Source organism: Neofelis nebulosa, chromosome 7 (genome assembly GCF_028018385.1).
Source record: "Neofelis nebulosa isolate mNeoNeb1 chromosome 7, mNeoNeb1.pri, whole genome shotgun sequence".
Classification (NCBI taxonomy): domain Eukaryota; kingdom Metazoa; phylum Chordata; class Mammalia; order Carnivora; family Felidae; genus Neofelis; species Neofelis nebulosa.
The window spans coordinates 29,268,808-29,756,394 of NC_080788.1; the positions used below are offsets into that span (position 1 = coordinate 29,268,808).

At 40.3% G+C, this 487,587-nt stretch overlaps 4 protein-coding genes, 2 long non-coding RNA genes and 2 pseudogenes across 14 annotated transcripts; 5 read left to right on the plus strand and 3 right to left on the minus strand.

The window, feature by feature from the left end:
* The first annotated feature begins 41,549 nt into the window (after positions 1-41,549).
* Positions 41,550-108,043, plus strand: UBE2Q2 (ubiquitin conjugating enzyme E2 Q2). The gene is made up of 14 exons (XM_058736939.1): positions 41,550-41,955; positions 53,460-53,558; positions 53,964-53,966; positions 58,028-58,132; positions 65,725-65,781; positions 69,311-69,451; positions 72,612-72,696; positions 74,128-74,188; positions 74,949-75,039; positions 82,368-82,426; positions 95,836-95,884; positions 96,333-96,428; positions 104,532-104,598; positions 106,426-108,043. Exons 1-14 carry the CDS (start codon positions 41,767-41,769, stop codon positions 106,455-106,457), a joined length of 1,134 nt encoding a protein of 377 aa, XP_058592922.1. The 5' UTR covers positions 41,550-41,766; the 3' UTR covers positions 106,458-108,043.
* A 2,791-nt stretch (positions 108,044-110,834) lies between these two features.
* FBXO22 (F-box protein 22) lies at positions 110,835-142,336 on the plus strand. 3 transcript variants are annotated; one of them, XM_058736936.1, is made up of 7 exons: positions 110,842-111,079; positions 111,442-111,580; positions 116,179-116,269; positions 117,064-117,159; positions 123,604-123,768; positions 138,429-138,594; positions 141,198-142,336. In XM_058736936.1, exons 1-7 carry the CDS (start codon positions 110,925-110,927, stop codon positions 141,613-141,615), a joined length of 1,230 nt encoding a protein of 409 aa, XP_058592919.1. In that variant the 5' UTR covers positions 110,842-110,924; the 3' UTR covers positions 141,616-142,336. The 3 variants fall into 3 exon arrangements, with proteins under 3 accessions (XP_058592921.1, XP_058592919.1, XP_058592920.1); XM_058736937.1 differs by having other exon boundaries at positions 116,182-116,269; XM_058736938.1 differs by lacking the exon at positions 123,604-123,768 and having other exon boundaries at positions 110,835-111,079.
* Positions 142,337-147,993: 5,657 nt separating this feature from the next.
* Positions 147,994-354,092, minus strand: NRG4 (neuregulin 4). Of its 6 annotated transcripts, none has more exons than XM_058736947.1 (11): positions 353,939-354,092; positions 351,394-351,455; positions 348,144-348,233; positions 260,097-260,225; positions 259,369-259,434; positions 256,778-256,893; positions 182,032-182,181; positions 178,644-178,723; positions 159,568-159,650; positions 149,009-149,463; positions 147,994-148,267 (listed from the first exon to the last, which is right to left on the minus strand). In XM_058736947.1, the coding sequence occupies exons 6-9, from the start codon at positions 256,879-256,881 to the stop codon at positions 159,634-159,636; spliced, it is 351 nt and encodes a 116-aa protein (XP_058592930.1). In that variant the 5' UTR covers positions 256,882-256,893; positions 259,369-259,434; positions 260,097-260,225; positions 348,144-348,233; positions 351,394-351,455; positions 353,939-354,092; the 3' UTR covers positions 147,994-148,267; positions 149,009-149,463; positions 159,568-159,633. The 6 variants fall into 6 exon arrangements, with proteins under 6 accessions (XP_058592930.1, XP_058592929.1, XP_058592928.1 ...); XM_058736946.1 differs by having other exon boundaries at positions 348,144-348,236; XM_058736945.1 differs by having other exon boundaries at positions 353,935-354,092.
* Positions 173,136-173,541, minus strand: LOC131516212 (ATP synthase F(0) complex subunit C2, mitochondrial-like; annotated as a pseudogene).
* On the minus strand, positions 204,753-211,225 carry LOC131516214 (uncharacterized). The gene is made up of 3 exons (XR_009263945.1): positions 209,941-211,225; positions 208,865-209,002; positions 204,753-205,131 (listed from the first exon to the last, which is right to left on the minus strand). It is a non-coding gene; the product is annotated as an uncharacterized LOC131516214 (long non-coding RNA).
* LOC131516213 (centrosomal protein of 83 kDa-like) lies at positions 222,758-225,254 on the plus strand (annotated as a pseudogene).
* On the plus strand, positions 275,291-295,060 carry LOC131516215 (uncharacterized). Its single transcript, XR_009263946.1, has 2 exons — positions 275,291-275,363; positions 294,806-295,060. It is a non-coding gene; the product is annotated as an uncharacterized LOC131516215 (long non-coding RNA).
* Positions 354,093-354,169: 77 nt separating the features above from the next.
* Positions 354,170-479,978, plus strand: TMEM266 (transmembrane protein 266). Of its 2 annotated transcripts, none has more exons than XM_058736941.1 (11): positions 354,170-354,290; positions 405,837-405,967; positions 409,783-409,971; positions 428,212-428,366; positions 431,341-431,414; positions 444,618-444,674; positions 445,790-445,928; positions 449,703-449,818; positions 463,480-463,669; positions 477,277-477,339; positions 478,806-479,978. In XM_058736941.1, exons 2-11 carry the CDS (start codon positions 405,930-405,932, stop codon positions 479,399-479,401), a joined length of 1,617 nt encoding a protein of 538 aa, XP_058592924.1. In that variant the 5' UTR covers positions 354,170-354,290; positions 405,837-405,929; the 3' UTR covers positions 479,402-479,978. The 2 variants fall into 2 exon arrangements, with proteins under 2 accessions (XP_058592924.1, XP_058592923.1); XM_058736940.1 differs by lacking the exon at positions 354,170-354,290 and adding an exon at positions 394,067-394,132.
* The last annotated feature ends 7,609 nt before the right edge of the window (positions 479,979-487,587 follow it).

Consider the following 487,587-nt stretch of genomic DNA (forward strand, 5'->3'; position numbering starts at 1 on the left):
TTCTCCATCTAAGGTTTAAGGTTAGATTCTGTATCTGAGATCTTTCTTCCTTCTTTAGGAAAGCCTAGATTGCTACATACTTCCCTCTTATCACTGTCTTTGTTGCATCCCAGAGGTTTTGGGCTGTGCTGTTATGTGCATTGGCTTCCATGTTCTTTTCAAATTCCTCTTTAACTTCTTGGTTAGCCCATTCATTCTTTAGTAGAATGGTCTTCAGTCTCCGAGTATTTATTACCTTTCCAAGCTTTTTCTTGTGATCAATTTCAAGTTTCATAGTGTTGTGGTCTGAAAATATGCATGGTATGATCTATGTCTTTTTGAACTTGCTTAGGGCTGATTTTTGTCCCAGTTTGTGGTCCATTCTGGAGAACATTCCATGTTCCAGTGTTTTAGAATAAAATGCTCTGAATACACCTGTTAAGTCCATCTGGTACACTGTGTCATTCAAAACCATTGTTTCCTTATTGATTTTTTGATTAGATGATCTGTCTATTGTTGTAAATGGGGTGTTGAAGTCCCCTATAATTATTGTATTATCAATGAGTTCCTCTAGGTTTCTGATTGTTTTATATATTTGGGTGCTCTCGCATTTGGAACATAAATGTTTGCAATGGTTAGGTCTTCTTTGTGGATAGACCCCTTATGATATAATGCCCTTCTTCATCTCTTGTTACAGTCTTTATTTTAAATTCTAGATTGATACAAGTATGGCTTCTATGGCTTTCTTTTGTCAACAATTAGCAGGATAAGTCGTTCTCCATCCCATTCGTTTCAATCTGAAAGTGTCTTTAGGTCTCTTGTAAACAGCATGTAGATGGATCTTTTTTCTTATTCATTCAATTACCCGGTTTTTTGATTGGGACATTGAGACCATTGACGTTTAAAGTAAGTACTGAAAGATAAGAATTTATTGCCATTATGTTGCTTGTAGAGTTGGAGTTTCTGGAGGTATTCTCTGGTCCTTTCTAGTCGTTGTTGCTTTTGTTATTTATTTATTTATTTATTTATTTAAATCTTTTCTCCCGTCAAAGGGTCCCCCTTAAAGTTTCTTGCAGGGCTGGTTTAGTAGTCACACACTCTTAATTTTCGTTGGGGAAACTTTTAATCGCTCCTTTTATTTTGAGTGACAGCCTTTCTGGATAAAGAATTCTTTGCTGAATTTTTTTCCAAAAATTGAATATAACCTTCCAACTCCTTTCTGGTCTGCCAAGTTTCTGTGGATGTCAGCTGCAAAATTGATCTGTCTTCCCTTGTAGGTTAAGGGCTTCTTTCCCCCTTTTTGCTCTCATGATTCTTTCCTTGCCTGAGTATTTTTTGAATTTGACTATGGTCGGTTTTTTTAATCTAATTGGAGTCCTCTGTGCTTCCTGGTTGTTGATGTCTGTGTGTTTCACCAGATTAGGAAAGTTTTCCACTATGGTTTGCTCACATAACCCCTCTACTCCTTTTTCTCTCTCTTCATATTCTCTGATCCTTATGATTCTGATATTGTTCCTTTTTAATGACTCACTGATTTCTCTATTAATCGTGGTCTTTTGTCTTAGTCTCCCTCCTTTTCTTTCTGCTTCATTATTCTCCATAAGTTTGTCCTCTATATCACTAATTCTCTGCTGTGCCTCATCCATTCTTGCCACCCTGGCATCCATTTGACATTGCAGGTCAGATATAGCATTTTTTTATTTCATCTTGACTAGTTTTTACTTCTTTCATCCCCACAGAAAGGGATTTTAATCTATCTGAGACCCCCAGCTAGTATTATTATTGTGATTCTAAATTTTAATTCAAACATCCTGCATGTATCTATGGTGGTTAAGTTTCTGGCTGTCATTTCTGCTTGCTCTTTCTTTTTAGGTGAATTTCTTCATTTTTTCATTTTGAAAAGAGAAAAGGAATTGTAAAAAAATTAAAATTAAAAAATTTAGACTTAAAAAATTAAAAAGAGCACACACACACACAATCAAATAAACAAAGCTAGATCCTAAGTGAGTTTTGGTCTGCATGTTGCAAGGGGCTTGTTGGAATAGAGACAAAAAGGGAAAGAAAGGAAAAACTGAAATCATTTGAAAATTTGAAAAAATGAATACACTGGAATAGAATAAAGTGAAATGATGTAAATAAAATAGAATTTGAAAAAAATTTACCCAAAATTAGAAAATATAGTAAAACATTTTAAAAATATTTTTAGTAAAAATTAAAAATGAAATTAAAAATTTTCTTTCTGAATTCAAGAAAAAGAAACGGAAAAGAGGGAAAATAACAAAATTGATTAGATGGACCAGTGAACAGACTGAAATATAATTGAAATTACTTCGTTTTCCCCTAGAAGTCCAACTATGAAGGATTTTATAGTCTGTAAACTAAGAAAGAGGAGAGATTTGTGTTCCTGAAGAGTGTTGTTGGTCCAGATGTGTGGGGCTTAGTGTAACGACTCCTTTCTCCACTAGATGGTGCTGCTTAGCATACTGGGGTAGGTTATTGTGGTGCTTGTAGGTGTGTATGCACATATGCAGGAGAGGTGAAAAAGGCAGGATCCTGGTAGCCAGTCTCTAGTATAGGAACTCTGTTCTCCCTGATGAGAATTGTACACCCGTCTTTTGTCTTCAGCTTCTTTCCACTCCCTGCTTTTACACGGACAAGCCCCAAGGAGTACTTCCCTCCTGAGTCTTATCTCGGAAGTGGCTGTTTTCCCCAACCCCTTATATCTGAGGGACTCTGGCTTTGACCCTTTCTGCCCCTCTGGGGGAGGGTCTCACTGAGGAATAACCAAGTGCCAGCCCCCCACTGAGTGTTCATGTGACCATGCTGCTGTCAAAGCCCAGAGACTACGACTAGGTGCCAGCACCCTCAGAAAAATTTTATGAGATCATGTAACAGCAGCACTTCAGGGATTATGGAAAACCACAGTAAACATCTGACACCAGGCTTCACCTCCCAATGACCTTGTTCCAGCACCAGCGAAAGTTGTTCTGTGTCCACTGGGGCAATTGCCTGTGGGGTAGCCACACAGACTCTACCAGATGTCCTCCCAACCAGGGAACAGCCTCTCCCCATGTGGTTTGAAGACCCCCAGGCTTCTCTCTGCTCGTGGAGATTCATTCACCCTTGTCACCGGAGTGCACCCAAACATCAAGCAGTGGAGTTTCAGACTCTGCAATCCCACTGTTTATAAAGTCTTAATGGAAGACAAACCCTCTCCTTTCTTCTTTTCCCTTTTTAGTTCAATCTCTGCAGTTTTTTCCACTTTTCCACTTTCTCTCCAGCTGCTTTTTGGGAGGGTGCTTTTCCTGTAATATCTCCCCTTTCCCCCGTTTCTGTCCTCTCTTTGCAAGCAAAGACAGCTCTCTTCCTTCCATGGCTTTTCTCTCCCCCAGTTCACCTCTCCACACACAGTTCACAGGCCACCAAGAAGGGCCTGGCCCTTCAGGAGGTGTTTTTGGGAGAGTGTTACTTGTTCTCCATTTTTGTGACTTTATTTTATTTCCCTACTTGTAGTGATCTTTTGGATCCTCCACCAATTGGGCTTTGATTTGTTCATTGACTTACCCCTGGAAAGGAAAACAGACAAGCCGAAAACAAAAACATGCAAACACACACACACCAAAAATCCAAAACAAAAAATCCAAAATAAAACCAGAAACACCAGCTACAAGTAAAGAACAGGGTGGAGGCAGTGTTGACAGAACACATACAAAGAGAGTAATGACAAGGGTGGGGGTAAAGAAAAAAAACCATTGACCAGGCAGAGAAACTAAATGGCTTAATCCAGAGAGAGAGAGAGGAAAAAAAGGAGGCAGGTAAAAAGAAACGAAGATAAATTTACGCAGAGAACCTATTCAGGTTGAATATTTCAGAGACAGAGAAAAGAAAGCAAACAAGGAAGTGTAGACCAGGTATCAAGAGAATGGTTTAAATATGTCTGCTTAAACAACCAGGGTAACCAGACTAGAAGAAGGAAGAGATGAGAAGGAGGAAAGGAAGAATATATCTAACTAACAAGAATTGCTTGAGATTCCAGTAAATGCAGGAGTGCTGGTCTGGAAGAGGGGCTGTCTGGTTCCTCAGCATCGATCCCACTCCAGTAAATACACCGTTACCCAGCACAGAGGGTAACTGTGGGTCACCAAAACTGTGGTTTGGTGTAGGCAGGCCCTGTGGACCCATCACTGAGTCCCCACTTTGGTGTGCCCTGGTATGGGGGAAGGGCCTTTCGTCACCTGATGTGTTGTCCCAGCTGCTTTTGTCCTGTTCCGCAGCACTTTAGGGAGGGGACCGCTTTCTCTTACTGCAGACAGTGCCCCTGACCTAGCCACAGAGCCTGGGTGTGGCAGACGTGGGCAGGCTTCACCCTGTACCACAGCACTCGAAGGAGGGTGTCACTTTCTCCTACTGTAGCCTGTGTTTCTGACTTAGCGACCGAGTCCAGGGCTGGCTCCCTTCTTCCCCAGGTTGACAAACAAGGCAGTCACCCCAATGTGGAGAAATACCCACAGTTAAAGATGGGATCCCTCTCCATCCCAATCCAGGATAGACTCCTTTTTTCTTGCCCAGATACAGTCTTACGCTTCCCCAACCTCTCTTCTCTTCCCTTTTTCTCTCCATAGAAGAGGATCCTTCCCCTCCATGTCTACAGGGACCGTTTTATCTCTCCCTGTTCACATTCACCCATCTATGGCCTGTCAGGTTGTCTCGGTGTCTTTTTAGTAGAGACTTGAGTTTCTTTTCCTCCCAGATGCTTGGTGTTCAAAGTCCTTTGGCTTCAAACCTTCTTTGAAAGCCTCAGAGTTTGGATCCCCATATTTCTGTCATGTTGACCCCTACCCCTCAAGCTTAATTCCTCCTCTATTTCTTAAGGGAGAATGTGGGCTTTTTGCTCATAGGGCTCCAAAGGGCACAATGTGGAGAATGGTACCCAATCCCCAAAGTTCTTGTGATTCCTGACAAAACATATTATTCATTCACTGTGACTAAAACAGTTTCTTTAGAACATGAAGAACTCTGGCCCCTCATTTCATCCACTTTCATAACATTGCTTTATCATCAATTAATGTTCATCCTCAGGTTCATAAAAACTCAGTCTTTCATCTTACTATATCTGACTGGAGATGTCCAAAAGGGCAAGTTTTGTGACTTTGGGACAGGTGGAGACAGAGTCCCTGGCCTTTTGCTTTCAGAACTACATGGACATCCAGAGCACGAGGGATTTGGAAGGGGTTCAGTCGATTGCTGTTTATGTGAAGGCTGGGCCAGACGTATTAGTGGGAAGTTGGACCCCTTGGAGGGTGTAGGGGAAATGAAGATAAACATCTCCATTCCACATGATTGCATCATTTTGATGGAAATATTGACTGCCGTTGAGTCCTGGCTACAGCCATTCCCTCTCCTTTCCTGTGTTCTGACTGCCTCTTCATTCACTCTTAGGAGACTTGGAACTGGCACTCATGAATCAGGCACCCAAGGATGGGGGTCAGCTTCCCACTAGGTTCCATGCTCAGTACAGTCCATGAGAAATTGGATATCCCAAGGTAGAATAGCCCTCCTATCCCTGAGTTTGGTATTTGGCTGTTTTTAGCCAAGGCCCGTGTAGGGGAGCCAGCTCACTTTCTTGACCTGCCTGATTGAAGTGCCTCCTTTCTGAAGCAGACTGTTCACACAGGAGCAGTACGCTCCCGAAACTTGTCAGCACAGAAGGGCTTTGCACTGGAAGAAAACACAGTGCTCCTCCCCACACTTTGGAGCCACAGTTCTGGGAACTTTCAAGCTACAGCAGTGTCCCTGATCATTCCATTCAGTGATGGGAAAAGCAAAAAAAGCAAACTAAGTCCCAAAACTCTAAAGTCCTTCTGAAGGAAGAAAGCAGTCCTCTTGCAGACAAGACTCCCAGAAAGAGACTCTAGAGGGCACTTTTGCCTAAGCCCTCTGATGTTTCTTTTACTTCCAACAGCCAGCCAAGTTGCCAGGAGTTGATGCTGGGCACTCCTTTCTCCAAGCTCTGAAAAGCTTTAGCCCTTCTTAACTCCTTGACATATCTTGTTCTCTTGTAGAAAAATGGCTCTTTCCACAATCTGTTCAGAATCAATGCCTCAAGGGTCTGTCTTCTGCCTTCCACCTGGGAATCTGATCCAGTCCTTGTGACAGAGAGACATTGCCACAGGGCTATTTCTTCATTAATTCACTAGGTTTCAGAAGTATGCAGGCATTCAGAGGTCAGGGATTGGAAGGGGACCAACAGACGGTTTGGTGTTTAAGCTAGTTCAGAGATTTGGGCAGGGAACAAGCCTTTTTCTGGGCAGAGGCAAATGAGGCAAGCTTTCTTCCCAAGTTTATCCCAATTCCCACTGGAAAGGAGCTTTGGTCCACCTGGTGCCTATTTCCATCCCCTTGCTCTGTTTCTGACAATGCATTTGTTTCTCCCCTAGAAGCTAAAGAGGGCACTCACTCAGCTGGCACCCCTGGCTAGGCCGCAATCTCTCATGCTCATGTTCTCAGGGAGAGCTGCTCTATGAAAAGAAAGAAGACTTTGAGTGCCAGGGTGTTGGTGCTTGGCCTGTTGTGCTGTGGAGGGTGAACGGGAGCCAGCTTGCCTCACTGACCTGGATGACTGAGTTGCATTCATTCTGATAAGCAGTTTCCCCATGGGCAGCATGAACCAGGAGGGGGTCAGCATGAAAAGCTCAGGCAAGGAATTAAGGAAACAAGTCTTTGTTGCCGATTCCTGAGCAAGAGGCCTCAGAACCCAATAGCTACAGCTCAAATCCTGCTGCCTTCCTCATCTGATGGGAAAAATGGCAAGGATAGACCAATCCAAAAATCACTGGCTCCTAAAGAAAGCAGGCTTCCTGCTGACAGGGCTCCCAGGTCTAGTCCTTCAGAGAGCCGTGGCCTAAAACCACAGGCCTTTATTATTGTGGATTAAACCTGCTTGATAGGAGAGTGTGCTAGGTACTTCATTCTCAAATTTCTCCAAATCTCATGTGTAGTGAAGAACTTTGGCAGTGTGTGTCTGCATTGCCACTCCTGAGCTTTTCCGATGAAAGAGGGTTTGCATGGACACTATTCCAAGAAATTGTCTCAGAGTAATATTCTCTTGTTTCAGTTTGGTGGTATGCTTGTGATGGTGATAGAGATATTACATTCGGCTTTTCTCAATTTGGATTCAGAATGATGTGGCCCTCCCCTAACCCAGGGTGTGTGAAGGTGCTCAGTCAGAAGGCTCATGGGTAGGCTAAGCCCAGGTTGGGGGTGGATACCTCCTCCTGTGTGGGTCAAGGGGAAGCGATAGTCGGGGTCTCTTTCCTGGGTTTCCCATATGACCATTTGAATGTACATCTTGGCTCATCCTGGAGTCATTCATCTCCAATTTCTGCTTTCCTAACTTGATCTCAGTTAATACACAGAGACCCTGTGTGTCACGTACACCAACCAAGATCCTCGGTTTAAGGGTGAGTTTCAAAGCCTTTCCTGACTAATGCAGGGCTCTCAGAGTCTGAGGTCCCAGAGAATAGATATCCACCCTGTCTCTGTGATGGACAGGTTATAGTATCATGGGAATGGGTATCCACCTGGACCTTTGCCCCTAATGAATGGAGCTACTCTCTTGAAAGGGTAATCTATGCAATTGCTGCATGCCCCACGACTTGTTTAGTGCACAAAAATTGCTTTGAATAAATAGTACACCAATGCCTCGTTCCCAGTTCTTGATCTTTACATGAAAGCACATTTTTCATACCTCAGAGCTACTGCCGACCTTCACGATGAATATGATGGGCAGAAGTGCACTAAAAGCCAAAGTTCCTCTCTTTTTCTTATGGGAGAATATGAGCCTCTTGCTCACATGGTTCCAACGGGCATCTTTGCAGCCCCCTGGAGCCAAAGCCCACAAAAAGCACTTCGTGATTCCTGAGCTGGCCAGCTTGCAAATACATTGTTCTAGTCAGGTTTCCCTAAACATGAAGAACTCTGAACCTCAGTGTCCAATTTTATGACATTGCTTATAATCCTTCAAGTTTCGTCTTGGGGTCCATGCAAATTCAGTGTTTCAGAGTACTAGCTAAGTTTGCAGATGTCCAACGGGGACGAGCCCTTGTGACTGTGGGATGTGTGCAGCTTTTGCCTTTTTTTTTTTTTTTTTTTAAATCTAGAAGGACATCCAAACACCTAGGGCTTTGGAAAGGGTCCAGACGAGAGCTGTGTGTGGGGAGTTTGGGTCAGATGTATTAATAGGGAGCTGTCCCCCTTGCTGGGCTTAGTGGAAATAAAGATAAACATCTCCATTCCACACTGATCACATTCCTTCTGGATAAAAATATTGAATGCCGTTTGTTCCTGGCTGCAGGCATACCATTTCCTTTTCTCTTTTTCTGCCTGTCTTTTAAATCACCCGTAAGAGCCATGTAGCTGGCACTTACTAAGCAGGCACCCAGGGATGGGCAAGTTCTCACTGTGTCCCTAGCTCATTATAGACATCTTCTTCAGAAACCCCAAAGGAAAATAGTCCTCATACCCCTGTGCTTGGTGCTTGGCTGTTTGTAGCAGGTGATACAGCGAGTGGAGCCAGATTGCTTCTTTGTTCTTTCTGAAGTTAGTTCTTTTTGAAAAGCATCCAGTTCACACTGGAGCAGTAGTCTCCAGAATTGGTCAGCACATAAAGAGCCTCTTATAGGAAGAAGATACAAATGCCTTTTCCACCTTTTGGAGCCACAGCAGGGGGAACCACCCAGCTACAGCCCTGTCACTGTTCACTCCATTCAATGATGAGAAAATCACCAAAGCCACGTCCCAGGGCTCTCTATGTCCTTCTGAAGGAAAAAGGCAGACTTGGTGCTGACAGCGTTTCCAGATGGAGACACTTGAGGGAGCTAAGTCCAGAGGATCTGGGAGGGAGCTGGCTTCTCTTGTGGGGCCAGAACCTTAGCTACTCATTTCTTTCTTTACTTTATGCTGTCCTCATCTGCAGTGAAGAACTTGGGCCAATGAAGTCTCCATTCCCATCACCTTGCCCTTTTTCTACCTAGGTATTCACTATGGGGATTCAGGGACTGAACTTAAGAGCAATTTTCTTTTTATTTCATGTGGGGAGTCGGCCACATTCTCCCAAATTGGAGATAACTTCGGCAACATGGGCCCACCCACAGTGTCTTTCAGCCTTACCATTGGCCACAAAAGACATAGGGCATAAGAAGGAGCCTAACACGGAATGTGTTCATGTAGGCAAGGACAGAGGAGTGGAATGGAGTCAATGTCAGTTCTGCAGAAGGGGGAAATGACCTTAGGCACCGCATAATAGAGATAGAGATATCCTATATCTCTCCTAAAAGAAAGAACTTTAGCCTTCCGTATGTTCCCATCACCTCGCAGATTTTCTAAAGAGGTTTTTTTGTTCACACTGAGAAGTGGGGTTGTCACACATAAAAATCAGTCAGGGATTAATGGAAGCTCCCCCTCACTGCCTGTGCTAGCCAAGAGCATTCAGTTTCCAATATCCCAAAGAGAAAATTGCTCTTCTTTTACTGAAAATATGGTGCTTCACAGGCTGCTGGTGGCATGGTGATGTTTACCCTGATTGTGACCCTCACTTGGTTCATTGAGCTGCCTTCATTCTGAAAAGCAGAAGGCTCTCAGATGGAGACTTTGATCCCTGATATGTGTCAGTGCAGAAAGAGTCCAGTAAGGAATGCTGCACCAGAGCTTGGTTGCTAACACTTGAAGGTCAGCAGGGAGACTGACCTTGAATCACTGAAGGAATGTTGCATCTGTAATTGATGGAAATGGCAGCGAAAAGGCAATGGACAGAATTCCTGACTTACCAAAGTTCTGGATGAACATTTCGTTCAGTAAGGGCATCAAGTGTAGTCAATGGACAATACACCTTCACCCAAACTATTGGTGTGTCATACTCTTGAGATTATGCTAGTGATGTTATTCTTTGCTTTATCCTATTCTCCTAAGAAAGAATTTTGGGCCTCTGTTTATCCATGTCCATTTTTTGGTCTTTTCACACTAGGTTTTCTCTGGCAGGCATGTGGTGCCAGCTTTTGACACCAATTAACTCTGATTTTAACTGAGGACTTGCGTCAAGTTCTCTGGATTCTGGAATACTTTGGGCTATGGACTCTGGAAAACTTTGGGCTAAAATTTGTGTTCTAGGACTAGGCATACATCAGGAAACCTAAGACATTTGAAGGTGCCCAGGGCAGATTGTTTGCATGTAGGCAGACCCAGAGGAGTTGGGAGAAAACCTGTCCTGTTTCTGGAACAAAAACTGAAGTATACAGTACATTTTCAGTTATATCCCTTTCTTATTGAATTTCAGATGCTTTCCTCTGGAGTGGGCCTGCAGGTAAACCAGTGGTGATTTCCCCTGTCCCCAGTGCAGAAGTGCTTATTCTGAATATATCCAGCTTCAAATAGATTATACTATGTACGTCATTCTTAGCTTGTTCCCACTCTCATAGGAAAGGAGGAATTTTGGCCATCCACCTATCCATTCACATTCCCTTACTGATTTCCTTTCCTGTCTTAAACTTTTTGTAAAACATTTCATCTTTTGAGAGAGAGAATAGAGAGAGTAGGGTAGGGGCAGAAAGAGGGAGACAGAGGATCCAAAGGAGGATCCCGGCTGTGAGCACAAAGCCCAATGTGGGGTTAGACATCACAACCGTGAGTTCATGACCTGAACCGAAATCAATAGTCGCTGCTTAACAGACTGAGCTACCCAGGTGCCCTCTCCCTTGCCTTTTGTCTCTTTATACCTTGGTTCCCACTAGGCACCGTGAGCCTGTCAACAACTTAGTGAAAAACTAAGGATTGTTGGAAACTCCCACGCTGCTCCCATGCTAACTGAATGCATTCAGTTTGTGATACACAAAAGGATCTATTGACTCCCTGTCACTGACGTCTTGGAGTGTCATAGTAATATCAGAACTCCAAGAACTGGCTCCTACAGATGTTTTCATTCTGAAGAGCACACCCTTCACCTGTTTGCAGTATTCTTCAGGACCTGCAGAATGTGCAGAAACAGACCATATAAGGAACATTTAACTAGAACCACTTTCCAAATACTTGAGGGCCAGCCACAAGCCAAAACCTGCTGTGTATCATGACTGCCTCAAAAGACAGGGTGAAACAAAAATCCAATGTCAGAAATTTTCCCTCTCTTTCTGAAGGAAAAATCCAGGAGGTTTCCTTTTGTCCTATTCCTGAGAACATTGTCTCACTCTTGAGAAAACCATCTTGCCAAGATATTGTGCTAGTCACTTCTTTTGCTATATCCCATTTTCTTCTGTTAAGAAAGAATTTTGGCCTTCTATTTATTCCCCTCACCCTTGTTGCTGTTTTTCAAGCTAAGTTCTTCTTGTCCGTTCAGGCACAGAGTCTCAGATCCATTTTCTCTACATTTAACTAGGGAGTCAGGCCCAGTTCTTGTCACTCTGGGATATAATAGGTCATAGGGTCCCTCAAAAATTGTCTGCCAGTAATCTGTTGGCAAGGAAAAGCACAGGGTATTTCAAGCTGCCTAGCAGGAATGCTCATAGGCAGGGTCAAAAATGTAAGGAGGGAGCTATCCTCACTTCTGGGACAAGAGGAACGTGGAATTAGACATTTTGTTCTCAGCTTTATCCCATTCTCAGCTGAAATGAAAATATTTGGCCCCTTGTGTAGCCATTCCAATTCTATGGTTGTATTGAGAAATATTTCTTGGGTCTCAGGCAAGACCAGTGAGTCTGTCGCCCACATAGTGAGTGCACAGCCATTAAAGAGTTCTGACTCTGGTCTGGGTTAACCAATAGCAGTTTCTGATATCCCAAAGGAAAGATTGCCTTCCTGTGAGGACGTGGTGTTTGGCTGGCTGATAAATGAAATGATGGTTAGCCAACTGTCTCCCTCCGTGGTTGTTAAAGATGCTTTCACTCTGAAGAGCAGTTGGTTCACCCATGTGCAGTACTCTCAAGGACGGGCTTAGCACATAAAGAGACCATTCAAGAACTACTGCATCACAGCCCAGTTGTAAACTTTTGAGCACACACCCTCTACCCTTGAATCACTGCAGCCTCTATCCACTGATAGGGTAGCAAGGAAAATCAGTGAATTAAGTTTCCCTGTCTTTCTCAAGGAACAATACAAGTGACTTGCCATGAGGGTTCCCACTGTAAACAATGGAGCTTTCCCTTTGCCCTAGGCATATGTATTTCTTGTTCCCAAGACAGTGAGCTCGCCAAGAGATTGTACTAGTCATTTCATCCTCAGATTTATCCCAATCTCATCTCTCTTAGGAACACTGTCCCACTCGGTATCTCTTTCCATCCTTTTAATCATTTTTAATGTTTATTTTTATTTTTGAAAGAGAGCAGGCAGTGTAGGGGAAGAGTGAGAGTGACAGATGATCTAAAGCAGGCTCCATAAGACAGCAGAGGACCTCATGTGGGGCTCAATCTGGCAAACCACAAGATCATGGCCTGAGCCATAATCAGATGCTTAACTGACTGAGCCACCCAGGAGCCCAATCTTGTCTCTCTTTCAGGACTTTTTATTTTTTTGGTTCTTTTTTTTAAATTTTATTTAATTTTGAGAGACAGAGGGAGAACAGAGAGTGAGCAGGGGAAGGGCAAGAAGGAGGGAGACAAAGAATCCAAAGCAGGCTCCAGGCCCTGGGCTCACAGCACAGAGACCTAAATGGGACTCCATCTCAGGGACTGTGAGATCATGACCTGAGCCAAAACCAAGAGTCAGAAGCTTAACCAACTGAGCCACACAGGCGCCCCTTTTTAGTCTTTTCAAAATTAGAATCTGCCATGGGTCAATCAGGGCCCATGTTTCAGAGCAATTCCCTCTGATTTTAATTGGGGATTTTGGATGAGTTCTTGTGAACACAGAATAGGTTGGGCCATAGGAGCCCTGGGCACTTGGCTTCCAGATCCATATTGACATTAGATAAAGGTGAGTGGAAAATACCCAGCACAGACTGTGTAGCTAGGGCCAAAGGTTTTGGGGGAAGATGTCCTTACTTTTAGGCAAGGACAAATGGAGAAAGATATTTCACTCTCAGGTTTCTTCCAATCTCATCTAAAAATGAAACTATGGCTGTCCATAGAGTCTTTCCCATCCTATTGCTATTTGCCATCTCGGACTTGGTATGCAGGACGGAAGGGCAGTGAGGCTGTCAATAGCATGGTGAACTCCCAGGGATGGGTGGTTAGTTCTCACTCTGCTTCTGTGCTCACCAAGACTAATTAGTTTCTGACAACACACAGGAAAGATTACCCTGCTGTCAGAGAGCACTTAGTACTTGGCTTAGGATTCTGAAGGGCATAAACTACGTGCATGCAAGGTATGTCCCAGGACCAGTGCAGAAAGTGGCCATTCAAAACGTAATGCACCACATGAATGGTTCCAAACACTTGAGCTTGGAGCATGGACCCACTAACCCTGAATCCCTGCTGCCTCTATCCCCTCCCTGATGGGAGCAGCAGGAAAAACAGCCAAGAACAGAAGCTTTCCCTATCTTTCTAAAGGAAATAGGCAGACCTCTTGCAGACTGGGATTTCATGTTTCCCTTTGAGGTTTAGTTTGTCTCTGGCCACAGGGGTTTCTTACCCCTTAGACAGGACCTTGCCAGAAAATTTTCATTCTGCACACTTCATTCTAATCTGTGTCCCCTTCTAATCTATAATGAAGCATTTTGACCTTTCACATATCTATTTTATTTTTTACTTTTTTTGCTCAAGTCCAGTTTATTGATACTTTGTTTCCAGTGCTTTTGGAGTTCAAAAGGGCTTTACATGTACCTTAGCCAATTTGACAATAAATTATTTTTAAAAAATGAAATGCAAAAAAAAGGCTTCGCACATCCCAAAGTAATGAAAATTCTCTCTTACCTTTACTTCTAAGTGTTATACAGTTTTAATTCTTATATTTAAGTCTGTAATCTGCTTTGAGTTAATTTTTCTGTACAGTGTGAAGAAAATGTCTAAATTTATTCTTTTGTATGTGAATATCCAAGAGTGAAATTTTAAAGCAATCTCCTCACTGATAGTGAGTGAACATCTTGTTGAAAGCTGTGTGATGATCTTCATGGGGCATGCCACAAGAAGCATCTATACCAAAAACGAATTGCCAGAGAGTTTCAGCTTCTTTCTGCCCTCCCCCAGGGATCCGATACACTGGTTTAAATTCTTTCTTTTATATGAAATTTATCATCAAATTGGTTTCCATACAACACCCAGTACTCATCCCAACAGGTGCCTTCCTCAATACCCACCACCCACCCTCCCACCCCACAGATTTTTTTTGTCATCAACCCTCAGATTGTTTTAAGTCTTTTATGGTTTGGCTCCCTCTCTTTTTTTCTTCCCCTCCCTCATAGTTTTCTGTTAAGTTTCTCAAGATTCACATGAGTGAATAGATATGGTATCTGTCTTTCTCTGTATGACATTTCATTTAAGATAACACTCTACAGTTCCATCCACGTTGCTACAAAAGGCCATATTTCATTCTTTCTCATTGCCACTTAGTATTCCATTTTGTATATAAACCACAAATACTTTACCATTCATCAGTTGATAGATATTTAGGCTCTTTCCATAATTTAGCTATAGTTGAAAGGCCTGCTATAAACATCAGGGTACAAGTGCCCCTATGCAACAGCACTCCTGTATCCCTTGGGTATATTCCTAGAAGTGCTATTGCTGGGTCATAGGGTACATCTATTTTTCATTTTTTGAGGAAGCTCCACAGTTTTCCAGAGTGGCTGCATCAGTTTGCATTCCCACCAACAGTGCAGGAAGGTTCCCGTTTCTCCACATCCTCTCCAGCATGTATAGTCTCCTGATTTGTTCATTTTAGCCACTCTGATGAGGGTGAAGTGGTATTTCAGTGTGGTTTGGATTTGTATTTCCTTGATGAGTGACGTTGAGCATCTTTTCATGTGCCTGTTGGCCATCTGGATGTCTTCTTTAGAGAAGTGTTTATTCATGTCTTCTGCCCATGACTTCACTGGATTATTTGTTTTTGAGGGTGTGGAGTTTGGTGAGCTCTTTATAGATATTGGATACTGGCCCTTTGTCCGATATGTCATTTACAAATATTTTCCCATTCTGTTGGTTGCCTTTTAGTTTTGTTGATTGTTTCCTTTGCAGTGCAGAAGCTTTTTATCTTCATGAGGTCCCAATCATTCAATTTTGCTTTTAATTCCCTTGCCTTTGGGGATATGTCAAGTAAGAAATTGCTGTGGCTGAGGTCAGCTTTCTCTTCTAGGGTTTTGATGGTTTTCTGTCTCACATTCAGGACATTCATCCATTTTGTTTATTTTTGTGAAGTGTGTAAGAAAGTGGTCTAGTTTCATATTTCTGCATGTTGCTGTCCAGTTCTCCCCGCAACATTTGTTAAAGAGACTTTTTTCCATTGGATATTCTTTCCTGCTTCGTCAAAGATTAGTTGACAATACTTCTTTGGGCCCAATTCTGGTGATTACAGCTTTGTAGTAGAGGCCAAAGTCTGGGATTGTGGTGCCTCCCACTTTGGTCTTCTTCAATATTACTTTGGCTATTCGTGGTCATTTGTGGTTCCATACAAATTTAAGATTGCCTTTTCTACCTTGGAGAAGAACGCCTATGGCATTCTCAGAAACATCTTTCATACACGTGCTTTTACAAAGAGTTATTAAATGCACAATTTGATGAACACACTCACTGAAGTAGAAATGAGTCTATGATATTTACAACTTAGAAATGTATTTTATGCATAGGCATTTACAATTGTTTTAAGTGTAATACAGTGTAACGATAAGCATTGTATTTAAATGAAATATGATAGTCTTATTGATATGTACAATTAGTAGTCCTACCAACATCATTTTGTTGATTCCTTCACTGTGCAGAACCTTTTTATTTTGATGTCCCAATAGTTTATTTTTGCCTTTGTTTCCCTTGTCTCATGAGACATATCAAGAAAGAAATTGCTACAGCCAATGTCAAAGAAGTTATTGCCTGTGTTCTCTCATATTTTGATGGTTTCTTGTCTCACATTTAGGTCTTTGACTCATTTTGAATTTATTTTTATGTATGGTATAAGAAAGTGGTACAGCTCATTCTTTTTGCATGCTGCTGCCAGTGTTCTCAACACCATTTGTTGAAGAGTCACTGTTTGATAAAAGTATACTTATATTTGAGCTTTTACTAATATGCCTCATACATTAGAGTGTATATATCACACACTTGCCTTGAAATAATGGTGAAACTATTCAAATATACAATTTGAATTCTTAGAAGAAAATTATGTGTCTCTTTGCAGAATAGATAAATGGCAGAACAGTATTGTGAACATATTCCTTTTGTGAAATAACACTAAAGGTATGCAACAAAATATGATTTTTCTTAGAAAAATTTTATATATGTGATGTTACATAGTATTAACTAGTGTACTAATTGTACCACATTGTCAGGAACATAGACTTTCAATTAAATAACACTGTGCTTACATATATAATTGGTATTCTTTGATATATCTTTCATATATATACATTTGCAGAGTATGTTAAAATAGCACATGTTTGTACACACTTTCTCGCTATGATAAGACAACAGAGATACAATGAATTTCTTTCACTCTTAGTCTTTTTTTTTAGAGAGAGATAGAAAGAACACAAGCAGGGGAGCCCAGCAGCAGAGGGAAAGAGAAAGAGAGAGAGAGAAAGAATCCCAAGTAATCTTCATGTTCAAGACCCACTATGATGCAGGGCACGATCCACGACCCTGGGATATGACCTGTGTTGAAATCAAGAATCAAGACATATCAACTGAAACAGCCAGGTGCCCCATCTTAGAAAATTTTTTATTCATGATTGTATATATTATGATCTATGAACTACAGTGTGGTTGATAAATTGTATAAAATTACACTGAAATTTTTTTTAAAAATGCAGACTGGGGCACCTGGATAGTTTGGTTGGTTAAGACTTCAGCTGAGGTCATGATCTCATGGTTTGTGGGTTCAAGCCTTGCATCGGGCTCTGTACTGACAGCTGAAAACCTGGAACCTGCTTTGAATTCTGTTTCTCTCTCTCTCTCTCTCTCTCTCTCTCTGCCCCTCCCCCTCTCAAAAACAACTAAACATTAAAAAATTAAAAAGGAATGCAATGAGCATTCTTAGAAACATTTTTTTTAAATTTTTTTAATTTTTTTTTGAGACAGAGCATGAACGGGGAGGGTCAAAGAGAGGGAGACACAGAATCTGAAACAGGCTCCAGGCTCTGAGCGGTCAGCACAGAGCCCGACGCGGGGCTCGAACTCACAGACCGCGAGATCATGACCCGAGCCGAAGTCGGACGCTCCACCGACAGAGCCACCCAGGCGCCCGGAAACATTTTTTATACATGTGCCATTACAGAGTATTTTAAATGCAGTACTTTGAGATAAACATATTCATTCACCTAAATAGCACTGACCACATACAATGACCATTGTTAAGAGCATTATATATAGTATACTATATATATTTAAAATGTGCATTAAACGTAGCACAGTGTGGTAAACACACATTCATTGAAAAGACATTACCTGGATACCAAATTCTATAGTTCTTAGAGGTATATTGTACGTGTAACTTTATGTAATACATTACATGCAATAACAGTAGTTATACTCTTTCAATGAAATAACGCAGTACCTTTTCAGACATACAACCAGAAGTCTTATAAAAATCTTTTATACATGTCACATTACAAAAGGTTTTTAATATAGCACAGTGTTTTGAACTAAACAGTGTTAATCACTGAAAAACATATATATCCACATAAACAGCTTTCTTATAACATTGGCTGTACAAGTGTCTTCACAAAGTTAATTAATTGTAGTAGCAAGGACATTCATTCACTGAAATATCATAATTATTTACCTATACACTTACAATACTTAGAAATATCTTTATATATGTACATTTACAAACTGTATTAATTCTAATAAAGTTTAGTGAACTCTTTTGTTAAGAGCTCAATATTTGCATCCCTCTCAAATTCATACATTGATTACGTAACATACAGTATGATTGAATTAGAATTTGGTCCTTTGATAGATAATTAGATCTTGAGAGTGAAGCCCTTGTGAATGGTATTAGTGCTCATATGAAAGGGACCCCAGTTTCCCTTTCTAGATGTGAAGACACATCAAAAAAGTGGCTATGATACAGAATACATAACTCACTAGACACGGAATCTGCCAGCACCTTCATTTAGAATATGTCAGCTTCTAAAACGTTGAGAAATATCTTTATGTTGTTATAAACCACCCTTATGATATTCTGTTACAGCAGCTCAGACTAAAAAGAAAATTGTGTTGAGTAGTTGTTACCATAACAGACCTAAAAATACAGAAATGGCTTTGCAACTCGGTAATATAGGCTGGAAGAGTTTGGAGGCACCTGACAAAAAAAGCCTACATTTCCATGAATGAATTTTTAAAATAGTTGTTTTCAGGGCTCAGAATGAAAAGAAGAGAACTGCAGGGGAAGTCTCAACCATCTTAGAAAACACCTAAATAATTCTGAAATTATAGTGATAATGGAAATTGGGTAATAAAGACCATTCTTATGAGGTCTCAAAGGAAATGAGGAATTTGCTAGTGGACAATGTAGACAAGGTGACCTTTGTTACAAATTGTTAAAGAACTTTGCTGAATTTTATTCATATTTGAGTGTTATATGAAAAGTAGAATTTTACAGAATAAAGTTGGATACATATTTGAGGGTAATGTTGTCTTATATGAGTGGGGAAGGGGCAGATACGGAGACACAGAATCCAAAGCAGGTTCTAGGCTCTCAAGCTGTCAGCACAGACCCTGATGCGGGGCTCGAACCCAAGAACTGAGAGACAATGACCTGGGCCAAAGTCGGATGTTCAACTGACTGAACCGCCCAGGTGTCCCACTCCCTTTTTAAAAAAATTTTTAATGTTAATTGAAGGTATTTTTAAACAAAATGTTGCATGTGAGGCTGGGCTCCTCCTGATTTCTTAAAGTTCAGCAGAGAAAATAATTAAAGATGGAATTGTTTAGGGAGTGTGGGTGGCTCAGTCAGTTGAGTATCTGACTTGGTCTCAGCTTAGGTCTTGATCTCAAAGTTGTGAGTTCAAGTCCGACGTTGGGCTCTGCGCTGAACATGGAGCTTACTTTAAAAAAAAAAAAAGATCGAATTTTTGAGCAAAAATTTGAGCAGAACTTAAAGATTTGTAATATCTCAGCCTATCCATATAGCAAAAACTGAGAATTCTGTCATTGTGGCCAATGACCCTTTGATAAACAGATTAGTTATGAATTAGCCAACAAAATCCAGGAGATATTCTTCAGAACAATGGAAGAATCACCTGAAGATAATTTAGAGATAATCAAAAGTATGACTCTTATTACAGGCACAGAGGTTGAAGGGCATTGCTACCTCCACCCAGATTTGAAAGGAGGTGCCATCAGTGCTGGTAGGACTTTGTGTCACATTGCCATTGTGGCACCTTCCATCATGGACTCTGCTCCCCTCTCTCTGGTGCCATACTTCTAAGCTCCCCTTGCATCATGGGATATGGGATCCCCCCTGTAAGGTGCAGGCAGCCAATTTTCTTGGCATCCAAGGGATGTGAACTCTGCAAACATGCAAACTGCATAGACCCAAGGAACAGAGATGATTCCATGTAAGATTCAATGGACAGGAATGTCTGGCACTGAGTGGAAGACCCCAGCTTGGAAGTATTGTGGTGTGGGTGGGACTCCAGGACAGCCAGCAAGCATTTGGGGGGGGGGGTGGTGCAGTCATGTTGAGCTGTATGATGAATTTGCTACCCTCATGGGCTGCTGAGAGGGTGCAGTATAGAAACAAAGGATTATTCTCCAAGCATTACCTTTAACGTTGTTTGTCTTGTCAGATTTTGGACTTACTTTGTACCCCTTGCCCCTTTCTTTTTTCCTATTTTTCATTTTTGGAATGGGAATGTCTATCTTATGGTTACCACAGTAGGATAACTTTGAAGCACACAAATTTTTTGGCTTCATAGATTCATAGTTGGGGAAAAATTTGTCTCAGGATGAATCTTCCCAAGAGTGTGTTGATCCAACATTTGATTTAGATGATATTTAGATAAGACTTTGGACCAAGACTTTAGAGTTGATACTGGAATTAATTAAGACTTTGGGAGATGTTGGGATGGACAAATGTATATGCATGTGAGAAAGAAATAAATTGGGGGGTTTAAGGGAATAATGTTCTAGAATGAATATTTGTGTTCCCCCCCTCAAATCCATATGTTGAAATCCAAACTCTAAATATAATGGCACCATAAAATCAATCTTTTGTCTTTTGGGAGCTAATTAGATCATGAGAGCAGAGCCCAAAGGAATGGGATTAATACCCATATAAAAAGAACTTCAGATTTTCTCCTTCCACCATGTAAATAGCAGGATGGCAATTTGTGAAACAAAAACAGACCTTCATTACACACCAAAATTTTCAGCATTTTTATCTTGAACTTCCCAAGATCTATGTTCCTTATGTTCTCATAGCTCCCAGAACTATGAGGAAAAATCAGGGTTGTTATAACTATCAATCTGTGGTATTCTGTTATGCATCTCAAATGGACTAATACAAAATACTATCAAAAAATGACTTTTTTTCAGATGCAATGAAATTTTATAATTCTTAGAAACATATTTGACACATGAAACCTTACAAAAGTATTCCGTGAAACACATTGTGGGGATTACATTCTTTGAGTGAAATTACACTGTACTCACATTTTCAAGTAGAATTCCTACAAAAATTGTTGATGATACTTGCACTATTATAAGGTATAGTAAATGTAATAATTGGAGAAAATCTTCATTCATGTAAATACACTGTAAATATTTCAATTGTACAATAATTCCCAAAATTTTTCTTATTTGTTGAGGTAAGCCTGTATCACTATAAACTTCCCTCTTAGAACTGCTTTTGCTGCATCCCAAAAATTTTGGAACATTGTTTTCCTCTTCATCTCTCTCAAAGTATTTTTTGATTTCCTCTTTGATTTCATTGACATATTGGTTGTTTAGTGGCATGTTGAGTAGCCTCCATGAGTTTTTTTTACAAGTTTCTTTCTTTTAATTGATTTTTAGTTTCATACTGTTGAGGTTGGAAGAACTTGGCATGATTTCAGTCTTCTTAAATTGATTGAGGCTTGTTTTATTGCCTAATATGTGATTATCCTGAAGAATGTTCAATGTACTTGAAAAGAATATGTATTGCACTGGCTTGGTTGGAATGTTTTGTATACATCTATTAAGTCCATCTTGTCTAATTTGTCACTAAGACCACTGTTTACTTATTGGTTTTCTGTGTGGATGATCTATCCACTGATATAAATGGGACATTAAAATCCCAACTACTATTATATTACTGTCAAATTTTCCCTTTATATTTTTTAATATTTATTTTTATAATTAGGTGATTCTATGTTGGGTGCATATTTACAATTGTTTCCTGTTAGAATTATCCCTTTATCTTTATGTAATGCCCTTCTTTTTCTCTTGTTACAATTTTCCTTTTAAAGTCGATTTTGTCTGGGGGTGCCTGGGTGGCTCAGTGGCAGAACATCAAACTTCGGCTCAGGTCATGATCTCACGGTTTGTGCTCTGCGTCAGGCTCTGTGTGACAGCTCAGAGCATGGAACCTACTTCAGACTATGCACCTCCCTCTCTCTGCCACCCCCCCCCCACTCATGCTCTGTCTCTGTTTCTCAAATATGAGTAAGTGTTAAAAAATTTTAGAAAAGTCTATTTTGTCTGATGTAAGTACTGCTACCCCAGCTTTCTTTTCATCTCCAATTGCATGGAATATCTTTTTCTATCCCTTCTCTTTCAGTCTGTGTGTGTCTTTGGGACTCAAGTCAGTCTCTTGAGCGCAGCATGATGGGTCTTGTCTTTTTTATCCAATCTGCCACCATATATCTTTTGATTGGAATATTTACTCTGTTTACATTTAAAATAATATTGACAGGTATGTACTTATTTCCATTTTGTTGTTTTCTTATTGTTTCTGTAGTTCTTCTCTTGCTCTCCTTCCTTGCGATTTAAGCTTCTTCTTTGTGTTACATTTGGATTTCTCTTTATTTTTTGTGTATCCATTTTATGTTTTTGTGGTTATCATGAGGTTTATATACAACACTTTCGGTATATAACAGTATACTGTAAGTTTATGGACACTTAAGTCAGAACACATTCTAAAAGCACTGCATTTTTACTCACACCCCTATATTTTATGTACTTTATGTCATAGTTTACATCTTTTAATTTTGTATATCCCTTTAGTTATCAAAGATATAGTTGATTTTACTACTTTTGTTTTTTAACCTTAATACTAGATTTATAAGTGGTTTATCCACTTTTACCAGTGAGATTTTTCTTTAATATATTTTTTTATTTCTACTTGTGGCCTTTTCTTTTATGCTTAATGATGTCCATTTAACCTTTATTATAAAGCTGATTTAGTGGTGAAGAGCTCCTTTAACTTTTGTTTACTTGGGAAAATATTTCTTCTTCAATTCTGAATGATAATCTTGCCATGTAGAGAATTTTTTTCTTTTAGCACTTTGAATATATCATGACACTCTTTTAAGACCTGCAAAGCTTCTATTGAAGGTATCAATTGATAGCCTTAGAGGGTTTTCTCTTGTCTGTGACTGAATACTTTTGTTACTTTTGAGATGTTCTCTATGTTTAATCTTTTTGCCATTTCAGTTATGTCTTTTTGTGGACCTTGTTGGGTTTATCTTTGGTGCTCTCTCTTCCCTGGACTTGGAAGTCTGTTTTCTCCCCAGGCTAAGGAGGTTGTCAGTTATTATATCTGTAAATAAGTTTTCTGCCCCTTTCTCTCTTTTCCTTCTGGGACCTCTAATGTGTATGTTAGTATGCTTCATGTTCTCCCAGAAGTCCCTTAACCTATACTCATTATTGATTGGTTGACTGCTGTTCATCTTGGGTGCTGTCCACTACCCTGTCTTCCAGATTGCTGATCCATTATTCTGCCTCCTCTATTCTATTGTTGATTCCCTGTTGATTCTATAGTATTGTTGAAAAATACGTATTTTTTCACGTAAGTTATTGTGTTCTTCAGCTCGTGTTGGTTCTTTGTTTATATTTTTCATCTTTTTTTTAAGTTCTCACTGAGTTCACCCACTGTTCCTTCAAGTCTGGTAAATATCTTTATAATCATTACTTTGAACTCTTTCAGGTTAATTCTTAATCTCTGTTTTGTTTAGTTCTTTTTTCCTGAGATTTTGTCTTGTTCTTTTCATTTGGAACAATCTAGTTCTAGGAATGAGTCATTGTAGAGAGCTTTCCCCCTAAGGTCAGGAACAAAGACATGGTCAGGGATGTCCACTCTCATCACTATGCAACATAATATTGGAAGTCTTAGCCTCAGCAATCAGACAATACAAAGAAAAGGCATCCAAATCAGCCAGGAGGAGGTCAAAAACTTTCACTCTTTGCAGATGACATAATACTCTATATGGAAAACCCAAAGATTCCACCAAAAAACTGCTAGAACTGATCCATGAATTGGGCAAAGTCACAGGATATAAAATTAGTGCACAAAAATCTGTTGCATTCCTATACACAATAATGAAGCAATGGAAAGATAAATCAAGGAATCGATCCCATTTACAATTGGACCAAAAAACATAAAATACCTAAGAATAAATCTAACCAAAGTGGTGAAAAAATCTATACAATTGAAAACTATAGACAGCTTATGAAAGAAATTGAAGACACACACACACACATACACACACACACACAAATGGAAAAATATTCCATGCTCTTAGATAAGAACAAATATTGTTAAAATGTCAATACTACCAAAACAATCTACATATTCAATGCAATACCTATCAAAATAACACCAGTATTCTTCACAGAGCTAGAACAATCCTAAAATTTTTGTAGAACCAGAAAAGACCCCAAATAGCCAAAGCAATCTTGAAAAAGAAAACCAAAGCTGGAGGCATGACAATCCCAGACTTCAAGCTGTATTACAAAGCTGTAATCAAGACAGTTTGGTACTGGCACGAATACAAGCACTCAGATCAATGGAACAGAATAGAGAACCCGGAAATGGACCCACAAACATATGGTCAACTAATCTTTGAAAAAAGCAGGAAAGAATATCGGGCGGAATAAATACAATCTCTTCAGCAAATGGTATTAGGAAAACTGGGCAGTGATTTGCAGAAAAATGAACATGGACCACCTTCTTACCCCATACACAAAAATAAACTCAAAATGGATGGAAGACCTAAACATAAGAGAGGAAGCCATTAAAACCCTTGAGGAGAAAGCAGGAAAAACCTCTTTGACCTGGGCTACAGCAACTTCTTACTCAACACATCTCTGGAGGCAAGGGAAACAAAAGCAAAAATGCACTACTGGGACCTCATCAAAGTAAAAAGCTTCTGCACAGTGAAGGAAATAACAGAACCAAAAGGCAACCAACGGAATGGGAGAAGATATTTGAAGACGACATATCAGATAAAGGGTTAGTATCCAAAATCTATAAAAGGCTTATCAAACTCAACACCCAAAAAACAAATAATTCAGTGAAGAAATGGGCAAAAGACATCAATAGACAGACACTTCTTGAAAGAAGACATCCAGATGGCCAACTGACACATGAAAAATGCTCATCACTCATCAGGGAAATACAAATCAAAACCACAATGAGATACCACGTTACACATGTCAGAATGGCTAAAACTACAAACTCAGGTAACAACAGATGTTGGCAAGGATGCAGAGAAAGAAGATCTCTTTTGCACTGTTGGTGAGAATGCACACGGGTGCAGCCACTCTGGAAAAGAGTATGGAGGTTCCTCAAAAAAATTAAAAACAGAACTACCCTACGTCCCAGCAATTGCACTAAGGTGTTTATCCAAGGGATATAGGTATGCTTTTCAAAGGGGTACATGCACCCCAATGTTTATAGCAGCACTCTCAATAACCAAAGTATGGAAAGAGCCCAAATATCCATCGATGGATGAATGGGTAAAGAAGATGTGATATACGTATACAGTGGACTATTACTCAGCGATCAAAAAGAATGAAATCTTGCCATTTGCTAATACGTGGATGAAACTAGAGGGTATTATGCTAAGCGAAATTAGAGAAAGACAAATATCATATGACTTCACTCATATGGGGACTTTAAGATACAAAACAGTTGAACATAAAGGAAAGGAAAAAAATAATATAAAAACAGGGAGGGGGACAAAACATACACTCTTAAATGTAGAGAACAGATGGGTGCTGGAGGAGTTGTGAGAGGGGGGATGGGCTAAGTGGGTAAGGGGCATTAAGGAATCTGCTCCTGAAATCATTTTGCACTCTATGCTAACTAACTTGGATATAAATTTAAAAATTAATAAATTATTAAAAAAAAACCACTAATGACCTCTGAAAAACATAGAACATGAGCAACATGACATCACTGCAACAGATATAACAGTAAATTGCTTTCTTGTAAACATATTTTGTTGACAAACCATGAGCTAATAATCAGCCTAAACTCAGCAGTGACCTCTTCTGTTGGGACATTCACACACACACACAAACACAACAACATGTTCTTTATTTGTGCCACCAACAGGAACTTCATAAACAACACAGACCAGTTGGAAAAGCAAATGTCTATAGTCAGAGACCTAGAATAAGAATGTGGTTATCAATCACCAAAATGTCCAAAATGGGAGTAAATGCATCAAAGACAGCAAATTTATACCACATTGTACAGAAAGACAAAAGGGGTGCCACTGGAAAAAGAAAGTTGCTTCGTGGTGAAAATTGCTTCAGACTTGGACTTGAGTCTAAGTCTTTCAGATTTTGCTTTCTTGTCATTTTATCAGAAGCCAAGATACAAAATGACATTGAGAAAACCTTATCCAACACAGGTGATAAGTTCAGGCATGTTAGGGGTGTGAGCAAGAATAAGGTATTGAGGAATAACTGATCTAGAAGAGAGAAGTATCCATGGTTTTCATGTTTTGGGGAGTCTTTACAGAGGAAATAGAGGGAAGACAGATGTTAGCATTAGTTCCCTCTAACCCCCATCCCCAGTTGTCCTACTCTGGCCTGCTCCCCTGCTCCAGAACAGTAGTTAAGAGCATAGATGCTGGAGCCAGACTGCCTGAGTTCAAATGCTAGCCCTTTTTACTTGGAGTGGGAACTCCAGCTATTCTCCAAACTTTCTGTACCTCAGATTCTTCATTTATAAAGTAAGAATAATAGCAGCTTCTCTTTGGTACAGTTCCTGGGGGTATTAAATGAATTAACACATATTAAGAACTTAGAACAATGTGTGGCACCTATTAAGCCTTCTCTGTGACTTAGCTATAGCTATGATTATCTCTACTCTTTTCTTAATCCAGACTTTGCTCCTTCCTGCTTTCCCTGAGCTTTTCTTTTCTCTCTTGTTTCAAGTTTTTATTTAAATTCTAGTTATTTAGCATATAGTGCAATATTGGTTTCAGGAGTAGAATATAATGATTCATCACATACAAAGCCCAGTGCTCATCACAAGTGCCCTCCTTAATACCCATCACTCATTTAGCCCACCCCCCACCCACTTCCCCTTCAGCAACCTTCAGTTTGTTCCCTATGGTTAATACTCTCTCATGTTTGTCCCTCTCTTTGTTTTTATCTTATTTTTTCTTCCCTTCCCCTGTATTGATCTGCTGTATTTCTTAAATTCCACATATGAGTGAAATTATACGGTATTTGTCTTTCTCTGACTGACTTATTTCACTTAGCATAATACACTCTAGTTGCATCCATGTTGTTGCAAATAGCAAGATTTCATTCTTTTTCTTTTTCATTCAATTTATATATATATATAATAAATTCTTTAACAATTCATCAGTTGATGGATATCTGGGCTCTTTCCATACTTTGGCTATTGTTGATAGCACTGCTATAAACATTGGGGTGCATGTGCCTCTTTGAATCAGCATTTTTGTATCTTTGGATAAATACCTAGTAGTGCAACTGATGGATTGTGAGGTAGTTCTGTTTTTAATTTTTTGAGGACCTCCATACTATTTTGCAGAGTAGTTGCACCAGTTTGCATTCCCACCAACAGGGCCAAAGTGTTCCTCTTTGCATCTTTGCCAACATCTGTTGTTTCCTGAGTTGTTAGTTTTAACCATTATGACAGGTGTGAGATGGTATCTTATTGTGGTTTTGATTTGTATTTCCCTGATGATGAGTGATGTTGAGCATATTTTCATGTGTCGTTTGGCCATCTGGATGTCTTCTTTGGAAAAGTGTCTATTCATGTCTTTTGCCCACTTCTTCACTGAATTATTTGTTCTTTCGGTGTTGAGTTTAAGTCCCTTATAGATTTTGGATATTAATTCTATCAGTTGCCTTTTAGTTTTGTTGATTTTTTTCCCTTGCTGTGCAGAAGCTTTTTATCTTGATGAGGTTCCAATGGTTCATTTTTGCTTTTATTTCCCTTACCTCAGGAGACATGTTTACAAAAAAGTCGCTGTGCCCTATGTCAGAGATGTTGCTGCCAGTGTTCTAGGATCAAAACAAAATCTTAATGCAGCTGGCCTACCCTCCACTGAGTAAGCTGGCAGATCACTCCATCTTAGAAATGTGACCAATTAAGCCTGAATGTCTAAGGAAGCTTGTTACAGCTCAGATTTTGTGGAAATGTGATGTTTTTGTTGGCAGAGTGATCCTTTTCACAAATTTCCTCCTTAGATTCCTCAATGTGGGAGGAGAACCCTTGCTGGCATAATTCAAATAGGTAGTATAATCAATGGAACAGTCCTTCATCTTGGTGGTGGCAGTTGGTCCCAGGGGCAGCAAACAATTCCATTTGCAGTGTCTATATACTCTCAGGATCTCTCAGGTCAAATGCTTCTAGATATAACTGTGCTGCCCTGAGAGGCCTTTACATCAAACTGCATGTTTTGTGATTAAGACTAATTCCAGGGATTGGGATGGGGTGGTATTAAGAATGATCTCTTTAGGGGCGCCTGGGTGGCGCAGTCGGTTAAGCGTCCGACTTCAGCCAGGTCACGATCTCGCGGTCCGTGAGTTCGAGCCCCGCGTCAGGCTCTGGGCTGATGGCTCGGAGCCTGGAGCCTGTTTCCGATTCTCTGTCTCCCTCTCTCTGCCCCTCCCCCGTTCATGCTCTGTCTGTCTCTCTCTGTCCCAAAAAAATAAATAAAAAACGTTGAAAAAAAAATTAAAAAAAAAAAAAAGAATGATCTCTTTATGGCTAGAGCTGGGTACCACTCACAGAGAGGGTGCACTGATCTCTGGGGTGGATTGGGAAGCAGGAAGGAATGTCTCAAGGAGCAGGATAGAAAAACTGGACAACTCATCAGTGTCTTGTGATTCAGTCCTTCCTGTTGCAGAGAAGTGATTTTGCTTGATATGAATTCCCAGAATGTCTGACATACCCACATGCAACTGAGCCCAAACCTATCCCAGAGCCCCTTGAAAATGAGTTGAAGGTTTGAACTCACTTCTTCCTTCAGCACCATTTCTTGCTCCCACTTGCACAGACTTTCCCCGATGGACAGGTTGGTGGGAGCCAGGTGTATGGGAAGAGATCAGGATTTGCATCAAACTGACTCCATAATTCTCAAGCGGGAGAAGGAAAGTTATTTCAGGGGAACCAGTATCCTGTCTTGGCTAGGAGCTTGCTTGACATATCTTAACCTCTCCTCTTATTTTTTAAATGTTTATTTTTTTTAATGTTTATTCATTTTTGAGAGACAGAGTGTGAGCAGGGGAGGGGCAGAGGGAGGGAGACAGAATCTGAAACAGGCCCCAGGCTCTGAGCTGTCAACACAGAGCCTGATGCGGGGCTGGAACCCACAAACCGCAAGATCATGGCCTGAGCCAAAGTCGGACGTTTAACCAACTGAGCCACTCAGGTGCCCCACTCCTCTTATTTTTAATCTCGCAAACAGCAGTCTGCTGCTGGTTGGTGGTGATGATAGGGATATTTACCCTGTAATCAAACCAAAAGTGGTGAAATTTGGAGGTCCTGGGAAAAGTGATGGGTAAGACTGGGAAAAAGGTATTTCTCTATCCTTGCAGAGTTGGAGTCAACAAAAAGACATTCTTTTACGTGGCTACCAAAGTCATCACTAGAAAGTAAGACTCACAGTATTTAGAAACTAAAGAAATCTCAGAGAACATTATCTCTTTGTTTTAAAGTTTAAGACTGTGAAGCTCAATGAAATTTATTATTGCTAAAGATTACCCAGGAAATAATGAAACCAGATTCAGAACCCAGGTTTTATGGCTGTTAGTGCAGTGTGATTTCTGTTATGCTATGCAGCTTCTCAAAGTAGGATTCTTATCATTTACTCATCCATTTTATCATCAACCGATACTACTGCACCCAGCAGAGTGATATGTGGCTATATGCAGTGAACAAGACAGATACTGTTTTCGTGGAGCTTAAGTGTGATGAGAAGACATATTAAAAAATCATTTTCATTAATATATTAATCATTATATAATTCTTATAATCATTATATATTATATACTTTATAATATGTATTATATATAAATCATTATTATAAGGTAATGAATGCTAAGAAGAATTAGAGGGTGCCATTGAAGCTTATAAGTGCAGGCCTTAGTGTAGGTGGCAGGGATAGTGGTTAGATCTTGGCTTCTCTTTCTTGAGAAGTGATATTTAAGCTGAGACTTGAAGAATGAGTAGAAGATAGTGAAGTGAAGGGCCCAGGATATGGGAAGAGAAATCTAGGCAGAAAGTACAAAGGTCCTAAGGCAGTACAGAGATGGAGCTTTGAAATAACTGAAAGTGGACCCATGGCCTAATATATAAATAGAGAGAGGGGAGTAAAATGGTTTGGGAAGGTAGGCAGAGTCTGACCCTTCAGGGCCTTGTAAGCCATGGTCAGAATTCTAGACTTTAATCTGAGGATAATGGGAAACCAGCAAAGGGTTTTAAACATAGAAGTGTTTATGATCTTTTGTAAGAGATCACTAAGACTGCACTGGTAGGGGTCAAAAGTAGATCCAGGAAATTACTTAGAAGACTATTGCAACAGCTCAGGGGAGAGAAGATGGTTGCTTGGACCAGGGCAAGCATAGTGGATGTAGAGAAAAGTAAAGAAGACATCAAAATATACTGAGAAGGTAGGGCCAAAGCATTTGGTACTTAATGAATGTGGAAAATAAGGAAAAGGGGAAATATCAAGAATAACTCTCATGTGTCAGCATGAGCTGGGGGGATGATGGTGCATCCATGAAACTAGGGAATACTACAAAAGGAGTGGACTCCAGGGAAGGATCAAGAGTTTGGACATTCTACATTTTAGGAGACTGCGACAAAGGGGAGAAGATACAGAGAAGTCAGTTGGACATACAAAATTACCACACAGAAAAAGACTGCCTTAGAAATAGAAATTTAGGGGTAAGGTAATAGAGATCATAACTGAAGTCATGGAAGAGATCATTGAGGAAGAAAGAATAGGCCAAAAAGAAAAGAGACAAATGAAAGAACGAAAGGGTTTGTTCCTTTGCAAGAAATACCATACACCTAAGAACATATAACTTTATTTTTAAGATCTGTGCTGGTTATCAGTCTGTTGTCTCAGTTTCGAACCTACCCTTCTATACTCTGCTTGGGTTGTGCTACGGACTATATTTCTCTTTGCCTAAGGGCAGTAGGGTTTGCTTGAAGCAGACCAAAAGGCTGAAGAGAGGAAACGAGATTTGTTCTTTTCTTGTTTTTCCTTCCTGTTCCTGTCAGCATCATCCCAGTGGCAGTCCTTCATCCTGGTGGTGGCAGTTGGTCCTAGGGGCAGCAAACAATTCCATTTGCAGTATCTATATACTCTCAGACCCAGTCTTGCCACATACCCTCAGAGATATCAGGCTTGCTGCCCCCAAATATCAATATATTCCTCACTGTTCTTATCTGATATCATTTTCCCTAAGCCTTGCCTCCTCCTCATGTTGCTCATTTATCCATCTAAGAGTGTAGTAGAAATGTGATCAAATGTCTACACCCTTGCTGCAAGAGATATGAGTTCTGACTCTTGTAATGAAGAGGTGGGATTCATAATATGAGAACTGAGAACTACAGAAACAGCACAGACATTCCATTCAAACCCTTGCACTAAGAGACCTGAACAAAATTTCACATGACTTCTAGCAGTCTATGGTTATGCCCCTTTTGAGTTCCTGTCTGGAAAATCTCAGGGCTGTCAAAGAAATTTACTGTCTATACTAGCCAACACTTGAAGGTCTCTGATCTCCTTTCCTACAAAATTTATTTAAAAGACTTTTTCCTCTGTCCCTTCAAAATGCATATGTATCTCCTACAATTCAGGAGTGTCTCTTTCAAGGACCTGAAAGCCATTCCTGTAAAACGTCATCATCAGGAGGGATAGGACTTCTGTCTCCCAGTCTGTGTGAAAGGACAGAATCTTAACTTCCATAATGGCCACCTAACACAGCTGGTCTAATTGCATATATGCTAAACAACCCTTCATAATTTTTCACGAGTCCCTTGCTCTCTTCCTGTCTCTACTCCTTCATTCTCCCTTTAAAATGCCCTGTCACCTCTGCACAAATAGGAAGGGAGCTCAGAATTTCCCCCCTATTGTCAGTTGTTACTGAATAAAATCTGTTTAACTAATATCTAACTATTTACATTTGACATAACCTTCCCAAATACAGAGAGATGATTTAAAGCATGATTGCAGCAATGAATATGGCAAATGTCAAAAACAGGGTTTGGTTGCTTTTTATTTTTTTTTTAATTACTTAACTCTTTCCAGAAAAGACGTGAGGAATCATACTAAATGACATACTCCAACAGAAGTGATAAAATAAGGCTCAAAAGGAAATATAAAATGTCCTAAGAAGGAGGGAGTGTACAGGATAAGCTGATATAACAAAGAGACACCAAAATACAATGTTTAAACTAGAAAATTTATTTCTATCTTTTTAAAAATTATTTTAGAGAGAGAGAGATTGCAAGTAGGGGAGAGGGAGAGAGAGATAAAGAGAATATTTAGCGGGCTCCACTCTCAGTGCAGAGCCAGTCAGGGCTCGACGTGGGTCTTGACGTGCAACTCAACACAGGACACGATCCCACGACCCTGGGATCATGACCTCAGCAGAAATCAAGAGTTTGACGCTTAACTGACTGAGCCACCCAGGCACCCCGTGCTTGCACTGGAATATTTGCCCCAGAATTTACTTCTGGGAGAACCCAAACTAAGACTAGCTCTAGACTTCCTGGAAATCCAGAGGGAAATTATGTAACATAACTGTTACATTTATTTATTTTTTTTAATTAATGTTTATTTATTTATTTTTGAGAGACAGTGAGAGTGCAGGTGGGGGAGGGGCAGAGAGAGAGGGGGAGAGAGAGAATCCTAAGCAGGTTCTGTGCGGTCAGTGTGGAGTCCGACGTGGGACTTGAACCCACAGACTGTGAGATCATGACCTGGGCCGAAATCAAGAATTGGACACTTAACCAGTTGAGTCACCCAAACGTCCCTTTAACTGTTATATTTTAAAAGTAGGAAACAGGGGCACCTGGGTGGAGTGAGCAGCTGACTTCAGTTCAGGTCATGATCTTGTGGTTCATGAGTTCCAGCCCCACATCGGGCTTTGTGCTGACAGCTCAGAGCCTGGAGCCTGCTTCAGACTGTGTGTCTCCTTCTCTCTCTGCCCCTCCCCTGATTGCACTCTCTCTCTTTCAAAAAAAAATAATCGTAATAAAAAATTATAAGTAGGAAACAAGTTCCTCAATCAAGACAAAATATTTCTCCCTGTCTCCCTGCCTTACCCCTCCCTCCCATTCCCTCCTCTTCTCCCACCAAAAAAAGCACTACTTACCATCCTATTCTCACACTATCTGGGCTTTTGCCATGTTCATATTTGCACTACCCTCAGGCCTAAAAGTTCCTTGACACTTTATTCCCTTTAGAGTTAGCAAACTGTCTTGCACATAGCTAAAACTAAGTGTTTGAATAACAAAACTGTGAATCTTGTCAAACACACAGAAACCCAGACTCAGGGGGTGTGACTGGCCACATGTTCCATGTGTGTGAGCAGAGAAGCCAGAACTGGTTCTCAGATCTCCTGACCACTCCTCTCATTTTCTACCACAAACACTGAATTTCCTCCCAAGTTGCCTTTTCATCATCTCTATGTGGAGCCCAAGGTTTTTAGTAGGAGGAACATGTTTGTAAATGTTAAAAATATACCTGACCTGAGTGAGCTGGGGCCTCTTCTCCTTGGCCCATCAGGTCTTGAAAGACTGTGTTTGTTGCTATTTAACTTTTCCTCTTGCAAATGACACCTAATTGTAACCAAGAAGACAACTATCAATTCCAGGCATTTTGGCTAGTTCAAGTCCTAGTGTAACTGATTACGGCAAACCCCAAACACAGAATCATGTCCCTGTTTCCATAAGTTCCTCCTGGAAATAGCACCAGCTTGAAGCACTGGATTGTGGGCAGGGGGAGGTCTCGGTTCTCCCAGCAGTTACTCTGTGGAAAGGATGAAAGGCTTAATAGAAGACCTGACAACAAGCAAGCTGGAGGAGGAAAGGCCTCTTTAAGACCCATCACCTAAACTCAAGGCACAAAAAGCCTTCACTCTTCTTGGCCTAGAGAGGAGGAATTCATCCAAAGAAGGATAAAACTCAAATTGAATTTGTTGTTTGTCCTGGGGCCTCAGGTTTGTGTCAGCTTCTGAGCTGCCTCTATGCCAGGTGTCTTTGTGATTGACAGTGGCAAAAAAAAAAAAAAAAGGAAGGAAGGGAGGAAGGGAGGAAGGGAGGAAGGGAGGAAGGGAGGAATGGAGGAAGGGAGAGAGGGAGGAAGGGAGGAAGGGATGAAGGGAGGGAGGGAGGAAGGGAGAGGAAAAAAACCCAGCAGCCACATATTCACTGGCCCTTTAAAATTTCTTTGCAAAATCCTTCTCTGACCTCTCTCTACCTTAAATGTCTATAAATCAGTTTAAAATTATTTTATTACATAAATAATATGTTCAATAAAAATATTTAAGAAAATATAAATAAGCAAAAAGAAAATTGAAATTGTTTGAAAAGCCACTACCAAGAAATGACCATTGTTAACATTTTGGTGTATTCTTCCAGATCCATATACAACTTCATTTTAATGACTGCATGGCTGCGCGTTATTCAATTGTGTGGATGTACCAAACCTACGGCATATCCAGTTCTAAGACACTTGGTCCTTTCTTGTCTTTTATTATTATAAAAAGAGCTGGAATAAATATTTTATTCAAATCTTTGTTTTTTATTTCACCAATAAATTGTTCTAAAAGATACTCTCATTTTAAAAACAAGACAGTAATAATAATGCTATTGTCACCTAAAAATTAAACAATAATACCATAGTGTCATCAAATATTTAATGTTTAGATTTCCCTAATTGCCTTATCAATGTTTGATGTTTTTAGTGACATTGCTTCACTTTTGGTAACTAAATGATGTCCATGCATAATTAGTTCTTTAGGATAAATGCTTAGATTTGAAATTACTGGGTCAAAAGTATATTATGCCTACATCTAGAAAAGTGTTCTCACCCATTAGCCTTAAATATTCCAAAAGAACATTTTATAAGAGTGTGCCTGTGGAAGGCAAGAGGCAGAAATCTTTCTATTTGAAGCTATCATATGCTAATGACAGAGGGGAGAAAATATTCAAAGTTTCCAAGTATTTACCATGGTAAACCCCAGGTTGATTTCCTTTCTGCCTCCCTTGGTTAGTTTCAGTGGGGTCAGGAGGGCCTCCCACTGTGTTAATCATCCTCTCTGGAGAAACCTCTACCCCTTCTCAATAACCCAGGTGATCTTCCTGGAGAAGCTGGCATCTCTCACTCAGCAGTCAAGAATCTACCTGTAGAACGAAGCATCTTCCTAACAGGAGATCTGTATTTCAATCCAGTGTAGTTTCTGTGCCACCTTGCCCTCTCAATGCTAAGTTATTTGTTATTTTATATTTATCTAAAATATTTACATTCATATTTATAATTTGTAATAGAAGCAAAAGTGTAGTGGAAACAGCTAGACAGAGCTGACTTCAAATTCTGATTTTGTCAGTTAATTGCTGCATGATCTTGGACAAATTACTTTCCTTTTCTGAAATTCAGTTATTTGGGGGTATATTGATAGTGTCCTAGTTACTCGGTGCATGGTAGGTGCTCAATAGATATTTGTTAAATGAGTGGATATTTGCTTACTAGATACTTATTTGTTTTGAGCTAGTATAAATCCAAGTGTACATCATTTTTATTTTAGAAATGTAAAATCTGGGGCACCTGGGTGGCTCAGTTGGTTAAGCACCCGACTTCAGCTCAGGTCATGATCTTGCAGCTCGTGGGTTCAAGCCTCACATCAGGCTCTGTGCTGACAGCTCAGAACCTGGAGCCTGCTTCAGATTCTGTGTCTCCCTCTCTCTCTCTCTCTCTGCCCCTCCCCTACTCACGCTCTGTCTCTTTCTCTCAAGATTAATAAGCATTTTTAAAAATTCTTCAAAAAAAAGAAATGTAAAAACTAAGTTCAGAAAAAATATGAAATTTGGTCTTTCAGTTATTCATTCAACAAACATTAACATTAGGCAGTAAGTCTGTATAGGCACTGATGATATAATACTTAGTAACAAATGGTCACTGTTCTCAAGGAGTAAGGATGACATGTTTTTTCTTTTAATTAATTAATTTTTTTCACATTTCTTATTTACTTTTGAGAGACAGGCAAAGATAGAGCACAAGTAGGGGAGGGGCAGAGAAAGAGGAAGACACAGAATCTGAAGCAGGCTCTAGGCTCTGAGCTGTCAGCACAGAACCCAACATGGAGCTTAAACCCACAAACTGTGAGATTGTGACCTAAGCCGTGATCAGGTGGCTGAGCCACCCAGGTGCCCGAGCCACCCAGGTGCCCCAGAATGACACGCCTTTAAAAGAGCTATACTGAGCTATAGGTATTATTATAGTTATTTTGCACTGTGCTGTCCAATATGGTAGCCATTAACCACATAGGGCTATTTAAATTTAAATTAATTACAATTAATTAAAATCCAGTTCCTCGGTTATTAACCACTTTTCAAGTGCTCAGTGGCCACACATTGCTAGTGGGTACTGTGTTGGATAGCACAAGTATAGAACATTTCCATCATTGAGGAAAGGTCTGTTGGACAGTGCTACTTTAGACCTTCTCCCCAGAATAATATTCATACACATATATATATTTAAAATTCATACAATCTCAACGTTTTTGCACCTTTGTCTGAAAGCCCCTTACAATACAGGCAAGAGGGAAATGATGGGTGTTGGTATTTAAGTTAAAATCAGAGGTAGTTTTAATATAAGCCAGGGTCCAAACCTGTGAAAATTTTAGCTTAGAACAATTTCTAAGTTGGCTGCAGCAGAATGAGTCACTGTTCATTTCAGCAGGGATGGGCCCCATTTCCTGTGCCTCGTGGGGAGCTCCGTGGTTGTCTGGGCATATGTGGCTACATGCTGATGTGTGCGCACTTCAGACAGGAAGAGGTCTTCACAGCTTCTCTGAGATTTCAGTGAAACTAGATCACTTCTCTCACTTACTTGCAGTCTCTAACTGAAGACATTACATGGCTTTCATTTCTAGTAGGTTGTGTCTACTCAGTGATCACTTTTTGGAAATTTTCTATGGATTGTACTGTGTTGCAGATATGAAAAGATGATTAGACAAGTTTATAATCCAGCAGACAAAGATGAAACCAGCTAGTCATACACAAGGTGAAACCCAAATAGTAAGTGCTGGCATAGACCAGGTACGAGGAAATTGGAGAAAAAGTGAGATTAAATTTAATTTAGGGGACTAGAGAAGGCTTGAAACAAAGAAATGTCATTTGAGAGCAGCCCTAGAGGATATGTTGGGACAGAATAGCACGAAATATGCCATTGCTGAGAATTATTCCCCATTCACATCCTTGAAATTCAAAATTCTTTAATACAAGTTGTGATTTTTCCCACTCCTTCTTTTGTACTGAACTTTCTGGGGAGTTCCACTCTGACCCCATCTTATTCTCATGGTCCATCATGCATGTCCAGGTAGAATTCCAGGGTCAGATTTCTCAACCAATTTTTGTCAGTACTCCCTTGTCCTCAGGTTTCTGTCTTTGTCTTGCCCATCTTCCACCTTGCCTTGTTGAAATCAAGGTCATTCAGTTTGAGGTTTCTCAACAACCCTCCATTCCAACTCAACATTTCTTTGTCTTCCTCCCATTCTTTCCCCCACCCTCACCCTCACCCTCCTTGGAGTTGGAAGGGATTCCTTTCCATGAGTAACTCCTTATCCTGTCCTTTTCCTCCTCTTCTAGGACCTAGTTCTGTGCCCTATCTCCCCTCTGGTATCTTCAGTTTTCATTGCCTATAAATGACTCTCTTTTTAGGGGCAGATCCAGGTTTTGTAGGGCCTGAAGCTTATTCAATCTTGGGAGCCCCTTCAAGAAAAAGAACACAAAATTACAGATACCAACTTGGGAACAAAAGTCAATATTTACAACTGACGCTTGAACAATTTAGGAGTTAGAGGTCCTGATCCACTGCACAAAAGTTTGCATGCAGCTTTTGACTTCCCAAAATGTAACTACTAATAGCCTACTATTGACCAAAAGCCTTACCAATAACATAAAGTCAATTAACACATAATTTGTATTTATATGTATTATATATTGTATTCTTACAATAAGGACAGAAAAAAGAAAATGTTGCTAAGAAAATCATAAGGGAGAGAAAATACATTTATAATACTAGACTGTATTTATCAGAAAAAAAATCTGCATGTAAATGGAACTGTGAATTCAAACCTGTGGTGTTCAAGGGGCAGCTGTATTTAGAAGGGACTTGTGCAAGTGTGAGGGGCCCTGAAGGTTAAGATTCACAATAAATCTACCTCTGTCTATATTATAATAAAAACAAAACAAAGTTTCCCTTTGCTTTGCTACTGCAAATGACCGTTCATCTTTCTCATTACTCTGAAACCTTTCAAAGTCATAGTCTACATACAGTGTCTTTGCTTCTATCCCATGTCCATTCTATTGTAATGTTTCTCTAAAACACCATAGACCTCCTAATCCCTAAAGCCCTTGGATTTTTCTTGGTCCTTGTCTTTTTGGTCCTTTCCACAGATAATCTGATACACATTGACTTCTTCAATGACTCAGGGTCCCTTCAATGGCCTAAGTTGTCTTCTCTCCCCTGTGACTCAGTGATCATACCCACTCTCATGGCTTCTACTATCATTTTGTGTGGCTGATCTACAATTATGTGTCTTGAGCTGACTTCCCTTATAAACTCAAGGCCTATAATACAAATTCTCTATCTGAGGTCCCATTATCACCTCAAATTCATCTTTTTTCTGGCTGTATCAATAACATCACTCCCTCCCAACCACCTGCTCTAGAAATGTCAATGTTACTTTAAATAAGACACCTCTCTCTCTCTTTCTCTCTGTATCAACTCTAACATCTAGCAGTTCTATCTCAGAATTATCCCTAGAATCAGTGTAGTCCTTTCTACTCCCACTGTTACATCTCCTACTTCATTGTTTCTCTCTATTGATTTGGACCAATCTGAAAGACTATTATTTGAGCTGAAGAAACTCAGAGCTGAATGTGACTTACCCTACTGAGTTAATGGCAGGTCAGATCTAGAATCTGGGTTTCCTGCTTCTTCTTCATGGCTACTTCACAGTTTTAAACCCACTGAAATCTATTTTGTACACATTAATGTCAGGTTAATCTTAACAGCGATGACTCTCACCAAATGAAAGTGTAGTCCCTAGCATGGTATTTCAGGGATCCTGAAATCAGGTGTCAGATAACATCTCAAATTTATCTTCTTGGATTATACTGTATAATCAGCTGGGCTCTTGGATATTCTCTGAACATGATCATATTTTATCAAGTAATTTCTGGAAATAATTTCCTTGTTGGGTGCTAGTTCAGTAGTTTGAACTTATCAGTTGTGGTCTGATGTTATCTTTATTTGTGAGTCTAGTAAACATTGTGGTTGTCTCAACATCCATTCCATCCCAGATGATTGGAAGTCCACTGATTGATAATGGTCCTATCCATTTACCTGTGATTGGTTTAGGGATGGGCATGTGACACATTTCTTGCCAATTACACAGAAGGGAAGACAGCTGGGCAGAATCTTGCAAAGGTCCCCATGTCTTAGAAGGAGACATGGAAGAAACAGTCTTTTCTGTCTCTGGATATTGTCATGTCTAGGTGCAACCCACAAGAACTGCTCTACAGCCTCCTTTCTCTCATCCTGACAAAGAAGATGGAGAGAATCTGGTCTATTCATATCATTGAAGATCTAATCACAAATCCTGGAGCCTGCCCTGACTCTGAACTTCCCATTATGTGAAGTAATACATTTCCTTATTGTCCAAGCAATTGTAAGTCACAGTTTTCTGTTATCTGTAGCCTAAAGCATCTGGAAACAGTGTTTTGTTTCCAAAGCTAGACTTTAAGCGTCCTGAATTCAGATTCTATTCTGTCTAGCCCTTTATGGCTTGGCACAGAGCAGATGTTCAAAAAATGCTTGTGAAGTTGATATTTATAGGTTTATATCTGAAATATAACTAGTAAAAGCATTTTCATGTATAAAGCTATTTACTCATAACAATTTAGAGATAACAAAATAAAGCTTAGATAGATTAAATAACTTGTTTAGAGCATTTTATTTCTCAGAGTCATTAGGTTCTGAACAGGTTGTTCCCCTTTGTCTGAAATCCTTGTTCATGACTACCATGCCCATTAGGGTCCCAAGAGTACTGGGCACTGAAGGAAAAAGCAAGCAGCAAACCACTCCAGTGTTTAACCCAGCACTAGTGCCAATACAGTATTCTAGTTATTTCTGCCTCACACCTCAGGACTGGAACCCCTTCTCCTCTTGGTCCCAATTCATAATGGTATCTCTAGTGTCAGGACCATGAATCCCCATAGATACAACACTTTATATGCAGAGATCTTTTCCCAGGAAAATGGATAACTTATTAAATTCTCTGGAGGGTCTGTGACTCCCTGAAAATTAAGAAGCACTATAATATGATACAATATTTCAGAAGTAAATGAAAAGAAAAACTTTAAAATATTCCTCATTCAGTGGACCTAATATCTCCCTGTGTTGTTCTGTATTATGTCATCTAAGGGACCAGTAGACCAGGAACCACTTGTAGATCACAAAGCAGGAAACATTCAGACAGCAGAGAAAGTTAGATACCTCCAGTCAAGACAGGTGTAAAAGGAAAATGCAGAACCCCTTGTTGAAAAGTTATTAAGGACTTCAAAAGGGCTACAGCAGAGCATTAAACCAAGCACAAGCTCCTTTTAAGCTAGCAGCCCTGTCCAGCTACATAGGTTGCACACTTATGGGATGGATACTGCTTCTAGTACGTATTACTAAACATACTATTGCCTGCCCAATTATACTGTATTCCTTTGGACTGCCATACAGTCCTTCATCCATCTAGAATGTGCCACCGATTGTATTAAGTGCTGGGCATTCCAGATAGGAGCATTCATTCCGTAACACTGGGTGTCTACGAAAGGTTTTGTTCTAGATCCTGGGGATACCACCCTGAGTAAGACATTCGCCTTGGGCAGAGGCAATGAACAAACAAGAAAAATATCAGATGGTGATAGGTGCTGAGAGGAAAAAAAAAATAACATAGGATGATGTGAAATTGTGACTGGGTGGCTATTTTAGATTGGGCGGTCAGGGAGGCCCTCTCAGAAATGACATTTGAGCTAAGACTTTAGTGAAAATAGGCCAGCCCTGCCTCTACGGGAGGTGGAGGGTTTCCCTAAACTTGGGAAACAGGACAAAAACTCAAGGCAGGAAAGGAAGAGAGAAAAAAGGCCCTGGCAGGAACCCAGGGTAGCGAAGTGGGGCTAGGACTGGGGTTAGAGCAGCGAAGATGAAGGTAAGTGGGCCGATTTGCGTCCAAAGAGCTACCCGCCGCCCGCCGCCTCCCATTAGGGCCCGGCCTGGGTCAGGTGAGTGGGTGGTGTGCTCAGAGCCTAGAGGAGGAGCCGCCCCCAAGGGGCCGGCGCGCGTCCGCAGCAGCGCCAACGTGGCCGGCGCAATAGGCCGCGCACGTGGCCCGCCCCAGGCTTGGGAGCGGGGGCGCGCAGGGGTCTCCTGCTCCTCCAGGTAATCAGGGACCTGGGAGCCAGCTGGCCCCAAGCCTCGCGTCTTAGAGCACGAGGATCGAAGCAGATGGGCTGGGGAGGAAGAGGGTTGGGTCACGGCGAGGAGGGGGCGGCCAGGCGGGCCCGCGCGCAGGCCGCGTGCACGCGCCGGAACAGGGGCGCGCGGGGCGCGCCGGGGCGGGGAGGGGATGGGGGCGGGGTGGGGGCAGCCCTTTCCCAGTCGGTAGCGGGGGCGGTGTCGCTGTTGCCCTTTTAAGCCGCGGGGCCGCGGTCCCCTGCCGGCAGAGTCAGTTACAAAGAGAGCAGCCGCTCCGGCCGCTCGCTACGCAGTTGCTGGCCGAGGCCTCGGTGTCCCTAGCCATTTTCAGCCGCCATCCCACGCGGGCCTCGGCGGCGGGGAGAGGCGGAGCCGCAAGAGCGCGGTCCCGGACCGGCCCTGCGGGGCGGTCGTGGCCGTGACGGCGGCCCCGGGCCCGGCTCCCCTTTCGCACCCCTCCTGCCGGAGATGAGGGGAAGATGTCCGTGTCAGGGCTCAAGGCAGAGCTGAAGTTCCTGGCGTCCATCTTCGATAAGAACCACGAGCGATTCCGCATCGTCAGCTGGAAGCTGGACGAGCTCCATTGCCAGTTCCTGCTGCCGCCTGCGGCACCGCCCGGCAGCCTACACTCGCCGCCGCCGCCGCTCACACTCCATTGCAACATCACGGTGAGGCGCCCGGGCTCAGCCCCTCGGAGCCAGGCGAAGGCGGAAAGGGGTCCCCTGAGTTCCCGGACAAAGGGGAGTCGGTCCTGTAGAGGCCACTTGGTTCCCGGGTCCCCGGGCGGGGCGAATCCGCCCCTATCCCCCGGCAAGGGGCCCAGCCCAGGCCCAGCCTTGCAGGCTCCAGGCTTGGGTGGGAGGAGGCGGGCGGCGCATTTCTTAGCTTTTTCCGCGGGTCTGGGTTTGGGGCTGGTCCCCGTAGGTTCCCGTCTCCGGGCTTCGGGTTGGAAGATTGCGGCGGCCCTTTTCCTCGCCGGGTCGCCATGGCTCCCCACCGCCGGCCTGCTCCCGGGGCCACGCGAGGCCAGTCGGCTATGGCTATTTGAACCCCGGCGGGGAAGGGCCCTCCAGTTTTAACGCCTTACTCTTCAGTCAGGTTTTCCTGGTCCTGCTTATTCACCCAATTATTTTTAAGTTTGTGTTAAGGAAAAATTGCTATTGAAAACTGATGCATTCGAGAGGAAAAAAGTTTAGAATGCAGCCTCTGGTGCTGTTTGAATTATCCCCTTCCTGCTGGCCTGGCTCCGCGCGTACGTGTTTCTGAAAGGTGCTTTGTACCTGGATTCGGCAGGTGGTGGTATCCGTGTTTGCTTACATAGCTCCTCCTGTGTGTAAGTAATGAGTTATTTGCAGCCAAAAGGTTGCCCAAAGCCAAAAAGACGATTTAAAGCTTACTCTTTCAAGTTGCAAGCTTGTTAGAAACCCGGGACTTGGTAAGATAATTGAAATATTGAATGTTTTTCGTGACCGTGTGTGATTAAACTGTGGTGAAATTGATTTAGGGTATTGTTACAAACTGCAGAATATGGATGGTCCTTATAACAGGAGTCAAGGTGGTAGTTTCATGTTCCTTCAAGTCTCGTGTCTTTGATTCCTTTTGGTGAAGTCCTTTTGGTGCTTTTAGGCACCTGGCTACTCAGGTGCCTAAAGTGTGCCCGGTACTCCAGAGTTTGGAAAGGCCTTAAAGTTATGATAATTGACCTTAAAATAATTTTCAGAAAGAATATCTGGGGGAATAGGGTGTATTTTTGAAAGAAAAATACAAGTGCTGTACTGAAGAGAGAAGCCATCTATTGAACATATAGGTGTTCTGTTCTAGGTTTTGACTGGTTTCTGCAAAACTGGACCAAGCATTCCCTGCTTTCAGAACTAAATCTTAGGGGAGGAGTTTCACATAACAAAGTGTTACCAGGTTCTGTGGTGTCATTCTGAAAGCCAAAGAGCAATTAATTTTGAGTTTGGTCGTGGGGTGGTGCTTCAGAGAAGGCTTTGGTGACAGGCTGACAGTGGAGTTGGGCTGCCACAGGTGAGTTGAATCTTGGAGTGAAGTGCATTTTAAGCAGAGGAAATGCAATCCCAAAACATCAAAGCTTGAGAAAATGTGCTTTGCTTAGGAGTTGACAAATTATGGGGATAGAGGCTGGTAAAGGAGAAGATTTTCCAAGGATGGGAAATAGGAAGTAGTAGTGACCATGACGGAGACTGGCCTGCATGGTGATTATTCTGGTTGAAGTTAGGGGTATGACCAGGAAAAGGTAGGGCTGGTTTGCATGATAGAGTACTGAACTTGTAGGCTGTGGGGAGCTACTAAATTACTGAGGTAGTAAGTTGGAAAAATGTGTTTCCCATCTAGCACTAGGGGTAGTTCACTACAGGTTTAATTAGTGTGTGATATTAGGAAATGTGTATGTATGGTTTAGGTTATCTCAATCGCTTGTAGGGTGGTGGTGCTGCTGTGCTGGCATTTAGTGCCAGGGGTCCATGGATGCCAGGTGTCTTGTAATGTTCAGGCAGTCTGCCACAACAAAGAATTATTCCTCTTCAAATGCCAGCAGTGCCCACATTGAGAACCATACAATAGGCTGATAGGAGTAGGCTGCACACAAAGTATTGAGTGAAGACCCGGATTAGGAAGTGGAGCAAGGAGTGAATGAGAGACACCCAGTGAAAGGATTTGGTAGGGACTGGTATAATGGTACCATAGTAGAAACTACTCAAAATTATGACAGATATTATCCAAAGATAATTATGATGGAAGCTCAGTGTGTATGAATGTGTATTAACTTTCTGTGGACAAACATCAAACATACACAGAAGTTGAATAGTGTGGAGAACCTCCATGTACTCAGCCTCAACAGTGATAAATTTTTGGCCAATCTTATTTCATCTGTACCCCACCTCACATTATTCTGAAGCAGGTTCTTGACCTGTCACTTCATCTGTAAATATTTCAGTGAGTATCTCTAAAAGATAAAGACCCTTTAAGCATAGGTAAGTGTTTTTATAAAATCTGAATGGCTTGCTAGTGTCCATGCCATTTTTTAGAGGGAAAGAGCAAAGAAAAATGGAACTGGATTTCAAATGCCACACGTATCTACTGTGTTTGTGAATTGCTATTCTCTACAAGGTTATAGCTCTTAAAAAAAAGTAATGAGTTTGATCTATTCTTTAATTTTTCTTCTTATTTTCTCTTATTCCCAAATATTTATTGAGCTCTGCTGTATACCAGACTGTCTTTTCCATTGCTCACCAAGAAACATACTTATGTAGTTTCTTTAACATTTGAGTGAGTAGTACCTCACCAGTTGTTTCCTTACACTCATGCATGCCAGTTTCTGAATAATCTTCTAAAGATACTGTGCCCCCTTTTTCTTTCAGGTTTCTGCATAAGTTTTTCCCAGATGGAATGTGCCCCTTACCCCACTCCAATCTGTCTTTTCATGTCTGACCATCCATCAAGGCTCTTCTATGAGTTTATATTCAGTTTATGCTAGTGTTTATTTTCCCTTCCTCCCTTCTGTAGACCTTACTATTTACTGTTTGGGTTCTGTTGTTGTTTTTTACATGTTTTTAAAATATTTATTTTTGAGAGAGAGGGAGACACAGAATCTGAAGCAGGTTTCAGGCTCCGAGCTCGTCAGCATAGAGCCTGACGTGGGGCTTGAACCCACGAATTGTGAGATCATGACATGAGCCAAAAATCGGATGCCCAACCGAGCCACCCCGATGCCCCTTGTTTTCTTATGTTTTGTTTATAATAGTTTTAGATGATTGTCTTTTTTTTTTTTTATGATAGCAGGGAAGAATAGTCTATAATTATGCTTTTTATCTTCCACTCAGTAAATGCTCAGTAAATATCTGTCCTATTGGCTATAAGGCCACCATTTTAGCTATATTCTGTTTGAACAAAAATCTTTACTGTGTAAGTTAACTGCAAAGAGTTTGTCAAAAGTGCAGATGTAACATCAAGAAATATTTAAATATTTAGGGGCACCTGAGTGGCTCAGTCAGTTGAGCATCCTGCTGTTGATTTCAGCTCAGCTTGTGGTCCTAGGATCAAGCCCCATGTTGGGCTCTGTGCTTGAGTGTGGAGCCTGCTTGGGATTCTCTTCCCTTCTGCCCTCTTTGTGCGCGCGCGCTCTCTCTCTCTCTCTGTCTCTCTACCCACAATTGTTAAGATTTAAAAGGTCACTAGATACGAAATCTGTAATTTGACTTCATATGAAATACAGGTTTAAGAAGTAAAAAACAAAACAGAATTTTTACATTGAAGTAAATCTTTTCCTGTTATATAAATCTGTCCTAATCTTAAATATGAAGGGAAAGAATGCTATTTTCAATCTCAAGGAGTCTTTCTTACTGTTTTCTGTGAATTCCTGATATGAAGGAGTGTCATGCAAACATCTAATAGCTAGTTAGCACTAACATCCAGTTGTTATGCTCACCCCTAAAAGCAAAGCAGCTTGTCTTAATAACCTGCGTGGCCTTATTGGGAGCTAATACATGGCTTTCTTTTAGTCCTTTTGAGATATCTAACGTGACTTGGCAACTCCACTACTCCTTTTATGGACTTCTTGGCATCTGGTAACTCTTGGTAGGGAATCACTGTTTCAGAGTGAAAAATCCCCCCCAGGATGTAAATTAGCTGGTAAACAAATAAAACTTCATACTTTTATTGTTTGGGTAGCATAAACCATTACTCTTTCTGCATGAGTGACTATTTGCCAGTGGTAAAATGTGTGGTAGCGCATTTTTTTGTTTCGCTAATTACATTTCTGTTCATCATTGTGAAAAATTCCCTTCCCTTCCCTGCCCCCACAGCCAGACACTAAAATAACAAATGTTAGAGCTTGGAGTTTAGGTGAGAGAAAAAGGTTTAGTCTATACTTAATAGCTGGGACCTTAAGCAAATCACTTCCTGTACTGTATTTTTCTATAAAGTAGATAATACTTTTTTGTCCTGCTTGAAAGCTTATATAGGAAAGCTTTTTATCAAGAATAATGTCCTCTACAGTTATGAAATTGATGGCTGAATAACATTTTATTTTGAAAAGTGCTTTCTAACAGATTTACATGGGAAATAAATCAGTGCTGTTAATTTCTTAATTTTTCATGTTTCTAGTCTTTACACTGATTACACCCCACCAAGGCTATACAAAGGAAATCATGAACAACTTGGTTAAAAGTTTTTCTTTGGTCTGCCCTCCTGGGACAGATTACTTTTCCAAATTGAACTCCTGGAGAATCGTTTGGAAATAGCAGAACTATCATGTTGAACACCTTAGTGGTACTTTCGGGTCAGAGGAATCATTGTTTCCATTCATCTGACCAATTTATAGTATAGAGTCAAATTCCTAGTTGTTATCTATCTATCCTCCTTTATCCCCATTTTTATGCCCGCCCTTGAAAGAACAGATGCATGAAGAGGAGACTTAGGTTTCCATTTTATGAATGTTGTATATACCCTTAGTAACTTGATTTTTTGTTAAACTTCCTTAGACCTGGAAAAGGATAGTATTAGATAAATGTCAGCTAGTTGAGGGGTGGGGAATTGAAGTGACAAACAGTCCCTGCCAAAAGTAAAGCTTTCCTGGAGAGCCAGAGTGATGAACCAGAGTTCCCTTTTCCAAGGCTGTTGTAACAGTGTTCTGTGTTCTCTTCTAAAAGATTATTCTGAAAGACAAAGCAGTCTCCGGACCAAGGAAACTGTCTAGTGGTTTCTGCACATTGGGTGGTTTGACTCTTCTTCAGCACCTTTACTTTCTCTGCCTCAGTTTACTTACAGTGATGTTTTGATTAGCTGTAATTTGCTACTCAGAACACTTAAGTATTTTTCAGATTACAGGGTATGTGTGTATTTTTCTTTCACCAGGTATTAGATTTTTCATTCTGCTTTTGTGGGCTCTGATCATGTTACTTAGTTGTGTACTTATAAAATGATTAGCAGGGAATAATTTCTTTTTTTTGGTAGCTTTTTATTTTTTTAATGTCAGAGCAGTTAGACTTTTATTAGGGTCCTATAAGGTAATTCTGTCAGTTTTGTTCTCCACCCCACATTTACTGAACAACAGAATGTGAAAGTAGTGTGTCCCATAACTGGACTCTGGAAGAATTACAACTGTTATACCTCTGAAACTTCAGCAAAAAGTTTTGTGCACCAGTTTTCAAAAAGTTATGAAGTCCTTGGAGATGGCCATGTTCTATGTTCTATTATTTGGAAAGATAGCAGAAACTGAGCAGTCTGGAAGGCAGTTTTGCTGGCGGGTGCTTAATGTTGAGCCACACTTTGATCTCTTAGTGGATTTACGTAGAAAGTAGACACAAGTTATTTCTGAATTAGACATAATTTTCATAAGCAATGATGGGCTAAGAGGTTGGTTTGATTAACCTTGAGTTGTGTTGCCTCAGATTAACATAATGTAACATTTTATGGTGATAATGGTAGTGGTGATGAACTTGTTTGAAAATTTGTTCCCTTATAACCTTTATGGTGGTGGTCACAGACAACTTCATCCTGCAAGCCTGATACAACTAATAGAATAGGAGGAAAAAAGGTCCTGAGTAATTAGATGCCTAGATAATTGTTTATTTAGGTCTAAAATTTTCATAACTGTGGTGAAAAAGAGCTGTGTTATAAGCACTGAAACATACAATGTAAAGAAAACTGTTTAAACTTATATTGAGATTTTTGAGCACCATCCAAGTGCTTAAAATTGGCACATTGTAGGTTATTTTAAAGAGAAATAGTAAAGAAACTATCTTTTCAAGATATACAATGTTTAGTTGTAAAAATTAAAATGCTTCATATATTTGAGAGATTGAGAGTATGCTTAGATTTAAATCTGTTGGTCATAATTTTGGATGCTGTTCGACGTAGATTGTCTTTTTTTTTTTTTTTTTTTAAGTTTATTTTGAGAGAAAGAGAGAGAAACACAAGCAGGAGCAGGGGTGTGGGGTGGAGAGAGAGGGAGAGAATCCCAAGGAGGCTCTGTACTGTCAGCACCGAGCCTGACTTGAGGCTCAAACCCCTGGAACCATGAGATCATGACCTAAGCCCAAACCAGGAGTCAGACACTTAACCAGCTGAGTTACCCAGGCATCCCCGAAGTAGATTGTCTTTTAAATATTACACTGAACAAACCTTGAATGTGATGCAAAGTTTGTGCACACTTAGTTTCCAGAGGTGGTGGTGGTGGATGTTTTATAATGTAGAAAACAAGACATTATTATTGTAAGAAATTGAGAAACCAGATAAGCACAAATGGGGAAAAAAAATCACCTGTAATTTTACCACTCAGAAGACACTACTATCAAATTTTTGATATATATCTTGTCTTCTTTTTTCTCCTATGCTTATATAGACTTCCTCTCCCTTAAATGTCAGATTGTTTTGTAATCTGTTTTTTTACTTGACAGAATTGTAGATCTGTCATAAGTTATTCCTCTATAATGTCCTCCATTATCATGTGGTGTTCTATTGTAGGACTGTAACATGGGGTTTGTCATGTTTCCTGGTATTGGACGTATAGGTGATTTCTGTTGTTTTGTGTTTTTTTTCTATTTTAAGTAATGTTTTGGACATAAATAGCTAGAGCTAAATCTTGTGCATGGAGGACATTATCCTTTGAAACTTTTCTAGAAGTGATGGCTTTCCATTCTTACTGATGAACTGGTTTCTGGAGCTCTAACAAATTATATTGTATAGGAACTTTTTTCCCTTTCCAGGTAGAACCTTTTACTTAACAGATTGGCAAAAATGTTAGCAAGTGTGCAGTCTCAAGTCATGGCAGAAAATACTAGTATCTATGACCTTCTAGAAAAGGGTTTATATAAACCCTTTTTGTTTTGGTAAGATAAATGCTGGCTACCCCAGGCTGGCCAGCATTGTCCTTATGACTCCAGATCTCCCAGAAAGAGAATTTTAGTCCCAGGGAAGACCTAGATTTGCCTGGTTAAGCCCACCTGACCGCTAATCACTGGGAGTGGAATGGGCTCACTAGAGCCCTGTGACCAAGTTTTGAGTCAAGGGAAAGAGGTAGGAGGATGGGAAGGAGTTAGGAAAACTAGCTCCAGTGGAACCACATCAGTTAATATAGAATGGTGAAGGGATGTTTCTTCCAAGGAAGACATTCTGGGCCAAGTGGGAGGAGGTGTGGAGAAGGTAGCTATTCTTTTTGGAGTCCAGATTCCTTTATACTATTTAAAAGTATACTGAGGGCCCAAGGAGCCTTTGTTTTTGTAGGTTATATGTTAACATTTATCATTAGAAATTAAAACAAATATTTAAAATATTCATTGAAATAAACCCATTACATGTTAATAAAAATATTATTATGAAAAATGGCTACATTTTCTACACCAAAACATTTTAGTGAGAATAGTGGCATAATTTTACATTTCTGATAAATGTCTTTGATGTCTGGCCTGTCATTTCTTTCTACATTCACTCTGTGGGGATATGTTGTTTTGAATGAAATATTATGAAGAAAATTCAGCCTCTCACAGACACTTGGTTGGAAAAGTAGAAATATTTTAATAGCCATTTAAACAATTATAGTTATTCTTTTTGAATACTTCACCAAAATTAGGTTTTTCTTGAACTGTGAATGGATGGATCTTCTCTTGCATGTTTTTTTTTTTTCCCAAAAAATTTTTATTTAAATTCTAGTTAGTTAACATATAGTAAAATAGCCTCAGGAGTAGAATTTTCATCACCTACATATAATACCCAGTGCTCATCAAGACAAGTGCCCTCCTTAATGCCCATCACCCATTTAGTCCATCCCCTGCCCCCTTGCATGATTTATAACATCCATTGGTTATTTGGAAAATACGTTCACTGAAATCTTCTAAATGTTGATATGTTTATTATATAACATGAAAGCATTATGTTAAGATAAAGCTCTCCAGCTCATGGTGGTAGATACAGGTTTTCAAAAATTCTAATTTTTGCTTGAAAGCTTGAATTTTATTATTGGCAATAATAAATACTGTCCTTTGTTTTCCTTGAAATAACACTTTTTTTTTTGAGAAAACCTCTGTCAAAAACCCAAGTTGAAATAACCATTGTCTGTCAGTCATCCTTTCAAGTAAAATTGGTGTTCCATTAAAGTGGTTAGTTTACTTCACAGCTCGGTCACGTAAATGCTTTTTCTCAAGTATTCCGTAGGAGTTTTCATGTGTGCATTCCATTTCATCAGTTGCCATATAAAAAAGACCTATGTAAGGATTTGAGGTTTAGTAAAATAATTTCTTCACAGATATTCTTAACTAAAACACCTTTTTCTTTGTGCTTTAAATATCTTGAATGCATAGTGGTGAAGAATACCATGACTATAAGTATAGTTTGGTGTCACTGCCTTTATTTGTGCTAAGGTTCCAGCAGTTTTACACACCATTGTATGCATACCTTTAGTGCAAATGTCAATACATTGAAAAAGGCAGTTTATATTCTTGTAGAAGTAGTTTGGACCTAGGGGTTCAAGGGCCCCACTTTGAAAATTGTTGACATAGTTGCTTAGATCAACTATATATCCTACTTTCTCATGTATAGGAATGGAAGAACATGTCATGGGTGGTAACTGGTCTCAATAATTTTTTGTTGTTTCAGTTCTCATAATATGGTTTTAAGGGGTTTTAGTCCAGAGCAACAGTTCATATATTTTATTTTGCTTATGTAGAAGTAATCTACACAGTGAAATTCTAAATCTAGGTTTTGTTGTTGTTGTTACTGTTGTTTTTAAGGTTGCAAATACAAAACTAAGGTCTAGTGGTATGTTCCTAAACTTGGCTGAAGAATTTGAAGAGGAAAATGCAATACTCGATAAATAGTTTTCTTTGAGAATAGGATTAATTTTGAAGACCAAGTTTCTTTTTGTGTAGAGATTTGGGACACCATGAGAATTAGAGGAGTGGGAAAACAAAATAAACCATTACCAAATAGACACAATGATATCCTCCTCCAGTACAATTTTTTGTTCTTCAAAGAATACTTGGTAAAGTGCTTTAAAAATACTCTGTTCTGTTTGGCTTGAACTGTAATGAAATTGAGATTATAGTTCTTAAAGCAATGCTGCTTTAATCCTGTTCTGCAAAATTGTTTTTCCATGTCTAGAATCTAATTGTTCTGTTGCTAGTATCTAGTATTAATGACTTTTCCCTAATTTGCAATAGAAAACAGTACAAATGAACAAAGTAAATATCTATTGTAGGTAAAAGCATGTGCTTTGTTCATTAACTTTTAAAAATCAACATATGTAATTGTGCTTTTAAAAATACATAACTAGCATTTCTTGATAGTACCCAGTTTGCAATGGAATAAAATGTTGGAATTTTATGGAACTCGAGTTAGTTATATATTGCTCTGTAACAAAATTAGCAGCCTAAAACAGCAAAAATTATCTCAGTTTCTGTGGGTCAGGAATCTGAGCATGGCTTATCAGGTTCCCTGGCTCCGAGTCTCTCACAAGACAGTAAAGGGGTTGACTAGTGCTGCAGTGCTCTCAAAGTGAGACTGGGAGAGAATCTGTCTTCAATCTCATTCATAATGATATCATATCATATCATTCATATCAATCTCATATTCATTTTTGGTAGGATTAATCTTACAGGCCTCAGGTCTGAGGGCTGCAGTTTCTAGCTGGCAGTTGGTCAGAGGCTGCACTGTCTCTTGCCTCTCAATAGGGAGATGGCTTCAGTCAGAAAAAATGAAAAGAGCAGGAGAGGGTGAGCAACACAGAAGTTCTCATCTTTTTGTCAACTAATCCTAGAGATGACATCCCATTATTTGATGTACTGTTTGCTAAAAGTGAGTCATTAGGTCTAGGGGAGGGAATTACCAGGTAGGATTATTGGGACTGTTTTAGAGGTCGCTCACTACAGTGTTAAAGAACATCATTGACCTCTGAGCTGTAGCACACAGACAGTGGCTGTACAAGAAGAATGCGTGTCTCAAAAGCCCATCTTCTAATGGCAAGTGAAAGCTGTATGTAGCATATGGTCGCTATATTGCTGTTTGTTCTGCCTTCTAACACTGGCTATATTTAGGAAATAACCTTAACCTAATTAAAGAGATCTGTTCCTTTGGAAACCACATCCCTCTCTATAGTCTGAGAAGGGATGAAAATTATTAGGAAAAAGGCAAAATTAAATGGGATTTTTTTTAAAATTTTTTTTTAGGGCCAATTTTCTAATGGAGAAAAACTTAAAGTAACTTCTATAATTGCTCAGAGAGTATAGTGAGAAGATTTTTAAAAAGCATTTTAACGTCTATATGGATTTTAAAACATGTGCCTAGTTTGTACTCCTTTGCTTTACCTTTAAAAATGGAGTTAGATCTCATCTAGATAAAGTTTAGAAATGTAGATTTCTGGGTGCCTGGGTGGCTCAGTCGGTTAAGCATTGAACTTCAGCTCAGGTCGTGATTTCCCGGTTTTGGGTTTGGGCCCTGCATTGGGCTCTGTACTGACAGCTCAGAGCCTGGAGCCTGCTTCAGGTTTTGAGTCTCCCGCTCTCTCTGCCCTTCCCTTGCTCTCTGTCTCTCAAAAATAAATAAATGTTAAAAAAAATTTTTTTAATGTAGCTTTCTTATATTAAAAGGCAAAAGTGAGTATGGTTTAAATTTATAGATTATACTTCAAGGTTGTGAGGTTTTTTTGTTTTTAATTTTTTTTTGTCTTTTGTTTTTGCTTTTTGAGGGATTTATTTATGATTCCAGATTTTAAAGCCCTTAAAAAAATGTTAAAGCTGGAGAATCCAGGCCATGATTGACCATTCTTTGTAAGGGAAGGAAGTCCATCTTCCTGGTGCTTGAGTACCGTTTTTTTTTTGGTTTTTTTTTTTTCAGCTTTTGATAAAACACAACTTTTGCAGTGTATTATTTTCTATTTTAAATGCTACTGCTTGCTGGGTAAACTCTTTTTGTTTGATTTTAAATTTATAGGTTATCTGACATGGAGCAGGCAAGATTATACCATAAAACTTTGTTTTAAAAAATATCCATAAAAAGAAACTTTTCTCCAGTCATAGATGTTAATGTGTTGCTTTTCTTCCCCCTGATATATTTTACTTAAATCCATGGTCATTGTGCTATTTGGTGGGTGGTGTAGTGTATTTGCATATCTAGGTTAGTCGGTATGAAAATGTGTTTAACATAGGTGTCTTTGTAACAGGAATCTTACCCGTCTTCTTCACCAATATGGTTTGTGGACTCCGATGACCCAAATCTGACATCAGTTCTGGAACGTCTAGAAGACACTAAGAACAATTCGGTGAGAAAATAAGCCAAGCTACTTTATTTTTTCCTCAAAAACATTATATATAGAACTTAGGTGTTAAGAGATCATATAATAAAAAAAGTCTGATTAATGATTATTTGATAATCTTAAAGGAGCTGAAGACCAGTTTTGTTTGTCTGTTTGTTTTCTGGCCTTCAAATTCTATTTACTACCTGATTTATCTTTTTTATTCCGCATTAGTTAAACTTTAATTTAGGTGAATTAAGTGGTCTCTTTTCAATGAATTGTGATTATTAAACCAACCAAGCATTTTTGGTAGGGATCACTACCCAAAGTAAAAGGTAGAAAAAGAGAAAAAGAACTGAGGTGGATGTGAGGGGAAATAATGCTAGAATGACATCAATGCTAGTGTTAGGGAATTGCTTTCTCTGTCAGGAGTCTGTAACTGCAGTAAAAGCCAGAAAAAGTGTTTTTGGTTTTTTGGGATTTTTTTTAATGTACCAAGAAATGTAACTTTCCATTTTACAAAAAAAAAAATTAACAACTTTTTTATTATAAAACTAAGCAACTATTGTAAGAAAACTTAGTGAATGAAGGGAAATAAAAATCCTTTACAATATTTTTGCCTGATATAACCACTGTTGACAATGATAGCTATTTTCTAGCAGTATTTTTTCTCTTGCTAGTAAAATACATAGACTCTAAGTAGTTGAGGTCATATTCTATACAGTTTTATATCCTTTATTAAAGTTAACATGGAAGACTTGACTACTGTGTTCCTAGATGGGTAGACTCCGTATTGTAAATGTCAGTTATCTCCATAGCTTCATGTTAATTTATAAATTGAATGCAGTTAATTCCCCTAAAAGTCCCAATAGTCTTATTTTTGGAACTTGGCAAAATGACTCTAAAGTTTGTTTTAAAGAGTAAATAATAAAAAAATAATAGTTGAAAAAAGTAATGAGAGTTGTCCAAAAGATATTAAATAAAAATATTGTATACTGGCACTGGACTGGACAAAGACAATAGAAGTTTAGAAACAGAGTAATGAAATTGATAATTCAGAATAAGTTAAAATGAGTTAAAATAAAAGGAAAGGTAGATTATTCCATGAATACTATTGGGAGAACTGACCATTGGGGAAAGTTAGAATCTTACCTCAGATTTTTGTCAAAATGAGTTATAGGTGGTTTAAACACATTTATGCTTAAAATTAACAGAAAAACATCAGTTTGAAGAGTATTTTACAAGTAGGTTGGGGGCACCCTGGGTGGCTCAGAGCCTCAGACTCTTGGTTTTGGCTCAGGTCATGAACTCTTGGTTTGTGGCTTTGAGCCCCACATCGGGCTCTGTGCTGACATTGCAGGGCCTGCTTGGAATTCTCGCTCTCTGCCCTTCCCTCCCTCTCTCTCTCTCTCTCTCTCTCTGTCTCTCAAAATAAACAAACTTAAAAAAAAAAAAGTCGATCTGGAGAGCCATGAAGGTTAGAGGTAAAAGTAAAAAGCTAGACACACATATTCACATCTGTAGCAGGGGAGTGACAGGACAGGGAAAGATAGCCTCCTTACTGCTATCTCCTTTAGGAGGTTACCTCTGAAAAGATCTAAAGGTGTAAGTTTTATAATAGTAGAAATGACTGGGTTATTTTTCAGTATCTAAAATTTTTCGTCCAAAAATACTCAAAATGACAGCATAAAAGTGGGCCTCATTTTATTCTAAAAAATTAATATATTTACATAAAAGACAAAAAACAAATCACCCTCTACTGTTAATAGTCTCTGCCAGTTATTTTATAACCTAGTTTCTTGACAGAATAAGCTGTATTTCCTCACCTTTGCTTTACTTCTTTTATTATAATCTGGATTCTGTCTTCATTGTTGAACCAAGATTTTTTATCTCTAGTTGCCAAATCCAGGGACTCCTTTAACCCTAACATTGATCTCTCTGCACCATTTAGAAACTGTTGATTGTTCCCTTGTTAAAACATTTCTCCATTTAACAAACCTTTATTACTTAAAGTCTGTCAGTAAAAAGCTGATTAAATAAAAATTACTGTTAATGGTTTTATGATATAATATTATATTGTAATTAAAAAGAATGCAGCCAGTCTTTCCATAGAAACACATGCAACTTTCTAGGATCTACCAGTGAAAAAACAAGGCACTGAATATTGTTTATAACCTGGCCCCTTTCGCATACTATGTTGTAAACAAAAAACTGTATCTGTGCTATCTATGTGAGTTTATGCATACTCCCCCCCCCCACCCCCCCACCCCCCCCCGGTGTATACAGGAAACTGTTAATAGAACACATGGAAGCTTTTTTGTTTTTGTTTTTAATTGACTGGCTTCTATGCCAGGCTTTGTGATAAGTGGTGGATACAAAAGTCAAGTCCTATCCCTGTCCTCTGGGAACTGATAATCTTACGAAGAATTGCATCAGATTACTTACTGTCTCCTGTTTCCCCTGGTCTTCCCTGAGCTCTTCTCCCTTGGTCAGCCTCTTCTCATTCTGTGCTTTCTCTGAGAAATCTGTTTGACTACTGTTATTTAAATTATAGTCTATATTCCAGGGATTCCTAAATCTGTATCTTTAGTTAAAATTTATCTCCTAAGTTTCAAACCCATATAACTGTTTATATATCACATAGATCAGGGAATTTCACTTGGATGTGCCATGGCTGTTAAAAATGATTACATTTGAATTTAAACTTACCTGCCTGGAAGTACTCTACCACCCCCATCAAGTTTCCCTTCAGTAACTCTCTTTTGTGATTGTGAGTGGGACAAAATGAAATAATGAAGCTTTACACACCTGTGCCTGAAACTGGGAACTAAAAGTTGTTTTTTTATACCTATATTTCCTGACACCTCCCCTCCCCAAACTACCTAGTAAGTTTCTAAATACCTTCTAAATATTTCTTAAATCTTTTCCAACCATCTTAGTTTCTTCCGTCCTTCAAATGCTTTTGGGAGGATTGGTGGGGGAGGAGGGTGAAACTGAAATTCCTGAAAGATGTACAACCCTGTTTTTCCTGTTGCTTGGTATGACTCTACTACAATGCTGCTCTTCCCACAGCACTGCCACAGCACTCTTCTTTGCCAGGACTTGGATTGGCTGGGTCTGTGTCCAGGTCTCCCTTTCTTATCTTCATTATGTTCTTAAAGCAGAGCTTGTTGGAGGGGTAAATCCACAGGGGCTTTGCTGCCTTTTAAGCTTGAGGATTTTTTTTTTAATCCTAATTTACTGTTCAGCTTTCCTAATTTCTGCTTGTTCCTTTGACTACTTTGGAAAGTCTTATTCTTTGCTTTGTTTAACCCATTTTAATCTTCTGTTTTCTTAGTCCTTCATAAACCTGCTTCTTCATCTCTTTTCTTGATCAGAGACATCCAGGAAACTATTCCTGACCAGGTGAAATAAGTTACCTTACTAGTTCCAGGTAAAGTTTACTAAGTATTGAACATGGTTCTTAGACCACAATTCCTAAACTTATACATTAAAAACTGTTTGTTTCCAACAATGAAAGACATGTTCATAAACATAATTTACTTTGCTTCTTTGCTTAAATATATTTACGAAACAACCTGGGTGTAAAAATGGGAACTTACTGAGTTATTCCATGCAGTTTTCCTAGTGAGTTTTTTCCTTTTTTTTTTTTTATTTTTTATTTTTTTTAGACAAATGCTTAAGAACCTACTAAGTGCCAAATGTTTTCCCAGAAGGTTTTATTTAATCTTTACCATTATAAGAAGTTCTCAATTTCCTTGTTTTATAGATAGGGACCCTCAAAAACTCAGGGAATTAGATGCTGTATCCAAGTTCCTCTAGATTCCAAGGGTCTGTCTGCTAGACAACATTTGTCTCTACTTGTAAATGAATATGACTGGAATGTATAATTTGATAACCCATGTGTAACAACACTGCCTCTATATTTTGTAGCCTCATTAATGTAAATGTATTCTTGTCTGAAGTTGTAAGTTTCTAAGAAAAGAAGTTAGCAACTGAAAATTGGACAATGTCTAGAGCTCTCCTTCAGGCACTTTTGCTGTTGTCATTCTGCTAGGTATTAGTTGTAGGGATTGTACTCAAGCCATAACTTTCTCTTTTTTTCTTTTTTTCAAGTTTATTTTTGAGAGCGAGAGAGACAGAGTGTGAGCGGAGACAGAGAGGGAGACATAGAATCCAAAGCAGGCTCCAGGCTCTTAGCTGTCAACCCAGAGCCTGGCACGGGACTTGAACTCATGAACAGTGGGATCATGACCCGAGCCAAAGTCGGACACTCAGCTGACTGAGTCACCCAGGTGCCCCAGGCCATAGTAACTTTCTTATACAAGCGGCCCCTAAAAATATTTCTTAAAGACTGTTATTTTATCTGTAAGTTGTAACTGAGCAGTAACAAACTTTTTCATTTCCTACTGGATTGGTTACAATAGTCATAGCATTATTCATGTCTTCTAAGGGCTCTTTAACATAATGCTTATTTACTGAAATGTGTTTTGTAGCTTCGTCAGCAATTGAAGTGGTTGATATGTGAACTCTGCAGATTATATAACCTTCCTAAGCTCCTGGATGTTGAGATGCTAGATCAACCAATACCCACGGGTCAGGTAAAGTAAAAATTCTCTAGTGTTCAAGAGCTAAAATAAATTGTCTCAAGCAAAAGTAAAACCAGGATAATTTTTCTTCTTATTATACAAATTATTTAGAAGTTAGTCTTGTTGAATTGTTTGTTTTATTTTAAGTACTAAAAATAACCTTTTTAGTCTTTGGAGCTGCTGGTATTTACTATGACCTGACCAGGGAAACAACTGCCTCCCCCGGACTACCAGCTACCTTTTTGTCTTTATTAACATTCCTGATTTCCATAACTGTTTCTTCTTCAATTTTTTGCCTTTGCCTATTCATTGACCTTCACCTGGAATGCCATCTCCTTAAGCCTATCTGTGCTTCTTAAGGCCTAACCCGAATGTTATTGAAGTGCCTACTAGTTCACCACCACCTCTGATTTTTCTGGATTTCCAGATTTACCTATTTACGGCTTAATTTATTGACTTTGTACTATAAGTAGATAAGGATTTAGCTCTTAGACCACCCACCTTCCGGGCCATCTCCCCTTCCTAAAACACCGTTACATTTAGTCATATGAATTATTATTTATCATTAGGACTTTGTGGTATAGAGTTTTCTATTACGACATTCTTACAAGAGCTTTTTGTTTTTGTAGTGTCCTCCTTATAATAATAATTCTTAGTTTAGAAAGTGGTGTCCTGTCCCTTTTCTGTTCTGTCTCTCTGGAGCCTTTGGTTCTTCTGCACCAGTCTTAGCAGGTTGTTCTCTGGTCTGGCTGTGTAGCTGTCATTTGAAATTTTTGTCTCCTCTGCTAGTGTGGATCCATTGTTACCTGATCTCATGTTACCTTTCTGCTTACCCTTTCTCATTTTGCCTGAGTACATCCTCAAGTAGAATCCTAGCATGAAGGAGTAGTACACTTTCTGAGTTCTAACATCTAAAAATATATGGGCCGACCACTATAGGTTTGAATCTTGGTTCTGCTGCTTATTAGCTGTCTGACCTTGGGATAATTACCCAACCACTGTGTGCATCAATTTGTTTGTGAAATGGGGGAAATAGTAGTAGTACCTATATTTGGGAGAAACTAGGAAGATTAAATGAGTTAGTACATGTAAATCATTTAGAGCAGTGCCTGGCACATAGTAAATGACAAATAAATGTTACATACTATTACATTTTATGGTCACATTTGATCGTTTGGTTGAATATGTGGTTCTAGGTTGAAAATAATTTTCCCTCAGAATATCAAGACTGCACTGTCATCTTTTAGCCAATGGTGCTGTTTAAGCCTGATGCCATTTTGAGTCTTACTCTTCTATGCTTAACTTGGGAAACTTTTAAGAGTTCATCTTTTCCTTGGTGTTCTCAAATATTACAATGGAGTATTTTTAGTTGTGGTCTCTCTCTCCCCCACCCCCACCCCCCACCCCCTGCCCTGTTGCTGGACACTAAGTATGGATGGGTCTTTTTCCTAAGTGGACTCCTTAATCTTTCTCCTTGGTTAAGTGTGCTTGTATTTTTTTCTGTGATAACTTTCTCCTTTCCATTTTCTTTATTCATTTTTGGAATGCCTACTAATGGGATTTTAGACCTCTTTACTTGAGTCCTTGTATCTTTTATATTGTCTCGATATTCTGTCTCTATCTTTTAATTTAAAATTCTGGAAGTTTTTTCTTTTCAAATATGAAAAGTTTATCTTTTCAAATATATTTTTGAATATATTATTTGGACAGCATAACTTTTTGGCTTTGATTTATTGCTGCTTAACCAGTTACCCCGAACTTAGTTTATTCTGTTTCTTACAATTGTGTGGGTTGATTAGGCTTAGCTGGACAGTTTTTGTTTTTTTTTTTTTTTCCTGCTGGCTTCACTTGCACAGTCAGATAGTGGCTGGGACTGGTAGTCATTTGGAAACATGACTGCTCTGGAATGTCCAGAATGGCTTTTTAACTCATATGTGTGGTACCTTGGTATTTCTTCACCCAGACCTTTTCTCATGGCATCTCATCCTCTTCTTGGATGGACCCTTTCTTTTGGCTTCTCTTTATTCATGAAGGTAGTCAGAATTCTTAATTTTTGGCTTCCAAGAGCACAAAAGTAGAAGCTGTCAGGCCTTTTTAAGGCTTAGATATGGAATTGGCCCAGTGTCATTTCTACCACATTTATTGGTTAAAGCAAGTCATGGGACCAGCCCAGATTGGCTTTGGGAGGGGACCAGATAAGGGGATGAATGCTAGGGATGTGGTTCATTGGAGGTCCTCTCCAATGATATATCATAAATTCTAAGAGCTTTTTCTTGTTCTCTGATGATTCTTTATTCATAGCATTTTATTTCTGATTTATAGTTGTATTCATAAGTGTCCTTAAGGAGCCACCCTTAAGGTAAGCTACCCTTAACCTCTCCCTCTCTACCATCTCTATTTTCTCTTTAATAAGTTTTTTTTTTTTCTAGTTCATCTTGGTCTTAATTTTTCTTTTTGAAGACTTTCCTCAAATATCTATTTATTCTATATTGCTCATTCATATTTCTGTTTTTTTCCCCTCCCTTTCTTATTCATATATTCCTTTAGAGAGATACTAAAAAGATGACTGAGAGTTCTTTGTGGCCAAGACTTGTCAACTGATAGCTTTTTAGGAGGAATTTAAAGGGATTTCCAACCCCACTTCCCCAGCCCTGTATTTCCTGGTATAATAATAAATGGCAGCTGGAATTGGTTTATTTGGTTTGTTTGGATATGAAACCTTCTAATCTCCTGCTTAAGGTAGATATGTTTGTCTGGGTTCTGCTTAAGGACATAAGGGGGAGCAGTGTGTTTGGGGATTGGACAATATGTTCTGGGTATAGGCTTTTGGTTAATCTGTTTTCTGGCTTATTCATTACTCCTGCTGTCCAGGTTACTGGGTGTCTTAGAGTCTTGAGTCTCTCCAGCGTGCTCTGGGACAAATTAGCCTCCTATAATCCCCTAACCTATTTTACTTGTTTGCTCCATTAATTACTATTCTTCCATGTATTGTCATATGCTAGTATGAGTGAATTCTTTACTGCTGGTAGCCCCACTTCCTTTTTTGTTATCATTGTGTATTTATATAGGGTTTATTCACTATAATTTTAGTGGAGACTTAGGAAAGAGAGAAAATGGGAGAAATATGTTATGTTCTATGTTCAATTTTCTCTCTGGAATGTCTGCACCTTAGGTTTCTCACTTAACAATACATTATGGACACAGTGTATGTAGATCTACCTTGTTTTTTCATGATTGTGCATATAAGTCTATGAAGAGATATAATTTGTGAATTGTGTGAAGAAATTTACTAGTTGTGAATCATCCTTGTATTCATAATAAATACTCAGCACCTGCATAGGTGGCAGCCAGAGGGACATGATGGATATGATAATACTTTTATTTTTGGCTTTTTCTACTTTAAGTGCAATTGTAATATACTTCTTTTTATTTGTTTCTTTTTAGGCTCTTGTGTTTCATTTCAGTATCAAGGTTATGTAGTCTTGTAAGATGACTTGGTAAGCTTTGTGTGTTTTTTTCTAAGATCGAGGGCAGTTTAAATAAAATTTTCAGCAGGGTCCAATTTTGCCTCTCATGAGGCCTCTGGAAACATCCAGAGTTAATTTTGGTTGTCACAACTGGTTGGGTGGGGGTGCTGTTGGCATTTTGTGGGAAGAAGGATGTTCCTAAATGTGCTACAATGTCAGGTCAGTCGTGCATGACGAAGAATTATCTAGCACCAATTATCAGTACTTCCAAAGTTGAGAAACCCTGGTTTAAATGAAAATCTGAGCCTGATCCATGTTTTTCCGTGTATTAGTTTTCATTTTTTCCATTCCTTTAGTCAGTTTTAGTAATTTTAGATTCTAAAAAAATGATGACTTCATTTATACTTTTGAATCTATGGTTATGAAGCTCTTTTCATTTCTAAAGTTGTTTTCTTTATCGTTGATTACTTTCCAGAAGCTTGTCTGTTTTATTGGTCTTTTGAAAGAATCAGTCCTTTTATTTTTTTAAATCTAATTTTCTTTATTTTTGTGTGAGTCTTAGCTCTCCTTTTGCTTCTCTAGTTTATTGGATCATTGTGATTTAAATTGCTTTTTTAACAAAATATACATTTTCTTAGCGCTATTTGATTTCATTGCATAAGTTTTAAAATGTAGTGTATTTATTTTCTAAATAGTTTGTATTTCCTGAGTGGTTTGATTCCATCTTTTGTCCATAAGTTTAGTGTAATAGTTACAGTGAATACCTGGGAATGACCACCCAGTCCCCACCCATGTGAAGAAACAGACTGTTGCTAGCACTGGAAACCTTTTGGAGGCTCCTTCCAGATAATCATTCCCTTCTATGCTAATCTTTTCCTTTTCTCTAGTTTTATCATCTACATGTACCTTTCTGAACAATGTGGTTTACTGTTGCCTGTTTTTAAGCTTCATGTTAAGAGTCATATGTGTTCTTTCATGTCTGTCTTTTGCTTAACATTGTGTTTTGAATTTATTCATATTATGTGTAGCTGGAGTTCTTTTTCATTTCAGTATTTCATTGTTTGAATACACCATAACATTTTTATCCATTGGAGTTGATTCCAGCTTGCTATTAGGAATAGTGCTACCCCAAGGGATACAGGAGTACTGATGCATAGGGGCACTTGTACCCCAATGTTTATAGCAGCACTCTCAACAATAGCCAAATTATGGAAAGAGCCTGAATGTCCATCAACTGATGAATGGGTAAAGAAGTTGTGGTTTATATACACAATGGAATACTACGTGGCAATGAGAAAGAATGAAATATGGCCCTTTGTAGCAACGTGGATGGAATTGGAGAGTGTGATGCTAAGTGAAATAAGCCATACAGAGAAAGACAGATACCATATGGTTTCACTCTTATGTGGATCCTGAGAAACTTAACAGAAACCCATGGGGGAGGGGAAGGAAAAAAAAAGAGGTTAGAGTGGGAGAGAGCCAAAGCATAAGAGACTCTTAAATACTGAGAACAAACTGAGGGTTGATGGGAGGTGGGGGAAAGGGTAGGTGATGGGCATTGAAGACGGCATCTTTTGGGATGAGCACTGGGTGTTGTATGGAAACCAATTTGACAATAAACTTCATATATTGAAAAAAAATAAAAGCAATAGTGCTACCATGTTCATTCTTCTCTATATTCGTGGGACACCTGTGCAAGCATTTTTTTGGGCACATACTTAGAAGTTGGATTACTGGGACATGAGGGTCAATTTCTTCTTAAGAGTTCTTTAGAAAAAATTTTTTAACATTCTTAGGTGGCTTTTGGACTATTTTTAGTTTTTCTCTGGTCAGAGAATATGGCTTCCCAGCTGAATTATCAACAATTGCCTCAACTTAACCATTGGTGTGATTATGTCTTTGCTTATTGCCGTTTCTTGTATTCCATGGTTGCTTCCCACCTCCAAAAATATATCCCTGAATCATCTCCTCTGTTTTTATTTCTAGAAAGGATTTCTGGGAATGTATATGGAGAGTGTTCCTTGAATACTCAGTATCTGTTTTTATTATTTATTCAACACCTACCTATCTGACTCTGTGTAAAGTACTCTACATAGGTGCTGAGAATACGGAGGTGAAAGAAACACAGGAATCGTGCCTGTCCTGATGGAACTACATACACAATTCTAAGTTCATAATTGAGTGTCTTCTAGGTTCTTTACACTTTTATCTTCCAGGATTTATTGCTGCAGGTGAAAATCCTGATGCCTGATTCTTCTTTTTCTATAATTTTTCTTTTTGGACATTGGTAGGTGTTTTTTGTTTTTTTTTAACTGTGAAGTACAGAATTTTACTTTTCAATATTCCTTTGGGGCATTCACAGCCACTTCATATTTGAGGTGTTTCTTTAGCTTGACAGCCTTTGTCTCTTATTTCTTTCCCTCAGTCTTACAGATGAATATTAATTCTCTGTATTCCTATCTCCCATTTCCCTTAACTCTTCTTTTTCTGTACCCCTTCCTCTCCCATCCCCTGTATCCTTTTTCTCCATTGTTCTAAAGCAATGTCACAACTTGGTCATCTTGTTCATCTTTTTTTTTTTTCTTTTTTTTCTTTTCCTGATAGAATCTTTTTGATTTCCTAGAATTGCCTTTTCCTTTGCACAGAAATTTTTTTATATTTTGTGGATGTAATACCTTCTCAAGTATTGCTAAAGATTCCAATTAGATTTTTTTGTTTTATTTTCTTCATTAATAATGCTTCAGGTCACCTGTTCTGTTTGTTCAACTTGGTGCTTCCCCCCCCCCCCCCCCCCCCCAGATTGCTGGTTTTCTTCAAATATCTGGCAATACTTGGCTGTCTGCATAGATGAGGCATACCATTGATCATTGTCAATGGTTGATGTGACTGTCCTCCGCAATTGTCACTCTTCTCTGCTATGGCCTCCTCCCCCGCTGACTTGTACACCTATGCTCTGCCTATGACATGGGAATGGGGAGGTTCTGGCAGGCAGACTTTTCAATCCTCTGAGTAAAAGGGAAAGGTGATTTTGCTGCTGTGTTGAGTTATATTTTTTAAAATGTGCCTTTCTCTCTGGCTCTGATACCCACACTTAAGAGGCTATCAAGTTAGGCCTCTTAAACAATAAATTTGTTCCAGCTGTAGTTGGAACAAATACAGCAAGTATTTCTGGAAAGAAAGAAAAATCGTCCTAACTTTATCCACTGTATTGTAGACAACTGTGCTCTGGTTTAGAAAAGTTGTCTTTTTGAGCTCTGCCAAAACTAGTTATGAAGGTCCTTCCTTAAACCCCATCAGGTTCCTTGTGAATGAGTGGCAAATTGTGTCTTGTAGAGAAGTATTCTGTGATAAATCACATGTAAAAAAGAAAAGTGGCTCTATAGTAAAATGGTGATCATTTTATAATTTTTAGTTTTGTGAAAGGTCGACTTCTTTATAACTAACACATTTGACCTTTTAAAATATAAGGCAGTGGAATTTATGGAAACATTCAGGCTTTTCAAAGTTAAAAAGGTAGCTGTTTTAAGGAAACCAAAGTTTGGGATATTTATTTTAAGTGGAAGAAGTCAGTAGCTTTAACCTTATGTACATAGCCATATGAGTAAAATGTTTTCTTTAGAATGTTTCAGAATTTTCTGAAGTTTTGCTTTATAATTGACTAATTGCCTTTGTTTATTCCCAAAGCATCTATTAAGTTGAATTGTTCAAAATTTGTTTCTTTTTAAAAAACTGATAAATATTATTTGTCACATCAAACCTGGATTTAAAAGTAAATGTTCGGGGCGCCTGGGTGGCGCAGTCGGTTAAGCGTCCGACTTCAGCCAGGTCACGATCTCGCGGTCCGTGAGTTCGAGCCCCGCGTCGGGCTCTGGGCTGATGGCTCGGAGCCTGGAGCCTGTTTCCGATTCTGTGTCTCCCTCTCTCTCTGCCCCTCCCCCGTTCATGCTCTGTCTCTCTCTGTCCCAAAAATAAATTAAAAACGTTGAAAAAAAAATTTAAAAGTAAATGTTCAACTTTAATGGGTTCTTTTAGTGGAATTCTAGTGACAGATGAATGATAGCTTGTCCCTAAAGTCTTCTAATGTACTCAGTGTGTGCTTATTCTGTGTAGCCCTAGCAAATTCTTTTTCCTTTTCAGAATGGGACAACAGAAGAAGTAACTTCAGAAGAAGAGGAAGAAGAAGAGATGGCTGAAGTAGGTGTTTTATCTAAAAAAATCACATTTTATAAATACTAAATCTTCATTTTTGAACATTTTTAATAATTCTCTAATCTCCTTTATAAGCCTTTGTTAATGTGGAATAATACAAAGCACATGGTATTTGAAATTGAGTGTAATTTCTAAAGTCGGCTTTTAGCTTTAATTAATGATAAAACTTTAATGGTTTTAAGCAAATCACTTATCTGATGTCTTTGGATTTGATTTCCTAACAAATAAAAGCTCTTATTAACATTTAGCATTAAAATAATATTTGTGTTTAATAGTAATCAATACTTAACCTGTACTTGGTTATTTTTAGGAAGAGGAACTATTAAGTTTTAAAAATTCTGAATTTATGGGGGTCTACGTGGCTCAGTCAGTTAAGCATCCGACTTTGGCTCAGGTCATGATCTCCACAGCTTGTGAGTTCGATCCCCATATTGGGCTCGCTGCTTTCAGCCTGTCCACGCAGAGAACCCAATTCAGATCCTCTGCCCCCTCTATCTGCCCCTCTCCCGCTTGCAGTCTCCCCCAAAATAAATATTATAGAAAAAAAAAATTCTGAATTTGAGCGTTTGAGAACATTTCAGGGACTACTCACTAGAAGTAGTAAAGCTACCTCCTGTTGAAAAATCATCTAAGAATTTCGTAGGGCAAATTCTAAGACTTTGACTTTAGACCAGTTTAATTGCCACTCATGGATACAATTTTAGAGGTTTTCCAGCTCTGAGGCTTTGTGTTTAAATGCAGACTTCAGAGTGGAGATCTAGGTTTCTACATTGACCACATAAAAGGTATTTGAGTTCCACAGTCTTGATTTTAAAATATCTTTTCCATTTTGGATCTTAGAGTTAATTCAAGTTACTACCTTCTTTTCTTGATTTGGAAAATCTTAAATGTAAAATACACTTCTTAGAATGCCTTAAAACTAAAGAAGTAGCTGTGGGTTTGTTTTGTCAGTGTGGGAGCAAAATAATCCTTAACGTCTAATTTGTAATTTGTGTGACTTTTTAGGGATAGAGTTAAATGTTAAAAGCATTTCATGTTTTTAAGCCTTTTCCATGGGTTCAGTGTACAATGAAGTAGACATTCAAAAGTTTATGTACTTTTCATTTTTCCCTTCAAAATGATATAAATAAGGGACAGCAGCATTTAGGGAAAGAAATCTAGAAAGACAGGAGCCTGGACTTCAAAGATGTCAGATTAAGATAGGTGAATAGAAGATAATCTAGGTAACTAAAATAATATGGTAAAAAGTCCCAAGGAGCCTTGGGCGTGGTGTGTTTAGGTGCATTGAAGCTGTCTTTTTGGGAGATTAAGATTGATGTGTTGGAGTCATGGAAGGAAAGCAAGGTTGACTAGCAAAGCAGATGGCTTAAAAGTCTTGAATTGGAAACAAATATGTTTATCTTTGGTGTGACTATTGAGAAAAAGGCCTTACACAGAAAAAGGTGTGCTGAGAACATTGTTCTATAAAGATAATCCACACAGAACAGAATTCATCATTAATACTCAAGTGGAGAAGATTTATGGATAGGAATGTGGCTGAGTTTTGAAGTTTTAGGAGGAGATACAGACTAAGGACATTTGTGAGAACTCTGAAGAAAATAAGTGTGGGATGGAACAAAGGTGTAAACCTTTCATGGGGAGGGAGCTCTATGAAACATGGAGTCATGGACAGGGTCTGAGTAAGAAAGGAATATAATAATAGGGGTTGAAGAGATGAGAATCTAAGAAAAAGACCGCCGAGTCTGGATGGAGGTGATCTTTGGTCTACAAAGCACAATGAGTTAGTTTGGTTAAAAAATGGCGATAGTGGGGCACCTGGGTGTCATAGTTGGTTAAGTGTCAGACTCTTAATTTCCACTTAGGTCATGATCTCACGGTTTGTGGGTTTTGAGCCCCAAGCCCCGAGTTGGGCCTCGGGCTGACAATGTGGACAGCACCTGCTTGGGATTCTCTCTCTCTCTGCCTCTCCCCAGCATTTATGCACTCTTTCTTCATCCCCCCCAAAATAAATAAACTTAAAAAAAATGGAGATAGTAAGTATCAACTACTCCTTTAGAGATTTTGATGATCGAAGTAGAGAAGATAATAGAAAAACGTTACGATTTTAAAAGTTCTGCATAGATTTAAGAATAGATGATATGGGAAAGGAGGGAGGAGAGTGATGTAGTGATCAAAGATGTTAACCAAGGGATATAACACAAATTCTTATCTAACTTTTTCCTAATTACAAAAATCAGTAGGTGCTTACTGTAGAAAACTTGGAAAAGAAGGAAAAGCACTAAATATCTCTAGAAATAACTATTGTTATTTCAGTTATGTCCTAATCTCTTTTTTTCTGTGTTTATTTTAGTATAATTGAGATTTATATTCAGTTTTTCATTTTTTTTTAGTTTATTTGAGAGAGAAAGCATGAGCAAGGGAGGGGCAGAGAGAGAATCCCAAGAAGGCTCCGTGCTACAAGCCTGACACAGGGCTTGATCCCACAAACTGTGGGATCGTGACCTGAGCTGAAATCAACAGTTAGGTCGCCTGACTGAGCCAGCCAGGCGCCCCATATATATTCAGTTTTGTGTGCTTTTTGCATTGCGTTATTTTTTCCATTTAGTATGTTTTTTTAACCTAATGTGTTCAAATTATGATTTCAACATAATTGACATAAAATAAAATAATGAACTCTTTGTTTTTCTCACTGAGTCTTCCAAATCTGGTGTGGACTATATACTTAAGGCACATCTCAATTCAGACTGGCCACATTTCAAGTGCTCAGCAGCCACAAGAAACAAGAGACTGCCCTGTTGGACAGCACAGCTCTAACTAGCGTGAGCTGTATGGTCACCCAGGGGTGTCCAGTCCCCCAGCTCACCCCTGGTCTGGAGCAAGGCCAGAGTAGCAGCCAGAAGCAACAGGTGGAGCCTGAGCACAGAACCTGGTACCCACAGTGGCCAGCCTGGCTCATTCACCTTGCCACTGCCCCCACAGAGCCAAGGATTGGTGCACTGCCATCCTCACTGCCCTTTTGTTTCATTATTGATAAAGAAGAAACAATTATGCTATGTTGACATTTTAATGGTCTTATATTTCATGAAATTGAGGTACCTGCTCTGATATTTTTGCACATGCAGTTTTGTGGAGGGGTTTGTAGCTATAAAGTTTAAATAGGCATCTTTATGCCTAAGTCAATGTTCACATTTTAAATTAGTCCCTTATAGTAGATTTCTAGAAGTCAATTACTGGAACAGAGTATAACAATAAGGTTCTTGATACCTAATGCTAAACTGTTGCAAAAGTTTCTTTTAATAGGAGATTTATTTAGTAAGAGTTATGGCTTTATAAAAGTATTAAATATGCTTAGATTCTAGCTCTGAAAATGTAGGATATAAAAAGATGGAAACTTCTGGATTGAATGTGAAGGTTTTTTTCCCTTTTCCATTCATTTTTTTCTGTTCTTTGAGTCAAGAGTAATTTAACTTTTGGCATAAGCTTCAATAAGCTAATATTTTTCTTATCTTTGTAGGATATAGAAGACTTGGATCACTATGAGATGAAGGAAGAAGAGCCTATTAGTGGAAAAAAGTCAGAGGATGAAGGAATTGAAAAAGAAAATTTGGCAATATTAGAGAAAATTAGGAAGACCCAAAGGCAAGACCATCTCAGTGTAAGTGTTTGCAAATATCTAAAATCTATACTTTTGGGATTAAGTAATTATAGGTAATAATATAAAACAGGGCAATTCATTAAGCTACCAGTCTAAGCTACCCTCCTCCACCCTTGCCTGTGTTGTGGATTCAGCCATGTTTTGTTGCCCTAGTGGATTGTTGTTGTTGTTGAAGTTTCTTATCTGTTGATAGCTTTCTACCATGTTCATCTGCTTTTTACATGTTGGAATTAACCTGCTGTTCACTGTATATACCCACTTTCCAGCCTGTTTATACTGCTTCCCCTTCTACCATGAGATCTGTATTTAAATTTAGTGTTTTCTACAAATAGAGTACAATTTAGATTCTTTTCCACAGAGCTTCCATCTGGTCTATCCTGCTCTAACCAAACCAAAAGTTTTTTTTTTTTTTTCTTTCTTTTGACTTAACATCTCTTTTATGTGAAGTGGCATGGGGTATGGAGTGAATGAATGCTGAGTTTGGTAATAAACACAGCTGTGTGGCTTCAGTTTCCTCCACTCTAAAATATAGATAATACATACCTTTTGGATGATTACTGAGTAGAATAAATAAGAATGATACATTAAAATACCCAAAGTAGGAAAACATAGGAGAGTCTAGCCATTTGTCTCAACAGTTACTTCTTACTTCTTTGTATTAGAGCTGTTTATCAAACCCAAGACATCTATCTCAGAAGGACCTTTTTCTTAGGCACAGGTTCTCAAAAACAGGGAATGAGTTATGTGGGGAAATGCCAAGTATTGTAAGCAGATGAATTACTCGCTCTCCTTCAGTCTTACACTATTAAATTTAATTGGCAAATTTTTATTTTTATTTATTTTTATTTATTTTTTAGAGAGCAAAGAAATTTAGCTCAACTCTTCATTATTTTTTTAAACAGTTTGTGCCATTTAAATTAAGATTACTGTACTTTCTGTATCTTGTGATTGCTTTTAGTTTGTATATTATAATCAAAACAACTACAGATTATTTAATGTTTTCACGTGAGAGACACTAAGCTAAGTACTTTAAACTTTATAAACCTTCCCATTCAACCTTTTATAGCCACTTCTAAAATAGTGTTCTTATTCTATGGGTGTGAAACTAGGGTTTAAACCAGTTAAGTAATGTAGGAAATAACTTTGTGAACCTGATTGCTACCCATTCCGCAAGGTGTAGTACAGCCATTAACATTTAAATTTTACATGATCAGTGTATTTTTTTAAACTAAGGTGTTCTAAATGTTTGTCTTATGAGAAGTAGTTGCATTCCTAGTTAGTCTTCGGATAACATATTGGTGCAGTTTCATTTTTAGAGAAATCCCAACATGGAAAAGAACTGAAACTAGTTGCAGGTGAACATGTTATTTCTCAGTTTCTTAATAATGTAAAGTAGACCTTCAGTATAACATTCTTGCTTATAATCAGACTAATGAAACTGTGTTAGTTGATAGTCTAAAATGGTAAGGGCCTTCTAGTATGTTCAAAATTTGCTTCTGACCCAACATTCTTATTAAAATCAAAAAAAGAATGGCCAAAATCAGGAACACTGACAATGCTAAATGCTGAGGAGACTGTGAAGCAACAGGAACTCTCACTCATTGCTGATGGGAATGTAAAATGATACAGCCACTTTTGAAGACAGTCTGGCGGATTCTTATAACACTGAACATAATTTTTACCATACATTCCAGCAGTTTCAGTCTTTGGTATTTACCCAAATGAATTGAAGACTTCTGTCCAGACAAAAACCTCAATACTGGATGTTTATAGCAGCTTTATTCATAATTGCCAAAACTTGGAAGCAACTAGGATATCCTTCAGTAGGTTAATGGATAAACCGTGGTACATCCAGACAATATGAAATATTATTCCCTGCTAAAAAAAAAAAGAAATGAGTTGTCAAACCATGAAAAGACATGGAGAGTTTTTAAATCCATATTACTAAGTGAAAGAAGCCAATCTGATGAAAAGGCTGCATAACTGTATGTTTCCAACTGTGTGATATTTTGGAAAAGGCAACACTGTGGAGACCATAAAAAAGATCAGTGCTTGCCAGAGGTGGGGTGGAGAGATAAATAGGCAAAGCGCAGAGGATTTTTAAGGGCAATGAAAATACTGTGATACTGTAGTGATGGATATGTGGTGTTATACATTTTCCAAACCTATATAGTATACAACACCAGAAGTGAACCTTCAGGTAAATTATGGATTTTGATGATATTGATGTGTCCATGGATTCATCAATTTAAGAAATGTACCTTCTGGGGGTGCCTGGGTGGCTCAGTCAGGTGAGTGTCCGGCTTTTGATTTCGGCTCAGGTCATGATCTCATGGTTGTGAGACTGAGCCCTGTGTCAGCATCTGCACTCGCAGCGCAGAGTTTGCTTGATATTCTCTCTCTCCCTCTTTCTCTCTCTCTCAAAATAAATAAACTTAAAAAAAAATATACCTTCTGGTGAGGGAAATTGATAATAAGGGAGACTATGCATTGTGGGGGCAGTTACATGGGAAATCTCTGGACCTTTCTTTAAAGTTTGCTGTGATCCTAAAAGTGCTCTAAAAAATAAAATCTTAAAAAAAATTAATATTTTAAAAAATCAATAGAATTTGAAATAGGTTTATACTGACTTCTAGGCTACTGCAGGAGCCATGGTGATCTACACAGGTTGGTTAGACTTTTTTTTTTTTTTTTTAAATCATAAATGAGCCAGACTTGTCCCCCAGTTTTATACTCCTGTTGAAACTTTATAATCCTCAATTTATTTATTTATTTATTTATTTATTTTTTTTTTTTTTTTAAATTTATTTATTTATTTTTGGGACAGAGAGAGACAGAGCATGAACGGGGGAGGGGCAGAGAGAGGGAGACACAGAATCGGAAACAGGCTCCAGGCTCCGAGCCATCAGCCCAGAGCCTGACGCGGGGCTCGAACTCACGGACCGCGAGATCGTGACCTGGCTGAAGTCGGACGCTTAACCGACTGCGCCACCCAGGCGCCCCTATAATCCTCAATTTAATTAAGCTTCTTTGAGTTTTTAAAATGTTGAGTTGTGATCTATTTTTATAAATCTCATTGTAAACTTTCAGGCTTATATACCTGAAATCTTCAGTTATTGGACTCTGTAGATCCTGGTAAACAGCAGTTTTTCTGTTTCAGGGTGCAGTATCTGGGTCTGTGCAAGCTTCAGATAGGCTAATGAAAGAGCTCAGGGACATATACAGATCACAGAGTTATAAAGCAGGTAAGGACCCCTGGGTGTCTGCTCCGTTGTCCTTATGCTGTTTTTAAGTTTCAAATAGTAAACTTCAGTTCTCATAATATAACTGGACAGGCACAGAAATGGTTATGAACTTTATTTTAGGGATTTTAAATGCAGGTTTAATCAAGTTATCAAAAGATGTGGAAGGTAGAATAAGAGGAGTTTACTTGTTCAGATTTTTGAAAATTGTTTTTATGGATACCTCAAAAATTTTTTTGTCTTCTTGCTAACAAGGATTAATTCATAGATGATTTTTATCTTCTAGGAATATTACAAGTAATATCTGCTTTGGAAAGTAAACAAGAAAATATTATATGAACAAAGAACTATTGCCAAGTTGATTTTTATGAATTTTTGTTCCTTTTTTTTTTTTTTTTAACCACATAATCAACTTTTATTGTAGAGGTTGTTATGGCATACCTTTAAAAGAATAGGTGATTTTGGTTTGGTTTTGTTTTTGGCCTTTTTTCCCCCTTCATTTCAAAGTTTGAATAAGACTTAAATACTGTGGAACCTCTCCACTTGAAATAAGATTCCCCTGTGTTGTTATTGAGATTCTAACAATATTAAATAAGGGAAAGAGCCAACCTTATAATATGTTTGAAAAAGTAGCTTTGTGATCCATTCAGAAATTCTTAGAGTGATCAAATCTAAATCATTAGAGCTTACATAAAAACAAAAAACAAGCAAAAAAAATTTCTGCTTTAGAATCCAAGGTAAGCAGAACTTGCTTCGGAGTTATTAGAAGTTCTGGCATCCTGTTTTTCTTACGATATGTCTAAAAGTTTATCTGTAGAAACCTGATCAAGTATAGTTAAATATTTGAATATGGGTTTATTTTTAAATGTTAAATAATTACTTGTTTGCTACAGCATTGTTTGTAGTAGCAAATTAAAAATTAATAATCAGATATAGGGTGGAATTGGTTAAATTATGGTATATCCATGAAACAAATTTCTATAGTTATTTAAAGATTGACAGTAGATTTCTTACATACTAAGTTGGAAAGATGCCCCAGAAAGTTGAAGAAAGTTTATAAAACTATATAGAGGGATTTCATTTTTATAGAAATAATTGCATGTGTATAGAAGAAGAATCTTAAAGTACACATGATTTTTGCATAGTTTTCCCCCTCCTATGTTTTTGCATAGTTTTTGCATAGTTTTCCCCCTTACAGTTAATGGTAAACAGTTTCTCAGCTCATTAAAGAATCCTCTTCATTGATGGCTTTAATTATCTGTTGAGAGTATAAGATACTCAGCTCAATGGCAAAATACTTACAATATAGCTTAGTTATGCTATGTTTTAGTAGCAAAATTTCTAGATTTTGATGGTTATTTAGTGTATTCATTTATACCGAAGTCGTATGTATAAGATCAAATAGAGTAATTTACATGGCCTATATCTTTACAGGGATTTATTCAGTGGAACTCATAAATGACAGTTTATATGACTGGCATGTTAAACTGCAGAAGTAAGTGACTCTTATATGCTAACCCAGTCTTCGTAATGATAGACTTTCACAATGGAGACTTTTTCCCCCTTAATTTGATAACCTCTAAAATATGGTTTTTACTTAGAATTTTAGGCTGTGTTTCTGTAGAACTAGTTCTCAGGTTGTTAAAATGAGCTGTTTCTTAGGCTTAAATAAGTAAAGTGAGAAAGAGGAAGGAGAAGAAGGACTAGCTATGGGATAAAGTGTTTCATGGAGTTAGATAATTGGGAACTATAGAAACAAAAGTGAATTTAATAACCTGATTGACTGTGATATCCAATTTGTATTTGAAATGAGGAATTTGAGTAGGCCCTAATGTGTAGAAACAGTTGTAGACAAATTTAGATTTTGTTAGTGATTTCAGTTTTTCTGGTCTTGTCCATGGTAATTTTCTTTCCTTGAATCCCTTGGCTAATAATAATACAATTTTAGAGAAGCAGATTAATTTTTTTTGAGTTCTTAAGGAAATTTATGTACATGTGACTTTCCTTTAGAATGACTGCTAACTTGGAATCCCCTTATGGGAATGGATTTAGAATACTGTGATCTTTTTGGACATTTAATCTCAAGGAGTTGAAAGCTGTTGCAGTTTATTTTTCCAGGGACCATAGAGCAAGTTTATGTTTGAAACTTACCCTAGGGGTTCTGTTTAGCTCTTGAACTGGTTCATTTTTGTGGTTAGTAAGAAAAAATCTTTGGACTTTTTATTTTAATTGGTTTTTTGTTATGTAATTCTTAGGGTCGACCCTGATAGTCCTTTGCACAGTGATCTTCAGATCTTAAAAGAAAAAGAAGGCATAGAATATATTTTGCTTAACTTCTCTTTTAAGGTAAGAAAATTTTAAGGGGACTCGATATACTTCTAATGGAAATGTATATTTTTATAATTGCTTTGGGAAAACACGTAGGGATTATTGGGTAACATAGAAGGTATTCATTCCTTGTGGCTCAGGAATTCTCATGTATATACCCTGCGAGAGATGAGCACTTAGGTACTCAAATTGTTCAGAGCAGTGTTGTTTATAATAGCCCCAAACAGAAAATAACCCAAGTGTCTGTTTCAGTAGAATGGAAAACTGTGGTATTCATATAAAAAGGAATAGAGCTATGTGCAAAACGATGGGTGAACCTTAAACACAATGTTCAGCAAAAGAAGCCAGACCCCAAAACAAGTCTTGTACAATTTCGTTTATATTGGGCTCAAAAATAGGTAAAACTAAATTGCTTAGGGCATGCCTTCTCAGTGGAGACAGTATCCCCACCAATGGGGTGAAAGAAAACTGGTTCCTTGGAGTGAAAAAAATCTTAGATATACACTGGTCTGTGGCCTTTTAAGGGGCCATATTATATAAACTGTTAACACAGTATATCTGTGGTGGGGGATAGATTCAGAAAAAAAAATTCTAAAAAGCCTTTTTGGTGGAGCAGAAATTAAAAGAAGGTTGAATAATGCAGATTTATGGATTCAAACTTAGGTAATTACTATCAAGAAAAGCAAAGATGTGATTACCATACAGTTGAGGATAGGGAGTAAATCTAGGTGAGAGGGATGGAGTTGTAAGCTGAAAGAGACATCTGGGGACTTCCTGGATACTGGCTCTAGTCTGTTTTTTGACCAGGGCTGTGGTTACATGGATGCCTATTTTATAATATATTACAGCATACTTTTATATGTTACATACTTTCTGAATTTATGTGTTATATTTAATACCTTTTCTTTAAATGGTAAGAATAAAGGGTAAAGAATAGCAATAGAATTTAGATAAAATGTAATGATTTAATATGGATAAATAAGTGTAGTAGTTTTAAATCTTTCGTTTCAAAAAAACCCTAGGAAATATATTTCTAAGGAGCTATATTTGAATTATATAGAGCTTCTATTTGCTGTGTTCTTTTAAATTCGGAAGGAAGTTTACAGACATATATTTTTTCCATTTCAGTTAGGTAGACTTCAGTGCATTAGGGCTATAGAGGGGCTATAGAAGGCTTGAGGACATGGAAGCATCTAAAATATAATTCCTGCAAGAGCCTGCAGTCTTCCTAGGGAGAAATCTGTGATGAAGGCTGTACTGCTTTGGAGACCATGATGAAGAGTCTGGGATCTTAACCTTTAGACAGTAAAGAACCAGTCAGTACAGGTTTTTGGGTAGGGGCATGATTGATCTGTTAGGCTTTTTATTATTATTATTTTAAACAGTTATCATGTCTTCAGCATCAGATAGGGTTTGGATTGGAGAGAGTAGATACCTGGGAGACTAGTTGGGACTTTAATTTTAATCTGGGCAAGGGGTAATGAAGGATGATGGTGGCAGGAATAGGTGAGAGTAGAGGGATAATGAGGGGTTTTGAAGGAAGAAGCAAAGACCTGAAAGAATATACTTGCAAAAAGTAATTTTTTTTGAAAACTTTTTACGTAGCTTTTGTGTGTTATATTTTGGGGGATATATCTTCATTTATGATTGAACTTTCTTCAAATAACTCAAATTCTATATTTTCCCTCAATTTTGTTATTATAGAAACTTTTATGATTGTCAATTGGGTTGTCTTCTAGAGAGTGAATCTGGTATATATTTACTGAAGTTGCTAATGACTGTATTTTTACTGATTCATAAGGTGAAAAAATAAACCAGGACAGTAGCATTCTTTTTCTTTCAATTTTTAAAAATGTTTATTTTTGAGAGAGAGAGAGAGAGAGAGAGAGATCATGACCTGAGCCAAAGTCAGATGCTTAACCGACTGAGCTGTGCAGGTACCCCCCTTTTTAAAAAATTCTGTATGCAAAATGTTTTAACCTGAACAATCTATAAACAATCGTATTAAATCATATGCCCAGGTGTCCAACACCAAGCTTAAGAAATAGAATCTTATAGGGGCACTAGGATGGCTCAGTTGGTTAAGTGTTGACTTTGGCTCATGGTTCATGAGTTCGAGCCCGCCCTGCCCTCATCCTGCTCTCTGCTGTCAATGCAGAGCCTACTTCAGATCCTCTGTTTCCCTTTCTCTCTGCCCCTCCCCTGCTGGCTCCTGTGCGCGTGCGCTCTCTCTCCCAAAAATAAAAGCATTTAAAAAAAAAAAAGAAAGAAAACCTTATACCTGAAACTAATGTAAGTTATGTCAATTATGTTAAAAAAAAAATTCAGGTCTATGTCTTTTCTTCTTCTTCTTAAGCAGTATCTTTTGAAAGTCCTCTGTGTGTTCTTTCCTTCTCACTTCCTCCTGGAGAGGTGTTTTTAAGGGAATATGAAATCTTGACCACTAAACTGAAAGATTTGTGGCTGTACTTAATGTTTTCATGGTATTTTCCTGCTCTAGATAGAACTTAAGGGAGGGGACAATCTGGGAGGTAAATGGCTGAAATTTGTTGGATTTGTCTTTCTGGACCATGGCTCTTGATACCAGAAACAAGGGCCTTGTGAGGCCTGAAATATTTTCTTTTCTTTTCTTTTCTTTTCTTTTCTTTTCTTTTCTTTTCTTTTCTTTTCTTTTCTTTTCTTTTCCTTTTTTTTTTTTTTTTTTTTTTTCCCAATGTTTAATTATTTTCAAGAGACAGAGAGACAGAGTGTGAGCAAGGGAGGATCAGAGAGAGAAGGAGACAATCTGAAGCAGTCTCCAGGCTCCAGGCTTCAGCATAGAGCCCGACATGGGGCTCCAACCATGAGATCATGACCTGAGCTGAAGTTGGACGCTTTAACCAACTGAGCCACCCAGGAGCCCCAAGGCCTGAATTATTTCTTAAGAGGCCTAGGAAGAATGTGATTGCTCTGAACTAAGTGACATTGGCAAACTGAATTGCCAAGTTATTAGTATCAGGATTCACAGACTTGGAAGGATAGCAGTTATTATCCAGAAAGAAGGATTTATAAGAAGGAGCATGAACAGTATTTATGTCCATGCCTCAGATGTCCATGGTGACAACTTGAAAGTCATGAGTAATAAGAAAATGGAACTTGAGATATAACAACACAAGGTTGGGGATGGGGCAGGAGAGAAAATGGGGACCAATTAGATTTGTCAGCAATGTGGCAAATCTTTTGTGCTGTGCTTTTAAGGGAGTGGTGGTCTGGTTTTTAAAACCATATCTAAATCACTCAGCTGAATTCTGGGGTACTACTTTAAGAAGGGTTTATTTAGACAAATATGAATTCATTTAGAGAATAGCAGCAAGGATTTGAAAGAGATTTTTATGTCCTAAGATAGCTGGGCAAATTGTGGATTTGGAGAGAAGAACATAGGGGCTCATGAGAGTTTGTCCTCAACTATTTAAAGGGCTATGTATGTGTAGACTTTAGTTTGATTTTGTTTTTGATTGACGGCTTATTAATTTGGTATTTTGGTATTTTGATTTTTGTTTTGATTAACATGACATTAGAACTAGTAAGTCAAACTGTAAACAGGTGATTTTTCAAGTGATAACTATTGTGGAGCCATCTGGTGACGGTCTTTCGAGGAGAGAATGCTCCCTGGAGCACCTGGGTGGCTCTTGGTTGAGTGTCTGACTCTTGGTTTCATCAAAGGTCATGATCTCACAGTTCATGGGATTGAGCCCTGTGTTGGGCCCTGTGCTGGTAGCATGGAGCCTGCTTGGGATTCTCTCTCTCCCTTTCTCTTTGCCTGCCCCGCCCCTCCCCACCCCCCTCCACTTGTATTCTCTCTCAAAATAAATTAAAAAAAAAAAATAGAGTGTTCCTTATCATTAAAAATATGTTGGAGGGGGCGCCTGGGTGGCGCAGTCGGTTAAGCGTCCGACTTCAGCCAGGTCACGATCTCGCGGTCCGTGAGTTCGAGCCCCGCGTCGGGCTCTGGGCTGATGGCTCAGAGCCTGGAGCCTGTTTCCGATTCTGTGTCTCCCTCTCTCTCTGCCCCTCCCCCATTCATGCTGTGTCTCTCTCTGTCCCAAAAATAAATAAAAAACGTTGAAAAAAAAAAAAAATATGTTGGAAAAGGGCACCTGGGTGGCTTAATTGGTTAAGCGTCTGACTTTGGCTAAGGTCATGATCTCACGGGTTGTGGTTTCAGGCACCACATCAGGCTGTGTGCTGACAGCTCAGAGCCTGGAACCCACTTTAGATTCTGTGTCTTCCTCTCTTTCTGCCTCTCCCCCGCTAACGCGCGCGCTCTCTCTCTCTCTCTCTCTCTCTCTCTCTCTCTCTCTCTCAAAAATAAATAAAACTTAAAAAAAAAGAATATGTTGGAAGGCCAAGATACTGAATTGGAAACTTTGTGAGATCCTTGTAAACCTTGAGATTCTCAGTTCGTGAGTTAGTATACCAAGATAACTCAAATTTCTATTTTACGTCATCCTTAACCTCTCTGCTGTAATCCTGCAAGGAACTCTTTTTTCTGTAAAATATTAATTACTGAGTTCCATGGTACAGAGTTCATGGAATAGTCCCTAGGTTTTGATGTGAAGGAGTTACTCTGAATGAAGAATTACTTAAAATGAAAGTAGTTCTCACTGCCACATAATCAATTTAAAAAGCTTTATCATTTGGGAACACATATTTAAAGATCTAAAAAATAGATTAAATGAAATTGTACTTGAACCAAGCTTTGTGTCCGTGCCTTTCATTATGTCTATTAAACTGTAGATAAATGGTGAGCTACTTATTTGGAAGTAGATTATAATAATTATTAGGTTGATATCTTGTGTGGGTAGATTCTCCCTTGAAGTAGAAATCTAAGATTATCTGTTTTAGCCACCAGAAGTGTGCTTTTTGTCTTCCTCTCCTATTAGGATTGAATTTTCATAGTTCGTATGTTCCTTAGAATCTTCTTTGAGGATGGGTGGAAGTAGGGAGTTAAAAGTAAGTTACTGGACTTAATGCTGCTTATTCTTGCAGTTAAAACTGTATTTTTGTGTTCCTTGGAAATAACTGAACAAGACAAATGTTTGTTTAGCCCCTTTACCCTCAAATTGGTTTAAGAGACAATTAGTTCCTTCCTTTTATTAGATCATAAAATTGGAGATAATTTCTCTTAGACATCCTGTCATATCTTTATTAGAGGCAGTATGCTTTTTCCTTACCCCATTGCTGTAGGAAAATGAGGGGCAGCCTTTTTGGCTTTCTGGCTACCCAGAGATTGACCTCTAATGCTCTTGGCCACCTCAGCTACTGTTGTTGTTTAAGTTCATTAAGAGAAAAAGCTCTTGTTCTTCTGGAAAGCTGTTTCCAGGACTGATAATTTGAAAAAAAGAATTGTACTTGGTAGCCTGAAAATTAGCTAAGGTTTCTTTTCTCTCATCTTCTCTTCATACGTTTTTTATCAAGTCTGCTGATCTTTGTCATTTAATTAGAGCAATTAGTCTATTTGCATATAATGTTATTACTGATATTGGGGTTTAAATCTTCTGTCTCATAAGTGCTTTCTATTTGTACTTGTTATTCTGTGTTCCTTTTTCTCATTCTTTTGATTTTTTTTTTTTAAATTACTCCAGTTTCTCTCCTCTTTCAGCTTCATGCATACGTGTTCTCTTACTTTTCTTTACTCCCTTACAATTACAATGTATATCCTTGTCTAATATAAATTTGTTAATTTATATTTTATTTTTCCTTATCAATGCAGAGACTTAGAACATGGATTCCCTGCCAAACATGTGCTGTCATGCATTTTCTGTACTTCCCTAAAAACTGCACATTGTTATATATATATATTCATTTAGATCTATGTGCATATTTGTTCTTTTCATGGTCTTTAGTCTCCACATTTCCATCTAGGATCATGCTTCTCCTGCCTGAAGAATATCCTTTAACATTTCCTTGTGTCTGCTGACAGGAAAATAACTTTAGTGTGAATTAATTTTTGGAAAGTATTTGTATTGGGTATAGATTTTTAGGTTGGAAATTATTTTCAGCAACTCAAAGATATATCATTCCCTCATTGGGGTTTCCATTGTTTTTCTTGAAATAGTCATAGTGCTTCAATCTTGTGAAGTCTTCAGTCAATATTGGAAAATTCTCAGACATTCTCTCCAAATATTGCTTCTGTGCCATTCTTTTGTCTCCTTCTAGGACTCCACATATATGATAAGCCTTTCAATACATTCCCCTGTGTCTTGTTATTTTCTGCATTTTCTACATATTCTCTCTCTTGGCTTCATTCTGGATGTTTTCTGGCCTATTTTCCTGTACACTGAATTTCGGTTTCACCAAGTCTCTACTGTGGTTAAATTCATCTTTTAGGTTATTGATTCCAGTTACTGTATTTCTAAGTTTCACAATTTCTCTATGGCTCGTTTTATAATTTTAGTACTTTGCCAGGGTTTTCAATATTGTGTTTTCTTTCCTTGCATGTATTCAACATGGTTATTTTGAAATCTATGTTTGTTACTCTGTTATCTTGATCTCTTGTGGTTTTTGTGTCATTTGCCTCTCATTTTCTGGACATGTTTGTTTTTAAGTCTTGTGTAACTGGCTATTTTTAGTAACAAACATTATATATGAAAAATTTACTAATTTGAAGCCTTGGATGATATTCTTCTTCAAAGAGGGTTCACATTTACTCCTGTCAGGCTTGGACACTGGCGACCCAGGATCACAGAATCCAGTCAGGGATTGAGATGACACAAAACTGGACTTCATTCCTTGTCAGTTAGGGCAATGTGTCATTTGTTCTTCAGGTCCCAGCCTAAAGTGTGGGAGACTTGTCCAGGCCTCTCCTTGGACCCCAGCTCCCAATTTTTATCTCTCTAGCCCTGCGGGTCTTAAGTTCTGCTGAGCTTTTGATCTCTCATCTTCCTTTTCTGTAATTGAAAGAAAACTCAAGGCAGGGAGAAGGGCCCCACTGTGAGGTTCACTTTTTCTTCTTGATCTTAGCTCTGTAGTGGTTACATTTTGTCTACCTCTTCTAGTTTCAGCCAGAGGATTGATGTAAAGTTACCTAGTCTATCATTATTGGAACATTTCCTTTTATATAATTCTTTTGGAAGTGGAACCCCTTCATAATTTTCATAACTTTACCAAAACACTGTCCTGTTTGGGCCTGATCATTTTTATTTCCTTTGGTTTTTATTTCTTTTTATTTTTGGTACTTTTACTTTTATGACCCTCATCAGATAATAAATATACACATTCTTTATAGACTGTATAAAAATCTTCAAAATAAATAGGGTATTAAGGATATTCTTAAAACTAATTAAACTTGATTGTTTGCTTTTTAGGATAATTTTCCATTTGATCCTCCATTTGTTCGAGTGGTGTTACCTGTTCTCTCAGGAGGGTAAGTTTAAGTAATTATTTTCTTTGACAGTGTGCATTAGAATTATTTGGAGAGATAGTTGAATGGTAGGAGGCCCAGAATGCTAGGGTATATATACCCCAAGGTTTCTGATTCACTAGCTCTGGGGGGTGGGGAAAGGCTGATAATTTGCATTTCTGCACTTCTAAGATGGTCTCAGGTAAAGCGTTGTTGCTAGTCTGGAAACCATCATTTGAGAACCATTGGTTATAAACCATCATGTTGTTTATAAGTAAGAGTTTTTAATGTCCCTATTTGTATACATTTCATGATAAAAAAAAAACAAACAAGGGGCGCCTGGGTGGCGCAGTCGGTTAAGCGTCCGACTTCAGCCAGGTCACGATCTCGCAGTCCGTGAGTTCGAGCCCCGCGTCAGGCTCTGGGCTGATGGCTCGGAGCCTGGAGCCTGTTTCCGATTCTGTGTCTCCCTCTCTCTCTGCCCCTCCCCCGTTCATGCTTTGTCTCTCTCTGTCCCAAAAATAAAAATAAAAAACGTTGAAAAAAAAAAATTAAAAAAAAAAAAAAAAAAAAACAAAAAACAAACAAACAAGTGTTTTTCAAATATAAATTGTGATTGAGGATTTAGAGAAAGTTAAGATTAGAGAATGATTCCCACAAGCCTATATTCCCAGGAATAATCACAGAAAATCTCATGGGCCTATGGAGCTGGCCATCTAATTCCTTCTAAAGGTGGTGGTTTCAGTTTGGTAGAATCTAATTGTCATTCATTTTATTGAAGCTTGTATTACATTTTTTGTGATTAGAAGTCATATAAAGAATGGGAAAAGATGAGAATTGGTACCTAGGCTGGTTATGAAATGTTCTATAGATCGTTAAATTAGAAGCAATTAATACTAATTTGAGGGGAGCCTGGGTGGCTTGGTTGGTTGAGTATCTGACTCTTGACTTTGGCTCAGGTCATGATCTCACAGTTCCTGAGTTTGAGCTCTGCACTGAGCTCCACAGACAGTGTGGGGCCTGCTTGGGATTCTCTCTCTGCCTCTCCCCTGCACACTCTCTCTTTCTCAAAATAAGTAAATAAACTTGAAAATATATATTTTCAAATATATATTTCTAATTTGGGAATTATGAAATGCTCAGTTGACTAATTCAACCTTGTGAGGTAATGCATATTATACTGATTAAGATCTAAAAAGGGGCGCCTGGGTGGCTCAGTCGGTTAAGTGTCTGACTTCGGCTCAGGTCATGATCTCACGGTTCATGGTTCGAGTCCTGCGTCGGGCTCTGTGCTGATAGCTTGGAGCCTGGAGCCTGGTGCCTGTTTCTGATTCTGTGTCTCCCTCTCTCTCTGCCCCTCCCCCGCTCACGCACGTGCACGCGCGCGCTGTCTCTCAAAATTAAATGTAAAAAAAAAAAAAAGTTTTTTTTTAAAAAAGATCTAAAAATATCCAGTCCTTACTTTGATCATTGCTACTGTTGATATAGTAATAGTTTCATTTAGATTAAAAAATATGGAAGGATGGCTACAAATGATTAAGGAAAAGATTTAGAAAAATTTTATAAATTCAAGATAAATGTATAAAAATATTCTTGTCAGATCATTTTGAAATCTGCTATAACCTTGACCAGCAGAGTTTTCACAGTTTGTTGTGGGAAATTCTAAGAGTTTTAAGAACTTATGATTTTAAGTAGTTTACCACCTAGTTGTGGAGACAAACACGTGAAGTTAAATAATACTTTTCAATTTAAAAATCTGTGGTATAGTTTCTCTTCATTGCTTTTTGCTACAATGGTATTATTTACCATTATACAAATGAATAAATTTGAATAATAAGTCAGCTTGTTACTTATCCAAACAAATCTTCTAATAAAATGTTTTTTCATTATACAAAAGCCAACAGTATGGGGTGCCTGGGTGGCTCAGTTGATTAAGTGTCCGACTTTGGCTTAAGTCATGACCTTGCGGTTTGTGAGTTCGAGCCCCATGTCGGGCTATGTGCTGACAGCTCAGAGCCTGGAGCCTGCTTTGATTCTCCCTCTCTCCCTCTCTCCCTCTCTCCCTCTCTCCCTCCCCCTCCCCCCTCCCTCCCTCCCTCTCTGCCTCTCCCTCTCCCCCTCCCTCTCTCCCTCTCTCCCTCTCCCTCTCCCTCTCTCTCTGCCCCTCCCCTGCTCACACTCTCACTCAAAAAAAAAAAAAAAAAAAAAAGCCAGCAGTATAAAAGGAGATTAAAAATATAAGTACTTCATTGATTGGCAAATGTGAAGTGTGGACTTGAGTTCTCTGAGGTTAAAGGAAAAGGGAATTGCTTCCAGTAGTAGTGATCTGGGAAGACTGTCAAGTAGGTGGGTTCTCAGGTGGGCATTGATATATGAGTGAGTTCAGTTTGGTCTACTGGTGGAGGTTGAAGGAAAATTATCTACATAGTTAAAAAGTAAATACAATCACATATCTAAGAAAGGGCATGATATATTTATAGCATACCAGATGAGTTTGAGCTACAAAAACAAGGTAGGTAGAATTCATACAGAAGAGTTGTATGAAATTGTGCTGACAGAATATCTTGTTGTAATTTAGAATTATGGAGTGGTGAGAGGATTTTTTGTTTTGTTTGTTTGTTTTCATCTTTTTTTTTCCTGGTAAGGAAACTGTTACCCATGGATACTGAATTTATCTCTCAGTAGCTGGATCAGGAACAGGAAAATACAGGAAAGAGAATGTTTTAGAGAGAAATATGGTAACAGTGGAAGAAGACAGATTGTGTTCCCAAAGCCTAGAAGAATGCAAGGCTAGTTAAGAGCTGATGGCCCTTAGAGTGAAGTGAGGACAACCTAAAATGGTACAGTGGGAATGGAAAGGTGAATGTAAGGTGAATGCTGATTTGAAAAAAAATCAGTGACTTTGGTCTTCATAGTCAACTGTTAAGTGATGGGGAAGATTTACTGGCTGACTTGGGAAGAACTACAAAATGTGAAGGACTGATAAAATGCAGAATTTTGCAATCTCACAATCAGGCTGAAGCACTGTGTGAGTCTGATCAGATTATTGAGCAGTTCCATATATTTTATATCCTCCGTCATTTTCTAGCTGTTACTCTATTCCTGTTTCTTATGATAGCCATTGTGTTAAGTAACACCTTTATTGTGATACAGTTCACATATGATAAAATTCACCCTTTTAAAATGTACAATTCAGTGGTTTTTAGTAAATTTATAGAAGTTGTATAACTATTACCGTTCTCTAATTTCAGAGCACTTTCATCATTCTCCAAAAGAAACCCTGTGCCTGTTAGCAACCATTCCTCATCCCCCCCCCCCCACCCCCACCAACTCCCCACCCACTGTCAACCACTCATCTCCTTTCTGTCTTGAAAGATTTCCTGTTTTGCACATTTCATGTAAATGGAATCCTACAAAATGCAACCTTCTGTGGCTGGCTTCTTTCAGTTAGCAAAATGTTCTTAAAGTTCATCTATATTGTAACATTTTAATATTTAACTCCATCTTATGGACGAATAATATTATATTATATGGCTATACCACATTTTATTTATCCATGGACATTTGTTTCTTTTTTTTTTTCTCTTTAAAGTTTATTTATTTAAGAGAGCAAGAGTGGGGGAGGGGCAGAGATAGAAATTGGGGGGGGGGGGGCAGTGGCAGGGGAGGGAGAGAGAATTTCAAGCAGGCCCTGCACCACCAGTGCAGAACCTGATGTGGAGCTCAAACCCACCAACTGCTAGACCATGACCAAGCTGAAATCAAGCTGAAATCAAGAGTCAGACACTCAACTGACTGAGCTACCCAGGAGCCCCGTACATTTGTGATACCTTAACTATCATGAGTAATGATACTGTGAACATTCACATAAATGTCTGCATGTATATTCTCATTTCTTTCATACATGTGTGGAATTACTAGGTCCTCTAGTAACTGTTGAACTTCTTAATGAAATGCCAGACTGTTTTCCAAAGTGGCTGTACCACTTACACTCCCACAGCAATGTGTACATAATCACACTTTTCACTTCCTTGTCACTCTTCAGCCCCTGTAATCTGGTATTGGCTCTTAACATTCCTCCCAAACTCTGTTGCCAACAGGGATTTCCATGTTGGTAAATCCAGGGGTCCTTTTTCAGGCTTTATCATATTTGATTATCTGATTTCTCAACAACATTGAAAATCTTTTTCTCTTGGCTTCTGACTGCGCTCCTCTCAGTCTCTAGCTGGCAACTCCTTGTTCACCTGACTTCTGCATGTTGGAGTTCTTCAGAATTTGGTATGGGTCCTTTCTCTTTTCTCGTTTCCTTCTATTCCTGTGGCTTTTTGAAAATTTTGAGATAATTGTATACTCACATGCAGCTATAAGAAATAATAAAGATTCCTGTACACCTTTCCAGGGTAATGTTTCACAAAACTGTAGTGTAATATCACAATAAGACTGTGATACAATCCATAGAACTTACTCAGATTTTCCCAGTTTCTCTTATAACTCATTTGTATGTATGTATGTATGTATTAAGTTCTACACAACTTGATCACCTGTGTATGTTTGTGTCTCCACCACCACAGTGAAGATACTGAAGTTCCAAATACAAAAGAATCCTCCTTGTATTTTTAAACCACACCCATCTCCCTCTTATTACCCACTTTTCCAACTTCTGGCAACCACTAATCCTGCATTTTTCATATTTTGTCATTTCAGAAAAAAAGTTACATAAATGGAATCATACATTTTGGGATTGTAATTTTTAGCAATTAGTTTTTTTTATTTGTCCTGATTTCCCTGGAGGTTCATCTAACGTGTTTGACCAGTTCGTTTTAATTGCTAGGAAGTATTCCATGGTGTACCATGTACCACATTTTGTTTAATCAGCTACTACTTGAAGGACTTCTAGCTTGATTCTAGTGTTGGGCTGATGCAAATAAAGCTTATATGAGTTCTTGTATACATGTTTTTGTATGAATGTGTTTTGCTTTCTCTGGGATACATGTCCAGGAGTAGAATGGCTGGGTCATACAGTTATTGCAGCATATTGAATTTTTAAAGAAATTGACAAACTTTACCATAGTGACTATACCACTTTATATCCTTACCAGGAATGTGTGAGTGATCTAGTCTCTCCACATCCTTGCCAGCATTTGGTGTTCCCACTTGTTTTTATTTTAGCCATTCTGAGAGATGGCGATACCTCAGTGTGGTTTTAATTTGTGTTTCTTTGGGGCACCTGGGTTGCTCAGTCGGTTGAATGTCTGACTTTGGCTCACGTCATGATCTCATGGTTCGTGAGTTCGAGCCCTGCGTCAGGCTCTGTGCTGGCAGCTCAGAGCCTAGAACCTGCTTCAGATTCTGTGTCTCCCTCTCTCTGCCCCCCACTCACCCCTCACACTCTGTCTCTGTCTCTCTCAAAAATAAATAAACATTAAAAAAATTGTTTCCTTAATGTGTATTTTCTAATATCTAATATTTTCTATGTGCTTATTTGGCAATTTCATATTCTCTTCCCTGAAATATCTGTCCATGTTGCTTGCCAGTTCTTTAATTGGATTGTTTTTTATTTTATTGTTGAATTTTGAAAAAATATTTAATATGAACTACATAGTAGTTCTTTGTTGGATATGTGGTTTTTAATTTCTTCCAGTATGTACCTTTATTTTATCCTCTTAATAGAATTACTTGTGGAGCAAAGGTTTTTAGTTTATTTATTTAAATTGAAGTATAGTTGATATATACTATCATTACTTTTGGGTGTACAACTTAGTGATTTGCCAATTTTAAGCATTATAAAATGCATACTGTGATAAGTATAGTTACCATTTGTCACCATACAAAGTTATTACAATGTTATTAACTATATTCCTGTGCTGACCTTTTTATCTCCATAATTTATTTCTTTTATAACTGGAAGTTTGTACCTCTTAATCCTCTTCACCTATTCTCCCCCACTTCCCATGCCACCTTCCTCCTACCCCCTGGCCTGGCAACTACAAGTCTGTTGTATTTTTTTTGCTCTTTGTTCATTTGTTTTATTTTTTAGATTCCACATACAAGTGAAATCGTATGGTATTTGTCTTTCCCTGTCTGACTTCTTTCATTCACTTAGCATTATACCCTAGATCTATCCATGTGTCACACATGGCAAGGTCTCATTCCTTTTTAAGGCTGAGTAATATTCCTCTGTGTGTGTGTGTGCGCGCGCACACCACTTCTTTATCCATTCATCTATCAATAGACACTTGGATTGTGTCCATATTTTGGCTATTGTAAATAATACTGCAGTAAACCTACCTTTTCAAATTAATGTTTTCATTTTCTTTGGGTAAATACCCAGAAGTGGAATTACTAGATTGTATGTACTTTTCTTTTTAGTACATTTCTTTTGAGGACCCTCCATACTGTCTTCCACAGTGGGTACACCAATTTCCATTCCTACCAACAGTGCATGAGGGTTCCCTTTCTCTACATCCTGGACAACACTTATGCTTCTTGTCTTTTTGATACTGGTCATTCTGACTGGTGTGAGTGGATATTATCATGTGGTTTAGATTTGCATTTTCCTGATGATTAGTGAGCCTCTTCATATGTCGGTTAGCCATCTGTAGGTATTCTTTGGAAAAATATCTATTCAGGTTTTCCATTTTTAAACTGGATTATAATTTTTCTGGTGTTGAGTTGTAGGAGTTCTTTACACACTTTGGATATTAACCCCTTATTGGATATATCATTTGTGAATAGCTTTTCCCATCGAGTAGGTTGCCTTGTTTTTTGTTTTGTTTTTTTGATGGTTTCTTTTAATGTGCAAAAACTTTTTAGTTTGATGTAGTCCTAATTGTTTATTTTTGCTTTTGTTTCCTTTGCCTGGAGAGACCTATCCAGAAAAATACTGCTAAGACTGATTTATAAGGGTTTACTCCCTATGTTTTCTTCTAGGAGTTTTATGGTTTCACATCTTAACAATTAGGTCTTTAATCCATTTTGAGTTTATTTTTGTGTGATGTAAGAGAATGGTCCAGTTTCATTCTTTTGCATGTAGCTGTCCAGTTCTCCCAACACTATTGAAGAAATGGTCTTTTTCCCTATTGTCTATTTTTGTCTTTTTTTGTCCTAGATTAATTTACCATGTAAATATGTGTTTACTTCTGGGCTCTATTTTGTTCCATTGATCTATGTGTTTCTTTTTGTGCCAGTACCATACTGTTTTGATTACTATAGCTTTGTAATATAGTTTGAAATAAGAACTTGTGGGGCACCTGGGTGGCTCAGTCGGTTAAGCGTCCGACTTTGGCTCAGGTCACGATCTCACTGTCCGTGAGTTTGAGCCCCGCATCGGGCTCTGTGCTGACTGCTCAGAGCCTGGAGCCTGTTTCAGATTCTGTGTCTCCCTCTCTCTCTGACCCACCCCTGTTCATGCTCTGTCTCTCTGTGTCTCAAAAATAAATAAATGTTAAAAAATTAAAAAAAAAAAAAAGAAATATGAACTTGTGATACCTCCAGGTTTGTTGTTTTTTTCTCAAGATTGCTTTGGCTATTCAGCCTTTTGTGGTTCCATACAAATCTTAAGATTTTTGTTCTAGTTTTCTGAAAAACATTGTTGGTATTTTGGTAGGGATTGCACTGAGTCTTTAGGTTGTTTAAATGCCTCTATTATCCAAAACAGTATTCTTCCAGTCCATGAGCACAGTATATCTTACCATTTATTTGTGTCACCTTCTATTTCTTTCATCAGTGTCTTAGAGGTTTTAGAGTACTGGTCTTTCACCTCCTTCATTAAATTTATTCCTAGGTATTCCTTTTAATATAATTGTAAATAGGATCGTTCTCTTAATTTCTCTTTCTGCTATTTCATTACTAGCATATGGAAATGCAACAGATAAAAAATCTGTTATTGATATATTGATTTTATATCTTGCAAAAAGTTTTTAGTTTTGATGAGTTTCAACTTATAGATGTTTTTCCTTCTAGGGATTATGCTTTTGGCATCAATTTTAAGAACTTTTGCCTTGTCCTGGATCTTGAAGATTTTCTCCTGTTCTGTGTTTTCTCAAAGTTCTATAGTTTTACATTTTACAGATAAGTTTGTGAATCATTTTGAGTTAGTTTTTGTATAAGGTATGAGATTTAGGTCCTAGAGTTTTGCCTAATGGTCCGATTACTCTAGTATTATTTATTGAAAAGGCTCCCATGGCTTTCAAAATACCTCCTGTGTCAGTGACTCCCAGGTTTTGTATCCTGCATTTTTATATATCTTTACTGCTCCCAGTGTCTACCTGTTTTTTGACATCTCTACTGGAATGTCTTTCTCTCTTTTTTAAATTTACTTATTTATTTTGAGAGCGAGAGAGAGCACGAGCAGAGGAGGGGCAGAGAGAGAGAGAGAGAGAGAATATCCCAAGGAGGCTCCATGCAGTCAGATCATCCATGAACCATGAGATCATGACCTGAGCTGAAATCAAGAGTCGGATGCTTAATTGACTGAGCCACCCAGGTGCCCCTGGAATATCTCTTACATAGGCATCTCAAATTTTGTAGCACAAAAACTTGAACTCCTCTCCTTTCCAGTCTCCCTTCCCAGCCTTTCATATCTCAGTTATTGAACTGGGAGTTATTCTTTATAACACCTTTCCTTCATTTCCCATATCCGGTCTTCTAATTCTCCTTCTCAGAGGGTTCCAAGATCCAGTTACTTGTCTCCATTTCTGTTGCTACTACCATCACTTCAGAGGATTTCTGACTGGACTCCTCTGTTCCTTCCCTCATGTAAGCTTTAAAGTGATATTTTATAAATTTGTGTTTGATTATGTTGCTCCCCTGCTTAAACTCTTCCGTATCTTTCCATTTGCTCTTACAGGTTGATGCCCTTGCCATATTCTTTTTTTTTCTTTTTAAATTTTTTTAAGGTTCATTCTTTTTTCAGAGACAAAGTGTGAGTGGGGGAGGGGCAGAGAGAGAGAGGGAGACACAGAATCCAAAGCAGGCTCCAGGCTCCAAGCTGTCAGCACAGAGCCCAATGTGGGACTCAAACTCAAAAACCGCAAGGTAAGATCATGACTTGAGCTGAAGTCGACTCTTAACTTGACTGAGCCACCCAGGCACCCCAACCCTTTCCGTAAGCCACCTGTGATCTTGCCCTTGTCTTTCTCTTTATTTTATTATTATTTTTTAAAGGAGTATGTTTTTATTTATTAAAAAAAATTTTTTTTAACGTTTACTTATTTATTTTTGAGACAGGGAGAGACAGCATGAACGGGGGAGGGTCAGAGAGAGAGGGAGACACAGAATCTGAAACAGGCTCCAGGCTCTGAGCTGTCAGCACAGAGCCTGATGCGGGGCTCGAACTCATGGACCGCGAGATCATGACCTGAGCCGAAGTCGGATGCTTAACCGACTGAGCCACACAGGCGCCCCCCATCTCTTTAATACTCTTGTACCAGACTTCCCCTGTCTAAGCTGGTACCCCACTGGATATCTTTCAGCCCCCAGTACCCAGCAAACTTTTTTTTTTTCTTCATAACCTTTCTTGTTTTTAATATTTCTTTAAATATTTTAGAATCTTAAGCAGGCTCCACACTCATTATGGAGGCAGATGCAGGGCTGGATCCCACGATTCTGGGATCATGACCTGAGCCGAAATTAAGAGGTGGATGCTCAACCAACTGAGCCACCCAGGCACCCCTCCTCATAACCTTTCTTATACATACATTCATCTTCCTGGCGTGTTACTCCCACCCACACTTTTAAGTCCTGCAAATCTCAGCTTGTGCATTTCTCTTAGAAATGCTGCTCCTGACTACCATACTTTTAAAAAGCCCCTTGGTTATTCCTTCTCCTAGAACTCTGGGTCCCCTTTCCCATCATGAAGGACAGGGTCCTGTCAGTTTTCTTCAACGTATACTCTGCCTGGCTCAGTGTGTAGCATGTATGTGTGCAGTAAATATTTGTGACTCAATGAATCAGATAGGGAAATACAGTAGGTTAGCGAGATGTAGACAATTTAGGGTAATACATAATTCTGTCTTGATATTTTTATGAGTTATTTTAATGAGCCACTAGTATCTGACTATCTTTCTTGCTTAATCCAGATCAGAGTGTAGTAACGAGAGAGAATCATAAAGATTGTTTTTCTCTCATTAATACATTGTGAGAGCTATTTGTAGGCAACTGAAAATGCTTTCTTTATTGGTTGATATAATGTGAATTATTACTTGTGCCCCAGTCATCCATGAAGAGAATATCACTACTTCTAGATGACCATGGGTTGTTTCTGTTTGTATTGAGGAAACATGTTAATAATCTGGTTTTAAGTGCCAGCATTTTCTTTCATTCCTATCTAAAGCCTCTGTTCTTACAATCAATAATTAATATTTCCTTGTCTCAAGGAAGGGAAGGGTCATGACTGTTTTATGTGGGCTAATAAGCCTTCCTTTTTTTAAAAAATGTGATTATTGTGAAGAATTTGACTCTAATATAAAAATTTTACATTTCTGGGGCCTAGGTAGCTCAGTCACTTAAGCATCTGACTTCGGCTCAGGTTGTGATCTCAAAGTTCTTGAGTTTAAGCCCTGCATCGGGCTCTCCGCTAAAAGCTCGGAGCCTGGAGCCTACTTCAGATTCTGTGTCTCCCTCTCTCTTTGCCCCTCCCCTGCTTGTGCTCTTTCTCTCTCTCAAAAAATAAATAAATAAACATTTTTTAAAAACTAAAAATTTTACATTTCTCATTTCTTAGGCTCACTTAAGAATCATGTTGTATTAACACTTTAGTACTGATACATGGTTTCTGTTGTCTCCTCATCAGTGCAATTTAAGTGATCATTGTAGCTTGTGGATGGGCAAGTTAGCTAGCAAACATTCTTGCAAGAAGCTCCTAATAAAACAAAAATCACAAATTGCCTGGAGAGGCTAAGCTTTAGGATAGTGTTTATTTTATAACTTAGGCAACTGAAGGGTTTTTGTTTGGTTGGTTGTTCTTGTTTTTTAAATATTTTATTTTTAAGTAATATCTACATCCAGTGCCCAGCTCACACCCTGAGATCAAGAGTCACACACTTCACCAACTGAGCCAGCAAGGCACCCACAACTGAAGTTTTTTAAGCTGAAAATATTACTTTGCCTGTGAATGTGGCATATTATCTTTAAATGACCAGTAGATTATTATTTTTTTCTTTCTTTCCAGTGTTCTTGAATTGTCTCAATATTCAGCAGGAACTATTTGTTTGGAGGCAAAGAACAGTAAGGGTTTGGAACATATATCATAAAATGAATATAACTCAGTAGGGAAGTAGAGTTCTATCAGCCACTCCTTTTAGGTGTAAATGCTGCTGATAGTGTGTATTATGGAAAAATTTACTTATCTCACTTTTTGTATGGGTACTAGACATTTGCGTAGTTACAGCATTGTAGAAAATGTACTTTATTTGACCTGTGAGTACAAAAACTTTCCTTCTTCCCACCTGAAAGACTCTCTATCCTCAGAATAAAGAGTAGAGTGCTAAAAAGAAATGTGGCAGTTGGATAATTGGTAACTCAGGCTGGTCTACATAACTCCTTTTCCTAAGATAAGTCCTGGAGTCCCTGTCTGCATTTTGTATTTCTGAAGTGTAAGGATCAAGAATAGTGTTAACTCATTAACAGATTACTAGAGTCTGAGCAATTTGTGGAGAAAGCAAAATCCAAATGAAAACATGGATCTTCTAATTCTGTTCAATTGGCAAGTGTTTATTTAAAACCACTATAGGGGCACCTGGGTGGCTCAGTCGGTTAAGCGGCCGACTTCAGCTCAGGTCATGATCTCGCGGTCCGTGAGTTCAAGCCCCGCGTCAGGCTCTGTGCTGACAGCTCAGAGTCTGGAGCCTGTTTCAGATTCTGTGTCTCCGTCTCTCTGACCCTCCCCCATTCATGCTCTGTCTCTCTCTGTCTCAAAAGTAAATAAACGTTAAAAAAAAAAAAATTAAAACCACTATACATAAGACACTCTGAGCCCATTGGGAGAGTCAAATGATTGGAGATAGATTTTTGTGTTTTAGGAACATTGGGGAATACACAAAGAAGTTTAAAATCCCATGACTCTCCACCCAAATCTAGTGTTTTGAAGTGCTTTTCTTTTCCTCCTATAAACTTTAACTTTGGAAGTTTCCAAGGTCTGGTGCAGCCAGGTAAGAGACACTTGCTTAAATTCTCCAGGAAGTGGGAATTATTGAATAATTTCCATTATTGAATAATTTCACTATAACAATTATAATGGTCTATAGTAGAAGTTTTTAGATTCCTTACTTTTCTGTGATTTGGTTAGGTCAACCCAAGGATGTGTTTCGTTAGCCAGAATACAAAATCTGTAGGCTAGAATGGTCTTGAGTTTTATTGGGGGGAAATACGGCATTTGGAAGAGTAGGGAGCAAAAGGAATCTCAGGCAAGGGGGGGGAAGTCCCTGGGGACAAAAAAGTTTGTAATGGACTCAGTGTTCACTTATATCTAATCAGACCTGTGGTCTTAGCTTACATGTTTTCAAGATTTATCAGTCCTTCTTCTATAATTATCATGCTCTTGATTTTATTTTTAGATATATTTCATGTATCTTGAAGTTTAAAATAACAAAGTAGAAATGAAATTATTTTGTTTGAGAAGGGGTTAAAAGGTTGAATAATGTTGATCTAAATAATGATTTCCTAAGAGAGATCCAGGAAATTGCCAGAAGTTGTCTGGTTCAGAGAACAGTTCTCAGGATTAGCAAGAGAAATTGAGGAGACCCAGAGAGGGGCTCTGTGGTCAGAACCATTTGATGCTCACAAAAGAATGGATAAAAACAATTTAAACCACAAAATGTGGGTGTTCATTATTATAGATAAGGTAAAGTTGGTGCCATTGGCTAACATGATGGTAGAGAAATATTCAGATGAATATAGCATTTCCATTCTCTGAAATATTTAGGGTAAGTTCCTAGTTTCTGACATACCTTAGCATCTTTAAGCATTCTAAGATTCATTATTTTAAAAAAAATAAGACTATAATAAAGCGATGGCATTAGAATTTTTTAACTATCCTTTGTCCTAGAACCCTAATCACTGTTCTCATTTTTGCATGTTATCTTCTAACCTTTGGTTGTATGCATACTTCCTTAGTGGTAGTACTTTAAGAATTACAAGGGGGGCACCTGGGTGGCTCAGTCGGTTAAGTGTCTGACTCTTGATTATTTTTGGCTCAGATCATGATCTCATGATTCCTGAGTTCAAGCCCCACATTAAGCTCCACACTGACAATGTGTCAGTGTGGGATTCTGTCTTGGGATTCTGTCTCTCCCCTCTTTCTTTGCTCCTCCCCTGCTCATTTGCTCTCATTATCTCTCTCTTTCTCTCTCAATGTAAATAAAAAAAATAAAATATTAAAAATTAAGAAGAAACACTGAGATCTAGCAGATTAAGAATCCATTTCTCTTTTTAAGGTATGTGTTGGGTGGTGGAGCACTATGTATGGAACTTCTCACAAAACAGGTAACTAATTTCTTATGATACTCATATTTTTCAATCTCAGTGGAGTGTTTTGATGATGTAAATTAGATTCTGAGGGGAAAGACTCTGATGTAATACCACCCACTTAAAAAAAAGTTGTTTTCAATAGCACCTACTTTTAATAATGAAAAAGTTATTTAAGGCAAATCAGTAAAATGACATTGTACTTGGTGTTTAAGCTATGCAAGGATAGGCATTCTAAGAGCAATGTGTATATAAGGTTCTAATTTGCTCATATTTGATACTTAGAATATAGGGTTTTTTTGTTTTACAAGATTTTAGAAATGGTCCAACTTTTTTCTCTTGCATGCAGACTTCTTAACATTGTCTTGCTGTTGTAGAGCTATTTATGTGCCATTTTGTTAAGTTTTCCCAAGTGGGAATCAAGAGTACCATTATGTTTTAGAGAAGTGTTTTCTTCTTCCTGTAGGGCTGGAGCAGTGCCTACTCAATAGAATCAGTCATCATGCAAATCAATGCTACCTTAGTGAAAGGCAAAGCCAGAGTACAGTTTGGAGCAAATAAGGTACTTTTATTAAGACGATGACATACTCATTTATAATCTATATTTTCTGTTACCTTAGGAGACGTGTTGTTCTTTTAGTCTTTGTTATTCTTACTATAGAAAGACATGTCTATAATTGTAAATCTATTATTGGTATGTAAGTTAAAAAATACTAGTAAAAAAATTATACGTACTTTGAAGTTTCCCAAAATTGAGATCATGTGAGAATAGTTAATTTCCAGTGAGCATTTATATGCTAGGCTTTGATCTAAACTTTTTATTTGTATGTACTCTTTCAATCCTTTTACTAACCTAAGAGTAAGTATTATTATTCTCATTTTGTAGATGAGGAAACTGAAGCACACAGAGGTTAGATAACTTGTCTAAGATGACAGGTGGCAGAACAAAAATTGGAAGCAGACAGTCTGGTGTTAGTCTCTACTCTTACCCACTGTGTTGTGTTCTTTATTCACTATATCCGAAACATCTTTCCATGTCTAATTGTAGTTTCTCGAAACAGTTAAATGGACCAAGGACAATACTCTGAAGTTAGTATATTTTGCAAAAGTATTTGTGTGATGGAAGTTATCCTAACCTAACATTTTTAAAAATTTGGAGTTCCTAAAGGTCTGTGAATCTTGTGTTAAATGCCTATCCAAATAGTATGAAATCTAAATAATGTATTTATAAATGTATTGCACATCAAAAGCATGAGTCCACTAGAGTCTTAACTCACAGAGGAAGCAAAAAATTGAGAAGGCCATTTGAAAAATCATCTATTTGGGATAGTACTATACAATAACTCATTTTACTTGAGTTCTTTTAACAGCTATTTCTTTGCACTGGAATAAAATACCATTTTGTGTAAAGTCTAGAAGTTAATTATTGAACACTAGTGAATTACTTAACTACATTTAACTAGCATTTCTTAACAGTGTGTATATTTTAGGTGTATTAAATGTGCTGATAGAATGATTATGTAGTAGGCTATTAGAATTTTATTTTTTGTATTGACAAAATTTATGTGCAGTGCATGGTTTTTAATATAGGAGAAAATATAAAAAACTGAAGTCATCTGTAACCTAGAAATACTATTAACATTTGGTTTACTTCTTCTGGTCTTTTAAATTTCTTCCTGGCATTTATTTTTATGTAGAACTTGATGTTAAATTTCATCATGTTTTTATAAAAAATTAGCATATCTTTCATGTTAAAATATAAAAGGCTTAGATCATTTTGAGTAATTGAAAGAACATTTTAGGGGTGCCTGGGTGGCTCAGTTATGTGTCTGACTTCAGCTCAGGTCATGATCTCGTGGTTCATGAGTTCGAGCCCCATGTCAGGCTCTGTACTGACAGCTCAGAGCCTGGAGCCTGCTTCAGATTCTCTGTCTCCCTCTCTCTCTCTGCCCCTCTCCCACTCATACTCTGTCTGTCTCAAAAATAAATAAAACATTTAAAAAACAAAAAAAGAAAGAACATTGTACTAATAACTCACTGTGTAAACTTACCTCTTCTGGGCTTCTGTATCTTGAGCTAAAATATTTTAAGTCTCTTCTAGTTTTAAAATTCTGTAATATCAATACTCTGTTCAGTGCCACAGTTCTCTTGGAATTACTCAGTGTCAATGTTATTACTTTCAACCTTTATATTTCCATTATATATACTTAGCAAGTACATAACATAACCATTTTATATATAATGCTAAGTCAAGCAGCTAAGCACATTTGCCTAGTAAAGTATGTCTTAGAAGGTGAATTTTTTGAATGAATGGTTATAAAACCTCACTCTTCCATTTTTTTCTTATTAATATCTGTTAAGAATTTGGAAACTTTACATGATGTAATAGGAGTTTTACCTTGTACACTTTAAAATTTTTTTTTCAATGTTTTATTTATTTTTAAGACTGACAGAGCAGGAGTGGGGAGGGGCAGAGAGAGAGGGAGACACAGAATCCAAAGCAGGCTTCAGGCTCTGGGCTGTCAGCACAGAGCCCGATGCAGGGCTCAAACTCACGAACTGTGAGATCATGACCTGAGCTAAAGTTGGACGCTTAACCAACTGAGCCACCCAGGCGCCCCTACCTTGTAGGCTTTTAAACTCTACAGGATAATCAAGAAAGTACTAACAACTATTTCTGATATGGGGGTATTGAAGTATTGATGGGGCAGGTTAGAGATGGGAGACTTTAAATCATTTGTGCTCTTTGTTTTGACATATAACTATTCAAAAATATTTTAAATATTAAAAAAAATTGTTTAGTGTTTTGTTTTTGATAGAGATAGAGGAGAGACAGAGTGTGAATCCTGTCCACACAGAACCTGACCCAGAGCTCAAACTCTTGAACCACAAGAATCATGACCTGAGCCAAAGTCAAATGCTTAACCGAGTGAGCCACCCAGGCACCCCTATTTAAAATATTTTTAAATATACTCTCAGCTATTGGTTCAAAATAAATGAATGAGTTTATCTCTTGAAAATATTACTAAAGGGGCGCCTGGGTGGCTCAGTCGGTTAAGCGTCCGACTTCAGCTCAGGTCACGATCTCATGGTCCGTGAGTTCGAGCCCCGCGTCGGGCTCTGGGCTGATGGCTCGGAGCCTGGAGCCTGCTTCCTATTCTGTGTCTCCCTCTCTCTCTGCCCCTCCCCCGTTCATGCTCTGTCTCTCTCTGTCTCAAAAATAAATAAACATTAAAAAAAAAAAAAAAAAAGAAAATATTACTAAAATGATACACCTAAGTACTGGAAAACAAAAAAATTGGCTGTCAGCACACATAAAATTTGGAGATAGGGTAAGATTGATGGAGCTGAGGATCTGCAACTCTATGCAAGCAAGAGTCACTCACTGTACAGTCTTGCCATTAGCTTGCTCCCCTAGGCTCAGCCAGCAGGAGCTGAGAGCAAGCCATAAGGCAGAGGATGTTGGCCTGGGCTGGTTTTCTGGTCAGTTAACAGGGGATACAGGCTATAACATTAACTCTAGGCTGTAGTGGTAAGAAAGCTTTCTAGAGTTCTGCTATTACGACTTAGCAAGAATTTGGGGTTTGGATAAGCAAGGTAGTACCCTAACAAATGTTCATTCACCGCATGGAGGGCATGGTAGTTGAGTTAAATAGTGAAATCCTAGAGCACACAACTCTTGGAGCAGCCCCTAAGCTATTTCTAACAAAGACACCTATCATACCCTGCTCCTAATGGACCTCCAGTCATTTACCTAGAGAATTCTGTGGTGAATGATCACCTTCAGATGAGACATCTGGTTTTTGTTTTTTCCTTTCAAGGAGTGGAGAGGTGCTACCTGTACTAAGTATTCCGGTGTTTTATTTATAAATGAGCAAGGTTGGCAAACCAAATGTGAGAACCTTGCATAATCCTGAGATTCTCCCAAGGAAGCTAAGATGATCTCATGTTAGTTATATCCACAGTTCTCATCAGAAGCAGGCACAGATACTCCTCAGAGGAAAAGCTTTTCTGATTTAAGCCTACAAGATTCTCAAATATTAAGATCAAGCAAATAAGAATTCAGTGTGAAAAATCCCAAGCACACAAGTAAGCAAGCCAGCATAATGAGAATTGGCAGAAACAATACATAAGAGATATATATTCCCAAAGACTTTAGGTTTTGGAATTATCAGACACAGAATAGAGACTTTAGATATTAGAATTATGAGAAAATGAATAGTTCTGTGTAAAACATAATATAAAGAAAAAAGCATCCTAAAATTGAGCAAACAATGAAACCATCAGGTATAATGAGACAAATTTGAAAAAAGAATGAAACAGAATTTATAGAAATGAAAAATATGATTGAAATGAGAAACAATGGGTGGATTAGGTATCAGAAGAGAATTGGTTAGAAGAAATAACTCAATGTTGTACAGATGAGAAGAACATGGGGATAGACATTGTGGTAGAAGTTGAGAGCTAACAATCAGAAGGAGGTCTAAAATGTCTTATTGGAACTCCAGGAGGAGATAATAAAATGTTAAAAAGCAAGAGAAATAGAAACCAGGAAGTAAGGTGGTAAAGTCACAAGAAAAAATGGACTAAAGTTACCAGTTAGAATGAATAAAACAAAATCTGGCAATTTTTAGAAGTATGTTTAAATTATAAGGATGAAAAAACACTGAGAAGTTTTGTTTTTTAAATTTTTTTTGTTTCTGAAAGAGACAGAGAAAGAGAGCATGAGGAGGGGAGGGGCAAAGAGAGAGGGAGACACAGAATCCTAAGCAGGCTCCAGGCTCTGGGCTATCAGCGCAGAGCCTGATGTGGGGCTCAAACTTGATGTGGGGCTGGAACTCGTGAACTGCAAGATCATGACCTGAGCCTAAGTCAGACGCCCAACTGACTGAACCACCCAGGCGCCCTCTTTTCTTTTTTTTTTTTTTTTTTTTTTTTTTTTTTTTTTTTTTTATTGAGAGGGGATAATAAAGATATGCCAGTATACACTAATAACAACAAAATATGTGATATATATATATAGTATCAAAATAGGATTTTGAAACAGAAAGCACTACTTAATAATAAAAGTCTCAGTTAACCAGGAGGTATAATAATATTTTACTTTACCTATTAAAATAGCATCAAAATACAGATTAAAAAACTTGATGAATGAAACTAAGAACATTGTGTGTTGACTATTTTTAAAAAAAGAAAAAAGAAAGACTGGTGAAACCACAGGAGAAATTGACCCAGGTAACCATAATGAGAGATTTTAGTGTACCTTGTTCATAGTAAATTAAATATGTCAAAATGTAGAAAATGTGAGGGGCGCCTGGGTGGCGCAGTCGGTTAGGCGTCCGACTTCAGCCAGGTCACGATCTCGCGGTCTGAGTTCGAGCCCCGCGTCAGGCTCTGGGCTGATGGCTCGGAGCCTGGAGCCTGTTTCCGATTCTGTGTCTCCCTCTCTCTCTGCCCCTCCCCTGTTCATGCTCTGTCTCTCTCTGTCCCAAAAATAAATTTAAAAAAACGTTGAAAAAAAAATTTTTTTTTTAAAAATGTAGAAAATTTGAATAACCAATTAAGTTTGGTCAAATGGACAGATGTAGAACTCTGTACCCAATAATTAGATACTATATAATCTTTCCCAAGCATTTATGGAATATGGGGAAAAATTATAAATTCATAAATTAAGAATATTTAAAAACAAGCCATATAATTTGAATATGATACAGTTAAGGTTAGACGACAGTAATGAAAAGATTAATAAAAATCTGCATGAATTTGGAAATTAAACGCAATTCTAAATCATGGTTAAAAAATCATATGAAAATTTAAAAAGACTTAGAACTGAACCATAATGAAAATACTAAAATTCTCCCTTTGTCCCTCTCTCCTTCTTTCTCCTCTTCTCTCTTCTCTTCTTCTTCCCTTCTTCTCTTCTCTCTCTCTCTGGAACATTCGTGAAACTTATCCTCTTCAATGAAGAAAACTTCAATTTTGGAAGTAGGAAAAGGACAGATCATTTTCTGATCCTAATTAAAAAAAAACTATAATAACCAGCTCAAAACAAATGTCCCTTTTGTGGAATTATGGAACTCAAACAGCCCTTAATGGGGCTTTGGAATGAAGACTGCAGAATAGCTAGAGATTAGCAATGAAATGCCTACACACTAGAAACTGAATGAGAGGGCAGAGGGAATACTCCTTGCTCTAAAATCCTTGTATCATTAAAAAAAAAAAAAAAAAAAGAAAAGAAAAGAACAAGAATGAATCAGACCTCAAAGTCAGTGTTAGAAAGGACAATCAAGGGGCACCTGGGTGGTTCAGTTGGTTAAGCATCTGACTCTTGATTTCAGCTCAGTCATGATCTTCTAGTTCGTGGGTTTGAACCCCACATCAGGATTCTTTCTCTCCCTCTGTCCCCCCTCCATCACACACACTCTCTCTCAAAAATAAATAAACATTTTTTTTAAAAAGTACAAAAAGGGCACCTGAGTGGCTCATTTGGACTTTGGCCCAGGTCATGATCTCCCAGTCCATGGGTTTGAGCCCCTCATCGGGGTCTGGGCTAACAGCTCAGAGCATGGAGCCTACTTCAGATTCTATGTCTGTCTGTCTCTCTCTCTCTCTCTCTCTGTTCCTCCCCCAATTGTGTTCTCTTTCTCTCAAAAATAACAATAATAAAAAAAACTGAAGGAAAGTAGAAGGGAGGGTTTAATAATGATATATGCAGAAATCAGTGAGTTAAAAAATAGGGCTAACTCCCCATTACACTAAAGCCCCTGCAGTAACATTCTCTTTAAACTAGAATTTGAAGGGGCGCCTGGTTGAGCGTACAACTTCAGCTCAGGTCGTGATCTCGCGGTTTGTGAGTTCAAGCCCCGCGTGGGGCTCTGTGCTGACAGCTCGGAGCCTGGAGCCTGCTTCAGATTCTGTCTCCTTCTCTCTCTACCCCTCCCCCACTTGTGCTCTGTCTTTCTCTATCAAAAATGAATAAACGTAATAAAAATAAATTTAAAAAACTAGAATTTGAAGATCATGCTATTGACAACTGAGAAGGCTAATATTCTTATTTTTCTCTTCTTATCTTGTAGATGGGCAGTAGGGTTAGGAAATGACTGCTTTTTGATCATTTGCAAGTTTCTGTGTGTGCATATTTTGCTATATGTAATCTGTTTCTTTTGTATTTTTGTCCTTTGGTGGAAATATAGATTGGAAAAACATTACTTTTTATTAACTTGGAAAGAACATTTTATGTTTGTTTTTCAGATGCATTATGGGAGGGTTTTTACTATTTTTAAAGAGCTCTTAAAAATTCAAAAAGGCTACACTGTAGAAAAAGATATAAAACGTCTATTTGCAGAAATAGAAATAAATGGCTTATAAACATATGGAGACACACTAAGCCTCACTCAGTGATAGAAATGCAAATCTCACTTACACTGAGAGTTCATCGTCCACCTAGGACATTGTCACAAATAAGAGGTTTGTAAACGCTATGTAGAGGCATTCTCATACATGCCAAGCAGCAAGCCCATTTCCACAGTCTTACAGACAAAATTACAAAGGCATATGTCTTTTGACCCAGCAATTCCACTCAGACTATTTACCAGTGCTTTGGAAATATTTGTACAAGGTTGCTTACTGTAACATTGTAACAAAATATTGAAAACAACCTAAATGTCCTCCAATTGGGGAATAAATAAATATTTGACTTTCCATACAATGGAATATTTCACGTTTTAAAAAAACAGAAAGGTTCAGCTTTTTGTGCAGTGATCGGGAACAAGGTGCAGGATACCTTAAGTGAGAAGAGGCAGAACAGGGTCTATAGCATGCTACCTACCATTTGTTGGGGGGTGATAAGCAAGGGATGGTGGCTAGTAACATAAGCTATATGTGACTTTTCTTATTTAATCTTAAGGAGATATAAGAAACAGTTAACTTGGGTAGGGAAAGGAGGATGGATGAGAGGAGGAGCTGGATGGTTGGAGGACAGGTAGGAAGGAGAATTTTCACTTAGAATGTTTTATACATTTTTAATTTTTGTACTGTGAATTTATTCTATAACATAATAGGTATGTACCACTATGAAGAATGCTCATGACATATAAATTGTAGGTTATGATGTCACTCAGTTGCACTACTAGAGAAAAAATTAATCCTAAATTTGGCTCCTTAAAAGAAGACTCCTTTAGTAATGGCTTGGTACCACTTATGGACATCTTTAACTCAAGATGTCATTGATATGTATAGTCCTCAAAGCTTAAAGTTAACCTTATCTGAAGGTAATATTTTGTAATTTAGTTTTTTGTTTTATTAGGAGGAGGAGAGTTTAAGTTTTATTCATGTCTGAGTAGCATTCTTTAACTTCATTCATCAGTGGAGAAGGGCACTAGAACTATAAAGCTTTATACTTGTCCAGTGGTAAGAGTATTTATACAAATGAACTGTGAAGCTTAAATAGATTTTTATTGTAGTACAGCTTTGGTTTTGTTATCCTAAAGTGGTAGAGAATAATGAAATTGAGAAATGAGGGTATTAAGTTAAAATTATTTTTGAAACAGAAATCTAATTTAGTTTCTGGTGTTCTTTTAAGCATAGTGATGATGCATCCATAAATTATTTGTAATGATTTTCATCTACTCAGAGTTTTTATTTAAAATGTATAATTCTCTTTCAGAATCAGTATAATCTAGCAAGAGCCCAACAATCCTATAATTCCATTGTACAGATACATGAGAAAAATGGTACGTTTAATTCAATAAGTATTTATTACCATTTATGAAGTTTTATATAAGGTACTATTGATAACTTACCCTGTTTGTTTTTGCTTTAATCTCTTAAAGTACTGTTACCCCAGTGAAAAAAAATTAACTTGAGGATGCACACACTCTGCTTTATTGAAAAATCTTTGTATCCTAAGTACTTGGCCTAAGTCAGAGTCAAGATTTTTTAATAGATTAATGAATGAATCACTTCTCACTTGAAATGTATGGTATTAGGGTAGGAATTGAGTTAAAGGCAATTGTATAGGTGGAGTTCTTACTGATACTGAGTAAATACAATCAGGATTCTGAACCAGCTGTTTCTGAAACATCTTCAGATTATTTAATGCTTTTTGACAGTCATACACATGTATCTGTTCAAGGAACATTTTCATTTCAGTATACACTTAAGAGTATTTGAGTTGTAAATTTAAAAAAACTCTTAAAATATCTTTCATAAACTTTATTCTACTTTAAATTTTGCTTGTATTCATAATGCACGTTTTGAGTCTTCTTCTCTGTGAGGTAGATTTGATATTAGAAAACCCAATTTTTCAAGTGCCATTTGTGTTACTCGCTAGCCCTGTGTCTCTGAGCAAGTCCTGAAGATAATAGCTTCAGCCTTAGTTTCTTCGTCTCTAAAATGGCATATCTGTCTTGCCAAACTTGTGAGGAAAAAAAGAATAGTGTATGCGCATGGCACTTTGAACTAAGTGCTGATAATAAGATACTCATTATAGCCATGGTAGTGAAACGGCTACTTTTTTGTGCAGAGTAAATAAATTAATAGGAAGTAGTTTTCTTTAAGGAGAGTATTTACAGTAAAGTGTTCTTTACTAGAAATGTGGTAGCTTGTGACTTAACATTGGTACTTTGTGCTCACTTTTTTTTTTTAACCACAAAACCAAACCACTTTTTCAGTGACTACTTATAAAAGACTAATATTTAAAACAGTTCAAGCTTTTGAAGAAGGAAATGATAAAACTTGAAGGCAAGCCTGGGTTTTCATAATGATCACAACACACTAAATTAGTAGATCCACAGGTGCTTGTATACTACTTCATAACCATGTGGATGCTCCACCAATCTTGGTATATTCATACTGTTCCAGTGGCCATTTCATGCCAGTCTTATTTTCATTAGCCTTTCTGTAGAAAACTTAGATTTTTGCTGAGTCTAGGAAAAAAAAATCACATTTTTTCTTTTATTTTTTGTTGATTTTGTTGATTTTGTTGTAATCAGCATTCAAAAATGTTTATTGGAAAGTGCTGTATTTTACAAAGTGTGGGTGTTTATAAGCTTAGCTTTGATGAAAGAGCAGTAGATTCAGAATCAGGAGATGGGTTCTAGGTCGGTTTCTGCTGCTGACTCTGATTTTAGGCATAGTCCCTGCACTTGCTGAAATGACTTCTTCACTGGTGAAATGGTATCCTTGCACTAATGACAATCCAGGTTCCTCTTATTCTAAGATGACAGCATTTTGTTTTGGGTATAGTTATTTTCAGTGAGGTTTACTTCTACAAAGTTGAAATGGAAGACAAAATCTATCTTGTAGTCTAATATTCCATATTATCATCTTTAGCTAGAAATTCCACTAGTATAAAGATCTTATGTTGAAAACTCAAGTACAATTTATTCATAGAAGTAAATATGTGCACGTAACAAAATGCCGTGTTACCAACCCATGTGAGTTTACTTTTTACAGTATATTTAAACAAAAATATGAATAGACAAAGTAGCTAAACTTAAATGCCATTTCTCCTAGTTGATTTAATAAGGTATTTTAACTTTTTTTCCATTGTGTTTCAGGCTGGTACACCCCTCCAAAGGAAGATGGCTAAATATGTTGACTGTCGTATGTTTGGACCAATGTTGCTTTAAAGAAAATCTTTCCAACATGCAGACACAAGCTTTGAGTGCCCCTATAACAGCAGTACTGAAGACGTTAGCTAATAGATATTTTAGTGGATAATCTGTCAACTGACATCCAGTATGAGTTACAGCCTTTTCGTTTTGCTCATTTTAGGTATTGTGGACTGAGCAGTGGAGCCTTTACTGTATTTTTTGTGATAAATACACATACTGGCCACTCATGATCTCTTTTTCTTGAAAAGTGAAATCTGTTAAGCAGAAAGTCAGCATCAGGTTACAGAAGTTGCGACTGTAGGGTAACTTTCCCACATTGAGCTCGTGTGTTATGAGGACTTGCAATATACTGTTCCATTTAGAGCCAATAAAAGTTTAATTGATGTTTAATGTTGGTTTAGAAAATTTAAGGTCTTCTAAATCACAGTAGCTTTTTCAAGTTAAAACCAATTTTTGATATTGCCAAAATAATGATAAGAAGCCTACTCATTAAATTGTTGAACTTTTTTATGGCTAGATGAAGATATGAATTGTTTCCTGAAGATACGCTCTTAACTGAGTTGTGCTTTTTAGGCAAAAGCAAAGCAAGGCTGTGCAAATTAAGGCTTTGTAAGTAATAATTTCCACTGGGGCCTCAGAGTCTTGTTGGGCTGAATCTGCTTCTTGTTGGTTCAGTATTTCTTATGAAGAACTGCAGTATAGAGCTTGAAGTTATTTAAAATACTAAATCATTTTATGTTTCCATTTTATTAACGGGATGTTGCAATCATTTTTAAACTAATAAACTTGTAAAGTGATTGGCACAAAGAATCCTTGAGCAAAAGCTGCACAGTGAAGTACAAAAAGATACCAGATTTGGAAACTCTTAAAATTTTTGGTATACTCATAACGATGGCTTTTACATTGAAAAACTAGTAGGAACTCTATATATGTTCATTGTTTTATAAAACCTGACTCAAATCAGTGTACTCTCCATTTTCTTGCCTTACCTGAATCAGTCCTATTTGGTTGGTGATAGACTTTCTTATCTACCCAAGTTTGATTTAAAAGTAAATTCTAATTATTAAGCACTTTTAAAATGAAATCCAGAAGCACACTTTTCTGCACAAATAAGTTACAAAATTCGAAGGTGTTTCTTATTGCATTTGCTCTAAGTTTCAATTTTTAACTTTGTAAACCACACCAGAGAGACTTGGCACTTCGGCATTATTGCGTGTGTTTAATTTCTTTTTCTATTTTGGTTAAAAGGACAGTAGAAAAAGATTTGCTGGCATTCTTGTTTACTTGGTTACATTTGTATGAAGATCTGATTGCCAGTTGCTGAGATAATAAGTGACCAGGCAGAATTCTTTAAAGCATTAAAGTTCCTTAAACCTAAGGCTAAATCTTGAATACATTATTGAATTCTTTAATATCCTGATGGCTAGCAGATTGACAGCTGCACATTTGGCATGCTTTGTTTTTTTGGGTTTTATCTTTCATTGCAGATTTATTTGGCAATGTACAGTAAATTTTGTAAACTTGCATCAAGTTTATGAATAAAGAACCATTTAAAATATAACTTTGTTACTTTTCCCTCATCAGAGTTACTCTTGGCTTCAGGTGTTTGTAAGCTCTATTGAATTTTTTGAAATAGGATTTACATATGGTGGGATGGGGTAGAGGAGAGGGTTGAGAGGAACAGAGACAGGTTGATTTAACAAGAGAAAGCTAGAGAACCCGCAAATGGTGTGTACAGACTTGGTATACTCAGCTTTCCTCAACCTTTTTCCTCTCCCACTCTCATTCCTTAATATAAAAGTCCGAGTGCTGCTTTCATCATGGCTGTCCCTAGTTCCCCTTTTTTAATATTCCCATGACCTCCTTACACAGCATTATCAAGTTATCTTACATACAAGAAGTCCAGAGATAGAAGTACTCTAGGCCTGGTACGTTTTGGCTCTGCTACACTCCTTTGAGATTTTTCCCTGTTGGTTTCATCTTTGATTTAACGTCATATCTGGATATTGTAGCCATGTTACTCCGTCCAGACGTAGATAATGGTCTTATCTTTTAGAAGCCCCAACCCCCAAACATATTGCCCTTCACTTTTCCTTGGCTAGAACTGGGGCCTGTGTCCACCTCTAAACTAATGGCTGGTGAAAAGAATGAAATCATTATTAGTTTGGTCCAGTGGTTCTCAGTGTATGATTTGGGGAACCCTGGAGATCCCTCCTTTTAGGAGGTTTAAGGTCAAAACTATTTTCCTAACACTCAAACATTATTTGCCATTTTCACCTGTTTTCTCACAAGTGTACAGTGGAGTTTTCCAGAGGCCATGTGATTTGATGCTGCAGTAGATGGAATTCAGAAGCAGATGGCAGCTTAGATGCAGAAATTAGAGGTCTGCAAAATGTGATATGATGCCACAACTATTCACTATTGGGTGAGGGAGCATAGTTATTTTTTTCACAAAAATTCTGTTTTGTTCATCTGTAATGGATTTATTATTTTTAAGTGAATTAATATTAAAATGTTTTAATTTTTAATTGGCAAATATTAATAGTCATAACCCACATAAATAAGCTCTTTGGGGTTGTCATAATGTGAAAGAGTCCTGAGGTGAGAATGTTTGAGATCCACTAGTTTAGTTCAACTAAGTTTACCCTCTAGAGCTGGTAATCGAATCTGGCTTTGTTAGTAAAGAAGCAGCAGGAGTAATGGATGTTAGGTAGGGATACAGCAGTGTCTGCTATGCTTACATTCCTTCTGTGGTTCTCAACCTGAGCTAGCATCAGAATCACAGGAAAACAAATCACAGAAAAGTTAAAACTCAGAATGTTGGGCCCTGCCCCCAGTATCTGATTCAGTAGGCCTGAAGTGAGGACCAAGAATGTGCCAAAACCTAAAGACATATGAAAAGATGCTCAACATTGTTAATCATCAGGAAAATACAAAGTAAAACCACAATGAGACAGAATGACTCAAATTAAAAAACATAAGAAATGACAAAGTGTTGGTGAGAATGTGGAGAAAAAGGAAACCTTGTGCACTGTTGGTGGGAATGGAAAAATAGTATGGAGGAAGCACTGGAAAAATAGTATGGAGGTTCCTGAAAAACAGAATTACCGTATCCAATAATTCCACTACTGGGTTGACACAAAGAAAATGAAAACACTGATTTGAAAAGGTTTGTGGCGGCATTCAAAATAGCCAAGATAGGGAAGCAATCCAAGTGTCCAACAATAGATGAGCAAGTAAAGAAATGGTGTTTATACACAATAGTATAACCAGAAAAAAGGAGATCTTGCCATTTGCAGCAACATGGATGGACATAGAGGGCATAATGCTAAGGGAAATAAGTCAAAGACAAATACCATATGATTTCACTCCTGTAATTTTAAGCCAAAGAAATTTTGAAAAGACTTTTAGGGGCGCCTAGGGTGGCTCAGTTGGTTAAGTTCAAACTTTGGCTCACGTCATGATCTCGTGGTTCTTGGGTTCCACCCTGCCTCTGGCTCTGTGCTGACAGCTCAGAGCCTGGAACCTGCTTTGGGTTCTGTGTCTCCCTCTCTTGCTGCCCTTCCCAGCTCATGCGCTCTCTCTCAAAAATAAACACTTAAGAAAAAGAAATTTTAAATACAGAAAACAAACTGGTGGTTGCCAGAGGAGGTGGGTGGGGGGATGGGTGAAATAGGTGAAGGGGATTCAGCCAGCATGGAGTAATGTATAGAATTGTTGAATCATGTCACAGACCTGCAACTAATATACCACTGTTAATGACACTTAAGGGGAAAACTTGTTAAAGCCAAAACTTCATAATTCCTGGTGAATCTGATGCTACTAGTGAGGAACTCATGCAGTTGGTCAAGATTTTCACAGCAGTGGTAGGTGCTATTTATGCCCTTCCATACAGAAGGTGAGGGCTACAGTGAGTTAACCACATTCCCTAGGCGTTGAATAAAAGATGGTCATCTACACACCTGTCATCTTCACAGTTTTTTGTTTTTTTTTTTAAAGCAGATACTGCCCGTTAAAAAACTGGACTCATGTTAACAGACATTTGTACTATAAAGAGGGACAAATATTACCTACTTTCTTCCTAGAAGATACCATGACTTAAAGTTTTGTACCGACAAAGAATATAGCGCTGCAAGTGCAGCGAGAGGCACAAGAGGAGGACCTATTTTTGCCTGTGAGAGGCCTCCTACAAGGTTTCCGCAAGATCATAGGACGCAAGCCCGTTCACTGCCTCCTGCCGCCAGCGGGCCCTCGGGGATCCAAGCAGGAAGCGGGCTAGCCTGGAGTCACGTGGGTGGGTCTCAGCAGCCTGGCTCCCCTAACCGGCCGGAAGTGGCGCGCGCGCGCCTGCTCAATGCGCGCTAGCTGGGAAGTCCTGTCCCGGCCTAACCAGTGCCTCGCGAGTCGCCGTAGTGCTTGCTTGCTGGGCGGGTTGGTGAGGAATGGAGATGGTGGGTGGCTGTAGTGATCGCGGTGGTGGCGATCGCCAAGGCTCCTCCGCGGACCCACAAAGCACCTTTGTGTTGGGTAACCTAGCGGAGGTGGTGGAGCGTGTCCTCACCTTCCTGCCCGCCAAGGCGTTGCTGCGGGTGGCCGGGTGAGGAGAGAGGAGGCGGGAAGCTTACTTCGGGACTTGCCTCGGGCTTGCCCTGGCTGGCGGGGTGGGCAGACATCTTCGGGACCCACGGCTGCCCCCGGCTCCCTTCTCCTTCTCTGAGGTGATGCCCCCATCTGCGTGGTACCCCCGCCGTACCCCTGTCCCTGTCTTGGGCACTCTTCCCAGGGGGACGAGGTGTGCCTTATGGTTGTCTCTGCCCCCTGTTCTCCCTCTGAATCTGTGCCCTGACACCCCCTTCCCGGACTTTTGATCCCGCAAGAATTTCCTCTGTTCTAATTGGGGTTGTCTGTGAGAGGGAAATGAACGACCCTTCACAACCCTTTGTGCGTTTGCGTCCCCAGCGTGTGCCGCTTATGGAGGGAGTGTGTTCGTCGGGTGTTGCGGACGCATCGGAGTGTGACGTGGATCTCCGCAGGCTCGGCGGATGCTGGCCAGTTGGAGGAGCATTGCTTGGTCCGCGTTGCAGCCGAGGAGCTTGAGGCAAGTAAGACGGGAGCGTCCTGCACAGGCAGTTTCAGGGTTGGTGGGTCAGTCTTCGAGTACGAAATCTTTTTCTTTTTAATCCTTATTTTGTATGTGGCCTTATTCTTGGTAATTTAGGGAACATTTTCTCGTGACATGAAAATACTTATAAACACCCATTTTAATAACTGTATATTGTAAGGATGTGCCATGATTTATTTGACTGCTTTTCAGATGTTGGGCATTTTGTGTATACAGATTTTTACTATTCTAATAACGCTATGCCGAACCTTCCCTTTACCTGCTTCAAAAAAAACAGGTATTTTCATTGTTTGTCAGGGAAGGCAGCAGGATCTCTTTGATTAGTGTCACATTAAAAAGCCAAGAATCAATACTTAAACCCAAATATTTCAACCTCTGGTCCTGACTATTCTTTTGTATTGTATCTCTGGGCCCCTGTTTCTAAAGTTGGGCAATACCTAAGGAGGTAAAGACTTGAACTATGAAATCAGAAGGGCAGACTTCTTGAGGATAGGTGACAGTGAGGCTGTGGTATATTATTTGGGAGTGGGACCGAGCTATTTGAGAGTAAATTGCCAATCTAATATTCTTTCACTTCCTTATACGTTAGCATGCATTACATACAAACAGGAATATTCTACACCACCACGGTACAACCATCAGTCAGGAAATTATTATTGATACATTTCTACCATCCATTCCTAAAATAACTTTCAGCAATGTTCCTCGTGGCAAAATAATGCATTTTAGAATCTTATGCTGTTGTCATTTCTTTAATTTTTGATGTGGAACGGTTTCTCAAGCTTTGTTTGACTTTCACAACTTTGACAGGTATGTAAATTATAGGCCAGTTATCTTGTAGAACATGTTTCTTAGATTCGGATTATGTATCTTTGGCAGGAATATCACAGAAGTGATCCTGTGCTCTTTTAGTTTCATCCTATTAGGTAGCATCTGATTTCCATTTTTGTCTCATTACGGGTGTTATTACCTTTGATAATTTGATTGACATGGTGTGTGCTAGATGTCACTACTGTAAAATTAGTCTTTTCCACTGCAATTAATAAGTATTTTGTGAGGAGATCTTTTGAAACTATGTAAGTATTCCTGTTTCAATTTATTCATTTATTTATATCTGTATGGACTCTTAAGTCTCTTATTCAATGCGATATCATCTCTAAAAGAATTGATTTTAGTGTCCAAATTGTCCCCATTTTGGCTAGCAGGAGGCCCTTCAGCTGGCTTCAGGGTCTTTTAGAGATGAATCTGTCACCTTTGAGCACCTCCTTTCTCTCTGACACAGCATTTTCTAAGCTCATCTTGTGTTTTGTCTGCTTTAGTCCTGGAATCAGCCATTTCTTTAAAGAGTTCTGGTTCCTTTAGTGGAGAATGGTAGTTGAAATGCATTGCTGTCAAAGGTTTTGTTTCTTTAGAGCCTAGTGGACAGAGCCAAGGAATATATGTATGTGTACAATTGTAACTATTATATATATGGAAATTCATGAGTTTGCTTAAGTACATCCAATTCCAGTCCAACACAGAATTCTTTACAGTTTTCTTTTCTCTCAGGTCATGTTTGTACCTCCCTTTTGGACAATGAAAAACCTGGCTTTCATCATTGTTAATGTGTTTGGATATTAGACAAATGCCCCATAAATGACCAATCTTCTGTTTCCCTTTTTCTCATGTGGATTTTCTCCTTACTCTGTTTGGGCTTTGGGACTCAGATCCAAAAGCAGGCTCGTAGGAAACTTTCTTCTTTGCATATTGGTTCAAACCCTGCCTGGTCTGTTTCTAGAAGTTGTCATTTGGAGAAGTTCAAAGTGCTGGCATACTTCCATAAAGATGTTCTTTGCAGCATCATTTATTATAAAGGAAATTGAAAACAACCTAATGTTTACAAATAGTCACTAAATGATGAACTGCAAGATGCATTAATGACAAGGGAAAATGTTCATCTTCTAAGTGAAGAAGGCAGATTATGAATTATGTTTAGTATAATCTGAATTGTTTAAAAACAAAAAAGGAAGAATAGAAAAGAAATAAGTCAAAATGTTAGCAAAAGTTTCCTGTCGGTAGAATTGTGTGATTTTTTTTTTTAATGCTTTAAATTTTTTTCTATTTTTTTTTCCTTCAGATTTTTACCACAGCAGGTATTATTTTCATATAGCTTTAAAAGTTTATACAATATAATGGCTGTTAATAACCAGACATATTTAGGTCTGAACCTAACTTTGGTGCATACCAGCTGTCAGTCTCTGAAAAAGTTACCTAATTTGGAGCACCTGAATGCCTCAGTAGGTTAAGTGTCCAACTTCAGCTCAGGTCATGATCTCACGGTTCGTGGGTTCTAGCCCCACATTGGGCTCTCAGCTCTCTGCTGTCAGTGCAGAGCCTGCTTCAGATCCTCTGTCTCCCTCTCTTTCTGCCCCTCCCCTGCTCTTGTGTATGTTTTATCAAAAATAAATAAACATTAAAAAAAAAAAAAAAAGGAAAAGGAAAAAGTTACCTAATCTCTTTGAGCTCCAGGTTCTATCTCTAAAATGTAAAGACAGTAAGAATTTTCCTCATACCCTTAAAGACTTGTTCTAGGGCTAAGTAATGGAAAGGTAATGCATATAACACATTGTCTTCAGTACCAGGGATAGCAATTTGTCAATGAATGAAATTACTATTCTCTATTATCAATGGCATTTTAAAAATTCATATAGTAATGCCCTTAAAGAAGTTTATTCATTGTAGTAAATGCTACTGTGGTTAAACTAAAATGGAAACCTTGTCCAAATCATGCTGTTTTCTTTGTGTTTGCCTCTAGGTTACCTAGTGGACGTGACACTTTTATAGCCATAAAGAAAATTAGTTTAACTTTTTTATCAGAAATATTTTCAAGTCTACAAAAAAATTTATAACATATCTTGCTATTTGGAACTTCTTTGTATAAGGGAGTGAGGTTGCAGTTGTCTCACATTGTGCTTTGAGACCTTTTCATGTTAAGGACTGTCACTGTCACTGCTTCTAGTGAGAAGTAGAAAGGAAGAGTCAAGCAATTGCTTTTCATTGGGTACCAAGAATGAGAGAATCCTAAAAACTCAGGACTAGACTTCCTATTTCCTAACTTCCTATACCAGGTATCACAAACTCAAATGACTCCAAAGTTAGGCAGGTGACTAAGTTGGTTTGCTGTGACAGCATAGGGAGCAATAAGGCCATGACAAACCAGGGAGTGCTTGCCTTTGTTTAGCCCTAGTCAAGAAGAATACGGTCTAAGTGTTGTTAGCATGTCTAGTTTTTCAAAAGAATCTGGAAATCCATATTTTCTGTAAATATTTTGTGTAATTTTCAATGTTGGTAACCAAATTACATCCTTTGAAAATGCCGTGTGGACCAAGAGAACTATACCCTTAGGTCTTATCAACCCTGGGGCCACCACAGGGCCATCATTCTGTCTCAGTTGCCTTTTTTGAATTTCTCTATATGGAATCTACTCTGAAACATTTTAACATTCCCCAAAATTACAGATTAACACTTTCTCATTTAATCAGTGTTGAAGTTGCTATATGTGAAGTACTTCATTCCATTCTGGTAGTAAAAATCTTTGAAAATAACCAGTTTAGAAAAAAACGTATGTTCATCCTTTTGTTTGATTCAGCCACTTTGCCACTTGGCTGTAATGTGACATTTAGTGGAAACCAGAAATCTGAATAAGCCTAGCTTGTAAGTGGAGATAAGGCACAAGTAAGAATGACTGGGACGTAAGGTATGTCATATATGAAGTCCAGGGTACTGAGGAAGTCTAAGAAAAGGTCTTGTAGGGGAGGTGGCACTTTAAGTGTCTCTTGGGGGACATAGTCCTAAATTAAGTGGGAAACGAAGAGAGCCGCAGGAGAATGTGCACAGCAGTGTGTGTATTTCTGGATTATAGTAAGTAAAAGTTTCCCTGGAGGGAACTAGTTGGTAAGGTAGAAATGAAGGCCTGGGATACTTCCATTTGGTAGGCAGTGAAAAGAGGAGCAATACAGTTTGTATACTTTCCTTTGTTGCTCGCACCTTTCTATTAGTGTGATGCCTATTCAGGAAAACAAGTAGCCCCTTTTGCTGGCATTTAATGTTTTTATTTAAAAGTTTAAATTATGGGGTTGCCTGGGTGACTCAGTCAGTTGGGCATCCAACTCTTGATTTTGGCTCAGGTCATGATGTCAGGGTTGTGGGAGCTAGGCCTATGGCGTGCTCCAGGCTGAGCATTGGGCTCACTTGGGATTCTCTCTCTTTCCCTCTGCCCCTCTCTCCCACTCTGTCTTTTTCTCTCTAAAATAAAAAATCAACAAAAAAGAGTTTAAATTATGAAAATGAACATTTTGAGTTAGGCTGGAATGAGTTTGACTTGAAGAAGAAATGAGAGATGTTCAAATGAATGAGCTGAAAAGGAAGGAGCAGAAGTAAAAAATGAGTGGGAAGTGGTTGGACTCAGGTCAGACACTGACCTGAAGGGAGGGTACATCCATGGCAGTTTGGACCAGAGCAAAACTTTAAGGGACCATGAGAGCACTTCTAGATTCATGTGATCCAGTTCCATTTTTGTTTTTTGTTTTTCTTAGCAGAATGTTCACATCTTACCACAGACAGTTCTTTACATGGCTGATTCAGAAACTTTCATTAGTCTGGAAGAGTGTCGTGGCCACAAGAGAGGTGAATATCAAAAGAAAAGGTTTGAGTTTTTGTTTCCTTATGTACCTCTAGAGCTAAATATTGTCCTAGTCTTGAGAGTTACTGACTTTCTGAGGCTCTAGGACTTCATGAATATATTGTCTTTGAAACTTGAGAGGCCCTTTTTGCTTCAAAGACTGATTTCTAAACCTTGCAGTACAACTAAAACAGATTCTTTAGAAAGTTGTTTTTCTCAAATTGAAATACTTTAGCCATCCAGGCACTTTTTATTATTAAAACAATGTATGTCTTTGGCTATTGAAGCCTTATATTGTGTGATGGGGACCCATTTAGGGAGACCAAAGTTATCTATAGATACCATGCATGCTTCTTGGCTCACTAAGAGCAGAAGTAGACTAGGTTTCCCAGGCTGGGCACACTGAGGTTCAGGGCTAGACCTGTGTTATCACTGTCTAATTTGAATCCAGGTACTGTCTATGCAGTGAAACAGTCATGCTCTAATATCAGCTAAACAGAGAGGTACAATAGCAAGTTAAAATTTAGCTGCTCCTGTTAAACTTAACATCACTGGGGCAAAAGCAGTATATGAACAAAGCAAGAAAGGCAAATTGGTGATGTTAAAGGTCAGATTTAGAATTTTAACTTATAAAATGGGCCCCAAATCGGAAAATGTATTCATCAAAGTTCTTAGACTTCTTTATAAAGCATTCTGGTGTAAATGATTTAAACTTTATTCATTGTTTGCTCCCCCCCGCCCACCACCATCAGATTTGATCTAAAATGAATGTAATAATTTTGCTAATGTATTATTACAGCAAGGAAAAGAACTACTATGGAAGCAGCATTTGCCCTTGAGAAGCTATTCCCAAAACAATGCCAAGTCCTTGGGATTGTGACCCCAGGAATTGTAGGTGAGAGAAAATACCCATTTGATAATTTCTTGCCTTGCGTTAATGTGGGCTCCTATAAACTGTTGAATTCTTTGTAGCTTAAAACCACATTTATGTTTTTGGCCATCCAAAAATGCCAAAAAATTACTCATATTTACCATGGTATATTTGACTTCTATTAGTGTTCTTTAGATTATTGTGGTTAGTATTCCCAGTCTCAGGGCTATCTATAAAAAACAAATGTGATGCATATCTTTCCAAGAGCCTTTCAAAAGAGGAAAGAGCTCACATATTTCCTCTCTCCAAATCAGAAAGCATTAAATGCTTTTGTCAGTACAACCAGGATTATTTCTGGTGGGCACGGGTAAGTTAGGGCTGGGATTTGGAGCTACCAGAAAGCTTCTGTTTCTCTACTTAGATATCACTGTTTGAAGTTTATAGCTATAGCATGAAATTATAACCTTTTCCAAGTTTGCTGCTGGTGAATTTTTGCTGTTTTTTATTATTCTTGATTCTTTTTTTTTTTTAATTTTTACTTATTTTTTTTTTTGTGTGTGAGAGAGAGAGAAGAGCGCATGCAAGAGGAGAGAGGCAGAGGGAGAGAGAGAGAAAATCTTAAGCAGGCTTCACACTTAGTGCAGAGCCTAGTGCAGGGCTCAATCTCCCGAACCGTGAGATCATGACCTAAGCCAAAATCAAGAGTCAGATGCTTAACCAGCTGAGCCACCCAGGTGCCCCTTGATTCCTTTCTATAGTTCATGGGGGAGAGACATTCTGTTGAGGCAGTCATGGTACAGTGGTTCAGGTACCTGGATTGGAATCCTGGGTGTACTACTTAGTCTCTGTATGACCTTGGGCAAGTTACCTAACCTTATAGGGCTTCAGTTTCCCCATATATGAAATGGGTATGATTGATAATAATTTCTTTGGAGGATTGTGGATTAAATGAGTTAACATGAAAAGTAGTCAGAATAGAGATGTGCAAGAATCAATGAGTAAATATCAGCTATTACTATTTTCTTTGTTCCACTCAGTAGTACTCCATAATTGGCATTTTTAATCTTCACTGAGAGCCTTTTGATCTGAATCTGAGATTCTTAACACAGTGAAGTACAAAGGATTTCAAGTGTTTACAAATGAATAAGGATAAATACATGGTTGATAGGGACTATTTCATCTCTACCATTATTGGCTCCTCACCCCTATACATTCTATTATATCTGCCAATCACCACACATTTTGTTCCTCATTGGATTAAAAAAATGATAGCAATAACCATGGTTTTAACTTTTGAATTTTCCTAAAATGAGTGGTCTAGGTTTACCATTACTAGTTATTAACAAATGCTTATACAGAATGGTAGCTTCATCATTTTCTTATGCCCCCCCACCCCCACCTCATCCACCATGGCATTTTCAAAGTACAGTCATATTTCTCCTTTTTAAAACTTTGGCTGGGGGACGGAGGCAGGAGAGGGAGGGTGGACTTGTTGGGGGGACCACATTGTGACAGTGGGAAGTCTAGCCTTCTTTTTGTGCTTGCCCTCTTCTGGAGTTTTAACTTTGCTTGTCTATTCCCCCAAGTTCCCTTATGATCTTGATGTCAGGAGTAGATGCCATTCCAATTCTCGTGTTTTCATGGACACACTTTGTGTTTTTGGTACCCCTGCAGCTAGATGCTTTTTTTGAGCCAGTTCCATGCATGTTCCAACAAAACTACTGCCAAGACAGTGGTTGGATTCCTTTTTCTTAGGCCACAGTTTAGTGATTATTTCTAAAGCAGCCATTGACTCCTAGCCCATCTTCATTCTTTAGGTTAGAAAAATTTCAAGTTTGAGGAAATTTGTTCATTCATATATATGCAAAGGTCATTTTCTTTCTTTTAAGGTAAATTTTACTTACATGACCTGCACAATCGTAAGTGTACTAAATTAATGAGTTTTGACAAATGTATACCCTTGTGTAACCTATACACCAGTCAAGATATAGAATATTTCCGTCACCTGAGGAAGATCTGTCATGCCCTTTTCCTGTCCATCTCTGCCTGCCAAAGAAACCCTGGTTCTGATTTCTGTGACCATGGGTTAGATTGCCTATTGTTGAATGTCATATAAATGGAGCCATATGGTGTATACTCTTTTTATGTCTTGGTTTTTTTCATACAGTATAAATATTTTTTAACACCATAATATTTTTGAGATTTACTTATTTTTTTTAATATGAAATTTATTGTCAAATTGGTTTCCATATAACACCCAGTGCTCATCCCAACAGGTGCCCTCCTCAATGCCCATCACCCACTTTCCCCTCCCTCCCACCCCCCATCAACCCTCAGTTTATTCTTAGTTCTTAAGAGTCTCTTAGGGTATAGCTCCCTCCCTCTCTAACTTTTTTTTTCCCCCTCCCCATGGTCTTCTGTTAAGTTTCTCAGGATCCACATAAGAGTGAAAACATATGGTATCTTTCTCTGTATGACTTATTTCATTTAGCATACCACTCTCCAGTTCCATCCATGTTGCTACAAAAGGCCATATTTCATTCTTTCTCATTGCCACGTAGTATTCCATTGTGTATATAAACCACACTTTCTTTATCCATTCGTCAGTTGATGGACATTTAGCCTCTTTCCATAATTTGGCTATTGTTGAAAGTGCTGCTATAAACATCGGGGTACAAGTGCCCCTATGCATCAGCACTCCTGTATCCCTTGGGTAAATTCCTAGCAGTGCTATTGCTTGGTCATAGCAATTTTTAATTTTTTGAGGAAGCTCCACACTGTTTTCCAGAGTGGCTGCACCAGTTTGCATTCCCACCAACAGTGCAAGAGGGTTCCTGTTTCTCCACATTATGTTACTGTGCATATTAGGAATTCATTTAAAAATTATTATTATTATTATCATTATTATTATTCTGTTATATAAAAAGACTATTTTCCCATTCTCTTTTTGATGGAGATTTGGATTGTTTCACATTCCTGGCTATTGTGAATGAGGCTGTTGTGAACATTTTTGTATAAGTATTCTTCTTCTTCTTGGGCCAAGAGGTAGAATTGCTGGGTCTTGGGCTTTGTTATGTTTAACTCAACAAGAAACTGCCAAACTGTTTTCAAGAGTTGTTCCATTTTATACGCACCAGCAATGAATGAGGGTGTTAGATGCTCATTGCTACATATCCTCACTAACTTAGTGTCTTCAAATGAGTCTTTCATTTTAGCCATCGTAGTGGATCTTAGGCGAGTTTTAATTTGAATTACTCCAATGATTTTAATTATGTTGAGCATCTGTTCATCTGTTTATTGGCTATTTGTATACCTGTTTTTATGAAGTATCCAAGTCTTTTACTGTTTTTTTTTATTGAATTGTTTTTATTTTTGATTTGAAGTTGTTTATATATTCTAATACAAGACCTTTATCAGGTATAGGTGTTGTAAATATTTATGTCCTTTCCAAGAAATCTTTGCCTATCTCAAAGTCACAAAGATATTCTCTATGTCTTTTTCTATAACCTGTTTAGTTTAGCTCTTACATGTATGGTGTGAGGTAGGGGTTCAAGGTTAATATTTTTTTCATATTTATTTCATCACCATTTTTTGAAGATTTTTCTTTCCTCTAATTGCCTTGACACCTTTGTTAAAAACAGTTGACTGTATGTTTGTGGGTCTATTTCAGTATTTAATTCTGCTTCATTGATGTATTTGTCTGTCCTTAAGCCATTGCCATACTACTAGAGGCCTTAATGTTCTTTTTAAAAACTGTTTTGGCTGTCTAGGTTCTTTGCATTTCTACATATTTTTAGAATCAGCCAGTCCATTTCTATAAAAAGTATATTGAGATTTAGTATATATTGTCATGAGATCTGCACTTTTTTTTTTTTTTAACATTTATTTATTTTTGAGACAGAAAGAGACAGAGCATGAATGGGGGAGGGGCAGAGAGAGAGGGAGACACAGAATCCGAAGCAGGCTCCAGGCTCTGAGCCATCAGCCCAGAGCCCGACGCAGGGCTCGAACTCACAGACCGCAAGATCGTGACCTGAGCTGAAGTCGGACGTTTAACCGACTGAGCCACCCAGGCACCCCAGAGATCTGCACTTTTAAAAATTGCTTTTGTTTTGATCTATTTTTGTGGAAGAAGGAGTCCTTATAACCTGAAATTTTTGTTTTTAATTCAGAATATATTGTGTGGGGGTTGATATGATTCTGAAATTTTCTCTTTGGATATTTTTTTTCATTTTGCTGTAGCTTTGGTCTCTAAAAAGCTTAACACTTTTTAAAAAGAGTTTTACTCTAGGGGCACCTGGGTGGCTCAGTCGGCTAAGCGTCTGACTCTTGATTTCAGCTCAGATCATGATCTCATGCTTTCAGGAGTTCAAGCCCCACATCGGGCTCTGCACTGACAGTGTGGAGCCTGCTTGGGATTCTCTCTCTCTCTGCCCCTCTCTGTACCCCTCCCCCACTCACACAGTCTCTCTCTCAAAATAAATAAACTTTAAAAAAAGAGTTTTATTATTTATGTTAGTAATATTTGTTGTTAAAGAAAAATGAGAAGATAAAGATGAGCGAAAAAAAACATCAAGCAACTTTAAGCATCATAGAGTTAACTACTCTATTAATGTTATGATGCATAACCTTCCAAATGTTCAATAAATAGCATCTTATGTAGAAATAAATACATGTATGTGTACATATATCAAGAATATAATATTCTAGGGGCGCCTGGGTGGCTCAGTCGGTTGGGCGGCCGACTTCGGCTCAGGTCACGATCTCGCGGTCCGTGAGTTCGAGCCCCGCGTCGGGCTCTGTGCTGATGGCTCAGAGCCTGGAGCCTGTTTCAGATTCTGTGTCTCCCTCTCTCTGACCCTCCCTCGTTCATGCTCTGTCTCTCTCTGTCTCAAAAATAAATAAAACATTAAAAAAAATTAAAAAAAAAAAAAAAAAAGAATATAATATTCTATAGACTTGTAACCTGCTGTATTTGTTTTAGTCTCCTGTGGCTGCCATAACCAGATAACACACTGGTGGTTTAAACAACAGAAATATATGTTCTCACAGTTCTGGAGGCTGGAAGTCCAAGATTAAAGTGTTGGCAGGTTTGCTTTCTCCTGAGGCATCTCCCTGGCTTTCAGACCACTGCCTTGCCTACTTGCTAAGTCCTTACATGGCCATTTCTCTCTCGCTAAGAATGCGTCTTTTCCTCTTCTTATAAGGATACCAGTCTTACTGAATTAGGGTCCAATCCTTAGGACCTCATTTATTACCCCTTTAAAGGCCTTATCTCCAAATATATTCATAATGGCAGTTAGGGCTTCAACATACAAATCTGGGGGGGGGACACAATTCTGTCCATAACACCTACCTTTAAAATTCACAACATATTACATATTTCCATGTTAGTAAATATGTCTGTCATTCTTAATGGCTGTGGTTGATTGTTTAAATATAACTTTTAATCTAAATACCAGTGTAGGGCATTTAGATTTTTTCCCTTTATTTTCTATTAAAAATTCTGTGATAAAAGTATTTTGTGTGTGTGTATGTGTGTGACTATATATCTGTGTATGTATGTATATATACATATATATTTTATATAATTGTCAAATATTGTTAAGATAATTTTTTAAAAGGGGAATTGCTGCAAAGATGTATTTTCTACCCTCCAACTTCTTATTTAGAAAAATTTCAACTCAAAGTTGCAGAATGATAGAATAGTAAACATTCATATTCCTTTGGTCTAGATTCACTAATTTAAAATTTTTTGCGGGGCATCTGGGTGGATCAGTCAGTTAAGCATGTGACTCTTGATTTCAGCTCAGGTCATGATCTCATGGTTCATTAGTTCGAGCCCCATGTCAAGCTGTACACTAATAGTGCCGGGGCCTGTTTGAGATTCTCTCTCACTCTGCCTCTCCTCCACGCACACACGTGCTCTCTCTCTCTCTCTCTCTCTTTCAAAATAAATAAACTTTAAAAAATTAAGAAGTTTGCATACAGTTCTTTTTTTCTCTTTGTTTATAAACACATTTCTTTCTGAACCATTTGAAAGTAGATTGCAGACATCATGACACCACCCCCAAAAATTTCAAAGCTGAGAATTTTTTTCTCAGATAGTGACCTGTTAACTTGTTGATTATCTTAGTGACCCAAACTATAGTTATCTAGGTGGCACTAGATAACATACCAAGTGAAATTTCAGTTTTTATTAAATCTGTTCATGAGGGGCGCCTGGGTGGCTCAGTGGGTTAGGCATCTGACTTTGGCTCAGGTCATGATCTCAAGGTTTGTGGGTTCAAGCCCCACATCAGACTCTGCTGTCAGCACAGAGTTTGCTTCGGATCCTCTATCCCCCTCTCTCTCTGCACCCCCCCCCTCTCGCCAGCTCATGCTATCTCTCTCTCTGTCTCTGAAAAATAAAAAATAAACATTAAAAAAAAAAAGCTATTCATGAAACTCTTTTAACTTTTTTCCTAGTGACTCCAATGGGATCAGGTAACAACCGACCTCAGGAAATAGAAATTGGAGAGTCTGGTTTTGCTCTGTTATTCCCTCAAATTGAAGGAATAAAAATACAACCTTTTCATTTTATTAAGGACCCAAAGAATTTAACACTAGAAAGACATCAACTCACTGAAGTAGGTAAGTCAATGTTATTTACCATTAATTGCCCAATTTGATTGTGTTTGTTCCTTTGAGAGAGTCTGAATTAAGTATACATGTTACTAATAAATGTATTTGTATTTAATTCTGAATTTTGAAGCACTTCTTTCTCTTTGATACTTTACCATTTTGCTATTTTAGTTTTCTGGAAAGCTTTTTTTAAGCATTGTTTTACACTAATAAATAGCATTTATTGTGAAATTTTTTTTTTATTAAATACAGATTAGTTCTATGTCAACTAATTAGAAAGATGGGAATAAGTATAGTGAACTTGAGAAATTTTAGAAAAGCTATAAGTTAAGGCAGAGTCTGTCAAACAAGGATTTACTAGGACATGTAAGACAGGAAGTTTGGCTAGAGTAGGCAAGGTGATGAGAGGTGATTTTGAAGAGATAAAGCATTGGCTTAATTTCCAGGATCTGATGAGAAAGCCTAATTTAATATATATAATAAGCAGCAGAGTAGGTACTCAAGCAGAACAGTGTTAAGACTTTTTGTTTACATCTACAGATGAACTGATTGGCATTAACTTATTTTAAAAAGTCTCTGTTGGTGTGAAAAATATTCAGTGGTTACCTGGTTATGCATCAATCAGCCACCCTATAGAGATAAGCTTCCATTATTTGAAATGGCACTGACTCCAGCAGGAATAAAAAAACTGTAGCAACAAAGGGAAAATTTGTGATTGGTTTATTAACGAGAAAAAAAAGGAGTCTACGCATTGAGACTGGCTTGTACAACTGTCTTTTACAATGCAAAAAGACTTAAAGTGGCTGGTGGGGATGGGATGAGAAGTACAGAAGAAGGAGGCATTGACTGCAGAGACCAGCAGCTAGCAGCAGCTGGCCTCTTGATAATGTGGAAGAGAGTTGTCAGGTACAGGTAAAACATGGGAAGTTTCAACAGCTAGCCTGTAGGGTAAGGCGGGAAACTATAGCTAGTAAGAATGCAGGCTATAGCTGCCCTAGTTCTGTTACATTCCAGCTTTCCTAATTTAGGACAAATTTCTTAACTTTTCTAAGCCTCTGTTTCCCATCTGTAAAGGGGAAATAACTGACTTACAGAGTTATAAGCACGAGATACAATGACTTCTATAAAACACTTAGCCAAATACCTTGCTCTATAGATGGTAGGCTAATGTTGGCCCCTGTACCTTAGGCAGGCTTTGCAGTGGGTCACAGTGATCCATCTGCACTGTGGCTTGTGTTGTGTGGAGGAATCGACTGGTGGGAGGGACATTCAGGAAAAGGACAGTGAAGGTCTTGGGTATTCTTTTTTTTTTTTCCTATTAATCTGTCCTTTTTCAATTTATTTTTTTTCTTTTTTATTATGAAATTTATTGTCAAGTTGGTTTCCATACAACACCCAGTGCTCATCCCAAAAGGTGCCCTCCTCAATACCCATCACCCACACACCCCTCCCTCCTACCCCCCATAAACCCTCAGTTTGTTCACAGTTTTTAGGAGTCTCTTATGTTTTGGTTCCCTCCCTCTCTAACCATATTTTTTTCTTCCCCTCCCCCATGGTCTTCTGTTAAGTTTCTCAGCATCCACATAAGAGTGAGAACATATGGAATCTGCCCTTCCCTGTATGACTTATTTCATTTAGCATAACACTCTCCAGTTCCATCCATGTTGCTACAAAAGGCCATATTTCATTCTTTCTCATTGCCACGTGGTATTCCATTGTGTATATAAACCACAATTTCTTTATCCATTCGTCAGTTGATGGACATTTAGGCTCTTTCCATAATTTAGCTACTGTTGGGAGTGCTGCTACAAACATTGGGGTACAAGTCCCCCTATGCATCAGTACTCCTGTATCCATTGGGTAAATTACTAGCAGTGCTACTGCTGGGTCATAGGGTAGGTCTATTTTTAATTTTTTCAGGAACCTCCACACTGTTTTCCAGAGCGGCTGCACCAGTTTGTATTCCCACCAACAGTGCAAGAGGGTTCCCATTTCTCCACATCCCCTCCAGCATCTATAGTCTCCTGTTTTGTTCATTTTAGCCACTCTGACTGGCATGAAGTGATAATCTGAGTGTGGTTTTGATTTGTATTTCCCTGATGAGGAGCGTCGTTGAGCATCTTTTCATGTGCCTGTTGGCCATCTGGATGTCTTCTTTAGAGAAGTGTCTATTCGTGTTTTCTGCCCATTTCTTCACTGGGTTATTTGTTTTTCGGGTGTGGAGTTTGGTGAGCTCTTTATAGATTTTGGATACTAGCCCTTTGTCCGATACGTCATTTGCAAATATCTTTTCCCATTCTGTTGTTTGCCTTTTAGTTTTGTTGATTGTTTCCTTTGCTGTGCAGAAGCTCTTTATCTTCATGAGGTCCCAGTAGTTCATTTTTGTTTTTAATTCCCTTGCCTTTGGGGATGTGTCGAGTAAGAAATTGCTGTGGCTGAGGTCAGAGAGGTCTTTTCCTGCTTTCTCCTCTAAGGTTTTGATGGTTTCCTGTCTCACATTCAGGTCCTTTATCCATTTTGAGTTTGTTTTTGTGAATGGTGTAAGAAAGTGGTCTAGTTTCATCCTTCTGCATGTTGCTGTCCAGTTCTCCCAGCACCATTTGTTAAAGAGACTGTCTTTTTTCCATTGGATGTTCTTTCCTGCTTTGTCAAAGATTAGTTCGCCGTACGTTTGTGGGTCTAGTTGTGGGGTTTCTATTCTATTCCATTGGTCTATGTCTGATTTTGTGCCAATACCATGCTGTCTTGATGATTAAGCTTTGTAGTAGAGGCTAAAGTCTGGGATTGTGATGCCTCCTGCTTTGGTCTTCTTCTTCAAATTACTTTGGCTATTCAGGGCGTTTTGTAGTTCTATACGAATTTTAGGATTGCTTGTTCTAGCTTTGAGAAGAATGCTGGTGCAATTTTGGCTGGGATTGCATTGAATGTGTAGATAGCTTTGCATAGTATTGATATTTTAACAATATTTATTCTTCCAACCCGTGAGCACGGAATGTTTTTCCATTTCTTTATATCTTCTTCAATTTCCTTCATAAGCTTTCTATAGTTTTCAGCATACAGATCTTTTACATCTTTGGTCAGGTTTATTCCTAGGTATTTTATGATTCTTGGTGCAATTGTGAATGGGATCAGTTTCTTTGTCTTTCTATTGCTTCATTATTAGTGTATAAGAATGCAACTTATTTCTGTACATTGATTTTGTATCTTGCAACTTTGCTGAATTCATGTATCAGTTCTAGCAGACTTTTGGTGGAGTCTGTCGGGTTTTCCATGTATAATAGCATGTCATCTGCAAAAAGTGAAAGCTTGACTTCATCTTTGCCAATTTGGATGCCTTTGATTTCCTTTTGTTGTCTGATTGCTGATGCTAGCACTTCCAACACTATGTTAAATACCAGCGGTGAGAGTGGACATCCCTGTCGTGTTCCTGATCTCGGGGAAAAAGCTCTCAGTTTTTCCCCATTGAGGATGATATTAGCTGTGGGCTTTTCATAAATGACTTTTATGATGTATAAGTATGTTCCTTCTATCCCGACTTGCTCAAGGGTTTTTATTAAGAAAGGATGCTGAATTTTGTCAAATGCTTTTTCTGCATCTATTGACAGGATCATATGGTTCTTTTCTTTTATTAATGTGATGTATCACATTGATTGATTTGAGAATGTTGAACCAGCCCTGCATCCCAGGAATGAATCCCACTTGATCATGGTGAATAATTCTTTTTATATGCTGTTGAATTCGATTTGCTAGTGTCTTACTGAGAATTTTTGCATCCATATTCATCAGGGATATTGGCCTGTAGTTCTCTTTTTTTACTGGGTCTCTGTCTGGTTTAGGAATCAAAGTAATGCTGGCTTCATAGAATGAGTCTGGAAGTTTTCCTTCCCTTTCTATTTTTTGGAATAGCTTCAGGAGGATAGGTATTATCTCTGCTTTAAATGTCTGGTAGAATTCCCCTGGCAAGCCATCTGGACCTGGACTGTTATTTGTTGGGAGATTTTTGATAACTGATTCAGTTTCTTTGCTGGTTATGGGTCTGTTCAAACTTTCTATTTCTTCCTGTTTGAGTTTCGGAATGTGTGGGTGTTTAGGAATTTGTCCATTTCTTCCAGGTTATCCAGTTTGTTGGCATATAATTTTTCATAGTATTCCCTGATAATTGTTTGTATTTCTGAGGGATTGGTTGTAATAATTCCACTTTCATTCATGATTTTATCTATTTGGGTCCTCTCCCTTTTCTTTTTGAGAAGCCTGGCTAGAGGTTTATCAATTTTGTTTATTTTTTCAAAAAACCAACTCTTGGGGCGCCTGGGTGGCTCGGTCGGGTAAGCGTCCGACTTCGGCTCAGGTCACAATCTCGCGGTCCGCGAGTTTGAGCCCCGCGTCAGGCTCTGGGCTGACGGCTCGGAGCCTGGAGCCTGCTTCCGATTCTGTGTCTCCCTCTCTCTCTGCCCCTCCCCCGTTCATGCTCTGTCTCTCTCTGTCTCAAAAATAAATAAACGTTAAAAAAAAAAAAATTAAAAAAAAAAAAAAAAAAAACCAACTCTTGGTTTCATTGATCTGCTCTACAGTTTTTTTTAGATTCTATATTGTTTATTTCTGCTCTGATCTTTATTATTTCTCTTCTTCTGCTGGGCTTGGGGTGTCTTTGCTGTTCTGCTTCTGTTTCCTTTAGGTGTGCTGTTAGATTTTGTATTTGGGAGTTTTCTTGTTTCTTGAGATAGGCCTGATTGCAATGTATTTTCCTCTTAGGACTGCCTTTGCTGCATCCCAAAGCATTTGGATTGTTGTATTTTCATTTTCATTTGTTTCCATATATTTTTAAATTTCTTCTCTAATTGCCTGGTTGACCCATTCATTCTTTAGTAGGGTGTTCTTTAACCTCCATGCTTTTGGAGGTTTTCCAGACTTTTTCTTGTGATTGATTTCAAGCTTCATTGCATTGTGGTCTGAAAGTATGCATGGTATGATCTCAATTCTTGTATACTTATGAAGGGCTGTTTTGTGACCCAGTATGTGATCTGTCTTGGAGAAGGTTCCATGTGCACTCGAGAAGAAAGTATACTCTGTTGCTTTGGGATGCAGAGTTCTAAATATATCTGTCAAGTCCATCTGATCCAGTGTATCATTCAGGGCCCTTGTTTCTTTATTGATCCTGTGTCTAGATGATCTATCCAGTGTTGTAAGTGGAGTATTAAAGTATTAATTTGCCCCTGCAATTACCACATTCTTATCAATAAGGTTGCTTATGTTTGTGATTAATTGTTTTATATATTTGGGGGCTCCGGTATTCGGCGCATAGACATTTATAATTGTTAGCTCTTCCTGATGGATGGACCCTGTAATTATTATATAATGCCCTTCTTCATCTCTTGTTACAGCCTTTAATTTGAAGTCTAGTTCTCTCTGATGTAAGTATGGCTACTCCAGCTTTCTTTTGACTTTGAGTAGCATGATAGATAGTTCTACATCCCCTCACTTTCAATCTGAAAGTGTCCTCAGGTCTAAAATGAGTCTCTTGTAGACAGAAAATAGATGGGTCTTGTTTTTTTATCCATTCTGATACCGTATGTCTTTTGGTTGGCGCATTTAGTCCATTTACATTCAGTGTTATTATTGAAAGATACGGGTTTAGAGTCATTGTGATGTGTGTAGGTTTCATGCTTGCAGTGATGTCTCTGGTACTTTGTCTTAGGATCTCTTGTAGGGCTGGTTTAGTGGTGATGAATTCCTTTAGTTTTTGTTTGTTTGGGAATACCTTTATCTCTCCTTCTATTCTAAATGACAGACTTTCTGGGTAAAGGATTCTCGGCTGCATTTTTTTTTTTTTTTTCTGTTCATCACATTGAAGATTTCCTGCCATTCCTTTCTGGCCTGCCAAGTTTCAGTAGACAGATGCGTCACGAGTCTTATCGGTCTCCCTTTATATGTTAGAGCATGTTTATCCCTAGCTGTTTTCAGAATTCTCTCTTTATCCTTGTATTTTGCCAGTTTCACTATGACATGTAGTGTAGAAGATTGATTCAAGTTACGTCTGAAGGGAGTTCTTTGTGCCTCTTGGATTTCAATGCCTTTTTCCTTCCCCAGTTCAGGGAAGTTCTCAGCTATGATTTCTTCCAGTACACCTTCAGCACCTTTCCCTCTCTCTTCCTCCTCTGGATACCCAATTATGCATACATTATTTCGTTTAGTTATGTCACTTAGTTCTCTAAGTCTCCCATCATACTCCTGGATTTTTTTTATCTGTCTTTTTCTCAGCTTCTTCTTTTTCCATAATTTTATCTTCTAATTCACCTATTCTCTCCTCTGCCTCTTCAATCTGAGCTGTGGTCACCTCCATTTTATTTTGCAGCTCATTTATAGCATTTTTAAGCTCCTCCTGACTGTTTCTTAGTCCCTTGATCTCTGTAGTAATAGATTCTCTGCTGTCCTCTATACTTTTTCCAAGCCCAGCTATTAATTTTATGACTATTATTTTAAAATCAGTTTCTGCTATATTGCTTATATCATTTTTGATCAGTTCGTTAGCTGTCGCTACTTCCTGGAGTTTCTTTTGAGGAGAATTCCACTGTTTCGTCATTTTGGATAGTCCCTGGAGTGGGAGGGAACTGCAGGGCTCTTCCTCTGTGCTGTCTGGAGTAACTTGAGTTGGTGGGCGGGGCCGCAGTCAGACCTGATGTCTGCCCTCAGCCCACCACTGGGGCCACAGTCAGACTGGTGTGTACCTTATCTTCCCCTCTCCCAAGGGCAGGGCTCAGTGGAGAGTGGTGTGGCCTCTGTCTGGGCTGCTTGCACACTGCCATTCTTGTGGTACTGCTTTGATGGGATCTGGCATATTAGCTGGGGTGGATCCACAAGGTGCACAGGGGCGGGAGGGGCAGGCTCAGCTCGCTTTGCCTTCAGTTGGTCCGCTTCGGGAGGGGCCCTGCGGCACTGGGAGGGAGGCAGACCCCTCGGAGGGATGGATCCGCAGAAGCATAGTGTTGGGTGTTTAAGGGGTGCAAGCAAGTTCCATGAAGGGAACTGGTTCCCTTTGAGATTTTGGCTGGGGGATGGGTGAGGGAGACGGCGCTTCCCAGAGCCTTTGTTCCCCGCCAAGCTGAGCTCTGTCCTTCGGGGCTCAACAACTCTCCCTCCCACTCTCCGAGCAGAGCTGTTGACTTATAACATTCCAGATGTTAAGTCCCACTGGCTGTCAGAACACACTCCATCGGGCCCCTCTGCTTTTCCAAGCCAGACTTGGGGCCTCTGCCTTCTGGGTGGTCTGGCTGCCCCTCCACCACCCCGGCTCCCTCCTGCCAGTCCATGTAGCGCACTGCCTCTCTGCCCTTCCTACCCTTTGTCTATGCTTGGCTCCAGAGAGTCCTTTCTGCTAGTTTTCTGGTGGTTATCGGGGTAAATTAGGCAGATGGGGGTGGAATGTAAGCGATCAGCAGGACACGGTGAGCCCAGCGTCCTCCTACGCCGCCATCTTCTCCCTGTTCTCAGGTCTTGGGTATTCTTATCATCCCATTCAGAAGCATCATGCCAGAGGAAGATACCCATGTTTTGGCTGATGGTGACAATTAATGGTAACTAATACTGAGGCATTATAAACTGGGTACTGTGCTACATACTATTTCTAATCCTCACAGCAGTTTGCCAGATAGAATTTGTTACACAGTATGTTGTTGGTGAGGAGACTAAACTTGTAGTAGTAGAGCAAAGGCTCGTAGACTTCATAGTACATAAAGAGAAGACCAGAGTTATCTGTAATGTTAAAGCTACCCGAAATCAAGGATGCCAAACGTTCTCTAAGGAAAACTTCGGATTGTGCCTTTGTGTGTAGCTAAGCTAGAGAGACTTTCTCATGTTATAATGAGACTTGTTGGAAGGCTGGCAGGAGTTAATGGTGCTCAGCAAACTAGATCTCTCTTACACCAGTGGTTAGAAAATCGTGGGTCTGAAACTCAAGGAGGAGTTGAGGTCAGAGATGTTGGTTTGAGAGCCATTTGCACATAGTGTGGTAGGCTGTCTGCGATAATGTCCAGGACAGCTTAATACAGGTTTAAGAAAAGATTCAGCAACAAAGTTAGTACAAGGAAGGAAGAAGAGATACAGTTTGATGCTGACAAGAGGATGACCTACTGAGTTCAGTAGGTTCATGATGTAGAAATTATATGTTAATGTCATTCAGCTTGAAAGGTCCCATTGGGTTAGAAAAATTAATTGGATGCAGATTCTGTCTCAGTGCTATTCTGGGAAAGTTGTGACAGATACGTATGTAATTATAACCCAAGTGAGAAAGTAAGGTGTGCCTCTCTATTAGAGAGATCTGGATAGATTGCTCTAAGGATTGCCAGTGGGAAGGAGAGTGAGGAGACTTCATGGGGCAAATACCATTTAAGGCTTTGAAGAATGGGAGACATATGAAAGATAAGAATGGTAACAGGATAGGCTAAATGATTAACAGAAACCTAAACACAGAGTCAGGTAATGAGAAATGTAGGGGAAATAGTAAACAGGTCATTTTTGCAAGCAAAGGTTGTGTGAAGGGGATCATAAGAACAAAGGGTGGGCACAGTGAAGCCAGGCTAAAGAATGTAGTCAGTAAATGACAACTGTTAACCAGAAATGTTCTCCTATTAGCAAATGTGATTCTCCATAGTGGGGAAATACTGGAAACAGGGAGACTAGTTAGGATCCCCCTGCAAGAGTCTAAGCAAGAAATAATACCAGAGCATGAAGTTCAGGAAATTGAGTGGAGAAAATTAGCAGATCATTAGATACGAAATGAGAAGGAAGACTTAATGACTCATTGATAACTTTGAGTTTTGTGCTTAACAGAGTGGGGTGCTGGTGCTTCAGAGAACAGAAATAGAGAACACTGGGGCAAGAGGAGCAGGATTAGGAAAAAATCCGACTCCATTAGACAGGCTCGTTTGGCCTTTAATTCAGTGCTTTTGCTGAAGGTCATATTGCCAGACCTTCTGTGTGTTACCTCTTTTTTCCGTAAGTGAGGATGGTGCCTCCTGGGCATACTCTCTCCTCTGTCCCATAGCACCTTGGGAACCATGATTGAGGTCCTGATGATAGCACTACTTAAAGCTAGAAGCCTAGTTTTGTCATATTACAAGAGAGAGCCAAAATCTTGAGCAAAATAAACCTTCCATTTTATGATAAAATAGTTTACTAGATTTGTAAGACCTTGTTTGCATTACAGCACTTGTAAGTATAGGCCTCACAAACCGAAGGGAAAAGCAGGCCCATGTTTAGTCTGCTATGTGAGGCATTCTTTACTGGTGTCCTTTCCAGAGCCATTTGCTGTCGGCAGTTTTGACTAATTCCAAGGCATCATTTTTATCCTGTTAATGGTGTTCAGGAAATTGAAGCTCTGCTTAGATTGAGATGATAATCTGTATTCATTCCATACTATTTTATGGCCACATTTCCTGTATTTTTTAAATTTGGACCATTGTCTTTTATGTGCTCAAGAAGATGGAGGAATCTGAGGCAGTCCTCCTTGAGGTGGGTAGTCTATCAGACACTTGTCTCACACCTGTGATTCTCTTTCTCTTTTACAAACCCATCATTCTGACATTCTCCTGGAGCCAGTGATTTTCTGGGTTACAGTTTTATTTGTAGACACTGATATTAGAAAAGATTTTCCACTAGTTTTTACATTTGAGGTCACAAGAGGAAGTCCTGAAGGGTCCTCCTGCATTTGCTCTTGGAAGGAGAGGAGGGGAAGTGTCAGTTCTGTAACCTACTAACACCAGTTCCTTCTGGGCAGCCACTTTGGAAGTGTGTATTTATTATTACTTATGTCTGGTCTGAGTCAAGTCCTGTAATAGTGGATACAATTTGCATATTTTCTTGTGAATTTTGAAGATGTTGAATTCTCATAGACTTTCTAGGAGCTAAATAGTACATAATGGGTTCTGGTGGGCATTTAAATAAGTGAATTTCTGTGAAAATAAGTGCCTGGCGGAAGTGCTGAGTTTGCTATTAAATTGATGATGTTATGATCTACTTTGTGGGTTGTTCAGGTCCTTTCTGCTTACCACTTTTTGGTCCACTGACTACTCCTCTTGAACTCTGCCAGCAACTGAGAGAGGTGAAAACTAAATTGTTAAGTCGGATTGCAAAAAAAAAAAAAAAAAAAAAAGAGGGACTATATTTTTAAATTATCTAGAGATTTCATAGAGAATCTTGAGGGGGACACCAACAGTGATCAGGTGCAAAGCAGAGAAAGATGTTGCTAAAACCTACGTGATGGAACTTGCTCCGTTTTAGAAGTTTCACAGCCCTTGAGAAAGTTTAAGTGACAGGAAGGTGGTGCCAGTGTTCTGTTAGGCTTTACTGCCCTTGTGGTAGACGTCATTCAGCTATGGGAGCAAGAGGGGCTAGAAAACACAAACTGTTAACAGGCCGGTGGGGGCTGACTCCCAGGTCACAGTGGTGCATAATACAGCCCCAGCCTACCGTGCCTCCCACCCCCAGCCCCTGTGCCACAGGCTCCATGTCTGTGGACAGGGACAGCTTCTTACTGTATACCACCAGAGATATTTGTGGATAAGGTACATCTCAAAAGCATGACTACACAAAAGCCAGAACAACACAGGTGACCCCCCAGTCAGTTTTGAGGATAGGATACAAGGCTTCTTTTCCCCTCCCTCTAAGTTTGATGTTTACTTTAGATGCATTTAATTCAAGGGGAAATGTTGCCTTAGCTTCATCATTTCAGTATTTGGGTAAACAGATCTAACTTATGGTCGGGGCCCTCACTAAATTAGCCAGATTGTGTTTTGTTAGCTATGCTCTATTGAGCCCGTGGTGGGTACGAGGCCCCTGAATAAGTGCTGCTTTATGACATTATCTTACTATGACTGTAACTGCCCTTGAGACTTGCTCCTGTCCCAGTTTTAGAGGAAGGATCTGAACTTGGCGAAGTCTAGCCTTGCTCAGAGTTCTACATTTGTAAGTGGTTGAGCCTGAGTTCTGACCCTGGTCTGACTCCAGAACCCACATCCTTACTGGGCTGACTTCATACTTCCCTCCCCTAGTGTGAAAAAGATAGGTATCCTATCCTGGGGCCGGGGGAAGTGGTGCTAAAAAACTCAGCTCTGGTCCATGAATTGTTCATGATAGTAGCCTCATTTTACATAGACTTGTACTTTGAAGTAGGTTTCCTACATGCATTTAGATCCCATCACTTTCAAACAGATCATAAAATAGTTGTCTTGAGAATGGCTTCTCTAGAAAGAATAGAAATCTGGACATGCAGACCCAGAACATTTCCAAGGAGTCCTGGCCTAACTTTGGAATAGTTCTTCCTATTTTGATTTTCCTGAATCTGACATGGTCTTGGTGTCTAGATTTTATCTTATTTTTTAAATTTCCTTTTAGCCTTCTAGTTTATCTTAGCTATGATAAATTTACATTTGCCTTATTTGAAATTAATTTAAGGCAGCTTACAAAGATACAGTATCAGTGGAGGAGTTCTGAATTGAGGGACATGTAGGAAGAACACAGTGAAACCCAGGCTGAGGGTAATACACAAGATTCATATCATCAGCATTTGCTAGAGGTGGTCCACAGGTTTGGCTAAGCCAGAGCAGAAGCAGCCCACCGCTTCCCAATTTTTTGAGAACAGAGATAAATTCTTCTACTGGATTGAAGCAGTTTCTTATGTCACTCTGTGAACACCAGTGGCATCAATAAAAGCAATGGTAGAGTCCAAAGCAGTGAGGTCTGGTTACTGAGCTTTCTGCTTAATCTAATATTTAGATCTGCTAAAGGAATGAATGGCCCACATGCTCTTTTTAGGCGCTCGTTCTACTGTGACTTAGATCTCACAGCTGAATTTCAGGTAACAATGAACTGGAGATTGCACCTTTTAATAGCTGGACTGGATAATAAGTATAGTCACCTGCCCAATAAGCGGCTCACCTAGGGAAATGGCTGGTGTGCTTTCTTAAAGTTGAAAGACCTAAGATACTTGTCCTGAGTAGAGGGCCGTCCTCTTTCCCCACAGAGGTGAACTGAGACAAGACCGAAGGCAGTGCCAAGATTTACTTCAAAAAGAGCTGGGTGGTCTTGTCAGGCAAGTGTACTGTAGGCATTTCAGTTTTGAGTGGCAAGGAGTTTGAGTTGTACCTTCCCTCTTCTGTTGCATATCTAAAGCTCTGGATGGTCTGTTGGTCAAATACAGACCCATCTGCTCCGTCAGACAGCCAGACTGGGCTAAGCTGGATTTGTTCTCTAAGTTGGGATAGGGGGAAGTGATTGTCGTTTCTAGGTTTGTGTGTGGGGGGGGGGGGGGGGTTCAGCTACAGAGCAGTATCACCAGAGGAAGATGTGGAAAGCACTGGGTATGTGTTTGTTAAGTAAGTGAGGGTGGTGCCTTTAGAATGCTCAGATGAAAATGTTTAGTAGGGAATTGTAAAAGAGGGTCTAGAGCTTAGAAAACAGTAGGGAAGTTAGAGATTTAGAAGACTTCAGGTTTCTGAAACCTAAAACTCTTGAGAGGAGATGTGGGTTTTAATCTATAGCCTGCCATGTTATTCTCCTGGGCTGGTCACTTCTCTGGGATTAGCAGTCCTTACTTGTAAAGTAAAACTAGACAGTTCATCCCACAGCCCTCTTCCAACTCTGGAAATTCATTTTAGAACACAAAAAAACATTCTCTCAAAATGTGCTGCTCTGTGGGAAAAAAAGACCCTTTAGTAATGGCTTAGGGTGTGTAGTATCATGAAAGTACTGGATTTATATACTAATATCCTTTTCACTCTCCAAATCAGTGATTTATTGTGGAGAGAATTAAAAGTGGACCAGAGGAAGGGTGCCTGGGTGACTCAGTTGGCTAAGCATCCGACTTTGGCTCAGGTCATGATCTCGCGGTTCATGGGTTCAAGGCCTGCATTGGGTTCTCTGCTATCAGCACAAAGGCCCCCTTCGGTTCCTGTCTCCCTTTCTCTCTGCCCCTCCCCAGCCAGCTCATGCTTTCTCTCTGTCCCAAAACTAAATAAAAACATTAAAAAAAAGTTGTTTTTTTTTTCTTTTTTTTTTAATTTTTTTTTTTCAACGTTTTTTATTTATTTTTTTTGGGACAGAGAGAGACAGAGCATGAATGGGGGAGGGGCAGAGAGAGAGGGAGACACAGAATCGGAAACAGGCTCCAGGCTCCGAGCCATCAGCCCAGAGCCTGACGCGGGGCTCGAACTCACGGACCGCGAGATCGTGACCTGGCTGAAGTCGGACGCTCAACCGACTGCGCCACCCAGGCGCCCCTAAAAAAAAAAAAGTTTTTTTAAATAGAAGTGGACTGATGGAAATTTCCCTGGATAAGTCAATATTTGGTGTTAGTAAATAATCATTCCCCCCACACCTGTTTCCTTAAGTGAGTCATATTTCTGATAATATCCACCTTAGGTCTGCCAAGATGGAAGTCATGTGGCTGAGTCAGTGGAAACAGGGATGAGAATGTGGGTTAGGTATTTCTTTTTTTTTTTTCCTGTCCTATTACCTGTTTGATAATGCCAGAAAATTTCAAATTGATAGTTTTACAGTGCCCAGAGGCTCAGGTGAAAGCCAGGGAATTTGTGGGGGAGTGCAGGAGTACAGCCTATCTCCTGTTGGGCTATACTGCCCCCTAACAGAAGCTGCTTTTTGTTCTTAGGCTGCAGAATTGAACATTTTCTTGGTTTGGAAAGAGTTTCTTATAGTTATAGCATCTTCTCTCCCACCCTCCTTTCCTGGAAAAGGTGGATAGGGCCCATATGTATTTTCATGGTGTATTGGTTTCCTGAGGCTGCTGTAACAAATTACCACAAACTTGGTGGCTCAAAGCAGCAGAAATTTATTCTGTCAGTCCCAAGAGGCTAAAAGTCTGAAGTCAAGGTGTCGAAAGGGCTCCACTCCCCTCTAAGGCTACAGGGGTGAATCTCTTCATTGTCCCTTCCACCTTCTGGTGGCCACTGCTATACCTCATGGTTGTATCACACCAGTTTCTGCTTCTGTGGTCACAGCGCCTCTTCTTATGTCTGTGTCTCTTATATAGGTCTTTTAAGGACACTTACTATAGTATATAGAGCCTAACTGGATAATAAGAGATGATCTCTTCCCCATATCCTTAATTACATCTGCAAAGACCCTTTTCCTAAATGGGTTTACATTCATCAGTTCCAGAGATTTGATGTGGATACATTTTTGGGGAGACCACCATTAAATACATGACAGGTGTTTGGTGCCTTTTCTCTCCATTTTCTCTGAATCTTTATTATTACTATTGCTAACTCTGTTCTGTGTAAACCAACATTCCCTTTCATTCTAGGTGGTGGCCTGTGTGGAGATGGCTTACACCAAGGTCCACCATGGATGCTGCTCAGTTACATAGCTGCTTCTTTATTTGTGTTGAGTGTTGATTGTATTATTTTCAAGTAGCCATTTAGTTTTTTTTAATGGGGAAAATTACAGCAAAGATTTTAAACAGTGTTAAAGTTTGTAAAAAAAAAAAAAAAAGGCGGGGGGGAACTGGACAGTTTAAACACTAAATTGCACATAACTAGAAGTGCAGGTCAGTAGCGGAAACATTTCATTTTGCAAAAATGTAGAAAATAAGATAGTAATAAAGTTTCAAGTTCGTGTTTGGAGGCTATCTTTCATTGTTGCTCTTCCTTTCTCTGCAGGTCTTTTAGATAACCCTGAGCTTCGTGTGGTCCTGGTGTTTGGTTATAATTGCTGTAAGGTGGGAGCCAGTAATTATCTGCAGCGAGTAGTCAGCACTTTCAGTGATATGAATGTCATCTTGGCTGGAGGCCAGGTAGACAACCTGGCATCACTGACCTCTGACAAGTATGTCTCATGTGCTTCTGATTCCTCCCATGTATGCCCAGAAATGTCCTCAGATTTTTCTTACCCAGGTTTTTAAAACACATGTTTATAGAATTGCTAACAGTTCATTCCGTTATACAATACTCTACATAATTCTTCTTACAACTGAAGAATGAAATTTATATGTTGTCTTTTAATAACTTAAATGGACTCCTACTCTTCTTAAAATTAATTTTCAGAACTGTCTACTGGTATCTCCCACAACATCTCTGTGCTCCATATAATATCAGTAATAACTTCCTCTGTAGTTCTGTTTCCTCCTCTGAAGGAAATGCATGGCGAAACAGTGAAGCTTTGTGATAACACTTCTTAGAGCCTCTGACATACTCAGTGCTATGGAAATCTTCTAGAGAGGAAATATTACTGTGACAGTTCTCAAATCCATTCTGTGGAGCATCTTGGATGCTTATTGGTATGGGCACACATTTTGGGAAATGCTATACTAGATCTTTTTGAAAGCCTTTTTCAAAAGGTGTCAAATTTGTGTTATCTTTGATTTTGTTACCAAGGCTTTTGCTTTTGAGGGTGAAATATTTGCTCAGTTATTTTGGGTGCCATTACTCCCTTTGCATTTTGAATGAGAGTATGTAGTAGTTTCTGAGTTTGAACTAATTAAGTGAACATGAATATCATCAGTTTCCAAAAGCAGGAAAATGAGAATGTGTTATCCCCTGATGCTTCCTGCAAACACTAGTATTCATTTCTCACTATATTTGTGGTATTTGGATACTAGAGTGGCAATGTATCAACAGACCGTTAGAGATCAGTATCTTTAAAAGCAAGCAATGTAAATAATCCCAGTTATAATCTCCTTTCTGAAAGTCTCCTCTAATGAGTCAAGAAGAGCAAATATAGTTGACCTTTAAGCAATGCAGGGGATGGGGGGGCACCAACCCCTGTTGAAAATCCATGTATATAATTTGTGACTTTCCCAAAACTTAGCCTACTGTTGACTGGAAGTCTTAACTGATAACATGAACAGTCAATTAACACATGTATGTATGTATTATAATATGGAAAGCTAGAGAAAAGAAAATGTTAAGAAAGTCATAAGGAAAACAAATTTACAGTCTTGTACTTGTCAAGAAAAATCCACATATAAGATAATGTGTGTTGCTCAGGGGTCAAATGTAGCTAAGTCGAGGCACTGAATTCTAAGCAGGATGTCAAACATTGGATTTCATGCATAAATACACCTAATTCTCAGTAATTATCTGTGATTGTTTCTCTTCTTGCCTGATTTTCTGTGTCTTTGCTTTTACCTTTAAATTGTATACAGTAGGGCAGTGATGATTTAATACCTCATTTGCCTTTGAAATGCCAGTCTCAGTTCAGACATTTAGCATCTGAGACGCAAGTCTATTAACATGGTTCGTTGTCATCTTCTTTTTATACCTGTTGTGGGTAATAGTCCTCGAGAACCATTAACCTTTACATGACACATTAATTGTAATGTGGTCTTCATAATGTGTCTGTGGGTAAGAGAAGCCATTGAATAAATCGAGACTCTGTTTTAATAGTGTCCAGATATACCACCTCACCAAAAAAAAGCTAGGTAAATAATTCTTTGGGGCAAGATATTGACAATACACTTTGCGATTGTATGCCAAAGAGGAAATGAAATAAAGTTAAAGGAGCAGTGGAGGACTTCATAAGGTGGATTCTGCCCCTCAGTAACTGGTTTTGCTACTAAGCTAATCTTATTATCTTAGTCCTCTTAAGCTTTTTCAGTTAAGTTTCTTGTTAACCTAGTGAATCTTGCCCATTTCACCGACTCACATGTTGATAAACGTGATAGAAATATAAGGTATTTGTTTTTTCCCTGTAGGTGTTCACTATATTATGTTTTATAACTTTGACACTTTATATTTGTTTTAGTAAGGATAAAATATTACATAAAAAAGGCAAATATAAACAAAAACATGTTTTTACCTTTAGATTAAGCTGAATTGTAGGCTGAAAGTAATAAATAAGACATAGCAATGTAATTATGTTTCTTTATGGACCAAACAACTTAAAGCTAAAACTTCTGGAGTTACAGGTTCTTAATAAAATTACTGTCCATGATTGAACAACTATCTAATATATCTTTTTTAGAATGGGACACCAAGGTAAGGGGGAAAAATACCAAAAATGTAAATAATACCAGAAAGCTTTATTTAATAGATATCACTGTATATATGAATAATATTTTAAGTTTCCTTTTAAGAAAGTGAGAAAGGTTAAGGATACTTGATAGCCTTCTAAAAACGCAGGATGGGTTTCAGAAATCTTTGTGGAGATGCATTTGCCCCCTTGAACTTGTGACTAAAAAAATAGTTGCATACTTCTTCACAGATCTGCTTCCCTGAATTAGATTCCCTGAATCTGCTTCTTTTAAATGTATTAATAGTTTCATTGTTAACCCCTATTACACTCCTCCTATCTGGGATGGTGAGCCTTAGACTAACCATAGGCTGTTAAAGGCTAGCCAGTGGATCAGGAGTTTTCTTTACACTTTAAAATTTATATTCTCATTATATGTTTCATGATGTATCACCATACTTTTCTAATTGAATTTCCAGAAACCCTCTGGATATTGACGCCACTGGTGTGGTTGGACTGTCATTTAGTGGACACCGAATCCAGAGTGCCACCGTGCTTCTCAATGAGGAGGTCAATGACGAGAAGACTGCTGAGGCTGCAATGCAGCGCCTCAAAGCTGCCAGCATCCCGGAACAGAATACCATTGGCTTCATGTTTGCATGTGTTGGCAGGGGTTTTCAGTATTACAGAGCCAAGGGGAATGTTGAGGCTGATGCGTTCAGAAAGTTTTTTCCTAGTGTTCCTTTATTTGGCTTCTTTGGAAATGGAGAAATTGGATGTGATCGCATAGTCACTGGGAACTTCATATTGAAGAAATGTAATGAGGTGAAGGATGATGATCTGTTTCACAGCTATACAACAATAATGGCACTGATTCATCTTGGGTCATCTAAATAAAGCCATCTGTAAAGTGGCTTTCACAATATAAAACTTTTGGGCTCTGCCTTTCCTAGAAAATGGAAATTGGGATATGTCTATTTCAAAAAAAAAATAGTAACTTTATATGTATCAGTTTTATAGCTTTGACTATATCCGGGGTAGTTTTTAATTAGATGGACAACTTTGTACCTAACATAATGCACACAGAATTGAGAGCTTTTGCACCAAACCGATTACGGCTATACTGTACTGGATTATGTAGCTGCTATGTAATGTGACGTAAATAGTCTTCTGCATAGGAAGATTGAAAGAGGATTCATCAATAGGATGGAGCTTTAAGACATTCCATGACTACCTCTGAACTATTAGATCTTTTAGCAAAATCATGAAGACATTTTTTTCTCCCTTAATGAAGGAGAAACATACATGAATAGCTTGAGAAATCTTTCTCTGCTTTACAGTTTCACCGATTTTTTTAGAAGCTGTAACAAAATTACTTTTTACTTATTTGACAAAAATTAAAGAACTATTTTTGTTCTAGTACCCTGAAGTTGCTTAGTCAAATAAATTGCCAAGACTAATCAGTATTTTATTACTTTATAAGGAAAACATTTTCTTTTCCCTCAATGAAGGAATTGTAAGAGAAGAATCCTTTTCACCTAATTCTATATAGAACTGGCAGACCAATTACATCACCTTATTTTGGTTTTATACCAATAAAATGTACCTTGGAAACTCATTCAGTGTTTTGTACATCACTGCTTTTGGTGAGTGAATGATGGAAGTAAACTAATACTTTAGAAAAGAAAGCCTGGAATGGTAGTCAGCTAGTAAATCCTGCTGTATTCCCAGAATGACTTTTTTAAGTTTATATTTCTAATTATGCTAATGTCTAAATGAGATAGGTTCAGAGAACACCAATTTTCCCCAGTGGCCTTTCTTCATATAGTGATAGAACCTTGATTTCAGCTAGGCACATGCCTGTCATAACAAATACATTTCCCATTCTCTCTTGCCATTGACTGTTGTGGTCACTGAAATGTGAGAAGTGACAGGGGTCATTCATTCAAAATGGTATGACAGTTTTTTGCCCTTTCTCAAGCTTGTTGCTTGGAAGTGGATCTGGTAGCGAGCTATCCTGGACTCTCCAGAAGAGGCAACACTATTGAGGAAGAGAACCACACAGAAGGATCCTGGGAATGCTATACAGTTTTGTTGAAGTGCTACCATAAGTGACCCGGATTGCCCATCTTCAGACTGTTTTACAAGATTGAAATTAACATCAATCCTGCCTCAGCCAGTGTTTTTTTTTCCCAGGGCTTCATTACAACGGATGTTTATATTAACATATTATCCCTAATATGGTATGATGTAACTAATGTAGGGCACTTTGTATTCATTAGTGGTTCTGACAGAACAGTATAAAACTTGCAAGATAAGTGAAATCAAAAATATTAACCTTCCTGCTTTTCTATTTGTAGTCACTTTTCTCACAGTCTTTATGCTAAAAGGTCTTTCTTTTGCTGTTTATATATATGATAAAAATACTTAAATGTTCATTTTATGGTTATCCCATATCTTAGTTCCTGAAGAAAATCCAAAGAAAAGTTTTCAAACTTTTAATCTGTGAATATTAATATTTAGCTTTTGTTTAGTTATTAAACTTTCCTATTATTTGACATTGGTTACCCATTATCAAATAGGCAATATTCAAAATGCACATCTTTGGATGTGCTTACATAGCACATAAGGAAAATACTTTGTAAATTTTCTTTATCCTTGATTTTAACAAGAGTTGGTTGAATAGTAGAGGAAAAAGAATTTGAAAAACTAAAAATATGAACATAATAAGCATGATGATTGAATGGATTATTTTATTTTTTCAAATTAATACTCCTACAGAATGTTTTGTTACTTTCCAAAGGAGAGTCTGCTGCAGGATCATTTCAATACAGTATGTGAGGTTACTAGGATTCCTTTGTATAGCTGAGCTTTTGGGGTTTGTTATGAATGGTAAATTCATTTGACTACAAGGTTGTAATCTTGGTGCAGAACAGAAAGGGGAGAAGTTGACCCAATAGAAATAAAAGTAGTACTGGTGAAAATAGAAGCCATATACGCTGCCTCTAGAGGCCATGATGTTCCATGGAAGGGTACAGGAATTTAAGCAAAGTTAAAATGAATTAATTACAATTTTGAAAGACCAGTGTTAAAAGCAAGCATTAAAGAGTTATTTTTTCAGCTAAAAACATACTAAATTCCTAGAAATGGCATCTTTCATATAGTCATTTCTGAAAGTGGAAAAAAAGATCACACTTGAAAAAACACATGCACACGAGAAACACAGTTACACTCTTAGTGTCTTCATACACAGAACTGCCTCCTCTCAGATGATGAGCAGACTAATAGGATGGTTTAATCAAGACATTTAAAATACTTCTTTTTATGTTTTCAAAGCACAATTTTGCCGTAATTTGCCCTGCAAAATACTGCTTCAAGGAATAGATTTTGATTATTTTTCATCCCAGTAAAACTAAACTCCTTATAAGCCATCTAAGGAAGCATAGTGATCTAAAGAAAAGGAGGAAAGGTATTTCTTGGGATTAAGATCAAGAAACAGACATGCAGCGTAATGACATAATCTACCATGATCTATACCAATGAAGGGCATTCAGTGGGCCACTTCACTGCTTATAGTTCTCTCAACTTGGGTTATCTCTAAAACTGGGTTATTAGCAAACACAGCAATTTCTCAAACTTGTAAAAGAGGCCAGATAGCAAAAGCTTTGCCATTGATTTATACTGCAAATGTAGGTATTCTTGGGAAGGAGTTAAGATGGAGAAGTAGGTGGAAGCTAGGCTTTCTTTTTCCCTCATATATAGCTGTGTTGAGGTCAGATCACTTGGAACACCCAGAAAATTGATCTGAAGGCTGGCAGAAGTATTTTCACAGTTGGACAGAGACTGGCAGGTGCAAGGTGCATGTAAGTGAATTGGGGGAGAGAAAAATGGTGGTGCCACAGAGGGGAGGGAGAGGCAAAAGGGAGAGAAAGGAGATGAGAGAGTGCAGCATCGGATTTGCGTAAGAGAACTCTCCCGACCATGAACGGGTGTGTGAGCTAGAGTTATTGAGTGTCACAGGTTTTTTGCAAACTGTGGAGCTCAAACTGGTTTAGAAAGTATGCAACTTTCTCTGGAGGGGAGCTGTGGTGCATGCTCTCAGGGAGGCAGAAGGAGCTGGTGGATGCGTAGCGGAATGTAAGGATCTCCTTAGTTGCACAAAAGACTGCAGGTGTCAGCAAAACGCCTTTCATAGGGGGCAGAGGTGTGGGCTGAGGGCAGATAACCTGATTGCAGCTTTTTGCGGTGCTACATCATAGATTCCATGCATTGCACAGGTGTGGGAATTTTTCTGGGACAAAGAACAACACTGTGTCTACAGCATAGGGAGTTTCTCCTTGGAAGGAGAGGGGTGAGTCTGCATGGTGCCAGGTCCTTTAAGATTTTGAGTTTGAGTCCCAGGTGCATATCAAAGAACCACAGGAGAGCTGTGGCGCAGGGTGCAACAACTGCCCTCTCTGTTATGTGAGGGTTTCCTAAACAGTGGGGGGGTGTGAGATCCCCTGTCGAAGGACCAGAGAATGTGGTGACATTTTCGTCCTCAACACCAACCAGGTGGGATTCAAAGAGCAACACAGCGGCCCCCAGTGGAGGCAGAACCCACTTTCACCAAACCCCCTTGCCTTGTGCCTGTCAACCGCATACTTTCTAGGCAGAATGGACTCTGAGCACAACAGGCCTCTCTTCCAGAAGACCAGCATAGGCAGTACTCTGCATGTACCAAGTGAATTGAAAATAGAGTGCTTCAAAGCATCACCTGCAGTTCTGGTGGAAATAGGGTCAGGCTTACTGTTTTGTTTCTTCTTTTTTTTTTTCCTTTGGAATCAGACTTACAGATTTTTGTTTTTTCATTTCCTTTTCTCTCTCTCTCTCTCTCTCTTTTTTTTTTTTTGTTTGATTCAGGCTTCTTTTTTTCTTTTTCCTTTTTTTTCCCTTTCTTTGGAATCAGGTTTATAGTTCTTTGGCTTTTTCATTCCTTTACATTGTCTCTTTTTTGGGGATGAAGCTTTTTTTTTTTTTTTTTAACCATGCTTATCTTAAATCAAAGTACACCTAGTTAAAGGTCCATACACTTCCCACTGTAAGCAAGGAGCTCTGCTGAGGACTGACAAGTGGGAAAGAGCAGCCAAAACACAACAGCAAAGTGCACACAACATACACCAGAAACCTTCCTGAAGCACCAGGCCCTGGACTGTGTATGACTCCTTTTTAATATAGCCTTACTCTCAGGTGCAGAAAGCATAACAAGCTTTCAAAACATACAAAATACAGAAACATAGCCAAAATTACAAGATGGAGGAATTATCCCCAAAAGAAAGGTAAAGAAGAAATCAGCCAGGAACTTGCTCAAAAGATTACTAGCTGGGCTTGAAAAAAAGCATAGAAGACACCAGAGAAATCCTTGCTGCAGAGATCAAAGACCTAAAAACTAGGACAAAATTAAAAATGCTATAACTGAGATGCAAAACTGACCGGATACAGTCACAACATGGATTTAAAGCAGATGAGAGAATAGGTGATATAGAAGAAAGACTTAGGGAACTCAAGGATTCCATACAGTGAAATATCGGTATCTAAGGAGTCCCAGAAGAAGAGCAGGAAAAGGGGGCAGAAGGTTTATTCAAACACATTATAGCAGAGAACTTACCTAATCTGGGAAATGAAACGGGCATTTAAGTACAAGAAGCACAGAGAACTCTCCTCAAAATCAACAAAAACAGGTCAGCACCACAACATATCACAGTGAAACTTACCAAAAAAAAAAAAATACAAAGAGTTCTGAAAGCTAGGGAGGTCCTTAACCTACAAGGATAGACATAAAAGGTTAGCAACAGACATGTCCACTGAACATGGCAGTCCAGAAGGGAGTGGCAGGAAATATTCAATGTGCTGAATGGGAAGAAAGTGCAGCCAAGAATTCTTTATCCAGCAAGAATAGAAGGAGAGAGAAAGAGTTTCCCAGACAAAAACTAAAGAGTTCATGACCACTAACCCAGCCCTGCAAGAAATTTTAAGAAGACTTGGGGGGGGAGGGGGGGAGGCCAAAGCAATAAAGACTAGAAAGGACCAGAGCACATCACCAGAAACATCAACTCTACAGGTAACATAATTACACTAAATCCATATCTTTGAATAATCATTCTGAATGTAAATGGAGTAAATGCTCCAATCAAAAGACACAGGGTATCAGAAGGCATTAAAAAAAACCCAAGATCCATCTATATGCTGCCTATAAGAGACTCATTTTAGACCCAAAGTCACCTCCAGATTGAAAGGGGATGGAGAACCATCTATCATGCTAATGGAAGTCAAAAGAAAGCCAGAGGAGCCATACTTACATCAAAGTAGAGTTTAAACCAAAGACCATAACAAGAGATGAAGAAGGGCATTATCTCATAATTAAGGGGTCTATCCATCAAGATCAATTGGGGAATACCCAAATATATAAATTAGTTAATCACAAACATAAAGAAACATTGCTAATGATACAATAATAGTAGAAGACTTTAACACCCCACTTACAACAATGGACAGACCATCTAAGTAGAAAATCAATAAGGAAACAATGGCTTTGAATGACACACTGCATCAGATGGACTTAACAGGTATATTCAGAACATTTCATCCTAAGGCAGCAGAATACACATTCTTCTCAAAGGCACATGGAACATTCTCCAGAATAGATCACATGCTGGTCACTGACAATAGGTACAAAATTATCTACATCATACCATGCATATTTTTGGATCACAATGCAATGAAACTTGAAATCAACCACAAGAAAGAATTTGGAAAGACCACAAATACATGGAGGTTAAAGAACACTCTACTATAGAACGAATGGGTTAATCAGGAAATTAAGAAATAAAATACATGGAAGCAAATGAAAATACAACAGTCCATCTGAACACCGGATGCAGCAAAGGCAGTCCTAAGAGGAAAGTACCTTGCAATTCAGGTCTATCTCAAGAAGCAAGAAAGGTCCCCAGTACACAACCTAACCTTATGCCTAAAGGAGCTAGAAAAGGAGCAGCAAATAAAGCCTAAAGCCAGCAAAAGAAGGAAAATAATAAAGACTAGAGCAGAAAAAAAATGATACAGAAACCAGACCAAACCAAACAAAACCAGTAAAACATGAACAAAACTGAGCTGGTTCTTTGAAAGAATAAACAAAATTGATAGCCCCCTAGCCACTTACCAAAAAGAAAAGGGAAAGGACTCAAATCAATGAAACCACAAATGAAGGAGGAGAGATCACAACCAATGCCACAGAAATATGTTGCTAATTTAACACATTGAACATACAAAGAATGTGAAACCCTTTTACAAATCTGAGAATTTTCCATACGTTCTACAGAAATTTTTGACAAAAAAATAAAACTACTTTCGGCATTTTGTGCCCACACAATCTAACCAGATTAGCACCACCATAAATTCAGATTTATTGGAAACAGAAGACTAAATCCTCTTGATTGGAAATTGAGATGTTTAGATGACTGACTTGACTTTCATTTGTAGAAACTGAGTATGAGTTTGCTTAATGAAAATCCTAAAATAAAACATAGTAAGCATTAGTAATAACGTCCTTGTTAAGTGAAAAAAATTCTACATTATGTAAAGAATGTATTAACAGAAAATTATTGTAATATTGGCCTTATATAAAGAATAGTGAAATACTTGCAAAACAGGTTATTTTTGTTTTATATATTTTACTTCTACCCTACACAGTAAAAGAAGTTACAAGAATATATGCTACTGTAAAGTAGAAAACATTAGCAGAATCCAATAAACTTCATTTAATATTTGGTATTAAGAGGGTATGGAGTATTTTCATCTCATTAAAAGTTTATGTAAACTGTCCTCACAACCAGCAAAAAAGGCAAGATTGATAAATTCCTTAACTTTAATTTTAAACACAATGATCAGAGGTGCCTGGATGGCTCAGTCGCTTAAGCATCAGACTTTGGCTCAGGTCATGATCTCATGGTTCATGGGTTTGAGCCCCATATTGGGTCTATGCTGTCAACTCAGTGCCTGGAGCCTGCCTTGGATTCTTCTTCCCTCTCTCTCTGCCCCTCTCCCACTCACGCTCTATCTCTCAAAAATAAACATTAAAATTTTTTTTAATAATAAAAAATAAGCACAATGATTAGAGTGAGGATAATTTTCTTAACATTTACACAGTACTTACAAGTCTAACCAAAATTCACCATATATGTATCTAAAACATACTCTGTTGAAGGCCTTGTCATGGTACTACAATTACAGACAGGAGTGAAAAATAAGTGACCTGAGTGACACTAGCAAAATGGTGGATTAGGACAATCTAAGCTCTTGTTCCCCAACAAAACCAACAGCAACTATATGAACCAGCACTGTCAGAGCTCTGGAAAACAATAAAAGATTACAGCAAACAAGACCATGTCCAGTGAAGAAAAATCATCTTCAAAATGATAGGAAAATTTTGAGACATTTTACTTGCCTTTGTCCCAGTGCAGTGGCAGTCTTATTTAAAAAGTGGCAGAGGCCTGGTTTCCAGTTCCTACCTTCAAACCAGAAGAGGTAGAGTAGACTTTATTTGAAAATTATTGTGTGTGTCTTAAGTGCTCACCTCTATTTTGCCATTAACTTGGAAATCAGGCAGGAAGAATGGCAGGCATTACTTGTAAAAGCCGCAAGGTGACTACAGACTCAGATACCTGGGGCGATCAATTATTGGTGGAGACAGAATAGGTCATATAAGGCCTAGGGAAGAAGATAGGGTGAGAGTTTTTGAAAACTGGACATTCAGAAATAGCTCTATATGAGGGGAGGATGGGATTTAGAATGCCATATGCACGTCCAGGCAAAACACATGCTCAGAAAAGATCTAAGACCTTAAGTTTTCACCTCAGTCAGATCCCTAGGCTCAGAGCAAGCCTAGCTACATATTGCAGGAATGCTCTAGCACCCATCTAATCTGCAAAGACAGAGAACTGGCATTCAAGGAAAACTGTCAAAACAGCTGAACATGAGGTAAACAGAACAGAGATGATCTCACAAAACAAGGTCTTTGTAAAAACACTTTGGAATAGTCTAAAAATAAATGGAAAACAGCTTGCAGCAAATCAAAAAGAAAAAAGAAAAACCTGGTAAACCCTGGTGACAGGAAAATCCTATATCTAGAATTACCATATTATAATAGTGAAATGCCCAATTTTCAAAAGCAGAAAATAACAAGTCATACAAAGAAAAAGAGAAAACAGGTCTATTTAGAGGAACAGAAACTGACCCTGAGGAAGTGTGTACGTTTTGAACTTACTAGACAGAGACTTAAATATATTCAAAGAAATACAGGAAATCAGGAAAATGAATAAAATGAGAACATGAACAAAGAAATTAAAAGAGGATCAAAGAAATTCTGGAGCAGAAGTTACAATAAAGATTTTCACTAGAGGGTGAATTTCAATAACAGATTTGAACAGTTTGCAAAGCTCATTGCATTCCAAATAGGAGAAAGTCAAAACAGACCCACCAAGACACATTAGAATCAATCTATCCAAAGCAAAAGACAGAATATTGAAAGCAGGAATGAAAAGGGATCCTCAATAAGGTTGTCCAGTTTTCATTAGAAACCTTGGGGACCAAAAGACAGTGGGGTTTGATATATTCAAATTACTAAAAGAAAAAAAAACTGTCTACCAAAACTATCTGACAAGACTCCTTCAAAAATGAGGGAGAAACTAAAACATTACCAGACAAAAACAGAAGGAGACAGATTCCACTACACCTGCCCTGAAATAAGTGCTAACTTCAGGTTGAATGAGAAGGGACAGTAGACAGGAACTCAAGGCCATATGAAGAAATAAGATTTCTAATTAAAGTATACATGGGCAAGTATAAAAGCTAGTATTATAATTTTGATTTGTAGCTCTACTTTTCATTTTGTACATAATTTAAGAGACTTAAAATAGTTACTTGTCTATGTTTTCAGATGCACAATACTTAAAGATGTAATTTTGTGACATTAATAACCAAAAGGGGGTGAAAACAAGGTTATATATAAGAAAAGAGTTTTTGTACACTTAAGCTGCCATAAACTCAAATTAGAGTGTTATTAATTTAGGATGTTAAATGGAATCCTTAAGGTAACCACAAAGAAGTAGCTATATAATAATACAGCTATGAGGAATAATAATATAATACAGGAAATAATAGTAATACAGGAAATGAGAAAATGTTTTATTACAAAAAAAAATTCAACTAAAACACAAAAGTCACATCGAAAATGAACAAAAAGCTAAAAGGCACATAAATAGTATGACATTAGTCCCTCAATAATTACTTTCTGGATGGCTCAGTCAGTTGAGTGTCCGACTTCAGCTCAGGTCACGATCTCATGGTTTGTAAGTTCGAGTCCCACAATGGGTTCTGTGCTGATGGCTTGGAGCCTGGAGCCTGCTTCGGATTCCGTGTCTCCTTCTCTCTCTGCCCCTCTGCCACTAATGCTCTGACTCTCTCTCTCTCAAAAATGGATAAACATTAAAAATAAATGAATAAATAAATAAATAAATATAGATGGATTAAACTCCAATTAAAAAAACAGAGATTAGTGAAATGGATTTAAAAACATGACCTAACTGCAGTCTACAAGAGACTGACTTCAGATCTAAAGTAAAAGGATGGATAAAGATATTCCATGCAAATAGTCCCCAAAGGGAGTAGTGGTGGCCATACTATCATTAGACAAAAAAAGACTTTAAACCCAAAAAGCTTACAAGAAACAATGAAGGACATTATCTACTGATAAAAGGTTTAAAATACATCAAAATTAAACAGTTATAAACATTCATGCATCTAATAACAGAGCCTCAAAATATATTCAGCGAAACACAACATAACAAAATGTATGTGATGCAACAAAGCAATGCTAAGGAAATCCATAGCTGTAAATGCTTACCTTGAATATATAAATATAAATATATGAAATAAACATTCTAAAAAGACTTAGGAAAAAAATAAACCTAAAGCCAGTGGAAGATTAAAACTGAAATAGGCAAGATAGTGTTTCAAAAAGATTTTAAGAGTGGAAAAATCTTAATTAGAACATGAAAAAAAGGTTCCAACTTACTAAAAGCAGATATAAAAGTAGGGGCATTAGTAATTATTCTACAGAAATAGAAGGATTAGAGTACAATTATGAGCAGCTATAAATTGGATAACCCAGATGAAATGAATATATTTCCTAGAAATACAAGGACTGAATCATGAACAAATAAAATCTATATGGACCTATAACTAGGAGACTGAATTAGTAATCAAAACCCTCCCAACAAAGAAATGCTCTGCAACCGAGGCTTCACTGAAGAATTCTACCAACCATTTAAACAAGAAATAACACCAGTCCTCAAACTATTCCAAAAAATTCAAGAGAAACTTTCTAACTCATTCTATAAGGCCGGTATTACCTTGGCACCAAAGCCAGACTACAAAAGAAGGGGGAAGAAAAGCTATAGCTTAATATCCCTGATGAATATTAATGCAAAAATCCTAAACAAAGTATTAGCAACTGAAACATCACATTAAAAGTTCTATATACTTTGAACAAGTGGATTTATTTCTACAATTCAAGAAGAGTTCAACAAGTGAAAATGAATTAATATACTATATTGACAGAATGAAGAGGGAAAAACCCATATGACAACATCAACTGATACAGAAAAAGCATTTGACAAAAATTTGACAGGATTTTTTATTTTTTTAAATATTTTTAAAAAAATATTTTGAGAGAGAGAGAGAGTGGGAGGGACAGCATGAGCAGGGGGAGGGGCAGAGAGAGGGTGAGGGAGAATCCCAAGCAGGTTCTGCAGTACAGAGCACCACCCTATTACAAACCAACAGTGGCCCCAGACTGATCCTTTAACAGCACAAGGACCAAACCCTGACCACAACAGGCAAAGTAGGCCACTGCAGCTGACTGAACTGAATGCAAATTCAGTTCATTAGGATTTACACAACCCACATAGCAGACACCCCTGAAATGCTTGGTTTTGGGGAACAATGAACACTGCACTATAGAGCACCACAGTACCTCTTCTTCATAAGGCCACTGCTTTAAAGATCAGGAGCTTTAGCTGACTTTCCTAACACAGAGAAACACAAAGAGTTACAAAAAATTAGGAGAAAAAGGAATATGTCCCATTGAAAGAACAGGACAAAAATCACAACAAAAGAGAAATAAAACAGAGAAGCAATATACCTGAAAAAGAATTCAAAGTAATCATCATAAAGATACTTATTGGACTTGAGAAAAGAGTGGAGGACATCAGTGAGACCCTTAACAAAGATTTTTTAAAAAGAACTAATCAGCGATGAGAAACACAGTAAATGAAATTAAAAATACACCAGATGGAATAAATAGTAGGCTATGGGAAGCAGAACAACAAATCAGGTACCTGCAGGGGAGAGGAATGGAAAGTAATCAAGCTGTGCATATGAGAGGAAAAAAATTATGCAGAGTGAGAATAGACTTACGGAACTCAACAACACCACCAAACATAATAACATTCGCATTATAGGGATCCCAGGAGGAGAAGAGAGAAGGGGGCAGAAAATTTATTTGAAGAAATAACTGAAAACTTCCCAAATCTAGGGAATGAAGCAGAAATCCAGATCCAAGAGGCCCAGAGATCCCTCAACAACTTCAACCCAAGAAGGTCCACAACAAGACACAAGTAATTAAAATGGCAAAAAGTAATGAAAAAGAGAAAATTTTTAAAGGAACAAAGATAAAAGAAAGCAAATAAATAATGGGAAACCCCATAAGGCTATTAAGCTGATTTTTCAACAGAAACTTTCCAGGCCAGAAGGGAGTAGCATGACATATTCAATGTGCTGAAAGGAAAAAAAATATGCAACCAAGAATACTCTATCCAGCAAGGTTATCATTCAGAATTGAAAGAGAGATAGAGAGTTTCCCAGACAAACAAAAGAGTTTGTGACCACTAAACCAGCCCTACAAGAAATATTAAAGGGGACTACTTGAATGGAAAGAAAAGAGCGTGAGAGTATCAAAAGTAGGAAACACAAAAACAGTAAAAACAAGTAGATCTGTAAAAATCAGTCAAGGAACTCACAAAATAAAAGGATATAAAGTATGATACCATAGACCTAAAACATGGCAGGGCGGCGGGGAGGAGTAAAGATTGGCTTCAAACTTAAACAACCAGAAATTTAATATAGACTAATATATAAAGAAAATGTTATGTACAAACCTAATGGTAACCATGAATCAAAAAACAGTAATAGATATGTGAAAAATAAGGAGAAAGTAATCCAAGTATATCGCTAAATAAAGACAACTAATCATGAAAGAACAGTGTGAGAGAAGAAAGCAACCACAAATCAAGTAACAAAATGGCAAAAATAAATATCTATCTATAATTATTTTGAATGTAAAAAGATTAAATGTTCCAATCAAAAGACATGGGGTGATGGAATGGATTAAAAAAAAAAACAAACAAGACCCAACTATATGCTGCCTACAAAAGACTCATTTCAGACTAAAAGACATCTGCAGGTTTAAAATGAAGGGATAGAGAAGCACTTATCATGCAAATGGATGTGTAAAGAAAGCTGGGGTAGCAATACAACATACAAATAGACTTTAAAACTAAGACTGTAACAGACAAAAAAGGACATTATTTAATCATAAAATGGAAAAATCCAACAAGCAGATCTAAAAATTATAAATATTTATGCACCCAACAGGAAAGCATCTAAATACATAAAGCATCTAGTAACAAACATAGAGGAACTAATCGATAGTAATACAATATTAGTAGGGGACTTTAACATCCCACTTACATTAATGGATCAGCCAAACAGAAAATCAATAAGGAAACAGTGGCTTTGAATGACACACTGGACCAGATGGATTTAACATAAATATTCAGAACATTCCATCCTAAAGCAGCAGAAGGCACATTCCTTTCAAGTGTACATGGAACATTCTCCACATAACGGACCACAAAAGAAGTCTCAAGAAATCAAAAAATATTGAGGTCATACGATGCATCTTTTCTGACCACAACATTGTGAAACTAGAAATCAACCAGAAGAAAAAATCTGGAAAGGCCACAAATACATACAGACTAAATAACATCCTACTGAAAATGATTGCATCAACCAAAAAAATCAAAGAGAAAATTAAAAAATAAATGGAGACAAATAAAATGCAAACACAACAGTCTAAACTCTTTGGGATGCATCAGTCTAAACTAAGAGGGAAGTTTATCAATACAGGCCTACTTTAAGAAGCAAGAACAATCTCAAACAACCTAACCTTACACCTAACGGAGCTAGAAAAAGAACAAACAAAACCCCAAATCAGTAGAAGGAAGAAAATAATGAAGATCAGAGCAGAAATAAACAAAATAGAAACTAAAAAGACAATAGAAGAAATAACACCTGACATCACAGAAATACATACAATTGTAAGAATTTTATGAAAAACTGTTGCTAACAAATTGGACAACCTGGAAGAAATGGATAAATTCCTAGAAACATATAATCTCCCCAAATTGAAGCAGGAATAAATAGAAATTTTGAACAGACCAATTATCGGCAAGGAAATTTAATCAGTAATAAACTCTCAGCAAACAAAAGTTCAGGGCCAAATGGCTTCATAGGTGAATCCTACCAAACATTTAAAGAAGAGTTAGTACCTATTCTCAAACTATTCCAAAAAATAGAAAAGGAAGGAAAACTTCCAAATTCATTCTATGAGGCTATAGTTACCCTAATACCAAAACCAGATAATGATACTACAGAGAAAGAAAACTCCACACCATTATCTCTGACGAATGTAGATGTAAGAATCCTCAAAAAACATTACCAAACACAATCAATAATACATTTTAAATAAATCGGTCACCGCGATCAAATGAAAGTTATTCCTGGGATGCAAGGGTGATTCAATAGTCCCAAATCAACAAGATACAACACATCAATGAGGATAGGAAATATACAATCATCTCAATAGATGCAGAAAAAGCATTTGACACAGTATACCATCTATTCATGATAAAAACCCTCAACAAAGTAGGTTTAGAAGGAACATACCTAACATAATAAAGGACATCTATGGAAAACACACAGAAAGAGAAATTAAGAAAAGAATCCCATTTACAATTGCACCACAAATCATAACAACACGTAGGAATAAACTTCACCAATGTGGTGAAAGACCAGTAATTTGCAAAGTATAAAACACTGATGAAACAAATTGAAAAGGACACAAACAAATGGAAAGATATTCTGTGCTCATGGATTGGAAGAACAAACATTGATAAAATGTCCATACTACCCAGTCTACAGATTTAATGCAACCCCTATCAAAATACCAGTATTTGTGAAAATATTCTAGCTCTAGTAAGAACTAGAAAATTCTTAAATTTACACGTAACCCAAAAGACCTGAATAGCCAAAGCAATCTTCAAAAAGAACAAAAAAGCTGGAGGTATCACAATTCCAGATTTCAAAATATACTACAAAGCTGTAGTAATCAATGAAACAGAGATAAATGGAACAGAATAGTGTAGAAATAAACCCACACTTATATAAAGTCAATTAATCTACAACAAAGGAAGCAAGAAACTAATATGACACAGAGAAGAGACAGTCTCTTCAACATATGGTGCTGGGAAAACTGGACAGCAACATGCAAAAAAAAAAAAAAAAAAAAAAGAAAGAAAGAAAGAAACTGGATCACTTTCTTACACCATACATAAAAATAAACTCAAAGTGAACAGAAGACCTAAATGTAAGACCTGAAGCTGTAAAAATCTTAAAAAGAAATCATAGGCAGTACTGTCTTAGACATCAGGTATAGAAATGTGTGTGTGTGTGTGTGTGTGTGTGTGTGTGTGTGTGTGTTTATCCTTAGGCAAGGGAAACAAAACCAAAAGGAAACTATTGGGACTATTTCAAACTAAAAATCTTTTGCACAGCAAAGGAAACCATCAACAAAATGAAAAGGCAACTTACTGAATGGGAAATGATATTTACAAATGATATACATCACAAGGCATTAATATCCAAAATATAAAAAGAGCTTATACAACTTAACACCAAGAAAATCTGATTTTAAAATGGGGAGAAGAACTGAATAGACATTTTTCTTTTCTTTTTTTTTTAAATTTTTTTTTCAACGTTTTTTATTTATTTTTGGGACAGAAAGAGACAGAGCATGAACGGGGAGGGGCAGAGAGAGAGGGAGACACAGAATCGGAAACAGGCTCCAGGCTCCGAGCCATCAGCCCAGAGCCTGACGTGGGGCTCGAACTCACAGACCGCGAGATGGTGACCTGGCTGAAGTCGGACGCTTAACCGACTGCGCCACCCAGGCGCCCCCTGAATAGACATTTTTCCAAAGAACACATACAGATGGCCAAGAGACAAATGAAAAGATGCTGAATATCACTTATCATCTGGGAAATGCAAACCAACACTACTACTAGCTAAACTACTAATAGCTAAAATCAAAAATACATGAAATAACAAATTTGGCAATTATGTGGAGAAAAAGGGAACCCTCATGCGCTATTGGTGAGAATGCAACTTGGTGCAGCCACTGTGGAAAACAATTGTACAAGTCCCTCAAAAAATTAAAAATAGAACTACCCTACAACCCAATAATTCCACTACTAGGTATTTATGCCAGGAAATAAAAATGTTAATTTGAAAAGATATATGTACCTTATGTTTACTGCAGCATTATTATAATAGCCAAGATAGGGATGCAACCCAAGTGTCCATGGATAGATGAATGAATACAAAGAAGTGGTATATATATATATATATATATATATATATATATATATATATAATGGAATAATACCATTACTTAGCTATAAAAACAAATGAAATCTTACTATCTGCAACAACATGGATGGACCAAGAGGGTATAATGCTAAATGAAATAAATCAGTAAGAGAAAGACAAATACCATATGATTTCGCTCACATGTGTGATTTAAAAAATGAGACAAACATAAGACTCTTAAATACAGAGAACTAACTGATGGTTGCCAGAAGGGTGGAGGGTGAGGAAATGGGTGAAACAGATAAAGGGGATAAAGATACACTTATCTTGATGAGTACTGAAAAATATGTGGAATTTTTGAATTATTATACTATACACCTGAAACTAATATCACACTGTATGTTAATTATACTTTAATTTTAAAAATGGATCAAAGACCTAAATGTGAGACCTGTAACTATAAATCTCTTAGAAGAAAAATGACAAAAAGTAATGGATTTGGCGATGATTCCTTGGATATGATGCCAATGTCACAAGTTATCAACAGGATGCACAAGTTGGATTTCATCAAAATTTAAAACTTTTATGTAAAGAGGACACTATTAACAGAGTGAAAAAGCAATCCATAGGAGAGGATAGCTGCAAATCATTTATCCAACGAGGAATTAATATACAGAATATAATAAAAAACTAAAATGCAACACCAAAAGACAACCCAGTTCAAAGCTATAAAAAAGACTTGAATTAAAAGGTATTCAAAGAAGTTATATAGATAGCCAATAAGCACATGAAAAGATGTTCAACATCACTAATTATAACGGAAATGTAAATTAAAACCATGAGATGGGCATTAAGGAGTACACTTGTTGTGATGAGCACTGTTACATGCAAGTGAGGAATCACTAAATTCTGCACCTGAAACTAATATTATACTGTATGTTAACTAACTGAATTTAAATAACTTTAAAAAATAAAATAGACTTAAACATTAAAAAAACACCATGAGATACCATTTCACACTTATTAGGATAACTATTAACAACAACAACAACAACAAAACTATAATTGGCAAGGATGTGGAGAAACTGGCTTGAGGAAGAAATAGTTCACAGATGGGATGGTACATTGGGCCAGTGTTTTCTCCTTTGCCTCAACTATTTACTAGTTCAAGATTTTTGGTATTCAGAACATCCACAGCTCCAGACTACCCTACAATTCTTTATTTTCATACTACCTGAAAGTCACTATTACTTTGTTTATATTTCAGGATAACTTTACAATTGGAAAAGGCTGTCTGAAGAAATTGTCCTGGCCTAATGAATTCTTTATATTGTCCCTAATAAGATGAAAACCTCACATTCTGTGAAATCATGCCCTAAAAATGAAGCCTTATGAAGAGGTTTGGAACTTTGTAACTTAAGTGGTAACGAAAACAATAATCCTAAGTATCTATGATTATTTACACTGAGAATTAGTTGATCAATCTTTTGCAGGCTTTAAGTTGTGGGCTTGTGTTTCTTCCTTTCAGGTATAGGTTCTAGAAATCATTTCCTTTTAATAGAAAGCATTTCATTAATATTAAAAATATGATCCAGAGGTAACCTTTTTAATAAATGCTCTTTTTGTAATCACCAGGTGAAAAGTCTTCATGGCTTATCTGTACTTGCAGCTCCCCCAGACAGCTTAGCATGGTCATAAATTAGGTGGTTTCTGAAGCCACTAACCTAGCCATTCCTTGCACTTTAAGGACTTTCACCTTTTTTTCTTAGAGTCTTCATATATTGTTAAGAGTTAATTTTTTCAGTCATGAGAAAGTTTGTCTCTCTTTGCTTTAACACATTAGCTTACTATAAAAATGATGTTTGAACCAGTACAACTTCCACACAGGACTTGTATCATTCCCCAACTTACCAGCTGCATATGAACTAATAAAACATGTTATGGAAACACACATATCTTGCAGAAAAGACTGTTTCATGGTATGGCAATTTCAGTCTTTTTTATTTTAAGGAAGAAAGAAGGATTAAATCCTATGATCTCTTTTACCTTATGGAGTTTCATTTTCTGCCTTTGTGACAAACAAGGAATGATTTTGTTCAGTGTGATATTTCTTCAGTGTTCTCCATGACCTATGGAAAATAAGAACTAAGATGTTTTCTCCATCTCAATTTTTCTTTATATGCATACCACCAATACATATAGTTTTATTTACATTTATAAACCCACTGTTTGTGATGTGAAGAGTTGAGGTAAGCTAGCCTAGAACATCTAAACAAGCCAGTTTCCTGCCTACAATGCTCATCAGAACACAGAAGAGTTGCATCAGCACCCCATTCAGGCCTCACAAATAGAAGTGTCCCTATCTTTCCTCACTGCCTATTTTCTTTCATAGAATGAGAATACCACCACCTGCCTCACAACAGGAGGTAAGATTTCTATGAGATAACATGAAATGTCAGCCACAGTGCCTGGCATGTATAGGCATCTGATATTCATGATTATTTCATTACACTGCTTTCTTTGCATTTGAAGAGCTATACTTTCAGAACTAGAGCATTATTCCAATAGAGGGATACACAGTTACAATCTAAATGCACGGTAGGATTTCAGGCTGTGAATTTACTTAACAAACATTCACAGGGTAGTTGATAAACTATTTGAATAAGGTCAAGGGGAGTTTCTTGGTGAAACTTTACAGATGAATGTGGTCCCAGACATTATCATTACAAATATAACAAAGAACAACAATGTGCAAAACCATTAAAACACATTTTACTCAATTATAAAATATAGGAACACATCTCAATCTCTTGATAACTCAAGTGATAATTTTGAACATATCACAATGCAACATCTGATAGCATCACTTAATAGTGGCATTTCTTTTGGTCTGCCTTTTTAATGTGATATATTATGTAACAGTATTTCCCATTTGAATTATTTTTTTTGAGAGAGAGAGAGAGAGAAAGCATGAACAGGGGAGGAGCAGAAGGATAGGGAGAGAGAGAATCTTAAGCAGGCTCCACCCTCAGTGCAGAGCCTGACACAGGGCTCGATCTCACAACTGTGAGATCGTGACCTATGCCAAAAGTCAAGATTCCCATGCTCAAATAACTGAGCCACCCAGGCACCCATAAATTATTTTTAAGTGTGCAGCTCAGTGGCATTTAGTACATCCACACTGTTGTGCAACCATTACCACCATCCATCTCTAGAACATTGTCATCAACCCCTACTGAAACTGTACTCATTAAGTAGTAACTCCCATTCTATTCTCAGCCCTTGGTACTACCATTCTATTTTATGTCTCTATAAATTAGATTATTCTAGATATCTAAATGGAATCATACAGTACTTATCTTTTGTGTCTGCCTTATTTCATTTACCATAATGTCTTTTTCTTTTCAAATTTTTATTTAAATTCTTCATAGTTAACATATAGTGCAATATTGGTTTCAGGAGTAAAATTCAGTGATTCATCACTTACATACAACACCCAGTGCCCATCATAACAAGTGCCCTTCATAATACTCATCACACATCTAGCCCATCTCCCATCCACTTCCCTCCATCAACCCTCAGTTTGTTTTCTATCTTTAAGTCTCTTATGGTTTCCCTCTTTTTTCTCCTATGTTCATCTGTTTTGCTTCTTAAATTCCAAACATGAGTGAAATCATATGGTATGTGCCTTTCTCTGACTTATTTCGCTTAGCATAATACACTCTAATTCTATTCATCTCATTGCAAATGGCAAGATTCCATTTTTTATGGCTGAGTAATATTCCATTGTATATATACCACGTCTTCTTTATCCATGCATCGTTTGGGCTCTCTCCATAGTCTGGCTACTGTTGATAAGGCTGCTATACACATCAGCATGCATATACCTCTTCAAATCTGTATTTTTTATTATTTTAGAGAGAGAGTGCATGAGTGGGGTAGAGGGGCAGAGAAGAAGAGAAAGAATCTTAAGCAAGCTCCATGTTCAGTCTGGAACCCATCATGAGGCTCAATCCTATGACTCTAGAATCCTGACCTGAGCCAAAACCAAGAGTCAGACACTCAACCAACTGAGCCACCCAGGTGCCCTCGAATCGATATATTTATCCTTTGGGTAAATACCTAGTAGTGCGATTGCTGGATCATATGGTAGTTCTATTTTTAACTTTTTGAGGAACCTCCATACTATTCCCCAGAGTAGCTATACCAGTTTGCATTCCTACGAACAGTGCAAGAGGGTTCCCCTTTCTCCACATCCTCACCAACACGTTTTGCTTCTTGTGTTGTTAATTGTAGCCATTCTGACACTGAGGTGGTATCTCATAGTGATTTTGTTTTGTATTTCCCTGATGATGAGTGATGTTGAACATCTTTTCATGTGTCTGTTAGCCATCTGGATGTCTTCTTTGTAAAAGTGTCTATTCGCATCTTCTGCCCATTTCTTAACTGGGTTATATGTTTTTGGGGTGTTGAGATTGATAAGTTCTTTATAAATTTTAGATACTAACCCTTTATCAGATATGTTGCTTAAAAATATTTTCTCCCATTCCATACACTGTCTTTTAGTTTTGTTGATGATTTCCTTTGCTGTGCAGATTTGTTTCTTGATGGAAGTCCCAGTAGGTCAGTTTTGCTTTTGTTTCCTTAGCCTCTGGCAACATGTCTATAAGAAGCTGCTCAGGCCAAGGTCACAGAGGTTGCTGCCTATGTTCTCCTCTAGGATTTTGATGTTTTCCTGTCTCACATTTAGGTCTTTTTCATCCATTTTGAATTTATTTTTGTGTATGGTGTTAAGAAAGTGGTCCAGTTTCATTCTGCATGTCACCAGCCAGTTTTCCCAACACCGTTTATTGGAGAGACTGTCTTTTTTCCATTGGATATTTTTTCCTGCTTTGTCGAAGATGAGTTGACCATATAGTTCTGGGCCCATTTCTGGGTTTTCTATTCTGTTCTATTGATCTTTGTGTCTGTTTTGTGCCAGTGCCATACTGTCTTGATGACTACAGCTTTGTAATATAGCTTGAAGTCTGGAATCATGATGCCTCCAGTTGTGTTTTTCTTTTTCAGGATTGCTTTCGCTATTCAGGGTCTTTGTGGTCTCCTACAAGTTTTAAGATTGTTTGTTCTAGCTCTGTGAAAAATGCTAGTGTTTTTTGATGGGGATTGCATTAAATGTGTAGATTGCTTTGGGTAGTATAGACATTTAAACAATGTTTATTCTTCCAATTCTAGATATCTAGAGCATGGAATGCCTTTCCATTTCTTTGTGTGCTCTTCAATTTCTTTCATAAGTCCTCTATAGTTTTCAGAATACAGAAATTTTAACTCTTTAGTTAGGTTTATTCCTTGGTATCTCATGGTTTTTGGTGCAGCTGCAAATGGGATCAATTCCTTGCTTTCTTTTTCTGTTGCTTCGTTACTTGTATATAGAAATGCCACAGATTTCTGCACATTGACTTCATATCCTGTGACTTTGTTGAATTCATGTATTCTAGAAATTTTTTGGTGGAGCTTTTGGGTTTCCTACCTATATAAAGGATCATGTTGTCTGCAAATAGTGAAAGTTGACTCTTCTTCCTTGCTGATTTGGATGACTTTACTTATTTCTCTTGTCTGATTGCTGAGGCTAAGACTTCCAGTAGTATGGTAAATAATAGTGGTAAGAGTGGACATCCTTGCCTTGTCCTGACCATGGAGGAAAAGCTCTCAGTTTTCCTCACTGAGAATGATGTTAGCTGTGGATCTTTCAATCACTTACCATAAAGCCCTTGCTTTCAATTGTTTAGTGTATATATCCATAAGTGGAATTGGTGGATCACAAGGTAATTCTATGTTCAGGTTTTTGAGGTGCTGAATACTGTTTTCTAGTGTGGCCGCACCATTTTACATTTCAACAACAACCCATCAAAGTTCCAGTTTCTCCACATCCTTGCTAACACTTGTTTTCTGTTTTGTGTGGGGTTTTTGTTGTTGTTGTTTATTTGTTTTTATGTTTGTAATAGCCATCCTAATGGGTGTGGAGTGGTACCCCCTGGTTTTTGATTAGCATTTCCCCAATGATTAGTGATATATTTTTTAAATGTTTGTTTATTTATTTTTGAGAGAGAGAGAGCACAAGCAGAAAGGGGCAGAGAGGGAGGGGGGAAACAGAGAATCCAAAGCAGGCTCCAGACTCTGAGCTGTCAGTGCAGAGTCCGATGCAAGGCTCGAAACTGTGAGATCATGACTTTAGCCTAAGTCAGACACTTAAATGACTGAGCCACCCAGCCACCCCTCCAATGATTAATGATATTGAGAATCTTTTCATGTGCTTTTTGGCCATGTGTATATCTTTGAAGAAATGTCTATTCAAGCCCTTTGCCCATTTTTGAATTATGTTGATATGTTGTTGAGTTTTAGGAGTTCTAGCTTATGTGTTCTGGATACCAATCCCTTATCAGATATATGATTTATAAACATTTTCTCCAATTTCCTGGTTTGCAGTTTTACTTTGTTGATAACATATTTTGATGCATAAAAGTTTGTAATGTTAATAAAGTCCAATTTATCTAATTTTTCTTTTGTTGCCTGTGATTTTTATGTCATATCTAAGAAATCATTGTCAAATCCATTTTCATGAAGCCTTTCCCCTATGATTGCTTCTAAGATTGCTTCTAAGCTTTTTTAGCTCTTATGTTAGATCTTTTCCCAAGTAAGAGTCCAACTTCATTCATCCCTTTGCACATGGACATCCAGGTTTCTCAGCACTGTTTGTTGAAAAGCTGACTGGCTTTCTTTTTTTTCTTTTTTTAATTTTTTTTTTTAATTTTTTTTTCAACGTTTTTTAATTTATTTTGGGACAGAGAGAGACAGAGCATGAACGGGGGAGGGGCAGAGAGAGAGGGAGACACAGAATCGGAAACAGGCTCCAGGCTCCGAGCCATCAGCCCAGAGCCTGATGCGGGGCTCAAACTCACGGACCGCGAGATCGTGACCTGGCTGAAGTCGGACGCTTAACCGACTGCGCCACCCAGGCGCCCCAGACTGGCTTTCTTTAAAACAACTTTACTGAGGTATAATTTACATCTTATAAATTCACCTTTTCAAAGTATACAATTCAACAAAGTTTAGTAATTTAGAGTTGTGCAACCATCACCACAATCCACTTGCAGATAATAATTCCGTCACCCTTAAAAGATCTCATTGCCCGTTTGCAATCACACCCCATTCCAACCTGGAACCCTGGGAAACCACTTGCATAGCAACTTCAAGGTTCATCCATGTTGTAGCATCTATTTTACTATAAATGTAAGCTTACCAATGTGTGGTCTTTTGCATGCGGTATCAGTAAAACGGAGATTTATCCATGTTATACCATGTATCAGTAGTTTGTTCCTTTTAATAGCTGAACAGTATTTCACTTCATAGATACACTATATTTTATTTATCTACAAGTATTTGGATTATTTTCACTTTTTGGTTATTATGAAAAATGCCACTATAAAAATCATATTCAAGTCTTTTCTTTGGATGGATATACGTTTTCATTTATTTTGGGTAGTTATCTAGGGAAGGGATTACTGGGTGATACAATAAATGTATCTATACACACTGCCAAACTGTTTTTCAAAGTGTTTATACCATTTTTAATTCTCATCAGCTATGTGTTCCAGTTTCCCACATCCTTACCACTAGTTGTTAACAATTTGATGATAGCAGTGTTAGTAATAATTTCTATCTCCCAGGGCACCTGGGCAGCTCAGTCAGTTAAGCGTCGGACTTCGGCTCAGGTCACGATCTCCCGTTTTGTGGGTTCAAGCCTTGTGTCTGACTCTGTGCTGACAGCTCAGAGCCTGGAGCCTGCTTCAGATTCTGTGTCTCCCTTTCTCTCTGCCCCTCCCCCACTTGCACTCTGTCTCTGTCTCTCAAAAATATACATAAAAAATTTCTATGTCCCTTATGACTAATGATGTCAAGTATCTTTTTGTGTGATTATTAGCTATTTGTATATTTTATTTGATAAAATGCTTATTCGAATATATTGTCCAAATTTTTTCTTTTTTTGAGGGGGAGAAAGGGAAAGATGAGGAGAGGGAGGGAGAGAGAGAGAGAGAGAGAGAGAGAGAGAGAGAGATTGGGCAAAGAGGGAAGACAGAGAATGTTAAGAAGTCTGCACACTCAGTGCAGAGCCAACACGGGGCTCCATCGCACAACCCTGTGATCATGAACTGAGCCAAAAACAAGAGTCGGGCGTTCAGCCTGAACCACACAGGCGCCCCATATTTTGCCCAAATCTTAATGGGGTTGAAAGAATTCTCATTGAGTTGAAAGAATTCCTTATTCCTCTGACTACAGGTCATTTATATGATTTGCAAATATTTTCTCCAAGATAGGGGCTGGTCTTTTTATATTTATGATGGTATATTTTAAAAATTTTGTTTAATGTTTATTTATTTTTGAGAGAGAATGAGAGCACAAGTGGGGGAGGGCAGAGAGGGAGACACAGAATCCAAAGCAGGCTCTAGGCTCTGAGCTGTCAAGCACAGGGTGGAACGTGGGACCCAAACCCATGAACTGTGAGATCATGACCTGAGCCAAAGTCAGACCCTTAAATGACTGGGCCACTCAGGCACTCCTATAATGGTGTCTTTTTAAGCACTAAATGAAGTCCAGTTTATGGTCCAATCATGAAGTCCAATTTTTTTTGTATCAGTTGTGCTTTTCTCTTTTTTTTCTTTTTTTTTTTTAAGGACAGAGGTGTGCTTTTTTTTTCAATATATGAAATTTATTGTCAAATTGGTTTCCATACAACACCCAGTGCTCATCCCAAAAGATGCCCTCTTCAATACCCATCACCCACCAGCCCCTCCCTCCCACCCCCCATCAACCCTCAGTTTGTTCTCAGTTTTTAAGAGTCTCTTATGATTTGGCTCTCTCTCACTCTAACCTCTTTTTTTTTCCTTCCCCTCCCCCATGGGTTTCTGTTAAGTTTCTCAGGATCCACATATGAGTGAAAACATATGGTATCTTTCTCTGTATGGCTTACTTCACTTAGCATAACACTCTCCAGTTCCATCCACATTGCTACAAAGGGCCATGTTTCATTCTTTCTCATTGCCACCTAGTACTCCACTGTGTATATAAACCACAATTTCTTCATTCATCAGTTGATGGACATTTAGGCTCTTTCCACAATTTGGCTATTGTTGAGAGTGCTGCTATAAACATTGGGGTACAAGTGCCCCTATGCATCAGTACTCCTGTATCCTTTGGGTAAATTCCTAGCAGTGCTACTGGTGGGTCATAGGGTAAGTCTATTTTTAATTTTTTGAGGAAGCTCCACACTGTTTTCCAGATTGGCTGCACCAATTTGCATTCCCACCAACAGTGCAAGAGAGTTCCCGTCTCTCCACATCCTCTCCAGCATCTATAGTCTCATGATTTGTTCATTTTGGCCACTCTGACTGGTGTGAGGTGGTATCTCAGTGTGGTTTTGATTTGTATTTCCCTGATGAGGAGCAATGTTGAGCAACTTTTCATGTGCCTGTTGGCCATCTGGATGTCTTCTTTAGAGAAGTGTCTATTCATGTTTTCTGCCCATTTCTTCACTGGATTATTTGTTTTTCCGGTGTGGAGTTTGGTGAGCTCTTTATAGATTTTGGATACTAGCCCTTTGTCCAATATGTCATTTGCAAATATCTTTTCCCATTCCGTTGGTTGCCTTTTAGTTTTGTTGATTGTTTCCTTTGCTGTGCAGAAGCTCTTTATCTTCATGAGGTCCCAATAGTTCATTTTTGTTTTTAATTCCCTTGCCTTTGAGGATGTGTCAGGTAAGAAATTGCTGTGGCTGAGGTCAGAGAGGTCTTTTCCTGCTTTCTCCTCTAGGGTTTTGATGGTTTCCTGTCTCACATTCAGGTCCTTTATCCATTTTGAGTTTATTTTTGCGAATGGTGTGAGGAAGTGGTGTAGTTTCAACCTTCTGCATGTTGTTGTCCAGTTCTCCCAGCAGCATTTGTTAAAGAGACTGTCTTTTTTCCATAGGATATTCTTTCCTGCTTTGTCAAAGATGAGTTGGCCATACGTTTGTGGGTCTAGTTCTGGGGTTTCTATTCTATTCCATTGGTCTATGTGTCTGTTTTTGTGCCAGTACCATGCTGTCTTTATGATTACAGCTTTGTAGTAGAGTGTAGTTGAATCAGTTATCAAAAATCTCCCAACAAATAACAGTCCAGGACCAGATAGCTTCCCAGGGGAGTTCTACCAGACATTTAAAGCAGAGATAATACCTATCCTCCTCAAGCTATTCCAAAAAATAGAAAGGGAAAGAAAACTTCCAGACTCATTCTATGAAACCAGCATTACTTTGATTCCTAAACCAGACAGAGACCCAGTAGAAAAAGAGAACTACAGGCCAATATCCCTGATGAATATGGATGCAAAAATTCTCAATAAGATATTAGCAAATCGAATTCAACAGCATATAAAAAGAATTATTCACCATGATCAAGTGGGATTCATTCCTGGGATGCAGGGCTGGTTCAACATTTGCAAATCAATCAATGTGATACATCACATTAATAAAAGAAAGAACCATATGATCCTGTCAATCGATGCAGAAAAAGCATTTGACAAAATTCAGCAACTTTCTTAATAAAAACCCTTGAGCAAGTCGGGATAGAAGGAACATACTTAAACATCATAAAAGCCATTTATGAAAAGCCCACAGCTAATATCATCCTCAATGGGGAAAAACTGAGAGCTTTTTCCCTGAGATCAGGAACACAACAGGGATGTCCACTCTCACCGCTGTTGTTTAACATAGGGTTGGAAGTGCTAGCATCAGCAATCAGACAACAAAAGGAAATCAAAGGCATCCAAATTGGCAAAGATGAAGTCAAGCTTTCACTTTTTGCAGATGACATGCTATTAAACATGGAAAACCCGACAGACTCCACCAAAAGTCTGCTAGAACTGACTGATACATGAATTCAGCAAAGTTGCAAGATACAAAATCAATGTACAGAAATCAGTTGCATTCTTATACACTAATAATTAAGCAACAGAAAGACAAAGAAACTGATCCCATTCACAATTGCACCAAGAATCATACAATACCTAGGAATAAACCTGACCAAAGATGTAAAAGATCTGTATGCTGAAAACTATAGAAAGCTTATGAAGGAAATTGAAGAAGATATAAAGAAATGGAAAAACATTCCGTGCTCATGGGTTGGGAGAACAAATATTGTTAAAATATCAATACTATGCAAAGCTATCTACACATTCAATGCAATCCCAATCAAAATTGCAGCAGCATTCTTCTCGAAGCTAGAACAAGCAATCCTAAAATTCATATGGAACCACAAAAGGCCCCGAATAGCCAAAGTAATTTTGAAGAAGAAGACCAAAGCAGGAGGCATCACAATCCTAGACTTTACCCTCTACTCAGTTGTGCTTTTCTTACATACCTAAAAATTTTTGCTTCATCTAACATCACAAATACTTCCTAGGTTTTCTTCTAAGAATTTTCTTCTAAGCTTTTTTTTTTAGAGTTTTATAGTTTTAGCTCTTACATTTACAACCAATTTGAGTTATTTTTTATGTATCATAAAGATCTAAATTCATCTTTTTACATGTGGCTATCCAACTGTCCCAGCATAATTTTTTGAAAAGATTATCCTTTCCATTCTGAATTGCCTTGGCTCCTTTGTTGAAAATCAATTGAGTCTATTTCTAGATCCATTTGTTTATCTTGACGCCAATAGCACTGTGTCTTGATTACTTACTGGAGCTTTGTAGTAAGATGTGAAATCAGACACTATGAAGCATCCTCACTTTTGTTTTTCAAAACTGATTTTGCTCGTCTAGTTCCTTCAAATTTCCATATGAATTTTAGAATTAGCTTGTTAATTCCTACAAACACTCGCTAGGATTTTGATTGGCATAACATTGCATCTTTAGATCGATTTAAGAACTGACATCTTAACTATATTGAGTTTTACAAACCCACGAACATGGTTTTTCACTCCATTTATTTTGCTCTTTGTTTCATTTTTATCAGCAATAGTTTTAGTTTTCAGTATATAGGCCTTTTTCATCTTTTGTCAAACATTTTTTCTGTCCCCTCCTGTCTCGTGTCTGTCTCATTCAGAGACTCCAATTAACCCTATATTATGCCACCTGAAGTTGTTGCACAGCATCACATAATGTTCTTTTCATTAAAAAATGTAATAATTTCTATTACTGTATATTCAAGTTTAGCAATCTTTTCTTATATAGTGTATGATCTGATGTTAATACCATTCACTATTTTTCATCTCATATACTAATTTTCATCTCTGGAAGTTCAACTTGATTTTTTAAAATATATATCTTCCATATTCCTACTTAGCTTTTGAATACATGGGATACGTTTATAATAACTGTTTAATGTGTTTGCCTGCTAACTCTAAGATTTGTAGTAGTTCTGGATCAGTTTCAACTTATTAATTTTTCTTTGAACACATTTCCTGCTTCTTTGCAGTTTGCAAATTTTCTTTTTAACCTATCTTTGACTGTATTAAATTTACTTTTAATAAAAATTTAATATATTTAAAGTATACAGCACATTTTAATATAAATATGTAGGAAAATGATTACTAAAGTCAAGCTAATTAACATATCCATCTCACATAGTTATCATTCTATTTCTTTTTGGTGAGATCACCTGAAATCTATATCTTAGCAAATTTCCAGTATAAAATAGAGTATTATTAACTGCAGTCATCATACTTGTACATTAGGTTTCTCAACTTATTTATCCTACATAACTGCAACTTTTTTTTTTTTTTAATTTTTTTTTTCAACATTTTTTATTTATTTTTGGGACAGAGAGAGACAGAGCATGAACGGGGGAGGGGCAGAGAGAGGGAGACACAGAATCGGAAACAGGCTCCAGGCTCCGAGCCATCGGCCCAGAGCCTGAAGCGGGGCTCGAACTCACGGACCGCGAGATCGTGACCTGGCTGAAGTCGGACGCTTAACCGACTGCGCCACCCAGGCGCCCCCATAACTGCAACTTTTTACTGGTTGACCAGTATCTCCCAACCTCTTCACCCCTGGTAACTACCATTCTTCTACTCTCTTCTCTCTTTTTGTATATTTCACATATACGTGAGATCATGTACTATTTTTCTCTCTGGCTGACTTATTTTACTTAGCACAATGTTCTCTGAAGTCTATCCAAGATATCACAAATCCCAGGAACTTCTTTCTAAAGGCTGAATAGGGGCATCTGGGTGGCTCGGTTAAGCGTCCGACTTCAGCTCAGGTCATGATCTCGCGGTCCGTGGGTTCGAGCCCCACGTCAGGCTCTGGGCTGATGGCTCAGAGCCTGGAGCCTGCTTCCGATTCTGTGTCTCCCCCTCTCTCTGCCCCTCCCCCGTTCATGCTCTGTCTCTCTCTGTCTCAAAAATAAATTTTTAAAAAACGTCAAAAAAAATTAAAGGCTGAATAATGTTCCATTGTATATATATGCTACCATTCTTCTATTCATCTAGTGGGGGAATAGGTGCTACTTACATAAATGGGTTAGAAAAAAGCTTAGGGTGGAAAGCTGCTCCCACAGGGTGAAAACGCCCAAAGTTAGCTAGTGAGATATTGTAATGGGATCACAAGTAATTTGTTATATGACCTGCAGGAAATTACTTTCCATCTGACACCAATATACTATTGTACTCTGATCACAAACTCCACTTGCACCCCAGACCCTTTGCTTCTTACACATACAAGTTAATGATTACTGTCTGATTGTTTTCTTCACGTTCACCATGTTCACACATACGATCGTATTTTCTTCACATTCACCATGTGGGTAAGATCTTGTGAGCTCAATAAATACAGAGACAAACCACCATACCAGGCCCTTGTCTCCTCCCAGACATTAGCCTCTCTTGTATTCAATTCTGCATCTACTCTCCTGCTGGACAAGAGAGAACTCCAGACTCATAGTCTGGGACACATCTGCAAATGGAAACAGGTTTTTTCCATTTCTTAGCTATCGTGAATAATGCTGCAAAAAACATGGGAGCACAACCGTCTCTTTTGAGGTATTGATTTCATTTCCCATATACCCAGAAGAATTGCTGGATTACATTATAGTCCTTTTTTTTTAATGTTACTTATTTTTGAGAAAGAGAGCATTAACAGGGGAGGGGCAGAAAGAGGGGGATAGAGGATCTGAAGCAGGCTCCATGCTGACAGCAGTGAGCCTGATGTGGAGCTCAAACCCATGAACTGCGAGATCATGACCTGAGCTGAAGTCAGATGCTCAACCGACTGAGCCACCCAGCTGCCCCTACAGTCCCATTTTTCATTTTTTGAGGAACCTCCATAATGTTTTCCATAACGGCTGAGTCAATTTACATTCCTACTAACAGTGTACAAGGGTGCCCTTTTCTCCACATCCTCACCAACATTTATCTTTTATCTTTTTATAAAAGCCACCCTAACAGGTATGAGATAATATTTCATTATGGTTTTGATTTGGATTTCCCTGATGATTAGTAATGTTGAGCACTTTTCATATACCTGTCAGCCATTTGTATGTCTTCTTTAAAAAAAAAAGTCTAGGGGCGCCTGGGTGGCGCAGTCGGTTAAGCGTCCGACTTCAGCCAGGTCACGATCTCGCGGTCCGTGAGTTCGAGCCCCGCATCAGGCTCTGGGCTGATGGCTCGGAGCCTGGAGCCTGTTTCCGATTCTGTGTCTCCCTCTCTCTCTGCCCCTCCCCCGTTCATGCTCTGTCTCTCTCTGTCCCAAAAATAAATAAAAAATGTTGAAAAAAAAAAATTAAAAAAAAAAAAGTCTATTCAGGTTCTTTGCACATTTTTGGGATCACATTTACAAAGGAAAAAAAAACTTCTGGATTAAGTCTGTAAAGTTGTGTGTTTTTTTGTCTTCTTTGACTCTATATTAAGATGCAATTAGTTCTATGACACACATTAATGAGAGAGAGGAATCGTACTTAAATTTCTTAAGGTTAAAACAAAACACCTACAATTAATTCATAAGAAATCCTACATTGAGGGGCACTTGGGTGGCTCAGTTGGTTAAGTTGACTCTTGATTTTGACTCAGGTCAGGACCCCACAGTTAGTGAGTTTGAGCCCCACATGGGGCTCTGTGCTGACAGTGCACAGTCTGCTTGGGATTCTCTCTCCCTCTCTTGTGTTCACTCTCTCTCTCTCTCTCTCTCAAAATAAATAAATAGTGCACCTGGGTGGCTAAGTTGGTTGAGCATCCAACTTCAGCTCAGGCCATGATCTTGCAGTTTGTGAGCTTGAGCCCCACATGAGGCTTGCTGCTGTCAGGGCAGAGCCAGCTTCAGTTCCTCTGTCCCCCTCTCTCTCTGTCCCTCCCCTGCTCACTCTCCCTCTCAAAAATAAAAAAAAAAACATTAAAAATAGATAAAAACTTTAAAAAATACATCCTACATTTAAAATCCTATGCATTTATTTTATTATTATTTCTTATTAATACAGTATTTGTTTTCCCTAAGCCAACCACTTTCCCCAGTTGGCCTGGGGAGGTACAGGAAGAAGACTATTCAGGGTAAATGAAACACAGGAAAAAGACCTATCAGAGGCAGAGAAGGCTCCTTCACATGCTAAGGAGGATGAGAAAGGCCACCATCAGGTAAAATAATCCATATCTGAGAGGACAAAGTCCAGAATGGTGTAGGAGAAGAGGTGTTGCTTCAGAGAAGGGTTTCTGGCATAACCAATGATGAAACTCCTAAACACAGTCCCATTTCTAACCCCAGAGCCATCCACCCCCACGGTGGAAGGCTTAGATTCAATGAACTTGGCTGCACTGTATCAATGTCCTGTGAAATGATGCTGGCTTGGAAACTGCACCTAGGTATAAATGAGGTCAGGTGACATGGGGCTGCCAAACTGCTGAAGCTTTCATCTGTCAGTGATCGGCTCAACAGCTGAAAAGTGTTCCTGACCAAGAAGAGAGTTGAGACAAACTTTGTGCAGGCATACATTTTCAGGGGAGGAGGGCTGTAGCAGGAAAGCTGCTCCTAGTGCAGAGAAGACAGATATAGACAGTTATTTTAGTATTTCATCTACCTAAAATAATAGGGATGAAAGGCAAACACATACATTTTCCTCAAAAACAAAGAAGAGCTAAAGATGTTGAAGGGCCACATTTTTAAATTGGATTAGTTGAGGGGCTCCTGGGTGGTTCAGTCAGTTAAGCATCTGGCCCTTGATTTCAGCTCAGGTCATGATCTCACCGTTTGTGAGTTTGAGCCCCACATGGGGCTCTGTACTGACAGTGCAGAACCTGCTTGGGATTCTCTTTCTCCCTCTCTCTCTGCCCCTTCCCAACTTGGGTGCACAAGTGCGTGCTCTCTCTCTCTCTCTCAAAATAAATAAACTTTAAAAAATTGGATTAGTTGATTTTTTGCTATTGAGTTGTACAAGTTTCTTATATATATATATATATATATACACGTTGGTGCTTCACCCCTTATCTCACCCCTTATCTCAAGTATTTTCTCCTACTCCTTAGGCTATATTCTCATTTTATTAATTGTTTCTTTGGTTGTGCAGAAACTTTTATATTTGATGAAGTCCCATGGTACTCTATATAGAAAACCCAAAAGACTCTACAAAAAAATTGTTAGAACTGATACATGAATTCAGTAAAGGTGCAGTATACAAAATTGACATGCAGAAATCTGTTGTATTTCTAAACACCAATAATGAAGCAGCAGAAAGAGAAATTAAGAGGGCACCTGGGTGGCTCAGTTGGTTAAGCATCTGACTTCAGCTCAGGCCATGATCTCACAGTTTGTGAGTTCGAGCCCCATGCCAGGCTCTGTGCTGACAGCTCAGAGCCTGGAGCCTGCTTCAGATTCTGTCTCCCTCTTTCTCTGCCCCTCCCCCACTTGCGTTCTGTTTCTCTCTCTCAAAAATAAACATTAAAAAATGTTTTAATTAAAAAAGAGAAATTAAGGGATTATTTACAATTACACCAAGAACAATAAGATACCTAGGAATAAACCTAACCAAAGATCTGAAAGACCTATACTCTGAAAACCATAAAGCACTGATAAAAGAAAATGAAAAGTACACAAAGAAATGGAAAGATTTTCCATACTCATGGATCAGAAGAACAAATACTGTTAAAATGTCTATACTACCCAAAGCAATCTACACATTTAATGTAATCTTTATCAAATTACCAGCAGCATTTTTCACAGAGGTAGAACAAACAATTCTAAAATTTGTATGGAACCACAAAGACCATGAATAGCCAAAACAATCCTAAAAGAGAGATGCAAAGCTGGTGGCATCACAATTTTGGACTTCAAGTTTACTACAAAGCTGTACCTGTAGTGTATGTAGTAGCACAAAAAGAGACACAAAGATAAATAGAACAGAATAGAAAGCCCAGAAATGGACCCACAACTATATGGTCAATCTTCGACAAAGCAGAAAAGAATATCCAATGGAAAAAAGACAGTCCCTTCAACCAAAGTGTTGGGAAAACTGGACAGCATAATGTAAAAGGATGAAACTGGACCATTTTCTTACACCATACACAAAAATGGATTAAAGACCTAAATGTGAGACAGGAAACCATAAAAATCCTAGTGGAGAAAACAAGCAGTAGTAACCTCTTTGACATTGGCCACAGCAACTTTTTTCCAGATATGTCTCCTGAGGCAAGGGAAACAAAAGCAAAAATAAACTATCGGGACTGTGCATAAAAAACTTATGCACAGTGAAGTAAACAATCACCAACACTATAAGGCAATCTACTGAATGGGAGAAGATATTAGCAAATGACATATCCCATAAATGGTTAGTGTCCAAAATCTATAAGGAATTGATACACGTCAACACCCATAAAACAAATAATCCAACTGGAAAAGGGCAGAAGACATGAATAGACATTTTTCCAAAGAAGACACACAGATGGCCAATGGACACATGAAAAGATGCTCAACTATCACTCACCATCAGGGAAATACAGATCAAAACCACAGTGAGATACCACCTCACACCAGTCAAAATTAACAACACAGAAAAACAGATGTTGGTGAGGATGCAGAGAAAGAGGAACCCTTTTATACTTTGGTGGGAATGCAAACTGGTGCAGCCACTGGAGAACAGTATGGAGGTTCCTCAAAAAGTTAAAAATATAACTACCCTAACATCCAGCAATTGCACTACTAGATATTTACCCAAAGAATACAAAAACCCTAATTCAAAGGGATACATGCACCCCAATGTTTATTGCAATATTATCTACAATAGCCAAATTATGGAAAGAGCCCAAGTGTCCAAGAACTGAGGAATGGATAAAGAAGAAGTGGTTTTTATACAATGGAATGTTAGCCATAAAAAAGAATGAAATCTTGCCATTTGCAATGATGTGGATGGAGCTAGAAAGTATTATGCTAATAAGCAAAATAAATCAGTCAGAGAAGAACAATATCATATGATTTCACCCATATGTGGAATTTAAGAAACAAAACAAATGACCATAAAGAAAAAAAACGGAGAGGCAAACCAAGAAACAGAATCTTAACTATAGAGGAAAAAACTTATGGTTACCAGAGGGGAGTTGGGGGGTGGGGGATGGGTGAAATAGGTGATGGGGATTAGGAGTGTACTTGTGATGAGCACCAGGTGTTGTATGTAAGTGTTGAATCACTATATTGTACACCCGAAGCTAATATTACACTGTGTGTTAACTAACTGGAATATGAATATTATAAAAATTCCTTGACTGTAAATGCTTGATTTAGTTTTGTGCTCTTGATTCTGTTCCATTGGTCTACATATGTGTTTTAATTACAATAACTTTGTAATATAATTTGAAGACATGAAATGTAATGCCTCCAACTTGCTTTTTCTTTCTCAAGATTGCTTTGGCTATTCAGGGTCTTTTGTGGTTCCAAATTTTAGGTTGTTTTTTTTTCTACTTCTGTGAAAAACACTATTGGAATTTTGATAGCAATTTCATTAAATCTGTATATCACCCTGGGTAGTATAGACATTTTAACAATATTAATTCTTCCAATCCGTGAACATGGGATATCTTTGCATTTTTGTGTCTTTGATTTCTCTTATAAATATTTTATAGTTTTCAATGTATAGATCTTTGGCCTCCTTGCTTAAATTTATTTCTAAGTAATGATTTTGGTGGTATCACAAATAGAATTGTTTTGTTGATTTCCTTTTCAAATAGATCATTTTTGGTATAATGAATTATAATTTTTCTTACATGTTTTTTTGTATCCTGCAAATTTACTGAAGCCATTTATTAGTTCTAATAGTTTATTAATGGAGTATGTAGGGTTTTCTACATATAAAATCATATCGCTTGCAAACAGATAATTTATTCCTTTTAGATAGGATGCCATTATTAAAAAAAAAAGTCTGGTTGCTCTGCTAGTACTTCCAGTGTGAAAGTGAACATCCTTGCCTTGTACTGGAAAAGTACAAGAGACAAAATGATCATTTTTTTCCCATTGATAATGATGTTGGTTGTGGAATTTTCATAAATGGTCTTTATCTATGTTGAGGAAATTTCCTCTATACCTATTTTCTTGAGAATTTTTACCATTAATGGATGTTGAACTTTGTCAACTACTTTTTCTGCATCTAATGTGGTTATTGTGTGGTTTTTATCTTTATTCTGTTAATGTAGTCTTTCACATTGATTTCATATGTTAAACCAACAGGTTGGTAAGTTTTGATTGGATGCAAGGCAGTGAATTGTACCTGTTGGGTATTGGGTTTTTTGTTTGTTTGGTGTGTGTGTGTGTGTGTGTGTGTGTGTGTGCGCGTGTGTTTGTTTTTGTTGTTATTGCTGTCTTACTGAGATTTAATCTGGGATGCAGTTATTTGGAAATTTTTAAGGTTTGTCAGGCAGGGCTGGAACAGTGCTTAAATATAGGGCTAATTATTCCCCTCTACTGGGGAAACACTTTTCTCTGTAGTCTCCTTAATGTCCCACGAATAACAATTTTTTGTTTTGTTTTGTTTTGTTTTCTAACTTTTTGGAACAGACATTTTTCTGAGCCCTGTGTGAGTACTGGACATCTCTAATCCTTTCAAGTAATTCTATACCTAACCTCAAGTATTTCCCTACTACATATGTGCTGATTGATATTCAGCTGAATACTTGAACTGGAGATCTCTGGAATGTTCTCTATGCAGCTATCTTTTCCAGTACTCTGTTCACTGAATTATAGCCACCTCAACCTTTCTAGACTCTGAATTTCATCTTCTCAACTCAGGGAGTCTACCAAGCTCAGCCTGGGTTCCCCCTTTCTGTGCCACAGCCTGTAAACTATTTCAACGCAATAATCTGAAGCAATCATTAGCTTACTTCTTCTGTTTCCCATCTCTTAGGGATCATGATCCTTTGTTTCCTGATGTCCAATGTCTTGAAAACCTGTGTTTCATGTATTATATCCATTTTTTTTTTTACAGTTTCAAGTAGAAGGTAAATCCAGTCCTAGTACCTGCTACTCCATCTTAGCCAGAAGTAGAAGTCTCAAGAAACTTTTCAAACGTTAATTGGTCTATAAGTTTCCCAAAGTTTTGCCTATCCTTACACAGGTAAATATCCTTTTCTCTATATACCAGCCCACTTCAAATAACTTCTGCTGTGCCTGGGTGGCTCAGCCTGTTAAGCTTCCAACTTTGGCTCAGGTAATGATATCACAGTTCATAAGTTCAAGCCCCGCCCCTTGGTACTCTTGTCTCTCTACCCTTTCCCTGCATGCTCTCTCTCTCTCTCTCTCTCTCTCTCTCTCTCAAAAATAAACAAATATTTAAAAAATTACTTCTGGAGAAACTAATCCCTTATATATGTGTAACACATTATAACACATTATAGCTAACAACATAATTTCACATACTGAGATAACATGGTTTTCTCTGGGGGAAAAAAAATGACCAGTGTCATGCTAATAAGAAATCCATTTTAATGTGAAAAAGAAATCCATCTTAATGTCAAAACTCATAGAAAAATTTTCTTGAGTCAACCTTTTTGGATAGATCCAAATCTCTACATGTAACAAAAACAATCTCATCCAGGCCTTTAAAATGAGCATTTTATTTTGAATTTACTCACTGTGGTGGGCACTGGTACTGCTTGTCTCTACCAGGTTGATATCATACTGGACTGAACTGGTCCTCTGAAGGTGGCCCTTCCTGACAGTAAAGAAGAAACACACAAATAAAAAGCAGGTAAGTGGAAAAGCAGAGGGAAGTTTAAACTTGAAAATTCGGAGGTCTATTTTCTTCTCCAGAACTACCTGAAACTGACAAGGCTGCCTTAAAACTGTGCCCCATTCATCCACCAAGTCAGGGAGTTCATTATGGGGACTTCAGATGCTGATGATGCACTTAGTTCTTTTCCTTTAAAATTGGAAAGCTATTATTAATGTAATGTTTTTGTAATGTTTTAATGTTTAGTGTAATGTTTTTGCCCTTTTAAAAGAGGTTTTCATTATTAGCTGAGACATTTGTGATATGGGGTGGCTTTATTCACTATTAATGACATTGAAAACCTCATTTTGTGCCTTTTTAAGGTTGTAGTTCATCCATCTTTTAGGTCATCTGGCCAATTAATATGGGTTATAATTGTATTCAGATGATCATGACAGTTTTTTTTAACTACTTTTAATATTAAACAAGATTTTGAAATGTACACTTGCTCTAATTTTTTTCAGTGTCAGTGCTTAGAGTATATATTAGTGAAAATGAATTCAAAACCATTTTACCACAGCAAAATGAAATGTGTCTTCTAAAAAGCCCTGATTCCTCCTCATGAAACATTACTGATTCTAGGCTAGATTTCAGCATTAGTGAGGTATCATTTTGGACCTCATTCAAAGATCACACTAATTAGTTACTAAACTTCAAAAGACCCACATTTAAAGCAATTTCAACCACTAATGGACCCAAAAACTATTTTAGTAAACAGACTTGGTTTCATTCTTGAAAGCACCACTCTGACAAATACACTTCATTTGGTCAATATATATGAGCCCAAATCATAAGTGTAGCTTCTATAAGCAATAGCGACTCATTTTCAAATTAATTCTATTCTTGGCATCGTTAAGGCCATGACTCTGCTTATGTTCTCATTCAAAAATGGGAAATACACAATTTCAAACATATTGCAACCGTATCTGAAAAATTTGCAAGAATGCTCTTTTCTTTAAGAATGGTAAGGATGTGGGGTGCCTGGATGGCTGAGTCGTTAAGCATCCGATTTTGGCTCAGGTCACGATCTCACATTCTATGGGTTCAAGCTCCTCATCAGGATCTGTGCTGACAGCTTGGAGCCTGGGGCCTGCTTCAGATTCTGTGTGTGTGTGTCTCTCTCTGCCCCTCCCCAGCTTGCTCTCTCTCTCTCTGTCTCTCTCTCACAAGTAAATATTTAAAAAAAAGATTTTTCTCTTTTAATATACGAACTAGATAAAATACATTAGTTAATAACTTTATACCAACTTTGTGTTCTTATAATAATGGAATAATTCCAAGATCATAGTTTTTTAATACATTACTGAACTTGGTTTGCTAATTTTTAATCTTTTATATCTAGGTTAAATGAATAAGATTGGCTCATAATTTTCCTTTTTTTTTTTTTTTTAAGTAGGCTTCATGCCCAGTGCAGAGCCCAATGTGGGGCTTAAATTCACTACCTTGAGATCAAGACCTGAGCTAAGATCAAGAGGCAAATGCTTAATCAACTAAGGCACCCAGGCGTCCCTTGGCTCATAATTTTTTTGTTCATACTGTGATGGTTAATTTTAGGTATCAACCTGGCTGGGCCATGGCGCCCAGATATTTGGTCAAACATTATTCTGGATGTTTCTATAAGAGTGTTTTTTTTTTAAATTAATTTTTAAATCTATGTATTTTGAGTAAAGCAGATTGCCTTCCATGATGGGGGTGGGCTTCATCTAATCAGTCTAAGGCCTTAAAAAGAACAAAGACTGACCTCTTTTGAGTAAGAAGAAATTGTGTCAGCAGATAGCCTTCAGAGTTGAACTGCAACACTCACTATTCTCTGAGTCTCCAGTCTGCCAGGCCACTATGAAGACTATGGACATGCCAGCCTCCACAACTTAATGAGCCAATTCCTTAAAATAAATCTGTCTCTCTGCACATTCTATTGGTTATATTTGTATGGAGAATGCTAACACACACACTAGCTATTACAGGTTACACTCTATCTCCCAGAATTCACAAATTGAAGCACTTATTCCCAATGTAACTACGTTTGGAGACAGAGCTTTTAGGGAGGTAATTAAGGTTAAATAGGGTTAGAACAGCATGTGGGAATGAGAGATATTGTAGCTATCTTTGGGAAAATACAATCTGATACAATGGGTTTCTATTGAATTTTTTTTATCTGAAGTAAAACATGAGATTGCTTAAATGATATATTTTAGAATAAAATATGTAATTATATGTTTTAAAAGAGCAGTCTCTCTCCAACTTTTAATTACTCTATGGTATAAAGTAATTCAGAAAGGAGGATTTTATGAAATATAATTTTACATATATATAAAACCTTTCCTAGAATATAAACTTCTTAAGCCCTTTCGTATCTCTTTTATTATTACCCGCAGCTCCATTTTCACAAGTATTACGAGAGCATAGTATTGAAAGTATTTCACAAATATTACAGTGTGCACTTAATAAATAGTAGTAATGAGAGTTATAATACCAGATAACTCCTAAACTTATAAATTCTATATTTATTATTTTCACAAAATTCCAGAAAAAGGTGAAGACCAAAACTAATAAATGAAAGTAATCTCCACCACATTTTATTGCTTCATATGAATAATTTTTCCTTTTGTCTTATGAGTTACAATCTTCCCAAATTAATTGCCTCCTTATTTGTCTCTCTCCAAGCTGATTTAAGTCTCTACAATTAGGGAACATGTCTGTCTTGTTCACTATTGTATTCTTTTTTTTTTTTTTTTAATATAATGTATTGTCAAGTTAGCTAACATACAGTGTATACAGTTTGCTCTTGGCTTTGGAAGTAGATTCCCCACTATTGTATTCTTTATTCTTAGCACAATGCCTAGCACATAGTAGGCACTAAATGAAGAATTAATCCTAGATATTAACCACAGGCCTTAAATTCATATTTACAATGTTGCATAAGTTGTTTCCTTCCTTTCACATTCAAAATGTACTTTAAATAGACCTAGCCCTAATATTTAGGTGCTTTGGCATGATGACTTTAGTGAATGTGGGTCTACCTAATTAGTTTACAGAAATCAACGCTTGATGTCAGTAACAAAGAACAAATAGAGACTATTTAAGATACTTTCAAAATGACTTATTAATTTAATAACAACATTAGAGAACTTTAAATAGAAATCACTATCTGTAAAAATATCTAGATCCAAAGGGCATATTAGTTATTTAGTAGAAAAACTACTTTATGCATTACTTTTTTCTTTTCAAAAGTATGTTTCTATTTTGGTTACCTGAAAAGGAGGTAGAGGGCTCCAATGATAAGAGTTCCTAGAAGAATAGTCAATGACACAAAAGCTGCAAACAGGTCACTTTTAGTTTGGATGCTGGAGCTGGGGAGAAAAACCTCTTCACAACGAGCTCCCGTATAATTTTCAATGCATCTACAGAATAAAATTTTAGGTAAAGAACTGCATTCTCTGTTCCATTAACTAATATAGAAAACAAAAGGTTTCCAGCTGGTATGAAGAGTAAAGAAGACTAATTTTTCAGGTTGTGAATATGAAGTAGGCATGCTTTCTTATAATGTTCACAGAGCTACAGTTATAATAAAACACATTAGCATATGCAATCTAATCTTTCTAATCTTCCTTTTCTCGTTTTCTCAGTGCTTAGAAACTCCAGAGAAATTAAAACATATTAAGTCCTCTTATCTTCTAGATTTTCAATAATGTAATTATCTACACTTAAATTTATCTGAGATTTATTTTGTTACATCCAGTATAGATGTGGGTTTAAATGTACTTTTCCACAATATTGCTAACTGCTTATTCTCACCCTACTTATTAAATAATCATTCCCTTTCCTACTGCTTAATAGGGCCTCTGTTAACATGTCAAATCTATATAAAGAATATTTCTTTCTATTCTTCCATGTTCTACACATCTAATGTTCTACTACACTGCTTCAACATGGTTGCTTTATAATATGTTTTAATATCTGGTAGTTCTATTTCTTATAATTTCCTTTTCTAGAATATTTTTGATATTCTCACTTGCCAATCAAATATTTTATGGCAAATTTTATTTTTTTATGTAGGCTCTATACTGAATGTGGGGCTTAAACTCACAACCCTGAGATCAAGAGTCACATGCTCTACCAACTAAACCAGCCAAGTACTTCTGCCAACCAAATATTTTGAAGGCAATTACTTTCAGCTCCTTAAAACTATACAGCAAAGGACTATAATCTTTGATATTATAAATCAGTTCCTTTTCCCCTATTAATATGTTCAAAGAATTATAAAACACAGAGATTGAGGGGCGCCTGTGTGGCTCAGTCCATTAAGCATCTGACTTCGGCTCAGGTCATGATCTCACTGTTCATGGGTTCAAGCCCCGCATCGGACTCTGTGCTGACAGCTCAGAGCCTGGAGCCTGCTTCAGATTCTGTGTCTCCCTCTCTCTTTGCCCTTTCCCTACTCTCCTCTATCTCTCTTTCAAAAATAAGTAATAAAAACATTTAAAAAATTTTTTTAACTTTAAAAAAAACACAGAGATTGATATGGATTAATAAGAATGACACTGTTTGGCACCAAATCAATTTCATTATTTTGTAGTTGCAGTTAAAATAAATAATGGTATACATTGTTTTATAAACCTAAGAAGTTATGGAGTAAATTTCACTTAGCAATAATTCAGTGTAAAAAAGTATATGTATATGAGTGTATGTATGCATGGGCATGTACGTGTATAAAAAATTGTGTATATGTGTACATTATATATGTGTGTGTGTGTGTATTTTTCTTCTTTAAGCTGATATTACCAAAACTAGAAATGTTGATCTATCTCCTTTCTCCCACCTTAGTGAACTAATTACTAACAAAGTTTTGATAACTAATGTGATACACTAATAATATACATAGATATAAGAAAAGATCAAGATATAGTACAAGATATATGAATCTTACTTAAATGAGATATCTTACTTAAATATGAAAGATGGTTTATTAATCCCAAACCCTACCCACTGTGAGGCGGTAGCATTATTGGTTATAGAGCATCAGTTTGAGCAAAAAAGCAGTCTCAATTCTCTCAAACTACTGTAAAGATGGAGCTGAGACACAGGAAAAAAAGGTAAGGAAATAACATGAGTGGAAAACTGAAGTGGCAATAAAATTATTTGGGGAAAACACAATTATCTAATAAAATAGAAAATATTTCTTTTTCCATAGACTGATAAATAAATGTGAAGAGAAAAAAAATTAATGAAAATAACTTCTTTCTCCTACAACTCCACATCCCACTCCTCAAAGGGGAATAAATAGACACACACACACACACACATACACACAGTATACCTGGAATGTCAACATAGCAACTGTCATAAAAACTGGTACATATATCATCACAAAATAACCAAAGGAAAGGGGCATTCCACACAGTAAAAAAACAAAAACAAAAACTAGGTTCTAAATTCAGTTGGCCAAAGTATCTCTAAAATGACCAAAAAAAAAAAAAAAAAAAAGAGGAAAAACTCCTCTAGCTTCTTTAATTTTTAAAATTAGAATTCTAAATTTAGAATTAGAAGATAAATAATTATTTGTGACTTCTGAAGGTTTTTAAGGAAAAGGCTTAGCTACTGAAAGAAAGTTGGTGTCATTGCTTTATTTATTTATTTATTTTTTAATGAAATTTATTGTCAAATTGGTTTCCATACAACACCCAGTGCTCATCCTAAAAGGTGTCCTCCTCAATACCCATCACCCACCCTCCCCACCCTCCCACCCAGTGTCGTAGCTTTAAAATAAGTTTAGAAATAATGTGCAAATGGGGCTCAGTTTCTACTCTAGAAAAGATAATTAGAACCCTAAAGAAATAAATCCAGAAATGAGACAGCATAATTCTTCTTCATAAGTAGGATTTCTTAAAAGCCTATAAATTCATTACTCAAATTTCTTAATGCTGCTCAAGTTTAGGTAAGATTGAACTTGAAGGAAGATGACAAACTAGGTGATGGAACTAACTAAAAATGTTTTACCTGGACGATAAAAACTTTGAGTTAAAAGGAGTCAGGGGAATGGTATAATAGACATTTAGTGGTCAGATCAGGTGATAAACAAACAAAAAGGAATATAAAGGAAATCAACACTAGAGTGTTGTTCTGTGGTCTTACAGCAGGGCAAAGCAAACACATACACTTGTGGGAAAGTAAAAACATGTTGCTATCTTTAAATAAAGCAAGGTCAAGAAAAAAAATCCTGTTATTTTTTAACTAGTCAAATTAGAATTTAGAGAAAGGCAAAGAGAAATTTAAATATTATGTTGAAGAAGTAGGAATGATTAACCTAAAAATTAATTTTAAATTTTTAGATATTTATCATACAAAAAAGTAAACACAGCTTACCAATGAGTGTGTATATGGATTATGCTTTTCTTCTTAAGATTTTTTTAGTTTTTTAAGTAATCTCTGCACCCAACATAGAGATCAAACTCCTGACCCCAAGATCAAGAGCTGCATGCTCTACCAACTGAGCCAACTGAACCAGCAAGGCACACCTGGATTCCACTTTTAAAGCTCAAGCTCATTTATAAAAATGTTACAACCTCAGTTACAACATAAAAGTGAAATTTCAGGCAGACAGTTAACCAATTATTTTATGGGTAAAGAGGGTGAATTAAGAAGATCTAGCCAGACAACTGGTAGTACTAGTTGAAGCAAGACAGAAAGGTAAGGTATTGCACCAGCATTTTACACAGAACTGAGTACACAGAACTAAGTAGCCTTCAGTCTTTATGCAACTATATTGCTAAATTATTTCTGGACCTCATTTCTGCACAGACCACCAAGTAGCAAACAGTTGTGACATCTAGTGTCTACCTAGTGAGGGAGATCATGTACATTCTCCTGGAACTGAAAGATGAAACCTGGAATAGATACAACTCCCAAGCCCCAAATCCGGTCATGATTTGGTTTTCTGGCTGAATACCACCAATAATCTTTCCCTAAAACCAGAGGCTATGTATGGTACATTGCACATGAAATAAATTCATTACATTATACAGCACTTAAAGTAAGTTGTTACACATTAGAGACCTTTGCCATAATAAAAGAACCAAGTTTTTAATCATGTAAACAAATATAGTGCATTTAGCTTCAAGAAAGAGTATTCAACTATGAGCTAGAAAAAACTAATTTCTTGAACCCACACTTGTGCTTGTTGGCTGTGTGACCTTGTACAAGTCACTTAAACTCTCTTAAGACTCCGTAAAATCAAAATAACAACACCTGCTTTAGCTATTTCATAGGGCTATTGTCAGAATCAAACAATGTCTAAAAGTGCTTTGAGTGTTGAAACACACTATACAAATGGAACTGAAATTAGTGACTTTATAAAGACCATGTTTACATCTCATATTGGACTATAGGGAATATAATGCCTAAGAAAAATTATAGCCAGAAAAGGTTAAAAGCATGACAACCAATAAATGCTACTGTTTACTATTAGTAGTAGTAGTAAATATTTCTCAGAAACAAGTTTGTATTATAGAATAGCTCACTAACCAAGTGGAGACTCAATGTCAATATCACTTTACTTGGAATAATCTATTCTGGAAAGCAAAAGTACAATATTGGCACACGCCAAAATTGAATTACATTGACCAATACGCTGTAGCATAATAAAAGTTCAACTTGAAATCCATGAAAAATAGTTAAAACAAAATAAAACCATTAGAGTGTTCAAGAAATATGAACTGACAACATGAGCTTGAACCCTTTTAGTAGTCCAGGACATAAAACAATACACAAACACTCCAACATCCTATGAAACTCCTACTGGATTTTTGGAAGCAAGAACTCAATTAGGGAAGAGTAATTCATGACCTTTACCTCTTTTATTAACTAGTGCCATAAAGGTAACTTCATTAAGTATTTACTAGATTCTTAACACTACAGATACTTAGCTAATTAATATTCAATCCTGCAAAAATTTTGTTTAATGTTATATTTATATGATTACTAGCACCACAAAAAAACAAATAATTACTACACTGCATATGTGTAAGTGTAATCTAAGCTTAGTTAAAAGCAAAATCTATTAGACTCTTTCAAGATTGACTATTAACCAGATAATTCATATGCTGAAATGGACTACCAATTAAATCTAAATATAAATGGATAAAACATTGCATAACGAAGAATTCACATTTGTCATTTTGTAGGGCATTGTTATAGTTTTATTGTGAAAAGTTCTACTTTTTTAGCTTAAACAAATCACTGAAATATTGAAGTATTTTATTTACTAAAACAAGTTAAGGCACAATGAATGAAGGAAGCATGTGAACAAATGGTGAGCTTATAAACTGGGAACAGCTGGAATGAGTTATGCTCATAAATCACCGGACACTCAATTCAACCACAGTTCTAAGTGGACAATATTCATGCTGACATCTTACCTTCCCAGGCTTCAGGTCTCAACAACCTTCTAATGCAGGGAAAATCTCATGCCCCAACTTGGAATAAGACAAAGAGAAGCCAGCATCAGTTCACTTCCTGACAAAAGAGGTTAAGTATTAGAGCTAGGGAAAAGTCACAATTGTCACTTTGCATGGTATTCCTACACTGAAAATGAAATCTTACTGATGAGAAATGGGAATATTTTTCAGTTGTCTTCTAATGGAAATGGTGGATAATAAAGACACTAAAAGGGTAAGGGAAATTCATAAGCAAATGCATAATCTGATACAACTTCATTATGCAACAAATAAGAAAATGAAGGAGCTTTAAAGATATATATTGTCTTTCATTGGCACTGTGCTTCCTAGAACAGCAATAAGCTAACCCAAGTTAGCTCTGAAGAATCATTTCTACTCTTGGACAAATGACACAAATCACTAAGACAAACTCAGAAGATAAGGAGACCTAAGAGAGAAGGAATGCTTCCAGTGTTTCATAACCATATCCCACCATGTTTGATAAGCATAGTGTCTGATCTGGAAAAATGTGACATTTCAAGATTTATCCTCTTATAAGTTTTGTTCTAAGCATGGTAAAATCAAGGAAGATGTATCAATTGTTTCTGTTGAGTATTCTAATGAACACTATCAGAAATAAGATTATTACTGTGAAAAGTGCTAACTAAATGCAAAACTAAACAGAGCAACTGTTTTATGCATTTGCAAATAAGCTTCAAAGGTGGCTATTTCCCTTTTGTAATGGTGTTTTAAAGATCAGTTTAAATTCTGACGTTTAATAAAGTATATGGTACAGTGCCAAAAGTAAGATTAAAGAGGACTTTGTTGTGATTAATATCACAGTAGCATTTGAACTTTTTTCTTTGTACTATAACCCTCTACTAAATTTAGAGATGAAAAAAACAGAAGTCTTATCTATAAAGAGTGCCAAGACTCAGCCTATTTTAACCAAATGGCCTTCAGAAAACTTTAAAACTTTCTGTGGCTAATAAAACAACTCATAAAATCCAGATTTCTTCTGGTAACTGAGTTTAGTAAAACATATAGTGAGGCCCAGCAAAACTACTGATAGACACAAACAATATACATAATTAAATGAGGCAACATGCCAAATAAAGAAACACAATAAATGTCAGTTTTCTTACATTTTCCAATTCTAAGTGATCCTCAGTCTCAATTATTTTACTTTTGAATAAGTATCCTTTCATACATTACATGTTTGTACTCCTTAAACTGCCTCTCAAATAGAATTCAGCCTTTTATCACCTGACAAATGGTGATTCCACCTAACAGTGGGAATGCTACTGTTGCGGATAGAGGACAGAACTTGGCATCAGCCAAGGCAGCAGAGACCTTCCCTGGTCTGAGCTTGTGACTGTGTAGTCAGATACTTCTTGGAATTCCCCTCTGGGAAAATCCCGGTGATCAGGCTCAGGGAATCAGAGCTTACTTAAGTCACTCTGGGTAATTATTCCAACAGATATCCCTTCGCCAATTTAAACCTTGTGTCTCAGAGCTCCACCTCCACACTGTGCAGTGGTTGGCTCTGAGGTGATTACAAGATGCATGAAGGAAGGTGAGGCAGCAAGGAAAGTCCTCATCCAGCTAGTGAAGAAAGACAGGTGCAGACAAACCCATTTTCCCTAACCTTGCTCCAAGAACCTAGAAAGTTCTAGATGGGTGGTTGAAAGATTAGGGCCTGGCTAACCTTATGGCTAATTGGCCAAGAAAACAAGAGCTGGAAAGGGCTGCTGCCTGAACTGTTCTCTAGTGAAAGATTCTGAAAAAGACAAGAAAAAAAGACTACTAGGTACCCAGTCTTAATGTACCTCCTTGGGTTATCTGACTCTCCGGGGTGGTGCTTTTCACTGTATTTGAGTTACTTTACAACTTTGTAAACTCTTTAAAACTTATACTAATACAAATTAAGTTTGTCCAATATAACAAAATAGATTGTCCTGTGGATATTAATCTGTATCTATTTGTAAATTCACTTCAACACCTAGATGTGTGTGTTGTTTGAATTCTCCCTTCAGTCAGTTGTAACATTTCACTGGTTCCTTCATTGATTAATGAACTAAGTATATCTTTGATACACATTCATTTTATATTTGTATGAAAATCATTTTTCCTTTCATAAAAATTTATTTCAGGGCACCTGCGTGGCTCAGTTGGCTAACCGTCGAACTCTTGATTACAGCTCAAGTCATGATCTCACAGTTGGTGGGGTCTGAGATTGAGCGCCACATCTCCCCCCCCCCCACCCCCCCGCATCTCTGAGCTGACAGCGCAGAGCCTAATCTGGGATTCTCTCTCTCCCCGTCTCTCTGTCCCTTCCCCGTGTGTGCTCTCCCTCTCTCTCAAAATAAACATTTTTTAAAAAAATGTATGTATATTTTTTTAAACCAGTTTTGAAGGTCCTTCACTGAGACAGAGTCATGTGACAGAGCTAGATAAACAAAGTTGCCAGAAAAGTACACCCCCTGGGCACCTAAAGCCCAGACATGTCTTTTCCTGGCTCCCAGACGTGAACTCCAAGCAGGAATAGATCTTAAAATTTGCTGCTTCTGTGTCTTTAGTTTTCCCCCTATTTACTAATTTTATGGTTGTGGTGGTGGTTCACTTACTACTGATAAGTTATTTCCCATTAGTAAGAATACTGATAAGTAATTTGGTTTTGGAGTTTGATAATCTGATGATCTCTGTAAACAGATGACAGACATCTATTCTCTATTAAAGATGACAGAGAATCTGGTTTGTTAGACTTTTATCAAAATTTTATTTTTCCATTTTTAAGTTCAAATCAATTAAAACTTTCATATGCACTGGGAAGGAGAATACTTTTTTGATATTTATGAGTAAAATTTCATGTTTCTGTTTACTCTTGACCTGTGCCAAAGTTCTAGATCTAAAGATCTATAAGTTCTCTCCGTGTCTATGACTTTAAAAAGCCTTTACCAGGCAAGGGAATTAAAAGCAAAAATGAACTACTGGGACCTTATGAAGATAAAAAGCTTCTGTACAGCAAAGGAAACAATCAACAAAACTAAAAGGCAACCAACAGAATGGGAAAAGATATTTGCAAATGACTTATCAGACAAAGGGCTAGTATCCAAAATCTATAAAGAGCTCCCAAACTCCACACCGGAAAAACAAATAATCCAGTGAAGAAATGGGCAGAAAACATGCATAGACACTTCTCTAAAAAAGACATCCGGATGGCCAACAGGCACATGAAAAGATGCTCAACGTCGCTCCTCATCAGGGAAATACAAATCAAAACCACACTCAGATATCACCTCACGCCAGTCAGGGTGGCCAAAATGAACAAATCAGGAGACTATAGATGCTGGAGAGGATGTGGAGAAACGGGAACTCTTTTGCACTGCTGGTGGGAATACAAACTGGTGCAGCCACTCTGGAAAACAGTGTGGAGGTTCCTCAAAAAATTAAAAATAGACCTACCCTATGACCCAGCAATAGCACTGCTAGGAATTTACCCAAGGGATACAGGAGTACTGATGCATAGGGGCACTTGTACCCCAGTGTTTATAGCAGCACTCTCAACAATAGCCAAATTATGGAAAGAGCCTAAATGTCCATCAACTGATGAATGGATAAAGAAATTGTGGTTTATATACACAGTGGAGTACTACGTGGCAATGAGAAAGAATGAAACATGGCCCTTTGTAGCAACATGGATGGAACTGGAGAGTGTGATGCTAAGTGAAATAAGCCATACAGAGAAAGACAGATACCATATGTTTTCACTCTTATGTGGATCCTGAGAAACTTAACAGAAACTCATGGGGGAGGGGAAGGGAAAAAAAATGAGGTTAGAGTGGAAGAGAGCCAAAGCATAAGAGACTCTTAAAAACTGAGAACAGGGGCGCCTGGGTGGCTCGGTTGGTTAAGCGTCCAACTTCAGCTCAGGTCACGATCTCACGGTCCGTGAGTTCAAGCCCCGCGTCGGGCTCTGGGCTGATGGCTCAGAGCCTGGAGCCTGCTTCCTATTCTGTGTCTCCCTCTCTCTCTGCCCCTCCCCCGTTCATGCTCTGTCTCTCTCTGTCTCAAAAATAAATAAACGTTAAAAAAAAAAAACTGAGAACAAACTGAGGGTTGATGGGGGGTGGGAGGGAGGGGAGGGTGGGTGATGGGTATTGAGGAGGGCACCTTTTGGGATGAGCACTGGGTGTTGTATGGAAACCAATATGACAATAAACTTCATATATTGAAAAAATAAATAAATAAATAAATAAATAAATAAATAAAAAGCCTTTACCTCTCATTCTATATGAAATGTCTTCCTATCTCCAGAAGATATTTAAAAAATTATACTACAGAGTCTCTTAAAGTTCTGCTCAGATTGACTTAAAGAGAAAAATAAGCTTTTATATAAAATTCAGTATTCATAAAGTTCCCAGAATAGGAAACTGAACTTCTAATGGTTTTAAAATGCTAAACTTATATAAAATTATTTTCAGTGACCCTAAGAAATATTTGAAGAATCCAAGTTCACATTAGTAGGAGTAGATTTGTAGTAAATAAAGCTAACCTAATAGTTTGGCTTAAAAAAAAACACCTCTTTTTCTTCATCAGTGTTAAGTATAACACAAGCATACATTTAATTCTCCTAGGGTGTGTTTTCCCTAAACTTATATAGGCTTACTGATTAAATAAGCTCATACTATTCCTACATATTATTAAAACCTAGGAAAAATATAAAACTGTATTCAATTTCATTGAATAATTGACCTGACAAATATTTTACTTCAACCATAATTATGTTTTGTAGTATTTATGTTTTATAGTAGGTCATTTCCAAAGTAACTTAAAGTCTTAGACTGATTAATTGAATTAATATCTGTAAGACCCTTAATCTTTAAGTTGCTTTTGCTTAAGGTTATAGCTTTGCGGGGTGCCTGGGTGGCTCAGTCGGTTAAGCATCAAACTCTTGACTTCGGCTTGGGTCATGATCTCTCAGTTCAAGGGTGTGAACCCTGCGTGGGGCTCCACAGTGGCAGTCCTGAGCCTGCTTGGGATTCTTTCTCTACCCCTCTCTCTGACCCTCCCCCATGCGTTCGAGCCCACTCTCTCTCTCTCTCTCTCAAAATAAATAAACTTAAAAAAAAGTTTATAGAGCCACCATGTTAAAAAAATACTGTATGTACCAAAGAAAACATTTTACTTTTAATCCCTTTGATCAATATGGCTTTTTTCCAAATTGGCTAATGGATCAAAATGAAACTTAATGTAAATTCAGTTACTGATCTTACTTGCTTTTTCTAGAAATATTATTAATGTAATAAATATCAATGAGGGAGATTTTAAAAAAGGGATGTGTGTGACAGTAAAAAGTTGTATTATGTGTAGTCATGACATTTGCATATCTACTAAATGGCTTGTATATGCTAGACAGCTCTAAACTACCCATCCCTCAGTTTTGTCTATGAAGTAGAAGTTACTTGGTTGAAACCTATAATTAATATGAGTAATAAGACTGTACTAGGAACAACTGTGACAGAGAAATACAAGTCTGTGTATACTTTTGTTTTTCAAGGAATAAGAGTAGTTTTGTCTGAAAGTAGCAGTTTGCAGTCTTGAGGTTTTTTGGTCTCCAAACCAAAGGACTTTCAGACTTAACTGAGGACTCCAGAATTTCCGTTTACATTGGTTAGGATTATTGGTATTTACTATATTGGAAATTGAAATAAAAATTTTTAAATACTTCCTTATGATTCATTGGAGAAAAGAATAATACAGTGTGCTATACATAACATCTTCATGATATTATAAAAATGGTTTGAACTAGCAAAACCCATGAGAAAGAATCAGGGAGAACTAAAGGGTCAGTTCGTTCTAGAATATAAAAAAGCATAATGAAGGACAAAATTTGCAAAGTAAATTTTATTTTGTCTCTTTCAACTAGAAAGGCAACCAAGTCTGGTTTCTCAGGCACCTTTGAAACTGTATTAATCCACTGCCCAAATGTCCTCAGCCTTCCCAGAACTAGATCCTAAATATAGAAAAAGTAAAACTTTCAGTTTATCTTTGACATCTAAAACTATCCAGAAGACCCTAGAAAATCACACTATTTTTATCTTTTACCACATAAAAATAGAGATGATTGAAATAATTATAATACTAACACACTGAACAAAAATCTCCAGAATTTCCTGGAGATTTGTCAATGCCTTTTCTGCCCATAATATGTTTTTAATCTCAGGGCAAATACAGATCAAAACTCTTAACCAGAATTCTTACAGATTCCAATAGAGAATTTTACCTTTATCCATTCTGATATTATGGGTCACAGAAATAAATTACCCACAATCATCTGTCATCTACATGGTTTATGTTTTGTGATGCAGAGTTTGTGTCCTAAACCAAAAAGGACAGCCCCAGAGCCTCATGGACAAGAAATGTACAAGTTACTGCAAATTTTTGATACTTCAAAAAAAAAAAAAGATTCTTAAGTACAATCTTCTGAGCTGAGAGGATTGAATCAGGATTTCCAAGAGTCTTTATAATTCAGACTCTCACAGCTTTGTGAGAGCAGACTGCTAACTCAACATGCTGAGGAACATAGTGAATAAACTGATGAGGGAAAATTGAGTAGTTATCCGTTTAGAATATTATTAATATTGTAATGATGTACTTTTCTGACCTCTTTCTTAAGCTATGAATATCCCACAACAATTTAGTAAATAGTACTTTTGTTAAATGAAAATATTTTGAAATATCTGATACTCATTGAGCATCCCCTTGACCCACAAATTCAGAAACTGAGTCATCTTACTTCTTTTAATGTTTATTTTTGAGACAGAGAGAGAGAGAGAAAGAGACAGAGGGAGAGAGAGAGAGAGAGAGAGAGAGAGAGAGAGAGAGAGAGAGAGAAAAGGAGAGGGGGAGGGGTAGAGAGAAAGGGGAACAGAGGATCCAAAGCTGGTTCCATGCTGACAGCAGAGAGCTCAATGCAGGGCTCAAACTCATGTACCATGAGGTCATGACCTGAGCAGAAGTCAGATGCTTAACGGACTGAGTGCCCTCATCTTACTCTTAATGGCAGTATTGTTATTATTACTTTCAAATGTCCAATAAGAATCTGTTCTCTTATTATTAGGATAAAACTGGTTAAATCATTTGGGCAACCAAGGCCTTACCTGAACTATCATATTTGAGAATGATTCTCATTGAATTAGGTAAGATAAGTCATTTTTACAGAACTAAGGTTTACTTTACCTATAGATCCAAAATCTACAAAGACCACCTGGGAATACTGGCCTGGTACCTGGTTTACAGGTCAAGCATTACAGGTAGTGAGGAAGTCACTTATCGAAACGCCAAGACCACTGACAAATTTGGAGGACTTTAAGAAAAGAAGAACTCATCCAAATTTATAGATACTACAGGCAAAGTCTGGAAGAGTTAGTTTCTTAGGCTTGGTTTCTTAGCCTCAGGATAGTGAATAATAGAGGCTGATAAAAGTCCATTCCTGGGGTGCCTGGGTGGCTCAGTCTGTTGAGCGTCCGAGTTCGGCTCAGGTCATGATCTCACAGCTCGTGAGTTCAAGCCCTGCATCGGGCTCTGTGCTGACCGCTCAGAGCCTGGAGCCTGCTTCTGCTTCTGTGTCTCCCTCTCTCTCTTCCCCTAACCCACTCACATTTTGTCTCTCTCTCAAAAATAAATAAACATTAAAAAAATTTTTTTAAATAAATTAAAAATAAATAAATAAATAAAAGTCCATTCCAAGATTCTTTATGAAAGTTTTCAGAGAGATTTTTATAACCTTCATGGATGTTCAATACGGAATGGCACAAATGTGCAAAAGCAAATCAAGGTGACCTATATGTTTAACACCCTTGTTGCACTTGTACAAGCTGCACCATCACTTCTTTTTTAAAATTTTTTTTAACATTTATTTTTATTTATCTTTTTTGAGAGAGAGAGAGAGAGTGAGCAGGGGAGGGGCAGCGAGAGGCAGACACAGAATCTGAAGCAGGCTCCAGGCTCTGGCTGTCATGAAAAATTATGAAATACTTTGAAATGGACAAAAAATTATTATTGGGTGTCCTGTCCAATATATCCTTTCAAGTTATCCAATTCTATAAGGGTCTGCAGCTCTCATTCCAGCTATTCTACAACTCTGTAAAATATAGAAAACTTATACTAACACAAATGATTCTTTGCCATAGAAATTCAAATGAGGGGTCCCTGGGTGGCTCAGTCAGTTAAGCGTCCAACTCTTGGTTTCAGCTCAGGTGATGATCTCACAGTTTCATGTGTTTAAGCACCGAATCAGTCTCTGTGCTGACAGCAATGAAACTGCTTGGGATTCTCTTCCTCTTTATCTCTGCCCCTCCCCCGGTCATGTTTTTTCTCTCTCTCTCCCATTTTCTCTCTCTATTTCTCAAAATAAATAAGTCAACTTAAAAAGAAATTCAGGGGCACCAGAGTGGCTTAATCGGTTGATCTTCTGACTCTTGATTTTGGCTCAGGTCATGATCTCACAGTTCGTGGGTTTGAGCCCCTCACTGGACTTTGCACTGACAGCACAGCCTGGCTGGGATTCTCTCTCCCTCTCTCTCTGCCCTTCTCTTGCTCTCTCTCTCAAAATAAATAAATAAACTTGAAAAAAAATTCAAATGAATTTTGCCTGGTGGAATATAATTATTTCCTTTAGACAGTTTTGCATGTATTTGTAAATTCCTTTCAGCAATATAATAATTACCCATTATATATTTATCTGTTGCTTTGAACTGTTTGTAACATCTTACTGGTCTCCTCAATAATTAATGAGTTAAATGATATCTTTGATATGTTAATTTATGTTTATATGAGATCATGCCTTTACCTTTTCTAAAATATATATAATATATATAAAATATTATAGCTATTATCTATTATAGATATATCTATTATATTATATTAATAGATACTAATATATGTATTATATATTACATATATTATCTATACTATTATCTGTTATCTATATTATATATTGTCATCTATTATCTATATATTATCTATTAATTATATATTATATATGTAACATATTGCATATTATATATGTAAAATATACAATATACTACATATAGTATATATTATATATATGTTATACCATCAGGAAGGCTGACCCTAGGCTCCAGAGCCTGGGAAGATTCTAGTCCTTCCATTTGGATTGCCAAGGTAGAAACTACACTATCATATTTGGGAATTTTATAACATATTATAGGCCTCTAGGGTCCCTTATACCATTTTATCTTTAACTTTCAGACAATGACTTTTCAAACATGTTTTCAGGAACACACTAGGAGATGAAAGTCATGATAAAATAAGTGATCCTGGATCAAACTTTTACTGGAAAAGAATCATACTTTTGCATTTTTTTCTAACATCCTATCTTTAACTAAAAATATAAAATTAAATAAAAATGCAATGTCCTTCAGAATCACAATATTCCATTGTGATTCTGCCATTTGTATGCTGCCATTTGTATGCTGCAATAGAATTTTTCAAAAACCAAAAATAATTTAGAAGAGGGGTTCTTGGGTGGCTCAGTTAGTAAAGTGTCTGACTTCTGCTCAGGTCATATCGTGGTTCATGAATTCAAGCCCTTCATGAGTTCAAGCCCTGGAGCCTGATTCACATTCTGTGTCTCCCTCTCTTTCTGTCCCTCCCCTGCTTTCCCTCTGTCTCTCTCAAAAATAAATAATAAACATTAAAAAGAAATTTAGTAATAACTTGAAATAGAATGTTAAGCAACAAGCAGTTGTAATTCATTTTACCTTACAAAGAGCTAAATGATATATTAATGAAATCCATTTGGATTAAGCCTAACAAATTTTGTGGCAGTTTTCATGAGTAAAGGATTCCTAATAGCTAGACAGTTGGAGCCATGAGAGTCAGCCTTAACTTCTAATTCTCTTTCTGCAGAAAAAAATGAAAATGGCAATATCTCTGGGAAAAGTCATAAATTAAGCTACACTGTTATTTAAACCTCCATGTGAATGAAGAGTTTTTGGAAAAAATTTTGAGAACAGAGAACAGTGAATGCATAGTATAAGGAAAAAAGTCATGACAGAATTGGATGCCTGGGTGGCTTAGTTGGTTAAGCAACCAAATGTAGCTCAGGTCATGATCTAACTGTTTGTGAGTTCAAGCCCTGTGTTGGGCTCTGTGCTGACAACTCAGAGCCTGAAGCCTGCTTCAGATTCTGTCTCCTTCTCCCTCTGCTCCTCCCCTGCTCCCTCCCTCTCAAAAATAAACATTAAAAAAAAAAAAAGAGCCATGACAGAAATAGCCAAAAAGATAAAATTCTACTTCACAGTTGGTCCCCTGATAACAACCACTTTTATTCTGAACAGAAATTAGAATTTATGCTTTTGAGAGAAATCTTGGGTACACAAAGGTAAGAAGGCATGTGACAGTAGAAAGGGATAGTGGCCTAAAATAAGTTATTCAAATGTAAAGCTTCACAGCTACCCAAAAGGCATCTTCATCTTGGGGCAATCTAATGTGATAATGTATTTCAAAGCATTTGGCATACAATAAATGCTGGTTGTTTTAATTTTTTGAATGGTGTAATAGAGAAAGTCAGAGAAGGAAAAGAATAAATAAATGGAGAAAGGGATAATGCAAATCAGATCCACCAAACAGAAGTCTGGACTGTGGATTTCTGAAATTTATTTGCAAAACTGGAAAAACATATAGGGAGAGTATTTGATTAAATTTAAAATAATACTAGCTACATACAAATCTTCAAAGATGTAAAATGATTACTCAGTTTTCTGCATTTCTTTAAAAAGTTTTAGATAGTCCCATGTAAATTTCTTAAGTGAAGAAAACCTGAACAATGTTCATGGAAATCTCAAACATGCTATATTTTCTTCCTATTGTGTTAATATTCACAGTTGAAGTTCAAAAACAATAGCATGCTTTTATTCCAGGCTATAAACTACAATAAATTCTTATAACTACAAGGTAAGTCCATTAAAGAAATGTTGACACCTGAATACTAGCAGGACAGCTCAGCATAGCTATATTCAGGCACTAATAGCATTAATCTGTGCTTGTATCAGCAAAACTCTTTATATTATTCTTTTATCTCCAAATTGAATGGATCTGACCCCTATTTTTTTTCTGGAGTTGGGCCAACTCTCTCTATGCCTATAAAATACAAATATACATACCCACAATATAGCTTACTTAAAAAAATTTTTTTTAATGTTTATTTATTTTTAAGAGAGAGAGAGAGAGAGAGAGAGAGAAAGAGAGCACAAGTGGGGGAGGGGCAGAGAGAGAAGGAGACACAGAATCCAAAGTAGGCTCCAGGCTCCGAGTTGTCAGCACAGAGCCTGATGCAGGGCTAGAACTCACGAACCCACTAGATTATGACTATGAGCTGAAGTTGTACACTTAACCGATTGAGCCACCCAGGCACGCCATAGCTTACTTTTATATTTCCAAATAATTTATTATGTGGGAAATATGATTAACTGTTTTAATGAAGTTCCTTTGAATATGAAAGTTTAAAAGGTAAAAATATAAACATAATTTTATTTTTGTGCCATTTTGGAAATACCATTTATCAAGATCCAAATAGCTAAAACATACAGTGGTAAAAAGACAGTCTCTCCAACAAATGGTGCTTGGAAAACTGGACCACTCCATGCAAAGAATTAAACTGAACCATTTTCCTATACCAGACACAAAAATAAACTCAAAATGGATTAAAATTCAAGACCTGAAACCATAAAAATCCTGAAAGAAAACACAGGCAGTAATCTCGTACACATCAGCCTTCGTAACAATGTAGTGCCCCCGATTTCGAATCTGAGAGACCACCAAGGAGCCGATACCGATGCAAACGCAGGAGGGTTTATTTGCAAGCTCAAGCTTGGGCCCAAGTATACCCCACACAGCAGAGCAGGGATTTGAACCCCTAGGTTAAGAGGCGTAGCAGTTTTATAGGGGCCAGTGGCCAATGAGATTGTAACACACACAGAAAGTTGCATAGTCCTGTCAGTCCACACGCAGGTGGCCAATTGAATTACAATTTACCCTATAGTAACTGTTTGAACTAGCCTATCACTCTGGTCAGAATTGGCGCGCAAGTTTGGCGGGCAAAAGGCGGGGTTTACATTCTTTGGCGGTTAGGGGTTCCGCATTCCTAAATGAGCCGGTTTCCAGTAAGGGTGTGCTCAGAGGCTTGACTAGGGTGGGGGAGTGTCTTAAGCAATAAGTAGGTCATGTGGGGGTTATACATGAGATGGTGGGTGTAGCACAAAATGGAGTTAGTCTTGCTCTGCTTGTCCAGGGGTAGGGGATTTTTGTTAAATTCCTTGGGTCCCGCAACAATTTTCTAGATATCACTCCTCAGACAAGGGGAAAAAAAACAAACACAAGCTATTGGAACTACATCAAACTAAAAACTTTTGCACAGAGAATAAAATCAACAAAACAAAAAGGCAACACATTGAATGGGAAGAAGATATGTGCAAATGATATAAATACCTAAAATATAAAAAAAATTCATACAGCTCAACACCAAACAAATAATCTAATTAGAAAATGGGCAGAGAACCTTAATAGACATTTTTTCCAAAGACATACAGGTGGTCAACAGACATGTGAAAAGATTCCCAAAATCACTAATCATCAGGGAATGTAAATCAAAACCACAATGAGATATCATCTCATACCTGTCAAAACAGCTAGTATTAAAAAGAAATTTAAAAAAAAAGATAAGAAATAACAAATATTGGCAAAGATGTGGGGGTCTGTTGGTTGGAATGTAAATTGGTGAAGCCACTGTGAAAAACAGTATGGAGGTTCCTCAAAAAATTAAAAATAGAAATACCATATAATCTAGTAACTCCACTACTGGGTATTTACCCAAAGAAAACAAAAACAATAATTCAAAAAGATATATGCACATCTATGTTTAGTGCAGCATTGTTTACAATAGCCAAGATATGGAAGCAGACCAAGTGTCCAAAGATAGAGGAATGGATAAGTAAGATGTGGTAGATCACTATGTTGTATACCTGAAACTAATACAGCATTATATGGCAATTATATTCAATAAAAATAAATGAACTTCAAAGTAGCTGAAATTCAAATTTGGTTTAAAAGGTTACACTGGGCCAGGAGTCAAGATGGTGAAAGGGCGGGCCTACGCCGGCCGACTCCATCTTGTTCCGTGTCCTTCACCTTGACCATGCCTCCTCCCCTTGAGTAACCTCCCGCTCACCTGCCTAACAGGACTCCGACCCTTCCCCAGCCAATCGGCTGAGGCCACAGCCATTACCTCACCAACTGCCCCTAGGCCCCAGTAAAACATTTGTCCTTTTGAAACTCGCTCTCTCTCCCCGGTATCTCACCGCTGCATTGGTGCAGGTAGGGGATTGAGCTCGAGCTAGCTCGAATAAAGGCTCTTTTGCTTTTACATCGGACTTGGCTCCCTGGTGGTCTTTGGGGATCACGAACTCTGGGCATAACAATGGCAGGGGTAGGGGTGAGATGGGAGCATAAGGCAAGCTGACAGGCTGCCGCAAACACCCCCTACCCACCCCCAGGTGGGATATGTGTGATATTCCTCAGGCACTCCTGGCTGCCCGAGAACAAAGAAAAGGGGAAAAACAAATGGCTAACTGATAGAGATCATAGTTCTGAAAGACTTGAGTCTCCATTTATTTACAAGTATTTTAGTAAACTACAAGAAAAAGGCAATCTTATCAATAGCCTAATCTTCAGAAACTTATAGACTCTGGGTCCTGGAGTCCCAACATCACCCCTCCACAGTGATTGTGGGAAACAAAGGCAGAAGGAAATGGCAGACAGAACTAAATTTCCTTATAACCTGCAGCCCATTGACAAATACTTGAGGCAGACAGAGTAAAAGGTTTCCCCAGGACCTCCCTACAGTCCTAATGCTAATGCTTTGCTAGAGGGAAAACTACCTTAGCTTGACAATAGCTAGGCCTCCAGTATCCTGGGAGTGGGAGTCTTCTTCAGCATATGGAAACCTCACTGAAAACTTCCCCTGGACTTTACTTCCACCAACCCCATAGTATAAAACCAGTCTCTCCTCATGGTCCCAGGGCAGCTCTTTCTGCCCATGGGTCCTGTCCTGGTACTTCAATAAAATCACTTTTTGCACCAAAAATGTCTTAATTATTTCTTGGCTGTCAGCTGCGGATCCCACGAACCCCACTAAAACCTCATCAGGGGGACCCTGGGCTTTTCCAATACAGCTGTATTGAGGTCAGATCACTTGAACACCCAGGAAAGCCATCTACAGCTTGGCATGTAAAAGGTGCATGGAAGTAAATTAGGAGAGAGAAAAACGGAGGTGCTGTGGAGGGGAGGGAACCCTTTCCATGGAGAGACAAAAAGGAAAGAAAGTAAAGGGTTGAGAGAAGGCAGCCTCAGGTTCGCACAAGAGGACAACCTCTCTGGACCATGGACTGAGGAGCAAGAAGTACTTAGGGCCGAGTGTTGCAAGTTTTATTTTATTATTATTATTATTTTTGAAACAGCATTTGGAGCTCAAACTCTGAGGTTTTCAAAGTTCAAGACTTTCCCAAAATGGAGCTGTGGCACATGATCCTGGGGAGGAGGAAAGTTGCCCCAGAGTGCATACTAAGGTGTAGGAGATGATCTCCAGGGTCCACTGTGAGAGAACATTCCCCTTCCTGGAATACTTTTGGAAGAGGGTATATCGTCTCCCCGAGGATTAAAGACCCTGTAGGGGCCAGCCAAAGGCCTTTCATTAGCAGGGGACAGAAGAGCACCCAGAGGGAATATAACCTTTGCTGCTTTTAGCAGTGCTACACCATAGATTCTGCACACCCTGCAGGCACAGGACTGTTTTTCAGGGACAGAGAGCCTCAGACACAGCCTGGAAAGGCTGTACTCCAGAGGAGGGGAGCAGATCTGCATGTTGTGTGGTCCTCTAAGACTTCAGGTTTTGAATCCCAGCCTCAGGCCAAAGAAAAAATGTAGGAGAATTGTGATGCAGGGTAAACTGACTGCCCTTGCTGTTCTGTGAGGGCTGCCAGAACAGCAGGGGTGTGAGATCCCAGTCCAGGGACAAGAGACTGGAGTGGCACCAATTTCACTCCAACACCAACATGGTGGGACATCAGAGAGCAACGCAGAGGCCCCCAGTGGAGGAGGGCACTTATACCAAACTCGTCTCCCACCTACCCCCAACTCCACCACTGCTGGGCAACTGCTTATTTACTGGGGCAAGACTGACTGACTCTGAGCCAATGCAGTGAGCCTCTCCTCCACAATACCAGCACAGAGAGCATCCCCCATGCACCAAATACACTGAAAATAAAGTGCTCCAAAATGACACCTGCAGTTCTTTGTCTTTTATCTTTTGGAATCAGGCTCATACATTCTTGTTTTTTTTGTATTTTTTTTTTTTCATTTCATATTCTCTCTCTCTCTCTCTTTTTGGATCAGGCTTTTTTTATTCTTTTCTGTTTCTTTTTTCTTTTCTTCTTTTTTCTTTCCTTTCTTTTTCTTTGTAATAGACTTACTGTTTTTTGATTCTCTGTTTCATATTATTTGTTCCTTTTCCTTTTCTCTTTGGGACCAGGTTTTCATTTTCCCCCTTTCTCCAGGTTTACTTGAACAAACAAATCAAAGCACACCTAGTTAAAGGTCCCAACACTCCCCCACTACAAGCAGGGAGGAGCTCTGCAGAGGACTGACCATGGGAAAGGGGAGCCAAAATACAATAGCAGAGTGCACACAGCATACACCAGAAACACTTCCTGAAGGGCCAGGCTTTGGATAGTGTATGACCCTTTTTTAATATAGCAGTACTCCCAGGTACAGGAAACATAACGGGCTTTTAAAACACGCAAAAAACAGAAATTTAGCCAAAATGACAAGATGGAGGATTCTCCCCACAAAAAATTCTCCCAAAAAGAAGAAATGACAGCCAGAGACTTGCTCAAAATGGATATTAGCAATATATCTGAACAATAATTTAGAAAAATCCATAAGACTACTATTTAGGCCTGAAAAAAAGCCTAGAAGACACCAGAAAAAACTCTTGCTGCAGAGATCAAAGACCTGAAAACTAGTCAGGACAAAATAAAAATTGCTATAACTGAGATGCAAAACCAATTGGATATAGTCACAACAAGGGTTGAAAAAGCAGAGAGAGAATCAGTGATACAGAAGATAAAATTATGGAAAATACTTAAGCTGAAAAAAAAAAGAGTGAAAGGAAATTATTACATCATAAAGGGAGAATTAGAGAACTTAGTGATTCGATGAAACAAAACAATATCCATATTGTTACAGAACCAGGCTGGATCGCTGGCAGAAAAACCAAGCGGCACTCAGAGATGTTGGTGCATCGGCGTTTTATTTTACACCAGTGGGCTCAGAGAATATCCTTCTCCAGAGATCTGAGCCCCGAACGCAAATGGGAAAGATAATTTATAGCGTTATCTCTTCTGCATTCATGGTGGTTTGTACACGCATGGCAAACAGAGCAGGAAGAACCTGGAAGAGGAGTCTCTAAGCTAAGAACTAGAGCTTATGTTAGTCCCATCGGCCATCTTATGGTGCAGAACTTTACTTATTTTCCCAACATTCCCCCTTTGATGCCTTTTTTTAACAAAAAAAATCTATTTCAGTAGGCATCACCCTTTAGCTCTAGGGGTTGGTACCTTCAGAGGGCTAAGATGAATGTTGCAGTTTCCAGGTAATGTTGAGGGACCTGGTCAGGCTTTGTATAATGTCCGCTACAAATGCAGGTCCATTGTCACTGTGTATGGTTAGGAGCAGACCAAATCAAGGCACGATTTCCTGTAGAAGAGCTTTGGCCACCTCATGACTTCATTCCATCCTTGTTGGGAAGGCTTTGACCCAACCTGAATATGTGCAGATTATTACAAGGAGGTACCTGAATCCTTTGCTTGGTTGTATATCTGTAAAGTCCACCTCCAAGTCTTCAAAAGGGGGGCCCCATTCTTGGAATAAACCAGATCTCCTGGGTTTATATTGGGTGGGTTTCTAGTAATTGTCAGATCTGTTTTAGGGAGGATATGGTTTGAATATTTAGAGATCCATCCCGTCTTCCAATTGTTTAAATAATCTTATGCCCATGGGGTTTTATTATTATCCTCATAGAATAACAAGCACAGAAGATTGTCTATACATGAAATACTGTGGACAATTTTTCTGACGTTTACCTCAAGTTGTCTAGCTTAGGCAAACAACAAACATTTAAAGACAATCGTAACTAGAATTTAACATCCATAACAGTGCATTGTTGAAACATAGTTTTTCTCTCTAAAAACACCCATTTCCAGAGATAGCCAAATTGAGACCAATGCATTTGTAGAACAAACCCAGTCTTAACGAACCTGGCCTAATTATTTACATAAGCTCAGCAAGAATAGCGATTGATCATGAGGATCTTTAAAGTTTGCCTCTGTCCCAAAAATAAATAAATAAAAAAAAAGTTGAAAAAAAAAAAAATTAAAAAAAAAAAAAATAAAGTTTGCTTTGCTGGAAACTTTTATAAGGAATTTCCAGGTTGAACTTTTTAGTAGCTTCTCCAGGCCAGAAGCCATGCCAAATACTTGCCATCGGACAGGCCTGCAATACCTGTAGAATTGGGTGAATTCCTCTTCACCAGGTCCCCAAGGTATCCTTAGGTTCTTGCACCTGCCAGGAAGTGACCTTCTTTATTCACCTGGTGAGGCTGCTGGGAGCTCTGTAAGCAAGGCATCAGGCCAACATTTCCTTTATGGCTCCATGTTTCATAAAGTCACCCCAAGTTCCTTAAAGCTGTCTGGTCATATCTGAATCTATGCATGTCACTCTCAAATATGACATTCCAGTCAAAGCCTTGGTAAAATAACCAGTATTTCCAATGGTGACCTGTTACAAGATGAACAGATTCTTATTGAATTTATGCAAACAATTGTAATTGCTATGAAAGAAAGAATACTCACTGAGAGTTTTTGAATTTCAGAGGGTTTAGGTTGAGAGAAAAGATAAATGCTTCAGTTTACAAATGAATACTTTATGACACTTCTTTATGACATGTTATGACATATCTTAAAGTCTCCTTAATCTGGAAGAGCAAACATTAGAGAGCCAGCAATATTTCCAACAAGAGTCACAAAACTGTAATCTTCCTCAGTTCATTTAGTCCCATGTTCCTAATTCTTGTTCAGTTTGAATGCAGCTTTTTAGCTCTGGAAATTCTTACCCATTTTAGTATTAACCTTAAAGATGTCAAATACCTGTATTTGTCCTAAAAGTCCTTTTTATAAATCTCCTTGAAGAAGAAACATGTTTTGTGAGAGAATAAGAACAATTATAAATGACAAAAGATCAGAAATGGACACTGTTAAAGATCTGATGAGAGTTCGTTATGATGCAATTAACAAAGAAATTCGGTTATTTCTATGACACATAACACTTCAGGTAATCAGAATATTAAGTGATGACCTTATCCAAAACATTAAAAGTTTAGGAATTGCATATCTATTTGGGCAGTTACAGCATTTACCCATGCAATACAACCTAAGGTTTACCATTTTACGACAGTGCTTTTCCAAGTAACTTAGCATCCCAAATAAAAGGGCCTAATTGGTCAAAGACTTCATTTACCATTTAAATCCTGGGAAGTTTGTTAAAACCTTAGGAAGTAATAAAGCACATCCTAAATAGGATTACAGATCATTACAAATCTTAAAACCTTATTTATTCAACCAAGGTGGCAATAAGAGATCTTAAAGGTGAATGTATAGGGGCGCCTGGGTGGCGCAGTTGGTTGAGCGTCCGACTTCAGCCAGGTCACGATCTCGCGGTCTGTGAGTTCGAGCCCCGTGTCGGGCTCTGGGTTGATGGCTCGGAGCCTGGAGCCTGTTTCCGATTCTGTGTCTCCCTCTCTCTCTCTGCCCCTCCCCCGTTCATGCTCTGTCTCCCTCTGCCCCAAAAATAAATAAAAAACGTTGAAAAAAAAAATTAAAGGTGAATGTATAGCATTATATTGTTTTTTTTTTTTTTTAATTTTTTTTTTCAACATTTTTTATTTATTTTTGGGACAGAGAGAGACAGAGCATGAACGGGGGAGGGGCAGAGAGAGAGGGAGACACAGAATCAGAAACAGGCTCCAGGCTCCGAGCCATCAGCCCAGAGCCTGACGCGGGGCTCGAACTCACGGACCGCGAGATCGTGACCTGGCTGAAGTCGGACGCCTAACCGACTGCGCCACCCAGGCGCCCCGCATTATATTGTTGTTAGCAAAACCTAGCTCCTTTAACATTGAGAAGTTTTAACTAGCAATCAAAGACCTGATAAAGATGAAACCTAAAGTTTTGGTTTCCCTGGCAGGCAAAAGAGAAAAATACCTTTGTTTACATCGTCTTATCAAGAGTAGATCAACAGTCCAAGAAAACTGTCTTTTGAATAGAGAGAAAAGCAGAATTTCAACCTTATACCAATGTACTTTTAAAATTCCATTCATCTCAGCCTTAGTCCATCCTGAGCACACATAAAATTCCTTTCCAAAGGCTTCCCTTCATGAACCTTCTACAACTTTCCTTTGCCTTCAAACTTTGTCCCAAAGCCATTTCTCTCCAAACCACCAGTCTCATTTAGGGCAAAATTACTTTCTTTTACCCTCAACAAAAAATGTATTTCCATTCCTCCTTATATCTTTCTTACATATCTCCCACTTTCCTACATACAGGGTTGCTTTCCTTATTTTCTTTTTTTTTTTTTTTTTTTTTTAAATTTTTTTTTCAACGTTTTTTATTTATTTTTGGAACAGAGAGAGACAGAGCATGAACGGGGGAGGGGCAGAGAGAGGGAGACACAGAATCGGAAACAGGCTCCAGAGCATGAACGGGGGAGGGGCAGAGAGAGGGAGACACAGAATCGGAAACAGGCTCCAGGCTCCGAGCCATCAGCCCAGAGCCTGACGCGGGGCTCGAACTCACGGACCGCGAGATCGTGACCTGGCTGAAGTCGGACGCTTAACCAACTGCGCCACCCAGGCGCCCCGCTTTCCTTATTTTCATCAGTCTTAAGTACACTTGGCAGAATTTTAACTCTTAGGAAACCTTAGTCTCCAATTGAGGACTTAGTAACCAACAGAGAGGTGTTTACACCAGATTTTTTAGATGGTAAATTCATGAACCAATTAAGCACAAAGCGTGTCTTCCAATAGGTCCAAATAGCCTTAGTTTCTCTGCAATAAGAAGTTAAAAACAGAAACCTATGTTCAGTAATCAAAGCTTTAGCACTCTATCCTATTTGGAAAAGACCTAGATGTCCAATGAATTGAATCTCATTTTATCATGCAATCAAAACTTTAAAGTTTCAGGTTACCAAAGACCTTGAAAGCTATCTTAACAATTACCCATGAAAACTTTGAGATAGACAAAATTAACTACCATTTTAAGCCATCTTTTTGCTAACAAATTGCAATAGAGATAACATGAGCCTATTTGACCTTTAGTCAACCTTGGTAGAATGAAAGTTTCATATTTAATGCTGATAACTTTATTTTTTTTTTTAATTTTTTTTAATGTTTATTTATTTTTGAGACTGAGAGAGACAGAGCACGAATGGGGGAGGGGCAGAGAGAGAGGGAGACACAGAATCGGAAGCAGGCTCCAGGCTCTGAGCCATCAGCCCAGAGCCCGACATGGGGCTCGAACTCACAGACCGTGAGATCATGACCTGAGCTAACGTCGGACGCTTAACTGACTGAGCCACCCAGGCGCCCCAAATGCTGATAACTTTAAAGACAGATCCAACAAACTTAAATTAGTTTAAACACTGAATATGTTTCACCTGCGTCCACTTGAAACTCAATCAATTGTCCCCCATTGTTAATTTTCACTTGGGACTCCAGTGGAGGTGGTCCAAGGGGGTACACTTTGCTCCTTGACCTCCAGGGTGGGAGGAGGAGCCAATGGTGCCTGAGGCACTAAGAATGGTATAGGAACCAGTTATGTAGGCCTCACCCAAATTGGTGCAGAAACAGGAAGGGGAGAGGAAGGCAGAAGAGGCAAGGTGCCAGCAGAAGGCAGAGAAGGAAAACCCAATGCAAAACCTTAGCTCAGACAGAAGAGCAGATGCCATGTTTTTCTACCAAAGTGGAAATATGGAGTCCACATTAAGCCAGGAAAGACCGGGAATTTCCCCAAAACAAATGGAGTTTCAGCAGCTTCTTGGGAATATTCCTTAAAGTCCCCATCCCAAGGTAGACTAACCATAGTTGGCTCCAATTATAGCTGTTAACCCCAGAAATGAATGAGGGAGAAGCCCTCACATCTATTAGGCAGAAGAGCAGAGAGAGAGAGAGTCAACATCCCCTTCAGTCTGATTCTATCTTGGTCAGACCAGTAAGTTCCCCTTCTCAAGTTTCCTCCCGATATTGGCTGGGTTTTGGGGGTCCCTTCCAATTCAGACACTCATTCTTCCAATGTTCCTTTTCCTTGCAGTAGGCACATTAGTCTTTTGCTAAGGGGGCTCTGGGCTTTCCCCACTTTGGTGGTTGAAGCTTCTCCGTCTTTGCATTGTCCTTTTCTTTCAGCGCTGCTGTGAGAAGGGTGACCCTCTTTTTTCAGCTTCCCTCTCAGCTGTGACCTACCTGTTCATGAAAACTTTATTGGTGACCTCTATCAACTGAGTGATATTCATCCTAGCTAAGCCCTCTAGCTTTTGGAGTTTTCTCCTGATGTCTGAGGCACAGTCTGGCTGCTGGCCCTGGTGAGAGGATTCTCCGGGCCTGGGGGTGGAGAAGAGAAGAGTGGAGGAGTTTCAGGTCCCTGTGTGGGGGGGAAGAGTGGGCTCAATGGGTAAGGTGGAGGAAAGACAGGATCCTCCTCTGGGTCTCCCGCAAATACCGTGGGAACAGTGGGCTGCTTCTTCGGTTCTCTGGGTGAGGCGGCTAAAACCTTTGCCTGACTCTGCTTGTTATGGATGAATCACATACAAGGTGGGAGATTTGGGGCAACTTCAAGCCAGGAATTGATATATGGAAATTGGTCAGGGTGACCTGGGTTTCCAGTGACTACTTGACAAACCTGCGGACCAGTTGGACACCTAATGTTCCTTCTGAGGACTATCCTACATTGAACATGGGCCATTTTAGTTCACAAAAGGTCCTTAACTTCCCAGGTGTCATTTTCATCCCAGAGTCGCCTGAGAATCCCTTTTTGAAGTTCTTAAGCATGATCTTGAGGATCATGGGCTTACTCTGTTTTGACCCCATTACTAATCCTTTTCCTGTGTCTGGTGTCGCAAAGGCAGACAGAGGGGTAGGGGTGCCCCTTCTAATGAGGAGACCAGTCAGATGTCTGTTTGGCCATGTCCCAAAGGCACTTAGGTGACAATTAGCCATAGTGGTCTCAGCTTTGTGACTTATGATCAGAAACTATTCTAATGCCACCATAGACTATATGCCATTCACCACGGAATTGCAGACGGGCCCACTCAGACTCCGTGGGCTTTTGGGAACCTTAAGGGTGCCCACCCGTGGAGCCACAGAATCGAACTTGGCAGGCAAGCTAGACTGAGTCGTACATTCACACTCACGTATACACCAGAGGTTATTACATTCCCTCCCACAGAATTCCTACCTGTGAGACCTCTGAGGTCTCTGGGATCCGGTCCCCCTTCCACCACTATGGCTGGGCCAGACAGAATTGGAGCCACAGGCCTTACCAGTATCTGACATCAGGTCCAGGTCCTCACTTCCAAGTCTCTTTGAATCCAGTGGGAATGGCGGAGCGGGGCTGGTCTGAGGAGACCGAGTGGGAGACTGCCAAAAATCCAGCAGGGCTCACTTTCTCCATTGCAATTCTTTATTCCTTCACCGCCTCGCCATTTTCCCAAACTGGTGGCAAAAATGGGCCAGCACAGTTGGGTTTCCCAATCAGAGAACCAAATATGTTATGGAACCAGGCTGGATCGCTGGCAGAAAAACCACGTGGCACTTGGAGATGTTGGTGGATTGGTGTTTTATTTTACACCAGCAGACTCAGAGGAGATCCTTCTCCAGAGATCTGAGCCCTGAACACAAGTGGGAGGGGTAATTTATAGTGTTATCTCTTCTGCATTCATGGTGGTTTGCGTGGCAAACAGAGCAGGAAGAACCTGGAAGAGGAGTCTCTAAGCTAGAAACTAGAGCTTATGTTAGTCCTGTTGGCCATCTTATGATGCAGAACTTTACTTATTTTCCCAACAATAACATAGGAGTCCCAAAAGAAGAATAGAGGGAAAAAAGGACAAAAGGTTTATTTAACCTTTTGTTATTATAAAAATTATAATTATAGCTGAGAACAAATTATAGCTGAGAACTTCACTAATCTTGGGAAAGAAACAGGCATTCAAGTCTAAGAAGCACAGAGAACTCCCCTCAAAATCAACAAAAATGGGTCAACACCACAAAACATCACAGTGAAACTTGCAAAAAAGATAGAATTCTGAAAGCAGCTAGGGACAAAATGTCCTTAACTGACAAAGATAGACACATAAGGTTAGCAGTAGACCTGTCCACTGAAATTTGGCAGGCCAGAAGGGAGTGGCTGGAAATATTCAATGTACTGAACAGGAAAAATATGCAGCCAAGAATGCTTTATCCAGGAAGGCTGTCATTCAGAACAGAAGAAGAGGTAAAGAGTTTCCCAGACAAACAAAAAGTAAAGGAGTTCTTAACCACTAAACCAACCCTGCAAGAAATTTTAAGGGGGACTCTCTGAGTGGAGAAACAAAGATGAAAGCAACAAAGACTACAAAGGACTGGATAACATCACCCTAAACACCAACTCTATAGACAACACAATGGCACTAAATCTGTATCTTTCAATAATCACTCTGAATGTAAATGGACTAAATGCTCCAATCAAAAGACACAGGGTATCAGAATGGATTAAAAAAAAATCCATCTATATTCTGCCTACAAGAGACATATTTTAGACTGAAAAACACCTCCACATCAAAAGTGAGGGAATTGAGGGGCGCCTGGGTGGCGCAGTCGGTTAAGCGTCCGACTTCAGCCAGGTCACGATCTCGCGGTCCGTGAGTTCGAGCCCCGCGTCAGGCTCTGGGCTGATGGCTCAGAGCCTGGAGCCTGTTTCCGATTCTGTGTCTCCCTCTCTCTCTGCCCCTCCCCCGTTCATGCTCTGTCTCTCTCTGTCCCAAAAATAAATAAAAAACGTTGAAAAAAAAAAAAAGTGAGGGAATTGAAAACCATTTATCATGCTAAGGGAAGTAAAAAGAAAGGCAGAGTAGCCATACTTATATCAGACAAACTAGATTTCAAAGCAAAGACTGTAACAAGAGATGAAAAACAGCATTATATCATAATTAAGGGGTCTATCCACCAAGAAGACCTAACAATTGTAAATATATTTATGCCCCCAACTTGGAAAATCCAAATATATAAATCAACTAATAATAAACATAAACTTGCTGATAATAATACCAAAATAGTAAGGGACTTTAATACCCCATTTACAACAATGGACAGATGATCTAAGCAGAAAATCAACAAGGAAACAATGGCTTTGAATGACACAATGAACCATATGGACTTAACAGATATAGTCAGAACTTTTCATCATAAAGCAGCAGAAAACACATTCTTCTCAAGTGCACATGTAACATTTTCCAGAATGCACATAATGGGTCACAAATCAGCTCTCAACAGGTACAAAAAGACTGAGATGATATCATGCATATTTTTGGATCACAATGCTATGAAACTTGAAATAAATCACATGAAAAAATTTGGAAAAACCACAAATACATGAAAGTTAAAGAACATCCTTACTAAAGAATGAATGGGTTAACCAAGAAATTAATAAAGAAATTTAAAAATACATGGAAGCAAATGAAAATGAAGACACGACAGTCCAAACCCTTTGGGATGCAGCAAAGGCAGTCCTAAGAGGAAAGTACATTGCAATAAAGGCCTATCTCAAGAAGCAAGAAAGGTCCCAAATACACAACCTAACCTTATGCCTATAGGAGCTAAAAAAGAAGCAGCAAATAAAGCCTAAAGCCAACAGAAGAAGGGAAAAAATAAAGATTAGAGAAGAAGTAAATGATATTAAAAAAAAAACCAGAACAGATCAATGAAACAAAAAACCAGTTCTCTGAAATAATAAACAAAATTGATAAACCCTTAGCAAGACCTATCAAAAAGAAGAGAGAGAACACAAATAAATAAAATCACAAATGAAAGAGGAGAGATCACATGATTAGAGATCATGTCTAATACCACAGACATAGAAACAATTATCAGAGAATACTAGAAAAATTATATGCCAAGATAATGGCCAAACTAGAGGAAATGGAAAAATTCCTCACGTACTACCAAAACTGAAACAGGAAGAAATAAAAATTTGAACGGATCCATAACCAGGAAAGAAATTGAATCAGTAATGAAAAATCTCCCAACAAACAAGATTCATGGGCCAGACAGCTTCCCAGGGGAATTCTACCAGACATTTAAAGAGTTAATACCTATTCTTCTCAAACTGTTCCAAAAAATAGAAATGGAAGGAAAGCTTCTAAACTCATTCTCTGAAGCCCACATTACCTTGATTCCAAAAACTTACAAAGACCCCACTAAAAAGGAGAATTATAGACCAATATCCCTGATGAACTTGGATGCAAAAATTCTCAACCAAGATACTAACAAATGCAATTCAACAATACATTAAAAGAATGATTCATCATGATCAAGTGGGATTTATTCCTAGATTGCAGGGCTGGTTCAATATTTGCAAATCAATCAACATGATACACCACATTTATAAAAGAAAGGATGTGAACCATATGATCCTGTCAATAGATGCAGAAAAAGCACTTAACAAAATACAGCATCGCTTCTTCATAAATCCCTTAAGAAAGTAGGGATAGTAGGAACATACCTCAACATGATAAAGGCCATATATGAAAGACCCACAGCTAATATCATCCTCAATGAGGAAAAACTGAGAGACTTCCCCCTAAGATCAAGAACACAACAGGGATGTCCACTCACCACTGTGGTTTGACACAATATTGAAAGTCTTAGCCTAAGCAATCAGACAACAAAAAGAAATAAAAGGCATACAAATTGGCCAGGAAGAAGTAAAATTTCTACTCTTCACAGATTCATTCTTTCAGAAAACTGAAAGACTCCACAAAAAAACTGCTAGAACTGATACATAAATTCAGCAAAGTTGCAGGATAGAAAAACAAAGTACAGAAATTGGTTGTGTTTCTATATACCCATAATGCAGCAGAAGAAAGAGAAATCAAGGAATCAACCCTTTTACAATTACACCACAAGCCATAAGATACCTTGGAATAAACCTAACCAAAGAGGTAAAGGGTCTTTACACTGAAAACTATAGAAAACTGAAGACACAAACAATTGGAAAAACATTCCTTGCTCATGAATTATAAAATGTCAATATCACCCAAAGCAATCTACACATTCAATGCAATCCCTATGAAAGTAACACCAGAAATCTTCACAGAGCTATAACAAACAATTCAAAAATTTGTACGGAACTAAGAAAGACCCCAAATACCCAAGTAATGTTGAAAAAGCACATCAAAGCTGGAGGCATCACAATCCTAGACTTTAGCCTGTACTACAAAGCTGTAATTATCAACACAATATGGACCTGGCACATAGATCAGTGTACAATAACAGAATCCATAAATGGACCCACAAATGTAGGGCCAACCAATCTTCCACAAAGCAAGAAAGAGTATGGACAAAAGACAGTCTCTGCAGCAAATGGTGCTGGGAAAACTGGACATGCAGAGGAATAAAACTGGACCACTTTCTTACACCATACACAAAAATAAATTCAAAATGCATGAAAGACCTAAATGTGATACAGGAAACCATCAAAATCCTACAGGAGAACATAGGCAGCAACCTTTTTGACATTGTTCATAGTAACTTATTACTAGATATGTCTCCTGAGGCAAACCAAAGCAAAACCAAACTATTGGGACATCATCAAAATAAAAAGCTTCTGCAAAGCAAAGGAAATGATCAAAAAAATGAAAAGGCAACCAACAGAATGGGACAAGATATTTGCAAATGACATATCTGATAAAGGGTTAGTATCCAAAATAAATAAAGCATTTATCAAACTCAACACCCACAAAATAAATAATCCAGTGAAGAAATGGGCAGGACATGAATAGACATTTTTTTCAAAGAAGACATCCAGATGGCCAACCAACACATGAAAAAATGTTCAACATCACTCATCATCAGGGAAATACAAATCAAAAAAACCACAGTGAGATACCAATTCACACCTGTCTGAATGGCTAAAATGAACAACTCTGGAAATAACACATGCTGGCAAGGATGCAGAGAAAGGGGAACACTTTTACACTGGTTGGTGGAAATGCAAACTGGTGCAGCCACTCTGAAAAACAGTGTGGAGGCTCCTCAAAAAATTAAAAATAGAACTATCCTACAACCCAGCAATTTCACTACTAGGTATTTATCCAAAGGATACAGGAGTGCTGATTCATAGGGGCATATGTACCCAATGTTTATTTACAGCAGTACTATCAACAAGAGCCAAATTATAGAAAGAGCCCAAAAGACCACTGACTGATGAATGAAGATCTGTGGGTACATATATATAATGGAGTATTACCCAGCCTTAGAAAAGAATGAAATCTTGCCATATGCAATGATGTGGAGCTAGAGAGTGTTATGCTAAGTGAATGAGTCAGTCTCAGACAAAGATAAATACCATATGATTTCACACACATGTAGAATTTAAGAAACAAATTTAAATTCTTTAACAAGAATTTAAGAGCAAAGGGGAAAAAGAGGGAGAGAGAGACAAACCAAGAGACAGACTCTTTACTATAAAGAACAAACTGATGGTTACCAGAGGGGAGGTGGGTAAGGGGGTGGGTTACATAGGTGATGATGGGTATTAAGGAGTGCATTTGTTGTGATGAGCACTGGGTGTTGTAAGTGATGAATCCCCAAATTCTACAACTGAAACCAATATTACATTGTATGTTAACTGGAATTTAAATTAAAAAAAGAAAAGCTGGGATTGAATATAAAGAATAAATAGTTCATAGAAAAGGAAATACAAATGGCTCAACCTCTCCTATCATAAGGTAAATGTGAATTAAGGCAATACTGAGATACCATTTCTCATCTATCAGATTGGTAAATGTCCAAAGTTGGATAATGCAGTCTTCTGGGAAATGAAACACTCTCATACATAGCTGGTAGGAATGTCTATACAAAGCAATTTGGCAATATCTATCAAAATTACAAATGCATATACCCTTGACTAGACAAATTCTTGGAATTTAACTTGTACTCTATAAAATTACATACATATGCAGCATTATTTGCATTAGGAAAAGATGAGAAACAACCCAGATGTCAATCAACAGGGTTAAATAGACCATAGTACTCGTGTAAAATATAATACTAAGCAGTTATAATAAAGTACTCTGTGTACTGCCATGAAAAGATCTCTAAATGTATTATGAAATACAAAAAGCAGGGGTGTCTGAGTGGCTCAGTCGGTTAAGTATCTGATTCTTGACTTCAGCTTGGGTCTCGATCTCATGGTTCATGAGTTTGAGCCCTGCACTGGGCTCTGCGTTGACAGTGCAGAGCCTGCCTGGGATTCTCTTTCTTTCTCTCTCTCTCTCTATAAATACATACATACATACATACATACATACATACATACATACATACAAAAAAAAATAAAAAAGCAAAGTAGAATACAGTGTTAAAACTTTTTGAAAATAAGATTTCAGGCTGGTTTTGGCCTATATATGCATGAATATGTTAGAAGATAAACAACCAACTTTTAAAATTGGTGACTTATGAAGATTGAGTAGAAAACTGACACATCAGGGGAAAGGGTAGAAATAATAATTTGCACAGTATAACTTTTGCTTGATTTTGACCATGTGAATTTGTCACCAAAATTTTAAAATGCCAACAGATTCTGTAACCAAAACTGAAGCAATGATTAGAAATAGTTGCTAAGGAATAATCTTAGCCTGAGGTAAGACTGCACCCCAGACCTTTCATTCATATCTTTGCCAGGCAATGGTAGCCAGCTCAGAGACAAAAATGAGATTGAGCAAGTGGCCTTCCAAAACCAAGCTTCTTGTTTCAGATGACCTCAAGGTAACAACCACCACTAAGTTCGAAGAGAAGGAATGGACTCAGAATAGAAGACATTAAGTGAAAGACATAAACTTTTTACATTTAAAAATTGTTTATTTGAGATCGTTAGTGTGGTTACTTACAGTGAACTGAGTAGACACAGAAATATCTAGAGCCTGGTAAATTTTTTAATGGATTGCATTACCAAAAAAACCTTACCTGCACAAGCCTGTTAAAATCCTCAAGCAATTCCTAGACCTCCAAATCCAAACAGCAGGCAGTATGATGAAAACTTTGCAGTCCCCAAGAATGGTGAAGGGTAGCAGAACAGTCCACCTCAAAATATACCACTTTGACAAAGGATTATTTTGAGCTGAAGGGAACTGATAAGAAACAGATTCTCTGCCTTCTCCTTCTCTACCAGGAAGAGCAGGAGAATTGTTAATCACCAGAGGCAATTCTAGACTCTTATCAACCTGGAGGTGACGCCAGAGAAATCTATAGAACAAAACTTATTAACTAGCCTTTACCTTGCATTAATTTTTGCCATATATTTACCTTCTCATGGAGTGCCACCCTTTAAAGGTTAAAATCCCTTTTCCTTTGTAACTTGCCACTTATCTACAAATTTATTGTTCTTTGTTGAGATGCTATATAAGCCCCCTAGTTCTAACCATACCTTTTAATTATGCATCACTGAGTACTCTCATGTGTACATAAATGTAAGCATTAATAAACTTCTATTTGTTTTTCTCTTGTTAATCTGTCTTTGTCAGTCTAACTTGCAGGGCTCCAAGCAATGAATCTAAGACAGGTAGAGGAAAAAGATGTTTTTTCCTCTCCCCTACAAGGACATACTGTGCAATGACTACCTCAGCAGTGGCCTTGGAAGAAAATTCTTAAGGAAGACAAATCCAACAAGGCAGAGCCAGGGCTACAGAGGTCAAATGACTTGACAGCTCCTCCCAGAGGAGCTTCCAGAATGGCTAACCAAGGGATTTACTTCACTTCAGAGCAGGAGGGGTTTCACAAGTTTTGTTAGGAGAATATGATAACTACTAAGCACCAGAAACTATTACATGTTTCCTATTTTTTCTATTTCCCTATATTTCCTAACTTCATTAGAATTATACTATTCTCAGGCCACTGTTGTATATTTGGGTGGGGGGATAGGGATGGCTAATAACTTTTAGTTTATAGACTGCTGGATAAGGGGCCAAATCTGGATCTTCTGGATAAAACTATAAATTACCCAGAAATATGGGCTTGAAATTGGATGGAAGCTTAGGTGGATGGTTTGTGGGAGAGAATGCAATGGACAGAATCCAATGGAACCCACTGGAAATGGCTGTTCCAGTACATGGATAACCACTGCTGTGTGAATACAACACTTCAGAATATGAAGTGAACACAACACTTCAGAATATGACATACATACCACCTCTTGCCAATTACATGCTATCCAAAGAACACTCTAAAACTTGTTACTAGCAAGGAGTCTTCAGATCACATTATGACATTTGTGACATTCAACACTACTTAGATGCTTCAACAGTCAAAAGGAAAATACACATGAATTTCAGATGCACGTTGTGGATGCCATACAAGAATTACATTTGGTGACAATAACAGACAGATGTTCTAAAGTTCTCAGTGTCTCCATCACCAAGGAGTTTGATAGTGACTTTACCATCACCCTGGATATCATGGCAGTTCAGAATGTAAGCCAAGCTTTGTAACATGTGTGAAGACTGAGCAGCTAGGTAGGAGAAGTTTTACAGTTAAAATATGTGTTGAAGAGGGGGCCAGCCTCAAAGAAGTTGACTCTTATACAATTCCTTCTAATGTTCTCACTTTTATGTTGAAATATTTCACAGATTTCATAGGTGACAAAGCTGTTTAAGCATATGAAATTTCCTGAGTTTCTTGACAAACACAGGTCCCAGATGAATACAGAACTGTTTATGCTCTGTATGGCACACTGGACATTAACTCTGTAAGTGGTATAAAATGGATAATGCCAAGGAACTAACCAATAATAGTAGCTCTGATATGAATCAACAAGTCTATGTCCTTCTTTATATCAGGAGAAGCTAACTGGAAAGAGAGAGTGGGAATCAGTCTATGCAAAGGGACACAAAAACTCTGGGTTAGTGACCAAAGGTGTGAATTTACTCCAGAAGGTGCCAAACATAAAATCCTGCACCAACTTCTTCAGTTAAAAGAGTGCTATTTCTGCTTTAATTCAAAGCAATGTGGATCCTTTGAACTTACAGGAAGAATGCCATATTTCTGCTCTCTTCATTCCTTTGTAGGAATGTAGATCCGAGTTTCCCTCTGGTTTCAGTTTCCTTTTGCTGATGAACTTCCTTTAACATCTTATAATGACACCTAATAATAATGAATGCTCTCAACTTTGCTTATCTGTAAAACTCTTAGAATATGAAATATTCTGAATCTACTGATTTTTTTTTTGGCCATTACTTCTTAAAATATTTTTTCTGCTCCCTTTCCTTTCTGTGATTCCTTATCACATGTATGTTGGACTTCTTGATATTGTCCCACAGGTCACCAAAGCTCTGTTCTTTAGTCTTTTTTCTCTCTGTACTTTACTTTGTAAACTTTCTATCACTGCCTTTAACATACTAATCTTGATTTGGCAGTATTTAATTGTTAAGTCAATCCAGTGGACTTTTAATTTTGATGTTATACTTTTTAACTTCTAGAAATCTATTTTCTTCTTCAGTGCAAGTTTTCCTTTAAGTTTTTAACATATTTATAATAATCGCTTTAAAACTCATGCTTGCTAATTCCATTATCTCTGACATTTCTGGGTCTGTTTCTTTTGACTGATTTTTTAGTCATATTTTCCTGCTTCTTTATATATCCTAGTATATTCTATTACTTTCTGAACATTATAAATATTATGTTGTTGAGTGCTGGATTTTGTTGTCTTCCTTTCAAGAGTGTTGGATTTGCTTGGGATGCAGTTAAGTTACTTGTGAATAAAATTTACCCTTTTAAGTTTTTTTGAAGCTTTTTGGGGGGTAAGCCTAGTCATTAGACCTACTTTAGCCCTACTACTAAAGAGTGGCTCAACTGAATGCCCTGGGTTGGACATTCCACTCTGGCTGGTTGGCACTTAAGCATTCCAAATCCTGCCTTAGCTCTGGGAATTGTTCAGCTTATAGCTCTCAGTAGATCCTTCCCCAGCATTGTAGATTTTCACACTATATTACATATTACACATGTGTAACACAGTATTCAGCAAGATACTCAAAAGGAATCCCTATGCAGATTTCTGGAATGCTTTGTCTACACAGCTTCCTCTTCTCTGGTACTCTAGCCCACAAATTCCAGCCATGTCAGTCTCCCTAACTTTTGAGCTCTTTCTTATAGAGACTCTAGATTCTCGCTACATGTCCCTTGCTACAGCACTAATGTTTGTTGTTGTTGTTGTTGTTGTTTTATCAGTAGAATAACCTGGCTTAACTGAAACTCTAAACTTTGTCTCCCTATTGTGGCAACAGCTGAAATCTCTATTCATTTTTCTTAGCCTTGGCAAGGCTGTCTGGAATTTTCCCTATGCATACAAGTTCAGGACCAACTAAAGATTTGGGCAGTTTACATACAGAAGTTGGGCTCTTGCCCTGTGGATCTCTTCAGGATGTCCCTCATCAATTTCCAGCTGTGGTGATTGCCTGGAGTTTCTATTCAGTTTTATCCACTTTCTGTGGCACTTATTAGGGCCTTATCTTAGGCAGATAGCCAAAAATTGGGAAACTCACCCAATGATATTTCCCTCTTCTAACTGTGAACTCTTTTCTGTTTCTGCTACTTTTTAGTTACTCTCCAGTGCCTCTGTACAGTGTTATTTCTATTGGTGCAGAGTTTATAATTTTTATCTCTAGAGAGGAGTAGGTAAGTCTGGAATATGAGCTATTCCAGTTTTACATAAAGCAAATGGTTTTAATCAGAATCTATACTGATGATAATCAAGCATGAAAGGACCTTAGGGATGTAAAATCAAAATATTTTTTCTAAGACTGAATGGTGTGCTAGACACAAGAATCATATTCTTGAAATTCAGGAACTAGAAGGACACTTAAAGAAAAATAAGCAATTCAAGAATATGTAATACTTGTAATACACTTCAACTGTAGTTAGATTGTTATCAAATACAAGTGGGCAACTGTGAGATGCTCTGTAATACTTAGAAATGAAGGATGCAAGTTGAATTATAAAGTCAATGAATCAGACTTGAATGAAGCAAAGTTCCTTTAAACAACGGAGACTGACTGAATATGTGTTAACATATCTTTTTTTTTTTTTTTTTAAATTTTTTTTTTTTCAACATTTTTAATTTATTTTGGGACAGAGAGAGACAGAGCATGAACGGGGGAGGGGCAGAGAGAGAGGGAGACACAGAATCGGAAACAGGCTCCAGGCTCCGAGCCATCAGCCCAGAGCCTGACGCGGGGCTCGAACTCACGGACCGTGAGATCGTGACCTGGTTGAAGTCGGACGCTTAACCGACTGCGCCACCCAGGCGCCCCTGTGTTAACATATCTAAAGAAAGAGCTTGTCAATCTGAGGAGCTGTTGGTCAAGGAGAGAAAGGAAAGGCACAAAGGGGAACATTAGTAGTACCCACCTAAACACTGTCAAATATAGAGAAAGTTGTGGTCAGAAGACTTTAAGTACTACTATTACAGTCGTAGGCAAGATTGTTACTATTGTGGAGGTGAATGCATCAGACAAGTTGTAAATATAAACTCAAATTATGTAATTTTTTCTATTCTATGCTATTAAATGTTCTAATTATAAACTTGGCCTCCATGTATGTTAGTCTACAGAGAAAAAGAATGCCTGGCCTACTGTAACTCTAGTCTGTGTCACTTATACATATTATAAATTAATACATTGGAATGCTTTAGACGTTAGTCTTTGTAAACCTAGTCAATATGTATCTGCTTATGAGAAACGAGATCCCTTCACAATGTGCTTAATTAGATTAAAGCTGAGGGGAGACTTCCAGATGTGATACAATGATCACACAGTACTCTGGAAGCTATTTACTTCCTAGATATACTAACTTCATTGAGTATTTAAATCTTAATTTTTTGCTACAGGAGTTTGAAATTCAAACCTTAATGGTATTAAAAAACTTAGCTTTGTTTTTTAATAGATCATATGTGCTTAACTACATAAGATACAGTAGAATAAAGAGACACTGCTGGCAAAAGAGGACTTTAGTGAAAGGTCAGGCAATCAGAGAGAGTCCCTGACATAAAATCTCCCTTAGATACAGCAGAGAAGAGATCCATTCACTAAACTAGAAAAAACTGCCAACATTCTATTTATAATCATTTATTCTTACAGTGACTAGTGAATTGCTAAGATCATTCATGTACATAATGACAGTACCAGATCTCGATATTATACTCATTATTATTACTATATCTGCTTGTACTGTCTTGGTAGAAATCAGACAAAATGGTTGTATCAGAATGTGAAAATAAACAGGTCCTAGAGTAAACCTCAAATATTCCCAGTGAAATATGTAATGGGAACCGCATCATAAAGATCTATAAATATCAGTATTACACATATCTTCTTGATGGCCAGGATTAGCTCTATATTTGGAATTTCCATTTAACATATTTTGGTTGAGATACTTTATAAAAAGGATGAGGCAGGCGTAAGACAATTATTTTAAAGGCTTTTTTCATGCCCTCCCCCCATTTGCATCCTTTCCCATCCTAATACTCAATTAGACTAAGAAAACTTAGAGATTTTTGGAAATGCTGATTTGTTACACACTTAGTGAGAGAAGGCAAATATGCAAACTAAAAATGGGCAGATGCTCCACTGGGCTTGAGGGGTATCTGAGCAGGACGTCTCAGCCCCATATCCACAAAAAGGTGGAATGAGGCTTTTCTCAGCTGCTACTGCCCTCGCCTTCCAGAATACCTCACATTTCCCCCCAAGTCAGAAGCCCAAGGATGTGCTCGACCCTCCTTTTCCTACTCCTCTTCTTCAGCCTCTGCCACAGGTGTCTGCCAGGACCTTGACAGGTGTTATGGGCTGGGCTAGCACCTTGCCTGTGGGACCATATCCCTTAGCCCCAGTGTCTCTGGAAGGAGAGTTGAGTGGGTGCCAATGGTTGGAGATGTAGAGGTGTCCCCCAGTGGCAAGTTTGGCCAGAACACCAGTCATTGTTTTATGCATTCACATTGCAAGGACTGTGTATGTGAGTCGGTATAATTTGGCATCCTGAGATTCTTTCTTAGCAAGTAAGTAGAAAAAACTCTTAGAAAAAAAATAAGACAATAAGGAAGCTAGAACTTATTTTTACATGGTGATCAGCTCGCTTACCAATATGGACACTTTTCCCACAGTTTTTTCCTCCTAGCGGAGAAAGTAGGTTGACAAGTTCTCAGTCTGAGTTCCAAAAAATGTTAATTAATGAAAGATTACAATGTAAACATCATAAAACTATCTGACTCTGAAAGTTGAACACACAGGGTTGCAAGATGAATACATAAAGTCACAAAATGAATTCAAGTGCCTGTTAAATGAAAAGCAAACTCACCAAGAAAAATTTCAGCTGCTGCTTAAAGAGCTAAGAGGGAAATTAGTAGAGAAAACTAAAGACTTGGAAGAATGACAATGCAAGTGTTAACTTCACAGAAGTTGGAGTTGTTACAAGCCCAAAAATTAGAATTAGAAACCTCAATGAGAGAGCATTTTAGGAATCTGGGTGAAGAAGTGGAAAGTATAGAAGTGAATACAATAAGCTTTACTATGAGCATACATTTTTCAAATCAGCATTTGAACACCAGAAAGAATTTTCACATATTTTAGAAGAAAAAATAAAATATGGGGGTGCCTGGGTGGCTCAGTCAGTTGAGCATCTGACTCTTGATTTTGGCTCAGGTCATGATCTCACAGTTTGTGGGTTCAAGCCCCTCATTGGGCTCTGTGCTGGCAATGTAGAGCTTGCCTGGGATTCTTTCTCCCTCTCTCACTGCCCCTGCCCCTCTCACATTCTCAATCTCTTCCTCTCAAAATAAATAATTTAAAAAAGAAGAAGAAAAAAATAAAATATAAATCAAAGACTGCAAGGCTGGAGAAAGATAAAGAAGAACTATTATAACCAACTGCTTAGTGTTGATCTCACAAGAGACAGCCAATGAATGGGGAGCAACTTGTTTGAGGAAAGTCTACTTGTGTTAGCAATCATAAGGTGTAGAAGCTGAAGTAGCAGAATTAAGGGGTAAAAAAGAGAATTCTGGTGCTCAGGTAAAAAATGTCCAAAGAATTCAGGTGCGGCAGTTGACTGAGATGCAAGATACAGTCATATCCCCTGAGGCTGAAAAACAGTCAGCTAAACTACAGGCTGAATGCTTGGAGAGAGAGTTACAGTCAAGCAATAAACAAAACACTGTTTTAATCAGTAAAGTGCATAGACTTGAACAGGAAATAAATACAGTGACCAGTAAAGTAAAAGAACTTAAATATTCAAACAAATTTGAAATAAGAGACTTCAAACTGGAGGCATCAAGAGCTAAGAGTGAACTAGAAAGAGAAAGGAATAACATTTAAACTAAACTAAATGGTCAGACAATGAAATTCTCAATTCAGTTGTTGAACACCACAAAGAGCTCCTAATAGAAAAGGATCAAAATGAATACATAAAGCACAAGCTGTGAAGGAAAAAGGTTATCAAAAACTTCCGGTATGACAAGATGAAAAGCAAGAACTAGAGAACAAATTAGTGGATTTAGAGAAAATGAAAGTGGAACATGATGTCTGAAGGCAATCTGAAAAGGATCAGTGTGAAGAGAAATTGCAAGCTTCACAGATAGCAGAAGAGCCAGCTGGAAGGGAACTACAGAGCATCAGGTTAAAACTTCAACAACAAATTGTGAATACTGAAAATGCAGAAGAAGAAAAAAAATGAAAATTCTGACCTGAAACAGTAAATCCAGCAGATCCAGGTGACCTTGCTTGCATACTCAGAGAATAAGTTGCTGAATTCAAACAAATAATGAAGGAAATGGTGGAGAGGTTAAACCAGGAATGCTGAAATTTAAGAAGCCAAGCTGAAAACCACAACTAGAAGTTGAAAATCAGACAGTGGAAGAGAAACAGATATAAGGGTTGGAAGTAAAGCATATGCTTCAGGAATATATCACTGACAGAGAAGAAAAGTATAATCAAGCTAGAGAAAAACTGCAGCAAGCTGCAATTGCCCAGAAAGAGAGAAAATCTCTTCATGGAAACAAAGGAGAACACAGAACTCTTAGAGACAAAGAGAGAAGAACTAGAAACAGAAAATCAAGTGTTAAATAGACAAATGTTCCATCTGAAGAATATGCAAAGCTTCAAAAAAGACTAAAGGATTTACAGAGAAGACGTAATGAAAACTGAAGTTTGATTCTGGTTCCTAACATTATCTCCAACAGGATCCATCAAGCCTGTTAGCTTCCAGTCATCAACCATGGTTCCAGGCATGGACCTATCCTTTCCTCCTCATATGCAGGAGGAAAAGATGAAAGGGAACTCTCTCTACTTCATGAAAGCCTGGAAGAACTAGAAACAACACAAAGAAAACAACTACTGGAATTTGGATCTCCTGAAAATTTTTCTTGGAGAAAAGGCAGATCAAAGGGATGAAATCAGTGTGACTCAGTAAAGCTTGAAGTTTTAATGTATGTGGCATTTAGATCCTTTATTATTGTTTCCCAAAACATGTGAATGTGCCTCAAGAAGAGGTACCAGCTACAGGTTATATTGCATCAATATCAGGTTTTAGGATTATGCTAATGAAAACTGAAGCATTAAAACAGCTCCAGAGATATTCAGAATATTTACTGACAATAGTTTGCGAATACTTTAAGAAAAAAAAAAATGAAAGGAATTAGGGAATTGAGTTTTTAAATTATTTTATTAATTTTACTTTGTTGAGGGACACCTGGGTTGCTCAGTAGGTTAAGCATCTGACTTTTGATCTCGGCTCAGGTCATGATCTCATGGTTCATGGGTTCAAGCCCCACAACAGGCTCTGCACTGACAGCATGGAGTCTGCTTGGGATTTTCCCTCTCCCTCTCCCTCTCCCTCTCCACTCTCCCTCTCTCTGCCCCTCCACTTACTTATTTTCTTTCTCTCTCTCTCTCTCTCTTTCTTTCTTTCATGTTGATTTCCCTCTTCCTCTTTCAGACTCTTGGCATTAACAGGGTCAGTAAATATTTTGTGGTTCAATATATACAAGTTGTAAACCTCTAGTTCTTGAGAAAATGTAACAGTTTAGAAGTCAGCATTAGAAAACAAAACTGAAAGGTACATACTCATTAAAAAATGCTACTGTTCTAAAAGCAGTAAACTAAAATCTCTTCAAATAAAGAGATTAATAAATATTTTTCTATCTTAAAAAGGGCAAAAAATGATTCAATAACATCTCAGTAGAAAATTACAAATAACTTTTTTTTTATGAGAGAGAGAGAGAGTATGTGAGCAGGGGAGAGGAGCAGAGGGAGAGAAAATCAAGCAGGCCTTAGCACAGAGCCTGTCACAGGGCTGGATACCATGACCTTAGCCTAAATCAAGAGTCCAACTCTCAAACGACTGAGCCATGCAAGCGTCCCACAAGTAACTTTTTTATTTATCAGCTCTTAATTTTCCCTAACATGAGAAAATTTTAATTTTTTCTAGTAATTAAACTTAATATTTTCAAATCACTAATATATTGCAAAGATCTTTTCTTCATAGAATATCTTATTATATCTTACCATAGCTTTGTTTGCTTGGTGTTAAATATCCCTATTTTTTAGTGATAAAATTGTACATTCTTTTTTATCCTGGTTTTTCTCCTCAAAAATTTGCTCAACAAATATTTTTATTTCAGTATTTTATTCCAGAACCTATACCGGATGCAGGCAATTCAAAGACATAAGAGGATGGGTCTGTCCCAAGAAGCTTATATTCTGTTAAAGAGTAGCAGATACATAAATCACTAAATGAAATAAAGAGCTATAAGACAGAAATGTGTCTGAGTATAATGTAGACTTATAATAGTCAACCAAATTAATATTAGCTGTCATTTAAGGCAAACCCTCAAATATTGGTGGTTTAATACAACAAAAGTTTATTTCTGGCTTATAGTATAGTCTAATGACCAATAATGGTCAGGCAGCCCTTCTCCATCTCCTGAATCTGCTACCCAGAAAACATGGCCTCCCACATCACTGAGGCAGGAAATAAAACAGGCTAGAGTTTTTCTGGATGGTTTACAACCCTTTTGCTCATAATCACATTGTCCCAGAACCCAATCACAGAGCACAACCTAACTGAAAGTTAGGCTGGGAAAAGTAGAGGATCACACAGATATTTATGGAACACTAACAGCCTCTGACAAAGGGTGTTAAATGGAGAATGGTTAAGTCTACCTAGAAAAGCTTCATGGAAAATATAATGCTCAACCTTAGAGACTCTTAACGATAGAGAACAAACTGAGGGTTGAGATGGAGGGAGGTGGGTGGGGGACAGGCTAAATGGGTGATAAGGAGGGCACTTGTTATGATAAGCACTGGGTGTTATACGTAAGTGATGAATCACTAAATTCTACTCCTGAAATCAAAATTCTACTATATGTTAACTAACTAGAATTTAAATAAAAAATTGAAGAAAAAAAAAGGGTACCTGGGGTGGCTCAATGGGTTGAACATCCAACTCTTGATTGCGGCTCAGGTCATGATCCCAGGGTCATGGGATCAAGCCCTGCAATGGGCTCTGCACTGAGCATGGACCCTGCTTAGGATTCTCTCTCTTTCCCTCTCTCTCTGCCCCTAACCCCACTCATGTGCACTCTCTCTCTCAAAAAAAAATTTTTTTTAAAAGAAAATTCTTTATGTACAAAACTGTTCATTCATTCCACAAATATATGTTGATTGCTCATTATGTGCCAAAAACATCTGTAAGCAACTTAATAAGATATAAATGTAGACATTAAAATAATCACCATGAAGAATATGATATAAACATTTATGAGATAGTGTTAAAGGAAAAAAATTGACTACACTACTGTATTTCTTCTGGTTAAAAACAATTGGTAATGAAGCACAGTGTAAGAAATGAAATGATTTGAAAAGTTATGGTAATTTGGTATGGGGATTAAAGTAAATTTCTAATTAGAAAGTTTTCAATAAAAAAGATTTAATGAAACAGAAAACAGATATGTAATTGAGAAAAATCAACAAGACCTAGTTGAGTTTGAAAAGATTGATCACTTCTAGAGTGATTAATCAAGAAAAAAGAAAGAAAACATAAAGAAGACATAAAGAAAACATAAAAAAGATATAAAGAAAACATAAAAAAGAAAACATAATTAGGAATTAAAAGGTGACCACCACTACAGACTTTTATATAAATTAAAAAGATATTAAAGGAATAATATAAACATTCTGCCAATACATTTTGACATCTTATAAAATTGAAAAATTCCTTAAACACAACTTACCAATACTAGCACTCAAATAAATAAAAAAACTAAATTTTCCTATTTCTGTTAAAGATACTAAATATACCATTTTAAACTGTCTCAGATGGGAGGCAAACCATAAGAGACTATTAAATACAAAGAACAAACTGAAGGCTGCTGGAGCGGTGTTGGGTGGGGGGATGGTCTAAATGAGTGATGGGTACTAGGGAGGGTAATTGTGATGAGCACTGGGTGTTATATGTAAGTGATGAATCACTAAATTCTACTCCTGAAACCATTATTACACTATATGGTAACTAACTTGGATTTAAATTAAAAAAAAATTTTTTTTAAACATATAACTGTCTCACAAAGAAAATACCATTTTCAGATGGTCTCACCATAATTCTTGTAAGCATTTAACAAACAATACCAATTTCACACAAATTCTGTCAAGAGAATAGAGAGAAAAAAGGGTACACTGTCAAATTCATTTTATAAGACTGGCATAATCTTGATACCAAAATCTAGTAAGGGTATTAGAAGAAAAGGAAATTACCAATATACTCTTGAGTGAATGTGTAAAACTCGCAAACAAAATACTTGAAAATCAAGTTCAGCAATACATAAAAAGAATAAATAAATAAGGTTTATCTCAGGAGTACAAGGTTGGTTAAACATTTAAAAAACAATATTTATTTCCAGCCATGATGGAAGAATAGATACTAAATTTACCCTCCTATCTTAACTGAAAAATAAAGACAAAAATATGAAACGATCTTGGACAATAGGTACCAGAGAACCATGATCCTTGAGAGAGAGTAATAAATGAGGTAATAAACTCTATGATCACCATAGTTTACTGGCTAGAGTGTTTCCAGGGCACAGCACAGGGAAGGATATCCAGGTAGAAACAGAGGTTTTCCTGATTTAAGAAGAGAATCTGAAGAGGCCAATGCAGTTAGAATTTACATGGCAGAATACCAGACAGAGTACTGCCCAGAGAGAGAAAAGTCCTTATATCTGCACAGGATTCCACTTAAGCCTTCAACTGAATACAGATAGCACATACATGTTAGGAAATCAATCAATATTGGAGGAGAAAAAACACCGGAAAAAAGCAGGTAAAGAAAAATTCATGATCTTCATACAGGGGTAGAACAGTTCATGCCCCTGATAGCCAGATTAGAAAGCTGGTAAAACATGGATATCGTGTAAAGTATTCAGAATGATACTGGGTACTCAGAATGATACTGGGTATTCAGTAGTGGGTTATTATAAGTTATGTCTAAATTAAATATTTCTCTAGTCTCACCTAACAAAGTTTAAAAGAAAAGCTAAACAATCACAAGATTTTCAAGTAAATCAACAAAGTCCTAGAAAGAAAGCTCAAAATTACTTAAATACAAAACAACTTGGCACCCAACAGTATAAAATTTACAAAGATTGGTAACCAATAAAAAATTACCAGGCCTGCAAAAAAGGCAGGAAAATATGACCCATAATAAGGAGAAAAATTAATCAATAGAAACAGAATAGAATTAGTGAACAAGGATATTAAAACAGCTATTATAAAAATATCACATATGTCCATAAAGGTAGAAAGAAGTATGAGCATGTTAAGGAGATCTATAGAATAAATATTTTTCATGTTATAAATCTCCTTAAGAGCTAATTTCTGTTTATGCAAGATATTATAACAATGTATTGTGTTGGTTTATAACATATGGTGACCTAAAGTACACATCAATGATAGTAGAACGACCAAAAGAGGGGAAATATAGGTATACTTTTGAAAGGTTATTATAGAAGGTGTGGGAGGGGATGCTGAGTAGGGTGGGATGGGAGGGCTCCTGGATTATAACTAAATAAATACATAAATATAAATAAATAAACCAATATTTTAAAAAAGAAAGTTTCTTATAATTGAAGTGGTATAGTATTAACTGAAAGTAGACTATAAGGTATATTATTTTTAATTTATATATTTATTTTGAGAGAGAGCAAGTGGGGGAGGGGCAGAGAAAGAGGGGAAAAAGAGAATCCCAAGCAGGCTCCATGCTGTCAGCCTGTGGAATCTGATGCATGGCTTGATCCCACAACCATGAGACCATGACCTGAGCTGAAATCAAGAGTCAGACACTTAATCAACTGAACCACCCAGGCACCCCTATGATAAGATATATTCTAAAACCTACAGGCAACCACCAAACACAAACAAACAAACAAAACACAAAGTGAAGCGATTGTAGCTAATACAAAGGCAATTAAACGAAATCATAAAAACACTCCATCTAAAAGAAGGCAGGAAAAAAGAAAAGGGGAACAAAGAACAGAGGGGACTAGTTAAAAAAACAACAACAAGACAACAGACTTTAAACCTAATTGTATCACTGTTTACATTAAATGTAAATAATCTAAACACTAATTAAAAGGCAGGTTGCCAGCTTGGATTTAAAAACTCAATTATAGAGAGGGAGGGGCCCACATGGCAGAGAAGTAAGGGGATCCATACTTCCTGAGTCTCTCAAACAAAGAAGTGCTAAAGCCAAAGGACTTTGAACCCCAAAAATCTGGGAGGAAAAGAAACTGAATCTACCAGAAAGAAAATGAGACAACTTGAGAGACCATAGGTGGGTGATTACAAACTGGGGGAGATAAAATGGGCTGCGTAGGCATGAAGGGGAGGGATCCCTTTCTGCAGAGAGACAAAGGGAAGAGAAAGAGTGGCTGGGGACGTGTAGGACTGTATCTGGACAAGAGAAAAACCTAGGACTGGGACTGAGAGGGATCCCATCTCTAACTGTGGGGCTTTCTTCAGACTGGGGCTGGCTCCCTGTTCACATACCTGGGGAGGAGGGGAGCCAGCCCTGGGTCCGGTGGTAGATCAGGGGTGCAGTCTGCAGGAGGAGAAAGTGGTCCTCTCCTTGGAGGGCTGTATGATAGGACAAAGCCTGCCTGTGTATGCCACTCCAGGCCCCCAGTCTCAGTGGCTAGGTCAAGGGTGCAGTCTGCAGTAGGAGAAAGCAGCCCCCTCCCTGGAGTGCTATGGGAAAGGACAAAGCCTGCCTGCGTCCACCACCCCGGGCTCGGCGGTGAGGTCAGCAGCCCACTCCTCAGCAGGAAAAGGCGGTTCTCCCTGAAGTGCTGCAGCACAGCCAAAGCCAGCCGGGACTACATATCAGGCTGCACAGAAAGGTGCTTCCCCAGTGCCAGAGCACATGGAGCAGGTCTTTGAATCCTAGCCAAGCACAGGGTCAGGGGAGTTTGCAGAGTGAGAAGGACTGCTCTGTCTACGCCCATGGCACAGTGAGGATGACTCAAACGGAGTCCACTGGGTCTGGGTCTGTGGAGAAGAGACTGGGGGATAGCCATTCCCCACCGCTCACCCACCACCAAGGCAAGGCTACAGTGATTGGCCCACAGTGGAGGGCCAACAGGCAGGGCCCACAGTAGAGGCGGGACCAGCCTACACTAAACCAGGCCCCTTGGCACCCGGTAACCGTGTATCTACGGGAGCTGGACAGACCCTGTGAACAGCTCCTCCAGACCAATGCTGCAACATTGGCTGGATTAATTCTAGGTCAATTCCGGATATATAGATATATTCTCCCTGCCATTTCTGCTCCTTATCTCTTCCCTTCTCTAGGCTGGTTACTCTGGTTATTCGTTTGTCTAAACAGATGTATTTAAATTATCCTCTTGATACATGTTCCACACCTCCTTCTTTACATTCCTTTCTCTCTCTCTGGAATAATCAAGCCATATAGTTTCTCTGGGTAACTTTATCTTCATTCTTTCCCCCCACCTCCTTCCTTATTTTCCTCTTTCTTTCTGGATTAAGCCTTTTAGTTTCTCTGCCTAATCAATGTTTATTTTTTCTCTGTCCCCCTCCCCAGCTCCAGTCATTTCTCTTTGTATGTGCTCTTCCATCAGCACCGCCTCCACCCTGTTCTTTACTTGTAGCTGGAGTTTTTGGTTTTTTGATTGTTTTTAGTTTTTTGTCTTTTGTTTTTGTTTGTTTTGCTTATGTGTTTGCATGTTTTTGTATCCTGTTTGTCTGTTTGTTTTCCTTTACAGGACTACTCCAAGGAACAAATCAAAGCACCCCTGGTGGAGGGTCCAAAAATCACTACTAGTAGGGAAATAAAACAAGCAAAGTCGCAACAACAGAGAACAAGTAACACTCCAAAAAAACACCTCCTGAAGGTCCAGGCCCTGGACAGTGTATGACCCTTCTTTAATATAGCAGTGCTTGCAGGTGCAGAGCACACATCAAGCTTTTAAAACACATAAGGGACAGAAAACTAGCCAAAATTATGAAACAGAAGAATTCTCCTAAAAGAATTTCCAGGAGAAGTGACAGTTTTAGAATTCATCAAAACTGATTTAAGCAATATAACTGAACAAGAATTTAGAATAATAGTCATAAAATTAATTTTGGGGCTTGAAAAAGGATAGAGGACAGCAAAGAATGTAACTGCTACAGAGATCAAAGGACTAAAAAAAAAGTCATGATGAATTTAAAAATGCTATAAATGAGGTGCAAAATAAAATGGAGGTGGCCACAGTATGGATTGAAGAGGCAGAGGGGAGAATGGGTGAATTAGAAGATATTTTATGGAAAAAAAGGAAGCTGAGAAAAAGAGATAAAAAAAATCAAGGAGTACAAGGGGAGAATTAGAGAACTAAGTGATGCAATCAAATGGAACAATATCCATATCATAGAAATTCCAGAAGAAGAAGAGAGAGAAAGGGGCTGAAAGTGTACTTGAACAAATCATAGCTGAGAACTTCCCTGATCTGGAGAAGGAAACAGGCATTGAAATCCAACAGGCACAGAGAACTCCCTTCAGACGTAACTTGAATTGATCTTCTGCATGACATATCATAGTGAAACTGGTAAAATACAAGGATAAAGAGAGAATTCTGAAAGCAGCTAAGGATACATAGGACTTAACATACAAAAGTGGGCACATAAGGGTAGTAGCACACCTATCTACTGAAACTTGGCAGGCCAGAAAGGAATGGCAGGAAATCTTCAATGTGATGAACAGGAAAACCATGCAGCCAAGAATCCTTTATCCAACAAGCATGTCATTCAGAATAGAATGAGAGATAAAGGTTTTCCCAAACAAACAAAAACTGAAGGAATTCATCACCACTAAACCAGCCCTACAAGAGATCCTAAGGGGGACTCTGTGAGTGAAATGTTGTAAGGACCACAAAGAACCAGAGACAACACTACAAGCATGAAACCTACAGACAACACAATAATTCTAAACCCATATCTTTCAATAATAACACTGAATGTAAATGGACTAAATGCTCCAATCAAAAGACATAGGGTATCAGAATGGATAAAAAAAAAAAGACCCATCTATTTGCTGTCTACAGGAGACTCATTTTAGACCTGAGGACACCTTCACATTGAAAGTGAAGGGATGGAGAACTATCTATCATGCTACTGTAAGTCAAAAGAAAGCTGGAGTAGCCATACTTATATCAGACAAACTAGATGTTAAATTAAAGGCCATAACAAGAGATGAAGAAGGGATTATGTAATAAATACAGGGTATATCCATCAGGAAGAGCTAACAATTATAAATGTCTATGCACTGAATTCAGGAGCCCCCAAATATATAAAACAATCACAAACATAAGCAACCTTATTGATAGAATGTGGTAACTGCAGGGGACTTTAATACTCCACTTACAACAATGGATAGATCATCTAGACAGAATCAGTAAAGAAACAATGGCCCTGAATGATACATTGGACCAGAAGGACTTGACAGATATATTTAGAACTCTGAATCCCAAAGCAACAGAATATACTTTCTTCTCGAGTGCACATGGAACATTCTCCAAGACAGAAAACCTCCATAAGTATGGAGGGTAAAGAACACCCTACTAAAGAATGAATGGGTAATTAAAGAAGAAATTTAAAGATATATGGAAGCAAATGAAAATGAAATTACAACAACCCAAACCCTTTGGGATGCAGCAAAGGCAGTCCTGAGAGGAAAATGCATTGCAATCCAGGCCTATCTCAAGAAACAAGAAAAATCCCAAATACAAAACCTAACAGCACACCTAAGGAACTAGAAGCAGAACAGCAAAGAAACCCCGAACCCAGCAGAAGAAGAGAAATAATAAAGATCAGAGCAGAAATAAACAATATAGAATCCAAAACACTAGGAGAACAGCTCAATGAAACCAAGAGTTGGTTTTTTGAAAAAAGAAACAAAACCAATAAACTTCTGGCCAGGCTTCTCAAAAAGAAGACAGGACCCAAATAGATAAAATCATGAACGAAAATGGAATTATTACAACCAATCCCTCAGAAATACAAGCAATTATTAGGGAATACTATGAAAAAGTGTATGCCAACAAACTGGACAACCTGGAAGAAATGGACAAATTCCTAGACACCCACACACTACCAAAACTCAAACAGGAGGAAATAGAAAATTTGAAGAGACCCATAAGTAGTGAAGAAATTGAATCAGTTATCAAAAATCTCCCAACAAATGAGAGTCCTGGACCAGATGGGTTCCCTGGGAATTCTACCAGACATTTAAAGCAGAGTTAATACCTATCCTTCTCAAGCTGTTCCAAAAAATAGAATGGAAGGAAAACTTCCAGACTCATTGTATGAAGCCAGCATTACTTTGATTCCTAAACCAGACAGAGACCCAGTAGAAAAAGAGAACTACAGGCCAATATCCCTGATGAATATGGATGCAAAAATTCTCAACAAGATACTAGCAAATCAAATTCAACAGCATAAAAAAAGAATTATTCACCATGATCAAGTAGGATTCATTCCTGGGTTGCAGGGCTGGTTCAATATTTGCAAATCAATCAATGTGATACATCACATTAATAAAAGAAAAGATAAGAACCATATGATCCTGTCAATCGATGCAGAAAAGGCATCTGACAAAATTCAGCACCATTTCTTAATAAAAACCCTCAAGAAAGTCGGGATAGAAGGAACATACTTAAAGATCATAAAAGCCATTTATGAAAAGCCCACAGCTAACATCATTCTCAATGAGGAAAAACTGAGAGCTTTTTCCCTGAGATCAGGAACAGGACAGGGATGTCCACTCTCACCACTGTTGTTTAACATAGTGTTGGAAGTGCTAGCATCAGCAATCAGACAACAAAAGGAAATCAAAGGCATCCAAATTGGCAAAGATGAAGTCAAGCTTTCACTTTTTGCAGATGACATGCTATTATACATGGAAAATCTGACAGACTCCACCAAAAGTCTGCTAGAACTGATACATGAATTCAGCAAAGTTGCAGGATACAAAATCAATGTACAGAAATCACCTGCATTCTTATACACTAATAATGAAGCAACAGAAAGACAAATAAAGAAACTGATCCCATTCACAATTGCACCAAGTAGTATAAAATACCTAGGAATAAACCTAACCAAAGATGTACAAGATCTGCATGCTGAAAACTATAGAAACCTTATGAAGGAAATTGAAGAAGATATAAACAAATGGAAAAACATTCCGTGCTCATGGGTTGGAAGAATAAATATTGTTAAAATATCAATACTATGCAAAGCTATCTACACATTCAATGCAATCCCAATCAAAATTGTACCAGCATTCTTCTCAAAGCTAGAACAAGCAATCCTAAAATTTGTATAGAGCCACAAAAGGCCCTGAATAGCCAAAGTAATTTTGAAGAAGAAGACCAAAGCAGGAGGCATCACAATCCCAGACTTTAGCCTCTACTACAAACCTGTAATCATCAAGACAGCATGGTATTGGCACAAAAACAGACACATAGACCAATGGAATAGAATAGAAACCCCAGAACTAGACCCACAAACATATGGCCAACTCATCTTTGACAAAGCAGGAAAGAATATCCTATGGAAAAAAGACAGCCTGTTTAACAAATGGTGCTGGGAGAACTAGACAGCAACATGCAGAAGAATCAAACTAGACCACTTTCTTACACCACACACAAAGATAAACTCAAAATGGATGAAGGACCTGAATGTGAGACAGGAAACCATCAAAACCCTAGAGGAGAAAGCAGGAAAAGACCTCTCTGACCTCAGCCACAGCAATTTCTTACTTGACACATCCCCAAAGGCAAGGGAATTAAAAGCAAAAATGAACTATTGGGACCTTATGAAGATAAAAAGCTTCTGCACAACAAAGGAAACAAACAACAAAACTAAAAGGCAACCAACGGAATGGGAAAAGATATTTGCAAATGACTTATCAGACAAAGGGCTAGTATCCAAAATCTATAAAGAGCTCACCAAACTCCACACCCAAAAAACAAATAATCCAGTGAAGAAATGGGCAGAAAACATGAATAGACACTTCTCAAAAGAAGACATCCGGATGGCCAACAGGCACATGAAAAGATGCTCAATGCCGCTCCTCATCAGGGAAATACAAATCAAAACCACACTCAGATATCACCTCATGCCAGTCAGGGTGGCCAAAATGAACAAATCAGGAGACTATAGATGCTGGAGAGGATGTGGAGAAACGGGAACCCTCTTGCACTGCTGGTGGGAATACAAACTGGTGCAGCCACTCTGGAAAACAGTGTGGAAGTTCCTGAAAAAATTAAAAATAGACTTACCCTATGACCCAGCAGTAGCACTGCTAGGAATTTACCCAAGGGATACAGGAGTACTGACCCATAGGGGCACTGGTACCCCAATGTTTATAGCAGCACTCTCAACAATAGCCAAATTGTGGAAAGAGCCTAAATGTCCATCAACTGATGAACGGATAAAGAAATTGTGGTTTATGTACACAATGGAATACTACGTGGCAACGAGAAAGAATGAAATATGGCCCTTTGTAGCAATGAGGATGGAACTGGAGAGTGTGATGCTAAGTGAAATAAGCCATACAGAGAAAGACAGGTACCATATGTTTTCACTCATATGTGGATCCTGAGAAACTTAACAGAAACCCATGGGGGAGGGACAGGAAAAAAACAAGAGGTTAGAGTGGGAGAGAGCCAAAGCATAAGAGACTCTTAAAAACTGAGAACAAACTGAGGGTTGATGGGAGGTGGGGGAAAGGGTAGGTGATGGGCATTGAAGACGGCATCTTTTGGGATGAGCACTGGGTGTTGTATGGAAACCAATTTGACAATAAATTTCATATATTAAAAAAAATTGGCAAAGATGAAGTCAAACTTTCACTTTTCGCAGATGACATGATACTCTACATGGAAAACCCAACAGATCCCACCAAAAGTTTCCTAGAACCGATACATGAATTCAGCAAAGTTGCAGGATACAAAATCAATGTACAGAAATCGGATGCATTTTTATACACCAATAATGAAGCAACAGAAAGACAAATAAAGAAACTGATCCCATTCACAATTGCACCAAGAACCATAAAATACCTAGGAATAAACCTAACCAAAGATGTAAAAGATCTGTATGCTGAAAACTATAGCAACCTTATGAAGGAAATTGAGGAAGAAACAAAAAAAATGGAAAAACATTCCGTGCTCATGGATTGGAAGAATAAATATTGTTAAAATGTCAATACTACGCAAAGCTATCTACACATTCAATGCAATCCCAATCAAAACTGTACCAGCATTCTTCTTGAAGTTTGAACAAACAATCCTAAAATTTGTATGGAACCACAAAAGACCCCAAATAGCCAAAGTAATATTGAGAAAGAAAACCAAAGCAGGAGGTATCACAATCCCAGACTTTAGCCTCTACTACAAAGCTATAATCATCAAGACAGCCTGGTATTGACACAAAAAACAGACACATAGGCCAATGTAATAGAATAGAGACCTCAGAATTGGACCCACAAATATATGGCCAACTAATCTTTGACAAAGCAAGAAAGAGTATCCAGTGGAAAAAATACAGTCTCTTTAACAAATGGTGCTGGGAGAACTAGACAGCAACATGCAGAAGAATGAAACTAGACCACTTTCTTACACCATACACAAAAATAAACTCAAAATGGGTGAAGGATCTGAATGTGAGACAGGAAACCATCAAAACTCTAGAGAAGAAAGCAGGAAAAAATCTCTGTGACCTCAGCTGCAGCAATTTCCTACTTGACACATCTCCAAAGGCAAGGGAATTAAAGGCAAAAATGAACTATTGGGACCTTATGAAGATAAAAAGCTTCTGCACAGCAAAGGAAACAATCAACAAAACGTAAAAGGCAACCAATGGAATGGGAAAAGATATTTTAAATGACATATCGGATAAAGGGCTAGTATCCAAAATCTATAAAGAACTCAGCAAACTCCACACCCAAAAAACAAATAATTCAGTGAAGAAACGGGCAGAAGACATGAATAGACAGACACTTTTCTGAAGAAGACATCCAGATGGCCAACAGGCACATGAAAAGATGCTCAACATCGCTCCTCATCAGGGAAATACAAATCAAAACCACACTGAGATACCACTTCATGCCAGTCAGAGTGGCTAAAATGAACAACTCAGGAAACTACAGATGCTGGAGAGGATGTGGAGAAACGGGAACGCTCTTGCACTGTTGGTGGGAATGCAGCCTGGTGCAGCCACTCTGGAAAACAGTGTGGATGTTCCCGAAAAAAATAAAAATAGACCTACCCTATGACCCAGCAGTAGCACTGCTAGGAATTTACCCAAGGGATACAGGAGTGCTGATGCATAGGTGCACGTGTACCCCAATGTTTATAGCAGCACTTTCAACAATAGCCAAAGTATGGAAAGGGCCTAAATGTCCATCAATTGATGAATGGATAAAGAAGATGTGGTTTATAAATACAATGGAATACTACTTGGCAATGAGAAAGAATGAAATCTGGCCATTTGCAGCAACGTGGATGGAACTGGAGGGTATTATGCTAAGCGAAATAAGTCAGGCAGAGAAAGACAGATACCATATGTTTTCACTCATACGTGGATCCTGAGAAACTTAACAGAAGACCATGGGGGAGGGGAAAGGGAAGAAAAAAGTTACAGAGTGGGAGGGAGGCAAATTGTAAGAGACTCTTAAATACTGAGAACAAAGTGAGGGTTGATGGGGGTGGGGGGTGAGGGGAAAGTGGGTGATGGGCATTGAGGAGGGCACCTGTTGGGATGAGCACTGGGTGTTGTATGGAAACCAATTTGACAAATTATATTTAATAAAAATAAATAAATAATAAAATAAAATAAAAACTCAATTATATGCTGTCAATTAAGAAACCTATTCACGGCACCTGGGTGGCTCAGTCAGTTGGGCAGCCGACTTTGGCTCAGGTCATGATCTCACAGTCCGTGAGTCCGTGAGTTAGAGCCCCATGTTGGGCTCTGTGCTGACAGCCCAGAGACTGAATGAAGTCTGCTTCAAGTTCTGTGTATCCCTTTCACTCTCTCTCACCTCTGTCAATCACATTTTGTCTCTCTGTCTCAAAATTAAATTAAAAAAAATTTTTTTTAAAAGAAACCTATTCAAAATATAAAGACATAAATAGGTTTAAACTAAAAGGATGGAAAATGATTTACCACGCTAAAACTAATGGGAAGAAAGCTGGAATACCTATATTAATGTCAGACAAAGTAGATTTCAGAGCAAATAACATTATTAGGGAAAGAGAGAGTCATTTCATAAGGATCAAGGGGCCAATTCATCAAGAGAACATAACAATCCTAAGTTGTTTTTGCACCTAATAGCAAAGCTTCAAGATACCTGAAATATAAACCACAAGGAGAAATGACAAATAGTCAAATCTACAACTATAGTTTTAAATATCAATAGAATAGACAGAAAATCCATAGGAATACAGGAGATCTGAACCACACTATTAACCAAGTTGATCTAATTGGACATTCCACTCATTAAAATCAGAGTATATGTATTTTTCAAGTACTTTTTAAGTACTTTTCAGAATATATGTATTTCAGAATACATGGAACATTTACCAAGCTAGAGCATATTCTGATCCATAAAACAAATCTCAATAAATTTAAAGGAATTCAAATCCTACAAAGTATATAATGTGAATACAATAGCATTAAATTAAAGAATAAAAAGTATTTGAAAAATTCCAAAATCTCTTGAAACTAAACAACACGTTTGAATAATCTAGGAGTCAAAGAAGAAATCACAAGGGAAATTAGAAAGTAATTGGAACTAAATGGAAATGTAAACACAACATGTCTAAAATAATGGGATGTAACTAAAACAGTGCTTTTAGAAAATTTATAGCACTAGATTTTTTTTTTAGGAAAGAAAGTTCTCAAATCAATGACCTATGTTTTTACCTTAAGAGAACTGAGGGGTGCCTGGGTGTCTCAGTTACTTGAGAGTCCAATCCTTGATTTTGGTTCAGGTCATGATCCCAAGGTCATGGGATTGAGTACTGCATTGGGGGCTGAGCATAGAGTCTGCTTAAGATTCTCTCTCTCTCTCTCTCTCTCTCTCTCTCTCTCTCTCTATCTCCTTCTCTCTCCTTCCCTGTGCCCCTTTCCCCAACTTATGAGCTCTTTCTCTCTCTCAAATAAAAAAATTAAAAATTAAAAAAATACAAAAATAAACTTGAATAAAAGGGTAAATTAAACCCAAATTAAACTGAAGAAAGGAAATATAGAAAAACAAAAAACCTAAAAAAGAAAGATCAATGAAATCAAAAGATGGCTCTTGGAGAACATCAATAAAATGTATAAACCTCTAGCCAAACTGATGATAAAAAACAGAAGACCTAAATTACGAATTACAGATATGAGAGGGGACATCACTATAGATCCCACAGACATTAAAAGAAAATGTGGGGCACCTGGGTGGCTCAGGCAGTTAAGCGTCTGACTGGATTTCAGTTTGGGTCATGACCTCATTGTTGTGGGATGGAGCCTGGTGGTTGGGCTCTGCACTGGGCATGGAACCTATCTGGGATTCTCTTTCTCCCTCTCCCTCTGCCCCTCCCCTCTCTAAAACAACTGAATAAATAAAATAAAATAAAATAAAATAAAATAATGTAAAAACATTTTTAAAAAGAATGTGCCAGTTACCAATTTATTGCCTCTCAGCTCCAAACCCACTCTCTGTAATAGTAGAGCCGTACCCTATAAACATTAATACTTTGCAAGCTGGCACAATGTTAGTAAGCTTATATTTGTCACCTTGAATTTGCTGAAAATCTTATGCAAAATTTATTTGTTCAAGCCGAAAAAGGAAGGGATTTAGTTTCCCTGGATCTGGTGCATTTATTTGGTTACTAAGGTGTGGCAGCCAGCGAGTGACTTACAGGAGACTGAGCGGCACACAACCTTCAGTGAGTCACAATGGCATCACAGCAAGCAGCAACCAGCATGTTTTTCTGGCAATCCAGGGAGTGGTTTCCCCTTGTTGGCTCTAGCCTTAAGGTACCTCAGCAAGCTGCTTCCCCATGAAAACAGCCTCACACTCTTCAACAAGGTCTAAATCTCAACTTGGATGAAGTGTCCTCTAAGTTTGTTTCTTCTATAGATATCTTCTTAGGCTAGAGGTAGTGACTGCTCTCTTTGTCTGTTATTCCTGTATTCTTTGGGTTTCATTATACTCTTCTTAGTAGTTAATCCCCTTTTTACAAATTTAATGATTTTTATATTAAATATTCCCTGTTAAAATTACTGTTTTGGTTCCTATCTTCTGACTGGACCTCACTAAAACAGAATTGGCACTGGGTGTGATGCCAAGAAACACAATCTCAAAGATAAGATTTTGAGACTGATTTGCTTATGCCCTTAGGCATAAGCGCATGAATGAACTTAACAACAAGAAATGGGATGCTATTGATTTATAGTATGCAGTGGCATCACAATTAATTGTGATAAAGTGCCAACTGAAGTAAGTACCTTAGGAGCTCTTGACTGTTATGGTAGTAATATGATCATAAGGACTAGGAATGAGGTAAACTGACTTGATGCACTAGGCACTTACAGAAAGAAAACAACAAGCTCAAATCCTATCTGAGAACTAGAAAGCTCCCATAGCAGCCCTAAATTAATCTATTTCTTGTAGCCACAGAGCTGATTTTGCTGAAAACCTAATGAAAAATATACTATTCAGGCTGTTGAATTACAATACTAGTTGGATTCATAGTCTTGCCAAGCTTCTTATGTGAATATCAGGGCATAGATGAATAAAGAATGAGCCCCTAAAACTTGAAATGGGGGCTTCTGGTAGGCCAGATGAAAACGACAATCTCAAATCCTCAGTCACTCTGAGACTGCCTTACCAGTGGAAGTAGTTGGCCTTCCTATATCTAAAAAAACCCCTAGCTTTCCTTTGCTTAAAGAAATCTATGATAACCTCACCTAGGGCAAATGTCTGGCAAGGGGACACTTTCCTCAACCCCACCAAAATCTCCCCTAATTTCCACTAGACCAAAAACTAGGATCAGCATACTCCAGGAAATAATGTATACTCTGTAACCTAAGAGGAGACATCTTACACACCAAAATGATTACATGATTTTGTGTGTGTGTGTGTGCACACGCACACCCATCTATCCTGAGGAATATGTGCAGGAGTTGATTCAAAGAATGTTGGACCAAACAGGGATAAGTTTATTGATATATGTGCACTTACTAGAGATTACTGGATTTAATGTATTAGAGCCACTTCCCACTGTATGAGCTAAAAGCTTACTCAGTTAGTTGTCTGAAACTTGGATTCAATGGCCTACATTTAATAAAAATGAAATGATGTAGCTTCCATGACATGCTGTAAACAAGGGAACATGAAAGTTTAGGAAAGTGCTGGAGTGGATTTATCATGTGTAATCTGCACGTCCACCTTATAACTATATTTCCCAAGAGGGCCTAGAAGGCACTCTTATCACTAAAGTGTTGGTAAATACATTAGTGAGGGCAGCACCTGTATGCTTGAAAAGCTGTGTCGCTGCTCTCCTGTATAGGCCACATAGATCATAGCTGATGCCAACATGGAAGGTGAGATGACCATGTAGTCTGAACTTTCCATCATGAACTGGGTGTTCGATCATGGACAACAGCAATTCATTGTCAAATGGAAATAGTATATAAGAGACCAAGTACAGGAATCCAGAAATAAGTTACAAGAGCAAGTAGTTCAGACCCTGACCTATGTTGCATTATTCTTCTCAATCTATGTTTACAGCCTTCTGAGAAGTACCTTATGACTAGCTAAGGAAGAAAATATTCAAATCTAGTTTATAAATAGGCCTGCACAATATGTCCACCTGAAAGTGGACAGCTACAGCATTACACTCCTATTCAGGGGTGACTCATACACAATGATGAAGGAAAATCCTCCCAGTGCACAGAACCTTGATCAGTATATTGCCTGTCCACTTTCTCTGGAGAGATGGTGAGAAGCATGGATCCATAGTTGCTCAAAAGATCTACACGGATGCATGAGCAGTTACTAAAACCTACGCTGGATTGTCAAAGAAGGAAATACCAAGGCTGGAAGATAGGTAACAAGGACAAGTAGATGGATAGATTTTTCAGAGTGGGCACACTGAAGATATTTGTGTCCCATGTGATTGCCTACCAAATGGCCTTCACTGCAGAGGGGCTTCTTAATAATCAGATGATGTGCTCTTTAATCAAAATGACACACTCTATCATTTACCCTCGTTCCCTAGCTGCACTAGTGCTTGCTCAATGGGTCCAGTAACAAAGTGGCCATGGTGGCAGAGTGGAGGATGTGAATAGGCTCTAAATTAGGAACTTCCCCTTACCAAAACTAATTTAGCTATTGCTACTATTGTGCCAACTGTGCCAATGCAGAGACCAACAATGAATACCTGATACAGAAGTATTTCCTGGGGGGAATGGCCAGCCTCTTGGTGGTAAGTTGATTACACCATACCTTTTCCATCATAGATGAGGGCAAAGATTTGTTTTCACTGGAAAAGACACATATTCTGGATATGGACTTGCCTTACTTTTTCACAATGCTCTGCTAGTACCACCATCCATGGACTCACAGAATGTCTTATCCATCATCCATCATGGTATTATATATAACATTGCTTCTGATTATGGAACTTCATTTCACAACCAAGGAAGTACAGATCTGAGCTCATATCCATGCAATTAACTGGTTTTATACCATATGCCATCAATCAGAACCATCTGGCCAATTAGAAGTGAAATGGTACCATTGGGAGAAAAAATTCTAAAAGGATGTAGTATATGCTTTGAATCGGAAATCATTACATGGTGCTGTCTCCCACACAGTCAGATTACATGGGCCTGGGAATCAAGAGGTGGAATTGATAATGGCTTCACTCACTATTACAGCTAATAACCTACTTGGTGAATTTTTTCACCATCTCAACAAATTTTGAGCTTCATGCCTATGGAGTTCAGAGATTCTAGTTCCCCTAGTCAGTTGACGCTCCTCAAGCTACTGAACCAAAAATGAAGAGGGGGTTAGTCCACTGAATGATTCATCCCAATTACCGAGAGAACGTTGGGTTGTTGATATATGTTGTGGGAAAGGAAGACTATACCTGGAATCCAGGGAATTCTCTGGGGTGTCTCCTCTCAGGACTCTCAGTACATCTATTCTCAATAATACAGGTTAACAGCAAATCACAGCAATGTAAAAAGGCAAAAGTGTTGAGAACTCAGATCCTTCAGGAAAGATGGCTTGGGTCACCCAGCAAAAAACCTACTGAAGTTATGACTGAAGCCATGGGGAATATGGACTGGGTACTGGAAGAAAGAACCATAGATATCACCTATGGTTTTGTAACAAAATAATTACAAAAAGGACCATAACATATATTTTCTGCTTATTATGTATATGTTTGGATATATTAATCATTTTCTTCTTATTATCCGTCTTGCCATTACTGGAGGTTAATCTTAGCAATTAGTCTTTATATAACAGTATATTTAGGCACACTATGATTAAATTTGAGGACTAATATTGCCAACTCTAAAAACAATTATTGCTAAGTCTGGATGTCTCTTCCTTAGGAAAAGTGTGAGAATTTTTTGGTGTGCAAAAGTTCAAATGTGTGTAGAAAGGACATACAGAAGCTAAGTAGCCAAAGGGAAGATATGCCAGTTATCAATTTATTGTCTCTCACCTCTTAAATCAATGTTTCTCTGTTCTGTATTTATGAAATGGGGGCTTGAATCTATAACATTTCTCCTTTGCACAATGTTAGGCCTTATCAGTGAAGAGCACTGGAAGGACACTGTAAGAAGGGGCTTTTCTTTTTGCTCCTTTGGTGTGATGACCAGTGGGAGGCCTCCCTGTGGTAGACACAGTGACACACACTCTGTGGAAAGTTTCAAAAATACCCAGCAGGTCTTGTTCACACACTAGCAAGCAACCTCCCCATGAGACACATCAGTAGTCCAGTTGGTGACTTTCTGCTTAACAGCCCTGGTCCCAAGAATTTCTCCACCATCCAGTGAGCCACAGCTATACCCTCTCTATGAAGATCTGAATCTCCACACTGGTGGAGTGTCCTCTAGGTTTCTTCCTTCCTGGTGCTCTCCTTTAGCTTAGAGGTAGTGGCAACTCTCAGCATCTCCTATTCCTGTATTCTTTGGAGTTCTCTCTACCCCTCTTAATAGTTAATCCCTTTTTATCAAATTAGAGTTTTAGGAGGTTTTCTTCTTCTTGTTGTTGTTGTTTTAATGCTTATTTATTTTTGAGAGAGAGAAAGAGACAGCATGTGCAGGTGGGAGAGGGGGAGACAGAAGATTCAAAGTGGGTTCCATGCTGACAGCAGAGAGCCTGATGCAGGGCTTGATCTCATGAACCATGAGATCAAAACATAGGCCAAAGTCAAACACTTCACCAACTGAGCCACCCGGGTGCCCTATCAAATTAAAGTTTTTATATTAAATTAGGAAATATTAAAAATGGTTTTATACCAATAAATTTAATTACTTAGATGAAATGGAATTATTCCTTGAAAGGCACAAACTACCAAAGATTATTCAAGAAAAAATAGATAACTTGAATAACGCTGAATATACTACAGGCATTGAATTTATATTTAAAAATCTTCCCACAAATAAAACTCCAGACACAATGGCTTCATTTGTGACCTCAACCAAATATTTAAGAAAGAATTATTACAAACCCTTCACAAACTCTTCCAGAAAAACGAAGAGGTGGGAACGCTTTCCAACTCATTGTATGAAGCTAGCATTACCCTATAGAGAGTTTATCAAGCATAATTTCATTTAGATAAGATTCTGGGCACCACAAACCAATCATGACAAAAAATTGGTAACCGTTCACTTGAGAACACAGGAATGGTAGGAATGATGAATGACAAAGGGGCATTAGGAAACTTTTCGAGATGATGGGTATGTTCATTATCTTGATTGTGCATGTGGTTTCATGGCTGCATACTTTGAGTCAAAACTCAAACTGTATGCTTTAAATATATGCATATAAAATATACCATAAACATACCATAATGAATTGTAAAAAAATTCATGTAGCTTAACACTTTAGTCAAATAAAAGAAAATCATATGACCATTTTGATAGGCACAAATAAAGCATTTGATAAAATATGAAACTCATTCATGATAATACTCTCAGCAAAGAAGAGAAGGGAACTTACTAAATCTATTAAAAGATATCAATAAAAACCTATAAAATAAAATAAATCTAAATAAAATAAGCTTAAAATAAAATCTATTAAAGGATATCAATAAAAACCTATAGCTGATACCATATTTGATAATGAAATACTGAGCTCTCTTTTCTTAAAATCAGAAACAAGACAAGGATGAGCATTCCCACAACTTCTATTCAAAAGAAATACTATAGATTCCAGCCAATGCAATGCAGCAAAAAAAGGAAAAGTAAAGATTGGATAGAAAGAAACAGAACTGCCATTTTTGAAAACAACAAGATTGTATAGTTTCTTTAGGACTACCTACATATACAACTATCATAACTAATAAATGAATTCAGCAAGATCATTACACATAAAGTCAGTATAAAAATAATTTTATTTCCATATACAAGCAGTTGGCATTAGGAAATTTAATCTTTTAAATGTCATTGAAAATATCATCCTAAAGAAGATGTGGTGTATATACAATGGAATATTACTCAGCGATCAAAAAGAATCAAATCTTGTCATTTGCAACAACGCATGGATGGAACTAGAGTACTTGTTAACTAACTTGGATATAAATTTAAAAAAAGAAAATATCATCCAAAAATATTAAGATATCTATTTTTAAAAACTAGTGAAAGATATGTAAGACCACCACACTAAGACTACTAAATAGACACTAAAGAAACTTAAGAACACATAAATCAATTAAGGTACACAACATTATCATAAATTCAAAGTCTTCACTTTATTAGTCAATACTCATACTTGACCTAAAGATTCAATGCCAATCAAAATCCTTGCAGGATTTTCTGGAAGATGACAAAGTTAATCCCCGAATTTATCTTAGCCAAAATGGTAAACCAGAAAGCCTGGTACATGCAGCAGCTCTGAATTATCTCAATCACTAATTAGATTAGGTAATCTATGATCACTAGTGCCTCTAAACATCTGCCAGTTTGTATAAGTCCTCTCTAAAAGAATATAATACAATCAAGAGCCTTAAAATATTTCTACAGTTTTCATACACAATGTCTGACACAATAAAAAAAAATAACTACCTATAGGAGTACTCAAGAAAATCTGATAAAAACCAAATAAATGTTTTTCACAGAAATAGAAGAACTCATTCTAAAACTTATATGGTTGGGGTACCTGGGTGGCTCAGTCAGTTGAGCATCCAGCTCTTGATTTCTGCTCAGGTCATGATCTCATGGTTGGTGGGACTGAGCTTGGCATCAGACTCCATGCTCACGGCACAGAGCCTGCTTGGGATTCTCTCTCTCCCTCTCTCTGCTCCTCCCCCACTTGTGTTCGCTCTGTCTCTCAAAAATAAATAAATAAACTTAAAAAATATTTAGGGGCACCTAGGCGGCTCAGTCAGTTAAACGTCTGATTCTTGATTTTGGCTCAGGTCATAATCTCAGGGCTCATGAGATCGAGCGCTATGTTGGGCTCTGCACTGATAGTGCAAAGCCTGCTTGTGATTCTCTCTCTCTTTGTCCCTGCCCTATTTCCACTCTCTCTCAAAATAAATAAATAAACTTTAAAAAAATAAAAAAATAAAAAATTTTTAAAAAGTTTAAAATTCATATGGAATTTCAAGAAATCTTGAACAGACAAAACAATTGTGAAGAATAAGCAAGTTGGAGGACTAACACTTCCCAAGTTCAAAACTTACTACAAAGTGACAGTAATCAAAACAATGTGGTACTGGCATAGGACAAACATACAGACCAATGGAATAGAATAGAGGCCAAAAATAAATCCTCACATATATGGTCAATTCAACAAGGGTGCAAAGAGCATTCAATGGGAAAAGAAAAATGATCTTTACAGCAAATGGTGTTGGGAAAGCTGACATGCCAAAGGATTTACCTTACACTATATACAAAAATTAACTCAAGCACATCACATCCCTAAACGTAAGAGTTAAAACTATAAGAGTTAAAACTATAAAACTTTTAGAAGAAAACACAGAGAAAAAGCTTCACGACAGAATTTGGCAATGATTTTTTTCACATGACAACAAAAGCACAGGCAACAAAAGAAAAAATAGACAAAGTGGACTTAAAATCTGTGCGTGAAATAACATTATGAACAGAGGTAAGAAGGCAAGCCACAGGATGGGAGAAATATCTGTAAATGATCTATCTGATAAGGAATTAATACCTGAAATGTATAGAGAAAACTCAACAGCAAAAAATAAAAACCTGGATGAAGTACAGGCAAAGGACCTAAATAGATATTAGTCCAAAGAAGATATACAGATGGCCAATAACCACATGAAAAAACATTCAACATCACTAATCACTCGAGAAATGCCAATGAAAACCACAATGAGATACCACTTCACATCCATTAAGCTATTATCAAAAACCAAACAAACCCAAAAAATAGTAAGTGTTCACAAGGATGTGGACATATTGGAACTCTCTGCATTTCTGGTGGGAATGTAGACTGGTGCAGCCACTGTAACAGTATGGCAGGGCCTCAAAAAGTTAAACATAGAATTACCATATGATCCAGCAATTCCACCTTAGATTATAAAAGTATTGAAAGCAGGTTGTTAAAGAGATATTTGTACATTCATGTTCATAGCAACATTACTCAGAATAGCCAAAAGGTGGAAACAGTTTAGATGTCCCTTGATGGATGAATGGATAAACAAAATATGGTACCTACATCCAATGGAATATCATTCAGCTTTTAAAAGGAGGGAAATTCAACAATATGCTAAAACATTATGATGAAGACATTATGCTAAGTAAAATAAGCCAAACACACAAGATGCCAATTGTATGATTCCACTTACAAAAGGTACCTAGAATATTCACATTCATAGAAACAGAAAGTAGAACAATGGTTACCAAAGGCAAAAGGAAGGGGAAATAGCTATTGCTTAATGGGTAATGATTTCAATTTGAAATGATAAAAATGTTTTGAAGGAGATGGATAGTGGTGACGGTGGTACAATGTGAATGCACTTAATGTCACTTAACACTTAAAAATGATTAAAATGGGAAATTCGTATTACATATATTTTATCACAATACTAGAAAAGATAAATAATTCAAAAAACTATTAGAATTCATATAGGCCTCTAAACTGAGTTATGGTGAATGCTAATCATACTTTCATATATATATTTATACTGGCATTTATATTGCCTCATTTAAAAAAATGTTTGTTTAAGGTCACTTTCTCTTTTACTTGAAATTTATTAATAACCACATAAAAAGTTTAAAAAAAATCATAATCGCTACATAAAAGTTATTTACGGATATTGTAGGGTTAAGATAATATAGTACATTTTACTAGAAAATTTAAAATTTGAGTTTTCTGTAATCACTGGTAGCAATATGTAGGTGTAATTTATTACTTCCTTCACTTATTAACTTATTACTTTGCTAGGCACAATTCCTCATAATTTTGAGGAAAACTGTAAATAATTAAAATATTAATCAGTGAAGGGGCGCCTGGGTGGTTCAGTTGGTTAAGTGTCTGACTTTGGTTCAGGTCATGATCTCACGGTCTGTGGGTTTGAGCCCCGCATAGGGCTCTGTGCTGACAAGCTCAGAGCCTGGAACCTGCTTCAGATTCTGTGTCTCCCTCTCTCTCTACCTCTCCCTAGCTTGTGCTCTCTCTCTCTCTCTCTGTCTCTCTCAATAATAAATAAAAATTAAAAAAAAAACTTAAAGAGCCCTAGAATCATTCTGGTTAGGATAAAGATGGCTCACAGAAGAGCAATAAATTAGCTTACTTCAAAGACTAAGGAGTAAAGATGTTTCAGGAAGGAGACTAGCATATGCAGAGCATGGAGTCAGGCCTTAGCATGTTTGGGAACCTGCATGTAGTTTTCAGAATGTTTAGAATCAAGGTATGTCTGGAGAAGTTATAGAAGAGGATATCAAATAGACTATTATGATAAACAGCCTTGAGTGATAAGCTAAAACATTTGAAGATGTACCTTAGGACATAGGAATCCCTTGAAATAATTTGTGAATCAAAAAGACAAAGTCAGAGGTGCCTGGCTGGCTCAGTCAGAAGAGTGTGTGACTTTTGATCTCGGGGTCGTGAGTTCTAGCCCCACATTGGGTATAGAGATTACTACATAAATAAATAATAGTTGGATATAGAGATTACTACGTAAATAAATAATAGTAAAAAAAAAAACCCAAATCTACCTTTTAGAACAATCACTACAAAAGCATTGTGAATAAGACTAGGATTAAAAAAAGAAAGCTACTGCAAAACTTCAGAAAGGAAATAATACTAAGGCAACAGCAAAGAGAATAGGGTAGTAAGGATAAATTCCATAGATAATCCAGACAGGACTTGGTGACTAATCAAATGTGCTCCAAAACACGTACACACATGCACACACACACACACACACACACACACACACACACTCACACACACACACATACCTGAAACAAAAGTCTCAAAAATAATACTTCCACTCAGTATGCACTATTTACCCTCAAATTTTCTATTTTTTCTTTTCATTAAATAAATGATGCTCACAACTAAATTGATTTCAAGACATGTTAATGAAAATAAGCTAATAAAATGTAGAATGGACAAATAAAATTCAATCACTCCAATAAAGACAGAAAAGAAGTCCGACTAACTATATATGTTTACGGACATACCTAATGGAAAATTGAAAGAAAAAAAAAGGAAACCATCAAATGTTCAACAAATGAAAGCTGACATGGCTATATGAATGTCAGATGAAATAGGTTCCAAAGCAAAAAGCATTACTAGAGATAAAGGTCATTATATAATGATAAAAGGGATACCTCACCAGAAGACATAACCATCCTGAATTTATATGGACTTAATAATATTGTCTCAAAATATTTTATGCAAAAATTAACAGAAATTGTGAGATGCTGAAGATCCAAAATCACTGTGACAAATTTTGACATACCTCTTCAGGTATCGATAAATCAAGCAGATAAAAAATTAGTTGAGGGCATAACAGATTTCAACAGCACATTATAAATGCTTGATCTTATGTACATATATAAAACCTTTCACCCATCAATTAAAGAATCCACATTCTTCTCTACTACACATAGGCCATTTAAAATACTATACATGAACTAGGCTTCAAAGCAGATCTCAACACCAACTGATACCAAGCTGTCCTCAATTTTAAAGTAGCTTAACATAAAAGACTCTTAAAAACTGAGAACAAACTGAGGGTTGATGGGGGGTGGGAGGGAGGGGAGGGTGGGTGATGGGTATTGAGGAGGGCACCTTTTGGGATGAGCACTGGGTGTTGTATGGAAACCAATTTGACAATAAACTTCATATATTGAAAAAAAAATAAAGTAGCTTAAAAAAACCAAAGAGCTAAATAGTCAACTAAAGAAATTAGATAAGAAAAACTAGAGTATGCTGGTTTAAATAAAGTACAAAGAAGAAAAAAAATAGACACAAGAGGACAAAGACCAATGTATGATAAAACTAAATTAAATTTGTAAACTGTACTTGTTTATTGCCACTGCAGTATTTCTAATTATTTTATTTATTACCTACCCATTCACTTAAGAAAAATATAATGACTACTGATTCTGAGATGAAATTATTTCTATAAATTCACTGTCTATAAGTCAACAATTACTTAAATTTTGTTACTGTGACCAACACACTCTCCTAGGTGGTGGGGTGGAGTGGGGAATATTTATAGTCCAAAAAAGGAGATGAGTATACAAAGACAAAATATAAAGTAATAAATTTCGCATATTTCTCTGTTCAAACGAGGAAGAGGTTAATTCTGATTTGTGATAGGGTTGAGAGAGGAAAAGGCCTTGAAATATAAGTAGGATTTCAATACGCATAGACAGGAAGAAAGGATGGGAGTACATTTAACATAAATAGTAAATGGTTCTAGTTAGAACACAGACCAAGGAAGAAGAGAAAGCTGTAGAAGTGTTTGGGTAGCAAACTGCAGAAGTAGTAATTAGAATTAGGCTGCAAGGAAATTGGTTAGTGGGGCACCTGGGTGGCTCAGTGGTGGTGAGCATCCAACTCTTGGTTTCCACTCAGGTCATGATCTTGTGGTTCATGGGACCAGCCCCACATCAGGCTTTGTGCTGGCAATACAGAGCCTACTCGGGATTCTCTCTCTCCCTCTCCCCTGCTCCCTCTCTCTTCAAAATAAATAAATAAACTTAAAAAAAGAGGAAAATTGGTTAGAAAATTATTTCTATAGACAATGAGGGGTTAAAAAGGTCTGAACTAGTATAGTGATAGTAAGAACAAAGAGGATTAGACAGATAAGAGACATACAACAAAGGTAGAATTATGGTTTGACAACTTGACAAGGGTCAATGATAGAGTCAAAGATTCTCAGTGATAAGACAATTAGGATGTCATTAACAGAAATAGGGAACACAGGAAGTAGTAGGAGTTGAGATGGAAGTGAGTTTATCATCTTCAGACCTATTTTACCTATAGTGCTATATAAGAAAGGATGGCCCTAAAATTATTGGAAAGCAGTTACTTTTAAAACTAACATATGATATAAAATGTCTCTGCCATTCAACTTTATTTAAACCTTAGCCATTATATTCCTTCCTTCTCTCTGTCTCCCTGACTTCACTTCCTTCCAAGGTGTTGAACAACTCCAGGGTACACCATCCATACTGCACAGGGGGTGCTAATCCCACAGAAATCTTCTGCTGTTGTGCAACATGATAACTTTGCTTCCTTCCCTATCCACCATAAAACCAGGGACACAGTTTCAACTATTCTTTAATTACTACTATTAAAGTTCAGATTAGGAAGAAATTAGATGTATTCCTCAACCCAGTATGAGCAAAGTGGTCCATTCACTTCCATTGGTAACTTTTTGAAAATAAACTTAAAATACATTTGCCCAAAATACAAAAGCAGAGTGACAACCTAAGTGTTATAGACTGAATGTTTGTGTACCCCCAAAATTCATATGTTGACATCCTAACTTCAATGTGATGGTATTAAGTGGGGCCTTTGGGAAGTAATTAGAACATGAGGATAGAGCTGTCATAAAGGGGATTAATGCCCTTATAAAAGAGATTCCAGAGAGCTCTCTCTTCCTGCCATGTGTGGCATAATCTTCTTTATTTTTTTTTAAGTTTATTTATTTTGAGAGAGAGAGAGTGAGTGGAGGAGGGGCAGAGAGAGAGGGAGAGAGAGAGCATCCCAAGCAGGCTCTGCACTGTCAGCACAGCCTGACATGGGGCTCAAACTCACGAACCATGAGATCATGGCCTGGGCTGAAATCAAGTTAACCAACTGAGCTACCCAGGTGCCCCTAATCTGTATTTTTTGGTGTGCTTGTTTATTACAACTCTTTAAAAACCAAAAAATATTCTTAGTAAAAGGTCCATACAAAAGTAATCTGCTCCCTGCCCCCCAAATATCTGGCCTATAGTCTGTAATTTGCTGATATCCTACTCTAGAAGATGCTCTTCTTTCTGTCATTGATGGCTGTGTGGTCTACAAAGCTGATCCCTTACCAGGTCTTCCTGAAAACAAACCTGCTGGTCAAGAGATTTACCCAGATACATCTGCAAACCAGGAAGCAGGCACTCACCAAAACCCAATCATGCTGACACCCTGATCTCAGATTTCTGGCCTCCAGAATTGTGAGAAATTCCTATTGTTCATAAGCCACCCAGCCTATGTTTTTTTTGCTATAGCAGCCTTAGTTAAGACTCTGTTTCTTCCCATCCCAGTGAGTCTCCAAATTTCAGTACTCTTAATTCTTTCTCTCAACTTATTCAGTGCAGTATAAACACGGCTTTAGTACAGAGACAGCTTGATATACCAAGTACTCTGACCACAATGCAATTAAATTAGATATAAATATTAAAGGATAACAAAAAACCCCACCTAGGTTAAAGAAGAAATCATAATGGAAAAAATATTTAACTTAGAAATGAACAAATTATAACATTTGTAAGATGCAGGTAAAATGTAGTTGGAAATTTTTAACATTAAATACAGTCTTTTAGAAAAGAAGACTAAAGATCAATGAGCTGAAGAACAAAGTTAAGGACTCACATGACCTGATTTCACTTTTCATAAAGTTTCAGTTATCAAGATGGTTTGGTAATCATGAAAGATAGAAACATAGATCAATGGAGTATAATAGTCCCACCACATCTGATCAATTGATTTTTGACAAAAGTGTAAAGGTAATTCAATGGAGAAAGGACAGCCTTTTTACCCAAGAAGCCATCACTACAATCAAGATACAAAATGTTAGTATCTTCAATGGAGTATGACTCAGCAATCAAAAAGAATGAAATCTTGCCATTTGCAACTACATGGATGGAACTAGAGGGTATTATGTCAGAGAAAGACAAATATCATATGACTTCACTCATATGAGGACTTTAAGATACAAAAAAGATGAACATAAGGGAAAGGGGAAGGGAAGCAAAAATAATATAAAAACAGGGAGGGGGACAAAACATAAGAGACTCTTAAATATGGAGAACAAACAGAGGGTTACTGGAGGGCTTGTGGGAGGGGGAATGGGTTAAATGGGTAAGGGGCATTAAGGAATCTACTCCCGAAATCACTGTTGCACTATATGGTAACTAACTTGGATGTAAATTAAAGAAAAAAAAGTTAGTATCTTTTAATTATTAAATGTATTTGTTTTGATGAGTATTTTAGTTTCATTTAATGAATGCTACATGTCCTATCCCATTAGAAAGAATTCAGAATGAATACACCATAAGATTAGGTGAAACTTGGGAGTTGTACTTTTCAAAGGCCATTTCTTTAATTTAATCCTAGTTGTATGATCTTTAGCAAGTCGCTTAATTTCTCATTTTCCCTTTATTTTTCTATTTCTTTACATCTTCTCTCCCTCTTTCCTCTAATGTTTTTGTGAAATGAAAACATGAAAAATATGGTCAGCAAATGTGGGATAACAGAAATGCTCTGGATCTTGTTATGGTGGTGACAGTTTCATGGGTATAAATATTTGTCAAAATTCATCAGTTGTGTACTTTTAAGAATGTAGTTTAGGGACACCTTGATGGCTTAGTCAGTTGAGCATCCATCTTCAGCTCAGGTCATGATCTCAGGGTTTGTGAGTTCAAGCCCCGCATCAGGCTCTGTGCTGACAGCTCAGAGCCCAGAGCCTGATTCAGATTCTGTGTGTGTGTCTCTCTCTCTCTGCCCCTCCCTCATTTGCACTCTGTCTCTTTTTCTAAAAAATTAACAAACATTAAAAAATATTTTTAAAAAAGAATGTAGTTTATCATTCATAAATTACATTTTGGTAAATAAACTTTAAAAAGAAAAACATACAGGCACCTAGGGGGTACAAAGCAATTGTTGATTTGTTCCTCTATCCTCTTCCTTTTTCATTTTATTAACTTGAGAGGAAAAATACCTACTCACTATTTCCCATATGAAAACCTCTAAAAACGGATTGAGATAATTATGAGATTATTTCTCTGCCTCCTCTCCTCCACACCAAATCCCAATATTTTTCATTTTTCATATGAATTTTACTTCAATAAGATCTTAAATCTAGATTCTATACCTCTCATCTCAGTTAATGAACAAAAACAGAGTAATTCATGCACATGCCACAAAATATCTTGAAGTCCTTAAGTGTCAGCTCCCCTAAAGTCTATGGACGTCATTGGTAGTATTATGTTGTTAGTTCATGTATTAAAAGAGGTTTACTATGCCCCCCTTAAATCCCATTCAACCAAATTCAAAGGAAGCCAGCTAAACAAGTACTATTTTCAAGTCCTTTACTGACCTGGCTATATACTCCCAAAGTGAATCATATTATTTAAAACAATAGTGGCCTAGACTTTTTTTTTTTAAACACCATTAGAGAAACTTAATGTTTCATTTTCTTTTTAACATATCAAATGTAAGTTTTGGTACCAACACAGTTATGTATTTATGTATTCTGAACTCAAACACCTGATGTTGGGCTTTCTTATATTAATGAATTCTCTACCTGTTTTATCATTAATATTAAACATAGACTGACTTCCCTAAATTGCTAAAATCATAGAGTTCACCAAAATGGATTATTAAAAAAAATCATACTAATCTTGAAATCACTACCAATTTCCAAAATAAACACTTTGAGCAAGATTGTGATTTGCCACATTGTTTGTTTTTAAAGTATAATTTTGTTTTATATACAGCATTCCTCACACTTTTTCATCTTACACTTTTTGATCAATATTTATCACTTCTAAAGAAGTTAGTAGCTGATAAAAAATAAAATTACCTTCCCCCACCCCAGCACATTTTACTTACCTACAAAATGGGCTGGGAATAGTGGGTATCACATAACACATCCCTCCATTCAGGCAAAATGACCTGTGACTGGGACCACAGGGCTCTTCGTGATTTAAACACATACATAAATGAAACTAGAGAAAGGCAAATTAAGTTTTTCTAATAAAACAAGTAAAGGACTAAGTATCTTAGACTGAAGTGGTGATTCTAAAAATTAAATGAAGAATTGCTTCTCAAAATGAAGAACTTAATCTTATTCCTTATTTGATAAGTAGGGACTTCTGTCCCTTTGAGGGAAAAAAATAATATGTCCTAAGGATATGACCATTAATTATAACAGATTTATAGGTTATATTACAGACATAAGGAATCTCTATATTCATTAGATTTTTAAAAGGGGATTAGGATCTTAAAATAAATGGTGGCCTTTCTCATTTAATACTAAGACTCTGCAACAGCTTTTGTTTAGAGTTTCTCTGTTCCAAAGGTATATTTAAAATCTTATCTTTCCTTTTGGTCTCAAATTCATTAAACTATGAAAACTGCTGTTGGAAAATGATTTATGTAATTGAAATAAATTCTGATTTCCAAGATTATCTTTAAATATTTCATATATGACAATTAAAAAAACCAAAACAAAACCCAGGGATGCCTGGCTGGTTCAGTCAGTAGAGCACGAGATTCTTGATTTTGGGGTTATGGGTTCAAGCTCCACGTTGGGTATACAGATTACTTAACAATAAAATCTTTAAAATAACAACAACAACAACAACAACAACAAAAAACCCAAAAAGTAATCTTACAAGGTTTTGATTTGCAAGAGGATTTTAGGTAACAGCTGATAACTGAAAAGACATCTAAAGTTCTAAAGTAAAATTAAAAACCTAAGTCATTGCTTGATATACAGCCAAAACTTTTAGAATATTGAAAAAATAAACTTCCATTTCTTGCATGCTTTCTCTCCCCCCTTCTTTCTCCATCCTTACGTCCTTCTTTATCTTTGACCCTTCCTTTATCCTACTTTATCTCTTTGCCTTCCTGGTCTCCCATGGTCCCTTCCTTCCATCCTGCACCTCCTTCCCCACACCTATTTTTTTTTAACTTTTTTCTTTTATTCCAAAACCATTATATAGAAAAATTTAGAAATATCTCTAGAATTCGCTGAGTCATTATATCACTATTTATAATTAGAAGAACAAATTGCTGAACACTTTATCTTTCAGCCTTTAAGAGGGATAAAACTGCACATTACTGCTTCCTAACTGTCTAGAAAATGACCTAGAATCATCTTATGTGAAGAAAATGGCATTACTCAGATTTGGCATAAAAAAAATCAGCTAGCATTTACTTGCCACTGAATATCAACAGTTGTTAAGATATAATTGCTACTGAGCCAGATGTCTCCACCACCAGAATTTAAAATTTTTAAATATTTCTTTTACTTCAGATTTGAGAAGAATTGGTTTCACCATGACATTATAACTATAAAAGTATAAAAATACAAAGAAGAAAACAGAATTACAAAATAATTTAGGTGGGAAAAAAGAAAGTAAACCAATCAGAACTAATCCTTCTGGATTTTTTCTTTTTTACACAATGGTGTGCTGCTTTACAATGAAACAACTTTTAATAAGATAATGCTTACCATTTTTCAGGAATAATTTGGCTAACAAATAAAATCCCAATTAACGTTACATCAGAATCAGAGGAATCATCACCTAGGGTTTTCTACTGGTATTTTACCTATAAAGAATGCTCATCTAACTTGAAGCATTATCTCTTAATCTATTTTGTTACTTTGATTTCATTTACTCCTTTTTAAAAAAATTATTTATTTAAGGGGCATCTGGGTGACTTAGTCAGTTAAGCAACTGACTTCAGCTCAGGTCATGATCTCACAGTTTGAGTTTGAGCCCTGCATCTGGCTCTGTGCTAACAGCTCAGAGCCTGGAGCCTGCCTTGGACTCTGTGTCTCTTCTCTCTCTGCTCCTCCCCCACTCACTCTCTGTCTCTCTGTCTCTCTGTCAAAAATGAATAAACATTAAAAACAATTTTTTTAATATAAAAATTATTTATTTAAATTCAAGTTAGTTAACAGTGTAGTATTGGTTTCAGCAGAATTTGGTGATTCATCACTTACATATGACACCCAGTGTTTATCCTAACAAGTGCCCTCCTTAATGCCCATCACCCATTTAGCCCATCCCCCAACCACCATCCCTCCAGCAACTCTCAGTTTGTTCTCTGTATTTAAGAGTCTCTTATGGTTTGCCTCCCTCTTTGTTTTTATCTAATTTTTCCTTTTCTTCCCCTATGTTCATCTGTTTGCTTCTTAAATTCCACATATGATGATATCACTTACTGTTTTGTAAAGTTGGTATCAGATATAGGGTAAGCTAGAATTTGTCAATTTGTAAAAAGCAACAAAATATGTCTAAAATAAAATAGTTTCATGCTATAAAAAGTGATCTTTCAAAACCAAAACATTTCAGATTTCTGGAACAATTTTAGATGGGGAAAAATATAGCTTTGTATTAGCACACTTTTTTTTGCGGGAGTGTTCAATTGCTATGTGACATACACTGACATATAAATTTACAAGAGGTTACCTGTTGGCATCTTAATTTTTAAACAGTTTCATTCTTGGTCAAAAGTTTAAGATTGAAAAACAGCACCTAAAATTAATAATTTAGGAGAAATTATCTTTTGAAGGCATTATAAAAGTCAAATATTCTAATAGCAAATATTTTAAAATGATGAAAATGAAGACATTTATATGTTAGTGACAAAATTCTTCAGTTAGTTTATCTATTTGTTTAGATACTTACTACATATCAATAAAAACATCTGAACATAAAAAACTAAAAGATCAATATTAAAAAGTACAAATACAGTATATAAAAAAAGTATAAAAGTATATGACTCAGTATATACGAAATATAAAAGATATGACTCAGTAAATGAAACTGAATGACCTGAATTGACTTTTTACTTTTTCATAAAGCCTATTACTAATCTGACTTTTAAACAGAATTAATCAATAACTTCCAAATTTTCAGTTTATTGAAAATGGCCAAAAATATACTATGGAAAAATCTTTAACAGCATTTAAAGGTTTGCATTTCTATAGAACCTTTAAAACTTTTATAAAAGAACCATACTTTTACAAATTTACTGTAGATTGAACATTATATTTACCAGTTTACATATGCTTTCCTTTTAAAAAATATCTGGCATCTGGCACAGCAAAGTAGCTATTAAGATGTATGTGAAGTTATCTGCTATAACAGAAACAAAGGAATTTAAAAAAACACATGAAGAGATGAAGGATACTCACTTTATGATTACAAGCTCTCAATTTCGTTTTATAAAGTGACTTACTCCTGACAGGAAGACTTTGTAACAGAAATCTCAATCAACAGCTTCCTATTAACACAGGTGTAATATCAAGGTTTCTTCCCAAAGCCTTATACAGACAAGCAAAGAAAGACAGAGACATAGAGAGAAATTAAATCTACTTAATTTGAAATAATCACTAGCTAACTGCAGGAGTCCTTTTTTCAAACAAACAGACTTACCTCAATAAAAACTTACATTCATACAAACAACAAATTTTGTTGGATATTCAGCGTTTCAAAAGTTTTTGAATACTGCAGACTACAATATCTGTGCCTTGCATTTTATAACAAATTGAAAATCTGATTTATATGGCTGTAGTGTGCAGTGTGGGCAAGGTTGAGACAAAGACCAAGGTGTGCACAGAGGTCAGGCACCAGCCAAGGGAAACACCCCTTTCAGTTCTCATGTTCAGAGTTGCAAATGAAGCAGAATTTTATTTATAAAAGGACTTGTACTAAGCTGCCCTCTCAAATCACCGTCCAATTTTTAAAGTTATAAAATAAACCACATTCTTTAGACTCCTTATTTATCTTTTCATGTAGGAATAATTCAAGAGCGCTGTATAAGTTTGTGGAGAAAACGAATTTTAATTGAGAGCTAACGGACAAGGTTTCCACAGGTATTTTTAAAAAAGAATTTCCTTATGAAGCACATGACATTTATATAAATGATGATATGAAGGACTTACAAAACTAAAAAGAGGTAATAGTTACAACAGAACAGATAACATCATGTTCAATTTGAAATGAATATAATTACTGAACATGACTAATATTAATGGCAATGAAACTACCTGCAAACTATGGTAAAGCTATAATATATGCATTAAGCAAACCCTGAGTTTTAAAAATCATCAATTTTTTACTTTATTTTATTTTACTAATGTTTCTTTATTTATTTTGAGAGAGAGTGTGAGCAGGGAAGGGGCAGAGAGAAAGGGAGAGAGAATCCCAAGCAGGCTCTGTGCTGCCAGTGCAGAGTCAGACGCTCCACAAACTGTGAGATCCACAAACTGTGAGATCATGACCCAAGCAGAAACCAAGAGCCAGACGCTCAACTGACTGAGCCACTGATGTACCCCAAAAATCACAAATAATTTTAAAATGTTGACTAAAACTATAATTTTGTTTAAATGAAGTACAGGGTTCTTCATCATATAATTACCTAAAGTATGCAAAACATTTAGATGGTTATCTTGTCTAAAATAACAATTCAGACATTACTACTTGATGTGAAACTAGTATAATTATTATTTTAATAAAGTATTAACATAAACTCATATAACCCCATACTCTGAAAACAAATCATTATGGCATATTATTTCTCACATTCAAAGGCAATTTTTACATAGCTACAATCTTTATATATACATATGCATACACATATACATATATATTAATCATGTTAGTTTATTTAGTGTTTGCATTTTAAAATGGTATTTTTATGAAAAACGGTAAACTTTATTATTTTATTCGAACTACAGAACTATGATGCTGTACACTAACATGAAAACGACTACTAAATCTTAATGTGAAAGATAATAATCTGTAGCTTCATCCATGACATTCAAGATGTATTATTCAGAGATATATCTTGGAAATTGGTTTGGTATTATTTTTGCACAATGCAAATGAACCTAACCTTTGAGTCTTTGTGATTCTAAAGTAGAAAATCTAACATTTTTCTTTATTTTTAAGTTTATTTATTCATTCTGAGAGAGAGTGCATGCGCAAGCAAGGAAGGAGCAGAGAGAGAGGGAGACAGAAAATCCTGAGCAGGCACCCTGCACCACCAGCACAGAGCCCGAACCAGTGCTCGAACTTACAAAATGCGAGATCATGCCTGAGCCGAAATCAAGAGTCGGACACTTAACCAACTGAGCCACCCAGGCACCCCCAAAAATCTAACACTTTTCAAGATAACTTAACTCGAAATGAAAGTCTTGGTCTTTAAGAACAATTTATTTGTTCATTTACCTATCAACAAAAATGTAGTAAGTGGCCTACTGCTTTTAACAAATGACAGGTACATAAGTAATTATAAAAATGTTTTAGGCTGACTCATTTCAATCATATTTGTACTTACAAAAATGACAATTTCATTCAAATCATACTAATATATTCTCACAGACACCTATGCATGTCACTATATTAACATATACAAAAACAAAGCTTAACTGTTACCAAGAAACAGGAAAAGATTCTAAGAGGAGGTATTATTTGTGCTGAGCCTTGAAGAATGAGTAAGAGCTTATAAACAGAGATGGATGAACATTCCAGGCAGAATTAACAGCATGTTCTTTTTTTTTTTTTTTTTTTTTTTTTTAAATTTTTTTTTTTCAACGTTTTTCATTTATTTTTTGGGACAGAGAGAGACAGAGCATGAACGGGGGAGGGTCAGAGAGAGGGAGACACAGAATCGGAAACAGGCTCCAGGCTCCGAGCCATCAGCCCAGAGCCTGACGCGGGGCTCGAACTCACGGACCGCGAGATCGTGACCTGGCTGAAGTCGGACGCTTAACCGACTGCGCCACCCAGGCGCCCCTTAACAGCATGTTCAAAGGCAAAGAAGAAAGAATGTATTCCTAATGTACTCAAATAATTACAGGTAGATTGCAGGCCACGATCTGTGCAGAATATGTGTGTAGAGTGTGTAAGGGTTTGTAGGAAGGCAGGATGGTGGGGGAAAAGAGTGGCAGGAACAGATAACGTAAAATAAAAAGGGTCCACATGATAGACATTATCTTAAAGGCTTAAAGGATTTGTAGCAAAGAAGAGAGAAGATCACATCTGCATTCTTGAAAATTCATTTGGATGGCAATGTGGAAAATAGACTGCGACCTGCAGAGGAATGGATATCAGGCAAAGCAGTTTAGAGGCTATTTTAATAATCAAGAAAGTGAAGAAGTAAAGCAATGGGCATGAAGATGAGAAAGAGAATTAAAGATACGCTTAACAGGTACATCCAGAGAATGGGTGAGCAGTATATGAAAGAAAGAAATGAAGGCTTACTTTTGAGTATCCATGAGGGACACGTATTTATTTATTTATTTATTTATTTATTATTATTTTTTTTTTTTAATTTTTTTTTCAACGTTTTTTATTTATTTTTGGGACAGAGAGAGACAGAGCATGAACGGGGGAGGGGCAGAGAGAGAGGGAGACACAGAATCGGAAACAGGCTCTAGGCTCCGAGCCATCAGCCCAGAGCCTGACGCGGGGCTCAAACTCACGGACCGCGAGATCGTGACCTGGCTGAAGTCGGACGCTTAACCGACTGCGCCACCCAGGCGCCCAGGGACACGTATTTAAAACCACAATGAGGTATCATATCATACCTTTAGAATGTCTATAATAAAAATGATACACAATAATAAGTGCTAGCAGGAATACGGAGAAACTGTATCTCTCATACTTTGATGGTGGGACTGTAAAATGGTACAACAACTTTGGGAAATAGTTTGATAGTTTCTTAAAAAGTTAAACATAAATTTACCATGAATGTATCCAAGAGAAGTGGAAACACACGTCCACACAAAGACATATATGAAAATGTAGAACGTTATTCATAATCCCTAAAACTAGAAACCACTCAAATGTTTATCAATGATAAATGGATTAAAAAATGTTTATAGCCATACAGTGAAATGCTATTCAGCAATAAAAATGAAAAAAGTATTAGAACACGTTACAACATGAGTGGATTTCAAAAACACGCTAAATAAGCCAGTCATGAAAGACTGCATATTGTATGTTTCTATTTATACAAAATCCTTGGAAAAAACAAATCAATAGAGACAGGAGTAGATTAATGATTGCTTGGGACTACAGCTAGACACAGGAAATGACTACAAATGAGCATAAAGAATCTTTTTCGAGTGATGGAAATGTTCTGAATTGGATTGTGGAGAAGGTTACATAAACTCTAAATTTAATGTCATTGAATTATACACTTAAAATAGATGAATTTTATGGCATATAGATTATACTGATGGGGAAAATAATAAACCCTGACCTTGATAGGGAAAAATTATGTTATAAGATGGCCAACAGGACTGATAGGGAATTCCAGTCCTCACCTGAAGACTCTCCTTCTGGGTTCTTCTTCCTGCCCCGTTTGCTGCGCACACCAATTGCCACTAATGCAGAAGTAGCAGACTATAAATTGTGCCCCATGCTTATGCTCTCTGGGCTCAGATCTTTGGAGAGACCATCTCCCCTGAGCCCATCAATGTAAATAAACTTCCAATCCTCCAAGATCTCTGAGCGCCGCTTCGTTCTTCCATCAGCGATCCAGCCTGGTTCCATAATAATACCTCAACAAAGCTTTTTAAAAAATAAAGGAATATCGGGCGCCTGGGTGGCTCAGTTGGTTAGACATCTGACTTCGGCTCAGGTAATGATCTCGTAGTTCTTGGGTTCAAGTCCCATGTCCGGCTCTGTGCTGACAGCTCAGAGCTTGGAGCCTGCATCGGATTCTGTCTCCCTCTTTTTCTGTCTCTCCCCCACTCATGCTCTGTCTCTTTTGCTCTCAAAAATAAATAAACATTAAAAAATAAATGAATAAATGAATAAATAAATAAATAAAGGAACATAAAAACAGATTTCATGAGTAAAATAAAGATTTCCATTAGGTCATATTAAATTTCAAGTGCTACTGGGACCTATGGAAAGAAATGTCTGAAAATGCAGACCTTGCATTTAGGTTAAAATGAGGTTTGACGTGAGAAACTTGGGATTCAAATTCCACAGGTGGTTACTGAAGCTATTTGTGTGAATGTACTAGCTCAGAGTGTGCATGTGTCATGTGACACAGAGACCAGATCAACATTTAATGGTTGCAGAAGGAGCCCATTAAGAAATTATCAAGGAAATAAGAGAAGAACAAATGTGACCAATGGCAAGATTTTCTTAAACAGTTTCTGTTTTCAGTTTGCTGGTGTTTACCTCCATAATTCAAAACACTTATTCTTATTTCTATAATCAGCATCCTAGACAACAAAGTCCCAGCTAGCAAAGATGAGGCTTTGTTCCCTTACACTACTCTCTTCCTTTTTAATTTGAATATTTGGTAAGTTACATTATCTTTATTTCTTCTCTTGGTTACATGTGTAATTTTAAATAACATACTTCTATGTCTTAATGAATTGAGTCAACTCATGGACTGACTCCTTATCATGTAAAATAAGTAACTGCAAACTCTGCTTCTACCTTTTGTCTCCCTCTGCTTCCTCATTCTGCTGTGATGGCTGTATCTTAACTCTTCATTATGGAGGTTCTTTTTTTTTTTTAAGTGTATTTATTTATTTCTTGAGAGAGAGAGAGCATGAGCAGGGGGTGGGGCTGAGAGAGGGAGACGAAGAATGCCAAGCAGGCTCTGTGCTGACAGCACAGATGGAGTGGGGCTCGACCTCAAGAACCGTGAGATCGTGACCTGAGCCAAAATCAAGAGCCAGACAAACACTTAACCAACTGAGCCATCATGGCACCCGCATCATGAAGGTTTTTAACATTTACATTCTGGTATGTAACCCTAATGAAGTCTTTCATAACTCTGTCTCTAAATTTACTTTAAAAGTTGAAAAACAATAAACTTAAGTTTTATTAATGTAACTATGTAAATAGTATTCACAGCAAATTCATGCAGTATGAAGAATAACATTTCCTTTTCTTGTTTCAGAGTCACATACCTGGGCCACTAATAATATTTCCAGCAGCAACACAGAATAGATTCTCTTTTCTTAAGCTGTAGATTGGTTAAAATCATGTAGCATGATTTTAATGTGCATCTTATTTGTACCACACTATTCTTACATAGTTTGGGGTGGTTGGGGAGAGACTGAAAAATAAATGTGCTGTATCATAACATCTCAAATATTTAGCTCTTAATCATACAATTTACTGCATGTAGTCCCCTTTTATTTTCTGAGAGATTCTTTTCAAAGCTCTCCCCTACCTTCTGCTCAAATCTGGACTGAATGTTCTCTAGAACTGCTACCAAAGTCAGCTGGCATTCTAAAATTTCCCTTAAATGATCTTTTGGACCGATTCCACCTTCCTAGATCACATGTGTTCCTGTGGGTTTTACTTTATTTTCCTGCATTACCTTGTCAACTGACTTCCGAAAACAGGATGCGGTAGAAACTTTGAATTCCTGCATAACTAAGACATCTTGACTGGTCATATTACTTTACATGGATAACAACTGCCCTTCAATTTTTATATTGCTTTATTTTCTTCTAGTATCCAGTGATATAGATAGAAGTCCAATTCCAGTCTGATCATTAAAACTTTGAAGGTAACCTGTTTGGTTGTTCTCTCCCCACCCCCTAGAAGTATTTAAAATCTTCAATTTATGTTTGCTGTTTTAAACTTTTGAGACACCTGGTCTCATTTTCACACAAAAAAATTTCCCAAATAGTGCTGGACAATCATTTTTGGTCCCTTTCTACAGGAATGTCCATATTCCTTAAGCCTTGGGAAATTTATCTGTTATTATTGTTTATTTTGATAATTTTCCCGTTATAAAACTCCTTTAATTTGGACATTGGACACCCTAGATTTGTCCCCTTTGGGTCTAAATTTTGTCATATTTCCTTTCATCAATGTTCTGGGAGATTTTTTTCAACTGTACCTTTCATCCCTACTACTTTTTTAAAACTTCAGTGATATTTTTAATCTCTAAAAAGCTATTTATTCTCTTATTAATTTTCCACAGCTGCTCCCATTTTAGGGATTCAACAACAATTCAAATCTCTCATAATACACTGGTTAAAAAATATCTCTACGTTCTTTTTGGTGCCCTGCATTACATTACTTCCTTCCAGTATCAGTTTTTCTGTTTATCTTGGTCTTCTCTATTATGTTGCTTTTCCTCAAATATCTGGTAAGGCTTGGTTGTCTACTCATATTTAAAACTGCAGTACTTGGGGGCACCTGGGTGGCTCAGTCAGTTAAGTGTCTGACTTTGGCTGAGGTCATGATCTCACAGTCCATGGGTACGAGCCCCGTGTTGGGCTCTATGCTGACAGCTCAGAGCCTGAGACCTGCTTCAGATTCTGTGTCCTGCCCCCCTCATTGCCCCTCCTCCATTCACACTTTGTCTTGCTCTGTCTCTCAAAAATAAGTAAATGTGAGAAAAAAAAAACTGCAGTACTTGATTGATTATTCTAGATAAGAGCTGTGGATTCCTCTGCTGTTCTGTAAGTAGATCTGTTTCCCAACAGACCTCCCACCTTGAGTAAGAAGTAGGATTAGGTGTTCCATATACCTAGGGAGAACACTCGACAGGCAGGTTTATTTTCAGGAAAAGCTGGTAAGGAGCTAGCTTTCCAACTGCACAGCCATCAGATGAGAGATTGAGGAGGATCTTCTTCCTAAACAGGGTGGAAGTGAATTACAGATCAGACTGTTTCAGTATGACCCTTGAGCTGAGAATGACTTTTACTTTTTAAAGTGTTATAGAAAACAAACACAAAAACTACAAGAGGCATATTCCACTGAAATCATAACCTTATGTGGCCTGCAAATCTTAAAATATCCACCATCTGACACTTTACATAAAGTCTGCTGACCCCTATTCCAGAGCCAACAACCCACACTACAAGTCCTAGCTCCCCACTGATTTCACTTAATCTCTTTAGAAGAGACTTCTTTTTTTCTTGGGGGTATATACACCTGACTACACTCTCTCCAGCCTATTCTGCATGCAGGAAGCGGGGAGGGTATTATCACAGGTGTTTTATATACTTATCTTCAGTTAAGTCTTTCCCGCCCTCCCTACCTTAGTCAATCCTATTTCTTACTCTTGCTCTCTGTCCTGCCTGGTAAGACTATGCCTGAAAGTCCCTCTGCGGTTTTAGGGGAGAGCAGGGTGGTAGCACTCCCAGTTCACTGCAGTCTACTTACAGCACACTCTGGGCTATGGTTTTAATCCACCAACATCCATTTTCCATCTTCCAGAAAACTGGCCAAATCACATGTCTACTGATAACCCTTAACTCTTCCTTTCCTTCTCTCCTTGCTGTTTTAAGTTGACACCTCTTCATATCTACCTAATCTATTTTAACGGGATTTAAGAAGAAACAAGACCATGAGTCCACATGTGCTAAATCCACAATCTTGAACCAGAAAACAGTTTTCACTATTCCACTCGTGATTCTGACAAACAGAGAAGAATTACAGATTAAAGAGAAGTTGGCTAGCTTGCTGGTAAAAATAACCAATAGAATTAAACACAAATATTTAATTTTACAATATTGGTGGAATTAAAAGAAATAAATCATATGGTAAATGTTATAAAGAATCAAGGCAGAAAAAAAAAGATGACTGGAGGAAAATAAAGATATATCATTAATTTATTTATATTCATTATTAGTAAATCACCCACTGTAAAAGTTAAAACCCTTAAGACTATGAAGAGACAACTATATGTTATTCAGAGAAAAACACCCAAAACCAAAGATTAAAATTATGAGAATATACAACAGAAACTAGGTTGTATAGAAATATCAGACAAAATGGAATTTGAGGTAAAAACAAATAGAATAACGAAAGTTCACTTTATATTAGTAAAAGGTATATTTTATAATGCAACATCGTAAACCACTGTATACCAAATAACATTAAAGTACATAAACTGAACTGTTATATATAAAGAGAAATGGATAGAAATACTACAGTAGTACAGATTTATCTACACCTCTCAATTTTTGACAGCTCCAGTAGACATAAAATAAGCAAGGATGCAGAAGATAATAAAAAAAGTAAACAATAGCTAACTTTTGAATTCCCAAAGCTAAGTGCTTTACACTTATCTCCTTTAATTTTTACATGAATCCTAATTTAGTGATTTTAAGAATTCTTGCCAAAGATCAGAGAGAACTCACCTCTTTTTGCCAGGCCCTAATTAATTCATTAGTTCTTTTTTTTTTATAAAGTTGAAAGTAAAAAATTCCAAAATCTAAGAGATAGAAATCAGTCAAAGAGCTTTTTGCAACAAGATCCTTCTATTTCTAGTCAGGTTAATATTATGTTATAATCAGATTGCTTCCTTTGGTTTCTAAGATACTAGATGCTAGTGAGGTTTTTTCTTATAAATGACTGAGCAGTTGGGACTGCCTCTTCTCTGTCAGTCATTATTAGGAGGAAAATATTAGGAGGAAAAAAAGTGTGTGTGTGTGCGGCGGGGGGAGTTCATCCATGGTCAGTGCCTTTGGATAAGCCCTGTTTCCAAAAGGGACAAAGTGGCAGGACCCCTTCTTTTATAACAGATCAGTTATGATATGGAATAACTTTTTTCATTTGAGATACTGAGAGGAAGACAGCTTCTATTTTCTAAAATAAATAATGTAAGTAGTAAGTTCTACTTAATGTCTCCAGACAGAGACCTATATTTAAGAGACAGAACATTTATGCTTCCATTTTTCCCCCTATTGTCACTTACATAAATTAGCTTTTGGAATGAAATTACCAAGGCTTTGCAGTATGCTCCAAAAATCCAGTTTATCAAGCCCATTCCTCCCTACATAAAGAAATGTCATGTAGCAAATGAGCAAGAACTCTTTTATTCCTCAATAGATTTTCCAAGGCTATATGAGTGTTATAGAGTGTATATATGAGTGTTATAGCCCTCCAGCTGATTTTGTATGGCCTTTGAGATAAAAATGTAATTTTTTACATTTTTAAATGGTTGAACAATAAAAAAGAATATTTTATGATATGTGAAAATTATATCCTACCCATTAAAAATAAGGAATTCAAATATAAATAGTTTCACTGGAATACAGCCACACTCATTCATTTATATATGGCTGCTTTCACACCACAACAGCAGTGTTAAGTAGGTACATAGAAACTGTATGGCCCATAAAGCCTAAAATATTTATTCTTTGGACTCTATAGAAAAGCTGGACAATCCCTGGATTAGAGAAATTAAGTAACTTGCTCATTAAGAAGAAAAGTCTAGAATCAAAGCAAGAATATGACTAACTATAAAACTCTGCTTTTAACTCTAAAATCAAAAAGTATACCTTGCTTAGCACTTGTAAAACATATGATTTGGTTACATATCATATCACAATCTCAATAAATTCTATATCTGTTAAGATGCTCTGTCTGTAAGTGCAAAATGACTTAAAATTTAAAGTGATGTCATCAAAGACCCAGGATCTTTCTGGTTTTGTGCTCTGCCAACCTCTTTGTAGGCTGCCTATATTCATGGTCTCATGACTGCTATGGCAATCTGGAAATAACTAAGATGACATTCAGAGGTTTAAAAAAACTCCCTTTACCTATGTCTTTTTTAAGTAAGCAAAACTTTCCCAGAGTACCTAACAGACTTTTCCTCCAGTATTATTGGCCAGAATGATATCATTTACTCATTTTTAAACCAATCACTGTCAAGAGGAGTGGATTCACCCTGTTTGAGTTAGATTATCAAGAGTCAGAAACTTTATAGCTCAGAAGGGACCAAACATTACCTGAAACAGATGACCACTTTGATAACCGAACAAAATCTGGGTATACCAAATAAAGGAAACAAGAAAGGAAGAGTGGGGGAGTGGCTATGAAGGAAGCAGTCAGTGTCTACCATATATTCCTTAAGACCAGAAGTTGTACAATTTCTAATTTTAATGCAATAAAAATTAATTAAAAATTTAAAATTTTGGAACCTAACCTTTGGGAATCTGTTTTCAAAATTTTTTTATCAATACACCAAACCATGCAAGATTACTATATATTACAATAGGTATCCTAGGAAGATGTTTCATAGTCCTAAATGTTTTCCTTTAGAACAGTAAAAATGAACAGAATTTGGAGTCAGAAAACTGGGTGTGAGTCTTGGCTCCACCTTTTACTAGTAATGTGGTCTTGGGCAAGCTACTTAAACTCTCTGAGCCAGTCTCCTCAGATGTAAAATGAGAATTATACAACCTATATTGAAAGAGAATCTGTGAGGATTAGAGATTATGTAGAGTGCTTGCAACAGTAACTGATATATAACCCATTTGCTAAACATGCATGTCAATAAAACAAACCTCAAAAAAGCATAAAGAAGATATTAAAAATAAAACCATAAACTGGAAGAGACAGAGAAGAGACTTAGTGAATAAATCCAAAAGCTACTCTTTGAACTAAGAAATACAAACTCTGACCCATTACTACACTATTTTCAAATATTGCCTCAGAAGTATCTAATGAGATAATTAAAAAAAACACCTCACTCTATATATACTAAAAGAAATTAGAGAAGAACAAAATATAATTGGGAAACCCAAAGGAAATAAAACAAGAAAGTCATAGAACTAGTAAGAGGATAAAGTAGCAAACTACAAAATGAATATATGAAGAGTAAGGTATTTTCTATAGATTGGCAATAATCAGCTTGCAAATATAACTGAAAAGAGATTGGAACAAAATTCTAAAATTAATATGTGTCTGCTTTCTCTCTACGTCCAAAACAAATAAATATTTCTTAAAGTAAAAACAAGTATGAGTGAAAGAAAATAAATAGTGTAATCTGCAGAACAAAAAATTAAGAGCTCTAAAAGAAAAGAGATGGGATGGCAATTATAGAGGAAATGAATGAGGCTTAAATATGTTTAGGAAGGGACTGATGTAAAAGGTAGGAAAAATTCTAAGAATGTTCTGTGTTTAGAGGCAATGGATAAAAGGAGAAGGGTATCCTGGATCCACTAGGAGACTAAAACAAACAAACAAACAAACAAACAAACAAAACAACATATAGGCAGATAAAACCTTCTTACTGAATCTTCCACTTATATTAGCTAAGCAGTAGGCAACGTGCAAGTTTGCCCCAGGATGGAATACTGGCAGAGCCCAAGTGGCAAGAGGATTGAAGAAGGGGATGGACTACAATATTAAGAAACATCATTTAGAGGGAGGAAAGCAGAATAAACCTCAAATATGAGTAGGCATACAACTAAGAACCACCAAATGTTTAAAGAGAACCAATACCATGTGTTATATAATAAAGAATGTATTTGGTCTTTGTCCCTGGTTCCTGGGAGGGAAAGTAAATCTTTGGAATTTCCCAAGTAATAGGAGGGTCTTTGTTACTCATCAGCCCCTTGTAATCATTCTCAAGGTTACGAATTTATACTAATGAGATGATTCAAGAACCAACCATGTGATTAGAGGGTTGGGGCTGTGAGCCAGTCCAATCATTGGGGAGGAGAGGAGAGAAGGGACACTAGAGATTAAGTTCAATCATGTGGCCAATGATTCCATCAATCATACCTATGTAATGACATCCCAATAAAAACCCTGGACACAGAAGTTCAGTAGAGTTTCCTCATTGGTGAGCACATGTATATGCTGGGAGAGTGACATGTCCTAATTCCACAGGAAGACAGCGTGGAAGTCCTGCATTCAGGACCCTCCTAAACCTTGTCCTGTAGGTGTCTTCATTTGGCTGTTCCTGTTCTGTAATCATGTGTAGAGCACTTTCCTGAGTTCTGTTAGTTTTTCTAGCAAATTGCTGAACCCAATGGGTTATGGGAACCCCCAGGTTTGAAGCCAAAAGAATAGGTGGCCTGGGGAGCCCTAACTTGCAAATGGCATCTGAAGTAAGGTAGTCTTCTCAGGCAGTGTGCACAGTGGCATCAGGCATCTGTGGAATCTGACACTAACTACAGGTGGTTACCATTAGAACTGTATTGGAGAAAAGCACTGTGAAAAAGATATAGTGAATTAGAAGATTAAGCCAAGTAACACATTCTGGTTCTAATGCAAAAAGGCAAAGAAAAGAAAATCATGAGAAAAAAAACCTGAGAGACAGAAGAATAGATCCTGAAATTCCAACAAGACATTAAAAGAATTCCAAATGGTATGGAGAGAGACTAGATGAGGAAGAAATAAAACTGTTATTTTTTCCTTTTGAGTGAAAATAGCTGATACATAATTTTTTAAAAGTGAAATAATGTGAAACCCAAACTGAGAGATAAGAAGGAATATGAAACCTTTTATTATTGGTCAAAAAGAGGACACAGATTTTTGTAAGCAATGATTAGATACAAAAATACATTTAAATGTGAGGTCAAATTGTAAGAGAAACAACTGGAAGACAAGGTAAAAATGCAAAGATTTCTAAACCACTGAATGAAAAAGAAAGAAAAAGAATGACAGAATAAAGAACAATTGATCAATCTAGAAAGCACAGTGAAAGGAAAAAATAAAAGCAAGAAGAAAACACAATGAATTTAAAAAGCATAAAATAGGGGCGCCTGGGTGGCGCAGTCGGTTAAGCGTCCGACTTCAGCCAGGTCACGATCTCGCGGTCCGTGAGTTCGAGCCCCGCGTCAGGCTCTGGGCCGATGGCTCGGAGCCTGGAGCCTGTTTCCGATTCTGTGTCTCCCTCTCTCTCTGCCCCTCCCCCGTTCATGCTCTGTCTCTCTCTGTCCCAAAAATAAATTAAAAAAAAAAATGTTAAAAAAAAAAGCATAAAATAGATTGGTAATAACTCTACAAAAGCAATAATCATAAATATAAGGACATTAATCTCAGACTAAATTATTTTTTATTTATTTTTAATTTATATCCAAATTAGTTAGCATATAATGCAATAATGAGTAGAATCCAGTGACTTATCACCTACATATAACACTTGGTGCTCATCCCAGCAAGGGCCCTTCTCAATACCCCTTGTCCAGTTAGCCCATCCTCCCACCCCAAACCTATCCAGCAATCCTCAATTTGTTCTCTGTATTTGAGAGTCTCTTATACTTTGTCTCCCTCTCTGTTTTCATCTAATTTTTGCTTTCCTTCCCCTAGGTTTTTCTGTTGTGTTTCTTAATTTCACATATGAGTGAAGTCATATATTTGTTGTTCTCTGACGGACTTATTTCACTTAGCATAATACACTCTAGTTCCATCCACGTTGTTCCAAATGGTAAGATTTCATTCTTTTTGATCCCTACGTAATACTCCATTGTATATATATGTATATACCACATCTTCTTCATCCATTCATCAGTCGATGGACATTTGGGCTCTTTCCATACTTTGGCTATTGTCAATAGTGTTGCTATAAACATTGGGGTACATGTGTCCCTTAGAAACAGCACTCCTATATCCTTTGGATAAATACCCAGTAATGCAATTGCTGGGTCGTAAGGTAGTTCTATTTTTAATTTTTTGAGGAACTGCCATACAGTTTTCCAGAGTGGCTGCACCCCCACCAGTTTGCATTCCCACCAGCAGTGCAAAAGGGTTCCTCTTTCTCCACCTCCTCACCAAGATCTGTCATTGCCCGAGTTGTTAATTTTAGCCACTCTGACAGGTATGAGATAGTATCTCATTGTGGTTTTGTGTTTCCCTGACGATGAGTGATGGTGAGCATTTTTGTCATGCATCTATTAGCCATCTGGATTTCTTCTTTGGAAAAGTGTCTATTTGTGTCTTTTGCCAATTTCTTCACTGGATCATTTGTTTTTTGGGTGTTGAGTTTGATAAGTTCTTTATAGATTTTGGATGCTAACTCTTTATCTGATATGAAAAGACAAATGCTTTTAAATTGAGTAACATAAGATAATAAAACACAAAATAACGCTCAACATCCAGCTTTGTACTGTTTTCATAAGACATACCTAAAAATAACTGACAAAGTTAAAAAAATAAGAGAATGGAAAAAGAATGCAGTTAAACGCTAACCCAGCCTCACACACAGCAATAACAGTATCAGACAATAGATCTCAAGGCAAAAATCATAAAAGGAGATAAAGAGGAATGGTTCATACTGATAAAAGATACAATCCTCCAAGAAAAAATAATGCATTTAACAACACTGTTTGAAATAGGTGTATTAGATAAAAATGGATAGAAATACATAAGTCCTTAATCTCACTATAGGAATATTAATATAACTTACTCTCAAGTTAAAAGGTAAGGTAGAATCTAAAAAGGTAATAACACATTTAAAAAGCTTGATCCAGTAAATATCATAGATCTTTGTACCCAGAAAATATATGTATTTTTTCAAGCAAATATGAAAGATTAAAATAGATCACTTCAATCTTATGATTGAAATGCACTGGAACCAGTTTTTTTTCCCTTTTGTCACTATGTAGCCCTTGGACAATTTTGTAGAAGACAGATTAATTCAAGCTGCAACTATACATTTGGTCTTCAAATAGTTCAGTTAAACCAGAAAAATCCACATGAAAGATAAATTTGAGCAAGAAAAGGTACTGTGCATTAAAAAAAAGCTTTTAAAATTGTTTTTATTTTTTTATTAAGTTGCTTATTTTAATTCCAGTATATTAACATACACTATTAGTTTCAGGTGGACAATACATTGATTCAACAATTCTATACATTAGTGTTCATCATGATAAGTGTATTCTTTATTTTTTTATCATTTATTTTTGAGAGAGAGATAGAGACAGAGACAGAGACAGAGTGTAAGCAGGGAATGGGTCAGAGAGAGAGTCAGAGACACAGAATCTGAATCAGGCTCCAGCCTCTGAGCTGTCAGCACAGAGCCCAATGCGGGGCTTGAACCCACAAACTGTAAGATCATGAGTTGAAGTTGGATGCTTATCTGACTGAGCCCCCAGGTGCCCCAATAAGTGTTCTCTTTCTTTAATCCCCATCACCTATTTCAACTATCTCCCCATGCACCTCCCCTCTGGTAACCATCAGTTTGTTCTCTGTAGTTAAGGGTCTGGTTCTTGATTTGTCTCTTTTTTTCCCCCTAGGCTCTTTTGTTTTGTTTCTCAAATTTCAAATATGAGTGAAATCATATGGTATTTGTCTTTCTCTGACTTATTTTGCTTAGCATTATACTCTCTAGATCCATCCGTGTTGCAAATGGCCAATTTTCATTCTTTTTTATGGCCAAATAATATTCCATTATGTATATATGCCACCTCTTTTTTATTGATTCATGTATCAATGGACACTTGGGCTGCTTCCATATCTTGGCTATTATAAATAATGCTGCAATAAACATAGAGATGCATGTATCCCTTTGAATTAGTGTTTTTGTATTTTTAGGGTAAATATCAGTAGTACAATTGCTGTATCATAGGGTAGTTCTATTTTTAACTTTTTGAGGAACCTCTATACTGTTTTCCAGAGTGACTGCACCACTTTGCATTCCCACCAACAGTGCACAAGGTTCCTTTTTCTCCAAATCCTCACCAACACTTGTTTCTTGTGCTATTGATTTTAGCCATTTTGACAGGTGTGGGATGATATCTCATTGTAGCTTTACATTTTTACAGAATGATGGAGCCACTATTAACTTCACATGGGGAAAAAAAAACCTGATAATTTTATCAGGGTGAAATCTTATCATCCAATCACCCAAGGCTTTTACTCTAACTTCTATGATAGAAAATAAAATCAGTACTTTTTAGAAATATTAATATGAATAATCCAGATGAAAATATTCTATATAGTTGGTAGAGAATGGAGAGGACTTTTACCCCTATTTTTAAAAGTAGACACTAAAATAAAAACATTTTTACACAAAGCAATTTTCTGTGAAAGAGAACATATATAACCGGGTTTTCATTAAAGCTTTGAAATAATAAATAAGAAGAGGTTTTATTAAACACAGTGATAGATGAAATTTCATAGAACATTAATAGTAATAACACTTAAAAATTTTTAACATTTATTTATTTTGGAGAGATAGAACACGAGTGGGGGAGGGGCAGAGAGAGCGACACACACAGAATCCAAAGCAGGCGCCAGGTTCTAAGCTGTTCTGAGCACAGAGTCTGCCGCAGGGCTCAAACTCAAGAACCGCAAGATCATGACCTGCAACCAACTGAGCCACCCAGGTGCCCCAATAGTAATAACACTAATCTTGGTAACCCAAACTTATTTCAAATGAAAATATTAAACCTCTCTTTTCAAATATAGAAAAAGGGCATATTTTATAAGATTAGAAACTAAAATACCAAAAGCTTAGATAATTTCCACAAAGTACCACAATCAATGCCAGCAGGAAAAAAGGAAAGAAACGAATGAAGGGAGGAAGGGAGAGAGAGGAAGGGAGAGAGGAAGTTAGTGATGGTATTATTAGGACTAAAATTTAAAATACCGATGGATAGATTTTCCTCCCTCTAAAATAGCAAACATATCTAAAGCACCTTTGCTATACTTTCTATTCTCAATTTTGTATGAACCACAACTTGTCCCTGTTAGGAAGTAAAAAGTACTAAAGCTATATTTATAAGAATAAGATTTGGGGCCGAGAACTAGAAAACTTAGAAATATGTGTTTTGCTGTTAGAAGAGACCATTACTTTCATGTTATTCTATAGTTTCAAGCCTAAGCAACTGATTCCTAAAACTTAGAAAGTCCTCAGGATTGAGCAGCAAGTAGTGCAATTAAGAGAATGAGCTTTGGAGTAAGGCAGCCCTGTGATGAAAACTTGGATTTGTCACCAACTGTAATCTGGAGCAAGTTGTTTAATAGTTTTCTCACCTGTTGGGGCGCTTGGGTGGCGCAGTCGGTTAAGCGTCCGACTTCAGCCAGGTCACGATCTCGCGGTCCGTGAGTTCGAGCCCCGCGTCGGGCTCTGGGCTGATGGCTCGGAGCCTGGAGCCTGTTTCCGATTCTGTGTCTCCCTCTCTCTCTGCCCCTCCCCCGTTCATGCTCTGTCTCTCTCTGTCCCAAAAATTAAAAAAAAAAAAAAAAAGTTTTCTCACCTGTAAAATGGAGATATAAGTATTATCAACCCCTTATTTCTTTTAATCCTCAAAACAAACACCTAACTGTGTAAAGCCCTTAGAATAGTTCCTGATACATGAGTAATCAATAAATATTAGCTCTTAATACAACTAAATATTAGCTAATAACAACAAACATTAATATTTATTAGTTTTATGCAGGTTATACTACATCAAGAATAAGCATAGCTAGGTGATCAAATTCCAGAGATTTAAGACAGTTGGACTAGAGGAAGCTAAACTGACAAACTGTCACAGCACAAGGAAACCACCATTCAAAAAGACACGCCCACTCATTCAATGCCAATATGAAATGCCTCTCCTAGTTCCCTGAGCTAAAATTCTACAAAACTAAAAACAGAAAGTGAAGCTATAACCAAAGGCTTCAAAAAATATCCAACTCACCCAAACTGATCCAGGGGATGGTTATTTAACTTATATCTTAGGTATAGTTTGAAAAACTAAAGCAAAGGTATGAAGAATTTAATTAGACAAAATTAAGATAATTAACTTGTTTCTGGATTTTATATGTGATAACTTTTTTTGCCAATGATATTTTTCATCAATTCTGAGACCAAAATAAAATTGGACTTATATTCAACAACTTTACTCAAATAAATGGTCTAAATTTGTAAGAACTAATCCGTTATGGGATCTCCCTCCTAAACTGTATGGATTGTGGGACAAGAAGAAAGTGTAGCCAAATTATGGAAAGAGTCCAAATGTCCCTTGACTGATGAATGGATAAAGTGGTATATATACATATATACAATGGAATACTACTCAGTGATCAAAAAGAATGAAATCTTGCCATTTGCAACAATGTGGATGGAACCAGAGTGTATTATGCTAAACAAAATCAGTCAGAGAAACACAAACACCATATGATTTCACTCATATGTGGAATTTAAGAAACACAACAGATGAACATAGGGAAGGGAAAGAAAAATAAGGTAAAAACAGAGAGGGAGGCAAACCATAAGAGACTCTTAAATACAGAGAACAAACTGAGGGTTGCTGGAGGGGTGGTGGGTGGAAGGATGGGTTAAATGGGTGATAGGTATTAGGGAGGGCACTTGGGATGACCACTGGGTATTCTATGTAAACAATGAATCACTGGGTTCTACTCCTAAAACCAATACTATATTGTATGTCAACTAACTTGAATTTAAAGAAATAAATTAAAACCAAGAAAGAACAGCAGACCAAGCCAAAAAAAAAAGAAAAAAAAAACAAAGCAACTGAAAGCCTTCAATACCCTTCTATTAGTAATAGATCCAGTAGGCACAAAATCAGTAATGACATAACTGAATGCAACGGCACCATCAAATAGCTATATATCAAATATAATAATCAAACATCTACAGAATACTTCATCCAATAGCAGAATACATATTCTTCTGAAGGTCACATGGCATATTCACCAAGAGAGACCAAATTCTGGGCCATGAAATATACCCTAATACAATTAACAAGATAAAAACCATCAATATGTGGTCTCAGATCACAAAATTAAACTAGAAGATAATAACAGCTGGAAAATCCCCAAATAAATAGAGATTAAATAACACACTTTTAGGTAATATATGGGTCAAAGAGGAGAAATCTCAAGAGAAATTTTAAAATATTTTTAACTAAATGAAAGCAAAATCACAACTTATCAAAATTTGTGGGATGCAGTGAAAGCAGTGCTTAGAGGTAACATTTACAGCATTAAATACATATATTAAAAAAGAAGAAAGAACTGAAATTCATCATCTAAGCTTCCACCTTACAAAAGTAAAAAAAAAAAACAACACCACACACACACACACACACACACACACACACACACCCCAAATTAAATACAAAGTAAGAAGAAAAGAAATAATAAAAATTAAAGCAAAAATCTGTGAAATTGATGAGGAAAATAATAGAGAAAAATCAATGAAACCAAAAGCTGGTTCTTCATAAAAATCAATAAATTCATTAAGCCTCTAGCCAGGTTAAGAAAAAAAGAAAGAAGATACAAATTATGGGGCACCTGGGTGGCTCAGTCAGTTAAGCATCTGACTTCAGCTCAGGTCATGATATCACAGTTGGTGGGTTTGAGCCCTGCACTGGGCTCACTGCTGAGAGCTCAGAGTCTGGAGCCTGCTTCGGATTCTGTGTCTCCCTCTCTCTCTGCTCCTCCCCAGCTCATGCTCTGTTTCTCTCTCTCTCCCTCAAAAAAATAAACATTAAAAAATTAAAAAAAAAATACCAATTACTAAAATCAGAAATGAAAGAGGGGACAATACTATAGATACTATGGACATTAAAAAAATAATAAAGGGCTATTATTAACAACTCTATGCCCACAAATTTAATAGCCTAGATAAAATGGACCAATTCCTTGAAAGACACAATCTACCAAAGCCCACAAAAGAATAGTCCCCAAAAGACTTATCTGCATTAAAGAAACTGAATTAACAATAACCTTCCAAAACAGAAAGTTCCAAGCCCACATAGGTTCACTAGTGATTTCTGCCAAACAATTAAGAAAGAAATTATACCAATTCTATAAAATCTTGTCCAGAAGAAAGAAGCAGAGAGAATATTTTCTAACTCACTAAATGAGGCCAGCATTACCCTAACGCCAAAACCAGACAAAGACTTTATAAGAAAACGCCAGACCATTCTCTCTCATGAACACAAATTGAAAAATCCTCTACAAAATATTAGGAAATTGAGTCCAACAGTGTCTAAAAATATTAGACACCACAACCAAGTAGACTTTATTCCACTTACACAAATCTAGTTCAAATTCAAATATCAGTATAATCTAAAAGACAAAAATTAATGTAATCTGTCAATATCAACAGCCTTAAGAAAAATCACATGATTAAATCAATAATTGCAGGAATAAACATCTGATAATAGCCAATATCTATTTATGATAAAAAAAAAAATCTCAACAAACTAGAAGAGGGGAACTTCCTAAATTTGATAAAGAACATCTATCCAAAAATCTACAGCCAACATCATATTTAATGGTGAGAAGCTAGAAGCTTTCCCACTAAGATCAGAAACAAGGCAAGAATGTCTCGTCTCACCACCCCCTTTTCAGTATCATACTGTAAGTCTTAGCTAATGCAGACTTAGCTTAATGTTTTAAGAGAACAAAGGAAATAAATGGTACAGAGATTCAGAAGGAAGAAACAAAACTGTCTTTGTTCACAGTGACATGTTTGTCTATATAAAATACCCTAAAGAATCAACCAAAAAACTCTTGGAATGAATAAGTGAATATTAGCAAGGTTGTAGGATATAAAGTTAATATTCAAAACTCAACTGCTTTATAATATACCAGCAATGAACAACCAGAATTTAAAATTAAAAATGCTGGGGCACTTAGCTGGCTCAGTCAGTAGAGTGTGCAACTCTTGATCTCGGGGTCATGAGTTCAAACCCCATGTTGGGTGTAGAGATTACCTAAAAAAATTAAAATCAAAAATGCCATTTACATTAACACCCCAATATATAAAATGCTTAGGAACATATCTAACAAAATATGTACAAGATCTATATGAGGAAAATGTAATTCTGAAGAAAGAAACTAAAAGACTAATGGAGAGACAGTTCATGTTCACAGATAGGAAGAATCAATATTGTCAAGATATTAGTTCTTCCCAGCTTGATCTAGAGATTTAATGCAATATCAATTGAAATCTCAGCAAGTTATTCTATGGGTATTGATAAATTGGTTCTAAAATTTATATAGAGGCCAAAGACTCAGGAACAGCCAACACAATATTGAAGTAAAAGAATAAAGTTGGAGGGCTGGCACTACCTAACTTTAAGAGTTACTATAACGCTATAGCAATCAAGATAATATGGTATTGGTGAAAGAATGGACTAGATCAACGGAACAGAATAGAGAGCCCAGAAATACATCCACACAACTATAGTCAAATGACCTTTGACAAAAGAGCAAAGTGAATACAATGGAGAAAAGACGGTCTTTAACAGATAGTGCTGAATAACACATCCACCTTTAGAAAAACCAATCTAGCATAGACCCTACATCCTTCACAAAAATTAGCTCAAAATGGATTACAGACCTAAATGTAAACTACAAAACTTGTAGGAGATAACATAGAAGAAAATATAGATATCTTTGGTTTGATCATGACCATTTAGATACACCACTAATGGTACAATCCATGAAAAAAGGATAAGTTATATTTCACTGAAATTAAAAACTCAGCAGGGGGGTTGGGAACATCACCAAGATGGCAACACAGAAGTCTCCTGAATTTCCATCCTATCTCGGATGAACCAAATACACAGCTACACACAGATCAATTCTCTTAGTGAGAAATGCAGAAACTAGTTGAGTGATTACTGCACATTGGGCAACTGAGTAAATACCCACATGGAAACAGGTTGGAAAGGCTGAGATACATTCTCACTACAAACCCTACCCCTGGCATAGCACTTTCCAATAGGAAAGGATCTCCCAACTCTCAGCTTCTCCGTGAGAAGCAAAGGGTTTGTACCACACATACAATACCTCAGCCTCTAAGTCTGCCATGTAATGGACATGTCCCCAAATTACCAATCTCTGTGAGTCAACACAGCTTGCATTCACAAGTCCTACAAGACTACAGTAAAAAAAGAAGTGGTTTTAGCAGACACACAGTTTTATGTGACTATTCCCTCCTGGCTCAGTGAAAAGGAAGCAGGCAAAAACAACCAACTTCCAGTTTCTCCCTGGAGGGAGTTTGACTACACACCTTCCCAGCTGCTGCCTGAGGTCAAACTTCGAATTAGCCTGAATCTATGCGCCAAGTTAGGTCTTCCCAGGAGCCTGAATGAGCCAGGGAGCACTTCCCACACATTCTCCCTCTGGCTCACTCCAACAATAACACCAAGTCTCCAGCTTCACCCTGGAAGGAGTTTGTCCACATATAAAGTACCTCATCTTTTGCAGCTGCCACCAAAGGGACAGGCCCTCAAATCACCTAGCTGTCATAGCCAACAGTGCTCAGCATTCACAAGTCCCACATAACAATATTTTAAAAAGAGAATTTTTGGGGGTGCCTGAGTGGTTCAGTCGGTTAAGCTTAAGGCTTCAGCTCAGGTCATGATCTCACATCTTGTGAGTTTGAGCCCTGCATCAGGCTCTGTGCTGATAGCTCAGAGCCTGGAGCCTGCTTCAGATTCTGTCTCCATCTCTCTCTGCCCTTCCCCTGCTCATTCTTTCTCTTTCCCTTTCTCTTTCTCTCTCTCGCTCTCTCGCTCTCCCTCTCCTTCTCCCTCTCTCTCAAATATAAAAAAAAAAATTTAAAGAGCAGTTTTCAAATGGGCATATAAGCACCTCGGGCAATATTGTCTCCTGCCCCTTCCCACCCCAGAACTCAGCACAGAGGGAGGAGACAAAATGCCATCTCACGGTTTCTCCCTAGAAGGGATCTGACTGTATAATTTCCCACCTGCTGCCTGAGGGTCCAGCTTCTAATCAGCCTTCATGTGGAAGTTGACTGGGATCCCCCCAGGAACCTTATAGAGAGCTGGTGGTACCTCCCACCAATTGTCTTCTCTCAGCTCACTCCAACAGTAAAAACAAGTCTCCAGCTTCTCCCTAAAAGGACCTTGTCTACAAGGTGCCCTCAACTTTTATGGCTGCCACTTGAGGAAATGACTCTCAAATTACCTACCTCTAGAACTCAGCATTCACCATTCTGCAACCACACAAAACAAAGAGGTGGTTCTATCTGAGAACAAGTTAGAAGCATGCCCAGTGACTATTCTCATTGGATTACCACAGAATGAGTAAGCATAAACTGGTAGCTCCCAGTTTCTCCCTGGCAGGGGCTAGATTGCATATCTGATGTCCTGACTTCCCAAATGCTGCTAGAAGGCCACACTTCCAATAAACCTGCATGAGGAAACTAAACAGGCAATTAGTAGCCCTCTAAGAACCTAACAGGGATATGGGCATTTAACATACCTTTAGAACACTGACAGATCTGACACACTGACAAGTACTGGGGTCACTAAAACACACACACACACACACACACACACACACACACACACAGAGCAACTCAGGCAAACACAAAGGTTTGGGAGGCAACCAGGACTCAGGCTAAGCTGACTGATGAGGTTCATCTCCTACATGAGGCCAGTCTAACAATACTGGGAGAGGTGGCTATTTTACCTTATGCACAGAAACCAACACAGAACCATCAAGGAAAGTGAAGAAGCAGGAAAATATGTTCGCAACAAAAGAACAAGCTAAATCTGCAGATACTGACCTTAATGAAATGGAGAGCAGTGATTTGTCCCATAAAGAGTTCAAAATAACAATAACAGAGGTGCTCAGTGAGATCAGGAGAGAAATGCATGAACAAAGTGAGAATTTCACAAAGAATACAAAATAGTACCAAACAAATCATATGGATGAGCAATAACTGAACTGAAAAATTCAAAAGGGGGATTCAAAATCAGACTAAACCAAGCAGAACAAAGGATCAGTGACCTGGAAGACCAGACAGTGGACATCATCCAATCAGAGGAACAAAAAAAAAAAAAAAAAAAAAAAAGACAGTGATGATAGTTTAAGAGACTTCTGGGACACCAGCAAGAGGACAAGAGGACACCCATTCTCAGAAGGGGAAGAGAAAGAAAAAGGGACTGAAAGCTAATTCAAAAAAATAAAAATAAAAAAACAATAGCTGAAAATTTCCCTCACCTGAGAAAGACACAGACATCCAGACCCAAGAAACCCAAAAAATGTCATAGATGGATCCAAAGAGACCCACACTGAGATACATTATAATTAAATTGTTAAAATATGATGAAAGATTCTTAAAAGCAGCAAGAGAAAAGCAACCTTGTTACATACAACAAAACCCACATAAGACTTTGAGCAGATTTTTCAGGAGAAATCGTGAAGGCCAGAAGGGAATGGGATGATACAAAGTACTGAAAGAAAAAAAAATGGCAACCAAGAATACATCACCAAACAAAGTTGATCTGCAGCACTGAAGGAAAGATAAAAAAAGAGTTTCCTATAAACAAAAGGTAAAGGTGTTCATCAACAGACCACTCATATAAAAAATGTTAAAAGGAATCTTTTAAATTGAAATGAAAGGACACTAATAAGTAACATGAGAACATATGAAAGTATAAAATTCAGTGATAAAAGAAATTTCTTAGTTAATTCAGAATAGTCTAACATTGTAATGATGGTGGGTAAATCACTTATAACTTTAGTATAAAGGTTAAAGACAAAGGTAATAAAAATAACTATAACTACTATAATTTCTTAATGGCTACACAACTAAAAAAGATATAAATTGTGACATCAGAAACAAAGTGGAAGGGTATAAAAACGTTGTGCTTTTGTTTGTGTTCAAAGTTAAATTGTTATCAGCTTAAAATATACTATCATTACTATGTTTTATGTAAGCTTCCTGTTAACCATAAACAAAAACCTATAGTTGATTTACAAATGAGAACGAGAAAGGAATCTAATCATAACACTACAGAAAATCATCAAATCACAAAGAAAGCAAAAGCGGAAGAGAGGAACAAAGGAATTACAAACCAACCAGAAAACAATTAACAAAATGTTACTAGGAAATCTATACCTGTCAATAACTGGTTTAAAATTAAATGAATTAACTTCTCCAATCAAAATACAGACTGGCTGAATTCAATGAAAAAACTCTAACCAATTTTATGCTGTCTAGAAAACAGTTACTTAGCCTTAAGAACACATATATACTGAAAGTGAAGTAATGGAAAAAGATATCCCATGCAAATGGAAACCAAAAGAAAACAGGGTAGCTATATTTAGCACACAAAAAAGATTTTAAGTCAAAAAAAGTGTAACAAGACACAAACACGGTAATTATATGATGTTAAAGGGTAAATTCATCAAGAGGATGTAACAATTTTAAGTATTTATCCTCCCAATATCATAGCACCTAAATATTATAAAGCAATTAAAAGATCTGAAGGGAGAAATAACCAGCAATACAATGATTAACAGGGAACTTCAATACCCAGCCTTTATCAATGGATAGATCATTCAAACAGAAAATCAATAAGGGAACACTGGACTTAAGCTACACAATTAGATCAGATGGACTAAACGAACAGATATAGTATTCCAACCAACAGCAGCAAGATACGCATTTTTCTCAAGTGCACATGGAATTCTCCAGGATATATAATAAGTTAGGCCACCAAAATAAAAATCTTAATTCATATGAGAAGATTAAAATTATATCAACTATCTTTTATGACCACAATAGTATGCAAATAGAAATTCAGTACAAGAGCTGGTACAAAGTCACATATGTGTGAAGATTAAACAACATGTTCCTGAATAACTAACAGGTTATAAGTCAAAAAGAAATAAAAAATACATATCTTGAAACAAATGAAAATGGAAACACAACATACAAAACCTTATCAGATGCAAAAAAAGCACTTTTAAGAGGAACGTTTGCAGCAGTAAACACATACATTTAAAAAGAAAGAAAGCTCTCCAATAAATAACCTAACCTTACATCTCAAGTAACTAGAAAAGAACAAAGTCCAAAGTTAGTAGAAGAAAGGAAATAGCAAACATCAGAGTGAAAATAAATGAAATAGAGACTAGAATGACAGACAACAATGATGAAACAAAGACCTGTTTTTTTTGAAAAGACAAACAGAATAAAGAAACCATTTGGGGCGCCTGGGTGGCTCAGGCGGTTGAGCGTCCGACTTCAGCTCAGGTCACGATCTCACGGTCCGTGAGTTCGAGCCCCGCGTCGGGCTCTGGGGTGATGGCCCAGAGCCTGGAGCCTGCTTCAGGTTCTGTGTCTCCCTCTCTCTCTGCCCCTCCCCCGTTCATGCTCTGTCTCTCTCTGTCTCAAAAATAAATAAACGTTAAAAAAAAAAAAATTAAAAAAAAAAAAAAAAAAGAAACCATTTAATGAACTAATAAAAAGGAAGACACAAAATCAGAAACAAAAGAGACATTACAACTGAGAACACAGGTATACTAATGATCATAAGAGATTACGATGAATAATCATATATCGACAAATTAGATAATCTGGAATAGATAAATTGCTAGAAAAATAAAACCTACCAAGACTGAATCATGAAAAAGTAGTCACCTTGAACAGACTGATTTCTAGTAAGGAGATTCAATCAGTAAACACCTCCTCCAAAACAAAAGTACAGGACCAAATGGCTTCCCTGTCATATTCTATCTAACTTTTGAGGCATATATTTAAAGAATTAATACCAATATTTCTCAAATTGTTCCCCAAAAAATGAACAGGATGGAATACTTTTACAAACTCATTTCACAAGGCAAGGATTATCCTGATACCAAAGTCAGAGAAGGACACTACCAAAAAAAAAAAAAAAAAAGGACAGGCCAATATCTCTAATGAAGATAGATGCAAAAATCCTCAACAAAAAACTAGCAAATTAAATTCAGAACCACAACAGAAGAATCATACAGCCTACTCAAGTGGACTTTATTCCTGGGATGCAAGGATGGTTCAACACATGCAAATCAATAAATACGATTCACCACATTAACAAAATGACAAAAATCCTACAATCAGCTCAATAGATGCAGAAAAAGCGTTTGATAAAATTCAACATCCTTTCATAAGAAAAACTCTCAACAAATTAGGTACAGAGTAAATGTACCTCAACATAATAAAGGCCTTATATGACAAGCCCATAGTTAACATCGTACTGAATGGTAAAAAGATAAAAGTATTTTGTCTAAGATCAGGAACAAGACAAGGATGGTCACTCTCACCACCTACTGTTTAACTCCAGCATAGTTAACTGTGTCATATAACTTTCAGGTGGACAAAATAATGATTCAATAATTCTAGACATCACCCAGTACACATCACAATTGCCCTCCTTAATCCCCATCTCCTAATTCACCCATGCGCCAACACACCTCCTCTCTGGTAACCATCAGTTCTGATACTTCAGAAACTGTTTCTTGGTTGGTCTCTTTTTTTTCCCCATTGCTCTTTTGGTTTATTTCTTAAATGCCACATATGAGTGAAATCATGTGGTATTTGTCTTTCTCTGACTTATTTCACTTAGCATAATACTCTCTAGTTCCATTCATGTTGTTGTAAATGGCAAGTCTTCATTTTTTACATGGCTGAATAATTTTCCATTGTGTATATAAAACACCTCTTCTTGAACCATTCACAACTGATGGATACTCGGGGGAATTCCATATTTTGACGGTTGTAAATAATGCTGCAATAAACAAAGGATGCATTTATCCCTTTGAAGTAGTATTTCTGCATTTTGGGGATATCCACTAGTGCAATTGTTGGATCCTAAAGTAGCTCTACTTTAAACTTTTTGAGGAACCTCCATACTGTCTTCCAGAGTGGCGGCACCAGTTTGCATTCCCACCAACAGCGCAAGAGGGTTCCCTTTTCTCCACATCCTCGCCAACACCTGTCATTTCTTGTGCTTTTGATTTTAGCCGTTCTAAAATTTTTTTTTCCAACGTTTTTTATTTATTTTTGGGACAGAGAGAGACAGAGCATGAACGGGGGAGGGGCAGAGAGAGAGGGAGACACAGAATCGGAAACAGGCTCCAGGCTCCGAGCCATCGGCCCAGAGCCTGATGCGGGGCTCGAACTCACGGACCGCGAGATCGTGACCTGGCTGAAGTCGGACGCTTAACCAACTGCGCCACCCAGGCGCCCCGATTTTAGCCGTTCTGACAGGTATGGGGTGATATGTCATTATAGTGTTGATTTGCATTTCCCTGATGATGAGTGATGTTGAGCATCTTTTCATGTCTCTAGGCCATTTTTGTGTCTTCTCTGGAGAAATGTCTATTCATGTCTTCTCCCCATTTTCTTTGAATTATTTGTTTTTGGGGTGTTTACTTGTATCAGTTCTTTATATATTTTGGATATTAACACTTTATCAGATGTCATTTGCAAATATCTTCTCCCATTCTGTCGGTTGCCTTTTAGTTTTGTTGGTTGTTTCCTTTGCTGTGTAGAACCTTTTTGTTTTGATAGAATCCCAATAATTTTTTATTTCTCTTCCCTCAGGAGACTTATCAAGAAAAATGTTGCTACAGCCCATGTCAGAGACATTACTGCCTGTGCTCTCTTCTAGGATTTTTATGGTTTCAGGTCTCACATTCAGGTCCTTAATCTATTTTGTTTATTTTTGTGCATGGTGTAAGAAAGTGGTCCAGTTTCATTTTTTTGCATGTTGCTGTCCAGTTTTCCCAACACCAATTGTTGAAGAGACCGTCTTTTCCCCACTGGATATCCTTTCCTACTTTGTTGAAAAGTAATTGGCCATATAATTGTTGGATCATTTCTGGGTTTTCTTTTCTGTTCTATGTGTCTCTTTTTGTGCCAGTACCATACTATTTTGATCACTATAGCTTTGTAATATATAGTATAGTCTGGAATTGTGATACACTCCAGCTCTGCTATTCTTTTTCAAGGTTGCTTTGGCTATTCAGGGTCTTTTCTGGTTCCATATTAATTTTAGGATTCTTTGCTTTAGTTCTGTAAAAACTATTGTTTGTGTTTTGATAGGGATTACATTAAATGTATAGATTGCTTTGGCTACATAGACATTTTAACAATATTTTTCTTCCAATCCAAGAGCATGAAATGTCTTTCCATTTCTTCATGTCATCTTCATTTTCTTTCATCAATGTTTTATGCTTTTCAGAGTACAGATATTTCACCTCTTTGGGTAGGATTATTCCTAGGTATCTCATTATTTTGGGTGCACTTGTAAATAGGATTATTTCCTTAATTTCTCTTTCTGCTGCTTCATTATTATATCTGGAAATGCAACAGATTTCTACACATTGATTTTGTATCCTGCACCATTACTGAATTCATTTATCAGTTCTAGCAGTTTTTTGGTGGTGTCTTTTGGATTTTCTATATAGTGCATCATGTCATCTGCAAATATATAGTGAAAGTTTTACTTCTTCCTTACCAAGTCAGATGCCTTCTATTTCTTTTTGTTGTCAGATGCTGTAGCTAGGACTTCCAGTAGTGTCTTGGATAAAAGTGATGAGACAGACTGAACATCCTTGTCTTGTTCCTGAAAAAGCTCTGTTTCTCCCAGTGAGTATGATGATTGTTGTGGGTTTTCCAAATGTGGTCTTGATTATTGTGAGGTATACTCTCTGTAAACCTACTTTGTTGAAGACATTTATCATGAATTAATGTACTTGCCAAATATTTTTCTGTATCAGAATTATCATATGGTTTTATCTTTCCCCTTTTGATATGATATATCATGTTGATTGATTTACAAATACTGAACCACCTTTGCATCCTGGGAATAACTCCACTTGATTGTGATAACTAAATTTTTTAATATATTATTGGATACAGTTTGCTAGTATTTTGTCAAGGATTTTCACAACGATATTCACCAGATTTATTGGCCTGTAGTTCTCTGTTTTGTGGTGCCTTTATCTAGTTTTGGTATTAGGTCACTCTCACCACTTTTATTCACAGTACTGGAAGCCCTACCCAGGGCAATTAGGCAAGAAAAAGATTTAATAAGTATACAAGTCAGAAAGAAAGAAATACAGCTCTGTTTCTAGAGGACATACTATATATAAAAAGCCAACACACTCCAACAAGAAAAACTATTAGAAGATATCAATGAATTCACTAAAGTTGCAGGATACAAAATCAATATATAAAAATCTAGGTGTGCTAGAGAGGTGGAAGATAGTGGTAGAGGAGAGCTCTAAGCTTGTCTTGTCCCACAAAAACAACTAGATAACTATCAAATCAGCCTAAATACCCCAGAAATCAACCTGAAGAGTAACAGAACAAACTTCACAACTAAAGGAAGAGAAGAGGCCACATTGAAGAAGGTAGGAAGTACAGCGATGTGGTTCAGGGGAAAAAGGGATCATGGATGCTGCAGAGGGAAGGGAGCCAAGGCCACTGAGAAGTATGAGACAAACACACAGGGGAATGCACAAGGATAACATTTCCCCAAAAGCACTGGCCTGAAAAACAAGAGGGGCTGAATTTCGTGAGTTCTTACAACCGGTGGGGCTTAAAGCCTGGAGTTTTAAAGATCAGTCATCTTTGCTGGGATAGACCCCAGAGGGCACTGTGCTACTCCTGGAGCTAAGGCAGGCAAAAAAAATCCAGGGGCAGATAGTGCGGAAACTGTGATCTGAAGAATGCCTAAGGACGGCGGAGGCGAGGTGTGTGTGTGTGTGTGGGGGGGGGGGGGGGGGGGACATTGTTTGCTTTTCTGGGAGCACATCCCTGAGAAGCAGCATTCATGGAGATGCCTCTCCAGGAACAAAGGAGCTGGCTGGCACCACGTCCCTATACCGTCGATCACATAAATACAGAGCTACCTGCAGGAAGCAGTGCAGCACCCACACTGGCTGCCAAACTTTCTTACACCAAGCCTCATACCACAGTGTGCTGGTGGGATGACTCTTCACAGTCAAGCTTGCCTTAGTCCCAGTGCAGAAGGCCCTTCCCCAATAACACCAGCATAAACCCCTGCCCACATCACATCTCCCGACCAAAGAGTTCTGCAGGACCTCAGTTCTGGTGTAACTGGTATCAAGTGCCATTTCACAACCAGGCAAGAGCACATCTAGTTAAAACTTGTCACACTCAGGGGCGCCTGGGTGGCTCAGTCAGTTGGGCGACCGACTTCAGCTCAGGTCATTATCTCACAGTCCGTGATTTCGAGCCCCGCATCGGGCTCTGTGCTGACAGCTCGGAGCCTGGAGCCTGTTCCAGATTCTGTGTCTCCCTCTCTCTCTGACCCTCCCCCGTTCATGCTTTGTCTCTCTATGTCTCAAAAATAAATAAACGTCAAATAAAAAAAATTAAAAACAAAAACTTGTCACACTCAGACCAGGAACAAAACACTGCCCACAATAGGCAAAGATAGCATTTGTAGATCTGAAGCATCTGAAGGACGGAGTAGCTAAAACACAATAGCAGAGCACACGCAGCACACACCAGAGACACGCCCTTGAAATGCCAGGCCCTGGGCACTACATGACCTCTTCTTCATAAGACCATTACTTTTGGAGTAGGAGACATAACTGGATTTTCAAAATTAGAGAAGAAGGCAGAGACCTATACAAAATGCCAAGAAAGAGGAATTCATCCCAAATGAAAGAACTAGATAAGGCTAGGGCCAGACATCTCAGTGAAGAGATGTAAGTAACATGTCTGATGGAGAATTTAAAGCAACAATCATAAAGATACTCACTGAGCCTGAGAAAAGAAATGAAGACATCAGTGGGACCTTTACAACAGAGATGAAAGAGTTAGGAAACAATCAGAGATGAAGAATGCAAGAAATGAGATTGTAAATAGCTTGATGCAATGAACAACAGGCTGGAAGAATAAGAGAAACAAATTAGTGAACTAGAAGACAAAATAATGGAAAATAATAAAGCTGAACAAAACAGAGACAGAATTGTGCAACATGAGAATAGACTTAGGGAACTCAGTGACCCCATGAAATGTAATAACATATGTATTATAGGAGTCCCAAGAAGAAGAAAGAGAAAAGGGGACAGAAAATTAATTTTTGACTACTGAAAGATTTTATTCTTACTACTCAAAATGAAGAATACTGTTTTAGTATTCAATGTCTTAGACACAGCACATTCAGAGATGTCAAAATAATGCAAATAACTGATCCATATTCATCCTTCTTAGGAGCATCCTTGTTCATTATGGCTCAGAGGTGCTACGCTCCCAGGTTCAACCCTATTTCTATACATTCTCTTCCGTGGAGATCTCATCCATTCCCATGGCTTCAATTATTACTGTATTGAAAAGATTCTCATTTGTTATTTACAGCCCTAATCATTCTGATAAAGCTCCACTTTTGAACACTTAAATATAAGTACCCTACTGCTACCTTAAAGTCAAAACACATCATTAAACCAACAAATGCTTACTGAGTCCTTACTTTATACCAGGCAAGGAAAGATACACAAAAGAACTAAAACAATTTTGGGGGGTGCCTGAGTGGCTCAGTCGGTTGAGCTTCCGACTTCGGCTCATGTCATGATCTCATGGCTGATGAGTTCGAGCCCCATGTCTGGCTCTGTGCTGACAGCTCAGAGCCTGGAGCCTGCTTTGGATTCTGTGTCTCCCTCTCTCTCTGCCCCTCCCTTGTTCATGCTCTGTCTCAAAAATAAATAAACATTTAAAAAAATATTAAAAAAAAGAATTAAAACCATTTTCTACTCTTAATTTTCTACTGAGTATATACAGTCTAGTTGATGAAAAACACAAAAACTTCAACATTAAATGTATAGTCCTACAAAGCAGCTTATATATACCATATATACATGAATTACACAGCTAATTGCTATAGTACATTGTTATAATATTGAGAGTTCCCAATTACCCATCAGTTTACATTAATAAAAACAAAATCTCGAAAAATCCTTGCAACCTTGGAGAAAGCAAAGATTTATTAGAATATAAAAATATTGGGGTGCCTGGGTGGCTCAGTCGGTTGAGCATCCGACTTCAGCTCAGGTCATGATCTTGCAGTCCATGAGTTCGAGCCCCGCATCAGGCTCTGGGCTGACAGCTCAGAGCCTAGAGCCTGCTTCTGATCCTGTGTCGCCCTCTGTCTCTGCCCCTCCCCTGCTCATGCTCTGTCTCTCTCACTCTCAAAAATGAATAAATGTTAAAAAAAAGAATATAAAAAATATGAACCATAAAAAAATTGATAAATTGACTTGATCAAAATAAAAATGTTTGCTTAACACGATTAAGAAAATGGAAAGGGAAGCCATAGAATGGGAGACATATTTCTTACACAAGTATCTGACAAAAGATTTGTATTATAATATATAATTTTATATATTATCATAAATATTAGTTAATAATTCTGCTAGTATATAGTATATATTTACATATTAAAATATGTATATATGTGAAGTATTGCAACTATTTCACATATATATATGAACTATTTTTAAAAATGGGCAAAGGGGGGGCGCCTGGGTGGCGCAGTCGGTTAAGCGTCCGACTTCAGCCAGGTCACGATCTCGCGGTCCGTGAGTTCGAGCCCCGCATCAGGCTCTGGGCTGATGGCTCGGAGCCTGGAGCCTGTTTCCGATTCTGTGTCTTCCTCTCTCTCTGCCCCTCCCCCGTTCATGCTCTGTCTCTCTCTGTCCCAAAAATAAATAAAAAATGTTGAAAAAAAAAAAAATTAAAAAAAAAAAAAAATGGGCAAAGGGGTGCCTGGGTGGCTCAGTCGGTTGAGCGTCCGACTTCAGCTCAGGTCATGATCTCACGGTTCGTGGGTTCGAGCCCCGCGTCGGGCCCTGTGCTGACAGCTCAGAGCCTGGAGCCTGCTTTGGTTTCTGTGTCTCCCTCTCTCTCTGCCCCTCCCCTGCTCACGCTGTCTCTCTCTGTCTCTCAAAAATAAATAGATGTAAAAAAAAATTTTTTTTAAATGGGCAAAAATGTGAAGCCACTTTACCAAAGAAGACATATGAATAGTTAACAATCACATGAAAAAGATGCTCAGTATTATTAATCATCAAAGGCAACTCAAAACCATAGTAAAAATCTACATACCTGTTAGAATGTCTAAAATGAAAAAGGCCTGTCATCACTAGTGGAAGTATAAAGGGGTACAAAGACTTTGAGAAATAGTGTGATAGTTTCTTATAAATTTAAACAAATACCTACTATGGTAGAAAGCCTTTAAGGTGAACATCAGTGAATTCCATTTCTGATATTTATGCTATTTGTCTAATCTTCTCCTCTTGAATGTGGGCTAGACTTACTGGTTTACCTCTACAGAAGAAATATGACAGAAGTGATGAGATGTCGCATTCAAAACTAGATTATAAAGACTGTAGCTTATGTCTTATATGCTCTCTTTTTCCCTTTTAGATTGCTTTGCTCTGGGGGAATAGAGCTGCCACATAATGAGGCAGCTCCGTAGAAAAGCTCATATAACAAGGAGCTAAGGACTGACAGCAGCCATATGTATTACCTTAGAAGTGGATTCTCTCTGTCAACACTTGCAATGAGCAAAGCCACAAATCACCTTGACACCTTGACTGTCCTGAGCCAGAACTATCTCACTAAGTCATTGCTGTATTCCCCACCTTAAGAAACTGTGAGATAATAAATTTTTATTTTCAACTTCTGAGTATTTGTTATACAGCAATAAATAACTAATAAACCTAACATATAATCTAGAAATTCCACTCTTGTGTATTTCTCCAGGAGAAGTAAAAACCATTTCTGCACAAACATGTACGTGGGTATTCATTGTTCCCAACAGCCCCAAAATGGAAAAATGTAAATGTCCATCAACAGGTGAAGGGATAAACTAGTATACATCAGAGTTACTCAGAAGGTCTGTTAAAGAACAGCCTGCTAGGCTCTACCCTCAGAGTTTCTAACTCAATAGGTCTGGTATACGGTCTGAGAATTTGCATTTGTAACAATTTGCCAGGTGATGCTAGTGATGCTGGTCTTTGACCACACATTGAGAACCACCAGATTAGTCTACAGTTTGAATGTCTATGGTATTCTGTGCTGTATAACATCTTTTAGTACTGAGTAGATCCAAAGGACACTACCAGGTTTATGAAGGGAATGAAATTCTTATAGGAAAAATGAAGAATGAATCATGTAGAGAAAAGATAAAAAGTAGAAACTCAAAAACTTTCTTTATTTACTACACTGGATTTTTCTTTAGTCTTTATAGTCTTTATATGAATATGCTTTATTTCCTTAACTAGACTATAGGTTTACTGAAACAGGAATTGCGTCTTAATCATCTTTATTCCTCTGCCTAATCTAGCCTGTTGCTTTATTAATGGTAGACGTTTAACAAATATTTTTTAGGAATTGATTGTTGGTGGCTGACTGCTAGGGTCACTTATAATTACTTACGTTTTACTAAAAATATTAGAACTTTGAATAATTATTAAGGCATTCTCTTGAAAGAGCATATCAGTCTTTCCATATTTTATTTTAATGTATATGAGTAAGGCAAATTATCACCACCTCAACCATCACCTTCTTAAATATAAGCTATATAGAAATATGTGTTTCAGGGGCACTTGGGTGGCTTAGTCAGTTAAGCATTCAACTCTTGGTTTAAGCTCAGGTAATGATCTCACGGTTCATGAATTCAAGCCCTGCATAGGGCTCTGCACTAACAGTGCAGAGCCTGCTTGGGATTCTCTCTTTCCCCTTTCTCTATGCCCCTATGTTGCTCATGCTTTCTCTCTCAAAATAAATAAACTTTAAAAAGTAAAAATAAATAAAATAAATTAAAAAAATATTTGTTTCATGAACTCTAAAAAATAATTTTGTATGGAATGACATGGAATTCCCCAAATGAACATACCAGTCAGTGACATGCCTTTAAATCACATTTTTACAGGTTCTATGAGTTCCTCTGGTTCACCTTCTAAACATGAGAAAGAATGTTAGCTGCTACTAATCTTATCTCAAACAAATTCATCAACCAGAAAACTTGCTGAAATTTTTCAATACCTATGATGGTTATGCCTTTGCAATATCCCAAACAGATTACAGTAGAAGAGCTAAGATGGTGCATTAAGTAGTAGGACCATAGGCTTGCTACCTCCCCCAAACACAGCTAGAAAAATATCAAACATTCTGAATACCCAAGAAATCAATCTGAGGACTGCCAGAACAAAGTGCACACCTGGAGGGAGAGAGGAGGCTACGTTGTAGAAAGTAGCAGGCATGGAGATATGGTTTGTGGGGAGAGAGGGATTGAGGGGGCTGTGGAGGGAAAGGGTGCCCTGGTCATAGACAGAAGTGAGAGAGAGGAGCACACAGGAGATCACACAAGGAAAACACTTCCCCAAAGCCATTGACTGGGAAAACAAAAGAGACTGATTTTCATGAGTTCTGATAACCAGCAGGGCTAAAAGACTAGAGTTTTAGAGGTCCATGCTGTGGCTGGTATAGAACCTGAGGGTGCTCCAGTGCTCCAGTAGAGAAGACAGGCAGGTAACCCGAGGGCAGAAGGCTCCATCTGAGGATTGCCTGAGACACACTGAAACAGATGGTTCTCCCTTCTTGGATCACATCTGAGAGAGGTGGCATTGCCTCTCTGAAGACAAAAGAACCAGCAGGTGCCACTTCCCTCCGTGTCCCTCAGCATAGGCACGGAGACACCTGCTGAGTTCCTGCCACACCAGGTCCCTCAAGTTCAAAGTTCTGGATCTCAGCAGACCTGGCTGGGATAGAGCCCAAGATGCACTGCACTACTCCAGGCAGGCAAGCAACCCAGAGACAGACTGCATGAGAACAGCCATCTGAGAACACCTAGAACTCATGATGCAAAATTGTTCCCTCTTCTAGAAGGGCTTCCCTGACAACAGCAGGCTTAAGCTCCCTTCTCCAGGGACAGAGGAGCACCCTGGCACCATTCCCCTCCTCAGCTTAAACTAACTTTGGTAAACAGCATAGTGCCAACATTGGCTGCCTAATCTGCTTACACCAACCCCCCTGCCTCCCCTGCACTCTGCTGGTACTGCTTCTCTCCAGAAAGTGTACCTGAGAACCAGCACAATGGGCCCCTCCCCCAGAAGACCAGCACCTCTACAGGAACCACAGAGTTCTGCAAAGTTTCAGCTCTAGTGGAAATAGCATCCAGTCTCTTTTAACAGACACTCCAGAGCACACCTAGTTAAAACTGGCCATACTCTGGCCAAGATCCAAACACTACCCACTACAGGCAAGGAGAAACTCTGCAGATGACTAACCAAATAGATTACAGTCACAATAACAAGAAATTAAACAGAAAAACATCTTCTTTGAAGATAGTGGCTTAAAACTATCATTTTTCTTTTCTTCCTGGAAAAACCGGACTCTACTGATTACTCCAGGTTACCAGCAAATTTTGAAATCAGGTAGTATCACTTCTCAGCCTTCTGGCTTAAGACTGTAACAAGAGACAAAGAAGGGTATTACATAACAATAAAGGGGTCACTCCAACAAGAAGATCCATAGCAGTTGTAAATATCTATACACCCAATGTGGGGCACCTAACACTTAAAAAAATATATTAACAGACATCAGGGGAGAAATTGATAGTAATATAATAACAATACACTAAATCAATGGCTAGATCAGATAAGGCAACAGTGGCTTTGAACAACCAAGCAGGTCAGATGACTTTATACCGAACCATCTAAAAAGAAGAGAATCTACATTCTTTTCAAGTGAACATGGAACATTCTCCAAGATAAGTCACATCTTAGGCCACAAAACTCAATAAACTTAAGACAACTGAAATCTGATATATCAAGCAGCTTTTCTGGCCACAATGGCATAAAACTAGATAGAAGCCAATTACAAAAACAAAACAAAACTGTAAAAAAAACCCACAAATGCATTAAGGCTAAACAACATGCAACTAAACAGTTAAATGGTCAATGAAGAAATCAAAAAAAAAAATTGAAAAATACCTGGAGACAAATGAAAATGGAAACAATTCAAAAATCTTTCAGACACAGTAAAAGTAATTCTAAGAGGGAAGTTTATAGTGATACAGGCCTATCTCAAGAAACAAGAAAAAAATTCAACAATCTAACCTTCCACCTAAAGGAACTAGAAAAAGAAGAGCAAAGCACAAAGTTACTAGATGGAAGGAAGATCAGAATGGATATAAGTGAAATACAAATTAAAAATTATATAGAAAAGATCAATGAAATTAAGAACTGGTTCTTTGAAAAGATACACAAAATTGATAAACCTTTAGCGAGATTCATCGAAAAGAGTGGACTCTAACAAAATCAGAAATGATACCACGTGATTTCACTCATATGTGGAACTTAAGAAACAAACAAAGAAAAAAGGAGAAAGAGACAAAACAAAAAGAAGGACTCCTTTAACTATAGAGAACAAACTGATAGTTACCACAGGTGAGGTTAGGTGGGGGATGGGTGAGATAGATGAAGGGGATTAAGAGTACATTTACCTTTATAAAAAATGTTTATTTATTCTGATAGAGAAAGGGCTCATGCACACTCATGAACAGGGGAGGAGAATGGGTGCCTGAGTGGTTCAATTGGTTAAGCTTCCAACTTCAGCTCAGGTCATGATCTCACGGTTCATGGGCTCAAGCCCTGCATCGGGCTTTGTGCTGATAGCTCAGAACCTGGAACCTGCTTCAGATTCTGTGTCTCCCACTCTCTGCCCCTCCCCTATTTGACTCTGTCTCTCTCAAAAATAAATAAAACATTAAAAAAATTGTTTTTAAACAAGGGAGGAGCAGAGAGAGAGGGAGAGAGAATCCTAAGCAGGCTCTACATTGTCAGCACAGAGCCCGATGCAGGTCTCAATCCCACGAATGACCTGAGCTGAAATCAAAAGTTGGACACTTAACTGACTGAGACACTCAGGCAACCCAAGACTATACTTATCTTGATGATCAGTATACTGTATACCTGAAACTAATATAATACTGTATGATTATGTTTACCATGGTGGAATCAAAATTGTTAAATTTAAGATACAAAAACTGAGTAACAATAAAATCAGAAAAGAAAGAAATTACAACTAATGTCACAGAAATGAAAAGGATAAAAGACTACTATGAAAAATTATAAGGTAACAAATTGGACAACCTAAAAGAGGTGGATAAATTCCTTGAAACATATGATCTTCCAAGACTTACTCAGGAAGAAATGGAAAACCTGAACAAATTACTAGTAATGAAAATGAATTGGTAATCAAAATACAACAAAAAAAAACGTCCAGGACCACACTACTTCACAGGTGAATTCTATCAAATATTTAACATTTATTTATTTATTTATTTATTTATTTATTTATTTATTTTTTTATTTATTTTTGGGACAGAGAGAGACAGAGCATGAACGGGGGAGGGGCAGAGAGAGAGGGAGACACAGAATCGGAAACAGGCTCCAGGCTCCGAGCCATCAGCCCAGAGCCTGACGCGGGGCTCGAACTCACGGACCGCGAGATCGTGACCTGGCTGAAGTCGGACGCTTAACCGACTGCGCCACCCAGGCGCCCCTAACATTTATTTATTTTTAAGAGACACAGAGAGACAGAGCGTGGGTAGGGGAGGGGCAGAGTGAGAGGGAGACACAGAATCCAAAGCAGGCTCCAGGCTCTGAGCTGTCAGCATAGACCCCGATGTAGGGCTCAAACTCATGAGCCACGAGATCATGACCTGATCTGAAGTCGGACACTTAACCGACTGAGCCACCCAGGTGCCCCTATCAAACATTTAAAGAAGAGTTAAAGTCTCAGAGTTAAGATGGCAGAGCACCATAGAGACCCTGAGCTTGTCTTGTCCCTGAAACACAGCTAGATCAGCACCAAACCATTTTGAACACCTAGGAAACTGATCTGAGGTTAAACACAACAATAAGCATAATGTCAACCAAAGAACTTGGCAGGTACATGGTGCAGAGAGATGAACTGGGGAAGAGAAAAGCTGCAGAGGTTAGGGAGCTGCTTTCTTGGAGAGAGGACCAAGAGTGAAAGAAAAAGGGGGAGAATATGGTGCACTGGGATCATGCAAGAGAAGCAGTCCCCCACAAAAGTAGCCAGAGACAAAGAGTGAAAACACTCTCAGGGGACTGAACAAGAAATCTGTTCCCCAAAACCATTGATGGGGAGAAAGGAGAGGGTTTCAATATCAACAGGATTCTATAAACAGTGGAGTGGAGAGTCTGAAGTTTCAGGGCTCAGTGCCTGGCGGTGCTATGGTGAGGAAGCTGGGTGGATCCCCAAGAGCAGGCAGCACAATCTGAGGGGTCCCTGTGCCACATGGGGAGAAGCAATTCCCCTGAATGGAGTGCATTTGGTAGACACCATATGGCCTCCCCACAGGCAAAGGTCCCAGCGGACCCCAGAGAGTAGCCATATTTGCTGGTATTGGAACAAAGATGCCATAGTGCGGTAAAACCTGGTGTCAGCTGTGTGCTGTGATTTGCCATAATGTCTGATCCCCTGCCACTGCACACTCACATGAACGTTTTCTGGGGCAAGCCAGCACCCAGCCATTGCTCAGTGAAACATCCCCAGACAGATGGCGTGGGTCCAAGCCACAGGGTTCTCTGAAGTGTGGGGTAATCACATCTCAGATAAAACTCTGGAGGGAATTGCCATCTGGCAGATGGACAGCTTGGACATGGACAGGTAGAGGCAGGGAGTAGACAAAGACCTGAGACAGAGGAGGGGTGCTTGATCCTGGGTTGGTGAGAGTCCAAAGCTCCTGTGCCAGGGACAAGGGAGATGAGCAAAGCCACTTCCACCTCTCCCACACGCACATCTGGGCACACACACTCCCACCCCCAAAAGCTAAGCAACACCACCTAGTGGAGAATGGAGCTGTTACACAAAGCTCCACCCAACTGCACCCTCCAAGCACAACCCCCAGAAGACAAGCCCAAGTCATTCCACCTACTTAGTGTATGGACTATAGAGTCATACTGTAGTTTCAGTTCTAGGGAATCTGGATATAACTTCATTCGGGTTTCATTCTGTTTGCTGATTCACTGATTTGTTGTTTTTCTTTGTTTCTATTTTTTGCTTAAAATTTTTTTTCATTCTTTCTCTTTTTTTTTTTTTTTTAATTTTTTTTTCAACGTTTTTAATTTATTTTTGGGACAGAGAGAGACAGAGCATGAACGGGGGAGGGGCAGAGAGAGAGAGGGAGACACAGAATCGGAAACAGGCTCCAGGCTCCGAGCCATCAGCCCAGAGCCTGATGCGGGGCTCGAACCCACGGACCGCGAGATCGTGACCTGGCTGAAGTCGGACGCTTAACCAACTGCGCCACCCAGGCGCCCCTCATTCTTTCTCTTTTTTAGGATAAAGAGAGAAAAAAATTTTTTCCTTTTTAAAAAAATATTTTTAGTATTTATTTATTTCAGACAGAGAGAGACAGAGCATGAGTGGGGGAGGGGCAGAAAGAGAGGGAGACACAGAATCCGAAGCAGGCTCCAGTCTCTGAGCTGTCAGCATAGAGCCAGATGCGGGGCTTGAACTCACAAAATGTGAGATCATGGCCTGAGCTGAAGTCGGTTGCTCAACTGACTGAGCCACCCAGGCGCCCCTTTTTTCCTTTAAAAAATTTTTTTTATTCTATTTCCTTTCCTTTCCTTTATTCTATTTTATTATATAATTTTTAAATTTTTTAAATTTTCTTACCTTTTTCTTCCTTTCCCTTTTTTCTCTGGTCTATCAAGCTTCTTTCAACAAGAACACTGAAACACACCTAGGATCAAGGTGCCTATTTGATTTTTTATTTTGTTTTTAATTTTTTTATTTTAATTTTTAATTTTATTAATTGTTTCTTCCTCCAAAATGACAAAATGAAAAATTCACCCCAGATGAAAGAGGAAAAAATGACAGTCAAGGACTTAACACAGAAGATGTCTGAACTAGAAGTTAGAACCATGAGAATAATACTACCTGGGGTTGAAAAAGGAATAAATGACACCAGAGAGTCTCTTTCTGCTCAGATAAAAGATACAAAATCTAGTTGGGCCAAAATTGAAAATATTAAAACTGAGATGCAATCTCAAATAGATGCCACAAGGGCAAGGATGGACCAAGTAGAGCAGCAAATCAGCAATACAGACAATAAAGTTATAGAGAATAATAAAGGAGGAAAGAGGGAAACAAATGCAAAAGATCATGAACAAGACTCAGAGAACTCAGTGACTTATTTAAAAGGAATAACATCCAAACCATAAGAGTCCCAGAAGATGAAGAGAGAGAAAACAGCAGAAGGTCAATGTCAGCAAATGATAGCAAAAAAGTTTCCTAATCTGGGAAAGGACATGGACATCAAAACCCAAGAGGCACAGAGAACTCCCATTAGATTCAACAAAAACCGACCATCACCAAGGCGTATCACAGTCAAATTCACAAAATACATAGACAATGAACGAATTGTGAAAGCAGTAAGAGAAAAAAGTCCTTAAACTATAAGGGAACACATATCAGCAGACCTATCCATAGAAACTAGGCAGGCCAGAAAGGACTGGCAAGATATATTCAACGTGCTGAATCAGAAAAATACGCAGCCAAGAATTCTTTTTTTTTTCAATATATGAAGTTTATTGTCAAATTGGTTTCCATACAACACCCAGTGCTCATCCCAAAAGGTACCCATCACCCACCCTCCCCTCCCTCCCACCCCCCATCAACCCTCAGTTTGTTCTCAGTTTTTAAGAGTCTCTTATGCTTTGGCTCTCTTCCACTAACCTCTTTTTTTTTCCTTCCCCTCCCCCATGGGTTTCTGTTAAGTTTCTCAGGATCCACATAAGAGTGAAACCATATGGTATCTGTCTTTCTCTGTATGGCTTATTTCACTTAGCATCACACTCTCCAGTTCCATCCATGTTGCTACAAAGGGCCATATTTCATTCTTTCTCATTGCCACGTAGTACTCCATTGTGTATATAAACCACAATTTCTTTACCCATTCATCAGTTGATGGACATTTAGGCTCTTTCCATAATTTCAGCCAAGAATTCTTTATCCAGAAAGGCACTCATTCAAAAAAGAAGGAAAGAGTTTCCCAAACAATAACTAAAGGAGTTTGTGACCAGTGAACCAGCCCTGCAAGAATTTTAAAAGGGACTCTTTGAGTGAAGAAAAGACAAAGCAAAACAAAAAAGAACAAAAACAACAAAGACTAGGAAGGACCACAGAACATCACCAGAAACACCAACTCTATAGGCAACACAATGGCACTAAATACATACCTTTCAGTACTCACTCTAATGTAAATGGACTAAATGCTCCAATCAAAAGATATAGGATATCAGAACGGATAACAGAACAAGACCCATCTATATGCTGCTTACAAGTAACTCATTTTAGACCTAAAGACACCTGCAGGTTGTAAGTTAGAGGATGGAGAACCGTCTATCATGTAAATGGTCATCAAAAGAAAGCTAGAGTAGCCATACATATGTCAGACAAACTAGATTTTAAAATAAAAACTGTAACAAGAGATGAAAAACAGCATTCTATCATAATTAAGGGGTCTAGCCACCAAGAAGATCTAATAATTGTAAACATTTATACTCCAAATGTGAGAGCACCCAAATACATAAATCAATTAATGACAAACATAAACAAACTCATTGACAGTAATGTCATAATAGTAGGGGACTTCATCACCCCACTTACAACAATGGACAGATCATCTAAGCAAAAAAACCAACAAGGAAACAATGGCTTTGAATGACACACTGGACTAGATGGACCTAATAGGTATATTCAGAACATTTCTTCCTAAGGCAGCAGAATACACATTCTTCTCCAGTGCACATGGAACATTCTCCAGAATAGGTTGAATATTGGGTCACAAATCAGCCCTCAACAAGTGCAAAAAGATCAAGATCATACCATGCATATTTTCAGACCACCAAGTTATGAAAATCTAAATCAACCACAAGAAAAAATTTGGGAAGATATGAATACTTGGAACTAAAACATCCTACTAAAGAATGAATGGGTTAACCAAGAAATTAAGGAGGAAATTAAAAAGTACATAAAAGCCAATGAAAATGAAAACACCACAGTCCAAAACATTTGGGATGCAGCAAAGGAGGTCAAAAGAGGGAAGTACATAGCAATTCAGGCCTCCCTAAAGAGGGAAGGTGTCAAATACACAACCTAACCCTAACCTTACACCTAAAAGAGCTGGGGGGGGGGGGGGGGGAAACCCAGCAGATAAAGCCCAAAACCAGCAGAAGAAGGGACATAATAAAGATTAGAGCAGAAAGCAATGATATTGAAATCAAAAGAAAAAAAACCAGAACAGATCAATGAAACCAGGAGCTGGTTCTTTGAAAGAATTAACAAAACTGATACCCCCCACCCCCCAGCCAGATTAGTCAAAAAGAAAAAGGAAAGGATCCAAATAAATAAACTCACAAATGAAAGAGGAGAGAACATAACAAAACAGAAATACAAGCAATAAAAACAGAATAGTATGAGCAATTATATGCCAACAAACTGGGCAATCTGGAAGAAATGGACAAATTCCTAGAGATCTATAAACTGCCAAAACTGAAACAGGAAGAAATAGAAAGTTTGAACAGACCCATAGCCTGAAAGAAATTGAATCAGTAATCAAAAATCTCCCAACCAACAAGAGTCCAGGGACTTTAGGAGGGAATTCTATGAAACATTTAACGAAGAGTTAACACCTATTCTTTTGAAGCTTTTTCAAACAATAAAAATGGAAGGAAAACTTCTAAACTCATTCTATGAGGCCAGCATTACCTTGATTCCAAAACCAGACAAAGACACCACTAAAAAGGAGATGATTTCCCTTTTGAACATGGATGAACATGGATGTAAAAATTCTTAACAAGACACTAGCCAACAGGATCCAACAGTATGTTAAAAGAATTATTCACCATGATCAAGTGGGACTTATTCCTGAGCTGCAAGCCTGGTTCAATATCCATAAATCAAACAATGTGATACATCACATTAATAAAAGAAAGGATGAGAACCACATGATCCTCTCAACAGATGCAGAAAAAGCATTTCACAAAATACAGCAAACTTTCTTGATAAAAACCCTCAAGAAAGTAGGATATAAGGAACATACGTCAAGATCATAAAGGCTATATATGAAAGACCCACAGCTAATATCATCCTCAATGGGGAAAAACTGAGAGCTTTCCTCCTGAGGTCAAGAACATGACAAGGATGTCCACTCTCACCACTGTGGTTCAACATAGTGTTGGAAGTCCTAGCCTCAGTAATTAGACAACACAAAGAAATAAAGGCATCCAAATCAGGAACGAGGAAGTCAAACTTTCACTCTTTGCAGATGACATAATACTCTATGTGGAAAACCCAAAAGACTCTATCAAAAAACTGCTAGAACTGATACATGAATTCAGCAAAGTCATAGGATATAAAATCAATGTACAGAAATTGGTTGCATTTCTATACACCAATAATGAAGCAGCAGAAAGAGAAATCAAGGAATCAATGTCATTTACAATTGCACCAAAAACCATAAGATACCTAGGAATAAATCTAACCAAAGAGGTGAAAAATCTACACACTGAAAACTACAGAAAGCTTAGAAATAAATTGAAGACAAAAAAATTGAAAAACATTCCATACTCATGGATTAGAAGAACAAATATTGTTAAAATGTCAGTACTATGCAAAGCAATCTATATATATTCAATGCAATCCCTGTTAAAATAACACCAGCATTCTTCACAGAATAGAACAAATAATTCTAAAACCTGTATGGAATCAGAAAAGACCCCCAAATAGCCAAAGTAACGCGGAAAAAGAAAACCAAAGCTGGAGGCATCACAATTCTCAACTTCAAGCTGCATTTCAAAGCTGGAATCATCAAGACAGTATGGTACTGGCACAAAAACAGACAAATCGATCAATGATCAATAGATCAACAGAATAGAGAACCTAGAAATGGACCCACAAATGTATGGCCAACTAATCTTTAACAAAGCAGAAAAGAGGACCCAAGGGAAAAAGAGTTTCTTCAGCAAATGGTGTTGGGAAAACTGGACAGCGACATGAAGCAGAATGAACTTGGACCACTTTCTTACACCATACAAAAAAATAAATTTAAAATGGATGAAGACCTAAACATAAGATAGTAAGCCATCAAAATGCTAGAGACAATGACCTCTTTGACCTCGGCCACAGCAACTTCTTATTTGATATATCTCCAGAGGCAAGAGAAAAAGAAGCAAAAATGTACTATTGGGACCTCATCAAGATAAAAAGCTTCTTTTCCAACTATGTGAATGGAACTAGAAGGTATTACGCTAAGTGAAATTAGTCAGTCAGAGAAAGACAAATATCATATGACTTCACTCATATGAGGACTTTAACAGACAAAACAGATGAAACAAAAATAATATAAAAATAGGGAGGGAAAAAAAATAAAAGACTCATAAATATGGAGAACAACCAGAGGGTTACTGGAGGGGGTGTGAGAGAGGGGATGGGCTATATGGGTAAGTAGTTCTAAGGAATCTACTCCTGAAATCATTGTTGCACTATATGCTAATTTGCATGTAAATTTAAAAAAATTAAATTAAAAAAAAGGGAGAGAAAAAGCTTCTTGCACAGCAAAGGAAAGAATCAGTAACACTAAAAGGCAACCGATGGAATGGGAGAACATATTTGCAAATAATATATCAGATAAACGGTTAGTATCCAAACCTATAAAAACTTATCGAACTTGACACTGAAAAAAAAAATCTAGTGAAGAAATGGGCAAAAGACATGAACAGACACTTTTCCAAAGAAGACATCCAGATGGCTAATAGATACCTGAAACATCACTTATCATGAAATACAAATCAAAACCACAATGAGATACCACCTCACACCTGTCTGAATGGCTAAAATTAACAACTCATGAAACAGATGTTGGTGAGGATGTGGAGAAACAGGAACCCTTCTGCACTGCTGGTGAGAATGCAAACTGGTGTGGCCACTCTGGAAAACAGTATAGAGGTTCCTCAAAAAATTAAAAACAGAACTACCCTACAACCCAGTAATTGCAGTACTAGGTATTTATCCAAAGGATACAAAAATGCTGATTTGAAGGGGCACATGCACCCCAATGTTTATAGCAGCACTATCAACAAGAACCACAGTATGGAAAGAGCCCAAATGTCCATCAACTGCATATGGATAAAGAAGATGTGGTATATATATGTACAATGGAATATTACTTAGAGATCAAAAAACATGAAATCTTACCATTTGCTACAACATGGATGGAACAAGAGGGTATTATGTTAAGCTAAATAATTCAGTCAGAGAAAGACAAATATATGTTTTCATTCATATGTGGAACTTAAGAAACAAAACAGATGAGAATAGGGGAAGGGTAGCAAAAATAAGGTAAAAACAGAGAGGGAGGCAAACCATAAGAGACTCTTAAATACAGAGAACAAACTAAGGGTGGCTGTGGGGTGTTGGGTGGGGGGATGGGTTAAATGGGTGATGGGAATTAGGGCACATGTTGGGATGAGCATTGCGTGTTATATGTAAGTGATGGATCACTAAATTATATTCCTAAAATCATTATTACACTATATGTTAACCAACTTGGATTAAAATAAAACTTAAGTTAAAATAAAATTTAAGTGGGGCGCCTGGGTGGCTCAGTCAGTTAAATGGCCGACTTTGGCTCATGATCTCACGGTCCATGAGTTTGAGCCCCGCATCAGGCTCTGTGCTGATAGCTCAGAGACTGGAGCCTGCTTCTGTTTCTGTGTCTCCCTCTCTCTCTCTGCCCCTCCCCCATTTGTGCTCTGTCTCTCTGTCTTTCAAAAATGAATAAATGTTAAAAAAATTTTTTAAATAAAAAAATAAAATTTAAGTTAAATTTCATTTAATTTAAATAAAACAATAAAGAAGAGTTTATTTTTATTTTTTTACATTTTATTTTGTTTTTTATTTTTTAAAAAATTTGATGTGTATTTATTTTTGAGAGAGTGACAGACAAAGCATGAGTTGGGGAAGGGCAGACAGAGGGGGAGACACAGAATCCAAAGCAGGCTCCAGGCTCTGAGCTGTCAGCACAGAGCCTGACGCGGAGCTTGAATTTATTAACAGTGAGATCATGACCTGAGCTGAAGTCTGACGCCCAACCAACTGAGCAACCAGGCGCTCCCCCCTTTTTTAATTACATTTTTCTTTTTTTTTTTTTTAACTTTTTTAATGTTTATTTTAGAGAGAGAGAGAGACAGAGTATGAGCAGGGAAGGGGTAGAGAGACAGGGAGACACAGAATGTGAAGCAGCCTCCAGACTCTGTCAGCACAGAGCCCAATGTGGGGTTTGAACTCATGAACCGTGAGATCATTACCTGAGCCAAAGTTGGACACTTAACTGACTGAGCCACCCAGGCGCCCCTACATTTTATTTATTTTTGAGAGAGGGAGAGAGATAGAGCACAAGTTGAGGAGGGACAGAGAGAGAGGGAGACACAGAATCCAAAGCAGGCTCCAGGCTCTGAGCTGTCAGCATAGAACCTGATGGAGGGCTCGAACTCACAAACCGTGAGATCATGACCTGAGCTGAAGTTGGACACTTAACCAACTGAGACACCCAGGTGCCCCAAGAAGAGTTATCATCACCTACCCTTCCAAACTACTCCAAAAAACAGAAGAGTAAAGAACGCTTCCAAATTCATTCTACAAGGGCAGCAATACCCTGATACCAAAACCAGACAAAGACACCTCCAATAATAAATTACAGACCAATATCCCTGATAAAGGTAGATGAAAAATTCTCAATGCAATATCTCCAAAACAAAGTCAGCAATACACTAAAAAGATCATTCACCACAATCCAGTGGCATTTATTTTGAGGATGCAAGGATGGTTTAATATCTACAAATATAATATACATTATCAAAATGAAAGATTAGAATCCTGCAATCATCTGAATAGATGCAGAAAGAGCATCTGACAAAATTTAAGATCCTTTCATGATAAAAACTCTCAACAAAGTGGGTTTAGAGGGAAGAAACCTCAATGGCCATATATGAGCTACGTATTACAAACTCACAGTAAACACAATCAAAGATAAAAAACAAAAATCTCTTCTAAGATTAAAAACAGGACAAGGATGTACACTCTCACTACTTTTTTTCAACACAGTATTAGAATTCCCAGCCAAAGCTATCAGATAAGAAAAAAATAAAAGGCATTCAAATTATTGTAAAAAAAGGAAAACTGTCACTATTTGCTGATGACATGATACTCTATGATACTATGTGTAGAAAACCCTACATACTTCACCAAAAAACTGTTAGAACTGAAAATTCAATAAAGCAGTAGGATGCAAAATTAATATACAGAAGTGTATTGCATTTCTATACACTAATAATGAGTTAGGAGAAAGAATAAATTTAACCAATGAGGTGAAAGGCCTGTACTCACAAAATAGTAAGACATTAATAAAAGAAATTAAAGATGACACAAATAAAAGGAAAGATTGGAAGTTAAAACGTCCATGTTACCTAAAGCAATCTACAGATTCAATGTAATCCCTAGCAAAATACCAATAAAATTTTTCACAGAACTAGGAAAAATAATCCTATCATTTGTATAGAAACACAGAAGTCCCTGAATAGCCAAAGCAATCTTGAGAGAAAAAAAAAAAACCTGAAATATCACGATCCCAGATTTCAAACTATATTACAAAGGTACAGTAATCAAAACAGTATTGTACCAGCACAAAAAGACACATAGATCAACGGAACAAAATAGAGAGCCCAGAAATAAACCCGTGTTTATATGGTCAATTAATCTACAACAAAGGAGGCAAGAATATACAATGGGGAAAAGATGGTCTCTTCAATAAATGGTGTTGAGAAAACTGGACAACTACATGCAAAAGAATGAAACCAAACCATTTTCTTATATCACATACAAAAAGAAACTCAAATGAATTAAAGATCTAAATGTTAGACCTGAAACCATAAAACTTCCAAAAGAAAACATTGCCAGTAATCTCTTGGATGTCAGCCTTAGCAATATTTTTCTAGATCACCCTCCTCAGGAAGGAAAACAATAGCAACAGTAAACTACATAAAATTAAAATTTTTTTGCAGAGTAATGGAAACCATCAACTAAATGAAAAGGCAACTTCAATGGGAGATTTTTGCAAATGATATACCTGATTAGGGGTTAATATCCATAATATATAAAGAACTCATACAATTCAACACCAAAAAAAAAAAAAAACAACACCAATCAAATTAAAAGATATGCAGAGGATCTGAACAGACATTTTTCCAAAGAAGACTTATGGATGGTCAACAGACACATGAAAAAATGGTTAATTTTTCATCGCAAAAGTCAGAAGATAACAAAATGATGTTTCAAGTGTTGAAAGAAAGACAGAAATTCCTAGAATTCATTTCCTAACAAAAATATTCGACAATGACACAAAGAAATTATACAAAATAGATATTTTAAAACAAAAGTTGAGGGATGCCTGGTTGGCTCAGTCAGTTAAACATCTGAATCTTGATTTTGGATCAGGTCATGATCTTGTGGTTAGTGAGATTGAGCCCTGAATCAGGCTCTGCACTGACAGCGTGGAGCCTACTTGGATTCTCTGCCTCTCCCTCTCTTTCTGTCTCTCCCCCACCTGTGCACATGCACACTCTCTCTCTGTCTCTCCCTCTCTCAAAATAAATAAACTAAAAAAAAAAAGGTTTATAGAGAATCTGTGACTAATGGACCAACACTACAAAAAGTCCCAAAGAAATTTCTTCAGTCTAAAGTTAAATGATCCCAGACTGGAGCCTGATTCCACAAAAAGGAATGAAGAGATTTTAAGGAGCGGAAGATGGCGGCGTAGGAGGATGCTGGGCTCACCGTGTCCTGTGGATGACTTAGATTCCACCCACAACTGCCTTAATAACCCAGAAAACCACCAAGAGACTAGCAGAACGGACTCTCCAGAGCCAAGCATAGATGAGAGGCCCACGGAAGAGGGTAGGAAGGGCAGAGAGGCGGTGCGCGCTACACGGACTGGCAGGAGGGAGCCAGGGCGGAGGGGCAGCCTACCGGCAAAGCAGAGCCCCCGAGTCTGGCTTGCAAAAGTGGAGGGGCTGGACGGAGTGTGTTCTGACAGCAAGCGGGACTTAACATCTGGAAAGTTATAAGTTAACAGCACTGCTCGGAGAGCGGGAGGGCTGGAGGACAACGGGAGGGAGAGTTGTTGAGCCCCGGACGACAGAGCGCAGCGTGGTGGGGAACAAAGGTGCTTGCCAGTGCCATCACCCTCACCCATCCCCCAGCCAAAATCCCAAAGGGAACCAGTTCCTGCCAGGGAACTTGCTTGCACCGAGCAAACACCCAAGGCTGTGCTTCTGTGGATCCATCCCTCCAGTGGCGGGTCTGACTCACTACCGGTGCCACAGGGCCCCTCCCAAAGCAGATCACCAAAGGAAAAGCGAGCTGAGCCTTCCCCTCCCACCCCTGTGTACCTTGCCGATCCACCCCACCTAATATGCCAGATCCCCAGCACCACAAGCCTGGCAATGTGCAAGTAGCCCAGATGGGCCATGCCACCCCACAGTGAATCCCGCCCCTAGGAGAAGGGAAGAGAAGGTACACACCAGTCTGACTGTGGCCCCAGCGGTGGGCTGGGGGCAGACATCAGGTCAGACTACAGCCCCGCCCACCAACGCAACTTATTGAAGACAGCACAGGGGAAATGCCCTGCAGTTCTGCACCACTCTAGGGACTATCAAAATGACAAAACGGAAGAATTCCCCTCAAAAAAGCCTCCAGGAAATAACAACAGCTAACAAACTGATCAAAAATGATTTAAATATAACAGAAAGTGAGTTTAGAATAATAGTCATAAAATTAATCGCTGGGCTTGAAAACAGTATAAAGGACAGCAGAGAATCTATTGCTACAGAGATCAAGGGACTAAGGAACAGCCAGGAGGAGCTAACAAATGCTATCAACGAGTTGCAAGATAAAATGGAGACAACTACGGCTCGGATTGAAGAGGCAGAGGAGAGAATAGGTGAACTAGAAGATAAAATTATGGAAAAACAAGAAGCTGAGAAAAAGAGAGATAAAAAAATCCAGGAGTATGAGGGGAAAATTGGAGAACTAAGTGATACACTAAAGAGAAATAATCTACGTATAATTGGTATTCCAGAGGAGAAGGAGAGAGGGAAAGGTGCTTAAGGTGTACTTGAAGAAATAATAGCTGAGAACGTCACTGAAGTGGGGAAGGAAAAAGGAATTGAAATCCAAGAGGCACAGAGAACTCCCTTCAGACGTAACTTGAATTGATCTTCTGCATGACATATCATAGTGAAACTGGCAAAATACAAGGATAAAGAGAAAATTCTGAAAGCAGCTAGAGAAAAACGTGCTTTAACATATAAAGGGAGACCGATAAGACTAGTGACAGATCTCTCTACTGAAACTTGGCAGGCCAGAAAGGAATGGCAGGAAATCTTCAATGTGATGAACAGAAAAAATACACAGCTGAGAATACTCTATCCAGCAAATCTGTCATTTAGAATAGAAGGAGAGATAAAGGTCTTCCCAAAAAAACAAAAACTGAAGGAATTCATCACCACTAAACCAGCCCTACAAGAAGTCCTAAGGGGGATCCTGTGAGACAAAGTACCAGAGACATCAATACAAGCACGAAACCTACAGACATCACAATGACTCTAAACCCATATCTTTCTATAACACTGAATGTAAATGGACTAAATGCACCAACCGAAAGACATAGGGTATCAGAATGGATAAAAAAACAAGACCCATCTATTTTCTGTCTACAAGAGACTCATTTTAGACCTGAGGACACTTTCAGATTGAAAGTGAGGGGATGGAGAACTATTTATCATGCTACTGGAAGTCCAAAGAAAGCTGGAGTAGCCATACTTATATCAGACAAACTAGACTTTAAATTAAAGGCTGTAACAAGAGATGAAGAAGAGCATTATACAATAATTACAGGGTCTATCCATCAAGAAGAAGTAACAACTATAAATGTCTATGTACCGAATACGGGAGCCCCCAAATATATAAAACAATTAATCACAAACATAAGCAACCTTATTGACAAGAATGTGGTAATTGCAGGGGACTTTAATACCCCACTTAAAACAATGGATAGATCATCTAGATACATGGTAAATAAAGAAACAAGGGCCCTGAATGATACATTGGATCAGATGGACTTGACATATATTTAGAACTCTGAATCCCAAAGCAACAGAATATACTTTCTTCTCGAGTGCACATGGAACATTCTCCAAGATAGGTCACATACTGGGTCACAAAACAGCCCTTCATAAGTATACAAGAATTGAGATCATACCATGCATACTTTCGGACCACAGTGCTATGAACCTTGAAATCAACCACAGGAAAAAGTCTGGAAAACCTCCAAAAGTATGGAGGTTAAAGAACACCCTACTGAAGAATGAATGGGTCAACCAGGCAATTAGAGAAGAAATTAAAAAATATATGGAAACAAACGAAAATGAAAATACAACAATCCAAACACTGGGATGCAGCGAAGGCAGTCCTGAGAGGAAAATACATTGCAATTCAGGCCTATATCAAGAAACAAGAAAAATCCCAAATATATAATCTAACAGTACACCTAAAGGAAATACAAGCAGAGCAGCAAAGACACCCCAAACCCAGCAGAAGAAGAGAAATAATAAAGATCAGAGCAGAAATAAACAATATAGAATCTAAAAAAACTGTAGAGCAGACCAATGAAACCAAGAGTTGGTTTTTTGAAAAAATAAACAAAATTGATAAACCTCTAGCCAGGCTCCTCAAAAAGAAAAGGGAGATGACCCAAATAGATAAAATCATGAATGCAAATGGAATTATTACAACCAATCCCTCAGAGATACAAGCAATTATCAGGGAATATTATGAAAAATTATATGCCAACAAACTAGACAACCTGGAAGAAATGGACAAATTCTTAAACACCCACACACTTCCAAAACTCAAACAGGAGGAAATAGAAAGCTTGAACAGACCCATAACCAGCGAAGAGATTGAATCAGTTATCAAAAATGTCCCAACAAATAAGAGTCCAGGACCAGATGGCTTCCCTGGGGAATTCTACCAGATTTTAAAGCAGAGGTAATACCTATCCTTCTCAAGCTATTCCAAAAAATAGAAAGGGGAGGAAAACTTCCAGACTCATTCTATGAAGCCAGCATTACTTTGATTCCTAAACCAGACAGAGAGCCAGTAGAAAAAGAGAACTACAGGCCAATATCCCTGATGAATATGGATGCATAAATTCTCAACAAGATACTAGCAAATCGAATTCAACAGCTTATAAAAAGAATTATTCACCATGATCAAGTGGGATTCATTCCTGGGATGCAGGGCTGGTTCAACATTCGCAAATCAACCAACGTGATACATCACATTAATAAAAGAAAAGATAAGAACCATATGATCCTGTCAATCGATGCAGAAAAAGCATTTGACAAAATTCAGCATCATTTCTTAATAAAAACCCTCGAGAAAGTTGGGATAGAAGAAACATACTTAAACATCATAAAAGCCATTTATGAAAAGTCCACAGCTAATATCATCCTCAATGAGGAAAAACTGAGAGCTTTTTCCCTGAGATCAGAAACACGACAGGGATGTCCACTCTCACCGTTGTTGTTTAACATAGTGTTGGAAGTGCTAGCATCAGCAATCAGACAACAAAAGGAAATCAAAGGCATCAAAATTGACAAAGATGAAGTCAAGCTTTCACTTTTTGCAGACGACATGCTATTATACAAGGAAAATCCGATAGACTCCACCAAAAGTCTGCTAGAACTGATACATGAATTCAGCAAAGTTGCAGGACACAAAATCAATGTACAGAAATCACCTGCATTCTTATACACTAATAATGAAGCAACAGAAAGACAACTAAAGAAACTGATCCCATTCACAATTGCACCAAGAAGCATAAAATACCTAGGAATAAACCTAACCAAAGATGTAAAAGATCTGTATGCTGAAAACTATAGAAAGTTTATGAAGGAAATTGAAGAAGATATAAAGAAATGGAAAAACATTCCATGCTCACGGGTTGGAAGAATAAATATTGTTAAAATGTCAATACTACCCAAAGCTATCTACACATTCAATGCAATCCCAATCAAAATTACACCAGCATTCTTCTCAAAGCTAGAACAAGCAATCCTAAAATTCATATGGAACCACGAAAGGCCCCGAATAACCAAAGTAATTTTGAAGAAGAAGACCAAAGCAGGTGGCATCACAATCCCAGACTTTAGCCTCTACTACAAAGCTGTAATCATCAAGACAGCATGGTATTGGCACAAACTCAGACATAGACCAATGGAATAGAATAGAAACCCCAGAACTAGACCCACAAAAGTATGGCCAACTAGTCTTTGACAAAGAAGGAAAGAATATCCTATGGAAAAAAGACAGTCTCTTTAACAAATGGTGCTGGGAGAACTGGACAGCAACATGCAGAAGAATGAAACTAGACCACTTTCTTACACCATTCACAAAAACAAACTCAAAATGGATAAAGGACCTGAATGTGAGACAGGAAACCATCAAAACCCTAGAGGAGAAAGCAGGAAAAGACCACTCTGACCTCAGCCACAGCAATTTCTTACTTGACACATCCCCAAAGGCAAGGGAATTAAAAGCAAAAATGAACTATTGGGACCTCATGAAGATAAAAAGCTTCTGCACAGCAAAGGAAACAACCAACAAAACTAAAAGGCAACCAACGGAATGGGAAAAGATATTTGCAAATGACTTATCAGACAAAGGGCTAGTATCCAAAATCTATAAAGAGCTCACCAAACTCCACACCCAAAAAACAAATAACCCAGTGAAGAAATGGGCAGAAAACATGAATAGACACTTCTCTAAAGAAGACATCCGGATGGCCAACAGGCACATGAAAAGATGCTCAATGCCGCTCTTTATCAGGGAAATACAAATCAAAACCACACTCAGATATCACCTCACACCAGTCAGAGTGGCCAAAATGAACAAATCAGGAGACTATAGATGCTGGTGAGGATGTGGAGAGATGGGAACTCTCTTGCATTGTTGGTGGGAATGCAAACTGGTGCAGCTGCTCTAGAAAACAGTGTGGAGCTTTCTCAAAAAATTAAAAATAGACCTACCCTATGACCCAGCAGTAGCACTACTAGGAATTTACCCAAGGGATACAGGAGTACTGATGCATAGGGGCACTTGTACCCCAATGTTTATAGCAGCACTCTCAACAATAGCCAAGTTGTGGAAAGAGCCTAAATGTCCATCAACTGATGAATGCATAAAGAAATTGTGGTTTATATACACAATGGAGTACTACGCGGCAATGAGAAAGAATGAAATATGGCCCTTTGTAGCAACGAGGATGGAACTGGAGAGTGTGATGCTAAGTGAAATAAGCCATACAGAGAAAGACAGGTACCATATGCTTTCACTCATATGTGGATCCTGAGAAACTTAACAGAAACCCATGGGGGAGGGACAGGAAAAAAACAAGAGGTTACAGTGGGAGAGAGCCAAAGCATAAGAGACTCTTAAAAACTGAGAACAAACTGAGGGTTGATGGGAGGTGGGGGAAAGGGTAGGTGATGGGCATTGAAGACGGCATCTTTTGGGATGAGCACTGGGTGTTGTATGGAAACCAATTTGACAATAAATTTCATATATTAACAAAAAAGAATGAATGAAGAACACTATGTGGCAAATATATAGGCAAATACAAACTTATTTTTAGCAAAAATAATAAAAATGGATGGTAAGATTTATAATACAAGTAGAAATTTATGTCAGCAATAACATAAAGAACAGCAGAGAAGAAATGGAAATATAACATAATATTGTTACACATCTGAAATGATTAATAGTTCAAGGTAAATTGTGACAATGTAAGAATGCTTATTGTTGTCACTGGAACAACTAAAAAAAATTATACACAGGTATAGCTAAAACACCAATAAAGGAGATAAAATCGAATATTTTTTAAAAGACTTGCTTAAACAGGGGCAGCTGGGTGGCTCATTTGGTTAAGCGTCCAGCTCTTGGTTTTGGCTGAGGTCACTGTCTCATGGTTTGTGGGATCGAGTCCCATGTCAGATTCTGTGCTGGCAGTGCAGAGCCTGCTTGGGATTCTCTCTCTCTCTCTCTCTCTCTCTCTCTCTTTCTGCCCCTCCTCTACTTGTACTCCCTCTCAAAATAAATAAATTTTTAAAATTTAAAACAACAACAAAAAAACTTGCTTAACCACAGAAGGCAGAAAGTCAGAAAGTATGAATCATAAAACAAAACACAGGTGGGAGAAACAGATATTAAAGAACAAGATGGAAGACTTATGCCCTCTCCTATCATTCTATCATTAAGTATTAAGGACAAATGGACTAAATACCTCAAATAAAAGACATAGGTGGTCAGACTAGATAAAGAGGAAAAAGAGAACATACAAACAAACTACCAATATCAGGAATAAAAAAGGCAACATCATTACAATGATTCATACATTTTAATAAAAGCCTGCTATGAATTATTTCATGCCATTACATTTGATGACTTAGATGAAACAAAATTCCTGTGAAACAAAACTTTCCGGGAGTGCCTGGGAAGCTCAGTTGGTTGAGCCTCCAACTCTTAATTTTGGCATAGGTCATGACCTCACAGTTCATGAGATTGAGCCCACGTTGGACTCTGCTCTGAGAGCCCAGAGCCTTCTTGGGATTCTCCCTCTCCCTTTCTCTCTGCCCCTCCCCTTGCTTGCATGTGTGCTCTCTCTCTCTTTCCCTCTCTCTCTCTCTCAAAAGAAATAAATAAAAATATTAGAAACAAAAAAAAAACTTTAAAAAAAAGTAAAAATTTCTGAAAGTGGCATAAGAAATAGAAATCTAGGGGTGCCTGGGTGGCTCAGTCAGTAAGCATCCTACTTTGGCTCTGGACTTGATCTCACAGTTTGTGGGATCAAGCCCTGGGTTGGACTCTGTGCTGACAGCTCAGAGCCTGGAGCCTGTTCCATATTCTGTGTCTCCCTCTCTCTTTCTCTGCCCCTCCCCTGCTTCTGCTTGCTCGCTCTCTCTCTCTTTCAAAAATAAATAAACATTAAAAAAAAATTTAGGGGCACCTGGGTGGCTCAGTTGGTTAAGCATCCAACTTGAGCTCAGGTCATGATCTCATAGTCTGTGAGTTCAAGCCCTGCATCGGGCTCTGTGCTGACAGCTAAGAGGCGGGAGCCTGCTTCAGATTCTGTGTCCCCTTCTCTCTGTCCCTCCCCTTCTTGCACTCTGTCACTCTCTCTCTCAAAAATAAATAAAAAAATAAAAATTTTAAATCTTCCCACAAAGAAAACACCATGCCTTGATGACTTTACTGGTAAATCTCACCAAATATTTAAGGAAAAACTGATAACAATTTTATACAAACTTGCAGAGACTAGAGAAAAAAATACACATCTCACAACTCATTTTACTGAAGCCAATATAACTCTGACACCAAAATTTGACAAGAATATTAAAATAAAATTACCATTAATCCTCATGAACATGAACTAAAAAATTAAAAATCCTAAACAAAATATTAGCAAGGTGAATTCAGTGATATGGTAAAAGGATAATTTATCATGACCAGTGGAATTTATCACAAGCATGCATGGTTAGTTTAACAAATATGAATCTGTCATAGACTCTAAGTCTAAAGTTCTTTCTTGGCCAGCAAGAAAGCAGATGCAGAATTCAAATGAGAGAGATGGCTAATGTCCGGGAAAAGACAAGAGTCCTGATTAAGGGTCCTCACTCCATTTTTATTAGGATCAGCAAGGCTTACAAACATGGTGATGGACGTGCACAAAGAGACAATAAATGTGTGAACATTAACTCATGGATGTAAGGGAAAGAGGGTCTTGAAGATATTAGGGTTTAGAGGTTTGGGTTAATACAAAACAAAATCCTGGCACTGGGCAGATGGGCAGATGGTTGTTAACAGCAGACAGGAGGCACCGTGTCTGTTTATCTTAGCTAGCCTAGGGGATAAGACAGAGCATGCAACCTCAGGGTTAACAAGGCACCTTTCTTTGTAAATCAGCTCCAGTCTGGGCAGCTTCACCTGCAGCACAGCAGTCTATAGCCCTATTTACCTGTTTCCCTAATTTGGCCCTTCCTTCATGTGAAAGCAGCTTTCTGCTGTAGTACTAAATTGGGGGGCGCTTTTGCCCTGGATACCTAATCTTGCTTACCTCATATACCTTTGTATTGGGGGCCTTTTCCCCCGCTCTATTCTGGGGGCCTTTGCACCCCCTACTCTATTCTGGGGGCCTTAGCCCCCCTTCTCCATCCTTATTTGCCTAATCTTGTTTACCCAAACTTGGGTGTGAGCATCCTATGGCTTTGTAATTCTTTATGCCTTGTTAACCCATAGGTGCAGGCTCAGGGAATTCCTAAGCTTATTCCCCACATGAATTAATATAATTCACCACAGTAACAAAATAAAGTAGAAAAAGCATACCATCATCTCAATAACATACAGAAAAGGCATTTGATAAAACTCAACACCTGTAGAAAAATATCCACAAACTAGAAAAATTTCCTCAATCCAATAAACAGTATCTAATAAAAACCTAATATTAACACCATACTTAATATTCAAATATTGAAAATTTTTCCCCTAAAATTACAAGTAAGGTCAGGACATCCAATCTTACTACTTCTATTCAACATTATACAGGTCTCTACCAGTGCATTAGGCAATAAAAAGAAATAAGGCATAAAAACTGGAAAGGAGGAAGTACAGCTGTCATTATTCACCTGTGACAAGACTATGTATATGAAAACCCAAAATAATCCACAAGCTACTAGAATAAGTAAATTGAGCAAGATCACAGGATACAAGGTTGATATACTAAAGTCAATCTTACTTCAGATTAACATAGTAGCTTATCTCCAAAAATGGCCCACATTAATTCCTCTTTCTCTGTATGCACACGTTATTCTTTCATAAATAGGTGGAGTGTTTCTCCCCATCTTGAATCTGGACTGCCTGATGACTTCTCTGACCAATAAATACAATAGAAGTGAGTCTGTACTAGTTCTGGATAAGTCTTTAACTTTAGCCCCTACCTCACATCGTATTCAATAATTAATTTGAGATGGATCATAGGCCTAATTGTGAAAGCTAAAACTATAAAAATTCTGAAAGAAAAATTGGAGAGTATCTTCACAGCTTTGTGAAGATTTCTTAGAACAATTTTTAAACAGGGCAAAAGATTTGGAAACTTGATAAAAACGTTTTTTCAAACAGCCAATAAGCATATGAAAAAGTGTTAATGTCATTACCTATCACAGATATGCAAATGAAAATTGAAATGGGACATCACACAACCTCAGAAAGGCCAAAATTAAAAGAACTGATAATATCGGGGCAACTGGGTGGCTCAGTTGGTTGAGCATCCAACTTTGGCTCAGGTCATAATCTCACAATTCGTGGGTTCGAGCCCTGCGATAGGCTCTGTGCTGACAGCTCAGAGCCTGGAGCCTGCTTCTGTTTCTGTGCCTCCCTCTCTCTCTGCCCCTTCTCCGCTCACACACTCTCTCTCTCTCTCTCAAAATTAAACATTAAAAAAATTTATAAGAAAATTTAAAAAGAACCGATAATAGCAAGTGTAAGGAAGCAGAGCAATTGGGAGCTCTCATATATTACTGGTGAGGGTGTTGAATGGTATAACCATTATTGCTGTTTTTAATGTTAAACGTTCAATTAACCTATGACCCAGGAATCCTAAGTATATCCATGAGAAATGAAGGCCTATGTCCACAAAAAGACTTGTCCAAGAATATCCACACCAGCTTTATTTTTAATAGTCAGAAACCAAAAAACAATCCATGGCCCATTACCAGGAGTATGGATGTACAAACTCTGGTACAGTCATACTACTGAATAATGTTCAGCAATTTAAAGAACTGACACAAATAATAACATAAATGAATCTCTAAAACATAATAATACTAAGCTTAAAAAGCCATATACAAAATAGTATAAACCAAATGATTATATTTAAATGATGTTCAAGAACAGGCAAAGTTAAGAGTGGGTGATAAAAACAGTGGCTGCCTCTGGGAGCAGGGATTTGACTGGCAGGAATTTTCTAGGGTAACGGAAATGTTCTGTATCTTGACTGAAGTGGTGGCTACACATTCTTCAAAATTAATTAAGCTCAATTCTTGAGATCTGTACTCTTTATTGCATATAAATTACACCTCAGTAAAATTCTATTAGTATAAAAAACAAATTCATCAAGAAGTTCCCAATTGATAAATTTAAAACCCAACACATTGTTAAAGAACAGCTAGTTATGGTCACTCCTATAGTGCTAGCTGGCTAGAAAGTCTGAGCCCTAACTACTCTCTTTGATTTCTGTTAATTCCAAGGGACCTGGTGAAAGGAAACAGTGAGGCAACGCTGGCCTCACTTCATCAAAAGGGAAACTGGAAATGAGATCTTTCTTTCAAATGCCTTTTATCATACTCCATGGACCTTTCTGTACTCAACTACATAAGAATAGTTTCCTTATACCAAGACTCTTACTTTAGCTTTTGTGGTATAAAAATACAGAAGACATTTCTGGGGCACCTGGGTGGCTCATTGGTTAAGCATCCAATTTCAGCTCAGGCCATGATCTCGCAGTTCATGAGTTCAAGCCCTACGTCCAGCTTTGTGCTGACAGCTCAGAGCTTGGAGCCTGCTTCAGGTTCTGTGTCTCTCTCTACTCCTCCTCCATATTCATTCATTCTCTCTCTCTCTCTCTCTCTCTCTCTCTCTCTCTCCCTCAAAAATGAATAAACATTAGGGGAAAAAAAGTTTCAGGGATGTCCAGAGAAAACAGAGTAGGATTCTAGGCTCACCTTGTCCCAAAGTTACACCTAGAGAACACCCACATCAGAGTAAATAAAGCAGAAAATAACCAGAAGTCTAGAAGAACAAACTCTTCACAGTTAATTGTAGAGAAAATGCCACACTGAGGAGGGTATGAAGCGCAGAAATGTGGTCAGGAGCCAAATTAACCCATGAAACTCCAGGGGAGGTAGGGGGACACCAAAGGTGTGGAGAGGGGAGAGGAGTAGATCCCACATCAGGCACTTAGGTCCCAAGCCGGGAAGACTAATTCCCATAACATTTGGCTGTGAAAAACAGAGGGGCCTAAGTTCACAGGTTCTTACAATCACTTTAAGGTTTTATTTTTAAGTAATCTCTGTACCCAATGTGGGGCTCAAACTCAACCCCAAGATCAAGAGTTGCACGCTCTTCCGACTGGGCCAGCCAGGTGCCCCTGGAACTTAAAAAATCAGCATTCATGGGGCCCCTGGGTGGCTCAGTTGGTTAAGTGTCTGATTTCAGCTTGGGTCATGATCTCATGGTTCGTGAGTTCGAACCCCGCATTGGGCTCTGTGCTGACAGCTCAGAGCCTGGAGCCTGCTTCATATTCTGTGTCTCCCCCTCTATCTGCCCCTGTAATGCTCACATTCTGTCCCTCTCTCTCAAAAATAAATAAACATTAAAAAAAAATTTAAAGCAGCATTCAGCTCTAGAAGAGCTGGGAGGGCAAGAGGAAACTGAGTCCCAACCCTTAAAAACACAGCACAACAAACAGCCTCACTGAGATACAGCATATAAGCAGCAGTTTGAAAAATGCTTGGGGTACACAGGAAGACTTATTTACTAATCTCAGCTTGTGCAGGGCAGGGATCCTTAGGAGACTTCTCCAAGAACAAAAGAGCTGGTGAGCAGCATTTCTCTCCCTGCCCCTGTCTAGATACACAGACACATGCAGGAACCAGTGCAGCATTACCACTCCCCTAGCTTGCTAACAGCATGCACCCATCTTGCTCTTCTGCAGACCTGCCCCCTGCATCCCAGCCTGGACCCTGCAGGAGTTTTCCCAGGTAGCTGCAGGTCCCCTGCCACAGCAGACCCGCACAATGCTGGCTGGCAGCACACACTACACACCACATTCTCCTGCAGATAACAACTTTCTAATATGACCTTGACAAGAGGCCATCCAAGGCAGTGCCACAAGCCTGGCAGAGTATGGCAGCCCTCAGAGGATCCACCATCACTCCAAAATGACTCCTGTACTGGGAAAAGAGTAACCACACACACCAATCCAACTGCAGCCACAGCAGTGGGCCAGGGGCAGATGTCAGGTCTGACTACAGGTCCCTGCCCATCAGTGAAAGCTTCTCAGGGAGTGATATAGGGAGTTCAGTTATCACAGCTCTGGCAGACACCTGGTCCAACTCAATTCAAGCCCAAGGCGGCCCACTAACAACACAGGGATCAAACCCTGCCCACAACAGGCTAAAAGAACCACTACAGTTGACTGGACTGAAGACAAAGGTGGCTCGGCCACAAAAGAAGGGCATAAAACACACATAGAAGACACTGGTGAACAGAGGACACTGCGGTGCAGGACACTGTAGGACTTCTTTAAAAAGCTACTACTTTTTAATTTTTTTTAAGGTTTATTTATTTTTGAGAGAGAGAGAGAGACAGAGCATGAACAGGGGAGGGGCAGAGAGAGAGGGAGACACAGAAGCTGAAACAGGCTCCAGACTCTGAGCTGTCAGCACAGAACCCGATGTGGGGCTCGAACTCACGGACCGTGAGATCAAGACCTGAGCTGAAGTCAGACGCTTAACCGACCAAGCCACCCAGGCGCCCCAAAAAGCTACTACTTTTAAGAGCAAAAGATGTTGCTGACTTTCCTAAACCATAGAAACAGACTCAGTGAATTAGACAAAATGAGAAGACAGAGGAATATGTTGCAAATGAAAGAACAGGACAAAATCATAGCAAGGGAGCTAAACAAAATGGAGATAAGTAAAATACCTGATAGAGAATTTAAAGTATTGGTCATAAGTATACTCACTGTACTTGAGAAAATAGTGGAGGACCACAGTGAGATCTACAACAAAGATATAGAAAACATTAAAAAAATACCAATCAGAGATGAAAAATTCAATAACGGAAATTAAAAGTATGCTAGATGGAATAAAATACTAGAGGCAGCAGAAGAATGGATCAGTGACATGGAGGACAGAGTAACAGAAAGCAATCAAGCTGAAAAGGAGATAGAAAAACAAATAAAAAATGAAAATAGACAACACAGGAAACAACAGATATGGGCAAGGATGTGGAGAAAGGGGAACACCGCTTACACTGTCAGTGGGAATGCAAACTGGTGCAGCCACTCTGGAAAACAGTATGAAAGTTCCTCAAAAGTTAAAAATGGAGCTACCCTCCAATCCAGCAATTACACTACTAGGTTTTACCCAAAGAATATAAAACACTAAATCAAAGGGATATACATACCTCGATGTTTATAACTAGCATTATCTACAATAGCAAAGAGCCCAAATGTGTACTGACTGATAAATGGATAAAGATGTGGCGTATATATATGCAAGAGAATATTACTCAGCCATAAATGAATGAAATCTTGCCATTTGCAATTATGTGGATGGAGCTAGAGAGTATTATGCTAAGCAAAATAAGTCAGTCAGAGAACAAGAAATACCACATAATTTCACTTATATGTGGAATTTAAGGAACAAAACAAACAAGCATAGGGAAAAAAGAGAGACAAACCAAGAAACATACTCTTAAGTACAGAGAACAAACTGATGGTTACCAGAAGGGAGGTGGGTGGGTGGATGGGTTAAATAGGTGATTGGGGACTAAGGAGTATACTTGTGATGAGCACCTGGTGTTGTATGGAACTGTTTAATCACTATATTGTACACCTGAAACTAATATTACACTGTATGTTTACTCACTGGATTTTAAATAAAAAATTTTTAAAAATGAAAATAGAGTAAGGGAACTCAGAGACATCCCATCAAGCATAATAACATTCACGTTATACAGACCCCGGAAGAAGAGAGAGAAAAGGAGGCAGAAAATTTATTTGAAGAAATAATAGCTGAAAACTTCCTAAATATGGGGAAGAAAAAGACATCCAGATCCAGGAGGCACAGAGAGCCGCCAATAAAATCAACCCAAGTAGGACCATACCAAGACACAAAAATTAAAATGTCCATAAGTAGTGATAAAGAGAGAATTTTAAAAGCAGCAAGAGAAATCAGTCACATACAAGGGAAACAAAATAAGGTTGTCAGCTGATTTTTTTCAGCAGAAACTATGCAGGGCCAGAGGGGAGTGGCATGATATATTCAAGGTGCTGAAAGAAAAAACCAGCAACCAAGAATACTCTATCTAGCAAGGCTATCATTCAGGATAGAAAGAGAAATAAAAAGTTTCCCAGAAAAACAACAGCTAAAGGAATTCATCACTACTAAACCAGCCTGATAAGAAATGTTAAAGTCAACTCTTTGAGTGGAAAGGAAAGACCATAAACAGGAGTAAGAAAAGTAGGAAGCACAAAAGCAGTAAAAGTAAGTATATGTATAATAATCAGTCAAGGGATTCAAAAAATAAAAGAAAAATGTGAAGTATGATACCATGTATCTAAAATGGGGTGGGGGTGCGGAGAAGAGTAAAAACTGAGTGCTTTTAGAATGGGCTCAAATGTATTATAGACTGCTATATGCATAAAATGTTATATATAAACCTAATGGTCAAAGCCATTAGTCAAAACCCAATAACAGATAGGCAAAAAATAAATAGAAAGGAATCTAGTAGAACTAAAAAAAGGCAGCAAACCATTAGAGAAGAGAACTACAAAAACAACCATAAAGCTAGTAAAAAAAAATGGCAGTCAGTACATATCTATCAATAATTACTCTGAATGTAAATGGACTAAACACTCCAATCAAAACACACATGGTGATGGAATGAATGAAAAAGCAAGACCAGAGACTCATTTCACACCTAAAGACACATGCAGACTAAAAGTGAAAAAAGATGGAAAGTATTTATCATGCAAGTGGAAGTGAAAGGAAAGCCACAGAAGCAATATTTATATCAGACAACATAGACTTTATTTTTTTACTTTTTATTTTTTATTTTTTTTTCAACGTTTTTTATTTATTTTTGGGACAGAGAGAGACAGAGCATGAATGGGGGAGGGGCAGAGAGAGAGGGAGACACAGAATCGGAAACAGGCTCCAGGCTCCGAGCCATCAGCCCAGAGCCTGACGTGGGGCTCGAACTCACGGACCGCGAGATCGTGACCTGGCTGAAGTCGGACGCTTAACCGACTGCGCCACCCAGGCGCCCCTGACAACATAGACTTTAAAAACAAAGACTGTAACAAGAAACAAAAAGAGACACTATATGACCACAAGAAGATAAAATAATTGCAAATATTTATATACCCAACATGAAAGCATCCATATACATAAAGCCGCAAATAAACATAAAGGAGGGACTTTAACACCCTACCTACATCAATGGATAGATCATCCAGACACAAAAACAAGGCAAAGTGGCTTTGAATAACACATTGGACCAGACAGATCTAACATATATTCAGAATATTCCATCCTAAAAAGCAGAAAACACATTCTTTTCAAATGCACTTAAAATATTCTCCAGACATGTTAGGCCACAAAACAAGTCCCAACAAATTCAGAAAGACTGAAGTCATACCATGCACCTTTTCTGACCATGCTATGAAACTAGAAAGCAATAACAACAACAAAAATCTGGAAAAACGCAAATACATAGAGATTAACCACATGCTACACATGTGGCTAACAATGAATGCATCAACCAAGAAATCAAAGAAGAAGTAAAAAACAATTAGAGACAAATGAAATTGAAAACAAAATGGTCTAAAATCTTTGGGATGCAGCAAAAGCAGTCCTAAGGACAAAAGGTTACAACAATACATGCCTACCTCAAGAAGAAAAATCTCCAATAAACAACCTAACATTACACATAAAGTATATAGAAAAAGAACAATAAACAAACCCCAAAGCCAGAAGAAAGAAGGAAATACTAAAGATTAGAGCAGAAATAAATGATATATTCTCAAGGGGCCAAGATGGCAGAATAGCATGGAAGGTTTTTTTTGCATCTCTCATCCCTGAAATACAGCCAGATCAACACTAAACCAACCTGCACACCTAGAAAACTCATTTGAGGATTAACACAACAATCTGCACAACCTGAACCACAGAACTCAGCAGGTATGCGGCATGGAAAGATGAACTGGGGGAGAAAGTCACAGAGGGCAGGGAGCTGTTTTTGCTTGTGGAGAGAGGAGAGAGATTGGGGGGTGGGGAGAGTAACAAAAGCATCCCCCCACCCCCACTGCCTGAAAGCAGCTGGAGAGAAAAGAGTATGCAAGGGACTGAACAAAAAAGGGATAAAGGAGAAAAGAGAGGGTTTAAATTCCATTAAGACTCTATAAACAGGGGGAGAGCAGAGTCTGAAACTCCACAGCTCAATACCTGGAGGTGCTCTGGTGGGAAGGGCCAATACCCAGGAGCAGAGAGCAAGGTCCAAAGGGCCCTTGGGCCAGAAAGGGAGAGGCAGTTCCCCTGCTGGGAGGACATTTGGTAAAGGCTGTGCGGCCACTCCAAAGGTGAAGGGCCCAGAGGACCCTTTGTTTCAGCAGGTCCTGTGTTCCAGAACCACATTTGCTGATACTGGAACACAGATGTTAAGGGGGGAGCCTGGTGCCAGATATGTGTTGTGATTAACCATAATCCCTGAAACACTGCTGCTACATGATTGTGTGAACTTTTTCTGGGGTGGGCTGGTACCCAGACTGTACCAGCCACAGTCTCTGGGCATCAGCGGCAGCACGGTCTCGTGAACATTCCTGGGGGTGGGCCGGCACCCGGCCATTGCTCAGTAAGACCCTCCCCAAGAGGTTGGGAAACACAGCCGCATCTGAGATAAAACTCAGGAGGGAGGTGCCGCCTGGCAATCTGACAGCTTGGTCACGGACAGTGTAAAAGTGAGGAGTGGTAGGAAGCTGGAGACAAAGGAGGGGTGCACAATTGCTGGTTGGGGAGAGCACAGGGTTCTGATACTAAAGACTGGGTAGGTGGGTGATGCCATTTTCACCCCTCCCACTCATGCACATACACACCTACATGCACTACAACAATCCACCCCAGTAAGCTAAGCAGCGCCATCCAGTGGAGAACTGAGCTGTTACACTAAGCCCCACCAAACTGGGCCAACCTCGCTCTTCAGCAACACCACGAGTCTCTCTGCCTGCTTAGTTTATGGACTATAAAGCACTTCATAGTTTGACTTCTAAGGGAAACCAGTATAATTTCAATCATACTTCAGTCTTTTTGCTGGTCCATCTATTTAATTATTTTCTTCTCTTAATTCATGAATACAGAAAGAGAAAAAATTTATATTTATTTTTAATTTTTATTAAAAATATTTCTCTTTATTTTTTCTACTATATTTTTTAACTTTTTGTAAATTTTTCAAATTATATTTTTTTACTTCCATCATTTAATTTTATTTTATTTCATTGTACTCATTTTTTCAAATTATCAAACATTTTCTTTTTTTTTCTTTTATCATTCCCTTTTTTCTAATCTGTCAAGCTCCTTTCAACAACCAGAGCAGAGCACACCTAAGAAATAGCATCCTTTACTTGATGTTTTTGTGTTGTTTTTAGTTTTTAAATTTTAATTTCTTTTTTTTTTTTTTTGCAGTTTTAATTCCTTCTCTTCCTTCAAAATGACAACACGAAGAAATTCACCCCAAAAGAGAACAGAAAGAAATGACAGCCAGGGACTTAATCAACACAGATACAAGCAAGATGTCTCAACCAGAATTTAGAATCACAATAACAAGAATACTGGCTGGGTTGAAAATACATTAGAATCCCTTTCTGCAGCAATAAAAGGATGAAATTAAAAATGCTATAACTGAGCTGCAATCTCGATGGATGCCATAGCGGAAGGATGGATGACACAGAACACCAAATCAGTGATATACAGGACAAACTAATGGAGAACAATAAAGCAGAAAAAAAGAGGGAGACTAAAGCAAAAGAGCACGATTTAAGAATTAGAGAAATCAGTGACTCATTAAAAAGGAACAACATCAGAATCATAGGGGTACCAGAAGATGAAGAGAGAGAAATAGGGATAGAAGGGTTATGTGAGCAAATCATAGTGGAAAATTTTCCTAACCTGGGGAAAGACACAGACATCAAAATCCAGGAAGCACAGAGGACTCCCATTTGATTCAACAAAAACCGATCATCAAACAAGGCCTGTCATAGTCAAATTCACAAAATGCTCAGGCAAGGAAAGAATCATGAAAGCAGCAAGAAAAGTCCTTAACCTACAAGGGAAGACAGATCAGGTTAACAGCAGACCTACCACAGAAACGTGGCAGGCCAGAAGGGAGTGGCAGGATATGTTCAATGTGCTAAATCAGAAAAATATGCAGCCAATAATTCTTTATCCAGCAAGGCTGTCATTCAAAATAGGAGAGATTAGAAGTTTCCCAGACAAATAAAAATGAAAGGATTTCATGACCACTAAACCAGCCCTGCAAGTCATTTTAAGGTGGATTCTCGGAGGGGAGAAAAGATGAAAAAAAAAAAAAAAAAAAAAAAAAAAGACCAAAAGCAACAAAGACTAGAAAGGACCAGAGAAAACCACTAGAAACTCCAACTCTGCAGGCAACATAATGGCAATAAATTCATATCTTTCAGTACTCACTCTAAACATCAATGGACTAAATGCTCTGATCAAAAGACATAGGGTAACAGAATGGATAACAAAACAAGACCCATCTATATGCTGTTTACAAGAGACCCACTTTAGACCTAAAGACACCTTCAGATTGAAAGTAAGGGGATGGATAACCATCTATAAGGTTAATGTTTGCCAAAGAAAGCCAGAGTAGCCATACTTATATCAGACAATCTAGACTTTAAAATAAAGACTGTATCAAGAAATGAAGAAGGGCATTATATCATAATCAAGGGGTCTATCCACCAAGAAGACCTAACAATTGTAAACATTTATGCACCAAATGTGAGGGCACCCATATATATAAATTAATTAATCAATCACAAACATAAAGAAACTCATTGATAATAATACCACAATAGGAGGGGACTTCAACACCCCACTTACAGCATTGGACAGATCATCTAAACAGAAAATCAACAAGGAAACGATGGCTTTGAATGACACTGGACCGTATTGACTTAACAGATATATTCAGAACATTTCATCCTAAAGCAACAGAATACACATTCTTCTCCAGTGCACATGGAACATTCTCCAGAATAGACCACATACTGGGACACAAATCAGCCCTCAACAAGTACAAAAACATCGAGATCATATCATGCATATTTTCAGACCACAATGCTATGAAACTCGAAATCAACCACAAGAAACAATATGGAAAGGTAACAAATACTTGGATACTAAAGACCACCATACTGAAGAATGAATGGGGTAACCAAGAAGTTAAAGACGAATTTAAAAAGTACATGGAAGCCAATGAAAATGACAACACAACAGCACAAAACCTCTGGGACACAGCAAAGGCAGCCAGAAGAGGCAAGTACATAGCAATTTGGGCCTCCCTAAAGAAGGAAGAAAGGTCACAGATATACAACCTAAACTTACACCTTAAAGAGCTGGAAAAAGAACAGCAAATAAAACTCAAAATAGCAGAAGACAGGAAATAAAGATTAGAGCAGGAATCAATGCTATCAAAACCAAAAAAACCACTAGAACAGATTAATGAAACCAGAAGCTGGTTCTTTGAAAGAATTAACAAGATTGATAAACCCCTGGCCAGTTTGATCAAAAAGAAAAAGGAGAGGACCCAAATAAATAAAATCAAGAATGAAAGAGGAGAGATCACAACCAACACAGCTGAAATAAAAACAATAATAAGAGACTATTACAAGTAATCATACTCCAATAAAATGGGCAATCTGGAAGAAATGGACAAATTCCTAGAAACATATACACTACCAAAACTGAAACAGGAAGAAATAGAAAATTTGAACACATCTATAGCCAGTAAGGAAATCGAATCAATAATCAAAAATCTCCCAAAAAACAAGAGTCCAGGGCCAGATGGCTTTCCAGGGGAATTCTACCAAACATTTAAGGAAGAGTTAACACCCATTCTCTTGAAGCTGTTCCAAAAAATAGAAATGGAAGGAAAACTTCCAAACTCTTTCCATGAAGCCAGCATTACCTTGATTCCAAAATCAGACAAAGATCCTACTCAAAAGGAGGACTATAGGCCAATTTCCCTGATGAACATGGATGCAAAATCCTCAACAAGATACTAGCCAACTGGATCTAACAATACATTAAAAAAATTATTCACCACGACCAAGTGGGATTTATACCTGGGATGCAGGGCTGGTTCAATATCTGCAAAACAATGTGATACATCACATCAATAAAAGAAAGGACAAGAACCACATGATCCTCTCAATAGATACAGAGAAAGCATTTTACAAAATGCAGCATTCTTTCTTGATAAAAATTCTCAAGGAAGTACAGATAGAAGGATCATACCTCAAGATCATAAAAGCCATATATGAAAGACCCACCACTAATATCATCCTCAGTGGGTAAAAACTGAGAGCTTTCCCCCTAAAGTCAGAAACAAGACAGGGATGTCTACTCTCACCACTGTTTTCAACATAGTATTGGAAGTCTTAGACACAGCAATCAGACAACACAAAGAAATAAAAGGCATCCAATCGGTCAGGAGGAGGTCAAACTTTCACTCTTCACAGATGACATGATTCTGTATATGGAAAACCCAAAAGATTCCACCAAAAAACTGCTAGAACTGATCCATGAATTCGGCAAAGTCACAGTATATAAAATCAATGTACAGAAATCGGTTGCATTCCTATACACCAATAATGAAGCAACAGAAAGAGAAATCAAGGAATTGATCTCATTTACAATTGCACCAAAACCCATAAAATACCTAGGAATAAATCTAACCAAAGAGGTGAAAAATCTATACACTGAAAATTATAGAAAGCTTATGAAAGAAATTGAAGATGACACATAAAAATGGGAAATTATTCCATGCTCCTGGATAGGAAAAACAAATATTGTTAAAATGTCAATACTACCCAAAGCAATCTACATAGTCAATGCAATACCTATCAAAATAACATGAGCATTCTTCACAGAGCTAGAACAGACAATCCTAAAATTTGGATGGAACCAGAAAAGACCCCAAATAGCCAAAGCAATCTTGAAAAAGAAAACCAAAGCTGGAGGCATCACAATCCCGGACTTCAAGCTGTATTACAAAGCTGTAATCATTAAGACAGTATGGTACTGGCACAAAAACAGACACTCATCAATGGAACAGAATAGAGAACCTAGAAATGGACCCACAATCATATGGCCAACTAATCTTTGACAAAGCAGGAAAGCATATCCAATGGAATAAAAACAGTCTCTTCAGCAAATGGTGCTGGGAAAACTGGACAGCGACATGCAGAAAAATGGACCTGGACCACTTTCTTACACATTACACACACACACACACACAAAACCCAAAATGGATAAAAGACTAAATGTAAGACAGGAAGCCATCAAAATCCTCGAAGAGAAAGCAGGCAGAAACCTCTCTGACCTTGGCCGCAGCAACTTCTTACTCAACACCTCTCTGGAGGCAAGAGAAACCAAAGCAACAATGAACTATTTGGACCTCATCAAAATAAAAATCTTCTGCACAGCAAAGGAAACAATCAGCAAAACTAAAAGGCAACCAACGGAATGGGAGAAGATATTTGCAAATGACATATCAGATAAAGGGTTAGTATCCAAAAAACAAATAATCCAGTGAAGAAATGGGTAAAAGACATGAATAGACACTTCTCCAAAGAAGACATTCAGAAGGCCAGTCAACACATGAAAAAATGCTCAACATTACTCATCATCAGGGAAATACATATCAAAACAACAACGAGATATCACCTCACACCTGTCAGAATGGCCAACATTAACAACTCAGGCAACAACATATGTTGGCGAGGATGTGGAGAAAGAGGATCTCTTCTGCACCACTGGTGGGAATGCAAACTGGTGTAGCCACTCTAGAAACAGTATAGAGCTTCCTCGAAAAATTAAAAATAGAACTACCCTACGACCCAGCAATTGCACTACTATGCATTTATCCAAAGGATACAGGTATGCTGTTTCGAAGGGACACATGCACCCCAATGTTTATAGCAGCACTATCAACAGTAGCCAAAGAGCCCAAATGTCCATCGATGAATGAATGGATAAAGAAGACGTGGAGTGTGTGTGTGTGTGCATGCACACACACACACACACACACACACACACACTATGGAGTATTACTCAGCAATCAAAAAGAATAAAATCTTGCCACTTGCAACTACGTGGATGGAACTAGAGGGTATTATGCTAAGCAAAATTAGTCAGTTAGAGAAAGACAAATATCATATGGCTTCACTCATATGAGGACTTTAAGATACAAAACATATGAACATAAAGGAAGGGATGCAAAAATAACATAAAAACAGGGACGGGGACAAAACATAAAAGACTCTTAAATATAAGAACAAACAAGGTTGCTGGAAGGGTTGTGGGAGGGGGATGGGCTAAATGGGTAAGGGGCTTAAGGTATCTACTCCTGAAATCATTATTGCACCATGTGCTAACTTGGGTGTAAATTATAAAAAGTAAATTATTAGATAAGAAAAAAAAGAAAGGATATAGAAAGTAAAACAAACAAACAATACAACAGATCAGTGAAACCAGAAGTTGGTTCTTATAGAGATCAACAAAATTGACAAATCTTTAACCAGACTCATGAAAAAGAGAGAAAGAGAAGACCCAAATAAGAAACGAAAGAGTAGAAACAATAATTGACACTACAGAAATACAAAGGATTATGAGAGATTATTATGAAAAACTATATGCCAGCCCATTGGACAACCTAGAAGAAATGGATAAATACCTAGAAACATATAACCTACCAAAGTTAAGCAGAAAGAAACAGAACGTTTGACCAGACTGATTACCAGCAAGGAAATGGAATCCTGACAAAAAAAATCCAGGACCAGATGGCTTCACAAGTGAATTCTAGCAAACACTTAAAGAATTAATACCTATTGTTCTCAAGATATTCCCCCAAAATGGAAGATTCCAAATTCATTTTATGAGGCCAGCATTATTACCCTGCTACCAAAATCAGATAAAGACACTACAGAAAAAAGAGAACTACAAGCCAATGTCTCTGATGAACATAGATGCAAAAATCCTCAACAAGTATTAGCAAACCAAATGCAATGATACATTACAAAAATCACTCACCAGGATCAAGTGGTATTTATTCCCAGATGCAAGCATGGTTCAACATTCACAAATCTATCAACGTGATACATCACATCAACAAGAAAGGATAAAAACCATATGATCATTTCAACAGATGCAGAAAAGCATTTGACAAAGTACAACAACCATTCATGGTAGAAACATACAAAAATGTAGGTTTAGAGGGAATATACCTCAACACAATAAAGGTCATCTATGAAAAATCCACAGCTAACATCATATACAATAGCAGAAACCTGAGAGTTTCCCCGTAAGAGCCCGAACAAGACAAGGAGGTCCACTCTCACGCTTTTATTCAACATAGTACTGGAAGTCCTAGTCACAGCACTGAGACAAGAAAAAGAAATCAAAGACATCCAAATTGGTGAGGAAGAAGTAAAACCTTCAATATTTGCAGATGACATGATACTATATATAGAAAACCCTAAAGACTCAGGGAGCCTGGGTGGCTCAGTTGGTGGAGTGTCTGACTTCGAATCAGGTCATGATCTCACAGTTCATTAATTTGAGCCCCACATTGGGCTTGCTGCTGTCAGCACAGAACCCACTGTGTATCCCCCGTCTCTGCCCCTCCTCTGCTCATGCTCTCTCTCTCAAAAATAAAAAAATATTTTTTTAAAAAAAGAAAACACTAAAGATTCCGCCAAAACTGCTAGAACTGATAAATCAGTAAGGTTACAAAATATAAAATCAATATACAGAAATCCATTGCCTTTCTAGACACTAATAATGAAGTAGCAAAAAAAGAAAATAAGCAATAGTCCTATTTACAACTGCATCCAAAATAATAAAGTATCTAGGAATAAACTTAACCAAGGATGTAAAAGACCTGTACTTTGAAAACTATAAGATATTAATGAAGGAAACTGAAGACAATGCAAATAAATGGGAAGATACTCCATGCTCATGGACTGGGAGAAGTATTGTTAAAATGTCCAAACTACCTAAAGCAATCTACAGATTTAATATAATCCCTATCAAAATACCAATATTAATTTTTACAGAACTAGAACAAAAATCCTAAAATTTGTATGAAATCACAAAAGACCCTGAATAGTCAAAGCAATCTTGAAAAAGAAGAACAAAACTGAAGGTACCACAATCCCGGATTTCAAATTATACTACAAAGCTGTAATAATCAAAACAGAATGGTACTGGCACAAAAAGAGACACACAGAACAATGGAACAGATCTGAAAGCCTAGAAATAAACCCAGAATTATATGGTCAATTAAGCTTCAACAAATGAGGCAAGAATATGCGATGGGAAAATGACAGTGTCTTCAACAATGGTGCTGGGAAAACTGGACAGTTACATGCAAAAGAATGGAACTGGACCACTTTCTTATACCATACACAGAAACTCAAAATGGATTAAAGACCTAAATGTGAGACCTGAAACCACAAAAATTCAAGAAGGGAGCAGTAATTTCTTAGACATCACCAGTAGCAACATCTCTCTAGAGATGTTTCCTAAGGCAAGGGAAACAAAAGCAAAAATAAATTATTGTGATTACATCAAAATAAAAAGCTTCTGCACAACAAAGGAAACAAGCAACAAAACTAAAAAACAACATATTGAATAAGAAAGGATATTCGCAAATGAAATTTTGACAAAGGGTTAATATCTAAAATATATATTAAGAACTATACAACTCAACACCAAAAAATAATACAACTAAAAAAGGACATTAGACATGAGCAGACACTTCTCCAAAGAAGACATACAGATGGCCAATAGACACATGAAAACATGTTCAATGGGGCACCTGGGTGGCTTAGTAGGTTAAGCACCAGACTTTAACTCAGGTTATGATCTCACAGTCTGCAAGTTAAAGCCCCACATTGGGCTCTGTGCTGACAGCTCAGAGCCTGGAGCCTGCTTCAGATTCTGTCTTCCTCTCGCTCTGCCCCTCCCCACTCACACTCTGTCTCTCCCTCTCAAACATAAAAAAAAAAAAAAAAAATTAAAAAAATTTTTTAAAAAAAGATGTTCCATATCACTCATCATCAGGGAAATGCAAATCAAAATCACAATTAAGATATTACCTAATATCTGTCAGAATGGCTAAAATCAACAACATGAGAAACAAGTATTGACAAGCATATGGAGAAAAAGGAACTCTCATGAATTATTGGTGGGAATGCAAATTGGTGCAGCTGCTGTAGAAAACACTATGGAGGTTCCTCAAAACATTAACTATAGAACTATATCCTATTATCTAGTAATTGCACAACTGGCTATTTACTCAAAGAATAGAAAACACTAACTTGCTCAACAGGATGTACACACCCCTATGTTTATTGCACCATTATTTACAAAAGCTAAACTATGGAAGCAGCCCAAGTTCTATCTATTGATAGACAGATATCGATATCTAGACAGATATCTATCGATAGATCCATCAATAGATGCATGGATAAATAGGATGTGGTATAAAGACATACAGATGGCCAACAGACACATGAAAAGAAGTTCATCATCAGAGAATGCAAATCAAAACTAGAGTGAGATATAACTTCACACCTGTCAGAATGGCTAAAATCAATAATATAAGAAACCACAGGTGTTGACGAGGATGAAGAAAAAGGAACCCTCATGCACTGCTGGTGGGAATGCAGACTAGTGCAGCCACTGTGGGAGATAGGATGGAGGCTCCTCAAAAAGTTAAAAATAGAACAACCTAATGATCCAGCAATCGCATTACTGGGTATTTACCCAAAAAATACAAGAACACCAATTCAAAGGGATACATGCACCCCTATGTTTATAGCAGCATTATTTACAATAGGCAAGATATGGGGGCAGCCCAAGTGTCCACAGACTGATGAATGAATAAAGATGTAGTATATATACATGATGGAATATTATTCAGCCATTAAAAAGAATGAAATCTTGCCATTTGCAACAACATGGATGGATCTAAAGAGCATAATGCTAAACAAAGAAGTCAGAGAAAGACAAATACTATATGATTTCACTCATATGTCAAATCTAAGAAACAAAACAAAAAAGCAAAGGGAAAAAAAGGAGAAAGAGAGACAAATCAAGAAACAGACTCTTAATTGTAGAGAACTGATAGTTACCAGAGGGGAGGTGAGTGAGGAGATAGGTAATTAGGTGGGGAATTAAAGAGTGCACTTATAGTAAGTACTGAGTAATATACAGAACTGTTGAATCACTATATTGTACACTTGAAACTAGTATAACACTGTATGTTAACTACATTGGAATAAAAATAAAATTTAAAAAATTCCAAGCAAAAAAATAAGTAAATAAATAGAAATAAAAATTTCATATATATTATACAAGCCTTACCAATAATCTTGCAATGTAGATTATTGTCATTTTAGAGAGAAGGAAATGGAATCTAAGAGAGGTTAAATGGATTGTCCCAAAACTTGGGACAGCTTGTCAGTAGCAGAACCACAATTTAAACTTAGGTCCACCACATTTCAGATGGCACACTCATATCATTCCTCATTGATTCAAAATATATTTTTGAGGGGCACCTGGGTGGCTCGGTTGGTCAAGCATCTGACTTCAGCTCAGGTCATGATCTCGCGGTTTGTGAGTTTGAAACCCGTGTCAGGCTCTGTGGTGACAGCTCAGAGCCTGGAGCCTGCTTCAGATTCTGTGTCTCCCCCTCTTTCTGCCCCTCCCATGCTCATGGTCTGTCTTCCTCTCTCAATAATAAATAAATGTTAAAAAAACTCAAAATGTATTTTTGAATGCCTAATACAGACAAGGTACCCTAGTAGGCAGAGAAAATATAAAATGATGAACAAATCCAAAAAGGTTCCTGCCTCAGGAACCTCGAAGGCTATGAAAGAGTCATATGAAGGAATCATACACATATATATAAAATCGCAGTTGTCAGGGGAGGTTTTCCTGAAGAAGTCAAGATCTGAAGAATGGGCGGACATTAACTCAGCAGCCTCTTATATGTGGAATTATAAAGAATTTGCCATGGTAAGTACACCATGCATATTTATTCTTATGAATTTATGCATGAATGTAATATGTAATTATATTCTCTAAATCCCAGATATAAAATATACAAAATTCTTTTAAATCCCAGTTACAGAGTGTATATGAGATCCTCTTCCTCTAAATATAATTGGTATTAGAAAAAAGCCATTTAAAGTCAGTCCACATAAGACAGGTGAAAATTTGGGGCACCTGGGCAGCTCAGTCAGTTAAGAAGCCGACTCTTAAATGGCTGACTCTTGCTTTTGGCTCATACTTCGTGAGATCAAGCCCCACATCAGGCTCTGCACTGATAGCATGGAGCCTGCTTGGAATTCTCTCTCTCTCCTTCTCTCTCTGTCTCTCCCCCATCGCTTGCACTCACACTCTCAAAATAAATAAATAAACTTTAAAAAAAGGGATGAAAATTTCACATATAGTGGTAAGAATTTTGATCAGTTTATCTTATATTTAACAAATTTCAGTTATAATTGCAATTATGTACTAATTCTTAATCATGAACAAATGAAGTAAAGATTTGGGCATAATTTTCCAACAAAATTGTTACATACAAACTAACTTTACCTAACGTCTAGCTTCTATATCATAATTGTAAAGAAGGTTTTATTGTAAAAAATCTGAGATTGTTGACAATTTTTCCAAGACCTTCTTTTAATCTTGATATTCAATTTTTTTTAAGAGATGAGAGGGTCAGCATCATCTTTCTATTTTCTCTGTTTTTTAATTGCGGTGGCCTAACTCTGCCAAACCTTCATTTGTCTTCAGTTTCATTTGTAATTTGAGTTCAACAACATCATTTTCATCATCTATCTACATCTTTTCAAAGTTTGCAATTGAACCCTAAAATCACTTTGTATTGCATTAAGTGTTTTACAGGAGTATTCAACAACCCGGAAAAGACTGGCTAACAATGCCCATAGACTAAACAGGCATGCATATATGAAGGACAACTAGTTTTATAAGTGATTTGTTCATCTGAATATAATTTTGGCTTCCCTTTGCAATCTCATGACTATGGGGGCTTAAATAATAAATAGTGAGCTAACTAGAAGAGCTGTGCAGTTTGAGCAGATAGTGGCAAGAGATGAGGTCAGAGAGGAAAGTATCCACATAGCAATGTTGCCTCCCATAGTGAAAGAATATGGGCACATGTATATGAATACAATTTAAGAACAGCCAGTAAACAAGGTAGCCAGGAAAAGTAGATAGGAGAATCACCCAGCAGAAAAACTTTATAGGATAGTCATAAAAGCCACCACTCTAATAACACATTCTTAAAAATAAGAGTAATTTAAATAACAAAAAACCCAAGTTTTAAATTTTGTTTCAAATTCTTCCTGTAGAATGTATAAATCTCCCTAGAAATAGATCAGGTTTTTCTAGCCAGTTGGTTAAAACCACCCTTATAATACATTTAAGAGCCTCCCACTTAGATGTTAGCTTGCTAACAATCTTACAATATTAGTTTCAGTCTTACAATATTAGTTTTTTGTCAGGCCTGACTCAGGGCACATTAGGAAAGAAAAACAAAATATTATGTATGAGGCCAGCAACAAAACCACAGTGGAGACCAGTACATCTCAACACCTCAAAATTACTTACTATGTATTTAGGTATGGTAATAATAGATGGTATGGTAATACGGTAATAATTAGTGTTAGGCCTTTCAGCTTATTTCTTAAATAATTTTAAAAGCTTTTGTTTTTAGAATGTACAAAAAAAAAACCCCAACATCAGGTCAAAATAATCTTTCTCTTCCTAAGAAAGTACTTGGATCACATCTTGCCAATGTGAATAAAAATTAGAAAGCGAAAAAAAAAAAAATTTAAAAAAAAAAAAAAAAAAAAGGGGCGCCTGGGTGGCGCAGTCGGTTAAGCGTCCGACTTCAGCCAGGTCACGATCTCGCGGTCCGTGAGTTCGAGCCCCGCGTCAGGCTCTGAGCTGATGGCTCGGAGCCTGGAGCCTGTTTCCGATTCTGTGTCTCCCTCTCTCTCTGCCCCTCCCCGTTCATGCTCTGTCTCTCTCTGTCCCAAAAATAAATAAAAAAATGTTGAAAAAAAAAAATTAAAAAAAAAAAAATTAGAAAGCGAGTTTTTCCTGAAGCCAAATATAATTTTTCTATGAAATACACCCAAAGAAACATGTCTATTCTGCTTAGCTCCATATTTACCTTTGTTTGGTGTTCAAGCATTTCCTTATGCTACAAAAGCTGGCACACTTGGCTATTACTTCTAATTAATTTTAAAAAGGGCAAAAATAGAAAAGCATAATCTTAAACCTCATAAGGTTGAGTTAACAACTGGAATAAAACAAATGTCTGAAGTGAACAAAAACACTAAATGGACATTGGAAGAAAAAGTACATGCTCTGATATAAGGCAGTTAAAGTAAAACATCACTTTGGAATAAACATTTACTAGTAGTCAATGACGCAGAACTAAAAGACTGTTCCACACAAAAGCCAAGACTTTTATATCGACCCGTTCCACTGGAGTCAGCAATTTCTTCCTGAAGACTTTTACAGGGTTCTAACAATCTTTAGCATTTCTTATTATATAACTCAGCATGAGAAACTAATTTTTAAAAGGTATTTCTTAATTATATTAAAAGTGCAATGCTGAGCTATGGCAATATTCGATTCCAAAAAGTAAAAAAATATAATCCGGGCCACATATTGAGAAGATGCCATAGTTAACACTTCAATAATGCAATTTCACATGTGAATCAGTCTATTGTAAAAAGTTAAAAAAATCTTTTCCTCTCTTCATATATCCATTATTTACTAATAAGGCATCATGACTAACAATGAACAAAAACTATCCTTGACATTGTATAGAAATAGACGTTTATACTATAACAGTTAAGGACACTGGGTTATAGGGAACAGAGAACTTAGTTCACAATAGCATATACAAATACGGACTCATTATTTTCAAAAAACAAAAAATCTTGAACTCAGTGATTGCTAAGGTTGGTTTAGTAGTGAATGAATTCATCAATATCTTCAGTATTTTTGCTCCACTACACTGAACATATTGACCTTTTGTATTCATATTTGTTGTCTAATGATTGCAAGATGATCACTGCAGCTCCAAACATCATATCTAAGGTCAAAGCAAGAAAATGGGGTTAACCCCAGCCCTGTCTGATCCTTTATTTAGAAACAGGGAAAGCCTTCCATGAAGTTCTCCCCCCACCCCAGATTCATGGATTAGAATTATATTACTGCAGCAGTAAGAAAGGTTGCAATTAAATATTTAACTTCCTAATTTTTATGGTAGCAATAAGGAATGGATATGGGATGGCCAACCAACAATGTCTGTCAGGCCTCAACTCAATATACACATGTGCGCGCGCACACACACACACACACACACACACACACAATTTCTTACACATATGTTAAAAAGAACAGACTTATCATTTCTTCAAGGAAGACAACCCCACTATTTCACCCAATTACTGCATGAAATCAGATGTCTGGGTGATTTTCTATCTGTTCTATGTAGTACAAATATGGCAACTCTTATCTGACCATCTATATGGCTAAAAGATAACCTGTCTCTAAACGATTCCCTTTCTATATATATTTATAAAATAATGAAAAAGAAACAACACAGTGGCCTCAATAAAAATTCTATTTTTTTTAATGTTTATTTATTTTTGAGAGAGAGACAGAGCACCAATGGGGGAGGGACAGAGAGAGGGAGAGGAAGATACAGTATCTGAAACAGGCTCCAGGCTCTGAGCTGTCAGTACAGAGCCTGACCCAGGGCTTGAACTCAGGAATGGTGAGATCATGACCTAGGCCTAAGTCGGACACTTAACCGACTGAACCACCCAGGTGCCCCTCAATAAAAATTCTATTGCGAAAAGGGGACAACAGGAAGCACACAGTGGTCAACAGTTCACAACCCACATCATAATCTCATTGGTCAGAAATCAGAGATTCCTTAGCAGGCAATAAGGTAAACTCCCTGGTTAGCCAATCTGGCAGCTCTTAGTTTAAATCTCTGGAATATCTGCTTTGACATTGTCCTCTATGGCCATATCTAAGGTAGGTTTTGAAGCAGATGCCCTTCTCAGGGGCTCCACAGCTTTTGTAGTCTACTTCATGTTGGTTTGACTTAGGAAAGAAGGAATGTGGATTGCTTAGAAGGTAAAAACAATCACAACCAGCTGCCACCTCTATATTATAGTTCCCTCAAAGATGCATCAAGCTTCTGGGCTATTTTCTCCAGATCAATTCCTTGTATGAGTAACCATAGCCAAAAATCATTTCTGGAAATAAGTTTTAGGCCTGGAGATTTTCATCTCTTAGCTACTGACTTCTGAACTCTCATGAAAGATTTGAAGCAATTCTAAAAATAGTCTTAGGTGAGGAGGTACTGCACATAATCCTACAAAATTCCAAATTATGAGACTCCTTGTCCATTTAGAGTGTGAGCTAAAGGCAGAATACCTCCATAGCAAAGCTATATTTTGTTGCCCCCACTGCTCTCGTGCTGAGGGGCAGTAATTTGAGTTCACCCCCTTCTCTAGGATCCTTCTGAAAAGCCACAAAAAGTAACCAACACATGACAACATTCCAAATTTCTCCTACCATTTCTCCTAACACTGCAGCTTCAATTTGCACAGTCAGCCTTCCAAGAAACAGTAGGCACAGGTTAATCAAATGCTTTGCTATTATACAACAAAGGTTACAACTTTTCTCCCCCTTTTTTCCCCCATAATAAGCCTGGAGGTAGGCAGTCTAAGGTTGGACACTGTCCAACAATGTTCTTGACTCTTTTGATCCTTCTCCTCCACAGTCCTCAGTTTGTTTGGAATCACATTTTCAGTATCATGCTTGCCATCTCATGGTTGCAAGATGGCTGCTACATCTCCCAGCTGCATGTCTGCAGTTAAGGCACAAAGAAAGTGGAAAAAGTACCAGCCACCTAACAGTCTCTATATTAGGAAAACAAAAGCCTTCCCTAAAGTCAGCAGACTTGTCTTCAGGATCACTGGCAAAAGAGAATGGGATGGTTATAAATGACTTTAACTAGGGTTTTTTGCTTGAAGATGGGCACATTGTTGCCCCTAAGAAAATGAAGGTGAGCAACAGGGAATGGGTATTAGAAAGGTCACTAAGAATATCTGCCATGCATAGGTATTTATAGTTTTAAGAGAACATTTAACAAATAAAAACCAATCTCTATTTGGTGAAATTTCAGGCAATATAACAGAAGTGGCAGGGGTGGGGGTAAGGACCTCAGGCAGTGCTACAGAAATATATTTTAAGTAAAGAGATCTCTACTCATCCTACTTAGGAGTCCATCCCTGAAATTAGCACCCTTTAGCAACTCAGTTTTTCACAGACTTTCCCTTCCTTCAATTCTGAACCCACAGATTCTCTAAAATACCCATGTTTATTAACAACCGTTTCTATGGCAGCAGAGCCCCTGGTGGTAGGGCACAGGGGTGGAGGCTATTTATAAGTTAAGGACTGACAGTACATGCCAATAGAAGCTATTATTGATGATATCCTTGAGGAATTTCTGAAAGAGATAAATTTTGTGAAAACAAACAAACCAAAACAAAAAACAAAAAAAACAAGACATATTCATGGTGCTTGTTGTTCACCAAGAAACTTCTTGATTATAATTTGGTTTCCCATCTAGGTCCAACACCTGAAAGAAAAATACACTGAGCATCCTGGTATGACTGGTTTATGTAACAGTTTTATCTCACTGCAAAGTAATAAATTTACATTCTGGCTTTACATATTCAGCTAATGAGGTTGTTAGACTAATGTAATGCTCTATGAGACATTTAATGACCAGATCAGGTTTCTAAGACCACAAAACTGAGAGTCAGATCCTGGTAAATTCACTAAGTAAGGTTATATTACCAATGTGGTCTTCTGAATAACAGCAACTGGCCTAACCAAAGCAATAGCCCTTCACATCACTAAGTGTACTGGCATGACTTCTTTAACACATTTATAGAAGGGAAAAAAAATTTAAAAAAGGGGGGGGGGGCACTTGGGTGGCTCAGTCCGTTAAGCATCTGACTTCAGCTCAGGTCATGATCTCACGGTTCATGGGTTCAAGTCCTGCATCAGGCTCTGTGCTGACAGCTGGAGCCTGGAGCCTGCTTCAGATTCTGTGTCTCCTTCTCTCTCTGCCCTCCCCTTTTCATGCTCTCTCTCTCTCTCTCTCAAAAATAAACATTAAAAAAAATTTTTTAAAAGAAGCACTAAGTCAATTTTCATTCTACACAACAGCTCACAAAAGCCATTTTTTATGTAAATTGTGCCACTTATCAATATACTCAAGTCACCAATGTTTCAAAGAATAGTTTCAAGCAACCTTCAACTCACAATTTATATATATATTATACATTATGTATACATATGTATAATTATATACATATGTATTATACATTATGTATTATACATAATATATGTATAAGTGTAAGTATATATACAAAGGTATATAGTATAAGGGTTAAGGGCATGGATTCTGGAACCAGAGACATAGAATGCGAATCCCAGTTCCACACTGAAGCATTCCACCACAGAATAAGTGTGTGACACTGGGTAAAATCTTTGCACCCAATTTCCTCACCTATACGAGGCAGCTTGAGGCAGAATAATAGTGCTTACTTCAAAGAGTTTTCTGAATATAAAATGAATCTATACATGTAAAGTGCCTGACACATAAGAAACAGTCAACAAATGTTAGCTATCATTACTCTTTTTTTTTCAGTTTATTTATTTATTTGAGGGGAAAGGCACAGAGAGGGAGAGGGAGAATCCCAAACAGTCTCCATGCTGTCAGCACAGAGCCCCACGTGAGCCTCAATTCTACAAACCATGAGATTATGACCTGAGCCAAAATCAAGAGTCGGACACTCAACCAACTGAGCCACCCAGGTATCCCAGCTATCATTACTCTTAATGGGAAAATCTAAATAGTGCATGGCTGCATTTTATGCAAATAGGAAATGATTTGATAATAAAGATTCATTTTATATATAAAATTCGAAATAACACAGATTCTCCCAAATTAACAATTCATCAAGAATTACAGTTTCAAAGCTGACTGGTGAGTGATTTAAAAAACTTTCAAGGGGCGCCTGAGTGACTTGGTTGAGCATCCCACTCTTGATATTGTGCCAGGTCATGATCCCAGGGTTGTGAGATCTCCCTCCCTCTGCCCCTCTCCCTCACTTGTGCACTCTAAAAAAGTAAAATAAAATAACTCTTTTAAGCTACTGCCACGTGGCCATAGCAAACTTTCCATTCTTTGCTGCTAAGAATAGTCTTGAATTATCCAGGTCTCCTACAAAATACTACAGCTCTACACAGAGATATAAAGATAAAAATCATAGCTTTCCAACACAACCCCTTAGTGTTATCCCTAGTACCCTAGCCTTTCTAAAGGTTTCCTATGGCTTTGAAGACTAGACACTCTACAATCAACATCCAAACAGAATTAAGTCTCTGAACACTGTCCCAGGAAAACTCTTGAAATAAATGGTCAGTCAGCCTAGTGATTTTTCACATGTATGTGCCCTTCTCAGGCCTGGAGTAATTACTATCTTCTCCCATTTTCCTCAGTATACATAACTGGTCATCTTTAATATTTTCTTGCTCATAAAGAAATATTCTCTTAATGGCCCTGATTTTCCTCTAACATGTGCCTACTTTTCTCTTTAACTCAAATACTACCTTCATTTCTGTTTTAGTCACCTCCATCAGCATGTTGTTTTTCCTTTTGCCTCTGACCATCACATCTTCACACTCAACCCCCCTAAATCACACTCACTCCAATTCTTTGACTTCTCAAGCCATTCTTAACTCTCCACCCCATTCCCCATCGACTAGAGTCCATTTCTTTTTTTTTTTTAATTTTTTAATGTTTATTTATTGAGAGAGAGAGAAGAGAGCATGAGCAGGGAGGGGCACAGAGAGCAGGAGACACAGAATCTGAAGCAGGCTCTAGCCTCTGATATGTCAGCACAGAGCCTGATGTGGGGCCTGAACCCACAAGCTGTGCGATCATGAACTGAGCCAAAGTCAGACACTTAACCAACTGAGCCACCCAGGTGCCCCTAGAGTCCATTTCTCTAAGGATAAACTCTTTTTATCCTAAGTTTATTTTTTACTTCTCTGCAGTTCATTTTTAATAAAAATCTGGTTTTCCTTTAACTCACAAGGTGCATTTTCCAATATAACTATTTAGTCCTTACTTTCCCCTCTTTCTCGGAATCAATGGAAAGAAGTGAGAACAGTCTTGTCTTTGTTCCCAAATGCCATTTTCAGATTATCCCACCATGGTCCACTTATTGTTTGACATTGCCACCTTATCGCACATTTCAGAGAGCAGTCCTCAACAATCCTAAACACACTCATCTTTAAATTTATCCTCCCATCCTTCTCTTGAGTCTTGATAAAAGTGATTCATTAAGAGTCCATAATTCCATTTCTGTCAGTGTTAATATATATTCATATATGAAACAGAAAAATTAAACATGTTAATAATGGTCACATGGCCAACAATGGAACTGAATAAAATATATGACTATTTCTGGGCTCATAAAGTAACTTCATAACTTTCCATGATACTCCTTAAGTCAAGTTCTATAAATTTACATATTCTATCATTAGAAATATACCATGTTAGCTACTGCCTTAGACATAAATCACTGTGTTTTTCAAAATCAACCATAGCATCATAAAATTAGATGGATGTATAAGGGGATTAGATGGATGTATAAGCTATTCTTGGCAGATGATCAGGCTACTTAGACCTTTTATAAAGCAGATTCTACAATTTCCTAACATAAATCTTTCTAATCTTAAACATCTTAATTTCAAAATCTTTGATTTTTCTAATGTAAATTTATCCTGCTGTGTTTCCCCTAAGGAGATGGGAAAAGGACAGGTACCATTCTCAGTATGACAATATCTTACCTGCTGGAAAAGTATGATTACCTCTTAGGCTTTGTTTTCTAAGCTCAACAACTTGGACTATTTTCCAGACTCCTATTCTCCAAAACTTTCTTAACCTTCTTTAGTTCTACTCGTATTATTTTTAAATCACAAAGACCAGACTTAGATTTAGCCAGTTTACAGAACTTTGTTGTCTGTGATGCTTTTATAGTTAATACATAATTGAACAGGATTCTACACGTACAGGCTTCTGAAATGAGACTCCAGCTTCTATAAATTAAAAGTTACAGAACTTCCATACTGTGGAGTCTACCTTATTGTCTCTTAGTTAATTTAAACCCATAATCTATGGTTACAGTTGACAAATCATGGCTGTATGTATGGTTCCAAAACATTAGAAAGAATTAACAAATACTTACCTGATTTGTCCTTGGGTGAAACTTTTTTCCTCCTAGATTGCAGAGTAGAGAGGCAACTGGCTCTCACTTTATAGTTCACCTCTATTTCTTCTGCTTTGATAGAAATTATGGCAGCCATAAAGAAACATAAAAATGGGAAATATTTTACGTAACAATTTTAGTAACATATGAAGAGAAGGAAAGTAGAATCTGTTTACCAATTTCATATGAGCCTTTCTTTTACCTAGTGATACCCTAGCAGAAATTTTACTTTGTTAATATATTTAATTTCTCCTCCTTCACCAACCTTTTTTTTTAAGCCACAGGAAAACTATTCACTATTAAATACAAGGGTAAAAGTTGGGTTAAGAGGGAAACAGAATTTTATTAAAAGGGTATTGAATGGGGGAATGCCCTTTCAAGCAGGGAGTTCTGGGGGATGGCAAGGAATTATATTTCTTTTATTATAAAAGTTATTTTTTGTATTATGTCTCTACCAAGAAAAAATATTATGCATAGAGAGTTCATAAGAATTGTCATTTCAATAAGGTAGTAACCTTCATGAAAAAGGAGGAAAGTGGCATACAGTATCATCTGTCTTCCTCTTTCAAACTCCCATGCCCCAAAAGGCTTTACTTTATATGGCACTGAGAAGATAAAGGCAGTGGCTCACAAGACCTTAATTATATAAAAGTAGCATATATGAATAACATAAGTTTTTATAACAAGCCAATTTTTGGAATGCACAATCCCAAAGAAGTTTATGCTCCTTCTGTAGTCCTACAAATAATGAACACAAAAGTTTTATTAATAGTGTAATTTTGTAACTTCAAAACATCAAAAACTCTTTGAGGCACAATTTGATGTATACATGTGAGTCACTTGAGGCACTGGGGTTGAACTTGGGGTCTCTGAATCAGGATCTTGGTTCCTGAACCTACTAGCTATGTGATCTTGAGCAAGTTACTTAATCCCTTTGTACCTCAGTTTTCTCATCTATAACTATACCTTCTTAATAGGGGCTGTTTTAAGAAAAATAGGATTCCATCAATAAACACAGTCATGTGCTTGCTAAGTTTTAAAATAGACCAATCTTACTATAGTTGGAATATAGGATCATTTTCCTTATATACATATTCATTATATACACATACATATTCATTATATACATATATATTCATTATACACACACACACATATAATATATATATACACTGATATTCCATTTTGGCACATGAATTATGTAACCAAAAGAACAGTTTCCTCATGAAGAACAAGTAAAGTTCCAAATATTAAGCTTATAGTAAAGCTCAATTCATTTGAATACCATCCACTTTGTGATCATTTTAGCCCAATGGTATATTCAGAACATGACATACAGAGGGGGTTTGCCTTTAAGACCTCCTCTCCTATGTGACAAAATTATTCCAAGTAATGATCATGAAATGAAACAAATAATAATATCCAGGAAAGAAACAGATCACGAAATTCTTTTATTGAACTCCACGTCTATGCCAATATAAGTATTATAGTACCCCCAAAAAAGTAATGGAATTAATGTTTTTGAAAAAAGGAAAAACTTAAACCTACATATTGGTTTGTTGACATACTAAATAAAAACATTACACCTCCTAGTCTCTTGATTTGTTCTTTAGTTTTAAAGCAAATATTAACAAAAAGAATAAATTTCAAAGTTAAAAATATTCTCTGATTCAATTATTTAAAAGAATGATTTCACATATGAACTAAAATGTGTACTTACCAACCCAAAATATTACACCATCAAGTTTGCACTTTGTTTTACTCTTGAGTTTACCATACAAATGAAAACTCTAACTGGTCACACAGAGTAACAACACTGAAGCAATCAGTTTCTGTTTCTTCATCCTTATAATCACTGTGCTACCACTGTTTATTAATAATTATTTAAATGAGAGATATAGACCAAAGGAGTTGTAGACATGAACTGTGCCCAAAGCTCTGAATTACCCTGAATTGTTATGAATCTACTTGGGGAAATACCCATATAGATGAGTCTATGTTTACTGAAGGCCAACTATATAATTGGAAGTTCTGTGAATTAACTTCCATGTAGAATATAGTTATTAAATGGTAATTAAAATGTGCTAACTTACAGCTTATATATACATTATTAAAACTAACTAGAGAAATTGTTTAGAACTTAGACTGATAGATTTTTATCACCGACATTGTTTAGAATTTCTGATACATAAAAATTACCAGTAATAAGAAGTAGACAAACTTTTAGTAGGTTTGTGATAGTTTAGATTTTCTAAGGACAATGAGAATTACTACTGCCTACACCCAAGGTGATGCCCTTTTTGCCCCACTCTTTGAACGCCCACTGTTCAAGGTGAAATCTACCATCAAGGTACTATCCTTGAAGATGGGTTTGCTGAATTATATTTAACCTACTTGTAAGAAAACCTTTTAAATATGAATTTTTAATTTTTTTAATGTTTATTTGGTTTTGAGACACAGAGAGAGAAAGAGCACAGGATGGGGAGGGGCAGAGAGAGAGGGAAACATAGAATCTGAAGCAGTCTCCAGGCTCTGATATGTCAGCACAGAGCCCAATGTGGGGCTCGAACCCACCAACGGTGAGATCATGACCTGAGCCGAAGTCGGACACTTAACCAACTGAGCCACCCAGGTGCCCCTAATATGAATGTTAATTGAAGACCTACTGCGTGTATGGTAGTATGCTTTGTGTTTTATCCACACAAGACTGTATGCACATGAATTTTGCTGATTTTAATTCAATCATATTTATTCATTAAAGCTATCTCAGCAGGATTTTTTAAGAGCTCTTTTGTTAGCACTTATTTGTCTATACTTAAATGTTTAAAAAAGTATCACACAAAGTCACATATATTGCATTTTTCAGGATTCTCACTAACTCAGATTGCCTTCTCCCTGTGTGTTCCAAATAAATGAAGAAGCATCATAAACCAACATTTAAAAAAGGTTTTAAAACAGATACATAAACATTAACAATTTAAGATCTCTTGGTATTAAATTTCACAAATCATGTGGCATCAGATTTATATGTTCCATTTTTACAAGCAACTACCTCAAGAGAACAAATTTTAACCCTGATATCAATCTTTTTTCAGATAGTCACAAGATCAACATAATCTCTAATCTGCCCTCTCATAATCTTACAGCGGCATACATGCACAAACTTTCTGATTATGTGATTCTAGTACTCTTGAAAGAGTCTTTTTAACTTAAAGAAAATCGGACTTACCTCAAAAGACATTTTGGTATGGGATATTATGCCAATTACAACCACATTAAAACCGGGTATATCTGGCAAGAAAGTGACATACAAGGCTTAAACCCAGTTAATTTCTTCCACTCCTGCTTGATAACCCCATTTTCCTATGGCTGGGGAGCTCCCTCACCCACAAAATTCCCTCTGGTTTAGTTACCTAGTCTTCTGAAGCATACCTGTTCTGTTTAAACAGTTAGGGCAGTTAAAAATAAAAATCACATGCCACTTTCTGCAGATTAGATTTTAATGGATTTGAGGTAAGGCTCCAGAATCTGATTTTAAACAAGAGTCCCCAAGTGATTCTTGTAGGCAAGTTTAAGAACAAGCTAAAGAGGCCTGCCAGAGCTGTTCAGTTCCTCTAAACTGATCAGCCTCAAGGGCTAGTCCTCCTCTGGGTGTTAGGGGTATTTGAAAACAAGAACAGGACAAGTTTGGAGAAAGCAGAACGCCATCTTGTCTACCTATCTCTGTTTTCAACACCCTGTATAATTTACCTAAAGGGGCGAAGATTTTAATTTGCAGTATGTGCTGTGAAGTAGGATACCACCAGGGGTCAGCATAGAGCTGACAAATTATAGGTGTTCAGGGATTTTTGACTTCACACTACCACCTAAAATGGTTGCACCTACATTTTCCATAAACTCAGATTACCAAAAAACGGGGGGTGGGGGGGCAGTTGGGGCATCACACTTAGAAGACACAGGTAAAAGATGTTAGTACTCAATTTCTACATAGTTTTCTCATTCTCTGTCTTTATGAACAGCCATTGTAGACAGAAAGTTCCCTTGAAGTAGCATTGTACCTGGAACCAAAAATTGTATTAGACTACAAAGACTCCAGGTAACTAAAGTGATGTTCCAATTTGTCTGTAAATTTCAAAATACTTGTCCTACTCTTTTAACTAGCATTGTAACTGGGTGCTTTTCAACGGTATTAATCAAATCTTTAAAGTTCTACTAAGTGGGGGAAAACTAGAGTGGATAACAATGTTGGCCAACTATGCTAAGGCTTTTTTTTTTTTACACCTTTTTTTGAGTGTAATTAAAATGCTTCCACCCCGTCAGAAAACTATACTCCCCTCACCCCCATTTCATCCATCCTCCCAAGATTTCTTGACACATCCCCACTTTCTCCCTTCCAGTCCACATTTCTTTCTTCTGGAAATGTAGAAGAAAAATTCTCTGGCAACCCAGGTAGCTTCTACAAATATCACCTCCAAGGCTTTTTTTCCCTCTGAAATTGCACCATTAGGGTAAGAAACACAGATGAGGGGTGGCCTGAAGAAGAAATTTTACCTATTCCCAGCTTGCCAAATTAGATACTCACACCCTACCCAGACATTCCTGAGTCTGAGAAGAGCATGATGCAGCCCCTGGGGCAATTGCTTGACCTACGTTTTTACTCTTTCAACTCCACAATTTTCATCTTTTAGCTAGGAAAGCAGAAGAGGAGGAGGAAGCAAGAATGACAAAAACACTCCTGGGAGGCCAAATGGGCCTAAACAAAACCAAAATCTGCTTCAGAAGAGGTAGGAGATCCAGAAAATAAGGTTGTCTGCAGAGCCAAAGGCTACACTGAAGTGTCCTAGAAAGGAAGACTTCCAAACTTTTCAAGTATCTTAACAAAAATGTCAGGACCCCATAGGAAAATGGCTGTATTTTTAGCATGAGTTGATACAGACTACAAATAAAAGCTATGAATCCCAGAAGCTGCCATTGAGACCATGTTCCACTGCTCACGGCACCTGCAGACATTAGACTCGTGCATATATATGCGAGGACTCTTTTAACCTACAGAGAAAAACTGTGGTTGCATCCAGAATCCTCACCTACTCCACTTACCCACCTGCTAACCAAGGAACTATGGTCCTAGAACTCAACGAGGTCAGTATCATCTCCAAGGGGTGAAATCTTACTATATGTATAAGATTCAGCTACACTTAACTGTAAATAACTATACAGTTTATCAATCATATTTGAATTTCATGTGGTGGTGCGGCGATTCGTGAGCAAAATGTCTAAATGTCTTAAAAGGACGATAATGGATAGGGAAAAAAAGGTTGAGAAACACTGCCCTACAAGGGTCCTGGGCTGAGACTATCAAATGAGGCTTCTGCTAGGTATTTTTATCCCAAGACAGCACATGGAGGGTCAGGGGTTTCTGATTCTGTTACGACCTTGGCCAGAAAGAGGTGGTTTTCCCCTGGGTGGCCTCAAAACGTAGACGGTAATGCCTGCCATTCGCTCCCTCACCGAGTGCCATGTGCGGATGTAACGAAAAACCGGCAAATAGCTCGGGAAACTGCAAAGCGCTGCACCAAAGCCAAAGGAGTTTTCTTAGCTTGATCGTACGAAATCCCCCAGGCGGGGCCCTGCCGGCCAGCGCACTTGTTGCTTCCCCGAGGCGCCCCGCCCGCCTCCAGCTCAGATCTTCCTTTCGCTACCCCCTCCTCTCCTCCACACATGCACACGCGCCCCCACCCCGCCCCCCGACTCGGCCGCGCGACCCCCTCACCCACGCCACGACGCCGGCGCGCTGCGTTCGGGCCCTGGTGGCTGCCCAGCCCCCGCCCCCTGCCCGGCTGCAGCCGCCAGCCGGACCCGCCGAGACTGCTGTTTCCTAGACAGCCGCGCCGCCGCTCCGCAGCCGCCGGGGGCGCGCGCGCGGACGGTGGGAGGCGAGGGCGCAGGCGCGGGCCCGGGTAAGCCGCCGGAGCGAGACCGCGCGCGCGCCCCCGAGCGCGGTGGGCGGAGGAGCCCAGGGAGCGGCAGAGCCGCGAGGGGGCGGGGGGGCGGACAGGGGAGCCCCGGGAGTGCTAGCTGCGGCCGGCACCGCTGCAGAGCCAAGCGAATCCCGAGCCCAGGCAGCAGGTATGTGTCCTCGAAGCCGGCCGTGGCCGGGGCTTCCCCGCCTCGGTGTCCGGGTCCTGTGGCCGGGCCCGAGGTAGGGGCCAGTCGAGGTTTGCAGGATGCGTGTCCGGGAGGGCTGGGATCTCACCGCTGACCTTCATCCCCGCTCGCCAGGGGAGCAAGAGGAGGGTGCGTGGGGCAACCCAGGACTTCAGTGCCAGCCTGGGAATCTGCTTCTCGTCACATGCTCCTTATTTATTTTTGCAAACTGCTCTGGTTCGGGTCCAGCTGCAGATGTTTTACCTCCCATTCTTTGCCTCCGTGTGCCATCTTGCATTTATTAATAAAACATGCAAGCTGGGGTGTGTGTTGGGGGGGGGATTGCTGCTGGGGGATTCCCATTGCAGTATGGGATGAGTGGCGCCTATTTTCGGTTTTCAGGCGTGGTATTGAAGTGGAAATCCCACACCCTGGGCATTTGTGGCTTGGTTGGTCGTGACCACTTCCTACTGGGCTTCCCCCATTTGTCTGGAGGCGCTACAGCGGCAGGATGGGCTGTCAGGAAAGGATGGTGGGTTTTCACCGTCAGGCCAGAATCCCCTTCAGGGGATAGGTGCAACCTAGGGCATACAGTTCCCTGCTTGCTAACTTGCCAAGGAGGCTTAAACCCCGAAAATTGTTTCCCTTGGTTGCCAAGAGGAGGCCTTGAACAGAACCCTCCAGACTTGCATACTCAAACTCATTAAGGTTTTGCATCTGAAGATGACTAAAGCTTGCCACCTGTTGGAAGTCAGACCCCATGAAATCTTCCATAATTTAGCCCACCAATCCTTGCTTCAGTCACTAATACCTAGCGATAAGCCCATATTGGTTCTTCGTATCTTCTTTAATACTGCTTGGCTTTTGTTTCTTTTAAAATAAAACCTCTGATATGATGCTCCATATGTTATAAATTACATGATTTGTTTATATTCCATATACTTAATAACATCATATCCTAAAGACTAAATTTCTTTAGTGTGTATGTTACCTATTTCTTAGTTTGTCACCTTGCTTCAAGCATCAGTCAGAAAAGTGGGATATATGTTTTCACTGTGGTAAAAAGAATAGTAAAAACTAGAAGCGTAGAATATAAATGGTTATCACAAGACATTGGGATATGGCAGTAGAACTAATAGCTTGTAAAATATAGTCTGTGTGCCATATCTGATCATGAGGACACATTCTTAAATGCTCATATGTGCCAGGTACTGAGCTAAAGGCTGTTTGTGCACGATCTCATTTGGTCCTTAAAACAAATCTATTATCTGCATGTTGAAGATGAAGAAGCTAAGACTAAGAAAGGTTAGCTAACTTGCCCAAGGTCACACAGAGCCACGATAAAGGTGCACACTCAAAAGCATGTAATTGCTGGGGGTGGAGGGGTATTGGAAGGAACCTTTAACCCTGGTGCTGCTGCTGTATCTGCATTTGCATTTAGATCAAGCTTATGCATGAGCATACATACTTGGATCCGATTTTCCATTTCATAGATTCCACATCAGTCTTTGCAGCTTTCCAGTAAGAGAAACTGTTGTTTCAGAATGGGTCTGTGGAATTTTTTGAGGTGGCACTGAGCCTATAAAAAATGGTGTCTTAAACATGCTACCATTTAACTCTCTCAAACAAGCAGTTAAGTTCAAAAAGTTGTTTCCCTTCAGATTTAAATCTGTAAAATGTATATGCATCAGATAGAATGAGTCACTCATGTTTTTCATTATTGCATCCCACTCCAGTCTTGCCACCCTGCACACTGGCTTCTGGTCTCACTGCTAGTCATAAGAACAACATTACCTATCACACTTGTATGTGAGTGTCTTAATGGGGTGAAGGAATCCGTACCAGTCACGGACCATAATCCAGTCTCTGCGATTGTAGCAGTTATTCATTTGAAAATCTTAGTATCTGTGCATTCAGCTATGGATGTCTACTTAATCATTTTTTGCAAGCGCATTATTATAATGCAAATATTGGATTTTGCTACACATTCCTAGTAGTTCTCCATAGACTTAGAAATTGCTATAGTTGCATTAATGGAAAAAGCACTCTATGGGGCTACAAACTTTTATATTCAGGTCACATATTTAAGATGGTCGTGAAAAAGGTATAGGTAAATATAAGGGATTATTTGAAAATGATATCCCATGGAAGTTACAAGTTTGTAATCACAAATTGGTGACTGATACTAGGTAGGAAATATAAGACTATCTTGTAAATTTTCTTCCTTGGACAATATGACTGGTTTTAGAACACCGTATTCTTACTTTTTTCATTATACTGTGTTGTGTTGACAGTAAAGCAGTTTGTGTAGCCATTTTGCCTCATGGAAAACATTCGGTTGTGGAAGAGCACATTCCCTAGTGCTTATGGAAATGCTGAGATGGAGTCTTCCCTCCCTGGGGATTTCCAGTCTATGCTTCAGATAAACTCAAGATGAGTCCTGGTGTTACTGGGGAAGCAGCAGAAAGTAAAGAGAGGTGTTGTTTGATTTCTGGAGAGGAAATGGATTTTCCTATGTAGAGCATCACTATCTTCTTCAGTAAGAAATCTCATAATTAAAAAGCATCCAAGGGGCACCTAGGTAGCTCAGTCAGTTGAGCATCCGACTTCAGCTCAGATCATGATCTCCCAGTTGGTGAGTTTGAGCCTTGTGTCGGGCTTTGTGCTGACAGCTCACAGCCTGGAGCCCACTTCAGATTCTATGTCTCCCTCTCTCTCTGCCCCTCCCCCACTCATGGTCAGTCTCTCTGTCTCTCCCAAAAATAAATAACATTAAAAAAAAGTTAAACTAGGAAAAACCGTATGGTCAACTATGGATGCTTAAGCATTATTTTTTCCTCTCACCAAGTGTCTTTTTGGGGTTTTTTGGAGGTGAGGAGAACAACTAAAATTTTGCCAAGCTATGGCTAGCATGCATTGCAATGACTGATTGTAATGCACATTTTAATGTATCATTGAGTAAGACACTGGAAACTGGCTTATTTGTCTTTCTTTGACCTTGTAAACTACTTAGTTGTGAAATGTGTTTTTTGTTATAGTATTCTTAATTTAGTATTCTTTAAAATGATATTTTTTTCAGGGTCAACAATCTTGAGTCATAAAAGAAGTTCACAGCTTATTTTTAAGATACTTTATTTTCATCAGTCTCTTTTTCTCCCCTTGGTGGCAGCCATTTTAAGAGTTTTAATTTTATTAAGAAGATGGTTCACAATCCATAAGTTAATCCATTCCGTTTCCAAACTGGACCAGAGTTCACAGTTGCTGGCCAGGCACACCCACCATAAGACCCACCATAAGACCTTCACCCACCATAAGACCTGTAGTTCAGGTCTGATCTGTGAACCCTCTAGCTCCCTTTGGCCTTATTTGTACCCAGTTTCCCTACATAGAAGGTGTAAGAGTTCCTAAAGTTAGGTCACACCAGGCATCCTTGCTTGGGTAAGCAAGATGGAATGGTGGCTACTCAATAGGAGAGGGCCAGGAAATCACTTCTTCTGCATCAACACTAGCCTATATTGTGATTTCTGCTTGCAAATGTAGTATGTATTCATTGTAAAATGTCAAGCATTACATAAATATAGAAGATAGAAGATAAATGATTAGAATCTTTAGTAATCTTACTCCTCAGCAATAGTCAGCATTAATAGTTAGGTGTGAATTCTAGATTTTTGAATGTGGATACTAAAATATTACTGTTTGCCAACCGTACTATATACATAGATGCATACTGGTTTGCAGGGTTTTTTTTTTTTTTTTCTTTTTTGTACTCCTAGAGACCCTTGAATGGCATAGTTCTAGACATGTTTGCTCAACCACAATGAGAGCTAGATGAAAGGAACCCTGTAACCAGGAGAAGAGGCAAGGGACTAATGTGTGGTAGGTAGGAACTGGGCATGATCTGTGTCCTATGATAGATTTACATTCTGTATCTCCTTTAACCCTTTACAGTTATCCTTTGTGGTTAACTGTGTATAGGTGTGGAGACAGGGGAGTCCAAGGTACAGGAGATTTAAGGAGCCAAGCTAAGTTCAAGCCCAGATCAGTGTGGCTCAAACTCAGGGCTTTTTCAGAATACAGAATGAATAGCACTCTACCTGTGCCCATCCACACTGACCTTGCTGTTCCCCCTACCTCAGAGCCTTAGCATTAGTGGTTCCCTGTCCTGGAATGTCCTTCCCACAGATATCTGATTGGTTTACTCCCTCACCTCCGTTTGGCTTTGCTTGAAATCTGACTACTCCTTTAAAATGAAGCACTCGGGGCACCTGGGTGGCTCAGTCGGTTGGGCTTCCAACTTCAGCTCAGGTCATGATCTCACAGTCTGTGAGTTCAAGCCCTGCGTCAGGCTCTGCACTGACAACAGCTCAGAGCCTGGAGCCTGCTTCAGATTCTGTTTCCCTGTCTCTCTGCCACTCCCCAGCTCACACTCTGTCTCTCTCTCTCAAAAATAAAATAAAATCATAAAAAAAAATAAAATGAAGCACTCTCCAATGAGCATTCTTAGCTCTCCTCCCTGCTTTGTTTTCATTCATAGCCCCTCCTAATTTACCATATAAATTGGTTATTTTATTTATTGCCCATCTCCCCCACCCCCACCCCCACCCCGGGCATGAAGGCTCTAGAACACAGGGATTTTATCTATTTTGTTTACTTCCCGAACCCTGATGTTAAGGAAGAGAACTGACAAGTCACTGTGGCATCCTTGAATCTTTCCAGCCTTCCACTCTTCTTGTTTCTGTTAGCCCTTACACTTCCATGTAGTGAGCAGTGGGGAACAGCAAGGGAAGTAGAGAAGAATCAGGAGAGATCTCATCTTACTCTTAAGTGGGTGTCTGGGAGAGAGGAACCTCCCAGATAGACTCAGGAAAATGGAAAGAAAGTTGCCTGAGGGTTGGATGTGTGACAAGGTAGCAGGAAGTACAGGGGGAGGTGGCCAGAGAGGAAGAGGAGACCTGTGTAGTTTCCCCTCTATTTGGCATACATAATGTTTTTTGAAGACTTCCAAAGAAGGAGACACCAGATTCCATCAACTTTCCTAGTGGCCTGAGTTAACTAGCAGATTAATCACTGCATTACCAGCATCAGCCTGTTGCATTTTTTAAAGATTAAATACCTGTTGGTGTCTTTCCTATTTAAGCCAGAGTGTGAGAGTTCATTGCCAAAGCACTTAGCTCATGTGTCTGAGTTTTGGCAGGAAGCATGTACCAACAGCATCACAGCCTGAGATTCTTTTGGCCCAAGCAGTCCCAGACTTCTGGTTACCTTTCATACATCTGTGGTTTGAGTAGTTCTTGGGCCCCAGCACAATGATGGGCATTTGGGGGAATAAGTCAGCCTTAGAACCCTTTAGAATTTAGTACACTGGGGTGCTGGAGGAAGTTCATGGTTATGAACTTCACTGACTTTATGTCAGTGAAACTGCTCCTCGGCCACAGGGTGGCCTCACACTCTGGCTCCTCCTCCTCCTCTCCTCCTGTTTTCCTCCTCCTCTCCTCCTGTTTTCCTCCTCCTCTGTGACTTTAATTGCTGCCCTAGGCAGCCTGAATTACCTGCCAGTAGAGAATTCCCCTTCAAAAAAAATGCTGCCTCCTTAAAACTGCTTTTGGTTTATCATAAAAACTACTCCGTAGCTAGGACAGGGGCTGATAATGCATGTTCCCACAGCTCATTAAAACAAAGAATTTTAATAAGTATTCTGCTCTTTGCAGGCCAGGGTTTTGGAAGTCCAGACTGGGATCAGGCAGCTGTTCTTTGGATTTCAGTCTAAAGCCAGAACATACACATTCATTTTGGCTGCTCTCTTTTGGCTCAAAACAGATCTGAAAAGAGTTCTTTCATCTGTGATTCCCTCACGGTCTCCTACCTTAGTTACGAAACTGCCATTGTGTCCAGCCAATGCAGTATATAAAGTCAAATAACCTTTCACCCATAATGGTGTCCCTTCAAACAGTTAAATCGTTGTATTGTACCTCAGTTTGATGCAGTGTTTTTAATGAACAATTTCTGTGACACTTGCTAATTCTCCTTTAACCATGACTACTCAACTTTGTTAGTTTTGCCCTTCCAAGACAAAAGAACAGGGTGAAATATACTATAGTCCCTGAAATAAAGTGTTCTATTGTTTGGGGACATCATCTCAAAAGAAAAGCTTGGACATTTCTCTCCTGTCTCTCCATGTCCTTTCACTGTCAGTTTCTTCCCTGGGGGCTCTATCTGCTATCACTCCTCCCTTGATGTCCTACAAGGAACCCCTGTTCCTACCCCTCTACTGAAACAGAACTCTTAAAGGTCACCCGTGATTGCCTAATCACAAATCCGATGGCCGATTCTCAGATTTCGTTCCTGATGGCTCAGCAACATCTGACCCTGTTGACTTCTTCTACTCCTTGAAGTGTTCTGTTGGCAGCACCCTCCTAAGGCATCTGGTCTTTGCTCTGCTCTCATCATTCCTGTCTAGCAAGAGGCAGTCTGGAGAAGTGGTTACGAGTATAGGCTCTGGCCAGCGTTTGGACCCTGGCTCTAGCACTTGCTAACTGTGTGACTTTAGTGAGTTATTTAAGCTGTGCTGCCCCCCCGCATCCTCAGTTTCTTTATCCATAAAATGGGAAGAAGAGTAGCTAGGTCATTAGGGCTGTCAGGAAGAGGATTAAATGAATGTGCCTGGTAAAGAGTAAAGCACTTGGTAACTGCCAACTTTGATCATTGTAACTTCTTATTTGGATACCTTCAGAGACTCCCTTGTATCTGCAGGTAATCAAGTTTAGTTACTGCCCCTGGCCTTTCCCAATATGTGCCCACTTCTAAGACTTTATCCATGCTGTCCCCACTTGAGGACCACCTTCACCCCTTTCTGCTCTGCCCCTGCTTCCCTGGCCAGAGGAAGGAGAGCCAGAAGGGCTGTGCCCACCTGGAGGCCCTTAGCACAGGCCGTGTGTAATGGAAGATGTCCTCCCTTGGGCACTGAGCCTATCTCTTTCAGGCAAATTATAAATCACTTAAGGACACCAGCTGTGATTTATACTTTTTAAAAATACCCTTCTCAGCATTTAGCACTATGTGCATAGTAGGAATTAACTCCTATCTTCTAACTGCCAAAACATGATGGTTTTTCTTGGTCCTTCCAAAACCATTTTTCTTTCTAAACTGAAATTTGTATTGATCAGTCCTACAGCCCATGTAAGCTTTATATGGGAAAACTGAGTCAACACCATAGGAAGAATTAACCACTTCAGAACCTTTTTGGAATGATGAGGGATATATAGAAATCACTAAAATAATGGGAGCACAGGGAGTAACTTATTTTTTATTTTTTTTTTTTACATTTATTTATTTTTGAGAGACAGAGAGAGACAGAGCGTGAGTGGGGAAGGGGCAGAGAGAGAAGGAGACACAGAATCTGAAGCAGGATCCAGGCTCCAAGCTTTTAGCACAGAGCCCGATGTGGGGCTTGAACTCATGAGTAGTGAGATCATGACCTGAGTGGAAATCAGACGCTTAACCAACTGAGCCACCCAGGTGCCCCAGAAGTAACTTATTTTTAAAAGGAATTTGAAATTCTACCAACCTTTGAAGCTTTTTTCTTTTTTTTTTTATAAAGTATTTGGGACTTTTTTCTTTCCCCATGCCATCCCTCCCAAGCAAAATAAGCATTACTGCCAGTTGTACTACCAGCCCCCTCCTCGGTTATGATAATCAAAAATGTCTCCGAACATTGCCAAATGTCCCCTAGGGTAAAAATCATCCCCATTTGAGATCCACTGCTCTATAGGATCAATCCAGAAAACTCAGTGTCTTCCCAATTCACAAAATATCAGAACTCGGACAGTTTGGATCAAGTGAAGATGAAGATTGTAATAGGCTTGAAAGGTAAATTTGGGTTTGAAATCACTAACATAGAGAAAATTTAGTGTCTACAGATCTTTGGTTCATAACCCCATCATAAGTTGAAAATATTGTTAAATGCAAAATGCATTTAATACACCCAGTACACCTGACATCATAGCTTAGCCTAACCTACCTTAAACATGCTTAGAACACTTACATTAGCATAAGATCATCTAATGCAAAACATATTCTATAATAAAGTGTTGAATATTGAATACTGAATACTCTGCTGAATTTATTGAATACTCTACTGAAAGTGAAAAACAGAATGGTTGTAAATGTATCGGTTGTTTACCCTGACAGCCTGTGGCTGACTGGGAGGTAGCTGCCTCTTGCTACTGCTGTCCAGCATTAGGGGAAATACTGTACTGCATATCACTAGCATGGGAAAAGATCCAAATTCAAAATTTGAAGTACAATTTCTACTAAATGTATACTGCTTTTGTACCATCATGAAATCAAAAAATCATAGGTTGAACCATTACAATTGGGGGACTGTCTGTATAAGCAGTTATGGCTTATATCATAAATAAGAAGTAAACCAATAAAGTAATTACAGAAATTCAGACTGTCATACTCCTAAAAGATCTTGGGTCTGAATACAACAACTCAAATGCAATATCCTAATCATCCTTGGGGTTTTTTTGTTGAAAATGTATTTAAGTGCCCCAAATACTTTTATACGTTTGACAATAAGTATATTAAACAAAAAATAATGACTGGAGAACTCTTGAGTTGATCACCATTGGAGGGAATCATATTTGACCTGAGGTAAGCTGGTTCTCCCTACCAGAAGCTGATTCATTCATTCTTTCTTTCTTTCTTTCTTTCTTTCTTTCTTTCTTTCTTTCTTTCTTTCTTTCTTTCTTTCTGAGAGAGTGAGCTTGCACGTGCAAGCAGGAAAGGGACAGAAGGAGAGGGGGAGGGAGAGAATCTTAAGCAGTCTTCATGCCCAGCAGGCTCTCACAACCCTGAGACCGTGACCTGAGTGGAAGTCAAGAGTAAGGATGCTTAACCCACTAGGAGCCCCCAAGAGGCTGTTTTTGATCCCAAAGCTGCTCTAAACATGTTCAGGTGCTTCAGGGGTGACTTAGGAATGACAAAGTACTTTGTGCTTTGGTGAAGGACCACAATTGTTCAGTAATCTTCGTGGTTGTTAGAAAATTTAGCTGTAGACTTCTGATTTAGAACCCACCTCCACTTGGGGTGCCTGCTTGACTCAGTCAGTTAAGCGTCTGACTTCACCGACTTCGGCTCAGGTCATGATCTCACAGTTTGTGAGTTGGAGCCCCGCATCAGGCTCTGTGCTGACAGCTCAGAGCCTGGAGCCAGCTTCAGATTCTGTGTCTCCCTCTCTCTCTGCCCCTCCCCTGCTTGCACTTTGTCTCTCTCTCTCTCTCTCTCTCTCTCTCAAATAAATAAACATTAAAAAAAAATAAAAAAAAAAGAAGGCCTATATAACCCACCTCCAGTTGACACCATTATGGTTTTTTCTAAATGCAGCAGCACAAGTTGCATGTTACACCCAAGGGCTGAACAGTTAGATGTACTTACTACTTTCTGAAGAGCATTAACGCTTCAACCTTGGGAGAGACCTGCTTTGGCCCAAGATCACCTTTGGCTTGTAATTACCTTTAAAAAGAGAAAACATAGGGGCACCTGGGTAGCTTTGTCAGTTAAACATCTGACTCTTGATTTTGGCTCAGGTTCTGATCTCAGTTTGTGAGATCGAACCCTGAATTAGGCTGGGGATCCTCTCTCTCTCTCTCTCTCTCTCTCTCTCTCTCTCTCTCTCTCTTTTCCTCTCTCTCTCTCTCAATATATAAAGAAACTTAAAAAATTTTTTTTCAACGTTTTTTTTTGTTTTTTTGTTTTTTTTTGGGACAGAGAGAGAGAGAGCATGAACGGGGGAGGGGCAGAGAGAGACGGAGACACAGAATCGGAAACAGGCTCCAGGCTCCGGAGCCATCAGCCCAGAGCCTGACGCGGGGCTCGAACTCACGGACCGCAAGATCGTGACCTGGCTGAAGTCGGACGCTTAACCGACTGCGCCACCCAGGCGCCCCTTAAAAAAAATTTTTAAGGGAAGACATACATAGAAGACCTTCAAGATGATCACTAACCAATAGTCTAGAAATACACCTCATGCAATTTCTCAAATCAAGGAGGCAAGGTAGAATTTCTCATTCCACAGACAACTGTGAACATCTTCTGTGTTCTAGACTTGTCCTTAAGGAACTCCAAAGATAATTATGGACTGAATTGTGTCCCCCACTCCGAAATGCGTATGTTGAAGCCCTAACCCCCAACATGACTGGAGATAGGGTCTTTAGGAGGTACTTAAGGTTACATGAGGTCATAAGGAGGGGTCCCTAATCCAATAGTACTATGGCTTTCTAAGAAGAGGAAGAGAGGGGTTCCTGGCTGGCTCAGTTGGAAGAGCATGTGACTCTTGATCTCAGGGTCTTGAGTTCGAGCCCCACATTGGGTATAGAAATGACTAAGAAAAATAAATAAACTTAAAGGAAAGAGAAAGATTTCTCTTTCACTCTCTTCACCATCTGAGAACTCAGTGATAAGGTGGCCATCTGCAAACCAGGAGGAGGGTTCTCACCAGAACCTGACCATGCTGGGACCCCAATCTGGGATTTCTACCTTCCAGAACTGTAAGAAAATAAGTGTCTGTTGTTTAAGCCATTCAGTGTACGTATTTGTTTATTACAGGCCTGGCTAACACATTCTGCATCCTCATTGTACAGATGAGGAAATTGGACCCAGAAAGGCAAAAGACTTGCCAAAGCTCAAGTTACTGGTTAGTGGCAGAACTAGAACATAGAACCTGGGTTTCCTGACTTCTAGTCCATTGTACATTTCCCTTTTCATACCACCTCAAGTCATATTGGCTTTTACTCATTATCCCTAGAACCTGTGGTTCATCTCTTCTGTAAGCATCAGGGTTCTTATACTTGCCCTGTTTATCTCAGGATTGTTGTAGGATTGGTTAGACGTGGTTAGATGTTACGAAAAAGACAGTTTAAGGTTCTAAACAAAATATTTTACAAATGTATCATGATCAACTCAGATTTTACCAGGTTATCAAGAATCTATCTGCCTCAGAAAAAAAATTTTTTTTAACACCTGAAAATTAGTCTTACTTGCTGAAATTAGGTAGTTCTTAAAATATAACCAGAAAGCTATGGAGCCTACAGGCAAAAGTTAGAAATAAAGCCTTTTCTAGCTGTAACCACATTGAGACTGTTATTTGTTACTCTCCTTTTCCAAAGGTAACATTCTACGTTTTGAAGACAAGCATCAGATTATGGCATCAGAATTTCTGGAGTCCAGCTCATACACCATTCATTCCATACACTAAAAATGTAACTCTGGACAAGTCACTTCCCTCTTCTGAGTCTGGACATCCTTTCCCATAAAATGATGGGATTAGGCTTTGTGGTTTAGGGATTCCAGAATAATTACTCTGATCTGTGCAGTACCTTAAAACAGCAGGACAAAATAATTCACACGGTGATCTTGCTTTACAAATTATACTTCGGTTATAGTTGTTGGAAGAGTCAAGCATAGATGAATGGCATTTGGCAGGAGTACATCCGAAACCCTTAATTATACACCGTAGGCAGCTCTGTAGCTTGGTCTGTGTCAAAAGACACCACATTATCAAATGACAAAGTATGGGGATGTTCAGAGTTTTTGCAACAGCTCCTTCATCTTGGCCTATGTCAGATAGCATCCACAGTCTGCATTTGAAAATCTGAGCACTCCTATATTTAGATTAAAGACCTCCTGTCCAGTTCCTGTGGAAATGTGTCCATTAAAATTGATGTTACTCAGTGGGGGGTTTGGGGTCTGTAGCTAGTGACACATATGGTTTATTTCCAGATTTTTATGTAATTAAATACTATACTAAATATAATGGGATTTTTTTTCCTCCTTCATCTATTTTGCCTATTCTCCCACCATCACACCCCTCTGGCAACCACCAGTTTGCTCTCTATATGAGTCTATTTCTGTGTTTGTGTAAGTTGTGTAAGTTTTAGATGTAAGTTTTAGATGCAGCTTTTTATGTATTTTTATTATAGAACTAATACATAAAAGTTACACATAAGCAATACATAAACTGGAAACATTTTTAGCAATAAGAAAAAAATCATCTATCATCCTACTATAGTTACTATTCACCTTTTGTGCCTCTCCTTTGAGACATAATATGCATGATTTTTAAATTTTTTCATTTTTAAAACACACATAACAAAATTTACCATTTTAACTGTCTTGAAGTGCACAGTTAAATGATCTTAAATACATTCACATTGTTATGCTATCATCAATACTGCCCATGTCCAGAACTCTTGTCATCTCACAAAACTGAAACTTAATACCCATTAAACAAAAAAACTCTACTCCGCTACAGCTCCACACACACAATTTATGTTATTGATGTCACAAATTTCCTGTTTATACTATATTTTATATTTTAAGGTATTATGTGTGCAGTTTAATAACCTGCTGAAGCCTGTGTAAAGGAGAGTGCTGTGATAATGGAGTAGGAAATAAAACTGGAAAGGGAGTTTGTAGGGCCTTGTATTCCATGGTGAGAATTTGGATTCTATTTAAAATTTGAGGGGCGCCTGGGTGGCGCAGTCGGTTAAGCGTCCGACTTCAGCCAGGTCACGATCTCGCGGTCCGTGAGTTCGAGCCCCGCGTCGGGCTCTGGGCCGATGGCTCAGAGCCTGGAGCCTGTTTCCGATTCTGTGTCTCCGTCTCTCTCTGCCCCTCCCCCGTTCATGCTCTGTCTCTCTCTGTCCCAAAAATAAATAAAAAACGTTGGAAAAAAAAAATTTAAAAAAAAAAAAAAAATTTGATGGAACAACTTTGGATAGTTGAGGGCAGAGGACTGACATGATTTAATTTGTCTTAGAAGGTACACTTGGCTGCTGTATGAGTGTAGACTGCAGGGGTAGGAGAAGAAAAGGGAGAGCAATGAGGAGGCTATTTGGGGAACCCAGGTGAGAGATGATGGTGGCTCTCCAGTGTGCTCTCAGTGGAACAGGGACAAGTGGTTGGATTGTGGATGTATTTTGAAGCTAGAACTGGTAGGATTTGCTGATGGATTGGGTGTGGGGTAGGAGAGAAAGAGAGGGTTCAAGGTGGACTTCAGAGTTTAGGGCCTGAGCAGCTGAAAGGATGAAGTTGCCATTTTTTGAGGTTACAGACGGAGAAGGAGTAGATTTTAGGTGGGGGCAATGAAGAGTTGTGTTTCAGTGTTAAGTTTTACATTTAATAGATGTCTAACTGAAGGTGTCAAGCGGGCACCTGGATATGCAAATCTGGATTTCAGGGGAAACGATGGGGCTGGAGATAAAAATTTTGAAGACAGCACATGCGGATGACATTTTAAGCCATGAGATTGAGTGAGCTCACCTAGGCCCTGGCAGAGAGGATAGATGGATAAGGTAAAAGATCTGAGTAAAGAACCCTGGAGTATGTCAACATTTAGAGGAGGAGGATGACGATGATGAGGACCCAGAATGAAAACTGAGAAAAAAAACATCCAGTGAGGAGAGAGACAAACCAGATGGTATGGTCTCCTGAAAGACCAGAGAACAAAGTATTTCAAGAAGGAGGAATGAGTGATCAGTTGTGTCAATTTGTGTCTAAGGTGGCTAAGAGGTTGAGGGTTGTATTTAGCAACATGAAGATCATGGCTGGTAGTTAAGATGTGAGTCCAGTCACCAGGGTCTTTTTTTCTTTTTTTAAGGTCTGAGGTCTTTTTTTTTTTTTTTTTTTTTTTTTTACACTTCTGCCATGAATTCACAGAGAATGGGTTCCAGCTGCTCAGCCTCCTTTCCACTGGTTCTCACAAAGTGTGTTTCTCTGGTTGGAGCATGCTGGCACTTCAGTTGAACCCAAATAACTTTGTTTGGTTTCTTTCTTTTTCTGATCATTCTTCCACATGCCTCAAGAATCTATCTTGGCTCTTAGAGTGCTTAATATGCTGAAGTTGTACATTATTTCTCTTGGCAAGAATCTTGGCCTTAACTTGTTTGTTTACAATAATGCCAACAGCATGCTGGTTAACACTGTAGACTCTTCCAGTTTTGCCACAGTAACATTTGTGGTGTGTGCCTTTTTGAACACAGCCCGTTCCCTTGGTGTCCACAAGGGACATCCTTGTGTTCTAAAAGGCCTACAGAACATATAGCAGGTGCCTCTCCTCTCCTTTCTTTGTGTTGGTCATTTTGGCAAATTACTGGAAGATGGTGGTTCCCACCAAAGTCTTCTTGCTAGAAAATCACTTTTCTCATTTCCTGACTATCTTACCAGTTACCAGTTATGTAAGAGAACTTTCCCTTCTAGCTGAATGTTAAATACATCCTCCAAGAGACAGTCACCTAAGTTTCTAAGTTAATTGACCCAAAACAAATATTCTGTCTTCTCTTGGACCCTCCAAGCAAATAGGTGTTTGTTTTTTTGTTTTTTTCTGGCTCCAAATAGAGAGCAGTTAGTCCATTTGTTGTGGACTCTAATCTGTACTCTAACAATCAATAGTTCCCTTTACATTCACTAACCAACAATTATTTAACAAAAGTCCAACAATATATTATATGCATTGAGTCTTATTTGAGAAAGAAAATTCTACTCAGGAAGAGTTTACCAAGACCCAGGCAGAAATGATTCCTCAAGGCAGGGCAGAAAAAACTCAAAAGAAGATAGGATCTTGAGGTGTGGAGGGTAAGAAAATGTCATAGAAGGTTCCTAGGAAGGTGGGGCATTAGCTGGGCCTTGAAAGGTAGAAAGGATTTGAACAGGTAGGGAAAAAGATAATAATGTAAGATATCTGATATCATAGTCAAAGTTGATGCTGATTGTGATTACATTTGTACTGACAGATTGACCTAAAGAGATGGATTCATTGTCAGAAATAATTCACATTGAGTCACGTACACATGAAACCCAATCATGTTGACTTGTCTTGAGAAACCTTTGAGTATAAAGGTTCTCGATTACCTTTTAGAGGGATGTTGATAGGATTTAGTGGTAGTGAGTTGCCTTAGAATTTGGATAAGGGCACCTGGGTAGCTCAATCAGTTGAGCTCCAACTCTTGATTTTGGCTCAGGTTATGATCTCACAGTTTGTGGGTTGGAGCCCCACATCTGGCTCTCATTGGCCGTGTGGAACCTGGTTGGGATTCTCTCTCTCTCTCTCTCTCTCTCTCTCTCTCTCTCTCTCCCCCCCCCCCTCCCTCCCTCCCTTTCCCTCCCTCTCCCTCTCCCTCTCCCTCTCCCTTCTCTTCCCCCCCTCCCTGCCTCAGAGTAAATAAACTTAAAAAAAAAAGAATTTGGAGATAAAATTGCTTTACTTTATTCAATCCATTTGTGTATGAGACACTGAAGGTAAATCAAGACAGATAGGTCCCAGTCTTCAAAATCCACAAATGGTAGTGTACTAGGCCCTAAAATGCTAAAAGGTATCCACATCAAATCCCTGGAATCTATGAATGTTACCTTACTTGGAAAAAGGGTCTTTGAAGATGTGGCTAAGTGAAGGACTTTGAAATGAGGAGATAATTCTGGATTATTGTTGGTTGAAAAATACTATCACAAGTGTCCTCATAAGAGAGAGGCAGAGAGAGATGAGACACAGAGAAGAGGAGGACATGGCAGTGGGACCACGGAGACAGATTAGAGTGATGTGGCCTCAAGCCAAGGAACACCTGGAGTGACCAAAGCTGGAAGAAGGAAGGAACAGATTCTCCCCCAGAGAGAAGCACAGCTCTGCTGGCACTGATTTTGGACCTTTTGCCTCCAGAACCATGAGAATAAATTTCTGTTCTTTTAAGCCACCAACTTTGTGGTAATTTGTTGTAGTAGCCATAGGAAATTCATACAGGTGGTATTAGTTATTAGAGGAATGAACAAATTGTAAATGTGAATTTAGAAGAGCCTGGTACATTAGTTAAGATGACATGGTTTGTGGTCTTAGGGAGGCAAGTTCAGAACATAAGTACAATTTGGCAAGTTTAAAATTAATTATTTAACACCTTATTTAGAGAAAAGCTATGTGGGTAGAAGTGGGGCAGTTGGCCCCAGAACATAAAAAGAAGCCAGAGACCTAGAAACTTGTAGTGAATGCCATAGACTATCAGGCCTAAATTTTGTGTGCTGGAGACAAATACATTGTTGTGGTACATAGAGGGCCACTGGCTTCTTCACGGCCTGGATAGAGTCCCCTTGTCTTTGCTTGCTGGGTGGTACTCTGCCTCCGTGCTTTGATTTCATGCAGCTTACAGTCACTGATCAGCTTCCAGGTATGCTGACTCTGGGCTCCTGGTCATGCACATGAGCATTTCGGATAGTGCAAGAGAAGCTTTCTCTTTTTCTCACACATGTACAGATGAATACATTTGCAACCTAATTTTTATTTCTTGCAAATCTGATCAGCAAGATTTAGCTAATCATGCTAAAGGTTGACTCAACCTTGAGATTGACAAAACTAGAGGCCACATCCTGACACAGTACATTTGCCACCTAAAACCATACAATAAGACCTTTTGATGTACAGCCTTTGGGTCTTCCGGAGACTATCATACTGTTATTGAGCCCTCTGTGCTACCTCAGTAGACATCACACTTCTCCCTCAATTTGAAATCTGGAAGACATTTTTCTACATTGCTCTAAGCAATCTAGATTACAATCTTAGATTACTCTAAGGGGCTGCTAGGGGCTGGAGAGCCCCTCAACATGTCCCTTTAGGAAGAATGACCTCGGCTCCTGTGTTAGCTTCCTAAGGCTGGTGTAACAGCACCACAAAATAGGTGGCTTAAAAGAACAGAAATTCATTTCCTCAGGGTTCTGGAGGCCAGAAGTCCAAGATCCAGGTGTTGGCAGGGCCACACTCCCCCCACCAAAGGCTCTAAGGGAGAATCCTTCCTTGCCTCTTCTGGTAGCCCCAGGCCTTCCTTGGCTTATGGCCACATCACTCCAGTCTCTACCTTTTTTTTTTTTTTTTTTTTTTTAATTTTTTTAATGTTTATTTTTGAGAGAGAGAGAGAGAGACAGAGTGTGAGCAGGGAAGGGGCTGAGAGAGAGGGAGACACAGAATCCAAAGCAGGCTCTAGGCTGTGAGCTGTTAGCACGGAGTTCAACATGGGACTCAAACTCCCTAACTGTGAGATCATGACCTGAGCTGAAGTCTGACACTTAACCAACTGAGCCACTCAGGCACCCCCAGTCTCTACCTTTATCTTCACATAGCCGTCTCCTCTTCTGTATCTTATGATACTTATCATTGGACTTAAGACTCACCCTAATCTAATATGACCTCATTTTAACTAATTATAAACTATTTCTAAATAAAGTCATGTCCTGAGGTTCTGAGTAGACATGAATTTGTTGGGGGCTGGGGGTGAAGGGACACTATTCAACCTGCTACAGGCAGCTCCTAAAGTTGGAAAAGATGCCAAGGCTTGAATGAGTCTTAGGTTATGCTAAACAAATATAAGTCAACTATAGCAACAGATTAAGTAGGTCCCAATTTATAACTGTAAGAACTCTATCATAAAGAAACTTGATAATGATCAAGAGTCCACCCTATCTGGTGGCAGCAGTGATACACAGTGATGTCCCCTGTTAAGATCTCCCAGGGCACCATTCCAAACTGGGAACAACTACCTGCCCATTGGGCTCTCCTGTCTTCATCTAATTGAGACCACTCCAGCAGTACTGTTCTCTACAGATGGGGCTAGTTGCCACATCACCTGCTGTTCTCCGCTGGTGTGGCCACCTGTCTCCTGGCCCAGAGCCTTCACCGCTTTGTAGCTTTCCATGGGATAGGTTTCTCTTTTAAGAGCTACTCCACCCATAATCACTGTAATTACCACCTAAGTTATTCTTATCATGGCATTTGTGTCCAGAGCTCAAAAGGTCACAGGAAGACATATCTCCAGTTTTCTTCTGCCCTGCCATTGACTATGGACAAGTCATTGTCCTTACCTTTAGTTCAGTTGACCTATGAGCCACTCCAGTATTGGTTTCTTTCTGATTCTTCCCATCCCAATAAGAAGATAATGTGTTTTATGTCAGACTATTACATTCTAGGTTCCCAAACTTCCTTTTTATTTCTCATTCATTCATTCGAGACCCTGGGAGTCACATTATGCAGATTAAGCCCATTTTGCAGGCAAAAACTGCTTCCACCACTGCTCTGTGCCTGGGCTCACTGAACTTGATGTTCCAGCCGTATTGGAACAAAACATCTGAAACCAGTGGGAAGGGAATGGAGTGACCAGACTCCCAAGTTGCTGTGGCTCCTTGTGGTGGAGTTAGATGGACTTGGGTTCTAATTCCAGGTCAGCTACTTACTGACAGGGTAGACCTAGGCAAGCTTCTTAACTTCTTTGAACATGAGTTCTGTAAATATCTGTGAATTGGGACTAAAACTCTATACTTTGCAGAGTTGTTGTGAAAATTCAGTGAGATGGGGAATGTACATGAAAACTTCTAGCTCCTCACCAGTTGTACAGTCACCCTTCCATAGATCTGCTTACTGTGATCCTGGCCAGAATCCATGGCACAGCTGAGAAAAAGTGGCTAACAACACCACATGGATTCAGGAAAATGTCCCCAGAGCCACATGACTATAATAATGCCTCTCCCAACAGTGTTTTTCCTCTACAGCTTTCCCTATTTTCCTGCCCTTTTGTCTTACCTCAAAGGAAGAATTGTTCCTAATAATCTTTGTATTCATGGTTTCATACCTTCCCACCTATGTCAGAACTGTATATACATACTTAATCACTTGATCTCTGTTAGCTGTATTCCCTCAACAAATTCTAAGTTATGCTTTTCTTAAAAACACTCTTCCTTCAAGGCTATAGCCCACTCAGGATACATGAGATGTGTTTCCTTTAGCTGTCAATTTCTTGAACACATCTAAAATTTATTAATTCACAAACGTCTATTATGCGTGACAATGTGTTGGGTACAATGACCAGACAGTGGGCTACCATCAGGGCTGTTGGCAAAGGATAATACTACCAGTTCCACTGCTCCTTGGTCTCAAGCAAGATAGTGACCTCAGCAACTTCTGCTCTGGCCTTGCTCAGCTCTCTTCCCTCGTGTGGGGCCATCAGCCTCTGTTCTGTCCTTAGCACATTAGTTTCATTCAGTTTTTTGAACAGTCCCAAGTTCTCTTCCACCACAAAAAGGGGACACACTTCACCTACTTAATTCCTGTACCTCCTTTTGATCCCAGTTTGAGCATTATTTCTTCAGGGAACCCTTCCTTCCATGCTCTCGTCTGCCACCCCACTTAGGACAGATTCATCTTTTACATTCTTATAGACTCATCATTCCTTTTGTTTGGAAAACTTAACTCAGTTTCTAATTTTGCATTTATGGGCGTAATTACTTGACTGTTTTCCACTCTACCCTAAGCTCTGTGGGAGCCTGGACCATGACTGTCTTTACTACTCATTCTAGGCATAGCTCCTAGCATAGGTTCTGTCTGGTGGTAGGCCATCATTCAATCGTAGAAGGAAGCGAGGGAGAGTGTCTTTCAGGAGCTGGTCAGGTAGAGAGAAGGAAATAACATATTCCGATGCTTCAAGCAGAGTATTATAATGGAGTTATACCCTGTATGTCAAGGCAGTATGGAATAGCAGCAATTAGCTCACAGGGGTGTGGGTGCAGGTGTGAAGTAATCAGCAAACACCTCTGAAAAGCTACTCAGAAAATGGCATTGTGGCAGAGGGAAGGACTTCTGCGAAACTATGAAAGAACTTCAAAAATTGAGGGAACTGAGTAAGGTTGGTATGATTGGAGAAAAGGGAGCATGTGGAGAAATAGCAAGAGATGAGGCTGGACAGTTGGGACACAGAAAATGGAGGGCCTTGCGTACATCCTGTGGAATTTGAACGTTTATGGAAAAAACCAGAGATGAGTTTAAAGTAGGAAAATGGTATGACAGATTTGCATTTTTAAAAAAACTTCTTTTGGCAACTGGAACTCTCATACATGGCTGGTGGAATTATAAAATGGTACAACCACTTTGGAAAGCTGTTTGGCAGCTTCTTAATCAAGTTCAACATACACCTATCCTATAAACTGGCAACTCTACTCCTAGATACTTACCTAAAATTAAAAATATATATTCAAATAAGACTTCTACAAGAATGCTCATGCAACTTTTTCAAAAGAACCAAAACTGGAAACAACTCAATTTTTCATCAGCAGATAAATGGAAAAATAAATTGTGGTATATCCATGCAATTGGACGCTACTAAGCAGTATAAAAGAGCAAACTACTGATAGATGCAAGAACCTAGATGAATCTCACAGACATTATGTTGAACTAAAGAATCCAGACACAAACTAATCTATGTCATGTGATTCCATTTACATACAGTTTAAGAACAGGCAAAGCCAATCTCTGGTACTAGAAATTCGGGCAGCACTTGCCTCTGGGTGTCAGGGGTTCAACTGTGAAGAGTCACCAGGGAACTTTCTGGGGCAATGGAAATCTTCTGTATCTCAATTGGAATGATAGTTCTGTTCAAACACTCCAAGCCATGTGCTTTTAATATATGTGTTTTATTGTGTGTAAATTATGCATCAAATTTTTTACACGTTAGAGGAAAAAGGCGTCTTTGGAAACAGTGTGGAGAATGCTGCAAGAAAGGATTGAGACTTGACTTGGGGAGATTGTAATAAAGTAGCTGAGAAATTTTAGGGCCAGGATTTAAGCAGTAGCAGTGGGGTTATACCCTTTGGTAGTGTAGGTATAGTTGGTGGAAATTGGGAAGCAGGTGTTTGGGGGAGAGTTTTGGTTGCAGGAGATGAGTTCCAGAAATGTGAGGTTGTACCTCTGGGGCATCTACACGTACAATGGGCAGAACTAAATATGTGTCTGAAGACTGGGGAGAGTCCCAGGCTGCCAATAAGGATGTGGGGTTGCCAAGAGATAGGCATCATTGAAGTCGTCATGAATAGTAGAGTTTATTGAGTAACAGAGACAAGAACTAAAAACAGAACCCTTGTATCCTTGACATTTAAAGGGTGATAGAGAACAAGGAGCCCTTGAAGGAATCTGAGGTGATGTTAAAATGTTGTATCAAAGAAGTCAAAAAAGGGGAAAGTGATTCAATAATGGAAAGGTGGATGTCAAATGTTGTAGTAGTCAGATCAGAAAAGAACTGCTTCCTCACTACTACCTCTCTCCCAAGCCCTTCAAATCTCAGCTCCTTTCTCATGCTACTAAAATGCTCTTCCTGAGTGTGGCGAGAGGCCACCAAGTCTCCAGATCCGGTGACCTATTTCCCAGCCTCGTCTTCAGCCTCCCTGTAGCATTTGACATTGCTGACCATCTCCTCCTCCTTGAAATTCTCTCGCCTAGTCCTTTACTACTCTGCAGGGTCATTACCTTCACATGACCCTCATGGCTCCTCTTCCTGCTCCTGAGCATACTCCTTCTCCAAGGTTCTGTCTTATTTTCTTCCCTCAACATAGAACTAAAGCATCTTCTAGTGGTCAGACCTGTGCTGGGTGCTGATGATTCCAGTAAGTGAAACTGATGTCCCAGAACTGTACAGCATAGCTACAAAGGAAGATGGAAACACACATCAATAACATTGTAAATTCAGAAGTTATTAGCAGGGTACTCCGGGAATATAGAGGAAACAACTGGGCTTGAAGAACTTAGGAACAAAACAGTAAATAAGAAAGCTGTGAAGGGAAGTGCATGAGAAGAATGGGATCCTCAGAAATTTCTGTGGCTGAAGTATAGAAAATGTGGGGTTGAAGGGTGAGAGGGGGTTCAAAATGTAAATAAATGTAGACAGGTAAATTGCAAAGTGTTGTGTGTCACCCTAAGGATTTTAAGCTTTGTTCTATATGTAGCAGAGAGACAGATGGGGTCTTAAACAGGGAAAGGCATGATAACAAAAAAAATTTTTTTTGGAAGATAACTAGCTGAATGAAGGGTAGAGAGGCTGGGGAGAGAGTGGGGGCAGAGAGGCCAGTTAGGAGGCTCTTTTAGTAAGCCAGGTGAGAAATAGTGAGGAACTGAATTAAGGTAGCAGTGAGAATAGAGAAGATGATGAAATTCCAGAGATAGTTCTGATATAGACTTGAGAAGACTTGGCACCTGGTTGGGAAATGTGAAAGAGGGAAAGGTTGATGATGACTCCACAGTTCTTAAATAAGGAGATTTGGGTGGATGGTGACTCCATGAACCAAAATTAAAACCACAAGAGCGGAAACAGCCTTTGGATGGAGGTAAGATAATTAAGATTTGGACATACTAATTTTGAAATTCTTATGCAACATTTAGTTAGAGCTCTGTTTCAACACACAGATGGTGGCTGAAGCCCTAGTGTTAGATGAGCTATTTCAGAAAGCCCATGCAGAGAAAGACCATCAGTGGGCAGAGATGGGACATCAAAGAATACCAGTTTTTGAAGGGTTAGGAAGAGGAAGAAAAACCTCAAAGGAAATAAAAAGAAAAGGAGAGGAAAAAAAACAAAGATACATAGTGTCCCACAAAGCAAGAGAACAGAGGGTTTTAAGAATCAGAGGGTCATCAACAATGTCAAATTCTACAGAAAAGTATAGGATTAAAAGTGTCCACTGTTTTGGGTAATTAGGACGTGACTGGCTAACAGAGAAAAACCACTTTATTGGAGACCAGAGATGGAAGCCATAGTGTTGAAGTAAGAGGAGAAAATTTAGAGCAAGTGTAATGTAAAATAATGTCAGACATATAAAGACTCAGAAAATTTCCTTTCCACACAATTTTACTGAGGAAAATTTACTTGAGGACGTGCTCCAGCAAAGATTAAATGGATCCAACAAAGAAGTCATGAAATCTGAGAGAAAAAAATATAGCCAAGCCAGGATGACAGTCATGCAGCAAGTCCATTGAGTAATGTGTCCCAAACTGGCCACTTAACGGGAAAATTAGGGATCCTGGCGGTCTTACCATTAGATAAAGAAAACATATATTTCTATTTTCTATAACCAAAAAGGCAATGAGAAACCTCATTAAAGAAAAACTTGTGCAAGAAGTCTGGACTAAATATGAAGCTAGCTGAAATATACGATGATTTCGAGCAATTTAATGGAATATAAAGATAAAGAAACCTATATACTTGAACAATTCCATCTAGCAACATGGGTTTAATGAAATAGTATTATATCCCTTTCTCTCATGATTTATTCACACTACCTGATTCTGCAGTGAATTTAATCCTAAATATAAGTACTACTTAGTGGTATTGAAGTTTTAGATTCAATTTATAAGCAATTTGCAAAGCATGAAAAACCTTCATATAGCTTGAAAACAGAATCTAAATTATTTAAGTCTTGCCATGTAAAAAAAGCATTGGTACAGCCAGTCAAAGTTGGCAGGATAAAAGTTGGGAAGGATATTTAACAATATGATAGTTAACGTTTATTGAATCCCTATTATGTCCCAGTCACTATTCTAAGCCTTTTGTGGGTTATTGAATTCATAACAATGCTTTGAGTTAGGTGCTATTTTCATACCCATTTTCCAGATAAGTACACTCAAGTACAGAGAAGTGAAGTAACCTGCCAAAGGTCATGCAGCTAGAAAATTGAAGCGTTGAGATTGGTACCCCCATTGTCTGGCTCCAGAGCCTACATCTACATTCCACTGTTCTGCTTCCTCAGGAGAGGCAGAGAGAAGTACCCAGGTGCCACTGACCTTATCACACATCCTGATAGGGTATATTAACCCAAGTTGATGCAGCAGACCAGATGTTTAAGAATGTTTTTTAAAGTAACCTGGAGTGGTTGTCTCTGTAAGTTAGGACTAGGGGTGGGAGGCTGAGGGGAAAATCTTTCGTTTCTGTCATCTTATATACTTTTGAATCATTTGAATTGTTTTTACTATGTGCGTGGATTGCTTTCGTCATTTAAAAATCCTACTCCTACTTCAAGGCCATATTAAAGAGGTTCCTCCAAAAGCATCCCAGATTCCTTCAGTAAAAAATGGCCTCTCCATCCTCTGAGCTCCCATAGGGCTTTGTCTCTGCCCTCTTTAGAACCTGCTCCTGCTGACTTTACTACAGTTGCCTTTGAAAATGTCTTGAGGACAGCATCTTTGTCAGATTTATCTGGCTTATCTCCATAGCCTTGGCACTATGCCCTGCCTATGGTATGTGCTCAGTAAATGTTGAATACACTCGTTGAGTGGCTTCTGCTAATGCCAGACTGTCTGTTCCCTTCAAAGCAGAGAACTTGGACAATGTAGCTTAAGTATGTCCATGTGTCAGTCATTGCTTGAAACTGGGGAAAAGGAGATGGGAAGAGAGAGAAATGCAGAGTGGATACTCTGCTCCATCCCTCTATAAAGACAGAATCACAGAATAGCAATACTGACATAGATTTTAGATCATTAAGTTCAACCCCATCGTTTTATACATGAGGAAATTGAGGCTAGGGAACAAAAAGGCTTGAAAGCCCACAGCCAGAAGATAATAACTGTATCAGTTTGGTTCTTTTTTTTTTAATTTTTAATGTTTATTTATTCTTGATAGACAGAACAAAAGTAGGAGAGGAGAGAGAGAGAGAGGGACACACAGAATCTGAAGTGGGCTCCAGGCTCTAAGCTGTCAGCACAGAGCCTGACGTGGGGCTCGAACCCATGAACCACAAGATCATGACCTGAGCTGAAGTTGGACGCTTAATCAACTGAGCCACCCAGGCACCCCTATATCAGCTTAGATTCTTAAGGTTTTTTTTTTTTCTAATTACCAAAACAATACATGTTCAATTCTTGGCTTGAGTTTTTCCCCCTATAATCTCCACATTTTTATCTGAACATTGTTTTAAGCTTTTACTTTTCCTTTGGTGGCCACATTTTGTAATATTGCAAGCTGGCACAAATTCTTTTTGGATGTCAGTGAATAATGAGTGGGTGGATAGCTATATGAATTAGTGACTTTCCCAAGATAACATGGCTGGTCATTGCTGAGATTTAGCAAACCATCTTGCTAAGGGATGCCAAGCAGCTGAAGTACCTGGTGCAAATGCCCTTCATTATTGCTGTAACAACTGCAATCTGTCCTCTCATTTCCATCATCTGTGAAAGGATCAGGGTCAGAACCTTACATACAGCCACAGAGGTTAAGGCCCAAAAGAGGAAGCTCCTTACCCAGGCTATGACAGTGAAGCCTTTCCTAGACTCAGGAATCAGCATTTTGTTGAAACCACTGGGCATGATCTCAGAGAGGAGCCAAGAGAAATCGACCCAGAGGATACTGTTAATCCAGGCAGCATCATGTTGTGAAGAGATACAGGAGAGAGACCTAGATTCCGGTCCTGGCTCAGGCACTAACTCCTTGAGTGACTTTGGGCAGGTCACCAACCCTCTCTGAGCATTTTTTTTCTTTACCTTAGAAGTGAAATGGTTATGGGGCACCTGGATGGCTCAGTTGGTTAATTGTCTGACTTTGGCTCAGATCATGATCTCACAGTTGGTGGGTTCAAGCCCCGCATCAGGCTCTATGCTGACAGCTCAGAGCCTGGAGCCTGCTTCAGATTCTGTGTCTCCCTCTCTCTGCCCATCCCCCCCCCCAAATAAATTTATTTTAAAAATAAATAATTTAATAAAAAGAAAAAGAAGTGGGATAGTTAGACCCGTCCCCAGATGATGTCCAGTGGTTCTTCCAGCGTGAAAATGCCCCAACACCACAGCTTCAAAATGTCTCATTAGTATCCTGAAAAGGCAGAGCCTGCTGCCTTGGGGACTCCAGCCTCAGACTCACATGGGAAATACCCCTCTTCTTACCCCTTTGTCACGCACAGACTCTACTACCCTACAGACAGCCAGAGCAGAGGGAGGGCACCCTTAGGCAGGTAACTTCCCCATCCCTGGTCAGCTGCCCACTCGAACTGGAAGAAGGAGTAGGGGTCAGGAGCAGATCACTACGCTTCAGAGACTGCCTTCCATTGGAGGAGGGACCTGGAACCAGTCCAGCTACTTGCACAGTAAAGGAAGATCCAGTTTCCTCAACTGGAAGCAGGGGTGTGTCCTCCTCCTACTGCCTAAAGAGGGAGGCTTGTGGGAGGTCAGCAGTACTGGGAGGATAAAGAAACTACCTGGACAGAGGGCCAAGAAGGTTGGCCAAGAAACTACCTGGACAGAGGGCCAAGTCACTTGTGGTGACTCTCCACCCATGTCCAGACCCCCAGCATTGTGCCCTTAGTCTCTTCATGAACCATCTGCTTCTCTAGCCTCTCCTCCTTCCCTACTCCTCCACTTACACTTCATTCATTCAATGAATGTTTCCTGAGCACCTTCTCTTCCGGGTGCTGAGACTACCATAGTAAATGAGACAAAAACTCTGCTCTCAACGAGCTTACATTCTAGTGGAGGAGATAATAAATAAATAACCATTATATATAGTATGCAGATGGTGAGACATACTGTGAAGAAAGATAAAGCAAGTAGAAGAGATAGGACATGTGGGCAGAGCGTGCTATTTGAGTTGGGTGGTCAGGGAAGACCTTGGCAATGAGGTGATAGCTGAGCAAAGACCTGGAGGTGATGGGACAGGCCATGGGACACCTGAGGAAAGAGCACTCCTGGGCAGAGAAAAGGCCCAGAGGTGGGATTGTGCTTGATGTCTTTGAAGAATGAAGTTGGTGTGGCTAGCAGGGCAGAAGTTGGAGAGGCAGCAGGAGGCAGAGTGTAGAACTTAGAAGCCATCACACACTGGCCAGGATGGGAAACCACTGGGAGGTGGTGAGCAGAGAAGGGACGTGTCTGCTGTGTGGAGGGCAGGTAAAGGTGGAAGTAGGGAGAGCAATTAGTTGCCTGTTGCAGTAAACCAGCTGAGAGATGACAGGGGCTTGGACAGGGTGGGGGACATGGTGAGAAGATTGGGGATATATTTTTTTTTTTTTCCAACGTTTTTTATTTATTTTTGGGGCAGAGAGAGACAGAGCATGAACGGGGGAGGGGCAGAGAGAGAGGGAGACACAGAATCGGAAACAGGCTCCAGGCTCCGAGCCGTCGGCCCAGAGCCCGACGCGGGGCTCGAACTCACGGACCGCGAGATCGTGACCTGGCTGAAGTCGGACGCTTAACCGACTGCGCCACCCAGGCGCCCCAATTGGGGATATATTTTGAAATAGCACTGACAGATCTGCTGACACTGGGTGTGGGGCATGAAAGGGAGGAGTCTAAGATGACTCCCAGGCTTTTTGGACTGATGGAAGGATGGAGTTGTCATTAGCAGAGATGGGAGAGGCTATAGTGAGGCAGGTGAGACATTTATTTAGATGGAGATGTCTGGTACGCGGTTGGGTCCACAAGTCTAGAATTAAGGGGAGTAGTTGAGGGTAAAGATGTATTTTGTGAATCATCAGCAAATAGACCTGCTCTGTCCAACATAGAAGCCACCAGCCAGGAGTCACACTAGCCACACTTCAAGTGCTCAACAGCCAGATGTGGCAAGGGGCTACCATAGTGGACAACATGGGCACAGTAGCTTTCCATTGTTGCAGGAAGTTCTGTTGGACAGTGCTTATATGTCTTGAGATTGGTGAGATTCCCAGAACAGATACAAAAAAAGTGAGCATTTATTAGATGGGGAAATGAAGATGCAAATCCAGAAGGGAGTAGATTCCTACATGCCAGTAATGAAAGTGTATTGAAGAAGAGGGAGTGAGTGATTCACCAGGTCAGATGCTGCAATTAGGCCAGGGAGATTGAAGATTGAGATTTGACCAGTAGATTATAAGTAGGGCATTGGTCAGGGCGCCCAGGTAGCTCAGTAGGTTAAGCGTCTGACTCAGTTTTGCCTCAGGTCGTGATCACGTGGTTCGTGAGTCCGAGCCCCACGTTGGGCTGTGAGAATGGAGCCTGCTTGGGATTCTCTGTCTCCCACTCTCTCTTCACCTCCTCTGCTTGTGCTCTTTTTCTCTCTCTCTAAATAAAACTTGAAAAAAAAAGAAGTAGGGCATTGGTGAACTCAATGAGAGCAGTTTTGAGGAAGTGGAGGCAAAAGCTTGAGTGAAGTAGTGGATTCAAGAGAGAAGGAGAAGAAAGGCATTGGAAGCAGCACATGTACACACCTTTTCAAATGAATGTGCTGGAAAGGAACAGGAAAAAAGGGTGCCGCTGGACAGGCTGGTTATGGTAAGGGAGGTTTTCAGGATGGGAGGAGCTCTGTAGCATGTCGCACATTGTGAGAGGGAGAAATCGGTGATGCAGGAGTGAAGATAGATGGTTGAGAGTTATCTCTGTTTGCAAGGAAAGCAGATGGGATCCAGTCCCAAGTGGTAGGGTAGTCCTTGGCTAGGATTTGGACAGTTCCTCTGAAGGGAAGAGGGAAGGCAGAGGCCATGACAAGGTGCAGATAAGAGGAAACTGTGGGAAGGGCAGCACGTGGAACTTCTCTAGCGATTGTCTTAGTTTTCCTGGGCTGTAGGAAGGAGGTCATCAGCTGAGTGTGAACAGAGGCATTGGAGGTGTGAGGAGAGAGAAGGCATCAAGCAGCCATCTGGGAAAGAGGGAAGGTGATGGGATTAGGGGATGGAAGAGAGATTGCTGGGCTGCCCCAAGTGTCTACTTGACATGTGTGTTCTTGCCAGATCCAGCCTGTTTTGCCTCTGTGTGTTCACATATGCAGTTTTTTCTTATTGGAGGGTCCTTTCCACTTTCCTACCAGCTTATCTTCCCAACAAGCCAATGGTCCTGCAAGGCATAGCTTGGGAATCACCTCTGGCACCTCCCTCCCTCCCTTCCCATCCCTGTCTTAGAATTCTGATCATGTCACATTGTCATTATTTGCTTATGTGTCTGTTGCTGTAAGGGAGGGGTCACAAACATTTTCTGTAAAGGACCAGGTAGTAAATATTTTAGCTGTTATGGGCCATACAATCTGTCACACTATTCAGTTGGCCATTGTATCACAAAAGCAGCCAGACAATACATACAAGAATGGGCATGGCTGTGTTCCAATACAATTCTATTTTCAAAAACAGGCAGTCAGCTGGATTTGGCCTGCAGGCCTTAGTTTGCCAACCCTTGCTCAAGGAGATGGTGGGGATGGTGTCTCAGTTAACTCTATAGCCCCCATACCATTGGGGGATCTGGGTACCAGGTAGGGGTTCAGAAAATGTTTCAGAGGATGAGAGATGAATGGATGTACTAGAATAAGTGTTTAGGCCTGCCAAGGAACATGTATTACAGACAATGTTCCCTTGAACATACAGGTCCTGGCATATTTGTCAGTGACTGGTCATACTACGGTCACACTGAGGGTACGGAAGGATGGCACATGGGAGGGGCGCCTGGGTGGTTCAGTCAGTAAAGCATCTGACTTTGTCTCAGGTCATATTCTCCTGGTTCATGAGTTTGAGCCTACATCGGACCTCTGTCTCCCTCTCTCTCCGCCCCTCCCCAGCTTGCATATGTGTGTGCATGTTCTCTCTTTCTCTCTCAAAAATAAATAAAACATTTTTTAAAAAATAAAAAATAAATAAATAAATAAATAAATTTTTTTCCATAGGGCACTTGGGTGACTCAGTCGTAAGTGTCCAATTCTTGGTTTCAGCCCAAGCTCTCATGATTCGTGTATTCAAGCCTCACATCAGACTGCATGCTGACAGCAAGGAGCTGGCTTGGTATTCTCTCTCTCTCCCTCTCTCTCTCTGTCCCTCCCCCATTCACACACTCTCTTTCTCTCTCTCGTAATAAATTTTAAAAATAAAATTTTTTCCAAACTGTCAACTCTTTAAATATCACTTGTGTTCCCAGCATCTAGCGTAGTGTCAGGCTCATCCCAGGAGCTGAAATATTTGGATGAGCAAATCTGGTCTCATTTTACAGATGCGAACACTGAGGTCCAGAAAAGGAAGGAAACTTGACCAAATCCCTCAAAAGAGGGAAGTCTGGGCTAGAACGTGCATTGCTGGTTCCCACTGCATAACTCTTATTCCATGTCCTTCTGTTGTGGTGCAAGTAATCAGCCCAAAGCAACCAAGGGAATTTGACATCTGAAACTTTCTTTGTATTTGCAGGTAGAGGTTTAGTAGACACTGTCTCTCCCCCACTACCAAATCTACAGCCTCCGAACTTGCCATAAATGTTGCAAATTCCCTTCTCTCCCTTCACTCTCCCTACTCAGCAGACTGAAAGGTGTGCTGAGCAGCCAAGCCTGCTCAGTGATGGGGAGGCCAGGTCTCTAAGGGAAGCTGCATAAACAGACAGAGCTCACCTCATATGAGTTCTACCCCTAGCTTCCACGTTGGGTCATGCTCCATCGTGACAGCTTGAGCTGTTTCCCTGGCAGGAAGGCAGCACGAATCTCCAGGAGGGTTGTGCCAACCAGCAGCTGGTGCCTACCTACCGTGCCTGGGCGCCTGGCACAAGAGCCTGGTTGCTGAGGCACCCTCAGGCTCTCCTCAAGCCCAGCCAATCAGCGTCTTCCCAGGAACTCCTAGCAGCCTTCCTTCTGACAGGGTCAAAAGAAATGGCACAGATTGCAGAAGCTTAGGACTGAAAGGGAATTTAAAGATCATGCCTCCCAACACTTTTCAAACTGTGATGTCCTATAAATCTCCTGGGAATCTTATGATACAGCTCTCTGATTCATTAGGTCTGGGATAAGATGAGAATCTGCATCTCTAACAAGCTCTCAGGGAATGCGAATGATGCCACTAGTCCAAGGACCACACTCTGAAAAGAATGAATCTAATTCACCTCTGTCAACCTTTGTTATAGGTGAGGAAACTCAGGAGGAGGGATTACAATTAAAATCACAGTAGAAGTCTCCTCAATATTAACTATACTAACCAACTGTATTTGCTATCTGCAGAATTCTTTGACACTTATCACAGACCACTTTATGTTAATATCCTGTTCCAGCTAGACTGTTTGAAGCAAGGTGATATCTTACTCTTCTGTGTATCTCCCTTTGAGTCCCATGTGAGAGGCCACATGAGCTGTGGAAAGCACATTTACCTGAGGCTAGGCCAACTGGGAGGGCTTTTGCACCAGGTGCTTCTGGGATCAGAGGCACAGTGGAGCGGACCTCAAGCTGGAACTAGAAGAACTCAGCAGGTACCAAACCTCAAGGGCAAGGTGAGGATAGAAGTGGGAAAGGTGTAGTGTGGGAGATGGCAGAGAGTCCAGGGAGTCATGTTGAATTGTTCTGAACTCAGTCCATGGATTGAGAGAGAAGGCTGCGGACTCATCTCATGTGGTGTCCAAGGCATGTGGCAGAGGGGGTGAGGCTGCTTTGCAAGCAAGGAGCCAGGACCAGCACCCAGTTCCTTCAAGGGCTCTACCATTTGTTGAACAAATATACGAAGGAAGGTCAAGACATATTAAAAGACTCCATGTGCTTAGCAATGATTACACACTTCCTGGCACACTTCAAAAGTGGCAATGGCAAGTTTTTCTATTTGACTTAAAAATCAGTTATTCTTTTGAAGCCAGTGAGTTGAGCACACATACAGAGCCAAGCATAAGTCCATAGACCTGGATGCCAAACGGAGTTGCTCAGTAAATGCCGGAGGTCAAAGATGGCCCAGTCTGTCTGTCCACTGTGGTGCTTATCTTCCCAAGGGTAAAAAAACAATATGTAATGAAAAGACAAGCCACAAAAGAAAATATCTGGAAGAAATATATTCTCTTCTGGAAGAAAAATATTTGCAAAACAGATACCTGACAAAGGACATGTGCTTAAATTATGCAAAGAACTCTTAAAACTCAATTATAAGAAAACAACCCAATAAAACCCAACTAAAAAGTGGGCAAAATATCTGCACAGTTACCAAACCAAAGAAGATCTACAGATGTCATACAAGCATATGAAAAGATGCTCCACATCCTGTGTCATTAAGAGATACCACAGTGATCGATACATATCGATTAGAATGGAAAAAATCCCAGAACACCGAACGCACCAAACCCTGGTGAGGATGTGGAACAACAGGAACTCTCTCACTCATTTCTAGTGGGACTGCAGCGTGGTATGGTACAGCTACTTTGGAGAACAGTGTGGCAGGTTCACACTAAACATATTCTTACCATTCAGTCCAGCAGTTGCACTCCTCAGTATTGACCCAAAGGAGTTGTCCACACAAAAACCAGCACATGAATCTTTATAGTAGTTTTATTCATAATTACCAAAGGGTCATCTGGGTGGCTCAGTTGGTTGAGCGTCTGACTTCAGCTCAGGTCATGATCTCGCAGTTTGGTTCGTGAGTTTGAGCCCCACATTGGGCTCACTGCTGTCAGCCTGTCAGCACGGAGCCCACTGTGGATCCTCTGTCCCCTTCTCTCTGTCCCTCCCCAACTTACATTCTCCCCAAAACAAATAAATATTAAAAAGAAAGAACATAATTACCCAAAACTGGAAGAAACCAAGATGTCCTTCAATAGATGAATGGATTAACAAACTGTTGTACATCTGGACAATGGAGTTTAATCAGCAATTAAAAGACATGAGCTATCTAGCCATGGAAAAGGCCTGGAGAACCTTTAAATGCATATTAGTAAGTGAAAGAGGCCAATTTGAAAAGGTGACAAGCTGTCTGACTCCACCTATATGACATCCTAGAAAAGGCACAACTAGACACATTAAAAAGATGAGTGTTGTCAGATATTCAGGGGGATGGAGGGACGAATGGAGAGAGGGCATTTAGGGGCAGTAAAACTATTCCATATGATACTGTTATGGTGGACACATGACATAAATCTGTCAAAACTCACAAGATATAAAACACAGTGACCCCCAATGTAAACTGAAGAGTTTATTAAGTATCAGTATTGGTTATCAAGGAGACCTGGGTGGCTCAGTCATTAAGCATCTGACTTCGGCTCAGATCATGATCTCACAGTTCGTGAGTTTGAGTCCTACACTGGTGTTGAGCCCCACTTTGGGTGAACACGAGCCCCAGGTGAGCCCCATCTGTCTGTGTGTCTCTCTCTCTGCCCTTTGTGGATTTTCTCTCTCTCTCTCACTTGTGACCTCAAAAAAAAAAAATCAAAAGATATATATACATATCTGTATATATATACATATACATATATATATTGGTTCATCAGTTGTAACAATGTACCGCACTAACATAACATGTTAAAAATGGTGGAAACTATTGGGAGGTGGGTACATGGGAGTGCTCTGTACTTCCTGCTCAATTTTTCTATAAGCCTAAAACTGTGTCCCCCCCTAAATAAAGCCTATTAATTTTTTTCATGTGTTGCTGAATTCTGAAAGGAAATCAGTTGCTGGATAACAGCTCAGCTCAGTTTCTCCTTAGGCACAAAAATGACCTTGCACATTCACTACTAGATGGCACTTCGCAAGCTGCCTCAGCACAGCGTTGACACGTGGAGAACAGTCCTTGAGTTTGATGGATTATTGAGGAATACCTTTTGAATGTGGGAAGCACACTCATGGGGCCATCCAAGAGCCTTTCATTATTTTTCTGTCTTTAGAAAAGCCACCGACTAAATCTGGTACATAGAAATGTGCCAGAGATTTTTTTTTTTTAATTTGCTGATTAGGAACCCTGACCTTTAAGGAGCCGATAGTCTAGAGTAGAAATTACATGAGCATAAACCACTATAACAGGAAATAAAAAGTAATTCATGCCCTGAGAGAGGTACAATTGAAGTAGGTGGGAGAGAAGAAAAAGATGTCTCCTCTCCACTGTCCTCAAGTGGAGGCAATGACACTGGTTTAGAGAAGGTTGGGTGAGAGAGCCAGGCACGATAGAATAGGGGAATCCATGTTCCAAGCAGAGAAAATTCTATAGGCAGAAAGGTAGATAATTGTGTGTGTGTGTGTGCGTGCGCACACGTGCATGTACACTAGTAATATAGTGTCTGGGTAAGATGGCTGGAGTGAAGTGCATGGAGAAGGATAAGGAAGGGCTTAAAAGGTTGAGACAAGATGGTGGAAGGATCTGAATCACAGGCAAGGAATTGAGACTATATGTTCAGTAAGCAGTGGGGAACCACTGAGGATATTTGAGTCGAGGAATGAGCAAATCACAGCTGTGCTTCAGAAGAGTCATCTGGCAGAAGCATATAAGATGTATATGAAAAGAGAAGCCTGGAGGTAATGACACCTGTCAGGAGACTGCTTTAAGGAAGTAACAAGAACACATACAGTTGGAAGCCATCTCTTCTGCCTCTGAATTTCCACGGTCGCTTTTCTGTACCTCTCTTATGCACTTACTAATTTTTACACTATGTACATTTTTTAAACAGATTTCATTCATTGTAAAGGAAAATTAGACAATATAGAAATATAGGCAGTTAACAGTATTTTTACTGCCCAGAAATAACTACTGTTAACATTATGTGATCTGCCCTTTCAGATGCTTTATATATTCATACATTGGGTTTCTTATATTGGGCATTGTTTTAAAACCTACTTTTTCTAATTTATGGTGGACATAATTTCCTTGTCAATCAATATATCTAGATTTTTGTTGTCATTGGGTTTTGTTTTAACTGTCCCAGTTTTTAAAATTGTGGTAAAATACATAGAACATGAAATTTACCATTACTGACATTTAGTACATTCACATTGTTGTACAACCATTACTGTTTGGTTCTAGAACATTTCATAACCCAAAAGGAAACTCTGTACCCATCAAGTAGTCACTCCCCATTCTTCTGGCCTCCCACCCCTGGCAACAACTGATCTGCTTTCTGCCTCTGGAGATTTATCTGTTCTGGATATTTTATGTAAATGGAATTATACAATATGTGGCCTTTGATGACTGGCTTTCACTTAGTACAGTGTTTTCAAATTTCATTATATCTAGATTTTTTTAATGGAAATATCCTTTTTTTTTTCTTAAAAGATGCTCACAAACAAAAAGCACTGAGATTTGAGAACCCTCCTCAAGAATACCACTTCCCTGCCTCCCTATGTATAACTGCGGTTAGTAATTGGGAATATAGTCATCCAGACCTTTTAGGTGAATGGAAGTTGATGGGGAAGCATTCAGCTTATGACTTTATCCAATATTCTGTTGTCTCCCGTTTTCCATCACCTGATATGAATGTTTGAAGGTGTCTTAACTTTTCTAGTCACTCTCGGGATTTAGGACAGACTCATTTTTCAGGTGTTAAAATACCCCATCTAAATCAAAACTTCAGTCTCTCATCCAGTCAACACAGCCTGACCTGCAGACCAGCTCTTCTGCTGCCCTGACACACCCCAGCCCCTCTGCTCACTCTGCCAGGGAAGAGAGTGTTGCATGCACCATTCCACTGAATACACTAACTTTTTAGGGCTACTCTTAGTTCCTGCTTTGGCACTATGTCCCTGGGTCCCTCTGGCCTAGGAGGCAGCCTTCTTAGGTGGAGTCCTGTCAACATGCCCATAGGAAATCTATAACTATAGAGGGTGGTTCCTTATCTGGGACCATCCTACATCCTTTGAATGGCCTTTCCAGATTCGGGGAAATTCCCAAATTGAGTCCACCGCCCCACCCCCATGCAAGGTAGTAGCCTCCCTTGTAGCCCTGATGCAGCCGTTTGACCTGTCTCTGCCAATGAGATGGAGTTGTGGGGTCTAGGACTTGGAAGGGAAAGGAGAGGATGTCTGGTGCAGTAGCATCAGTGATGCTTTTACTGGAGTAGCATTAGGTCTGGTTGGTGTTCCTGACTATGTAGTTTTTTATGCTTGGCTCTCTGACCCACCCAGGATTCAGTATCCTTTAAAAATCCATGCTCTGCTTAAACTATTGAGTTGAATTTTCACTAAGAACCTTGACTGGTGTCACATCCTTGCTTAGCTGGTGGTTAAGGACAGGCTGCTCCCATCACTGCCCTCTGTCCTCACCTGGCCATCTCCCACTGCCCCAGCCAGCCTGGGAGTCTGGCATGGGTTTCTGTAGCCTTCCCTCCTACATGCTGTTGGGAGTAGCAGTTACTGGACCAGCTTGACCATCTGTTAGTATATTCCAAATAGATGGTCTGGCATCTCTTTTAAAAGGCATCTACGCAACTCTAGGACAACAGGATAGTCCCATTCCACACCCTGTCACATACACATTTTCTATGTATTTTTCATAAGTGGGATCATCATATGTGTTATTTTGTAGCCTACTTTTTAAAAAAAAATTTAATGTTTATTTTAGAGAGAGAGACAGAGTGCAGGCAGCGGAGGGGCAGAGAGAAAGGGTGACAGAATCTAAGCAGGCTCCAGGCTCTGAGCTGTCAGCACAGAACCCAATGCAGGGCTCGAACCCACGAACCACGAGATCATGACCTGAGCCAAAGTCGGCAGCTCAACCAACTGAGCCACCCAGGTGCCCCAATATGTATTTTTCATAAGTGGGATCATTATATATGTTATTTTGTAACCTACTTTTTAATGTTACATTGCAGACAAGTTTCCATGTTAATGAGAATAGTATACTTTCATCCATTTTTTTAAATTAGCCATATTGCTGAATGTATAATTAACAAACAATAAAAAGCACTCATTTTAAATGCACACTGCAACCATCATCTCATCAAAATCAAGATTTAACATATTTCCATTATTCCAGCGACTTCCCTCATATCTCTTTGCAGTGTCTCCCAACCCTCAGCTCTTAGGCGACATTCATCCTTTTCAATAACTGGGTAACAATCCCATAACATACATGTTCCTTATTTATTTAACCAGTCTCCTATTGATAGACATTTATATTGCTTTCAATTTATTACTTTATTTATTCCTGTATCAACAAATATTTTTGGAGCACCTGCTATGTGTTAGGCATGGTGCTGTTATAACAATGGTTCACGTGTGTGTGTGTGTGTGTGTGTGTGTGTGTGTGTGTATTTAATAGCTTAATTCCTTAAAATGCATCCCCTAAAAGTGGAATTGCTGGGTCAAAAAGTGTGCATGTTAAAGTTATTTTTTTTAATGTTTGTTTATTTTTGAGAGAGAGAGTGCACGCGCGCAGGCTGTGGAGGGGCAGAGAGAGAGGGAGACAGAGGATCCAAAGCAGGCTCCCCGCTGACAGCAGTGAGCCTGAACAGTGAGATCATGACCTGAGCCAGATGCTTAACCGACTGAGCCACCCAGGCACCCCCACATTAAAATAATTTTGATAAATATTGTCAAATTACCCTGAGCAAATTTTCAACAAATTACAGTCCTATCAACAATGTGTGTGAATGGCTATTATTCCCATACCATCATCAGCACTAGTTTTTATAAATCTTTCCCAGTCCATTAGGAGAAAGGTGGCTTTAATTTATGTGTCTTTGTTTACTGATAAGGTGGACCATCTTAGTGTCTGTGACTTTTATTTGGTTTGTGGAAATCACAGTCCCAGGAGCCAGTCTCCGTTGTCTGCACCCCTCAGAGTGAGGCTGTGACTGGGCTCTTCCCTGTATCTCTGTCCTCTGAGCTGGAAAGACATCCTGTTCTGTTGGAAGTTGGACAGAGGTCACTCTTTGGTTCCTGACAGTTCCCTACTTCCCACTTGAACAGCCACTTTGGAGAAAGGCCCTCAAGGGTAGCATTGGCCCTAAGCTCTTCCGTGATTGGACCTACCCCTGTGGGTACATGTGAGCAAGTCTACACCACTTAGAAACTGGGTCAGAGGAACAGATTGCAGAGCAGCTAAGGCCATGTTAAGTGTTTCTTTTGCAGCCCACTTCTGCAGCCTGGGGGCAGTGCTGATAGTGAATATTAAAGTTGCCTCCGGTGTGGCAGCCTTGGCTCTCCCAAGAGACCTTCCCTACCCTTCCAGATTAGGAGTCTCAGTGAGATGGCTCCTCAGATTGATTCTCTCTTGGCTGTTATGGTCTCGTTGTCCCCTTCTGTACCTTTACATATGAGTTCCCTCTCTCCCTTCCCTTTGCTTTTTGGCCATTTTAGCCAATTACCAGAAGGCTGGGTTTGTAAGGTGGCTCTAGACTTCCTTCTTCCTCAGATATCCTGATACTCAGTTTATATTTATTTTTTATCGTCTTATGTTTTAAATGTTCAATATTAACAGTAGCACCATATTCACAACCTTCAGTGCTATCGCTGAATTAATATTTCCCCTATATTGAAACCACCAGGGTCTTACAGTTGATGCACAGATTTAATGTGACAGTATGTAAGTTTTTTTTCATTGACAGGCTGTTATTAAATTGACTCTGTACCTTACATTGATGGCTTCTTAGAGACAATGATATGTGGTAGTAACAGTAAAAAATTTTCTCACGTGCAGTCCTACTTTGTCACATACCAGGACCAAACGACATACTGTGACAGTGCCTGAGGTGGGTCAGTTACATGTCATCCCAGTGGCAAAACTGGGCTCTGACTAAGGGATTTTCCCTAGTTTCAAAACCTCTGTCCCACGCAGTCTGAACTGCGTGAAGAGCCCAGGTGGGTGTTTTGACCAGTTGGGGTCTTGGAGTTGTTTTATTGTGTTTTCTGAGCCTGAATGTAAACTTTGGTGAGAATATCTGTAGTTTGTTCTGAGTTGAAGGCAGATAAGAAAGGACTATTGAAGCCAGCAAAATGAGCTCAGGGCCAGGAACTTCTAGAGATGATGGAGGATTTACTAAGTGCACACAAGCTGGGAATGGCAGTAGGTTTACAGAGGGTTGACAGCAGAGTGCGCTGGAATGAACTGAAGCCTGGAGGTGTTTGTGTAATTAACTCTGACTGTGGTTCTTGAAGGAGGGACATAAAAGTAAAGCCAATGGTGGGGGAGGGGGGGCAGTTAGTTAGGCAGGACTCCCAGGAAACTTCAGTTCCTGGCTACCTGGATCAGGATAACTAGAGTGACCCAGGAATCTGCATTTTATTTTATTTTATTTTATTTTTTTTTTAAATTTTTTTTTTTTTCAACGTTTTTTATTTATTTTTGGGACAGAGAGAGACAGAGCATGAACAGGGGAGGGGCAGAGAGAGAGGGAGACACAGAATCGGAAACAGGCTCCAGGCTCCGAGCCATCAGCCCAGAGCCTGACGCGGGGCTCGAACTCACGGACCGCGAGATCGTGACCTGGCTGAAGTCGGACGCTCAACCGACTGCGCCACCCAGGCGCCCCGGAATCTGCATTTTAGACAAGCTCTGTAGGTGGGTCTCAGGTCAGATGCAGCTAGAGCCTCTAGTGGACACCCTTGGCCTTGAGGCCAGAAAGCTGGTGTTCTCTTTTTTCTTCTGCCACTGACTGGATAAATGGTCCAGGGCAAGGCCAGGTCACCACATCCATGTGAAGAACCAGTGCCTTTTCAATTGTGCAGCCCATGCTGCCTTCCTCTTCCTTATTCTTGCCACACCTTCACTCTGTACATGTCCTCTTCAATCATTATCCACATATTGCTGCTTTGGAAACTTTCATCTGGTGAGATTGAAAGCTTGAGAGCAGGGATGGCCTTAGACCATGTTGCATCCCAGTACCCAGCACCAAGCTTTGCCCTTCCTGGGATCTCTATAAATGCCTGTTCTCTGAGGGGTCCTGACCAATATAAAGTCATGTAGTAGACACCTTGACTTGCATTTGCTCCAGTCTCTACCCTTTTAAAATATACAGTGCTGTTTAGAAGGAAGTGCTATCTTTCCAGCATCCCAAGATATGTATGCACCATTGTATCTATATGACACTACTACATCATATAAAGGGATAGCTCCAAATTGGGAGCCTTCCAAAAAGACTTGGGTTCTCCAAAGACAGGTATTGGTGATGGTACCTCTCCCCAAATCCTGACCTAAAACAGAACCCCAGCTTAGTGCCAATGGACACTGCGCCGCTGGTGTTCAGATGAGCCATTGGCCAACATTTTGACCATTGTGATCATGCAAAGACCTATGATCTGTGAAAGGAGACCTGACTTCTCTGCAAGTGAGGACAGGAGAGCACAACACTGAAGGGGACAACTTCAGGAAATTCTGGTGCCACCTTCTGACAGTTTCTGGTAATGTTTTGGGCACTATCCTATATATTGATCTACTCAAGTTATTAAAAAAGAGAGTGACTCTTCCTAAGTTTCTTCTCCTTTGAGAATATATCTAGTTGGTTAGGAGCTATATGTAGTTTAAGCTCACCATAATTTTACTCCTTCTCTTTGCCAGCTTATAAGCCCTGGCAGTAAGCAGGGGATGGGCACTAGGGCACTAGAGGGAACCCAGAAACTGGTTATTTGATTGGTTTGCTTTGGATGGTTAGGGTTTGTGGCACAAGGAAGAAAGTAGGATTCCCAGGGGATTGAGTGTTGCTAAAACAACTCATAGAAATGCTATGACAGGATGGTCCCTAAGTCACCTGAGTATGTTGTGGTATAAAGATATGTATTACTAGTTTTGCTTTCACCCTTGTTTTCTGTTTTTACTCCAGTGATCCATGGAGAAGAGGGTATAATTAAGCAAGTATGTGGACTTATCTGGTTCACAGCCACCCTCAACAGCTTGTGAATGATTTAGACTCTTCCCTCAAAGAATTGCTGTGTAGTATGAAGTATTACAGTCCTTTGGAAAGCAATCTTGTTTTAAGTACGAAAATTTTAAACATATACTCTTCATCCCATTAATGCCACCCCTAAGAATCCATCCCATCCAATTAAAAATAAATACAAATAGGGGCACCTGGGTGGCTCAGTCGGTTAAGTGTCAGACTTCGGCTCAGGCCATGATCTCATGGTTTGTGAGTTCGAGCCCTGTGTCTGGCTCTGTGCTGATAGCTCAGAGCCTGGAGCCTGCTCGGATTCTGTGTCTCCCCCTCTTTCTGCCTCTCCCATGCTCATGCTCTGTCTCTCTCAGTCTCTTAATAATAAACATTAAAAATAAATTAAAAATAAATACAAATTGAAATGTATACAAGGATGTTTATTGTAGCATTTTCCACAATGGCCAAAAAAACCAAAAAAACAAAAACTGCCCATCAATGGCTAAATTGTTAACTAAATTGTGGCACATCTACACCTTGAAATACTATACAACCATTAATTAAACAATGAGAGTTTTCTGCTTGACTTGGGAGAGGGGGTTTCTACCAGATATTGAGTGGGGGGGGGGGGAAGTAGGTAAGTATGAATAATATATATATATATATATATATACATCTTCTAATGTTTATTTTTGAGAGAGAGAGAGAGAGAGAGAGAGAACATGCACACATGTGCACACGCAGGGGTGGGTAAAGAGGAAAACCGAGAACCCAAAGCAGGCTTCATGCTGTCAGTGCAGAACTCAATGTGGGACTTGAACTCCTAGAATCGTGAGATCATGATCTGAGCTGAAGTCAGACTTAATGGATGGAGCCACCTATGTGCCCCTGAATAATATATATTTTTAAATAAAACAACCATTTGTGTAATTATATAAGCACACAGAATAGTAAGGAAAGATACACATAGGTTTAACATGGTTGTGTGTGTGTGCACATAGGTCTGTTGGGGGAGGACAATAGTAAGGCAGGTAATATAGGGGATGCAAGCATCACTAAAAACTTGAATTTTATGACAAGCAATTTATGTAAAGTTATATATGTGCATGTGTGTATATATGTGAATTAAGAAGTTAGAAAAAATGTAAATCTTTATCTATTGACCAGAAAGGATGTCCTTATATGTTGATATGTGCTAAAAGCAAATTGCAAAGTTGGTGGGTTTTTTTGTTAAGCACAAACCCACAAAAATTAGCCTGTATATGTGAATACATGCTTACATTATTCTAAGCAAGGATTTCCATACCTGGGTGCTAACATAGGGACCTCAACTGAGATATGAAAGGTTAATAAGGAGGATGGAGGGAATTTTTGTGTTTTAAAAACATACACTGGGGTGCCTGGGTAGCCTAGTCGGTTGAGCATCCAACTTCGGCTCAGGTCATAATCTCACAGTTCATGAGTTCGAGCCCCACATTGGGCTTGCTGCTGTGAACACAGAGCCCACTTCAGATCCTCTGTCCCCCTCTCTCTCTGCCCCTCCCCTGCTCATCCTCTCTCTCTCTCTCTCTCAAAAATAAAGATTTTAAAAATAAAATAAAAATACACATCTTTGTATTTTATGTGTTGCAGTGGACATTTGTCTATAATGTACCAGTGATCTATTGCCACAGTAATATCACATAATAAACTATACCCGAACTTGGTGGGCTTAAAAAAACCAAGCCTTCCCTTGGCAGATGGCTGAAGGAAGAAGGGAATTATGCCTGCCAGTGTGAGGAATCATAAGTTACTTAATATTTATAAAGAAATTTACAGCTTTCAAAACACTCTTGTAATGTTTCATTATTTCTCACCTTTTTGAATTTTAATTTCTATCTATGCATCTGTCTCCATCACTAGCCCACAAGTTTGAGTGCCGTGACCATGTCTCATTTATCATAATAATGTCAATGTTTATTTTAGTATTGTTCCTAGAACATGGGAGATGCTAATAAAGAACTGCTGATGCTAAAGTTGCTAGTAAATAAAGAATTTTTTTAAAAACTTTATTTAACTCATGGGTCTGGATTAAATAGCTAGGTGGCTAGCTAGGCTGGGGATAGCTAGGTGGGTCTTTTGGTCTTAACTGAGCTCACTCACATATCTGGGGGGCAACTGTCTGTGGCTGGCCTTGAATGAGGCAGTTAGGCATCCTCCAGCAGGTCAGCCCTGGGTGTGTATGTTGTCATGGTGATGGACAAGTGAGAGGGCCAGCCCAATCATGTGAGTGCTTTTCATGTTTATCCATATATTAGGGTACTACAGAGAAACAGAACCAATACTGTGTGTGTGTGTGTGTGTGTGTGTGTGTGTGTGTGTGTGTGTGTATCAATAAAGAGAGTTATTACAAGGAATTGACTCACATGGTTATGGAAGCTGAGAAGTCTAGCCAGGAGAGCCACTAGTATAAGTTTGAGTCTGAGTCAGAGCAGAAGACTGATGTCCCAACGCAAAGACAGTGAGGCAGAGAGAAAGAATTCTTTCTTACTCAACCTTGTATTCCATTCAGGCCTTCCAGCAGATTGGATGAGGCCCACCTATATTGAGGAGGGCAACCTACTTTACTCAGTCTACCAATTCAAATGTCAATCTCATCCAAAAACACCTCCACAGACATACCTAGAAATCATGTTTATCCTTTTATGATAAAATTGATATTATTAACATCAATATTAAGGGGACACATAAAATTAACCATCACAGCTTCCAATATACTTGGACAAAGCAAGTCACATGGCCAAACCCAGAGACAGGGTAAAAGGGCAATGAAAATTTATGGAACTATCTTGGTCCGTTCAGGCTGCTGTAACAGAATACCATAGACTAGATGACTTCAACAAATGTTTATTTCTCACAGTTCTGGAGGCTGGGAAGTCCAAAATCAAGGTGATGGCAGATCTGGTATTTTGTGAGAGCTCTCTTCGTGGTTTGCAGACAGCTGTATTCTCGTATCCTCACATGGCCAAGTGTCTTTTCCTATAACTGTACTAATCCCATTTGTGAGGGCACTACCCCCAAGACGTAATTACCTTCCAAAGATCTATATCTTTTTTTTTTTTAATGTTTATTTATTTTTGAGAGAGAGGAAGAGGGAGACAGAGCATGAGCAGGGGAGGGGCAGAGAGAGAAGGAGACACAGAATCCAAAGCAAGCTCCAGGCTCCGAGCTGTCAGCACACAGCCTGACATGGGGCTTGAACCCACGAGTCATGAGATCATGACCTGAACCAAAGTTGGATGCTCAACCAACTGAGCCACCCAGGCACCCCCAAATACCTATATCTTAATACCATCATTAGGATTAAGATTTCAACATAGGACTCTTGAGGTGGGACAAAAACATTCAGTCTGTAACAAAGGAGATATTGATACAGGGAGGGTAAAGAATGAGGATGACTTTCATATCACACCATTTGCAGTAGAAAAGGTATTGAAGGAAGGGGACTTTCTCCCCTGTTTATCTAAGAATGGTCACTTGCCTGGTGTCATGTAGAATTTAGTGGCAAAATTAATTATATCTGGCTTCTTAATATATTTTAATTAATATCATATAAAGCAAAATATTGCTTTGGAGATTTGCAAAGTGGGGCATATACACTTAAGATTTGCTTGACCCAGGGGGCACCTGGGTGGCTCAGTCGTTTAGGTGTCCCACTTTGGCTCAGGTCATGATCTCATGGTTCATGGGTTCGAGCCCCGCATTGGGCTCTGTGCTGACAGCTCAGAGCCTGGAGCCTGCTTCGGATTCTGTATCTCCCTCTCTCCCTGCCCCTTCCCTGCTCATGTTCTGTCTCTCTCTGTCTCTCAAAAATGAATAAATGTGAAAAAAAATAATAAATTAATTAATGAATAAATAAATAAATAAATAAATAAATAAATAAAGATTTGCTTGACCCAGCAAGGTGGGGAAGGGATAACAGGGCAGCCATTACAGCTCCACCTCATTGTTGGTACTTCCCCAAATCATAGATAATGGAGTTTTCCAGAAGTTTTGCAGAATTCCAGAGGGAAAATGACATCAGGCTGGGGTTGAGGAGTGCCTGCTAGGTGGCATCCTTTTCTGTCCAGGCTAGCTAAGGATGAGAAGGCAGTGGATCTTTTGTCCCAGCAGGGACACGGTATGTTCAATTTAGGGGAGTGTTTGTTAGGAAAAAATATTGAGAAAAATGGAAAGATTATGATAATGGTCTTCTTGATTCTCTTCTCAGAATACTCAAGTAATTTGGGATGATTTGGTCTAGTTTTGCATGATCTTGTTTTATGTTTCCCATACTTGATGAGACTCATAATAATTGATAGGCTGCATCACTGTCTAAGTGAAGAGGAGCAAACAATAGAAAGTTAGAGGTGTCCATAAGACACTGTGCTCCACCTAGAAAAGACAGCCACTGTGGGCTCCCTGCCCACTCATTTGGTAGCTAAGAATGTTACAAAAGACTGGAGATTAGAGTGGGAGAATGCTTGGATACATGATTGATTGTCTTCATTTTAGTTCCTTGTTAATGGAGCAAGGTATTAATAGGTCAAGGCAACAACAAGGATGACCTTGTGTTGTTATACAGAAACCTTTCTCATTCAGCACAAGAAACACAACATTCTCCTTCTGGGGGTGTGGAACATCATGTCCATGAAAGGTGCCAGCACTCAGTGGCTTCTCCCTAGGGACAGATTCTACAGCAAGCTTGATGATGTCAAAACTGAACCTTACACACATGCAATGCTTTCTAAATAAAAGAACCCTGAGATTTTGTGAGAGCACATCCTTCATACTTCCTGCCAGCCATTTACCAATATTTGGTCAGTCTGTTTGGAGACCCAGGAAACTTATCCAGCTGAGCCTCAGAACCATATCAGAAGTGTCCAAACCTGGCCTGGCAGACAATTAGTTATGTATGCAACTGCTCCTTCCCACTGCTTACTTGCTGAGAAATGGAGATTTGTTTATGGAAACGATATACCCAGCCCCAAGGGATGAATTATGACTGAGCTAGGCTATCATATCACCCCTTACTCCTTTGGCCAGCTGCCCATTGTCCCAGACTCCTTTGCAGCCTTGTGACCATGTGACCCACCTCTGCCCAAAGATACATCAGGAGATGTTGGCTACAGGGCTTGGAAAGATCATTCCTGCAGAATAAAATAGGAGAAAGCCTTTGGTTCTTTCTTCTTGTGTGAAGCTGGTGTGCAAGCTGGAGCTACAGTAGCCATTCTACAACCACAGGGCATAAAGTATGAGTAATGCATCACACAGAGGATTGGGGAAAGATGAAAAGAGTTTGAGTCCTTGGTGATATCAGAGAGCCACGGCCTCCAGACTTCTTGCTACTTAAGATAATTAAAAGTCTTGAGACACCTGGGTGGCTCAGTCAGTTGAACGTCTGATTCTTGATTTTAGATCAGGTTGTGATCCCAGGATCATCAAATCGAGCCCCATGCCAGGCTCTGTCCTAATAAGCATGGAGCCTACTTAAGATTCTCTCTCTCTCTCTCTCTCTCTCTCTCTCTCTCTCTCTCTCTCTCTCTCTCTCTCTCTCCCTCTCCCTCCCTCCCCCTCCCTCCCTCTCCCCCTCTCTCCCCCTCTCTCCCCCTCTCCCTCTCTCTCCCCCTCTCCCTCTCTCTCCCCCTCTCCCTCTCCCTCCCTCTCCTCCTTCTCTCCTCTCCCTTTCCCTCTCCCTCCCCCTCTCCCCCCCTCCCCCTCCTCCCCTCTTCCCTCCCCTCCCCCCCCCCCCTCTCGGAAAAAAAAAAAATTTTTTTTTTTTAAGTCTTCACTGCCTAAGTCACTGTTAGTCAGATATTTGTTACTTGCAAATGAAAGTTTTCCCAACTGATATACTCAGTCTCTTTCAGCCTGGACCAGGTAGGTTCTACTGACAGTTCCACCACAGTAGCTTTGCAGCCAGTAAATTCCATCTGCTAAATAGGGATAAAAATGCCATCTTTACCTCAAGTACAGTTTATGATTCAGAAGATCAGCACGTGGTCTGTGCATCAGCAAACCAGTATCCCCTGGGAATTTGTTGAAAATATGAATTCTCAGGCTCCCACCCCAGACATACTAAATTAGAAAGCTTGTGGGTGGGGCCAATAATCTTTTCCAGGTGATTCTGGTGAAATGGAAAGTTTGAGAACGTTGATACAGAGTCAAATGGAGTGGTTGCATGTCAGAAACACGTGAGGAACTTAAGAAAAGATTCTCAAACTCTACCTGCAGAATTATGATTCAGCATTTCTGCAGGGTAGCCTAAGAATCTATACATCTCCAAAGGCCCCCAGGTGATTCTGAGTAAACCAGGCTTGGAAACCTGAATGGGATGCATATTAAAGCAGGTCACCTATGCCATCGGGCAGTTACACAAGTAAGGGATGAGGAATTGACCTGGGTGCCTCTGGGGACAGGTGAGCTGTATTATGGACTTTTTCACCTGTTAAGTGAGGGAACTGACAACTTGATTTTAGAAGCCTTTTTCAGGTTTAAAATTCCTAGGATGCCAGCTTGAATTTTGCAGATCTGGCTGGAACAAGCAAATGATATTGGTAATTACAAAGACGAATGAGCAACAAGTGGAAGAAACTGGGATTTTGCTAAAGTCAAAATAGCAGCCTCACCACCCACCATAGCCAGACCCTGTAAATCCAAAACAGGTTTTCTCTTCTGCTTTTACTAGGTTTATGAGACAGCAGGTTTGCACTTCAGATGTTCATTTATAGAGTGCTAGACTACACCTGCTTCATGCTAGGCTTGTGCTTTGGGGGTTATTTTATTTGGAGAATATTATTTTTAAATAACATCACCTTCAAGGAACTTGCTTTCTAAAATGTGCTGCTTGTTAAGGATCAAAACCACTGACTGAAGCAGCCTACTGTAGTGCCCCCGATTTCGAATCCAAGAGACCACCAAGGAGCCAAAACCGATGCAAACGCACGAGGGTTTATTGCAAGCTCGAGCTTGGGCCCAAGTATACCCCACACAGTGGAGCAGGGACTTGGACCCCTAGGTTAAGAGGCGTAGCAGTTTTATAGGGGCCAGTGGCCAATGAGATTGTAACACACACAGAAAGTTGCATAGTCCTGTCAGTCCACACGCAGGTGGCCAATTGAATTACAATTTACCCTATAGTAACTGTTCGAACTAGCCTATCACTCTGGTCAGAATTGGCGCGCAAGTTTGGCGGGCAAAAAGCGGGGTTTACATTCTTTGGCGGTTAGGGGTTCCGCATTCCTATATGAGCCAGTTTCCAGTAAAGGTGTGCTTAGCGGCTTGACTAGGGTGGGGGAGTGTCTTAAGCAATAAGTAGGTCATGTGGGGGTTATACGTGAGATGGTGGGTGTAGCACAAAATGGAGTTAGTCTTGCTCTGCTTGTCCAGGGGTAGGGGATTTTTGTTAAATTCCTTGGGTCCCACACCTACTCACTGTCCATCCAAATATGATTTACCCTCTCTCCTGCCTCATCTTTATCTTGTACTGGAGATGCCAGTCATTTCTCACCCACTCCCACATCTCCTCAGGAAACTACTGTCCTGCTTACCAGGGAGTCTGCTCTTTCACTCCACCCCTGCTGAGTGAATGGTTAAATCCATGATGCTGTGGAAAACAAAAAAATATCTCATTGATAAGTTTGGAGGATAAACTATACCAATTAATTATTTTGAAAATCAATAAACAGAAGAAGTTAAGCATTTATCCTTTCTTTTCTATGTGAAATGTATGTTAGGGGAATCAAATAGTTGGTGAGGAGGAATTTGTTTTCATAGAAGCTGATAAATGAAGAAGGAATGATACAAATCATAATATACCCCTTTTGCAAATCCTAATGAATTTATGGATCTGGGAAGTGATCATCAATGTCTGTTAATATCACAAAAAAGAGGAACAAGAAGATATTATGTATAGTATCTCCTAGGGCATCTGGCTAGCTCAGTTGGTGGATCATGTGAGTCTTGATCTCAGGGTTGTGAGTTCGAGCCCCACATTAGGTGTATTTTAAAAATAAAATCTTAAAAAAAAAAAAAAAAGAAGAAGACATGTATCTCCTGATGAAAGTCATGACACTTTCATGCCTATGCAGTCTTGCAAAAAAAAAAAAAAAAAAAAAAATTGAACCTGAATCTGATTGAAGTCAATAGATTAACTAAAAACTGCAGGAAAGGTAGAGGACAGGAACATGACATGAAAGAGTTACAGTTACCATAATCCAGACTGGGAAACTTTCTGGAACAGATGACCCAGTTTTTCCAATAAATTGCATGGAAAAAAATGAGATAGAGGGGGAAACCTACAGATTCAATGAGACTTAAGAGATATATTAACCAGTCATAACATGTGGTCCTCATTTGGCTTCTGACTACAGGACAAATGGGGAAATGTGAACTGCCTGGATATTTAACAATATTAAGAAAATATTGCTGGCTTAGGAGCATTGACGATTTTATGGTATATCTTTTAAATGGATTCCTTATCCTTTAAGCTACATACTGAAACGCTTATAGATGAATGAAATGACATCATCATGAGGGGTGAGGAATGGGCAGGAATATAGAGAAAACAAGACTATCCATGAGTTGATGACTGTTGAAGTTAGGTGATAGATAACTGGAAGTCCTTTTTGTAATTCCCTGTAATAATGTATATTTGGAATTTTCCTTCCTAAAAAGTCAAAGAATTTTTAAAAATCATTTTCTTTTCTATTGGCTGATGAGGTTTTAAGGGTGATAGTCGGGTTCGTGGGATAAGGACCCGACAGCCAAGAAAGAATTCTTGAAGACATCTTTGGTGCAAAAAGGTGATTTTATTGAAGCACGTGGACAGGACCCCTGGGCAGGAAGAACTACCCAGGACCTTAAGGAGAGACTGCTTACATAACTAGGAGTTGGGGGAAGTCCAGGAGATTTTCATATGCTAAGGAAGACTCACGGGATCCCTGAGGCCTAGCTATTGTCACGCTAAGGTTGTTTTTCCCTCTAGCAAAGCATTAGCATTAAGACAGTGAAGTTCCTGGGGAAACTTTTTACTCTGCCTGCCTCAAGTATTGCCAATGGGCTGCAAGTTATAAGGAAATTTAATTTTACCTGCCATTTCCTTCTGCCTTTGTTTCCCTCATCATTGGCCATACTATATTACTGCAGTAGTTGGTGTTTTTTTTATTTATAAATGTAGATCTATCCATTTTTACTCATTCACTACCAAGGGCACACACAAAATTTCAAGTTTTGTGTGTTTCAAACTTGTCAGACAACCAGACTGGAAGGTCCATAAGAGCAAAGATATTCCTGTTATGTCCTTCATAGGGTTAATACTTTATGAAACATGTAAAGTGTTCACTTGGAGATACAACTTGTGAAAACCCCATTCTGGAAGGGGGCATTGCTCAGCTGGTCTCCCGTGTGGGTACCTTGATCCTGGCTTCATTGTCAGTTGAGTTGAAGCACTCCACATGACCAGTCTTCCTACCAGGGTGTTTCTTAGCTTCAGGCTTTATAAAGAGAACAAAAAAGATTGAGACCAACTATGTCTCTATTATGGAATAATATGTATATGTATGTGTATAAAGCTTAGTATACAATTAATTCCCAATTCCCAATACTGTAAAGAAGAGTTCTGATTCTAATGTTCAGAACCGTCTTACTAAGGTATAATAAAGTGAAGTGAACCCCTTAACATGGTGTGGTCCTTTTTTTTTTTTTATTTTTTTTTTATTTTTTTATTTTTGAGACAGAGAGAGACAGAGCATGAATAGGGGAGGGGCAGAGAGAGAGGGAGACACAGAATCCGAAACAGGCTCCAGGCTCTGAGCTGTCAGCACAGAGCCCGACGTGGGGCTCGAACTCACGGAGTGTGAGATCATGACCTGAGCCGAAGTCGGACGCTTAACCGACTGAGCCACCCAGGCGCCCCAATGGTGTGGTTCTAAAACATCTGTCTACATGCTCCCTGTGGTTGTCCCTTTCTTTTTTTGCCCCACATCCATCTGATATGGAAACGGTGGCTTCATATATTGAAGCCCTTCTAATTTTAGAAAGTTCCCCATCTCTCTTCCCCATCTCTCTTAGAGTAACTACTCTAAGACTTTCCCAAAATTTCCTCAAGTACTTTTAACTTCAACGGTCACTTCTTAATTACACTGAACTTAAAGGAGCTTCCCCACTTTGCAGATTTACCAACCATCTCCTGATACTTTTCACCCTGGGAGCGTCTTTTCCTTTTACATGATGTAAGGAGACTTTGTCTCTCCCGTTCAAGTGCCTCTAGTTGCTGAGCTTTGGGATTCAGAGAGGGGGTTGCTCTCATGTTGCTGCCTTGCAGGAAAAGCATTTTGCAATAGAAGACAGTCTCCACAAGGATTGGAATACCCTCTGTTGTAACTTGTACACAATCACCCAGAACCCGGATCTGTCTCTTTGTGTACTTTTTGCCGGATCATTACTGTCTCTTAGACTTCCAGGTGGTGCCATAGCACTGGTTTATAGAAAAGTATATTCTGTTTACCTAATCCAAATTTTAAGAGGAAATCTTACACCCAGCCATCCAAATGTTTTGGAATGTGCTCAGATTCAACAGACTGTGTAATCTAAATTTATAAAATAATACTTGTGATAATACAAGCCAACACTACATGCCAGGCACTATTCTAAGTGTTTCACAAGCATTAACTCATTTAGTTAGTCCTGTTTTCATTGTTATTTTATAGGTGGAGAAACTGGGAACAAAGGGATTAAGGAATTTACCCAGGGTGACAAGGATTATAAATGGGAGCCGGGCTCTGACCCGAGGCAGTCTGGCTCCAGGGTATGCTGCCTCTCTCCTTGTAGGAAGACACTTCAGATTTTTGAGATTCCCAAAGCTGGAGTAGAACATTACCCTGGTTTGCTTAGGCATGGCTATTTGGTGGAAAGAGCTATAGATGAAAAGTCAGAAAAACTGGGTCCAATCTAGCTCTTCCATCATCTGTGTGTGACACAGAAAAGTCATTTTGTCATTCTTGACTTATTTATTCATCTCTGAAAAAAAATTCTGCCTATTCTACCATAGGGTAATTGTAAGAATCTTTTCAACATGTACTGTGTTCAAACATAACTTTGAAGAAAAGTGCTGTATGGAACAAAGTTCTAAGGACTTCCATTTTTAGATGAGCTTAGGAGAACTTTGGTTTGACATCTGAGTGTGATAAATTCCTACCATTCAATTATTTGTTTTCAAGGTACCATTTTGTATGTCTTGTAAGAACTCACGCTTAGAAATGCTGACAGCAAGCTTCAAGACAGCTGAGCCACAGTAGACACCAAGAAAACCCATGGCTCTGGTTGCATCTTTCAACATGACCAATCCACAGTAAGTAACACCGGGATCTCCTCTCTGTGGATGCTGAGTTGGTAATTCAGAATCATGGGTGCAACCAACAGTTTCTTCCTCAGCCCTATGTAGATGGAGGTGTTCCAGGTGACTTTGTCCTTGAACCTCACATTTAAGCTTTTTCTCTGAGTTGCCCCACTAATGTCATCTCAGTTTTTGGTTTGAAAAAGCAAAGGATGGGGCACCTGGGTGGCTTGGTCGGTTAAGAGTATGACTCTTGGTTTGGGCTTGTGGTCATAAGATCGATCCCTGCATCGGGCTCTACACTGAGCGGGAAGCCTGCTTAAGATTCTCTCTTTCTCCCTCTACTCCTGCCCCTCTTTCTCTTAAAAAAAAAAAAAAAAAAAAAAAAAAAAGCAGAGGAATTCTGCAGTCCAAAACTGTTGCTATGAATTTTCCATAAGACAGGATCTTCTGATTCAGACAACCACTAAACACACTTCCTCTAGTAGGAGGCCTCAGAAAATGAGGAAAACTTCAAAAGCAAACCTCAAGACAAGATTAGGAAGTACTTAAGGTGAATTAACAAAATGAGAATTGGCAAGGAAATTTCGAAATCGTGAGAGGGTTTCTAAAAGCAGGCTTTATGAAACCAAGGGCAGAACTTGTAAGGGAGAAGTGCTTTCAGTTCCCAAAATCTAAGACGCCACATTGACCACCACCTAGTCTTACCAAATGCCAGCAAAGTGGTCACTCATTTGTGTCCTGCAACACGTTGGCAAAAATACCAAGATGAGAACAGCAATCTTGCTGTTACACCACACTGCCCCAGCCTGCCTGTTTATGGGACTGGCTGCTGTCATCTGGAGCAGGAACCCATTATGTATTGCCACAGTAATGCTGTGTACCAACCAACCATGGTACCTGAATAGAATACAGCAATAAGTTTTATCCCTTTATGTTTGGGGTAGCCAGCTAGATAGTTCCACCAATCTGGGATCACTCTTAGATATGGGGCTTGACTTCTATCAGCTGATCTAGGTGAAACTGGATTCTGCTCAAGGTGCCTCTCAGCCTCCCCTAGGCTAGACTGGTCACCTTCTAATGGCAATATCAGATACACAAAATCACAAGCAGAAATTCAAGTGTCTTTTCATGCCTCTGCTTGTGTTACATCTGCTAACATGACATCCCTTTGACCAAAACAAATCATAAAACTGAACCCATGGGGCACCTGGGTGGCTCAGTCAGTTGAGTGTCTGTTGATTTTGGCTCAGGTCATAATCTCACAGTTCATGGGTTCAAGCCCTGCGTCAGGCTCTACGATGACATTGTAGAGCCTGCTTTGAATTCTCTGTCTCCCTCTCTCTCTCTCTACTCCAGCTCCCTCTCAAAAATAAATAAGTATTTTTAAAAATTAAAAAAAAAAAAAAAACAGAATCAAGGGTGGAAAAACACACTCTTCTTTCTGATGGGAGTAGTTCTATGGAGTCACATGGCAAAGGGAGGGGTGAAGAATGGGGCCATTAATACATGTTGTCCATCATGCTGTTCTTCATATTCAGGACCAGAGGTTTGTATCAATACCCAGGCTATGAACTGTGGGACCCTCAGTCCTACCAAGGGAGGCCTTGTTTCCTCCTGTTGAGATGACCACATGACCAGAGATGGTGCTGGCTGCTATGGCCACTGGCAGGAGGGTAACAGAGAACAAGAAAGGCAGTAGTACCCTGTTCCCTGCTTCTCAGAGCCACATCCTGTTAGTCTCAGAAACTCACCCCAGCCCTCAATGAACATCCCATTAATCAAAAAGTTCTGTCTGTTCAATTACGCCACCCGTAGTTTCCTTGAGTAGTCCAAGAGAAAACAACAAATTCAACCCAGCATCTACTTTTCAAAAAAAAAATTTTAATGTTTATTTTTTGAGAGTGTGAGCGGGGGAGGGGCAGAGAGAGATAGGGAGACAGAATCTGAAGCAGGCTCCAGGCTCCAAGCTGTCAGCACAGAGCCCAGTGTGGGGCTCAAACTCACAAGCTGTGAGATCATGACCTGAGCCAAAGTCAGACGCTTAACTGACTGAGCCACCCAGGCACCCCAACTCAGCATCTACTTTTTTGGAAATACCTGGAGGAGCCAGGATTCCCCCACTAAACACCCACCACTTGTATTTCAGTTGTTGAGAAACACAGAAGCCTCCTATCCTATGACTGTTCTGTCTAAAGATCTTGAGTCATTTTGTAAATGTCATACAGTGATGAGTACTATTATCTGTGCTTGACAGGTAGGAAAAAGCAAAGGTTTAAATAATGCCTACCAAAGAGAATTGGGGCATTGGAAATTACTTGGTGAATCCAGGTAGTTTAGGCTGCCAACCTGGGGCATTCAAATAAAAATCCCACTATTTCCTCAATTATCTGGATGATTCAATCAAATGAGCAATAGGCAAATTCAGCTCTAAACTTCCTGGATAACTGCCACTGTGTATTACTGGCTAGATTTCAGTGATGGTTGGAAAAGAAAAGTCTAGAATTTAGAGTCCCCCACCCAAATGTAGGAACTTGTCCCTGCAGAGCTCCTCCCCCCACTTGGTGCCCCATATTTCATATCCATATCAGACTGTAGCATAAGAAAGAATGGCCCTTAAGGAGCCTCTGTTTCACCTGTGTGTTTCAGTTGGAGAAACTGAGGCTGTAGAGAAGCCCAATGGAAGTCAGCATTAGAGATGGGGCACCAGAGCCCAGGCACAGCTGCCAAGACTGGCTGCCACTTCAGTATTCAAACTGACCTCTCAGTGTTTCCCCAAATATTTAATTTTTATTCCTCTCCATCCACACCATTTTTCTTTCTGACCTTCATTATTTGGCCCGAGGCATAAGACCCAGCCCCTCAGATTCTACAGGATAAGATGGGGTCAGGAGAGTGTTGGGGGAGCAAAGATGGCACCCCAGGAAGTTAAAGCAAAATGATCCAGCCCAGCATCTCTCCACAGGGTGTCTCTTGGTGTTTGGGCAGAGGATGTGTAATGTCCACTCCTACTTATGTCAGTAGTGACCTCCTGTGGTCAGTGTGGCAGCCAAAATTTCCACAAGTTGCCAGAAATCTCCTGGTAGGTTGGGAGGAGATACTGCTCCTGGATGAGAAGCCCTGTAATGCCAGAGTTCAGTTATTTGCAGTGCCCTAGCCTGACAATGACATAGGAGACCGATAACTCCACAGATGTTTGATCAAGTGGCCTCCATTTCCTACTCTCAACCTTAAAAGGAGAGAGTAGTAGGACCAGTTCAAGTAAGAAGGGAGTGGCACCCAGTGACAGCTGGTTCCTGCTGTCCTCACTGTCCAAGGCTCACTCTGTCTCTCCAGCTGGGCTCCACGACCACCAGCAGTACATCCAGTCATGAACAGAAACCTCTCTTCTCTATTGTGGTATAGATGGTAGAAACATTTCAAAGGACTTGTACACAGAAACCCAGGAGACAGTTTACAAGAATATATTACTCCGATATAAACTCTAGGGACCAAAAATCCTAAAGGTCTAAGCCCTGGTTTTTCTGGTTGGCAGAATTTCCATCTGGGTCTTTAGCCCCATTGATAGATAAGGCTCCTGCCTCCATAGCTCATATTTTTAGATCTGAGCAATTCCTCTTTCCATTCTTCCACTGTTCCCCAACTGGTAGAGGAGAATGGGGCTTCAGTCCAGTCCCTTAGGTGGCCAGTGTGTAAGAATGGTGACCTCAAGCTTCCCCACTCTCCACCAGCACAGCATACATTCTGATGCATCTCCTCCTCCTTTCCTTGGAGAGTAGAAAAATTATTTTGTTCTTAAGGGTTGACTGTCGCCCTTCTCCCCAACTCAGGCCTGCCATAGAAGGAGGAATTTCTGAAGTTGAGATCATCTCCCAACAAGTAGACGAAGAAACCAAGAGCATTGCTCCCGTGCAGCTGGTGAACTTTGCCTATCGTGATCTGCCCCTGGCTGCAGTCGACCTCTCCACGGCGGGCTCTCAGCTCCTGTCAAATCTGGACGAAGATTACCAAAGAGAAGGGTAGGTGCTGGGGCTGTTGAGTAGCTAAGAAGTCTGTTTTGCATAACCCCCATAATCCATGGGTACCTCCAATGAAGCAGCACAGAGATTAGAGACCCCAGGTTCACATCTGCCACCTGAGCTCTTTTTCTCCTCAGGCATTGCTTCCACAGAAAAATGTTTTAGGTACAGAAAATATCTGTCGCTGCTAGACAACCTCTAATATGACATTTACTTGGGACTCAGACATTCATAAAATTGTTTCAGGACTGAATTGCTCCTTAGTGGCCCATCCAACCTCCTCTCTGTACACTTGGGAATCAGGAGACCCATAAGGATTAGGGACTGGCCCAAGGTCACAGAGCCCATAGTGGGTGGACTTGGACTTGCTCTCCTCTGTCAGCCAACTCTCACCAGGGAAGAGGCTGGGAAGAAAGCATTCTGCGTGCAGTAACATGTGAGTGTGTAAGGGAATGTAGCACCATTTAGCTAGGAGCTTTGTGGACTTTCCTCCTCCCTTTTCTGGGAGGACTTGCAGGATATGCTAGTCCTTGATTCAAAGGAGTGGTTAGGGGCGCCTGGGTGGCTCAGTCGGTTAAGCGTCCGACTTCGGCTCAGGTCATGATCTCACGGTTCATGGGTTCGAGCCCCGCGTCAGGCTCTGTGCTGACAGCTCAGAGCCTGGAGCCTGTTTCAGATTCTGTGTCTCCTTCTCTCTCTGACCCTCCCCCGTTCATGCTCTGTCTCTCTCTGTCTCAAAAATAAATAAACATTAAAAAAAAAAAACAAAATTAAAAAAAAAACAAAACAAAAAACAAAGGAGTGGTTAGATTCAAAGCAGATTGAATGCCTTTGTTCCCCAATTAACTTTTCCTTTTACCTGGGGGAACCTGAAGGGTAGGAACAACAGGTCCTGGGGTCTCAGGGCAGGTCAGACTTTTCCCAGCCCCACCCTGTTGTTCTCAGATACAGGATTTTAAACATCGACCAGGACCTTGGGAGCCACTTCTGGGCCACTCTTCTTTCTCAGGTGTCTGTACATATTTTGGAACATGCTGGCTGCTTTGAATATAAAAATGAAAGGTTGCTGGGTTATTTTAGAAGTAAGTGAGAGGGCTTAGCTAAAGTTAAATTTGCAGACCTTGGATTTTCTGTGCTTGTTTCCCAGAGAGGCTCTCCCACTTCCCGAGAGAAATTTCCTAACAATTGTGAAACCATGCACCTTTTGCAAAAACTGTACCCTAGTGGCTTTCTCTGAAAATATAATTTTCTCTAAGTATTGTGCATACAGTCAGCAGGACACTGGGGGAAAAGACAGGCAAGCAGGTGGGAGATGGCCAAGGGATGCCTATCAGTGGTGACACACTAATCTCGAGCACTATCAGCACCCATCTGATGGCAGGGCTGGCTTCTCCTGGATCTCCAGGTCCACAAGCCCCAGCCAGGGCCAGCCTCATTCTCATGTGACCTGTGCAGTTGCAAAGGCCCTATCTTTAGTTTAATGTTTTACTGCTGCAGCCTTGAAATTAATAGTTATTGAACAAAGAGCCATGCATTTTCACTGGGGCCTGTAAACTAGGTCCTTCCCTGGTCATCATGCATATCACTACAGTCTGGTGGCCAAAAGTAGGAGTGCAGCCTGATAACAGGTCCCAGTCTTTCCCAATGATGAGGTTTTGGAATGCTGGTGGGGGTTTGGAGCTGACAGCCAAGAAAGAATTCTTGAAGACGTCTTTGGTGCAAAAAGGTGATTTTATTAAAGCAGTGGGACAGGACCAGGAGGCAGAAAGAGCTGCTATGGACCCTCAGGAGAGACTGGTTATATACTATGGAGCTGGGGGAGGTAAAGACAAAAGGGAGGCCTCCAGAAGTACTTTGATATGCTAAAGAAGACTCATAAGATGCCTGGGGCTTTGCTATTGTCAAGCTAAGGTTGTTTTCCCCCTAGTAAGGCATTAACATTAGGAGGGAAGGGGGTTCCTAGAGAAATGTTATACTCTGTATTTGCCTCAAGTATTTGTCAATGAGCTGCAGGTTATAAGGAAATTTAATTTCACCTGCCATTTCCTTCTTGACTTTGTTCCCCACATCACTGTGGAGGGGAGGGTGATATTAGGGGCTTCAGGAAACTGAGTCTGTAGGTTTCTGGAGATTAGGCTATAGATAAGATTGCCTTTTTCTTGTAATTTACTAAGACATTTGTAAACCGATGGAGACCCAGGTACTGTATGACTGTGATCTCTTATCAGCTAACCATTTGTTTTCTTTCCTTTCCTTTGTTCTTGGGCAGCCAGGAGTACCTGAGGAATGTCACACATATCCCATCTGGGGGCGGGGGTGGGCCTTGCTTGTTTGCCTTCTGCTCCCTTATCATCAGGTACTCCTTTCTCACCCAGCCGGAGCCAGTGTTAGTCCCTTTTTTTCAAGTTTACAGTCAGAAGGTGGGGAAAGAACCGGGAAAGCCTCCAAGGATTCTGGTTCGGGGCAATTTCCACACATGCAGCCTATGGGCACACTGTACACGGCGTGTGCCACTCCCTCCCATGCACCAGAGAGGGCAGGAGTTCTGCTTTCTCATTCCACTGGCTCCTGAATTAGGCCTCTGCAGGGTTTCTTCTGATTAGGGAGAATACAAATGAAGTGCCCGCAAGGCAGGGAGGCTCTTGATTTGATTTGAGCCTCCAGGTGTGCCCTGGAAAGCCGCTCCTGTTGGGTAAATAGGAAGCGGCTTGGGAGGGATTTGCCTAGCTGCTGGAGCTCTCAGTGAGGCGCTCCATTGGCAGCCAGAGGGCTTCCCAGAGGAAGGAAGAGCAGGCACAGAGCAGAAGCCAGAGGAAGAGGAAGAGAAACAAAAGCATACTGCAGAGGGGACAGGCCTCTCTTCACAAGGCTTCTTGGCTCTTGCTGCATTTCCTGGGGTTTCCCCAAAATTTCCAACCTGGCCCTTTCTGAAACGCTGCAAAATAACACTACCTACAGTTCAGGTCAGCCTTCAAAAAGGTTTGACGTAAGTCTCATCAAAAACACCTCTTTCTACGGTTAAAAAAACAAAATTCAGCTGAGTAGATTTGAAGATCTAAGTGGCTTTATTCAACAATTCACAAATCAAGTGCCATCCCATCTAGCAGATAGAAAGGAGGTCTGAGGAGCTGTGTAAAATGAAAGACTTGTATAGGCAGGAGTCAGGGCAAGGAAGTTATTCTAGGAAAGAGTGGATTGTTTCGGGCAAGGCCACCTTCCTTCAGGGGATGGGGGGGTGGTGCGAGGGGGGTGTCTGTCAGGAAGATTACCGGTCCAGGTAATTCCAGGTTGACTGGTTAAAGGTTACATTCCTGGGAGAGGCTGAAGCTACAATTAGGCTAAGTATTAAGTTTCAGTTTGCTGATGTGGGGCTTAGCAAAGGTGACTCCATTTTGTACTTGTTGTCTCTTTCTTAACACTGCTACAGGAAGTGCTATATAGAGATGTGAATCTTGTCTGTAGGAAATGAAGAGATCTCAGGGACCCCAGCAGGAAAGTGCCTAGTGACCCAGCTGCCCCACCATTCACTTCTTTTGAACTTAGCAATATTTCAATGCTATTATATTACCCAGAATCTGAAAATGTTAGAGTTGAAAAAGACCTTAGAAAGCATCTATTCTAAATATTCTAATATTCCAGAGTCCAGAGTCCAGTACGCCCTGGATGCCCTGGGACACCCGTGTGTTGCCCACAGTCACACAGCAACAGAGTCTGAAATAGAGCTTCATCTCTTGGCTCCTGACTCAGGCTCGCAATATTGGGCTTCTGTTTGTCACCTATCCCTTTATAACATCACAGTTGTGACTGTGGTTAACGTGCCTTGCGAGGCTACACTCTCAGATACCTTTAACTTGTTGGGGTGCTTTTAAGTCCACTTTCCCTTTTGCCCAGGAAAGCCCTGTGAAGAAGGAGCAGGGACTGTACAGGAGACAGTCAGTGGGGAAAAGCCCCATCTCCATCAAGCTCCCTGACTTTCCTAAGAGCCCTTTCTTTGTCCTTACGTATCTGCCTAGCAGAGCCCAGACTACAGAGCTACCCACTGTCTACTCTCTTCATTTCTATACCCAGGCTGCTGACGGTTCAGGGAGGAAAATCAGACATCTGTCCAGATCGGCACCTTAGTCAGCTCAGGCTACCATAACAAAAGACCATAGACTGGGTGGCTTAAACGTTAGAAATGTTATTTTCTCACAGTTCTGGGAGATAGAAGTCCGTGACCAAGGTGCCAACAGGGCCGGCGAGGACTCTTTGGGTTGTAGATGGCCATCTTCTTTCTCTGTCCTCATATGGCCTTTCCTCATTATATGTGAGTAAAGGGAGAGTGTGAGCTCTGGTCTCTTCCTCTTCTTATAAGGGCATTATTCCCACCCTGACCTTGCCTAAGCACCTCCCAGAGGCCCCACCTTCAAATACCATACATTGAGGGGTTAGGACTTCAACATAAAATTTGGGGGGGACACAGACATTCGATCCATAATAGCACCTCCTCAGACTCAATGTCTCTAGTCTCTCTTTCTTGGTTCTGCCCTACAGTGTTCCTCTGTGGTCCTGGCTAGCTGCCACTCCTGGTCCCCAGTGGTTATTTCAGATTGTTTCCATTTTCCTCAAATTCCCTGTTGCCCCCAGCAGATGACCTCCTCTGCTCCTGCTATGAAAGTAGAAACAGTTCCAGTGGGGCCGCACCCCACCCCCTCAGTCCTCCCCCCTCCTTCTGGGGCCTGTCTCATCTCTGAGCTCTGATTCCCTTCCCCTCCCACCTTGTCCTGAACGTGGTTGCATCAGTTGCATCCTCACTCTGACTCGGCATGCACATGGGTCTCTCATTCTCCCTTGACTGCTGGTCTCCTGTTAGCTGCCACCCTCTCTCTCTTCCTCTTTGTGGCCAGACTTCTTGAAAGCCTCATCTGCACTTGCCATGTCCCCTTTCCCCTCCCAATCATTCCTGAGACTACTTCAATCCAGCTTCAGCCTCATCTGTGCTGTGACAACTATTCTCCTCAGGGTCATCGACGGCCTATGTTTTGCTGGGATCCTTATGCTATCTTCTTTCCAGCATTTGAAGTTGTCAGCCACCCCTCCCTCTTGAATCACAGCCTCCCTGTGTCAGCTGCTATGCCAGCTCCTGATTTTCTTCCTGTCCCTCTGGCTCTTCCTTCTAAGCCTTTTAAAAATTGTTTTTTCTCTACTTGGCCCCTCAGTGTTGGAGCTCTTCATTTTCTGTCTTTGGTCATTCTCTCTCTACTAATTCTACACACTGGATACTTCCATACAGTCCCATAACTTAACATTTTTCAACTTGTACTTTCTTTTTTTTTTTTTTTTTTGTTTATTTATTTTTGAAAGAGAGAGAGACAGAGAATGAGTGGGGGAGGAGCAGAGAGAGAGGGAGACACAGAATCCAAAGCAGGCTCCAGGCTTTGAGCTGTCAGCACAGAACCTGATGCAGGACTCCAACTCACAAACCATGAGATCATGACCTGAGCTGAAGTCGGACGCTCAGCCGACTGAGCCACCCAGGCACCCCTCAACTTATACTTTCAAAGCCATGTCTCTAGTGTAGATCTCTCTCTCTCAAACTACTGGCTTATATCCAACTGCTTCCTGGATGTCTTCACAGGGATCCTAAACACACCTCAGAATCCTAACAAGTATCTGTGGAATAATCTATTCTTCTGAGTTGGTCACAAACTTGTCCCCATACAAGTCATTGCTAAAAATAGCCCTTTCATTAAGAGCACTCATGTCCAGCCTGAGGAACCACAACCAGTTCAGCCTGAAACTGAACTGTCTTTTCCCAAAATGTATTTTCTATGGCTCCAATCCATGTACTTATACCTAGCTGCCTGGCCTCCGCAACCCATTACCACCGGAATGAGCTACATGTGCATTTTTGCTTATTTAGAGAGACTGTGAGCCTCCTTGCTGCCTCACCTGGAGCCAGTGGTTTCCAAGACACCAAAGCTCCATGCAGCTAGTCAGTCAGGTATGTGGTCACCACTGGAATTTGTGTCCTTCCTCCTCCCCTGGCTTCCTCTCATCCATGTCCACTGCCATCAACAGTATCCATTGTGGAAATGCTTGTGCCCAGTTCAGGGACTTCAGAAACCACAAGGCCACAGGGTACCCATGCAGTGTGCGCTCCATGCCAGGTGAGGAAGAAAAGCCACCCTTCCACCCACCCCCAGACTGTACTCTACTATCAGTGAACCCAGAAGTGGCTCTGCTTGTGGCCACAGCTCTGGTCCCATGTGCTTCTGACCTTTGCTTCTTTACCACCAAGTATCCAATCCAGTCCAAAGGGCCGCACTGGCACATCCTGCCACTGTGTCATCAATCTTTCCCTCCCTGCCTCTTCCTGCCCTGACCAGTGCCTCATCCTTCAGTAGTGATAAAACACAAACCTTGGGACACCTGGGTGGTTCAGCCAGTGAAGCGTCCAACTCTTCGTTTCGGCTCAGGTCATGATCTCACCGTTCATGAGTTTGAGTCCCTTGTCAGGCTCTGCGCTGACAGTGCAGAACCTGCTTGGGATTCTCTCTCTCCCTCTGTCTCTGCCCCTCTCCAGCTCGCTAGCTGTCTTTCTCTCTCTCCCAAAATAAATAAATAAACTTAAAAAAAAAAAAAGTCTTCATGTATGTCCACAGATGTAAACACTCAGGAGACAGGAAGAAGGGGAACAGAGAAGGTATCTGAGCATGTCTGAACCCCACTTGAGCTGGTCACAATGCTGTACTACATCAATAACCTGGGGGAGCAGCTCAGTTCCTTTGCCCTCATCCCTCATGTTCTGCCATCTCCAGGTCCTATAAATTTCTGCTGCCTTAATATCTTTTCATTATACCACCCTTCTCACAAAGGATCAGTGACTATCAGCCAGCTGCTGTGAACTGCATACAAAGGAAAGCCCATCTCATACTCAATAATGAGGACTTTCATTAGCCCATGTAACTTGGAGCACAGTTCCGGAGTCTGAACAGCATCAACAAGGACCAGATTCCTTCCATCTCTCCATTCTGTTGCCAACAGTGTTGACTTCATTCTCACGCTGTAAGGTTTCCTTCAGTTTGCGAGAGGGCTGCCTGTCTTCCTCATTCATGTCTGGTAAGAGACAATGACTGCCCATTATTCTCTTTTAAGAGCAACAAAGAACTTTCCCAGAAACCTTTACCTGCTCTCTCTTCATGTCTCATTGGCTGGAATTGGGTCACAAAGGATATGGGAAAATGTGTTGGCCAGTCATACCCACCACTTGAACTGTATCATTTCCCAAAACACATTGCTGTTACCTACTGGGGTGGAAGTGGGGTGGATATTGGAGAATCACCCTAGTTACCACAGCCATTAAGAGAGCCAAGTCTCCATTCATAGCCTTTGATCCAGAATTAGATCTTTTCTTCAGCTTTTCTTTTTTTTTTATTTTTTTTTTATTTTTTAAGGTTTATTTATTTTTGAGGGATACAGAGACAGAGTGTGAGTGGGGGAGGGGCAGAGAGAGATTGAGAGAGAGGAGACGCAGAATCTGAAACAGGCTCCAGGCTCTGAGCTGTCAGCACAGAGCCTGATGCGGGACTCAAACTCACTAACTGTGAGATCATGACCTGAGCCGAAGTCGGACGCCCAACCGACTGAGCCACCCAGGTGCCCCTCTTCAGCTTTTCTTACCATCATTTGGGAAAGATCTAGGAACATGTCTGCCTTCTTAGACTGTTTCTTCTATAACTTAGTCAACTTGATTCTTTCACTTGATGCAGTTTTGACTTGTGTTTGTCATCCTGGTGAATAGTGCTTATGTTTCCATGTAACCAAAGCCTCCTTTACCTGGTTCTCATTCTTTGGCATTGGACATAACCCCATTCAATGATGCAGAAGTGAGGCACAGAATTGCTTTTCAGCGAACCAACTGTCCACTTTTGGAGGAGGGAAACTAGGTTTGCAAGAGGCTACTTCGTGTTGTAGACTGGAAGTTCTACCTTCTATAATCAGGTACACTACATTGAAGAGTCTGGGCTGGACAAGAGGCCACAAAAGAGAAAATTCAGAGAAGCCCAGAGTCTCCACCCTAGGGAGTTGATGGTGATAGAATATGTTGAGGAAGGCAGTACAAGACAAGAGTTGTTCACCCCCGTTTTACAGAGGAGACTCTGTGGCCACAAAGAAAGATAGTGCTGTCCATCTTTTTGGTGGAAAGAGGGTGCAGAGAGGGTCATGAGACATGATGGGATAGTCTTTGTCAAAAATATAAAAATAAAGTAATGAAAGATACTCAGTCTTTTGTAATTATTTATATTTTAGGGTTCTAAAAGGTCTAACGTGAGCGGTCAGGGCTAAAGTCCTGACATCAGAAGCTTGGAGGAAGGATGGGTAGACAGAAAGGGATGTTATTACTTAAAGATGATGCCATTGGCACATTTCTGTCAGAACTTCAATCAGAGGAAAAAAACATAATAGGTGCCAGGAATGGTTTTTCAGATGTCAGACTGGAGGTGGGGGGGGGGGGGGAGACAGGTCCAATATAGCAACATCTTTAAATAAGAACTAAACTAATTTTAGATATGCCAGCAAACCAAGCTGGAAGCAAAGGGGAAGGGGAGGAACCTACTAAACCACAGCCCAAAATACTCTCATTTCTCCTTACACTATCTCATTCAAGGACCACCTCCTCCTCCTCCTCTGTGCCCCACCCCACCCAAGGTAGGGCCTCATCTCTGTGTACCACTAGCCCTTTATCTCCCTTTATCTCAACACTCTTGACACTGGACTCTACTCGTCCGCTCACCAGTCTGCCTCCAGTGCTGGATCATGTGCTCCCTCAGGTCAAGGATCAGATCCTTTGAGCCTGGAACAGAGACAGTGTTGATGGAAAGAAGGAATGAGTTGAATGAATGAGTGAGTGAATGGATGGGGCTGTGTTAAGATAGGGATGAAGAAAAGTGGAAGCCAGTTCTGTTTGGAGAGAATTAGGGGCTGTCTCCCAGACCTCTGTGGGGTCAAGGATAAGCCACAAGGGAGGCACTAGGTTTCTCAGACCCCAGAATGCAAGGCTGTGATGTGTGGCTGGCCCACCTCAGAAATTCCACACACCCTTCACTAAGTCATCCTAGAGAAAATAAATCAGATATGCTTCAGAACATGGCAACTCCACCTAGTACAATTTTAGTGTCCTTTTAGAAGAAGGAAAAGCCTTTTGGAGTTCAGGGCTAAAAGGCAGGTTCATCCCTGCCATGACCTTGCAAATGCAGTCTAGAAGTTCTGTATCTTCGCTTGGCTGGCGAAGTCTTTTGTATCATTTTTCCCCCAAGGAGAAAAAAGTTCGAAAGGAGCTTCATTAATCCATTTTTGTGATGTCGGTAAGATTTGTCTGTAATGAAACACCACTTCTTCCTGTGGCATACCAGCTGGATCCCAAGCCCTGTTACCTGGGACCCTTTATATTTTTAGTAGGCTAAGGCTTCCAGGCAGGTTCTTCTTGATGCCCCAGCCAAGCAATAAAGGTTTAATTAAGATTAAAAAAATTTCCTGGTGAAATTTTCCAGGTTAGCTTCTTTTCTGTAGTCCAAAAACCTCAAAGATTTTTCTTTGGTTAAGAAGGCAATAAATCCACAGATTTATTATTTCTCAGCCAAATAAACCGCCCATCCACACGGACTCTGACAGGTGCAGGGTATACAGCTGCAGGCTACCACTAGGTGGTGTCAGAGTGCCTCTGACCACCTTTACCCAATGCGTGAGAGCTGCCTGGAATTGGCAAAGTGTTAAGCCCGAGGACAAGTTCCCCAGGGAAAGTGAGCTGCATTTATGGTGTTGGAGGGTCCTCAGTCATCTGTGGAGGCACCTGGAACCCACACTTTGGCCAAATAGAAGAAGGGGCAGTGTGGTTGGCTCAGCTCAGAACCAAAGAGCTGGATAGAGAATTGGAAAACTATAGCCCACTGGTTCCCATCTGGTTAGGAAGCTTACCCAGGCATCCCTACTGCAAAGCATGGCAAAAGGAGAGTCTCAGATTTGTGGCCAGTTTTGAGAATTGAGGACTCTTGAGGTAGGAGGGGCCTTTATAGCCACTTGGTCCAACAGCACCCCACTGCCTAATAAGTCAGGTTGAATTCTGTAGCAACCCTTCAAATGTATGTGGACAATACCCTTGGTCCCCCCAGGTAGGAGCAGCCAGTCCATGGTGTGTATGGGCCTTTGTATCCCCAGAGGGGGGTTTTGTGACTCACCAAGGTGGGTGATGGCTCCTACCACCCAGCCTCAAGCTCTTACTGCCACACTCTGCTGTCTTTCCCAGAGTTGGCCTTTCAGAGGATGCAAGAAACCTGAGATTCTTGGACAAGCAAATGTCAGATTGCATTTGACCCCAGCTGCATGCCGTCCTCTCTTCCCCAAGGCAATGGGGCTAACCTTTAGCTCTGATTGCAGAACTGAAGCTGCCAGTATGGAAACCAATTTCTTTAGTTCCCACAAATGGCTGAGACGGTCATCTCTCACCTCCAACCTGAGAGTTCCTGTTACATGAAGTAGATTTATGTGCTCATATTTCTGGGTCTGTGTGCACCGCTGTGGTTTGCCTCCTGGAATTGGATGCAGGAACAAAGAGGATGCCAGACCGTGCTTTTCCTGTTGTTCTGGTTCTCCCTGGGAGAGAAAGAAGCCTCAAAAACCATTTCAGATATTTAGCAAAAAGGTGTCCCTGTGGGCATGGAGTTATCATCACTAGTGGATATTTGTCTCTTTGGAGAAGTCCTATGTGTGTGAGCTCATTCCCTCTCCTGTTTCTTTTCTCCCTTTATTTGTTTTGCTTTTCAGAGTGGACTAGTACTAGGAGCTCACTCCTTAGTCAGAATTCACTTACAAGGCTTCAGGCTCTGTGAGGATGAAGGCCTTGTCCACTCTCATGTGCTCATCACCTAATACAGTGACATTTAGGGGGCACATAATAACCATGCATGGAATGGAATGAATGTCAAGACTTCCTTTATTTAGATAATTAACCCTTTTTCCAATGCCCACATACCTAAATCATCATCATAGTAGATACGTATTATAGGCATGTAGTGAGCACTATGTTATGGGCTTTACATATGTTATTTTTAATATTTTAGAACAACAAGCCTGCAAAGGAAGATAATACTCCTATTTGGGGGATTAGGAAACTAAGGCTCAAAGAATACACTCAGAGTTCAGTCAGTTGTGGGGCCGTGATTTGGAAATTCCAGTTGTGACCCAACCCAATTGGTGGAAGAGTCTAGCTTTCCCCACCATTCATTAACAGCGGAAAAAAATGGAAAGAATTGCCTTAAAACAACTAGCTGAGTTAACATTTGTAAAGTGCTCAGAAAAGCTCCTGTTTCATAGTAAATGCTGTATAAGTGTTTGTTAAATCAGTAAGAATCAAGCATAGGTCAATGCCAGAGATTGGATTAAAGTCAGCCTCATGGCTTTCACTGACAGTGTTTTAATCATCTGGAATAAATACAGTAAAGATGAGTAAAGTGGGGCCATGGGGTGTTCTGTGGACATTTGGCACCGCCACCAAGTCTGCGACATCCAGCCCCAGATGTTCAGCATCACAGAATTGGAGCACTTGGGGCCAGGAGGGGACTCAGAGTTTGAACCTGGAACCCAGGTATCCTTTAATCAGTGAGATCATCAGTGAGATCCAGAGGGTCCATGCACCCCTTAGAATGTTATGCACAGTGTTGTGGTTTCATGTATTTTCCAGGCATAGGGCCAAAATTTTCATCTATTGTTAGAGAGCTCTGCAGCTTAGAAGGGTTCTGAGGTTCAGATCTAGCAGTGCCTCCCAAGGTCAGCATTTAGGGGCAGGTAGGGAATCCCAGTGCTCCAGACTTCATTCCGCTCCCACTACCAGACAGGCCTCTGACTCACTCCACCCCCTCCCTCAGCTCCTTTCTTTGGAGACTTGATGGGATGAAAATCACAATGTAGGACTGACAAGGCCATCTGGTCTGGCTGCCTACAGGGAAATAGGTTTTTCTGTAGCCTGCTACCTCCTCTGGGGACACCATGCCTCTCCACTGCCTGTGAGCACCTTTTTTGAACAATTTGAAGGTTCTCCACATTCCCAAGATTCTAGCCACTGCCCCTTCTCCTATTGTGCATCTTCCCAGCCACACCAGCCTGGCAGTCACGGTGGCCCAATTGCTTAGTGGATTGCCAGGGCAGGAGAGGCCACTCCCCACAGGAGCAAAGAGCCCTTGCTATCCTGGCACTTGTGTTTCTGCTTCACCTCTCAGAAAGGGGCTGTTCCAGTGCCAGGCTTGGGAATGCTGCCTGATGGAGCAGTGACCTGGAGATGCCTGCTTCTGGCCACCCCCGTGGCCTTACCTCACATGAAAAGTACATCAGAAATTTGCCAAAGCTCTTTTTAATTTTCTAGAAGTTATTCTCTCAAACTTGTTATCAAGGTAACTAAGAATATAAAGCAGAAGCAGCAAAGGTACCCAGCCTCCCCTCCCACCCAGAATTTCTCTGAGGCCTCAGGAACTAGTGGAACCCATGGTAGAACACCTGCCTACCTGCCAGGAGATGCCATCTGGTTGTTGGTATTTACAGACTTTGGCAGCCCAATCCTGCCTCCTGGAGCTGTCCCTTTGCTGTTGCTGTACCAAGATATGAAATTGGGAGACGCCTGCCCTCTGGTGACAATTCCAGGGATAACACCATCTTGAGAACCAGCGCCAGGGCCTTGATTGGGCTGGATGCTGAAGGAAGTATCTTCTCTAATTAACAAGTCAATGCTGATTTCCCTTCTGGCCCATTAAGCTCCTTGAGTCATTATTTAACCACTCAAGAGTATTTCGAAACTGGACACATTCTATTTTTCTGCTAAAACACAGTCTCTTAGGAATGTCTGAGTCATTTGAATTTCACAGGAATTTTATTAGCAGGCTGGAATTTCCAAACAATCCCTCAGCCAGAAAGTCTGCTGCTTCAACCCATCTTCTGTCCTGGAGGCTTGGAATCCATGGTCCTGCTCTTCAAGGAGCTAGAAGCCCAGAGCCTTCTTGGATTCAGGCTTCAGCCTCACATCCATGGCTAAGGAAGGCCTTGGCACTCCCCACCGCCCCCCACTCCTCGCCCCCAAATGCACGCAGTCAGGGGTGCCTGGGTGGCTCAGTCGGTTAAGCGGCCGACTTTGGCTCAAGTCATTATCTCACGGTCCATGAGTTTGAGCCCCGCGTCGAGCTCTGGGCTGACAGCTCAGAGCCTGGAGCCTGTTTTGGATTCTGTGTCTCTCTCTCTCTGACCCTCCCCCATTCATGCTCTGTCTCTCTCTGTCTCAAAAATAAATAAACGTTAAAAAAAATTTTTTTAAATTAAAAAAAAAACAAAAACAAATGTACACACTCAGTCTCAGTGAGTGTCCCTGCCACCTTCTTCCCCCTCCAGAGGACCTGCCTGCCTCACCACTCCCTGGGCCTGGGTTGGCACCTGCTTGCCTTCATTGTCTCATCTCTCTTGCTCCCAGACTCCCCTTGCTGTGCTCCATCCATCTCCTGAAATACCTGTTACCTCTTGCTAAGTTCAAAGCAGTTCTTACCTAGATCACTTGGGATCTCACTGAAATGCAGACCCTTATTCAGAGGGCACGGAGAAGGCCCAAGATTCTGCATTTCTAACCAGCTCCCAGATGATGCTGATGCTGCTGGTCCCTGGAGACCTAGGGCAGTGGTTCTCAATCTCGGCCGCACATTGGAACCCCCTAAGGAGATCAAAACATTCTGAGGCCTGGGTCTCAACCCAGAGGTTGTGGTTTAAGTGGTCTGATGTGTGATCTGGGCACTGGAATTGTTAAAGCTCTCTCGGTGGTCCTAGGATGCAACCAGTGTTGAGAACCACTGACCACAATGCAGATTCCAGCCTCCCGGCTCCAAGGCATCTGCTCTTCATCAGATACTCTGTCCCTTTCTTTTATAGGTTGGCTTCCCTCCATCTTTAGTTCAGTCCATCTCCCTGTGTATTACCCTGCAGTCCTGGGGTTCACATACACCATGATGCAAATTGTACCTCTTGAACCTGTGCAAAATTGGGGCTTCATGAAGTCACTCCCAGGTGGGCCTGGCTGAAGGACTGGTAGTTGAAAGCAAGTGTGAGGGGACTGTGGAGCTGGCACAGAGTAGAAGAACAGGATTAGAGCAGTGGGGCACAGGCTTCGTTCTACAGCTGCCTTGGGGTTCTTTGGGAACCATGTGCATTGCACCAAGGACTGTAGAAATGCCTGCAGCGTCTGCCCTAGGTGGGGTTTGTTAAACCACACTCTGCACTGAAGGAGGATGTCTCCACTCAGCCCAACTCCTGGCTCCTGTTCTGGTATTTATTCTGTCAGACGTTCTTTGGGGCTGAGTAGAATTTTACCATGAAGAGTCGCTGTTTAGTGTACATTTCCCCCATGTCCCCGGATATCACTCCCTCCAACTCTTTCTCAAATGTCACTTTCTCAGTGCAGCCTATGCTGACCGCCTTATCTGAAATGTCACCCTTTAGGCTCTATATTTCCTCTACAGTACCTACCACCTGTAGTAAACCACATAATTTACAAACATAATTTGTTATGTTTGTTGTTTGACTCTCTCACCCACTCAAATGTAAGCTGTCCAAGGGTTGTTGCCTGTTTTGATGACAGTGCCTCTGTAGCAACGTGGTGGGTACTGGCATTCATCTGACTCCCAGACCTTCCCCTGCCTGGTTTCTGAATCCTGCCACTTGCCTGGTGCCCTGCCTGGCTGCACCCTGAGGCCAAGGCATGCTGCAGTCTCAGGGCCAGGCCCGCTATTGCTGACTGCAGACTGTGGGTGGCTCCAGACACCTGCCAGTAGTAGCTCTTTACCTGGCTGTGAGTTCCCAGTCTCAGCCACCCCACCTCACACCTACATCTTTACAATAACCAGACCTTGGTCCGGTTAGGAAGTTTTGCTATCCAAACAAAAAAACAAAATCAACATTTCAGTGTTTTTTTTTTTTATTTTTGTTTTTAACATTTATTCATTTTTGAGAGAGAGTGTGCAAGCAGGGGTGGGGCAGAGAGAGAGAGGGAGACATAGAGTCTGAAGCAGGCTCCAGGCTCTGAGCTGGAAGCACACAGCCTGACATGAGGCTCGAACCCACGAGCCGTGAGATTATGACCTGAACCAAAGTTGGATGCTCAACTAACTGAGCCATCCAGGAGCCCCGACATTTCAGCGTTTTAAGGAGCAACATAAAATGACTTTTCCTCCCATGGAAGCAGGTACAGATTGGAGTCTCCTGTTTGTGGGGAAATAAATAGTTTGTTTCATCCCCTTCTCTCTTTGGAACTTTGTGCTTGAGGTAGAAGGAGCAGACTCTGAGGGACGTATCCCATTCTCCTGGGGTATACAAGGCACAGAGGCCAAAGCATTCCCCGGCTCCTTCCGTTTAATGTGCAGGCCGTCTTCCTGCTCGCTGCTCACCCTGACGCCGGCCCAGGCAAACGGCCTTGCAGCTCCCCTCTTTAGTTATAACTGCAGGAGGTGCTTGCGTCACATTTCAGATGACAGTGAAAGGCCACCATTTTTAGGGGCCACAAGTAACTGGACTGGGTTTTCGAGAAGATGTGGAACTGGAGCGATGTCTGCTTTGGGGCATGGCAATGACAGTGCTTGCAGTGATCAGTGATCCGGTGATCCGGGAGAACTTGACAGGAGGGCGGGAGGGGAAGTGATGAGCCACAAGAGAGGTGTGAAAGATTAAAATAGGGCCACTGGAAAGTGGGGGCAGGAATGTCACACTGGGAGAGGAAGAAGGGGGAGTAGGTGAGACATGCAGATGAATCAGAAGAGGTCAGCTGAGTAGTGATGGCCAAAGAGATCTTACAGTTCAAAGGGGCTTTCATATCCACACGCAGCTGATAGCACCTGTGGGCAGCAGCCTCTAAGCTTCTCTGGGGCTCCGTCCCTCTGAGCTGTGAGGTGGAGGCTTCAGCACCCCTGTCCTTCTTTCCTGCCCGCCCTGGACAGACACACCCAGTCCTCTGTCTGGCAGCCCTTCTCGTGGCCTTTCCTTCACAGGCACTGGCTTCTCACCTGACCAAATCACAGCCACCCTTACCAGGCCCCCTCAACACCCCTCTGCCCTGAATACAGGACACCCAGTTAAAGTTGAATTTCAAATAAACAATGAATACTTTCTTTAGTATAACTATGCAATGTTTGGGATATACTCACACTAGAAAATTGTTCATTGTTTATCTGAGATTTAACTGGATGTTCTGTGTTTTATCTGGCAACCCTACTGAGCTCCATATGATGTCAGTTTGGGATCTACCCTGTAGCCTCTTGCTTATGGGTTGGCCCATGTGAGTCTGCAAGAAGTTGGAGAGAAGTGTTTCTGCATCAGACTTTGAAACCCATCTGCAGTGAGTGATGGAGGCATTCATCAATGGCCTTCACAATCTGGTCTCCACTCACCTTTGTCTCCCTGTCTTCTGCTTGTCCCTTAGTGAGAACTCTCTCTGGCCTGGCTGGTCTCCTCATCCTCACCCCATACTCTTGGGCCAGGTGGGGCTCACATCAGTCCCCTCTCAACCCTGTCCAAAATACCTTCTTCCTTTTCCACAATCACCTGTTGAAATCCCTCTACCCCTATTTGTGGGACCAGCTCCCTGAGGCTGGAGACTGAACCCCCGAGTCTTTGCATTCTCTTAGAACCAAGACAGCACCTGTCATTCCCACAGGTTTTGGAAACTCTCCAGAAAGACTTGAATAAGCCAAATTTCCTGCCAGGTTTTTTGAAGAGCCATGAGCTTTGTACCACCTTCCAACAACTGGGGGCTCCTTCAAGCTTTCCCTAGATGGATTCTGAGGGAGAAACTCCTCCTTGAAGCACTCACAGTATTCCTTTGGGGAGAAGAGAGCATCTCAGAATTCCCTCTTCCAGTGACACTTTAGGATTTTCAGGGCATTGGGCCCTGACCCACTTCAGCGGACGCTTGCCCTGTGTGCAGAGGATGGGGACAGCCAGCTGTCTGGGTCATCAGATAACTTTCCAACATCATCGTCATCATCATTAACAATCCATTTCAGCTCCATGGTGCTTTATAGATCAGATACATTCCCTCATTTAACTTGCAACAATCCTAGGAGTTAAGGAGTTTTACAAATGGGAGGCTGAGGCCTGAAATGCACAGATAACCTTCACACATAGTCCTGTGTGTCTGAAGGTGGAGCCAGAAGTGGGGACTCCCTGACTAGCACTGTCTCTGCTACTTCAGGATGCCTAATTCTTCCTCAAGACGGCAATGAGGTTTGGCCTCAATACCACCTGCCCCCTCAGAGACACCTCTTTTTCCTAGGATCTTGTGTTCCTGAAGGGAGTACATCAAATGCCTGCCCCAGCTCTGAGGTTTTTCACCTCCTTCCCACTTCCAGTCCTACTCAGGAAAAACTCCGTCCTCGGTGACTTGATCTCTACCTGTGGTTGTTCAAGATCATCTAGGCAGGGTTTCTGAAAAGATCTTCCATGAAGCACTAGTCCCACTAGATGCCCTGTGACATGAGGGTGCTGTCCAGCAAGTTTGGAAAGCACTGATACTATAATCCCTTTTGAGCATGATGATGTAAAATAACATATTAAAGGCACTGCAATGTCCTGCCTAGAAAAATAGCCATTTGACTTTGACCCCAATTTTCCAAAACCTATCCAACCATAGAATTATCAAGTAATAACCATTAACATTCTGTGGAACTAGGATTCCATACAACCCCCTCTGAGAAATAGGGATTTAGCTCAGATCTCTTCTTATATAGCTGAAAACCACTGAAAATTCATTCGTTAATTTATCAATCATTCATTAGAGGCGAACTGAGGGTCTCCTAAATGCAGAGTTTGTGCTAGGTTCCACGACTAGACAGACATACAGTAATAACAGCTCGTTTTCATGCAGTTCTTATACCTAGCCAGGCTCTTCACTGACCTTTGTGATCTCCAGTGTTTGCAAGAAGCCCATGAGATGTGGGTTTCACACCCACTGTAAAGATGAGGAGACTGAAACCCAGATGGATGCTGTGTGTTGCCCAGGTCAGCCTATAAACCTAGCTGCACCTTTTTATGATTGGTTTTGCTCTTTGTGATTCTACCCAGTGACCTCTTGAATAAGGTTGCATTTTGCTGGGAAACGTAGAGCCTGGGAGGAATGATGAGGGTATGTTTGGGACCAGGGCTGTGGCCAGGATCTTACCTCCTCTCCCTCTTGTGTCCCCACAGGTCTACCTGGCTGAAGCCGTGCTGTGGGAAGAGAGCAGCCGTGTGGCAGGTATTTTTGCTCAGTGCAAGTCTCAACAGTTTCCTGGTAGCCTGTGTAATATTGGTGGTGATTCTCCTGACTCTGGAACTTCTAATAGATATAAAGCTTCTCCAGTGTGAGTAGCAAGAGAGATACATATGCAAATACATATGATGTCAATATTCAGTGTGCATCCATCAGGGGTCCCCAACCAGCAGTGCCATATGCCCCCAGCCCAATGCCACTGTTATGACCCTGGCACCATGGCTCATGGGGATTACTGCCCGGGGAGGAAATCTGACAGCTTCTTTCTCTGTCCCCCCGAATACCTGTTTGCCCCTTTCTACCCAATGTGGCCTCTCCAATCCCCCTCCCTAGCATTCCGTGATCAGAAACTGATGAGATCAAAAGTGTTGGGGACCCCTGTATGCACTTTTCTTTTTATTGTTCCCATTTGGAATTCTCCAGGTTGGACTTTTCTGTATCTTAAAGAGAGTTCTTATGTGTGGAGGCATATCACCTTCTACTAACTAATAATAACAGCAACCACAATGATGATATGATTGCTTGTGTTTTTATCCAGCCATAATTTGGCAGTGTTATTTACACATAATGTGATCATTTTGAAAGGATTTTTCCATACATTTGACCCTCGCAGCAACCCTGTGAGGTGGCATGACTGATTTTATCTCACCTTATAGGCAAGGGAATTAAGATTTGGAGAAGTTAGAGACTTTCCCTAGGTAAGGGTCTTCAAGCCATCAGGCCATTTAATGGCATGGCCAGTTTTTTTCCCACCATAGTGTCTTGGTGTTTGTTCTAGTCTTGTGTTTATGGGAGCCTGATGCACATGGCAATCAATGGCTTGTCTGCTACCTCTTCTGTCCTTCTAGATGTCCCATGGCAACATGGCTGTTGGGAGGTGCCTACTTCTTGCCCCCCACCCTCGCAGACCCCTATCTGGCTCTCTGGGGAGAGCCAGGTGTCTTTACTCTTGGCTTCAGATGAGTGAGCAGTTTCTGTTAGAGCTCCTGCATCCCTATATTTCCCCAATTCAGAAAGCGGATTATACAAATGCAAATAAAAAAAAAAAGATAAAATTTTTGGCCTGCAAGGTTCCACCATTGGCAAAGTGTAGAACTATAGATCCATCCTCAAACCCAGTCAGTCATCTTAGACTTGTTTTCTCAAATGCCCCCAGTTCTTTTACTGGAGCCTCTGTACTCAGGGTCCATCAAAGCTCCTTCCATGCCCTATCAGCCCTCCCTACTCTCTAGAGAGGATGACAGGCAGTACAGAATTGCTTTTGTCTGATAAGCCTCATTGGGTTTTGTGCAGCTGGTGGCCCCTTGGTTCCAATCAAAGTATCTTCCAGCATAAAGTGACCAGCACTGATTTTACACTCAACCTGTCTTCAATTAAACCATGTTGTATACTTTCCCTCCCACTCATCCATATGTCTGCTTTTTATGAGGTCTGGCCATAACAGAGTCTTTCTTTCCCTGTCGTAGGTTATACTTGGGGCCCTCGGCTGCTCAGGTTGTGACAAGGCATTGAATAGAACTGAGAACCTGGCCGACACTGGAATTTTGCTTAAAATTAAGTATCCAGGAGATTGATTTTGGTGGGAGATCCAATAGCAGCTCATAAAAGGCATCTTAAATTCCATAAAACGCACAATCAGAGATTTATTGCTCTTCTAAAGCAAACCGTAAAAAAAGGCACAGGAATTCATTTGAGAAATAATGGGGAGAGATTTTATGTTTTCAGAATCATCTGGAGGTCTTTTCAGAGTCAGACAGGCCTCAGACTCTCGGTTCCCACTAGTATTCATGTGGCCTGGGATGGAAAGAATCCACGGTGCCTCCAGGCCCCAGCTTCTAAGGGTCAGTCACATTGGCCCAATACCAGGGGACCCTGAGGTCTCCCACCTGGAACCTGGTACCGCAGCCTCTCTCTCCCAGACATTCTCCAGGTTCTGGCTTCTGCCCATTCTGTGATCCCAGAGCTTTGGGGGAGGCTCTGGGTTCCTCTCTTTCAGGTCAGCCTTCCCCACTGAGTCCTGGGGTACTTTTCTTTTAGCCCCCAGGGAATTTTGAGCTACACGCTAAGCAGTCCTGACCAGCAGAGAAACAATGCAGGCCTGTTCTTGGCAGCATTCCTCCACCTTGTTTTGGCCCTGCCCACCGCTCTGCCCGGCTGTCTTTCAGGCCTGCCTTCTAGAAAGCATCCCCTCCCATCCATTCTCCATCAGAGCCCACCTAACCCTTGTCCTGGGCCCAGAACCCTGCTTTTGGCGTCACTACCTGATAAACTACACCTTGATTAGGCTCTGAAGTTGGCCATGGCTCCCGTATTTTAAAGGGGTCTTCCAGAGATAGCGCCTTAACTCTAAGGATTGTCTGGTGGAAGGTGGGCTGGGAGCTTTCAGGGGCTGATGGCTCTCCCCACTTCACTATGGCGTCTGGAGGGCAAATGGAGCAACTTGGAAGCATGGCAGACCCCAGCTGCTTGAGCTGTCATGTTCAGGAGGTGACATCTCCCTACCAGGCCCGACTCCCTCTTCCAGGCCTTTCTCCAGCCTCACTCCAAACACCCCTGCCAGCATAGCCATCTCTACATCAGGGTTTTCACAGTGAAAATTCAAAGTAAGCTCGCTTTGAGCCCCACCCAGTGCCCAGAGCTTTGGCTGTGAATTGTGGTAAGGGTTTCCAAAAGCTCAGGTAGACTTGACTGAAGCTGCCTACTGAGCTCTGACAGCCATGAATGTCTTGATAAGCCCCCCTCTGGAGGGCTCCTTTCTGGGAGGATGGCTATAGCTCACAGCCCACCAGAGCTGATGGGACTGAGCTAGAATTCTGAGGCATGGCCTATGGGGGGACAGACAGAGGGAGGAGCAGCACCACTGGCCCTGCACCCTCCTACCAGCTCCATCACAGACACCACTTAAAGCTGCCCTGGATGTTCTCTGGCCTGATTCTGTCTGGATCCAAATGTTCACATGAGCGGGCCCCGGGCTTGCAGAGGTCTGCCTCCACGCTGTGAAGGTCCTCTATCAACGCACCTAACTCCTTGTGCCTAAAATTGGTCCATTATTGTGTTCATTGCAGTTTCCAGTGCATTCCAGTTTGCTGGCATAATTCACTGGATCAGTCTGGTCATTCTCTCTGTGTTCTTCTCAGAGGTAGGTAAAGACTGGGGCTTCTGTAGGGCAACTCCTGCCCTGGGGAAACCAAGCTTTATTCTCTAAATATTTACTAGCATCCAGCCCTCTTCTAGCCCTCAAGGCTGCAAAGAGGGAGAAACAATACAGAGAACTGAGCTCTGTGCTGGGAAATGGCGCTGGAGGGGCAGCTGTCGACCCCTTCAGGGAGGCCTGGGCCCCAGGAGGTGACCCCTGCATGGAATATGAGAGGATGGGCAGGTGTTGTCCAAGTAAGGGGCGGGCGATGACATTTGTGAAGGTGAGACTGAGTAGGGCGTAGCTGAAGGAGAGCAAATGGTCATGTTTACAGTAAGGAGCTATAGATAAGAGTCTGGGCTGATGCCTCGGGGGTCTGGAGGTAGAGAGAGCAGTTTGGAAGCTGCCCCTTGAGGGGGGATGCTCAGGCCTGCAGAGGGCAGAGAAGATGGAGTCGCATGCCTGGCCAGTGGATTGAGCAGGTGCTGCAGGACCATGGGGTCTGGCTAGGCCAAGAGCTGCCCCCTTGGTATGAACAGAGGGCCACATGAACAAAGTGGTGGGATCAGGGGTGAGAGGCTCCCTTTATCAAGTCAGCCAGTAAAGCCTAAGTCGGTATCTCTATGTGTCAGGTATCTCTATGTGAGAGGTATCTCTATGTGAGATACCTAAGTCGGTATCTCTATGTGAGAGGGGAAAGGCTCCTGGGGCCTTGTGGGCACTGGGTTTAATGCCAGCTGGTAGCCCAGCGTGGGACTGAAATATGTGGTAAACCAGATCCCAGGACATTGCTCTGCCTTTACACAGGGGTGCGTGACACTTCTTTCAAGCAGTTTCCAGACTGTCACAGTGATACCCTGACCTGCATTTCAGTGCTGTTGACTTGGGCTTGCTGCAGGCAGGGTCTCCCAGGGTGACTGGCAAGGCTGGGCTTTATCTTGTGAGCAGTGGCGGGTCATTGAGGGACTGGAGAGTTGCATGTGGAAATCTGGTTCTTCTCAAGAGAGCAGAAGGCTAGTCTAAGTCAGGTGGCTGGTCACTGCCCCTCTCCACCCATGTGCTCTACCACCACTGCCACAGGTCCACATTAGCTCATGCAGAGCCCCAGTGGGGCATTTCAATGGGCAGCAGGCATGGGGAGAATGGCAGGGGAGAAAAGGCAAAGAGCCTGTTGGGAAGATGCATGCACACACAGACACAGACACACACATACAGATCAGTGGGTGCTGCTTCCCTGGTGGCAAAGGGGCCTCTGGGTCTCAGAGCACAGCAGAACCTTGAAGGACAGGATGAAGTGGGAAAGGAACCTCATGAGTGAAGGTATGGAAGTACAGAATATTTTGAGACCTGATCAGGAAACTCAGGGAGTTAAAAGTCCCAAGGTCCTCTTCTGGGCCAGCTGGAGGCCCTATATGATGGCCCTCGATACCCTGCAAAAATCAGGGGAGGGTTGGGCCTCAGGCCTTCAGTCCAGAACCCTGAGTCTGGGTGTGGGGTGTGGTGGGGCTGGGCAGCAGGCGTTCCAAACACAAAGCGTTCTCTTTCCAGGCCTCGACTCCTGCAGTCCACGGAATTGGCAGGCAAGCCTGGGCCTAAAGCTGTGAATGTGGGGGCAGATCCTGACACTGCCCCTCCTGGGAGTGTCCCAAGCGGCTCGCTGAGACCGCTGCCCTGGAGGTGCCTCAGTACCCACTAAACAGTGCCTGCTTCCCAGCCTGCTGCCTTTTTAGGGTCTTGCCCTCTCCAGCTCCCTGGCCTCTACTCACCATGATTCCCTCCCACAAACACATGGGCCAAGGCCAGATGTCTCCTTGCTGCAAACCTCAGAAAATGTGTCATGTGTCTGTGACTGCCAACAAAAATGTTTAATCAGTTGTTGCGGTTCTTCCATCTATTCCTCCGCTTTGGTTTTATTGCCTTTGCAGAATTTATTACCCAGCGTGAATTTGGCATTCCCTTCCTGTCACTGCCGGAGACAAGCCACCTGAAACAGACAAGCCCCTGTGCAAAGGAATCTCAGTCTCAAACCCCCCCACTCACTCCCATTCACACATCCAGAGGGGGATGGGCCTGGGGCTTCCCACAGGCCCAGCTGGAGGAGAATGACTGTGCCCCTGACCTTGGACCTTGTCGAAGAGAGGGTTGGGTGGAGCTGTAACAAGGTAGTAAGAGAAGAGTAACAGGTGGAGCAACAGAGGGCTAGCAGTAGAGTAACAGGAGAGATCTGTCTCCCCAGCACACCCTGAGCAGCATGAACACAGGGGCTGGGACAGTGATCTTGTGATGAGGCAGCCCAGCTCATGAGCCTGGGCTATCACATGTCATGGAGTGCCCGGAAGAACCAAGCATCAGAAGGGGCTAGAATAGCCTCATAGATGTCCCCCTAGCCTGTTCCTCAGAGGGTTTGGAGTTGTGTGACCGGGGCACCTCCGGTGAGAAAGGCCAGGGCAGCCAATTTCCCTGAGTAGTGCACCACGCCAGTGTATTTGCCCCCTGAAAATGCCAGTTGTACCCTTTTAAAAAATCACACGGACAAGGGGAGCAGCCTGGGGTCACACAGCCAATTCTAGCCCAAACTGGGCCCAGGCTTCTGGGCTCCTAATCTGGTCTGTCACCGCTGCATATTTTTGTGGCCCTGGTGCCAGCAGGTTGTGAGGGGACGGAGAATCTGGGAGAAAGGCTGCCAGGGCCAGGAGCTGAGAAAGAAGAAGTCCAACCCTACAGTGCATCTGACCCCAGACCCAGTGCTACTGGCTCATCCTCCTCTAGTGTGACGTCCATATTACTCCTTCAAGGCTGAGTGGGAAATACTTCCTCCGGAAATACCCAGGGATATGTCTCTGGGCCACAGGTGGGGGGTCTCTCCAGGACTCCAAGACTGGCTAGACTTAATGAGTGGGTGTTAATTCACAGACAAATTCTACAAAGGTTTGACCCAAAGGGCTCCTGATGCCGTGGTACCTTTTGACTTGTTCGGAGCAATATTCCACTCCTTGTCTCCACTGAGCTTTAGGACAACCCAGAATGTGGGTGTGACATTTTACAAGTTGGGAAACTGAGGCCTGGGAAGGTGTGGAAAGCTGCCCAGGGTCTGCAGGAGTGACAGGCTGGACCAGAAGGTGGGTGTGTAAGTGCTCTATGTCGTCCTTTGCCCATCTCTGTGCTCTGAGGGCTCCTTCAGGGAAGATGGGTTACTCCGTTCTGTGCAGGCCCCAGAGGACAGATCTAGACTCAAAGAAGGGAAGCGTGAGGCTGCTTTGGGCTCAGTTTGAGGACATCTGTTCAAACAGGCTGTGCTATTTTCCAGTGAGACAGATGCTTCTCAAAGTGGTAAGAGCGAGTCTCCCTCAGTCGAGCAGTCTGTGTGGGGTCCCAAGGTGACCAAGGCGAAAGCGGGTGCCCTCGAACTTTTCCTGGGCCCTGATATTCCAGATGGCTCTGAAGCACCCAAGAACGAGCAGAGCCTTTGGGATCCAGATGGAGAATTGTACAAATGGTGTTTGCAAAAACACAGGCTGCCCCACCCTTGGCTGACACCAGGACCGGCCAGCCACGTGCAGCCAGGGGGTCCAGCTGCTTCTCTTCCTGACTGTACAAGGATTTAGGGCCTGACCAGACTGGGCCACCCTGCAGCAGAGCTCCAGTGCAGGCCATGAGGTGTTGGCCCTGTCCCCTAATGCTGGGTGTGGGAGGATCTGGAGAAGCCCAGCTCTTTTCCTGGAAGAAGAAAAAGCTGACCCATGGCTGGCCCTCTAGATAGGAGCCTCAAAGCAGTGGTGGCAACAGCGGCTTCTTCCTTCTCCTCCTATTATTATTATTTTATTGAGGTAAAGTTTACATAATATGGGGCTCGAACCCACGAACTGGGAGATCATGACCTGAGCTGAAATCAGGAGTTGGATGCTTAAATGACTGAACTACCCAGGTGCTTGCACATAACATAACTCCTTAAACTCTACCCTCTAGTGCATTCAGTGCATAACCAGTGTTGTACATGACCTCTTTCTAGTTCCCAAGCATTTTCCTCAACTCTCAAGGAGGCCCCAAACCCATTACGCAGTCACTCCCCATTCCACCTTTACCCAACCCTTGCCGACCACTGATCTGCTTTCTGTGTCTGTGAACTTAACTCTTCAGGATATTTCATATTAATGGAATCACAAAATACATGGCCTTTTATATCAACATGTTTTCAAGTTTACTCACATTGTAACATGGGTTAGTGTTCCACTCCTGTTACGTCTGAATACTATTCCTTTGGATGGATAGACCACGTTTTATGTTTCTACCCATCAGTTGATCAAGGCTTCTTAGGGCCACCTCCTCTCCCAAGGCAGCCTCTCAGTCTTGAGGGAGTGTGGCCTGCCCTGTTACCTGTGCCGTGTGCCAAGAGGAGGCCAGTGCCAAACTGAAGTGAACCAAGGCCTCCTCTTAGCAAATCAGCAGTCACCCCAAGATTCTGGATTCATGAGGGGGTCCCCCTCCTACCCGCTGCTTCCAAGCAGGAGTGAGCCTCAGTAACCACACAGAAGGCAAGAGGGTGGTAGAATGCTTTATGCTGAGAGAGGAGGATGCCATTGCGTACCTTCAGAGCCCCATGAGAACTCAACAGAAGGGAGCCTGTTTGGCCACTGACTTGCTATATGTCCTTGGGCAAGTCACCGCCTCTCTCTGTGTCTTGGCTTCCCCCATCTTTGACCTGAAGGAATTGGAGCTGTCCTAGAGGCTGCCTTTCTGACCCCACCTGAGGTGGAGCCACTGCTTGCCCTTAGGGGAGAGTTTAATTTCTGTCTCCCTTTCCAACTTCCAGAGAGGTGGAAGGAAATCAGGGTCCCAGACCTGCCTCACCCCCAGCCGAGGGAGTCCCTGCCCATCCTGCCACTTCTGACTTCCCTTGCCCCATCTGTAACGTGAATCGCAGCTGCCCCGCCACCTCACAGGAAAAGCCTGTTAGGTTTATGAACATGCCTTAAACAGACTGAAGAGAAAGAAGTGGGTAAGAGCCCAGAGCAGTGGACTTCTAGAGGGACCAGACTTGATTTAGAAGGTTCGATCCTGCCATCCCCAGCCTGTGCCTCCCGCCTCTGTTGGGCTGGCGCTAGAGCAAGTCTGCAGTGACTTGTTGCTGCTTTTTCAGCACTGCCAGGAGCCCTTTGTCCTCATACCCCAACCAGGCCCCACCTGGTACTGTGCAGAGATAAAAAAAAAACAAAAAAACAATGCCACTATGCAGGGTTATGTGGACGTGAAAGGGGGTAACTCACATTATAGATCTGTTTGTGTGTTGTGACACTTTCCTGGAAGATGGCAGCCAAATGTCTCATTTGTAAAGTGAGTATATTATAACCGTTTTCCAGTAGATAGAGGCGCCATAGGGTCAGGAACCTCCCCATTTGCATGGAGGTACCACATAAGCTAGTGGAGGCCCTGTCAAATTCCATGTGCTTATTTTGGAAATGCCTGTGATTTCTGCCTGGAAGGACTGTCGCGCTTGCTACTGCTTTTCTGACACCTTCCCTTCCTTCAAGGCTCAGCCCAGGTCCCCCTCCTTCACCTCTTTCAGGCATCCTGTTCTCACCAGCCCATGTAGATCTCCCCTACTCTGAGCTGAACCCATTGTTATTTCACTCCCTTGGGCCCAGGTTTTGCCTCCCCTTCTGCTGTGAGCAGTAGGACAGGAGCCTTAGTATATTCTTCTGTCTCCCCTGATCACCTGATATGGGACTGGGCATCTAACACTCATCATTGAAGGAGTGAATAAACATTTGAGAAATTATTCTTCAAAATCTCATTTCCATTTTTTCATTTGCCACGACCTTGGCAGTGATCTTAGGGAGCTTGAAAGTCGGATACAGAGATGAATTTTCTAGATAAGTTGGAATGTACTACTTTAGATAGTGTCAAGCTCACTGTCATTGGAAGTTTGCAGGCTCAGGCAAATGACCCACTCATTGGGCTACTGGATAAGGGATGAAAACAACGGAAAGGGGTTGGGCCATGCGACTTAACATTTAAGGTTCTCCCTCCAGCTCTGAGATTCTAGGAATAATTTCAGGTCCAGAATGTTCCGCTTACCTCACATCCTTTATTTGTTTGTTTGTTTGTGTTGAGAGAAAGAGAGACTGAGGGAGTGGGGCAGAAAGAAAATCCCAAACAGGCTGCACACTGTTAACACAGAGCCCAACTTGGGACTCAGTCCCATGAACCGCGAGATCACAACCTGAGCCAAAATCAAGAGTCCTATGCTTAACTGACTGACCCACCCAGGTGCACCTTACCACCACATTCTTAGCAACAACTGATCTGGGCAAGTGGGGAGAACTGGGATAATACTTCTAACTCCTGGAGGAGGTACCTAGTAGGAAAGAAGCCTGTCCTCACTGGCCCTTGGCCTCAGAAGCAGACTGGGACCTCATTCTGGGCCATCAGGGTAACATTCAAAAAGAGCTGGGAGCCACCAGACAAGAGAATCCATAGGTTGGGTCCCTGGTGACTTCTCATGCTTCATCTACATTAGAGTAAGCACTGAGGCTCTATCCAATCACAAAATAATTTTTTTTAATGAAATAATCTTCATGTTTACAAGGATAATTCTGGCTATTGTAGAAAATTAAGAAAATATAAACAAGCCAAAATAAGAAAATAAAAATCACCCATATTCTTATCACCCACAGACAACCACTGTTAATTTGGTCTATGTCCAGTGAAACTTTTTCAATGGTCCAGTCAAGTTGACACGTAAAATTAACCATCATCCCTCCTAATACAGAGGCACTTGACAAATGGAAGCTCTTATTTATTTATTCATTTAGCCAACATTTCTAAGTGACTCTGTGATGCACTGTAGGTGGTGCTGGGTTGTAAGTTGGCTGTAGTTGGCTAGGAAGCAAATGTATGTATTGAGAGAGCCAGGAAAGGAGCTTAAGTTCAAGCTTAAGGCAGTCATGGAAGACCTTAGAGGGGAAGCAATCTGTCTGCAGATGTGTGAGCTTCCAGGTGGGTGAGATAGAAGGACCTCAGACGGCAGTCACAGAATGCAGAAGGGCAAGAGCCGTGAGCTGACACCACGTGTCTGGTTGTTGACTATGGCAGTGGAGGTGGCAAGACGTCCTGAGAACCCAGGCAAGGCCAGGTCACAAAGGCCCCTCAGTGCCTTGCTCAGGAATTGGGGTCTTGATCCAAGGGTGGTGGGGAGACCCGGGAGGCCTCCAGGCAGAAGAGGGACATGATGGGGCATGATGAAATTGGCTTTTTAGAGAAATCACCCTGAGAGCTGGGTTTGGAGGAAGGAGGAAGACTGGAATTTGGAGACCATGTAGGAGGCATGGCTCAGCTGTGCGGGGTTAAAGGTTTGAACCAGAAAGTGCAAGTAGAGGTGGAGGAAGGGACAAACTGGAGATGAATTAAAGAGCTGTATTTTGTGGGACTTGGGAATGTTCATCACTGGTGGCCAGGGGTTGGGAGGGAGGGTAGCAGTGGAGAAGACAAGACAGAGAGGGGATAGTGATGGGGTTTGCCAAGTCAGAACTACAGCAGGAGGAGGCCTAAGCCGGACACATGGACTTAGGGGGCTTCAGGATATTGGTGGGAGTTGCAGCCAAGGGTACGATCGTCCAGGGATGTGGGGAGGAAAAAGAGAAGAAACTGGAGCCCTGGGAAATAATCTTGGTATGGAGAGAGGAAAAGAAATCTGCAAAGGTAACCGAGAAGATATAGGCAGGGCAGTGGGAGGAGAACGCAGAGCATGCGGCTCCCTGGAGAGGAAAGAGGAGTCCTTGAAGAGCAGGGATGTGCTCAGTGCCCCACACGCTGCCAGACTAAGATTAATTGCAGGACATTATCCATGAGATCTGACAACAAATAGTCATCAGTAACCAAGGTGTAAGTGGTTCCACTGCTGTGGTGGGCTCATGTCAGATTGCGGTGGGTTGAGTGGAGACACCTCTTCAAAACCTGGGAGAAGACAGAGGAGAGTGGCTTAAGGGAGACATGGGGTCAGTGAGGGATTTTTTAGAATGGAGGAAACTAAAAAGGTTTCTAGGCTGAGTGGAAGTTCTGGAACTCAACTTTGCACATCTGTGTGTTTCAGTCTGCCTCCTCACCCCAGGGTGGGCACAGAGAGCACACAGTCAGTGTTCAAGGGACTAACATTTGGTCATGTGGTCCACCACCCCATTCTCTACCCTACAGGTCTTGTACCCGTTCTTTTAAGGTAGCTGGGAACCTCCTGTCAAAATGAACCTAGCACCAGGGACCTGTGAACCCATGTCCCCCAGAGGTATTGGCTATTGCATGTGGAGGGGGCTCACATTTAGATCCCTAGGCAAGAGGTCACCCTCCTGGGGAGGGGGCTATGTCTGGCTCATCGTGCTCTGTCTCCATGGGTTTTGACTGTGTGCGGATGGAGGAGTGAAGCTGGTCCCTCTGCTCCTGTTTTGTTGATGCCTAAGCCTAGGAGACACTGTTGTGCTGCCCCACTATCACCCCTCAACCTGCACTTGTTACCCAAAAACCTTTCTTCTGCACACCAATTCAGGAGTGCTTTCAGCCCCTCCCACATTTCTTAATTTTTCCTCATAACTGGAATGTGGATTCCACGTTTTCCTCTTGCTGCTCTAGTTTAACTCTGGGTCTAGGGGTTACTTGGAGGAGGGAGCCAGCAGCTCTCTTTGCAGGGAAAATTTGCCCAAGAGTAGATTTGTTCCTTGAAGAAGTGCTTGGGGCCAGCCCTCTGCACCTAGTACGCACTGTGGGTATTCCTTAGGCCAGCCTGCACCTCCCCACCCTGGCCAGCTGCAGGGTTACAGGGACACAGGCTCAGGGCCAGGCATGCACTGCCCCGTTCTCCCCCACTGGTAGGCCTGGTTTCAGAATGGTTTTGCAGAGAGCAAGGGTGCCAGCCCCCGCTCAGCTCACCAAGCTGTGAACCAGGATCTCCCTCTGCCTGGAAAATTAGTACCTTTGAAAAATTCGCATAGAGGCATCTTACAGACCAACAGGTGCTTCTGCCTGTGTCCCCCAAGGTTCCCAAACCCTAGGAGCTCATCAGACCCTATCCCAGGGAGAGAAGCTCAGTCCCCTAAAACATGAGGCTTGGGCCTCAGCAGGAAGGGCAGGAGGCCTTGCTGCCACCTGACTAACACAGGGCCTGGAGCAGATGCAAGGTTCTCACTCTGCCCTCCTGTTACCTGAAGCCTGAATCCCTTCTCTGGGAAGAGAAGAGAAGTATCCTTCCAGAAAACAGGGCTTTCTGAGGGTACTTGTGGTAGAAGGAAGAGGGACTTGAGGACCCTGTTTATCTGTTTCTCCCTGAGCCTGTTTCTGCATCTGTAAGATGGCACGAGAGCTGGGCTTATAGTAATACTCAAATGATACTATCCATGAAGTTTTGCTAAGACTTTGGCCTATCTCACGTGTCAGAGCATCCTTGTCTCCTGAAGGCAAGGTTGGAACAAAGGAGGCTGAAAACCCTGAGTCCCAGGTGGGAAAGAGTCAGGTTGAGCTGAGGATTTGGGTTCCCTTGGACCCTTCCTCAAAGCCCTTTGCAACTTTGGGGGGCAGGATTGCAGGACCGAGAGTCCTAGGGGTGGGAGTGGGTGATAAAATAGTCCCACCTCATTGCCCTGCACTTGTCTTTCCCCGTGGAGCTTCGGGGAGGCAGGCAGCATGGGGTGCTCGTCGCCCTTTGTTCCAGCCGATGTCACGTGGTCAGTAAGGGCTGGTCAGAAACAGAAAGAGGATCAGACTTTTGACTCCTCATATAATGCTCTTTCTCCTTCTTGCATCAGGGCATGCAGCCTCCCTGTTTTCACTCGTGAAATTGTCACTTTATACATCCCTGTGGTTCTGGTGGATGCCCTGGGGGAAGTTTGTTAAAAACGCATGTTCCTGGGCCCTGCACCCAGAGATTCTGATATCTGGATCTCCATGAGACCCCAGGAATCTGCACTGTAGACAAATCCCCAGATGCTGCTGAAGCAGGGTGTCCTTGCCTGTACATTGAGAAACATAGCCTTCGCTGGATTGGTCAGCCCTTGGCAGGGCAGTGTGGCCAGGTCCCTGTCTCCATGGATGAGGGATCCCGGCAAAAGATGCTGCAGGGGAAAGCCACCAGGTGGGGTGTTTCAGAGCTGCGTTCTCATTCTGGCTTTGACTCTGATTTGGAGCAGCTGTCTCCAGGCCGCCATTTCCCCATCTATGCCAGGAGGCTGGACCAGGAGGTGTTTCCACGGCTGCCTTTGGCTGTTCTGTTTCCATGGGCTGGGTTAGGAAGGAAAGGCTTCCCCAGAGGAGGGTGAGCTGAGCCAGGCCTCAGAGGATAGATCCCACGTGGATGAGCCAGCCTGGAGGGAGGCAGGTAGCCAGTGCTCCAGCTGTTCTGCTTGTTTATACATCACTACTTCAGTCATCCACCCATTAAACTTCCATCCCTTCCTGGAGCACAGGGATTCATGTGTGATGCCTGCTCATCCCCTCATTTGGGGGGGGGGGGGTCTGGCTGAGCCTCATGCCTGGCCAGCTCCCTCTTCCTCCCCCAACCCCATATCCCCTGGGCTGCTGCCTTGTTTATAGAGAAGTGAGATGATTCCTTTTATATGAGGTTCCCAGAACAGTGAGGCTCAGAGACAGAAAGGAGAATGGTGGTTGACAGGGGCGGGGGGGGGGGGGGGGGAGGGAGAGGGGGTAGTTAGTATTTAATGTAAATGATGAAAAACTTCTGGAGATGGATGGTGGTGATGGTTGTGTGACAATGTGAATGTACTTAATCCCACAGTACACTTTTAGAAATAGTTAAAATGGTAAAATTCATGTTCTGTGTATTTTACCACAATCTTGAAACAGAAAAAAGAAGGAGGAGAAGCAGCAGCCGGAGAAGTCCTGTTTGGACCAGGCCTTGTTCCCCCCTGTCCTGGCCTGGACTTTTTGCCTTGGAAACCTCACAGTTGGGAATTTGGAGTAGATGTGGCTGGTGTAACATTTCAGAGGAGACAAACACCAAATTTCAATGTCAGCACAAGTTAGAATGAACAGCAACAACAACAACAAAAAAAACCCAGGCCCATGTGTGGTGTTTTTATGCCACTTGAGTGTAACATGCAGAGTCAACTTCTGAGTCCAAATGTCAGCTCACCATGCAATGCCTGAAGGACCCCGGGCAGCTTCCTTAACCTCTCTGAGCTTCAGCTTCCCTTTCTGCAAAGTGAGAATCACATGTAAGGCGGGCTGGCCCACGGCCTGGCACCTATTGGTATGAGTACATGGCAAAGGTTAGTTTCATAAAGAATTGGAAGATTCATATCCTATAACCCATCTCTCTGGCAGAGAGGAAACTGAGGCCCAGAGAGGGGATTTGACTTGCCCAAGGCTACACAACCAGCCTGTTACTGAGCTGTAACTTCAGGATATCTTGGACCTCAACCCAGATTTCTCTCCACTCACTTAGAGCTGTCTTGCAGTGAAGCATGGGTCCTCCAACCTGTAGATAAGGAAGCCATGTAGGAACGGACATCAGGCTGCTGTATGACCCTCTCTGTTCTCAGAGATGCCACCTGTGTCCCACCTACTCATGCCCTCGTGGAAGTCAGGATAGTCTTTTCTAAGGAAGAGGGGAATTTTATCAGCTAAGCCTTTTTGTGGCATAAATGTGGGTGAAGATCCATGGGCTTTCTGCAGCTTTGTTGAGTCCAGATGGCTGGCCTTGTACTGCAGCATGTGGGAGAAGGGACACCACCTGGTGTGAATTACTGTGAACTAGTCATCTTGGTTTAAGGAAGGGCCTACAGACAAATGTACCAGTAATATGAGACCAGCTTTTAAATATTCTCTTTGTAGAAAGATGTACTGTTGGTGAGGAAGCCTCTCCTGAAGGTATGGCATTGGAGTGAATTACTGAGGGTTTTAAGGAATTAGTCATTCATGCATGCATTTGTTCATTCACTCAAACTGTATAATCATTCAGTGTCTACTCTATGTCAGGGATTTGGGGTAATGGAGAGAAATCAGTGTCTCTTGAGCCTTGATTGGGGGATCACGGAGGTAATCACCACAAGCTACGATGAAGTGTAGTGGAGAGTTATTGGTGTTCAAGTTCTACAGGAATGCCAAGGAAAGAGGCACTGAGCCTGGAGAATGTGGAAGAACTTCACAGAGGTGACACTCGAGCAGATGCCAGAAGGACAGGAAGGCCCTTTCCAAGCAGAGAAGGGAAATGGCCCTGATGGTTAGCACATAGGCCAAGCTGCTCCAACAAGAAAACAGAAAATACAATGGGGCTTCAACAACGCAGGGTTCATTTCTCTCTCACAGAAGGACAGGTGGAGTAAACAGTGAAAGCAGACATGGTGGTGTGGGGCTAGTGGGGACCCAGGATGCTTCATCTTGCCCTGCCCTCCCTACCTGAAGATGGTTCACCACCATACCTACACACCCACATTCTAGTCTTTGGGAAGAGGGAAAGAGGAGAAGGAACCTAGTGCCTACAGGGCTGGGAAGTATCGTCTTTGGCTACGTAACCATGCTAATTATCCAATTATTCTTGAAGAGAGAAGAGGGCCACTTGGGTGGCTCAGTCAGTTGAGTGTCCAGCTCTTGATTTTGGCTCAGGTCATGATCCCAGGGTCATGGGATGGAGCCCATGTCAGGCTTTGCACTGGGCATGGAGCTTGCATGAGATTCTCACTCTTTCCCCCCTCTCATCCTCCCCCTCCCTGCACTTGTGCATTCTCTCTCTCTCTCTCTCTCTCTCTCTCTCTCTCTAAAATAAAAAGAAGAGATTAAAGGGAAGAGGAGTGAACCGTCAGTCTGCCACATGCAAAGACAAGGTGAAAGAGGAAAGAGCTTGCATGTTTGTAGATTTGTGGCATGACAGGAGTGCAGGAGATGACTCTGGAGAGGGAGACAGGTTTGAGTGTTGTTTCAAAGGATCCAGGTATATTCTGCACTGCAGGGTGTTGAGCAGGGGCAGGTGGTGGGGAGGGGTTGCACAGATGGTGATGGTGATGCAGACTGGAGCTGAGGCACTCGACCTGTGGTGGAGAGGGCATGTGGTCTGAGAAACACTCAGCAGATAGTGAAGACGGTTCCCATTACTGAATAAGGAGGCAGCGGCCCACCCTGATTCTGAGCTCCAGAATCTTCTCTGCTAGGGGGAGGGGTGGGGGCTGGAGAGCAGTAAACATAACCTCTTCTTTCATTTCCTCTCCTCAGACTGTTCTGCGGATTATAGTACTTGGGATCTGGGATTACATCGAAAACAAAATAGAGGTAAAGGCCAGTGTCCACACCTACCCCCTACCTACACTTAGTCATCCTGGGAGCTGGAAAATGCCACTGTCCCACCCACCTCAGGGTGGGAGCATCAAAAAGGCCCTGTCCTCCCACACTGGATGCAGGAGTCCCCGCAGCTGTGCTGTTGAGGGTCGGGAGGCGGGCAGACTGAGAAGGTTCCTGGCAAAGGGACAGTCTAAAACTTCTCTAAATTCTGCAAAATTTGAAAAGGTATTCTTGAATCATTTGGAAAAGCTGTGAAAGGTGTTTTCAAACAAGTAAGTCCACTCTAAAATGGCCTGGTGGTTGGAGAGCTGGGCAGGAAACCATACAGGCTCCTCCCAGCCTGTGTCTCTGTAGAGCATCCAGCTGCTCTGCATCATGTAGGGGGTGGGGTGCAGTGGGTAGAGATGAGGTGCCAAGGAAGGCTGGCTGTTGCTGGGGGTTTTGTGCACTTAGGACAAGGCAAAGTGGTTAGTGTCTGCTGCCCAACTGCTTCCTCACCCCCAACCCCACCCAACATCCACATTTTAGCCTCTTTGGGCCTAATGCTGGGAGCAAACATAGAGGCCTGGCCCATGGAAGTCACAGATCAAGACCAAGCTGGAACAGGCAGATAGAAGGTCAGGGCCCAAGGCTGTATCGCCCGTGCTGGGCCCCCTCCTCTCCTAGCCCTGTCTCCCTGCACGGTGAGAGACTCAATGCCAGATAGAAATGAGATACAGGCTCTGGGCTCCTGTTACCCCAGGGGAAGGATCCTGCGTTCAGCCCCCACTGCCAGTGAGGGATTCAGCAAGGCTGGAACAGGAACTCTGGGACATGGAATGCAGTCCCCATCCCAAGGGACAAGATGCTGGAAGCAACCCAAGGCCATCTGAACAAAGGCTGGGGATGGGCTGAGGTCTCTAGGAGGAAAGAGTGCTCAGGGGCATGTCTGCGAGTGGGAGGTCCCTAAAGACTGAGGACTTTCAGGAGAGGCAGCCACGGATAAGGGTGACCTTCTGATGTGGAAACAGACCTCCTGGAAAAACTGGCCAGCACCAGATGCTTTGCCTGTTTCTGGGACATTCAGGAAGGTGGCCCAGGGCACTGAAATCCAATTCCTCTCACAGGTGTTTGACGGGGCTGTGATCATCCTGTCCTTGGCCCCGATGGTGGCGTCCACCGTGGCTAATGGGCCCAGGAGCCCCTGGGACGCCATCAGCCTCATTATCATGCTCCGGATCTGGCGGGTGAAGAGGGTCATTGATGGTGAGTGGTCCAAATGGGTCGGCAGAGCTGGCAGGGTGGTAGGTGGCTGCTATAGAACATGGAGCTATCAACTAAGGAGAGAGACCATGTGATATGGGGTGGGAGGGAGGGATGACCCCGCCAGCCTCAGGGATTGGAGGATGGAAACTATTGGCAATGGAGAGACCAAGCCTGTCACTGCTCACTTGATGTCATGTGTTCAGGAACCACACATACTGGCCAGATGTCACGTGCAAACACTTGAGTGTTCATTACCACATAACTATTTATTGTATGTCTGGATGGCCAGCCCTTCATGTGAGTGCTCACAGCAGGGCCTGCTATTCTGGGAGCAGTGGCTTTGTACATCCTGAGCGTTCCAACGCACACCTACCCTGGCTCCCTGCTGCCTGCAGACTCGCCACTGGCTTTGTCCAGGTTACTGGTCAAGGTGTTGCTCCCCGCAGGGTCCATCTCACCTGCGTGTCCAGCAGGGGGGTGCCCCTCCCAAGCCTGTCGAGCTGCAAACAACTAGAGAAGGTTTCTATGGGAGTTGCTGGCTTGGTTTGGGTTTTGGCTGGTGCTTCACCCAGTTTTAGTAGCACATGCTCCCGTCTAGGTGTCCATCCCAGTGAGTGTCTGATCCATTCCACTTTATCATTGCCTTTGCTACCATCAGAGGCAAGGCCACCCTTCCTCCTGAGCCACCTCATCTAGAGGGCTATGCCCTGACCCAGGTGGTTCATGTATTTCCAGAAAGTGGTGACAGACCAGAGTGTGACCCCCCAGAGGAGAGATGCTTGGTTGAAGAGGAGACCAGAAACCTTGTCCCTGAAGTACAGGACAGGGTACCGGGATGGGATGGGTGGTCTGGGGAGGGGGAAGAGGGTGGAACCAACTCTGGGTTCCAGAGGATGGTCCTTGGACCTCTGGGGACATGACAGGGAGGCCCACTCTCCTCAGGCAGACTAGGCACAGAGCCACCCACAGATGGGCTGGTCTGCCTCTAGGAGGTGGGCTTCTGCTGGACTGCAGGCAGCTTCAGGCCAGGTGGTCACATGGAGGGGCAAGGCGTGAGCAGATGAGGAGTCCTAAGCTTTTAAGTTTTTTTTTAAGTAGCAAACCCCTTTCTTCTGCAAAATCTCATGCAGCTACCCGGTGTGAAAAATGGATTAAAAGTGGGGCTGCTCTGGATGACTCGGAGCAGGGCGCCAGAGCCCACCTCCATGCCCCCTCTCTTCTCCCTGGGGGCATCTCTGAGGATCTTCTGGCCCTTTGGAACAGTTTTAAATCACTGGGATAGACTGCTAAGACTATAGACTGTATAGTATATAGACTCTAAAGTTATTCCAGCCCTGAATTTTGGTTGCAAATGACAAAAATTGTGGCTGTGAGAGTACCCCGACAACCTTTGTCAGGGACTAGGGAGCCTGAGGCAGAAAGGACAGCCTCATCCTGAGGTCTCATCCCTTGGCAGGGCACCCTTTCCCTGTCCCCACCCCATATCCTATCCAGTTAGCAGTGTGAGGTATGATGTCTTGTCAGGGATCTCTTAATCCAGAATCTTTATCAAACTGAAAGGCCCAAGTGGGAAGGCTTTGAGAGATCATCTAGTCCATTCCTGTCACTTGGTAACTGGGGAAACTGAGACCAAGAGGGAGAATAGTCACACAGCAGAGCAGGCGATGAACCAGAAGTGGAAAGTAGGATTGTTGGCACCCACCAGTGTTCTTCATATGTTCACTCACCCCCATCTGCTCAGGGCCCTGCTCTTGGCTCCATTTATGAGAACATTCCTTCAGGGAAGGAACAGTGCCTTCTGTCTCTTCTCTGCCAGCTGTGGACAGCTGGACACCCTCACACTGATGGATTTTGACAGCCCTTGTGATACTCTTCCCAGCTGTCCCCTCCCCTTTTCCTGATACAAATCAGGCATTGCTGTGCCACTGGGAGCTGCAGGATAGGCATGTGCTGTGTGCATGTGTGGGCATTAATTTGTTTCTCTTGCCCTGGGTGTGAACTGGCTTCAGCAGAGATCTGAGGAGGCAGAAGCCGCTTGGTCCAGCCTCTGGAACCTGGAGATAGGTCTGCAGGACATGTGGGCTGCCCTCAAGTTTAGAAGCAAGCAAGAGTTATGCTTTCTCTTCTCTGCATGATCCCTGCAGCAGCCAGAGAACATCTGGAGGGTGAGACACTGTGGGTGGAAAAGGGACTTGAAGAGTGGAGATGTGGAGATTGTAGAATACAGTGGCAATAGAGGCATGTGACTGGGGTTTCTGTCGAGTCAGGAAGAGCTTGGTTCTGTGAGATATGAGAGTGTGAAGGCCAGAGCACAAGGGTTGGGTCAGGAGTTGACTTCCACAGAGCCCAGAGAACTGCCCAAGGGAGGGGCCTATGGGGCTACCACTGGGACCCTCCAATCCAGAGTCTAGTCTCTCTGCTCTGGGTCTCAGTGTGTGCATCAGTGATTGATATGATTGTCTATGAGTAACAGACCCAGAATAACAGGGACTTAAACAAAACAGAAGCTTAATTTCTGTCACATGAGAGTCTGCAGGTAGGAAGTCCGGGGCTGATGTGGCACTCTCTGTAGTCAAGATTCCATGCTCCTCCCATTTTGTTGCTCTGCTGCATATAGTCTACTTTACAAAGTCACCCATGGCCCAAGATGGCTGCTCCGGTGCCAGCCATCACATCCTCATTTCAGCAGCTAGGAAGAAGGAAGAGACGAAGATAAAGAGGCGAAAGGAAAGTTCCAGATGCCTTTTCTTTTTAGACATCATTATTAAGATATAGGTCACACACCGTAAAACACCCATTTGAAGTGCACAATTCAATGGCTTTTAGTATATTCATAGATTCGTGCAAATATCACCAAAATCTAAGCTTAGAGCATTTTTGCCACTTCAGAAAGAAAGCCCATACCCACTAATAGTCACTCCACATTAGCCTCTCAGCCCTAGGCAGTCACTAATCCACTTCCTGTCTCTATAGATTTGCATCTTCTGAACATTTCATAGAAACGGAACCATATGATATGTGGTCTGCTATGTCTGACTTCTTTCACCTTGCAAAAACGTCTTCAAGGTTCATCCATGTGTAGCATATGTATCAGAACTTCATTCCTTTTTATTGTTGAATAGTGCTCCTTTGTATGGATGGAGCACGTTTTCTGTATCCATCAACTGATGGGCATTAAGTTTGTTTCCACTTTGGGCTGCTGTGGACATTCATGTACAAGTTTTTGTGTGGACATATGTTTTCATTTCTCCAAGAATTGAATCGCTGGGCCATGTAGTCACTGTGTTTAACCATCTAAGGAACTCCTAAAGAGTTTTTCCAAAGTGGCTGCCCCAATTTACTTTCCCACCAGCAGTGAGTGAGGGTTCCAATATTTCCACTTCCTCATCAATACCAGCTCCTGGAAGCTGCTGCATCACACCTCTTTCATCCCATTGTCCATAACGTGGTCTCATGGCTGCCCATAACTGCCTAGGAGACTAGAAAACATAGTCCTTGCTCTAGGCAGCTGTGCACACAGCCAAAAGTAAGGGTGTTATCACTAGGGAAAAGAAGAAAAACAGATATCTCAGTCACCACTGGTTACGATTCTGGCCCTTTTCTACTGCCTGGATGCTATTGGGTACCTAGACATTCCCCCCAAGCCCTACACCCCTGGCCCCTCTAGGAACTGCTCCTGGACTGAACCTGCTGCTGACTGAATGCTGGGACCGGCCCCTTCCCAGCCTGAGCCCTGCTACTGCCAAGTTCTTCACAGAGCTGTCTCTCTTCCAGCTTACGTCCTGCCTGTGAAGGTGGAGATGGAGATGGTCATCCAGCAATACGAGAAGGCCAAGGTCATCCAAGACGAGCAGCTGGAGAGACTGACGCAGATCTGTCAGGAGCAAGGGGTAACGCCCTACCACTTCCAGTCTGTCCAGGGCTGAGGGCCCTGCTGGTGCCTAAAGCTGCAGGAAGCCAGAGCAGCTGGGCCCCCAAAGACACAAAGGGAGCCTGAGGCCCCGAGAGTGGGAAACAAGTCTCTAAGGTCACTCCTGCTCAGCACAGCCAGGCCTGGGTGCTTTTGTTTTGGTACCACAGTGACCAGTCAGCTCTCCAACCTGAGCCAGCTGAGTCACCAACTCAGTTCATCAGAGTCTTCTCAGCTCAGTGGTCTCTAGGGCAGGGGACAACTTCTGTCTTCAGAGGTTGCGGGCACCAGTGTGGGCCAGTCACCACTCAGGACCCTCCCCCCCCACCACAGACACCCCAAAGAGTTGTTAGCACTTCTCTGTCTTCTAGGAGCTGCAGGGAAGAGAAAAAGGTGACAGACCCTGGGAGGCCGTGCTCGGCAGAGCCAGGGGGGCTGGGCAGCTGGGCCAGGGAGAGGGCTTGTCTAGCTGGGTCCTGCAACAAGGCTCCAGAGCTCTGTAGAAACACAGCTTCCAGTGAAGCAATGTTCTAGTACCCAGTGCGCAGGGTAGGAATGCCAGAGAGGGGACTAGCTAGCAAGGTGGTGGAAGGTGTGTGAGAGGATGGACTGTCATTCAGGCCTATGCCTTGGCTGCTGGGGAGAGGACACTCCACTGCCCCTTGCCCTGTGAGCCACATAAGCTATGCCCCCGCCTTTAGTGCCCAGGGCCAATCCAGGCATAGAATGCCCCAGCTACTTGCCCCACGTGGGGCTGAGCACTTCTGGCTTGCGGTGTGGTGAGGATGCACACCCCTTGGTTCCCTCCCCCTGCCCCATAGCCGAGCACCCAGGCACTCTCAATGAGGTCTGAGGGCCGCACACAGCTGTCTGTCTTGTCGACCTCATGCCTCATTCATCTCGTACGTGAACACTCTGATGGAGTCAGGTGGAGTCACCTGTCATTCTGACAAGCCCCATGCCATCCTGTCTCTTAGCTTTGGTTGTGCTGTGCCCCTCTCCTGAATCCTTACCCCTTGCAAGCTCTGCCTATTGAACTTGTGCACAGCCTGCAAGTCTTTGCTTTTCCACAAAACATGGCACTCCCCCTTCACCACAGCCACTGCTCCTTTACCCACCAGCCCTTGCTGTTGGCCTCCAGAGAGCACGGGGCACTTGCTGCCATGGGCTGTCATTATTTGCACCCGGGACTGCTTCTCCCACTGAGTGGACTGCTCCACAAGGGCAGGCCTCGCCTGACTCATGTTTTCCCTCAGTCCAGCGCCCCGCACATTGTGGGTCTCTTGGCCCCTCAACCCCAACCTCTCATAGCTGGAGGAAGAGCTGGGGTGGGGGGGAGTGGGAAATCTGTGGAATGTCACCACAAATGGATCCCTAGAAATGTCCCACAGGAACCGGCACACAGAGTCTTCAAAATCATCTCCTTGGAATGTCTGTCAGGGAACCAAATCTTTTTATCTACTTTGGGAACACAAAATGCTTATGGGTGATGAGGGGACATCAGGGGACATAGCCCTCAGGAGCACATTATCCAAGGGATCCTGGGTGTAGGGCGGTCTATCCAGAGCTGTGGACAGGAAGACCAATATCCTAGCCCCTAAGTAGTTGGACTCAGCTTCATTTTCTCACCCATGCATCTGGTCAGCCAGCACCATCCCAACCTGTGCCGGGCACTAGGAGCACTGTCGTGGAGAGGATTTGGCCCCTACCCTCATGAGGCTCTGGGTGACTCAAGGAGTGTGGCAGGCCCATAAACAGTGGCAATCTGGTGCATGCATGCTTCAGCAGGGACGTGCCTGGGGGCTCTGCATGCCACGGGGACAGGAGAGTGGTGGGTTTCCAGGGGAGCTGACATCGGGCAGGGTCTCTTGGAGACGGATGTCTGGCAGAGGGGACAGGTGAGGCACTAGAGCGGCTGTTGTACCAGGGGCGCTTAGGGCCATTCAGAGTATGAGCAGCAGGAGAAAGTAGGAGGATCTGGAGGTAGTCTTGGGAAGGGCCTGCCTGGCTGATCAGGGAGCTTGGGCTCCAGCCTATAGGGAAGGGTGAGGCCTGGAGTGTTAGAAGCAGGGGTAGGAGATCTGATCAGTTTGGAGTTTCTGATGGATCTCTCTGGCTGCTGTTGGAGGCAGGATGGGTGAGGGCAGGAATGGAGACAGGATGCCTGGGTAGAGAGGCCTAGGTTTGGGACAGACAGAGGTATAGAGGAAGAGGAGAGAGGACAGATCTGGGTGACATCCAGGACCTGGCTGGAGCTTAGTCAGGCAGCTCTCAGTCTACTGTCTAATCGGAAAATGAACACTCTGCCTCAGTGGCCACATGATAGACACCCACAGGGTGCCACATCTGCCCTTCATAAATTCACACACAGCCTCCCAGCCCGGCAGAGAACAAGCTGACCCTACAGCAGCCTCACATCAACACCACATGGGCCACGTAGCTGAGAGAAAACCCTAATGGCAACCCCACCCCCAGCGGTTTCCAGCAGGACTCCTGTCCTGAGCCCCCAGAGACCGCGTGTTCCTGCTGTCGTGGTTTAGGTCACCCCCCACATGTGCCCTCCTTCCTAGGGGGCTCGGCCAGAGGGAGACTCCCTTGGATTCTGCACAGGAAAGAGCCAATAAATAAGGACAGATTCCCTCTAGGTAGTGACATCTGGAAAAGAGATGAACAGAAGGAAACAAACCGTTTTAATTTAAAAAACACGTGAAGCCTGTAATCTTAGTTGAGACAGCAGAAAGAGGCAGCTGGACTGGAATCCCAGCGGGCCACAGGGAGGGCGGGAGGGGGCCCGGTGAGAGCAGAGGAACCATGGATGCTGCTCTCCACTCCACAGGCGGGGCCAGTGGACACCTACCTCATTTCCACCTGTGTTTTGGGACTAGGTTTGAGACTTGACTGGGCTACAAATACCCTTAAAAAATGAGGGTGCTCATGGCGTTATCAGGGCAGCCAACCACTCTGAGAGGATAGCGCCTGGAATGGTTAGGAGAGACTTCAGCAACAGACCTGAGTGCAAAGCCAGCTTGGCCACTTCCTGGCCTTGTAGCTTTGGTCACTGGTGGGACCTGTGTGGGCCTTGGTTTTCCTAGTCTGAAAAAGAGCAATAGTAAAACTCCTTGAAGGATGGTTCTGACATTATGTCACCTAAAACCCGGCACATGATGAATGGCAACTAATGCCAGCCCAGCCCCTCCCTGACATACACCCATTTATTTTACAGTTAAGAAAATTGAGGAGTGGTGACTTTCCCAAGAGTTCACAGTTGATTGAGGGCTTTTAGAGCCAGGAATAGACTCAGTTGTCCTAATGGAATACTGTTCTTTCCCAGCCCACCTTGCTTAGAGTCTTTCTACATTATTTTTCTATTCATATGGCTTCTTGGTGCTCAGTTGAAGGCATTGGCCAGATTATGCACCAGGGTATCTTTAAACCACAGCCTGAGCGCAGCTCTCCCACAGGCACAGACCCAGCTCTACTCAGCTGTCTCAACAGCATTTCCTAAGAGTCTCTTCCTGCTGCGCACCTCCCTGCTACCTCCAACCCCACTCCAGGTCATTTCAATCATCTTTGTCAAACACTCCTGTGTTCTGTCTCCCTGCTGGAATTCTCCTAGTTTAATAAAGCAATTTCCAAATCGAATTTGTATGCACTACCTAAAACGTTGAAATTTACCAAACTTCCCATGAAGTGTGTAGAATTTCAGTTTAATGAAACACCAAATTTGCATTCATCCTGCTCTTTCCCCAAGATGAATCTGTGTAAATATTTCTCAAGACTTTACTCATCTTTAGCTCTTTTTAAAATAAACTATTTTTTTAGAACGGTTTTAGATTTATAGGAAAGTCATGAAGATCGTACAGAGTTCCCGTGTATACCCCACACCCAATTTCCCTGAGACCGTCTCACATTAATATCATGCATTTTTTACAATTAATAAATCAATATTGGTATGTTATTATTAGAGTCCATTCATTGTTCCAGTTTCCTTAGTTTTTATCTAACATCTTTTATCTGTTCCAGGATCCCATTCAGGACACCACATTACATGGGGTCATCATGTCTCTTTAGTCTCCTCTTGGCTATAAAAGTTCCTCAGACTTGCCTTGTTTTTAATGATATTGACCATTTGGAGTACTGGTCAGGTATTTTGTAGGATGCTCCTCAGTTGGGATTTGTCTGATGTTTTCCTCATGACTAGATTGGAGTTATGGGTTTGGGGAGGAAGACCACAGAGGTAAAGTGCTGTAGAGACTCTTGGGTGACACAGTGTGCAGGTTTCTTACATGAATATCTTGTACATTTTATCTTCTGTGCCATGTGGCAGCTCATTTCTTACCACAGGCCACACCCCAGGTGCCCCAGAACCACTTTATGTTATAAATGAAAGCATCCTTAGAGGGCATCTAGCAGAATCCTAGATTTGGCAGATGGGGGAATCTGAGGCACAGAGAGGGGGAGAGGTGTGCCCAACCTCACACAGCAGTTAGAAGATTAGGATGGAAACAGAACTCTTGTGGCTCATTGCCCTGCTTCCCGTATTTCCATCATCTCTTCTGACTGATGGGCTCAGCTCACCCTGAACAGATTCCTTCTGGAAATCTGGGGCCAGCGGGGAAGGAGGATACTCTGTTGGTCAGTCTTCCCCTGCCTAAGCTCTGGCAGGCCTTCTGCATCCTGCTTCCAGGTTGCTCACTTCTGTGACAGAAGCAGATAGCCTCAGACCCCCAAATTCAACAGTCCTTCTGCTGATGAAAGTTCCTTCTCATTCACTTGTGTTTTACTCTCTGTCTGAGAGTCCTGGCCAGAATGTCCTTAGGGGTTCATTTTGCTGATACATAGATGGATTCCAGAGGTGGGATGCTAGTTACTATCCTTTGGAGAGATAGCATGAGCTTTTGTCCCTGTGTTCTGACTGCTTCAGAGATTAAAGCTGTTTTAGATACAGCGGTTAAATCACTGTATATTCTTCCAACTCGTCTTAAACCACTTCTGAAGCTTTATGTACAGCTGTGCGCAGGATCTTGCTCTAATTCTGAAACCTGTTCTGAAGTCCCCATTGTGCTTGCTCTTTGCCCTGTAAGCTTTGCCTTTGGCCCAGTGTTAATAGGATCCAACCTGGCTCACAGTCAAAATTTATTTCTTTTCTCCAGGGTCCTTTGGGAAGGACAGAAGGAAGTTCTCTAAGTTGAGTACCATTCACCCTGAGACCATTAGCAAAAACCCAGGTATCTAGGGCGACTGGAGGCCTAGCCTGCAAGGAGGCCAGTGGAGCTCAGTGAACCTCTTAGGACAGTCTTGGGCCCTGGGCAAGCTTCAGTTCCTGAAAGAGGAGTCCTATGTGGGGGCAGCCTGGAGGGTGGAGGGAGCCCTCTTAGACAAGGAGCCAGCAAGCAAGATTCCAACCTCCACTCCACCAATGACTAGCTTCCCCCTTAATCCCTGGGCCTCGATTTCCTTGTTGGAAAAACGGAGGAAACAAGGTTTATGCCACCAGGATGCTATAAGGATCAGACTAAGTCAAGTAACATATATAAAGTCCAGCCTATCAGAGTCTTTCTGGGAATGTAAAAAAAAGGGGAGAGAGAAAATAAATATACTAAATCATTTGTATAATGGTGGCCATTTACAAATGTGCTTCCATGTATTTAAAAAAATTCTTTTAAGTTTCTTTATTTATTTGGGAGGGAGAGGGCACCTGGGAGGGGGAGAGAGAGACAAAGAGAATCCCAAGCAGGCTCATGCAAACTGCTGAGATGAAACCAAGGGTTAGACGCTTAACCGACTGAGCCACCCAGGCGCTCCAGTGTATTTTAATTCCCTTTGGCTTTGATGGTTAGAGTGGGTAGGCTAGGTATTATTAACCCCTTTATAGACGGGAAGACAATGTCTGAGAGAGGCCGTTGCTTGCCCAGGCCACACAGTTCGTGGTAGAGGGCCAGGGATGGAACGCAGCGTCAGGGTCTGCTTTCCTACACCAGGCCTGGGGTGTCTGTACAAGTCACTGTCAGGCGGAGTAACACAAGCTGCTACATCAAACAAATATGGAAATGTCAGTGACCTACCATAAGAAGAGTTTGTCTGTCACATCACAGCCCAGCGCAGGTTGCAGTGGACAGGGGGTGGTGGGCCACTGTTCGACACAGTCAGTCTGGCCTCCAGGCTCCTCCCATTTTGTTAGTTCCTTCTAAGTCCTTGCAGTTTTCTTCCTTCAGCAGGGGAGAAGTAGAGAAGGGGAGAGTAGAGAACTGTGTACAGGTTTTTATTAGCCAGGCTTCTGCCCCCATTTCGTAGATGGGACTCAGTTTCACAGTCACACTTAAGGCACCAGATGCAGACTAAAGTGGTCTATGTGCCCAGCAAGAAAACAGTCACTTGCACGGGGACTAATCCATAAAATGAGGCCCATGGGCTCACGACGTTCTCTACCCCTTTCCCCCATCCCATGGGCACAATCACATCTATTAATCCTCTCTGGATGATGCAAGTCACCTTGACCTTTTTCTGTAAGAAACAGAATAATAATCTTGACCCCAAGCAATAGGCATTTCTGGTGGAAGTAGGTGGTGGGGGGAAGGGCCGTGTCCTGCTCCTCCCTCTCCATCTGCTCCATTTTCAGGTGCAGGGATCGTGCAGGGGTCGTAACCCACTTGTTAGGTGGTGGGAGGTGATCTGCGGACCTTGCTTGGGACCCAGGATCCCCGGTGCTCAGCACCTCTGAGAGAACGCCAACGGCTGCACAGATTCTCACCTTTGAGGCTGGGCCGCCAACTCAGAGAAGGGCTTCCATGGCCATCAGCAGATTGGAAAGAGCAGAAAAGGGTCCTATCCTGGTTCTAGGGGTGGTGCTTGATCTGACTCATTCCAGAGAGCCCCCCACTTCCCCACTTTTCCCGCAGAGGCCACAAGTCCCCAGCTCAGCACAATCGCCTTTGTTACCTGGATTATTCAAGATCTCCACTGTGGGAAGGGAAGTGTGTGTATGTGTGTGTGTGTGTGTGTGTGTGTGTGTGTGTTTAAGCATGGGAAGTGATTTGTAAAACAGCCGATAGCTTTAATGACAAGCCTATTTAGCTGATAAAATTAGCCATCAGAGGAATAACTTATGTTATCCTTTTGCCATAATTTAAATTTATGGCCAACTACTAGTCATCTTCACAATGGATGGAAAGGGGCCAAGGTCGAATTCAGCTTCCCCCTGCTCCTAAATCATTAGTTTGCAACTGTCTCCTGATTTTTATTGTTACCAACAATGGCGAAACTAATGGAAATAAACATTGGATGCCATCCCAATAGCAGATAGGTTTGAAGGCAGGGCAGTCTGTGCAGACAGCACTAATAGGATGGAAGAAAATTATTGCTCTTGCATTAGATAGCATCGAGCTTCTGGCCAGAGTGTGCATTGATCAGGCCAAGGCCGTGTCAAGTGTACTCCACAAACCAGACCATTATAGGCAGAGATGTACTGGGTGTGCCAGCTCTGCCGCCCCAGGGGTCTGGCCCCACCTGGGCATGCATTAAAAGCCCAGCCCCAATGGAAGAGGCCTTGACTCACTCTGTAATGCATGCTGAGGGCTTCCCTGTGGATGCTGGCTGATCTGGTCAGGTTATCTGATAGAAATACTTAGCTAATGATATGCATTAAGAAGGGCTGTGACTGCACTTTCATTCTCCCTGAGTCTCAGGATGGTCTTTTTTTCCCCCAGGCCAGTTTGCCAATGGAAAATTTGCTTCATTTTGTCATCAGAGCCACCATGTGCCTTTGCCCCTCGAGGCCCAAGGCCCAGGCCCACGTGAGCCCTGGAGAGCTTGAATGTTTCTTCTTAACTGGTTTCAACAGTTTGACCACAGAGTGTCTAGGTGTGCATATTTTGTATTTATCCTGCTTCAGATTCTCTGAGTTTCTTGAATTTGTGGATTTTTTTTTATTATATTGGGAAAGTTCTTGACCATGATTTCTTTACTGATTGTTTTTGCTTTATCCTTTCCTTCTCCTTTTGAAATTCTGCTTGCCTATGTTAGGCCCTTTGAGCATGTCTCACATCTCTCTTAGACCTATTTTGATCACTCATTCTCCCTACCCACCCACCCCCCCGCCTCCTTTTTTTGGCCATATGTTGCAATATTTTCCTGTAGACCTGCCCTCAAGTCCAACAATCTTATCTTCTACAATGTCTGGTCTGCTGTTAAGCCCATCCAATGGAATTCTCAATTTCAGATATTGTATGTTGAACTTCTAGAAGTTCCATTTGATTCCTCTTACAAGTTCTGTTTCTCCACTGAAATGCTACATCCATTCTGTTCATCTTTCCTCCTAATTCAATATAATCATCACACTTATTTTGAAGTCCTTATCTGCTAACTCAAATATTAGATAAGCCAGCCTTTATGAAAATTCTAAGCAGCCTCTTGACTGTTTTATGTCTTGATAATTGAACATTGGTTGTGTGTGTGTGTGTGTGTGTGTGTGTGTTTGCTTATTTGCATGAATAGTAACTCTTTTTGTGTACTACACACTGTTAATAATGTGTTTTAGAGATTCTGGATTATGTTATCTTTCTGTAAAGAGTCGGCCCTCCGGGAATGGGGCATTTCATCAGGGAGCAGGGGATGGCCCTCAAGACAGCACCAGGAGCCACCTGTCACTTGTACTTTATTCCCTCCCAGCTAGGCTCCCAGAGCCAGCACAGAGCTTGTCATAGACTCAGAGTTCAGCTAGTCCATTTGCCTTATTGAACACACAGTAAAACCAAGGCCCAAAGAGGAACAGAGACTCACCCAAAGTCAGAGTGAGGGAGGGGTGAAGGGCTGAGAATTCTGGTGCCTGCCTCCAGCCCTTGGTTTTTCCCCACTTGGAGCCTCCTGCTTTTTCCTGGCCCCTATAGCCACCAACCCCTCTGTATTCTGCTTGAGCCTAGTCTCTTCCATCTTGTCTCTAAGGCTTCGAGTTCCTTGACACAAAGTCTGTGAAGCTAGAAGCCAGAGGCCTGGATTCTGGGCCTAGCTTTGTTTCTGATGCACCCTGTTGACCTAGCTTTTCCCCTGCCCTGTCTCCCAGCACAGAGGCTTCTTCCAACCCTGGAGCCCCAGTTCACCCACTGACTAATGAGGTCCTGATATCCTAGGACCCCTGACAGCCCTTCAGTCAGCTGGGGAAGTACATGTGGCCATGTTCAGTAGAGGGGAAGCAGAAGCCAGGCTCTGAGTGTCCCAGCTGCAATACCCTGACAGCCCCCTAGAGCTGAGCTGAATTGAGCTGAGCTGAGAGCCATTTAGCTATATGCACTTCCTCTGTAGGAAGTCAGTCATTCCTCCTCAGGGCACAGGCTGAGAGCATCCAGCCACTCATACCCTCTGAAGCTTGTAAAAATATGTCCCTCTCCTTCACCCTCATTCCAATCCATGCCCATCCTGACACTTCTACCTCCTACTAGTCACCTTAACCTCCTGTCTCCACTGTCTCCAACCTAGTCCAAATTCTGGTTATCTGGCCTAGGTTGCAGAAATAGCATCCCAGCTGGTATTCCCAGGTCCACCCTGGCCCATCTCTGTCCAATCCTTCGCCATGCTGTCAGCACAGTCCTTCCAAAGTGCTCACCTGAGTCACCACAACACCTCCTCCCTCACCTGTCCTTCCGTTCAAAAGATTTCAGTGATTTCCTGTCACTCTTTAAAGGCCGACATCCTAGAAACATCTTGCTGTGGCTAAAGGGCTCTGCCTGGTGTGGCTTCTGTTGATCTCCCCAGGCTCTCTTACCTACCAGGCCTCTGTCTTTTGGACACATCGTGCCTCCCCTGCCACAAGTACCACCCGGTGTCACCCCCTTGAGACTGTCCTGGGAGATTTACTCCCCACAGTGCAGCAGACACGGTCCCCCTCACATGGGGCCACTGAGGACTCACTTCCAAGCTGAGAGACACATTTTCATTCTAAAACACGTAACAGAATTTTAACATAGCCCTCACCATGCTTTATCTGAATGAGTGAATGAATGAATGAATGAATGAATGTCTAGGAGAACTCCCATATACTTGGGGTTCATATCTGTAGCCTAAAACTTGTTTTAATGTATGTGCCTATGTCTGCACATGTGGGCTTGGGGCTGGGCAAGCCCTGGCCTCTGGCTGTCTGGCCTGAATTCCAGTGGGACACTCATGGGCAGCTCTATATCAATTACAAGTTATCAATAATGCATCTGCTCAGAGTGGCCTAGAAGGCCATTAGCTGGGCCTACTGGCCCTGACGAGCAGCCTTGGAGAAAGTGGTCTACATATGCCCATGGGAAGTTCAGATCAGCCTGGGAAGGAGGGGCTTCCAGCCCCAGCAGAACTCAGGAAGGTTGCCTCATGGGCCCCTTGTGACCTCTGAGACCTTGATGCCAGAGAGGTAGCTTGAACTCTCTCCCCCTGCACAGAAGACCACCGTATAATAAGCCAGGGTTGCTTTCTTACCATCTACAACCAATGGCCCCATGTAAGTACTGAGTTGTTGAGGTCCAGAGTCTGAGCCTAGACTGAAAGCAGAGATAGGGCACAGTGTGTGAGCAGGTACAGGGTTCAGTGTGTAACCATGGTTGGGGCTCACGGTCAGAGCTTAGTGTGTGAGCAGGATCAGGGCTCAGACTATCTCAGCTTTGGGCTAAGATTGGAGCTTGGTCTGAAACCACAGAATTGAGCAGAGCTGATTAGTTTCATTCATTCATTAATTCAACAATAATTATTGAGTGCCTTCTCTACACCAGGCAACAAAACAGTCAAGACCCCTGCTCTTACATAGATTATATTTTATTAGGGGGGGCGAAGGTGGCAGTGCTGTGCTAGAGCCCTCATCCCTGAGAACCACTTGTGTACATGTCTTCCCAATTCTCCATGACATTGTGTTGGTAGTTTGAAATTGGCTATGGTGGAGTATTTACACCACAGAGATTGGCATAAACTACCCATCAGGACTTTTTTCTTTCTTTCTTTCTTTCTTTCTTTCTTTCTTTCTTTCTTTCTTTCTTTCTTTCTTTCTTTCTTTCTTTCTTTCTTTCTTTTTCTTTTAACCATCATACCATCACTGAAGTGAGAGGGGAAAACCAAAAGATAGTCCTTAAAGAAAATGATGGAGTGACTACACATATTTGTATCATCTCCTTTCCCAAACTCCACTAAAATCACTATTTAAAAAACCATAAACACTTAAGAATTAAGAAAGTGTCTCTTTAAGTCCTGTCCATAAGGACAAAGAATATAGAGACTTAAGTGGATTTGAGAAAAATAGTGGATGAGAAAGGGGTAACCGATCTAGCAGAATGGAGAATTTATAATTCAAGTGCCTGCAGAGGATAATGAGGGAAATGGGCTAATTCTGCCCTCAGAACCCTTGAGAGTTTGGGAAGAAAGGAGTGATTGGGAAGCTGACCAAAGGGAGAGGGGTTGGCTAAAAGCCTGTACACACAATATTTGAGCCCCTTAGGCTCCATCCCAATCCTGAACAGCCAGGAGACCACACACCCGCATCCTACAAGAATCATAGAGGTTTTTCCTCTGGAGAAACTGAACCAGAGGGCTCTGCAGGTGGTCCCTGGGTTAGGCAAGGGTCAGAGAAGGGGTACAGGGCTGAAAACGAGGATTAAGTGATAATCCTTCCGTATAATGATGGGACCCTCTGCCCCATTCCCTTGCCCTGCTCCCAGCACAGAGGCTGCCAGAGGCTGATGAGCTCTCTGAAAAACTGAGTGGTCCCAGAGACAAAACCTGTGGACACTGACATTGGGAGGTTGTCCCAACATCAGTCTCCTACTTGACCACCCTAATGTTAACGAATGCTCTAATTGTGCATTTCATTTACACCAAAAGAAAAATAATAAAATATTAAAATAGATTATAAAATATCAGAAGGTGATAAGTCCAATGCAGAGAATTCAAACAGGCTGGCATGACAAAGTGCCTGGGTGGCTGCCTCAGGTGGGGGGGGTTGGGTCTGAGCAGAGGAGCTGACTATGTGATCTGTGAGCAAACAGCACAGCTGGGGAAGTGGCCTTCAGATCAACACATGCTTGGTGTGTTTAAGGAACTACAAGAAGCCCTGCATCACAGGGAGAGGTAAAGAGAGAAAGGATTAGGCGAAGTAGGCCAGAGAGACAGGGCCAGATCATGCACCTGCTTTGTAAGCCAAGGGTAAGGAGTTGAGTTTCCTCCCAGTTGAGATTTGTAGACAAGATGGTGACATGATGTGATCTAGGTTTGGGAGAATCTCTCTGACTTCTTCTGGAGAATAGATGGCAAAAGGCTGTAGAAGTTGCAGTTGCCCAGGTGAGGGCTGGCAGTGAAGGTGGTGGGGGGTGGGGCAGGCAGGCTTGGCGTAGCACTTGGAGGTGGAGCTGGACTTGGGGACAGATTGCATGGTGGGGGAGGGAAGGCAAGGAAACAAAGGAGGTGATTCATTTTTGGCTCCAGCTAAGATGAGATGAAACCACCTGAGGAGTGATTTTCAGATGCAGTGAAGTCCTATTCTGACCAAGTTGAGTTGGTGATTCCTGTGACCCAGTTCCATGTTGTTGTCAGGTAGGAGTTGGAGGTGTGAGGCTAACATTACAGGGAGGGGTCAGAGCAGGACACTGAGCATCATGGGCAAGTAGGTAATCTTCTAGGTAGGGAGACCAGGCACTGGGCTTCCCTGGGACTGCCCTCCTCCACCACCACTTGTTTCAGGCTTTGAGAGTTTGTCTGGAGGTTGTGCAGAAGCGATGCAATGTGTTCTTGGGACACTAGGTGGCAGTGAAGGCTCTCCTTGTAGCTGAGCCCACAGCCAGGCCCTTCAACGACAGACGTCAACTTTGTCTTTGCACAGATGGCCCAGAAAGGCCCAAGGATGAACAGCCATTTCAGCCACAAACCCAAGAAGCATCTGGGTTTGTTGGCTTTTCCCAACAACAACAAAAAATAATTAACCAAAATCAAAATATGTGCAGCTTTTTTCAAAGCCCTTATTTAAGTACCCAAGTCCTCAGAGAGATCTAGGGTGTGAGAACCCCTGTTATACAGATAAGGGAACCCAGCCACATGGTCAGGAAGCTACATAGCCTGGACTAGGGCCCAACCCTTTCTGAACACCTCCTAGAAGAGGCAAGTGGGTGTTGCTGGAAGACAAATGGACAGTCGACAGCCCAGCAAGCAGGTGATGATCCCTGACATCAGGATGGGCTCCCACGGCTGGTTAGGCTGGCCCTGGATGTTCCCAGGTATCCTGTGTTACATTCATCATCAGTGTAAGACACCTGAATTAAGGCACACCTGGATCGCACATTTAGGCAAGTAACTAGATCAAGATTCAAACCCGTGTTTTTCGCCTCTCCTTCAGTGCCCTTCCCACAGACCACAGGTGTGTTTCTCCTAATGGCCATCTTGTCTTCACAATGGGCCAGACTACACAGTATCCCAGAGATGACACACAGGAACGCACTTTATTACTTGGATAAGACTCCATAAACGTCAAAGGCTCTAGCGACTGGTGTCGTTGGAGATTTGTAAGGAAGGCCCCACCCACCCCTCAGGACTCTCAGCGCCAGGCTCCTGGCTCCCGCCCCAGGAGCAAAGAGCCCCTGGCCCCGCCCTCCCGCGCGCAGCCCACCGCCCACAGCCCCTCTCCTCTTGCAGTTTGAGATCCGGCAGCTGCGGGCGCACCTGGCTCAGCAGGACCTGGACCTGGCTGCCGAGCGCGAGGCGGCACTGCAGGCCCCTCACGTGCTCAGCCAGCCGCGCAGCCGCTACAAGGTGGTGGAGGCCGGCACGTGGGCGGAGGAGACGGCCGCCGAGAGCGTCGTGGAGGAGCTGCAGCCCTCGCAAGGTGAGCCCGCCGGCGGCCCGCCCCCACCCAGGCCTCTGCGCCCAGAATCCTGAGGGCGGGCGAGCCTCCTTGCGGGACTGGTGGGAGGGGGGGCTCACCTCAGGAGGGGGTGCCCCCGGGACGACCTTTCCTAGCCCTGGAGCAAGCGTTTAGTCAGGCTGCCTTGCCCCAACCACGAAGTCATCTCAGTGACTTGCACCCATTCTATGCCTGTGGGCCGCTGGCGTGCTTTGCATGCATTATTATCTCGCCATCCCTCACTGCATTAGAAGTATGACTTACCTATTTTACGGATGAAATAAAAGTTGTACAAAGGCGCATCACTAACAAATGGCGGAGCTAGGCTTCAAACCAGAGACTTGAGACTTTCCTTCTGGACTACCCCGCCCGCAGGGGCCAGATAGTCAGTCCATCCTTAGGGCCAGTACAGCCCAGAAGCTAAATCTTGGAGGTGGTAACAAACTGGTGGGCAGGAGAGATTAGTGGAGAATGGGGCATGAGTACTGTATAGATGGCCAGCTGTGTTATCTTGAACAGGGAACTTCCTCCTTCTGAGCCTTGGTTGTGCTAGCTGGCAAATGGGAACGGTGCTGAGCTTTCCTCACAGTGTTGTTGTGAGGCTCAGGGAAGTGGGTGCAAGTGGCCTCCAGAGCTGCAAAACAGTCCTGCAAATGTCAGATGGTATTGCCTGGTGACACAGCTCTGTCAAGTTTGGACCTTCGCAGGATTTGGGGAGGCTGTGTTCAAATGGACTCAAGTCAGGGATCTACCTCAGCTCAGGGAGCTGGGGAGCCAGGTAGGAGGATGAGCGCCCACGTTAGGGCCCCAAGGGGATCCTAGGAGCTCTCAACACAGACTTCCCTCCCCAGGCACCTTTTGTGTTCCTGTCTGAGTCCTCCCTGCCCTAACTGGTACCTGAAAATGTTATCACTAAAGTGATGGGTAAGGGGTTACGTCACTTTATCAAAAAATTCTTTTAAATATTGACCTCCCCTAATAATTCAGGATACATTTTCAAGTTTACATTTTTTACCTGAAGGTAAGGGAATTAAAAGTTCATCAAATCGCCCCTTCCCCGGAGGGAGGTTTTTACAGTGTGATCTCATTTCATCCTCACGTCACCTTTCTCTCATATGGAGGAGAAAACTCAGACCCAGAGAAGTTGAAAGAATTTCAGGGTAGAGATGCCTATGTGGCTCAGTCGGTTAAGTGTCTGACTCTTGATTTTGGCTCAGGTCATGATCTCAGGGTTCATGAGATCGAGCCCTGAATTGGGCTTCATGCTAACAGTGCAGAGCCTGCTTGGGATTCTCTCTCTCTCTCTCTCTCTCTCTCTCTCTCTCTCTCGTGCGCGCGCGCTCTCTCTCTCTCTCTGCCCCTCCCCTGCTGTGTCTCTCTCAAAATAAACAAACAAACATTAAAAAAAAAAAAAAGAATTTCACAGAATTATACACTGGAAATGATGGTGCTGAGCTTAGAACCCAGGCTGTGGGGCCCTAAACCCCAGCTTGACCTCGGGCCCACTTCACCTTGGCTTGCCATGTTCCCCTTGCCAGGACAGCCCAGCAGAGCTGCATGGGTTGGGAGGCAGGAGGCCAGAGCCTTGGGCTCCACTACTCCCCAGCTCTGTGACTTGAGGCTTCAGTGTTCCCTTCTATAAAGTGCCTCACAGCTCCAGCTCTGCCTGCCTCACAGGCAGCATGAGGAGCTGATGGATGTGAGAAAGCTCTGGAGGCTGTAAGTCACTGTGGACAGGTTTTGTGGAGTGGGGTGATTGCTGTTATGATCTTTTAGAGAGAACTTCGGATCTTAGAACTGTAGATGTTGGGGGCTGGGAGGGACTTCTCTAAGGGAGGGATAGACCTTCAGCTGATGTGTTCATCCCATCTAAAACTCTTGCCAAGAGGCTCCCTGGCCTCAGCTTACCTTCTTTAACAACAGGTGCTCCTGAACTCCCAGGGAAGCCCACACCAACCCAACTTTCAATGGCTCTGTTTATTGGAAAAGAATTCTTTGTTCTGGGCTGAGGTCTGCCCCCCAGCACCTGTCTTTCCTACTTGGCTGCAGCTGTTCTGCATTGGTTGCAGTGGATGCCCTCCCGGCTGAGGCACCTTTCATTTTATTTTTTTATTGAAGTCTGTTTGACATACAGTGTTATACTGAGGTGTGATTTCAAAGACTGGCCTCTGAGTGTTTTCTCCTGCAGGGACTGTCACTGCATTCCCACAGCCAACCCTCAGGAGAGAAGCTCTCCATGTTCTTGCTGTATCATCTCTCCTTGAACATTCCAGTGTTTTGGTTCCTCTTAGAGTGACATCTAGAACAGAACACAGTTCTTGGGGAGCTGCAAGACCAGGGTGGAGTGCTAAGGGGCCACCCCTGCTTTTTTGTTCTGAACCGAGAACCCTTAGATGTGGCTGCCTGGCCTGAGCTCACAGCTGACCCGGCCCCCTGCCCCGTGTTCCCTGGGAGGCCCCCCCATCCCTGTTCCCTGCTCCCATTCCACTGTGCAGCACTTTACATCCATCTGTGTTGGGCTGTAGCTTCTTTGATTCCTGACTTAACACGTTGGCTGATGGCTGCTTGGGCTGCAGTAATGGTGATGAAGCATGGCAAACTGCTTACCTGTCAGTTTACTGTCTCATGGCTCTCGAGGCTGACGTCTGAGATCAAGGTCTTGGCAGGTTGGTTCCTCCCGAGGGCTGTGAGGGTCTGTCCCCTAGCTTCTGGTGGTTTGCTCATAATGCTTGGTGTTCCTTGGCTTCCTCTTCACCTGGCATTCTCCCTGTGTGTGTGTCTGTGTTCACATTTCCTTTTTTATAAGGACCCAAGTCATACTGGGTTGGGGACCCACCCTACTCCAGTATGACATCACCTTAATTAGTGACTTCTGCTTCAGCCTCATTTCCAAATGAGATCCCATTCTGAGGTACTGGGGGTTAGGGCAACATATGAATTTGGGGGAGACACAACAATTCACCCTCTAACAGGTGGCATACAGACCTTTAATGATCTCGCTTGCCCAGCCTCAACTCCTCCCACTGTCTTCACCTTCACTGTGGGCAAGGGAAGCATCTTTTAGCTCTGTGTTCTATGCAGCGGTAGGTCTTGGAACTTTTCCACATGCTGATCACTGGCAGGCCAGGCCTGCCTGCCAAACTTCTCTTCCTCCTTAGAACCCATCTCCAGGTGAGCTCCCAGCCACCACTCTCTCCCCTCTAGACTTCCATGAACTCCCATGAGGCCCAATCAGCTGTGCCGTGTTGCTGTGACCATTTATGTGTGTGTTCCCCCCAAGACTTGTTTATCTCCAGAGCCCACCCAGGCCTGGCCCTCAGCAGGCTCCCTGTAGTGCTTATTGTGTGAAATGTAATGTGCAAGTCTGTAACTGATCAAAGAACAAAAAAAGGCTTGTGGATGTCACTTGTGCTAATGTGGGTCCTTGCAGTGCTCTGGGCTCAGGGGCCATCTGGCAGCAGTGCACTCCAGAAACCCCTCTTGACTTTCAGCTCCCTAGGCTGGTGTTTGTGGAATCCAGAATAAAAGAATATAAGAATATTCTTTTTGCAAGTTCTTCTAGAAGTCAGCAGCTTTTGCCTGCTTGTCTTGCTTCCCAAGGACAGGAGCTTCACAGTCTCCAGCTCATCCCAGGGTCTTCCTCATTGATAAAGCAGAATGAGTCAGAGGAGCAGCTGCTGGGCAACCAGCCTCCTTGCTCTGCCCACAGTGGTGCTCACAGCCCATCTCGAGGCTGCAGCTCACCTGGGGCTTAGGCCTGCCTGGTTCTGTTGTCTCTTCACATGTGCTCACCTATAAACATCTGAGCTCAGGTGAGCGCCTCCAAACAGCCACACATTCTATAACACCTCTCTATCATCAGGATCCTTGGCTCTCGCGATAACAGCATGGCCATTATTGTCCCTGAGCCAGTGACCTCCAGACCCTCAACACCTGATGCCACATTTGGGCCCACAGGGAGTCAAGATCTGGGTTTGGAGAGTCTACAAACAAACCAAGCCTTTGAAATAATCCTACACATTCTAGGAGTCCTTGCCTCTCCATCCTGCTCCCTCTCTCTGCTGTCCCCATAATGAACAACTTCCAGGAGGGATGGAGGGTGGCAGAATAAGAAGGGAGAAAGCTGGGTCACACTCGAAGCCCACTCAGGGTAAATTTGATCAGCTGTGTGTCACTAGCCAGGATGTCATGGCATCTGTGCTGACCCTCCTGAGACTAGGAGGTGTCTGAACAAGGCACCCAGGCCTCCCATAGAGATGCCAAACATGTATCCCTGGGAGCAGCTGCAAATGCCCCACCCATCTATACCTGGAACCCACCCCTGCTCTCCTTTATCTGTTCTGTGACACCCCTACCTCCAACCTCTCTAGATGCACACCTGCCCTGTACCTGCCCCAGTCTATGCCATGCACAGTCCACTCCCCCACAGGCCACTTCTGCCACTTCACTGCCAACCTCCAGAGCCATCAGTAGCGAAGCCAACACCGCTGAAGCAGAGGGCAGAAGCTGGGGGGCCAGCAAGTGGCATGTGTGATTCATAGCCTCCAGTGGGCCAGTGAGACAGGGCATCCCCCAGCTGATTTCTCTTTGATCAGGAGCTGTGTCCAGGGAGGGATTTCCATGACATTAGAAATTATGGCCGGACAAGCTAGGGATGCCCTGGGCTACTCTGGAGATGTAGAAAGGGCAGCCTTTGTTGCTAACGATGACCTTCAGGCCAGTGAGGGCTCCGAAGCTCACTGTGTCACAACAGCACACAGACTTTCCAAGGATTAACCTGCAGAAATGAGCGAGAAGTGACAGGAGCCTCTGGAGGGGGCCTTGCTCACTGCGGGAGGGTGGCCCTGAGGGGTGGGAGTGCTGAGTGGTTCCTACAGTCTCAACAGTTGCCAGCAGGTCAGAGCCAGACTAACGCCGACCAGCTTCTGTTTAGACTTGCTCTGGCACAAATCATTTTTAAAACCCAGGCTGCAAAGTTCCAGACTTTGGGGCCTGCCAAGTTCACGGTGCCCCTGTGTAGTCGTTAATACTTCCCTCCCAAATTTATTAGTCTTGAAACTTGCCCATAATTTATGAATTACAGCTACTGGTGGGAGTGCCACAGTTTCACTGTATATCACAGGAAACCTCTGTGTCCCTGTATGCTGCCCCAGCACTCAGAGAAACCCCCACAGAGGTGCACCAGGCCAGGCGGCCCCCCCAGAGGGCCTTCCCTCTGCCAAGCAGCTGGCACCAGGGTGTACCCTTAGGAGAGCAGAGACCTATGTGCTATGGAGACAAGTCGGGGTTTCTGCCACTGCTGGCCTCCTCACATGTGTTCCTAGTGGAGTCACTGAGGACCCAGGGAAGCCCCAGAGCTGCAGGGCCTCACACAAAATAGTGAGACAGTTGACAGGGCAGAGGGCTAGGGCTAGGGGTTTGTATCTCAGCTCAGCCTTGAACAAGTTACTTTACCTCTCTGATCAGGACTGGGTCCATGGCCTGGTGACTTGGTTGGTCATATAGGGGCTCGAACTTGGTTCAGTGCTCTGCTGTGGTCTACTTGAAATCCTTAATGCTTTTTTTTTTTTTTTTAATTTTTTTTTTTTTAACATTTATTTATTTTTGAGACAGAGAGAGACAGAGCATGAACGGGGGAGGGTCAGAGAGAGAGGGAGACACAGAATCTGAAACAGGCTCCAGCCTCTGAGCAGTCAGCACAGAGCCCGACGCGGGGCTCGAACTCACATACCGCAAGATCGTGACCTGAGCCGAAGTCAGACGCTTAACCGACTGAGCCACCCAGGCGCCCCGCTTTTTTTTTTTTTAACAGATGTGTAATTGGCATATAGCTTATTAGTTTTGGGTATACTATGTAACGATTAGATATTTGTATATATTGCAAAATGATCATAATAAATCTAGTTAACATCTGTAACCATACATATTTATAAAATTAAAAAAAAATTTTAAGTTTATTTATTTTGAGAGAGAGAATAAGCAGGGGAGGAGCAAAGAGAGAGGGAGAGAGAGAATCCCAAGCAGGCTCCATGCAGTCAGCACAGAGCCTGATGTGAGTCTCGATCTCAGGAACCATAAGATCGTGACCTGAGCCGAAACCAAGAATCAGACGTTTAACCGACTGAACCCCCCCAGACCCCCCAGTTACAAATATTCTTTTTAATGTGATGAGAACTTCTAAGATTTACTTGCTTAACAACTTTCAAATATGCAGTACATTATTAGTAACTATTGTCACCATGTGATACAGCATATCCCCATAACTTATTTATTTTACAATAAAATTTGTACCCTTTGACCCCACTCACCCATTTCACCAACCCCCACCTCTAACAACTACCAATTTGTTCTTTGTATCTGTGAGCTCAGAGTTTTCTTATTTTTGTTTTGTTTTTAGATTACACATAATTGAGATCATATAGTATTTGTCTTTCTCTCCCTGACTTATTTCACTTAGCATAATGCCCTCAAGGGACATCCATGTTGCAAATGGCGCAATTTCTTTCTTTTTTATAGCTGAAATACTCCAGTGTGTGTGTATCTGTGTGTGTCTGTGTGTGTGTGTATCTGTGTGTGTGTATGTATACATGCCACATCTTTATTCATCCACCATTGGACACTTATGTTGTTTCCATGTATTAGCTATTATAAATAATGCTGTGATGAATGTGAGGGTGCATCTTTTCAAGTTAGTGTTTTCGTTTACTTTGGGTAATACCCAGGAGTGGAATTCTATGGTAGTTGTATTTTTGATTTTTGAGAAACCTCCATATTACTTTCCACAGTGGCTATAAAATGTACATTCCCACCAAAACTGTGCAAGTGTTCACTTTTCTTGACATCTTGCCAAAATTACCTCTTGTCTTTTTGCTAATAGCCATTCTAACAAGTATGAGGTGGTATCTCATTGTGGTTTGTAGTCCCTTGATAACGAGTGATGTGGAGCATCTTCTCATGTGTCTGTTGGCCATCTATATATGTTCTTTGGAAAAATGTCTATTCAGATCCTCTGCCCAGCTTTTAACTGGTTTGGTTCTTTCCACTGTTGAGTTGTATGAGTTCTTTATACGTGGTGGATATTATTAGCCCCTTATCACATATGATCTGGCTTTTTGAACAAGGGACCCCATAATCCTGCTCGTCCTGTCTCTGAGCCCCAGTTTTTCCAGAATGAGGATAGTAGCAGAAGCACATCTTCTCTGCAAAGGATTGGGTTTTTGATCACAGGCACAGCTCTAGTGCATGGTACACAGCAGGTGCCCAGTGAATGTCCGTGCCTCCTTCTATGAGGGCTGCCTAGTCAGGGACCAGGAGCCCCAAACCAGGAATCAGGGCTTCCCTATGGACTTTGGGGCCCGTGTCTGCACAGGATGTATGGATATGGGGTCCTGGGACCCTGCCCCACAGCACCCGCTCTCACCCCTTCCAGGAGGCCCAGCTGACTCAACCTCAGCCTTTCTCTCAACCTCAGCCTTGCCAGGCAAGTTGGGGCTCCACCCCAGGGGCAAACACACATAATGAGCGTTGCCATGGCCAGCACTCGAAGGGCTTTGGGAGGATTAGCCCAGATGCATTTTCAGAATGTTTACACCCCAGGAAGAAAGGTGCCAGGTGGCCAAGAGCAGCTGCTGTAGCTGCCTCAGAAGCCTCAAGACTTTGGGGTTGGTAGGGAACGCCATGGGCCAGGGGTTCAGAAAGGTGAGGGACATCCCAGGGCTAGACTTGACATTCATTACCTCAGTAAATCTTACAGCTCCCCAGCAGGTTGGTGTTTCTCATCCCCATTTCACCTGTGAGGAAGCTGAGGCTCAGAGTGCCTAGGGATTTGCCTGAGACCACAAGGTGGCTGTTTTGTCCTGGAGCCTGTGTTTGTGCCCACCCTTCTTTCCAGCCCCTCCAGGGGCAGCCAGCTCAGTCCTCCCATGGGGTGGTTCCTCCATGGCCCTAGGGCCCCTTGGGGCCAAATCAAAACAAACTCTGGGGCAGGAGATTATTCTTAGGTGGAAGGTGGGCAGCCCCTCGTGTAGAGGATGAATGGTGGCCTGTTCCTGGCCACAAGCATCTGTGTCTACCTCCTCTCCTTTTCCCCAAGTTCCCAGTTACCCAACAGTCTCTAGTCTCCAGGCAGGGATCAGGGACAAGGAGAGAGGCTGTGTGCTGAACAGTGAGAGAGAATCCCAGAGGGGGAGGTCCTGGGAGGTCCTGCGGGCCCCCAGACACAGTCATCTGTCCAGTCAACACTATTTATTGCTGGCATATGGCAAGCCTCATGCTAAGTGCTAGAGAGATGCTGAAGAAAATGTGGCCCCTGTGTGGGTCAGGACGGAACCCCAGCCCAAGTGCTCAGTTCTGGAGAAGAAGGCCTGCTTAAAGCAGAGAGCAGGCATGAACAGTGTCAGCATTGCTAGAGGAGTCCAGCAGGCCTCGCTTTCAGATCTGTATCTTTTTTTTTTTTCTTTTTTTTAATTTTTTTTTAACGTTTTTTTATTTATTTTTGAGACAGAGAGAGACAGAGCATGAATGGGGGGGGGGGGGTCAGAACGAGAGGGAGACACAGAATCTGAAGCAGGCTCCAGGCTCTGAGCTGTCAGCCCAGAGCCTGACGCGGGGCTCGAACTCACGGACCGCGAGATCGTGACCTGAGCCGAAGTCGGACGCTTGACCGACTGAGCCACCCAGGCGCCCCTCAGATCTGTATCTTAAAGCTCATTCTGAGGCCCCTGTGTGGGAATAGAGGGAGCAAATGCAGACTGGACAAACCTCCAGTGGCCACCTGGGCCCTAGGTTTTGTCAGGCATATTCATGCAGCTAGCCATCCCATTCATTAAACCCAAGACATGACAAGAGTCCAAAGGGGAAAGCACGACATCTGACCTATGGCTAGACCACAGGACCATAACAGAGGGCATCAGGGGTCCCTCGAATAGTCACAGACTTGGTAGGAATTGGGTGAGGAAAGAGAAAGCACTGAGAAGTAGCCAGTCTCCCAGCCTGGGTGGGCAAAGAAACCATTCACCAAGATGGAGGTGGAGGGAGAGACTGAGTTCTATTTGGGACATGTTGAGTCAGAAGTAGCTAGAGGTCATTCAGACGAAGTTGGCCAGTTGCCAGATCAGTCATAAGTTCAAGAGAGACATCAGGGCTACAGTTCACCTAGCCTAGATTGTTTTTTCCAATGGCTTGGATGAAGATGTGGCAACCTCAAACAGTCAACACTGAGATAGGAGAAAGATCTAATACCTTGGACTGAACCAACATTAAGAGTGCTCTGGGGTGCCTGCGTGGCTTAGTTGATTAAGTCAACTCCAACTCTTGGTTTCAGATCAGGTCATGATCTCACAGTTCATGGGTTCGAGCCCCACATCAGGCTCCATGCTGACAGCGTGGAGCCTGCTTGGGATTCTCTCTCTCTCCCTTTCTTTCTGTCCCTTCCCTGCTCTCGCTCGCTCTCGCTCTCGCTCTCTCTCTCCCCCCTCTCTTTCTGCCCCTCCCCCACTCTCTCTCTCAAAATAAACAAGTAAACTTAAAAAAAAAAAAAAAAGAGTCCTCCTCAGCAGGCTGCACCTCTGTACTGACATTTGCCTGGGATAAGAAACAGGAATCCTCCATGGAGGTTACACAGCCAAGTGTGGTAAGGGCTTGGCCTGGCCCCAGTTACTGCAGAGAAGCCCTGGGTGTCTCGTGAGTCAGTGGAGTAGGGCGGTTGCTGCACCCACTTGGAAGATGTCAGGCTGCATTAGGGGAGTAATCCCGCCAGATTTTAGGAAGGACCAGTCTATTAAGTAATCCTGGCCTTGCAGGGCAGTAGCCAGGATTAAAGGATCTCAGTGTGTGTGGTGCCAAACCCCAAGGTGTGGAGCTATGAAGGCACAGTGAATGCTCCCTCCCTTCCCCTCCTCCACCTGTTTTGGTCACATCTGTAACCCCTAGTGAAGCCTTCAGAGTGGAAAGACTGGAAAACTGGGGAGGGGTAGAAAATGGACAGTGGTTTCCCAGAGGAGACTTCTCAGGAGGGCCTTTTAAGTGTTTAAGTGTTGGATGGTCTGTCACCATCACATAGACAGTGAGGAGCAGTGGGCTTAGCCTTGGTACCTGTGAAAGACAGGACCAGGGTCTGCAAGGCTTGATTAAATGGAGATTGGCTGTTTGACCAAGGAATGGACATCCTGGTAAGGCCCCGCCTGTGCTCCTCAGAGGCCAGGACTCCTGGCCTCAGTACCCAGCACAGGGTCCAGCACACTGTGATCCTACTGAGCACAAATGAACAAGAAGCTGTCCACAGCTGACTGTTAGAGCTCCTCAACAAAGAGGTAGGCCCTCCCTTCCCCAGGTGTGCAGGCCATGGAGGGGAGAGCCCCCCATCAGGAGGTAGTGAGGTAATAGCCCAGATGCCTCTGGTCCCTTCCCACACTGCTCTCTCACCTCTGGGTGCTTTAGAGCTGGCAGAGGTTTTGGAAGCCATCTAGCCCAGCAACATCACAATCTGCAAGGGCCTCACCCGCCCCTGGTGGTACAGATGAAGAAACTGAGGACCAGAGAGGGGATGTGACCTCAGGCTCCTGTGGCAGTGGCATGCCCCAGGACGAGACCCAGGATCTGGGTTTTGGGTTTGTTTGTTACAATTTGTTTATACAATGTTACATTAGTTTCAAGCGTACAACAGTGATTTAACAAGTTTATTATGCTGTGCTCACCACAAGTGTGGCTACCATCTGTCACCATACAGTGCTATTACGATACCATTGACAACATCTCCCATGCTCTACCTTTCATTCCTGGGACTTACTCCATAACCAGAGGCCTGTATCTCCCACTCCTCTTCAACCATTTTGCCTATCTCCCCACCACCTCCCATCTGGCAGCCATCAGTCAGTCTCCATATGTACAGGTCTGTTTCCACTGTTTATTTATTCTTTGTTTTCTAGATTCCACATGTAAGTGAAATTATATGGCATTTGTCTTTCTCTGACTTATTTAGCATAAGGCCCTCTAGTTCTGTCCATGTTGCCTTAAATGGCATGATCTCATCCTTTTTTATGACTCAGTAATATTTCTCTCTGTGTGTACACCACATCTTCTTTATCTGTTCTTTTATCAGTGGACACTTAGGGTACTTCCACATCTTGGCTTTTGCAAATAATGCTGTAGTAAACATAGGGATGCATATATCTTTTCAAATTTGTGTCTTCATTTTCTCTGGGTAAATACCCACTGGTAGAATTCCATGGTCTTTCTATTTTTAATTCTTTGAGGAACCTCCATATTGTTTCCCACAGTGGCTGTACCAGTTTGCATTCCCACCAACAGTGCAAGAGAGGGTTCCTCTTTCTCCATATCCTTGCCAACACCTCTTATTTCTTGTGTTGTTGATTTTAGCCATTCTGACAGGTGTGAGGTGACAGCTCATTGTAATTTTGATTTGCGTTTCCCTGATGGGGAGTGATGTTGAGCATCTTTTCATGTGTCTGTTGGCCAGCTATATTTCTTCTTTGAAAATAATGTCTGTTCAGGTCCACTGCCCATTTTTTAATTAGTTTGTTTCTTTTTACTGCTGAGTTGTAGTTCTTTATATATTTTGGATTTTAGCCCTTTATCGAATATGATTTGCAGATAACTTCTCTCATTCAGTAAGAAAGTGGTCCAGTTTCATTCTGCATGTAGCTGTCCATGTAATTTTCTAGGGTCTGGGTTTTTCTTCATCACCCCAGGCCACCTTCTGTGTGTAACTCCCTTAGGATGAATTTTCACAGGTCTGCAGATATTTTAGCCGAGTTCATAGTTCTGCCCATGTCACAAGGCCCCTGCAGCCATGGCGCAAAGGAAGGGACCAGAACCTCCTGTCTGGCCCAATAGGCCTGGGGGACCCCCTCCTGTCACTGCTTGCCGGAAGCAGCCACACCAGCCACCACCTACTTCCCAGGGTGACCTGCAGGGCTAGACAGCATTTACAACATAAATTATAAAGAGCCATGGAGAATTGTTTTGCTGTCTGATTCTGAGGGAGCATTGCTGGCTGATCCTGGAACAGGGCCTAGAGCGAGAGACTCCCTCGGGCCCCTCCCTCAGCTGAGGCATTAATGCAAAACACACCTCTCACCACAGGCATTTAAAGATCAAAAGAGGCCAAAAAAGCTTCTAAGAGCCAGGTCTGCCTGTGCTCACAGACTTCCAGCGTCAGGACAGATTGGCCTTTGCAGTGATTTCAGGTGTGTCCAGGAAGGCAGCCGTAGAAAGCATCTGGTCCACTCATCTGTAGACCACGGCTCCTAGGAGAAGCACCTAGGGGTGTGGACTCCCTCAGACGTCCATAGGAGAGGAAGAACTAGACTTCTGTGTGTTGAAGGCCTTCGTGTGCCTGACCCCACTGGAGAAATTCGACATTCGTTAGCTTGCTTAATCTCCTTAACAGATAAGGGAACAGAGGCTTAGAGAGGACCATTTAGCTAAAATGTGGTAGGTCGAGGTTTGAAATCAGGTCTGATTCTGATAGGTCCTTGTAGGACCCTAGGACCCAGGGGAGACCACGGTTGCTAATGGAGCATACCTTGAGCTCAGCTGACAAGTTACCAAACTGAGTCAAAGATTATCTTGTTACTCTCCAAACCATGCCAGGTCCCTCCTGATTATCATTTGACTCTGATCCCTCCCTTCTGTCCCATCAGGCACCACTTCCCTCCCCAGGACCTGTCAGCCTCACCTGGGCATCATCTCTGGTCTCCTTGCCTAAATCCTGGCACCTTCTGAACCACTCACCCCACAACCTTGGGAGTGAGTCACACCTGACCGCATTCAAACTTTCATGTGGTTCTTCACTGCCCTCATAACAAGGCCAAGCTCCTTGGGATGGCTTTTGGGGTCTCCAGTCATCTGCTTGTCCTCCCATTCTCAGGCCACTCTGAATTTCTCACCTTTCCTCTCTCCCATTCCCTCTTCATTCCTATCAGGATGATGAACCACCATTTCTTTGAGATCCTGATCCCATGTCATCTCCTTTGATCTGAACAGCTTTATACCTTGTCATGCTTAATTCATGCAGTAACTATTTACTGAGCACTCACCCCGTACTAGGTAGTGGGGAAGCGCAGCCCCTGTTCCATCCCTGTACTGCATGGGAGACTAGGTACTCAGATGGATGAGCCAAGGGGATGTCATCAGTGATCAGCCTCTGCAGCTGTCTGTGTGTGGCCACTTGCAGGGCTTTGAGACTTTTGTACTGAGGATGGCATTTCCGGTCACCCTGAGAACCTCAGGTAGACTCAGAGACTTAGGCCATCCAGGCAGGGAAAACCCTGAGGAACTGTTTCCACACCCCTCATCTCAGAGATGGGGAAACTGAAGACAGAGAAGGAAAGGGCCCTGCCTGTGCCATACATCAAGCCAGATGCTTCATGAAGACCTGGGTCCCTGATACCCAGGCCAGCCCAGCCTTGGCGCAGAGCCCCACTGAGGATTGGAAAGCAGCAGAGAGCCTCTGGGAGACAACGCCTCCTCTCATGGTGATGGGTAGGGGCTTTAGTACTGGGGGAGGGACATGAACTGGCCACAGCCTGGCGAGCCACCACACTCACCTTTCTCTGTCCTCTGCATAGATGCCGCAGTGAAAGATGACATGAACAGCTACATCAGTCAGTACTACAATGGGCCCAGCAGTGGTGAGTCTGTGTCCAGGGCCGGTCTGCACATACCAGAACCTCTCTGTGGCCCCACGCAACCCCTAATGTTGAGAGTGGGGACAACTCGGCCTGGTGTGCCCATCTCCTGTTGCCTGTGAACCGTAACTGCAGGCAGAGTTCAAAGACCTGGAGCTTTAACTCCCAGCCAAGTCCAGCACCCAGCTATGGATGTCAAGGGTGGAGTACTCTGTGATTACCAGTGAGGGCTGCATGTGGGACCCTCATATGAAAGGGGGGCTGGAGGTTAGAAATCTGAGTGACCTCAGTGCCTCTCAACCTGAGACCCTTTCAGCATGATCATGATGGGGGTGAGGTAGTTGGGTTTGAGGAGCAACAGGTGTGGGGCATGTCCTTGCTCCAGTTACATTTCATTCTTGCACTTGAAAGAAGTTTCAGGGGAGCCTAGTGGTTTCCACTTACAGGAAAGGTTGAATTTTAAAATAATACGCAGGCCTATTGCTTCTCAGCCTTTTGGCTAAGATCAAGTGTAAAATAATACGCAGGCCTTCAGTGTCTTGTTTCTCCTTAGCCAGTGTCTTAAACCTTATAGTTTGTATTTCACAGCCTTCAAATCCTTATATATCCCTTTGTAAGACTAGAATGTTACATTGTGTGACATGTATAATGCATTGGATTTTTTTCTTCTCTATAATTTAGCCCCCTCAAGATCTCTTTTCTCCCTCTCTTTTTCAAAGCTTCATCCAATCTGCTGATTTCAAACACCATCATCTCTAGCTCAGACCTCTCACCCAGTGCACTCACCCCACAACTTGCCCTCACTGCCCACTGTAACTTGGCCCCTGGATACTTTTCACTTAAAGACCTTCTGAAGTGTCCTCTGTCCTCCCCCTGCAATGCATCCTTCAGGGATGAATCAATCTTCTGAAGACACAGCTCTGATCATGTCACTCTCAGACTGGCCCCATTTAAAACTTTGAATGACTCCCCCTGACCATGAAACCCAAATTCCTTGTCCTGGCACCTCATGCCTTCTGAGTTAGGATGTTGGCATTAATAACCCCAGCAGCACTGTGGTTTAACTAAATCAACAAAGGTCCATGTACTCTGCTCCCAGGTTGTCATCTTTCCTTCAGCACCCAGTGGGCAGAACAGCTACCATCTATTCTAGAACATTGCTGACTGCCAGGCAGAGCAACAGCCGTTTACCGTTTATATAGATGCCACAGATCAGTTCTCACAGATAATTGACCAGTGCATGTCCCATGTCCACACGAGTTCACCAAGACGAGGGCAGGGCATAATCCTCCCTCAGGGCAGGCCAGCAAACATTGGGAAATTGGACCACAGGCCAACCCCCCCCTACCCCCCCCAGCAGAGCCCAGGCACACTCACTGTCCACCATTCAGGTCAGAGCCACCCGCATCAGGGCCTGCAGAGGTGTGGCATAGGGAGAAGTGTTACCAGCATCCCCTCCTTTCTTGCAGACAGTGGTGTTCCAGAGCCAGCTGTGTGTGTAGTCACCACAGCTGCCATCGATGTCCACCAGCCCAACATCTCCTCTGACCTCTTCTCAGTCGATGTGCCCCTGAAGCTCAGCAGCAATGGCACCCGTGCAAGTGCCACCTCCGAGAGCGCCTCCCGCTCTGCTCACAGCTCCGTCACCCGGGCCCAGAGCAACAGCAGCCAGACACTGGGCTCTTCCACAGACTGTAGTACTGCCCGTGAGGAGCCGTCCTCAGAGCCCAGCCCCTCTCCTCAGCCACTGCCTCTACCACCCCAGCAGCAGATGGCAGAGGCCACGGTCCAGGACCTGCTGTCCTCCCTATCAGAGGACCCCTGCCCATCCCAGAGGGCCTTGGACCCAGCCCCTGTCACCTGGCCCAGCCCAGCGGGCTCGGCCCAAACCAGCCCCGAGCGGGAGCACAGGGTAAGTCTTTTCAACCAGAAGAATCAGGAGGGCTTCACTGTCTTTCAGATCAAGCCTGTCATCCACTTCCAGCCTGCTGCACCCATGCTGGAGGAGAAATTCAGATCTTTGGAATCCAAAGAGCAAAAGTTGCACAGGGTCCCTGAAGCCTAGAGCCTCCAGGTGGGCTGCGTGGGAGGAGGAGGGAGAGCTATCTGGATGCTCTCCTAGAGCCCCAGAGGCAACCAGGGGCATCACTCAAGGCCTGGGAGCCCACCTGGCCTCCCTCAGGGTGCTGCCTGCCTCCAGGGAGGTGTCACCAGGCCAGGAGGCCACATGCCTCAGACCTCAAAGCCCAGAGCTGGCGCCTCCTCTGGCCCTGCTCAGGGGAGGGTGGTGCTCATGGCTGGGGTCTTTTTAAACCATTTTTATAAAAACCAGCCTGTGGCCCAGCTTCAGCAGGGTAGAGCGCAGGGGCAGCCCAGCCTCTTCCGTTGCCTTTGTTCCTGGCGCCCACCCTGGACCCTTGGGAACAGCACTGTGAGCAGGGGCTATCTAGCCCCACCCCCAAGCCGTCTTTTCTGGGAATCCTGGGTGGAGCCGACACAATCATACAAAGACCACCATCTGAGCCTATTTCATTCATCCTCATTCTCTCATTCGGCATGAGCATTTCTGAGTCTTTTCCAGACAAGTCTAGTTTTCACCTTCATAGGACATAATGAGATGAATCTGGAGGTGGGTGGGAGGGTCACTGGGGGGGTGGGGGGACAGCTGTTTTCCAATCTTGGCTTTAATAATAAAAACCAACTGCACTGAGACTTCTGGTTGGCAGAGGTTTTCCTTTGCAACTGCTAGCCCAGGTGAAGAAGCATGAGTGGGTTTGGGTTGGCCTGGCCTGGTGTAAAGCCACCCAGGTAGGCCCAAGCCGCACCCAGCAGCTCTTGAGGCCTCTACAGAGTGGAAGGAGCCCTGGACCCCAGGCGGGAAGTTCTCACACTGCCTGGCTGTGTGACTGCACTGGTCTCTTCCCGCTCCTTCATCTCCCCACCAAAACAGAGCTTGGAATTTTGCCTTCCTTGCTGACAACACCAGTTCCCACACCCAGTTCCCTGACCCAGGTCTCCATTCCTTGGGGACCTCAAACTCCAAAGGTCCACAACCGAGTGTGGTATCTTGCCTGAAGCCTGCTCTTCCTCCCAGGTTCCCAGCCAGGGCACCATCATCTACCCAGCTATTACCATGCATGGCATGGGCATCATTGGCTCCCTCCTCATCCCTCACAAGCAGTGGTAAATCCTGGCCATTCTGCCCTTCAAAGCACCTGCCCTAAACCCCATCACAGGCCCAGGCGCCGCCGCTGGTTCCACATTCCACTAGTGGGTCCTTCCAGGCTGATGAGCCTGCTGCGTGTCTCCCTCGCTGAAAAGCCTCCAAGGAATTCTGTGTTTATAACCGCTATGTTTTGTTTTATATGTACACAAAAGGGAAGACTTAATTCCAAGGGCTCCCATGGCCCCAGCTGAACTTCTCAGTGTGTTCATAGCCCCTTCCACTTACCTGTCCTTCTGGCTACCCTCCCAACCTGTTCTTTGTCCCCTCCACCTTTAGGTTGTTCTCACTGTATCTCACTAGTCCCTCACTATAGTTCAGGGTGTCCTCAGGACTTCTGTGTCCTCCTGTGGACTCATCATGATAGTGCAGTGATCCCATGGCTGGGTCAGCATCTGCTTCCCTGCCTGCCTCCCCTTGGTCCTCAAAAACAGGGATCAGGCCTGAGTCCCATTAGAACCCCAGAACTGTGCATAAAAGGCCACAAGCTTGGGCAGAGCCACTTGGGAAAGATGGCTAAATTATAAGGTATGACCACATGCAGGCAAAGAGCATCCGCTTGATTCCTGGGGAGATGAGCAGTGTCCACTTGAGCCATTTGGGGGGAGTAATCTGAGGCATTCTGAGTGGCTAGCAATGTCATTACAGTTTCTGTTACTGAGCTCTCCACTAGGGCCTCTACTGGAGCTCCTTTAAGCCTTCCAACAATCCTGTGAGGCCAGTATACTAGCCCTGTTACACAGATGGAAGAAACTGAGGTTCAGATAGGTTTAAGAGACTTTCCTGAGGTCAGACACTAATAAGAGAGGCACTGAACCTGGAGCCCAAATCCACCTGGTAGTGTGTTGAGTGCTAAGGCTCCCAGCTTTCAGAGCTTTTGGAAGCAAAGCGGTACTCTCAGCTTTTGCCACATAATGGGTGGAGGGTATTACATGATTTATAATCTCTAGGGTAGGAGCCATAAGGGTCTGTAATTAGTGGTCTGCACCTGCTGGACTAGAAACAGCTACTGTCCTCAGCCAAACCCAGCTTGCTGAGCTCCCATTGCCCCAGCTCTTAGGGTACCCGAACAGGTGGTGGAGCCTGCCATGCACCAGAAGTGAGACCCCACTCCTAGCCAGCACTCGCCTCTGCTCTGGACTTCTACTCCAGAGAAAACCACAGGACAGGGAGGAGAGCAATGGGGTAAGATGCTAGGCAAGTGGCACCTGCTCTCTGCTTCAGTTTCCCCATCTAGAAATGGGGTTTACAGAAGAGCTCTACTTTCGAAAACTGATTTCTTAGGGAATTTGCAAACTGCTGTGAGGTGAAAGTCTGCCTGAGCACTCAATGTTGGCCTCATGCCTGAACGGGCAGTACCAGTGTTAGCATTGCCCCATGGGCCAATTAAAACTGAGGACAGGGGCGCCTGGGTGGCTCAGTCGGTTAAGCGCTGACTTCGGCTCAGGCATGATCTCGCGGTCCGTGAATTCGAGCCCCGAGTCGGGCTCTGTGCTGACAGCTCAGAGCCTGGAGTCTGCTTTGGACTCTGTCTCCCTCTTTCTGACCCTCCCCCGTTCATGCTCTGTCTCTGTCTCAAAAATAAATAAACGTTAAAAAAAAATTTTTTTTAAATAAATAAAACTGAGGACAGAGATACCAAGAGGAGGTCCTCTCAGAGGACAGAGCCCACAATCATAGCATTAGAGGGTGCACACAGATGGAGGAAGCCACTTGCTTGCCTGGGGACAGGCATGGGGTGGAGTCCCAAGGCCTGGAATGCAGGAGGAGGAGGGTAAAAGCTTTGGCTTTCACGGCTCCCCTGGGTGCCATAGCCCAGAGTTATGGTTGGTGGGCAGCTGGGGGTCAGTGGAGATGGAGCCTGAGCACTCCCTGGGAGGTTTGCAGCTCTGGGAAATGGTTTCCCCTTACTCATCCACCCTTTCACAGAGCCCACTCTGGTGCCCTCCCAGAAGGGAATAGAGCTTAGGTAAGAGCCACTGTCTCTTATGAGCCAATGAGGGGGTGATAACAATAATGGCTCCCATTGATTCACTTCCTGTTGTCACAGGTGCTCTCTGCAACCTTCCCTCTTTATCACAATCTGCAAAGTGACATTCTTTTCCTTGCTTTCCAGAGGAAAAAACAGGCACAGAATGATGGATTAAATGACCTGCCCAAGGGCACACAGCTAAGTGGTAAACTAGTGGCAGGATTCAAACCCAGGTATATCTCAGTCAGATGTCATGCTGGATATGCTGGATTGAGCTTCCTGGAATTAAACTGGGTGTCAATAAGAGAGCAGGAGCTAGGGGCACCAGGGTGGCTCAGTCAGTTAAGCCTCCGACTCTAGATTTCCATTCAGGTCATGATCTCACTGTCTTGAGATAGAGCCTGGCAAGGGGCTCCGTGTTGGGCATGGAGCCTGCTTAAGATTCTCTCTCTCTCTCTCTCTCTCTCTCTCTCTCTCTCTCTCTCTCTTTCTCCCTCTGGCCCTCCCATGCTCACACACTCTTGCACTTTCTTTAAAAAGAAAGAAGGAAAAGGTGGGGGGGGGGGGAGCAGGAGATAGAAATCTGGACTCAGCCCCCCAGGCCATTCATCAACCCACATGGCCCTCTCAGTCTAGAGGTACCAGCCCACTGTGTCTGCAGAGTGCCATGGCCCCTTTTGCAGAGCCAGCCTCCCTGCTCAGCCTTTCCACCGTAGCTGGAGATGAGCCAATCCTGCGGCCAGGGTGCCACCCTGACAAGAGGACAAGGTTCAGAGCTAGCAGGGCTACTGAGCAGCTCACAGCAGAGCTGGGCCAGAGCCCTACAGACCTGGTTCAAAGTCTGCCCAGGACTGGAGAGCTGTAAGGTCCTCCTCCACTGAAGAACGTACCGGCCCCTTGCCTGCCAGCTCAGTGCAATGCATCTAACCCAAGCCTTGGCTTTTCAGATCAAGTCCACAACTGTGGGGATTTTCATAGATCCTGCATGGTCAGAGGCTAGTGGTCTGGAATTCTCTTTAGTGTGGTGGGTATTCATTCCATCCATGACCCTCAGTTCAGGAACTTCTTTCTCACTCCAAGATAGCTCTTGACAGAAGCTCTTGTTCTGGTGTTGCCTCCATGCTCCTCTCTGGTGCAACTTCCTCATCTCTAAAGAGAAAGACTAAGAGTGGAAGCTCTACTCTCTGAGCTACAGAGAGCCTCAAATAAAGTCCAAGGAAGCCTTCTTAAAAGAGTTTCTTACTAACCAGTCAACAGGATACTTGTGTAGAGTTGCTTAACAATGACACCTAACAACTCTAGGGGCTGGCATGGTTAACCCCAACTTTTGAATGGACTTCTCAAGACTGGAGAGAAGTCAGGATCACTCCACCTCCATCCTTCACCTCAGGTACTGTTCTGCATCTAGAGTGTGTCTAAGCCCAGGCAGTTGGATTCTCAGTCCAGCACTGTTTCCAGTTACACGGCTCCAAGTGAATCCCTGGACCCACTTCCTCCCCCTTGTACAACAGGAATAATAACTCCCAGCCTCCCTGCTCCCATGAGGGTTGCTGGGATAGCTAATGACATAATGGAAGGGAAAGCCCTTTGAGAATGTGTCAAGGGAGACACAAACAGAAACCATCTTTATTAATAATAGATGTCTGGGGTGTTGCACTGCCTGCCCATGTTCAGCACTTCTGGGGAGGGCTGTGCAGGAGATGCTCAGTTGTTTCATTTGCTGCAGCAGCTAGTGTGGTGTATGGAGGTAAATGGGTGGTGACAGGGTGTGAGCCCTGCCCCCCAGCCCCATTGCCAGCCAAGGCACTGTCTGCTCCTACAGAGCTCATCCCTGCTGTCATATCCCCAACAGTTCCTTTGTAGGTAATGCCTTGGAGTCACCCTGAGTTAGCTAAGAGAGCACTGTTGTTCCCCAGACAGGAAGCACCTTATCTGCCTTTCCTCCCCCTTTTCCAGTACAAGCTAAAAGCCTGTTTTTCCAATATAAACTGAGCAAGGATTTTTTTTTTTTTCGCTCCAGTGCTGAAAAGTTTGGTAGTGTCTCCTGGTGAATAGTTAATTCAATTATCCAAATAAAATGATGGAACATTTGCTGAATTTACTGCATGCTACCAAAGAGACCACGCTAGCATAATCTTATGCAGAGCCCTAGGCTACAGCATAGGGGAGCAGACTGTTCATCTTGAAACAAGCAAATGAAATTGACTACCCTAGAGATCAATCAGGACATTAAACACTGTGATGAATGTGGAAGAATCCTTCAGTGTCTGAGATTTACGGGGCACCTTTCACCAAGCGCTCTAGGAGCCTCCTCAACATCAATTATGCCTCATAACTAGGTAGGCTCACCTCTGCCTCCACTGCATAAAGAAGGGACGTGGGGTTCTGGTACCTGGGTTTGCTAAATGTTGCAAAAGATAGCCAGTGTGCAGACCAGATCCAGATTCTAGTACAAAGACCCCTGCTTCCCTGAGCAAAGACTGCCTCAGAATTGAGGAATGTCGGGCTAGATGGGGACTCAGGGACTGGGGTCCAGAGTCAGTCATGTTCTTGGCGTTTCTGTTCCTTGTCCTTGCTGGGCCTTCTGCCTGGGGTGCAGTTCTTTGGTTATTTTGACAGCTCCCTCTGAACTTGGCTCAGCTGTCTCATCTTGCTCCTCTCCATGTCAGCCTGCCTCAGCCAGGCTGCATTCATTAGATACGTCCACCATGATCCCAGAGAGGACAGGATATGTAGTTGAGAGAATTTGGCCTAAGGTCTCCATTTACTAGTCATGAATCCTTGGGCAAGTGTTTTAAGGTCTGTAGGTGTTGGTTTTCTTACCTGGAGAGTGGGGACCGCTACTACGCCTTGTGGGATTAGGAGGCGAGAATGAGGTAATATATGTAAAGGGTTCAGCAGAGCATCCTGGACATAAAAAGCTCTCAAAAATGATTTTTGTCTCCATCTGCCTAAGTTGTTTGAGATCTGCCAACACATTTAAGCTTTAAGATTAAAGCTTAAAGACAGCTTGAAAGATTACCAAATTCAATTTGCCATTTTACAGATGATGAAAATGAATCCCAAAAGAAGGAACATGACCAGGTTGCTTCTGAGGCAGTAACAAAACCAGGATAAGAACACAAGTGTCCCTGTGACCAGCCCATTCAGTGTTCAGTCCTCCTGAACTGTTCAGTCCCCAATGTTCCCCACGCAAACCCACACTGGGAAAGAGAACAGCCCTCTGAGCTGGAGGTGAGCGGACAAATAGTAGCAAACCTGACAACCAGTTGTGGGAGGCAAAGACAGAAACCCAGACAAGTGAAGCCTCACCAGGACCTGACCACGCACCAATCCAGGTACCGTAGAAAGTAATTGCCAGCTTCCTTCCCAATAAATTCCTAATTCCATCTCTGTTCCATGCTTCTAATGACAAGCTCACTGTTTTGGGGCAATGTCAGCAGAAGAAGAGTCCTGGAGAAGCTGGGAGACATTGGGAGGCAGCCTGGTGTGGTGGAAAGGGACTCTAGACCTGGAGCCCTGTTCAAATTCCACATTTCACTGACTGCGCCTCTCTGGTTACCTCTCAGTCCATTTGTTCATCCACGAAGCAGGGATAACAATATCCATTTGGGGAATTGTTGTATTAGGGAAGGATAATAAAATGCACCTAGTAGATTCTTAATAAATAATATTTGCCACAAATTCTGGTGTGTTCTAGTTTCACCATTTGCTTTGTGACCTGGGGAAATCACCTTCTGAGAGCCTGATTTCTTCACCCTTTCCACCTCTGATGGGGTAACTTACATGAAAGTGTTTTATAAACCAACAGTTATCAGCAACTCTTCTTGTGCTCTCCACAAAACATTTTTTAAAACTTAGGGCACTATGAAATTGTGGCAGTATATCACCCTATATGGGCTTTTTACAAGGTTATCAAACTTCCTGTAGCTCAGCAATAGCTAACCAAATCCATCTGTTGTAATCAAGTGTTTTTTGGGTTTCCCAGCCTTTTAAGCCCACTTTTATGTGGACCAAGACAAAAATCCCTCGTGAGAGCATGAAATGCAACCAAACTGATCATCCCTTTCAGAAAGATAGCAGAGAGCACTTATGGCTGGCGTTTTAAGCCCTCCAGCCCTGTATAGACATGCCCAGCCTCCACCGGCAGCATGGCTCCCACACTATCCCAGAAGGAAGAGCCCCCACTCTCTGCCAGCCTCGCCCACAGGACTGGACCCATTTCCACAGTCTCCAGGGACCCATTCTGTAACCAAAGAGCTTTCAGTCAAACCCATCTGGGGCAAAAGGCCAGAGGATTCCTGCAACAGCCTTCCAATCTCTTCCATCTTCTCCATCTATCTATCCTGAATATACCACCAGGTTAGATTATTTCCCTAGGTTAGATTATGGGACCCTCCTGAAAAAAATGTCAATTTTTTGCTAGGAGGGTGCTTAAGACTTGCTCAGGTGGCAAGGTCTCAGGAAGTCAGGTAGCACTTTGTGGAACATTCTTGATATACAGACATATTTATTAAAAAAATTTAAACGTTTATTCATTTTTGAGAGAGAGCACGAGCAGGGCAGGGGTGGGCAGAGAGAGAGGGAGGCACAGAATCTGAAGCAGGCTCCAGGCTCTGAGCTCTCAGCACAGAGCCTGATGGAGGGCTCAAATTCACAAACCACAAGATCATGACCTGAGCCAAAGTCAGAAACTTAACTGCTTAACTGATGGAGCCACCCAGGCGCCCCGATATACAGACATATTGCTTATATTCCTAAGAGAAGGCATAGCAGCCACCAAAGTTTTAGGGGGGAAAAAAAGTATGTAAGACAGGATTGGGAAAATTCTAGTGATTTTCCCTGCAAATCAGGAAAAGACCTCTATACCTTTCCCGGTACCATTCCTGGTCCAGCTCCTGAAATAGCAGTATTCCTTGAGGGCAAAGTTTGAGAACCACTGACTGAGGGAAAAGTCCAAATTCGTCAGTATATCAGTCAATGGCCTCCACAATCTGGCCTTAATTACCTATCAGCCTCAACCCCCTTCCTGACTCCCCCCTCCAATCCCAGTCTC

Bases quoted from the DNA above. Each gene is read 5' to 3' on its own strand.
- UBE2Q2 (XM_058736939.1), top strand. From the start codon at position 41,767: ATGTCCGTGTCAGGGCTCAAGGCAGAGCTGAAGTTCCTGGCGTCCATC. The intron at 41,956-53,459 runs GTGAGGCGCCCG...TCTTTGTAACAG, and splicing joins CACTCCATTGCAACATCACG to GAATCTTACCCGTCTTCTTC. The intron at 82,427-95,835 runs GTAAGTTTAAGT...TCTCTTTTTAAG, and splicing joins TTACCTGTTCTCTCAGGAGG to GTATGTGTTGGGTGGTGGAG.
- FBXO22 (XM_058736936.1), top strand. From the start codon at position 110,925: ATGGAGATGGTGGGTGGCTGTAGTGATCGCGGTGGTGGCGATCGCCAA. The intron at 111,581-116,178 runs GCAAGTAAGACG...TGTTTTTCTTAG, and splicing joins TTGCAGCCGAGGAGCTTGAG to CAGAATGTTCACATCTTACC. The intron at 117,160-123,603 runs GTGAGAGAAAAT...CTTTTTTCCTAG, and splicing joins TGTGACCCCAGGAATTGTAG to TGACTCCAATGGGATCAGGT.
- NRG4 (XM_058736947.1), bottom strand. From the start codon at position 256,881: ATGTGTTTAAATCACGAAGAGCCCTGTGGTCCCAGTCACAGGTCATTT. The intron at 182,182-256,777 runs GTAAGTAAAATG...TTTATTCTGTAG, and splicing joins ATTCCCAGCCCATTTTGTAG to ATGCATTGAAAATTATACGG. The intron at 178,724-182,031 runs GTAACCAAAATA...CTTTACTGTCAG, and splicing joins GCCCTCTACCTCCTTTTCAG to GAAGGGCCACCTTCAGAGGA.
- TMEM266 (XM_058736941.1), top strand. From the start codon at position 405,930: ATGGCTCTGGTTGCATCTTTCAACATGACCAATCCACA. The intron at 428,367-431,340 runs GTGAGTAGCAAG...TGTTCATTGCAG, and splicing joins AGATATAAAGCTTCTCCAGT to TTTCCAGTGCATTCCAGTTT. The intron at 463,670-477,276 runs GTGAGCCCGCCG...TCCTCTGCATAG, and splicing joins GGAGCTGCAGCCCTCGCAAG to ATGCCGCAGTGAAAGATGAC.